The sequence below is a fragment of the Sciurus vulgaris genome, assembly GCF_902686455.1.
Source record: "Sciurus vulgaris genome assembly, chromosome: 3".
Taxonomy (NCBI): domain Eukaryota; kingdom Metazoa; phylum Chordata; class Mammalia; order Rodentia; family Sciuridae; genus Sciurus; species Sciurus vulgaris.
The window spans coordinates 65274672-65715455 of NC_136463.1; the positions used below are offsets into that span (position 1 = coordinate 65274672).

A 440784-nucleotide genomic window follows, 5' to 3' on the forward strand; every position below is an offset into this window, starting at 1 on the left:
AAAACATGTGGGTTCAATTAATTTTCTAAGATTCTTTTTTCACACACATGCAGGCACTGTCTTTTCTCATTCAATTCTAAGTGTTCAATAACTGTTGAGCTGAAATAACATTAAAAAATAATTTAATTTGTTTTTTTCAAATACTAAAAGCTTTTCCAGATTATAGCTTAATAACATTAGTGACAATTAAGAATAAAAACAAAACCAGATGCTAGTCATGAGAACACATTAAAAATATCTGATACATTTCATTTTATGGGCAATACTAGATCAATCAAAATACATTGAGGGTGCATTTGTAATAATTGATCTTCTTTGTACTAATTTGCTTCCTGGAAACTTAATGCTACAGGTTTCCAAAGATTACTTTGGTCACCTTAATGTTTGAGCATTATGATTAAATTAAAGTTCACCCTACGACAATGCTAAAACCAATCCTGATTTTCTAGATAAAACAGCTGTTGCTTCCCACAGCTTTATTCTTCTGTCCTTCCCGAATCCGCATTAAGAGCTTTGTTTCATCCATGCCTGTCTCGGTGTTCTCAGTTGAACATCCAAATGAACAGACCCCCGTCTACAGTCGTTATTAAGCTTGTTACTATCTCCATGGTGATTTAAGGACACGAGGGTGGGGAGAGAGGTCGCTCCTTTTCACAAGCCCGAGTTGCTGATTTCCTGTCTTATTGTTACCAGAGACAAAAGCCCCAAACCTATTGGGTGGTGGTTTCTGTTTCCCTGTCCTTTCCAGAGACTAATGCCTTAACAACCGGCTCTAATGATTGGTCTAAGGATGCCTTCTGCCAGCTGAGTTCTTCGCTGTCGGTTGAGCGCTACTGCCCTCTTGTGGTGAATAGGTGGCAGCTCTTTGAATGTTGGCAGAGACAGCCTGTTCGCATAAACTTAGCAATTCTTTCACGCAGACATACTATTTTTTATTTCTTTAATAACCATAAGAGATTAAGGGGGGGGTTTGCTTTGCCATGGCAAAGATTATAGTAAATATTTTAATACATCCAAGCTATAAATATTTCTGGGTCAGTCTTTGAATCTGTTCAGGGATTCATTCAGAAACCTTTTATTATAGTATTTTTGCAGGTTTCAGTTTAATCAAACTTTTAATTGCATAGGGAATTCATTATGGTAGAAACACTAGGCTATAAAAAGGATATTTTAAAATTAAAACTCCATTTATGAATTCCTGCCTTAACACTGAATTAATTAAATTAAATCCTTTGGGGTAATTATAGACAATTACTAAAAATGGGTAAAGCAAAAAGCATGAAGTGTGTTAAGTGTCAAGTTCAAAAGCTAGTTTGTAACTGCTCCTTTCAACTACCAACTAACTCAAGATCTGCAGCTTTTCTCCAATGCTCCTCTCCTTCATCGTTAGTTTTAGTTCTTTTTTTTCCCCATTGCTTTACATGCCCTAAATCACTCAACATTACTGTCACATAATGAGGGGAAGGTCCATGCAATAATGTAAACATAAAAGGATATGTGTATGCAAATTTCAATTAGTTTTTATGGAGGCAGGGCACTTACGTTTGCCATGGCAGATGGCTACTTAATATGTCTCTGTTAATTTAATGTGGTCCCAAAGGCACTGTATTGTGCTGCCTTGCAGGCTTATCAGGAAAGAATAAATGTTAAATGGGGAGGTAAAAATACATTTTTCTTTTTCTGGGGGGTGGGAGGTACTCGGGATTGAATTCAAGGGCACTTAACTACTGAGCCACATCCCCAATCCTTGTTTGTATTTTCTTCAGAGACAGGATCTCATTGACTTGCTTAGTGCCTTGGTGTTGCTGAGGCTGGCTTTGAACTCGAGATCCTCCTGCCTCAGCCCCCCAAGCTGCTGGGATTACAGGTGTGCGCCACCACGCTCGGTCACATTTTTCTTGAGATTATCAAAGTTTGTGTGGAAGTTTATTACAAGATAAAACACCTAGTTCTTGTGGGTACATTATTTTCATTCCTATTGCAAGCATAATTTCTGCAATACCACATGGCCTCATTTTTTTCCCCAATGTAGTTATAAATCAGAAGTGTCAATTGAAATCAATGTAATTTATCTTTACAAAAATTCATAGTTTAGCCAGGTACAGTGGTACATACCTGTGTAATCCCAGCAACTTGGGAGGTTGAGGCATGAGGATCATAGGTTCAAGATCAACCTGGGCAATTTAGCAAGACCCTCTCTCAAAACAAAGAATAGAAAGGGCTGGGTATCTCAGTGGTAGAGTGCCCCTAGGTTCAATCCCCAGTACTACAATGCACACACCCAAAATTCATAATTTAATGCAGTGATCTCCAAACTTTTGATGATGTACCTCTTAAAGAAACAAATGTTGACCACATACCCCAATATATGTTTTTTTTTTTTTTTTATTTGAATTTGGGAGGGTACCAGGAATTGAACCCAAGGGTGCTTAACCATTGAGCCATATCCCCAGCCCTTTATAAAAATTTGTATTTTGAGACGGGATCTCAGTAAGTTGCTGAGGCTGGCCTTGAACTTGTTATACTCCTGCCTCAGCCCCGAGTTCCTGGGATTACAGGCATGCACCACTCTGTGTGTGTGTGTGTGTGTGTGTGTGTGTGTGTGTGTGTGTGTGTGTATTTTGTTTGTTTGTTTATTTTTTTGTTATTTTTTTGTTTTTTGTTTTTTGGTTTTTTTTTTTTGGAAGGGGGTAGCACTGGGGATTGATTCCAGGGCCTTGTAACATGCTAGGAAAATACTCTACTGTTGAGCTACCTCCCCAGCTCTATTTAAAGAATTTTTTAAAAAAATAGAAGTTAGACTCTGATGAGATAAAACCTTTATGAACAAAAGTTCTATGGTATTATTCTTGCATTTTAAAGATAACATTTTTCAAAAATTTCAGACACTGGCAGTTTACTTTGGAAACCACCAAATCAAAATATGAAAGAAATGAAACAGATAATTCTTTTCTAGACAATTAATGTGAGTTCAGTTTTGCTCCCTTCTAAAATCCTAAGGCTGATATTAAAAATATCACAAGGATGAGGAGATCAGGAAAAGAGAAACACCAATATTTTGCTCCTGCCCCTGTCTTCTCAGAGCCACAACAACCTCCTCTCCCATTCTCATGCTTACAGACAACCCTGCTTCCAACTTCACTGTAAAAGCTGAAGCAAGGGAAGGGAAGTTCCCTCCCTGGGACCTATTTCCATATTGTTCACTCTCTACTGGAGTTTATCGATCAACTGGGATCCAGGAGCCATCTTAGGACTGCAGCGTGGCTGAGCCTACAAAAACTGAAACCCAATTTGTGAGGTACTGGAAACCTTCAGGGACACTATAAGTCTACAGGGTAGAAACTGTACTGCCTCAGATCCCCACAGCTAGATGGGAAGACACACAAACAAAATGAAAAAAAAAAAAAAAGAATTAAAAAAAAAAAAAAGACGGGAATAAAGCACTCCAAACAAACCATGATGCTCCAATTATAGACTCCATTGACAAAACAGTAGAAGAAATGTCAGAAAAGGAGTTAGTTCAGAATTTATGTAGTAAAACTTCTTCACAACTTTAAGGAGGATATAAAGAGTGAAATCAGAGCTATGTTTCAGGAGAAGGAAGATAACTTAAATAAAGAGATGAAGATCCTGAAAAGAAAACTAGAAGTCTTTGAAATGAAGGAATCAATAAACCAAAATAAAAATTCAGTGGAAAGTAGCACCTACAGAGGAGACCACTTGGAAGACAGAACCTCAGGCAATGAAGACAAAATATATAACTTTGAAAATAAAGGTACCACACACAGAAGATGATAAATTGCGTGCCGTTCCATCACCCAGACATAATGCCTGAACAGCAGCTGCTGAAGCCAATGGAGTGGAGCTACTGTGACTACTTCTGGGCCGATAAGAAAGACCCCCAAGGCAATGGCACCGTGGCGGGTTCAAACTGCTGCTCCAAAAGCAACTGAAGGGCAAACAAATGCAAAAGAAATGTCTGAATTCGTCTGAAAGAGGATAAAGATTGAAGAAGAATATGCAAAGGACTTGGCTAAGCTCTCAGAACTCCTTGGCTGCACAGGAGGAAGAAGCTTGGACCAAGGTGAAGAAGAGCCTGGCAGATGAAGCAGTAGTTTATCTCAAGTTCCCGCCAAGCTTCACAGTGAGATAGAGAAGCCCCTAATGAACTTTCGTGAGAACTTCAAGAAAGACATGAAAAAGCGTGACCACCATATCATTGATCTCCACAAGCAACTCGCCAGCCGCTACGCATGGGTGGAGAAGGATGGGAAAGCCCTCACAGAGCGGCAGAGAGACCTGGAGATGAAGACCCAGCAGCTAGAGATCAAGCTCAGCAACAAGACAGAGGAGGACATCAAGAAGGCACAGAGGAAGTCCACACAGGCTGGTGGTGACCTCATGTGCTGTGTGGACCTCTACAACCAGGCCCAGTCCAAGTGGCTTGAAGAGATGGTGACCACCGCTTTGGAACTGGAGTGACTGGAAGTGGAGAGGGTGGAGATGATCCCGCAACATTTGTGCTAGTACACACAGCTGCAGCACAAGATGGACATGTTCAACCAAAGCACAGTTGAGCCTGTGGACCAACTGCTTCTAAAAGTGGACCCGGCCAAAGATAGAGAGCTGTAGGTCAGAGAGCACAAAACGGGCAACGGACATGGAGATCTAGACATGCCTGTGTGGCCCCAGGGGTCCTGCCCAGGAGAGGGGCTGGGTGTCCCACGGAGAGGAGATGGTGGCTCCTGCTGGCTGAAGCTGCCCTCCCACCCACTCTCCTGTCCACTGAGGAGAGAGGAGAGAGCTGGCAATTCCAGAAGGGTGATCTGGATGGCCCAGCTGGGGGGGGGTCCCAAATATCCACAGGCCAAGAAGATAGACCTTCAGTCCTGCTCTTATCTCCAAGACTGAAGCCCCCCAAACCCCATGCCATGCTTGTTGCTCTGAGAACAAACTGAGATTGGAACTTTGTGGTCCCTGCTAAATTCCATAAGGGTGGTTGTCACACACTTGTGCCCTTGGATGCCCCAAGGCCTATCCTCCAACTGGTCCCTTTATCTCCTTAGGGACTTTGGAAGATTAGGGGAGGGCCACCTCTGCCTCCAAGCCAATGTGAGGATCAGAATCACGGATAGAAGGCTCCATCAGCTCAGCCTGCACCTAGAATCCTTCACAGCCCTCTATTTTTCTCATTGTATTCTGGGAGCCCAAATCTAGCTTTTCTTGGCCACTTTTCATCCCCATGAGTCTTGGGAAGGCTTGTTTTCTGTCTTCCCAGACCAACCCTGCCTAGAGAGGTCAGGATGGAACTACCTCATTCGGCAAATTAGCCCCAAGTCAGAGCATTGAAACATGGTTCCTGTCAGACCAGGCATCGTCTCTGAAGTCTCTGGAAATCCCAATCCATCCATTCCTCAGCTGTTCTCTCAAGGCAGTCCCATCCTGCCACCCCTGCCCAGTCTCAGTAGAGGGAGCTTTCCAAAGTTTCAGCCAGCAAGACCTCCTTCAGCTCTGTGCATGTCCAAAGGCTTTGAGGGATGGAGACAGTAGCTCACCTCAGAAACCAGCTGGGATCTGTCTGCCATGGTGTCCTGTCCAACACTGGGCTACCCTGACCTCTACTCTCCCAGACTGCCCACCATAGGCTTAATGGGGCTGGGACAGTCCCACATGGGAGACAGGTTAGGGCAAGTCCCTTTGTCATTCCCCATATGGCTCCATCTGCTTATGCATGATGGGGTTTGGACTGCTGTCCGTTGTATGGGTATTGCAGACTCTCATGGCCATAGGAGTTCGTGGCTATCCAGGCGTGTCCAGCCACCTGGGCCTCAAGCTCCTCTGAACTTTCCAGATATATTTTGGCTAAACTTCCCATATACACTGTTTAAAATATGACACTTTCACTATCTCCACTGGCACCACCGTCATCTGAATTCCTGCAGCAACTTCTCTAATTGTTCTCTCTGCATCTCCTCCTGACCCTCAAAGTCCCTTTTCATCACAGCAGCAGAGTGATCCTTTTAAAACAGGTCAGGTCATGACCTCATGACCATTTTCCTCTCCTTAAAGACCTGCAATGATTTTTCTCACTTAAAAGTAAAAGATAAGACATTATGGTAGTTTTTGAGGCCCTAATTGATTCAGCCCCCAATTACCTCCTGACCCCATCTCCTATTTACCTCCTCCTTTTTCATTCTGCTTCTGATGCAGTGACATCCTTCCTACTATTTGAACGTACTCCTTATTCCGACCTAAGGGTCTTTGCATGGGCTGTGTTCTCTGTCTGGAGTATTCTCTATCTGGCTGATTCCCTTTCCTTTAATCTCTGCTTAAATCTCACCTTCCCCCCAACACCCAGTACCAGGGATAGAACACAGGGATGCTCTACTTATAGGTGTGTGCATGGCACCTGGTTAAATCTTACCTTCTTGATGAGGTCTTTGTGACTACTCAAGTTTGCGCTGCCTAGTACATGCAAAGCTGTGGGTCTGGTCACCAGTATCGCAAAAAAAAATTTTTTTAAATATTTCCTGCTCATGCCTCTTTCTGCATTCCACACTTGCTGCTCCACTGCCTTGCCCTGCTTTGCTTTTTTCATTAGCACTTATTTTCTACCTGAGTATATAACTTATTTATGTATTATGTTCATTTTTAATTCTCTGCCCTCCTTTTTCAGAATGTAAGTTTCTTGTGAGCAGGGATGTTGGTTTGTTTTGTTTATTACTATACCTCAAGAGCCTAAAATACAACTTTTAGGCACATCGTTAGCATTAAAAATTTTTGGTTGAGTAAAGGATGCAGCAACAAAATTTTGGAAGTGAAAAATAGATGAAGGAGTGATAACTGATAGCAGACAAGAGAAAAACAGGATTTTAAAACTTTATTTATTTAGGTACTGGGGATTGAACCCAGGGGTGCTCTATCACTGAGCTAGATCCCCAGCCCTTCTTAAAATTTTTTATTTTGACACCAGGTCTCACTAAGTTTCTTAGGCCTCAATAAGTTGCTGAGTCTGGCCTTCAACTTGCAATCCTCTTGCCTTAGCCTCCCAAGGCCTGGGATTTCAGGCATGTGCCACCATGCTCAGCAAAACAGGATTTTAAAATCAGCAATAAAAAGTCTAGTAGTAGTCAATCTACTACTGTATATTCCAGAATTCTCAAAAGGTCAGGAGGGTTTTTTGAGATTGTCTAGGAAACAGTTAAATCCTCTGAAAATCTTCCCCACATCACCCCTTCCCAACTCCAGAAATTTGTTTCTCAGAGAGGATAATATAGAAAGCCTATGAACTGGGGGACACCAGACTGAAAACAGGGAGAGTGTGGATATATGTACACTGAATACTAAGACCCTATAGTCTTCTGCATTGTGACAGATTATTTCCTTTCCAGGCAGGGTACTGGAAGAATTTTCTTAGGAGGCTGACCACCCAAGATGAAGAACCTAGAGATAAAGATGCTGGAGGATCCCCACAAGGTCCCCTGGATAATCCCGGTGAAGCTTGGTTAACAACCCTCCACCCCCATCATCAGAGCTCTCAGCTTTTTTCTTTAGTCTCTTCATTCTAAAATATAAACAACCACAGGTTACCAACACCTCTAGCATGAGACACACAGACCCAGACACTAAAACGGAAAGAAAGAGGAGAAACAACAGAGAGAAGACAACTTCAAGAAAAAATTTTCATTCATATTCTAAGATAAAATGATGCATAAACAAGATGCTGTAGAAACCAATTATTTAGAGAACAACAGCCAGAGATAGGATGTAGCTCAGTGGTAGAGCACTGGCCAAGCACACTTCAAGTACTAGGTTTGATCCCCACACCACTTAAAAAAAAAAAAAAAAAAGTCATTTGCTAGAGAATACCATCATCTTGGAGCCTGGGGAGGCCACTAGGAACAAGCAAATATGTCCAGAAGACTGGTAGAAGACCGTTTTTGCTGGCTATCAGCAGGGTCTTCAGAACCAAAGAGAGTGCACAACTCTTCTTAAAATGAAAGGTGGCTGGGCACGGTGGCCCAGCAGCTTGGGAGGCTGAGGCAGGAGGAAGTTTTCAGTCAGCCTCAGCAATGGTGAGGTGCTAAGCAATTAGACCCTGTCTCTACATAAAATACAAAATAGGGCTAGGGATGTGGTTCAGTGGTCAAGTGCCCCTGAGTTCAATCCCTGGTACAAAATAAACAAATAAAATAAATAAAATTGAAGGTGTTTATCCCTGAGATGAAACTAAATTCTACTTGGGCACAGATATGCTAATGTGTACAAAACAAACAAACAAACACTGTGATTCTTGGCAGCAAACCAAACCAAACCAGAGTAATCTGGGGAAAGGGAACTTGTACCATTGGAAATAGTGGCATGGTTAGTGCCAAATTCTGAAGTAACCTTCCTGCTAAAGTCATTGGACACAGGATCTGTGTAATTCTGTACCCTTCAAGGATTTAAACTAATGAAAAGTAAACAAATAGATGTAAATTTGTGCTCTTATAAAAATGCAGAAATAAAAAAATCAATAGAATTAGAAAATAAGAATTTCTCAGGAATTGAAGCAAAAAGAGAAAAAGATGGGAAATGTGTGTGTTTGTGTGTGTGTGTGTGTGTGTGTGTGTGCATTTATTTTGCAGTGTGAGGGATGGGACTCAGGGCCTCACACATGCTAAGTTAGTGCTCTACCATTGAACTGCATCCCAGCCAAGAAAGCAGGATTTAAAGACTGAATCTAGGAAATGTAATGACTGAATAATAAGAATTGCAAAGAAGGCAGGTGAGGGACACCATCATCCCTTAGGTTGCCTTTGTGTAAATGAGAAAAAGACACCTACCCTCAGTGAATGCAGTATGGGTACAGCTTGGTGAGTAGAAAAAGATGTGTAAAGGAAAGGATGCTCTTTCTCCAAGCAGACATAGCTTCAAGCAATGGCACATCATTTAGTGTGAAGGGTCTCATCCAGGACTTCAGAACCTGAATCTCACAATTGAAAAGACCCAGCAGCAAGTACCCAGATCAATGGATGAAAACAGACCCAAATTGAATCATATCATTATGAAATTTCACGACCTTGGGGATTAAGAGGTGATTGGACAGTTTGGGAAAGACACAAAACAAAAACAAAAAGACCACACTCACAGAATCAGAAATCAGAAAGCCTTCAGATTTCTTTTCATATTTTATATATATATATATACATATATATATATATATTTAGTTGTAGATGGACACAAACTATTTTTTTATTTTTTTATGTGGTGCTGAGGTTTGAACTCAGTGCCTCACACATGCTCTACCACTGAGCTACAACTCCAGCCCAAAGCTTCAGATTTATTAACAATAATCTTGAAAGTCAGAAGATAATAGAGCCATTTCCACAAAAAATTAAGCAGAGTTACTGTGTGGCCCAGCAATTCCACTCCTCAGGTATATGCCAAAGAGAACTGATATGCCCACATCCTTACACAAAACTTGTAAACAAATATTCATAGCAGCATAATCATATTAGCCAAAAAATAAAAACAACCCAAGGTCTATCAATAAATGGATAAACAGTAGATTGTATATCCATATAAAGCCATAAGTAAGGAATGAAGTACTGATATGAGCTAGACTATAAATGGACTTTGAAAGCATACTAAGTGAAAGAAGCCAGACATAAAAGTTCACCTATTGTGATTCCATTTATACAAAATGTTCAGAATAGGCAAATCCATAGACACAGAAAGCAGATTAGTGGTTACCAGGGAATAAGGGGAGAGGAGAAGGGAATGAGCACTACTGGGTATAGAGTTTCTTTTTGGGGTGATGAAAATGTCACAGAGTTAGATAGTGGGAATGATTATGCAACCTTGGGTCTATATTCAAAATAACAGAATTGCATCCTTCAAAATGGTGAAATTTATGATTAAAAATGAAAATGTAGTAATGACTTCAAAATTACATTCCTCAGCAAAATGTGAATCATGTATAAGGGTTGAATGAAAATATTTTCAGACATGAATGTTTAAAAAATTTACGATGCATGTACGCTTTCTCAGGAAACAACTGTTGGAGATGAACTACTTCAAAACAAAGGAATAGATCAAGAATTATCTAAGCGAATGATGAAGTAAATTCCTCTGATAGTTTCACAATGAATCTCAGGAAGGTAGCTAAAGCAGATCTAAGGTTAGGGGGAAGACTTCAGATAGAAAAGAAGTGAGTTCTCTGGAAGAGATGACTTTGGGAAAAATTACCTGGTTAGATTATCCTTATGGAAAATTATATAAAGAAAATAATAAAAGCAGTGGAAATTATCAAGAAGTACAGGTCAGGAGATCCAAGATGGCGGACTAGAGGGAGGCTGCGTTCCTTGTTGCTCCATAACAATGGATCCAAGCAGAGGATATCTGTTTCTCGGTGAGGCAGTTTTTGCTGCTTATCGATCCCCTGGTGTTTACCCATTTGTCTGCTGTGATGACCTGCAGTCTGCCAGCATATCGACGCCTTTTTTGAGAGCAGATTGCTCACTGTCAGGCATCTATCATCCGCCATTTGCCTGCCTCTCGCCTGTCCATCGCCTGCCTTACTCCTATCCATCACCCAAGGCTCGAGGTTCACCTCCCGATAGTCCGACAACAGTCATCAAACTGATCGCCAACCGCAAGTGGAGAACCAGCTGCCTGCTGCTGCCTGGAAGTTCACTGTTACAGTACCTGCAGGTTTGATTACACGTGGCTGCCGCCATTTTGAGACAACAGACAGGCCCCGTAGGACCCCTGGCCGGACTGACTGAGCCCCATCTCCAGGATCCCTCAGCCTGACCAATCACACCCTGCCTCTGGGGCCCTCACATCGACTGACTGCTCCCTGCCGCCAGGACCCCCAGACCAACTGACTGCGCCCTATCACCGGGACCCCAGACGGACTGATTGCACCCGGCCTCCAGGATCCCACAACCACACCAAACACACGGGACCTCCAGGACCCCTGTTGGACCAACTGCATCCTGTCTCCAGGACCTCCAGCTGACCACATCCACCCCTGAGCTGCAGCTCCCCATTTGCCAACACATTTCGAAGCCAGAGCAGCCATCTTGGATAATCCTGGAAGCCAGAGCTCCGATCTTTGGGTGGGGCAAATCCCATCCTGAGACGCCTGCTGGAGGCTTGAAGCTCATTGTCAGGTACCTCTCATGCATCAGGCTTGAACACTGGGAGGTTTCATTACTATATGACTGCTATACAGTAGATTTTCTTTTTTCTCCTTTTTAAAAAAATTTGTTTTTATTTCTTTACTTTTCTCACTCTCTTTTCCTTCTGTTTACCTGTTCCCTCAGAGTCTCTTTCTCCCTTTTTTGCATGCTAAAATCTGATTTCTTTTGATTACACTCTCACACTTTCTATTTTCTAGAACTTCTGTATATTCTTTTCTTATCCCATTAACAGCCACATTCTACATCTTTCTGCATCCTCTTTGTCCTCCATTAGAAACTGCAGACCTTATTGCAAACCTATTTGTTTTACCGAAGATAATATTTGAACTCACTTTGTTTATTATGACAATTTTGTTATTGTCCCCATAGGGGCTATTTGGTCTAGGATTGTATAGTGTCTGATATGGGCACTGCTAATATTGATCTCCCCTTAAAGAAAGGGTTTTGGAAACCTATAGGGCCACTATAAGCCTATAGGGGGAAATCTGCAATACCCCAGATGTACACTGCTAGAGGGGAAGATACATGAACAACATGAAAAAACAAGGGAAGAAAATGATCCAAACAAATCTAGATTCTATAGTAATAGAATCCAATGACAGTATGTTAGAGGAAATGTCAGAAAAGGACTTCAGATTATACATGATTAAGATGATTCGCGAAGCAAAGGATGAGATAAGAGAGCAAATGCAGGCAATGAATGATAATACCAATAAGCTGAAAGAGCACCTGCAGGAAGCAAAAGATCCTTTCAACAAAGAGATAGAGATCCTCAAAAATACCAAATGGAAATCCTTGAAATGAAGGAGACAATAAACCAAATAAAAAACTCAATGGAAAGCATCACCAACAGACTAGACCACTTGGAAGACAGAACCTCAGACAATGAAGACAAAATATTTAATCTTGAAAATAAAGTCACCCAAACAGAGAAGATGGTAAGAAATCATGAACAGAATCTCCAAGAATTATGGGACATCATGAAGAGAACAAATTTAAGAATTATTGGGATTGAGGAAAGCACAGAGATACAAACCAAAGGAATGAACAACCTATTCAATGAAATCATAGCACAAAATTTCCCAAACCTGAAGAAGGAAATGGAAAATCAAATACAAGAGGCTTACAGAACACGAAACGCACAGAATCACAACAGATCCACACCAAGGCACATTATGATGAAAATGCCTAACATTCAAAATAAAGATAGGATTTTGAAGGCCGTGAGAGAAAAGCATCAGATTACATATAAGGAGAGACCAATATAGATAGCAGCTGACTTCTCAACCCAGACTCTAAAAGCTAGAAGGGCCTGGACCAACATATTTCAAGCTCTGAAAGAACATGGTTGCCAACCAAGAATCCTATACCCAGCAAAACTAACCTTCAGATTTGAAGATAAAATAAAATCCTTCCATGATAAACAAAAGTTAAAAGAATTTACAAATAGAAAGCCTGCACTACAGAATGTTCTCAACAAAATATTCCATGAGAAGGAAATGAAAAACAACAATGGAGGTCAGCAAAGGGAAGAACTACCTTAGAGAAAAACCACTCAAAGGAGAAACCAAGCCAACTTAAAAACCAAAAATAAGCCAAATGACTGGGAATACAAATCATGTCTCGATAATAACCCTGAACATTAATGGCCTAAACTCATCAATCAAAAGACATAGACTGGCAGAATGGATTAAAAAGAAAGACCCAACAATATGCTGCCTGCAAGAGACTCATCTCATAGAAAAAGACATCCACACACTAAAAGTGAAAGGATGGGAAAAAAAACATACCACACACATGGACTCAGTAAAAAAGCAGGGGTTTCCATCCTTATATCAGATAAAGTGGACTTCAAGCCAAAGTTAGTCAGAAGAGATAAAGAAGGACATTTCATACTGCTTAAGGGAACCATAAATCAGGAAGACATAACGATAGTAAATATTTATGCCCCAAACAATGGTGCATCCCTGTACGTCAAACAAATCCTTCTCAATTTCAAGAATCACATAGACCACAACACAATAATTCTGGGTGACTTTAATGCACCACTGTCACCACTAGATAGATCTTCCAAACAAAAACCAACCAAAGAAACCATAGAACTCAATAACACAATCAATAACCTAGACTTAATAGACATATATAGAATATTACATCCATCAACGAGCGGATACACTTTCTTCTCAGCAGCACATGGAACCTTCTCGAAAAGAGACCATATGTTATGCCAAAGCAGCCCTTAGGAAATGCAAAAAAATAGAGCTACTGCCTTGTGTTCTATCAGATCATAATGGACTGAGAGTAGAAATCAATGACAAAGTAAAAAAGGGAAATTACTCCAACACTTGGAGAATAAATAATATGCTATTGAATGAAACATGGATAACAAAAAACATCAGGGAGGAGATTAAAAACTTCTTAGAGGTCAATGAGAATGATGATACAACATATCAAAATCTCTGGGACACTATGAAAGTGGTACTAAGAGGAAAATTCATTGCATGGAGCACATTCCAGAAAAGAATGAAAAGTCAACAACTAAATGACCTAACATTACAGCTCAAAGTCCTAGAAAAAGAAGAAGAGAATAACAGCAAAAGTAGTAGAAGACAGGAAATAATTAAAATCAGAGCTGAAATCAATGAAATTGAGACAAAAGAAACAATTCAAAAAATTGACAAAACAAAAAGTTGGTTCTTTGAGAAAGTAAACAAAATAGACAAACCCTTAGCCACACTAACAAAGAGAAGGAGAGAGAAGACTCAAATTACTAAAATACATGATGCAAAAGGAAATATCACAACAGACACCACTGAGACACAGAATATAATGAGAAGCTACTTTGAAAATCTGTATTCCAACAAAATAGAAAGTACCGAAGATATTGACAAATTTCTAGAGACATATGCTCCTCCCAAACTGAACCAGGAGGACATACACAGTTTAAACAGATCAATATCAAGCAATGAAATAGAAGAAGCCATTAAAAATCTACCATCCAAGAAAAGCCCAGGACCAGACGGATTCTCAGCCGAGTTCTACAAGACCTTCAAAGAAGAACTCATTCCAATACTTCTCAAAGCATTCCAGGAAATAGAAAAGGAGGGTACCCTACCAAACTCATTCTATGAAGCTAATATCACCCTCATACCCAAACCAGGAAAAGACACATCAAGGAAAGAAAATTTTAGACCAATATCCTTGATGAATATAGATGCAAAGATCCTTAACAAAATATTGGCAAACTGTGTCCAAAAACATATTAAGAAAATTGTGCACCACGATCAAGTGGGGTTCATTCCTGGAATGCAAGGATGGTTCAACATTCGTAAATCAATAAACGTAATCCATCATGTCAATACACTTAAGGATAAGAATCATATGGTCATTTCAATTGATGCAGAAAAAGCGTTCGACAAAATACAACACCCTTTCATGCTCAGAACACTAGAAAAAATAGGGATAGGAACATACTTGAACATTGTAAAAGCTATTTATGCTAAGCCCATGGCCAACATCATTCTTAATGGAGAAAAACTGAAACCATTCCCTTTAAAAACGGGAACAAGACAGGGATGTCCTCTTTCACCACTTCTATTCAACATTGTCCTCGAAACTCTAGCCAGAGCAATTAGGCAGACTAAAGAAATTAAAGGGATACGAATAGGAAAAGAGAAACTTAAGCTGTCACTATTTGTGGATGACATGATTCTATATTTAGAGGATCCAAAAACCTCCTCCAGAAAACTTCTAGACCTCATCAATGAATTCAGCAAAATGGCAGGCTATAAAATCAACACGCATAAATCTATAGCATTTTTATATGCAAGCGACGAAACAGTTCAAAGGGAAATGAAAAAAACAACTCCATTTGCAATAGCCTCAAAAAAAAATGAAATACTTGGGCATCCATCTAACCAAAGAGGTAAAAGGTCTCTACAATGAAAACTACAAAACATTGAAGAAAGAAATTAAGGAAGACCTTAGAAGATGGAAAGATCTCCCATGTTCTTGGATAGGCAGAATTAATATTGTCAAAATGGCCATACTACCAAAAGTGCTATACAGATTCAATGCAATTCCAATTAAAATCCCAATGATGTACCTTACAGAAATAGAGCAAGCAGTCATGAAATTCATCTGGAAGAATAAGAAACCCAGAATAGCTAAAGCAATCCTTAGCAGGAAGAATGAAACAGAGGGTATTGCAATACCAGAACTTCAACTATACTACAAAGCAATAGTAACAAAAACAGCATGGTATTGGCACCAAAATAGACAGGTAGATCAATGGTACAGAATAGAGGACATGGACACAAACCCAAATAAATTTGATTTTCCCATACAAGACAGAGGTGCCAAAAATATCCAGTGGAGAAAAGATAGCCTCTTCAACAAATGGTGCTGGGAAAACTGGAAATCCATATGCAACAGAATGAAACTAAACCCATATCTCTCACCCTGCACAAAACTCAACTCACAATGGATCAAGGACCTTGGAATCAGACCAGAGACCCTGCATCTTATAGAAGAAAAAGTAGGTCCAAATCTTCAACTTGTTGGCTTAGGATCAGACTTCCTTAACAGGACTCCCATAGCACAAGAAATAAAAGCCAGAATCAATAACTGGGATAGATTCAAACTAAATAGCTTTCTCTCAGCAAAGAAAACTATCAGCAATGTGAAGAAAGAGCCTACAGAGTGGGAGAATATCTTTGCCACTCATACTTCAGATAGAGCAGTAATTTCCAGAATATATAAAGAACTCAAAAAACTCTACACCAAGAATACAAATAACCCAATCAACAAATGGGCTAAGGAAATGAACAGACACTCCACTGAAGAAGATCTACAAGCAATCAACAAACATATGAAAAAATGTTCACCATCTTTAGTAATAAGAGAAATGCAAATCAAAACTACCCTAAGATTCCATCTCACTCCAATTAGAATGGCGATTATCAAGAATACAAGCAACAATAGGTGTTGGAGAGGATGTGGGGAAAAAGGTACACTCATACATTGCTGGTGGGGCTGCAAATTAGTGCAGCTACTCTGGAAAGCAGTGTGGAGATTCCTTAGAAAACTTGGAATGGACCTACCATTTGACCCAGCTATCCCACTCCTCAGCCTATACCCAAAGGACTTAAAATCAGCATACTACAGAGATACAGCCACATCAATGTTCACAGCTGCACAATTCACAATAGCCAGATTGTGGAACCAACCTAGATGCCCTTCAATTGATGAATGGAAAAAGAAACCGTGGTATATATAGATAATAGAATATTACTCAGACATAAAGAATAATAAAATTATGGCATTTGTAGGCAAATGGATGAAATTGGAGAATATCATGCTAAGTGAGATAAGCCAATCTCAAAAATCCAAAAGACGAATGATCTCACTGATAAGCAGATGATGACAAGTAAAGGGGGGTGGGACGGGGGCAAGAATGGAGGAAGGAGGGATTGTATAGAGGGAAAAGAGAGATGGAAGGGGTGGGGGGTAAAAAAAAAATGGAATGAATCAAACATCATTATGTAGTTGTATGAATATGCAAATGGTATGCTGTTACTCCATGTACAAACAGAAACAACATGTATCCCATTTGTTTACAATAAAAAATTAATTAATTAATTAAAAAAAAGAAAACAAAAAAAAAAAAAAAAAGAAGAAGTACAGGTCAGGTTCAGTAATCACTGCTATAATTCCAGTGACTTGGGAGGCTGAGGTAGGAGGACCACAAGTTTGAGGCTAGCCTGGGCAATTTTTCAAGATCCTGCCTCAAAAAAATAAAAAGGGGCTGGGGTATAGTTCAGTGGTAGAGCACCCTTGAGTTCAATCCCTAGTAGTGTAAAAACAAAATTAAACACAGAAATATAAAGAAATCTAAGACATTTAAAAATAGAAGGATATTATTCAGGAAAAACTAAAAGTAAAAAATGATCAAAACATAGTACAGCTGGGCTCTATGGCACATGCCTGTAATCCCACAGTCTCAGGAGACTAAGGCAGGAGGACTGCAAGTTCAAGGCCAGCTTCAGCAATTTCGTGAGGCCCTAGGCAACTTAGTGAGATTCTGTCTCAAAATAAAAAATAACATAAAATAAAGGGTTGGGGATATGACACAGTGGTAGAGCACCCCTGGGTTTAACCCCTGTACAAACAAAACATAACAAAATATAGCACAATGCTCAGCTGTAGATAACACTTGCACAAGGAAAATCATACAAACATTGTATTTTAATTTAATCCCAATTTATAAGGTAATTATACTGGTAGGATGGGGTAAGAGAATAGTGGTATAGAAGTAAACCTTCATGTAGAACAACAGAAAATGAATTAGTAAGGTTTAAAACTGGTGACTCAAAAGTTAGCAATGTGTGCATAATATTAGAAAAAGACTTGCAAATACCAGAAGAAGTAGTAAGAGGCAAAAAAGATTACCTCTCAGGAGGGGACTGAGGAGAGTGAGAAGTGATGGGCTAGTGACTTTTAAAATGGTTTTAGTTCTATTTGACCTTTTGAAGTATTTAATAAAAATGCACAATTTAAAAATCCTTTTGCTATAAAAAGAATGTTTTAACATCCACTAAAATGAAAAAAAGGGTCATGTTAAGTAGAAAAATGTTCTCCTTAAACTTATTTAAAAGCCTTTAATCAGATATCCAAGCAGCAGTGATATTACCTAGACAAGTTAAAACCATTTTTAGTTGTTCTTCTTAACATAAAAACTACTGTTGGAAAACTTAGAAATTTAAAATCAAAAGGAGTGATAAGGGAATAGAGAGGTATTAGCTGCTTTGATTTTCTTTTTTCCTCTGAATAACTTTGAACTGAAAATGGAAGGGATCTGTATCCATGGGAAATGAGTCAGACATCTGGGCCCCAGCTCTTTTCCAAACCCCAAAATAGCCTGTTACACTCTTTCTGAACAGTGTGTGAGTACTTGTGTAATATTCCCTATAAGAGGTTCTGCCCAAGAAAAGGGAATCTTTTCTTTTCTTTCCTTTCATCCTTCTTTTCTTGCAAAGAACCAAGCTATATTCCCATACCTTTTTTAAAATTTTTAAAAATTTTAAGATAGAGTCTTGCTAAGTTGCTGAGAGGCTGGTTTCAAATTTATAATCCTCCTAACTCAGCCTCCCAAGTCATTGGGATTATAGGAGTGCACCACTGTGCCCAGCAAAGGGATTATTTTCTAAAACTGAACTGATATTTCCTCTTCCACAGCCTGAAACCCATAAGCAACCCATAAATGGCACACTCTGGGTTCTCTGTTAAACCCAGGTCTAGCTGTGATGGCAGCTCTTTTCCAACAAGGAAGAACCAACAATTCCCAAAAGATATCACCACCCATGACGGTTAGGTTCCAAGAGATGATAGAGAACTGTGATTGAACGTAAGTCAGCATTAGTATATCTTCAAGTTAATAGTAAAGAGCAGTGTTGGTATCTTGACCATTTCACCCTGACCCACTTAAAATAATCAGGCACATCTGAGTTGCAGACTGGGTTCAGTGCTGTATTTCCTCAATTATTGGTCGGCTCTTATAAGAAGCTCCTGTCTAATCCTCAACAGGGGAGTGAGAATGAAGGAAAGAGTTGTGTCTAACTTCTGAAATGGAGGGAGAGGGAGTGAGAACCACCTAATTGCAGTAGCAATTAGGGAAAGATCTCCTGGGGAAGGGAATCTTGGACAAGAGTTAACTAGGACTGGGAGTCCAGCAGTCCTTTGCCTCATGGCAAAGCATCTCCCTCCATTGTCTGCTTGGGAGGATCATGGTAGTGTTTTGTTGAGGAAGCTAGCAGGTTTCTTCATAGATGGTGGTACATTGAGACTTTGACTGCCTTGGCAGAGGAGGATCCTTGGGACTCCTGTACAAGAAGCAGAGAATTTGGGAAAGTTCTGGCAGGATCAGTGTAGACATCAGAGTGATTCCAGGCATACGTGCAATGAGGAATAGTTCTAGGGATAGCCTCTGGGTCTGAGAACATTTCCTGTCAGGCAATATTACTCCAAACCTCATGGAATGGGGATATGGGACAGTTCTAGGGCACCCTACAGAAAGACCAGGTGAGGCTGGCCTCAGAGGTCCAAAGTGATGTGATCTCTGAGAAGGTGGTCAGGTCATGGGACTCCAGGTAAAAGAAAATAACTATTAGAAGTACCCAAGGCAGGGGGCTGGGGAGATAGATAGCTCAGTCGGTAGAGTGCTTGCCTTGTAAGCATAAGGTCCTGGGTTCGATCCCCAGCACCCCTCCACAAAAAAAAAAAAAAAAAAAAAAAAAAAAAAAAAAAAAAAAAAGAAGTACCCGAGGCAGAGTGACAGAGGATAGCAGGTTATTGATGTGCTCCTGAATGCACAGATGCCCTGAAGTGGCCACTGGAGTCACAGGGTACCCCTCAGGGAAGTATGTCAGCAGCATTCATATCCAAGGATACAACCTTGGGAAATCAGACCTGTTGAGCAAAGCTGCCCTTTGCTCCTTCATGGATGACTGCCTCAATCTAAAGTCAGGGCACGACTGCCTGGAGTTTCACAAGAATACCAAATATTTGCTTTTCTGATTAGGGTGAAGTGGTTGAGAGTTGGCAACAGAAACCCTAAGACAGTAGGAGCATATCACCAGCCTTAATTCTATGCTTTTGATAGAAATCATTAATTTAGAAGGTTTGGTGGGTGGGTTAGGAACTCTGCTATATAGTCTAACAGTCCCTTCCCTGCCAGGCAGAACCTACAGATCCTGTCGGTGGCATTTCACACTGGGTGGGGTCACTGAGTAAGGACCTTACTTAAAGCTTCTAGAAGGTCATGTAAATGTTGTGCAATAAGATTGCCCTGCCAGAGGACTCCACTTCTTCTGGCACAAACAGAAAGACACTCCAGAGCTCCTCTCCCTTCCCCCAGACAGGAAGTTCAGAATTTTCTGATATAATTGCATCTGAAGGAGAGAGGGCTGGTGTCTGGGTGGCCTATGAACTTTCTCATTGCTTCTGGACTGGGCAATAACACTAAAGGCTGGCTGGTGGTGGAGTCTACAGCTATTTGCTTCTGGCTGAGTCCTGCTCTGTTAGCTGCAATTGTAATTCCTACCACATGAGGACACTGTTGGAAAGCAGAAAATGGGGCAAGTTGGTAATCAAGGCTGCTCAGAATCAGCTGGGATAGTTCAAAGTGGGGGCAAGCAGAGAAATAGAAATTTGCGTGTGTTCTGAGGACACAAGGAACTTTGGCAGCAGGGGCTGGCTCTAGGTCAAGGGGCTGGCAGGTTGATGGGAACCAAAGTGGAGTAGAGACTCAGGGAGAATATAAACTAGAGAAGCTGGTCACACCTTGGGGGAGGTGCTAGGGCTCATCACAGGGTCTAAATGCACTCCAAAAGGAAGCGCTCAACTAGGTGGGGCTGAGACTGGGAGTTAGGCAGGATGGGATCACTGACATAGAAAACATTTCTTCTAGACTTGCCTCTCTGAATAGTGAACAAGTACAGAATGAATACATAGAAGTATACAATGAATGAGCATTCATTTTTGTTGTTGGTGTTGTTATGGATTCCCTTGAATAACACCTTAGAAGTTATACATGTAACACCTATGAATCCAGAAGCTCCCATGAATGAACTGAGCCATGAGGCTATAGTGGAAGCACCATTTCGAATAGGAATTCTAAACTTGACTCACATCACTCATGGTCACATTAACTCGTGCTAACTTTTATGTGAATCTCAAGTTCTCTCCTATTCTCTAGCACTCCTGAACTGCGGGAAGCATCTCACCTTCCCCTGCCAGATGATCTCTCTCACATCCATCTTCTTGGCTCACTGCTTCACCACTCCTGTGCTGCATGTGCCCACTGCCTGAGGAGTGTGGCCATCCTTCCCTGGATTGCCTTTTCCTAGGAATCTTAATGGTTTGAGCCTTTTGGCCTAATAAATATATCACAGAAACACAGAAACCTCTGATATGGTCTGGAGTCCACACAGAGGAGGAGAAGGGGAGATATTGGAGAAGGACAGAGTTAGGGAGTGATTTCTACAGAACCATTTTCCCAATTAATGATTAACTTTTCATAAATAACAAAGAAGCGAACTTTATTTTTGTGACTGGTTCCCTCACATCCACAGCCTGAGGTGTCTGGTAGGGGAATACATATCAGTGGGGGAACAGCATGCATTTATACATTTACTCTTAGATGTGGCCTACAACTGTGGCCAAAGAGCTTGTCATCTTGTCTAACCTGAGTTTTGCTGCTGTGCAGTCCTGCTGATTCTCCTCAATATAGACTAGTGATCTTTTATTTTATTCAATTCTTTATTAAAGTAAAAGATAATAGTTTTTTTGCTTAATATTCCTATCCTCTCTGAAGCCCCTATTCACTTTCTTTCTTTCTTTTTTTTAGACAGGGTCTCATCATGTTGCCTGGGCTGGTCTTAACTCCTGGATTCAAGTGATCCTCCTACCTTCTCAGCTTCCTAAGTAGTTGGGACACAATGCCACTGTGCCTGGTTTTGCTGCTTCTTCTTCTTCTTTTTTTTTTTTTTTTTTTTTTTTAATGAACAATGTACATGTATTCAATAAGTGAGAGACAGAGGCACTTTCAAATTCTCATATGTGTGGAATAGTCTTTGGGGAAAATATAGTAGATCATAAACTATATCCCTCCTTTTAGAAAACTTAGTCATAACTTTTCTCCTAAAATTCAATTTATGAACCACTTGCTTTTAAAATTACAATTATGTTTTATGGTTCTTGGTATAGATTTAAACTATGATTAAATGGAAATTTACCTTTGATGTATTTATTAATGAGCTGTAAGTTGACTTTCACATGGCTAGCAGTTGGATCAAAGGAACAAATACTCTCCACTAAATATTTGTTAACATACTGTGAACAAAGAACAAAAGAAAAGGTATGGGATCAACAGCAAGTAGAAATACAGTGTCCTGTTCACCAGTTTACATGATTCTATTTACATAAAATTTAAAATGGGTACAACTAATCTATGGTGTTAGAAGTCAAGATCATGGTTACCCTCCCTGGGGTGTATGGATTAGCGGGCAGAGATTATGGGAAAGGATACAAAGGAGAGCTAACAGGATGTCACTAAAGTTCTGTTTCTTTCTTCCTTTTGGTATCAGGGATTGAATCCAGGTTTGCTTAACCACTGAATCACACTCCCAACCCTTTTTATTTTTTTATTTTGAGACAGGGTCTCACTGAGTTGCTTAGGGCCTTGCTAAGTTTCTGAGGCTGGATTTGAACTTGCAGTCCTCCTGCCTTAGCCTCCCAAGCTGATGGGATTACAGGCGTGTGTCACAGCACCTAACATGTTCTGTTTCTTGATGCATCCGTTATATGGATGTGTTCATTATATGAAGAATCTTGTATTTGTGTACTTATAAGTTGTGCTATTATGATTTGTACACCTAAATTTGTGTAGTTATTATTCAATAAAAAGAGTGATTTTAAGAAACGTACAAGTTTATCCTTATCCCAATCTTCCAAGTCACTTGAAGATTCCAATTCTGGATGAAAGAATAAGATAACTCCCTTCAGGATGTCATGCACTAGGTTTATGTTGGCTTTCAACTCCATGGATTTGCTGTCCTCAGAAGATGTTGACTCTATCTGAGTATTATGATCGTAGAGCAACAGTGTCACAAAGTCCATGGAACTAAGTAGCTGGAGACATGCCTGCAGTTCCTGCAGCATGATTCGGAAGAAGATGATTCCTGCTCGCTGGACTTCCCCCAGTTTTTCCATCTCTGGAATAACAGAATGTCATTAATGACATCACACATTGCTGGTGAGTCACATACATTGCTTTTCCCTAGGATTGTAAGCCTATTTCAGTAACTTTTTTTTTTTCTGGGAAAAAGACCATGTCCTCCTATGTTTTGTTTTATTTTATTTTATTTTATTTTATTTTATTTTATTTTATTTTTTGCAGTACTGGAGATTAAACCCAAGGCCTCATGCATGCTAGCATGCTAGGTAAATCCTCTGTCACTGAGCTACATCCCCAGATTTTTATTTTTTATTTTGAGACAGGGTCTCACTAAGTTGCAGAGGCTGGCCTTGAACTTGTGATCTTTCTGCCTCAACCTCCAGAGTCGCTGGGATTACAGGTGTGCATCACCACTCTTGGCTCATGTCCTATAATTTTAAACTTTCTTTGTTTCTCTATCCAAGAAATCAAAATAAATATGGCATTATGTGTGGTGTAACTCATAGGAAGGAGACTTTGAGAAAAGATTAAAAACTTGGGTTTCAGAGTTAGACCTTTAGTTTTAATGCATACTTTCTCCCTATTAGTACTATTGTCTCTTTGAGTACCCTTTTTCTCTTTTGTGAGAATGAAGCTAATCCCTATTTCCCTGGTAAACTGTGGGAATTAAATAAAATAATATACAGAAAAGTGCTCCATCTCAGTCTTTACACAGAGAGAACACTCCTCCTCCTTTATGATGGGGCCTCACTATGTTTTTCAGTTTGGCCTTGAATCTAGTCCAAGTGAGCCTCCCAAGTGACTGGGATTACAGGTTTGTGCCACTGCACTTGATTTTCTTCTCTCTTATCATACTATGTAATGGCTAGCAATCTTTCCACTTAATCCTACATAGTATTATACTAATTCTATGTACTTTATTCTTGCCAAGGGTTTCCATGCCTCCTTTTTGCTCTCCTTTCTAACCTGGTATCATACTTAGATAGCCTAGTAGATGTGGAGTCACAAGAATTGGGTCTAGTCTTGGCTCTGCCACTAGTTTACTATTGGACCTCAGGCAATGGATTTTTGTGAGCTTTAGCTCCTTTATCTGTTAAATGAGATGTTCTGATTGGTTAATGCTGTGCAATATCTTGGAAAGAGCACCCAAACCTGGGTTCCAATCCAACCTTCTCCATTTAGTGTTTACTTTCTTTGCACTTCATTTTCCTCACCTGTAAAATGGGGTCTCACCATTTACCTCTTAAGGCCATAGTAGGGATTAAATGAAAGAACACATGACAGGGTATTTGATAATGCTAGTTCCATCTTTCCTTTACAAGTCCTTCCAGTTCTAAAATTGTATACTTCTAACCAAAGATAATGTGATTCATGCCCTTTGCTTTAATTTATGGACCATACTCTTCAGGCTAAGACTGCATAAGGGAATTCATTTCACCTGGAAAGACCTACATATTGAAATGAATAATTTTAGATACTGCATCCTTCATCACACTGCCTGTGATTTCCCCCAAACCTATTAATCCCATGAATCCAGACATTCACAATACCTAAGATAATGTTTTTCTTTATCTCTCCAGAGCATTCGCCTAGTATTTCATAGCAGGCAGCTTGGATCACCTTCATCATTTTCTGTAGATCTTTATATTCTTGATACAACAACATCCTGGTCCGGCCAATGTTAACATCAAGGGCTCCCAGAGCCTCTCCTGTTCTCTCACGAAGTGGAATTACTATGTGGGTTTCTCCATAGATAGAAGCCAAAACAACTTCTGAACTGTCTGTACACTTAAAAAGGAAATCTCTGAAATGAAACCCAAATAAGCACAAGGATATTAAACATCAGCCTGTTCACATCCTTCCACCCAAACACACCGAATTACTTTCTTGTGCCCACCTCACTGCCACCATGCCAGCCCTGGTTGCTGTTTTGCCTGCATAGAATGCTGCATCCCTTGATTTTTACATGGTTCTCTCCCTCAGTTCAACTCAGTTGAATGTTTCTCTGCTCAAACATCGCCTCTGCATGGGAGACTTCCCTGGCCACCTGATCTAACTAAAGTAGCAACACTCAAATCACTCAGCATCAGGATGCTCTGCTTCATTATCTTTATTATACAGGTACTTAGACTTATCTGTGGGTGTTCAGTTCTTTATTTACTTTTCTTGACCAGTATGTGTTAAATTCAGGAAGGAAACACGAGTGTGTTAAGTCAGGTTCCCTAGAAGCAGAGCCTGTGACAAGGATGCTTATGCAAGTAATTTACTGAGGGAGTACTCTTGTGTAAAACACTCAAGGGACTGAGGAAAGTAGGATAAGGAAGTGGCAGAAACTGAGTACCATATGATTTCAGGTGAAGTCTAATCTCATCCTGATCCCAAGGGGGAAGATCTGGGAGGTCAATGTAGAGAAGACACTGTCCCACCTTGAGGCAAGGAAAGGGTCTTTTGCATCTTAGTGCTGGTCAGTCACTGGTTCTAAGTTGCTCTGGGTGCGAGGTGGTGGTTTGTGGTTGGAGAGTGTTCACAGAGCTCTTGATTACCTCTCCAGAAGGGGCTCTAATCACTGGAAGGCACTCCTCCAGGGAAAGTTACAATGTAAGGTGTCGCTTCATGCAGCAGTACCTGCAGAAGCTGGCAAAAGGCATATTGGGGAATCTGGGCAGGGCATTCTTTAGCATTTATTTCAGTGAGAGACTGAGATTTTCATGGAAATACAGTGGCTGCTTCTTCTCTAGTGAATGATAGGCACATCTCTTTGCCCCCATCTACATTGATGTTGGGCTGCCATTCCTTTCAATAATTTGGAAAATGTTGGTGCTTTGTCTAGCCTCAAAAAGCACATATATATTAACCCAATAATGACAGGTAAGATTGAGTCCTTCTGCTATTCCCATTCCTTCCTGCTGTTAAGTCACCACTTTGTATATTTATGAAGACCACAGTAATGATGCATAGTATTAAACTTTCCAGGCATCTTAATAAAGCCTGTGGGCCAATAGCATTCCTTCAAAGGCATCTGCTCTTGAGTTCTACACAGGAATCCAGATTATGAATCTAGGTGTTAGAAGGACCCCAGCGAAATGCCTGACTAGCATAGGAATAACCATGTGGAAAAGCTAAATGGGGGCTGGGGAGGTAGCTCAGTTGGCAGAGTGCTTGCCTTGTAAGCACAAGGTCCTGGGTTAGATCCCAGCACCTCCCCCCCCACAAAAACAAACAAACAAACAAACAAACAAAAAAAAACAAAAAAAAACAAAGGCATGAGGCCAAATTAAAATTTAATTAACATATGTACTTAAATTTCAAATTAGCCTACTAGTCTGAAACGGGGTTAATGCAATCAGTTCATTTTGTAATACACGTGTTCTCAGTTAAGATCTGTTTTGTATCTGTTCAGATTAAAAATGTTCCTTGCCTTCCATAGGTGATGGTCATTCTCAGTGATCTAGAACTGGGGACCCATTGAAAACAACATTATCTACTTTTCCTTCTCCTCCCTTTTCCTCTGCCTATCTTCTTTAAAAAAAAATGCACATTCACAATATAGCCAACATTAACAGATGAGCTCCAATAAGTGCTATGGAGGGATTATTCACATTTATGGGGGAAAATGAATAAAATTATTATTCATAATCATTTTTGCCAAGTTCAATACTTATAAGAAAATCATAGAAAATAAAATACTGTCATGCTTTAAAATACACAATTTTGCAATTTTTATTTGGAATACCAATGAAATCTGTTTTAAAAAGCAGTTGATAGAAAATGAGTTAATATGTTCCAGGGAGACAATGTTCTAAAGGAATTTTTGTTTAAAAGGCAATTGATGCAGAACAGATCAGTGGTTTTCAGGTTTAGGAATGGGTTGAAAGACTGATTTAGGAGTGTTAGAGTTGTTCTGTATCCTATTTGTCTAATGATCACAAGAATATATGCATTATTAAAACTCACAGGACTGTAAACAACAAAATAAGTAATTTTTGGTATATGTAAATTTTAAAATAATAAATAATGAGTAATAATATTAAATTATGAGTAATAATTATGAGTAATAATAAATAATGAGTAATAATGAGTAATAATCAAGAATAACAATTTTATAATAATGAAGAATGAGTCAGTATGCACTAATAAAGGGTAGAAGCTATGTCTTTCAGATCCACTATCACACCACTGGATTGTGTTCTGGCAATTGAAGAAAAGAGACACATTTCATACCTGAAGACACATGATTTCCTAAAGGTAGTAGGGGGATTTGTGTGGATTTCTGTTAGACCCAGCTGCCCTGTAACCATCATATTGCGTAAAACATAGTCTGAATCCTTGAAAAGAGGAAGAGATTTCATTAAAGAGTGGTAATTAGATCTCATATTCTCTTTAAAGCTTTTGGGGACAGATAAATGGAGAAAAATTAGGACAGTAGGACCTCTAGCTTTATGGACAGTGACATTTTATTTATTCAGTACCATTAAAGAACAAAGTGTTCCATAAAAGAAAAATTTCAAAAATCAATATTTTTCTTAAATGCACAAACTTATTTTTTATAATTATGACAAAACTGTGTTTTTATTATTTTTCTGATGTTAAAAATGCATTGTAGCCAGATGCAGTGGCATGCACCTGTAATCCCAGAGGCTGGGGAGTCTGAGGTAGGAGGATCACAAATTCCAGGCCAGCCTGGGCAATTTAGGAAGACTTTCTCAAAATATAAAAATTTTTTAAAAGTCTGGGGATGTAGTTCAGTAGTAGAACCTTGCTAGAATGCATAAATCTCTGGGTTCAATCCCCAGAACTGCAAAAAAAAAAAAAAACAAAAAAAAAAAACCATTGTAGAATATTTGGGAAACATAGAAAAGCCCAAACAAATACAATGTTTTGAACTTTTTTTAAAATATTTTTTTAGTTGTCAATGGATCTTTTATTTTATTTATTTATATGTGGTGCTGAGTATCAAACCCAGGGCCTCACATGTGCTAGGCAAGTGCTCTACCACTGAGCTACAACTCCAGCTCCAATAAATACAATTAAAAAAAAAAAATCTCCAGTGAGGTCTTTGTCCCCACCAGTTCACTGAAACTGTAAAACTGTTCTTGTCAAGGGGCTACAAGAAACTCTTTCATTTTCAAATCCATTGATTAATCCCCAGTCTTCATCTTCATCTACCTCTTGACAGCATTTGATTCAGTGAACAACTCCTCTCTCCCCGGCCCCTTTTTTTTGGTACTGGGGATTGAACCAGGGGTGCTTACCCACTGAGCCACATCCCCAGCCCTTTTTTACATTTTATTTAGAGTCAGGGTCTCACTGTCTTTATCAAGGCTTAGGGCCTCAATAAATTGCTGAGGCTGGCTTTGAACTTGTGATCCTCCTGCCTCAGCCTCCCAAGCTGCTGGGATTACAGGTGTGCACTTCTCTTCTATTCTTTTCTTCACTAGGCTTTTGAGACACCACCTTCTCCTACCAACCTAAACATTCCTTCTATTCTCTTTGCTTCTTCTTTATCGCCTTTACATCTAAGAGATTTTCAAACTGTAGGTCAAAACCTATGAAAATATTTTTTGAGTCTTTTTTTTTTTTTTTTTTTTTTTTTTTTGCGGTGCTGGGGATTGAACCCAGGGCCTTGTGCATTTGAGGCAAGCACTCTACCAACTGAGCTACATCCCCAGCCCTATTATTTGAGTCTTAATGAACATTTTTTTTTTTAGAAACTAGTTTATTTATAAGAAAGCAATATTAATATACTCTGCAAAATACACTAAACCATAGGAAAGAAAAATTCAATTAGGGGAAATAAAATGGAGTTCTTACATGCCCCCTTTAAAAAAAATAATTCTTGGGAAAGAGAGAAGTCCTAATAAGAGGATCCATAGTGACGGTATGCTGAATTGTTCTAGGAAGATAAACAACTGCTTTGTGAAGTGAAACCTCCCTTGCTTCTACACTCTGACCTCAAATGTTCTACTAACCTTTTTAGATGAAAAAATGTTTTCTACATTATACTTGGTGTCTTAGTTTCACTTTCATTGGCAAAACAGAATACCCCAAACTGGGTAATTTATAAAGAAAAGAAATTTATTTTTTATAGTTTTGGATGCTGAAGTCCAATATTAAAGTGTCAGCATCTGGTTAAGGCCTTCTTACTCTATCTTCTGATGGAAGGCCCAAGGGTGATAGAGGGTTAGAGATCAGACTTGCAGCCTCCAGTCCTTTTATAATCGGCATTATAAAATCGGCATTATAGAATCATGACCTACACATCTACCATTAAGCCCCATCTCCCTGCACAATAGGAACTTGTTATCCTCCTGCTTCAGCCTCCTGAGAAGCTGGGATTACAGGTATGCACCAACACACCCAGCATTCTCTTTTAAATTAAAAAAAACAAACAACTCTCATTAAAGGGGCTGGAGTTGGGGTAGAGCACTTGCTTAGAACATGCAAGGCCCTAGGTTTGATCCCCAGCACTGCAAAACAAACAAACAAATTAAAAAACCCTCATGGATTCACATGTAACTGTTAATCCTTTGCCAAAAAGATGGCAGTTTCCCCCCAGTTTAACAGCTTAATTTTATTTACTTATTTTGCAGCTCTGGGGGATTGAACCCAGGGCTTCAAGCACGCCAGGCAAGTGCTTTACCATGAGATACATCCTCAGCCCTCTTTATTTATTTATTTTTTCTTTGAAGACTGGATTTCTCTTAAGTTTCCCAGTTTGGCCTCAATTTCATGATCCCTCTCTCTCAGTCTCCCCAGTAGCTGGGATTATAGGTGTGTACTGCCCTGCCTGGCAATGTTCAGTATTTTTTTTTTTTTTTGTACTGGGGATTAAATCCAGGGGCACTTTATCACTGAACCATTTTTATATTTTTATTTATCTAGCTTAAGTTGCTAAAAGCCTTGGTAAATTGTTGAAGATGGCCTGGAATTTTTAACCCTCCTGCCTTAGTCTCCCATGTTTCTGGGTTTACAGGTATGCATGCCATAATACCTGGAAATTCTCAGCTATTTTTAACATCAAAACTTAACCACAGTATCTTGCACCTAAGATAAAATCCTAACTATAGCTTTGGATAGGCTGTTCTGGTCTCTGCCCCGCTGTAACCTCACTCAGACCCTGATTGCTGGGTGGATCTCCTCTCACCTCACCTTTCAACATGCTTCTTTGTCACCATGAGATAGCCCTAGGAATAGACCATGACCTTTGAGACTTTGTCCATGTTGTCATGATCTGAGATTATACACCATGGAAGCCAAGTTTCTTGGTGATTGCTCTGGGTCATTTTGGCCTTTTCCATGGTGCCCTATATACTGTTTTCCTTAAGGCCCTGGAAAGGCACTTCTGAATCCTCCCCAGACTCCCACACACTTTTACTGGAGAAGGGGCCTGTCAGATGGGGTGGACTGCTGCAGATCCAAGGACACTTCAAGGCTTCCACTTCCACTCCTGATCCTTCCCCTTCCAAGAGCAGTGTCAATGATGAGGTGATCTCCACCTCCATGGAATGGCCACCCTACCAAGAGCTATGTGATTCTACTTTCTATGACCTAGGCTTCATCAGTTTGCCCCAGCCACTGAGGGGAAAAGCCCAGAGCTGGTAGGAGGGAAAGAAAAAAAGAAGCCAGGAGATGTCTGTGGTGGGCCAGGCAAGGGACTGGGAGATGACCAAGGTGAGGCCACCAACTGATCTGGCACATTGCAGAATCATTGAGCGTTTTTGAAAGGAATATGCCTTGCCATTCATTCTCATCATATAAAAAAATCCTAATGGTAAGTGTAAAAAAGCAAAGCAAACATCAAGAATTCACCATATTATAGCTTGGGGATATAGCTCAGTGTAAAGCACATCTGGGTTCAATCTCTAGTTAAAAAAAATATATATATATATTTGTACATATATAATTGGTATGACATAACTATGTCCTTTCAAATAGCAGCCCCTCGTCCCTTCCCACTTCACTCATATGATTCTGGTGGATTTTGCCTCTTGGGCTACTAGGATGTATCTTAGGATGAGTCAAAAAGTTTTCTTTCTTGGGTTTTCCAAATTGGAGTTTTTTACTGGATGCTTTCCTAGGCATCTGACTTGACTTATGGAGAAAGCTCATCTTTTTCCAGAATGACAAAGCTAACATGCAGAGGGAAGCAAACATGAGAAGTGGAAACATAAAGAACATGATTGAGCCCTGATGGTATGGAAACCCTGGATCTGGTCATGCTGGAAGCCAGCTTGATGCCTGCCTTTTCTTCATTTTGGTCACAATTTTCCCTTTTGTCCAAGGCAGTTTGAGATGGATTCCTAACCAGGGGTCTTGAATTGGAGTCATGAGAAGCAACTCTAGTTAGTCTTAATGACTGACTAATATGGTTTTTAGACATTAGTAAGACATCAATATCTAGTAACTATAACCTGGTTACATGGAAGGGGTCTAACACTGCCAAGGCTTGCCTACCTGGTCTGGGCTAGGCTCAACAAAGTATGTAGTGATGGAGATGATATTCGATGTGACATTGTAGAGCCAGCCAAGGCCAGTGATCACAATATGCAGGATGTGCTCCCGGCTGTGAACATAGTGATAGGCAGTGCTAAAGACATTGGCAACACCCTGGAAGAGAGAAAATTCAAATGACCTTTTATTTTTAAAAAAACAAAATAAATAATTATTAATGCATTGATTGATCATCTTTTAAATGAATAATAATCTACTTTCTACAATTATTCATCATTTCTCAAAAGGTAGTGCTCCTGATCTTACTATGATAAAAGGACCACCAAGAAAGCAAAGATGTGTGAGCTGGAGACATTAGTTGAGATCCTTAGTGTGATTACCAGCAACACACACACACACACACACACACACAGTGTAAAGAGAGACCTCGTAACTTTTTATGATTTGCTTTCTGATAATTACCCAGTGAAATTTATGATATATACTATTGGAGAATAGAGTCAGAAGAACAAGATAAATGCCTGTCTTGCGTGTGTGTGTGTGTGTGTGTGTGTGTGGTCTAACTTGAATATTTAAGAAACATTTTCTTTATTCTTTGTTCTTAAAAATGATAACACTGAAATCAAGAGCTATGGGGATGCATATCATATTTATCATATTTTGTAGAAAGAACAAAGGATTTGTAGGTAGCATGATTAATAAAACACAAATATATTCCTTCTAAAGTTTTATTCCTATTTTATAGGGTCCTAGTAATTTAATTGTTGGATTCTGTTCCACAGCATCAAACTCTAGTCTATGGTTAATCCTATGAGACACATATTAACACATTCCTAAAAAGGCTGAAGCATAGATGTGCAACTGAAACTGAGTGTCCTTTCATAAGTAATGGGGAACCTCTCCAAAGTTTGACAAGTATAGAGAACAGGAGCAAGCATGATAATATTGTTTATACACATAACTTTACTCTCATCTGGTTTCAGGTTTCACTTTTTAAGAAGTATAAAACAAGAGGCCTTTTTAAGTATAGAAGGAGAGGCAATTCTACCATTGTTCCTGAAGACTTCTATGACTTACCTGATAGAATCTGATCTCATGAGGTACGAAGATATTTATTTTGTGGGGATCTCTAAGTGTGTCAACAGCCAGGACCCCAAAGATCCTCATATATGCATCATGCAGAGGCAGAGCCAGTAATGACCCATTACGATCATTCTTACTGCGAGAATTGTTCCAGAAGACGATGTTCCCATGGTACTGTACTTGGGGGACGTGGATTGGTTTCCCTTCATCCACTACTGTAAAGCTTAAGAAAAGGAATAACAGGATAGGAATAAGACAAATGGGGAGGATTTAGATTAAACCACGGAGGAAACTAGATCAATTCTTTATGCAAAATCATGGGCATTTATAAGTAAGAGAAGTGAACTCAAGTAAAATTACCAGATTTGAGGGAAGGATTTAAAAGACAGGTCTTACCAGAGAAAATACATATAAACTGAATAAAGAAGACATAATTTATTGAGCTAATACTGTGAAACAGAGTCCCTAGGTGATGAATCATTGCCAAAGAGTAAGTTCTAGAATTGATCAACTGAAACCATTCAAGACTCAAGATTGGAAACACATCAGTTCCCACTCTAGAAGCCTGGTGACTTGAGACATTTCTCTCTGGAGCAGCTCACTAGGATTTGGAGGTGCTAGAATATTTTTTATTTTTAAGGAAGATGAAACTAATCACTTCAAGGAGTTCTCACCTGATTCCCTCCATGTCCCGGTAAAGCACTCTGTTCAGTACAAATGGAGCATCATCTAGGGTACAAGCCACATTCCTCAGCAGAACAGACCCTCGATCAGGAAGTAGTTCATTTTCTTCTAAGAGGGAAATGTGAGCACTGATCTTCTTATTTCCATGAGTTTCAGCATCCTGTGGCATGACATTTCTGGATATGTATTTGCCGATAGCCAAAGAAATCTCCCGATCCCTTCACCACTCAGTTTGTGAACATGGCACCAATAATTTCATTTTATTGAGTAAATGATGCAGATACTACCGTTCATGGGCAGTGGGAAAAAGGCTGACACCACAGTTGTCCTCCAAACCTGAGTTTTCATGAGTGGAATGGATTTCCTCTAATGCCAACTAGATTGCTTTATTGAAAACAAGAACAAAGCAAAATCAAACCTCTCAAGTCTAATCAAATTAAAGGTTTAAAACTTAAATCCTGGGCTGGGGTTGTGGCTCAGTGATAGAGTACTTGTCTAGCATGTGTGAGGCACTGGGTTCGATCCTCAGCACCACATAAAAATAAATAAATAAAATAAAGGTATAGTGTCTGTCTACAACTAAAAAATTGTTCTAAAAAACCTTAAATCCAGGGGCTGGGGATATAACTCAGTTGGTAGTGTGCATGCCTCGCATGCACAAGGCCCTGGGTTCAGTCCTCACCCCCCAAAAAAAGAACCCCAAAACACACACACACACACTCACACAAAAACAAAACAAAACAAAACAAAAAACCCTTAAATCCTTTTGAACTATAGTCGTATTTTCTGGGCTTCAGTTAAAAGTATTGATTTTAGAGAGCTGAAGCAAGAAGATGCCTTCATTTCACTCATATCTCTTGGCCATCTAAATATGTGAATATGAAACAAAATGTTCTCAAGGAATTATTAACACAGTTTGCATTATTAACACATATATTTGATCTATGCCACTTCAGGAAAGGGTTTCTTGGAGCCCAAGACTTCTAACTTTCTGCAGTTTCTATTTCTAATTAAAATAATGAAAATCTCTATATCAAAAAATAAATTATTAACAGTATTATGTGATAACATATATATTGAACATATTCACAAACTGGGGACATGAGAGACACATTCCTTGCTATTTGTCTTTACTTTCTATTTATTTAGGTTTGTTTTCCATACTTTCTTTTTCTTCTGCTTTTATTCCTCCTTTCCACATATAAGACATATGGAGTAATTAACAAATATAAAATAAGATTTTTCTTAGGGTACCAAAGATCTCTAAAGCAAGTGGGACAATGTCTCCTTTCCTTGAATGGATTCCTGATCCTGACTGCATCATTGCCAACAACATTGGAAAATTCAGCCATTCAGGAGATGATTCCAATTGAGTGTGTGTGTATGTGTGTGTGTGTAAAATGTATAAAATGATGATGATCACTGGCACAGGACTCCTGGATCAGAGGAATCAGAGGAATATGTAGAAAACAGTTGTGCTATTTCTGCTTAAGAGAAGTAGCAATCTGGGAGTTTCTGAAAAGGTGCAAGGCTTTGGGCAGTGGCTCCACAGGACCATGTCTTTTAAGTGACAGGATTCTAATAGTTTCAGCTTGCTTCTAGGCAGTACTGTGACATATTGTGTAATGTTGGAGCTTACTTTATGATGAGTTTATGATTTAAATAGTTCATTTTTATAGTTTGATGTTACCTGAACATAATGTCAGGGAAATATAGCTTGAACTGTTTGCATATCTCTTTTCTGGTATTAGATATGAACTATTAGTTCATTGTCTATTCTTGGTTTAGTTGACTCTCAGCACAAATGAAATTAGAAATCCTAAGAGTTCTTTTTCACATCTTTACACCTTTCCTCTCTGCTTCTATCTTACCCACTGGCCATAATCCCAGTGGCATCTCATCTAGGCTTTGGGCCATTTGTAATGTATTAGAATCAAGTGCCACTTCTATGCAACCATTGGATATCACCCACTGTGAGGAAATTCTTTTTTTTTTTTTTTTTTTGTATTGGGCATGGAACCCAAGGGCACTGTTATGGTTTGGATGTGAGGTGTCACCCAAAAAGGGGTAGGGTGTGGCTGGAGGAGATTGGAATTGGGGCATGGCTTTGTGGTACATATTTTATATCTGGAGTCTCTCTCTCTCTCTCTCTCTGCTTCCTGATGATTCAAGCTGCTTCCCTCTGCCATGCTCTTCCACTGTGATATTCTGCCTCACCTCAAGCCCAGAGGAATGGAACCTCTGAAACCATGAGCCCTCAAATAAACCTTTCCTTCTCTATAATTATGCTGGTCAGATCATTTAGTCACAGCAGCAGAGAAAAGCTGACTAAAACAGGCATCCTACCACTCAGCACACCCCCCAACAAACACTTTTTTTTTTTTTTTTTTTTTAATTTTGAGACAGGGTCTCCCTTCATTGCCCAGGCTGGCCTTGAACTTGCAGTCTTCCTGCCTCAGCCTCGCAAATCACTGGGATTGCAGGCATGCACCACTGTGCCCAGCTCAGAAATTTTTTCTCTTATAGCTCACTTAGAAAACATACCTAGGGGGCTGGGGATATAGCTCAGTTGGTAGAATGCTTGCCTCGAAAGCACAAGGCCCTGGGTTCAATTTCCAGCACCGCAAACAAACAAACAAAAACATACCTGGGATTAGATGGGGGGGTGGGCGCGGATAGTAGAATGAATAGGACATTATTACACTACATGCATATCTGATTACATGACCTGTGTAACTCTACATCACATACAACCAGAAGAATGAGAAGTTATATTCCCTTTATATATGATGTATCAAAATGCATTCCACTGTCATGTATGACTAATTAGAATAAAAATAAATATTTTAAAAAAGAAAAGAAAACATACCTGGGTGAGGGCCTTAAATGTTTCAGTGTATACTGGCTCCACAGACACTCCACTTGTCTCTGCAGCATGTTGGATTTGATGTAGCCATTTTCGTCTTGCACAATTCCTCAGACCCTCAATATGACTCCTCTTTAAACTATTCATCAGAAATTCCACAACACTTTCCAGAACTTGATCTTCATTGCCCCTGAGTTCAGATACTACCAATTCTATGTATTTCTGAAATTGTTTTGAAGACAACTTTACTTCATGACCATGGTGTGACTTTGGAAACTGGATGTGTAGTTTAGCTAAAAGACACAAATGCAAAGCCAAGAACTAACCAAAAGTTCATTCATCTATTGGGAAAATTTTCATTCTCTTCAAGCTCAAGCCTTTAACAACTGCTGTGGAAAATCAAGTATATCAAAGGCATCTTTGAGACCCACAGGTCTTTTACAGGAACTACCTATACTAAATTTGATAAGACACCTATGTCATCTTCTCTTGGTTTTGTTTTGTTTTAATTCTACCCCTTAGCTGGAAAACTCCCAGAGTCTACTTTGACTCCTCCCTACATTTGCCGTTCCATATCCAATAAACAATTATCTGGTTATTCTTTGGCAATGTATCTTGTGGTCACTCCTTTCATTTCTATTTTCATTACCCCACACCAGCTTTTATCACTTCATAATTGACTTGCCAATAGTAAAATGCTCAGTACACATGTGTAAAATTAAATTAGAATGCAGTTCGCATTATGCAATTCTCTTGTTCAAAGTCCTGCCATATTTGAATTTAATCTATTTCCAAACAAATCTGCTCCTAATATCATATAGGAGTCATTTGCTTCAGTATCCCCATTCTATTCATGGTTCCTAACCACGCTTTTTTCTGTTGAATCTACTGTAAAACCTGAAGGTGATCGGTAACTTATATCTTCTACTCTTTACTGCCCTATTCCATCCTCTCTCTCCACCCCGACCAATATCCTGAAATCTGATTTTATCTTTCCCTTCCTTTTTCTTTTCTCAATAGTGTGAGAGTTATACAACAATATATGTTACATGCATATCTCTAAACCATATGTAGTTTAGTTTTGCCTTTTTAAACTTTAGAAAAAGGTTATCAAGTCATATGCAGTTTTGCTTTTTTTCAACATCATGCAATCATATCCATCTATGTTATTCCTGTAGCTGGGATTCATTCATTTTCATCACTGTAAGTCATTACAGGAGTGTACAATAATTGATTATTTTTTCTCCTGGCAATGGATATTTAGGTTGTTTTCAATATTTTGTTCTTGGGATCAGCCCTTTGAGCATTTTTATACATGTCTCCTGGTTTGTATGTGCAAGTTTTTTGACATTTCCTATAAGGTAACATCATAGAGTAACCACCCTTTCCTTTTAAAGTATGGTCCTAAGTCCCTCTTTCCTTGTGAAGTCTTCTACTGTGATTTCTCCTTCCCCTGAAAGATACTAGCATTTATTCTATGCCATTTATTTGATAATTAACAAATACTACTAGGAACTTGTAGTCATCACATGCAGTGAGCTTCTTATTTCTGTAGTTGGACATTCAATGATTTTTGTTTTTTGGCATCTACTCATCTTTGTCTTGGTGGCTTTATCTCCAGTGTTACCACCGCTCGACTCCCATCTCAGTTTATGTGTTTGAGTTGGGTTCCACTCATAGTTCTAGAGATGGAACATGCATCTTAGGCTTATATCAGACAGGACATTCTATTCTTCTAGCCTGAATGGTTGGTTTAGCACAAGATTTATGCTTGAATCGTTAGGAAGAGGACACTTTCTATTTTATTTATATGCAGTTTGAATGAATCTGTGATGATGGACCTGGTTGCCACAAATGGAGAGGTTTTATGACCATGGAGATAAAACAGAAGACAGCAGGGCTGGGTTGAAAATGAGAGAAAGAGAAAGAACCAGATGCCTATCCTAAAGTCATTATTTGAACTCCCAAACCTAGTTGTGTCATGAAGTAGCACTGGACTTTATCATTGCATGAATGAATTTCTTTTTTTCATTGGTACATTATAATTACACTATTTTGAGATTTTTTGTGCCATGTTCATACAAGCAAATAACATAGCTTGATTAAATTTCTTTTTTGGTTAATCATTTTGGATTTTGTTTTCTATTATTTAAACCAAAAGGATCCTAAGTAATAGTCTCCTATTAAAGGGCTTTGTGGGTTCCTCCTCTTCTCTCCCTTTCTTTTTCTTTTTCTTCTCCTTCTTCTATTCCTTTCTTTTCTTGAGCAATTTGGTCCTCCAGCCATTAGGTGGGGCACAGCAGGGTAAGTATCTGCTCCTGGTCAAGGAGCAGGGCAGGATATCGGAGTCCAAATGTGTCGAGGAGGGCATATATGCAGAGGTGGCTTGGCATGGGTTATCAGAGTGTGAGCAGCATGCAGAAGGCATCCATGTGGAAGGGCAACATACAAACCATATGGGTGAAGAGGGTAGTTTAACAGAGAGGTGATTTAGATTGGGGTACCAAAGCCCCATGTGGATGTTTAACCCTGACCAAAGTGAAAAGGACATCCAAATAGAAGGGACAGCCTGTCCTGGGGAGTCATAATCTAAAAAGGATGAAGGGGACACGTGGCTGCCGCCATTTTGAGACAACAGCCAGGCCCCGTAGGACCCCTGGCCGGACTGACTGAGCCCCATCTCCAGGATCCCTCAGCCTGACCGATCACTCCCTGTCTCTGGGGCCCTCACATCGACTGACTGCTCCCTGCCGCCAGGACCCCCAGACCAACCGATTGCACCCTATCACTGGGACCCCAGACTGACTGATTGCAACCGGCCTTCAGGATCACACAACTACACCAAACACACCGGACCTCCAGGACCCCTGTCGGACCAACTGCATCCTGTCTCCAGGACCTCCAGCTGACCATGTCCACCCCTGAGCTGCAACTCCCCATTTGACAACACATTTCGAAGCCAGAGCGGCCATCTTGGATAATCCCGGAAGCCAGAGCTCCGATCTTTGGGTGGGGCAAAGCCCATCCTGAGACGCCTGCTGGAGGCTTGAAGCTCATTGTCAGGTACCTCTCATGCATCAGGCTACTGAACACTGGGAGATTTCATTAGTATATGACTGCTATACAGTAGATTTTCTTTTTTCTCCTTTTTAAAAAAATTTAAGTTTTTATTTCTTTACTTTTCTTGCTTTCTTTTCCTTTTGTTTACCTGTTCCCTCAGAGTCTCTCTTTCTCCCTTTTTTGCATGCTAAAATCTGATTTCTTTTGATTACACTCTCACACTTTCTATTTTCTAGAACTTCTGTATATTCTTTTCTTATCCCATTAACAGCCACATTCTACATCCCTCTGCATCCTCTTTGTCCTCCATTAGAAACTGCAGACCTTATTGCAAATCTGTTTGTTTTACCGAAGATAATATTTGAACTCATTTTGTTTATTATGACAATTTTGTTATTGTCACCATAGGAGCTATTTGGTCTAGGATTGCTTAGTGTCTGATTTGCGCACTGCTAATATTGATCTCCCCTTAAAGAAAGGGTTTTGGAAACCTATAGGGCCACTATAAGCCTATAGGGGGAAATCTGCAATACCCCAGATGTACACTGCTAGAGGGGAAGATACATGAACAACATGAAAAAACAAGGGAAGAAAATGATCCAAACAAATCTAGATTCTATAGTAATAGAATCCAATGACAGTATGTTAGAGGAAATGTCAGAAAAGGACTTCAGATTATACATGATTAAGATGATTCGCGAAGCAAAGGATGAGATAAGAGAGCAAATGCAGGCAATGAATGATAATACCAATAAGCTGAAAGAGCACCTGCAGGAAGCAAAAGATCATTTCAACAAAGAGATAGAGATCCTCAAAAATACCAAATGGAAATCCTTGAAATGAAGGAGACAATAAACCAAATAAAAAACTCAATGGAAAGCATCACCAACAGACTAGACCACATGGAAGACAGAACCTCAGACAATGAAGACAAAATATTTAATCTTGAAAATAAAGTCGCCCAAACAGAGAAGATGGTAAGAAATCATGAACAGAATCTCCAAGAATTATGGGACATCATGAAGAGAACAAATTTAAGAATTATTGGGATTGAGGAAAGCACAGAGATACAAACCAAAGGAATGAACAACCTATTCAATGAAATCATAGCACAAAATTTCCCAAACCTGAAGAAGGAAATGGAAAATCAAATACAAGAGGCTTACAGAACACCAAATGCACAGAATCACAACAGATCCACACCAAGGCACATTATGATGAAAATGCCTAACATTCAAAATAAAGATAGGATTTTGAAGGCTGTGAGAGAAAAGCATCAGATTACATATAAGGAGAGACCAATATAGATAGCAGCTGACTTCTCAACCCAGACTCTAAAAGCTAGAAGGGCCTGGACCAACATATTTCAAGCTCTGAAAGAACATGGTTGCCAACCAAGAATCCTATACCCAGCAAAACTAACCTTCAGATTTGAAGATAAAATAAAATCCTTCCATGATAAACAAAAGTTAAAAGAATTTACAAATAGAAAGCCTGCACTACAGAATGTTCTCAACAAAATATTCCATGAGGAGGAAATGAAAAACAACAATGGAGGTCAGCAAAGGGAAGAACTACCTTAGAGAAAAACCACTCAAAGGAGAAACCAAGCCAACTTAAAAACCAAAAATAAGCCAAATGACTGGGAATACAAATCATGTCTCAATAATAACCCTGAACATTAATGGCCTAAATTCATCAATCAAAAGACATAGACTGGCAGAATGGATTAAAAAGAAAGACCCAACAATATGCTGCCTGCAAGAGACTCATCTCATAGAAAAAGACATCCACACACTAAAAGTGAAAGGATGGGAAAAAAAACATACCACACACATGGACTCAGTAAAAAAGCAGGGGTTTCCATCCTTATATCAGATAAAGTGGACTTCAAGCCAAAGTTAGTCAGAAGGGATAAAGAAGGACATTTCATACTGCTTAAGGGAACCATAAATCAGGAAGACATAACGATAGTAAATATTTATGCCCCAAACAATGGTGCATCCCTGTACATCAAACAAATCCTTCTCAATTTCAAGAATCACATAGACCACAACACAATAATTCTGGGTGACTTTAATGCACCACTGTCACCACTAGATAGATCTTCCAAACAAAAACCAACCAAAGAAACCATAGAACTCAATAACACAATCAATAACCTAGACTTAATAGACATATATAGAATATTACATCCATCAACGAGCGGATACACTTTCTTCTCAGCAGCACATGGAACCTTCTCGAAAAGAGACCATATGTTATGCCAAAGCAGCCCTTAGGAAATGCAAAAAATAGAGATACTGCCTTGTGTTCTATCAGATCATAATGGACTGAGAGTAGAAATCAATGACAAAGTAAAAAAGGGAAATTACTCCAACACTTGGAGAATAAATAATATGCTATTGAATGAAACATGGATAACAAAAAACATCAGGGAGGAGATTAAAAACTTCTTAGAGGTCAATGAGAATGATGATACAACATATCAAAATCTCTGGGACACTATGAAAGTGGTACTAAGAGGAAAATTCATTGCATGGAGCACATTCCAGAAAAGAATGAAAAGTCAACAACTAAATGACCTAACATTACAGCTCAAAGTCCTAGAAAAAGAAGAAGAGAATAACAGCAAAAGTAGTAGAAGACAGGAAATAATTAAAATCAGAGCTGAAATCAATGAAATTGAGACAAAAGAAACAATTCAAAAAATTGACAAAACAAAAAGTTGGTTCTTTGAGAAAGTAAACAAAATAGACAAACCCTTAGCCACACTAACAAAGAGAAGGAGAGAGAAGACTCAAATTACTAAAATACATGATGCAAAAGGAAATATCACAACAGACACCACTGAGATACAGAACATAATGAGAAGCTACTTTGAAAATCTGTATTCCAACAAAATAGAAAGTACCGAAGACATTGACAAATTTCTAGAGACATATGCTCCTCCCAAACTGAACTGGGAGGACATACACGATTTAAACAGATCAATATCAAGCAATGAAATAGAAGAAGCCATTAAAAATCTACCATCCAAGAAAAGCCCAGGACCAGACAGATTCTCAGCCGAGTTCTACAAGACCCTCAGAGAAGAACTCATTCCAATACTTCTCAAAGTATTCCAGGAAATAGAAAAGGAGGGTACCTTACCAAACTCTTTCTATGAAGCTAATAACACCCTCATACCCAAACCAGGAAAAGACACATCAAAGAAAGAAAATTTTAGACTGATTTCCCTGATGAATATAGATGCAAAGATTCTTAACAAAATATTGGCAAACCGTATCCAAAAACATTCTAAGAAGATTGTGCACCACAATCAAGTGGGGTTCATTCCTGGAATGCAAGGATGGTTCAACATTCGTAAATCAATAAACGTAATCCATCATGTCAATACACTTAAGGATAAGAATCATATGGTCATTTCAATTGACACAGAAAAAGCGTTCAACAAAATACAACACCCTTTCATGCTCAAAACACTAGAAAAAAACGGGATAGTAGGAACATACTTGAACATTGTAAAAGCTATTTATGCTAAGCCCATGGCCAACATCATTCTTAATGGAGAAAAACTGAAACCATTCCCTTTAAAAATGGGAACAAGACAGGGATGTCCTCTTTCACCACTTCTATTCAACATTGTCCTCGAAACTCTAGCCAGAGCAATTAGGCAGACTAAAGAAATTAAAGGGATACGAATAGGAAAAGAGGAACTTAAGCTGTCACTATTTGTGGATGACATGATTCTATATTTAGAGGATCCAAAAACCTCCTCCAGAAAACTTCTAGACCTCATCAATGAATTCAGCAAAATAGCAGGCTATAAAATCAACACGCATAAATCTATAGCATTTTTATATGCAAGCGACGAAACAGCTCAAAGGGAAATGAGGAAAACTTCATTTGCAATAGCCTAAAAAAAAATAAAATACTTGGGAATCAATCTAACCAAAGAGGTAAAAGGTCTCTACAATGAAAACTACAAAACATTGAAGAAAGAAATTAAGGAAGACCTTAGAAGATGGAAAGATCTCCCATGTTCTTGGATAGGCAGAATTAATATTGTCAAAATGGCCATACTACCAAAAGTGCTATACAGATTCAATGCAATTCCAATTAAAATCCTAATGACGTACCTCACAGAAATAGAGCAAGCAATCATGAAATTCATCTGGACGAATAAGAAACCCAGAATAGCTAAAGCAATCCTTAGCAGGAAGAATGAAATAGGGGGTATCGCAATACCAGAACTTCAACTATACTACAAAGCAATAGTAACAAAAACGGCATGGTATTGGCACCAAAATAGACAGGTAGATCAATGGTACAGAATAGAGGACACGGACACAAACCCAAATAAATATGATTTTCCCATACTAGACAAAGGTGCCAAAAATATCCAATGGAGAAAAGATAGCCTCTTCAACAAATGGTGCTGGGAAAACTGGAAATCCATATGCAACAGAATGAAACTAAACCCATATCTCTCACCCTGCACAAAACTCAACTCACAATGGATGAAGGACCTTGGAATCAGACCAGAGACCCTGCATCTTATAGAAGAAAAAGTAGGTCCAAATCTTCAACTTGTTGGCTTAGGACCAGACTTCCTTAACAGGACTCCCATAGCACAAGAAATAAAAGCCAGAATCAATAACTGGGATAGATTCAAACTAAATAGCTTTCTCTCAGAAAAGGAAACTATCAGCAATGTGAAGAGAAAGCCTACAGAGTGGGAGACTATCTTTGCCACTCATACTTCAGATAGAGCACTAATTTCCAGAATATATAAAGAACTCAAAAAACTCTACACCAAGAATACAAATAACCTAATCATCAAATGGGCTAAGGATATGAACAGACACTTCACAGAAGATCTACAAGCAATCAACAAACATATCAAAAAATGTTCACCATCTTTAGTAATAAGAGAAATGCAAATCAAAACTACCCTAAGATTCCATCTCACCCCAATTAGAATGGTGATTATCAAGAATGCAAACAACAATAGGTGTTGGCGAGGATGTGGGGAAAAAGGTACACTCATACATTGCTGGTGGGGCTGCAAATTAGTGCAGCCACTCTGGAAAGCAGTGTGGAGATTCCTTAGAAAACTTGGAATGGACCTACCATTTGACCCAGCTATCCCACTCCTCGACTTATACCCAAAGGACTTAAAATCAGCATACTACAGAGATACAGCCACATCAGTGTTCAGAGCTGCACAATTCACAATAGCCAGACTATGGAACCAACCTAGATGCCCTTAAATTGATGAATGGATAAAGAAACTGTGGTATATATACAATGGAATATTACTCAGCTATAAAGAATAATAAAATTATGGCATTTGCAGGCAAATGGATGAAATTGGAGAATATCATGTTAATTGAGATAAGCCAATCTCAAAAATCCAAAAAACGAATGATCTCACTGATAAGCGGATGATGACACGTAATAGGGGGGTAGGCGGGCAAGAATGGAGGAAGGAGGGACTGTATAGAGGGAAAAGAGAGATGGGAGGGGTGGGGGGAAGGAAAAAAATAACGGAATGAATCAAACATCATTACTCTATGTAAATGTATGAATATGCAAATGGTATGCTGTTTCTCCATGTACAAACAGAAACAACATGTATCCCATTTATTTACAATAAAAATAAATTAAAAAATAAAAAAATAAATAAATAAAAAGGATGAAGGAGACGTCAGTGTGGAAGAAAAGTCCAACATGGGGAACTGGACCAAGCCAAGCATGGGGAGCCAGAATATGAATGGACTGAGGAAAGTATCTATCTGAGTGAAAATCTGCCTTGTCACAGAGCATCAGAGCCTAAGAAATATCACCACTTCAAGATTACCACTTGGAGGGAGATCTCATGTGGGATGTCAAGAGCCTGAATGAAGCACATGGGAAGGGTAGTGTAGTATAGTGTCCTTAAGTGATATAAGAAAGACATAAAGGGCTGGAGTTTGTAGCTCTGTGGTAGAGCACCTTGCTAGCACATGTGAGGTACTGGGTTCAGTCCTCAGCACCACATAAAGGTATTTTGTCCATCTGTAATTAAAAAATATTTTAAAAAATGATTTCAAAAATAAAAAAAGGACATAGGGTGGGAAAGAGGACAGCAGCAGTAATGGGAGATTAGTTCCATACAGAACTAATGGACTGATTGATCAAATAAATAAACATACCCAGGATAACATGAGCCATAGTAGGGAGCTTCAAAAATGGAAAGGGAGAAAACTAGAATAAATCCTGTTGTGTTGGATTAGACTTGGAGGTATTGATATGAACTCATGATTTTTAAAATTAAAAGACAAAAACATATGTACAGGTATAAATGTTTTTGTACACACATGTGTGTGCAAACACATATACAAACAAATGCCCTACCTCTGTTCACTAAGAAACCTGGGAGCAGAGACTTGTGAACAATGAGCATATGTAGAATTCAGATCTTGGTTTTTAAATATTACTTCCCATTAAAAGAAACCAAGTTTTCCTGAGGAAATAAATTATTCTGGGGTATAAGATGGATCTGGAAGATGCCATTGTAGTAGAAATCAAGGCAGTGTGCTAAGAATGATGGAAACAATATTGGCTAAATTATACTGTTACATTGTGTGCATATATGAATATGTATCAACAAATCCCACAATTATGTACAACTATAATGCATCAATAAAAATATGGAAAAAAGGAATGATGGAAACACATTAAAAGAACAGAGGAGCCAGGAGCCATGGCACACACCTGTAATCTCAACAGCTCAGGAAGCTGAGGCAGGAAGATCTCAAGTTCAAAGCCAGCCTCAGCAACTTAGTGACGCCCTAAGTAACTCAACAAGACTCTGTCTCTAAACAAAAATATAAAAAAGGGCTGAGGATGTGGCTCAGAGGTTAAGTGCCCCTGGGTTCCATCCCCAATACCAAAAACAAACAAACAAACAAAAACCCGCAAACAAACAAACACACAACAAAAACAACAGAGAAAAATATATGACTTCATCTACTTCATCTACTCTGTGGTTCAGAAATTCTACTCCTAGATATTTATTAATAAGAAATAAAAAAATATATATATGCACATAAAGATTTGTATAAAATTGTTCAGCGCAACTTTACTCATGATAGTCATGATCTAGGAACAACCTAAATGTTCGTCAATTGGAGACTGGATAAACAAACTGTGGTATATTCATATAGTGTAATACTATTCAGCAATAAAAAGAAGCCAAATGCTGACACATGCAACAACATGTAAGCATCTCAAGGAAAATTATGCTGAGTGAAAGTAACCTTACAAAAAAGAATATATATTATATGATTTCATTTATATGAGTTCTAGAAGAGTTAAAACTAATCTGTGGTGGAAAAAACAGAAGAGGGGTTGCCTTGGGGAATGAATGGTGGGGATCAAATGGGAAATTTTTTTTGTTCTTATCTTGATGCAAGCATGGAGTACTCAGGTCATGTATTTGCCAAAACTCAGTAATTGTGCACTTGAAATTTGTGCATGTAATTTTATGAAAATTTTTACCTCAAAAGAAAAAAGCTTTTAAACAAACATTGGATTTTAATGAGAAGTGTATAATGTTCTTTGAAAGGCACAAAAATAAAAGAGATAAATAGATGAAGGCAGATAGATAATAAGAAAGTATAGTAAAATGGTAATGGTAGAATCCAGGTAGTAGGTATACAGATGCCTCACCATAAAATTCCTTCAGTTTTGCTTTATGTTTGAAATTTTTTAGTATACAATGTTGGGAATGGGAAAGGGAGAACACCGGAGTCAGATAAAAGGACTCCCCTTTGTTTAAATTTGGTACAATATGAGCATCAAAACAAATAATGATAGTACTGGATTATAACCCATTGAATAAAATAGGAAGTCAGTACATACTGCTATAAACAGATAAATGAAAAGTTTGACAAGAAATAGAAGGACTAGTTACATAGTTTCAAAGCACGTTCATAAAATATTTATTAGTTTCAAAGGGAAAAAGTGACTTTGAAGTGGAGGGATCTGTTATCATCTTAATAAACTGTTCAAAGTTATTATCATGGGACTTCTGATAGGATTCAACAAAAGCACAGCATTGATTACACAATATAGTCTGTTGAAGATCAATAACCTGAATTTAATCATGAGGAAACATTAGCAACTCTAAATGAAGGACTAATAGAAACAAGTCTACAATCTCTCAAAGTGTCAAGGTCACGAAAATCAAGGAACAACTGAGGAGTTTCCTATTGATTCCTTATTCCAGAGTTCCAAAGCAAAGAAATAGTAGTCATTTTATACTACCTACTTGCCCAGTTTTCAGTTATTTAAAAAACACTTTGTGTGCTTTTCAATGAGACTTTAAAAAAAAATATTCAAGATTTCAGAGTAGAGTTGAGGAAAGGGACTATGAGGAGGGAGGAAAAGAGGGGAAAGGGGAAATACTGGGGAATGATACTGGTCAAATTATATTGTTAATTTGTGTGCCTGTAAGAATATATAACAATGAATCCCAAATAGTATAAATTAATGCACCCATAAAGAATGGGAAAAAAGATTTCTAGAATTTGGTAACAATGTATTATCAAAATGTTGTAGTTTAATCAGTCATTATGGCATATGTGTCTGAAGTTCCAATTACACAGCACATTGAGGTGGGCACAGTGGCACATGCCTGTAATCCCAGTCAGTGACTAAGGAGGCTGAGGCTGGAGGACTGTAAGTTCAAAGCCAGCCTTGGCGATTTAGCAAGACCCTGTCTCAAAATAAAAATTAAAAAGTGCTGGGATGTGGCTCAGTAGTAAAGTCTTTGGGTTCAATCCTTAGTATCAAAAAAAAAAAAAAAAGAAAGAAAAAAAAAAGAAAGAAAGAAAGAAAGAAAGAAAGAAAGAAAGAAGAAAGAAAGAAAGAAAGAAAGAAAGAAAGAAAGAAAAAAATTTATGTCTTTGGAATGTTGTAAACCTGATACTAAGCACTTCTACATATGTCATCTTTAATTCCTGTAGTTTACCAGGGAAGTAGGGACTAGCTTCATTCTCTAAAAAGAGGACAAGGATACTCAAGGAGATAATAGCACTAATTAGGGAGAGAGTATGTATTCAAACTAAAGGTCTAACTCTTAAGTCCAGGAGTTTTTATTGTTATTATGTTTTTGTACTTGGCATTAAATCCAAGAGTGCTTTACCCCTGAGCAACACCCCCAGTACTTTTAAATTTTTTTATTTTGAGACAGGGTCTGGTTTCACTGAATTGCTGAGGCTGGCCATAAATTTGTTATCTTTTAACTCAGCCTCCTCAGTCACTGCCACTGTTTTAATGTTTTTTCAAAACTTTCTTTCTCTGAGCTGCACCAGGTATAATTCTGTTTCTCTCTTTTGAGTCCATGGCTACAGAGACTAAGATTGTTCAAATTCATAGGATGTGGTCATATTTTTTCCTGAAAAAGTTTACCATAATATGCTGAGAATCCTAAGAAAAATAAATGTATGTGACTGAATACATATCATTATACTGTCATAGCAAGACCTTGTCTCAAAAAAAGTTTTAGTTTTAAAAGAGTTAAATGTCCTGTTTAAATAGAAATTTAAATATTAAAGCAAATCTTATAATTTAAATAAAAAATGAAAGGGCATAGCCAACAGCCCATGGAAAATAATTAGGTAAGAGTGACCTATTCCATTAAATTCTATGATAAAGAAAGGTCACACGTTCTACAGATTTTTATTTGTGATATTTCTGCTCAAAAGATTAGGTGGTATTAGCAGAAATAAAAAGGGGAGTGCTTGCTTCACCAGCACATAAACTAAAATTGAAACGAAACAGAGAAGATTAGCATGGCCCCAGGGCAAGGATGACATGCAAATGTTCCATATTTTCATTTCATTTACATCTATACTAAAATCTATTTATTTATTTATTTTATTGCTTCTTTTTAGTTAGACATGATAATAGAATATATTATGACATAATTATACAAAGCATGAGGTATAATTTGTTCTAATTCAGTCCCCACCTTCCTTCTCCCATTCTTCCCTTCTCCCCCTTCCCTCCACTCCCTACATTAAAATCTTTTTGAAAAAATAGTTTTAGTTGTAGATGGACACAATACCTTTATTTTTTATTTATTTATTTTATGTGGTGCTGAGGATTGAACCCAGTGTGAGGCGAGCGCTCTACCACTGAGCCACAACCCCAGACCTACATTAAAATCTTAATGAGAAAAAGAACTTTTAAAATTTATTTTGATTCATTGTACACAAATGGGGTACAACTGTTGTTTTTCTGGTTGTACATGAAGTAAAGTTGCACCATTTGTGTAATCATACCTGTACAAAGGGTAATGATGTTTGTCTCATTCTGTTATTTTTCCTTCCCCCACCCCCACCCCACCCCTCTTTTTCCTCTATACAATCCTTCCTTCCTCCATTCTTGCCTCACTTCCACCCCCATTTTGTATCATCATCCGCTTATCAGAGAGATCACTTAGCATGATATTCTCCAACTGCATCCATTTACCTGCAAATGCCATAATTTTATTCTTCATTATGGCTGAGTAATATCTCATTGTGTATATATACCACAGTTTCTTTATCCATTCATCAACTGAAGGGCATCTAGGTTGGTTCTGAGAAAAATAATTTTTTAAAAAATGGGGGCACCGGTGCCTGAAATCCCAGTGACTCAGGAGGCTGAGGCAGGAAGATCCAAGTTCAAAGACAGCTTCAGCAAAAGCAATTAACCTATGGAAGTTAAGTTCCTAAGCAATTCAGTGAGACCCTGTCTCTAAATAAAGTACAAAATAGGGTTGGGGATGGGCTTGGTTGTCAAGTGCCCCTGAGTTCAATCCCTAGTATTCAAAAAAAAAAAAAAAAAAAAAAGTCTGGGAATGACAGCTTTCAAGTTTTCCCTTCAATATAGCAAACTTTCATTTTGAGAATACCAACAGAAACATTTCTAGAAACTTCTAACCCTGTGACTTTATGTATTTAAATTCCAATTTTTAGAGGTTGATACAGGAGAATCCCAAGTTTGAGGCCAACCTTAGCACTTTAGTGAGACCTTCAGCAACTTAGCAAGGCTCTTGTCTCAAAAATAAAAAAGGAGTGAGGATGTAGCTCAGTGCCCCTAGGTTCAATCCTTAGTACCAAAAATAAAAATAAAAATAAAAAATTCTTTTTTGTACTGAGAATTGAACCCAGGGTCTCTTAACCACTGAGCCACATCCCTAGACCATATATGTATGTATGTATGTATGTATGTATGTATATATATATATAGTTTAGAGACAGAATCTCCTAAGTTGCTGAGGCTGGTTTTGAATTTGAAATCCTCTTGCCTAAAACTCTGGAGCCTCTAGGATTATAGGTGTGCACCACAACACCCAACAACTCAGTTTTTAATCTTGGACAGAGAACAGTGGAACAAAAGAAGAGTGGAACAAAAAATAAAAGAAAAATAAAAACAAAAGAAGTGTTTTAAAAATAAAACAAAAGAACTGTTAATACTCAAATTTAGAATTTTCTTTCTTTTTAGAGAGTAGAAGCTAACTCTTCTATACTGTCATCAGCTCAACAGTTATCTGGAACCAGGTGACTATCATACATGTTTATTGAGAGTCATTTTGTGTAAGGTCTGCTCTTGGAGAGAATTAATAGTTATTTTTTTGTACTTTCAGACATTTCATTCTGCCTCCTCATTACTTTCTCATTTGCTGGGCTTTTTTTTTTTTTTTTTTTTTTTTCAGACTGCCCCATTTTTTTTTTTTTTTTTTTTTTTTTAATATTTTTATTTTTACAGACACATTTTGATTCATTGTACAGAAACGGGGTACAACTTTTCATTTCTATGGTTGTACACAATGTAGATTCATACCATTCATGTTATCATACATATATATGAGGTAATACTGTTTCATTCTACAGTTTTTCCATCCCCACCCCCTCCCACACCTTTTTCCTCTACATCATCCAAAGTTCCTTCATTCTTCTCTTCCCCCCATCACCTCCCCTCATTATATATTGTCAGGCACTTATCAAAGAAAATATTTGGCCTTTGGTTTTTTGGGCTTGGCCTATTTCACTTAGCATGATATTTTCTAACTTCATCCATTTACCAGCAAATGCCATAATTTTATTCTTTTTAATGGCTGAGTAATATTCCATTGTGTATATATACCACAGTTTCTTTATCCATTCATCCATTGAAGGGCATCTAGGTTGGTTCCACAATCTAAGCTATTGTGAATTGAGCTGCTTGTACATTGATGTGGCTGCATCACTGTAGTCCTTTGATTTTAAGTCCTTTGGATATAAACTGAGGAGTGGGATAGCTGGGTCAAATGGTGGATCCATTCCAAGCTTTCTGAGGAATCTCCACACTGCTTTCCAGAGTGGCTGTACTAATTTGCAACTCCACCAGCAATGTATGAGTGTGCCTTTTCCCCCACATCCACGCCAACACTTATTATTGCTTGTGTTCTTGATAATAGCCATTCTAATTGGAGTTAGATGAAATCTTAGGGTGATTTTAATTTGCATTTCTCTAATTACTAGGGATGATGAGCACTTTTTCATATATTTGTTGATCACCTGTATATCTTCTTCTGTGAAGTATCTGCCCATTTCCTTAGCTCATTTATTGATTGGGTTCTTTGTACTTTGGGTGTAAAGTTTTTTAAGTTCTTTATAAACTTTGGAGATGAGGGCTCTGTCTGAAGTGTGTGTGGAAAAGATTTTTCTCCCACTCTGTAGGCTCTCTTTTCACATTATTGATTGTTTCCTGTGCTGAGAAAAAAACTTTTTAGTTTGAATCTATTCCATTTATTGATTCTTGCTTTTATTTCTTGCATTATGGGGGCCTTGTTAAGGAAGTCTGGTCCTAAGCCAACGTGATGGAGATTCGGGCCTACTTTTTCTTCTGTTTGATGAAGGATCTAATTCCTAGATCCTTGATCCATTTTGAGTTCATTTTTTGTACAGTGTGAGATAGGGATTTAATTTCATTTTACTGCATATGGATTTCCAGTTTTCCCAGCACCATTCGTTGAACAGACTATCTTTTCTCCGTCGTATGTTTTTGGCACCTTTGTCTAGTATGAGGTTACTGTACTTATGTGGGAGGAGTTTTTGGATCCTCTAAATAGAGAATTCATGTCATCAACGAAATAGTGACAGCTTGAGTTCCTCTTTTCCTATTCGTATCCCTTTAATTTCTTTAGTCTATCTAATTGCTCCTGCTAGTATTTCAAGGACGATGTTGAATAGAAGTGGAGAAAGAGGATATCCCTGTCTTCTTCCAGTTTTTAAATGGAATGCTTTTAGTTTTTCTCCCCATGAGCTTAGCATAAATAGCCTTTACAATGTTCAAGTATGTTCCTACTATCCCTATTTTTTCTAGTGTTTTGAGCATAAAGGGGTGTTGTATTTTGTTGAATGCTTTTTCTGTGTCATTTGAAATAACCATGATTCTTATCCTTAAGTCTATTGACATGATGGATTACATTTATTGATTTACAGATGTTGAACCAACCTTGCATTTCTGGGATGAACCCCACTTGATGGTGGTGCACTATCTTCTTAAGTTTTTGGATACGGTTTGCCAGTATTTTGTTAAGGATCTTTGCATCTATATTCATCAAGGAAATCAGTCTAAAATTTTCTTCCTTTGACATGTCTTTGCCTGGTTTGGGTATGAGGGTGATATAGCTTCATAGAAAGAGTTTGGGTAGGGTTCCCCTCCTTTTCTATTCCTGAATACTTTGAGAGTATTGGAATGAGTTCTTCTTTGAAGGTCTTGTAGACCTCGGCTAAGAATCCGTCTGGTCCTGGTCTTTTCTTGGTTGGTAGGCTTTTTGGCTTCTTCTATTTCATTGCTTGATATTGATCTGTGTAAATTGTGTATGTCCTCCTGGTTCAGTTTGGGAGGATCATATGTCTCTAGAAATTTGTCAGTGTCTTTGGTAGTTTCTATTTTGTTGCAATATAGATTTTCAAAGTAGCTTATTATTATGTTATGTATTTTAGTGGTGTCTGTCATGATACTTCCTTTTTCATCACAAATTTTAGTAATTTGAGTTTTCTCTCTCCTCTTTGTTAGTGTGGCTAAGGGTTTGTCTATTTTGTTTATTTTTTCAAAGAATCAACTTTTTGTTTTGTCAATTTTTTGAATTGTTTCTTTTGTTTCAATTTCTTGATTTCAGCTCTGATTCTAATTATTTCCTTTCTTCTACTACTTTTGGTGTTGTTCTGTTCTTCTTTTTCTAGGGCTTTGAGCTGTGATGTTAGGTCATTTAGTAGTTGACTTTTTGTTCTTTTCTTGAATACACTCCATGCAATGAATTTTCCTCTTAGTACCGCTTTCATAGTGTCACAGAGATTTTGATATGTTGTATCATTGTACTCACTTACCTCTAAGAATATTTTTTATCTCCTCCCTGATGTTTTTTGTTTTCCATGTTTCATTTGATAGCATTTTATTTAGTCTCCAGGTGTTGAAGTAATTTCTGTTTTTTATTTTGTCATTGATTTCTAATTTCATTCCATTATGATCTGATAGAACACAAGGCAGTATCTCTATTTTTTGCATTTACTAAGGGCTGCTTTGTGGCATAACATATGGTCTATTTTCAATTAGATTCCATGTGCTGCTGAGAAGAAAGTGAATTTGCTCATTGATGGATGGAATATTCTATATATGTCTGTTAAGTCTAAGTTATTGATTGTGCTATTGAGTTCTATGTTTTCTTTGGTTGGTTTTTGTTTGGAAGATCTATCCAGTGGTGACAGCGGTGTGTTAAAGTCACCCAGAATTATTGTGTTGTGGTCTGTTTGATTCCTGGAATTGAGAAGAATTTGTTTGATGTACATGGATGCACCATTGTTTGGGGCATAAATATTTATGATCATTATTTCTTCTTGATTTATGGTTCCCTTAAGCAGTATGAAATGTCCTTCTTTATCCCTTCTGTCTAACTTTGGCTTGAAGTCCACTTTATCTGATATAAGGATGGAAACCCCTGCTTTTTTACTGAGTCCATGTGTGTGGTATGTTTTTTTCCCATCCTTTCACCTTTAGTCTGTGGATGTCTTTTTCTATGAGATGAGTCTCTTGCAGGCAGCATATTGTTGGGTCTTTCTTTTTAATCCATTCTGCCAGTCTATGTCTTTTGATTGATGAGTTTAGGCCATTAATGTTCAGGGTTATTATTGAGACATGATTTGTATTCCCAGTCATTGGGCTTATTTTGGTTTTTAAGTTGGCTTGGTTTCTCCTTTGAGTGGTTTTCTCTAAGGTAGTTCTTCCCTTTGCTGACCTCCATTGTTGTTTTTCATTTCCTCCTCATGGAATATTTTGTTGAGAACATTCTGTAGTGCAGGCTTTCTATTTGTAAATTCTTTTAACTTTGTTTATCATGGAAGGATTTTATTTATCTTTCAAATCTGAAGGTTAGTTTTGCTGGTTATAGGATTCCTGGATGGCAACCATGTTCTTTCAGAGCTTGAAATATGTTGTTCTAGGCCCTTCTAGCTTTTAGAGTCTGGGTTGAGAAATCTGCTGATATCTGTATTGGTTTCCCCGTATGTAATCTGATGCTTTTCTCTCGCAGCCTTCAAAATCACATCTTTATTTGTATGTTAGGGGGCATTTTCATTATATGTGCTTTGGTGTGGATCTGTTGTGATTTTGTGCATTTGGTGTTCTGTAAGCCTCTTGTATTTGATTTTCCATTTCATTCTTCAGGCTTGGGAAATTTTCTGATATTATTTCATTGAATAGGTTGTTCATTTCTTTGGTTTGTATCTCTGTGCCTTTCTCAATCCCGATAATTCTTAAATTTGGTCTTTTCATGATGTCCCATAGTTCTTGGAGATTCTGTTCATGATTTCTTACCATCTTCTCTGTTTGGGCAACTTTATTTTCAAGATAAATATTTTGTCTTCAAGATTAAATATCTTGTCTGAGGTTCTGTCTTCCATGTGGTCTAGATTGTTGGTAATGCTTTCCATTGAGTTTTTTATTTGTTTATTGTCTCCTTCATTTCAAGGATTTCCGTATTTTGTTTTGAGAATCTCTCTTTGTTGAAATGTTCTTTTGCTTCCTTCAGTTGCTCTTTCAACTGCTTATTAATATGATCATTCATTGCCTGCATTTGCTCTCTTATCTCATCCTTTGCTTCATGAATCATTTTAATTATGTATAATCTGAAGTCCTTTTCTGACATTTCTTCTACCATGCTGTCACTGGATTCTATTACTATAGAATCTAGATTTGTTTGGATCATTTTTCTTCCCTTGTTTTTTCATGTTGTTTATTGTATCTTCCCCTCACAGCAGTGCAGATCTGGGGTATTGCACTTTCCCGCCCTATAGGCTTATAGTGACTCTATATGGTTTCCAAAACCTTTTCTTTAAGGGGGAGATCAATATTAGCAGTGCCCAGTTCAGACAGTATGCAAACCCAAAACCAAATAGCCCCCTATGAGGATGTTAACAATATTGTCATAATAAACAGAATGAGTTCAATCATTATCTTCAGTAAAACAAACAGATTTGCAATAAGGTCTGCAGTTTCTAATGGAGGACAAAGAAGATGCTAGAGGGGTGTAGCATGTAGCTGTTAATGGGATAATTAAAGAATATATAGAAGTTCTAGATCATAGAAGGAGTAGAGTGTAACCAAAAGAAGTCGATTGTTAGCATGGGAAAAGGGAGAAAGAGACTCTGAGGGAATAGGTAAACAGAAGGAAAAGAGAGTGAGAAAAGTAAAGAAATAAAAAGTTAAAATTTTTCAATAAGGAGAAAAAAGAAAATTTACACTATAACAAGTCATATAGTATTCAAAAACTGCCAGTCTTCAGTAACCTGACAATGAGCTTCAAGTCTCCAGTAGGTGTCTCAGGATTGAGATTTGCCCCATATAAAGATGGGAGATACAGTTTTCCAGGATTATCCAAGATAGCCGCTCTGGCTTTCAAATGTGTGGCAAATGGGGAGCTGCAGGTTGGGGTGTGGACGTGGTTGGCTGGAGGTCCTGGAGGCGGGGTGCGGTTGGTCTGGTTGTGGGATCCTGGAGGCGGGGTGCAATCAGTTGGTCTGGGGGTCCTGGTGGTGGGGAGCAGTCAGTTGATGTGAGGTCCCTGGAGGCAGGGAGTGATCGGTCAGGCTGAGGGATCCTAGAGATAGGGCTCAGTCAGTCCGGTCAGGGGGTCCTACAAGTCCTGGCCGTTGTCTCAAAATGGCGGTAGTCACATGTAACCAAACCTGCAGGTACTGTGACAGTGAACTTCCAGGAAACAGCAGGCAGCTGGTACTCCACTGGTGGCTTGTGGTCAGTCTGTTGGGCTTTACATTTTGTGCTTTTACCTATCCCTAGAGTTGCGCTTCAATTATATGTAACTCCGTATAATCCAATATATGGAATTCACTTATAACATTATTTTTAGATTTCTTAATTCTTAAATTCACCATGTCTTATGAAGTCACAAATTCACGTATTTTTTATTTTGACCTAAATTTGTACAGTTCCAGTTTAAGTGTTATTCTAATTACAGATGTAAAATGAAATTTCATTTGTAATTGGGAAAAATCCAGTAAAAGGATATTCATTTAAAAAATGACTAAGATCTTTAATAAAAATTTGATAGGAAAAGCAAAAAAAAAAAAAAACCATCATGTCTTACTCTTTCACTTTACAACAGGAAATCTAAGTCTGTGGAGGTTAAGTAACAGGCCCAGGGTCACATGTCCAGTTAGTGAAGACCCAGTATTGGAACCTTGCCATCCCAACCATTGTCTAAGGTTCTCTGTAGATTATGGTTCTATGCTATGAAATCTGCCCAGCTTATAAGCAGGAACCACCTCTTTATTCCTTTAAAATTTCATTAAGTATACTATGTAGTAGAAATTTAAACATTAAGGCAAATCTTGTCATTTAAATAGAAATTAAAGGGAATAGTTAAGTGGTAGCGCATGCCTAGTATGTGTGAGGCCCTGGGTTTGATCCTCAGCACCACATAAAAAATTAAATAATAATATAAATGTATTGTGTCTATCCACAACAAGAAAATATTTTAAAAATAAGTAAATAAAGGGAATAGCTAACTCTTTGGGTACACTCTTAGACAAGCAGTGCACTGTAATTTAAAGTTTACAGATGACACAGTTACTGAAGAGAACATCACAATTGATAAACTTAGGCACATTTGAAGATCAACAATATGATTTTTTTGGAAAAGGTTGAAGAACTTAATGAGCCCAAGCACTACACACTTTAAAAATTGGAAATCTGGTATATAAAAGTCACCAGATAGATCTTTAAACCCAGTGAAAAGCAAAATCATTTAAACTGGGATCTAATGAAGAAAGAAATTTATTTTACTGGAATGAGAATTTTAGTAGCTTTTGCTTGGGAAGTAATGATTAGAAGGGGAAAATATAATAAAGGAGGAAAAAAGTCATTAAGGAGAATAATTTAATAAACTGAAGAGAAATTTGCAAACCAGTCAGATTTGAGAGAGTAGTTCAGACCTTGTGAAGACAAAGAGAGAAAATAAGAGAAATCAGGCAGAATTGTAGCATGGTTTGGATTCTCTCAACCTCCAGTGAGGGAATTCAGGTCCACAGAAGGAATCTATGTAGAGTTAAGGCTTTGGACACAGTACTCTGATCCACTCCTGATCATGCTGACAAATGCACCAGGGTTCCTATTTCTCTACATCCTTGCCAACACTTATTTTCCATTTTAAAAATGATAGTCATACTAGTAAGTAGGAAGCAGTATCTGATGGTTTTGACTAAATCAATGTTTGGTTTTTAATGTTTGGTTTTAATGTTTTTTTTTTTTTTTCTGGAAAACTTGAAACCAAGTTGTAACCACAACTTAAACAAGAACATTCTTATATTTTACCTTTCTTCATAGATTCTTTTTCCATTCCATCCTTGTATGTGTATAAGAGTTCATCAACTTCATTCAGATCCAGGAAGCCTGAGCCATCACTGTCCCACTTTTGAAAGAGAGCTTCTAGAAGAAGTCCCCGACGAATTTGGAAAGCATTTTGTCTAACCTGGGATACAAAAAGGATAACAAGGCACAGAAGATATGATGTTCATTGTGCTAGCTAGCATTCTGGGTTTATACCAAAAAACTGTAGCATCTTTTATAGAACCATCTTTACTTGGGGGTTAACCATGATAAGAATGGAAAATGCAGTTATTAATTTTAACCCCTTTAATGTCATTCCTTGTTTCACCTTTAGACCAAAAACACTCAGGCATTCTTTGCACTGGGCTAAAGCTCATTGCCTTAGGAAGGATACTGTACTCCTTAAGAAACTTGGATTTTTCTTCCCACATCCTCCCTGGTTATTAAAAATATGATAAACACATGGGGTGCTCTCATTGAATTCCTAGGGATGTGTTTTGCAGGGAAAGGGAGTGTTCATATATTTAAAAATTACTGTGTTTTAAAAATTCTTTCTTTCTTTTTTTTTTTTTTTTTTTTTGGTATTTGGGATTGAACCCAGTGTCACTTCATCACTGAGCCACATCCCCAGCTCTTTTATTTTATATTTTGAGACAGGATCTTACTAAGTTACCTAGGGCATCTCTAAGTTGATGAGGTTGGCTTTGAACTTGCAATCCTGCCTCAGTCTCCCAAGTTGCTGGGTTTACAGGTGTGTACTACTGCACTCAGCCCAAAATTCTTTTCTATATTAACTTTGATGGCATATATTTTATTTAGCTTTGTGCTTTTTCACTATTTTAATTCTACTAATTAGATAATAATTGAGTTAAGATCTAGATATATTTAATTGCAAAAAGAAAGTGAATATATACCTTTTGTTTAAGTGGTGGGGAACTGCAATTGAGGAGGCAAAAAGAAAGTCAACTCTAGAATTAGGTTGAGAAAACTCATAAGGCTGAAGAGATTACTTAATAAGTTTGGTGAAACTGATTCACGTTTCACATATGAGAACATAAATTATACTGGGTGATGAGTATACATTTATCTAGCACCCAAGAAAGTAGTAAGTTCCTAGGAAATATGTGCTACTTGAGTGCCCAAGAATAAAAACACGTATTCAAGCCATAAACATACCCCTAGGTATGTGCATTTATAAATACACTCACAGAGCAGAAAGATGGTACACTCATACATCTTCACACATATACACATCTGCTCCTCATGCTTCAGAGAACGAAAAACAAAGCTATATTATAAACCTCTCCTGCCAGGAGCAGTCATGTTATTTTTAAGGGAATGAGTTCTCTGGAGGGTGATCTTAGAGCCAATAAAACCAGATATTTAACAGCTATGCTTGCTGAAATAAAGTAATAAATTTGGAGATAATTTTTTTAAGGAGAGTGACATGAGGAGCAACTGAAGTTGAGAGATTTGCTTATAATAGTGACCTCACTTGTTCATTGATTAGTAATATTACCCACCTGTTCTAAGGCACTCATTTTTTCTTCTTTTGTTTCAACATAGCTTCTCTTAAAAAAGGAGGTGAGGCTCTCACTGACACTCAAGGGGGCATCTTCACCAACAAATGTCTCTAGGACCTGCACAAACTGGAACAGATTGAAGGAAACTCCATTGAAGGCACTCCTATCTTTTATTTCCTTGTAAAACTGAATATTTCTGATAATTGAATGTAGGTCTGTGAAGCAGAAAACAGATATCAAGCAGTTAAGTGAAGAATTCTCTCAAATCTTAGGGAAAATAAATGAGTATCTATTGTAACAGACATCTACTATTGTTTTGATTTGTTTTGTTTTGGTGCTGGGAATTGGACCTAGGGCCTAATGCATGCTAAGCCTGTGTTTTCCCACTGAGCTAAATCCCCAGCTGTAATATCTACTATTTTTGCCTGTCAGGAGTCTATGCTCCCTTCATGAGGACAACATCTATCTTTTTTCCTTAGAAAAATATTTCTCCTTCACTGTCAGTTCCAAGGAATCAGGTGGTACTAAGCCTCCCCACCCTTGTTCCATGGATGTGTACTAGAGGTCTGGCCAATGATTTAGACATGACAGCAATGTAACCCACTATAGGCTAATGAGAATTAGCCTCAGGACTTTCAGGAGAACTATTAGGCAAGAATCATTCTTTTTGTATTCTGATTGTTGAACCAATAGGATATAAGTTTAGAGATGCTCTTGTGGTCAATTTTCCATAATATGGAGGAAGCTGCCTAAAATTGAAAGTGACACAAACAACAACCAAGAGGCAGAATATCTGGTATTGTCGAATCCAGTTGTGACTGAAGCCAGTTACATGCTGAAATCCCAGATTAAATAAATTAGTAAATACCACCACTAAAACTCCTCCCCCTAAGAAGGATAACTAAGGTATTCATCTTGAAGTTTAATGTTACAATATGAAGTATATGCCACAAAATGTCAGCCCTGAGACTTATGTTTGGTTTATTTGTGTTATTCATGTCTTAAACCTTCTAAATGAGATTTGATTTAACCTAAAAAGGATCACCCGTGTGATTTTTTTTTTTGCAGGGGGCTTATTGGGGATTGAACTCAGGGGCATTCGACCACTGGGCCACATCTCCAACCCTATTTTGTATTTTATTTATAGACGGGTTCACTGAGTTGCTTGGGGCCTTGCTAAGTTGCTGAGGCTAGCTTTGAACTCGGGATCCTCCTGCCTCAACCTCCTGAGCTGCTGGCATTACAAGCATATGCCGCCACACCTGGCCACCCATGCAATTAAAACTTTTTTTTTTTTAGTTGTAGATAGACACAATATCTTTATTTTATTTTATATTTATTTTTATGTGGTGCTGAGGATCAAACCCAGTGCCTTACACATGCTAGGCAAGCATTCTACCACTGAACCACAACCATAGCCCCACCCACACAATTTTTAAAAAATAGTAAAGTAAATGAAAATAAGGACGAGGAGGAAAAATATGAACTTTGGGCCATAAGAACTGACCAATGCTTGACTTTCTATCTGGTGAAAGTATTATTCCATCAAAATTTTTTAGCATAGGAAGTTCGTTATTTAATCCAGATTTAAATGAGGAAATGATTTGCACATAGAAAATAACCTTGATATAATTAGTTCTACTACTTGTTGATATGAAAGGGAAAATATAAAACAGAAGTTTAATGAAATATGACTAGAGTCCTATTTGAAACGATTATAATTAAACATGTGGTTTTGGTGAACATGGTGGTGCACACCTGTAATCCCAGAGATTTGGGAGGTTGAGGTATGAAGATTCCCAGTTCAAAGTCAGTTGCCGCAATTTCAGGAGGCCTTAAGTAACTTAATGAGATCCTATCTCAAGATAAAAAAAAATTTAAAAATAAAATAAAGGGGCTGGGAATGTGGCTCAGTAGCTAAGCACCCCTGGATCCAATCCACAATACCAATACTACCTTTCTTAGCAAACCTTGAAAAAAAATAGATTCTCATTTGTCTCATATGTTTGGATGTGAACCTACTAGGAAAAGAAATAGTTGGCATGATTTCTATTGAGTTCTAACATCTGATTCCTTTTATATGGTTGTACCATATCTTTAAAGCAGTTTTAGGGTCATATAATGATAAAAAAGTCTATTAATATGAGTTTGAAAGCCAAAGGATTTTCATTGATAGTAGATGTCATTACCAATAGCATGTCACCACCAGAAACACCCATCTTGTATACATTCATACCCATCAGTTTCTAGGGACAAAACAATGTAAGAATTCTATTGTGTCTTAGTTAAATCCACTCTTTCTCATGGGATACCATAGTAAATTAAAGTCATCTATGCTTTCTACTTTCATTGTTAACACATACCTGTAAACTTGGAGTTATCATAGATTAAGTTTGCTTGATCCTCATCTTCAAATTTGGCATACTTCTTCCTCCAATCACAAGCGAAAAATTCACCTATAAAAACACATTTCATAACATAGCCAATTTAACTCTCTTTCACAAAGTTTCTGTCCTAGGTAATAAATGAAAGTAGGATTAAATGAAAAGTTACCTGACCATGATTTTCCTTCTATTTTTTGGGACTTGGGTTCACAGGATTTGTCTTTCTGAATGTCCTTTCTTATATCAGCTAAAAGGTTCAAAAGAGAATTCCTATGAATTGGGCATGACATCTTTTGTTACATATCATAAGGTTAATGAATGGGAAAAATATGTTCCATATAAAACACCAAAAACCCTAAGTACTTCCCCACATATATTGTGTCATAATCAACCACAATTAAATCACTTAATAACTTTAATTGTTGAGAGAAACTCTGTGGCAAAACCTGTTTGTTGTATCCCAATTTGTACATGCAAAATAAGAGATACATTTCCCAGCTTCTCTTATAGTGAAGTATTACTATTCTGACCAAAGAGATATATCTAAATATTTGACATGCAGGGTGTTTTCTATCTGAAATATGACTTTCAGAAACTCTTCTAGAATATACATCTTTTATCTGAAAAAAAGACCCATTTTTATAGTTAACAAATTTTTAAAAGAGGTTTCTAATATCAGACAGCCCATTTAAAATAAAGGGGCTTCTACCTTTTCAAATAAAAAAAAAAAACAGTCAAAACATTTCTACATGTAACACTGCTAGATCTTCCTTGTTAATGAATTTCTAGTGAAAATGAAATTCTAGGTAAACTGACAATAGAGACATTCAGGTTTGCATTTAATTGATTATTCAAGGTCTAGACTCACGTTGAGTAGCAAAATATGTCTGAGGTTTGCACATTCTGACATGCTAAAAAGGATACTAATTTAAATTATTATTATTCTGAAAAGACTTTAAAAACTACTCCACAAAAAAAGGAGCTAAATCACTACCTGAAATATCTGTTTTACTTGACGTAGGAATGGGCTCTTGCAGTTCTTTTGATAATTCCTCTTCATGTATTAGCTCCCAAGACTTCTTTTCTTGTGAAGGGATTTCGATGTATTCAGATTCTGCACTTGTTTTAGAGATCCTAACTTCCCTTGATTGTGAAGTTGAATCTACATCCTCTTGTTCTGGAATTGTCTCTCCATATGGACCTTGCTCTTCTGTGTGTGGTTCTTCTATTATTGACTCTCTGTGTGATCCATATTCTGAATCTGATGCTTTGCGTGGTCCTTGCCCTGTTGTTGATCCTTTGCGCTGACTTTGTCCTGTTGTTGACCCTCTGCGTGATCCAGGTTCTGAAGATGACATTTTACGTGGTCCTTGTCCTGCTATGGATGCTTTGCGCTGCCCTTGTTCTACAACTCTGCGTGTCCCTTGTTCTTTGGCTGACTCTCTGCGTGTCCCTTGTTGTGTGACTGACTCTCTACGTGTCCCTTGTTCTGCATCGGACCCTCTTTGTGGTTCTTGTCCTATCTCTGACTCTGTGTATGCCCCATGTTCTGCAATTGACTCTCTTTGTGGTTCTTGTTCTATCATTGAGCTTCTGCGTGACCCTTGTTCTGCCCCTGACTTTCTGCGTGCTCCTTGTCCTATTGCTGACCCTTTGCGTTGTCCTTGTCCTTTAATTGACCCTCTGTGTGGTCTCTTTTCTGTTATTAACTCTTGTTCTATAATTGACTCTGGGACATTTTCTTGTTTTATTTCTGGTTCTTCATAGAGTTCTTGTTCTGCAGTTGAAATTCTCTGTGGTCCTTGCTCTGCAGTTGTCTCTTTCTGCTCTTCTGGTGGACTTGGTGGTGGTGTTGATTTCTTCTGCTCATCATGTTTTTGTTGATTTTCTGATAATTGATTTTGGTTTTTACTCTCATGTTTTTCAGAAAGTAATGCATTCATCCCTAAAAGCACCTTATCAAAGTCTTCATAAATGTGTTTCTGATTATCCATGTCTCCCCAGAACTCAAGCAAGTCTATCTCTTCAAATTCAACAAATGGCCCTAATGCAGAAAACAAAACATTTATCTAAAAAATTGATCTTTAGTGCAGAACCAGAGGTATTAAACTAATGTTTTAAAAGCATGAGCATAGTGATTACAATATAGACTTATTACTTTATTATTTTTATTTTTCAATTTTTTTTTTTGGTACCAGGGATTGAACCCAGGGTGTTTAACCACTAAGCCACATCCCCAGCCCTTTTAATTTTTATTTTGAGACAGGGTCTCGCTAAGTTCCTCGGGCTGGCCTTGAACCTTCCATCCTCCTGCCTCACCCTCCAGAATCACTGGACTACAGGCATGTGCTACCACACCTGGCTAGGCCTATTACTTTAAATAAACATCAGTTATCTTTTGCTTCAATCCCATAAAAAACAAAAAAATATTCAAAGGAACATTAAAAAAATGCTCACTACTGTGAATTAGATATCATCCCTTCCTAAAAGGTATGATTTGAGAAGTGAATATAATTTTTCTTTTGCTATTTGAGGTGTTGCTTAGACTGTTAAACCAAATAAAATTTGTCCTCTATATTTGTGATACTCCCATAATCAGTGTAGCTTAGAGAAGGGGAGGGGGACATGTCTTTTCATCTTTTTAAAAAAATATTTTTATTTTATATGGACATAATACCTTTATTTTATTTATTTATTTTTATGTGGTGCTGAGGATCAAACCCTGTGCCTCATGCATGCTAGGCAAGCACTCTACCACAGAGCTACAACCCCAGCCCTGTCTTTCCATCTTGATATCTTTTTAGTTTATGTGATATAAAAATAAAAAGCAAGTCTTTATTTATGGCAATCTTTCAGTGGGGCTGTTTTTCCAATATTTACTTTCCTTCTCTCTTCATTCCTCATTTCTTTTCTTCCACAACTTACGTGGACACCTGGTTCAGAATTCCCGACAGAGGGACTGGTGAGTAGCTCAGTGGGAGAGCATTTGCTTAGCATATACAAGGCCCTCGGTTCAATCTCCAAAACAAACCCAAACAAATCAAAACAAAACAAAATGAACACAATACTCTAGGGAAAGAATAGACAACATTCACCAAAATCCCACTGTTAATAAACACAACAACAAAAATTTGGTTTTCAGGACTGCAGGGAATAAGACTCAAAGCACAAGATAATAGTTAAGCTATAAAATTGTGATTCCTACAATTTTTAGAAATATGTGTATCACCCATAGATTTTTTTTTTAAGCATTCAAAGAGTAAACTTTCGTACAAAAATAAAATATTGATATCATTTGGAAAACCCAGTCATGAAAAGATTTTTCTCTTTAAAATACAAATAAATCTCATAATTTATTTTTATAGAAATATAAAAAGAATATGTTACCATAAATGTATAATGAAGGTATACAAGTAAAATGCTTGGGAGAAGAAACTATTTTTCTAGAAAAGTTAGTACTTTAAATTGCACATTAAAATGGAATAACCATTATCAAGTTAATTTCTAAAACATTCAAATTGTCACTAAAGCCTCTCTTTATTTAAATGAATTGAAAATTGAGTTCTAGCTGAGTTCTGACAACTTTGAATATTGTACCATGCTGAAAAATACATCTAGATGTAATGAAGAGTGAATTTTCTGGGAGAATGAACAAATAGATACAGCTGTCAGGACTTAAGGCAGATGTTATGTGAAGGCATTCCATAGAAGTAGAATGATCCTGTGCTATCCTATCAGTGGACTGTGACACTTCAGCTTGAGTGTGCTCCTCTTTCTGAATGGCACTTACATTGTCTTGGGTTTCGGAGTAAATGCTTATGCTTTTGTGTAATTCTATCATAGAACGTTTCCAGCAAGGCCAATGTCCTCTGCCGATCCAAAATCCCTACCTAAATAGAAAAATTGTAAGTTAGTAGTCACAGGAGATTTAAGATTTTTCTGTAGACAGAACAATGACTATTTTTTCGATTGAAAAAACTGAGGATTGAACTTAGGGGCTCTCTATACTGGTCTACATCCTCACCACTCCCCCCCACTTTTTAAAAAATATTTTTAGTTGTGATGGACATAATACCTTTTTTTTTTTGTTTGTTTATTGTTTTATGTGGTGCTGGGAATAGAACCCAGTGCCTCACATGTGCTAGTCAAATGTTCTACCACTGAGCTACAATCCCAGCCTCCCTCATCCCCTTTTTAAATTTTATTTTTTTGTCAGGGTCTCACTAAGTTAACTGGTCTCAAACTTGTGATCCTCCTGCCTCAGCCTCCTGAGTCCTTAGCCTGTGTGCCTGTAAGAACTGGCTTTTGGAAGCTTTTGCCACCTCTACTATCAGCACCACCACCATTATCAAATAAATAAAAGCAGCAGTAGCAAAATCAGGAAAGCTGTATCTTGTCTAGGCTAGGCTTATACTTAACTTCCCCATTCTGTGACATATAAAATACCTTGCACTTAGTAAATGTTAAACAAATATTTGTTTGACTTGTTAATTGCCGAATTCAGCACATGATGTTCTGTTCTTGTCTAACCTTATTTGAGCGTGTCATAATTAACTGTTCCCTACTTGTTCTCTATTGTGTTGTTCTATTTTCAGAAAAATTTAATTACAGAAAAATATAGAAAATGACAAAGCTGGGGCTGGGGAGATAGCTTAGTTGGTAGAGTGCTTGCCTCTCAAGCACAAAGCCCTGGATTCAATCCCCAGCACCACAAAAAAAAAAAAAAAGAAAGAAAGAAAAAGAAAAAAAGAAAATGATAAAGCTAACATTTGTGTTTCAACATCCAGAAATCATGACTAAAGTACACACAGAAATGTACATATACAAAACAGATATATGTATCCTTCTTCAAATTGCTTTTATTTACTCAACATTGAGATCTGATTTTTGTATATACAGAAATATACTTTATTCCCTTTAACTACTATAGAGTATCATAATGTGAAAGCACCATAATTTCCTTAAAATTCTTTTATTGATGAATATTTAGATTATTTTCAGTATTTTGATATCAAAATAATGCTGCAACAGATATCCTTATACACATCTTGCACACATTTATAAACATTTCTCTAAAGTAAATAAAGTGGAATTACTGTATTATGTACTGCATACATTCTCAATTTTAGTAGTTATTGCCAAATTGTTCCATAAGTTTCCCATACCAATTAACATTCTCACTAGAAATGAGAGTATCTATCATTTCTCCATATCTATACTGAGATTGTTAGTTTATGATTTCTCCAATCTGATCTATAAAAATGGTAACATCAATTTGCATTTCCCTGATTATTAGTGAGATTAAATATATCTTCATAAATTTACCATGTATTTATCTTTTAATCTTCTGTGAATAGCTTCTTCATGTACTTATTCCATTCTTCAATAGGGAAGAGTTGTCTGTTTCTTATTAATTTGCAAAATTTTGTTAATGCGGCAAATATATTTCCCTAATCTGTTTCTTATCTTGTAATTTAACTTTTGGTGAGATTAGACATATCAATGCTTTTAACTTTGAGGCAGTCAAATAAAGGAATAATTTATGGTTTGTGCTTACTTGGCATATCTTTTAGAAAAAAATCAAAAGATATGCTCAATATTTGCTTCTAAAATTTTCAAAATTTTGTTTTCTGTATCTGTTTCTGATCATATAAAACTCGATTTTCCTCATGAATGATGTTGAAATCTAATTTTACATTTTTCCCAGTATGAAAGGCAATTTTCTCAATATCATTTATTAATTAGTTATTTTCTCACTAATTTATATTGCTATCCTAAATCTCTACATGCTTATGGATTGGATGTCAGGTATAATATTCTGTTTCATTGATTTGTCTATTCTAGCACCAAACCAAGCTGTTTTAATTAATATAACTTTATTTTAAAAATCAGGGAAATTCTCCTTAACTTGTTCTTCATGTATATTTGACCTTTTGATGTATTTGGACCTCTGTTTTTCCCATCTCAATCTTTTTAACTAAACATTCAAAAAATGTAACATATAAACAGATAAGCACACAAATCTTAAGTGTATAGTTTCATTAAAAAGAAGGTAAACATACAAGGTGCAATGGTGTACACCTACAATCCCAGCTACTGAGGAGGCTGAGTCAGGAGGATCACAAGACCAGCCAGAGCAACTCTGTGAGACTCTGTCTCAAATAAAAAATAGAAAGGGCTGGGGATGGAGCTCAGTAGTCAGGCACCCCTGAGTCCTATCCCCAGCACTGCTAAATAAATAAATAAATACACACAGGAACTGTTTCTCAAAGAATAACAAACTTTAATAGAGAGCAGGGTTTTGTTCCAAAACTCAAGGGATCTATACTGTTATTCTACTATTATGACTTGCCACAGCATTCCCATTTGTCATATACACTTAAAATACTGTAGGATCTTTGGATAATAAGGCACAAAGCAAAAAAAGGATTGTGCACTGCAGCATAGAAAAGCCTACAAAGCCTTTTCTTTTTCTGGAATTCATTCTGGCAGGTGATGGCTCAATTAATGCCTCAGAGCAACATACACAAATTAATTTATAAGACAAGCACATACAAATGTAGTAAAGATTGTTTTGAAAATGTAAAAAAAAAAAAAGGTCTAATAAGCATGGTGCCTCTTACTTAGTGGTATGTGATAAAGGTTATAGCAATTTACTAATTAGTTACAGAATTCATCTAATTCTTTAGAACCACTGGACTGCTAAAAATTTACCAGGCTATGTAAACCCTGGATTGTTATGTCCTATACTCTGACACAGATGTGTCTTACCATGGCTTCTAATACTACTTCTGGTTAATCAAGTCCAATTACCATGATGGACATAATCAAGGTAGTGCATATGTGTGGTGTTCTGTGATATGTCAATACAATCAACAGCTCTGCATACTAGATTATAATAGAGAAAGGACAGCTCCTTTAGCTTTAAGGCAAGGTGGTGAAAGTGTACTGCTACTCCTGATAGGTAAAATCAAAACTTCTGTTGGTCCTTGTAAACTGCTCCAGAAAAAAAAATAACACATGACAGATCAATAGCCAAGAAAAAGAGGACTATGTCAATCTAGTCCAATAAGGATTCCACACCTGGAGTAGCTGCTGCAAACAAAGTCACAGTAATCTTGTTGAGATGTACTCCCCCTTCTTTGCAGATAAAACAGGAGAATTAGGTTAGAATGTGATAGAATTACTTTCTCTGTATTCTTTATTTTTCATATCTAATTTCTATGGAATTGTTCTGTTTCATTTTTTTATCTGATTTTTTGATTTTTATCCATTTTGTCAAATGAGAAACTCAGGAGTTCTACTTGGTCCTGTCTTTCATAATAATTGTCAGTCTCCAATTTGGAGAACAAATGTGAGGATTCTGTTAGTTGTTGGATGTTGTCTATTCCAAGTAAACATTCAGGATCAGAAATAACCACAGCGAAGTCCTGTGATATAATTGGGCCAAAATAGTATTTATCAACTGACATGAATCAGTCCTAGCTTTAATCAGTAGACTAGAATTAGAAGCCATGGTAAGACACAGCTGTGTCAGAGTAGCCTAATTCTCCTGTTTTATCTGCAAAGAAGGGGGAGTACATCTCAACAAGATTACTGTGACTTTGTTTGCAGCAGCTACTCCAGGTGTGGAATCCTTATTGGACTAGATTGACATAGTCCTCTTTTTCTTGGCTATTGATCTGTCATGTGTTATTTTTTTTTTCTGGAGCAGTTTACAAGGACCAACAGAAGTTTTGATTTTACCATCGGGGTGTTTTGGGATCCTAAGGCTTAGTGTTAACTTGGAGTCAGTGTCTGGTAATTCTGTAAGGTCTGTAATATTTCCCTTTTCTCAATTTATATTCAGCCTAGTAAATAGGTGTAGGTCCTTTAAGGAAGGCCTGGAGGAAGATCTATCACACATGCTTGTAGAAGTCTTGTAGAATTTTTCCTCAGGAGATCCAACCTCCCTTTCAGACAAAGAGTTCTGGGTACATGAACTGACTTCAGTCTGGGATCTAGGTAAGAGGCCAAGACTCTCTATTGTGGTATCATACTTCATTTTTCTGGTTCCATAATTAGTGCTTTTCTGTAAATAGAGCCAACAATAATATAGTAAGACATTCTAATTCTTAAGGAAACCATGATCACCCAGAAAATCCATGCATGTCAAAACACTCAGATGGCCAGTTTAATTCCCACTTTTCTTTATGGTAATTCTGGTTATATATTCAGATCTAGAGAAATAACCACAATGTGAATCCTAGACAAACTGGATCCCATTAAAAGATGGGTTTTGGGATTAAGTCAAAACGCCACTTATCAATAATATTTATGAGCACTAATTTGACTAGTATACTTTGTCTCTGGCATTTAAGTATCATGAATCTTCTGTCATTCTGGACTCAAATCATTTTTCTTGAAATCAGAAGTTCACCTAAGTGGCAGTATCTCTCACCATGAGATATCACAAAAATTTTTATCAATGCTGTCATTCCCTTCATTAATTTCTTGATTTCTTCTCAAGGGAGTGTCACCTGGGCTCTCTTGGGCAATCTGGTGGAGGTGCATGTGTTCAGGCAACACACAAGAAATCAACTTTAGCAATCTTTAAATTAAAATTTTTTTCTTTCCCTATTATATAAGAAGGTTCTGGCATCTCAATCTCATTGAACCTAGGCCATCTTTGAGTTACCTACCAAACAAGCTGCTCATAGATACTCAAAATATTACTGCTAAGTAAACCTTCTAAGTAAAACCACATTGATAAATTTGAGACAATCCAATATTATATCTATCCTCCTATTCTGAAAGTACTGTAATCAATTCCCACATCATTCCCCAGGTGTCTGCTGCTTTGAATTAGCAAAACCTTGCTGTTCTCTTAGAATAGCAGCAATCATTTCCCAAGACAAACTTTGCACTAGTACTCCTGGGGCATACTGAGATCTGACTCCAGTATTTTTTCAAAAAAATTTTTTTGGTATAGTAGTTATATATTTAGATTTTTAAATTATTTGTTCTCTTTAGATATACATGACAGTAGAGTATATTTTGCCATATTACAAATACATGGAGTATAACTTATTCTAAATAGGATCCCATTCTTGTGGCTATACATGATGTGGAGTTTCACTGGTGGTATATTCATATATGCACATAGGAAAGTTTTATCCAGTCTACTGTCTTTCCTATTTTCATCTTCCCTTCCTTCCCTTTGTCTAATCCACTGAACTTCTATTCCCCCCCCCACACACACTTATTGTGTGTTAGTATCTGCATAACAGAAAGAACATTGCCTTTGGATTTTCTGGAGATTGGGTTATATCACTTGGCATAATAGTCTCCAGATCCATCTATTTACTGGCAAAAGTCATTTTTTTTATGACTGAGTATTATTCCACTGTGTATACATACCACATTTTCTTTATCCATTCATCTATTGAAGGGCATGTAAGTTGGTTCCATAGTTTAGTTATTGTGAATTGAGCTGTTATAAACATTGATGTGACCTGGGCCCTATAGTAAGCTGATTTTAAATCCTTTGGATATTTACTTGGAGTGGGATAACTGGGTCAAATGGTGGTTCCACTCTTTTTTAAAATTTTATTTAGAGACAGGGTCTCACGGAGTTGCTTAGTGCCTTGCAGTTGCTGGGGCTGGCTTTGAACTTTTGATCCTCCTGTCTCAGCCTCCCAAGCCTCTGGCATGTGCCACCATGCCTGGCTGGGGTCTTTAATTTTATTGCTTGAAATTGATCTGTTTCAATCTTCCATGTCCTCTTGATTCAATTTGGGTAAATCATATGTCTCCAGAAATTTATCTATATCTTCAACATTTTCTATTTTATCAGATATAAATTTTCAAAATAGTTTCTGATTATCATCTGTATTTCAGTAGTGTCTGGTGATATTTCCTTTTTCATCATGAATTTTGGTGGTTTGAGTTTTTTCCCTCTTTCTCTTGGTGAACTTGGCTAAGAGTTTATCAATTTTATTTATTTTTTTCCAAGAACCAACTTTTTGTTTCATTGATTTTTTGAACTTTTTTTTGTTTGTTTGTTTGTTTTAATTTCGTTGATTTTATTTCCTGTCTTCTTCAGCTTTTGGTGTTGATTTGTTCTTCTTTTTCTAAGACTTTGAAGTGTAATGCGAGGTTATTTGATGTTTTATTCAGCTTTTTCACTGCTATGACTTAAAGATCTGACCAGAACAATTTTAGGGAAGTGTTTGAAGGCTCACGGTTTCAGAGGTCTTAGTCTATAGAAAGCCAGCTCCATTCCTCAGGGCTCAAAGTGAGGCAGAACATCACGGTGGAAGAGGGTGGCAAAGGGAATCAGTTCACATGATGATCAGAAAGCAGAGAGTGAGACTCCACTGGTCACATACAAATATATACACCAAAGCCACACCACAATTCCCACTTCCTCCAGTCATACCCTACTATGTGAGCTTTTTGGGGACACCTCACATCCAAACCATAACATTTGATGACTTTCTATTCTTTTAATAAATGAGCCCAATGCAATGAACTTTCCTTTGAGAACTACTTTCATAGTGTCCCAGAGATTTTGATATCTTGTGTTGCTATTCTCATTTACCTCTAATTATTTCTTTTATTTCATACCCGTTTTCTTCTGCTATCTATTGGTCAACCAATAGCATATTATTTAGTCTCCACATGTTAGCTAACTCCAATTTTTAGTCTAAAAGCAATAAATATTGTATAGTGGGTCTTGAGGAAAATAGGCATCCCCTTGCAAGTCAGTTGCCCCAAGTGAAGTTATTATAAAGCCCACAGGAAAGAAAAACTAATACTCTCATATTGGAGGGAAAGGATTGTTTCTGATATTAGAGGAGGCTGGTTTAGGGAGATTTGTGACTCAGTTCCCTGAGTCCATCAAATGTAGCTATTCCAATTCTCAGGATCCCGCTATTTTCCAAGCAATTTTCTAGTTTTAATATAGAAAACTCAGCAAGTCTATGAACTCAATTTACATTTTAATTGTCATGTCAAATTTTGGGGTTGATTTTTCATCTACATCTGCCCCAAAGCTACAAGAAATAGAGATTTTCTTTATAATAATCATGGACACTTTCTGGTTTTCCGACTTCAATTTGAGCTAAGAATTCAAAGCCCTGAGCATGTCTTCTGTGTGTGTGTGCGTGCGCATGCATGTTGGGGAATCAAACCCAGGGCATTGCATATGCTGAGCACATGCTCTACCGCTGAGCTATGCTCCCAGACCTGAGTTTGCCTCACCTGCTGCCCCCACCCCCCACACTACTGAAGAGGTGTTTTACCATTGAGCTACATTCCCTGCCCTTTTTATTTTTTATTTTGAGACAGGATCTCACTAAATTGCAGAGACTGGTCTCCAACTTGTGATCCTCCTACCTTAGTCTCCAGAGTTACTGGGGTTATAGGCATGTGCCACTGCACCCAACTCCTGAGCTAAGCTTGTATTTTACTTTCTATAACCTTTCTTTTCTTCTTTTCTTCCTTTCATTCCTTTTAAAAATTGTTTTATTAGTACTGGGGATTGAACCCTGGGGCACTTTCCCAGTTGTTCTTATTTTTTATTTTGAGACAAGGCCTCACTTAGTTGCTGATAGTGGTCTTGAACTTAGGATCTTCCTGCATCAGCCTCTCAAGTAGCTGGAATTATAGGTATACACCACCATGCCTGGCTTCTATAACCTTTCTAATGCAATGAAAGGAAGCTCACCCATTGGTAATGCAAAGGATCATCACTATTATAATTATGGTCAAACAAAGCAGCCTATCTGTCTTTTAATCCTTTTCCTTCAATAGGTACTTCAGCTCAAGAAACCATCAATGATAATTTTAAGACCTTTTCACTGAGGAGTAATGTATATGTGATAAAGTATGCAAATCCTGAGTATTTAGCTCAATGAATGTTTGCCTGTCTGTGTAAACTGTACCAGATAAAGGTATAGTACATTTTCATCACTGCCAGAAGGCATGGTTTCTCTTAGTAAATAACTTTCCTAAAGATAGCTATTATTTTTATATTTATCACTATAGATTGTTCTTAAATGTCATTAAATGGAATTATATGGTATATTCTTCTTGTGTTTTTTCTTTTTCCCTTGGTACCAGGGGAAAAAAAACACTGATTCACATCCCCCAGCCTTTTTATTTTGAGACAGGGGCTGCTCAGTTGCTTAGACCTTACTAAATTGCCAAGGCTGATCTTGAGCTTGTGATTCTCCTGCCTCAGCCTCCCAAATTGCTGGGATTACAGGTGTGTGCCACCATACCTGGTTTCTTTTGTTCAACATTACATCTATGGATGCCATTCATATTTCACTTGACTGTAATTTATTTTTCATTGCTATATGACAGTCTACTATATGAATTTATAACAATTTATTAAAAAAATAACAAAATGAATCAAACAACATTGCCCTATGTAAATTTATGATTTTTAATTAAAATAAAAAAAAAAAACAGAAAAAAAAACCAATTTATTTATTCATTCTGTTATTGGTAGGCATCTGTATTGCTTTAGTTTTGGCTGTTATAAATAATGCCACTATGAACATTCTTATCTTTTTAATCAGCTTTAAATGAAGTATAACTTACATTCAACACAATGCACCAATTTCAAGTTTAATGAATTTTGACAACACATACCACCTATACAGCAACTGCAAAGTGAGGATCAGAACATTTTTATAATCTTAAAGAGTTCCCTTTTGCCTCTTTGCAAAATGTTTCCCATTGCCAGGCACAGTAACCCCAGCAATTTGGGAGATTGAGGCAGGAGGATCACAAGTTCAAGGTCAGTCTCAGCAACTTGGCGAAACTCAGTCTCCAAAAATAAAAAGTGCTGAGGATGTAGCTTAGTGGTAGAGCATCCCTGAGTTCAATTCACAGTACCAAAAAAAAGTGCCCCAGGAAATCACTGATCTGCTTTTTATTGCTATGGATTATTTCTCCTTTTTCTATAAATGAAATTATAGAATATTCTTCTGCCTTCTTTAACTGAGTATATTTTTGGGATCATCAATATCACTGACTGTATCAGTATTTCATTCCCTAATTCATTCCCTTTTATTACTGAGTAATAATATGGGTACATGGATATGCTACAATTTATCTTTCCACAAGTCAATGGATATGTTGTTTCCATTTTGGAGCTATTATGAATAGAGCTGCTAAGAATATTCATGTATAAGTCTTTTAGTGTATATATATATTTTAAGTTCTCTCATTTCACTTTATTTCTTCTAGGTATATCTAGGAATGAAATTGCTGTTGCTGTGGCACATGATAAGGGTATGCTTAACTTTTTAAGAGACTACCTTGGGCTGGGGATGTAACTCAGTAGTAGAACACGTGCTTAGCACACTTGGGGGCCTGGGTTCAATCACCAGGTAAGAAAGAATGAAGGTAAGAGGGATAGAAAGGAAAAGAAAAAAAACTACCAAACTGTTTTCAGAACAGTTGTACCATTCCTACCAGTAATCTAAAAGAACTACTCTACATCTTTGCCAACACTTGGGTTGTCAGTCTTTTTTAGTGATTCTAGTAGTTTAGTTTTTATCGAATTGTGGTTTTAATTTACATTTCTCTGATGAATAATTTTACTGAACATATTCTCTTGTATTTATTAGTTATAAAATATCTTCTTTTCTAATATGTTCTTGATATTTTTAATTAGTTTACTTCATTATGTTGTAGAAGTTATTTTTATTCATTGAATTACTTTTTATGTATTGCAAGTATTGGTATGTGACATACAAGAACATGTGTGTTCTAGGACTATGTTTAATTATTCTTCTCTCAGTAAGAGAAAAACTGTTTTGATATCATGTTTTCCATTCTTCTTTACTCCGTGATTTTTTCTTTTTTAAGAGCTCAGCATTTGCCATTTAAAGTTCAGGCTTTCCAAACTCTTGTTTCAGTCATGGAACATCCATTCAGAAACTCAATTAACAGCTTTATTCTGGACTCTATGTACCTTCCCTCTAAGATCATCACATAACTAGTGTTTGAATGATGGACAGAAAGACAAAGAGCACAGTAAACAAAGGTTTACTTCATTAATTCTCTATGTTTGTTATTAATTCATTATGTTTTTTATGCATGTAAGTTGGTGTTAAATCGGACAACAGAAAGCAGTTGTCCTCTAGGCATTTTACCATGGAATAAAATCTTGACATCCATGTTACACAATATTTATTACAAGCTTTGTTAAAAGAAGCAATGTTCAAGGAAATTACCTAAAAGGCAAATTAACATTTCAGATTTTATGGAATATATTACTGACTTAAGCAGGGACCTACATTGCAATATATTGGTTCTTTTAAGAATTGCTTTTTCAAGTGTTGTATCACTTGCCTGTACTTAAGGTGGTTATAAGGAACTGTCATAAGATGTCATTGATTCATTTATTGTAAATCCATCAGCAAAGATGTTCACTTTATCACATAGGGCCCTTTAATTACCACCCTCAGGAGAAACTCCTGGTTAAACTTTGACCCTTAAATTTCTGTACTACTTCTTAGCACCAGTTTGTATTCACATTACAAACATTGTTGATAATGTGTTGTGTTTCCTTTTTCACACTTACTGCCCAGAAACCTTAGATTCAAACTTATAGATAACCCACAACAAAATTTAAGTCTTCATGGCTGACTTACAGTTTCATTTAGTATCCTTTCTCTTCCCCTAACTCCTGCATTTTTTCTATTATTGTGTGCTTTCTGAAATCCTTTCTGGAATATGGGGATATGAATACTTCAAAATACATTCCAGCAAAGTTTATATCTAATTTTGCAAGTCCATTTGGTATTCTGTCACAGAGATGTCCTCCCAAGCTAGTTCTTAGAAAAACTTTTTGATCGAAATTCCTTCTGTTTTTAAGAACCAGTATAGTAAAGTGGTAGATTTTCTAGCAGCCCTTTTATATAGGACGCTACCAACAAAGAGAAAAAGCAAAACCAATTTTAATCATCTACTGATTTAGGAATGGGAAAGAGATACATTTAGAAACAAATGCTAAATCCTGTAGTGCCACTCAAGCTGTGGTTTGTAGGTTGGTACATGCCTATAATAAGAAAGATACAAAAATTGAGAATAACATCTAGAAACTTTTATAGCAAATTGACAAAGTGATAATAAACCAGATTTGAATCTGATAATAAAAATGAGGATTGTATTTTGTGTGTCCCTCCCCCAAGTTATCCATTTTCATTGATTACACATTGATCCATAATGTATTGAAATTTAAAATATCATCAACAACTACAATGACGTAAAAACTGGTCCTTCATAACAAATAGTGTGAGAAGGAATGCTTTAAGGGCCTTAACCTACCTTCCCGTGGTCACAATATAGAAAGAGATCAGCAAACATCTGTCTCTTTATATCACTTTTTATGACCTCCCGGAATTCGTCTGCACAGTGGCAAAGGTGCTTGAGGAGTTCCTCAAAAATATCACTTTTAAGGTCTGCAATGTGTGAAGAGATGAACTGCAGGGAAAGAGAGAGAGAGAGATGACTTAAAACTATGTCCTTTATTTGGATTTTCCAAGGGGTTTGGTCCAAATATATGAACTGCACTGGCTACAAAAATGTTTCCATATCATTTTTTTTCTTTTTGTTTTTTTCCCATATTATTTCTTATCACTTAAAGGTATTTTTTGTTTGTCCATTTGTTTGTTTTGTTTTGGTTTGGTTAAACTGGGTCAGGGGCACTCTATCACCATGCGACCTCCCCAGCCATTTTTTTTTAATTTTAATTTTTTAAAATTTGAGACAAGGTCTTGCTAAGTTGCCAAGGCTGGTCTCAAACCTGCAGGCTTGAACTTGTGATCCTCCTGCCTCAGTCTCCTGAGTCCCTGGGATTACAGGTGAACACTATAACACCCAGTACTTTTTTTCATGTGAGTGCCACTGTATATGCTGTGCTGCAGAGGTGGACATTGTACACCATACGCCAGTGGGACTAGATATTTTTGGAGCAATTTCTCTTGAGGTCACATTGGCATTATATAAGGTAGACTTTCCTCACAGTAGGAAATAGAAGCAATCCTAAAATGTTTCCTGTGGATGAAAAGTTCCAAAATTGAATGAAGCTTTTCTATTGGCTTGTGGCAGATGAAAAGCATGTGAGTTCCAAGGCTGACTATGTTTAATTTTTTTTTTAATATTTTTTTCAATTGTTGATTACCTTTATTTTATTCATTAATTTATATGTGGTGCTGAGAATCGAACCCAGTGCCTCACACATGCTAGGCAAGCGCTCTACCACTGAGCCACAACCCCAGCCCCGACTATGTTTAATTATTGTAAAGAATGGGGATTCTGAGTAGTTTTTATCTTTTGATATTACAATGAGGTATTCTTTGTCTATTTTTTTTTTTTAAGTGTAGGAACTGAAAATATCTATGTTCTTGGGCCATTTCTCTTCCCTTGTTGAATAGCAATTCCCCAAGAAGTGAGATTTCTAGCTTAGAAGTTAAAAGATGTCTGTATTTTTTGAGAAGCTTGTGCCCTTTTGCAGTCCCACATCAGCCTCGCCATCTGTGTTGCTGCCTGAATTTTTGCCAGTTTGGTAGGTCAGGAACATTACATTCTTGATCCACTTTTCATGAGAGCTAGAAAGTATCTTGGATATAAAGAAATGATCAAGCACTAGCAGAGTTTCTGAGCCGATACTTCTTGAAGTGTTAGCTCAGTCAGTGAGTTTCTTCATTGCTCCAAGGACAGATTTACACTGCACAACCCTACAAATGATTGGACCAGGAAAGGACACTTAACCTAAGCAATGCCATTCAGATCCTCTCTACTGAAAACTGGGGACTAGGATTTAGGAACAGTCACTTGCTCTCTGAGTGGGGCTGGATTTATGAGTGTGTAAGTATATGGGAGGAGGTAAAATCTTTTGACCCTTTTAAGGTCTTTGGCAGGGCCTGAGAACTAAATCAACATAAGACAAAAGGCGAAAAGCACAAATGTATAACACAAGTTTTACAGAGCCCTCATAAAGAAATAATGATCCAAAAAAGTGGCAAAATCCTTGTGTTTTCATATTTGGTGGAACAAAGAGAGGCAAACATGGAAAAGTATTAATGTAGGGAACAGCATCAGTATTACGTGAAAACTTGTTAGAAATGCAAAATTTTGAGCCCCATTTCAGACTTACTGCATCAGAAATTCTGGGGTTAGGGTCCAGCAATCTGTGTTTTAACAAGTCCCATAGGTGATTCTGATGGTTGCTAAAGTTGGAGAACCAATGAGGTGCTCTGGGGTAATTGGTCCTGTTGTTTGATCTTCATGACCTTTTGCTTGAATAGTAGGTATTTTTCTAAATTACTCATATAGTATAATTGTTGAATAATTGGCATTTTTCTGTCAATATTATGGCTCAATTCTTTAATGCTGAAAAAAATACTAGTTCTTGAGAACAATAACTCTGTTTTATATTTAGCTTTTGAGAATAGACGTCAAAGTCATTTCAGTTTCCTGGCCCTGGGAATGCTACTGAATCAAGAATTAGTTAAAAATTTTCTCTGGATTTTATGAGTTTTTTGAGTAAGCATATTCTAATTGTTCTATAATTGTGGGCTGTATGACATAAAGACTACCAATTGCCAACATCAAGCACAAATCAAATTTCAAATAGAATCATTACACAAATTTGTCAGTGTCTGGTCAGAACAGGAAAAAAAGTGAAAATATGTGGTAGCCTTTGTGTTTTTACACTCTCCCAAGTAATGAATCAAAATAGTTGCTCAGCTTAACTTAAGAATATAACTAACTACTGCTGGGTGTGGTGGCACTCAACTGTAATCCTAGCAACTTGGGAGGCTGAGACAGGAGGATCACAAGTTCAAGGCCAGCCTCAGCAACTTAGTGAAACCCTGTCTCAATATAAAAAATAAAAAAGCCTAGAGATGTAGCTCACAGAACTCTTAAACATTTGAAATATACTGAGACAACTTATGGTTATGTACTAGGTCCCAATGTAATGAATACTGTTTTTTTCCTTTCTGACTTAATCTTGAGACCATGGTAAATGTCACATTTAATAGATTGGTAGCTACAATTAAAAGTACACAGTCTGGGCTATTGAGATTCAAGCTTATTTACTTGTAGATATACTTAAGAGTTGATGAAGTAGGTGATAAAAGAGTAATAGAAAGTTGTGCATTGTGGTGAATGCCTGTAATCCCAGCAACTCAGGAGGCTGAGGCAGGAAGATTGCAAGTTCAAGGCCCACCTCAACATCTTAGAAACCTGTCTCAAAATAAAAAGTAAAAAGGACTGGGGATGTACTCTGTGGTAAAGTGCCCCTGGGTTCAACCCCCAGCTAACCCCCCATCTCCTGTAAAGAGTAATAGGAAAAAAACTATGTTTGAAAACTATCTTAGGTATTAATGTCCAAACTTCTTGAAAGCCATGGTAGTTTACAAGAAGCCTGCAAGCAATGAGTACAGAATATTTAAGTAGACAGAATATATCTCTTATCTATCACTGAAGAAATGGTGTGTTCACATAGACTTTGGGGAGAAATTAGCTTCCTGGTTTCAGAGAGGTAACTTTTAAGAAACAATTATTAGATGAATGAGCTCACTGATAAGTGGATGATGACACATAATGGGGGGTGGGAGGGGGGCAAGAATGGAGGAAGGAGGGACTGTGTAGAGGGAAAAGAGAGGTGGGAGGGGTGGGGGAGAGGAAAAAATAACGGAATGAATCAAACATCATTACCCTATGTAAATGTATGAATATGCAAATGGTATGCTGTTACTCCATGTACAAACAGAAACAACATGTATCCCATTTGTTTACAATAAAAATAAATTAAAAAAAAAAGAAATAATTATTGAGGGCTGGCAGTGTAGCTCAGTGGTAGACTACTTGCTCAGCATGCTCAAGGCCCTGGTTTTGACCTTTAATATTGCCAAAAATAGATAAATAAATAAATAAACAAAAAACACAATTACTACTAATTATATATTTAAACAAGCAGTAATGTACTTCTAATTTTTCAAAAATTTGCTTAACAGATGAATTAAACAAAGGCCTCATTTAATATCCGCTGAAATAAAAATACCAGATACAAAATTTTACAAACAATTTTGTTCCTACTGGTAAAGTATAATGTTAGTAATGTTATGGGCTAAGTCGTATTCTCCCAAAATTCATATATTGAAGGCCCAACCCTTGATACCTCAGAATGTGACTGTTGGAGACAGGGTCTTAAAGAAGTGATTAAGTTAAAATGTTACGGTCAATAGGGGTAGGCCTTAACCTAATATGATTAGTGTCTTATAAGAAGAGGAAATCTGAACACATACAGAAGGAAGACGGTGAAGACAGAATACCGTCATTTACAAACCAAGCAGAAAGACCCTCAGTAGAAACCAACTCTGCTGACACCTTGTCTCACCCTACAAAACTATGGGAAATTAAATTTTTGTTATTCAAACAACCCAGTTTGTGATACTTTGTTATTACAATTCTATCAACGAAATGCAGGCAATAAGGAATTGCTGAATAGTCAGTTCTTTGATTTACATGATTTTTTACAGTTGAAGATCACCTATGAAGTAGTTAACTTGGAGGATCATTTACCCATTCCTTCCCATTTCTTTGGCATAGAATTCTCTCATTTCTCCTCAAAGTGTTCTCATATATTTTTTCAATATATCATTCCCTCTAACTCCCCCAAACCCATCGTTCCCCTTTCTTCTGTCTTTCTTCTTTCTTCTGTCTTTCCTGCTACAGCTCAAAGCACATGGGAAACAAAAGGAGCAAAACAAAGCAAAATTACAAGAGCTGGATGAATTACAGACAGAATAGAAAACCAGTCAGATAAATACCATTGTGGGGAAAATGCACAGCCTGGATTCAGCAGAGCATGTTAAAGAAAGACACAATCTTTGGGTACAGTTATGATGACTTTCTCTTTAAAATTTAAATGTGGAAGCTGGGCATGAAGGCATGTACCTGTAATCCCAGCAACTGGGGAGGCTGAGACAGGAGGATTGCAAGTTTGAGGCCAGCCTCAGTAAATTAGGGAGGCCCTGAGCGATTCAGTAAGACCCTGACTAAAAATTAAAAAATAAAAATAAAAATAACTGGGAATGTAGCTCAGTAGGAAAGCACCTCTGAGTCACTCTCTAGTACCAAAAAATAAAATAAATGAAAAGTAGAGCCATTTCAGTTTGAAAGTCTCAGGCTGTATGATTGCTATAAAACAATTCTATCAGTGATCATCTCAGAGTGAACCACCACTCAGCAAGAGCAGAATGGCCATGAAGAAGAGAATCAAAGAATGGCCCTCATTACTACTGGCCAAGGGATACAATACTCAGTGTGGCAGAATCAAAAGTTAATATCTGAATCTTACTAAACAGGATCTATAGTTTTTGTATATAATTATTCTTAAGCTGATTAATTCAGGGGTGGATCTCAGATGGCCTGAAGCCCAGGCCTACTGAAGGATGCATCTGAGAAAAGTGCAAAGTACACTTCTCAGGTTAGCCAACTGCCTCACTTTGCCTGGGATTTTCCTGGTCATAACACTAAAAATTCCTGAGAAAACTTCTTGGTCCCAGGCAAATCAGGATGGTTTGAAACTCTATACCTTGATCCACGCTGATGGTATAATTCCAATAAAGAACTTTGGGGGGACCTTGTTTGGAAGTATGTTGTTTGTATCCTGCTTCACATAACAAACAATCTCTTTAAGTATCTGTATCCTTTGCCACAAAAGAAACTTGACAGCCTTTAGCTGTGTCCACAGTATCAATACCCATTCCATTGGGGTAACTACACATAGTAAATTACATAGAGAGTTTTTCCCCCAGGGTATGCATTTAAAGGTATTCAGAAAATACCACCCACAAGCTTGCCACTTTGACACAAGAATTAACTTGAGTTAAGGCACTTAGAAAAATAAACAGCAGGTGCAAGAAGATCACTTTGACCTTCCTTCTGTTTCTTAAAAGCAGAAGATGAAATTCCTGTAATTAGTCCAAGGGAAGCAACATTCTTATATTCAAGGATAGGAAGTTGTGACAGAGAGAATTCTGTAAAGGTCTTGTTAAAATAACTCTTTATCTTCTAGCCCTCCTCACATAATTTAGTTGCTTTGTCGCACTAACTTTTTTTTTTTTTTTTTGTATGAGGGATTAAACCCGGGGCACTTAACCACCAAGCCACATCTCCAGCCCTTTTTTGTATTTTGTTTAGAGACAGGGTCTCACTGAATTGCTTAGGGCCTTGCTAAATTGCTGAGATTGGCTTTGAACTTTTAATTCTCCTGCCTCAGCCTCACTAAACCCTTGGATTACAGGTATGAGCCACTGCGCCCAGCCACACTTAACTATTCGATCAGTTTAGTACACATTATTCTTTGGAGCTTCATTTCCTTATGAAGGCTCCCATGCCACATAAAACTTTTTTTTTTTTTTTTCCTATTGATCTGTGTTAGGTTAATTAATTCTCAGGCCCAGCATGGGAAAAAACCCTGAAAGGATAGAGGTAAAATTTTGTCTCCCCTACACACTCACCCAGTCTCAATTCTTTTGTTACATATAGTAGTCACATGATAAAGAATGTGTGTGTGTTAAAGATAATTGGAAATGGAGAACACAAATGACAATTTGAGTCCAGAGTCTCATAACAAGAGTGAGCAGACCTGATAAGCAGACCACACATGCACAGATAATCCTTTATTTAATAGCCCTCGCCTGAAAAAGCCCAACTTCGTACTACTTTGGAGGCAAGAGGTTATAGACTAACAGTGGAATAAACAAACAGTGAAACGGTATCAGTGCAAGAATATGACCCAGGTCACATCCAACTGATTTGATAATTGGCAGTGGAAATAGAAGTGTACCAACCTCTGGAGCCCTCAGAGAGGGGAAGGAGGCTCTGCTTTCCTTAGCTCCTCATTCTGGAGTGTTGGGAGGGTCTTCTTTACCTCTGGCCATCCACACCCCTCACTGCATGAACCCTTGTCACAATAAAGGTCTTATATGTGACTGATTTAGAGATTTTAAATAAAATTCCTTTTCCTGCTAGTGCATGGTGATGCCTTATTCTTCAGGTAGCATTTTTATTTCATCACAAAAATAACAACTCTGATTAAGAACTCCATAATACACAGCACCTAGATATCAAGGACCCTAGCCACCATATTAAACAATTGCATCCGTTTGTAAAATGGGTTCCAAGTTCCAAATAACCAACTAGCAGAAAATTTTGGGGCTGTGGGGTACACAGTTATTCATGAGACTGGCATTTGAAAAATCCTGAGTACTTTAACAACTCAATATTACCTTTGTCTTAAAATGTACCAAGAAAAATTCAGACAGGATTTTCTTTCTTTTAGCCTCCCTCCCTCCCCTGGTACTGGGGATTTACCAATGAGACACCCCAGTCTTTTAAAATTTTTTTCCTTTGAGACAGTCTCACTAAATTTCTAAGGCTGAACTCAAACTTGCAATCCTCCTGCCTCAGCCTCCCAAGTTGCTGGGATTAAAGGTGTGAATCACAGTGTCCAGTACCTTTTAGCCTTCTCTTGAAGCAGATTACTAAGAAATTCTTTGTCAAACAGGGGAATTCATAAAGTCTGGGGGCGGTGGGGTGAAAAGAGTCCTCCTATCTAAAATGTTAACTACACACTTTTTTTTTTTTTTTTTTTTTTTTGCAGTACTGGGGATTGAACTCAGGGCCTTGTGCTTGCGAGGCAAACACTCTACCAGCTGAGCTATCTCCATCTCTCACCATGCACGAAACTAAACTCAAAATGGATTAAGGACCTCGGAATCAGACCAGAGACCCTGCAGATTATAGAAGAAAAAGTAGGTCCAAATCTTCACCTTGTTGGTCTAGGATCAGACTTCCTTAACAGGACTCCCATAGCACAAGAAATAAAAGCTAGAATCAACCACTGGGATAGATTCAAACTAAAAAGCTTTCTCTCAGCAAAGGAAACTATCAGCAATGTGAAGAAAGAGCCTACAGAGTGGGAGAATATCTTTGCCAATCATACTTCAGATAGAGCACTAATCTCCAGAATCTATAAAGAACTCAAAAAACTTTACTCCAAGAATTCAAATAATCCAGTCGATAAATGGGCTAAGGAAATGAATAGACACTTCACAGAAGAAGATCTACAAGCAATCAACAAACATATGGAAAAATGTTCAACATCTCTAGTAATAAGAGAAATGCAAATCAAAACCACCCTAAGATTCCATCTCACCCCAATTAGAATGGCGATTATCAAGAATACGAGCAACAATAGGTGCTGGCGAGGATGTGGGGAGAAAGGTACACTCATACATTGCTGGTGGGGTTGTAAATTAGTGCAGCCACTCTGGAAAGCAGTGTGGAGATTCCTTAGAAAATGGACCCTCCATTTGACCCAGCTATCCCACTCCTTGGCCTATACCCAAAGGACTTAAAATCAGCATACTACAGAGATACAGCCACATCAATGTTCATAGCTGCTCAATTCACAATAGCCAGACTGTGGAACCAACCTAGATGCCCTTCAATTGATGAGTGGATAAAGAAACTGTGGTATATATATACAATGGAATATTACTCAGCCATAAAGAATGATAAAATTATGGCATTTGCAGGCAAATGGATGAAATTGGAGAATATCATGCTAAGTGAGATAAGCCAATCTCAAAAAGCCAAAGGACGAATGATATCGCTAATAAGTGGAGGATGACACATAATGGGGGGGAGGGAAGGGTTAGTGTTAGGGTTAGAGTTAGGGTTAGGGAGGGGGGCAAGTATGGAGGAAGGAAGTACTGTATAGAGGGTAAAGAGGGGTGGGAGGGGTGGGGGGAAGGGAAAAAATAACAGAATGAATCAAACAACATTATGTAAATTTATGATTACACAAATGGTATGCCTTTATGCCATGTACAAACAGAGAAACAACATGTATCCCATTTGTTTACAATAAAAAAAAATAAAAAAAAATAAAATGTTAACTAATTTTTCAGTAATTGCATTAATAATGTTTGGATAAAATAAATATATTTGAAATGGTTTTTATTCATTGATAAACAAATTAACCATCCAAACAATGAAATGAAAAGGGTAGAATCTCTGTAAGATTAACAGGAATTTCAGGAGGGCTCCATCTGTTCACACCTGTTTATTCTGGCCTGAATACAAGACAATACAGTTCTCTAATGAGAGTCCACTGAAATCTAAGAATTAAGACTTCTGTTGTTGTTTTTTTCAAATGTGGATGGGAGTACAATATCCATTTCCACAAGTTTGCATTAAGAGTGACATATGGTTAAGTTTCATCTCCTGGAATGAGTTGTCTTTTGGGGATTGAAGTGCTCTGAAATTCAAAATAAACCTGATATGCTACTAAAACATAATTCTTATGTTTCTAAATACTTGACTTATAATACAAAACAGAACAAAAATCCCAAATAGACATATATATTCTATATTGTAAATAGTTTCTGTCAATATATGAAGGTTGTAAATAATATTCTCAAAGTTCCTTTTAAAGTAAGAAAGAATGGCAGGTAGAATACCAAGTGAGTTTTGAGTTTCTTACATGAAACCTGTTCTATTAAAAGTCTCTCTCTCTCTCTCTCTCTCTCTCTCTCTCTCTTTCTCCCTTTCTCTGCTATGCATCCCTTAGCAAGATATATAATACTTTATAATGGTTGTATCTTTTCATTGTTTTGTAATAATGTGCGTGTGTGTGTATTCTTAATTTTCTTGTATTTTGATTTTCCCCTTTTCTGATCCTACCCTGGTCTCATGAAACAGGTGTGCACACCCATATGCACTCTCTCTGTCTCAAATACACACACACACACACACACACACACACACACACATTCTTAGACACATTCCTATCTAATAATACACTATTCACTATTGTATTGTTGAATGCATTATCAAAGAGTAATTAAAACTAAGACAATAGAAAAAATATTCTAAAATAGTTACTTTGAATCTTCATATACTAGAATAAAACATGAAAAAAGAGGTATGTCATCATCAACAAAGAGATCATCACCTGTTCATTTATCCATTTGAAAAAAGATATACTAGGAAAATGGTAGACATTTAGAAGTATCTGTGAGCATGCCTTCTCTCCATTTCTCTTCTTCTTTGTATTATTACTCAATAATTTCAATAATTCCATGTTTTCAAATGCTAATTACATTGCTTATTATAAATGATCACGGACAATTGTATCTCACAGTACTTCCACCGGGTGGCACTTATGTGTAACATCTCGACTTTAAACTTGATTTATCATTACATTTTTCTGCCAGTTTCATTAAATGATTGCTGGTGAAATAGCCTTAAAGCAATTCTCTTTAAAAGCAAGTGCTCCAAGTTGGGTACAGTGGGATGTGCTTCTAGTCCCAGCTACTCAGGAGGTCAAAGAACTTTAAGTTTGAAGCCAGCCTGGGCAATTTACCAAGACCCCTGACTGGGGTGGGATAGGGGTGGTATGTGGAGGGAAGTGAGTGTTCCAAATACTTTTACATCATGTCATATAGGATGGCTCAATGATTTGTTGATTGGGCAATTAAATATGTTCAATAAATATTTCTGTGCAAGTTTTGTTTGTTTTTTTGTTTGAAACAGTTCAATCAATATTGCTTAGGCTGGCCTTGAGTTCAAGCAGTTCTCCTGAGTCTAGCTGTATTTATAGGCAATCACTCAATTTAAGAAATGCTCTCCTGTTTTGTTTGTTTGTTGGGACTAGGGATTGAACCCAGGCATGCTCTACATCCCCAGTCCTTTTTATTTTTTTATTTTGAAACAGGGTCTCAGTAAGTTGCTCAGGTTGGCCTCAAATCTGGGATGCTCCTGACCCAACCTCCTGAGTAGTTGGGATTACAGTGTGCATCACCATACCTGTCTTCTTTTAGAATTTTTTGTTTATCTTTACATGTTGTTGCTCTGACTTCCCAAAAAGCAATCCCCCTTTTTTAAACATCTGTTCAACTCCTTAATCAAGATTCAGCTATTTTATATTATCTAAAACATCTGGCCTACCTACTCTATTGGTGCTCCTCCTCTGACACACTGGTTTCTTCTGGTATATCCTTCATTACAATAGCTTGCAATTGTTTGCTTATCTGTCTCCATACCCTCTGTAACCTCAACACTTGTCATACATATTAAAAAGAGGAGTATATAAAGTTTTAACTGCATTGGTTCAGAGTCATATGATTGCAAAGTCAGGCTTGAGTATGTTGTGGAGGATAGAATTAGTTGCAATTACATGAAAGATGAATTCATATTATCTTGTGATGTCTCCTCATAGGACCTCAAAATAGGATCCCATCTCCTACTACAGACTCTTAAGAATATAAGTAAAACACAACTTTAAACTGAAAGAATAAAAGCATTCTTAGAAACAATAATCATAATACACAAAATTTTAAACTAAATACAGGAATACACCAAAGAGATATTTGTACTATCATGTTCATTGAAGCATTATTCACAATAGCCAAGATATGGAATAATCCTATGCATCCACCAACAGATGAATGGGTAAAGAAAATATGACATATATACACAATGGAATACTATTAATTCAGCATTATAAGAAGGAAACTCTAGCCAGGCACGGTAGCACACACCTGTAATCCCAGGGACTCAGGAGGCTGAGACAGGAGGATCACAAATGTAAGCCCAACCTAGGAAATTTAGTGAGACCCTGTCTCAAAAGAAAAAAATAAAAAGGGTTAAGGATATAGCGCAGTGGTAGAGCACTCCTGGATTCAATTCTCAGTAAGAAAAAAAGAAAAAAAAAAAGGAAAGAAATCCTGTCATTTGCACAACATGGATGAACCTAGAATATATTACACTAAGTGAAATAAGCCAGGCACAGAAAGACAAATATGAACTGATCTTGTTTATGTGCGAAATCTAAAAAGTTGAACCCACAGAAGTAGAGAGTAGGATGGTGGTTACGGAAATTGATGGAATGGGAAGATGGTGAAAGGGTACAAAGTTTTAGAGAGGTGGAGAAATAAGTTTTTGAGATACACTGCACAGCAGGGTGACTGTAGTTAATAATACTGTATTGTATATTTCAAAACTGCTAAGAGTAAATTTCAAATTTCTTACTAAAAATAATGGAGGTGATGAATATGTTAATTGGCTTGATTTAATCATCCTACATTGTATACCTATACCCAAATATCACATTATATTCCAAAAATATATAGTTATAATTTCTCAATCAAAATAATATTAATAAAAGTAAGTAAATAAACTTAATAGAGGAGTTAAGCAATATAGGAGGAACAAAAATTAAAACTGAGAATTAAAGCACTGATTTTAGGAATTCTCCAAGAACACCCATGAGTCAGGATTATTCCAGAAACAGGTATGGGTCAATACAGGGAATTTGCTAACATAATCCATTATATTCTATCTTAAATTACTATAATCATGATTATCTTAATTCATAAAATATGGCATTTGGAAATATTTGAAATCAATTTTTGGTTTTAAAAAACAAATTAGGCAGAGGGAAACACTCAAACTTGGTATTTATCAGAATATTCATAATAAACCAAGAGCCAAACAAGTATTTGTTGAATAAAATAATGAATAAATGGATGAAATAAAAGCAAGCAGAAAGTCCAGGCATTCTTGCAAAGATTGCACTAATCTTAGAAGTACTTTCCTCTTCTCTCCTCTCTTATTCTAACACCAGGAGCAAAAAGAGTGACTGGAAAAGGAAATGTCAACCCTCTAAACTGGAGATTCACAATGAAAACAAATGGTCTCCAGTGGCCTAGGAAGAAAGCGTCCATACCACAACAGAATAAATAGAAATTAGGGCAGAACCATCCAAACACAAGGAATAGGAAAAGAAATAGTATAGAAGGATGGCAACTGTCCAAACAACACAGGAAGAAAAGAAAAAGTCGATCTAGTAGAAAATAACTCAAGAAAAAGAAAAGAGTTTGTCACAAGTTCTTTTAGCTATAGTATGACTTAATAAGAACATAAATTCAACATAACAAGAACTCAAAGACAAGTGGATAAAACAGCAGAATGAAATGAAATGGTACAGTTTAAGTGCAAGGAACCAAAGAACAAGCAACACAAAGTGGAAGAAAAGGTTCAGACCATCATAGTGAATGCAGGTAAGAAAGTCAAGGAAATTACTAAAATCAGAAAGAATTACTAGATATGAAAGACAAATCTAGTTCCAAATACATATAATTGATTTCCCTTTGTAGACAGCCCCAAAACAGAAGATGTATTCCAAAGCATAATAAAGAAGAAAATTCCTGAAATGAAAAAAAAATCAAAAGAGAACACTATATTCAAGGCATTTTTTTCATTTTTTATTTACTTATTTATGTTATTATTTATTTTTTGTGTGCAGTACTGGGGATTGAACCCAGGCATACTCCACCACTGAGCTACATGCCCAGCCCTTTTTATTTTTTCAAACAGAATCTTTGCTAAATTGTTAAAGCTGGCCTTGAATTTATAATCCTCCTGCCTCAGCCTCCTAAGTAACTAGGATTATAGGCATGTACCACCATCCTCTACAACTGCAACTTTTATCATCTTTAAGTATATGGTCATTTCCTTGAATTGTTTTAGAATTAATTTGTGAATATATGTTTAATTTCAACAATTCCTTTATTTTCACTTTAGTTTCCTTTTCTTTCTTTGGGATGAAATTATATATTAGTTTTTAACTAATCAAATATTTATAATTCTGGTCACCCACATTGCTATATACACCCCTATCTATAGCAATATAGTACAAAAAGCAGTTTTGAATAATGGTTGACAATGGTTATTTCTGGGTATAAACCTTGCAGTGATTTTCAAATTATCATCCTTGTACTTTTTTTTTTCCAGAGGCAGTTTTTTTAACTTTATTTTATTTAGTTTTATCCGTGGTGCTGAGGTTTGAACTCAGTGCCCTCACATGTGCTAGGCAAGCGCTCTATCACTACACCACAATTCCAGTCCCTCATCTTTGTACTTTCATGTGTTGTTTAAAATTCTTAATAGTCATATTTAATTTTTATAAAATGGAATGATTCCTTCATAGGAAAATATGCCAAGGTGTTAAGAATTAATTCTGGGTGATGGCAATGTGCAAATATGTTGCTTATTTTTTGTATTTGTCTATTTTAAGAATTTGTTACCCTATCCCATTTTTAAAAGTTAAAAAAGCAATTTCTCATCTGAATACACATTTCCTAGCATCCTATAAAACTAGATGTCAGCTATTCACCCAGTAGTTTTTTTTTTTTAATTTTTTTTTAGTTGTGGATGGACCTTTATTTTATTTATTGATACGCAGTGCTGAGGCATGTGCCAGGTAAGCACAATACCTCTGAGCCACAACTCCAGCCCCCAAGTTGTTATTAAAAAGAGTATTTTTTTAAATTTCCAATTGGTTAAACTTAATTTTTAAGTTTGTTTATTATTTTCCAGTTTTGTTACATAATGATAAGAGAATATAACAGGTTTCTACTGTTTGGAACCTATAATGATTATAATGTTTTCTTGGTGACCATTTTGATAAATTTTGACCATTAAAACTAGAATAGGATCACTTCAGATGGAAATGTATAATGGTACAACTGCTGTAAAAAATGCTCCAGCAGTTTCTCAAAAGATTAAGCATAAAGTTACCATATAATACTGGAATTCTACTCAAGAATATACCCAAGAGAAATGAAAACATATATTCATGTACAAACTTATATACACATGTTCATAGAAATATTAATCACAATAACCAAAAAGTGAAAAGTATACAATGTTCATCAACTGTTGAAAGGATAAATAGTGGTACATCCATACAAGGGAATGTTATTATCAACATTTTATTTGTAAACAGAAAGAAATTAAAACACTACACATGAATCTACAAAACACTATGATGATAATACATACTGTATGATTCCATTTATATGAAATGTCTAAAATAGGCAAAGTCGTAGTGTCAGAAAGTACACTAGTGGTTGCTGAGGACTGGAAATGGGAGGGAAATGGGAAGTGACTAATTATGGGAAAGAAATTTCTTTAGGGGGTGATGGGAATGTTCTAAAACTGATTTAGATGGTTGCATGGTTTTGTAAATATACTAAAACCCATTTACCTGTACACTCTTAATGGGTATAAGGCATGTAATGGCCCTCAAAGATATCAGGTCCTAATTCCTGAATCTATAAATGTTACCTTGTATTGGAAAATAGTTTTTGTAGGTGTGATTGAATTACCAGTTTTGAGATGGGGACGTTATCCTGAATTATCCACATGGGCCCAAAATGCACTCACATATATCCTTATAAGAACGAGATTTCTCAGAAAGAAGAGGAGGAGGCAACCTGGATACAGCAACAAAACTTTCTTAAGCTTCATGAACTTATAGCACATTGTAAAAGAACATAGAAAAGAAAATCATATTAAAAATGAAAAGTTAAATAAACGAAAACTGTTCAATAATTATGGAGGTATTAAAGCTTTTGGTAACAGTTTTATTAAGAAAGTCCTATTATTTTTACTATTCTATAATTTTAAATTTTATAAATATAACTTTTTTCTTTTGGTACTGGGGGTTGAACCCAGGAATGCTTTACCACTGAGTTATAGCCCCATCTTTTTATTTTTTTCTTTATTAGAGAGAGAGTCCCACTAAATTGCTCAGGCTGGCCTCAAACTTGTGATCTTCCTGCCTTAGCCTCCTGAGTCACGGGTTATAGGCACGTGCCACTGTGCCCAGTTAAACATAACATTTTAACATTTAAAAATATAAAAAATAGTGTTGGTTCCAGTAAATTATTTTTAATCTTCAAACCTGTTCAATTTTGTTTGCTTATTTCATTTATCTGCTATTCCTTTAACAATTTTCTTAATTTTTCCTTGGGTTGCAGATGGCTGCCTTGGTGTGTCCTCACATGGCCTTTCCTTTGTGCAGAGAAAGAGAGAAAAACAACAACAACAAAACCAAGAAAAGTTTGCTCTAGCCAGAGTAGTAAGAAAAGAGTAATCTAGAAAGACCAGAAAAATTTAGACCTACTTTAAGTAGAATTTTTCATCTGAAGACCTACTCTAAGAGAATTGCTAAAAGAAGTTCTCTAATCAGAATTCATAAAAAAGGAATCTTGTAGCTGGGCATGTAGCTCAGTGATAGAGCACTTGCCAGACATGCCCAAGGCCCTGAGTTCAAAACCCATTACCAGAATTTGGGGGACAGGGAAAGAATCTTGAAGAACAATGAAAAGAGCAAAAGAATACAGATAAATACAACAGACTTTCCTTCTTCTCTTGAGTTTTCTAAATTATTTTTAACTATTAAAACAAAAAAGGATAGCATTACCTGATGGGATGTATGCATAGGAAATATTTTGGACAATGATACAATAAAAGGGAAAGTACAAAATAACTTAAAAGGAGATAAGGCTTCTACATTTCACTCAAACTGGTAAAATGTCACTACCAGTAGATCTCTGCAGCACTGAAATAGTTCTATATCTTAATTTTGGTGATGGTTAGAGAAATCTATACAAGTGATAAAATAACATAGTACTATACATAACCATTGTATCAATATTAATTTCCTGGTTTTGATATTATACTAAAGTCATGCAAGATGTGACTTTTGAAAAAACTGGTGAAAGGGTATGTGGGATCCCTATGTACTACTTTTGTAACTTCTTGTAAATCTATAATTTTTTCATAATAAAAAGTTTAAGATCATGCTTTAAAGAATATTTATTAATATAGATAAATGATAAAAAGACAATGTCAAGTGAAAAAGTAGGACATACAATTATATATTAGACAAAACCCAAACTCTATTATGAAAAAATAAAACTAAACTAAAACCTCATATGTCTCACTATGAATATAATAGACACTAGGGTCAAGAACATCATGAGATTCTGCACGCGTCTGGACAATATGTCGGTTGCATTATCCTTCTCTCAGTCGCCGACCTCTCGCCCTCTCCTTATTGCCAAAATGTTGCTGTCTAACAAACTGACTCTGGACAAGCTGGACGTGAAGGGAAAGAGGGTCGTTATGAGGGTGGACTTCAATGTTCCTATGAAGAATAACCAGATAACGAACAACCAGAGGATCAAGGCTGCTGTCCCAAGCATCAAATTCTGTTTGGACAATGGAGCCAAGTCAGTTGTCCTTATGAGCCACCTGGGCAGGCTTGATGGTGTTCCCATGCCTGACAAGTACTCCTTAGAACCAGTTGCTGTAGAACTAAAATCTTTACTGGGCAAGGATGTTCAGTTCATGAAGGACTGTGTGGGTCCAGAAGTAGAGAAAGTTTGTGCCAATCCTGCAGCTGGGTCTGTTATCCTGTTGGAGAACCTTCGCTTTCACGTGGCGGAAGAAGGGAAGGGAAAAGATGCTTCTGGGAACAAGGTGAAAGCCGAGCCAGCCAAAGTAGAAGCTTTCCGAGCTTCACTTTCCAAACTAGGGGATGTCTATGTGAATGATGCTTTTGGCACTGCACACCGAGCCCACAGCTCCATGGTGGGAGTCAATCTTCCACAGAAGGCTGGTGGTTTTTTGATGAAGAAGGAGCTGAACTATTTTGCCAAGGCCTTGGAGAGCCCAGAGCGACCTTTCCTGGCCATCCTAGGCGGAGCTAAAATTGCAGATAAGATCCAGCTGATCAATAATATGCTGGACAAAGTCAATGAGACGATTATTGGTGGTGGAATGGCTTTTACCTTCCTTAAGGTCCTCAACAACATGGAGATTGGCACTTCTCTGTTTGATGAAGAGGGATCCAAGATTGTCAAAGACCTTATGTCCAAAGCTGAGAAGAATGGTGTGAAGATTACTTTGCCTGTTGATTTTGTCACTGCTGACAAGTTTGATGAGAATGCCAAGACTGGCCAAGCCACTGTGGCCTCTGGCATTCCTGCTGGCTGGATGGGCTTGGACTGCGGTCCTGAGAGCAGCAAGAAGTATGCTGAGGCTGTCAGTCGGGCTAAGCAAATTGTATGGAATGGACCTGTGGGTGTTTTTGAATGGGAAGCTTTTGCCCGGGGAACCAAAGCACTCATGGACGAGGTGGTGAAAGCTATTTCCAGGGGCTGCATCACCATCATAGGTGGTGGAGACACGGCCACTTGCTGTGCCAAATGGAACACAGAGGATAAAGTCAGCCATGTAAGCACTGGTGGTGGTGCTAGTTTGGAGCTCCTGGAAGGTAAAGTCCTTCCCGGGGTGGATGCTCTCAGCAATGTTTAGTACTTTCCTGCCTTTTGGTTCCTGTGCACGGCCCCTAAGTCATCTTAGCATTGGCATTAGCTAAAACCTCCCCCCACATCAAGATTCAGCTAGTGGCCAAGAGATGTAGCACCAGGAACCCTTAAACAGTTGCACAGCATCTCAGCTCATCTTTACTGCACCCTGGATTTGCCTATATTCTTCAAGATACCATCTAAATTTCTTAGTGACTAAACCATCGTGCATTCTAGAGTGCATCTATTTATATTTTGCCTGTTAAAACAAAGCCAACTGTGTTAGCTTAGTTTTCTTTTTGACGTAGCTTATTTTGATTAGCTTGTCACTGTTCACTACTTGGCATGGAAACAAGATGAAATTCCAGTTTTAGGGAGAAGCAATTGATGATCTATTAAATAATCAATAAAAGTGTCCATTGAAACTGGAAAAAAAAAAAAAAAAGAACATCATGAGCTTTGGAATCAGTTCAGTGACTTATGTCATATGTGACATTGAGGAAATTGTTCCATCTTCCTGCCATATTTGCAAAATGAGGAATAATTTTGGTAAGAAAGTATATGTAATATCCTTAAGTCAACAGCACATAAAAAAGAAGTGGTTAAAAAAAAAATCCAAAGCATCATTATTATCCAAAGAAAAATATTGTAGTGTTAACACTATTAGTAGAATTATGAATTTAAATTTTTTTCTTCTTTGTATTTTTCCACCTTTAATTTTCTATAATGAACCTATATTATTTTCTTATTGAGATATAATTCATATATGGTAAAAGTCATATATTACTCTTATAATTAAAAAATAAGAAGGAGTTGTTTAGAGGTTGGCGGTGCGGTGGTGGAGGCCCGCAGACCGAGCGATCATGTCACACAAACAAATTTACTATTCGGACAAATACAACGATGAGGAGTTCGAGTACCGGCATGTCATGTTGCCCAAGGACATAGCCAAATTGGTTCCTAAAACTCATTTGATGTCTGAGTCTGAATGGAGGAACCTCAGCGTTCAGCAAGAGTCAGGGATGGGTTCATTATATGATCCATGAACCAGAACCTCACATCTTGCTGTTCCTGCTGCCACTACCCAAGAAGCCAAAGAAATGAAGCTGGCAAGCCACTTTTCATCCTCAAGCTTTACACAGCTGTCCTTATTTTCTGACATCTTTCTGATAACATGATTATGTTGCCTTCTTGTTTTCCACTTTGATATTTAAAGGATGTTCAATACAATGTTTGAATGTGCTTGTAACTGCTTTATTTGTGGAATAGAGCCACCACCACCCTGCCAAATAAGTGCTCTGTGGGACCACAGCCTCAGCTGGGTGTGACCCCAGAAGCCACAGTGTGCTCTGTATCCAGCAGATCACACTTGGCAGATGGAGGGAGCATCTGAGAATCAGACCATAGCTGTTACAGGGATTGTGTGAACTTGCTGCTTTGTTTTTTTCCTGCTGAGTGTTGTATGTATGGAGACTTATGGATTTATGTTTCAAAGTATTGGAAATTTTCCATTTTATTTGAGAAATCTATTCTGTTCCATGTTAAAAGCCTTGATTAAAGAGGAAGTTTTTATAATCCAAAAAAAAAAAAAGAAAAAAGAAAATTTTCTAAATTGTTCCCTTTAGGAAAACAACTATAAGACAATTAGGAAAGTAGCACTGAGAACCAGTGCTTTGCAAAGAAATTTAAACTATGGTTATAATTGTATTAAAGTGATAAAGCCTTGACTTTTCCTGAACTATTTTAATACTACCATTTGTTCTACATATTTTTTTCTTTGAGTCATTTATCTCAATTTTATTTGTGGGATTTCAATTTAAGGAGGTGACTGAATGATGATGTGGAGAGGCTAATTCCATTAGAAGAAAATTTTTATTATTTACAGTTTCCAAGAGAAGGGATCGTGTCATGCCATACAATACCAGAGGGAAAGCATCAGGTTTTATTTAGGAGGCAAAAACAGGATGGAGCAAAGGGAAAGCCTAAATGAGAGTCCTTATGGGGGTTTCTACAGGAAATGTAAGGCAAAGCGGGGCAAAGAGTCTGGAATTAACTAGTCTAAATAATTCTGGCAAACTTTATGGCACAGGAGCTATCCATTAGCTGTCTGGGTTGATTTAGGGCCAGGTAACACTCAACCAGCAGGTAGCTCCTGGTAGCTGACTTGGTGTGTGAGAATTAGTAAAAGATGTGGCTCTGGGCTGGAGGTGTAGGTTAGTGGTAGAAGTGCTTGCCTAGCAGGCACAGGGTCCTGGGTTCAATCACCAGCTCCCCCAACTACCCTGCCCCTTGTACAAAAAAAAATTTAAAAGAAATTATGATGTGGTTCATCATATGGGTTCTGCATCACAGTGGAGATAAAGATACTGGTCATTAGTTTGAGCCTGTGACTGATGAATGGCAAAGAGAGAACCTAAGAAACACAATGAGAACATAACTGAGATGAAATTTGCCAAATTCATATTTACACAAAAATGAAGGAGTCCAGAAATCCTTCATACAGAACTTTGAAACTGTATATGGTACTTAGTCTTCACCTTTAATGGAGCAAGGATGAATGAGAGAAAAAGGAGAAAGTTATCTTGACTTTAACACTAATGTTATTAGAGGGGAAAAACAAGATGAAATAGGAAAACATGAAAAAAATATAAAAGCAGACTATAGAAGATCCAGGATTGTGGTAGCATTAAATTGCTTCTTTCACTTATCCCATGAAAACAGAATCCTACTTTCTTAGATATAATATTAAATAGACTTTGAAACCAGACAACCTAAATACACAATTTCCCAATTCGATTGATTGTGAGACCATGAACTTCAGTGTTTTCATCAAAAACAGTAGAAGATTACAAAAAAGAGTAGAGGATGTAAGAATTACTGAGAAGATTGCCCAAGTTCATCTATGAATATTTTAGGACAGTGCCTGGTCCATAGGAAATGCTTTGTAAGTTTTAGATCTCATTATTATTTGTATAATGAGATTTCATTAAATATAAGAGGCAGATTTTTCTTGATCTTACCAGAAGGTGTCAGTGAAAGTTTTTCACATTTTCATATCATGAGTGCCACTGAAAGAAATGATAAAATGACTTTGCATGTAAGATGTAGCCTAATTTCAGAGGGTTAAAACTTTTTTTTTTTTTTTTTTTAATAGTATGAGGGATTGAACTCAGGGTCATTCTACCACTGAGCTACATCCACAGCCCTTTTAATCTTTTGAGATAGAGTCTCAACAAGTTGTAGAGACTGGCCTTAAGCTTCTGCCTTAGCTTCCTGAGTTGCTGGGATTATAGGCATGCACCATGTGCCTGGATAGAGGGGTTAAAATATTTTAAAGTGTGTCCCTTAAAAAATGATAAAATAAGTTTTTATGATCTTATTTAATTCTAAATTAATGTATGTGTGGCATCTACCAAAAGATAGTTGAAACTGACAGAATAATTCATATATTAAATAATGCAATTTCTTACTTCTGAAAATTCCATTTTGTTCAATCCTGATTCCATGGAGTCAGTAATATTCAATTGTTTGCAATGTGATTCTAATTTTGGAATAAAAAATATTTGCTAGTTAGTTTGGTTGTAATATATTCATATTTTGTATTTACATTCTAGTACTTAAAAAAAGAATGTAAAATTATTTCTTAGCTAATGTCTACTCACAGTTAAAATAAATAATATATAGTTGGGTAACTTTTCAATTACTACAGAATTATTATTTTTCCTGGCTTTTATTTAACCAAGTAACCAAATACTAAAAAGAATAAACCTAAATTTTTAATACCTGAATTGGGATAAAGCAGAAACATATGCACAATAGTATAAAAGACTATAAAAAACATTTGTATTAATTTATGCTAGCATTTATAATAGGAGATACTAAATCAAAACACCTCTATAAACTTTCATTTAAAAATCTTTTTTGGGCTCTAATATTTCTTAAATTAACTAGAGCTATATAAACATGGTTAGTAAAAGTCAAATAATACAAAAATATGAGCAGCAAAATGTGAATATCCTCCTTTCCCTCTATTCCTCCATCTGTATGCACATTCCCTTCTGCCATAGAAGTAACCACCATCACCAGCTTGTCACATCCTTCCAGCAACCTTCCTATGCATTTCCATATGTATATGTGTATAAGGTCATATATATTTTGTTTTCCTCCATATGAATATGATCATTTTGATTTGCAACTTGCTTTTTCACTTACTACTCATTGTAGATCTTTTAAAAGTAGCTGGAGCTCAGGGTAAAGTTTGAAATCTATAACTGCAGTTATAGATTTGAATAAGGAAACCCAGGGAGTGGGTAGTATATAAAGTGAGTGAAAAAGGAAACTCTGGAAAACAACATTTAAGGTTTAAGCAAAAGAAGAATCAAGGGACAAAAATGCAAGAGGTGATCAAAGATAGAAGAAAAATATAAGGAGAAAATGATGTCACAAAAGTCAAGCAAAAAGTTTTGAATAACAGAGTGATCAACAATGGTGAATGTGGCAGTTAGTTCAAGTAAACATTTTAAAATTTCCATTTGATATGACACTTATATAATCTTTATTGATCTTAACAGAGAGGAAAACAATTGTATGAAAACTCATCAAACTGTCTTCCTCTCCTACTTCTAGCAGTAACTCTTCCTGTCTGTCCTGGGCTGACCCAAAAGGGCACAGCAAAGATTTTTCAGTTATTCTTGGATTTTGTGACTACTATTTGAATGTTACTGTGGCCATGAGGACTCATATAAGCTTATGCATTAGATGCTGATATCCCCAACCCAGACCTTTCTCTAAGCTCCGGAAATTGTGCTAACTAAACTGGCTTCTATTAGCAAGAGCTGCTATGAAATGTACATGTTTGTCCTCTGATCGGGTTTTGAGCAATTTAAGGAAAGGAAGCATGTCTTTGCTTTCTTTACCCCCTTACCATAACTGGAACTAAGGATGGACTCAACAAATATTGAATGAATGAATGATATAGAAAATAAATACTACAAGAAAGGAGATGAGAGGAGAAACAATTACTATCAACTGGAGTAGCCTGGAATTTCTCTAATGTTCATCGGGATCCCAATAGTGTTGCCTTTACTCACTCCTTCTGTACCCCCATCCAAAGTAAATGAACACAGGAAGTTGTGTCAAAGATTTTCTGAAATAGGAGTAGAGGTTGACTCACAGGAAAATTACATTTTTTGGATAGGTTGAGAACAGGGAAGGGAGAAAAAGCTGTCACTAATACAAGGCCCAAATCACATTGGGGACCAGTGATCAAAAAGAATAGAACCATATTTATTTCATTTTAAAAAGTGAGAACAGACTTCAAAGATTGTCACAATCTATTGTTATCATTGTAACAAGTAGTTAAAAAATACATTGAAATTGAAAAAATCCCACCTGGATATAAGTACATATCAGGACTCAAAGTCTAGTTCTTTATGTACCAAGTCAGATTTGTGTGTGTGTATGTGTGTGTGTGTACACCTAATCTTACATAAAAAAAATCTTTCTGAAAACCAATGCATCGAAATCTATGGTTCTCCATAGGGTATTATCTCCCCCCCACACTGTGCATGGGGGGAATTTGTGGAAGAGTTTTTATCATTACAATAATGGAGAGTAGGTGTAGAGGAAGAACTCCTGCAATTTCTGAAAAACAAAGGCTTTCCCCCTCCCATCAGACATTGAAGTAAGTGAAAAATTTGCTCATAGTAATTTCAAATCTAGAACTCAATCCTATTTTATGTATAAACAGAGTAGAATTTTGCTGTTGTTTTTATTTTTTGGTGCTGGGGATTAAACCCAGGGTCTCATTCAGGGTATGTACAAGCTTTACCACTGAGCTACACCCCCAGTCCCTGATTTTGCTGTTTAATTTTCCAAATGTAACTACTGTGAAAATTTGAGGGAGGTTTAAAAGTAAAATTCATCCTGGAACTTAACTAGGAGTTGTTTACCATTTCAAAGAATTGTATTACAGGAGCTAACATCTAAATTATATTTGAACTCTAATACCACACATGTATGTCAGTTTGCATTTGTAGCTATCCTTGTCATGGGAATTTCCCTCTCTCTCTCTCTCTCTCTCTCTCTCTCTCTCTCTCTCTCTCTCTCTCTCTCTCTCTCCCCCATTCATTTTGCCCCTATTAAAAATATCAAATGCAAAGAAAATGGTTAATTAGATATAATTTTACTTTTCATATATCTAAACATTCATGCTGCATTATGTCTTCTAGTGAAGTTGTAACCAAACATTCATATATTGAAATCTAGTACATGTATTTCTTATTTTTATCATAGTTATGACATTATATCTTTCTTTTTAAATTCTCTAAGTATGGCATGGGTTAATAAAGAGGTACAATACAATGAGGCATTGGGCTAAAAGAATTGAGAATAATTGATAGCCTTTCTACATTGTCTGGAAAGAGCAGAAGAGCCTAATTCATCAATAAGAGCTTTCAATAACATCTGTTTCATTATCAACTCTTCATCTGAATTCAATGCCTCCCCCCCTAGAAAAATAAAAATACCATAGTTCTAATAGGCATACTTACCAAGCTCAAATTCTGGCTTTTGGAAAAATTCATGAAGAACATTTTGAATCTGCAAATCAGGAAGGAAGGAAGGAAGGAAGGAAGGAAGGAAGGAAGGAAGGAAGGAAGGAAGGAAGGAAGGAAGGAAGGAAGGAAGGGAGGGAGGGAGGGAGGGAGGGAGGGAGGGAGGGAAGGAAGGGGAAGGTAGGAAGAAAGGAAGAAAAGAGAGAAGAAAGAAGGAAGGAAGAAAAGAGACAAAAAAAACAAGTAAGGAAAGGAACCATGTATTAATCCTCAATTATCAAACATATAGTATTTCAGACTAAAAGTCATCTATAGTCTTTCTAAGTGCTATATGATCTTTCTAACTCAAGGACAGAAATAGCAATAATTCACATTAATTTAGAGAATACTTCAAGGTATATAAAGTGCTTTCATAAGTACATCTTCAGTGATTCCTAACTTTTTATGTGAGAACTGGGATGCTGAGAGGGACACCGTTTTGCTCCCCTCCAGGGAACATTTCTAGCAACACTCTTAACACAGGGCATGATGGAGTTAAGACACATTTAGCAACCAGTTTGGCCATCCTGAGAATTCTCTATTCTTCCTTATTCTTTGATTACTGAAAATAAAATTTGAGAGTTGGCCCATTTTTAAAAATAGATTTTATTTCTTTAGAGAAGTTTTAGGTTCACAGCAAAATTGAAAGGATAGTACAGAGTACCCATATACTCCCTACCCACCCCCCACCCCAGCCTTTTCCACTGTCAACATCCTGTGCTAAGATTGTACATTTGTTAGAGTTGATGAACTGAATCTACATTGATGCATCATTATCAAAGACCACAGTTTATTTAGTTATTTTTAAATTTTTTTATAGTTGTAGATGGACAGAATTCCTTTATTTTGTTTACTTTATGTGGTGCTAAGGGTTGAACCCAGTACTACTTCACACATGCTAGGCAAGTGCTCTGTCACTGAGGTACAGCCCCACCCCAAGACTATGGTTTATATTAGGAGTCACTCTTGGTATTCTACATTCTATGGATTTTGACAAATGTATGACAAGTATCTGCTATAATAGTACAGAATTGTTTCACTATCCTAAATGTCCTCTGTGTTCCACCTATTTATCCCTCCTGCCCCCTCTTACTCCTGGCAACCACTAATATTTTTATTGTCTCCATGTTTTTTTTCCCTTTTCTAGAATGTCATGCAATTAGAATCATACAATAAGTAGCCTTTTCAGATTGGCTTCTTCCACTTAGTATGGTGCACTTTTCTCCATGTCATTTTTGTTTGTTTGTTTGTTTCAGTACTGGGTATTAATCCAGGGCCTTGGAAAGGCTAGGCAAGGGCTCTACCACTGAGCTGCATTCCCAGTCCTTTCAATTTTTTATTTTGAGACAGGATTTTGCTAAGTTGCTCAGGCTGGTCTCAAACTTGCAATCCTCCTGCCTCAGCCTTCCAAGTTGCTAGAATTACAGACATATGCCACTATGCCTGATTCAGATTTCCTGAACTTTTCACTTTGCAAACCTGAAACTCTATACCCATCAAACAAAAATTCACTCCCCTTCAACTTTTCCCAGTCTTTGGTGAGTATCCATTCATTCTACTTCTTATTTTCTGAATTTTACTACTTCAGATATCTCATGTAAGTAGATTAATTCAGTATTTTTATTTTAAGAATATGTTTAGTTTTATAGGAAACTGTCAAACCATCTTTCAGAGTGGCTGTACCATTTTGCATTCCCACCAACAATAAATGACAGTTCTTGCCACTCTGTATTCTTGCCAGCATGATTGTCAGTGTTTTGTGTTTTGGATTTTGGCCATTCTAACAGGTGTGTGCTAGTATCTCATTGCTGTTTTATTTTGTAATTCCTTAATAACATATGATGTTGGGCACTGTCTCATAGGTTTATTTGACAACTGCATTTTTTTGGTGAAGTATCTGTTCGGGACTTTGGCCCATCTTTTAATAGGGGTATTTATTTTTGTATTTTTGAATTTTAAGAATTCTTTGTATATTTTAAATAATGCTCCTTCATTAGCAATGTCTTTTGCCAATATTTCCTCTTGGTTTGTGACTTGTCTTCTTTGGTCCATTTTCAATCATTCACCTGAAACTGAAATATACCTGGCATTGGATTTAACAATTAAATATTTTCAAATCTACATACCTAAAAGAAAATAATTATTATACTATAATTATTCTCTAAAATTAAGAGATATGGTCTTATAGGTCTTACAAAAGTAGTTACATACAAACAAATGAAATCTGTCTTTGTTTGTAATGATTAGTCTGGAAACCATTGCCAGAATCAAGATTTTAGAAATCTAGTTAGATTTTTTTTTTAAATGTTTAAGAGAAAATTACAGGAAACAACTCTCATTGACCAGATAGGTCAAGATTAATTTAGTACAACAGTATTGAAAAATTTGAGGGAGGTTTATAGTATTCCACTCAGTATTCTAGTAATTGCCCTCTTACCACTCACCCCAATACCCCTTATATATATCCTGCTGCCTTACCACTACTGTAGGAATCATTCCTCTAGGGTCTAGAATCCATTCATCAAATTGCTCCTGCAGAGCCCGTTTCCGCATGATGGCCACCTTGACTTTGATTGTGTTTATGTAGTCTCTTTGTTCTCTTTTCTGTTTAACATTCTCCTTCATCTTAGATACTCTGAAGAATGTAGAGATAGAAAACATGTTAAGACTTTTAGATTTAGTTCAGATTGTTCAAATAACAAAAAACAAGAGTTAAGAGTTGCATTTAAACTTTGTACCTGTCTTTTTTCCATGAAATCTTTCATGATATAAGCCTGCAGTGAACCCTTCTTCCCCAGCACTTTTACTGAATTTGGCAAAAGATCTGAAATCAGTTTGTCAAAAAGGCATCTGCACTTATATGTTCACTACTTACACTAGCCAAGTTATGGAATCAACCTCAGTGTCCAACAAAAGATGAATGGATAAAGAAAATGTGATAAATGAGCACAACAGAATACTATCTAGCCTCTAAAAAAGAGAAAATTCTTGTGACGACATAATAGAATTGGAGAATTATGCAAAGTGAAATAAGCCAGGCAGAGAAAACAAATACCTTATGTTCTCACCTACATGTGGAATATAAAACAACTGAAGGAGGGGCTAAGTGTATATGAGGTGAGTGAAGGGATGATGGTCAAAGGATGCAAAATTTCAGATAGGAGGAGTAAGTTTTCAAAAGATCCACTGCATGCCAATATATTCAATAATAATACAATGTGCATTTCAAAATTGCTAAGACTATAAGTTTCAAATGTTCTCATCACACACAAAAAAAATCTAGTTAAGCAGGGCGACACGGTGCATGCCTGTAATCTCAGTGGCTCAGGAATCAGAGGCAGGAACATGGTGAGTTCAAAGCCAGTCTCAGCAACAGTGAGGCACTAAGCAACTCAGAGAAATCCAGTCTCTAAATAAAATACAAAATAGGGCTGGGGATGTGGCTCAGTGGTTGAGTGATCCTGAGCCCAGAGCCCACCCCCCCAAAAAAACTAGTTAAGGTAATAGATGTTAATTATCTTGATTTAATTATTCCACATGCATTTATAAATCATAACATCACATTGTACAACAGAAATAAATACAATTATAAATCATCAATTTACAATGTTTTGAAAATATATTTTTTAGTTTTCAATGGCATTTATTTATTTATTTACTTATATATATAAAACTAAATATATATATATATATATATATATATAGTATTGAGAATCGAACCCAGGGCCTCACACATGCCAGGCAAGCACTCTACCACTGAGCCACAACCCCAGCCCCTCAATTTACAATTTAAAACAAAAGAAATATAGCCTAGGAGCTGCCCTACATACTATTAAGGCAAGGCTGAAGCTGAACAGGCCTTACCGTCATGAGTCTCTTTCTTTCCTGGACACAGAAATCATCTGGAGGGATTCTGATGCAGGGCTAAGGTAGAAACCTGGAAGATGCATTTATGAAAGCATCTCAGGTCATTCTGATGTCTTGGACAAAAATTTGGAGAAGTCTCTCTAGGAGTATATTGGCCTATTGCCTCTAGCCTGAGTCAAATCTTTGACAGTTCCTGCTCATGTCCTAAGCATGATAGTTACCCTTGTCCTCAGCCAGAGATGCATCATTCAGGTTGAGAACAGGGGAAAAACTGTGATTTTAATTGTTGCTATGTTAATCATACCTATTAGGACTTAAAAAAACACTTTTTGATTGAAACAAAATCAAATGACTAAGAGTAATAAAATCAACTGCTAGTTTTAAGTGCAATTTTTTGTCCAACAATGTTTGAAGCAGGTCTTTATCTTTCAAACAAGAAAGACTAAGATAATCTGACAGATTTTGAAACACAAGGGAATTTTCAGTAAGAACTGGTAAATTGTATGCTTCTAATAATCCAAAAGAAATTATTGAAATTAAAGTTATTACTTTTACCCACAGAAGGACTTCAGAATTCTCTAGGAAAATAAGCATTCAAAAATAACCTTTGAAGTTTGAAAACAAAAGCAGGCAAGCAGCTTAATAGTACAGAAGATCCTGTGTCTGAGCTGCTGAAAGATTAATTAGTATTTTAAAGGACGTGCTAAGTTCCTCTGATGCCACTTCTAAGCAGCCAAACCTCCCAGTCCCTTCTGCTTGTCTCTCGTTCTGCCCTTTCTCTACTCCTTCTCCCTCTGCTGTTTTCTCTTTCTTCCTCTCTCTGCATAGCATTGTCTTCAATTTTCATCTTCATCCTGCATGGCTTTCTATTCTGTACCTATCCCTTACACCCAGCTTTTGCTCATTGTGCATTCACTTATTCAATAAGTTATTTGCTCATTACACAAACATTTATTGGGCACTATGGATTCTACCATTTTAACCTATGGATTCTGCCATTATTAAGCTTAAGGTCCAATGGCAGAACACATTAGTAAACAGTATAGTGTAATAAGCACTGGGTGTTCCTGGATTCTCATGTGACACAAAAGTGAATTCACAAATTGGTCTTCTATAATATTTTCATCTGCTTGAAATATTTTTCTCCCTTTATTTGCCTGACTAGATCTTCCACATGCTGTGGGTCTCAGCTCAGATAGCATTTCCTCCTATTTACTGATGCCCCCATTTAGAAACAAAGTCTTGTTTTGTGCCTCAGAGTCATTGTACATACCCTTCCAAATATAATCTAAATGGATTTCAAATTGATTGTGTTACTCGTTCAGGAAATGAATAACACTTCTCTTCTGTAGCCTGCATTATTGCATGAGAATGTTTATATCAAATCAACAGAATTCTATAGCATCCAAAACTTTTAACTTTGGGCAGTATAGAATAGATATAACTTACAGGCAAATTCTAAATATAAGTCCCCATTTAAGGGAACTGGAAGGGAGGAGAATCTTCAGTGTGGTAGTTAAAAAAATGTAACAGATTTCTTCACATTCTTGGATGTAAAACTCTTTGGGTGCAATGCAACTCTGCAGCTACTCCTATGAAGAAGTGGAGTCTATTTTTGCATTCCTTATGCCTGTTGTCATGTGACATATAATAAGACATTGGAAAACAGGATGCAAGCAGAAAGCTGAAAAGTACTTAACCATTGGGGTTTGTCTTCTTTTATTAAATTTGGGAGCCCTTCCACACCTTGGAAATAAGCCTAGCTTAGCCTTCTAGATGATGATCCAGTTACCTCCATTACTCTTGCAAATAGCCAACCACTAGAAAAATGATCAAGGCCATCAATTTCCATCTTACTGCAATGCATAAGAAGTCTAATCAATAACATGTGAGGTAGATATGAGTCATGAACTTAACCCTGAGTTACCAATCCACAAAATCATGGACAAATAAATGGTATTGCTTTAAGCCATTCACTTTGGGGTAGTTTTTTTATGCAGAAAAACTAACTAATAAAAGTTTACTCAAAATAACATGTGTTTTTAAAAGAAAAGCACAGCATAAATATGCCTGATTAAAGAGTAGAAGCAAAAATTCTTCCCCATCCTGGTTGTGACAATCCAAATTCTGTCTATCCATTCAAGTTGTACAAGGAAAATCTTTCACTTAAAGCAACATTTGCCTAGATTATATTAAAATTGAATGTTGAATTTCATTAAAACTGGTTCTAACCAGGTTAAGTGGATAACTTACCATGAACTTTGAGTGACCTCAGTATACTAGAAAATTATTGGACCTATCTAAAAACTCCTCTTTGCTAAAAAATGGCACTTGTTTTAATCAATCATATACAGACCTATGAATGGACTCACTCTGCCCACCTGTGATAGTTTTTAATTCTTATACCATGATGTAATTCCCTTCCTAACAATTAAAAAACCCTGAATTTCCCCCCTCTGAAAACTATTCAGTGAATGATTCACTTGTATGTATTCCCTTGCTTGGCAAGTTAATAAACTCAAGCCTGTGTTGTGTGTGTGTGTGTTTTTTTTTTTTTTTCCATAAAATTAAACTAGACTTCTTGCCATTCTGGGAGTATGACTATATTGTTCCCATGCTAAGTATTCCATAAAAAATCCATATATTACATGTGTCTACTTTACCATTATACTTAGTTAATTCTTAGTTTCTTTTTGCTTATTCAACATATATCTTACTATAAAATGAGGATTCCTACAATGTCTTAGGAAAAATCTAAATAATTGGTTAGTCAATGACAACTTGGATTTTTAAATAAATTTTTTAATTGACAATGGACCTTCCTTTCTTCCTTCCTTCCTTCCTTCCTTCCTTCCTTCCCCCCCTCCCTCCCTCCCCCCCTCCCTCCCTCCCTCCCTCCCTCCCTCCCTCCCTCCTTTCTTTCTTTCTTTCTTTCTTTCTTTCTTTCTTTCTTTCTTTCTTTCTTTCTTTCTTTCTTTCTTTCTTTCTATGTGGCACTGAAAATTGAACCCAAGGCAGCACACATGCCAGGCAAGTGCTCTACCACTGAACCACAACCCCAGCCCTTTATTTGGAATTTTTTTAAATGATGAAGAACATTTATCACAACATCCTCATTAAATACCTATGATATAATCCAAAGACTTAAAAATTAAGTATTCAATAACTTCAAATTAAGGTAAGTGTGAAAATAAGGCAACTCTTCTATAGTCATCCATCACTCTTAACGATATCACTCTTAACATATCTCATAATAATTTTATATATCTAACCACCCCCCCAAAAAAAAACCTCCAAAATTAAAAAAAGAAAAAAACTTGCATTCTGAAAGTAGAAACCAGATTGCAATACATTAATTAATTAATTTAACATTGAGAATCTTCACATGGCATTAGATACTGGGAGTCAATGCTTAATATGGTAGACATAGTTCCTGCTTACATGATAGCAGGGGAAACAACCATTACAATTGCAATTAGTTCAATAAAGGAGGAACATTGGATACTGAGAGCATGTAAGGAAGGTACGATCCCAGTTTCACAATAAAGTGCTATCAGTACTGAACTCTAAAGGCTTGGTAAGATAAAGTGAAGAGGAGAAAGGTGATACAGACAGAGGGACTGCCATATGTAAAGACCCTGGGGTAGGAAGAAGCACAGGATGTTTGAAGAACTGAAATAAATCCAGTGTACCTGGAGTGTAGAGTGTGAGAAAAGAGGTAAGAGCCAGGCCAGACAAGGAAGTTCTTATGAGCCTAGTTAAGAATTTTGATCTTTATTCTAAAAGTAGATGGACCAATTAAAAGATTTTGCTTTGGGGAACAACATGATAAGATTACCTTTTTAAAAAATCATTCCAGTTACAGACAAAAGAATAGACTGGAAGAGGGCAAAAGAAGCTGTAAACATACCAATTTGAAGACTATTACATGAGGGGTTGGAGTTGTAGCTTAGTGGTAGAGTGATTGCCTAGCAAGCATAAAGCACTGGGTTCAATCCTTAGTCCCACATAATAAATAAATAAATGAATAAATAAACAAAATAAAGCTATATTTAAAAAATACTATTTATTGCATGAGTACAGGTGAGAGACAGTTGCCTAGACTAGGATGAAAGCAGTGGGGGAAAGTTGGAAATGAAAAAAAAAAAAAAAAAAGAGAGAAAGGAGACAAAATTACTGAGACCTAATAATTACCTAGAAATGAGCAGTGAGAAGCAGAAGGTATCCAAGGTTGATACCTTGGGTTTTGGCTTAAGGATCTGGATGAATGGATGACCATGTAGACAATGACTTGTTGAAATTAAGGTGCTTGTGAAATATCAAGTACAGATTTTGAATAGGTAATTGGATGCACTAGTATACAGCTCAATGATGATTGGGTTAGAGATATAAATCTAAAAGTCGCAGATATAAAGATAGAAAATGAAGTCAAGTGCTGGGATGAGAGCAATCAGGGATGGGTCATAGAGTGACAGAAGAATAAAGTCAACTGTCATGTCTTATGCAGTCTTACAATTTGAAGATCAGGTAGCAAAGAATGATCTGTCAGGCTGGGGTTGTGGCTCAGTGATAGAGTGCTTGCCTAGCATGTGTGAGGCACTGAGTATGAGTCTCAGCACCACATAAAATAAATAAATAAAGATATCCTGTCCATCTACAACTAAAAATATTTTTAAAAACAACAAAAGAATGATCTATCAAAGATACTCAGAAGCAACAAACAGAGAAATAAAAGGAAAAGTAGAACGGTATGACATGATGGAAGAGAAGGGGCAAAATATTTCAGGATAGAAAATCATCACTGGGCTGGAGATACAGTTCAGTGGTATAGTGCTCGCCAAGGCCCTCAGTTTGAACTGCATCACTGAAAAAAAAAGGAAAAGAAATAATCATCACCAATGAATATTGCTAAGTGGTCAAGTAAAATAAGGATTGCAATCTTGTTACTGTCCCTAAAGCACGGAGAACACTGTGAATCTTGGTAAGTACCATTTATTGGAAAGGTTGAGAAATGTATGGAATAGGGAGAGTATATATATGAATGACTGTTTTGATGACGTTGGATGTATTTTAGTCATATTTCCTCAACTAGAAGATGTAAGTTTTTGATAATAAAAATCAAATTTTGTATTTTTCCCATAAAGTATAGCTCAAAATTGAGCACTCAATAGTTACATAATAAATGCTGAGTAAAGAGAACTCCTCAATAAGTTCAAATTATTAACTCATTTATCTAAAAAGCACTTAATGAGCCATGATTCCTCAAGTACATGCTCAGTTTTAAATATTGGTACTATAGAAAATAGTCCTTGTCTTCAAAGAGATTATGGGAAGGTAAATAACACTTACATTGCAGTATACTAAGGGCTGACATGAGTCTACAGGTGCTTCAGAAATATATAGAAAGAGTACCTAATAGAGACCAGATGTGACAGAAGGTATCCCAGAGGAAGTGGTATTTGAATATAGTTTTAAAAGACAAGGAGACATAAGCCATCTTGAGAAGAATTTTTTAGATAAAGAAAACTGGCACTCTGGATTCCAGGAGAGGACGCTTGACTGGTAATATTGTTGCGTGACATGTGTGAGATAGTAAAAATTATGTACATAAAGAATGCAGTGTCTCTGGCCAGGGCAGTCGTCAAGGCTTGGTGGGCTAAGTTCACTATCACTGTCTGCTGTAATCTGACCTCGATGGCGAGGATGTCCTATTTCTAAGTGGGGTGGTTGAATTCTAATTGAGCCACCTTCCTGGAGAAGTATGAACAGGACAGAGGCCACCACAGTGAGGATATTCCCCACAGGGGTGTGGTGGGGGGACTGGGAGGCATCTGATTTGACGGCGTAGGACTGAAGTAGGACAGCAGATGTAAAAATCAAGGCAGTTGGATGTAAAGTCTTTAGCCATTAGAAGACTATCTTTAATGAACAAGCAAAATCTATCTTCTTTTTGAGAATATCAGTAACTAGACAGTTTAAAAATGAATTAATAGAATTACATGATAAATCCTAAGAATTGGAAAGTCTTGGGTGTTTCTACTTTGGATCAACCACACCTTGTCAGGCATTATACCAGGAACCCAGGTTTAGCTAGAGAGAACTTGACTCTGAACTTTACCTCAGTCTCTTTGACATTAGGATTGTTCTATATCACAGGAGCAGATTAGAGATTCATTCAACAACAAGTTGTAAGGTGGAGTACAGAATATTGGGACGTCATCTAAGGAGACCATGATTTCTCAGTTCATATAAAGAATAACTTCTAAGTACTTAATAATGGATAAATACACATATAAGTATCACTCAGAGGCAAAAGTGAAACCAGTTAGTGTATATAAATTATTGAAGGTTGAAAAAAAATTAGAAGCTACTTGTATAAAGTCCTACCACATGCTCTTAGATATAATAGTCACTTAAATACTACAAAAAATATCTATTGACTCACTTTTGGCATAATCTGCTTTACTGGATTAATGTAATCTTGATAATTTGATGCATACTGACAAGGTAATTAATATTACCATATCACCTGTGGAGAAGTACTTGCCGGATTTCCTAGCATAAGTTTAGCACAAGGGTTTGGCTCAAAAAGGGGTGGCAGCTGGTGTGGAGAGTGAGCAGACAGCTGTCTAGGAAGCCACTGTCTCCTGGCAACTGAGGAAAACCCTATCAAGGATGAAGCATACTTTCTGGCTTGCCAAGTCCGGGTGCTGGCAACTTGTAAGGATGAGTTAGACATTTTTAGTTTTTTTTCCCCCCTGTAAATACAAAGTACTTTAAAGTAAATCTTAGAACCTTTTGCAGATAACACATTCCAACAGAAACAAACACACAATGGATTTTGGCACATAGTCTGTATGAGTTCCTTGAACACCATATGTGCATTAATCTGCAGAGAATTATAATAAAAAAAGGCATGTGTCTCTTCCTCTTTTAAATTTTACCTGGTTTGTACATCCTTAATGTCTGAGCATTTATACTGATTTATTCTTCTCTTCTATGCAACTGTGATAGAGAAAGCAATTCTTTGGAATTCCTTCTTATGATTCTTTCTCTTTGTGGATCAAATGTTCTAGTATTAATACATAGGTTAATAAACAGGAGTCACTGGAAATAATGCCCAAAACATATCTTAAGATGCAGCACAGATCCTTTAGTGACTACAAAATAAGCAACAGATTCAAGGATCACAATTATTTCCAAACCATGGGTATGCATCACATATGAAAAGATCCAAGTTTTTGTTTGGGGTCTCTTTAGACCTATTTCCTGGCTCATTTGAATTCTCATTCTAGGATCTTCCATGTCAGAACTGGCAGAGAAAAGAGAGGACACTTATAGTGTAATAGACCTTGTTTCTCTGAAATAGTGCAAAAGTCTAAAATTAATAATCTTCCCTTATTATTTAAATTTTTTATTTAAAAAAATCACACAGTAAAATCAAACCTTTTAATGCCTACTTTTATAATTTTAACGCATATATCAGTATATGTAGCCATTATCGTAAGCAAGCTATTAAAAGTTTATAATTTAGTAAGACCCTGTCTCAAAATAAAATAAAAAAAGGGCTGAGGATATGGCTTAGTGGTTAAGGGCCCCAGGTTCAATCCCTGGTACAGAAAGAAAGAGAAAGAGGAAGGGAAGGAAGGGAAGGGCAGGGATATTGGTTTAGAATCTTGACACCAGTTCCCAAATTGTGTTTCTTTTTACAGAAATATATCTAAATGCAACCTAATATATTGCTCTGTAAGAACAGATGGTGAGTAGAAATGTTCCTTAAGCTATTTATTAAATTCAGTGATACTGCTTCCTGCATGCCGATGGAACTTTCCATTAGTACTAAAACTTCCTTAATTTGGTTTCTCTTGAATTTGATAATTTTAGTATGCATAACAAACTCCTGTGGAATTTGTGTAAATGCATTCCTATAGGTTCTGATTCAGGAGGTCTGAGTAATAATCCAGTAATATGCACTTTTTCCTTTCAGTGCTGGGATGGAACCCAGGGCCCTGTAGATGGAATCAGTACATTTAACCAAGTACCTAGATGATTTTGATGTCCTTGGTATGCAATTACGGTCTTAGAATCGCTGTTTTACTTGAAAATAAAAATTATAAGGGCTAGAGTTGTAGCTCAGTGGTAGAGTGCTTGCCTAGTATGTGTGAGGCACTACATAAAAATAAACAAATAGATAAATAAATAAAGGTATTGTGTCCATCTACAACGAAAACTTTTTAAAAAGTTCACACCCACACATAAAACAAAATAAGAATTCTGTACATGTATCCCTGTGTTCCAGAGTGACATATATATATCTAATTACAAAAGAATTATTAGGGGCTGGGGATGTATGTAGTTCAGTGATAGAACACTTGCCTAGTATATGCAATACCCTGGGCTCAATCCCTAGCATTGCTCCCCACCCCCCAAAAAATTATTATGCTAAAGCTTCTAATTAGTTGTTTTTCATATAGGAAGGACACTAAAACAAGTCTCAAAGAATTTTAGGTTCCTTCATAAATGTATAGGATTCATGCCAGAAGGCATTCAAAAGAAAATATGAAGATTTGGGAAGAAGTTCAGAAATTCAAAGTATATTGCTTTCTAGATCTGGAAGAGATGGGGTAGATATTATTTGGACCAGGGGTTAGCAAACCAAATCTGGTCCACTGCCTTTTTTTTTTTTTTTAATATTTTTTTCTTAGTTGTAGGTAGACACAATACCTTTCCCTTTTTTTAAATTTTTTTTTTTATTTTTATGTGGTGCTGAGGATCGAACCCAGGGCCTCACATGTGCTAGGTGAGCATGCTACCACTGAGCCACAACCCCAGCTCCCACTCCCTGTTTTTTTTATGGCTCAAAATCTCAGAGTGGTTGTTATATTTAAAAATAGTTTTTAAAAAATAAAATGAAGAATAATATTTTGTGGCATGGAAAGATGATATGAAATTCAAATTCAGTATCCATAAATAAAGTTTCATTGGAACACAGTCATGCTCACTTATTTACAGATTGTCTTTCAGTGTTTTTGCACTTCAGTAGTTGTGACTCAATTTGCCAAGCAAAAAGCTTTTAACTTTTATGTAATCAAATTTATCATTATTTTTATGGTTTTGAGTCATGGTTTAAAAAAAGAGTTTCTCTGGTATAAAAGAATTTAAAGCCTGTTTTTGTATGGCATCATTTTTCATACACAGATACTTAGTGGGATATAGTCTAAGGACCAAATAAAGTTTCAGGTAAATCTAAAACCTCATTTAGTATTTTTGTTATCAGTACACTTGCTGGCATTATTATTTTGAAGCTATTTTATATATTTATATGTTGTTAGGAACCAAGACTTTCAGTATGAGATAAAAAAGAAATACAAATGTAAAATCAGGGAAATTAGATAAGAATCCTGAAACATTGTGTTTGATACAAAATTATCAATATGAACTCATTATTTTAAAGTTATATTGCTTATATCGTATAATATTTCAATGAAGTAAGTAGAAAAATTTTCATTGATTTCTTCTTGGATCAATGTAGTGATGTTTAAAAGAGTCAGATACCCATTGTGTAAGCCTTTGGCCTACCAATGCACTAAAACTGAGTTGTTTTTGTTCTTACATTATCCAGTCTGCATCTTTCATGTTATCTATGCCCAAACTAGATGTGCCTGCCATTTTCCTTTTAGGTGTGTTTGGCAATTCTGGTTTGGGGGTCATAGCTTTTTTTTTTTTTTTTTCCATGAAAGATTTTTTAAAAAATGGAAAAAAAGTAAAAAATACACACAGAATAAATATTCCTATCCCTTATAGTTAGTTGTTAAAAGGAGACTGAATGAATATTTCACATAAAGATTTTGTTACACTAAAGGAGTTTCTATCCTGTTATTCTGAACTGGAGTGAGTGTGTGTACATACATATTTTTTAAAAAATAAACTTTATTAAGGTGAAACTTAAAAATTATATTTCTTAATCCTGAAGGGCCTAGAAACAATGACAATACAATATGTATGAGCACTCCAGGCTACCAGATTAATGATCTCCATTAAAAGGGTCCAGGAATCCTTAAAATGCATAAAGTTTCTTTCAGAGACTAAAGGAGTAATGTCAAAAAAACAAAGGAGTTGAAGTTGTTGTACTTTGACATCAGAAACTTAAAATGAGCCATGTGCAGCGATGCATGCCTGTAATCCCAGGGACTCACCAGATAAGGGCAGGAGGACCAAAAGTTTGAGGCCAGACTCAGCAACTCAGTGAGACCCTCTCTCAATATAAAAAATAAAAAGAGTAGGTAAGTAGCTCAGTGGTAAAGTGCCCCTGGGTTCAATTCCCATTACAAAAAAAGAAAAAGAAAAAATATTACTGTAACTAAAAAACATTGAATAGATTCATAATAATGCTCAATAATACTTGGATTCATAATAATGCTCAAAAAAGAACCCTTCCTCAGAAAGGAAATTTTTTTTCTTTTGCTACCACTGGCAGTGGCTGATGATAGGTTGATAGATCTCTCTCTCTTTTTTTGTATAGATACAAAAAAATTCTGAAATTCTTTAATTAAAAGGAAATAAATGTTTATTCTGTATTACTAGAAGAAAGTATATTTCAATGTACATAGCAACCAAGTGATAGTGGTTTCAGAAATTCCAAGATAATTCACTATTAAGAAATCTATTAATAAAAAATTCTTCATTAATGGATCTAGGGTGAAAAGCAAATGATCATTTCCATAGATGTTGAAAAAGCATTTGGCAAATCAGTCTCAATTTTTAAAAAAAAAAATTTTTTTAGTTGTCGATAGACTTTTATTTTATTGGATTGATTGATATGTGGTGCTGAGAATCGAACCCAGTGCCTCACACATGCTAAGCAAGCACTCTACCACGAAGCCACAACCCCAGCCCTCAGTCTCAATTAAAAAAAAAAAAAAAAAATCACTCCATAAGACAGAAATCATGAGGTTTTTTGGTGGAGGCAGTGCTGGGGATCAAATCTAGGGTCTTATGCATGTTAAGCAAATATTCTACCACTGAGCTACATCTTTGGCCCCTACACAAATTTTTCTTGTAATAAAATATTCCAATGGATTATAATTGCTATTTAAAGGAAATTCCCATGGTAAAGCAGTAACAACAACAACAAAAAAGCACTTCTATTAAAGTAGGAAACAAGACAAGAATCCCCATATTACCACTGTTATTTAATATTGTATTAGAGGTAATAGTCAATGCACTTAAGTAAGAGAAAGATGTTAGAAGTACAAAAATTGAAAAGGAAAGGTTTAGGGAAGTAGCTCAGAGGTAAAGCACTTGCCTACTATGTAAGAGTTTCAATCCTGGTTTCAATTCCCAGCACTGGTGAAATTTTTTTAAAAAAAGACATTCATTTCCTAAGTTAATTAATACATATAATCAGATATCTATAAAGATTTGTTCTGGTTTCTTCTCCTGAGGATTTTCTTTCCCCCAAGTAGACAAGTTAATCCTAAAGTTCATATAAAAAGTAAATACACAATAACTAGAAGACATTAGAAAAAAGAAGAGCAAATAATGGTCACCAGCACTGTCAGATAATAGAAATATTATGAAAAGATTCTATGACTAATGCAGTGTGGTACTCACACATAAAAGGGAAACAAACAGAACAAGAATTGGAAAAATCCAGAAATATACTCTAAAATATGCAGGAGTTTAGACTAAAGGTTCATCTCAAATTAATGGGGCAAAAATAAACTATTCTACAATTTTTATTGGGACTGCTAAGTAGTCATTTGAAAAAAGAATTAAGTTGGATTCCTACCTTACATATTTTACTAGGATAAATTCCAAATGGATAATATTTAAAATGAAAATAAAACCATAATAAGTCCAGAAAAAAATGGGAGAATTCTTTTAATATTTTGAAATGTAACAGTGACTCAAAATATGGATGCCAGAAAAATAAAAATTAAGTTTGACTCCACAGAAATTAAAAAAAAAAACTTGCATGACAAAAGATAAATGGCAAATGGAAAATGGGGAAATATTTGTAACTCACATTACATGATTTTATGTAAAAGGAAGATAATTAAGAATTCATATTTGTATGTGCTAATGTATGCATAAAGGAACTCTATAAAGATTCATAGAAAACTAAAAATAGTAGTTTCTATGGCAGAAGTGGAGTACTAGGTGGATGGAGGATAAGAATGGAAGGGGAATTTTCCACTTTTTATACATTTTGCCTTTCAAACCAGAAGAATATATCACCTATCTAGAAAGTTAAATTTTTAGGTAGTCCCAACTGTCATATTTTTTAGTGCAAGGAGAATAAATAGAGAAATAAACATATACATGGAGTCCTAGTGAGACAATTAAATCTATGAATACAAATAACTTTTTATGGATTTCATTAGTCTCCACAGTACATCGAAAAAAGTGAAACACATAGTAGTAGCTCAATAAATACTTTTTGAATAATCATAACATCATTTTTTGAAGTTCTGTTTATATTCACATTATTGTTCTACTAGATTTTCAATGTAATGAAATAGAAAATCAATCAAAAATAATACAAACTTTGGGGTTGGGGTTTTGGCTCAGCAATAGTGCACTTGCCTCATCTGCATGGGGCACTTAGTTCAATCCTCAGGACCACATAAATAAATAAAAATAAAGGTATTGTGTCCATCTACAACTAAAAAAATTTTTTTTTACAAGAAAATAGTACAAACTTTACCTGTTGCAGATAGTGTCAGGAACATGTACCTTCAGGTCTTCTGTGACATCTCTCATTACCCTCTGGTAACCAGACATTGCTGGGTCTTTGATATAATAAGGATTGTTTCTCATTAAATATTCTCCCAAATAATTAATTGGGTCAAACTTGGTTGGAATGTCATCTTCTGTCAAAATCTTCTTCTTTTCTAATTGCATTAACATTTTTTCCATTCCAGGAACTAAGGTGGGTAGAAGTTTATCGAGCAAATATGCACGAGTTTTCAGTGTTGTGCTTTCAGTATTAAACCACTCTTTGGCCAAATTATCCTTAGGGAGTTTTTTTTCAGACTTTTTTTCTAGTTCCTTCTTCATATTATCCTTATCTATTACTTTCTGCTGCATTTTCCTGGCGCTTGCCTCCACTCTTTCCAAAAGGTTTTTCTTCCATGGCTGTTCGAGCTTTGATTTTGGTTTAGTTTCATCTAAAGAAAAAATTACTTTTGCAGGTTTTCTAATCACAACATTCCCTGAGATTTCAGTGGTAGGGGCCTTTGTTGAACTAGTTGGAGCATTTGGCTGCCCTGCCAGGTTAGATTCTAAGGGGAAAAAGAGTGAAATGTAAGAAATATTAGAAGTAGATTTTAATCAATGGAATTTTAGCATATTATTACAAAAAAAGCTTTGTACATCCATTTACATGGATTTTGGAACACCATCAGTTAAAAGTGACAGAAAGTCTGGCAATAGTTACTTGAACCATGAAAACATTTACTGTTGACTTAATCAGGAGTTAATCAGCAGTTCAGGGATCTCATTCAGTACTCAACCTGCTTCTATTGCTCTTGGTTCATTTTTTGTACTTGTACCTTATGATCATACAATGGCTCTTATGGCTCCAGGCATCACTTCCTCATAAGAAAAAATAATTGGGGCTAGGTGCAGTGGTACACACCTGTAATCCCAGAGGTTCAAGACTTCCCTTCATATTTCATTGGCTATAATTAGGATATGTGCCCACAACACAGACCAGTAGCTGGCAAAGGCAAATGGAATTACTATGAATAGTTTTGACCAACAGCAATTTATTCCTTGATATTAGAGTTGAACCAAGTTTCTCTGAAGTCAAGTGATTTCTATCTGCTACAAAATCGAGGTTCAAGCCAGGCTTAGTGGCGCACGCCTGTAATCCCAGTGGCTCGGGAGGCTGAGGTAGGAGGATTGAGAGATCAAAGCCAGTCTCAGCAAGGGCGAGGTGCTAAACAACTCAGTGAGTCCCTGTCTCCAAATAAAATACAAAATAGGACTAGGGATGTGACTCAATGCCTCAATGCCCCTGGATTTAATCCTCAGTACCAAAACAAACAAAAACCAACAAAATTGAGGTTCAATTGTCAGGCAAACAGGTGGGAAAATGTGTTCTCAGTAGGTAGTAAAAAGAGTCTACCACACATGTATATATATTCAAATATATTTCTAGTATTCTTATATTTCCAGACTTTTACATGTTTTTACTTTTAAAATGCTGGTTGGATCCCAATGATGTACCTCACAGAACAGAGAAAGCAATCATGAAATTCATTTAGAAAAATAAGAGACCCAGAATAGCCAAAGCAATCCTTACCAGGAAGAGTGAAGCAGGAGGTATCACAATACTAGACCTTAAACTATACTACAGAGCAATAGTCACAAAAATGACACCAAAATAGACAGGTAGAACAATGATATAGAATAGAAGACACAGAGACAAACCCACATAAATAGTTAGCTCATGCAACACAAAGGTGCCAAAAACATACAATGGAGAAAAGATAGCTTCTTCAACAAATGGTGCTGGGAAAACTGGAAATTCATATGCAGCAAAATGAAAGTAAACCCCTATCTCTCACCCTGTACAAAACTCAACTCAAAATGGATCAAGGACCTAGGAATTAGACCAGAGTTCCTACACAAAAGAGAAGAAAAAGTAGGCCCAAATCTTCATCATGTAGGCTTAGGACCAGACTTCCTTAACAAGACTCCCAAAGCACAAGAAGTAAAAGCAAGAATCAATAAATGGGATGGTATCATGTTAAAAAGATTTTTCTCAGCAAAGGAAACAATCAAAAGTGTGAAGAGAGACCCTACAGGGTGGGAGAAAATCTTTACCACACACACTTCAGATAGAGCACTAATCTCCAGAATTTATAAGGAACTCAAAAAACTTAACACCAAAATATAACCTAATCAGTAAATGGGCTAAGGAACTGAGCAGACACTTCAAAGAAGATATACAATCAATCAACAAATATATTAAAAAATGTTCAACATCTCTAGTAATTAGAGAAATTCAAATCAAAACTACCCTAAAATTTCATCTCACTCCAATTAGAATGGCTATTATCAAGAATACAAGCAGCAATGGGTGTTGGTGAGGATGTGGAGGAAAAAAGGTACACTCATACATTGCTGGTGGGATTGCAAATTGGTGCAGCCACTCTGCAAAGCAGTGTAGAGATTCCTCAGAAAACTTGGAATGGAACCACCATTTGACCCAGCTATCCCACTCCTCGGTTTATACCCAAAGTACTTAAAATCAGCATACTACAGTGACAAAGCCGTATCAATGTTTATAGCAGCTCAAATCACAATAGCTAGATTGTGGAACCAACCTAGATGCCCTTCAATAGTTGAATTGCTAAAGAAACTGTGGTATATGCACACAATGGAATATTACTCAGCCATAAAGAAGAATAAAATTATGGCATTTGCAGGTAAATAGATGGAGTTTGAGAATATCATGCTAAGTGAAATAAGCCAATAAGCCAATCCCAAAAAACTGAAGGCCAAACATTTTCTCTGATAAGTTATACTGATACATAACAGAGGGGGGTGGTAAGGGAAGAATGGAGGAATGAGACAAACATCATTAGTTTATGTACATGTATGATTACGTGAATGGGTGTGACTCTACATCATACAACTACAGAAATGAAAAGTTGTACTCCATTTGTGTACAATGAATCAAAATGCATTCTGCTGCCATCTACAACTAAATAGTGCAAACAATTTTTTAAAAATGCAGGTTGGAGATATTAGACCAAGATGGTGAACAGAAAATAGGCACCTATTTCCCTTCCCTACTGAAAATCTTTAGCAATTTCGGGAAAGGTTCTGTTGTACAGTTTTAAATATGCTTAAGTTAGGTCAGATTCAAGAATTTTACATAGGTTGTTCTCAAATTTTGATTTAAAATTTGTCACCAGCAGCTTTAGATTTACATGATCCATGTAATGTAATGTAATATGATCCAATGTAATATGCTGGCATCAGGCTGGAGTTGTGGCTCAGTGGTGGAGCATTTGCCTAGCATGTGTGAGGCACTGGGTTCAATTCTCAGCACCACATATAAATAAATAAAATAAAACTCTAACAACATCTAAAAAATATTTTTAAAAAAGAATGCTGGCATCGTGAAGGGGTCCTTCAGCAAATCAGAAATCTTGAGAATCTCTGAAAAATGCAAGGCAGGTAGGATTCAATTGATTAAAGAAACTATAGGAGTAAAAATATACAGAAGACCACTGCAAAATTTGGGGCAGCTTTGAGGGAAACAGAAGAATGATTGATCTTTTTGTGTATCTTCATCCCCATTTGAGCTAATCATCAGGTATCAGAGACATTTACCCCTGCACTGAGACAAGAGTATATAAGTTTACACTAGAGAGATGATATTTACACACACACACACACACACAGAGAAAATGAATTATTGACAGATTTTATGGTCTGCACATCTAACCCCTCCTCCACAATTACTGGCAGCAGACTTCAAAAAACAGAAAGATCCACACAAAAGCAAGCAGATAATCTCAAATGCAAACGTAATTACACATACAGAAGACACACGAGGAATATTTAAGTAAAACTATCTCCATGGCTAAATTCAACAAATGCAATAACTACTACCACCTAAGGAAATATCATTAATAGAAAAAGTGTAAATCTGTTCTCTACTATTATAATTCATATATCTCAGAGCAAAGAAATTAGGAGAAATAAGAATATTATTAACATTTTTTTTTAAATTAAGAGAACTTGGAAATCTGGTATTCAGATCTTGGTTTCTAATACCATTCTCAAATTAAAAAAACAAACAAACAAACCCAGAATTGCTTAGAGAAATGGATAATGGATGCCTCGAACCCAGTGCCTCATACATGCTAGGCAAGTGCGCCACCACTGAGCCAGCAATATAGCTATTTTCAGACACAGCTGAAATCTACCTCTAGTCTCAGTTTTGCTCTGTTGAATTAATGTTTTTATTTTTATTGATTCTTTTTAGTTATATATAACATGAGGATTCATTTTGACATACTTATAAAAGCATGGAATATAATTGCTCTAATTGAGTCCTGAGTACTTTCTCTTTCCCTCCCCTCTCCCATACAACATTCCCTTCCTTCCATTGATTTTTCTGCTGTTTATAGTTTTTTTTTAAATTAGTGTCTTGTGGATACACATAATGGTGAGATTCATTGTAGTATATTTATATACGTATATAGGAAAGTTACGTCAGAGTCAATGATTTTTACATAGGTTGTTCTCAAATTTTGATTTAAAATTTGTCACCAGCAGCTTTAGATTTACATGATCCATGTAATTACTGACTTTTGAAAGATATTTGCCCTTAAATTCCAGTTTAAAAAAATCTGAGAAAAGTTTTAATTGACTTGGCATACATTATATGTCTATTTCTGAACCATCCACAGAGCATTCTGATTGCTCAGATTTGCATCACCATCTATTCCTAGATCTAAAGGGCCAGCACGATCCCCACCCGCAAATATACTGAGTAGACGAAAAAGATATATCACTCAAAGTAGTCAACAGTGTCAAATGCTGCGGAAATGTCAAATGATACAAGAAGTGGGAAGAATACATTTGATTTAGCACTCAGTTGTTTTCACTAAACAATTTCTGTGTTTAAGAATGGAACCTAGGGACAGTGGTTGCTATGATGAGAATGGAACCTAGACTATAGTGGGTTGAAGAGGAACTTCAAGGTAAAGTGCAGTGTGAATGAGTGGAAAAATTATTACAAAGAATGAGACTGAGAAAGAAAAGATTCATTTCTTTCTCTTTTTTCTTTTGGTGAGAAAGGATTTCTTTAAATATGGGATAGATTTGACTTTATTTAGAGTTTTAGAGGCAGAAGGCAAAGTAGGAAGAAAAATAGAATAGACAGGAGAGAGATTAGATGATGAGCCTCAGGGCCTGGGGAAGAAATGCAGGAGGTCAAAAATACATAATAGCCTTGGATGAGATAAGATGTTTCTTACACTAAACTGAGATGGCATGTAAGTTCGGAAAATTCCATCTAACAACCTCTATTTTTTGTGGAATAAAATAAATATTGCTAAACCCAAGGAATGGTAGGATCATGGACTTGATGGGGAAGATAAAATTTTGAAATAACTTGTGGGGATAGAAAGGAGCAGACTACAAATGCATAGGTATATTTCCAAGTAATATTCAAAGTTTATCAGAGATTAAAAATCACATATTTTGAGCTGGGGAGATAGTTCAGCTGGTAGAGTGCTTGCCTTGCAAGCACAAGGCCCTGAGTTTGATCCCCAGTACCGGAAAAAAAAACAAAAAAAGAACCCAAAAAATCACGTATTTTCATAGCATCAGCATATAAATTACATGGCTTCTTCTTCCTAGTATAACTGGGTAGCTTGTTCTGGGTTTGTAGGACATTGTCAACTCAGGCTCTGAACAATAAGCTATTTGGATAATTTTTTTCTACACATGATTGCTGAGGCAATTGGAATGGAGGAATTAATAGGAATTTTAAGTTTTTTTTTTTTTTTTTCCTGGCATAGCTATAAAGTAGTTTCAGTTTGTTTTTTTTTTTTCTTTTTGAAACTGGGGTTCAAACCCAGAGCTTTCCACATGCAAGGCAAATGCTTTACCACTGAGCTACATCCCAGCCCTAGTTTCAGTACTTTTAGTGAAATATCCACTGAAGAAGAATATCAGTGCCCCATCAAATCCCAGTAGAATCAGGACAATGTATGTTGAAGCATTTTGCTTCTATTACTTTGTGGATACAGAGAAAAACCAGAACTACATCTGAAAATTATTTCTATACTAATTATTTTTAATGCAACTAGAAAGTAGTTATTGAGACACACTTCAAGCATTAATAAATCTCACTAAATAGTACTACTACAATTAAAGGGCAAGAGACCAGAGCCTCCATAACTTTAGAGCAATGGGTTCTTTTAACCTTAGCCACTATGAAATATTTAAGATCCAAAAATATAATGATGATAAGTAGCCATTTATCTAATACTAGCATATGAAAAAATGACATACATATTAAGGCCTCTCATATAATTAAACTTTGAAAGAAATACTATTCTGAGTTTCATGTTCATCATTTCCATGTATTTGTTTGTGTTATCATATCTAAGTAATATAAAACTGTTGTTATTTTTTAATTTTATAAAAATGATTTTATATCATGTGTATTCTGTAGCCTTTTTTATACTTAAAATTATATACAGAAAATTAATTTAACTGATAGATGCATTTTTCACTGTTTCATAATTTTCATTAAATCATTGTATCGTAATATATTTATTCATTCTCATTTGGATAGAGATTGAGATGTTTCTAGTTTTATTTTGGTTTTGCTATAACAGACAATCCTAGTATGAAAATCATTGCATGTATCTTCTTGTGCACATATGTTTCTCTAGAGTATATTATTAAGATTTGCAGGGTACTGTGGTTTGAATGTTTGCTTCTCTTCAAAATTCATACGTTGGAGAGATCCAAGATGGCGGACTAGAGGGAGGCTGTGTTCCTTGTCCCTCCATAACTCCGGTTTCAAGGAGAGGATATCTGTTTCTTGGTGAGGCAGTTTTTGCTGCATATGATCCCCTGCTGTTTACCCCATTTGTCTGCTGTGATCACCTGCAGTCTGCCAACATATCGACGCCTTTTTTGAGAGCAGATTGCTCACTGTCAGGCGCCTATCATCCGCCATTTGCCTGCCTCTCCACTGTCCATTGCCTGCCTTTCACCTATCCATCAACCAACGCACGAGGTTCACCTCCCAATAGTCCGACAACAGTCAGCAAACTGATCGCTGACCACCAGTAGAGCACCAACTGCCTGCTGTTGCCTTGAAGTTCACTGTGACAGTACCTGCAGGTCTGATTACATGTGGCTGCCGCCATTTTGAGACAACAGCCAGGCCCCATAGGACCCCTGGCAGGACTGACCCCGTCTCCAGGATCCCTCAGCCTGACCGATCACTCCCTGCCTCTGGGGCCCTCACATCGGCTGACTGCTCCCTGCCGCCAGGACCCCCAGACCAAATGACTGCATCACCGGGACCCCAGACCGACTGATTGCACCCTGCCTCCAGGATCCCGCAAACACCAAACACACCCGACCTCCAGGACCCCTGCCTGACCAACTGCACCCAGCCTCCAGAACCTCCAGCCGACCACGTTCATACCCCAAGCTGCAGCTCCCCATTTGCCAACACATTTTGAAGCCAGAGCGGCCATCTTGGATAATCCTGGAAGCCAGAGCTCCAATCTTTAGGTGGGGCAAATCCCATCCTGAGATGCCTGCTGGAGGCTTGGAGATCATTGTCAGGTACCTCTCATGCATCAGGCTACTGAACTCTGGGAGGTTTCATTACTATATGACTGTTGTACTGTAGATTTTCTTTTTTCTCCTTATTGAAAAATTTTAAGTTTTTATTTCTTTACTTTTCTTGCTCTCTTTTCCTTTTGTTTACTTGTTCCCTCAGAGTCTCTTTCTCCCTTTTTTGCATGCTAACATCCGATTTCTTTTGATTACACTCTCTATTTTCTAGAACTTCTGTATATTCTTTTCTTATCCCATTAACAGCCACATTCTACATCCCTCTGCATCCTCTTTGTCCTCCATTTGAAACTGCAAACCTTATTGCAAATCTGTTTGTTTTACCAAAGATAATATTTGAACTCATTTTGTTTATTATGACAATTTTGTTATTGTCCTCATAGGGGCTATTTGGTCTAGGATTGCATAGTGTCTGAATTGGGCACTGCTAATATTGATCTCCCCTTAAAGAAAAGGTTTTGGAAACCTATAGGGCCACTATAAGCCTATAGGGGGAAATCTGCAATATCCCAGATCTGCACTGCTGGAGGGGAAGATACATGAACAACATGAAAAAACAAGGGAAGAAAATGATCCAAACAAATCTAGATTCTATATTAATAGAACCCAATGACAGTATGTTAGAAGAAATGTCAGAAAAGGACTTCAGATTATACATGATTAAGATGATTCATGAAGCAAAGGATGAGATAAGAGAGCAAATGCAGGCAATGAATGATAATACCAATAAGCTGAAAGAGCAACTGCAGGAAGCAAAATATCATTTCAACAAAGAGATAGAGATTCTAAAAAAACAAACAAACAAACAAACAAACAAACAAAAAAACCAACAATGGAAATTCTTGAAATGAAGGAAACAATAAACCAAATAAAAAACTCAATGGAAAGCATCACCAAAAAACTAGACCACTTGGAAGACAGAACCTCAGACAATGAAGCCAAATATTTAATCTTGAAATAGAGTTGCCCAAACAGAGAAGATGGTAAGAAATCATGAACAGAATCTCCAAGAACTATGGGACATCATGAAAAGAACAAATTTAAGAATTATTGGGATTGAGAAAGGCACAGAGGTACAAACCAAAGGAATGAACAACCTATTCAATGAAATCATAGCACAAAATTTCCCAAGCCTGAAGAAGGAAATGGAAAATCAAATACAAGAGGCTTACAGAACACCAAATGCACAAAATCACAACAGATCCACACCAAGGCACATTATAATGAAAATGCCTAACATTCAAAATAAAGATAGGATTTTGAAGGCCGTGAGAGAAAAGCATCAGATTACATATAGGGGGAGACCAATACAGATAGCAGCCAACTTCTCAACCCAGACTCTAAAAGCTACAAGAGCCAGGAATAATATATTTCAAGCTCTGAAAGAACATGGTTGCCAACCAAGAATTCTATACCCAGCAAAACTGACCTTCAGATTTGAAGATGAAATAAAATCCCTCCATGATAAACAAAAGTTAAAAGAATTTACAAAGAGAAAGCCTGCGCTACAGAATGTTCTCAACAAAATATTCCATGAGGAGGAAATGAAAAACAACAATGGAGGTCAGCAAAGGGAGGAACTACCTTAGAGAAAAACCACTCAAAGGAGAAACCAAGCCAACTGAAAAACCAAAAATAAGCCAAATGACTGGGAATACAAATCATGTCTCAATAATAACCCTGAACATTAATGGCCTAAACTCATCAATCAAAAGACATAGATTGGCAGAATGGATTAAAAAGAAAGACCCAACAATATGCTGCCTGCAAGAGACTCATCTCATAGAAAAAGACTCCACAGACTAAAGGTGAAAGGATGGGAAAAAATTTACCATGCACATGGACTCAGTAAAAAAGCAGGAGTTTCCATCCTTATATCAGATAAAGTGGACTTCAAGCCAAAGTTAGTCAGAAGGGATAAAGAAGGACATTTCATACTGCTTAAGGGAACCATAAATCAGGAAGACATAACAATAGTAAATATTTATGCCCCAAACAATGGTGCATCCCTGTACATCAAACAAATCCTTCTCAATTTCAGGAATCAAATAGACCACAACACAAGAATTCTGGGTGACTTTAACGCACCACTGTCACCGCTAGATAGATCTTCCAAACAAAAAACAACCAAAGAAACCATAGAACTCAATAACACAATCAATAACCTAGACTTAATAGACATATATAGAATATTACATCCATCAACGAGCAGATTCACTTTCTTCTCAGCAGCACATGGAACCATCTCGAAAATAAACCATATGTTATGCCACAAAGCAGCCCTTAGGAAATGCAAAAAAATAGAGATACTGCCTTGTGTTCTATCAGATCATAATGGAATGAAATTAGAAATCAATGACAAAATAAAAAAACGGAAATTACTCCAACACACGGAGACTAAATAATATGCTATTGAATGAAACATGGATAACAGAAAACATCAGGGAGGAGATTAAAAAATTCTTAGAGGTCAATGAGAACGATGATACAACATATCAAAATCTCTGGGACACTATGAAAGCGGTGCTAAGAGGAAAATTCATTGCATGGAGTGCATTCCAGAAAAGAATGAAAAGTCAACAACTAAATGACCTAACATTACAGCTCAAAGTCCTAGAAAAAGAAGAAGAGAATAACAGCAAAAGTAGTAGAAGACAGGAAATAATTAAAATCAGAGCTGAAATCAATGAAATTGAGACAAAAGAAACAATTCAAAAAATTGACAAAACAAAAAGTTGGTTCTTTGAGAAAGTAAACAAAATAGACAAACCCTTAGCCACACTAACAAAGAGAAGGAGAGAGAAGACTCAAATTACTAAAATACATGATGCAAAAGGAAATATCACAACAGACACCACTGAGACACAGAATATAATGAGAAGCTACTTTGAAAATCTGTATTCCAACAAAATAGAAAGTACCGAAGATATTGACAAATTTCTAGAGACATATGCTCCTCCCAAACTGAACCAGGAGGACATACACAGTTTAAACAGATCAATATCAAGCAATGAAATAGAAGAAGCCATTAAAAATCTACCATCCAAGAAAAGCCCAGGACCAGACGGATTCTCAGCCGAGTTCTACAAGACCTTCAAAGAAGAACTCATTCCAATACTTCTCAAAGCATTCCAGGAAATAGAAAAAGAGGGTACCCTACCAAACTCATTCTATGAAGCTAATATCACCCTCATACCCCAACCAGGAAAAGACACATCAAGGAAAGAAAATTTTAGACCAATATCCTTGATGAATATAGATGCAAAGATCCTTAACAAAATATTGACAAACTGTGTCCAAAAACATATTAAGAAAATTGTGCACCACGATCAAGTGGGGTTCATTCCTGGAATGCAAGGATGGTTCAACATTCGTAAATCAATAAACGTAATCCATCATGTCAATACACTTAAGGATAAGAATCATATGGTCATTTCAATTGATGCAGAAAAAGCGTTCGACAAAATACAACACCCTTTCATGCTCAGAACACTAGAAAAAATAGGGATAGGAACATACTTGAACATTGTAAAAGCTATTTATGCTAAGCCCATGGGCAACATCATTCTTAATGGAGAAAAACTGAAACCATTCCCTTTAAAAACGGGAACAAGACAGGGATGTCCTCTTTCACCACTTCTATTCAACATTGTCCTCGAAACTCTAGCCAGAGCAATTAGGCAGACTAAAGAAATTAAAGGGATACGAATAGGAAAAGAGGAACTTAAGCTGTCACTATTTGTGGATGACATGATTCTATATTTAGAGGATCCAAAAACCTCCTCCAGAAAACTTCTAGACCTCATCAATGAATTCAGCAAAATAGCAGGCTATAAAATCAACACGCATAAATCTATAGCATTTTTGTATGCAAGCGACGAAACAGTTCAAAGGGAAATGAAGAAAACAACTCCATTTGCAATAGCCTCAAAAAAAATGAAATACTTGGGCATCCATCTAACCAAAGAGGTAAAAGGTCTCTACAATGAAAACTACAAAACATTGAAGAAAGAAATTAAGGAAGACCTTAGAAGATGGAAAGATCTCCCATGTTCTTGGATAGGCAGAATTAATATTGTCAAAATGGCCATACTACCAAAAGTGCTATACAGATTCAATGCAATTCCCATTAAAATCCCAATGGTGTACCTTACAGAAATAGAGCAAGCAATCATGAAATTCATCTGGAAGAATAAGAAACCCAGAATAGCTAAAGCAAGCCTCAGTAGAAAGAGCGAAGCAAGGGGTATCGCAATACCAGATCTTCAACTCTATTACAAAGCAATAGTAACCAAAACGGCATGGTATTGGTACCAAAATAGACAGGTAGATCAATGGTACAGAATAGAGGACATGGACACAAACCCAAATAAATACAATTTTCTCATACTAGGCAAAGGGGACAAAAATATGCAATGGAGAAAAGATAGCCTCTTCAACAAATGGTGCTGGAAAACTGGAAATCCATATGCAACAGAATGAAACTGAATCCCTATCTCTCACCCTGCACAAAACTCAACTCAAAATGGATCAAGGACCTCGGAATCAGACTAGAGACCCTGCATCTTATAGAAGAAAAAGTAGGTCCAAACCTTCAACTTGTTGGCTTAGGATCAGACTTCCTTAACAGGACTCCCATAGCACAAGAAATAAAAGCTAGAATCAACCACTGGGATAGATTCAAACTAAAAAGCTTTCTCTCAGCAGAGGAAACTATCAGTAATGTGAAGAGAGAGCCTACAGAGTGGGAGAATATCTTTGCCACTCGTACTTCAGATAGAGCGCTAATTTCCAGAATCTATAAAGAACTCAAAAAACTACACCAAGAATACAAATAATCCAATCAACAAATGGGCTAAGGAAATGAACACACACTTCACAGAAGAAGATCTACAAGCAATCAACAGATATATGAAAAAATGTTCAACATCTCTAGTAATAAGAGAAATGCAAATCAAAACTACCCTAAGATTCCATCTCACCCCAATTAGAATGGTGATTATCAAGAACACAAGCAACAATAGGTGTTGGTGAGGATGTGGGGAAAAAGGTACACTCATACATTGCTGGTGGGGTTGCAAATTAGTGCAGCCACTCTGGAAAGCAGTATGAGATTCCTCAGAAAGCTTGGAATGGATCCACCATTTGACCCAGCTATCCCACTCCTTGGCCTATACCCAAAAGACTTAAAATTAGCATCCTACAGAGATACAGCCACATCAATGTTCATAGCTGCTCAATTCACCATAGCCAGATTGTGGAACCAACCTAGATGCCTTTCAGTTGATGAATGGATAAAGAAACTGTGGCATATATATACAATGGAATATTACTCTGCCATGAAGAATGGTAAAATTATGGCATTTTCAGGAAATGGATGAAATTGGAGAATATCATGCTAAGTGAGATAAGCCAATCTCCAAAAACTAAAGGACGAATGATCTCGCTGATAAGCGGATGAGGACATATAATGGGGGGTAGGAGGGGTTATCGTTAGGGTTAGAGTTAGGTTTAGGTTTAGGGATAAGGAGGATGGTAAGAATGGAGGAAGGAAGGACTATATAGAGGGAAAAGAGGGGTGGGAGGGTGGGTGGGAGAGAAAAAAATAACAGAATGAATGAAACAACATTGCCCTATGTAAATTTATGATTTTTAATAAAAAAAATCTGAAAAAAAAGAATAATAAAATTATGGCATTTGCAGGCGAATGGATGAAATTGGAGAATATCATGCTCAGTGAGATAAGCCAATCTCAAAAAACAAAAGGACGAATGATCTCTCTGATAAGCAAATGATGACACATAATGGGGGGTAGGAGGGGGGCAAGAATGGAGGAAGGAAGGACTGTATAGAGGGAAAAAAGGGGTGGTAGCAGTGGAGTGATGTAAAAAATAACAGAATGAATCAAACATCATTACTCTATTTAAATGTATGATTACGCAAATGGTATGCTGTTACTCCATGTACAAACAGAAACAACATGTATCCCATTTGTTTACAATTAAAATAAATTAAAATTTAAAAAAAATTCATATGTTTGAACCTAAGACTCAATGGGTTAGTATTAAGAGGTGAGGGCCTTTGAGAAGAGATCAAGTCATGAGGGCTCTTCTCTCCACAATGAAATTAGTACGTTTATAAAAGGACTGGTGGGAAGTATCTAGCCCCTTTTTATTGCTCTTCTATCTTTTCTGCCATGTGAGGACACAGCATTGAAGCAGCATCTTAGAAGAAGAGACTAAGCCCTCACCAGACGCAGAGCCTGCCCAGTGCCTTAATCTTAGACTTCCCAGCTTAGATAAATATGAGTAATAAATTTATGATGTTTATAAATTACCATGTCTGTGGTATTCTGTCATAGCAACAGGAATGGACTAAAACACAGGGTCATAGGTATAAGCATTTTAATTAGTTCAATGAGATATTGTTAAATTATTTTCTAGAGTGGTGCCAGTTTAGAAGATCATCAATAAAAGTAAGAATTCCTGTTGTGGAGCAGTAGTTTTTGAAATATGCTTCTCAGGATCCTAAAAAGGAGCTTCAAAGGCCATAGGACAGTAAGAATTTGTACCTTTAGCACCTGTGCTCCAATTTATTTTACATAATTGGAGAACATCATAATATTTAACTTGGAAAAAAGGTTTTGCTGCCTTAAAATTATCTAAAAACTAATACTCTGAGGCTGGAGTTGTAGCTCAGTGGTAGAGCACTTACCTAGCATGTGTGAGACACTGAGTTAGATTTTCAGCACTGCATATAAATAAATAAAGTCCATCAATGACTAAAACTACATATATATATACACATTATATATACATATATATAAAACCAATACTCTGAAGAATAAATCCTATCCATCTTTCTTCCCAGGAGAAAAATTCATCTATGAAGAAACACTTTAAAAGGCAACTTTTCATCTATAGAACACATTACCAATAGTAGATAGTATTTATGAGCCTTCCTTCCAAGTTTTTATTTCCTCCTTAGTTAAATTTTCTTATTCTGATGAGGGGGATATGAGGAGGATAAATATAAGGCTCCCTCTCACTTCCCAGGAATTGTAAACAAATTAACCACTTTTTGTGGGAAGAAAGTGAGTAGGGTATGTCTCCATTTTGTTTTGTCACAGTATTCATTAATATACAATGCTCTTATTTTTAAGTAAGTGTGGAAGAGAACAATTCTTTTAAGTCTACAGGTTCTAATGTACTGGCTTTTCTTTTAATTTGTTCAGCACAAACCCAAGGCAGATATTCTTCTGCTGGTTTTAAGGGTCATACTATAGATGGATAGAAACTTAACATCTAAGCATCTGCCATGGCTCATTAGTAAACTCACACATGAACTAGGGCATTTTCTTTCTTCACTGTAGCCTGCTAATGCTCCTCTCATGCGCTTGGCCATTATAGGTTGCTAAGCAATAATCCTAGTGCTTGCATTGTTTTCACTAATACACAGAATGGAAGTAGACATGTGTTTGGTTACAATTCTAGTCAAACACTTCTCTCCTGGAACCAGCAAACCAAGAAAAGAGAGGAACAGCAGTCAATAAATCAGAATTCTGAACAAGCCTATCTGAAGCTGTCTTTTGACAAGCTGACCTCTAAATTCAAGGATCACAAATTATAGAACTGCCCCAAGGGCAAATTAATTTAGAGGTTTAACTGAATATAGTTTCAAACAGGTACAGGGCCTTTCAGTACATTTGAGTTTGGGCATTCTCAAAACTTTTTACAGATTGAGTATTTGTTCACTCAATAAATAATTATTGATTTCTTACTACATGCCTGGCACTATGCTAAGCACTGGAATTCTTTTTCAGGATCAATTTCCTAAATTCCTCCTAGAATTAAAAGCCTTTCAAGCTTTCCTCCAACACTAACACCTTCATCTCTCTACCAGTTCACCTTCTACTGTACAAAGACCTATTCAGGCCCTTCAGGCATAAAAGCTTTCAACTAAATAAGTAGGTACACAAAAGATTTCCTTGTTCATAATTTGAAAGGTCTAGCCTTATAAGGAACATTTATTATTTTCTGTACTTAGGGCATGATCCACTGCTGGGTATAGCCTCAGTGCAAAATCTATTTAAGGACATAAATGGGAATGAATTATAATCCACAATATAATAAGCCTTAGCAGGCTCTTTCTCATGTTATATAATGTTAATGGGACTGACTGTGATTAAACTGGTGAAAACTGAATCAGAAGGGTCACTCAGCAAGCTGTATGATGTTCCTATTTAAACACAGGCCCTGTCTGAAACTCAGGTGCCTTGTCCTTATTATCAGAATTTCTCAACATTTGTACATAATGTAAATGACTACCATAAAAGGAGGAGAGGAAAAAAGCACTAATAAACATTATTGTAATTGAAATTCCATTGCTATAGAAGAAGGCACTTTCTATAAAACTTTATTAGTCTTAGGAACTTGTATAATAAGGATAGAATTGGGTAAACTGATAGTTTTAAAAAAAGGAATTTCTCAAAATGAAAAATAAGTTTATAGCCTAAAACGAAGGATAGCCAGAATAAAGAACTGATATACATTTGTCGTAACTTTATTTTATTTATTTATTTTTATATGGTGCTGAGGAGTAAACCCAGTGCCTCAAATGTGCTAGGCAAGCACTCTACCACTGAACCACAACCCCAGCCCAAGAACTGATATACATTTAAACACAATATTTTCTATGCAAAGACAAGTATTTGAGGGCAATTTTAGAACTGCTTGGTAAAATAACAGCACTTTAATTTTGACAAGTATGAAACAGGATTATGACACTTTCTTTGACATGTTGAAACTGTCAGATAAGTAGCAGTTCCTCTTCCTACTTCTTTTACATGTATGTTTATATATATTTACATAAAGGAAGGATTCAGAATATAAGGTTTAATAGTGACTGATCACTAAATAAATAAGTACATTGCATTTCATTTAATATCACAGCAAACTGCAATGTTTTTAGTATATATCACATACTGATGTGAATAAATCAACAAATAAAATATACATCCCTCTATATACTTTGAAAAGCAATAAGAGAAATTAAAAATACAAGAGTAGCAAAATCCACAAACTCTTGATATTCTCTGGGTAGGCAATAAACTACATTACATAATACATATGTGAAGTTTTGCAGGTGCAAATTTGACTACAGATCAACTGAACACCCAATTAAATTTATAACAATTACCTTGGTCACAATTTTGTTTGGCATGTTTAAAATGAATTAATTTATTATCCTGGTCTAGTAATTAAGGTCAAGCCAGAGTATATGTATGGTGTTTTGGTGGTGAAATGGTGGGATGAGGAGGAAGTAAAATCAGGACACTAAGGGGTAGGATCGGGTGGAGGAGAACAGACAGGTAAAGACTTGACAGGAAGAAAAAATTTTAAAGTTCATGAACTAAGAAAATAGTACTCAGTTTATAAGAAAGGCAAACTAAATGTTAGGGAGTTTAGTTCTTAATGCAAATGTATTATAATAAGTATTAATAAGAATAAATAGTAAATACTTGCTTTTAATTGGCTTAAAAGACAGAAAAATGCTTCAGATAAAAGCACCTAAAAGTTATAACTAGGATCTACACAGTAATTTATAGTTTAGAAAATACTTCAATAATTATTTTTGTAATTCAGCCTGGTAGTCTATCACATACTAACACTCATTAAGGGTAAACTGAGGCGATCCAAGATGGCGGACTAGAGGGTGACTGCATCTCCAGTCGCTCCAGAACCCAGGATTCAAGAAGGGGAGGCATTGAGAGACTCGGACTAAAATAGAGCCTCGGGGTGAATCTCCCCCACCTGGTGAAGCACTGCCCGGATGGCAGGCCAGGATTTGGGTTGCTTATTAGAGTAAGGCAGAGCAGCTAGAGTCCTCCCCAGGTGGCCCTGCGCACTCCTGCGGTGGGCTCCTCCCACAGGGCCAGATTCTCCAGCATCTTGGAGCAGGCCCCCCAGTGAAAGCCTTTCTGCACAGAACCAAGCTTCAATTCCCTGAACTAGGGCAGCGAGTTCCTGCCCGCAGGTTGCTTCAGGGACCGGGACAAGGCAGCCAGGGACTTCCCCAAGCAGCCCGCAGCCCGGCCCCCTCTGGCGGGAAGCGCCTTTCCAGGCTAGCTTCCCAGAGCAGACCGCCCAGTGAGCGCCTTTCCACACAGAGCCAGCTCCAAGCCCTGGAACTAGTAGAGGACTAGGGGCAGCTTTCCTTGGAAGCACTGCATTATCAAGTTACTCCAAGACTTCAGGCTACTGAAGGCAGGAAGGTGATACACTGGAAATCTACAGGGACAATATAAGCCAATAGAAGAATTCTGCAATATCACAAAGTCCCACTGACACCTGACCAATATGAGAAAACAAGAGAAGAAAATGTCCCAAACAAACCTAGATACTATATCAATAAAACCCAATGACAGCACAGCAGAAGAAATGTCAGAAAGGGAGTTCAGAATGTACATAATTAAAACAATTAGGGAAGCAAACGAGGAGATGAAAGAGCAAATGCAGGCATTAAATGATCGCACCAATCAACAGTTAAAGGAGCAAATACGGGAAGCAAGAGATCATTTCAATAAAGAGAGATACTGAAAAAAAAACAAACAAACAGAAATCCTTGAAATGAAGGAAACAATAAACCAAGTTAAAAACTCCATAGAAAGCATAACCAATAGGATAGAACACCTGGAAGACAGAACCTCAGATATTGAAGACAAAATATTTAACCTTGAAAACAAAGTTGACCAAACAGAAAAGATGGTAAGAAATCATGAACAGAATCTACAAGAATTATGGGATATCATGAAAAGGCCAAATTTAAGAATTATTGGGATTGAGGAAGGCTTAGAGGAACAAACCAAAGGAATGAACAATCTATTCAATGAAATAATATCAGAAAATTTCCCAAATCTGAAGAATGAAATGGAAAACCAAGTACAAGAGGCTTATAGGACTCCAAATATACAAAATTACAACAGACTCACACCAAGGCACATTATTATGAAAATACCTAATATACAAAATAAAGACAGAATTTTAAAGGCCGAGAGAGAAAAGAACCAAATTACATTCAGGGGGAAACAAATAAGAATATCAGCAGATTTTTCAATCCAGACCCTAAAAGCTAGAAGGGCCTGGAACAACATTTACCAAGCCCTGAAAGAAAATGGATGCCAACCAAGAATCTTATACCCAGCAAAACTTACTTTCAGATTTGACGATGAAATAAGATCCTTCCATGATAAACAAAAGCTAAAGGAATTTACAAAAAGAAAGCCAGCATTGCAGAACATTCTCAGCAAAATATTCCATGAGGAAGAGATGAAGAACAACGATGCAAATCAGCAACGGGAGAAACTAGCCTAAAGGAATAGCCAAATAAAGGGGAAATCAAATCATGTCAAAAAACAAAAATGAGTCAAATGACTGGGAATACAAATCATATCACAACAATAACCCTGAATGTTAATGGCCTGAACTCATCAATCAAAAGACATAGACTGGCAGATTGGATTAAAAAGAAAAATCCAACAATTTGCTGCCTGCAAGAGACTCATCTCATAGAAAGAGATACCCATAGACTAAAGGTGAAAGGATGGGAAAAAACATACTATACACACGGACACAGCAAAAAAGCTGGAGTATCCATCCTCATTTCAGATAATGTGGACTTCAAGCCAAAACTAGTCAGAAGGGATAAAGAAGGACATTACATATTGCTTAAGGGAAGCATAAATCAGCAAGACATAACAATCATAAATATCTATGCCCCGAACATTGGCTCATCCATGTAGGTCAAACAAATCCTTCTCAATTCCAGAAATCAAATAGACCACAACACAATAATACTAGGCGATTTTAACACACCTCTCTCACCGCTGGATAGATCGTCCAAACAAAAATTGAATAAAGAGACCATAGATCTCAATAACACAATCAATAATTTAGACTTCACCAACTTATATAGAATATACCATCCAACAAAGAACGAATACACTTTCTTCTCAGCAGCATATGGATCCTTCTCTAAAATAGACCATGTTTTATGCCACAAAGCTACTGTTAGCAAATACAAGAAGAGATACTACCTTGTACTCTATCAGATCATAATGGATTGAAATTAGAAATAAATGACAGAATAAAAAACAGAAACTTCTCCAAAACCTGGAGATTAAATAATACACTATTATATGATGAATGGATAACAGAAGACATCAGGAGGGAAATAAAAAAATTTTTAGAAGTAAACGAGAACAAAGACACATCAAAATCTCTGGGACACTATGAAAGCAGTACTTAGGGGAAGATTTATTTCATGGGGTGCATTCAACAAAAGAAGTAGAAATCAACAAATAAACGACTTAACACTACAGCTCAAAGCCTTGAAAAAGAAGAGCAGACCAGCACCAAAAGTAGTAGAAGACAGGAAATAGTTAAAATCAGAGCCGAAATCAACGAAATTGAAACAAAAGAAACAATCGGAAAAATTAACAAAATAAATAATTGGTTCTTTGAAAAAATAAACAAAATTGATAAACCCTTAGCCACACTAACAAAGAGAAAGAGGGAGAAAACTCAAATTACTAAAATTCGGAATAAACAAGGAAATATCACAACAGACACGAATGAAGTACAAAACATAATTAGAAGCAATTTTGAAAATCTATACTCTAACAAAACAGAAAACCTCGAAGACATCAACAAGTTTCTAGAGACATATGAATTACCTAAACTGAACGAGGAGGACATACGCAACTTAAATAAATCAATAACAAGCAATGAAACAGAAGAGGTCATCAAAAGCCTACCAAAAGAAAAGTCCGGGACCAGATGGGTTCTCAGCCGAGTTCTACAAAACCTTTAAAGAAGAGCTCATTCCAATACTCCTCAAAGTATTCCATGAAACAGAAGAGGAGGGGACCCTCCCAAACTCATTCTATGAAGCCAATATCACCCTGATACCTAAACCAAAAAGAGACACATCGAGGAAAGAAAATTTCAGACCAATATCCTTAATGAACATCGATGCAAAAATTCTCAACAAAATTTTAGCAAATCGCACACAAAATATATTAAAAAGATAGTGTACCACGATCAAGTGGGTTTTATCCCAGGGATGCAAGGTTGATTCAACATCCGGAAATCAATAAATGTCATTCACCATATCAACAGACTAAAAGTTAAGAATCACATGATTATTTCAATAGATGCAGAAAAAGCATTTGATAAAATACAGCATCCCTTCATGCTCAAAACACTAGAAAAAATAGGGATAGTAGGAACATACCTGAACATTGTAAAAGCTATTTATGCTAAGCCCATGGCCAACATCATTCTTAATGGAGAAAAACTGAAACCATTCCCTTTAAAAACAGGAACAAGACAGGGATGTCCTCTTTCACCACTTCTATTCAACATCATTCTTGAGACTCTAGCCAGAGCAATTAGATAAACCAAAGAAATTAAAGGGATACGAATTGGAAAAGAGGAACTCAAACTATCCTTGTTCGCTGATGACATGATTATATATTTAGAGGAACCTGGAAATTCCACCAGAAAACTCTGAGAACTCATAAGTGAATTCAGTAAAGTAGCAGGTTACAAGATCAATGCTCATAAATCCAATGCATTTTTATACATAAGTGATGAATCTTCAGAAAGAGAAATTAGGAAAACTACCCCATTCACAATAGCATGGAAAAAAATAAAATACTTGGGAATCAATCTCACAAAAGAGGTGAAAGACCTCTACAATGAGAACTACAGAACACCAAAGAAAGAAATTAAAGAAAACCTTAGAAGATGGAAAGATCTCCCATGTTCTTGGATAGGCAGAATTAATACTGTCAAAATGGCCATACTACCAAAAGTGCTATACAGATTCAATGCAATTCCCATTAAAATCCCAATGGTGTACCTTACAGAAATAGAGCAAGCAATCATGAAATTCATCTGGAAGAATAAGAAACCCAGAATAGCTAAAGCAAGCCTCAGTAGAAAGAGCGAAGCAAGGGGTATCGCAATACCAGATCTTCAACTCTATTACAAAGCAATAGTAACCAAAACGGCATGGTATTGGTACCAAAATAGACAGGTAGATCAATGGTACAGAATAGAGGACATGGACACAAACCCAAATAAATACAATTTTCTCATACTAGGCAAAGGGGACAAAAATATGCAATGGAGAAAAGATAGCCTCTTCAACAAATGGTGCTGGAAAACTGGAAATCCATATGCAACAGAATGAAACTGAATCCCTATCTCTCACCCTGCACAAAACTCAACTCAAAATGGATCAAGGACCTCGGAATCAGACTAGAGACCCTGCATCTTATAGAAGAAAAAGTAGGTCCAAACCTTCAACTTGTTGGCTTAGGATCAGACTTCCTTAACAGGACTCCCATAGCACAAGAAATAAAAGCTAGAATCAACCACTGGGATAGATTCAAACTAAAAAGCTTTCTCTCAGCAGAGGAAACTATCAGTAATGTGAAGAGAGAGCCTACAGAGTGGGAGAATATCTTTGCCACTCGTACTTCAGATAGAGCGCTAATTTCCAGAATCTATAAAGAACTCAAAAAACTACACCAAGAATACAAATAATCCAATCAACAAATGGGCTAAGGAAATGAACACACACTTCACAGAAGAAGATCTACAAGCAATCAACAGATATATGAAAAAATGTTCAACATCTCTAGTAATAAGAGAAATGCAAATCAAAACTACCCTAAGATTCCATCTCACCCCAATTAGAATGGCGATTATCAAGAACACAAGCAACAATAGGTGTTGGTGAGGATGTGGGGAAAAAGGTACACTCATACATTGCTGGTGGGGTTGCAAATTAGTGCAGCCACTCTGGAAAGCAGTATGGAGATTCCTCAGAAAGCTTGGAATGGAACCACCATTTGACCCAGCTATCCCACTCCTTGGCCTATACCCAAAGGACTTCAAATCAGCATCCTATAGAGATACAGCCACATCAATGTTCATAGCTTTTCAATTCACTATAGCCAGATTATGGAACCAACCTAGATGCCCTTCAGTTGTTGAATGGATAAAGAAACTGTGGCATATATATACAATGGAATATTACTCCTCCATGAAGAATGATAAAATTATGGCATTTGCAGGAAATGGATGAAATTGGAGGATATCATGCTAAGTGAGATAAGCCAATCTCCAAAAACTAAAGGACGAATGATCTCGCTGATAAGCGGATGAGGACATATAATGGGGGATAGGAGGGGTTATCGTTAGGGTTAGGGTTAGGTTTAGGGTTAGGGATAAGGAGGGTGGTAAGAATGGAGGAAGGAAGGATTGTATAGAGGGAAAAAAGGGGTGGGAGGGAAGGGGAAAAAATAACAGAATGAATCAAACAACATTGCCCTATGTAAATTTATGATTTTTAATTAAAATAAAAAAATAATAAAATAAAAAAAGGGTAAACTGAATTGATGGAAATTTAAATATTATATAGAAGTTCTCTTGGTATAGGATTTCACTAAGTGAAATTAGGTGTGGTTTGTTGTGAAAGAGAGAAATGTCTTGTTCATTTGTTGTCTTTTTGGTTCTGTAAATTTTTAATTTGCACAATTATGTGAAATTTAGTTAAAGGATGGGGATAGGTCAAACTCTGGATCAAACAGAATAAAATGTGTGGTCAAGTACAGTACTAAAAAGAATAAACAGGACCAAAAACAGTTAAGTGGCCCAAATGACTAAAAATCATTTCATTTTTATATTAATGGATCATATACTAGACATTAGTTCTCTAGGCTAAATTTTCTCTTTAATTAAGTAGCATAGGATGGAGAATCATAAAATTTCCTCAAAAATATTAATAGAGGGTGAAGGAAATATACTTTATTTCCCAAATGACATTTAAAACATATCCCTAGAATATATTTTTGAAATAAAAAATCTTAAAAGAATGAATTTCCCACTGAAAATTTAATGTCAGTTTTAGATTCTATTGTGTATGTGAAATGATTATTTCTCTACCTTGGGATTTTATTTCATCCGTTGCTTCTTCTGCCACACGGTTGCTGGTCTCTGTTGCAGAAACATCTGGTAAACTCTGTGAGCTCTTAGAAAGGAGAATACAAATACCAATTTCAAAATGAGTTGCTTTTCATCAAAGTTGCATCAGCTCTCCCAATTAAAGGAGGGTTAATGGCTTTGTAGGAGCTACTAAACATCCTACTTACTTTTTCTAGGATTTAATGTTGTATATAGAAGCAAAGCAGTAATAAGTCTATTTACTACATTTACAAGATGAAATGTGACTCAACAGGTCATCTTATCCTCCTATTGCTAACAGTCATATGCTAGAAATATCATTCCAGTTGTACATTAATCCTTGAATTATACAATACTTTCTACAAACATAATTTGAGAGCATATCATAATGAAATCTGAAAATGCTATTAAAAAAAAAAACACTACTAGAATCACCTTCCATGTTTGTGGTAAAAAGAAAAATGTTTCATCTTCATTGAGGAAACTGAAGATCAACTGAATAATAGCAGCAAAACAACTTTTTATGCTCCTGTTGATGTACTTCAAAAATAATAGGCCAGTTTAAAAACTCGTATTGGTCAACTTGATGTAAATTCATATAACTAATTTTTTTCTGTACAGTATTAGGGGTTGAATCCATGCTTGCACATGGTAGACAAGCACTTAACTGAGCTACATTTCCCAATTTCATTTATTTATTTATTTAAGAACAAGTCTTTCTAAGTTTATTGAGGCGGGCCTAGAACTTGTGATCCTCCAGCCTCAGTCTTCTTAGTAGCTGGGATTACAGGGGTGCACCAACATGCCAGGCCTATAACATTTTAATTGTTTCCTTTTTAATTGTTCTTCATCACAGTAATTTTGTATTTATTTAAACACAAAGTTACTTAAATGATTAACATGGAGATTTCTTCTTCAGCAGAACAGTGAAGTTAACCTAAAAACTGTTATTTCCTATACTTTGGGTAAAAGTTCTGATTTTAGAAAGCTGCCTTTATTGAACTGTAATTTATAATAGCTATTCACAAATAATCTACCTATCTATGGAAACTTCCTATAACTAACTGAAATGAGTCAGATTAATAGTTAACATGAATTTTCCCTTTTCCATTTGCTACTTTGTTCATCTTTTTGAACACCCACATTTTTCTTTTCCTTCTTCATAAGAAAATTAATTTATCTAGTTTACTTTCCTGTACTAAAATCTAATTGTTCATGACAACTCTACCTCAACAGGCTCCTTCTCTTCAGTTGAATCCTCTTTCTTTTCTTTGTCTTCTTTTCCATTTTCCTGAAAAGGGAACAGTGTTAGTAAGTGGTATTCAAAAGCAGCTGGGGATTAAGCTAACATTTTATTCTCTAATATAAAATTTTATTTTAGCCAGGCATGATGGCACACACTTGTAATTCCAGCAGCTCAGGAGGCTGAGGCAGGAGGATAGCAATTTCAAAGTCAGCCTCAGCAACTTAGTGAGGCCCTAAGCAATTTGGTGAGACCCTGCCTCAAAATCAAAACAAAACAAACAAACAAAAAACCTCAAAAAACTGGGGGTGTAACTCAATGGCAAAATGCCCTGGGTTTAATCCTCAGTACCAAAATAAATAAATAAAAAATAAATAATACTAATAATTTAAAAATCCATAATGAGCAGATAGCATTCAAAATAAAATTACACAAAGTAGTTGAATCAACAAATTCAAACCGTTAAGGTGCATTATTTTATAATTAAGAAAGGCCAACCCACTGGAAGCAGGTTACTGTGCTCCAAACATTATTCTAAGCCAAATTTTTCAGCATTTCTGTCAAAACCTGATGCAGAATATTTCAACTAAAAAGAGAAATAATTAAGTGATAGAACATGATATTCTATCTCAATTTTCCCAAGAATGTGGAATTTCAAATCCTCTCATAGTTAGAAACCTAAATAAGGCCAGGAACCTGAGTAGATTTGGCTTCCTCTTGAGATGGTGATTCACTCATCTGGACCATGTAAAAATATCACCAAATTGCATGGAAAAGTAATAACAGATCAATATTAATAACATAAAGAGAGAAAGAAAATGTTGATAAACAACAAAAAAGTGTCCTGGAAGATCAAAGTGTCCCTCCCCCCTCCCCCACCATTCTATTGAACGGTTGTAGAGTCTCAACTGTTGAATTTTTCAAACTGTACTACTGTGGGGCTGGGATTGTGGCTCAGTGGTAAAGCACTTGCCTAGCATATGTGGGGCAGTAGGTTCAATCCTCAGCACCACATAAAAATAAAGAAATATAACAAAGGAATTGCGGTCCATCTACAAATAAAAAAATATTTAAAAAAAAACTGTACTTCTGCTATTACTTTTCTTACTGACCAAAGCTATCAGTGCTAAGCCAGAGGAAGCTCACAGTAACCATTACCATTATATTTGTTTTTCAAAACATACTAAGGCAATTGAATTTTTAACATTATTATCTTATTAATTTTTGAAATAATAATCAAGGAAAGGTAAAGTGCAACTCTGGTGGCTATCTAATTCCTATGAGGAAGGTAGAAATAATAGAATAATGATCTCCCTAAAAAGGATTTTTTTTCCCTTTTTTTTGGTGGGGGAGGAATATGATTTCTCTGGTTTACTTACTTATATTGAGGAATTGAAATGGAAAATTACCAGATCCTCACTTCACTGCAAATGATCCATGGTTTCAGACACAAAAAAATCACAGCTGTACCAAAAATTATTGAGTTGTGTATAAATGGGCTTGGTGCTGTGTAAAGAATAATTATATTCATGTGGTCTCTGCCTCCAGGGCAGTTACAGTCTAGACACTCTTTAATTAGAAATAGCATATATATATATATATATATATATATATATGTATTCTGGAGTGTTCATTTTCTTTCTAGCTACATAGCTGAATAAACCCATAGATTGCCTTTTGAGACAAAAGTTTCTAACACAAAACAGCTGCCTCAAAGTCTATGTTAAGTAGTTAATAAATAATATAAAGTAGATTTCTGTGATAGATCTCAACTGTACATCCTTTACTTATGGTGTCCATCTCCTGGATTTGCTAAGAAGCTTCCTTCCTCTTTTTTTTTTTTTTTTTTTTTATGGTGTGTGTGTGTGGTCCTGGGGTTTGAACCCAGAAATACACTACCACTGAGCTATATCCCCAGTCCTTTTTGTTTTGAGAAAGGATCTCACTAAATTGCCCAGCCTGGCCTTGAACTTGAAATTCTCTTGCCTTAGCCTTGAGTTGCTGGGATTATAGACGTGTACCACCATGCCTGGCTTCCATTTCTTTTAAAATATGTTTTGTTTGGTTATGTCCACATGCATTCAACTCAGTAACCTTCATTGAATGCCTTCTATTTGCAGGCAGATGTTGGGGTTAAAAAAAGATGAATAAAACCTGCCTTTGAAGAGTTCTCAGTTTAGTGAGGTAAACAATGCAATTAACCTGTAAAAAGCAAGAATAGGAGTACATACAAAATGTTTAAGGAACAAAAAGGAATAAACAATTATTTTTCTCGGGGCAGTCAGGTAAGTTTCATGGAGAAATAGATTTCCAAGCTGAATTTTAAAGGACTAGTAAGAATTTTTGTGTAAGGGAAGGAGGAAGGCTATCTAAAAACAGAAGGAATAATACCCTCTATTCAAAAAATGAAGTATTCATATAACAGAGCATAATTATAAAAAACAGTGGCAGAAGGTGGGGCTAAATAGGTCATTACAGTCAAAATGTAAAGAATTACTAGTACTAAATTGAGATGTTTGTACTTTATATCTGGGCTTTTTAAGTGGAGGACAAATGTTACCAAATGTTGTTCTTAAAAAAAGTTAACTCCCCCAGCAGAAGATGGATTGGAAGTGTGAAAGACTGAGAAAAGAGAGAAGATAAATTTTGCATCTTAGATGTTGCATCCAAGGTAAATCCCTCCAGCACGCTGGCACACGCCTGTAATCCCAGCCGCCTGGGAGGCTGAGGCAGGAGGATCATGAATTCAAAGCCAGCCTCTGCAAGGGCAAGGTGCTAAGCCTCACTAAGCAACTCAGTGAGACCCTGTCTCTAAATAAAATACAAAATAGGGCTGGGGATGTGGCTCAGTGGTTGAGTGCCCCTGAGTTTAATCCCCAGTACCCAGAAAAACAAAACAAGGTAAATCCCACATTGCTCCTTGCTGTAGTCTAGACTTTGCCAGTCATTGTCAGTATACCCCAACCACATCCCCTCAGGTTCACCTTTTCAGTACATGCAGATGGTCTTTGTCCACATGCTCCCGCAATCCTGCCTCAGGATTTTCTCTAAATCCACATGCACAGACCAGAAGTGCTTGGAAGCTAATATCTAGGAGAGAAGCCCTTAACCAATGGTGGATAGGGAGTTGTCCCGTGGGTGGGAGGTTTACACTGTTTCCCAGAGTTCCTCAGCGATTAAGCCTTAGCTGTCTACAGTGTAACCTGCCCAGTAAAGAATTTATCTGGATTCCTTTACATCTCTGTATTACTTTCCTACTTCCTTTACCATTGTTTCTTTCTCTTTTTCTTTCTTTCCTTTTTTTTTTTTTTTTTTTGACAGTTTTTATGGTTTTATTTAAGCACACAAAAAATGTGCCCATGAATTAACTGTCCATTCATTTTCTTCACTGCGCAGCCTGGCGTTGGAATTGGTAACTCTGATGGCCAACTGGGCTGCTCTTTCCACGATGGCTTTCGATTCTTGGAGAAAACGTTGTGAGCAATCTCAGCACAGTAAGATTTGTTGCACATGAGTAGCTGGATCCTTGACGTTGTGGACCAGGAACTTCTGGAAGCCACTGGGCAGCATGTGCTTTGTCTTCTTGTTGCTCCCATAACCCACGTTGGGCATCAAGATCTGGCCCTTGAATCTTGTCCGCACCCTGTTGTCAATACCTCTGGGTTTCCACCAGTGGTGCTTAATTTGACATATTGGTCGGACTGGTGCCGGATGAACTTCTTGGTCCTTTTTTTTTTTTTTTTTTTGCGGTTCTGGGGATTGAACTCAGGGCCTTGTGCTTACAAGGCAAGCACTCTACCAGCTGAGCTATCTCTCCAGCCCCTTCTTGGTCCTCTTTTTGACGTTTTGGGGCTTGACGAGAGGTCTGCGGGCAGCCATGAAGTGGAATACAGATGGCAGCGACCTCCGTAGGCAGCGCCGAGGAAGAGAACTACCATTGTTTCTTGAAACCATCTTCCAAATGAACTTGCACTTAAAATCTTAGGTCAGGATATTTTCCTAAAACAGATATAATCATTAGGATTGGAGACATAATTAAATTAAAGACTGAAAGAGAAGAAATAATTATGGGCTGACTGAGTGTTCTTATTCAAAAAGCTGACTGGATGGTGATGCCATTGAATGAAATAAGGAAAAGAGAGAGAAATGGGTTTAAAGAATAATATTATGAGTTTGTGTTTAGACATTTAAGATACCTGCTGGATTGCCTGATGTAGAGTTTCCAGCAGGAGTCAGAAGGCCACTGAAATGTATTATGATGTATTGGCAGAAAATTATGAAGAATCAAGTCCACTGGAAAATGATGGGGGCACTGTCCATTCACAACAGCATTACCTTGCACTTTAATTACTCAAAGTGGATAGCACTCTCTATGCCTCACATTCCTACTCATGAGAACCCAGTCATTTGCTTAGGTTGTTGACTGCAACAGAGCTTCTATGGATCTAGTTAAGGACCCTCTACACTTACTTTAAACAGATTTGTAATTTGGTGAATTGCAGCATTTGGCAGAACTGTTAATCATATAGAGTAGCCAATTGTCCTTGAAGAAGAGACTTCCCAGTATAAAAGAAAAATAAAAAATCATTCTGATTACTTATTCTAACTGAAGAATTGTGTTTTATTTAACTTTATTGTGATTCTTGAATACTTGAATGTCAGTTGAATTTGCAGTATGATGATACTGTCTGAAGTGAGGGCAATCTTGTGGGACTGAGCCCTTCAACCTGTGGGATTTGTATGTACATAATGCCAGAACTGAACTGAATTATACCCAGTTGGTGTATGCTGGAAAGTTGTTTGGTGTGTGGGGAAATAAAAACCCCACTTATCTGTTCACAGACGTGTTCTGGGTTACATGTGAAAATAGGAAAAACACTTTGAAGTCTATGGTGCATCCAAGGTAACTACAGCAACAACAAAAGCCAAACTCAATTACTGTCAGATTAACTCAACTTCACATACTAGTGGCCTGAGAGAAGAGATGTACCTATTTCTCAAAATAAATGCTATTTACCTCAGTTCTATTTGTTTACATATGATGTCCAGCATTTTAACACATTATGAGACTTATTAAAAGCAAGAGAAAAATATCCCATTGTCAAAAGATAAAGGCATCCAGTACAATCAGACACAGAAATGTTGGAACTATTCAATAGAGACTTTAAAATAACAATGATTAATAATTATACTGACAATTGTTATAATGATCAATATGTATAACTAGATCATAAATATATATATATATATATCTTTTTTTTCTGTACTGGGGATTGAACCCAGAGGTGCTTTACCATTGAGGCACATCTCCATTTATTTTTTATTTTGAGACAGGGTCTCACTAAGTTGCTGAGGCTGGCTTCGAACTTGTAATCCTCCTGCCTCAGCCTCCTGAGCTGCTGAGATTACAGGTGAGCACCAACATACCTGATATTATTTTATATAGATTACATATAATTGCAATTATAATATATAATAATGTAACTATTAATCCTACAGTTAGTATAAATATTTAAATATTACAATAGGTATTAAAATAATTACAACTCAAGAACTTAGTGGAAAAAAGATAGCATGTATAGTTAGGTGTTTTCAGCAGAGATAGAAACCATTAAGAAAAGCCAACTAGAGATTCTGGATAAAAAAATCATTATATCAGCAATGAGGAATTCCTTTGATTGGTTTATTAGTAAACTGGACTCAGCAGAAGAATCAATCGGTGGCTTTGAAATTAGGTCAACTGAAATTATCCATGCCTGAAATCAAAGTGGGGGAAAGAATAATAGCACTCAAGACTTATGGGTAATATTACATGAGTTAATTATATAACTTATACGTAATTAGAATTTCAGAATAGAAAAGAGAGTAAGATGAAAGAAATCTGAAGATAAAATTACTGATAATTTTCTAAACTTTATGAAAGACATCAAATCATAGAGCCAAAAAGCTCTGAAAGTTCCAAGCAGGATAAATAAAAAGAAAAGCACACTTAGGCATATTATATACAAAAAAACTGCAGAAATCCAAGGACAAAATATTGAAGACGGCCAGAGAAATCAGAAACATTACACACAGAAAAATAAAGATAGTAAGGCCAACTAACTTCCCATCAGAAACTTCACAGGCCAGAAAAAAAAAAAAAAAATAACATCACTAAAATATTGAAAAAAAGAAGAAAATTCTATACCTAGTAAAACTATCTTTCACAAATAAAGGGGAAAAAAGTAATGTAAGGATTTTTTTTCCAAATAAACAAAAGCTGAGAGGATGAATTAACAGCAGAACTGTGCAAATAAAGTTGAAGGAGTTTTTTAAACAGTATATGATTAACAGGTAGATATGTGAACTTACATAAAGAAATGAAGAGTGCTGAAAATGGTACAAATGTGGACAAATATAAGACATTTTTAAATGGGGGGTGGGAGGGGGGCAAGAATGGAGGAAGGAGGGACTGTATAGAGGGAAAAGAGGGGTGGGAGGGGTGGGGGGGAAGGAAAAAATAGCAGAATGAATCAAACATCATTACCCTATGTAAATGTATGACTATGCAAATGGTATGCTGTTACTCCATGTACAATCAGAAACAACATGTATCCCATTTGTTTACAATAAAAATAAATTAAAATTAAAAAAATATACAAGACATTTTTAATCTTCTCAAAAGATAATTGGCTACCTAAAGCAAAAAATAGTATGTATGTTGGGCTGGGGATATAGCTCAGTTGGTAGAGTGTTTGCCTCACAAGCTCAAGGCCCTGGGTCCAATCCCCAGTACCGCAAAAAAAAAAAAAAAAAAAGAAAAAAATAATATGTATGCATTGTGGAAGATATAATATATGCAGATGCATGTTATTATTTGGTAATAATAGCATAAAGAATAAGAATTAGATATAATATGGTAAGTATGCTGTAAAGTGATATAATATTATGTTAAATAAACTAAGTAAGTTAAAGATTTACACTGTAAACCTCAAAGCATCTACAAAAATATAATGTTTTGCTTATATCATTACTATATCTTATAATGATACAAGCAATTTTATCATTATATTAATTTTATAATCTGTCATTTATTTTTAAGTTTTTGCTATATCATATTTTAGTAGAGATAAAAAATAAAAAACAATCCATAAAAAGGCAGGGAAAGAAAAATGATCATCAAGGACAGAACAATTCATACTTATCAAAAATTACATTAAATGCCACTGGCCTAAGCTTTTCAATTAAAAATCAAAGACTAGATTTTTAAAAAAGCCAGCTCAGTGACATAAGCCTGTAACCTCAGATATTCAGCTGACTGAAACTGAGGCAAGATTTCTTCAGCTCAGTTGTTTAAAGTCAGCCTGAGCACTGAGCAACACAGTGAGAACCTATCTAAAAAAAAAAAAAAAAAAAAAAAATTAAAAAAGAGAAAAATACAATAATAGTTTTTGTATAAAAATGTGCCTTAATTATAAAGACATTAATGTAGGCTAAAAGGAAAAGGAAAAACTATATCATGAAAACTTAAAGGAACGCTGGAGTGGCTATATTACTATCAGTCAATTTCAGAAAACAGATTAACAGAGAGCTTCTGTGACAGTCATAAAATAATCTTTCTTTATTCTTACGGTCACAGAACAAATATTGGTAAAATAATAACAATAATGCTAGTACTAGTAAAATTTTATACAAAATTTAATTATGTGCATTGTATAATTATGTTGACTGAATTAAGAGCCAATTTACTCATATGAAAATAGGGATCCTGAAATTTGGAATGGAGACATTTATAGCTGATCTAGGAAACAGAGTCTTGAACTCCTTAGTCACTGTGAGCCTCTCTTGACAATAAAAACAGTTTGTCCTCCTGTATTTGAGACTAGCTTTCTTTTCATTGAAAACACTGTAATAGTCTCATCCAGGGAAGTTGCCTTGCAAAGAGAAGCCCATTTCCTCAAGACATCCCAACCACCTCTTACTACTAGAAGATCCACAACTAAAAGTCAGACCTTAAAATACTCTGGCAGATAAATGCAAAGTCTCACCAGGAAGAAATAGCCTTTAACAAAATAATTTCCCTATTTGTTTATATATTGACAGAAACGCAGAGAATACGTGTGGGAGTACATTATAAGGAAGTTAAAGCAATAAGGACAAAATATAATACTGAATTAGGCAGAATTTATTGATATGGATACATTTATCAGCAATTATTAATAGATAATGGATTTAATGTGTTAGCATATACAGCTAGAAGTGATGCTAACCATTTACTTGATAGGCTCACTGAAACTTGGACTCTACAGTTGCCTGTTAAATGAAGTTGAAACACCAGAACTTCCCTGGTATAAAGTAGAGAAAAGTCCAAAGTCTTGGGGAGATAAACATGTTGGAATGGAATTATCACGTATGACTTGCATATCTCCTTCCCAAAGAGGACTCAGATTTACTAAGGCATGGAGAAATACATTTCCAAGTGGGAGTGCCTTTATCCTGTGTCTGTCCATCTCTTTCTTTACTTCTTTCTCTGTGAATTGAACCTGGGACTCATGTATCCCAGGGCACCTGAACTGAAGGGAAGGACAGATGTCTCTGAGGAACACTTACTTACTACAGCCTGTACCCTAATAGTCTTGCCTCAGAGCCACATTGGTTCTCTTGCTATCTGCCGTAATATAGTCCACAAAGATACTGAACATCTTGACCTTTTAATCAGCATCACTTTGATCCAGTGATACATTGATGACAGTATGCTAATTGTGTCTGAGGAGCAGGAAGTAGTAAGATCTTTAATTGTCTTCATGAGTTACATGCAAATAAGAGAATGGGAGATAAAAATTCTATTCCTGGTATCGATTTCCTTTTCAGTCAAGTATCAGTTATTAAATTATTGTTTCAGCTCCAAAATCACTCATTTTTATTCTTCTTTGATGCTGGAACTGAGTCTCTGAAAACCATATATATATATATATATATATATATATATATTTTTTTTTTTTTTTTTTTTTGCCTTGCCAGCTGGCTTTTCTACCTCCTGACTACTTATAGACTTATTTATAGACTTAAAGTTCCTGCATGCTTCACCCAAGTAAGGCTTCTGCATTTTGATAGCAGCATTTCTTTCTGTAGCAATACCTGAATCCAGCTTGTAATTTTTCTATAGTTCTGTAGTTTCACTGACTTGAAGACACCAACATCAGTCAGCCAAATGCTCCTACCTCAGAAGACTGGGTTCCAGACTCTGGGTCCATAAAGCCCCTCCTCTAAACTCAAAAGCACCAATACCAACTGAGCAGTGCCTTCTCCCTAGAGATCTGAGTTTCAGCTCTGTGGGGTCACCCTCTAAGATTTTCCCTTTGCCTTTTCCTCCCATCCCTAAAAGTAGTAGCAATTGCTACCTCTGTGATACCTTCGATTTGTTTTACCTTCTAGTTGCTTACTTAAGAACTTTATAACTAGATAAAATTTTTTTGTTAAATTCTCCAATTCTCCATGCAAATAACTTTCTTTCTTTCTTTCTTTCTTTTTTTTTTTTTTTTTTTTTTTTTTGTGGGGCTGGGCATCAACCCAGGGCCTTTGCACATGCTAGGCAAGCACTGTACCCCAGTCCACTGGTATATTTTCTATCTTCTCTGAATATTGACAGTTAAATGAAGTAGGTAAAAGATTATTAAAATTTAAGAAACTAGTGAGGTAAAGGCAACACATGATAATCCAGTCACTTTCAGTTCTTATATAATCCATCTGTGCTATATGAATTTATATTCATAACAAAGCTCAAGTCATTTCAAATGTAAGGGATTAGGTTATCAAGGATAGGACCATCATTATAATTATTTTCTTCTTCTCCCACCACTTTCCCTCTTTTATCCCCCCTTTCTCTTTGAACAAAGCTTAGCTGTGTAAACTGTGGTCATATTTCATTTGGCTTGTGATGAATGAGTTACATATATACTACAAGATAGTTATCTATCCGGGGAGTGGCCTGGAAAAACTGGAGTGCTTGGTACTTCTAAGTCACCCCTGGCCAGAAGTAGTGTGATCTTCTCAGAGAGCACCCTCAGGTGAGATGCCTGCCCTCGTATGGCCCAAGATTCCACTGGTGGCAAGCACAATGGATTTGCTGAGCAAAATTAAGTAGTCTACCACTAGTTATCACTTTCAGAAGCTAGTTGTAGTGCATATTGATGCCCATCATATGCACTGAGCTTTAGAGGTACCCAAAGAGCAGGACTTAGCCTCAGGTGTGGTCAAGAAAGGTGGGAAGACCTGACAAATATTCATAGATGGACTCAGCTTCCAAATTCTCTTCATATATATTGAATTTCCCATTTATGTCTGATGTGTCCTTTTAGTTATGTCAAAGTTAGCTGTAGAATTATTGCTCTAGTAATATAGTAATAGAGTAATTTGTACTCTGCAAATTAGAGATTTCTCACTATTTTGCAATGTATACTTAATATTAAAAGTTTGAGCCGAATGCGATGGCGCATGCCTGTAATCCCAGCAGCTTGGGAGGTTAGGGTAGGAGGATAGCAAGTTCAAAGCCAGACTCAACAATTTAGAGAGGCCCTAAGCAACTCAACGAGTCCCTGACTCTAATGAAATAAAAAAATGGGCTGGGGATGTGGCTCAGTGGATGTGGTTGAGTTCCACTGGGTTCAATTTCTGGTACCAAAAAAAAGTTTGAATGGATTCTAATCCAATCACATTATCACATGAGATGGCCATATAATGTTTGGTGATGGGAAAATATACTTGCAAATATTGAACTGTGGCAAAAACTGTTTTAAATTTTTTTTTATCAATTACTTGTATGAACTGAGTTTTCATCAACAGTGACTACCAAGAATTTGAAGAGACTTATTCAGGAACTATATGCAGTGATTCCAGCCATAAAACCCTATATAAAAATGTTATAGAAGGAATTTTGGGTTTTTCATCAAAATTTTCAGAAGATTTTATTTGGAAACATACAAATTCAATATTTAACATCTTTAATACTCTCATTTTCTTATTAAAAGTATATGATATAAAGAAAGTTTTTTTTTACCAAGTTCCATATAGTTGTCTCCAGATCCCCTTTAATTTATCCCAGTGTGCTGTACAAATATTATTTCTACGGATGTTATGATAAGAATAAAAGGTGGAGAACCATTACTTTAACCTGTAGATCGATTCTTTTTTTTTTTTTTTTTAGTGGCTTATGGACCTTTATTTATATGTGGTGCTGAGAATCGAACCTAGTGCCTCACACATGCTAGGCAAGTGCTCTACCACTGAGTTACAACCCCAGCCCCTGTTGATTGATTCTTAACCTGAGTTTCCACAATGTATTTTGTGGGTACATGAAATATGCAAGAACATCTTTCTGGAGAAAAGGTCAATAGTTTTCATTAGATTCTTAAAGCTTAAGAACCAGATAATCTAAGGCATTTCAAGTTCTCCTGTAATTTCACTACCAAAGAAGTAATGATACAAGGGTAAAATGGACTCCAGTGGCACACCAGTCCTCCAGTACCATAGGTGTGAAGAGTGAAGGTGGTATAAATAGAAACAGGACTTTGGTCTCTTTGGCTCCATCTTTGGAGAATTCTGTTTTGGGCTCTCTTTTCTTAAATCTAACTAGCATAGTAAGAGAATCCTAGGATCTTTATTAGTAGCTACCACCTCTTATATCACCAAGACCAAGCAGGAATCAGGGTCAAGTCCAGGGAAGAGTAAGTATAAATGACACAGCGAGAATAGATTTCAAATGCTCAGATGTGATCCCACCCACTTCAGAAAGTGGCTACATTAGAATCTGTAGCCAAAGCCTGAAAGCCAGTATCATAAATGTACTTTTGTACATTTGCTCAGACTGTCTCCTCTGTGTTTCTATACAAGTTTGTACATGTATAGACTTCATATATAAAAATATATATTCATATACATATAAATACATATGTATATTAATATATATTTTTATTTATTTATTTATTTTCCTGGGGGCCTAGCAGAGTGACTGAAGTCACAGTACCAGTAAATTATACTGTAATTATTTTTTGTTTGTTTTCTCTTGCTAACAGGCTATAAGACCCTGAGGTAAACATTTATTTTAATCTTAAAGCAGTATCTAGTATATAACACACACACACTTATACTTTCTTAATGATAAATTAATAAACATACACCAATAATTTTTAAATCTTAGTTTCCTTTGATGGTAATATACCAGGAAGAGACATATCCCTTGCAGATTAATAAACTAACTTCCTGATACAAACTTAATGTGAATTTGGGTATCTTATAAACTAATTTTGACCAGGATTTCATCACCTTAAATATGCTGAACAAAAATGTTCCATATTTACCTATAGATGAGACGTGTTGACCACTAATCTTTCGTTAAAAAAGTTACAAATCGGTAGAGTGCTTGCCTCACGTGCACAAGGCCGTGGGTTCAATCCCCAGCACCCCCCCCAAAAAAAAAAGGTACAAATCATGTCATTTTGTTCTTTTTATTCCTCTTTTGCTGAAGCTATTTTCTGCATATAGGGTACATTCAACAAAAGCTAACTGAACTTGGAACAAACTATAGAGAACAGAAAGTTTATAGCATGTAGTTTATACATTACTATAAATTATCTTATTTGATCACAAGAATCCTGTGTTAGTGTTCCACTGTAGAGATGAAGAAGTTAAAACTCAAAAAGTCATGTACTAAGGTTATAAAAAAGCTGGAACTGGAAATTAGGGCTCCTGACTTCTATGGTAGTGCTCTTTCTCACTCTAAGGTTAATGGAATGGAGCTTCTCACCTTAAATATGAATACACCATCTCTCACCATCACCCCTACTCTGTGATGGTCATCAGATTCAGGCCCTCATTCTTGCTAGGCAAGTGCTTCACCATTGAGCTAAATCCCCTGTCCCAGATGAATTTTTTTTGCAGTATGGGGATTGAGGGCAGAGCACTTAACCACTGAGTGACATTCCCAGCCCTTTTTATTTTTTATTTCCAGACAGAGTCTCACTCAATTGCCCAGTGTGGCCTTGAACTTACAATTTTCCTGCCTCAGCCTCCTGAATTGCTGGGATTACATGTGTGTGCCACCACACCCAGTCCCAGTTGAGTTTCTTAAGAGTGTGTTAGCACACATAAGTAGATAATCAGCGTTGCCATTCCTAAATCAGTAAAAGAATCAACATACATTACTAAGATCTATCAGAGTAATCCTTTTTCTAGAATGATACTTAGTTTATAGCCACGTATCTCATTTATGTAAGATCATTTAGCTTTCAACGATCTATATTTCTTGGTTCTGTACAAGAGCTTCCTGTTTGGTTTCATAAGCACTGGTTCAAAGTTCTTACTTCTGAACCTTGCCTTTTCTTTTTCTGTTACTTACCTCACTCAGGGAAAAACAGATTGTTTAATCTGTGAACCATACATCTTTGTTTAATTTTGTCTCGCAGGCACTCTTGATCACCACCAGGGGGCAAAAGCCTACCAGCTGGCTTCCCTGCAATACAGCCCCTACAGGACTGTGCAGTACAGGGACCCTCAGTGTCTGATTCTTGATGGAACCTCCCTGCTAATTATTTCAACCACAGGGCCCCAGGGAGAGAACAAAGGCTCAGCACAGAGGGCTCTTGTGGCACTTAACTGTACAGCAACCAGAAAGAGCTCATGACAGCCCTGTCAGTTTAAAAGGAGCAGAGATCCAAGAGTGTTTGAGCGACAAACAGGAGGAGGTGGGCTTCAATAACTGCAAACTCCTGAGTGTGCGTGTTTTCTACAGCTTTGATACGTATGGGGCTATTTACCAGCTCATCTACTCAAATGGAAGAAAAGCTTTGTCAACTCTGTTTCTCAATGTAAATAACCAGTGATATTTGCCTTGTGTGACTTCTTTTCTTTTAAATCTTGATTTTCCATTATTCTTTTCTTATGTTCCATGAACGGTTTATCTTTTAGAAAATGATCCCTTTAACTCATGTACAAATATGTAACAAAAATTATTGTTAAAATTATTCACTTGAGATATTTTTTAGTCGACATTGTCACTTGACTATAAAACAATGAAATGTAGAGACGAAGACGAAAGTTCAACAAGCAAATCCTGTTTAATTGGTAGAATTTCTTCACAGCAGATGTAAATGGGAAGTAAATAGCAGGTTGGACCTTTACAACTCTGTGAGCCCAGCTTTCTCGGCCTCCGGGCTCACTCACAGCTTCTTCCACCTTAGGAATAATGAATGACTTCAGATAGGTGACCGAGGAAGCATGAGGGTACCATGAAGTTTTCCCAGGTTTACAAGTGAAAATCTGTCTTACAAAAAGTCTCATCATAAAAAATGCACAGAAGGGTGGGAAAGCTCAGATTCCCCCGACCCTCAAAATCCGGGTGAAAGGGGGTAAACTGGTCTCATGGGCTAGCCCAGCCCCATCAACACCAGTGAAAGCATCTGAAACCCCGCGGAGTCCTTTCCCACTGAAAAACGCGCTTGCCTCAGGATTTTCACCTAGGTTTCTTTTCTCAGGTTGGTTAGGCTGTGCGCCCCACCTCATAAAATGGTCGTCTCTTAGGAGTGAGAACTAGGGCGGCCCCCACCCAAGGACCCCTCAACCGGCTGGCTGCCGTCAACCCCTTCCTCGTACCCCACCCTACTGCACCCCACTCCACCCCACTCTGCAGCACCCCTCGCGGTCTCGGCGCTAAGAAGGAAACCCAGGAGGGGGCGGCGGCCCGCGGCGCAAGCATTCGGCCTGCTTCCGGCAACTCAAGGGTTACGACAAGGCGGCGGCGCGCGCCGAGGGGAGAGGCGGTTGCTGACAGGTGGCGCCTGCGCACTGGGAGCGCTCATTGTGCCCCGCAGCTGCCGAACCGCCCGCCCGCCCGCCCGCCCGCCAGCCAGCCGCCCGTTCGGCGCGTCAGTCGGCGAGAGTACGGTGGTGGGTGCGGAGCGTGCGGCCGTTCCCGCGGCCTCCTCTTCCTCCCTGTTCCCTTCACTCCTACCCCGCACTCCTTTCCCTCACCTCGGCTCCGTCACCTTCCCGCCCCCCACACTCAGGACAAGAATGCCCTGTCCGGAACAACCCAGCAGCGCCTAGATGGCTTTGGTCACGGTCCAGCGGTCGCCTACCCCCAGCACCACCTCCAGCCCTTGCGCCTCGGTGAGTCCCTCCCGGCGGTCACTCCGCTTGCTTCTGTCACTGCGGCTCCGCTTTGCCTCAGCGGGTCCCGCCGAACGCCACTGCGCACGCGCCGCGCCGCTTCCCAGGCCTTGGCACTCCGCTGCCGCGAACCCCCCACACCCTCGTCTTAAAGACTAGCAGCAGGAACTACAAGACGTTGATTTTTTTTTTTTTTTGTCCGCATCACCCTGAACATCCTGCTCCTCACAGTCCTCGCACTAAAATCCCCCGTGGCATGCCTTCTATAGCTTGAGCACTTCCTTTCGGGAATGAGTCATTCTTGCTTTTCACCCTCCCCCTTCTTTACCTCTGTTGCTCTGCTGCAGGGAGGGAACCTGGGGGACTCCTGCGTTGCCCCTTACCCACATCCATATGCCCTTGCCCACACCATTTCAGGGACCTTTTCAGTATTTGCACACTGCACACCCTTCTTGGGACTCTCTGGGATGTGTGCATTCCCTCTAGTCACTTACCGTCTTTCTTGTACTCTGTACTATTCAGGCTTCATTGGACTGCTGAACGGTAGTTACTCGTTGGTTTCTTCCTTCCGCTACAGGGTGGCAGTGCTTTTCTCTGCTTAGACTTCTTACCTTTCTTCAGCGAGGTCTTGAAGCATCTGACGCTGCTTGATGACCAGTTCCAATTCATTTTTATCTTACAGACATTTATGCCTTACACTCATTGCTGATGATTGTTCTTGTTTTGGGTCGTGTTTGAAAGGCTTATTACTTTAGATGCCTATGCCAAGAAAGCATGCTTCCTGAAGGAAAATAACTCAGTAACCAGCTTTTTCCTGCTGGGCCCATCTTTGCATTCGCTCCTCGCCCCACCCCCATTCTTTTACAACTCTATTCTCTTAGGCTTCATTTAAAAAAAATATTTATTAATAAATATTGCACTGGTGGGCAAAATGGACTTTAAACAAACCAAAATTCACATGCTTTGGGGAGAAATAAACTGAACAAAAATATGAACAGGAAAACTATCTGGAACTTCCTATAGAATTGTAATGGTGGGTTTAGTAGTATCAAGTTGCAAAGAGGTACTCAGTAAACACTGTACCACCTTCCACTATGTAAAAAAAAAAAATTGGGTGAATGTGTGAGGTGTGATACGTTGAAAATATGTTGGCTTGTGTTTGCAATATAGTTTCCTGAATTTAAAAATTTTGTTGTGTATAGTGGTGGTTTCTCCTTTTCTGAGTTTTCTTATGCATTTTGTGTGACCAAATGGACAACTCTGACCTAATTCCCAAAGTTATTGTATTTCAGAGGTTAGCATCTTGTGTTGTTCCAGAGAGTAGAACTAGGATCCTTGGGTAGAAGTTCAGAGAGGCAGATTTCCAGTGATTGTAACAATGGCATATACTGCCTTGCAAAATAGTTGAGTGCTCATTTCTGGAAGTAGTTCAAGCAAAGCCTGGAGGACCTTTTTCCTGGTAGGTGGTATAACAAATTCCTGCAGTAGGGGACTTTTAAGTCTCTTCCAAGCCTTTAAGATTCTGTGATTTGAGAATAATTGTATTTTGCAGCTGGCGAAACATTTTAGAGTCCTCTAAAGACATAACATAGGAATAAAAATTTGTAATTTATTATTTTATTTTAAAAGTATTTTTTAATTGTACTTGGACACAATACCTTTGTTTTATTTATTTTTATGTGCTACTGAGGATTGAACTCAGTGCCTCACATGTGCTAGGCAAGTGCTGTACCACTGAGCTACAACCCCAACCCCGGTGTGATTTATTTTTATGTGTAGTACATTTGGAAAGTCATTAACATACCATCAGAACATCTTAATTCATTCAAGAAGTCGACTTTTTTTTTTTTTTTTTTTTTTGGTACCATGGCACTTTACCGCTGAGCCATATCCCCAGCCCTTTTTATTTTATTTTGAGACAGGATTTCCCTAAATTGTTGAGGTCCTTGTTAAGTTGCTGAGGCTGGCCTTGAACTCACGATCTTCTTTCTTCAGCCTCCTGAGTTTTTGGCATTACAGGGCTGTGCCACCATGCTCAGCTACTAGTAACTCTTTAGTTTGTGGTTACCAAGCCTGATTTTTGGCAGCAAAACAGTTGAGGGTTAATAGATGCATACAAATAAACTCACAAATATTATAGTAACTTTATTTTGGGGGGTATTGTTGGAAACAGTTTATGCTGTACTAATATGTTTATTAAGTTGTTATGTCAGTTTTCTTGAGGTGAATGATGAATATGAAGTAAGGCCATATTTACTTGATGTGAATTTATTAGTCAAAACCGGGTTACTTTAGTATGTTAATAGTCGCTTTTGACATAGGTAATTAAATTGATCATGTGGTAAACTCAGTTGTTAAACTAAATGACTGATCTTTCTATATCTACTAGCCTGGTTGTTTCAGTTGTTTATACAATGTGCAAAGGAATCCTGGCACTGGTGTGTGTGAATAACAATCAGCATTGTTAGCATGACTGATAAGACAGTTATCTTTCCCTTTAAATTGTCTTCCTATGTGACTTCATCCAGAGCTGTGTTCAGCTGAGTTATCTCGTGGTCTTGTGCTCTAGTGTTGACTACTCTCTGACCTGCATATATTTTGCTGTTGTATGTATCTCTTGCTGCATGAATAGGTTGGATTGTTTTAAAGGAGATTGCAAAAGGAATCTAGCGAACCATAAAAGGAGATTTAATTTTGCAAAACTGGAAATTTAATTTTAAAATTAATCACTGTAAGCATTCTATGATACTTTTTTACTATAGAATAGGGAACATTTTAATATTGTCAGCCCTTCAGTATTATTTCATTAGGCACTAAACAAACTATTGATCACTTACTAGGTGAAAATGACCATTTTACATATTAAGATGTAACATTTACTTGCCCATCAGGATCGTGTAATCTGGGTGTCAGAGTCAAAGAAGAAAGAACAAAGGAGTGTAAAAAAGGAAAGTGAGGGGCATGATACCATATGTACATGAATAATCAGTTTGAATTGCTCATAAGTATTGTCTGAAATTAGATTAAGATAAGTTTACTAAAGACAGTAGTACTAAGAGTAATAATATTTAACATCTCTTGGGTTCTCATCTGTGCCAGACATCATGCTTTATGTACATGGATTAACTCATTTACTCCTCACTATATGCCTAAGGAAAGTTGCTCTTATCCCCATCTTATAGATGACAAAACCGAGGCAAAGAGATACTAAGGAATGTGCCCTATGTCATTCAGCCAGGGTTTGGAGTTGTAATTCAAACCTAAGTTGTAATTCTAACTTTAGAATCTGCCATCTTTTCCTCTTTGGTGATCAGGGAGTATATCATAGTAGGTGGCTCTCAAACTGGTTCTTGAAGGATTGATTGAATTTCTATAGACCAAGAAGCTGGGGATAGAGTATTCCAGATGGAGAGAAATTGTATGTGTATACACACACACACACACACATACACACACACACTTTATATATTTATTTATATATATACATATATACATATATATATATATATATATATATATATCAAGACTTTTAGAGACAGAATAGTACAAAGCGTATCTGAAGGAATTAAGCAGGTCAGTTTGAGGAAGGATTTGTTTGGAAAAATAGCAAGAGATAAAGGTGAAGAGCTAGGGCTGGGGAGCTTAGGTGTTCGAACTTGATGGAGAAGGTAGTAGAGAGTCCCTAGAAATTTTGAGCATATATGATCACAGTGGTATTTTAAGAAAATTGATCTAGGAGCTTTGAGCCAGAGGGATATCAGGAAGAGAGCTCATGAGTGAAATTAGAGGCTGTTGTAGCCCAGGTGTGCAATAATACAGGCCTCGACTGGAATTTTGAAGCAGTATAATGGAAAGAAAGGGACAGGTGTGATTGTGGAAAGACTCAACGGACTTATAGACTGATTGAATATAGAGGTGGAGGAGCCAGAGATGCCAACTGTTGGGATTTATCGTTCTTCCCAAAGTAGATGTTTCCTAATTAATAGAAGCAATTAAAGAATTCTTTGGACTGGATGTATAGCTTATGTATGGTAAGAATATGTGCTTAGCATATGAGCAGCCCTGGATTCGATCCCCAGGAACAACAACAAAAAATTCTCTCCCTCTATTCTTTCTGGTGTGATTTTTATTTTGGTAATTTGTTTTTGACTTTAACAAATTGTTTATTTTTTCTATTTTTATTTTTAATTGACATACAGTAATTGTACATATTTATGGGTATAGTGTGATAATTTGGTACACATCTATAAAGAGTAATGATCAGATTAGGATAATTGGCATATACATTGCCTCAGACATCTATTATTTCTTTGTGTTGGGAACATTCAAAATCCTCTCTACTAGCTATTTTGAAATATACAATGAATTATTGTCAGCCATAGTTATCCTACTGTGCTATAGAATATTAAAAGGTATTCCTCATATCCATCTGCACCCCTGTTACTGTTCCTGTTAACCATCATCTCTTAATCCCCCTTTCTCAGACCTTTCCCAGGCTCTGGTAACCACTAGTCTTTCAACTTGCATGAGATCAGCTTTTCAGTTTCCTTATATAAGTGAGAACATGACATCTTTGTCTTTCTGTGCTTAACTTACTTTATTTAACATAATGTCTTCAGTTTCATCCATGTTGCTGCAAATGACAGAATTTTATTCTTTTTTTAGTTGAATAATATTGTTATAACATTTTCTTTATCCATTCGTTAATGAACACCTAGGTGGATTCTATATCTTGGCTATTGTGAATAGTAGTGCAATAAACATGTGAGTGCAGATACTTCTTTCAACATACTGATTTCATTTCCTTTGGATATATACCCAGTAGTGAAATTGCTGGATCATATGACAGATCTGTTGCTAGTTTTTGAAGAACCTCCTTGCTGGTTTTCCATCATGGCTTTATTAATTTACATTCCCACTAACAGTGTATGAGAATTCCCCTTCCTCTCTTGCCAATAAATTATTTTTTAATGACAAAAATTATGTGTGTGTGTGTATGATGTACCATACTTCTTCAAGTATATGTACATTGTAGAATAATTAAGTGAAGCTTATGAACATTTCCATCACCTCACATATTTATCTTTTTCTGTGATGAGAACATTTAAATTCTATTCTTTTAGTAATTTTCAAGTAATGTACAAAACATTATCATTACTTTTAGTCACCATGCTATTCAATAAATCTCTAGATCTCATAACTGAGACTTCACACTTTTTGGGCAACATTTTCCCTAGCCCTCCAATTTGGTATGAATTTTCTAAATTGATAGTTATATTAATCCAAAGTCACATAAGCATGTAATACTATAATAATCTTTTACTTTTGAGTAGTACCTTATACTTCACAAAATGATTTGTTGTATTTGTGATTTAATTCTACAGTGGCCCTACAATAGACAGGTACCAAGGTTAAAAAATACTGAAGATTATGAAACTGGTGGTAGAAGAACCTGAACTAGAATAAGTATTTTGGTTCCTGGTCCACTCTATTTCCATGTTGTGATAAGAGAAACAGCATATGCAGTTTTTGAGTCTTGTCTGCCAATTAAGTAAAGGAACAAGAAGAGATATAATCAAGAACTCACACTGGAGTTCATGTATATTGCAACATTGACAGCTTAGAACAGAATCATCTAAGTCTGTACAAATAATTTTTAGGCAATGACCTTATTCAAAACCTACTGACTCTTATATAGAATTTTTATAAATTTGAATAGTTTCATTACTCTTAGAAGATCAACAGCAAAGTAGGAATGGAAGGTTGTATGTACTGCAAAAGGTAGGCTCCTATAGATTTTGGGAAATGATAACTGCTGATTTCACAGCAAGGGAGGAGGAAGAAACATAGCTGTCATTAGAAAAAAAAAATTGTAATTCTTTGCTACTTAATGTAGGGACAGATGCTCCTCTAGGACCTGGTAGTCCTGAATCACATGAGAAGGCTTATATTTTGTTCAATTTAAGCAATCAGGATTGAGTGTAGTGTATTTTTAAATAGATGCCCATCTAAGTTTCACCAGTTTTGATATTTAGGGTGCACACTTCACCTTGTTCCAATGGCGTGTGCCTGTATTCCCAGTTATTGGAGAGGTTGAAGCAGTTATTGGAGAGGATAGAAAGTTTGAGGCCAACCTGGGCAACACAGGCAAGCAAGTCTTTGTCTCAAAAAAAGCATACTTCAGTTAGTTGGTAAATTCATTTGCACATGTATCTTGTTTCCTGATGATGCTGGATAAACAAACTATTATTGAGTTATATATATTCAGATATGGCCACATTTCTCTCCCTAGGCAGAGAAAATAAAGCAAAGGGAAAACTAAAATTGATTTCCATGAAGTATAAAATACTTCAAAGGAATGCTTTTGGGTTTTTTTTTTTTTTTCTTTAAGACAGCTTAAGAAACTTGCATAAACTCAAGAAATAGCACAATATCATTGTAGGAAATTTGGGACTACAGAAAGAGAAAATTTAAAAAATGTCATTGTTATATTTTATAAAGATGAAATGCTGCTGTATATATAATATTATATATATTTTTTAAATTAAAGCTTGGTATATATCATAGATACTTTGCCCTATCATTTATTTATTTTTATTTTTTATTTTTGGGTGCTGGGGATCGAACCCAGGGCCTTGTGCTTACAAGGCAAGCACTCTGCTGACTGAGCTATCTCCCCAGCCCCTGCCCTATCATTTAAATGGCTGCATTGAGTATAGTTATATTATGATTCATTCTAACCACTCTGTTATTGGTGGGCACCTCGCTATTTTTTCATCCTTTTTTCTGTCACAAATTATATTGTAGTGAACATCATTGGGCATAAATACTTGACTGCAGTATGGAACATTTATTAAAATTTCAAGGAATGCAATTACTGGATCACTGAGTATAAACAATTTTAAGACTTCTGTTACATATTTATGCCTTCTAAAAAGGTTATTCCAATTAACATTTATTCCAACCAACATAGTGTAAGAATGTTCATTTCTCCTGATCTTATTATTGTTGGATATTCTCATTCCACTTTAAGTCATTATTAATTTTTGAGAATAAAGAGTAGTATCTAATTGGTTTGGTTTGTATTTTATTATTAGATAAGTTGATATTTTCCAGATATTTAGTAGGCATTTATGTTAACTTTTAAAAATGATAAATTTATTGAGGTATAATTTACAAATCTTAATCTGTTTAATAAATGTAAGTTCAGTGATTTTTAGTAAGCTTATCTACTTCAATTCTGTATTTCCTTTTTGTGAGCTATATGTTCATTTTTTCAGTTTTTATAACCTCTTGATATATTATGAATGTTAATTTTTACATTTTTTACTATTTGATTTTTAATTCAATTTTTGTTACTCTTAGAATAAAGTCTCCAATAAAAGTTTTGGTAGTGAGACTTTGAATGAGCCAACCTTGCTTACTTACCTCTTCAGCCTTGTCTTCCCAAGTCCCTGCATTGCACACTGCTCACAGTTAAGCTGATATGCTGTGCTCCCTTTGGTCTCTAGGCTTTTGCACATGCTGTTCCCTTTACCTGGAACACTTTTCCTTCATCTCTTTACCTAACTAATTCCTACTCATCCTTCAGGTCTCAGCTTAAATGTCACTTCTTCTGGGAAGCTTCCCTGACTCCACCCCCAGACTATGGTAGGTGCTCCTTCTATGTGCACCATAGCACCCTATTCTTACCCATGGTGGCTCTTATCTCTTTATTGTACTTGATGTTTGATTGCTTATCTCCTCAGCTAATCTTTAAGTCAAGGATTGGTCTATTTGCATTTCTTTGTATCGTGAAGGCTCAAAAGTATTCAATATGTGGACCAATGAATATTGTCATATTTAGCAGTGTTTTCTATTCTCACTTTTTTCATTGTTTTTAGGCATAGAGAGACATCACAGATGCCCAAAGGATATGACCACTTTTAAGACTTTTAATATATTGCTGCTGTCCTCTAGAAAGGTTGAATCAGTCTTTCTTTATAACCAGTATATAAAAATATTTCACTGTACAGTCTTCAACCCTAAATATCCTCCTCCTCATCTATTTTCTTTATCATAATAATAGCTATTGTTTATTGGACACATCGTATACTAGACATTGTGTTTAGTATCTTTTCATATGCTAGGCAAGCACTCTACCACCAAGTAACCAGCTAGCCCCCTTAACTATTATTACATTCATTGTTATTTAATTTTTACATCACTCCTGTGGGGTATGTATTGTTATTATCAATTTCTCTTTCACTCTTCTCTGTCTCCCTCTCTCTCTTTATGCTAGAGATTGAACCCAGGGCCTTACACATGCTAAGCACATGCTGTACTAGTGAGCTACATCCCCAGCCCTGCTGTTTCTATTTTATAAGGAGAATCGAGGCTCAGAGAAGTAAGTGAATTGACCAAGGTTATAGGTGTGGAATCTGACTTAAGAATGACTTCTCTTAACTACTAGTGTTTTATTGTTGTTTTAACATACATTTTTTTTTTTAAATTAGAGGTTAAACATTTATTTTTTCAAACATTTCCTATTAGCCAGGTAAGGAGGCACATGCCTGTAATCCCAGCTATTCAGTAGACTGAGGCAAGAGGATTACTTGAGTCTACAAATTCAAGATCAGCCTGGGTGAAAAGTAAGAAGACCCTGTGTTAAAACAAAACAAAACTTTATTAATATGTATTTTATATTCCTTCTTCGTTAATGGTTCCTATGTTTTGCCCAGGTTTCTCCATGGGTGCTTAATTTTTTCCATATTGATTTCTAAGCATTCTTTGTATGCTAAGAATATTAACTTTTTACTGTTGGAAGTTTTGCCCATATTTCATTGTCATTTTATTGTATTCATTCCAATGTACAGAGATTTAAAAAAATTGTAATGCCATCAACCCAAAAGTCTTTGTACTTTCATTGTTTTTCTTGGTGTAATTTTTCATCACTATATATTCACCTGTATTTCTTAAGTTGTTTATTATCTTATTTTTCTCTTATTTTAATCATCTGAAATTAATTTTATCACATGATGTGAGGATTGCATTTATTTTGTTCTAAATGTTTAACAATGTAGTTCATTTTATGAAGTGATCACTCATTTTTTTCCCAATGATGTATAACTCTACCTCTGAAATAGTAAATTTGGTAATAAACTGTGGTGTTTATTTAAGTTCTCTTGCTAGTCCCAAGGAGTTTAGTTAATTTAGCAGTATTACTAACTACTTATTAAATTGTGTGGATGGAAATAAAACTAGCTTAAATTTTAAAATTTGAGTACTTGGAAAGTCCAGAGGAAGAATGGGCCTTTGGTATTCAAAAGGTAGCTTCAGGTCTCTGATCCTTTCTGTCTGGCTTTATGTGTGCAGGAGAGTCTAGATTATGATGAGTCTGAAATGATACTGTGCAGCACTGCCTTTTTATGTAGCACCATTAAATATTACTCCTGGCCCCAGGAGCTTATAACTTTACCTTTTTTTTTTTTTTTTTTTCATTAAATACCTGCTGTCATGTTGGCTACAAGAGTGTCTTGGCATCTTGTAGACTTTCTTGTATTCCTATATTTTATTCATTTAAAAAATCTAGGTGTTATAGAAAAATTATTTCCAACACAGAAAAAAAAGCAATTATTGATAAGAACCATTAATCTACCCTGAAATATTATAGAGGCAAGGTACACCTGGAAGAGACATTAGCAATCTTATTAATTAGCAAATATTTAATGAGTGTTATTAGATGCAGGTAATTTCATAAATTTTCTTCTGGTTCTCAGCACTAAATTCTTTTCAAATACTTTTACAAACTGCCTTGCATTTTCTTGTTCATCTGAGCAACATAGCTGCTGATCACAGTGCCCCTCATTTTCTTGTTTGTCAAGAAAAGTTCTAGTGGAATGCTCTTGGCTCTGAAATGTAGAGAAGTGTCCCATCGTTCCCTAGATTTCTTGAAAGATTTCATTTATTGAATGGGAGAGAATATGCCTAGAAACACATAGCAAGAGGTAGTACTATGTTCCAGCCTATGTTTTATGGAGCTGTTGGATTCAATTTTTTAAAAAAGTTACTTAGTACTTTTTTGCTTTCTGCATTGTAGTTGAGTTTGAGGCTATTTATTTGTTTATGCTGGGGGATCCAGCAGCCAGTTAGTCCCCAGCCTCAAGAAATTTAGAGTAGAAGTGATAAGATTGATATTAAACAAGTATTAAATTATAGTGTAGTTTTCACAGATCTGTAAAACTTGAAGAAGAGAGAGCTAACAGGGACTTCTGACTGGGCCTTCAAGAGTGAGGGGAGTTATCAGCAGAGGATTGGGAGTGAGAAGCCAGAGGAAGGGAAGCATTCTTAAACACAAACTTAAGGCAGGACTAAAAATGACATCACATAGACTGAAAATCACAAACAGTAAGTGCTAATGCCACGTAAAATATAGAAAATGGGTTGAGAAGTCAAAATAATTTCATCTGACTTAACATCTGTAGCCTTACTTTTACCTTGAATACAGAGTATATATGTTTTTTTGGCTTCCCTTTGAGGAGGAGGCTTTGTTAAAATTTGTGATAATGGGCAAGAAACCTTAGAAGATAACATTAATAGCTATCCCAGTTTAAGTGTTTTCTGTACAGTATACACTGGATTTAAATAGGTATCACAACAACTATTTGAAGGAGTACTACAGTATTATTGTTCCCATTTTACAGATGAAGAAAAACTGGTTTTCAGGGAGATATCTAGATGAATGACAGTGTAATTCAGGTAAAAGTGGCAGAGCTGGAGTTTAAACTTTGGTTGCCACAGTCAGAGACACCTACTATGCTAAATAACCTTCTCTGTATTAGAATTGGTGTCTGAGTTTATGTGGGGTTTAATTCCATTTTTTAATCATTTAGCTTCATGTTTGCCCTGTTACAGTTTGAATCATTGCAGGTTTGTCATTTTGCTGCTGATTCCTTGGTACATGAGAAATTCAGTTCAACATAATTTGTTGAGAGACTTCTCAGATATTGTGGGATGTTATAGGCCATCATTATCGTTGCTTAGAACTTAAAAGTCTAGAGGAGGAAGCAGCTATAAACTAAGCTTGTGTAATCAGAAACCTAGTATGCTGACTACAGTAGGAGAAGCACAAACCAAATGTGTAAACTTTAGTTCTGAGAGGATAACAGAGAAGGAATATGTAGCAGACTAACCGGAAAAATAGAGTAGCAAAATATCTTTGCAACTAGGAAAAGAAAGATTATTTTTTAAAAAAATTATAGATATTAACCCCTTTCAGTTCCATTCACAATTAGAAGCCATTCCCTCCCCACCCCACAGGGTGATTTTGTTGTCTAAGACATGGTAGGTACCAAAGCTTCTGTCTTTGAAGATTTTGTGTTAGCGTTCTCTGCCCCCCCAAATGGTGCTGGGGATTTGAACCCAGGGCCTTGTGCTTGTGAGGCAAGCACTCTACCAACTGAGCTCCTGTGTATATCCCCAGCCCCTGTGTTAGCATTTATTACCTTGCTCCTCACCTGTATTTCCTCTCCCACCCATAAAGCTTCTTCCACTTAAAGAAAATGAAAACCACCACCAACTCTTTTTTTTTTAATTGCTGTAGCCAGATAGGGCAATGAATATAAGAAACTACATTTATTTAAGATAAAGGAAACCATCTCCCTTGCAACTTGGTGATTGGAACAATGATTATCCTACTATTTCAGACACTTACAGAAACTTCAAGAATTTAGGAGAACCCTTTTGTCATCATTGTAATATTTAGCATATCTTAAGAATTAAATTACATGTGAGCATCTTATAACTATTATCTTAATCTTAAGGAAGTTCATTGATTCTTTAGGGTATGAGAAGGTGATCATGATTTAGAATAAAAATAACAACTACCATTTAGTCTAATATAAGCCATATGGAATGGGGAAGCCTTAAAAGTGTTTTCATTTTTCTCTCCTTAGGCCTTCAAAAATACCCGTGGTAATATGAAGCAGTCTAGCACAGTATTTAGAAGGGTAGGATCTGAAAACTGCCTGAATCTGAATCCTGACTTTATCATTACTAGACTTAAACCACTTAAGTGCTCTGTGCTTTTTTTTGTCCATCTGCAAACTAGGGGTAATAGCAGTACTTCTTTCATGGAAATGTTCTATGCATTAAATGAGAGAATACATTAGTACATGCCTGGCACCAAGTAAGAATGCACTCACAAAGTATTAGATATTTTTTTAATAATGGTGATTTAGAGTTCCTATTTAGTTACTAAGCAGCCTTAAAAATTATAACCCAGATTTGGTGGGGAAGGTATTTGCTCTATGACAGTGTAATTCAAACGGATAGCCTATTTCAGAGTTTAGTTTGTCTTTGACTATTCTTTCTTTAAAAAAATTTTTACTTGATAATGACTTCATTTGGGGGGGGGCTTCATTTTTTAAATTAGAGAATCTCTGTTCCAGTTACCAATCTCCAGGCAAAATATTTTATGTATAATTTTGTAATGACTTTGGAACTCCATATGGAACAATTAATGCAACTGCGATCTTTAAAAATTTCCTTTGCTTCTGAGTTTATCATTTTAGTAATCCATGCTTAGCAGCATATTAATTTGTTGAATGTTTGATATGTAATAGGACAGATCATTGCAAGTGGTCACCTGAATTTGTATAATCAAATCATAGGCTAAATGCATTGATTTTTTTAATGATTGAGGCCATAAATCATGTGGCAAAATAGAACACAAATTGCCAGATATTTTTTAAATATGGAGAATTCAAAGACACTGAATGTATTCATGGGTTTAAATATATCTTTGTACAAGGAAACAATAGGTGAGAAGAATGATCTGTCTAATCCAGCTATTCCAAGCAGTTGGCAGTTGAAATTGAATGCAGCTCTTAGAAGATGCATTTCCAAAGCAACTGAATGAAATCATATGTAATAAAACAAGAGGTCTTTGGTTCAGACTTTAGTTGCATTTTGATTATGGTTTTCATTACTGAATCCTATCATAAAATAGAGACACTATATTTCTTCTTGTAAAGAACACTGAAAAAAATTACACTGTTTTTTTTGAACACAGTATTTTGATTGATCTTCTTTATCTGTCTATATGAACTGCAGCTTTCTCAACTCTTGAATATTTTTATAGTGATTCTTTGGGTTTCCATTAAACTTAAAACTGTATCGACTGCAAAGGAATTCTGGTTAGGCAAGGTACAGCTTAAAAAAAAAAATCCAGGAACTCAATATTTTCCTATTTCTTACATGATACATAATCTTGAAAATTAAATCCAGGGCTTTTAAGAATAAGAAAACATTCTCAGGATATTTTCATTCAAATACCATTTTGTGACATTTTAATCTATAGGCTTAAAAAATTAAGAGAATTTTATTAAAAACTTGAGAAGTCTTTTTGTGTTCTTGAAATTGTCTTATAGAAAATAATAGTTGTGGTCCCAAAATGAAAACTTGAAAGACACAAGTACGATTTGGACCTCTTCATTGAAAAACTCGTTCAGAATGCAAGTTGGATGAAGGTTAGAATGTTGGTCACCAGATTGGTCTTTGGTTTGTTTTCAGTTGTCTTTTCAGGTGATTCAAGACACTCAGAGGAAGACTTTGTTTTAACAACTCAGAGGCTTCTACTTTTTTTCTCATAGTATTTCTCCCCACTTAATAGGGTTGTATTCATTTGCAGATTTGCTATCCAGTTTCTACTGTGTACATGACTTTATTATTTAAGCTGTTAGTACAGTCTACTCTTTTAAAAAAATAAGTTGACTTATTTTGAATTTGTGATTTATAAATTGAATGGCTGAAGTTCTGTTTATTCTCTTTTATATTGAAGTCTCTCTCTTGATTTTTCTTTATTTTTGCTTGTTTTTTTGTTTTTTTGTTCTTGTGATGCTGGAAACCCAGGGCCTCATACAGACTAGGCATGTATTTTCTATCACTAAACTATATCCCCAGCCTCCCTGATTTTTTTATCTTTTTATTTTGTACTTTGTGGGTCACATTTCTGAAATAATTATGATAATGATTCTCTAATTAGAAATAACCCTTCTGCAATGGTTGTGTGGACTCCAAAGTGAAACTTGCTTTTAAAAAAGAATTTTATTGCAGATATTTAGGGTTTACAACCTTAAAGTGGTATCTATAACCAAAGCAAGATCTTATATAATTACATCATATGTGGTTTTAAAGTCAAAGACAAAGGGAAAAATATTGAATAGAGTTGCCTTTGGAAATTACTTAAATAGACAAAAATGTTATTTGAAAACTTATAGGTTAATAGTTGAGAAAATGACTTGTAACATAGATCTTTTTTTTTTCACAGCTACTGGGGATCGAACTCAGGGCCTTGTGCTTGCCTTGCAAGCACTCTACCAGCTGAGCTATCTCCCCAGCTCCACAGCTATTTCTTAACCCCTAAAATTAGAAAGTTCTTTTTCCTCTTTTTGTTTATTGCCCACTTGATTTATTACCGACTTTCTGAAATAACATATTGGATATTAAGAGCAAAATTTCTTCAAGATCTGTAGGCTATGTGACAATGATTATGAAATACTGAATTTTTTTAATGCTTCTAAATCTTTCTTGATTATTGAAGAATAAAGTATTTTGCGTAGTGATCATTGCTATACATTTCTAACCTGCCAAATTCAGACCTAAAAGGATAGTTTCCCTCTCTAGCCAATTTAATAATGATTATATGTCTTTAGTACTCATTCTTTAGGAAATAGGCTATATTACAACATCATGGTTAATTGATTTAAGGCCCTGCAGCTAGATTCTGGAGTTAAAATCCCACTTCTACCATTTACTAGGTATATGACTTTGAACAAACTAATCTTGCTAAGCCTTAGTTTCCTTATCTATAAAGTGGGAACAATTTTTTTGTACCAGGGAATTGAACCCAAGGGCACTTAACCACTGAGCCACATCCCTGACCTTTACATAAATATATATATATATATATATATATATATATATTGGGGGGATGCAGGACAACTTGCTAGCCTTGCTAAGTGCTGAGGCTGGCTTTGAACTTGTGATCCTCCTGCCTCAAACTCCCAAAGTGTGGATAATTCTAATAACCTGTTTTACAGGATTGTTGTTGAGTTTCATGAACGAACTGAGTGAATACTTAGTATAGTGTCTGACACTGTTGCATATTGAGTGATTCAGTGATTACTAATGTTATGCAGATTTAATTCTCTGCTTTCTGCATAGTATTATATATACTACTTAATTAAAATAATTTATACTAGCTTGACTTCAGTGCATTGTATAGGTGGTATATTTTGGTCTTTACTAAATAGTGTATATATTTGAAATATAAGACTTTTCCTCAGGTCTGAGGATGTAGCTCAGTAGTAGAGCTTGTGTTTAGTATGTCAGGCCCCTATGTTTAATCCTCAGCACCAAAAAGAAAAAAAAAAAAAAAAAAAGAAATAAATACTACTTAGAAGAAATTGTACACAGTATATCCTGGATTGAAACTGACGCAACTATCTTTATAATGATGTGTAATGAAATGCATTTGAAGATAGTGAGGACTATTCTTTGAGGTTATCTGTAGCTACCATTAAAGTGATTAAAATTATTTTTAGATAGATATTCAATGAACATTTACACTAGGCATATCCGTCCCCATTTTAATACCCAGTGGGTATAACTGAATGATTTTCAAATAATTTGACTCTTTGTCTATAGAACTGACAAGAAATAGTCTGGTACTTGAGATAGGTACATCATTTTTTGCTTGTAGTAAATCTGATTTTTAGCTGTCCTGTACAACAACTGCCTTGAAATGTCCCAAAACATCATTCCACACCTGTAACACTTTAAAGTTTTTGTGAAATTCTGACTCCATAGCTTTTGGTATAAGAACCCTAAACTTTTACCAGCGAAGTACAGTGGTGGTACAAATTATTTTTTGCTAAGACTACTAAATTACCACCCCATTATCTTGTTTGGAGGATTTAGGAGGCTGTAGTTTTATGTGTCCTTGTTATATCTTTATTTTATTTTTGTGGTGCTAGATCTTGCCCAAGCAAACACTCTACCAGTGATCAACATCCTCCCCCCTTTCCTTGCCACTTCTGTATAAAAATTCTAGGAAGTTATGTGGACTTTTGATTACTATTGGAATACTGTATTTTATAATATTGCTTTGTAGGGGTTCATAGAATTTCATTTATCAAATTGACTACTATAACTTTTTTTACTGTTAAAATAATTTCCAGAGTTTGGCTCAAAGGATAAAGCTCCGAATTGCTCTTGGGCAGCTTTTAGAGACTTTTGTTATAGTAAAAACCTTGTTCTATGTCTTTTTGTAGTAATTGATTGGTGAGTTTCTGGAATACTGTGCATTCAAATTGAATCCTGAATTTCTTTGCTTCTTCTGGCAGTTGGGATCTGTACAAGCTGTAGGCCTCTGCAGCCTACAAGTGTTGCAGCTCCTAATGGCAGACTATGCCTTCCAGTGTTGCAGCAGATCCCAGCAACTCACCCTCAATTTCTTCTTTCTTGGTTCTTATCTTGGAAATTCAAAGAATGAAATCCACAGACCAGGATGAATGAGTATAAGAGCAGGATTTATTGAAAAATAGGAACAGAACTCTCGCTCTGCCTGATAGCAGGTTTTCCCTCTGAGTTTAAAGGTTTACATAGCACTTAGGTCAACTGCTGTTGGTCCAAACTAATGCTAATCAGGGTTTGAAAAAAGTATCAATGATATTTAGTCCAAAAATATGCTAAGTAGAGTTTGAAAAAGTACTAACCCTATTGTCCATTCAGGTCTGTCCCACTTCCATTTTCTTGGTGAGTAGATTCTGGAGCTGCAGTGCTGTATGGAACAGGCTTCTGCAGCAGGTCTCTGTACCATGCCCAGGCCTGGCCACCTGGAGTGACAAATCAGCTGGCCCTGGCTCACCTTGGTGGGGCCCAGTGCATTAGGCCTTCTGTGCTTTAGGCCATTGCCAGCATGGTGGGCTTGGTGCGGTGGTGCAGGGCTTCCTGTCCACTCCAACCCACCCAGGCCTCTACGTAGATCTAAAGACCAGTGGACTGGCTGCGTGGCTTGGCATCCTGGGAGCCGTTTCCAAATTGTCTCATAGGTTCTAGACACAGACTTAAATTGAGGCATAATAAAGAAAGTTACACATTTAAGTGTGGTTATGGGCTTAGGCAGTTGATCTAAATTAGTGAAGTTGACCAAAGAGCACCTGTGGTAAATTGGAAACCATGAACCCGATCTTTAAGGGCTGCCATTTGTGACTCAGTGTAGACACAGTGTTACCAGAAAATCTTATTTCAAGAAACACTGGTATTCAGATGATATGAAATCCCCTAATTTTTTTTTTTTTTAAATGTTGGCAACCGAATTGACTGGAAATAATTTTGGCTACTAGTGGCAAAAGACCAAGTCTAACCCACAAGTCCATTTTCTTTTTTTTAGTGCAGGGATTGAACATGGGTCTTCACCCATGCTAGGGAAGCTACCACTGAGCTACACCCTCAGCTCTTGCAAGATCCAAGTTTACTTCATCTTTCTGTCATTAATTTGGATTCCCATCTTTATGCTTACCTCCACATAAAAGAAGGGTGTTGTATGGGGCTGGGGTTGTAGCTTGGTGGTAGCCAAGATCTTGACCAGCATGTGTGAAGCACTGGCTTCTATCCTTAGTACCAAAGAAAAATAAATAAGTAGAATAAAGATATTGTGTCCATCTGCAACTAAAAAATTATTAAAAAAGAAGGATATTGTAGGTGCAGTATCAGCAGTGGTATTCCACCATTCCTAGGAACTAGGTTACGTGCTTCCCTCTAGTTGTAAGAGAGCCTGGGAAAGCAAGTCTGTGGCTTATCTTAATCACTGTGTGCAGTAAGAGAAAAGGATGTTTGTAAAGCTGTTGTCAAACTCTGTCAATCTTAACAACTGATGCAGTTTTAAAGAACTTGAGATCCAAATGGAGTATATCTGTTGCCCAGAGTTATCTAATGAGTAACCAGTTTGTGGACACAGTATTTTTTTTTTTTTTTTTTACATTTCAATTCTCTTGTTACTCATTTTTTATTTCATTCATTTTGTAATTGCCAAGGAACTTGAAAATAGAAAGCTTGAATTTAAATACTGGGATAGGAACTTGCTAGTAGTGTAATATTTGACAAGTTTGCTTAATTCTAAGCTTCCCATTCCTCATCTGGAAAATGGGTATATAACATTGCAGTATAGCTTAGTAGTTAAGTGCAGGTGCTCTGGAATCAGAACTGAACTAAGTTGGAAACCTGTCTCTGCCACGCAAATCGCATAATGTTTTTCTTCCTCTGTGAAAGGGGGGCTTAACAGTTGTACCCCAATTCAGAGTCTTTGTGAAGACCAAATGAGATTCAGCAAATTCCCACCTTAGCAGAGCTCTAAAGTGAACATATAAGGCAAAAATCAAATATAGTAAAAATTCCCCTTAAAAAAAAATCCCACAAATCACCCATAAAGAACAATATACATGATTTTAAGCATACAACTCTGTATCTGAGACTGTGTGAAGAAACTCAGTTTCTCATGCTCACTTTGTTGCATGCACTTATTAAGTGGAATGACAGGTAAAATTATGTGCACTATAACACTTTTATTCATGTTTGTTTATTCTCTACTCTGCACATAAAGTCAAATTAGCATAAATGAAAATTTGATGAAACTCCAGAGTTATGATGAGATGTTTAGCATATAACCTGACTCTTTAAAAATTTTTAAGTTGTTATCTTTACATAGTACAGCATATAATGTTTGAGGATGAAGACACTGAACTTGTCCAGCCAGGTGTGGTGGTTTATACCTGTAATCCCAGTGACTTGTTAGGCTAAGGCAGGAGGATCAGAAGTTTGAGGCCAGCCTTAGCAACTTAATGAGATCCTATCTCAAAATAAAAAAATGAAAAGGGCTGAGGTTGTGGCTCAGTGGTAGAGCACCTCTGGGTTCAATCTGTTCAGTCTCCAGTACCAAAACAAACAAACAAATAAAAAATAGGGAAAGAAAAAAATTGAGGTTGTTTAGGGCTCAGATTGGCTCCTAACCATGTAATATGGAACAATGTTAATTTTTTTTTTCCCCTGCCACATCAGTCAAGATTTAAAACAGATAACTGTGGCCATCGGGATAATGTCACTATTTTAGAGATAAGGATGCAGGATAATTAATTGCATTTTAAGGAAAAACTCTTAAAATAACTGTCTCCAAATTTATAGGCCAGAATTAATATCTACCATATATGCTAAATCATATTTTTCATTATTTAAATTGTGAAGCATATCATTCACAAAGGATATTTTTGTTTTTAAATGCAAAAGTTTTACTTCCTTTCAAATTTGTCATGTAAAGGTTTTTAGAAGACAAAGTGATATTAAGTGGAATGCAAGATGTCAGGAAGCCCTAAAGATAAATTCCTCTGGGAGTCATTCATCAAGGATGTTAAGCATTTGCAACTAAAGCTACACCAAGCCATAAATAGTTATAGATGATCTGTTTTACAGTGTTGACACTTGTATCTAATAAGACCTTAAAACACTGACAACAAGAATTTATTATGTATTTAATGATATGATAATCTTTGTATCTCACTCTCTGAATAATATGCATATTCAGTTGCTTAGGTCAGAGGCATAAATAGAGCTTAAGAATCCCCCAGCATTGCCCTACAGGAAAACAAATATGGCCTTCCTTTTCTTAGCTCAAGTGTTTATTTTCAACAACAGACAGAGATGTACCTTCTGAAAGTTTTTTTTGAGGATCCAAAAATTTAAAAGTGAAAATGACTCTGAAACTCCAGAGTAATAATATACTTTTTTTCATTTTTTTGTTTTTTTGTTTTTTTGTTTTTGATAGTCCAGGGGATTGAATTCAGAGGCACTCTACCATTGAGCTACTGTGACCCCAGCCCTTTTTATTTTTTATTTTGAGACAGGATCTCACTAAGTTGCCCAGGCTGGTCTTGAACTTTAGCTCCTCCTGCCTCAGCCTCCTGTAGTCACTGGTATTATAGTGTGGCAATAATATGCTTTTGTTCAAGTGCTGTCAAGTGTTTTCTGTTGAAAGTGAAGTTGTCTAAACTTGTACTTTACCATGTGTTGCTTGGTATAGGGTTGTCTTGTTTTTTAAACACAGGAGGAAAATCTTGTTTTAAAGTGACTCATGTAGTGACCTGTAGTAGATTAGTAACGGGGTGTTGTTTCTGGTGCTCAATATGAGCACCAGAAACAACAGATACTGGTATTTTTCCATAGAATTAATGCTTACTTTTGGAATTTTTTTGTAGTTGTTTTGTTTTGGGGTCTTAGGGATTGAATCCAGGGCCTTGCACACGTAAGTGGAAATTCTTTGGAATTTTTGTGTTACAGATACTGGTTCCATATGAGTCTTTTTTAAAAAACTTTTTTGATGTTGATAGATCTTTATTTTATTCATTTATTTATATGTGGTGCTGAGAATCGAACCCAGTGCCTCACACATGTGAGGCAAGTGCTCTACCATTGAGCCACAACTCCAGCCCCTCCATAAGAGTCTTAATAGTAAGAATTTTTACTGTTATGTGATATAGGAACTTAAGGCATGGTTTTTATAACATGAGTTATAATTAGCTTATACTTTAAAGTCTTTAAATAGCCAGTATCTCTGTTACCTGTGATTATTTTTTTCTCCTACTGTCCCTTGGTACCCATTCATCTGTGATTGGATGATTTATCGTTTTACAGTTAATTAAATTCAGCTACTGAGCCTTATTTTATGGTTTTTAGAAAATCTTAATAGAGTTATGAAATTAGGTCTAATGAAAACTTAATTTTGGCATTTTTGTAGCTATACAGATATTGCCATGAAACCTAGAAATAGTATTTTTTAGTAAAAACATGGACAGGTATAATTAATTGGAAGATATCTAGAAATTTATTCTCCTAGTTATAGAAATTTAGAGATTTTTATAATTTCCTGTAAGAACTTGTAGTAAAAATTAAACTCAAGCCATTTTTATAGAAGGACAGAGTATAGTTTTTAAAGGTAAGAAAATTTTCAAGGCCAGATATTAACAGATTAGCCAATTTGGATCTAAAACTTAGTTTTTTATTTTTGCTTATTTGGAAAATTTCAGTTAGATAAGGAGTTCTAGGCTCTAGAGTGGTATATCTATTTCATACAACAGACATAACAGCATATATAATCAAAAAACTGTAGTCTCATCCCTAAGGAAAACAAACTTTTTATGCAAATGATGCAACATTTGCTTGCCATCTTTGGAGCTCCTTTTTGTTTTTGTTTTTTTTTTGTCCTTCCTTTCAGTTCTTTTAAATATCTCCAAGGGTAGCAAAGCTTCCTTTGAAGGTGAATTTGATTTTTGGAAATGTAAAAAAATAATTTGTATCTATATTAGATAAATAATAATTAACCAATCACTTATTTATTAATTAACCAAACATTTTAAGTGGTTATCTATTACATTTCAGGCCCTAGGGATAAAAGAATGTCTAAAATAATAAATTCCTGCTCTCAGAGCTCTGAGAGAATGGTTAATGTATAACCCTGGGGCAAATGGCAAATCAAAAGACTATCCAAAGAATTTGTCGGGATCCTTATTCACAAAATTAATAATTTTAGTAAAATAAAGGAAGTAAACCTTGGCTTGTTTGTAAGTTAGTGAGATAATTTTTTTTTGAATTACAAACCACTTTAAACAGTTCCAAGTAGATATTCTAAAAAATATTTCAAGTAGTAGGATATCATGGAACTTCTTAAGATGACTGAAGAACACTAATTTAAAAATATGCATTTAGTTGTGTTGCACTTTTATTTATGTATTATTTTAATCTATTTTCACCCTCAGATATTCTCAAAACAGAATATTAATATGGATTTTGTCCATTTTTCCTACCTCTCCTAGATGCCTCTGCAACCTCCTTTTAAGAAAAAAAATTCTGGGCTAAAGAAGATAAGACTCCCCTTTCATAGCAAATATGAGAGAGAGAAAAAGAGGTAGTAAAATTTTTTTTGAGGGAGAGCAGGAAGTAGATGATAGGGTGACCTTGTAATTTATTAATCAAACCATAATAATAATAAGTATGAAAGGAGTGCTAGTAATTGTTTTACTGTGCAGCAGGTATTAACTGGGATAGGCAAATAAGGTATGTGACCATCCTTTTGATGGTGATGCTCGAAAACAGTGTCTCCCCCAACCCCCGCAGAAAACTGTCTTAGAGTGAACCTTCACAGGGGTTGCTTTTGTACAATGGTTGTGACATACTCATAACAGAGGATATTCTTATGTAACATTATTAAGTTTATAATTTTACATTGTAACTGAACAGAGAGCTTATAGCATATTAAATGTGAATTTTTGTATTTTAATTTAATATGTCATACCTCTCAAAAATAGTGTGCACTCTGCCATTTTTACTTATGTTAGTTAAGGAATAGGTCAGGCTGCTATAAAAAAAGAGACTTCAATATACTGACATGTTAATAAGATAAAGTTGATTTCTTTCTCATGTGGTGTTGACAGAACCATTTCTTCTTAATAAGAGGTCAAAGAACTGCTCCAAAATGGAACCTTTAGACTCTCCAAAACTATGTTATAAGAATATTTTGTTGAATTTTCCTGAAAACTCTTAAATGTTTGCCTTTTGGGCTACTTAAAATCTTAAAAGTCTGCCCACATTCTGTTATGCTGTGACATTTTGTATCACAGAAATTGTCACTTGAAGAATAAAAAATTTAGAAACTAAATTTATGCTGATGTTTATTGGGTAAATTTTAATATGTAACTCTAAAAAGTTTCACATTACTGGCAGGAAAAATATTTAGAGTTTATTACAATTATATATATGTACCTGTATATGCATATTTAGACTCACACTGATTTCAATCTCCAGTACATACATACATATATATATGTGTGTGTGTGTATGTGTGTGTGTATGTATGTATATATATGTAAAATAAATACACACACGCACACTTTGGTATTGGGGATTGATCAAGGGACACCTTGCCACTGAGTTACATCACTAGTCCTTTTTATTTATTTTTTTAAATTTTAAGAAAGAGTCTCACTAAATTGTGAAAAATCTTACTAAATTGCTGGGGCTGGCCTCAAACTTGTGATCCTCTTGTCTCAACCTCTGGAGATGCTGGAATTACAGACATGTACCATACACCTGACTCAGTAATATATTTTTATAACCATTTAGCATACTTAGTTATTTATTCCTCTATATTCACATGGAAATTTTATATATATACATAGTTTTATAGTATTATATTAGGGTTTTAGTTTTTTGTTTTTGTATAGACAGTCTCCCCCATTAGTCTGAGATCAGGAACCTTCCTTGTTCATTTTTGTAACCCTCTTAATATCTGAAATATTAGATGAATTGCTCATATTTCATAGTATTAAATAGTTTGAGAATGAACAGTTGTGTACAGGCTGAAATTTACATTTGATAAAGAGAAAAATTAAAAGATAGGAATAGGATAATATATAACTAAACTCAAGAAAAAGTCCCAGTGGAATTAGCCAGCAATAAAGTGGATAGATGGGGATTGAACGGATTACAAAGAGAAGAGTAGAATGTGTAAAGACATGAAAGTTATATCCATTTGTAGAAATGCACATGATTTTGGTTGGAGTGAAGAGCATATGTCAGGGTAGGGACATCATGAGAGGTGTAACTAAAGGGGTATGATTGTGCAGAGCCTTATGTGATATGTTAGGAGGTTGAATTTTATCCAGAAAACCATGAGAAAACTCTGAAGAATATAATCAGTAGAAGAGTAGTAGAAGAGTAATACAATCAAATTTGCACTCTAGGAAGACAGCTATCTGAAAACCTATTGGAGGAGAGCCAAATATACTTAGCTACTGTATTGGGGCAGGGAGCAGGATGGAGGTTGAGAAGAAGGGTCTAGGATTTGGCTTCAGTGTTCTAGGTTTGGCCAGCTGTGTAGAGAGTGCCATTCACCGAGGCAGAGAATACAAAGGCCAGTTCAGATGGGGAGGTGAGCATCTTGAGTTTGAGGTATATATGAAGCAACCAAGAGAAAGTCTCAAGGTAGATAAATAAATCTGTTGCTCAGCAAGGAGATCTTGATTGGAGACAAAAAATGATAGTGGTTGTTTATTGGGCCTTTTGCTTAAATGTGTCAGGCACAGTGGTAAACACTTTATTATATATATCATATCATTTACTTCTTATGAATTATTATTATTCTCAATGTATAGATTATGAAATCAAGATCCAAGATTTCATGGCTAGTCGAAGAGTCACTTGTTGATTCTAAAGTCTGGTAGAAGCCATGAGGATATGAATACTTCATCTGCAGAGATTGTATAGCGTGATGCAAAGGGTGACTGAGAGTAAGAGAAGAGTGGACTAAAGATGGATTTTTGGAAATGGGCCATAGGGGAGGATAATGCAGGAAGAAGATCCTATAAATAAGACTGAAAAAGAGCATCAAGGGCAGTGTAACAAAATGTGTCCCCGACTCATTTCTCACATAAGATAATGCTTTAAAAGGGAGGGTAAGGGCTTTATATTCAGTAACTTTGTAAGACAACACAGAACCCCATCTTGTAGAGCTACAATGCACATTAATATAGTAAATATGTGAAAATCCTATAAATAAACTTGTTTAAATTTTTTGGTACCAGGGATTGAACCCAAGGGCATTCCCAACCTTTTTATTATTTATTTTGAGACAGAGTCTCACTAAGTTACCCAGGGCCTTGCTAAGTTACTGAGGCTGGCTTTGAACTTGAAATTCTCCTGCCTCAGCCTCCCAAGCCACTGGGATTACAGGTGTGCACCACTGTGCCTGCCCCCTATTTAATTTTAATACCACATTTCCCAAATCTTTTTGATTATGAATGCTCTCTTAGTCCATTACTGATATTATAGCAAACTACTACAGATTAGATTACTTATAAATAAAAGAAAATAATTTCTCACAGTTCTGGAGGCTGGGAAGCTCAAGACAAGGTAACATCAAACAGATTAATTGTCGTGAGGGCCTTCTTGCTGTGTCTTCAGAAGGCAGAAGGAATGAAGAGCTCTTTTATTCTATCTTTAATCCCTTCATGGGGGCTCCACCCTCAAGGCCTTACATCTTAATACTCTGACATTGGTAATTAAGTTTCAGTGTTGAGGGTACACATCAGATCATAGCAAACCCTTCCCCCTGCATGAATTCCATCAACATCCCAGGACTGGAGATCTTAGGGTGAAATCCAGATGAGTGTGCATCACAGACTCTAAGCAAAGGAGTTTCAGGAAGGAAGGGTCACTGTTAGGTTGAATGTCTTGGGAGGTCAAGGGAACTAAGAGAAGAAAATGAATTGATTCCAGATATGCTGGCATATGCCTGTAATCCCAGCAATTTGGGGGACTGAGGCAGGAGGATTGTAAGTCTGAGGACACCTCAGAAACTTCATAGATCCTGTCTTAAAATTAAAAAAATAAAATAAAAAGGAATGTAGCTGAGTGGTAAAGTGCCCCTGGGTTCAATCTCTAGTAATAAACAAAAACAAGAAAAAAAGAAAAAAGAAATTTAGTTGATGAGTTGACTTAGGGAATTAGGAAAGTGCCAGTGATCTATATAAGATGAACTTTTGTGGGGTAGGAGGTTAGAAGACCAGTTTCAGCAGGTTAGAAGGTAAGTGAGTGTGCAGAGTAGCAAGTAGTTCTTTTCAATACCTGTCTCAGAAGGAAAGGAAAAGAAAGTAACAAGAGCAGAATTTAGGGTGAGAGAAGGGCTCTTTGGGGTTATTGGCAAGAGACGTGAGAATATTTTTCTGTGAAGGGTCATTAGGAAAGAAAAGAGTCAGATTTGATAGGAAAGAGAGGATGATTCATGGAACAAGATTTAGGACATGTGGAGAGATTAGCTTTGGAGAGGTGGGAAGAATTACACTGAGTTCTAATAGAGTAGTGCCCTTAGGAATGAATATCTTTTCCAAGTAGGATTGTTTTGATTCTGGTTTTTGTGTTTGGGTCTTTTGATAGTTTAATCTTTATAGTGAATCTTCTTATTGTCACTTATAGGCTACCATTTCCTATTGTCATTGTGACCTCCTCTAATAACTCTTTACTTTTACTGATCATATCTGCTCCCAGATATGGAAACCAGAAAACTAGTCTTTTCAGGAATTAAGGGTAAATAAACTAACTGAAGTTTTCAAAAACACTCCCCCCGCCTTCCAATGAAAGGAGTTCATAAGCTTTGGGGCATCTATTTTTCTTTACATAGAATCCCCACCTCCTTTTTTTTTTTTTTCCAGGTGAGGTGGTAGGGTGGATATTCGCTTTGGAAACTTAAGTTTTTTACTTTACATATTTACTACTGAAAATATTCACTATCTGCTTTTAATTTTGAAAGCTATTTTCCTGATTTAAAAAAGCTTATTGGAGGGGCTGTGATTGTAGCTCAGTGAGAGATTGCTTGCCTCTAGCTCATGTGAGGAACTGGGTTCCATCCTCACCACCACATAAAAGTAAATAAATAAAGAAATAAAATAAAGGTACTATGTCCATCTACAACTGAAAAAAAAATATATATATATATATATACCAAAAAAAAGTTATTGGAGCAAGGTGTGGTGGCCCATGCCTATAATCCCAGTGACTCTGGAGCTTGAGGCAGGAGAATCACAAGTTGGAGCCCAGTCTCCGCAACTTAGTTGAGACCCTGTCTCACAACAAACAAACAAAACAAAAAAACTGAGGATGTAGTTAAGTGGTAAGTTATCCCTGGGTTCAGTCCCCCAAAAACTAAAGCTTATTGGTGGTAGATATCATTGAGCTTTATGTTGTTCATACAAAATCTTTTCAGATTTTGAAGATGGATTTTGATTAGAATGTAGGAATTTAATGGCATGAGCAGGACATAAAGTTCTGAAGTATAGCCATTTTATATGTTTTAATTTTTTTTAATCAAAACATTTCTTTTGCTAGTATTTGTTAATTTCCATGGTGGGTTCTAGTGCAATCTCTAGGTACAGTTTATTTTACTATCTTCACATAGGGTATTCTGAAAAAACATTCTAGGTTGTAAGATTATCTTAGTTTTTATCAAATTAAATCACAGTTGTCAACACTTCTTTAAAATTAAAACAGTATTTAGTAATAGCATCCATAACCTTCCTTGCAGAAGACCGTTTAAAGGTAGGTCTATTCCCTTTGTTATAAGGACCAAAAAGTTTCTTCAAAGAGAAAGAAATAAGAATTACCAACATATCCTGAGCACTTTCTTTGTGTCAGGCACTATTTCTGAGCTCTTTGTAAGTATGATTGATTCAGTCCTCATAACAGCCCTCTGAGGATATGCACTATCATTATCTCTCTTTTACCGATGAGGAAATTGAGGCATAGATAAGGGGTAGAATAGGATTCAAATCTAGTCAGTCTGATTTCAGAGCCTTTTGCCTTAACAGCACATGCCATAAGTTGGCCTGCCTTACCCTTCTTAAACTCAAATTTTGAATCCCATGTTATTTTTGGTGGGTATAGAAAAGAAGAGCTAGGAAATAATCCCTTATGTGCTTTTTTTCCCTTCTAGTGCTGGGGATCGAACTGGGGCCTTGTACATGCTAGGCAAGTGCTCTATCTCTGAGCTGCATCCCTAACCACTTTTTGAGAAATTTTATTTTGAGACAGGGTCTTGCTAAATTGTGCTAGCTGACCTTAAATTTGCAATCTATCTGCCTCAGCTTCCCAGGTAGCTAGAATTATAGGCATATACCTGGCCTCTGTTTTGTTTTTTCCTGCTAAAGCTTAAGCTTATTCTCTTTTAATCCTTATTAAGCAGTTCAATGATGGCAGTATGCAAAATGTACAAAAACTTCAATGCATTCTTCAAGACTTATTTATGTTATTAAATATATTCTATGCTAATAGCTTACTTGTGTGTGTGTGTGTGTGTGTCTGTGTGTGTGTGTGTATGTATACCAGGGACTGAACCCAGGGGTGCTTTAACTGCTTTACCAATGAGCCACATCCTCAGCCCATTTTATTTTCTATTTTGAGACAGGGTCTCACTAAGTTTCTTAGGGTCTCACAAAGTTGCTGAGGCTGGTCTGAGTTGGCAATCCTCCTACCTCAACCTCCTGAGCCACTGGGATTATAGGTGTGCGCCACTGTGGCTGGCTGCTAATAGCTTACTCTATAGTGCTAATTAATTACTGGTCCCAGGTACTATGTGTTATAAAATATTCACAGGAATATTATCGAGTAAAAAGCCCAGAGTAGTACAAGCTGCATAATGTTGAAGAAATAACATTGACCTGATAGGAGAGACATTCATCTGGATTTACTGTCATTTAACTCTTACCCTAGCCGTTCTCTTCATCTTTGTAGTCCTAGCTTTTCTCATCTGAGATATAAATTTAATCTCTAAGGTCCTGTCGAGCTATGTACTCTTAGTAAAATGTCTTCAAAACCATGGACTAAAATTTGATGGAATGCTGTAATTGTTTTGTTTATGAATATATGGTAATTTTTGGTAGGCATGCAGAACAGGCTGAGAGATAATACTGTTAACTGACCTCTGCATTCATGGAGTAGAACCTCTGTCCCCGCATAGGAAATGTAATTTACATGCTGTGTCTTGGAAATGTATTTCTGGATGCTGTTAGCATTTTATTAAGGATCTGCCCAGAGGCTGTTCAAAGCTTAAATATCTTCTCTAATGAGTTAATATATTACTGACTAAAATTAGATTTTTAGAAACTTGGCTTTAAAATAATTCTTAAAAACGAGCATTTTGGGGGCTGCGGTTGTGGCTCAGTGGTGGAGCACTTGCCTAGCACATGTGAGGCACTGGGTTTGATTCTTGGCACCACATATATTAATTAGTTAATTAATTAAAGGCATTGTGTCCATGTACAACTAAAAAAAAATTTTTTTTTAAATGGTACAAGGGTGGGAATAAAAAGTGGGAGATGAGACTTGAAGGACAATTTAAGATCCAGATTGAGTTTTGGCCTAGGAAACTGACAGTAGTTTCTAATACATGTTTTCTTATTTATTTTTCAGTTTTATCCAACCAAATATTCTCTTAACAGTAAGAATTTATTATTATACCTAACAGAACTTTGACAAAACAAATCCTCAGAACCTATATGAAGCCTGTTGAAGGATGTAAAAAACAAAAAATAAAAACACAACCCTCAGTAAATATCAATCTATGCATGTTCTTAAGGGGAAGACTTAATATAACAAAAATGCTGTTTCTACCCAAATTAATTTATACCTCCAATGCCATTCCAATCAGAATTCCACCAAGCTCTCTCTTGGAACTTGAAAAGCAGATCAATTCTAAAATTCATGAGAAAGAGAAAAGATATTTTAAAATGAGAGAGAAGAGATATTAAAATATATTAAAAATTGTAGGGCTGGGGCTATGGCTCAGTGGCAAAGTACTTACCTAGCATGTGTGAAGCACTGGGTTCGATTCTTAGCACCACATAAAAATAAATAAAGGCATTTTGTCCCTCTACAACTACAAAAACTGTTTTTTAAAAAGTTGTAACTAAAGCAGTATATATTAATGAAACACATAGATCTGTGTTTATATAGGAGTTTACTTATGTTGGAGATCATAATGTTGTTTCAAATCAGTGGCAATAGAAAAAACTATAATTTCCATGTGGAAAAAAAATAAAATTAAAGCCTGAGATGATTTGGATAAGTGTTCCTCAAAGGTACACAGACTGGCACTATTGAGAGATAGTGGAACCTTTAAGAGGTGAGACCTAGTGGGACTATGTCACTGGAAGTTGCCCTTGAAGGGGACTGTGGGTCTCTGACCAGCTAGGTTGCTCTCTTTTGCTTCCTGTCCATGAGGTGAGCAGTTTTGCTCTACCACATGCTCCCTTCAGACGGTATGCTACCTCACCGTGATCTTTCTGCCTCAACTTATTGAGAAGCTGGGAATACAGGCATGTACCATTGTGCATAGGAGGAAAGACCTTAAACAAGTCTCAGAATACAAAAGCCCGGAAAGAAGGATTGCTAAATTTGACTCTTAGGAAATATGTGTTAATATAGCAAAAGCTATCATAATTACATTAGAAATCAAGCAAAAATTGAGAAATATTGGCAATAAAGCAAATGCTTTATACTCAGAAAACTCCTATAAATAGTAAGTATATAAAAATAGTAATAGTAAAATAGTAAGAATATCAAAAACTCATAAAAAGAAACACACTTTATAGGAAAAAGAAGCAAATTCATAGAAGAGGGAATAAAAACGGCCCATAAAAAAACATGTTTATCCTCATTAGTAATTAGGGAAATTAAAACAGTGAGGTAATATTTTTTACCTATTGGTTTAGGAAAAATATTTAATGTGATAATATCTGGTATGATAAAGGGATGGTGAGTGAAGTATTATAAATTATTTGTGAATATATAAATCAGTATAGCTACTCTGGGGGAAAGTCAGCAGCATTATTTGTTAGATTTTAAATGTTTTATGATTCATCATTTCTTTTTCTTATAACCTACCCTTAAAGACATTTTTTTTTTTTTTACAGACAGGTTTGTGTTGCCCACACTGGCTCTAAACTTGGAAGCCTCCTACCTCAGTGTTCTGAGTAGTGGGGATTATAGGATTATGATGCTGTGCCTGACTGAAAAATGTTTTTACCTGTGGCACATGCATGTGTTATAAGGACAATAGTGGTAGCATTGTTCATGAGAGCAAAACAAGAGAAAAACAAAGAATGACCTAAGTATCTATTAATGGGAAATATTTAAATAAATTGTGGAGCACTATGCAGTACTTAAGAAGGATGGGATAAATCTTTATATACCAACAAAGGAAGATATTCCAAATATAATGAGAAAGAGAACAAATTACACAACAGTATATACCATACAGTACTATATTTTTAAAATATTATTTCCATAGCTGCATAAACATACACAAGTCTAAAACTCTGATTTATAGGTGAAGTTACCTCTTGGGAGGAGATTGAGCCTGGAGTTAGTGATTAAAGGGAACTTTATTAGTATAGTTAAAATTTATATAACAAAGTATTATACTGTTTGTTTAAAATCTTTAGTGGGTCAAGGTGTTACATACCTTTAGTCCCAGCTACTTGGGAGGCTGAGGCAGGAGTAATGCTTGAGCGTAGGAGTTTGAGGCCAGAAACTCATTTGTGAACATAGTGGAAACTCAATTTTGCTTAATATATACATTTTTATATGTATATATCTAGAAGATAATGCATAAAAATATTGAGCCTCTTGGGATGGTAGAATTATGAGTGTTTTTTCATACTTGAAGAGTTTTGTTGTTGTTTTTTAGTTGTCAATGGATCTTTTATTTTATTTGTTTATATGTGGTATTGAGAATCAAACCCAGGGCCTCACACATGCCAGGCAACCACTCTACCACTGAGCCACAACACCAGCAGCCCCTCACTTGATGAGTTTTTAAAAACAATTTTTTGTAGTTATAGATGGACATCATGCCTTTATTTTTATGTGGTGCTAATGATCAAACCCAGTGCCTCACACATGCTAGGCAAGCACTCTGCCCCTGAGCTGCAGCTCCTGCCCATTTGATGTGCTTTTCTTTTTTTTTTTTTTTAATTTTTTTAGTTGTAGTTGGATGTATACCTTTATTTTACTTATTTATTTTTATGTGGTGCTGAGGATCGAACCTAGTGCCTCACATGTGCTAGGCAAGTGCTCAACCATTGAGCTACAACCCTAGCCCTTTGATGTGTTCTTTATGCCTGTATTTTTAAATGTTTTTCTATAACAGTGAACATACTTATTTGACAGCAAGTTTTATTTGTGGTACTGGGGGCAGAACCCAGGGATGCTCTACCACAGAGAGACATCCCCAACCCTTTTTATTTTTCATTTTTTTTAATACAGAGCTCAAAATAAAAATAAGTTGCCAATACTGTCATGTATAACTAAAAAATCAAATAAAATTTAAAATTTTTAAAAATAAAAAAATAATATCCAAGATGTATTTGGATACAATTCTTGGGATCAAATATGCATAGTGGAAAATATAGAAAAGTTGAATAGATTGGAAAATGAATGTAATGTGTTAAGATGTAGTATAGGAACTATAATTAAATTAACAACAAAGAAGCATCAAAAAGGTAAAACCTCCTTTATGCTTGTGATGTAAAATACTACCTTCAGGAAATTAAAAAATAAACTATTTGTTTCTTACTTAAAAAAAATAAGTTGCCAAGACTAGGTTCAACTTGTGATTCTCCTGCCTCAGGCTCCCAAGTTGCTGGGATTATAGGTGTATACCACCACACCAGGCATGGAGGCAAGTGTGTTTTTTTTTGGTGTGGTATTTTTTTTTTTTTTTTTTCTTGTACCAGGGATTAAACCCAGGGACAGCTAACCAATGAGCCACATCCCCAGCCCTTTTTTTATATTTCATTTTGAGACGGGGTCTCACCAAGCTGCTTAGGGCCTTGCTAAGTTGCTGGGGCTAGCTTTGAATGTACAATCTGGAGGCAAGTTTTTAAAAGAGAAAACCAAGGGGCACTGTGATAAGTGTTGAACCTCTTTAAGTAAGGTTCACTTCAATCTTGATGTTTAAGTTTCCATTAAAGTTACTCTTAATCAAGTCTGATATCTGTTGATGTGGGTTTGGAAAGTGGTGGTAACCCACATGTTGACATAGGCTTTCCTTTTAGGGAATTAACAAATTATAACTTCAATTCACTTTAATATGTTCTATGAAGGGCATTTCCCCTTTATGAATTCCAGTTTTCTACTGGCAGTATTAATGAATCAAATGGGGTAGTTTATGGATTGATTTTGAAAATGTTATCAATAGAAATTATCAGTGTTCTTCTTTCATAGTTTGTGGATGTATTAAAGTATGAAATACCTTTGCAGATTATTAATAAGCAAAAGTAATTTTACTTACATTCTTAATCACAAATTTCATCTACTTCAGAGATATAGAGATGCATGTGTTTCTAGCAAGTGAGAGCTGTTTTTTCCTCCTAGTAACAATCAATTCCCTGATTCTGTGTGAACCCCAACTGAATGTGCTACAGTTAAGCTCAATTCTTAAACTAACTTCCCAGAGTTAGCCTCAAATTCCACATCATTAAAAGCTTGGTTCCACAGGCTGTCCTCAATTCAGACACCAGTGGTAAGTGGCTTACCTACTATGTTAGTTAGCTTTCTGTCTCTGTAACAACATATCTGATCTCCAAAGACCTATAGGGCTCTCACCAAGCCCCACTTTCTAAAGCTTCTACTACTTCCCAATAGCACCACCTGGGGATCAACTCTTTAACACCTGAGACTTTAGGGTGAGACTCAGTATTCAAACCACATTTCTCTCCGAAGTGACTGCAAAGAGAGGGGTTCTCACAATCCCCCTCCTAGGGGTTGATAATTTGCCAGAATCACAGAATTTAGGAGAGCACTGTACTTAAATGTTAACAATTTATTATAAAGATTACAGTAGCCATATGTAAGAAATGCAAGGTTTGGGCGGAGGGGCATGGAAACTCCTCTCAAGTTTGCTGCCCTTTCAGCACCTCAGTGTGTTCACCAACCCAGATGCTCTCTGAACCCCTTCATTTAACGTTTTTCAAAAAAAAAAAAAAAAAAAAAAATTTATTGTTTTTCAATTTAGAGGTTTCATTTTATAGGCATAGCAGATTAAATTATTGGCCATTGGTTACTAGCCCTTTTTCCTCCCACAGGTTAGGGGATGGGGCTGAAAGTTCCATCTTCTAATCAAGATATGATTAGCTTCCATCCTGAAGCTATTTAGGGGGCAGCCATGAGTCACCTCATTAGAACAAAAAATGCTTCTATCACCCTTATCATTCAGGAAATTCCAAGGGTTTTAGGAGTTCTGTGCCAGGAACTGGGAAGAAAAAAACCAAACCTGTTTTTATGATACCACAGCAAGAAAGTCCACTTATTGGATAACAGAGTTTGGAAGTAATGTCTTTGGTAGAAAAAAGTCAGGTAATGGTGGACCTTCTTTCATAAATCTTTAAAGATTAAGACTTGGTGAAATGAAGAAAGGGGAAGAACAGCAAAGGCATGGAAGCCAAAGACATGGGATAAGTGCTGGCATATTCAATATTCTAGATAATAAGCCACTTGATAAGAGGGAAAGGAATATGCTAAATAAGAGAGCTAAGTAGAGAAGGGCCCAAGTCATAGAGAACCTTTTATGCATTGGTTAGAAATTTAGGCTTAAACTTTAACCCATATTCTCAAGATTTAGATTGCACCAAAGCTACTTGGAAAATATATTTATTGCAAATTACCTGGTGAATATGCATACTTACAAGCATTCTCAAGTAACTCAGATATAGGAAACATGCTTTTGGTAATGAAAAACAAAAATAGTTTCATGCAAAGATATAAGGTCAGAATTATGGTTAATGGCAGGCACTGTAGCAGACACCTATAATCCTAGCTACTCAGTAGACTGAGGCAGGAGGATAGCAAGTTCAAGGCCAACCTGGGCAATTTAGTAAGACACTGTCATAAAATAAATAAAATAAGATAAATAAAATAAATAAAATAAAATAAAATAAGTAAAAATGGGATAGGGTTGTAACTCGGTTGTAGAGCGCTTGCCTAGCATATACAGGGCCCTGGATTCAATTGCAGCACTACCAAAACCAAACAAACATAAAAGAAATTATGATTTAGAGTGACTCACTGCAGTTGCCAAATCCTAGAAATAATAGCAAAGTCTAAAGCACTTAGAGTTGGGATAGAGAGGAAGAAATAGATTAGAGAAATATATAAAAAGTGAAGTGGTAGAGGTTTCATGTGGGATTATGAAAGGTAGAGCAAAGAGAAACTAGTTAACTCTTGAAGACTGAGCTTGGTTGGGCTGAGTAAGTGGTGGATGTCATTAACAAAGATATAAGAAGTGAAGGTTTGTTGGGAAGATGAGTTCAATTGTGCACATGTTGTAAATGTAATCCTATGGATCATACAATCAAATGTGTTCCCATGAAGCAGTAGGATATCATATCAGGAGGCCTAGGGATGAAATTTTGGAAATATTAAATGAATAAGCTCATATCAAAATTCTGAGAGAGATCATCACTGAACAAATGCCCATGGAGCTCGATGCCAAGGACAGAACCCTGAGAGCCCCATGCTTGAAGGATAAAAGTACAAAAGGAATATTATGTGACAAGGCAACTCAGTAGGAGCAACCAGAAAACAATTTGTGGAAGACCATTAGAGAATAGTATGCCAGAACTTTTAGGAAGAATTGAATGGTCCAATTCTGTCAAATGCAGCTGAAAAGACCCATAAGATAATGAAAACTTTTGAATTGGTAATGTGGAAGCCATCAGTGATTTTGGAGTGGTTTCAGATAGATGTGAGGCAGAGAAGCCTGATTAAGTTGAAGAAATTGATTTAATAGAAAATGATTATAGACCCAGAAGTGTTTCTGTGAACAGAAAATGAATTGTCTAATGAAGTAATACAGGATTAAATGATTGTCTTATTTTTGAAGTGTTCAATACTTTTGAAAATGGGTATATACTAAGGGGAATGAACCAAGGGGATGTAGTAGAAGAGATAGAAGATAAAAGTGAGAGAGAGGTTAATTGTTGGGATCAGTTCCCATGAACTGAATAAGAACTTAGTCTGAAACTGAAGGAGTTATCCTGGGACAGGAAGAGAGTTAATTCATCCTCTGTGACCTAAGTATCTATTTCCTGTTATGGTTAAATCTTTCTATACAGGATAACTTTCTCCTTTACCCGTAGAAGAATTTAAAATAGATGCTATGTGTTGTTTGTGGGGGTTATTGGTTTTGTTTTGTTTTGTGGTGCTAGGAATAAAACCCAGAAGACCTCATGCATGCTTGGCAAGCAGTCTCTGACTAGGGTACTTCCCCAGCCCTTCTTTCTTTTATTTTGAGACAAGGTCTCACTAAATTGCCCAGACTGGCCTCAAAAACAGTGATCCTCCTTCCTCAGCTTCTGAGTAACTATGATTATAAACTTGTACCATTGCTCCTGGCCAACCTGTAGTTTTATCAGTCAATCCGTATAAAAAGTTCTTATGTATAACTACTATTTAGACATTGTAGTGTGTCTTGTATAATTAAGTTAACATTAATCTATTGCCTTGACTGCTGTAGAGATTTGCAAACTCCTTTCTGAAACATCATGGGAAAATATATATTTTGTATTCTTTTTACAGTTGCACAGCACATACTAGACTCCCAGTAAATTAAAACTAAGAGATGACTTGGAAAATATTTGAATTATAAAAATATAAAAGGTGCTGGGTATGGTGGCACATGCCTGTAATCCCAGTGGGTCAAGAGGCTGAGGCAGGAGGATTGCAAGTTCAAAGCCAGCCTCAGCAATTTAGCGAGGCTCTAAGCAACTTGGCAGGACACTGTCTCAAAACAAAAAATAAAATATATGTGTGCACATACACATATATGTACATACACACACATATATAAGGTATTCACAATTGAGAATTTATATTCCTGGGAACTTAACACTACAAATTAATACCAATTAATTTTTCAATTTTTAGTAGGTATCTTTTATCATACTAGAATCTACCTTGACATTTCTAGGCATAGGAATATATTTTGACCATTAAGGAAAGAAAAGTCTTTGATGGTAGACTTCCAGGTTGGAGCAAATTTATTAAAAGCATGGGGCTGGGGATGTAGCTCAATGATAAGAGTGCCTGCATAGCAAATGATTGAATGAAATAAAAATCATGTATTATAAAGTTCAATGTGAGAATAGAATGCTACCCTGACTATATAATGGGAGGTGTGGAACCCACAGTACCCATCTTAAGGCCAGTTATATATCCTTGATGATTTTGAGTTTATTGGATTCATTCAGTAGTGATGACAGTGGGAGAAAGAAACATAGGTATTAAAAAGAATTTGCTAGAAAAAAGGTTATGAACTCTTTTAAACTTAATTATTTATTTTTATGTGGTGCTGAGGATTGAAGCCAGTGCCTCACACGTTAGGCAAGTGCTCTACCACTGAGCCACAACCCTATAGCCCAGGCTATGAACTTTTTAAAGGCTTTTGGCAAGTATGTTAAATTGCCTGCTAGAAAATTGTATTAGTTTATAGTTATAACTATGAGTATGTTCCAAGCATCATTTTCTAGATATTTAAAGTTACATTCTATTTTAGGAGAAGCTAACAAGATTGGCAATGTATAGCTATTCAGTTGACAGGCAATGTTGATTGCTGTGTATCATATTCTGTATCTCCCTGAAGCTGTAGTTATTGAGTTCAGTAACCAAACTACTTCCTGTACTTTTTTTTCTTTTTCTTTTTTCTTTTGTAGTTTGAACCCAGGGCCTGTGTGTGCCAGGCAAATGCTCTACCACTGAGCTACATCCCTCTATTTCCTATTCATTTTAAGAAGCCAGTTATGTAGTTTGTTCCTTGATATAGATGTTTAATTTATTTTTCTCCATGAAGCCTTTAAAAGTTTGAGTTCATTTAACAGTTTTTAGGGGATTTCCAAGTTCTAATTTCAACTCCTAGTTGCACTTTTCATTATTACTGTTGTTAATAAGGTACTGGGGAGAATAGGTAGTACTGGTGGTTCATAATTTCTTAATTCCATTTGGTATAAGAATTTCATTTCTCTTATTCATTAAAAATTATCCTATTCATTGGCTGACATATAATAAATTTATTTTGTAACAATTATAACTGAGGTTTGGGAAATTGTTAGTATTTCACGTGTAGATGTTAGGCTATCAAATTCTAGTTTCTACTCTTTATTTCTTTAAAAAGTCTTTAGTTGTTTAACACTTTGTTCTTACATTCTTGTGATAATTGGTTTCACACCTTTGTATTTGAAGATATTAAACATAACTTAGAATATATAATAGGCTTGTATATACTAAATCTTTTTTACTCCCTTATACATAGTGAAATATATTATTCTGAACTTAGTAAGTTTCTTTTTAGTTTGATATAAAAATTTTTCTGAAAAGAAGGAATTGAGCTGTAGATGAATTTTTATGGTCCTTTGAGTTCAAGGCTTAGTAAAAATACCTCTGAACTAGGCCATAAGCTGAGGTCTAGCTCTAGCATTGTCACTAATTGGCTTTGTAATCCTGAGCAGAACACTCATTTATCTGTGTTTTTATAAAATACACTACACAAAAAAATCTAATTCATATTTTCATATCATTCTCTCTTCCAGCCTGGGTTCCCTTATCTCTGTGATCTGAACTAAATTCATTATAATATCCTTTCCATTTTTTGAGAATTATTTTCCTTTACATTAAGAATTGACATATATCCTGATGTGGTGCATACCTGTAATCCCAGTAACTCAGGAGACTGAAGAGGAGGATCATAAGTTTGAGGCCAACCTGGGCAATTTAGTGAGACCCTGTCTCAAAATAAAAAATAAAAAGAGCTGGGGATGTAGTTCAGTGGTAGAATGTGCCTGGTAGTGGGGTGTGGGGTGTGTGGGGTGGGGTGGGGTGGGGAAGAACTGACATATTCTGGTGGCAACAAACTAATTCACCTGAGTTGTTTGTTTTGTTTTTGCTTTACTATTTCACTTCCCAGGCAATTGCTGTGTCTTACCTCTGTTGTTAGCTCTGTAAGGTTAGGATAGAGATGAGGAGGCCAAAGAATTCTATGATAACACTGAGGAATTATTTTCTTTGTTTTATTTATCAGATTGGCTAGAGAAAATAACTGTGGCTTATGCATGTTTTATTAAGGAGAAACTGTAAAAGAAAAAGTAATGTGTAAGTTCTTTTCCACCTTTTAAAATCCAGGAAAAGAAACTTTCTCTGGGTATACTACTCTTTTGTATTAATTACTCCTCACAAAATCCCAGTCAGGGAAAAGGGTAATCATAGCTTCATTTATAGTTTTGAAGTAGGAAGTATCTCAGTGTTTATGAGTTAAGCGGACTAAGTTAATAGCAGAATCCTAGATGAAGCCTGGAATTCAGGTAGCCTCTTTACAGTATCCAACCCACTTCCTCCACCCAGACAGAATGCACTAATGTACTCTCCTCAAATGTCTTTGACTTTTGTGTGTGTCAAGAGACTGTTCAAATATCTCTCCTCCACAAAAGCCCTCCCTAATCCTTGAGCAGAAAGTAATTTCTTTCTGTTGTGTAATTTTGTTTTCCTTCCAGTGCTGAATTGAAGGCTCCTTACAAGTAAAATTCACATGATTCATTTTTTTAAAAATACTTTTAGTTGTAGATGAGTGATATCTTTATTTTTTATGTGTTGTTGAGAATCAAACCCAGCGCCTTACACATGCTAGGCAAGTGCTCTACCATTGAGCCACAACCCTAACCCTGATTTATTTATTTTTGTATGCTGTTCAACAGTATTCTACATGTAGCAGGTATTCAACCATGTTAATGACCAACTAACCAGATGGATAATAGGCAGATGGGTGAATGAAGGAACAAAATGATTAAATGACTGTGAGGCTCTTTATCTTAGCATGTGCATATAGTATATTAAGTGTGTCTTTGATATTGATTTGCTGTCATTTTTTTCTTTGATTCTCAGGAACAAACTATTTTGTAACAATAAACTTTCAAAAATATTCTTTGTCTTTCTAGCACTCTTCTTCCATCTTTTGTTGTCAAAATTTAGTATACCTGAATTTATGTCTTCTTCTTTTTTTTTTTTTTTGGTATTAGAGATTGAACTCAGGGACACTTTACTACTGAGCTACAATCCAGCCCTTTTAATTTTTTATTTTAAATTAGGTCTTGCTGAATTTCTGAGGCTACACTTGAACTTGTGATCTTCCTCCCTCAGCCTCCTAAATTACTAAGATTATTGGCATGTGCCACCATGTTTGGCATCTGGCTTAATTTTTATGAGCCTTGGTTGAACTTGGAAACACTACATTTTGTTTTGATGACGTGTCCCAGAAGCCCCAAATGAACGTCATATGCTTTTGGAGCAAATCCAATTAAAAAGAAAAAAAAGTTTATCCTCTTTTTTTCAAGTAGTCTGTTCTCTTCCTTGTTTCCTGTCCCTTCTCCCTTTTCTCCTCCCTCCTCCCTTCTTCTCTCTGTTCCTCTTTCTTTTCTTCCCTCCCTCAATTTAGTTTGGTTCTGAAAGTATTTGTGAACTTGAAGGATGAGCTATAATTTCTTTTCTAATATATATTTGTTTGTATGTACTCAATTTTGGAATGGATGAAATAAACAGCATATCAACTGTAACAAGTGTAGTAATCTGGTGGGGAATATTGATGATGGGTAGGTGGGGATGTATGTGAGAAATCTTCGTATCTTTTGCTTAATTTTGCTGTGAACCTGAAACTGCTCTAAAAAATAAAGTTTATTTAAAAAAAATAAAAACAGCCCAAAACACTGTGGCAAAATGGAAACACCATTTGCCTCTGCATAAGAAAACCTGTTCAATACAGAGTCTACCTATTACACTTATCTTGGATAAATTAGATGACTGAATTCATTTATCCTTATGTGTAACATGGAAATGATAATACTTAATCTGTATAATGGATTTTCAATATTTTTAACTTAAAATATTTGTCAATATACTTTCTTCTCTGTTTGGAAAATATGGTTGTATTTTATTTTTTACACTTTCACCATAGCATTTTTAAACTACTTCTGGAGACATTATTAAAATTAAAATGTACAATCATGAGATTTAGCCACCAACTTTATATAACTTGTATGTATATGTATACACACACGCAATTTATTTATTTATTTATTTTGGTACCAGGGGTTTGAACCCAAAGGTGCTTTACCACTGAGCTACATCCCTAGCCCTTTCTATTTTTTTTTAATTTTTTTTTATTTTGAAACAAGTTCTCACTAAGTTGCTCAGGGCCTCTCTAAGTTGCTGAGGCTGGCTTTGAACTTGAGGTCCTCCTTCCTCAGCTTCCCAAATTGCTGGGATTACAGGTGTGTGCCACCATGCCTGGCTTATAACTTGTATAATTGTGAAAAATAAGAACATCAGATGCTGTTTTTGTTAAATATCCTTGGATTAACAACAGAAAATCAATCTTAATCCAGACCTTTTCAATTGTTTATGTGCTACTTTGAGTTTGTTTTTCTACGCATCCAAGATTGATACAGTTCAGAAAATTAAAAATTTGAGATCTTGAGTTTCATATTACACTACTGATTTATTAGTTATAATTATAGCATAATATTTAATCGGATACAGGTAGATCTTATTTCATATTCTTTTGCATATGCTTTACTAATATTTATGACTAATAACTTGTTTAATATGGAATAACATAATAGAAATGTGGAAGAAATAGAAGTGTTGAGTAAGGTAGTATGAAAGATTTACCATCCAAATTTTCTTGATCTTCTGTTTATTTCCATTTATTTCAATTGTTTTTTTCAAAAATATTATTGACTTATTTATTCTAAAAATATATTTATTGAGCACTTACTGTGTTTCACACACTGTGCAAAGCAATAAGTATGCATTGATAACTAGAGCAGACATAATTCCTACCTCCATGAAGCATACTTTACATATATAATGGTAAATATGTTTACAAATATATAATTTCAAATTGTAATAATTGTGTGACTGAAACAAATAGGTAGCAGTACTTAAATTGGATGTTAGGAAGGACTTCCTTGAAGGAGATGTAATTGGTGAAGTCTGAAGAATGAATAAAACATACCATAGAAAACAGGAAAGGAGTGTTCTAAACAAAAGGCATGTTCAAAGGTCCAAAGGTGGGAGAGAGTTTTACATGTTTGAGTTGCCAAAGGGAGGCCAGTGTGGCTGGATCTTAATGTATTGGAGCTGAATGAGGAAACTAGAGAAGTAGGTAGAGTACCAGATCACATGAGACAGATCATCATAGGAAGTTTATTACTCCCTCCCTGGCTCCCTGCAACACCAAGAGCTATGGGAAAACTATTGAAAGGTTTTCAGTATGGGAGACTTTGGCTGTTGTGTGTAGAACAGATTGTAAAAGGTGAGGGTAGAGGCAAGGAGACCAGTAGGGGGAAGGTATTCCAGGTGGGAGAGGATACATGGAGATCATAAGAATTGGATAGATTTATGACATTTTGGAGATAGAATTTGTAAGACATACTGATATATTGAATAGGAGGGTCAAGGCAAGGATAAGTCAAGAATGAGTTCAAGTGTTTTTGGAGTCAGGGTGTCACTGAGTGCAAATACACACCTGAGGTATGTATGTGTACTATTTCCTGAGATAAAGGTCAGGGAAGGTTTGGGGGAGGGAAGTTGGGATTGGGAGTATGGTTTTAACAATAGCTTCAGATGACATATTTTATGAATTTGTAGCTTAGAGGAGAGTTTTGAGCTATGGATGTACATTTAGGAGTCATCAGTGAATAGTTGATATTTAGAATTCTAGAGCGAGAGAGAGAAAGAGGACAAAAAGAAGACCAACTCCTTAATTTTTTGAGATTCTACAACATTATAATTAACTTAATTTTATGACCAAGTTAAATGTTATCTGACAGAGATTTCTATGTTTCTGTGTTCTCTTTTCGTAGCTCATAAAGACAATAAATAAATCCAACAAATAAAAATTTTTAGTTAACTGTATTAATTTGAAAGTCCCATTTAAGACAATATCTTTCTTTAATATATTTATTGACTTTTCTGGAAACCAAGCATTATCTTGAACTCTTTAAGGCAATATAGATGTAGAAAGTGGAGAAAACTGAACCAAATATCAAATACCCCAAGAACTTTTCATAGAAGGTTGTTTATTATGTCAGTTAATCAGTCTGTTACTAATAACAATTTCTGTTCTTGTCTCTAACTTTTTTAAAAAGTAGAATGGAAATGGGAAGGGAACTTCCTTGGGATTGGGGTTTCCAGTTAATTTACATTTGGGTCACATGTCATACCCATAGTAGAAGTTGATTGATGTTTGCCTTGGTAGGTAAAGTTCAACTTTTCTTTTGGATATGTGGTTTTCTAACAAAAATTTCTGCATGCATTCATTCCACCTGTTTCTTTGGAGGCTTTTATGCAGGCTGTTCATTTTAAAGCATTTTTATTTAAAAAGTCATATTAAAAGCCATCCTACTCAATTTCATTTTTCTTGGGTGTTTTTTAGATAGCCCGTAAATAATTACATATACTTTGTTTTGCTTGCATGTTGCCTTGTTTTTCTTGTTTTATTAACCCTGTGACTTTAAACTTATCAAAAGTAATTTTCTAAATTTTTATTTCTTTCAAGGCCCCAAGTTTAGTCCCCAGCACAACAAAAACAACGTAACCCACAACTTCTATCTAATCTGAAACATTTGGAGTCCTATTGCTTTCAGACCTTATATGTGCTAAAAAATAATTTTTAGGCTGTTGTTAGGAATATTCAACCTCCACTAGACACCCTCCTTTTTTACTCTATGCCGCCATGTTAAAAGAGCACTTTCTCCCCTGCCTTCTCCTGTTTTAGCAGGGAGGTTTGGCTTTTCTTTTTTAACATAGATTCTAGGCATAGGAATACATACTAATTTTTATTATTGCTACTTTATTGTTTCTTGTGTGTGAACCAAGAGTTCATGCTAGTATTGTACTGTATGCCATGGACAGTACTAATAGTCATCAGTTCCTGTTATAAGATAAAAAAACTTACCCCTGTAAACTTTCAGTTTTCAAGGATTAAAACTGGAATGACTTTAAAATGAACGTGCAAAATTCAAAAGAAATCATTTTATCCTTCTATAATTTGGAAGCCAAAGTAAAGCGTGATGTCTAATATACTGTTATTTTCCATCAGTGTTTTTCTTTTTTCTTTTCTTTTCTTTTCTTTTTTTAATCGGGCTGGGCTGTAGCAGAGTGCTTGCCTAGCATGTATGAGGCGCTGGGTTCGATCCTTAGCACCACATAAAAAAATTAACAAGTAAAATAAAGACATGGTGTCCATCTACAACTACCAAAAAAATTTTTTTTTTTTTTTAATCAGTCATACTGGGCTGGAATTGTGGCTTAGTGGTAGAGTGCTTGCCTGGCATATGCAAGGCCCTGGGTTCAATACTCAGCACCACATATAAATAAATTGAATTTATTTTATTTATTTTAAATAAATAAATTAAAATTAAAAAAAATTTAAAAAATCAGTCATACTTATTAAAGGAACTGGTTGAAATAAGTGTCTTTCCTGTGTTTTACTAAGTAATTCATTTCAATATACTATAAAATTTGTCTGTATTCACCTGTTGGTCATTTAGGTTTCTCTCTCTCTCCCTCCTCCCCCACAAAAATGTATATAAAGTTCTGTAGGTAATATTTTATACATAAGTCTTTATGCACATTTCTGATTATTTCTTTAAAGTTCTGGAGTCTACTGAGGGCAAGATAATGAGAATTTTTAAAACTCGATACAATGTTATATTACCTTTTAGAAAAATGTTATCATTTTACATTCTTAGCCAATTGGTATATGAGTTCTCTTTTCCTAGCTTTGGAAACATTTAGTCTCTTAATTTTTTAAGTCTGAAAGATGAAAATCATATCTTGTTTTATTTTATATTTTTGATTAATTGAGGAGGACATGTTTATTTTCTGATTTCTTTTGAATCAAAAAGCACCAAGGTAGAAAGAACAATACATCTTTATTCTACATTGACACGAGAAGGAATTGCCTGCAAATAGCTGCAAGAGAATATATTTTCAAATCTTGCTATCCTAAAAGATTAGATATAAATTTCAGTTCTGCTATGAATATGTCAAGCTCTGACCAAGGTTCACTATTATATTAACACTGAGTCCAGTGTTTCAGAACATACATTTGACAGTTCTCTGAAAACACTTGAACAGAAACAGAAAATTCAATAGCCCTACTTCAGTGATTTGTTTACAGTCCACCAGTGGGCAAAAATGCAGGCGGGATTGCCAGCTGCTCTGCATCTGCAAACATTTGTGCAGAACTAATTTTAATAGCAGATGTTGAAAATATTTAAAACAAAAACAAAACCAAAAAACCTGCGGCCTCTGCTCTGAGAAAGTTGAACGTATCCCATGACTTCTCATATGCCCCATAACCCTGTTAGCCAGAATATCATTCTTAAAATACCATATTTTTCTTTCTTTCCTTCTCTTGGAGTTTAGAAATGCTTAAGGGACTCTTAACTTCAAAAGTCTTAGTACTGCTTCAGTTGGTCCCTTATGATGTCGTCATGAATAGAGGATTCTTTGTCTATAACAAGAGTTCATCCCTGAAAGATTCCATTTTGATCTTAGGGGTGTACAGACCTCTGTATTGTATCCATCTAAAAGAAAATCTAGAGGCTGGGGCTATAGCTCAGTGGCAGAGCACTTGCCTCTACCACTGGTTCAATTCTTAGCACCACATAAAAATAAATAAAATAAAGGCATTCTGTCCATCTACAACTACAAAAAATTTTGAAAAAAAAGTCTGTTTCTTTATTTCATATTGAAATGAAAGCAACAAGTAATAGAGAAATTTTAAGAGAAAATTATTTTGTTTACCAAGTGGACAATAAAAGCACAATAATTCAGTAATTTGCCAAATCAATGTTTGAATGATGCCACATTTGGATTTTGGGTTATGATATCTGTATTCCATTCTACGTGTCCAAAGGAGCTTACTTAGGCCTGGATAGATGCCTCTGAGACACTAGTCACGATCCTTGCTTACAAGTCAGAGTTAACCGCATCTGGTTCCCTCTGGGACTTGCTTACTATTGAAAGGTTAAATAAATTCTTTTGTTGTTACTTGATTTTTAAATTTAAATTTATTTAATTTTTAATTAGGTAATACATTTACATGGTTCAAAAGTCAGTAAGTTATGAAAGGGTATCTCTGTCCCCTGGTCATCCAGTTCTCTTCACAGTGAATGTTGGTTTTCTATCTTTCTAGAAGTGCTGTATGCATAGCCACACGTGTGTGTGTGTGTGTGTGTGTGTGTGTGTGTGTGTGTGTATGCATGCTCTTCTTTTTTAAACTAGTGGTACCATGCTGTATGAAATATTCTTTTTTCTTCTTTTTTATTGTGGTGCTGGGAATTGAACCCAGGGCTTTATGCTTGCAAGGCAAGCACTCTATCAACTGAGCTATATCCCCAGCTCTGTATGGAATATTCTGTACTTTTTTATTTCATTTAGTCTGATTTAGAAATATTCACATATCAGGACATGAAAAACTTATTTGTTTTCATTTCCTAGATAGGATTCCATTGTATAGATGTCCCAGAATATATTCAACTAGTCTTCGATCCTTGTTATTATAATAAATGCTGCCGTGAATAACACTGGGAAATGTCATTTCACATTATTATGATAAATTCTCAGAAATGCAATTGCTGGACCAAAGGGATGGTTTTTTTTTTTTTTTTTTTTTTTTTTTTTTTTAATTTGTTAGTTTGTTTTTGGTACTGGGATTGAACCCAGGGGTGCTTTACCACTGAGCCACATTCCCATCCCTTTTTATTTTGTATTTTGAGACAGGGTCTCACTAAGTTGCTCAGAGCCTCTTTAAATTGCTGAGGCTGGCTTTGAACTTGCCTCTTGAACTGCTGGGATTATAGGCATGTGCCACCAGCCTGGTTAGTTTTATTTTTAATAGACATAAAGCTAGTGTGGGGATCCAAGAGTTCAGTCTTAAAAATGAAACCTGAGAAAAGATAAAGGTCATAGCTGACCAGAGTCTGATCTGTTTCATTAAATGAGATGACTTTAAAATAGTTTTCTTCAAGGAAGAAAAAATGGCAACAAAATGTCAAATGATGCCTTTGAATTTGATGGCACTTTAAATTATTTCCTTGTTGCTATGGATTGTTCAAGGATATTATGTAATTTTAAGTAAGTTATTTAATTTCTTAGCATCCTAAATACTGTAGTTTTTGAAAAATTGTTTGGCATAATGATAGTATCATGATTTTTTTTTAATAGAAACAGAGTTATGTTGCCCAAGCTGGCCTCTCTAACTAATGGGCTCAAGTAGTACTTCTGCCTCAGTCTCCTGAGTATTGGGACCGTACATAATATCATGCCCAGCTAGCATAGTAATTTTAAATTCATTTACAGTATGCTGGGTATAAACATTTATTAAATTCCTATTACATAAAGGCATTATCCTTGCTTTTAAGGAGCAAATTAAAACTTACAATCTGGGAAAACAATTCAGAAATGATTCTTTTTATCCTTTAATGTTATATCATGATCTATACTTTCTATTTTCCCTTCAGTAAGTGGGATGCTTGGTTAGTATAGTTTCTTGAATTTATTTACTGTTTGTCTATTTTCTTGGTGAAGGTTCTATTCAAATCTTCTGTCCATTTTAAAAATTGATATGCTAATTTCAATATTTGTAAAGATTTTTTATATATTCTGCATAAATTCTATATTTATATATCTTATGTTTTGTCAGATATATTTTATAAAATTTTCCCCAGACTGTAACTTACCTTTTGCTTTCTTTTTTGTTTTTGCAGTTAGGGAATGAACCAAGGAGTGTTCTGCCCTGAGCTAATCCCAGCTCTTTTTATTTTCATTTTATTTTATTTTTTTATTTTGAGACAGGATTAACCTAAGTTATCAGGGTCTGCTCAAGCTGGTGATCCTTATACCTCAGACTCCCAAGTCACTGAAATTGTAGGTGTGCACCACCATGTGTGGTTACTTTTTGCATTCTTTTTTTTTTTTCTTAAATATTTTTAGTTGTAGAAGGACACCATACCTTTATTCTACTTATTTATTTTTATGTGGTTGTGAGGATTGAACCCAGTGCCTCACACATGCTAGTTGTAAGTGCCCTATCACTAAACTACAACCCCAGCCCACTTTTTGCATTCTTAAATGTCTTTCAAAGAGAAAAAGTCTTAAAATTTTGGAAATCCATTTAAAATTTTTTTTCTTTTATGATTTGTTCTTTTTGTGTTTTGTTTAAAAAATCTTTGCATAACCCAGTGTCACAAAGATTTTCCCTTATATTTTCTTCTGGAAGTTGCATTTATTGTTTTTTTTAACCCTTTATATTTTCTATACTTGGTCCTCCCAGTTGAGAAAACTATGCTCAGAGGGTTAAGATTATTCAAGGTCATTTAGCTCTAAATTGCCACCATTCTGATTTTAAATCTTATGCTTTTCCCACTGTACAAATCTATGTGTAGTAGTAAGGCCCATGATGACCTAATGTATTTTGGGAGTGATTATTTGGTTTGTCAATTCTCAAGGCCTTTATTTCTCATTTCCTGCTAGGATCTTTCATTTGTTTAGCACATCAGTCAAAGGGCTAGTATGAGAGAAATTGTCAAACTTACTAATTGAATTTTTTTAGTGCCCTTATAAAGGATATTTCCTAATTACTTGAACTCCACAAGATTTATAAGCTGTAAATATAAGAATGTGTATTGAATGCTCAGCCAACAGATATTGATTGCTTACTTTAAATGCCAGGCATTGTATATAGTGGGTCGACAGTAATGAGTGAAATATGTAGGCTTGATCTTTTTCCTCATGAGACTTGTAATCTAGAGGAATGGCTTTCAAACTCTTGTGATTGAGATTCACATAAAAAATGCATTTTACATTATGACTGGTATGTGTGTATAGGTGCTCATGCATGTACACACACACATACACACACACCTACAGCAGAATTTCATGAAACAATTCTCCCTCTTTTCTGCATGCAGTGGGCTCTGTTATTTTCTATTCTACTCTGTTTAAGAAAAGGGGATACCGAGGGTGTAACTCAGTGGTAGAACACATGTGTGAGGCCCTGGGTTCAATCCCCAGCACAAAACCAAACCCCACACTACTGCAAACCACTTAATTGATTTTACAAACCGTTTAATGGGTCACAGCTTGCAGTTTGGAAAAAATACTCATTTGAGTAGACTTTTGTTTCTTTCTACAATGTGAGGGATTTTTCCAGGGCTGTGGAATGTTATCAGGGGTCTTGGTGGGATAACATGAATATGATGTTTACCTCTTTAGATTCTGGCTGCCTACTGGTCAAGTGGACAGAGAGTATAACCACATGTTCTTCCCAAGCACACCAAAGTGATCAAGTTTCAAAGGAGGTACTAATTTCCTTAAGAATTTGTAGCCCTAGGAATTATAATACTACTTTGCCTCTCCTCAAAACTGCCTGACCTATTAGAGATTTAGAATTGGGAAGTAACTAGCTAAGAAAATTCATCATTCATTTTCTCTTCTGTTAAATCACATTCACATACACAGAAAACCTAAAAAACTGTTTCAATAAGAAGAATAAAAGGTGGCTTTCTTTGCCAGGCATGGTGGTGCATGCCTGTAATCCCAGTGAGCCAGGAGACTGAGGCAAGAGGATTAAAAGGTCAATGCCACCCTCTGCAATTTAGTTTAATCCTCAGTACCAAAAAAAAAAAAAGGTAGCATTCTTCATTTGATTGAATGGTGTTTAGGAAGATAGTTGTACTGAGAGGTACTACTTGGTTAAGATATAAACTATGAATAGTCCCTGGAGGGAACTTTTATGAGCCCTAACTACAAGTGACTTTTTGTCAGAATGTTTCATAGAACTTCAAAACACAAGAGAGAACTATCTATTTGCATCAGTTTGTAGTTTTTTTTTTTTTTTTTAATGGGTTTTTAAAATTTTTTTAAATTTATTTACCTCTTGCTTTTATTTTTATTTTTCAGCTTATAGTTGTTTGAGGATTAGGGAAGAAAGGATATTGCTTCAGAAACTTGAAAATAAAGACTTTTTTGCTGGGCATGGTGGTGCATGCCTATAATCCCAGTAACCAAGAGCTGAGGCAGGATTGCAAGTTTGAGACCAGCCTCAGCAATTTAGCAAGGTCCTAAGCAAATTAGTGAGACCTGCCTCAAAATAAAAAAATAAAAAAAGGGCTGGAGATGTGACTCATGGGTTAAGCACTTTGGGTTCAATCCCTGGTACAAAATAATAATAATGATGATAATAATAATAATAATAATAATAATTAATAATAATAGAGACTTTTTAGTTGGAGTGAACTTTATTCTATCTGTTTAGTCTGATTTCTACTTAAATTGGACTTCAAATTGGGGTTTTTAAAACTGGACATTTGGGCTGGAGTTGTGGCTCAGTGGTAGAGCACTTGCCTAGCATGTGTGAGGCACTGGGTTTGATTCTCAGCACCACATATAAATAAGTAAATAAAATAAACATCCATCAACAACTAATAACAATATTTGAAAAAAAAATAAAAGTAGTCATTTTTGTTTTCTTAATTCTTAATGGAAGTATAACTATAACAATAAGGCAATTTTTACTTTGAATCTTTCTAACCACTTCCCTTTGATAAATTAACATATGCTAATAACATTAATCTGAGATCTTAATAGAAAATATGATCCCTTCAACGTATTCCTTAAAACCTTAGGTAGAGCAATTAGGTGAAAGAAAGAAATTAAAGAGATACAAATAGGAAAAGAAGACCTCAAACTATCCCTATTTGCTGACAACATGATTCTATATTTAGAAGACCCAAAAAAATCCACTGGAAAATTTTTTTTAAAAAATTTTTTAGTGTCGATGAACCTTAATTTTATTTATTTGTGGTGCTGGGGATTGAACCCAGTGCCTCATACATGCTAGGCAAACGCACTTTCACTGAGCCACAACCTCAGCCCTCCACCAGAAAACTTCTAGAATTCATAAACAAATTCAGCAAAATAGTATCCATAAATCAATTGCATTCCTATACAACAATGTTGAATCAGCTGAAAGAGAAATTAGGAAGACTATCCCATTCACAATACTCTCAAAAAACAAAACTAAACAAAACAAAACTTGGGAATCAATCTAACAAAAGAGGTGAAAGACCTCTACATGAAAACCACAGAACACTAAAGAAAGAAGTTGAAGAAAACCTTAGAAAATGGAAAGATCTCCCATGTTCTTGGATAGGAAGAATTAATATTATCAAAATGGCCATACTACTGAAAGCACTATACAGATTTAATGCAATTCCTATTAAAATTCCAATAACATTCTTCATAGAAATAAGAAAAGCAGTTATAAAATTCATTTGGAAAAACAAGAGGTCCAGAATAGCCAAAGTAATCCTTAGTGAGGAAAGTAATGCAGGCAGCATCACAATAAGAGACCTTAAATTATACTGCAGAGTCATAGTAACAAAAACCGCATGGTATTGGCACAAAATCAGGCCTGAAGAATAGAAGACACAGACAAACCCACATAAATACAATTATATCATACTAGACAATGTATGTAAACATACATTGAAGAAAAGATAGCCTCTTCAAAAAAGGGTGCTGGGAAAACTGAAAATCCATCTGTAGTAGAATGAAATGTAACTCCTATCTCTCACCCCACACAAAACTCAAATTAGATCAAGGACCTAGGCATTAGACCAGAGATCTTGGGCCTACTACGAGAAAATGTAGGCCCAACTTTCCATCATGTAGCATAGGAACTGACTTCCTTAATAAGACTCCTAAAGCACAAGAAGTAAAATCAAGAATCAATAAATGGGATGGTATCAAACTAAAAAGCTTCTTCACAGCAAAAGAAACACTCAAAAACATGAAGAGAGAGCCTACAGAAGGGGAGAAAATCTTTGCCACCTGCAACCTCCGATAGAGAATTAATCTTCAGGATATACAAAGAACTCAAAAACTTAGCTCCAAACAAATAACAACAAAAAACCAAATAACCTAGTCAATAAATTTGCAAAGGAACTGAATAGGCACTTCATAAAAGAAGAAACACAACTGGTCAACAAATACATGAAAAAATGTTCAAATTTTTTAGCAGAGAAATGCAAATTTCTGAACTACACTGAGTTTCCATCTCACTCCAGTCAGAATGGCAGTTATCAAGATTACAAGTAACAATAAATATTGGTGAAGATGTGAGGAAAAGGTTCACTCATACATTGCTGGTAGAACTGCAAATTGGTGCAGCCATTATAGAAAGCAGTATGGAGATTCCTCAGAAAACTTGAAATGGAACCACCATTTGACCCATTTATCCCACTCCTCAGTGTATATCCAAAGGACTTAAACTCAGCACACTACAGTGATACAGCCACATCAATGTTTATAGTAGCTCAGTTCACAATAGCTAAGCTATGGAACCAATGTAAGTGCCCTTTACCAGATAAATGGATAAAGAAAATGTGGTATATATACACAATGGAATATTAGTCATAGAGAAGAATGAAATTATGGCATTTGCTGGTAAATGGATAGAACTGGGGACTATGATGCTAAGTGAAATAAACCAATCCCAAAAAACAAAAGACTGAATGTTCTCTCTGATATGTGGATGCTCAAACACAATAAGTGCGGGAGAGGGAAGAATAGAAGTTCATTGGATTAACCAAAAAGGAATGAAGGAAAGGGAGGGGAGATGAGAATAGGAAAGACCGTAGAATGAATCAGACATAACTTTCCTATGTTCATATGTAAATACATAAACCAGTGAAACTCCACATCATATATAACCACAAGAATGGGATTCTAATTAGAATACGTTATACTCCTTGTATGTATATGTCAGAATAAACTCTACTGTCATTTATATATAAAATGAACAAATAATTAAAAACAAAAAGAAGATACCACATTGGTACCCAGAAACCTTTCTCTCCTTCAGAACCAGTGGGGCCCCAGCTGTAGGGCCCACTAAGTTGTTCCCATTTATGAGCAGGGAGAATTTTGAGACCAACAGGAATCGAGATTGAAAATGAAAGAAGTCCTCAACAGCAGAAAAAGTAAGTCAGGGCTATATATCCAAGGGGAGAACCAACCCAAATCCAAGCAAAGATGGGGCTCATGTACCACAGGTCTGATACAAGGACAATTTTATTTCTCTTCTGTACCTAGGTTCTAATCCTGGCCTTGTCTTGTGCCAGCTCCCTGATTTAGGGCAGGTACATAATTAATTGCTAATTCAGTGTCCTCATTTATTTTTATTTTTATTTTTTTAGTTGTAGATGGACACAATGCCTTTATTTTATTTACTTATTTTTATGTGGTACTGAGAATTGAATCCAGTGCCTCACACATGCTGGGCAAGCGCTCTACAACTGAGCTACAAACCCAGCCCCCAACATCCTCATTTTAAGACAGAGTAAATATTATTTACCTTGCCTTATTGCTGAGTTAAAAGGAAATAAAATACTCAACAGTTTTGTAGCACAAAAAAAGAAATAATAAGAAAATATGATCCTAATTAATGATTCCTGGGGAATATAGGGTTTTATTGCATTTCTTGACAGGCTGGCCCTCGTTTTGATGGAAGTATATTGTTGTGGCAAAGGGAAGATATTATAATTTTTTTTATTGTAAACAAATGAGATACATGTTGTTTCTCTGTACATGGAGTAAAGGCATACCATTTGTGTAATCATAAATTTACATAGGGTAATGTTGTTTGATTCATTCTGTTATTTTTTCCCTTCTCCCAACCCCTCCCACCCCTCTTTTCCCTCTATACAGTCCTTCCATCCTCCATTCTTGCCCCCCTCCCTAACCCTAACTCTAACCCTAACACTAACCCCTTCCACCCCCCATTATGTGTCATCATCCACTTATCAGCAAGATCATTTGTCCTTTGGTTTTTTGAGATTGGCTTCTCTCACTTAGCATGACATTCTCCAATTTCATCCATTTGCCTGCAAATGCCATAATTTTAATCATTCTTTATGGCTGAGTAATAGTCCATTGTATATATATACCACAGTTTCTTTATCCATTCATCAATTGAAGGACATCTAGGTTGGTTCCACAATCTGGCTATTGTGAATTGAGCAGTTGTGAACATTGATGTGGCTGTTTCTCTGTACTATGCTGATTTTAAGTCCTTTGGGTATAGGCCAAGGAGTGGGATAGCTGGGTCCAATGGTGTTTCCATTCCAAGTTTTCTAAGGAATCTCCACACTGCTTTCCAGAGTGGCTGCACTAATTTGCAGCCCCACCAGCAATGTATGAGTGTACCTTTCTCCCCACATCCTCACCAACACCTGTTGTTGCTCGTGTTCTTGATAATCGCCATTGGGGTGAGATGGAATCTTAGGGTGGTTTTGATTTGCATTTCTCTTATTACGAGAAATGTTGAACATTTTTTCATATGTTTGTTGATTGCTTGTAGATCTTCTTCTGTGAATTGTCTGTTCATTTCCTTAGCCCATTTGTCGATTGGTTTATTTGCATTCTTGGTGTAGAGTTTTTTGAGTTCTTTATAGACTCTGGAGATTAGTGCTCTATCTGAAGTATGATTGGCAAAGATTTTCTCCCACTCTGTAGGCTCTTTCTTCACATTGCTGATAGTTTCCTTTGCTGAGAGAAAGCTATTAATTTGAATCTATCCCAACTATTGATTCTTGCTTTTATTTCTTGTGCTATGGGAGTCCTGTTGAAGTATGGTCCTAAGCCGACATGTTGAAGATTTGGACCTACTTTTTCTTCTATAATCTGCAGGGTCTCTAGTCTGATTCCGAGGTCCTTAATCCATTTTGAGTTTAGTTTCGTGCACGGTGAGAGATGTGGGTTTAGTTTCATTCTGTTGCATATGGATTTCCAATTCTCCCAGCACCATTTGTTGAAGAGGCTATCTTTTCTCCATTGCATATTTTTGGCCCCTTTGTCTAGTATGAGAAAATTGTATTTATTTGGGTTTGTGTCCGTGTCCTCTATTCTGTACCATTGATCTGTCTTTCTATTTTGATGCCAATACCATGCTGTTTTTGTTACTATTGCTTTGTAGTAGAGTTGAAGATCTGGTATTGCGATACCCCCTGTTTCACTCTTTCTGCTAAGGATTGCTTTAGCTATTCTGGGTTTCTTATTCTTCCAGATGAATTTCATAATTGCTTGCTCTATTTCTGTAAGGTACGTCATTGGGATTTTAATTGGAATTGCATTGAATCTGTATAGCACTTTAGGTAGTATGGCCATTTTGACAATATTAATTCTGCCTATCCAAGAACATGGGAGATCTTTCCATCTTCTAAGGTTTTCTTTAATTTCTTTCTTTAGTGTTCTGTAGTTCTCATTGTAGAGGTCTTTCACCTCTTTTGTGAGATTGATTCCCAAGTATTTTATTTTTTTCCATGCTATTGTGAATGGGGTAGTTTTCCTAATTATTCTTTCCAAAGATTCATCACTTATGTATAAAAATGCATTAGATTTATGTGCATTGATCTTATATCCCGCTACTTCACTGAATTCACTTATGAGTTCTCAGAGTTTTCTGGTGGAATTTCCTGGTTCTTCTAAGTATATAATCATATCATCAGCAAATAGGGATAGTTTGAGTTCTTCTTCTCCTATTCGTATCCCTTTAATTTCTTTGGTCTGTCTAATTGTTCTGGCTAGAGTTTCAAGGACGATATTGAATAGAAGTGGTGAAAGAGGGCATCCCTGTTTTGTTCCAGTTTTTAGGGGGAATGCTTTCTGTTTTTCACCATTTAGAATGATATTAGCCATGGGCTTAGCATAGATGGCCTTTACAATGTTAAGGAATGTTCCCACTATCCCTATTTTTTCTAGTGTTTTGAGCATGAAGGGGTGCTGTATTTTATCAAATGCTTTTTCTGCATCTATTGAAATAATCATGTGATTCTTGACTTTAAGTCTATTGATATGGTGAATGACATTTATTGATTTCCGGATGTTGAATCAACCTTGCATCCCTGGGATGAAACCCACTTGATCATGGTGCACTATCTTTTTAATATGTTTTTGTATGCGATTTGCTAAAATTTTGTTGAGAACTTTTGCATCGATGTTCATTAAGGATATTGGTCTGAAATTTTCTTTCCTCAATGTGTCTCTGTCTGGTTTAGGTATCAGGGTAATATTGGCTTCATAGAATGAGTTTGGGAGGATTCCCTCCTCTTCTATTTTATGGAATACTTTGAGAAGTATTGAATGAGCTCTTCTTTAAAGGTTTTGTAGAACTCGGCTGAGAACCCATCTGGTCCTGGACTTTTCTTTGTTGGTAGGCTTTTGATGACTTCTTCTATTTCATTCATTGAAATTGGTCTATTTAAATCGTGTATGTCCTCCTCGTTCAGTTTAGGCAATTCATATGTCTCTAGAAACCTGTTGATGTCTTCAAAATTTTCTATTTTGTTGGAGTATAGATTTTCAAAATAGCTTCTAATTATGTTTTGTATTTCAAACGTGTCTGTTGTGATATTTCCTTGTTCATTCCGAATTTTTAGTGATTTGGGTTTTCTCTCGTCTTCTCTTTGTTAGTGTGGCTAACAAAAAGGTTTATCAATTTTGTTTATTTTTTCGAAGAACCAACTATTTTGTCAATTTTTTGTATTGTTTCTTTTGTTTCAATTCTGTTGATTTCAGCTCTGAGTCTAACTATTTCCTGTCTTCTACTACTTTTGGTGTTGGTCTGTTCTTCTTTTTCTAGGGCTTTGAGCTGTAGTGTTAGGTCATTTATTTGTTGAGTTTTACTTCTTTTATTGAATGCGCTCCATGAAATAAATTTTCCTCTAAGTACTGCTTTCATAGTGTCCCAGAGATTTTGATATGATGTTTCTTTGTTCTCATTTACCTCTTAAGAATTTTTTAATTTCCTTCCTAGTATCTTCCGTTATCTATTCATCATATAATAGCATATTGTTTAATCTCCAGGTGTTGGAGTAGTTTCTATTTTTTACTCTTTCATTTATTTCTAATTTCAATCTGTTATGATCTGATAGAATACAAGGTAGTGTCTCTATCTTCTTGTATTTGCTAACATTAGCTTTGTGGCATAATAGTCTATTTTAGAGACGGATCCATGTGCTGCTGAGGAGAAAGTGTATTTGCTCTTGGTTGGATGGTATATTCTATAAAAGTCCGTTAAGTCTAAATTATTGATTGCGTTATTGAGATCTATGGTTTCTTTGTTCAATTTTTGTTTGGAAGATCTGTCCAGTGGTGAGAGAGGCGTGTTAAAATCACCTAGTATTATTGTGTTATGGTCTATTTGGTTTCTGAAATTGAGGAGGATTTGTTTGACATACATGGATGAGCCACTGTTTGGGGCATAGATGTTTATGATTGTTATATCTTGCTGATTTATGCTTCCCTTAAGCAGTATGAAATGTCCTTCTTTACCCCTTCTGACTAACTTTGGATTGAAGTCCACATTATCTGAAATGAAGATGGATACCCCAGCTTTTTTGCTGAGTCCATGTGCATGGTATGTTTTTCCCCATTCTTTCACCTTTAGTCTATGGGTATCTCTTTCTATGAGGTGAGTCTCTTGCAGGCAACATATTGTTGGATCTTTCTTTTTAATCCAATCTGCCTGTCTATTTCTTTTGATTGATGAATTCAGGCCATTAACATTCAGGGTTATTATTGAGATATGATTTGTATTCCCGGTCATTTGGTTCATTTATTTTATTTTATTTATTTATTTATTTGATATGACTTGGTTCCTCCTTTATTTGACAATTCCTTTAGGATAATTCCTCCCTTTGCTGATTTGCTTCTTTGTTTTTCATCTCTTCCTCATGGAATATTTTGCTGAGAATGTTCTGTAATGCTGGCTTTCTTTTTGTAAATTCTTTGAGCTTTTGTTTATCATGGAAGGATTTTATTTCATCGTCAAATTTGAAGTTAAGTTTTGCTGGGTATAAGATTCTTGGTTGGCGTCCATTTTCTTTCAGGGCTTGAAAAATGTTGTTCCAGGCCCTTCTAGCTTTTAGGGTCTGGATTGAAAAATCTGCTGATATCCGTATTGGTTTCCCCCTGAATGTAATTTGGTTTTTTTTCTCTCACAGCCTTTAAAATTCTGTCTTTATTTTGTATGTTAGGTATTTTCATTATAATGTGCCTTGGTGTGGGTCTGTTGTAATTTTGTGTATTTGGAGTCCTATAAACCTCTTGAATTTGATTTTCCATTTCATTCTTCAGATTTGGGAAATTTTCTGATATTATTTCATTGAATAGATTGTTCATTCCTTTGGTTTGTTCCTCGAAGCCTTCCTCAATCCCAATAATTCTTAAATTTGGCCTTTGCATGATATCCCATAGTTCTTGGAGATTCTGTTCATGATTTCTTACCATCTTCTCTGTTTGTTCAACTTTGTTTTCAAGGTTAAATATTTTGTCTTCGATATCTGAGGTTCTGTCTTCCAGGTGTTCTATCCTATTGGATATGCTTTCTATGGAGTTCTTAATTTGGTTTATTGTTTCCTTTATTTCAAGGATTTCTGTTTGTTTCTTCAGTATCTCTAACTCTTTATTGAAATGATCTTTTGCTTCCTATATTTGCTCTTTTAACTGTCGATTGGTGGGGTCATTCAGTGCCTGCATTTGCTCTTTCATCTCATCATTCAATGCCTGCATTTGCTCTTTCATCTCATCATTTGCTTCTCTGATCATTTTAATTATGTACATTCTGAACTCCTTTCTGTCATTTCTTCTGCCATGCTGTCATTGGATTTTATTGATGTAACATCTAGATTTGTTTGGGGCATTTTCTTCCCTTATTTTCTCATATTGTTCAGGTATCAGTGGACCGCTGAGATATTGCAGATTTCTTCTATTGACTTACATGTCCCTGAAGATTTCTAGTATATCCCCTCTTCGCCTTCAGTAGCCTGAAGTCTTGGAGGAAGTTGATAACGCGGTGCTCCACACTGCCTCTCTAGGGGTGGTGGCCTTCAGGTGGGGTATATTCCCTGCTAGTAGGCAGAGGTGCCTCCAGTTGTTGACCAATGATCATCCAAAGGGGAACTAGGCTGGGGGCTGAGGCAAGGCTTGTTTGGGCCTGTGTCTCTGGTTTTACCGTTCTTGTGGGAAAACCTCACCCGGCAGGGAAGACTCACCCGGTGGGGATTTCTTGCTGGTCATTTCCCCTCCTACAGTTTCCCCTCAATCCACAACTACCGCCTGGGCTGGGCAGCCTTCCTCTGCAACGTTCCCAAGGGTCCGGACCTACCTCCTGGGCCTGGGAGCCTCACCCTTTGCAGACGAGTCTCCTTAGGCTGCCTCTCCTCAGAATCTGCCCACAGTCCTGGAACCTTCACTCCGCCCCTCCGCTTGTCTCTGTGCGGCTCTTCCACCATGAAGCCTCCTAGGTCCTGGGACCCTGCTCTGCACCTGATCACCTGGCTATGCAGCCCCTCCTCTGAGCAGCCACCTGGAGCCCTGTACAGTCACTCCGAGTCCCAGCAACCTGCCGCATGCCTCTTCCTCCGGGCAGCCACCCGGTGTTCCGGTGCGGTCCCTAGGAGTCCAGGCAACTCACTGCGCACCTCCTCCCCCCGGCAACCACCCGTAGCCCTGGTGCAGTCACTCCGAGTCCAAGTGACTCGCCATGCTCCTCCTCCTCCTCCGGGCAACCCCTGCAGGTGTTCAGGAGCGGACGATGCTCCCAGTTGTCCGAGTTCACTGCTCCAGCAGTGGGAGGGGTGTCTTGTTGGGCAACTCTGTTTCACAAAGTTCCCTGTGTTCCAGGACTACCATCCCATCTGGGACACCTCCCCACCGGGAGAGACTCACCCGGTGGCTTTGAGTTGGTCCCAAGTCTCTCAATATCTCCTCTTCTTCCTGGAGCAACATGAAATACAGCCACCTTCTAGTCCACCATCTTGAAAACCTCTCATATTTTGGACAAAGATTTTCTAAAATATACATGGCTTGATTACCCATGAAGTATACCAGTGTCGTTCTTATACCAATATTTGTTCTCTATTCAGACAGTGAGAATAATAAAATGGTCTTAGGACAACTCTCAAATTGCAGACTTCTCAGGTAGTTTTTGTTTTGTCCCCCCCCCCCCCCCCCGCAACCCAGTTAGATGAAATCAGTGTATTTGGGAAGAATTTCCTTACTTTAGAGAAACAGAGACCATTCCCTTCAGAGAGAATGTGAATATGAAAACTAAGAAATTTTTCTCACATGAAATGAACATTTTCTTTCACAGAAATTATCTTCTTAGGAAGCAAATTTCTCCCTGAATACCCTGGTTTTTGACAGTTCTGCTTGGGATCAGACAACTCTGACTTTCAGAACCTGACTGACATCTGTAGGATGTGATACTTGTTACTTTGCTTAGAGACTCTGCCTGGACCTGAAATTCTTTCTTACACTGATTAATGTCCCAATGCAAGAAGTCCACATGTAAGCTCCAGGATTTTCTCTAGGATTGGACCATTGACTAGCATATAACCTTTAATATTTATTCATACAGCCTACAGTTCTGGTTTCAACTTGGCCTGGACTCTGAGCAGAGGTTGATACACACTTTGTCTTGTGCCAGCTCTCTGATTTAGGGCAGGTTTGTATTCTTGGTTGTAGAGGTACTCCTGGATCACTGGAGATCCTAGACTAACACCCTCCCCCTGCTTTAGATTTTGGGAGTTTTTTACCACAATGACTTTCATGATTATCTTCCAAGTATACTTTAGAAAATATGACCCCTTAATGTTTATCATCTCCTCTGAAATTTCTGACCCTTGAAACAATTTCTGAATTCATCTTCAAAATGCTTTTTATAAAGTGGAAATTAAGAGAAATGCCCTTAATTTTTATGAACTACTCCTCTCTATACCCTGTTGCTTCTCTGTTCTTTAGCCCTGGGGCACTGCTATTTTATGGCTAGAATCTCTGAATGAAGACACCTCTACTTTCATCACTGTGCTCATATCCTAACATTGTTCAATGTAGTCAGCTCTGGGCTCTACATCTATTACCCCTTTATAAAGTCCCACTTTATGGGCTGGGGATATAGCTCAGTTGGTAGAGTGTTTGCCTCGCAAGCACAAGGCCCTGGGTTCAATCCCCAGTACCGCAAAAAAAAAAAAAAAAAAAAAAAAAAAAGAAAAACAAAAATAAAGTCCCACTTTACTGAGTTATTTTCTAAGACGCTGGATTAGAAGAGCTGAAAACTGTTTACCTTCCCATTCAGAGGAGAGGGGAGGATTCCACAGACCCAGGACCACTATTTGACAGAGACTCTTCTCAGAATATGTGATGGGGAATGAATTTTATGTGATTACTTTATCTCCTACCTGCATGAGGATATCTTCAGAGGAGTTTGGTAACTTTGCTATCGTGCCAGCCCCTGAAATGTGGGTAACTGAGGAGAAAATGGCCAGAGTAGGGCAGAATCAGAATCTGTACTTTTGTCACCTTTAAACAGTTTTATGGACTCAAGAATCACATGCTACTCCCAAAATATAACCTGTTAGTACACGTCAAGGATTTGAATCAGGGAAGGAGAACTTCAGAGGGATGTTCAGGTGATTTCGATGGTTGGTGTAACTATTTCTTCAAAGACTAGAGAACAAATCCCCTTGAAAGAGTATACCTGAGGTTTATAATTTTTTACTCAGCTCCTTCTAGGCAGCTTCTCTTACTGTAGTCTGGTTAATCAACTAGAATGTAAAAGTGATTTCACTACAGTGTGAGGAGATCTTGTGTTCAGAAAGTTTTATAGGAAATACAAACTTATTGTTCACTTCTAGTTCTGCCTATTTGGCCTTAATTTTAAGTAGATCTACCTTCCTTGCTAATAAAAATAGATTTCTCCTTTAGTATTAAAATTAAATCTTTCAGTTCTCTTATTTATTCAAAAAAGAGCAAATTCTTTACTTGCAGAGAAATAGGTCTAATCTTTGATCCTAAGTAAAAACTATTCTTTCATAATCGTCTGAAACCTGACTTGATAGTGTCTCAGGATTCTATCTCAGTAACAATGATCTTTCTGCACTTATCTTTCTTTCCTGGCCCATATCCCCAGACAAATGTCCAACAGAGACTTTTCTCTGCTTTCTTACTCAGTATCACCTTGTCTTCAAATTCCTCTTGCTTTCTTAAGTCCCCTGGTTTCTCTAAAACAGCCTTCTCTTTGCTGTTAAACCTCCATTCCCCAAAGAATTAATAGAACTTCACCTCTTAGCACACTCTCCAGAAGCTTACAGTGGTCATATTACATAGCATACACATTAGCATCTCTAAAACCAGATTAACTTCCATAGCCCAGGTTCCAAGTCAAGCTACACAGAATTTTTTTTCAAGTTGTTTATGTGGTAGGATTTGGGGAAAGTTGATGGTTCTATTTAAACCATAGATGGTTCTCCTATATTCTTCTGGAAAATAAAGAACTAGAGTTCAAAGGTTATAAAGACCATAAAGAGAGTACATAGGGTGATTTAAGAAATCAGTGGAGCCAACAAGTTGTATGCTTTTAGCACACATGGAGTTAAGTTCGTAGTACCTCCTTCTTTTGCTAGACTGCTGTCATCTCATGAATTTGACAGAACAGATTTTTTTTAAAACTTCTCATAGAACAGGAGGGAAATAAGCAGCTAACTTGTTAATAGCAGAGGCCTAATAAAAATGGAATATAAAAGAGTATTTGGTTTGCCAAAATAGAGACAAAACAGCCTCTGATTGGATAGTATTTCATTTGTGAACCTCCTAATTAGCAAATGGAGACAAGTCCTAAAGTTTCTCTTATATCTTGAGATTCTATGTGTAGAAGTTCTGAGATGTTGCTGCCATATTTTTCTCTATGTGGGTTTTCAGTCAGGGTTAAAACAACTACCACGGACTTACTTGCTTTTCCCTATCTTTACAAATAAAATGTTTTACTTTTGTGGATGATTATTCTTCACGATTTGCCCTGGTACTTAACTTAGTGTGAATTACACTGTAGAGGTATTCATAAAATACAGGCAGTGCTCTTCTACATAAATTTGAAAAACCTGTTTACGTGAATGGCTGCTTTTGCATCTCACTGGAGACATACACTTTCTTTTTGGTGGTTTTGCTATCAATTGTACATTTAGGAATCCAAGTGTAATTTAGGAATGTTTCTGGGAGAACACACATAAATTTCTGAATAATCTTTGCTTGTTTCTAATTAATTTGTTTTTCTGTACTGGTCTCAACATTTTTCAGCAATCTCCTTTACTCACTTATTTTTGACCTTTGTAAATTTATTCTCCTTTATTCTTTGTTATTCTTTATTTATTAGGGCACTAATTTTTAATTAATCACAAATACAATTTCAAGTCATTTTTGTGGTAGGATTTGGGGAAAGTTGATGGTTATATTTGTATTTATAATCACAAATATCAATTTGTGATTAATTAAAAATCATTTATTTTTTTCTGGCTTCAACTGTTTCTCTCTACCCTAAATTTTAAAAGATGTATTGAGTTCAGTGAAATATCTAGTAGGAATTAAGGCCCACAAAATCCTATTCCTCGTCCATGAATAATTTTTTAGAGTTATCCTTATTTCTACTTGGTATCTATGTTTCTTCCTTACTTAGATCTGGCAAATGATGCAGTGTATTTTAACTCTGATGTTAAATTATCCACCAGGGAGAGATTGAATCCCAAGTGTTCCCTATCTCTGATATTTCATTGCTTTATAGATTAAATTAGAAATCAAAGCGTAAAACTATCATACTGGGCCTCCCTAATTTACAAGTTAAGTTTAAAGTGCTGTTACTTTTTCTTCCCTCCAAGCTTGGATATTAAAATAACAGATGTGGTTGTTTCCCAGGACAGCAGCAGTGATCTTTGTGGTGCTGTGTCAATCTTTAGTTGCAGGAATTACTTCACACTTTTAAAATTATACACTTACGATTTTAGAATTTTAAGTCTGTTTCTGTATCTGAGTGAAATATGTACTATAGAGAAAATATTTATCTCTTACTTCAGATTTGGTTGTAGAAAAACAATTTCTTCAGTGCCCGGAGAAGTCACTAAATTTAGGGTCCTACTGCTTAATTGTTTTCATAGGAGTGATGTGATTCTATCATTCTAGTTTTAATGCAGTGACTAAAATGTTATCTGCAGAAGTAAATACTGTGTCAGTGGTTCTGAAACTTTAATGCATACCTGAAGTCTTGTTAAAAAACACATTTCTGGGTCCTATCTCCAGATTATTTATTTTGTAGTATGGGGAGCAAGAATTTGCATTTCTTATGAATTCTCAGATGCGCTGCTGATGGTCTGGGAGCAACACTTTAAGAATAACTGGTTATAGGATTTTTCTTCTGGACAGATGGTTATATTAGAAAAATTGGAGGGAAAAATATAAAAACCAAAGTAATCTCAAGGAGATAACAGTTTGGTGGGATTTAAAAAAATATTCAGTTCTCTGTATAAGGGTATGAATTTCCTACAGAAAAGTATTATGGCATTTGTTGGGATCTAAGCTACTATCATATGTGAACATTCAAAAAATGAGAATCAGGGGCTAGGGCTTAGAGTGTTTACCTAGCATGTGCAAGGCACTGGATTGGATCCTCAGTACCACATAAAAATAAATAAAATAAAAGACCATCCACAAAATATCTTTAAAAAATGAGAAGGAAAATATTTAAATATTATTGCTATTGACTGCAATAAGACTTAGAAGTGGAAAGGAAGTATAGTAGAAGAGTATGAAAATCTTATATAAGATAGAAAAATCTCTGCTCTGCCTCATAGGTTTAATGAATGATTTGGAGTATATAAACTCACTGGATTATTTTAGTATTAAATGAGATACTAAGTAGACAGCTTGTGGTTGCTATCCAACAAAGTTATTTTCATAGAAGTTGGTCTCCAGTTGCTTTTGTATACTTGGGAATCTTTTCATATTCTGTGGGTGATAACGTTTTTCAAAGTCATTACTCACAAAATAATTGGATTCCAACAGTCACAGGAGCATACAGGGTACAGAAATCAGGCATAAAATATGGGTGTCCTTTTCTCCAAGCATATAAAATCTGCTTAGCGAGTTAGAATTCTTTCTATTGAAAGTGTTAGAATAACCTATTAAAAGTGGGGTAAACTCTGACATTTTTAACATGAGAAGCCTGGGGCAAAACAGCTTCAGAGTTGATACAGAGACTTCTTGCTGTTTTATTTTCTTTTTTTTTTTTAATTTTTTTTAGTGTTGATAGACCTTTATTTTATTCGTTTATTTCTATGTGGTGCTGAGGATCGAACCCAGTGCCTCACACATTCTAGGCAAGCACTCTACCACTGAGCCACAACCCCAGCCCTTCATGCTGTTTTCATGGTTCTAGGTTCTTTCCACTTTTCTGCTCTACCATCTTTTTCATTTTGCCTTTTGTCTTTGGGCCTCTTCTTTTGAGGTCACAAAATGGTTACCACAGTTCTAGACATCATTATCTTTGCACAGCTCCATCCAAAGGCATGGAAATGTCAATTTCTTCTCTCAGGTCTCCTTAATCACTGTGGAAAACCTTTCACACAAGCCCATGGCAGACTTACTCTCAAGTTTTGTTTCCTGAATTAGGATATATGACTGTGTGCTGAACTCCACAGAGGCTGAAAAGGCAGGTATATGGTATTGTTAGCCTGAGTGGTGGGACTGGTTGTAGGTGAGAGAAGTAAGAGATGACCACTTGGTTAACAACAGAGAGGATCTGCCAGAGGGAAACAAGTTCATGCATAGATTAGAGAACAGTTCTAGGCAATTTATGTTAGGCTAAATTGTGTGCTATAGGCCAGGGTCAACAAACTTTTTCTGTTTAGAGCCAGATAGTGCATATTTTAGGCTTTGTGATCACATACAGTCTCTGTTGAATATTCTTCTTTGCCCCCAACACTTTTTTAAAAATAATTCTTCATAAATTTGAAAATCATTCTTAGCTTTCTGGCTTTATTAAGAACACCCTATGGACCAGATTTGGCCTAGAGATTATAGTTTACCAGCCCCTTCCTATGCGGTGAAAACTCAGAGGGGAGCTCCCACTTCAGTGAGGCTGAAATCATCATTTTGAAACTTCATGTAATTTTGGGATTTGAGTGGTGGTTTGAAGAATGGATAAGATTCTAATTTAAAGATGTGTTCCTTCTGAAGGGCACAACAAGTGTAGATACTATGACACAGCTCTGTGTTACATGTAAAGTGGTGGACAGCAGTACCTTTACAAATGAAATGGACAAATTGCAGGCCAGAGTTAGTACTGTGGCGTAAGTACCTTGATTGCCTCAACCACTGACAGTCTAACCTGCTAAGTAGCTCTGAGAAATAAAGATGTTCTTTTGGCTTAAAGCCTCCATGTTGATTTGGAGCCCAAGGAAGGCAGTGTTTCATGTGACAAACTGGCTTTTCTAGTAGGAGCAGTTGCTACTATAAAGACAAAAATCATGTGCTTAGGAGAATGAAGATTGTTAATCTCTTAATCATACCTGTATACAAAGATTATAACTCATCTTCAATTTATGTTATTGGCAACAAGGAAGAATTGCAACGACTAATGCTAAGTCACTTATTGAGTGAACATCTATGGAATGCATACTATGTGCCAGGCCCTAGAGATACAACAACTGAAAAGGTACCACCCAATTTATCCTGGTTTAAATTTTTGAATTGATTCAACTTAATTATTGCTGTTCTTAATGCCAGACAATTATCTTAAAGATCTGTACCATTAATCATAAAGAGGCCTATACTACTATTGGTTCAAATCCAAATCACCATCACTCCACAAACAGCAATTTCAAACATTCTGCTGCTCCTTCTAAACTTTTAGCCTTCTCTTCATATATAAAGTATATAGCTATAATGTTGTTTCCCATTATATTGCACTTAATTAATTTGTGCTTCCCAATGTAATGGTATAAAAATTAGTTTTAAAAAAACAATTATTTTCCTCAGTAAAACCTTCAGAGAAGATTACCGTGGTAGGTAGACTAAAAGCCCCCCAAAAAGAATCTCATCCTAATTCTCTGTGAACTTGTGAATGTTTTACATTACATAATATAGGAGAAATTAAAGTTGCAGATGGAAGTAAGATTATTAATCATATAGCTTTAAAAACATGGAGAAGATTCTCCTGGATTTTAAGGGTAGGAAGCAATATAACCCATCACAAGTGTTAAAAGTAGAAGAGAATACAGAAGAGGAGGTTAGATTGATGTGTTAATAGAAGTCACCCCACCTTTGCTGAATGTGAAGATGGGGCAGAAGGGCCACAGTCAAGGATAGGAGGCAACCTGTAGTTGCTGGAAAAGGCACGAAAATAGATTCTCCCTTTATTAGCTGTTAGGACTGTCATAACAGGTTACATAAACGGGTGGCTTAAACAGCAGAAATTTATTTCCTCATGGTTTTGAAGGCTAAAGAATGCCATCCAGGTGTTGGTAGGGTTGATTTTTTTTTTTCCTGAGGCCCCTCTCCCTGCATATAGATGGTTATTTTCTCCCTGTCTTCTCAAGGGCTTTCCTATGTGTTTCCTAATCTCTTCTTCGCATTTTTTTGGGGGAATACTGAGGATAGAACCTAGGGTTGCTTTACCACTGAGCTATATCACTAACCCTTTAAAAAAATTTTTTTTTTAGTTGTAGATGGATACAGTATCTTTATTTATTTTTATGTGGTGCTGAGGATCAAAAGTAATGCCTCACACATGCTAGGTAAGCACTCTACCACTGAGCTCTAACCCCAGCCCTCCCTAACCCTTTTTTGAGATAGGGTCTTAGTAAGTTGCTGAGGCTGGTTTCAAATTTGTAATCCTCCTGCCTCAGCCTCCCAAGTTGCTGGGATTACAGGTGTGCATCACAGCATCCTATAGACCTAATTTCTTTTAATAACCTAGTCATTTTGGATTAGGCCTACCCATTGGGTCATTAAACTTCATTTTAACTTAAGTACCCCTTTAAAGACCTCAGCTCCAAATACAGAAATTCTGAGGTGTAGGGAATTCAACAAAAGAATTCGGAATACACAGGTTAGCTCATAACTTTTTCCTGGATCCTTCAGAAGGAATACAGGTCTGCCAACAATGATTTGAGAACTCCTGACCTCTAGATTACAAAACAATAAATTAATGTTAAGCACCAGATTTGTAGTAACTTGTTACATATGGAAAACTAGAAAACAAATATAATCACAAGTAACCTGAATATATTAATAGATCAATTAATTGAAGACTGGAATAGCTATACAATGGAATATTATACAATAATAAAAACAGTGAAACACAGGTCCATCTGGATGAATGGATAATTAAAAAGTAGCATATACATACAATGGAATATTACTCTGCCTTTAAAAAGAAGGAAATTCTGCTGGGTACAGTGTTTTATACCTATACTGCCGGTGACTTGGGAAGCTGAGGCAGGAGGATCACAAGTTTGAAACCAGCCTGCACAATTTAGCGAGACCCTCAGCAACTTAATGAGACTTAGTATCAAAATTTTTTAAAAGATTGGGAATGTAGCTCAGTGTCAAAGTGCCTCTGGGTGGTCAATTCCAGTGAATGTGTGATTAATAAATAAATAAATGGGGGGGAAAGACTATAATAAATAAATAAATAATGGAATTCCGACATACATTATATCATGGACAAACCTTGAGAACATTATGGTAAGTGAAATAAGGCAGTCTGAAGAAGACAAATACCATACAGTCTTTTATATGAGTTATCTGGAGTAGTCAAATCCATAAAAACAAAAATGAATGGTTATTGCCAGGTTTAAGATAGGGAGAAAATAAGTTATTTACTGAGCATAGAATTTTAGTTTTGTCAGATGAAAATTATAGTGATTGACTCTTTAACATGAGTATACTTAACCTACATTTAAAAACTATATTTTCTGTTATTTTACCACAATTAAAAAAACTTTTTAATAAGAAATGGTGCCAGGAGTGGTGGCACATGCCTGTAATCCCAGTGACCGAGGCAGAAGCATCACAAGTTTAAAGTCAGCCTTGACAACTTAATCCCCAGTACCACAAAAAATTAATAAATAAAATACAATGAAATGAAGATAAATTAAGGCAAGGACAGAAAGATAGATATAGTTTCTTCCATTTGTATATTTTGGAGAGAGGACATATAGACACATAATGCTTATATATACATAGATTGTTTCCGGACAGTACCTAAGAAACTGACAAAGCAATTACTTCTGGTAATAGGGTTATAGAGAACTAGGAGGTGGACGATAGGAATGGGAGGAAGACTTAAATATTCTTTGATACCTTCTGAATTTTGTACAAAAACAAAAGGAGGAAAAGGAAAGATTAATGGAAAAGAGAAAAGAAAGTCAATAAATGTTTTCTGCTTCTTAAAATATATATCTTACGACAGGAATAGAATGGAAGAAACAATAGTAGTAAGAGGTTTTGAGTCTTGTGGAATTATTTCTAAAGATTTCTTCTTGCAAATTGTCAGGTAACCACACAAGTTAAATTTTCAAAACACCCTTAGTATATGAGTTCTTGCACCATACATTCCATATAAAGATTGCAACATTTTATTATGATAATTGTTATTTAGAAGCTGTTCTGGGGCTGGGGTTGTAGCTCAGTGGTAGAGTGCTTGCCTAGCACATGTGAGGCACTGGGTTCGATTCTTAGCACCACATATAAATAAAATAAAGGTCCACTGACAACTAAAACTTAAAAAAAAAAAAAAAAAAAAAAAAAAAAAAAGAAGCTGTTCTGGATTGAAACTTCTTACTGTGGATGGAAGTGTTTTTCTTCTCAACAATCTTAACCCCTGTTTTTCTCCAAATAATACTTGGTTAAAGGGACATATTTCCACAGAACCAAATCTTTGTCTTTGGGGGTTTTGCATATCCATAAAAAAACCAAAAAACTGTTTTTATAACCTGTTCGGTTATCTTTCCCTTTTTGTTTGGTGTTTTACTATAGCTAATTCAGCATTCAGAATATTGTGCTTATACACAATACGGGTATAACAAATGGCAACAAATTGTTCCTTGTGAGGTCAGTACTTTGGGGTTATGCAAGGAATATGATTTTGTTTTCATTCATAATTTGATATGAGCAAAAGCTTCCTAGAAAGTAAAAGTTTCTTTAAAAGAATTTTAACTAAATGTGTAAGCTTTTTCCATTTAGGAAGGAGATTATTATTATAGTAGTAATGTTTGTTATTATTAGAAGCAGCAATAGTATCAACATCAGTACTTGAGTAATGCTAAATGCTTTATTTTAAACAAGACTTTCTCAATTTCTTTACTAAGTGCTTTGTTATGTTATCTTCATGCAATCTTTTCAATACTTTTCTTAGATACTATTGTGCTAATTTTTATGGATGAGGAAATTGAGCTCAGAGAAATTAATAAGTGTGCCCAAGAGCACTTAGTTAAGTGGCAGAACAAGGATATGAATTAGGTTTAGTTTAGGATTTGGACTTGGTGCTTCGCATGCAACATATGAGCCTGATTTGATCGCTTTCAAAGTCAAAGGGAATTCAGGAAGTGGCCAAGGGGACATTTTAAAAAAGAAGAAGGAAAGAAAGGAGAATTGACATCTATAATGTAAACTGAGGAATATTAACATCCTCATACTAGAGAAAACATTAGGGGAGTTTCTATGATATAAATTTAAGGCAAGACCAGGTTGAAGGTAAGGCCCTACCAACTTGATAGGTACTATATATGAAAGTCTGCTAAGGGGGAAAATTAAGGAAGTATCTTTTATTCCTATCTTATTAAAACTGTTTGAAATCAGAAATAACTATTAATTGTAAATAGATGACTTTTAGTGTCTAATCTTATGTTTTTTCTCATTTGACTTAATAATATGCTAAATTTTAGTAATTGAGTCTTAAATATTCATTTCTTTTTGTATTCTTGCAAATAAGTCTTATATAGTCAAGATCAAAACAGTTCACTGTAAAACCCAGGAAAACTCAGAAATTGGAATTACCAAGTACTTCAGAAGGCAAGGAAAAGAACTTGAAATGTCCTTTGTCTTCCTTTAGCATTTTTATAATTCAATTTAGAACTAAATATGTTGGTTGTAGATAAATTCTTTTTCCATGAACCAATTATATTATAATTGTCAGTATACTTATATACTTATATAATTGTCAGTATACATAAATGATGAAGTGTTTTAATAAGTATATGGTAAAGTCTTAAAATAACTTTAGAAATGCAATCATGGTTACAGGACCTTTTCCTTGTAGGTTATTTTGAAATAGTGTAAATATGCAGAAATATTTACATGAATGAAAACTAAGTTCTTGACTAAGGTAATCTGGATTAATTAATTTATGTTTCTGTCTTTTCAGTTTGTATGTACTGTGATCACTTTTGATATGCCTAATGTGATCTATATTATCTATCATGGTACAAGAGCTTGGGAGAATGGAAAGCAACTCTAATGTCTACCTTATTTTTATTATTTAAAAAAAAAATTGTGATGCTGGAGATCAAACCCAGAGATCTCTCTCTACCTTATTGATTCCTTCAAATATTTTATTAGTCCTAGCTTACTTCCTTTCTTTTTTTATTAACTTTTTTTAACTTTAATTTTAGCTCTTTTTTAACTTTTTATTTTGACACAGGACCTCACCAAGTTGCTTAGGACTCACTAAGTTACTTAAGGCTGGCTAGGACATTTGCAAATCCTTAGCTTTCTTAATATGACTTCTGCATATTTTATAGACTGATTTATTAAAAAAAAAAAAAAGCCAGGGTAATTATTTTCTAAAAGACGAAGAGAAAGGAGTAATGGCCAATGAGACTTGTAAGGAGGAAGACCAAAAATAGGCAAAGGATCAGAATAGAGAAAAAAGTAAGAAGGAATTAAATCAGGAACAAGGCAGTTAATGGAAATAGTAACTCTTAGTTTTACTTTCTTTCACTCAAGTTTATTTGCATGCTCAATCTTTTCAGGTATTCTGCAGGTTAAAACATCACCCTGCTTTGAAAAATCAAAATAGTTGTCAACTATGCTAGCCATCAGATAGTTACATATGACTAAGTTTTAGCCACCAGAAGTGAGATGTTTTGGTGACATAAGCATATACATCAGTGCTCTACCTAAGGATAATTCAGTTTCCAGCAGCTGTTGCCTAGACAGCAAACATTTGAATAAAATCTAATGGTTCAGGATTGGAACATTTTCCTGTCTTCTTTTGTGTTATGAGTCATAGAGAAAATACTCTTGTGTTACACCAGCTAATTATTTCACTCATTCTTCTTATTGTTCTTATCTATCTCCTAGACAGATTTTGAAAAAGAGACTGGAGAATAGAAGAAAAGGTTTTAAGTTGTTTTCTGGCATCTGACAGGGGACTTGGGTAGGGCACATCTTTTGGCTCTTCTTAAAAACACTTGTAAGTAGAGGTCTAAAGAAGCAAGGCTAGTGGTCTAATCCCCTAATCAAGCCTATGTTATATTCTAAGGTCTATCTACACTCACATCAAAGGTATATATTTAAATGTAAAGATAATTGGATACAAACCTAGCCCTAATCTGGGAAGAGTTCAGAATGTGAAGGGTTAGTAGTGACATGCTTACAGAGCCCAGAAATGAAAAAACCCATGGCCCAAATTGGGAAACCACAGAAAATGCTTCAGCTAATCAAACATTCCTCAATCAAATTTCCAATCACCTAACTAGTCACCTTGCTGGCTATATTCTCTCTAAAATTGCCATCACTAATCACAGTTGCAGCTTCTCACCTTTGAGCTAACATTGACTAAGTGATTTCAACTGGCTTTTCCCCTCATGCTTTTGGACCCATTCTTCTGTATCTCTCAAATGATCTTGTTTGCATTACAGAGCTCTCATTTGGAAGATACTGAATCAGCAGCATTACTTTGCTGTGAATATGAAGAATCAGAAATCTTTAGTGATTCCAATGTACGTAGGTATATGTTTTTATACAGCCTTTGGTCATTCAAGTTAAAACACTTCTGGGTAAATTTGGTTCTTGAATAAACTGGCATAGTCTCTGTTATTTCATCTGTTTAACCTTACTCAGCCAAATAGTATGGGAGGGCAAATATATGGTTGGGAAAGAGTTTATATATAAATAATATGGTATATTTATATGCATAGTAATCTCCACTTAAAGCATATTTATGAAAGTAGAAAAAAAAGTTGCATCCTGGAACCTTGATAAGATTCTTTGATTAAGGAATATGATTGTGTTTCTGGGTTTTCCCCCTCGTGTATACATTTTAAAAAATATTTCAGTAGTGTCCCTGTGGCAACTGCTAGGTATTGCTATTACCTGTGGGCCTTTATTCCCCATTACAGAGGCCAAACATGTCCTGGCTGTTGATAAGGTATAGCCAAATAGGGTTGTAATCACTGGAATGGAGAGTCAACCTGATCATCTTAAAAGTAGAACATTAAACTATCCAGTTACATTTCATGAGGTATTATAAATTTTATTTATCTCATCCACCCCTCGGCATAATTACCCAAGGAGTCAGACTAAAGTTAGAGAGTAAGTTGTTTTTCTTTGTGTGTGTGTGTATTGTAGTGCCCAGTGAGATTAGTCTGGAGATTTTCAGTATATCTTGAGATATGAGTAAATTTCCCATGTATTGAATGGCCTAGTTGTTCTACACATTGTTCTCCCTTAAAGGAGTGCTGGAAATACCTTGGAGAGAGGGAAAGGAAGAGCTATGGGTAGGGAAAATTAATGCATTCTATAATCATCAATTAGAGATATCCATCTCTAGACAAAAGACAAAGAAGGACAAGTCTCTGGACAAAAGAAGGAAGGAAGAGAAAAAGGAAAGGGAAGTAAGGGATGAAAGGAAGGAAAATGGAAGGTTGGAGAGGGGCAGAAAGAAGGAAGAAAAGAAAGAAGCACAGGGAGTGTGACGATGACCAAAAAAAAAAAAAAAGAAAGAAAAAAAAGAAAAGAAAAGAAAAAAGAAAGAAAAGAGGGTTTGGACTAGAAGAATGCAGACCCAGTCCCAGTTATGTTAATGAAGATTAGAAATTGAGAGGATCAACTCTGAAAGGCCCTGGTCTGTGCCCTCTTCTCCTTTCAAATTAGATACCTAGCTTACATTTTTTATCCCTTTACTTTACACTGGTTCTAACGTAGAAGTCTCAGTTGGTGATACCCTCTTCTTAGGTATGCAGCTTTTTTGCTTCAAACCTTACTGGAGATTTGGAATGGCACTGCAAGAAAAGATTTTATATAAGCTGATTTTTGTACTGTCACACCCATAGGAAACTGGACTACTCTGAATTTTTTCCCTCTTATTTTACGGGTGGTTCCAGTTGATTATATATCAAATTGAAGCCTACAAACATGGCATACCTTTCTCTCATTTGAACATTTGTTCTGTGTCCTGCTATATAATGAGTCCTATTTAATAAAATAAAAAGTACAGTTAATAGAACTTGCTTTATATAGGCTCAGTTAAAACACACTTTGAATTTATTTAGCCTGATTTGATTTTTTTTTTTTTCTGAACTTAATCTCTTCCAACACATAACTATGACAAGGTTCTAAAAACTTTGATCATAAAAGCTGGGTTCTGTCTGTTTTGGGATGTTTACTGTGCATAGTAGCCCTTGTGAAAACACTCTCTCAAAGTAAGCTATGCCTTTCATGTATGTTACCATAGTACCACCTGCTCTTAACCCGTCTTCATCTTCCTGGCACAATTTTAGGACCTTCTGCATTAATTATATTGACTTAACTTGGTTGTACTTCATTCTATGTTGATGAAGAATTCAGAATGGCATGAATTCACTTATTGTGACTCACCAATAGCTAGAGTGGTACTCATGTCCCTAATGCTTGCAAACATTAACTCATGAATCCACATGAACACTCTTCTAGTATTAACATTTTGCAAATGACAAGCGAAATGCAGAAAAGTTGTATTCTTTGCCCAGTGTTGTGTGATAAGCAGGGACAGTGCTGACATCACATCTCAGCAGACAACTATTAATAAACTCATTACTAGAGGACAGCATCATTGATGAAATATGTGCCTTACTCCTTATGTAGTATCCTACAAAATTCATTTTGTTTTATGGGCAATAGAGTACTAGACTTGAAATGACTTATTGTTTTTGCTGATTTTGTCTTGAAGGGACCAGTGCTTGAGAATCTACATAGAAAGTATTTTTATGAAGTTGGATATGCAGGGAAAGGGCTACTCTAGTTTTAATAGATTTTCTCCCTTGGAAACAGGTATATGTATCAACAGATTACTCTTTGCTTTATTTCATTGCCAGAACTTTCATTCATTTAAGTCAGATTTGTTAGGTTTTCCTCTTTAAGAGGCAAGTTCAATGAACTTGACTAGTCCTTTGAAGGTATTGGATCCTCCTGTTTTGCTTAATCAGAGAGCAGTTTCCATGTCCCTTTTCTCTCCTTATTCCACTCCCATATCCAGTGGGATTGAAGCATTTCTTCCTAATCTGAAGGCTTAACCTTGGGGAAAAAGGGATGAGCAATTAATTGAAATCCCCATTATTTAATTTTCTTCAATGGAAGTGATGTGGGATCTTGATAACTATTTGAAACGGAAATACTGATGAAAAGAGTAAGAGTAGAAGATTAAGTTGGTAGCTAAAGAGCTTTCTCTTTAATCCTGGAGTAATCGAACTGTGAACTCTGGTTAGTTGTATTCCTTCATTCCCCAAACATTGACTGACTCTCATGGGCAGATCACTGGGCAAAGGTCTATGGAAGTTGGGCATAAAATATATGTTTTGAGAATGTATAGTCTATATGTCAACAAGTTAGTTTCATGGATATTCATGGAAAGCTTTGAAAAGTAAGGGGGAATGTCATTACATGCTGAACATGAAAGAAGAGAAGAAATCTGAATAAGTGGAAGGAAATTGGGCTGGAGGGCTGGCTGCCTTAGATCTCCTGGGACTTTCCTGGAAGAGAAGGGAGGAGTATCAAGGGGCCCATACCCCTGCTCTGGTTCCTCTCAACTTCCAAGGTGCCATAAAATGGCTAGAAGCTATACTTGTTTCCTCTGCTGTACACAAAGTTGTTGGAGAGAAGGACTGTCTCTCCCAGAGAGGGTGACATTGTGACTGGTAGAGGTCAGAAGAAGATAATGGCCCTTGTTGCAGCAGTTTCACCTTGGCTCTATATAAGGAATGTAGGTAGTGGCTAGAGCAGGTTGGGGTATTGGTAGTTTGAAGTAGCCACTGGGTATCCTAAGGTTCTTGAGGTTCCTCTCTGTTCCCCCTTCTCTTATCTACAGCTATGTAGCCTAAAAGAAGAAAAAGCTGTGGAGAAGCTAGTATTCCAATTATTGTGCTTATGAAGGTTCAGCTAGGAACAACTGGATTCATTATCATTACAGGGCTCCTTCTTCCTCAGAAATAGCCTATGTATTATTATACATTACATTAGTTTTATTTCCTAAGAATAAGATGTTTCTTTATTTCTCTAATTTCCCTGTTCTTTTGACCCCCAACACTACTCAACCACATAGGAAGAGGAACACATAGGTGTCACGCTATTTTTATGTTCTGTTTCATTCCTTTGCTTGGTTTATTATAACCTTGTAAGGAATGCATTTTCCTTCTATACAAAGAGCTTTTATGATTGAATAGTCCAGTGAAAGGAAAAGATATTAGCCTTTTGTGTTATTACAAAAAAAAAAAAAGAGAGAGAGAGAGAGAGAAAGAAAAAGAAAAGCCCACTTTCTAGAATCAAATGGGGAAAAGACAAAAAGAAAGGAAAACCTGAAATGTAAGAATTATTTGGTTTGGGCTGGAGGTGTAGCTTAGTGGTAGAATGCTTGCCTTGCATTCATGAGGCCCTGGGTTTGATCCCTCATTTAAAAATAAATTATTTTGTTTAGAATACTTTTACATTTGTTTTCTTTCGCTTTTGTGATGCTGGTGATAGAACCTGGGGCCTTACATCTTTTCCCAGTGACCTACATCCCAGGCCCCTTTTACATTTGTAGTCTACAGATTTGCATTTTCTTCAAGGTCAGGAAATGGTCTCAGAAGACAACAGTAGGCTTTTAGAAATTGCCTTCTGTAGGATTTTTCACATGGAGTCATTTTGTGAAGTGGAAGAATGCCTTTGGGGAGAGATAATATTTAACCTAATAATAAGTTCAAGATGAAGGATTTAAGAATTTTTAAAAATTATCACCATCAGGGCAAGCTCTAATTCAAAGACTACTGTGGACTAGCCAATTCATATGGATTAGAGATTAAAGGGACTGGGCAAGGTGGCATGTAATCCCAGTGACTCAGGATGTAGAGGAAAGAGAATTGCAAGTTCAAGACCATATTCATCAACTTAGTGAGATCCTGTCTCAAAATAAATAAAAATAAAAAGAGCTAGGGCTGTAGCTCAGTGGTAGAATGCCCCTGGGTTCAGTTCCTAGTATCCCAATAAAGAAGCAAAAAAAAAAAAAAAAAGAAAGAAAGAAAAGAACTTTAACTTTCAGGAGTCTTCTAAAGAAGACTTATTTTTCTTACATGTTTTAAGTTTTTGGAATAGAGTATGGAATAATCAGAACATTGAATGAAGGAAAACTACATTTAGGAAGGAAAACTGTGATGTCATTGTGCTAGTCAGCATTTAGTCCCTATGACCAAAATATCTGACAAGAACAACTTAAAGGAGAAGTTTACTTTGGATTCATGGTTTCAGAATCAGTCCATGGTTGGCCATCTCCATTGCTCTGGACCCTCAGAGGTAAGGCAGAACATCATGGTGGAGGAGAGCTACTGAGTTTATGACCTCAAGAAAGCAGAGAAAGAGAGGGGAAGGGAACAGGGATAGAGATAGGCGAAGGCTATGCTCTGCAGTGACCTACTTCCTCTAGTTATATACCACTGGCCTACAGTTTACACCAAATACAGTAGTCTATTCAAATTATCGACTGGGGATATGTAGAGGGCTTGCATGAAATGCATAAAGCCCTAGGTATGATCCCCAGTACCACAACAAACAAAAACAAAACAAAACAAGAAACAAAAACAGCTGGGTGCAGGTGCACACCTGTAATCCCAGCACTCTGAGGCAGGAGGATCATGAGTTCAAATCCAGCCTCAGCAACTTAGCAAGGCCCTAAGCAACAACTCAGGAGACCCTGTCTCTAAATAAAATATAAAAAAGGGCTGGGGATGTGACTCAGTGGTTGAGTGCCTCTGAGTTCAATCCCTGGTACCAAAACAACAACAAAAATCCAGCCACTGATTATGTTATAACTCTCATAATTTATCATTTTTACCTCTGAATGTTCTCATATTGCCAAACATAAACTTTTTCAGGGACCCTTCACATCCAATCCATAGTAGTCATTAAATTTGTCTTTAGAGATTATAAACACAAACAAGATGCTTGTGGACAAACCTATGTAAAAAATGATAACAAATTGATTGGTATGTAGGCCAAACAGCAAACATGTCCTACCAGTTCTGATAATCTGCATTTACCTTTTTCCTTTCTGCTCTATAAAGTGTATTTTATATTTCTTTTTTCATAATCATTTGCAGAAACAACTTTCTCTAACAGACACAGATATAAAAAGGGGAAAAAGGAATACTTGTTTGTAAGTGATGAGTTTTATTATGGGTTTCAAATGGCTAGTTGCCAACAGCAAACATCTGTCCCACAGGAATTCAGGATTGTTTAAATTGTGTCTGCATCACTTCTGAGGCATAGTAGAGAGATTGCTCATTAGAACATGTGGTTAGAAAAGGGAGGGGAAAGTGTTGTTAGTGACAAACAGTTTTACCCTAAAAAATATTTCAACTTTTTCCTTTGGAGGGGACCTTACTCTACTGGTAGGAAGCCTTTTGTGCTGTTAAACTTATTTTGCTTTGTTCCAGGACAAGATGTGAGAAACCATAGCTCAACTATTTTATCTTTAAATAATTATTATGAGAAATAATTTTCTTTTCGTTTTTTAAAGATCTTACCCTTACCAGTACAGTGGCACATGGCTGTAATCCCAGCTACTCAGGAGCCTGAGTCAGAGGATTGCAAGTTCAAGACCAGCCTCATCAACTTAGGTGAGACCCTGTCTCAAAAAAAAAAACAAAAAACAAAAAACAAAAACAAAACAGGATGTAGCTCAGGGTAAAGCACCCTGGTTCAATCCCCAGCACCAATAAAATGAATCTTACTCTCTTGAATGACATATTTGAGGAGAGATGAAATTTGTAGTTATCTTGGGTACAAATGCTATTTTTAACATTGACCTTCGCTCATTGGCTCTTATTGTGACTGCATGTTAGAATCACCTAGTCACCTTTTTAAATCATTTTGTAATAAGTCCTGTTAAACCAGGGTCTCTGTGAGTGGGGTCCAGGTATTGGTATTTTAAAAATGCTCCTAGAATTATTTTAGTGTGAATCAAGTTTCAGACCCACTGGTTCAGCTCTAGCTATGCTAGTTTTTGTACCTCCAAATCAGAGTTCCAGTCTGCAAAAAGTTTGTAACATTTGTTTTCTTGAAAAGCAGATGAAATGTGAAGTAACTAGAACCTTAAGAGTAGACTTATGGGGGCTGGGGTTGTGGCTTAGCGGTAGAGCACTTGCCTAGCATGTGTGAGGCACTGGGTTCAGTTCTCAGCACTGCATAGAAATAAATGAATAAATAAAGGCCCAACAACAACTAAATATATATATATATATATATATATATATATATATAAATATTTTTTAAAAAAAGAGTAGACATGCATTTAACTACTCAGGTATAAGACATTTAACTTCAGTGAAATTTTTTGATGAAACTTCAGTTAAAAGAAGAGTAAAATACTGAAATTAATTGACCCAAATTCACCTAAATGAAGGGTAAAGATTTCCATCCCTCATGAAAGCATATTAAGATTTATACTTCCTGTGTGAAGCTAAAGAAAAAGGAAATAATAAACACTTTGTACTTTGTATAATGTATTTTTATTGAAATGAAATATAAATATAGAAAAGTACACTTATTTTATACTTATTTCTCACTTTTTTTACTTGATGAATTTTTACAAATTGATGTTTTCATAAATACAGATCAAGGAATTGTGTAGCTTGTACCAACATTAAGAAATGGAATATTACCACTTATCCCAACCACCAACTTATTTCCACCAACTTTCTTCCTTCTAATCACCACACACCCTTCCCAACCACCATTCCCCAGGAATAACTACTTTTTTTTTTGACTGCATGATTTTGATGTGGGCGTTAGGCTATGCTCTTTAGAGGACTCTCTGTGATTTCCAGCATCAGGGCTCAGAACCATGCAAATAGTTGAAGAGCTCTGACTCAGTATTCAGACAGCCTGGGTCAGAAACCCAGCTCCACCACTTACTGGCTGTGTAATTCCACTTCTTTAAGTCTCACTTCTCAAATGTATAAAATGCAGGTAATAATACATGTCCTATGGAGTCATTGTTAGACATAAATGAGATAATTTGTATTAAGCACTAGGGAGCCTAGCACATTATCTGTATTGAGTAGAGAACTGGGACAGTTGTAGGATTCCCTTGTGTCAACTGAGGCAGTACCACTGTTGTCTGGGGGCACATTTAAATTCATACTTCAGCTCTGGAGGGAAAGAGGAAGAAAAAGTGAGCATCTTCAATATCCCAAGTTTGTTTTATGGCATGACTAACATGTAACTTCTAAAATATATTCTTAAAATTCATAAAATGGTGATTAATTGAAAAGGCCAAAAAGTTCTCATTCATTTTTATATCCCCCACAGCTCCTACCACAGTGATTTGCAAATTGAAATCAAACAGTGATGCTTCAGGCATGTCATGCTTTCCTGTGCTGGATTTATATCTGGTCCCTCATAAACCAGAGTCATATTTTTGAGACATCTGGCAGTAGATAATGCAGAATGTGCAATGAAACTAGGAGTTTGGTCTAATTTACACTGTTACCCAAATAAAAGCTCCAACTAAGTTATTTGGCTTCCATAATTTGAGGCAAGACCAGCTCAGGCATACTTGCTGCTGCTTATAGTTTAAGAGAGCAAGGGAAACAGGAGTTGGTGGGACTTGTAGGTTTTTATCATTGATAAAATTGTACAGAAGTTTAAAGATAATATCTTGGAGGAAATGTAGCCTTTAGAAGGGGTAGGGCAAGCAAGATAACTTACTGAGTACTTACTGTGGTACAGAAATTGTGCTCAATCGTTTTTACACAATTTTGTATTGAATCCAAGTCTTTGGGGTGAATACTTCTGGTAGTCCCTGTTCAAATGTGAGGAAGCAAGTTTGCCTAAGCTATGTGATCATACTGATAATGAGAGCTAAGTTTCCCAGTATGAGCTCTTAACCTTATGCTGGTTTGCTTTTCCTTGAATGGAATATTATTATTCTGGTACTTATAGGTCAGGGACAAATTGAATAGTGATTCTTGACTCTGGCTTAAAGCTTTTTAAAAAAATGTAGAAACTGAAGTATTACTTTAGGAGGTTTCTCATTCAGTAGGTCTTGGATGAGGTTCAACATCTTTGTTTTTTACAAAGGTCTATAGGTTGTTGGGCAGCCAGAGTTGAGAAACAACTAGGAAGGAATTGAGAAATTTACTAGGGAGGAATTATAAGATTATAGATTTGGGAGCATCTGAAGACTAAATTTAGAATATTGTAAAGACTGTTGGTAGAAGTGTTGGGAGGTGGAGGTAGCTTAATAAATCAAGTTTTGTGTTTTGGGAGAAAAGATGATATATGTTACTGGAAATTGGATATATCATGAGGTGTTTCATAGATTAATTCTCCATTCTTCCTATGAATTTCTAGGGTACTACCACAGTTGTACTCAGGCGTAATCTTTCTCACACCTAGTTTGCTCTCTCAGATGTCCATTTTCTCAGTGCTTTGGTTGGAGCTGTTATTTCAGAGCTACTAATTAAGAACTGTTGTATAGAGAGCGGTGGATGACCCTGATTAAGACAAGTGCCATAATAAAGTTTAAGTTTAATAAATTCTTTTTTTTTTTTTTTTTTTTTCCTGGTACCAGTGATAGAACCCAGGGGCACTTAACCACTGAGCCACATCTCTAACCATTTTATTTTGAGACAGGGTCTCTCCAACTCTCCAAGTTGCTTAGAGCCTAAGTTGCTGAACTTGCCATCCTCCTGTCTCAGCCTCCCAAATCACTGGGATTATAGGTGTGTACACCGCACCCAGTGAGTTTAATAAATTCCTAATCTCAATGGATCCTTTCTTCCAAATCTCTCCAAAAGCTTTTTTTATTTTGTTTTGTGTACCAGGTATTGAACTCAGGGGCACTCGACCACTGAGCCACATCCCCAGCCCTATTTTGTATTTTATGTGGAGACAGGTTCTCACTGAGTTACTTAGCGCTTTGCTTTTGCTGAGCCTGGCTTTGAACTCACGATCTTCTTGCCTCAACCTCCTGAGCTGCTGGGATTACAGGAGTGTGCCATTGCACCTGGCACTCCCAATGCTTTTTGTATATTTTCTCAAAGTATGCCTTGGTAGTGTGGAAGTAGTAGTAATTCTTCCTCTTACTTTTCAATTAGGAAAGTTGAGTTTAAAAGGCCATGACTTGCTAAGAACTATATATAACTAAATTAATGGCTAACATTTGTTGAGTACTAACCATACACCAGGCCCTGAACTAAGTGTTTTTACATGTATCATCTCACATTGCATTTCTGATGTCAGTAATGTTATTTATCCCTATTTTAGCAGTGAGGAAGTTGAACTCATTTATTTCACAATTAGTTGAGTCTCCTCTGTGGTAGGCATCACTGTAGGCATATCCAGTGATGAATAAACCAAACCTGCCCTTGTGGAATTAATAGTCCATTGGGAAAGACAGATAACAAGTAAGTATTCAATTACAAAATGTGATAGTGTTAGGAAAAATACAAATGAGGAAGCAATTAGAAAGAATAACAAGACAGAATAGCCATTTAGATAAAGTATGGTCAAGAAGGACCTCTCTAACAAGGTAATACTTTAGTTAAGAATAATTAAGGGCTTTACTTAGGGTCGTACTTCTAGTAAGTGGTGAAGTTCAAGTCTGATTCTCAAGGCTATGCTCACCATGCTCTATTGCCTGTCAGACATATGTTTGGAATGTACCCAGGCTATGACTATCCTTTCTGAGCGTATCAGTATTCACACCATGAAACTACCTGATTTTCAAAAGGGTCATCATAAAGTTTATAAGCAACAAATTATAATGATAAGATTATTCTTTCAAAAGAACCTGTCTCTTAAAATGCTCTTTTAAAGAGAATCTTAGGAGGCACCAGGCAGAAGAGCAGAAAGGGCTACAAACAAGATGTGAATTTCAGCAAATGATAACAGCTGAAAATCTGCTGTAACTGGCCTAGGTACATTTGCATGGGGAAGTGCCCTCCTGGCATGCATGGACTAGGACTTGAAGTTCCACTTTGGATCAACATCCCATTTCCTGGCCTTACTTGAACTTAACTTGCAGGCCCTGAGCCAGGAACCAAGCAGAAGACGGTTCATGGAAGAAACTGACCACAAGGTGTTATGTTAGGTGATGGCTAGAACATCCAGGTGTTTGGAAAGAATGTGGGAAGAAGGGAAATTCTGCCCTTGGGAAAGGAAAATGAAAGACAGTCCTGAATTTAGTTGCTATGTCCTCCTTCTGACTCCATTGAAAGACTTTATTAAGCCAAGTTCCTTTTTAAAAAAAAAAAAATTTTTTTTTAGTTGTAGATGGACACAATGTCTTTATTTTATTTATTTATGTGGTGCTGGGAATTGAACCCAGTGCCCCACACATACCATACAAGGCAAGCGCTTTACCACTGAGCCACAATCGCAGCCCCCAAGTTACTTTTTTAGGGTTTTCTAGGAGAGTACCTCTGAATTGCCCTTTGTTCCGGAAAAATCTATCCACATATTCTTTTTTCTCCCGAAAATAACAGCAATTCTTAGGCTGGTCAGATTCTGTAGACATGTGATACAGGTTTTCTGACTCTGAGTTATGAGCCTAACTCTTCAGATTTGAATAATGCCTATTATAAACTGGAAAGGATTCATGTATCACTTAAAAATTTCTTTTTGTAATTGTTGATGGACAGAGTGCCTTTATTTTATTTTTTATTTTTATGTGCTGCTAAGGATTGAACCCAGTGCCTCACACATGCTAGGCAAGTGCTCTGCCACTGAGCTATAGCCCCAGCCCTCATATATCATATTTATATAAACATCTTACTTAATAATCTTATTGATGAAGATTGTAAATGAGTTTGATCCTGGAAATCTAATAGTTTAGTCAAAAGTTATAATAATGTTCAAATCCTTTGATCCAGAAATCTAATTCTTAAAAATTTCCTGAGGAAATGATTTAAAAAGCAAAAAAATACATATTTTAAAATTTGAATATGTTTGGTAACAGGGGGAGGAATAGGTTAAGTAATATGGTAATAGTAACTCAATAAAGCCATTAAAATTGTAACTTTATTTAAAAAGCTCTAGTTTCATGAGAAATGGTTTATGAAATATTAAGTGAAAAAGGCAAAGAAATGGAAAAAGTAAAGTTGCATCTCTGCCTCACTTATATGACAAAATAAATTATAGATGGATCAGAGAGTTAAATGTAAAAAAAATTTGACACTGCAAGGAAGAACACAGAGGAGAAAATTCTTAAATAAGTCCTTTTTAAATGTGACATAAAACCTAGAAACTACAAAAGAAAACATTGATAAATTGAAGTATCTAAAGCCAAAAAATTCTACATTAAAAGATTGTAGTGGGGGCTGGGGAGATAGCTCAGTCGGTAGAGTGCTTGCCTTGTAAGCACAAGGCCCTGGGTTCGATCCCCAGCACCCCCCCCCCAAAAAAAAAGATTGTAGTGGGGTACAGGGGCACATACCTGTAAGCTTAGTGGCTTGGGAGGTTGAGGCAGGAGGATCACAAGTCCAGAGCCAGCCTCAGCAACTTAGCAAGGCCCAAAGCAACTCAAAGAGATCCTGTCTCCAAATTTAAAAAAAAAAAAAAAAAAAAAAATGGCACTGGTGATATGGCTCAGTTGGTAAAGTGCCCATGGTCCTTGGTACCAAAAAATCGCATAGACAAAGTAAACAACAAATTGGGGAAAGGTTTTCAACACATGATAAAAAGCTAGTTTCTATAATAAATAATAGACCTTAAATAAAAAACAGTTTCAGTTGGTGACAATATGAAGGGCCTTTGGATAGTTTTCATATTTATATTTTTAGTCAATTTTTTAAAAAATTCATGTAGACTTTAAATAATAGAGTAATCCAGGATTCTCTAGGGCCTTAGGTATAGATTAGAGTCTCTTACTCATAGTCTTAAAAATGGGAGGATAGGAAATACTGTATTTGCCCCAATTCTGGAGAGAAGAGGCTTTTGTCACACACATTCCTCTACCTTTTTCCCCACTGCATAAGCCTGAATTCCTCAGGCTACTGTGAAGACTGGAAACTGATTACTATAGTTTGTCTGTAGAAGTGTTCAGTAATCCTCTTTCCAAATTTTTTACATATACACCTGCATTTTTCCTTCTCAAGAAATTTCTTTAACAATAGCAAACTCTCACCTGGGCCATTTTTAGGTGCCATAAGGGTAAACTGCAGAGCAGCCAGGACTGTTTTAGCAATTCTGACATTCAGAATTTATGGCCCTTCCTGTTGTGAACTCCATAAAACAAGTAAATAGCTATCAAAATCCACTGTAGCATTAATCAAATGTGATGTTGCTACATAGTAATAATTTAAATTCTATCATGCAAAGTTATGTTGAGGACAAATGATTAGTCTTCATCTCTCATTAAGTCATACTTTAAAGTATGTTTCTTGTCCTTCCTCATTTGTGTTTCCACTGGTCTGGTTCTATGGCTGTCCCTTCAGCTAATTAAACTGGCTTCATGTGGTGCATTTGCATCAGGCATAATACAAGAAGCCTGGGCTTCATTGTGTTCACATTTTCTTGCCTGATGCCTATGTCTTAGGGCATGACCATGGTTTCCACATCTTGTGTGTATGGTTACCTTTCATTCTGTTCTTTTAACAAATATGTACAGGGTACTTCCAATGTGCTAGACAACGATCCTAGTTGCTGGGGATATAGTAGTGCACAACAAACATGGTTCTTCCCTTAGAAACTTAAGTACTAATTGAGAAAGGTGGCATTAAACAGCTAATTTTGCAGTAAATTTTAAAATTATGATAAATTCTGCTAAGTCAAGTACACAATACTATGAGAATACTGCTAGCAGGGACCTAACTCAGTTTGGAGGAGGGAGAAATTTAAGGATTAGTGGTCAAGGGAAAGCTTTCTTGGGGAGCTGATGTTTTGAGTTGTGCTCTGAATGATGAGTCAAAAATCAACCAGAGAAAAGTCAGGTGAGGAGAGTGGGGAAGGAAAAACTTACAGATCAGGAAACGCATTCAAGGAATAGACGGAAGGCCAATGAGACTAGAATACAGAAAGTAAGGGACAAAATAACTCAAAATGGTGCTGGTAAAGTCAGCAAAGGCCATATATTGCAGACTCTAAAGAGCAAAATTAAGTATCTTGACCTTTATTCCTTTGACAATAAGAGACCATTCAAGAGTTTTCAGCTGGGGAGTGACCAGGTTGACATTTTTTAAAAAAAGATCTAACTGGCTTCACTTTTTTTTTTTTTTTTTTTTTTGCAGTGCTGGGGATCGAACCCAGGGCCTTGTGCTTGCAAGGCAGGCACTCTACCAACTGAGCTATCTCCCCAGCCCTGGCTTCACTATGAAGAATGGGCTTTATTTATTTATGGATGCATGCCATTGACAGTTGGGGCTTCATATTCCTGTGATTTGGTTTAGTTCGCTTAATAAATAGGAAGTTGACAGAAAGACAGTATGGTGTGCTGGTCAAGAATGTGAGACCCTGAATAAATTACTTTCCTTCTCTTAGTCCAAATTTATTCATCCAAACAATGGAAATAGTAAGTAGTTATACCTACTTTGTAGGGTAATTGTGAAGAATACATGAAATAATGCCTGCTGACATTGTGTAAATCTTAAATGTAAGTGTTAATCAGTGTTACAATCTAACAATCTTATGAAAGGTTCTGAGGGTACTCTGGAAACTACCTACTCTTTAGCATTCCATCCATTGGTCACATGTGGACTTGTTTAGCCACCTCTACTAGACTTTAGGAATCCAGCCTCAGAGTTTAATTTTACAAATGTCATTTGGAGCTGGAAATGGAAGCTAAGGAAGAGTTGCTTTATTTAACCCTAGCTGTGGTTTGGCTTCGAAGCTGTTTTTCTTTTTTTTTTTTTTTTTTTTTTTTAATAAATACCAAAGAAACTGGTGCTGTTACTTGCAAGAAATTCAACAGAATGTAGTTAGTTGCTTGGAAACGTCTATCTCTTTGTTTCCCACAATACTAGGTAACTAATGTGTGTAATTATACTGCTGAGCAAAGTTTCAGGTTGATCAAGGTTAATTGACAGTATTTGAAATGTTAATAATGTCTCCCCAAAACCGCTTTTCCAAAATAGATTGTTCTAGCTTCACAAGAGATTTAAATACCATTCATTTCTTCATTCAGCAAGATGTAATTCTAGGCCTGGAAACTGGGATCTTCTGATTTAATATTTTCTAAGGAATCAGTACACAGAAGATGCGTTTTCTCTTCCTGTTTAGAGTTTACATCACTTGCTTACAAGGATTCTAACTGCCTGACTTTTGTTATCTTTAACCTGTCCTCTACAATATATATTTTTGCCATTAGTTCATTTTATGAAACTAGGAAGAGGGACAAAAGCATGCTGTCCTGGGGAGAGCATCTCATAAAAATAGAAGGGAGACCAATAGAGTAGAGAAAGGGGATTGAGAGGGAGAAAGGAGAGGAGGGTATGGAAAAGTACTGGGGAATGCATCTACCAAATTGAGCTATGTCCATGTATGAATATATGACAATCCTGCTTATATAGATAATTATCATGTACTAATTAAAATGATAATGATAATAGAAGCAAGATTGGTAGAGTCGAAGGGGATCAGGGGGTCTAGGAAGAGAGGGAAAGGGAAGGTATGGTGAATGTGCATGTATGAATGTGGCATAATGAATCCCACTATTATGTATAATTATAATGCACACTCAAGAAAAAGTCCTGGGGAGTTTTGAATGGGTGACAGTCTGTTCTAAAAGTTCACAGTGATTCATATTCTTCCCAGAGAGTCTTTGTGTTGTGTTTAAATTTGCATGGTAGCTTAAGAACATAAGAGGTCAGAATTTTAAAGAAAGTGATACTTCCAAGGGCTATGAAAGGGAAAAATTTGAAGTGTGTTGTGGAGTCAGTGAGAGTTCGTTGTAGTCAAGTTCATTTACTGAATTTGCCAAACATTTCTTGTGGTGTTATAGTTCACAGATAACGAATAATTCCATTTTTAAAAATACAAGTGAAGCCGGGGGCAGTGGCACACACCTGTAATCCCAGCAGCTTGGGAGGCTGAAGCAGGAGGATGGAGAGTTCAAAGCCAGTCTTAGCAAAAGCAAAGTGCTAAGCAACTTAGTAAGACCCTGAAGTACAAAATAGGGCTGGAATGTGGCTCAGTGGTCGAGTGCCCTGAGTTCAATACCCCGTACCAAAAAAAAATACACACACACACACACACACACAAATGAGCTTTGATCTTTTTCTCTTTTCTAATATGATGGCTCTACCTGTATCATTGCCTTTTCTGTTACTTAGTGCTCTAAACAAAGACCCCAAAGCATCAGCTACTTTGTTCTGGCTGTGGGGAGAATGTTAGATGAGAAAGAAATTGACTAAAAATAATACTTTATCTAGCTGTTATAGAAAGATAAATACATCCTACCTTATATAACTGTCTTCTTTAAAATGATTAAGTAAATCTGTTATATAGAAGTACTACTAAAACCTAGAATGTATAGGCTTATATTGATGCAGACCTCTGCTTTCTTTTTATTCTTAGGCAGACTATCTCCACCAACCTTATTGTTATAGTTTGAATCTAGAATGTCCTTCAAAAACCCATGTGTTGAAGGCTTGATCCCCAAGACAGCAATGTTCAGAGGTGGGGTTTTTTGGAAAAGATTGGATCATGAAAGCTTTAACCTCATCAGTGAATTAATTCATTGATGCATTCATTATTATTATTATTAGTAGTAGTAGTAGTAGTAGTAGTAGTATAGTACTGAGGATTGAACCCAGGGAGCTATGTCCCCAGCCCTTTTTATTTTTTATTTTGAGATAGGGTCTCTCTAAGTTGCTTAGGGCCTTGGGCGTGGGTCTTTGGGGGTGTGTCCTTAAATTATACCTTGTATCCACACCCTTCTTTTACTCTCTGTCTACTTTCCTGCTGTCATGAAGGTGAGCAGCTTTCTTCTGCCATGCCTTTCTGCTATGTTTCTACCTTGGAGCCAGCTGACAATGGATTGAAACCTCATGGGCCAAAATAAATCTTTCCTACTTTAATTTGATTTTTCTCAGGTATTTGTCACAGCAACAAAAAACTGACTAATATACATACCACATATATATTAGTATGTTGTAGCTATCTTGGGTTTTTATTTTCTGTAGTCATTCTGATTTTTTTTAACCTGTATTATTTCTTTCATTGTTTTGCATTTCTCCTGCCCAGCTCCAAAAAACTATACTGAGGATTGTGTCAGGTCACAATGTGTATTACCTGGAATTTTCTAGAAAATTAATATTTTATTCCTGTATAAATGTGTTTACCTAAATTTTACCAAGTGACAATAGGAAAACCAAGTTCATTTTGTTGCCGTTGACTATTACCTGTAATTGAAAAAGGAGTTCTTCAACAGCCACTTAATATGTGCCAAGTACTTTTCTAGTTGCTTAAGATGCATCTGTGAACAAAAGCAAAAATCACTCCCCTAATAATAGTCTGATGCCTGTTATCATTTCTTTCCTCTGCAAGGAAAGAATTAGACCCAAATGCAAATGCTAGCACTACTCCATGTTGTCTGTGACTTTAGAAAGTCTTCTGTTATGGCGAGAAGCCTAGTAATCATGTTATGTTATAATTCATAGAGTATCTCAAAAATCATGCATTGCATTGATTCTATTAAAGGGAATTTCCTTTAAATTGCTTGAATTTGTACTCAGAAATGATCTATGCAGAAAAACTTAGGAAAATTTGTCCCAGAATTTACCCATATATGTTCCCTAGTATGTGTTTTTATAACTGTTCTGACTTAATATCAGCAATAATTTTTAGTATGAAGCCAATACCACATGATTTATATTTATAGAATTTAGTCTCACACATGTCATCAGAGTTGAGGGGAATGATGTAGAAAATGAAAAAAATGGAGTTCTTTGGATGGATAAGAGTTTTTTGTTGGTGTGGTTTGTGTCTTTTCCTTTTGGGAGCTATGTCTACATTATTCCATGTGATTCTGGTGGGGCAGAAAATCATTAGGCTTTGCTTTTCTATCATTAAATGATTCATATCCCCATAGACTCATGTCAGGTTGGTATTAAAATACTACTTTTCCCCATATCATGGTGGTACATGATCCAAGCAGAGTCAATCTGTTATTTTGATATAGATGTTAGGAGTAGAAAGGATTGATTTTTCTTTTCTGGACTCTTTGATTGATTATATATGCTTGGAATGGTTGATGGTTCTTGAAAAAAAAGAAGAAAGCAAGGGGTGGGTACTGTGTGGGAGAGGGGGTGGGGGTAAGGAGCGGGAGGGAGGGGTAAGTCTTAATATTTGAATCCCCCTTGAATTTAATTGTATGAACCTTAAACCTTTTTTTATTTTTCATAGTTGGATTGTTTCTAACTGAAAGTATATTAAATAAAAGAGTATTTTTTGTCATTGTGGTAGCCATTTGTGTTTGCCAATATTTCTGATTCTCTTTCTCTTATATACTGGTATATTATACTTCCTTGGGAATTGAAAATAGTCATGTAATGGCAAATGAAATAAAATGATTTTTGTCATTTCTAGTTGGAAGGCTTTAAATCTGAATAAATGAAGCATTATTCATTACATTCAATTCTCCCTGCCATAGTAACCAGTCTAAAGAGAGGACAACATGAAGCTGATTCTCCACCAACCTAAGATGGATATGTAACATAAATGAGAAACAACTGTTATGTTAAGCCACTGAGATTTTGATGCTGTATGTTATAGCCCATTTCACCAATATATTTGTAGAATAGATTTTTCCATATTAAAATTTTCTAACTATTTCAGGTGAAAAAATATTTTAGTAAAACATCTGAACACACTAAGTCTACAGAATGAGACAATATAATATTTAGTATATATAGTTGTTGTGCTTCAGTAATAAGCTATAGGCAAGTTCCTGTTTAACATACAGGAACTAAAGCTACCTTTTGAACTGTCACCTCTGACCAAATTATAGTTGCCTTATTTCATATTGTGTGGCAGGACAAAGTCTGTAATGGTAGGTATGTGAGCACTCTAACCTTAACCATGACAATTCTTCTTATGTGGGCAGGACAATGATGGCATCTCCTAATGCAGGTCTTACTAGCTGAAATTAGAGACACTAGACAAGTAGGAGGAAAGGACTCAAGGACAGGTTGAACAAAAACCTGATTTGCAGCCACATAATACATCAGTATTGAAGCCTGGAAATGAACAGTGCCCTTGGTAGATAACTTACATCAAGGAACATGCTTAAGAGTCTGCAAAGTTGCTATTTAATATAGGTAGCAATAAGCTCTGTGGGCATGAACCTCTTTGAGCTGAATTAGTGCCAATGCAATTTATTCATGTCACATAAAACATAGTATCTCTTCTATCCCTGCCTGCATCCCAATCCTGGACTTAAAAGGCAATGTATAAAATTTTTTTCTTGGACTTTCAGGGAATGGTTTGGTAAATATTTGTATCATTATTATAATAATAATTATAGTTTACATGAGGGACAACATATTCTTATGGGCAGAACACAGTCAAGTGATTTGTCATTTAACCTTTGGGTACTTAAATTTCTATACCTGTAAAATGGAAATAAACATTTTTCTTCCTTTATCTCTCTCTCCTTGGGAGAATGGGGAATTATAGTACATAATGTGTTTGTAAGAACTCTTGGTTCAGAGTAATAGAAACTGGCCAAATAGAAAAATAAAGGTTATTTTGGAAGTGTAAATTTAAGATAATTGAATTTAGGCCCTCAAATTATTTCATAAGGATGATCTCTCTTTACCCCATACCTCTTCTTTTTATCTGTGTTGGTTTTATTTTATGGAGACCCTCCCTATGAAGCAAGGAAAATAGCCATTTACAATCCTGTCTGTACTTATTTTTTATCAGCTTAGCCATCTTAATGTAATGATACCATGTGTGTGTTGTGTTTGTGTTACTGGGGACAGAACCCCAGGGTTGTTTTACATCCCCAGGTCTCCCAGCCCTGCTTTTTTTTTAATGTTGAGATAGGGTCTGAGTTGCTAAGGCTGTCCTTGAACTTGTAATCCTCCTGCTCCAGCCTCCCCAATTGCTGAGATTGCCACCATGCTTGGCAAGATACTTTTGCTTCAGTCGTTCCAGCAGGAAAATAGAAAAGAATAGTTCCCTGAAAGATAATCAGAGTATAATTGTCATCATCAGAAGAGGAATTGATGGGGCAGGCAGAAACAACAAATCTGCATTGTACATAAATTTAACTTGTAGAGTATACAACTATACTACAGATACAATTGTCTGTAGCAGACACAGTTGACTGAAAATTCATGTTCGTCCACCATTCCTAATAGAAACTTATATTTTGTTCAGGTAAGTCTCCATTTCTTTCCTATAGCTAAATACCTCAAGAAAGATTAGCTCAGCCCCAGTCTATGAGTCTGGGTTAGACCCAGTCAACCAGGGGTTGCAATCCCATTGCCATAGCTTGATTCGGGTATGAAATATATGATCCAGTTAAGGACAGTGAGATGAAAGGGTATGCTTTGCCAGTGGATCAGGGGCAGACTTCTGAGACACTTTTCTTTATACTTAAAAGAAATGGGAAGATCTGTTTTCCTTAGCTGTTGTTGGGTATATATGTAGTTAATCTTGACTCTGGTGGTCATCTTGGAGCCATATTAGCCTGGATTCAGTGCTGACACAGGATAGCAGGATGGCAGAGCAGAAAGGAGAAAAACTGCATCCTTGATAGAGTACAGACACCAAATTTCCTTTTGTTATGTAACATGATGCTTTTCCTTATTGTTTAAACTATTTAAGGTGGATTTTTTTTAACTACTTGAGACTGAAAAACATGAGTCATAAGTACAGATAATTGTGCATTCCTCAGTGAGGAACAAAAGCTCTTGGAGGGCAATATAGTTCCCCTGGACCTAATATATAATACTTTGCACATCATTGAAGCTCAGTGAAATATTTGTTATATAATTGTGGTTGTTTGTATTTGTAATTTAAGCACTAAAAAACAAGACACCTTTCTTTCTCTTCTGACAACTTAATTCAAAAGCCTTTAGATAGGACTAAAAAAGATAGGTGTCTGTGACCCAGACTGGGATACTAGGGATGAGGAGGGCATTCACATGGGGAGGTGCTGTGAAGCTGAATATAAAAACCTAAGCAGGGTGAGGATGGGACCTCTGTGGAGAGCAAGGATTAGAGGGCAGCCCACTATATAAAGTATTATAGCATAAAGAATGTGAGAAAGGCATCCACACAGAGGATGAGTGTGGTGGGGAACATATGTGCTCACTTTTCTATTGCTCTGGAAACTTTTCTATTACTTTGTAATCATATATGCTCAAAATGCACCCATTTCATTTTTTAAACTATGATGAAGTTAATATTCCTAATGCCTCTTTTTAAAATATGAAACTATTGTTTGTTGATTATATTATGTGAAATTCCTCAAATGCATCTGAATAAAGCAACCCTGCCTTCACAGAAAGCATTATTTTCTATAATGCATAAATTTCATTAATTATACCTAATCTGCTGTTCATCTGTATAGAAAATGTTTTTCACTTTAGTCTTCAGTGAAGTAGAACTAAAGTATTTCATTTTCTCACAATTATTCTATGTACTTTAAGTTTTAAAGGCATCCTGGTGGAAACTGTCTTTTGAGGAAAAAAATATCAGGCTCTCTGGTTTCCCTCCCAAACTCTTGATTTTGTGAGCCAAAATTTCTGCTTATCATTAATAACAACACAACAGCAAGTATGGTTGCTGTCACTTTGCAAATATGATTAAATAGTCAAGATTAACCCTATTTTATTAATGATAAATGTGGCCAATCATAGGTTCCACTGTGCTCTTCAGGTAGAGGTAGAGTCAGGCTGATTTTTTTCCAAAGCCAAGAGCTATACATTGTCTATTAAAGGGCTTTTGTGAAAGTGAGTTTTGGAGAAAATGACCAAAAAGCACACATGAAGTTTTTTTTTTTTTTTCCAATAATTATATGGCATCATTTTAACAGAAGTTTTCTGCGTCTAGTTATATATACCACTTAAAATATGTTTAATTTAATGAAGTCAAAGAACTGTAATACTTTTAAAACTAAATGCCAGTCTTGGGTGACTAATCTAGTAGGCCCCATGTGACTGGGAATGTTGAAGGAAGCGAGGTACTATATAGGGAGTTGGCAGCATTTTTGAATTCAGAGAACAAAATGGATTGAATGTCAGACCACTGGTGATTCTGGTTTTTACAAAATTGTAGCTTGTTTCTTGTTTTGTTTTGTTTTTTTTACATGCTGGGGATTAGATCCAGGGTCATGGGCATGCTAGGTAAAACATTCTGTCATTGGGCTACATACCCCGTCCTTCCTTGCTATTTTGGGCTGACCAGATTTCCCAGACTGACCTCGAGTTTGTAATCCTCCTGCCTCAGCCTCCCAAGCAGTGTGGAATTATAGGCATGTGCCCAGCCTTCAGTTTCATATGGTCATAAGTTCCAAAGTTTATTAGGTATAATACATTTAGATATCTTTTTGTTTCTTATTAGTGCCTCAGTTGGTTGCTTAATTTTTTTTTTAAGTCTTTAACAACTCTAATGCATAAGAAATTTCCTTCCTCCATGATTTATCATTATTTAAAGTCCTAACTTTTTTTTTTTCTTTTTTTTTTTTTTTTTTTTTTTTCAGTGCTGGGGATTGAACCCTGGGCCTTGTACTTGCAAGGCAAGCATTCTACCAACTGAGCTATTTCCTCAGCCCCCTAACTTCTTTTTTCCTTTTCCTATTTAAAAACTTTTTTCATAATTTATTTGCTCCAATAATTCACCCATTCAATAGGTATTTGTAGACTAACTACTAGGTGCTTTACTTGTAATAAGTCAGGATAAGATGTGAATGCATGTAATTATAATACAAGAAGGAAGATATCTGTGAGAAGAAAGAGCAAGAAAAGGAAAGATTGTACCCAGTTGAGGGAGATCAGAGACTGAGTTTTGCAAGATTTTTCTTCCTGAAAACCAGGAATCAAGTCCTTGAAAGAGTTTCAAATAAAGGCATTCCTCTGGGATATGGTGCTAAGAATAACTTGAAATGATTTGGAATTCTGAATGAACTCTTTTAGATACCTTGTGGACAGTATATAGAAAAAGATGAATAGAAGTTCTGAAGTTCTTATGGTTGATGATTCCTCCAAGTAACAGAGGCAGAAACTGGTGCACAGTCCGAGGACCCCCTGGGAAGAGAGAGACAGGAAGGCACTGAGGTCAATCTAATCTGTGCTTCATATGTATTGAAATCCTTTTTTTTTAATCTAGTTTTCCGATAGGTTTCTTTATAACTTAAAATCCAAAATCTACAGTAATGGCCTCTAGTTGAAGGACAGTCTTTTTTGTATCAGAAATTCAATGGAAATATTTTGTTTAAAATTTTTTTATTTTTTAAATTCAGTAAACCAGTGATGAAGAATGAAAGGAAGCCTGGAGAAATATTTTCAGGGATTTAACTGCAGATAGCGTAAGAGCTGGGACCTGGGGTGTGCTGCCATGTGTATGTATAAATAAACACCTGTTAATTGTATTTAGCTATTTGTAGTTGGCAGTTTTATTTTTTTGGGTGGGGGCGGGTACTGGGGATTGAACTCAGGAGCACTCAACCACTGAGCCACCTTCCCAGCCCTATTTTTTTCATACCTTTATTATTTATTTGTTTATTTGTATGTGGTGCTGAGGATCAAACCCAGTGCCTCACACATGCTAGGCGAGCCCTCTACCACTGAGCCACAACCCCAGGACCCCCCAACCTTGTTTTGTATTTTATTTAGAGACAGTCTCACTGAGCTGCTTAGTGCCTTGCTTTTGCTGAGGCTGGCTTTGAACTCACGATCTTCCTGCCTCAGCCTCTGGAACCGCTGGGATTACAGGCATGTGCCACCTTGCTCTGCTGCAGTTTTACTTTTGCTATGTAATTATTCGCTTGTCTCCTTCATCACACTTAAGCAGGGACTGGATTTATTTTGTCCCCAACACCTAGCACAGTGCCTAGAGACATACATGTCTTTTGATGGTAGAGTGCTTGTCTAGCATGTGAGAAGTCCTGGGTTCAAACCCTAGTGCCCACATTCCACCTCCTGGCCCTACAACATACACACATGGAAAGAGATATCTCTTTTTTTTTTTGCGGGGGAGGTGCTGGGGATCAAACCCAGGGCCTTGTGCTTGCAAGGCAAGCACTCTACCGACTGAGCTATCTCCCCAGCCCCTAGAGATATCTTTTGAATGAATGGATATGTAAGTCTAAAGGATCATGTCCCATCTTTCTGTCATGGATTCATTTGGAGTAATTTTAAAGTGTTAAGAGTTGTCTAGAAACAGATCTTGCTTTTCTCACAGTAACCTTTTAAAATGAAGTGTAAAACAAAAGTTGGTTGTTTACAACCTGTGATCTATCCTTTAGTTCACATTCAGTTTATATTTGTTTTGCCTCTTCAAACTATTCACATAACTATTACGTCATCTGGGTCGTGATTTTAATCAATATGAGGGCAAGAACCATGTCTTGAATTATTTGCCCAACCTCCCTGGTATGGAAATGTCATAGTATTTTACATAGTTCATGTAAAATACAGTGGTTTAAAAAATTATTTTGACTTCAACTGGAGAAATATTTGAAAACAGATTTTGTTTTACTCATGTGAAACTGTTTTAAACTGTTCACTTATATAGGTCAAGGATGAAGTATTTATGAACATTTTAGTTAAAGTTATCTATGCAGTGGAGTTATTCAAATTTACCTTTGCTTTCCACAATCATATTTTTATGCTGGTACCTTTACAGGTCCTTTGAGTTTACACATATAACTCCCTACTGGAACTGTGCAAGTTTCTTCAGAAGATATATTTAGTGACAGTGAAGATGGATATTTTCAAAATTATTCTCATTTATAAAGTTGGTTATAGCACTTTCTTTTCTCTTAAACTCTTAATTGGTGTGTTGAGGATTTAGAGCATAAGTAATAAATATTTTCTGAAATTACTTCAGGATATAAATTTCAAAGATCAAGATCTTCATGAGGTTTATGCAAAATGGGAGGGAAAGATTTGTGGAAACCTCAGGGGTAAGGAAGAATGCTGCCAGAGGAGAGAATAAGACAGAGGAGAAATAGTGAAAAACAGTAAGTGCTTAAAAGACTGCATAGCTGGGAAGCGTCTTAGGTAGATTGAGGGGTCTGTAAATTGACAATGTGTGATGCTGATTTTCAGCAAATCGCAGGGGAAATTCAGATGACTGAGTGCTTTTCTCATGAAATGCTACCTTCCTCTTATACAACATATCCTATTTATGCAGTTCTAGTTAGACCTATATTATTGGGGAGGTGATTTTTTTGTTCACTTAGTTGTAAAGTTAATGAGGACTACAAGTGTAATTAAAGACTTCCTATATTAAGTTGTCAATTTTTTTCTTAGTCATTTATTTCCATTAATAAAACCAGGAGTGTATTACCTGGAGAAGGGTATTAATAATTGGTCTCCTAATGATGTTCAGTGTATTAGTAAGGATCACTAGCTAGGCCTAATTTAAATTAAGAGTTAGATCCCATTCTGCTTTCTGACTGCTTTATTTCCATACCTGTGTCCCGCTACAAGTAGGAGTTTTTCCTGTTCTTTTCCTCTTGCCTGCCTTCCTTGCCTGTCTTCTTTTTTTTTTTTTTTTTTTTTTTTCCCCCTAAATCTACTTTTCCAACCTTTTGTTTATGGAAGTCCAACAGTGACATGCCTGCAATCTTAGTGGTAAGAATTAGACCTATGGTCTGGGGTTGTGGCTCAGTGGTAGAACACTTACCTTGCACGTGTGAGGCACTGGGTTTAATCCTCAGCACCACATAAAAATAAACAAATCAATAAAGATACTGTGTCCATCTACAAATAAAAAATAAAAAAAAAAGAATTAGACCTAAGAGTTTTAAGCATCTTCTCTATATTTATTAATGTAGCATAATGACCCCAGCATCTAACTTGTATCTTAACTGCTCATAATTAGGCACAGGTTTAATTTTAAAGTTACATAAAGCAGTCTTCCATAAGGCTCCTCAGTTCTTTTCACCAGAAATTTCTCTAACAGAGAAAAGTGAATGAGAAAAACCTGACAAATTTCTCTAACAGAAAAGTGAATGAGAAACGTCTGACAGTCTGGAGATAGAGTTTAAAGGATCCTACATATTACTTGAATTCTTATGGTTTACCTTATTTTTCATGCAAATGTTAACATATTTTTCTCTTTTACTATAACACTATTACTTCCCACCACGTAAAATTGGTGCTCTTGAAAATAAGCTTTATAGTCATTCTTTGACTTTAATAATCTCCCATGCTGAGTCATGACCCAGGGCACGTGTATCCCAGTTTAAAAACCAGGGTCTCTCAAGAGAAAAAGGACATTGAAAAAGATGTATTGTTGACATGCCTGTAACATGAGATTAGAAGCTGCTGTACAAAGAAGGAAAGGGAGAGGGTCATTCAGGTAGCCACCTGCCAGTGAAGATTTCACTTGTTTGTTGATTTTTCAACTTAATTATATCTCTCTTAAAATTTGTTAGATGACATGTCTATTCTACCTAATATATCAGAGGACATCTAATTAAGAGAAGGAATAGGAATTTGTACATTTTCCCCATGTCTCTGCTACATCTTTTTTTTTTTTTTTTTTTTTTTTTGGTGGGGTTTCAGGGATTTAATCCAGGGATGCTTACCTACTGAGCTACACCAACACCCTTTTTATTTTTATTTTTTAAATTTTAATATAGGATCTCACTAAGTTGTTTAGGGCCTCACTAAATTGCTGAGGCTGACTTTGAACTTGCCATCCTCCTGTTTTTAGATTCCTGAACTGCTGGGATTATAGGTATGTGCCAACATGCCTGACTCCTACCACCTATCTTAAGGTTTTTTCTGATTGTAATACATGAATTATAAATGAATTAGTAAGCTAAGATTTTAGGGAACTTATTTAGATAGGCAAGTAAAAACCAGAAGCTATGAAGGAAAAGATTGCTAGATATGACTGTTTAAAACAAAATAAATAGTCAGGTGTGGTGGTGAACACCTGTAATTCCAGTGGCTCTGGAGGTTGAGGCAGGACGATCACAAGTTCAAAGCCAGCCTCAGCAAAAGTGAGGCGCTAAGCAACTCAGTGAGACCCTGTCTTTAAATAAATACAAAATAAGGCTGAGGATGTGGCTCCGTGGTCGAGTGCTCCTGAGTTCAATACCCGGTTCCAAAAAACAAAAACAAAACAAAACAAAAAACCCCGAAATAGAACCTACTACTTTAAAAACAGGGTGATGATCTAGTTCAGTAATTTATGACTGTTATTGACAATGTGGCCCCATTGTTCTGTTTCTATTAGAAGTCAGTTGTACAAGTCTCTAAAATGATTGCCCATATGACAATGTGGGGTGGTTATGGCTATGAATATTCTTATGTAAGGAATTATTATTTTTTTATTTTAAATAATCATATAATAAATAATGTTTGAAAACATTATAGAAAATGGAACACCTTGTTGAAGAATATGTCCCACAATACTTGGCCTTTGTTTTATTTTAACCATTCATTCCACAAATACTTATTAAGCATTGCTGGAAGCTGAATATACAACAGTGATCAAGACATAAGTTCCCACCTTCAGCCTTATAATGCAGCCCAACAAGTAAACAGGTAGTGTGAAAATTGCTGCACTAGAGTGCTACAGAAGGAGCTGTGGTTGCACTTGGAAAAAGCATGGAACCCTGGTCTTAGATGCAAAAAAGATCTCTAGAGAGAGGGACATGCAAGATACAAATCTGAAGGATGAATAGAAGTAGGGAAGCAGAGGAAAAGGAAGTTGTTCTAGACAGAAGTAACAGTATAGCATAATTTAAGAGACAAGATGGCATGGTTTATTGGAGACTCCACAAGAATTTCAGTATAGGAAAATTCACTTGCAGTTGAAATACTTAATATTTGAAACTAAATAGTATCATTTTCCAACATGTAAGAAAGAAAATGCGTGTAGTGCTAGCATTGGTTGGAAATAAAGGCATACTACTTCAGAAAGTCAGCCTACTAGATTACCCTTGCATCTTTAATGACAGTCATGTGGCAAAAATTCAAAGCAGAAAAAGTTTTTGGTACTCTGCAAAATCTAGCTTTGGCTTCTAAAAAATCCTCAATCCTTTTATTTAGTTATAAATGTTGATGATTGATTGTCCTAGTTAGTGAGAACTGAACACTCCCACCAACACCCCCCTGCCCTCAATTATGACAGCTCCTCAGCCTGTGAGGCAAATGTACATATCAGAACCTCTCTTTAGCAGCCTCCCCTTCCCTCACCTCTAATTTTGAAGGGATATGAGTCTTTAAGATCAAATTTCCTCTAGTTGACCAAAAGGAAATGGAAGAATCTAAATTGATATTTAGGCTGTGTTTAAGATGTCCCTGAGATGGATGATTGAGGTTGAGATAAGGTAGCCAGTAATGAGTGCTGCTGTTGGTATTCCAAGTATGCTTGCCCTATATAAGCATGTGTGTCTTATCAGCTCAGTCAGATTCCCAAAACCTCTTGGTTCATTTTGCAGTTAAGAAGCATTTTAGGGCTGGGGTTGTGGCTCAGTGGCAGAGTGCTTGCCTAGCATGTGTGAGGCCCTGGGTTCGATCCTCAGCACCACATAAAAATAAAAGGTATTACATCCACCTACAACTAAAAATTATTTTTTTCAAAAGCAGGATTTTATACCACAAAAAGATTTTTGTGGAAGATTGGTCTCATAGCTTGGGCTCTGTTCAAGGGTGAAGGCACTGAAAATGGTCTTGAAGCAACACCACCACACTATTTGTTCTCTCAGTATTTTCTGTAAATGCAGTGCTTTCTCCAGTTTTACAAGTGTAAACTTGGGCTTGTCTGCCCTCTAGTGGACATCTGTGGTTACATTAGCCAGTGTTTTCTGGTTTTAGGAAAAAAAAATTGGTCTTAAAAATTTCAGCTTGTTTCCATAAAGAATTTTTTTATTGCCACAAATTCAACATACTTGTAATTCTACCCAGTTTTCTTAGATGCCTATAAATACCTTCCCTGGCTTCCCCATCAATGGATAAAGTTTAAAGCCCTGCCCCCTGCAGTTTATCTTTGGTGCCTACTCCAAGGCAAGCGCTGGTTTTCAACTAAGCTAATGAGCTCACTGCCACCCACAAGGTGTCAAATGTATTTCTGTTGTTCTTTCATTTTGCTCAGGTCTCAAATTTCCTACCAGTCCCTGTGTCTTCGAGACAGTCAAGAGTGGACTCAAAATTCAGTTTACCCTGTGAATCCTCTATCCTCAGTGATGGCTATCTTCTAAATTCCTGTGACATGGACCTCTTGTGCCATACATTTGTATTGTATTTTTTTTTTATCAACTTTCCAAATATGCCTACCTTCCTCTTGAGTAGATATTGGGTCACACTTTTTGTGTCTCCTGTGGACTCTAAGAGTCAATGAATATGTTTTTCATTTTCCATCAAAGATATCCAGTATCTTTTCCCCTATTGAAGGCTAAAATGTTACTTGTATAGCTTTAAATATGAATATTAACATAGTAGCAACTCATGTCCCCTCTAATGAAAAATATCTTACTAATATACCTACTTATTAAATATTTGAATTTCTTTTTGTCAGAGTCATTAACTACATTTGTCTACTCCTTAGTTTAAAAACGATTTTAGGAAATTTGAGAATAGGCCAGGTGTGGTGACACATTCCTGTAATCCCAGTGACTCCAGAGTCTGAGGAAGGAGAATTGTGAGTTCAAAGCCAACCTCAGCAACTTAGCAAGACCCTATCTCAAAATTAAAAAAAATTAAAAAAGGTCTGGGGATGTGGCTCAATGGTTAAGGGTCTCTGGAATCAGTCCCTGGTATAAAAAAAAAGGAAAATTTGAGAACTTCATGCCATTAGTTTAGGAATATTTGGTAAAAGTCAGTGTCTCTTCATTACCCATGTCTATGTGTGTTGGTCTTATGTTTTTATTTGTTAATGGTTAGTCCTAATCTAATTCTTTTATCCATAAATAACTAGAATGTTTAATATTGAAAAAGAATACATAATAGATGGATTTATTTGGCCTACCCTAGGCATTATCATTGCCTCTTATAATTTAAATTTCTTATAGAGGTATGGTAATCATGTGTATGTAGCAGAGAACTGGTGCTAAAATTAAAACAGGGCTAGGCAATTGGATTGTAGTTAATAGTATAAACAAATAAAGGAGCAAATAATACAAGCAATTGAACATACGGGCACTATTCTCAGGGTGAAGGTAAAATCAGAGTCCAGAAGTTTTAAATCAAAGTTTAGAGAACTGCTGCAGGTGTAGCTCAGTAGTAGAACATGTACTTAGCATGTATAAGGCCTGCATATGTGCATGCACGCACATACACACACACATACACTTTAGAGAACAAAAAAGATGTGGCTATAGGTAGAGGAGGAGATACTTAAAATATTTAACAACTAGTGTGACTCAGTCATCAATCAATCAGAATAGGTGGAAACAAACCCTGGAAGCCCTCTGCTGTGCCAGGTGTTAGATTTCTTGTTTCTGGATATTGAAATAGTCACAGAGGCTCTAGGAAGCTCCTATTTATCATCTAGATAGAAATATCCCAGTATATTAACAATTAGTACAGGGTAGTCAGTATGTCTTAGATGAACACAAGACCTTATGACCATACTGAGGACTCAAGCTCAAATGAAGGAAATGGACCAAGTGTGGGGGGGGGGGCCTTCAGAAAAAGAAATTTGAATTTCACCCGGGGGAAGGGGAGCAGGATCTGGACAGGGAAATAACTCAAAGACAGAGTTTTAGGATCAGACCTCCATCAGTGTACCTGGAACCTGGAGCATTCCTTTAATGCAAGAGGAATGACTTGTTCTGGCAAAGGAAAAACAAAAACAAAAACCTAACTTCCCAAACTGAAGACTGATTCTGCTACTTACTGTTAGGTTACTTTGAGCAAATTATCTCACTTCCATGAGGCAGTTTCATTAGCTGAAAAGAAAATTCTAAACATACCTATGTGACATTCATCTCATGGTAGTATTAAATGAGATAATAGTTAGGAAAAAACTTTTAATTATGGAGAACCAAACAGTGGCACAGAGGAAGTCTTATTATCTTGTGATTTTTGCTGCTTGCTCTCTGACCAATATTGTCATCTTGGATTGACAAATCAAGTATATGACTATAATTTAATGGGGATTAAGCGTATGGCATGATGAAAGTAGACTAAAGTTTATTCCTTAGTTTTACAACTTATTGGTCATCTATGGAGCTTTTTAAATGTAGATTTCAGGGCCTCATACCTTGTAGTGTGCTCATAAATTTTTTAAAAAAGCTGTACTCTGCAGGAACTGGTTTGTAGCATTTTCTGATTTCACTGATAAACATTCCCACTGTGACCAATTTCAAGCTATCAATGTGAGCCTCACCAAATGCTTGAAAATCTTATATAATTGTTAAATCTAATAATCTAGCCAGCTTCAGCACACTATTGGTCCCACTTCAGAGCTAAAGAATAAGAATCTGTAGGTATGAGGCATGGAGATTTTTTATTACTAAAATGTTCTGAAATAAGAGCCTGGGGTTGTAGCTCAGTGGGAGAGCACGCACCTAGCATGTGTGAGGCACTGGGTTCAATTCTCAGCACCACATATAAATAAATAAATAAATGTCCATTGACAACTTAAAAAATATTTTTAAAAAAAAGTTCTGAAAGAACCAGAGGTAAGAATCAGTAATGTGAAATTCTTCTCTTATATGTCTGAAAGATGTGCCAAGTGCAGAACACAATTAGACTTGTTGGTTGCCATTTAAAACCAAGGTATTCGATCTCTGGTGATAGATAGCATAACAACTGAATAGAAATTGTCACAAGTGGGTAAGTTAATTGTATAGATTAGATAATTTATTAAGTGAAATAAGTTTTACAGATAAGAGGCATCCAGTGACTGATCCACACCTGTTATTCAGGTTTTCTATTGGGCACTGATTAGACTGTGATGTCTCTTAAATGAGTTGTTTTTAGAATTACAGCTATTTCAGGTGGCTCAGGAGACTGAGGCAGGAGGATTGTAAGTTCAAGACCAGCCTAAACAAATTAGTGAGGCCTGAGGACTTAGTGAGACCCTGTCTCAAAATAAAAACATTTTAGAAAAAGGGCTGGGGATGTGACTCAGTGGTTGAGCAACCCTGAGTTCAATTTCTGATTCCCCCCCCCCAAAAAAAAAGAATCACAATCTTTTCAACAAATTTTAATCAAGTTGGCTTTCTTGTTGAGGAAGTAACTCACTGATCATTCCAATTGTGAACATATATATATATATATATATATGATAGATATATGTGTATATATATCATATGTATATTTTAAAGGATTTTAAAGAAAACTATGAGAAATAGTGTGTATCTCTCAGAGGTTTTCTTTTGCTTAAAATCATAGGCAAGAAAGTTTGTTTATTCGGTTTCTTAAACCATATCATAATAAGGGCATGGTATGATCCTGATTTCACTTGTAAGTATTGCAGGGTACACTGGCCTTCCTTTTTTTTTTAATTTTTTTTATTTTGATGCATGTTATATTTCTATAAAGTATGATTAGGTTGAATCTCTATTTTGGTTCCTGATCTCGACCAATAATCTACGTCTTGATCTAAATTAGAATTTAAAACAAAGTCATATTATGTTGGAACTGCTACTTTAATAGAATCCAAGACTATGTGCACTGTGGGCTTTTGATATTGTTTTTCCAAGCTTTTAAGACAAAGCTCAGAAGATATAAGTGCCCCCATTCCTCACTCCGATCCTTGACCATACTGTGTGTATTGCCCTCTGTAAAATTATCCCTGTGGGCTGAGTGCAGTGGTGCATGCCTGTAATACCAATGGCCCCGGAGGCTGAGGCAGGAGGATCATGAGTTCAAAGCCAGCCTCGACAAATTAGCGAGGCCCTGAGCAACTCGGTGAGACCCTGTCTCTAAATCAAATATAAAACAGGGCCAGGGATATGACTTGGTGGTTAAATGCCCCTGAGTTTTATCCCCAGTACCAAAAAAACTAAAAACAAAACAAAACAAAAAACAAACAAACAAAAAAACCTCTGTGGCTTTCAGATTATCTTGCACTGAACTGAAATCGCCTTTTTTTTTTTTTTTTTTTTTTTGGTATCAGGGATTGAACCCAGGAGTGTTTAAACACTGAGCCACATCCCCAGCCTTGTATTTTATTTAGGAACAGGGTCTCACTCAGTTGCTGAGGCTGGTTTTGAAATTGAGATCCTCCTGTCTCAGCCTTCTGAGCCTCTGGGATTACAGGCAGGCGCCACCAGTACCCAGGGAGAGTCAGCTCCTTTGCCTTCCTGGATATCACTGTAGCCCTAGCCTTTAGAAAATTCTACTTCAAAGCAGGGTATGATGGGACCCACCAAAATCCCAGTAACTTGAGAGGCTATTCAAACATTAAGGAGAAAAAAAACCAGAATTACTGTATTTGGAGATCTATCATGTGTTAGAAACACTTCTGCCTTTTTTCTGTGCAAAAGCATTTTCCATTAAAATATAGAAGGCATTAAAATATAGAAGTCATTATAAGCCATGGAAAGATACGCTGTCTTCTCTGGCTTCCTGCCTCCCTGCATCTTAGGATATAGGTAAAGTCTGATTCTTAATTTAGAAGCAGCTTCTGACTTTATCATTTATTGGTTTTGTGTAAGTTTTGTGTGGTACATATTAAACAAAATAACATATAAAGACCTTGACCTGTACTGATGCTCAATAAATGTTTACCCCTGTAGACATAATTGCTTTTAGCTATTGGCCTGTAAGGAACCATTAAGAGTATTTGGGGGACTGGGGATGTGACTCAGTGAAAGAGCAGCTGTGAGGATTCAATCCCCAGCACAGTACATGCATACAAACACATAACATACACACACACACTTTTTTTTTTTTTAATTTTCACTTCTCTGCAAACTCTTATCACATTTCTCATAAGAAAAAAAAAAATCAAAGAGCTGAAAAAATTGGAATTATTTCTCTCAGTGTGGTCATTTTAGGAATAAGAGCAAGTGTGTGTGTGTGTGTGTGTGTGTGTGTGTGTGTGTGTGTGTGTGTGTGACTGGGTTCAATTCCTAGTACCATGAATGAATGAATGAAAGAAATGTCAAGGAACAAATTTAAAGAAAAAAACTCAGTGTCACTAATTTTATGATCTTTTATTACTTTTCCTTCATGTCAATATTCTTTTCTCAGTGAAGATCTGTGTAATATAGTAATATATATTAATTCCTAACTATGGCTAGGAAGAGGTAAATGTTTTGTTTTCAATGAATTAGGAGGCAGTATATTGTTTGTTTTAATTCTGGCTTCATCATGTGAGTTTCCCTGAACAACTTATTTCCCTGTTATGAATTTTGGTTTGTTCTATTTGTAAAGTATCTGTTGAGTCTAAATTGCTATAGACTATGGGACTGGGGATGTAGCTCAGTGGTAGAGTGCTTGCCTAGTATATGCAAGGCCCAGGGTTCAATCCAGTACAGCACACACATAAAAAAGTTCTAAGACTATTATTTTCTGTGCCACTAAAAAACAAACAAACAAAATCCAAATATTGCAGTTAAATTATTAAATGCCTTTTTATACTTACTTATTCTTTGTTATGTGTGTATGAGAATCAATGAAAAATATAGTACCATCAACCCTCTGAGTTTTTAACAAATAAGTAGGATAATGTACTTAAAAAGTGTTGTGCACAGTGCGTGGCATGATGGAAGTATTCAACGAGCAGTAGCTACTATGTTGATGGTGATAGCAGTTTAATCAGGAGCACTTGGAAGTGGTACATTGTTCAGGTTGTTCTTTGGAGATAAGAATCATAGGTCATCTTGAAATTTGTTGCTGTTAGTCACTTATTTTGGAATTGAAATAGCATAACAATAGCATAATATGTTCAATTGGTTTTCAGAGGTGGTTGTTTTAATGAGTAGCATTTTGTTATCAATGAAATGTATTTGTAAACTGATGTTATTTCCTCCAGGAGTAAGTTTCATTGGCATCAGCCTCCTGGGTTGGAAGAAGTCACCTTTTATGAAGAGAATTTAGTTTAAGTGTAGAACAATATAAATAAGCTATTCCCACATATAAAACTTAGTAAAAATTTCATTGGTAATACTATGATATGAAACTTAAGGTTTTAATTTTTTTTCATGTTCTGTCTATACAGGAGGCAGACAGTGGGGAGGAAGAATGTCGGTCACAGCCCAGGAGGTATGTGTATTCATTATATCATTTAACATTTTGTTAATTGTTTTTTCCTAGATATTTTCTTCAGTCTTGTCAGATTATTATCCTGGATTTCTAAGACGCTTCATTGATCTTTCAAAAATGGGACTGCTTTAAGAATCCAGTTACTGACTCAGAAATATTTAAAATGATAATTATTTTAAAAAGATGCAGATTCAGTGGGAGAGAGTTCTTCCATAGCATGCACAAGGCCCTGGGTTGACACCATTGCTGCAAAAAACAAAAACTATTTCTGTTATTTCATTTGAATAGTCTTTAAAACCATGTCTCTCCCACAAGAAAGAGCCCTGGTAAAATCTGGATGGTCACTTAAATATTAACCAAACTTGTATCCTCTGAATTCAATCAGTGAGCCATTTCAAATGATACAAAGAATGAATACAATATAATGTTCATTGTAAAAAACCTGGCTAAAGGGAATGCATCTTTAATGATTAATTATCAGGTATTTGTTGATGTATACCTTCCTCTTTTAAACTACAACTTTAAGTGAACATAGTTCCTTTTTGTCAATAACTGAGGCTACTGTCAATATTTTTCCTGTCTTAAAGCTTAAAGCTCAATTCTCACTCTCTTGGGGAAGATCTGACAGTAAAATGGCCTTCTTTTGCATCGGGTTAAGAGGTAGAAACCCAATTGAAATTTTACCAGAGGCATCATAACTTTATTCCCATTAGAATGAAAAAAGATTCCAAAGGATCTTTAAATTTCTAGTAGGTAAAATTTGGGTTAACTTCAGGCTTTATGTATTAACTTAGAATCTACTGGAATAATTTATATCCAAAAAATTACATAATGATGGAACAATGAAAATCTTTTCTCATATTCATGGCACTGAGTTGTCAGGCCATTAAAAACCAAAAGGCCTGTTATAAAGTTGTTGGCAATAATTCATTAATGCGTGCAGCACAGAATGTTTGCAAACTTCTATTCACAAGACAAGGATTACTTACAGAAATAAGAAATAAAGAAAAACCTAGTAGCACCCGTTTTGGAAAATCATATTTTTCTAGTCTTTACAATAAACTCAATCTGTCAGGCTGTTCCTCAGTTTAATGGCTTTCGTCTGATTCAAAGCAGTTTTTCTTACTTGCTAATTCAGTGTCCCTTGATGGTGTGGAAGAGGTTGATTTTTGTCTATTTGACTGCTGAAAGTCATTCTGGCATTCTCCATCACTTACCACAGAATAAACTGTCATTGAGTCTTTTCATTGAAACTGCCTGAACTCATCTTGTCAGTTTGGGGGTTCAAATGTGATTTGTAGTAGGGAATTGAATAGTAAACAGGATATCATTGCAACTAAAGGCAGTTTCATTTAAACAGATGCTGCTCATTGAGAGTTGTAAGTTAGAAGTAATCTTTCAATATAATTAGATCAAATTATGATGACTTTAAAGACCAATGTTTACAGGCAACAATAAGAACAAAAACGGGTTAGATTACATCAAAGTTTAAAACTGGGGCTGGGGTTGTACTTCAGTGGTAAAACACTTGCTCAGCGTGCTTGGGATCCTGGGTTTAATCCCTAGTATGAAAGGAAAAAGAAAAGATTTAATAAAACTTTTATAAAAGGACACAGTCAACAGAATGAAAAGGCATCCCACAGAATGCAAGAAAATATTTGGAACTCATACAGCCGATAAGGGATTAATATCCAAAAATATATAAAGATCTACAATTCAACAATAACTAAACAATTTTAGCTCAGGTTGCTGTAACAAAATGTCTAGACTGGGTGGTTTAAACAACAGTCATTTATTTCTCATAGTTCTGGAAGCTGGGAAGTCCAATATCAAAGTGCTAGCAGATTCTCCAGGTCTCTGGTGAGAGCTATCTTCCTAGATTTTAAAAAAGCCACCTTCTTTCAGTGTCCTCAAGTGGCAGAAAGAACGAACTCTGGTCTCTTCCTCTCATAAGGGCACTAATCCCATTATGGGCAGCCTGCCCTCATGACCTCATCTAATCCTAATTACTTCCCAAAGGCCCCATTTCTGAATACTATAACATTGGGGTTTAAGGCCTCAACATATGAATTTGGGGGAAAGGGAATATAAACATTAAATCCATAACATTTCCTCCATGGTCCTCAAAATTCATTTCCTTCTCAGATGCAAAACACATCCATTCTGTTGGATGGAGGCACCTGCCTGTAATCCCAGCGACTCAGGAGGCTGAGGCAGGAGGATCCCAAGTTTTAGGCCAGTCTTGGCAATTTAGCAAGGCTCTAAGCAACTTAGTGAGACCCTGTCTTAAAATAAAAAATAAAAAGAGCTGGGGATGTGCCTCAGTAGTTGAGCACCCTTGAGTTCAATCCCTGGTACCAAAAAAATAAGTTCATTCTTTCCATGTCCCTGAAAGTCGTAACATGTTCCATAATTAATTCTAAAGTCTAAAGTCCAAAATCTCATTTAAATCAGATATGAATAAGACCAGGTATGATTCATCCTGAACCAAACTTTACCTCCATCGATTAATCGTAAAACTAGATTAGTTATATGCCTCCAAAATACATTGGTAGTACAGGCATAGGATAAATATTCTCATTCAGAAAGGAGAAAATCAAAAGGAAGGTAGGAGTGTTGTATCGTAAGTGTGTCCAACACTTAGCAAGGCAAATTCCATTAGATCTTAAAACTTGAGAATAAGCCTGTTTGGTTTGAAGCTCTCTTCTCCATATTCATAGAGTGGCACCTCCTCTGATCCATGGAGTGGCTCTACTCTGTCAACTCTGCTGGGTGGAGGTAGAGGCAACTTTACTCCATAATCCCCAACAAATTTACTCCCTAAACCCCACTCTGGGCCTGTGATGGGAGTAGCAGCCCTGATGATCTCTGAATTGCACTGGGGGTCCTTCTTCCCTTTTTTGGAAGGGAAATGAATATTTACAGCTTTCCTTCATTACATCTCATTTTCTGTTTCCTTTAGTGCCAGATGGTAGTGTTCCTGCTTGCATAATCTCATCTCTTCTGTCTTCTATTGAAAGGGATGACAAGGTCTGTAGTCCACACCCACATTGACCTCCTTATCAAATGGTATATCAGCCACATAATTTGTGTTCTCTTCCAAATAGTTTCTCAGTTTTTGAAATATAGAAGAAATATAGACAAACTAATAATCTTTAAGTTTTGGTTCCTTTTTGTTTAATGATTCCTTGTTCATTTCTCTCTTCTTGCACTTTACTGTAAACATTAAAAAAAAAAAAAACACTCCTTTAGCACTTTGCTTGGAAATCCCTTTAGCTAAATATTCAGTGCTTTTGCTTATAAGTTCTATTTTCCATGAAACGCTAGAAAATAAACACAATTCAGCCAAGTTGTTTGCCAGTTTTTAACAAGGATCACCTTTTCTCCATTGTCCAGTAATGTTCCATCCATATATCTGCCAATATTCTGTTCATGATTTATTTATGTCTTTAAAAGAAGATAGAAATATTCTCTCTAGCTCTCCTTTGTTCTTTCTGAGCCCTTATGAGAATTCCCTTTAGCAGACCCTTCATAGTATCTTTTTTTTTTTTTTCTAGTATGCAACCTAGAACTCTTTCAGCCCCTACCCATTACCCAGTTCTAAAACCACTTCTACTTTTTTGGGTATTTCTCATAGCAGCACTTCACTTCTCAGTACCAAAATCTTTATTAGTCAGTGTTCTCCAAGGAAACCAAACCAATAGGAAGTGTGTTAGTGTGGGGTGGGAAAGAGAGAGAAAGAAAAGGAGTGGGGGGCAAGATTTATTAAAAGAAAATGGCTTACATGGTCATGGAGGCTGAAAAGTATCAAGATCTGCATATTGGAGATGCAGGACAGCTAATGGTATAATTCTAGTCCAAGTCCAAAGGCCTAAGAATTAGAACAGCTAATAATGTGAGTTCTAGTCTTAGTCTTGAGTCCAAAAGCAGAAAACCAGTGTTCTCACTCAGACTGTTAGGCAGAGAGAATTTGTGTTAATCAGCCTTTTGTTCTCTTCAGACCTTAAGTGAATTGAATGAGGCCCACCCACATTTGGAAGACAAATCTGCTTCACTCAGTCTAAGTCAAATGTTAATCTCATCTAGAAACACCCTCATAGTCAGAATACTATTTAAACAAATATCTGGGGACCCTGTAGCCCAGTCAAATTGATAAATAAAATTAACCATCACACAATCCAATTAAAAAATGGGAAGAGAATTTGAATAAACATTTCACCAAAGAAGATATGCAAATGGCCAATAAGCTCAACATCACTAATCATTAAGGAAATGCAAATCAAAAGTATAGTAAGATACCACCTGACACCCATTAAGATGGCCACTATCAAAATATATAAACAAACATTGGTGAGGCTAAGAAGAAATTAGAACCCTGGTATACTGTTGGTGGAAATGTAAAATGGTACAGTTGCTATGGAAAATAGTGTGGTGGTTCCTCAAAAAGATTAGAAATAGAATTAACAAATTACTAGCAATTCTGCTTCTAAGTATATACTCCAAAGAATTGAAAGCAAGGTCTCAAAATTTTTTATACCCATATTCATTAGCAATATATATTTACAATTTGTAATAGTCAAAAGCTGGAAGCAACCCAAGTATCCATTCACAGATAAACAAAATATGGTATATACAGACATTGGAATATTATTCAGCCTTAAAAAAAAAAAAAAGAAAATTCTCATGTGTGTGGGATTTAGTTTTGTTTGGAGTTTTTTTTACTGACATAATTGTACAAATTTATGGGATACAGTGTCATAATTCAATAAATGTAAGCCATGTATAATGATCAAATTAAGGTAATTAGCATTTTCCTCTCCTTCCATATCTACCATTTCAAACCCCTCTCTTATAGTTCTTTGTAAAATATATCCTAAATTGTAGAATATAAGTGTAGTCACCCCACTGTGCTGCAGAACACCAGAACTTATTCTTCCTATTTAAGTGTATTTTAGTACCCATTATCTAAGCTCTGTCTATCCTTCCTCACTGCTACCCTTTCTAACCTCTAAAGACCACTAGTCAGTCTACTCTGTTTTTGTGAAATCAACATTTTTAGCTTCAACATATAAGCAAAAATATAACTTTATTTGTCTGTCTGTGCCTTGCTTATTTGCCTGACATAATGTCCTCCAGTTCCATTCATGTTGCAGGAAAGGGAAGGAAATTCTGACATGCTAAAATGTGAGTATACCTTGAGGACATTATATTAACTGCAATAAGCCCATCCCAAAATATAAATACTATATGATTCCACTTACATGAGGTAGATAGAGTCACATTCATAAAGACTAGAAGTAAGATAGTGGTTACTAGAGTCTGGGAGAGGTTAGGAGTGGGAATTTATTATTTAAAATAAGTATGGAGTTCCATTTTGGAAGATGAAAAATGTTCTGAAATAGGTAGTGGTAATAGCTGCACAACAATGTGAATATACTTAGTGTCACTGAACTAAGTATCTACTGAGTATATACTGAACATTTAAAAATGATTAAGATGGTTTCATGTTGTATACACTTTACCATGATTTAAAAATAAATAGTATATTCATGCCACACTAGCTCCTTTATGTGATACTTAAATTCTGGTTCTATTTTCTTTCTCAGAGGGTAGACATAAAAATATAATTACAGAAAATCAGATTGTATATTATTAACTTATTGGTAAGAGATAATTGGAGGGGCTAGAGTTGTAACTCAGTGGCAGAGTGCTCACCTAGCATGTGAGGCACTGGGTTCAATCCTTAGCACCACATAAAAATAAACAAAATAAAGGTATTGTGTCTACCTTCAACTAAAAAATATTTTTAAAAAAGATAATTAGACAAAATTGAATGCTAGTGTTCTTTTGCATATTTATCAACTCACGGCTTTCCTTATTGAATGATGACCTACTTTACTAACTGGATAACAGGCCAGGAATGTAACTACAAAACTAAAACATATAAAATATCAATATTCAACCATTTTGACCTATAAATAGCTTTCATATGAATCAACCTAATAAAATTATAAGATAAGTAAAAATGAACAAAGGGCATATACCACCGAAACAGATTTTTGAAATCTCAAGGCACTTCTTTAAAGATGAATAACAATGATAGAAAACAAAGTACTTTGGGCTGTTAACTTAGAAAATAAAAATTTTAATTGTAGGAGAGTGCTTCCATTCCTCTGTGTACCATATCCAAGCTAAAAATTTTATGAAGGAATGACTTTTAGCAAATTGTCTTAGAACCAGCAGTTTATAGTATTATACAGTAATATATCAAAGATCAAGGGAAATTTTCTTTTCCAAACAAACAAAACCCAAATGGATGCTTAAATCATTCAGTACCATTATTACCTTTTTCCTCTTAATACATAATAGGTTACAGAAATCTTTTAATTATTCTAAGAGTGAAGAAATTATTTTTCACTCTAAGATTAGTTTATTCCTCGAGTCTCCCATGGACAAAAAAAAAAAAAAACACTATTCTTTAAAATTTCTACACCTTTGAAAACTTGATCTTCTCCCCAGGTTTTAAAAACATAACAATGAAAGCAAAATTTGCAGTAGAGGGGAGGAAAAGAGAGAGAGCAATGTAGATAAGAGGTATTTCTGGAAAAATCTCTTAGAAGAGTTGGGTCTTGATGAAAGAATGGAATTTAGATAGGAGAACAGAAGAATAGAAAAGCATTCCAAACACAGGTGGATGAAGAGTGGAATGACATCCTCAGAAGTCTGGAAGTAGATGCTAATGTGTTTTAGGAACAGTAAGAAAATAATTGCCTATTATACTAAAAGCAGAGGAGTTTTGATTTGACAGATTTGTAAGAAAAAGAATGACATGATTGCCAGAAAGAGTCTGGCAATGTCATATAGGGTATGAAAATAGATAGGAAAAATACTTAGGAGACTTATTTAGGCAAAAGGCTAGACCTCATCTGAGATCAACACTAGGACAGAAACTGTTATCTTGGTCTCCACAACAGTTAGCATATATTTGTCACTAAGGCTTACTAAGTGAATGAATAAGAATACAAGAATGTTGATATCTTTTGTAGAATTAATATAGTTGAGAAAGAGAACTCTTGTGAGAAGATATATGAAAAGTTCAACTTTGAACATGTGAAACAAAGGACAATATTCAAATAGAAAAATTTGAATACAGTTAAAACATAAGGGTTTGCTCAGAATGTAGCTCAGCGTTAGAATGGCATGGGCAAGGCTCTGGGTTCAATTCCCAGCACCACTGCCTTCCCCCTGCAAGACTCATAGAATAAGGACAGGTCCTCAGATATGAGATAGTTTTGCACTGGCACTGTGTTATTAATTTAATTTGTGATCAAATTTTTCCTCCAGATATTTGTTTCTGGTACTTCATCATTTTTTTTTATCTCCTATGTGCCCTGTTTTGTTGTTACATTTGACATATGACTTCATCTTCATTTAATTTCAGTCTATTTGTAGATATAATTTTTTCTATGAATTTAAATATGATGACAGCCAAGTGTGATGATGTACACCTATAATCCCAGCTACTCAGGAGGATGAGGCAGGAGGATCTCAAGTTCAAGGCCAGCCTGGGCAACTTAAGTGAGATCCTGTGTCAAAATAAAATTTTAAAAAAGGTCTGGGGATGTAGCTCAGTGGTAGAGCACTTGCCTAGTATGCTCAAGCCTTGGTTTTGATCTCTAGCTATGGATAAAAAAAAAAAGTGAATTTTATGGTTATGCAAGTTATATAAATAAAGCTTATATAAAATATTTTTAAATAAATATTATGATAATAAATTATTGGTCATCTTGCATCTGTGAAAGGAAGGCTAGTATACTTCTGTGTCAATATATGAAGAATATGAGTATGAGTGCTATACTTAAAAAAAAAAGTAGAGAAAAGGAAGGGCCATTGTAAATATGAGCTGATAATTTAATCCTAACCTTTTATTTTTTTAAGTTTTGAACCAATCTCCTACTTACAGAAAAGTTACAAATACAGTACAAGAAACTTGTTTTCCTGACCCATTTGATGGTAAAATGCTCCCTCACCTGTTTTTCATTTTAAGAAATAGAGTGATGTTATTAACATTTCATAAAGGAGCCAACTATTGTCTTCTAATGGGAGATATGTATATATACATAGAGAAAGAGAGAGAGTTTCCACCCCCCAAAGTAGAGCTTTCCATGTACCATGTATTAGAAACTAGCTGTAACAGATCACATTGAAGTTGTCTGTCTTTTGCTATTGTCCTTTCTGTATCTTGACGGAGCTTCCTGCCATTTCCTACCATGCAGGATTATTCTTTCTACCCAGAGGTCTACTCCTTATAAATGTTTAAGTGTGGCCACCAGGGGGTGTAGTGAGCTGTTCCCCAATCTTGATTTCTACTACTGTGGAGAGAATTCCCTCTGAGATAAGTGTATTTTTAAAGGCTCTTTTCGTAGCTACTCAACTGGCAGTGATAATTTTCATTTCTCCAAAGTGCTTTTTGTTTCTGAAGAATGTATTCACAGACCTTATTTATTTTATATTTCTCCGACCTTTCCTGCATGCTTCTTAAATCTGGTTTGAAAAGCAAACCTAATTATCATAACCATAATGAAATTAGGTATATCTTTTTTTTTGGGGGGGGGTGCTGGGGATTGAACCCAGGGCCTTGTGCTTGCGAGGCAGGCACTCTACCAACACAGCTATACCCCCAGCCCCTGAAATTAAGTATATCTTTTAAAGCTAGGCAAATAATTTTACTTTTTTCCCTTCTAGATGTTGTTATTTATGGCATAAGCCAAAAATAAATAAATAAATAAAAATAAAAACAAAAAAAAATAAGGTAAATATTCCCTAAACTCCTTTTTTTTTTGTTTTTTTTATTGTAAATAAATGGAATACATGTTGTTTCTCTGTTTGTACATGGCGTAAAGGCATGCCATAATCATAATTGTGTAATCATAAATTTACATAGGGTAATGTTGTTTGATTCATTCTGTTATTTTTTCACTCCCCCCACCCCTCCCACCCCTCTTTTCCCTCTATACAGTCCTTCCTTCCTCCATTCTTGCCCCTGCTCCGTAACCCTAACTCTAACCCTAACACTGATCCCTCCCTCCCCCCATTATGTGTCATCATCCACTTATTAGCGATATCATTCATCCTTTGGTTTTTTGAGATTGGCTTATCTCACTTAGCATGACCAATTTCATCCATTTGCCTGCAAATGCCATAATTTTATCATTCTTTATGGCTGAGTAATATTCCATTGTATATATATACCGCAGTTTCTTTATCCATTCATCAATTGAAGGACATCTAGGTTGGTTCCACAATCTGGCTATTGTGAATTGAGCAGCTATGAACATTGATGTGGCTGTATCTCTGTACTATGCTGATTTTAAGTCCTTTGGGTATAGGCCAAGGAGTGGGATAGCTGGGTCCAGTGGTGGTTCCATTCCAAGCTTTCTAAGGAATCTCCACACTGTTTTCCAGAGTGGCTGCACTAATTTGCAGCCCCACCAGCAATGTATGAGTGTACCTTTCTCCCCACATCCTCACCAACACCTGTTGTTGCTTGTGTTCTTGATAATCGCCATTCTAATTGGGGTGAGATGGAATCTTAGGGTGGTTTTGATTTGCATTTCTCTTATTACTAGAGATGTTGAGCGTTTTTCCATATGTTTGTTAATTGCTTGTAGATCTTCTTCTGTGAAGTGTCTATTCATTTCCTTAGCTCATTTGTCGATTGGGTTATTTGTTTTCTTGGTGTAAAGTTTTTTGAGTTCTTTATAGATTCTGGAGATTAGTGCTCTATCTGAAGTATGATTGGCAAAGATTTTCTCCCACTCTGTAGGCTCTTTCTTCACATTGCTGATAGTTTCCTTTGCTGAGAGAAAGCTATTTAGTTTGAATCTATCCCAGTTATTGATTCTTGCTTTTATTTCTTGTGCTATGGGAGTCCTGTTAAGGAAGTCTGGTCCTAAGCCGACATGTTGAAGATCTGGACCTACTTTTTCTTCTATAATCTGCAGGGTCTCTGGTCTGATTCCGAGGTCCTTAATCCATTTTGAGTTTAGTTTCATGCATGGTGAGAGATATGGGTTTAGTTTCATTCTGTTGCATATGGATTTCCAATTCTCCCAGCACCATTTGTTGAAGAGGCTATCTTTTCTCCATTGCATATTTTTGGCCCCTTTGTCTAGTATGAGAAAATTGTATTTATTTGGGTTTGTGTCCGTGTCCTCTATTCTGTACCATTGATCTACCTTTCTATTTTGGTACCAATACCATGCCGTTTTTGTTACTATTGCTTTGTAGTAGAGTTGAAGATCTGGTATTGCGATACCCCCTGTTTCACTCTTTCTGCTATGGATTGCTTTAGCTATTCTGGGTTTCTTATTCTTCCAGATGAATTTCATAATTGCCTGCTCTATTTCTGTAAGGTACATCATTAGGATTTTAATTGGAATTGCATTGAATCTGTATAGCACTTTAGGTAGTATAGCCATTTTGACAATATTAATTCTGCCTATCCAAGAACATGGGAGATCTTTCCATCTTCTAAGGTGTTCTTTAATTTCTTTCTTTAGTGTTTTGTAGTTCTCATTGTAGAGGTCTTTCACCTCTTTTGTGAGATTGATTCCCAAGTATTTTATTTTTTTCGAGGCTATTGTGAATGGGGTAGTTTTCCTAATTATTCTTTCCAAAGATTCATCACTTATGTATAAAAATGCATTAGATTTATGTGCATTGATCTTACATCCCGCTACTTTACTGAATTCACTTATGAGTTCTAAAAGTTTTCTGGTGGAATTTCCTGGTTCCTCTAAGTATATAATCATATCATCAGCAAATAGGGATAGTTTGAGTTCTTCTTTTCCTATTCATATCCCTTTAATTTCTTTGGTCTGTCTAATTGCTCTGGCTAGAGTTTTAAGGACGATATTGAATAGAAGTGGTGAAAGAGGGCATCCCTGCTTTGTTCCAGTTTTTAGGGGGAATGCTTTCAGTTTTTCACCATTTAGAATGATATTGGCCATGGGCTTAGCATAGATGGCCTTTCCAATGTTAAGGAATGTTCCCACTATCCCTAATTTTTCTAGTGTTTTGAGCATGAAGGGGTGCTGTATTTTATCAAATGCTTTTTCTGCATCTATTGAAATAATCATGTGATTCTTGACTTTAAGTCTATTGATATGGTGAATGACATTTATTGATTTCCTGATGTTGAACCAACCTTGCATCCCTGGGATGAAACCCACTTGATCATGGTGCACTATCTTTTTAATATGTTTTTGTATGTGATTTGCTAAAATTTTGTTGAGAATTTTTTGCATCGATGTTCATTAAGGATATTGGTCTGAAATTTTCTTTCCTCGATGTGTCTCTGTCTAGTTTAGGTATCAGGGTAATATTGGCTTCATAGAATGAGTTTGGGAGGGTTCCCTCCTCTTCTATTTTATGGAATACTTTGAGAAGTATTGAATGAGCTCTTCTTTAAAGGTTTTGTAGAACTCGGCTGAGAACCCATCTGGTCCTGGACTTTTCTTTGTTGGTAGGCTTTTGATGACTTCTTCTATTTCATTAATTGAAATTGGTCTATTTAAATTGTGTATGTCCTCCTCGTTCAGTTTAGGCAATTCATATGTCTCTAGAAACCTGTTGATGTCTTCGAAATTTTCTATTTTGTTGGAGTATAGATTTTCAAAATAGCTTCTAATTATGTTTTGTATTTCAATCGTGTCTGTTGTGATATTTCCTTGTTCATTCCGGATTTTTAGTGATTTGAGTTTTCTCTCGTCTTCTCTTTGTTAGTGTGGCTAAAGGTTTATCAATTTTGTTTATTTTTTCAAAGAACCAACTATTTATTTTGTCAATTTTTTGTATTGTTTCTTTTGTTTCAATTCCGTTGATTTCAGCTCTGAGTTTAACTATTTCCTGTCTTCTACTACTTTTGGTGCTGGTCTGCTCTTCTTTTTCTAGGGCTTTGAGCTGTAGCGTTAGGTCGTTTATTTGTTGTTTTACTTCTTTTATTAAATGCGCTTCATGAAATAAATTTTCCTCTAAGTACTGCTTTCATAGTGTCCCAGAGATTTTGATATGATGTTTCTTTGTTCTCATTTACCTCTAAGAATTTCTTAATTTCCCTCCTAATATCTTCTATTATCCATTCATCATATAATAGCATACTGTTTAATCTCCAGGTGTTGGAGTAGTTTCTGTTTTTTGCTCTTTCATTTATTTCTAACTTCAATCCATTATAATCTGATAGAATACAAGGTAGTGTATCTTCTTGTATTTGCTAACATTAGCTTTGTGGCATAATACATAGTCTATTGTAGAGAAGGATCTATGTGCTGCTGAGAAGAAAGTGTATTTGTTCTTGGTTGGATGGTATACTCTATAAATGTCTGTTAAGTCTAAATTATTGATTGTGTTATTGAGATCTATGGTTTCTTTGTTCAATTTTTGTTTGGAAGATCTGTCCAGTGGTGAGAGAGGCATGTTAAAATCACCTAGTATTATTGTGTTATGGTCTATTTGGTTTCTGAAATTGAGAAGGATTTGTTTGACATACATGGATGAGCCACTGTTTGGGGCATAGATGTTTATGATTGTTATATCTTGCTGATTTATGCTTCCCTTAAGCAGTATGAAATGACCTTCTTTATCCCTTCTGACTAACTTTGGCTTGAAGTCCACATTATATGAAATGAGGATGGATACACCAGCTTTTTTGCTGAGTCCATGTGCATGGTATGTTTTTCCCCATCCTTTCACCTTTAGTCTATGGGTATCTTTTTCTATGAGGTGAGTCTCTTGCAGGCAACATATTGTTGGATCTTTCTTATTAATCTAATCTGCCAGTCTGTGTCTTTTGATTGATGAATTCAGGCCATTAACATTCAGGGTTATTACTGAATGATTTGTATTCCCGGTCATTTGGTTCATTTATTTTATTTATTTATTTATTTGACACGACTTGGTTCCTCCTTTATTTGACAATTCCTTTAGGATAATTCCTCCCTTTGCTGATTTGCTTCTTTGTTTTTCATCTCTTCCTCATGGAATATTTTGCTGAGAATGTTCTGTAATGCTGGCTTTCTTTTTGTAAATTCTTTGAGCTTTTGTTTATCATGGAAGGATTTTATTTCATCGTCAAATTTGAAGTTAAGTTTTGCTGGGTATAAGATTCTTGGTTGGCGTCCATTTTCTTTCAGGGCTTGAAAAATGTTGTTCCAGGCCCTTCGAGCTTTTAGGGTCTGGATTGAAAAATCTGTTGATATCCGTATTGGTTTCCCCCTGAATGTAATTTGGTTCTTTTCTCTCACAACCTTTAAAATTCTGTCTTTATTTTGTATGTTAGGTATTTTCATTCCCTCAACTCTTGACTTTGCAAAACCAACTTTTAGAAAAGTTGTTTTCCTTGATTAGGATCTCCTGATATGTATGATTTTTTCTGACCCTGGTACATACATACACACACACACATACACACACATTTCAAGGTAAAAAAAATTACATCTGTATGTGTATGTATGTATCCCTTTTGTGTGATTATTTTAAATTTATTTTAAAGGAAATAGTCATTTTAGAAAGGTTTCCTATTATAACCCAAATTAGCTCTCAAATTGACAGTGTTTTCATATAATTTCTTTTAACATTCATATTTCATTAACATTTTTCATGATCTTGAAAGATAAGAAAAGCATCTGATGGAGAATTTTTACAAAGTGAAATTAAAGAGCATTTAATAAATAGTTGTTGAATATCAGTATTATTTTTAGAATACTCTTAGAAAGAGTGCCAAAAATATATTTTTCATATTTTCATTAGAAAATAAGACTTCTGGGGGCTGGGGAGATAGCTCAGTCGGTAGAGTGCTTGGGCCCTGGGTTCGATCCCCAGCACCCAAAAAAAAAAAAAAAAAAAAGATTTCCCTGATAAGATTTCCCTCTTCTGATTTATCCCAGAACAGCATCTATTCTTTAAATTGTGACTAAACAGCAGGTGTCACAGTGCAGGTTTATAATCCCAGCAACTTTGGAAGCTGAGGTAGAAGGATAGCAAGGCCAGCCTCAGCAGTTTAGTGAAAACCTGACTCAAAATTTTAAAAGGGCTGGTAGTGGAGCTCAGTGATAAATTACCAGAGGGTTCAATCCCCAGTACGGGGTGGGGACAGGGGAGACTAAACAGGAAATGTGCATAGATCATAGGTATATAACTATTTTCTATCATACTATGTAAGGACAAGGAATAGGACCAATTTTTTAAAAATTTTAAATATGCAGATGAGTTGGGAGAATTGTATAATACATAGCACCTTCAACAGTATTGTTACACATTACTTGTTTATTCTTGCCACTTATGAAAACTGCGTGAGGGCAGGGACAATCATGGTCACCTTCATGATTATGTCCTTGAATTCTCCCATTTAGAAGGCATTCAGAAACTTTCTGTAGAAGGAATGAAAAAAAAAACTATACTTTTTTGTGTGGCATTGTGGCACAAGCCTGTAATCCCAGTGACTCAGGAGCCTGAGGCAGGAGGATCACAAGTTCTAGGCCAGCCTCAGCAACTTAGCAAAATTCTGTCTGAAATTTAAAAATAGAAAGGACTGGGGCTATAGTTTAGTGGTAAAGTGCCCATAGGTTTAACCTCAAAACAAACCAAATAAACACTATTCATCTATTTACAGGCATTGGGAGAATATATTTTTAGCCTCTCTGAGCCCATTTTCTTTACTGTCTTATAGGAACAAGAATATTCTAGTTTTCCATGAGGAGAGAAATAAAAGTGAAGTGCCTGTTGTAATACAACAACCAATAGCTATTGTTACTCCTTTTTTGTAATTTTACTGAGTTCTTCCAAAATTAGGATTATAACTTTGTAACAACTTCACAGTATATATTTCAGAAACCTTCAAAATCACTAAATCCTAGTACTTAATTTTTAAAAAATTTTAAAAAGAGGCAGGTTTTGTTGTTTTGTTTTGTTTTGTTCTTGTGGTACTGGGGGTTGAACCCAGGCTTGCTTTATCCCTGAGCTACATCTCCAGTCCTTTTTAAATTTATTTTTTTATTTGAGACAGTGTCTTGGTAAGTTAGGCTAGTCTCCAACTTGCAATCCTCCTGCCTTATCTTCCCAAGTTTAAAAATAGAAAGGACTGGGGCTTTCTATTAGGAATATAGGAATAATATGAATATAGGCCTGCTCACCACTCCTGACCAGAAAAAGGGCAGTTAATACGAAGGTTAAAGCTTTTTGTTCGTTAGACAATATAATGCAAGAGCTTAAACTGAAATTACACCATCAAGTCTAATTATTTTTTTCTGTTCATATACTAGATCTTTAACCACCAGAAGGCAGTTATACCCTTCCTCACTGAGTTTTATAGACAAAATATGAAATAGAGATTTTTGTTTTTCCAGCATTTTATTCTCAAAAAATTAAAACATGCAGATGAGTTGGGAGAATTGTATAATATACACCCAAATACACTCCTCCTAGGTTCTAAGGTTAACATTTGCTCTATTGGGTTTATCAGTCTCTACCCATCTATTTATCCCTGTACTATTAAACTTTTAGTCAGGAGAAATTTTTTGTCTGCCCAAATATATGTATTTTATATATAAACCTTAAGAAACTTTGAAAAAAATATTTTTAGTGCTTTATCAGCTATAATTTTCTAAATGAATTTTACATTAGAGAAAAATTGCTGGGCACATGCCTGTAGTCCCAGCAACACAGGAGGCTGAGGCAGGAATGATGGCAAGTTCAAGGCTAATCTGGGAAATTTAGTGAGACCTTGTCTCAAATTTAAAAAAATAAATAAATAAAATGAACTGGGAACAGAGCCTACTGATAGAGCATTTGCCTAGCATGCATAATAAGGCCCTGGGTTCAACCCCAGATACTATGGGGAGCTGGAGGAGATCCATTGTCCACTTAGCATTCCAGCTGAGGTGGATGAATAGAATGTAACAAAACCATATATTTTCCCAGTTAGCTGATGTAAAAGCTGAAGAATGACACAAAGTATCCTCTTTCTAGTAAGGATTAAGAAGCATAACTTTCAACCGAGCACAGTAGTAGTACACACCTGTTAATCCCAGCTACTTGGGAGGCCCAGGCAGGAGGATTCCAATTTCAGGGCCAGTGTAGGCATCTTAGCAAGACCCTGTCTTAAAAAAATAAAATTTAAAAGGGCAGAGATGGGGCTGGGGATATAGCTCAGTTGGTAGAATACTTGCCTTGCAAGCACAAGGCCCTGGGTTCAAACCCCAGCACTGCAAAAATCAGAAGGGCTGAGATGTAGCTCAATAGTAAAACACCCCTGAGTTCAATCCTTAGTATTGAAGTGGGGCGGGGGGCGGGGGGGGGGGGCACATAACTTGCATACTTCTTGGTTTTGCCCAACTCAGAGAAAATACAACCATCAATATTGTACTTCCATTCTTTGAACATTTGACATGGTCATTGAAGTGTATAATTGTGTAAGTATGTGACTTTGCAAGTTCACCTGATTTCAGAGAAGAAAGATAAGGCAAGTGAGATATAGCCAGGAAAGCTGATACATGAAAGCTTAGAGAGATAATGATGCTTCTCAGCCAGGGCCTGGAAACTTGACCATTCTAAACAAACTGCATAGTACTAAACTGTGAAAGGGCTGAATCAATCCTGTTGCAATTTGAACTTTTGGCTCCTGAAAGTCTAGGGCAGGCTTGAAAATAAAAATAAAGCCCTTACCTACTGGGTTGTGTTCTAGGCCCTCTACTGAATTCTCTGTATGAAAGAGTCATCAATCCAAGAGCATGAGGCCTCAGGTGAGAGATGAGATAATGAAAGATAAAAAGTAGTCTTAGGGGCTGCTCCCTAGATGGGATGTCAGGGATTGAGATGTCAGGGATTGAGCTCCCAGGAGAAAGAACCTCAGTCATTAATGTTCTCATTTCTTAGAAGTGTTTATCTAGAGCCTAGAAGTGTGTGTAAAAGAAAAATAGCCTGAAGAAAGATATAGTAGGGTGTGATGTAAAGGATCATCCATCCATCCAGAATGTATTTAGTCCTCATGACTTGCCTAGCACTGTGCAAGTCTATGTAAAATTTTAAAAAAGAAAAAAAAAAAAAAAGTTATGGTTTCTAATTTGTTCCAGTAGAGAGATAACTTATATAGGCAATAATTATATATGTATATAACTCTGCATTTTGTATATGTAGTGTAGTATCATAAAACCTTGAATAACATAGTTCATAAACTCTAAAGGAGTTAGAAAACAGGAATTGGTCACTGGGCCTAATTAGAAGACCTAGGGACAACTCCTACCTCTGACACTTACTATGTAAAGTTGGACAGATTCCTTAATTTCTGAGCCTCAGTTTCCATATTTCTAAAATGAAGTTGATAATCAGAGCTAGCTCTCCTTACCTATACACAGGATTTTAATCAGAATCAAATAAGGATGGATGTGAAAACACTATAGAGCTGAAAATTAAACTAGACCTTAAAATGATAGTTTGAAAGGCTGGATAAAAGTGGTCTCACAGAGGGAATAGTCTGAACACAGAATGAGACTTGGATATGGGAAGACAGGATAGAAACCATGTAAGTGTAGCAAAAATTAGTATTAGGAGAATGGGTAAAAAATGTTGGAAAGGGGATGAAGTTGAGGGTTATATGCCATAATGATTGGATTATGGCAGGATTCAAATTATAGAGGATCTGAAAACCTGAAGGAAGAGGTTGGACTTGAGCTGAAAGGGAATAAGAAACTACTTGGGGGTTTGAGTGGGGAATAATATAAAAATGTTTAACTCATATTCATTTGTAATCAGCATTTCACAAATTGGCATACAGGTATTTAGGATTAGTCAGAATTCAGCTAATCTGTCAATGATATGTAAGATGAATTGGACACATCTAAACTTACAATCTGGGCTTATCAACTAGATATTAATTTTGTTCATTTTTAATTGTACAAGGAATGCTAATACCTGACCAGCTAGTAGGTTTATTTTAAATATCAAATAAGATGGTCATACATCATCATCCACAAAAGGATTAAATGCCTCCTTTATGTAGGATGTTGTGGAGGAGAAAATATCAGGTACATTCAGGTAGGTGTTCAAAGTCCCTAGGAGTTCTTCCTGTTGCAAATAAGCTTAACCTATTTTGTAATGAGCCTCCATCATTATGAAGACAATGCAGAATACTGGTAAGGAAAGCAGGTTCTACCTGGCACAGTGGCACATGCCTGTAATCTCAGTGACTTGAGAAACTGAGGCAGGAGAATCACAAGTTCAAGACCAGACTCAGCAACTTGGCAAGACCCAGTCTCAAAAAAAATTTTAAAAAGAAAATGTGTGGGGATGTAACTCATTGGTAAACCACCCCTGAGTTCAATCCCCAATATCCAAAAAAAAATCAGATTCTGGAGCAAGAATAAGTAACTGGGTGTGAAATACGGCTATATAAACTTGGGCAAATTGACTCATTTACCTATGTTTTATTGTACAGCATTAGCATTTGAACAGATCTTAAAATATCTCTTGAATTCAAATATTATCTTAGCTGGGTGCAGTGGTGCACCTATAATCCCAGCAGCTCGGGAGGCTGAGGCAGGAGGATCATGAGTTCAAAGCCAGCCTCAGCAAAATCAAGGTGCTAAGCCACTCAGTTGAGATCCTTTCTCTAAATAAAATACAACATAGGGATGAGAATGTGGCTCAGTGTTTAAGCACTTGCCTAACATGTGTGAGACACTGTTTGGATTCTCAGCACCACATAAAAAATAATAAAATAAAATAAAATATAAAATATCCATCTACAGCTAAAAATATTTTTAAAATTATATTATCTTCAAATTAGTTTAAGTATTACATATATTATAAGTCTGAGTGGTTCTTTGGAAGTAGTAGCCTGTGATACAGTTCTTAATATTTTTCTTTATAATTTAGTTTATATTTCTAATTTCTACAGCATGTTTACTAGTAATAGATATAGATATATCTTATCTATACATAGTTTTTTAATGTAACATGTAAAATGTGATTTAAAGGAGGATCTTGGACCATGAATTAATTTAATAGATCATGGGGCAGGAAGAAACACTAAGATTTCACAGGAAAATAATAAACTAAACACTTTAGGAGAACAATTTGACAATATCTACCAAATTCTAAGATGTTTTTAAAAAGTGGGGTTTTTTTGGTTGTTGTTTTGTTTTGTTGTTGTTGTTTTTTTGGTACTACAGATCAAACCCAGGGGTACTCTACCACTAAGCCACATCCCCCAACCCCACCCCTCTTTTAAAGTTTTTAAAATTATTTACTTACTCATTTTGCAGCGCTAGGAATTAAACCCAGGAGTGCTCTATCACTGAGCTATGATCCTAATCTTTTTCATTTTTTATTTGGAGACATGGTCCCACCGAGTTACTTAGGATGTTGCTAAATTGCTGAGGCTGGTCTTGAACTTGTGACCCTCTCCTTCCTTTGTCCCCTGAGTCATGGGGATTACAGATGTTCACCAGCACATCTGGCCTGTGTTTAAAATATTTTAAACTAACTGCCAATTCCACCTCTAGATATCTATCCAACATGTATATTCACTCGTATGCACAAAAAATGTGTAAAAAGTGTGGGAGTATGACTCAGTGGTAGAGTGCTTGCCTAGAATGATACTTTATGTAATACTAAAGACTGAAAACAACTTAAATGGTCCATCAGTAAAGGAATGTTTGAATAAATTATATATCTTATCCTTTTTTAAAAGGAACAGTTTCCTTTTTTTAATTTTTATTTTTAGTTGTTGATGGGCTTTTATTTATTTATTTATATGTGGTTCTGAGGATTGAACCCAGGGCCTCACACACACCAGGCAAGCACTCCACCACTGAACCACAACCCCAGCCCATGATCTTATAATAGATTAGTATATACTCCTTTAAAAGAACAAGATATATTCCTATAACCATGGAAGAATATTCATGATATACTAATATGTGGTGGTAGTGGGGGAGAAGCAGAATAACATGTAATAAAATTTTATGTGTGTGTGTTTCTTAAAGTACAGCTACAATATACTGATGTTTGCATATGGGAGGAAATTTTCTGAAAATATTAATATTAATCAACCCGTAAGAAGGATGGGAAGGGTGACTTTCATCTTACCTTTGTGATTTTGGTGGGTGGGCTTAATCATTCAGTGTGTATTACTTTTATTTATTTATTAAAACTTGTTTAAGAAAATAAAACTTTAGGCTGGGAATGTGGCTTAGGGGTAGAATGCTTACTGAGCATATGCAAAACCCTGGATTCAGTACCCAAAACCACAAAAAAAAAAAAAAAAAAAAAAGGAGCAAAATGTAGAGTGGGAACTAAATAGTTAAATGTTCTGTAAAGTGTGTTGGATGTGAAAAGTGATCCATAAATGCCTACTATTTTAACTAAACAATAGAATGTGGGGACTTTTGTAATCTGAAGAAAGCAGCATTTCAACATCTTTTCCTACAGGAGCATATGGTGGTTAAGACCATGGGGGATGATGAATGCCTTGGAGATCTGCTCTCCTGGAGTTGACACATAAATCTTTTCAGTGTTCTCCATTGCTCTTATGGTGGAAACTTCTATGGAAATTATGTAAAGGTTCGAGTTTAAAACTTTTGTCAGATATTCTTAAAAAACAAACAAAAAAACCCAGCCACATGGTGATTGCAAAACATGATTGCTTTTAAGAGCCTTTGTTTAGAGTTCAGTTTATCCAATCACATGAAGAGTGCCTTTGACTAAGAATATTGAGATACCTTTTACCTCTTGGTGTTGTCTGGGCAACAAATTTGAAAATATGGGTATTATCTTGAGAGTTTTATCCTAGCATTTTACAGATTAACAGGAGACAGAAGGTTGTGCTACTCTAGGTAACAAGCTTTTTGTTTTGTAACTTTTTAAGTGTTCATTTTCTCCCTTTTGACACTTGGGATTAATTATGATTTATATTGTAATTAGATCAAGCCCTTAGAGAAAACATAAAAACACAAATAGGTCCTCTGATTGGTATAATCATTTTTTTCTTATGACCAGGTATTTTAAAAATAAAGTTATATAGGTTAAAGATATTTAAGAGCTTAAAAATGCAAACTAGAGAAAGCACTGAAGATCTCACATTACTATAGGTTGCGATGATTAATGAATTAACCACCTGGCAGAGTAATAGTAAATAAAGACTTTCTAGATGAAAATAGTGGCGTGTAGGGGAAGTCTGTATGTATTTCAGTTTTCATACATTTGTCAACTCTTGGGTAACAAAAAGATTAAAAAACAAAACAAATACAACCATTACCTGAAGCTGATGGGGCAATTTATGGATGATGATACTTAGTAGTAAAACCTTGGTGTTGTCTTGTTCACAAAGCACTTTCATCTGTGTATCTTAACAAGCCTGTAAAGTAAACATTACCATCTCCAGTTTTAGATTAAAGAAACTAGGGCTGGGACAGATTAAGGTTTGCCTGTGAACAAAGTAGTAGTCATTGCCACTTTTTAATGCTGCTTACTTTAGCTATTTTTCAGATTTGTGGAAAAGAACATAGAGGATCATCTCTAATCCAATATTTTCATTTTCTCATTAAAAAAAACCTAGGTGCATAGTGGGCCTTAATTTAGGTTTTCAGATATTAAGGCCAAAGGGTAGATTTTTGTGCCAGGCACTTTTTTAGGATAGAGTTATATACATGTGTTTATGTACATACACACATATACATACATACACACAAACATACACAAGTGTATACCCACACATATATACATGCATACACAGGTATACACACACATATATATGTATATGTAGTTATCAACTTAATTACTCTTCAGAATAATTTTATAAATCAGGTGTAATACTGTCACTGATTAACTTCAAAATTCACACCTAATGGTGTCACCAGGATTCAAATCCAGCCTATTAATTCCAAGTCGAGTTTTTCTTTTCTTTTTTTTCTTAGTTGTAGATGGACACAATACCTTTATTTTATTTATTTTTGTGTTGCTGAGGGTCGAACCCAGTGCCTCACATATGCTAGGCAAGCATTCTACCACTGAGCTATAACCCCAGCCCCCCAAGTCCAGAGTTTTAAACTGCCAGTTCTATTGCTTTAAATTAGGTGACTGTTATCTTAAAGTGGATTAAGTGAATTTCTCAGGATCTTTAGATTGGATGAGAACAATTTCTCTAATGTTCCTGAACCTCAGAAGTACAGATCTTGGGATATTTCCTAGGATTTTATTAACGCTTTTTTTTAAAATATGTATTTTAGTTGTTGATGAACTTTTATTCTATTTATTTATATGTGGTGCTGAGAATCAAACTCGGTGCCTCACACATGCCAGGCAAGTGTCCTACCACTGAGCCACAACCCCAGCCCTTAACCCTTTTACAGATGAAGTTAAGTGACTTAGCCAAAGTCTGTTTATTAAGTGACCATGTTAGAACCAGAATTTATGTACTGTTTTATATGCCACTGCTTTTGGCATCAGTTCAAATGATCTACCTATGATGAAATCTTGTCACAGCAGCAAAAGCATGTGTACATCACATTGCAGTATTACTTAAGGTCTCTTCTGGAAACAGATCAGCATGTTGAGTTTCCAAGTGTTCAGTATTTAAGGTATGATTATACCTTATGAATGGATACATAGTAATTATAGTGCTTAATGGACAAAAGAGACATCTGTTACTTTTACATTTTAAATCTATCTCCAGTGAAAGTGTAAAGAAATGCAACAAATTTTCCTTAGGGCTTTTGTGCATACATTTTTTTTCTTTCTTTTTTAATAGAAAAGTCCCTTCTGATTCCATGTGGAGAGAAAACTAGCTTAGTTTATTGAATGCTGCTCAGTCTAATTTGGAGTAATTTTTTAAATTCCTAAATGCTTGGGTATAGAGAGCTTGCTCCCTAGAGCCTTATTTTCTAGCAGTGGAGTCTAAAGGATTAAATTGAGCTGAAAGTAAATTGATTGGCATTTTGACACTGTGAACTATGAAAAGAAGTGGAATTTGTCCAACTTTTTTAAACAAAAAAAGTCGCAAAAGAACTATTTCCTTTAATGTGTCCCATTTTACAAAGATAGTTTTTTTTTTCTTAAAAAACCAAAAGGCATTTTCTAGCACTTTATCAATTTCCTGTATTACAGTTCAAAGTGAGGGTTTAACTTTGAAAAGCTTAATAAAGACCTGGATGGGGGCATTAGCATGGTTTCCTTACCCGAATGGGCACGGGCAGAGAGAGGTTTTTTGAGGACTGTGCACTTTTGGGGCATCACTATAGGAACCTTTTTATAAAAGACAAGTATAAATATTTATGAAATTGATATCTATGAAAATCTGTATCTCTAGCATGTTTAAATTCAAGAGATAAGTTAGAACTGAATAAGATATATTTCCTGCTGAATTCTTTTCCAGACAGATACAGATGATTACCATGTCATCGTCTTTTCTAAAGGGCATTATTTAGTGTTGACTTCAATAAAATCCTATCTCTGCTGTGTCATGAAAAGAACTGTACTTACCTTAACATTGCTTTTCTAAAGTGCTACTACTTTTTTTTTTTTTTTTTAATCACAGCAGGAGACTGTAATAAGTTACAGTCTGGAAAAAGTTTCAAACTGGCAAGTTTGCCAGATATTTTAAGCGGTTTATTTTGGGGTGTATCAGCAGATTTTTTTTTTCTTACACTGCCATTTGGGTGCCTGCTGACACAGCCTGAATAAATCTTTCAAACATTTTCCTTTCTATAGAGGGATGAAGATGATGAAACCCCAAGATCTGGACCTTCCATTAACTCTTCACTTGCCTTCTAGTTCCTTCCTATCATCTGATCTCTAGGAAACATATTTCTTTATAGCATGAGTTTGCAACGTTTCAGGTCTTTTAGTGTCTTAGCAACTAAGTTTAAGTTTTACGGAAGGACTGGTTAACAAAAGAGAGATTCTGGTTTTCGGCATACAAACACATATATACATATACACATATGCACGCATGTAGTTTTTAGTTTAGATTATTTCACTACTAATATTTTGAAAATTGCCACATTTTCCCATACAAAAAAAAGCCTGAACATTTATATAAAACAAAGACTTTATTTCTCGATTGTAGAATTTTTAGTCTTAAAGAGGCTTGTTTCTAAGTGATTAGTGAAGACCTCTTTAAAAATTATTAATTTCAGGCCAGGCACAATGGCACACACCTGTAATTCTATTTCCTGGGGAGATTGGGGCAGGAGGATCCCAAGTCCAAGGCTAGCCTGGGCAACTTAGACCACTTCTCAAAAAATAAAAAGGGCTGGGGATGCGACTTAGTGGTAAAGGGCCCCTGGGTTCAATCCCTAGTACACGTACACACACACAGAGTTTTGGCTTTTGGATTCCTAAAGCAGCTTCATTGATATTTATATTAGACAAGTATTCAGAAAACCTAAAATTACTGATGCCTGAAAATATTTGCTCTAGCATCATAAGACTGGAAGGGCAAGAGATAAGAGAGCTAACTTTTACTGAGTGCCTGCACTGTGCCAACCCTTTTTGTAAGCCACTACACTGCATGCAGGCGAGAGAGAGAAAAGTCTCATTTTACAAAGAGCTGGTTGCTGGTTAGGTGTAAGGCACTACTCAGTGAGTTTGAAGGAACTTGGTAAAGGCTTAGACCTGTAAAGGCATCAGAGAATACAGTTTTTTGGTAACAGCTCTAAATCAGGAGTCAAAAACCTGGTTCTTGTCTAAGTGACCTCATTTATAAATGAAGTCATCTGCCTAGACCCCCACATCTGAAAAGTGAGAATATAATCTCTATCCTGCCTTCTCAGCCGTGGTTACTAGATGGAATCACTGGCAGAGGAGAGAGGGAGCTTTGAAAAATATTCACGTTTAAATCCCATCCTCAAATAGAAAATTTGATTTGATTTAATTGAACCCTATTAGGCCTTCTGACAATAAATTTATGTGAGTAACCTATAAGTACATGTCTGTTGTGGAAAATTCAAATATACAGAAGAATATAGGATAAAAAAATGATCACCCAGCTGGGCGTGGTGGCACCAGCAACTCTGGAAGCTGAGGCAGGAGGATCGCAAGTTCAAAGCCAGCCTTAGCAACTTAGCAAGGCCCTAAGCAACTCAGCGAAAGCCTGTCTCTAATGAAATATTTAAAAGGCCCGGGGATGTGGCTCAGTGGTTAAGCGACCCTGGGTTCAATCCCGGGTAACAAAAGAAAAAAGAAAAAAGAAAAAAAAAAAGGAAAGAAAAAGACAACAAAAAACCATTCTCTCAAGAAATTCTGATTTAGTCTAAGGTTCAGTTCTGTGCATTGCTTTTTTGTAAATCACAAGTAATTCATTTGTGCAGCTACAAGCTGTGAATCGCTAGAACAGTGCTCTTTACCCATTAAGTCCCAAGTTTTCAATTCTACACAAGGTGGTACACAATGGGTTAAATTTATTTGCAAGGGTTATTGACAGTGTAAGATAGGATTTTCTTTTTTCCCCACCATAATTTAAATATTAGTTAAAAATCTAATCTCCAAATTTCTCCCAGCACATAGAAAGCCATTGATAAATGTTTCATTTATGAATGTATAGCCTTAAAAATTTTTTAAGATCATTCAAAATATGGATTTGTTTGAGGTACAATGCATAGAGCTGGTGGTGAAGCGGCACTTTTCTGTTGAACATTGCCCCTTAGAGAAATGCGTGCCTTTCTCATTCACCCCACAGCTCGCTACACTCCTTCACCCAAGCAGCAGTGCCTTGGGGCAGCGGCTTGCAGGGCAGGCCCTGACGCGCGCTACGGGATCCGCGTGGGCGCAGCGACCTCCGGGGAGGGGCGCCGGCCTGGCCGACCCTCCCGGCTTTCTCAGGACCCTCCCACCCTCCGCCCCGCCTTCGTCCCGGGGCCCCGCCCCGGACGCGGGTAGGGGCAAGTTGCTGGCTGAGCTGGGCTGCCTGGACTCCACAGCCGAGCCCCAGGGCTTCGGCGGCGGCCTCTGTGCAACCTGGCGGGCCCAGCTCAGCCGCCGGGAGCCAGCACTTCTGGCTTGGCGGAGTCCAACTCAAGCGCCTCCTGGAAGCGCCGGACAAGAACCACCATGCGGAGCTGTGTGCCTTGAGTCGGCCCCATGACCCTGACCACTTTGGCCCGCGAGAGTAAGGCGCCCCCCGTCTGCACCTGCAGCCTCTGTGGCCCCGACATGATCCCTTACTTCTCTGCCAACGCGGTCATCTCGCAAAACGCCATCAACCAGCTGTGAGTCCGCCGCGCGCCTCCGCGAACGCTCAGAAAGTTTGCTTTTCAGCAGCCGCTTTCCCCAGCATCCTAGGGACCGAACGAACTAGCAAGGGCGAAGGCACAGCCTGAGTGTTTGAAGGTCTTGAGCGTCCGGGAGTTGGGCGATGGGTTTCTTGTGGAGGCAGTAAAGTTTCCCGCAGTGGGGTTGGGCGGAAGAATCCTTCGGGGGAATTTCGGATTAACTTTGAGGGAAGCTGAAAGTGGGGTCATCCCAAAGAAGTCTGCGGTGATCGAGTGACAACCTAGCGGTAAGGCACCCGGTAGATGAGGTTGAAGGGTGGTAGGAGTCGGAATAGCCGACCGGAAACTCAAGGACTTGCTCAGTCCTGCTGGTGACCAGCCTCCTGTGGTGGACGGTTTTGTTTGTTTAAGTAAATTTGCGCGTGACTAAGTTTGTGCTACAGACGGTTCCCAGGAAGAAAGGCAGTCCCACTGGTTGTAGATTAGAATTCTTTCAGAAAACTAGTTTTCAGTCCTTCGTTTTTCTCTTATTGCTCTCTTACTAGTACGTGCTAATAATCGGGAGTGCAAGATTACTAAAGCTTGGTTATGTTCTTTCTCACTGAAGTGCAAGATTCAAGCATTTAAACCGTCATGGGTGTGTGTGCGTTGTGCGCGCTGTATTGGGAGTTGAACCTAAAGGAGCTTTCCCACAGAGCTGTGCCGAGCTGCAGCCCTTTTTTTTTTAAAATTTGGAGACAAGGTCCAAAAAGTTGCCCAGGCTGGCCTCGAACTTTCACTGTTCTGCCTTTGCCTTCCCAGTCGCTGGGATTACAGGTGTGCGCTGCCCCCCCCCCCCCAGCTGTTTTTGAAATCTCTGGAGTTGTGCCCTTCCGTTGTGGTTTAGCTATTTGTGGGAAGTGACAGTGTGTGCTGATGCTTGCGGTTAATTTCACCTCACAGTTATAAAGCTCAAAGTAGAGGAACTCCACCTATTCAAGCTACATTCTTAAACCAATAGAGTGGTTTAAGGTACTTTAGATAGCAGCACTTTGGTCTACGTTAGTGTATTGGCACTCCAGAGTGTCTGCAGAGGAGTCACCTGCTGAGATTTTCCTATACCCCCAGCACTTAAGTGAGGCTACGGTCCTTCTCCTTCCTGAAGAACCCCCCCCCCTTTTTTTAAATTGCCCAACAGAAACTTTCCATTATTCCTCATTAAAGATCTGTGGAATAGCATGTGAAGTGATTTGTAGATAATCTTACACCTAATTTATTATTTTAATTAGCTCTTTTGTCCTCCCAAATCAAATTCGAGTTTCAGCTTTTTTCCTATTGATTCATGGTGACTCTCCAAAAAAATGAGCATTAGCAAAAGAAAAAAGGTGATTTTACTGCCTTCTGCTTAAACTTGAATTTTTCCTGTAAAAGTTGTTGGGAGGGTGGAGTGAAAGAGAAGGAAAGGAGTGAATAATCTGAAACAGGATAACCAATCTTAAGGAAATCGTGTTAATAATACTTTCAAAAGTAAAAAAAAGGTGCTGGGCATGGTGGTGCTGGCCTGTAATCCCAAAAGCTAAGGCAGAAGGATTGCAAATTCAAGCCGAATCTGGGCAAATTAGCAAGACCCTGTCTCAAAATAAAAGGAGCTGGGATGTAGCTCAGTGGTAGAGCATCCTGCTGTGTTCGGTCCCTAACCTGGCAAGTAAATAAATAAAGTAAAAAAGGCAGTGGAAACATCCCAAGTGTCAGAGGATGGACGAATGAGTGAATAAAATGTGATATATACATATAATGGAATATTTTTCAGCTTTTTAAAAAAGGAAATTCCGACACACGCTACAACAAGAATGAACTTTGAAGGCATTATTCTAAATCAAATAAGCCAGTCATGAAAGGACATACAGTGTACAATTCCATTATATGAGGTACCTAGAGTAGTCAAATTCAGAGGCAAGAAGATAGAATGGTGGTTTTGGGGGTTGATGAAGAGAGAATGAGTACGAAGTTTCATTTGGAGAAGATGAAAAAAATTCTGGGGTGAAGGGTGGCAGTGGTTGCACACATTGTGAAAGTACTTAATGCTATAGACTGTACAATTGATAGAAATCTCATGTATATTTAATTACAATAAAAAAGTGTGTGTGTGTGTGTGTGTGTGTGTGTTTGGTTCTGTTCTAGGGATTGAGCCCAGGGCCTCATGGATGCTAGGCAAATGCTTGTGTAACGGAGCTATATATCCCTAACCCAAAATGTTTTTAAGGCAGAGCTTCTGAGCTTTTGGGGGGGAAAAGGAATTTTGAATTATACTTCTTTGTGTAATCAAACAAGTACCTTTTCCTACTAATTAGTATCTTTGGTTTAATTATTTTACTTTAGTTCTTCTTTTGTAAGTGGGGATATATGAATGATTCCTCAAAAGAGCTCATATATTCAGTAACACTTTGTGAACTTTAAATCCCTGCACAAAAATGATTAATTTTTAATGATAATTAAAATTAACAATAATAGCTAACATTTATTGACTACTTGTTACTGTTCTAAGAATTTAATATATCTCCCTTAATCCTCAAATCACCCCTGTGAACTAATTCTATTTACAAATGATGAAACTGAGGCTTAAAGAAGTAATTGCTCAAGACCATATAGCTAGTAAGTAACAAAACTGTCCCTCAAATCCAGATCTGTTTCTTAGGCCAGTGTTCCTAACCATTATAAAAATGATATTTGCTGGGCACGGTGGCGCACACCTGTAATCATAGTGGCTTGGGAGATTGAGGCAGGAGGATTGCAAGAGCCAGCCTCAGTAACTTAGCAAGGCCCTAAGAAATTTAGTGAGATCCTGCCTCTAAACTTAAAAAAACAATTAAAAGGGCTGGGGATGTGGCTCAGTGGTTAAACGCCTCTGGGTTCAATCCCTAGTACCAAAAAGAAAGATATTTTGTCTTAGTAGTCGCAGGGTCACTTTTTGACTGTCTTAGGAATTATCTTTGCCAACATCTTCAGTTTTAGTTAAAAAAAAAATGTATTTGCTATATGGAGTTTTACTGTTAGGTAGATAAACTTTCGAAGAATTTTCAGAAAAAGAATTTTTTTAAAAGAAAAAACTATTTTAAAATGTTTCAGAATATTTCTTTCATTTTTGTCTTTTTTTGCCGCTTCTTTGTTCTTAAAAGAGACTTGCTATATATTTCACTTTGAGCCTGGCACAGTGGCACATGCCTGAAATCCCAGCATCTTGGGAGGCTGAGGCAGGAGGATCTTGAGTTCAAAGCCAGCCTCAGCAAAAATCAAGGTGCTAAGCAATTCAATGAGACCCTTTCTCTCAATAAATACAAAATAGGACTGAGGATGTGGCTCAGTGGTCGAGTGCCCCTGAGATCAATCCCTGGTCCCAAAATAAATAAAATGAAATTCACTTTGAAACTATTTATTAGTGTAGCTTTAGATGTCATGTTTGTTTAACATTTATAGTGTTGCCCAACTCATCATCATTAAAAAAAAAATCATTTAGGGCCAGGCAAGATGATAATCCCAGGGACTCAGGAGGCTAAATCAGGAGGCTGGCAAATTCAAGGACAACCTGCAATTCAGCGATACTCTGTCTCAAAATATAAAAAGGACTGGGGATATGGCTCAGCTGTAAAACACCCATGGGTTCAATCCCTAGTACTTAAAAAAATAAAAAAAAAATAAAAAAAAAAAAAACTTGGAACTTGTCAGGCATAGTGGTTTACACCTGTAATCTCTGGAAGTTGGGGAGGATCACAAGTTCAAGATTAGCCGGAGCAACAGAGTGAGACCCTGAGTCAAAAAGAAAAAAAAAAAAGTCTTAGAATTTAGGCACTGAGACATTGATTTGTTACCTTGTGTTTTTTGTCCTTGACCTAAAACAATTGTATTTATTTACTTGGTTTCATATATGATTTTGACTTCCTGCCCGCACATTTGTGCTTTCTAAACGAGCTCAGTAATAAAGAAGGATATTGAGATAGTTATGCAAAATATACCTTTTCATGAAATTGAAAACAGAAAATGTTTTGTTTTAGTAATAATACTAGGGCTCTTTCAGTTTTATTTTGTAGTTGTCCAAATAAATTCACAAGTGCTCTTCTCCAAACTTACGCTTGCAGCAGAATTACCTGGAGGGCTTGTTAAAACACAAATTGCTACCCAAAGCCCAGAGTTTCTGATTCTGTAAGTCTAGGATGTGGATAGAGATTTGCATTTCTAACAAGTTCCTGGATGATATTCATGATGCTGGTCTGGGAACCACTACCTTTTTAAAGTATTCCTCTGAGCCAGATTGGGCGAGTCATCATCCACATTTTATAGAGTAATTAACTAGAGAAATCATAATGGTGAAGTAATTTGCACAGAGCTACATGGCATACTATTGGTACAACTGAATCTTGAACCAGCATTACCCTTCTCAAAATCCCAAACTCTTACATGTTGTGCTTAAAGTCCTAATACATATATCTTTATTTATGTATATTTCTTTGTGTCTTTATGTATGTGGATGGGTGGGTATGGTATTTCTGTGTTTGTTGCTGGGGATGGAACTTAGTGCTAGGTCCCTTGAACTTTTTTTGAGATAAATTTCTAGCAGCAGAATTTCTGGGTCCAGTGGTATGTACATGTTAAAAATGTGATGCGTACTGCCATATTGCTCTTTAAAAAAGGCTTTTCCAATTTGCTCTTACCACCTGTATACAAGAGCATGTCTTAACTGGGTGCAGTGGCACACACCTGTAATCCCAGCATCTCTGGAGGCTGAGGCAGAAGGCTCACAAGTTCACGACAAGCCTCAGCAATTTAGCGAGATCCTAGATAACAAGACCCTGTCTCAAAATAAAAAAGGCTGGAGATGTGGCTCAAAAGTTAAGTGTCCCTGGATATTCAGTCTTTAGTACAAAAAAAAAATATCTTTTCCTATATCTTTACCACCCCTAGTAATAGTAATAACAGCGTTAATTAGCAGCTAATTTTTTAGTGAGCTCTTATTCTCTGACAGACACTATTTTAAGCACTGTGCATATTATCTCGTTCTCCAGTCTTAACAACCTCATGAGTTACAGATGAGAGGCACAGAGATGTTGAATAACTTATAAATTTAAAATTATATAGCCAATATGCAAACATACTCTAACTCCAGAGCCCCTATTCTTAAATTATTTATTGTTCCCTTATTACTATGAGGTTTAGCATTTCTTTATATTTTATTGGTCTTTTTTTCATTTTTCATCTGTAATTTGCATGTTTGTATTTCTGGTCATTTTTCTATTAGTATTTTTCTTCCTCCCTTCCTTTGGATTAAACCCAGGGTCTCATGTATGCTAGACAAATGGTCTACCACTGAGATAGATACACCTCCCAGCTCTCCCCCTCTATTTCTTTTTAATATTCTTTGTATATTATGAATACAAGGCAAAAATACTTCTCCTATCTTATTGCTTGCCTTTTTAAAAAAAAAGTTTTTTTAGTTGTGAATGAACCTTTATTTATTTATTATGTGTTGCTGAGAATCTAACCCAGTGCCTCCTCACCCATGCTAGGCATGCGCTCTACTACTGAGTTACAACCCCAGCCCCAATTGCTTGCCGTTAGCATTTCATATAAAAGTTTTAAATTTTTGTATAGTCACATCTGTTAGTATTGTAGCTTATGGTTTCAGAATTTTGTATCTTGTTTAAAAACTCCTCACCTGCTCCCAGGATTATGGATGTAATATTTTTATAATTTTTCAATTATATTTACATTTTTAAATATTTACTCTTTAAAACATCTGTAAGTCATTTTTATTCATACTGTTAGGTAGGAGTCAGACTTAACATCTTTTTCCAAATGGTTTGTAAGTTATTCAAATACCATGTATTTAATCTATTTTTACTTTGCTAATTTTAAATACCACGTATATTATATATTAAACTCTTATAAGTTGGTTGGTATTGCACATGTCTGTAATCAGAGGAATTTCAAAGGTAGAAGAAGGATCACAAGTTTGAGTCCAGCTTGGCCAATTTAGCAAGACCCTATCTCAAAAAAGGGCTGGAGATGTAGCTCAGTGGTAGAGTATCCTTGGGTTAAATTCCCGATATCCCCTTCCCTGTTAAAAAAAAAAAAAAAAATTTAAAAAAAAGTATATATATATTAGATTTATATAATATATATTTGATTCTTAGGGTCTGCTTTTGTATCCTCAGATTATGTTGCTGGGTTTTTTGTTTATATACCCAATACCATGCTAGGCATAGTAGCACACACCTATAATACCAGTGACACCAGAGGATGCTAATTTCAGGCCAACCTCAGCAACTTAGGGAGACCCTCACTCAAAAAATAAAAAGGAATGGGGATGTAGCTTTGTGGTAGAGTGGCCCTGAGTCCAATCCCCAGTACTAAAAACAAACAAAAAGCAATACCATGCTGTTTTTACTTACAGATTTAGTACTTATTTTGATACGTTTTATGGCAAGACCTGCCTCCTTGTTGCTTTTTAATGTCTTAGCCATTTTTATTTTCTAGGTAAGTCTTAGAATCAGCTTGACTTTAAAAAATTCTATTGAAATTTTGATTGATATTTTACTGAATTCATTTTGGAGAGAATTAACAGCTCTGTGAAATGAGCCTTCCCAGTGAGAAATGTGGTATGTGTTTTATTCATTGCTTTTTTAATGTCCTTCATTTAACTTTTATCGTTTTCCTCATAAGGTAGTTACACATTCTATATTTGATATATTCATGGACATTTTATAAAATTTTCGTTGTTTTTGTGAATGAGCTCGTAACATTTTCTGATTAGTCATTGCTGGAGTGTAGTAAAACTGTCACTTTTCACATTTGCTTTTTATCAGACCACTTTGATGAACTCTTTCTTTCTTTTTTTTTTTTTTTTTTTTTGTGGTGCTGGGGATTGAACCCAGGGCCTTGTGCTTGCAAGGCAAGCACTCTACCAACTGAGCTATCTCCCCAGCCCTGAACTCTTTCTTGATTGTAAATCTGATAGATTTTTTTTAGTTGATTTTCTTGACTTCTCTGGGTGAACCTTATATCATCTGCATATAAGTTTTGTCTCTTAAGTATTTACAACGTCATTGCTTTGGCTAGGGCCTATAGTGTAATGTAGTGTGCAGTGCTAGTGGGCTTGTCTTATTTTCCATTGTAAAAGGAATGCTTTTATGTTTTGTAAATAAGTATAAGAGATCATTTGTCAAGTTGAGGGCATTTTATACCATTGCTAATTTACAAAGATTTTTAATTTGATATGGTTTTTGAATTTCATTGAATACTTTTGACACTTATTAAAATAATATTTTCCCCTTTTCTAGTAATGTACTGACATTGAGTTGCTAAAGTTGAATCATGAGCTATACCTTTTTATTTTTCATCCTCTGGATTTGGTTTACTAATATTTAAGGTTTTGCATTTGTCTCAAATATTTGTTGAATCTTTAGTGTTGTCATTGCCCATCTTGTGTCTAACCTGTAGAATGAGTAGCTTTTCCTTTTTTCTGTACTCTGAAACAGTTGTTTAGCAGGGTTACCTGTATTTTAAAGCCTGGAACCAAGTTGTTTTCCAAATGTTAAAACATAATGAAATTTTTTCCTTTTAGTTTTTAAAATTTCTTTGTTCTCATTGAATAAATGTAACTTATCCATGATGCTATTAAAAATCTAGGTCTTCTACTGAAATGGGCAAATACAATTAGAGTAATAGTTAATTCAGGGATTTAAACTAGGCATTTATTTATGGTTTAAGGGCTCCCCCCCACCTCTTGATGGAGAGAGAATAATATTTACAAGAGGCATTAGGGACTGGGGTGTAGCTTTGTGATAGAGTGAGTGCTTAGCATGTACAAGGCCCTTGATTTCAGTTCTCAAAAGAGGCATAAGATGTTTCTCTGATTCTAAATTAATACTGTTTTTGTGATTATTTCTGATCTTTGGAGAATATAACCTTAAAAATTGGAATGAATCTTCTGAGTATTATGGCCTTGAAGGTTAATGGTTTAATTTCAGGGTGTAAAGGTACATTTATGTTCTCATTATTGATGATAAGTTTGTGTGATTTTATCCACACTTATGCTCCTTTCAAGTCAGTAGAGCAACAATTGGAACCAAGTGGGGAGGGCTGTCACCTTTGGACTTCTTGGAATCATGCTTAACCTGGTTAACTGAAGAGTAAATCTGCACAATGAAGATGAACAGGAATGGTAAGGTAGTGATGTGTTCAAGTCAAGATTTCTTTTAGATAAATGTATAGTGACTTTCTCCCTCCTAAACTATTACTATTCAGCTTTTTCACCTGCACTCACTTGTGAAATTGGACAGTTTTTCTAAACTTACACCGAGAAACCACTGCCCAAAGCCACCTGATTAACGATGTCGGTCTGTTTCCAAGAGCTTTTGGACCTCAGAAGTATTTGAGAAACTCAGACTTTTAACAGATCATTTTGAGCACACCTTTCCTTGGGTCTTTCCAGTAAAATTGCATTCTTTAGCTACCATGTGTTCAACTGCCTCGGGCTAAAGAAGAATAGTATAGATGCTGTCACATAATTTCTGAACTTTATACTCTTCCTGAATTTCTGAAGTGAAAGCAGAAAATTCATATCCTAACTAGTTTCAGATAGGTTTAGAGTTAGCTTTACATTGTTGAATGAGGCAGGATGTTGCTTTCACTAACTTAATTATGTTTAACTTGATATGCTAAAAATCAAGGCCTTTTTAGGTGTTCCAATGATTTGAAAAGGACATAACCAATGATATGTAAATAAATTACTAGTGTTATCCACAAAGGGCAAATTTGGGACCATCTCCTTTTTGCATGTTGTGTGAATTTAACAAATTTCATTTTCTGTATTAATCTGTTTTTAGAGGGGTTATAACCCTTCTTTTTTCGTATTATGTTTGCTATAGGAGCAAAATCTAGAGACTTGATCACTCTTATAGATAAGCCTTAGTGTTAACCAATTGTAGAGTTTTAAATTTTTGTTTTTATTTTTTGGCAGCACTAAGGATTTAAATGAGGAATGCTCTACTACTGAGATACATCCCCAGACCTTTTTATTTTTATTTTAAGACAGGGTGTCACTAAATTGCCCAGACCGGCCTTGAACTTAGATCTTCCTGATCAAATAAGATGTTTCATAAGAAGGTTTAATAAAATTTTCAGATGTGATTTTTACTTTTATCATCTGCATTTAATATTACTCGAGATTCACGTCGTTATTCATGATCCATAATAGGCTATTTCAAGCCTGAGTGCCCTAATCATGGAATTTATATTGATTATCTTCTGTAATGACTGTGTAAGAGTTTATATACCACAGACAACTTTATCTTTTTGCAATATTAAGCATTCTTCATCATCCCAGCAAAAGATCAGTCATGTTTATGAACTCAGCCTCTTGTCTGTGCATCTCTGTGCTGTTCTCTGCATTTTGTATAGTAAAAGCCAGTTGATCTCCATGGGAGCTAAATCAGATAAGAGTGTTTGTGACTTTTCTTCACTGATTTTAAGTAATTATCACTTAGAGATCTCTTAAGAGAAATGTCATTTCTTTAGGACCGTTTTCTGTTCTGTGTCCCTTTAAACTACTGTTTCTCTGAATGTTAAATTTATCCAGTTCTCATGAATATTGAAATTTTTAATTTCCTCTAATTAGATAATCTTAATTTTTGTGGGGACCTTTTGTGAGAACTTGTTGATGGGGAGATGTGAATTCTCAATGTAAATTTTTCTAAGAGATGAGTGAAATAATAACTTCAAACAATGAGTGAAACTGAACTTTTTTTTGAAATACCTTTGATCAGATAAGATTTGGGTATATTTCATTAGATCAGCTTCACCTCAGTAAAATATATCACACTTAATTCCTAAAATATCACATTCCTTGAACATCCTCATATTCTGCACACACACCCCTTCCCCAGCACTGGGGATTATACCAGTGGTTCTCTACCACTGAGCTATATTCCCAGGCCTTTATTTATAATTTTGAGATAGGATCTCATTAAATTTAAGAAGCTAGTCTCAAATTTATGTACCACTGCACCCTATAAGACATTTTCTTTAAAAACTCTTAAAAGGTCTCTTGGATCACATGTTCAGAATGACTATTTTGTTGTTTGTCCTTGTTCCTAAAAGTAGTACTGTGATGTTTAGAATGAAACAGATCTGAGTTAAGAGCTTCACCCCTTAATAGCTGTGTGACTTTGAACATATTTAATCCACCCTAGGACTTAATTTCCTCATCTGTAAAATGGAACTTATAATGCTTGTAAGAATTAAATTATTACTTGTGAAATACTGGCAATGGTGAGCAGTCAGTAAATAGAGGAGTTTTTCTATTTTTTTTTTCTTTTTTGACATGAGCCAAATTACAGGAGAATTAAAATACAAAATGGCACCTTACCTGATGATAAAAATTGTATAATTTTCATTATTATCATAATTGTACCTATTTTGTATAAGGGGTGAGAAATAAAAAGAAATACTGTACAAGACATGGTTCCTACAGTCCAGATGCTTAGTCTATTGACTAGGTAAGACTTATCAGTAAAAGGATAAATAAGTGTACAATTCATGCACACTAAGTGCCAGGCAAATGATGCAGTTGGTGCTTTCAAAGTTCACAGCACATAGGCAAGGGAAGAGTAGGGAAAGTGGAAGTACTGGGATTTGAAATGGAGCAAATTATATTCCATGTATGTATGATTAATATGTCAAAATGAATCCCTAATAAAAATGAAATGCACTAATAAAATCATTTTTAAAAAGAAATGCACTAATAAAATCATTTTTTGAAAGAATTGTAAATAAACCAATTAAGAAAGGAGTTATAGCCAAGCCCACTGGCACAAGCCTGTAATCACCGTGACTGAAGAGGCTGAGCCAGAGGATTGGGAGTTCAAGGCCAGCCTGGGCAATGTAGTGAGAACCCATCTCAAAATAAAATTGAAAGAAGGAAGTGGAGTGGCGAGGAACAGTGCTGGGGACTGTAGCTCAGAGAACGCTCCTGGGTTCCATCTATAATACCACGGAAAAGAATGAAAAAAGGATTTATGGAAGTAGGATTTGCTCTAGGTCACTGACCTTCATTTCTGACCCTCTTAAATGTCTTGATTTATCTAAACAATGGTAAAGGATACTTGTATGGTTTAAAAAAGAGGCCGGGGAGACCTGGTGGCAAATATTATAGCCATATGTAGCCATATATTGAAAAGAAAGTTTTCAAATAATGACAGTTATTAATCACTTGTGGTAAGGCAAATCAGACAGATTTTTTTCTTTAGAAAATTACCATTGGAAATGGGCATAGTTTTTAATCTGATATCTACTGGGTACATAGTATAGTAACCAGAGTTTGCAGACTTTACATAGCTTATTTAGGCAGGCTGCCAATTTTGCAAATCTGTTGTTATTGAATCAGTATCCATGGCTGAGAGAACAAATGTAAAATCCCCTCAGGCAACATAAGAACAGAAATCATTAAACTCTTATCTGTTAGTGGCTTTATGGTTAAAATACACACATTCAATTAATCCAAAGCAAAATCTCATTCTCTGCTTCCTCCAGGTGCTTAGCTCTAGATATTATTACATCAGCATCATGTGGTAGGCAAAGTGTTTCCCATGGCACAGAAGTCTTGTAATATTTATAGTAGAATGAGCTATAAGGGGAAGGGTGTGCTGATTGCTGTTTTTCCTTGTTCTTACTGGCTTGGTTATCAGTTTAATGACCTGGTTTAGCTTTCTATGTAGGCAATCTGCTTTTTATATATGAAAGTCATCGTAGTGGATATGGCAGTCCTTTACATAAATAGTATGCCTATAATTGTATAAGTTAATAAAGTTTTAAGAACTATATATACATGCCATGTTACACTAAGCCCAGATGACACTTTAATATGATATTAAGTTAAAAAAAGAGTTACTGCAGCTACTAAAAATTTAGTGTTTTTGCCTTAATAACGCTCCTACACTCAGAGAAATGGCAAAATGAGACTAGTGATTCTAACCAAATGAATTTAAACCCCGTATAATTTTTTTTTTCAAAGTTAGAGAAAAACTGAGGACTATAAACTCACTGGTTATCTGTAATTTAAAGAGGAAAGACCATCATTTTAATCATACCTTGTATTGCTTACTTCTTTGAAAGGACTTGCATTTATCTGGAGGGAACCCACTTTAGTTCTGGCCATTAGTATGTTGGAGCTTATTCACCCCTCTGGCTCTCAGTCTCAATTATGATAAGTCCACTGTAACCACACTATCAGTACTTTCTCTCATTTTATTGCCATTTTATATGCTTGTGAGAATTTTCAGAAAATGATAATCATTATGAGAAACTTATGCTTTTTAATAAAAATCTTATCTCAATGATAACGGCCAAATTATATGATGTCTATGTGTTAATATGTAACAAGAAATCCCACCATTATGTACAATTATAATGTACCAATAAAAAATATGGAAAAAGACAAATATAGAAAAAATAAAGACTAGTTTCTTTGTCAATTAAAATAAAAAATAAAAATATCAAGTGTTATGCTTTTCTTTATGGCAGTCTTACAAATTAGTTTCAGAGAAATTTCCAAGTGGAGAATCCTTTTGACTTTTGTGGGAAGGGTACTAGCAATTAAACCCAGGGGTACTTTATCACTGAGCCCCACCCCCAGCCCTTTTTATTTTTAATTTTCAAATTTTGAGACAGGGCCTTGCTAAGTTGCTGAGGTCCTCACAAAATTGCTGAGGCTGGCCTCTAACTTCCCATCCTCCTGCCTCAGCCTCCCAAATTACTGGGGTTATAGGTATGCACCACTGTGCCCATCAAGAATCTTCTTGACTTTTTAAAAGCCTACCCTTATACATAGTAAAGTTGTTAATAACTTCAATTCTCTACCACACCTACTCATCTTAAAAGTGATTTTGTCCTGCCCAGTGTGGTGGCACAGTCCTGTAATCCTAGCAGTTTGGGAGACTGAGGAGGATCCTAAGTTCAAAGCCAGCCTCAGCAATTTAGCAAGGCCCTAAGCAACCTAGTGAGACCTTGTCTCAAAAAATAAAAAGGACTGAGGTTGTTGCTCAGTAGTTAAGCACCACTGAGTTTAAAAAAAGAAAAAAAGATTTTGTCCTGGATGAGGAAGTTTGTTTTTTATTTTTGCTTTTTTAAATCAAATTGGTCTAATCGACATAGCAAAATGTGCTTTTTTGGGGGGTTTGGGGTTTTTGCTGTTGTTGTTTGTTTGGGGTACTAGAACTTTAACCCAGGAATGGTTTGCCACTGAGCTGCATCCCAAGCCCTTTTTAAATGTTGTTGTGGTGTTTTTGTGGTGCTGGGGATTGAACCCAGGGCCTTATTCTTGTGAGGCAAGCACTCTACCACCTGAGCTATATTCCCAGCCTGTCTTAATGTTTTATTTTGAGACAGGATCTCACCAAGTTGCTTAGGTGTTCTCTAGGTTGCTGAGACTGGCTTTGAACTTGAAATTCTCCTGCCTCAGCCTCCCAAATTGCTGTTACTGCAGGCAGGCACCACTGCACCCAGCAGCTATTTTTAAATATTTGTTGGCAAGCATGTTTAATATAGAAAAACCAGAAAATACCAAGTTGTGTTTCTCCTCCCCTCCACGAGCATTACTCTTATTCTTATCTCCCAAAATATTTACTGTTAACACTATCAAAGTTTTTTTCTCATGTATGTGTATGCTTTTTAAAATCGGATTGTCAGGACTGGGGCTGTAGCTCAGTGGTAGAGAGCTTGCCTAGCACATGTGAGACCCTGGGTTTGATCCTCAGCATCACAGTAAATAAATAAATAAAATGGGATTGCCCTGTGTCTACTGCTTTGTAACCTCTTTACCTCTTTTTCTTTTTTTTTTTTTTTTTTTTCACTTTAGCATATTGGAAACATCCTGCTATTGTCCTGAAATGTATTTCTTTCATATCCTTTTTACTGGTCACTTGTTTTCCACTGAACTATTTCACATTTTGTCCTACTGAACATTTTGATTGTGTCCAGTTTTTTGCAGTTATAAACAAAGACTCAGTGAATGTCCTTGTGCCTAAATCATTGCATGTGTCCCTAAAAAAAAATTATATATATATATATATATATGTATACACACACACACACATATTTCCTAAAGCTCAATACTGGGATTACTAGACCAAAGGATTTACATATTTTAGAGGTTTTGATACAGATTATTAGTCTGCTTATCAGTTGTGTACTGTACTCCACCAGCAATTTTAGTAATTAATTTGTATAATATTCCTGAAGTAATAAAAAGTAAAATCAAGTTAATTTTCTCTTCAGTTGATTCTTACTTGTCATTGCCATTTGAGACCCTCTTTAATACTTAAGCACGGATGAAAATGCTTTGATTTGTAATCTGAGTAGAACTAAAGATGAAATAATAGTGCATTGGTAGTTAAGATGAATAAGCTAATTATCCCAACGTGCTTTGAGCATATATATACTGTTTATGAATTTAGGTTTGTTGCTCATATTTTCATTTTATCCTAAAATCACCACCACTTCAGGTATAGAGAATTCTAGAGCCAACAAGCTTGCTTAAGTTAGGGTCCTACAGCAAATTAACTCAGACCTTAAACATTTCTTTATTTTCTTTTTAGGGAGTGTTAAGCATCATTGAGATTTTCCATAGTACTCTCTGGTTAATGATAACTGAAATTTTAAAAGATGATCAAAGCTGGGCCAGGTGGTACATGCCCGTCATCCCAGCAATTCCTGAGCCTGAGGCAGGAGGATTGCAAGGCCTGCCTCAACAATTTAGCAAGACCCTAAGCAACTTAGTGAGACCCTGTCTGATAATTTAAAAAGGACTGGGGGTGTGGCTCAGTGGTAAAGCACCCCTGGATTCAATCTCCAGTGCCACAATAAAATAAATACATAAATGAAAGATGATCAAATGCATTCATTTGTTAATACTAGAGACTAATAAAGTTAGAATTGCCTTATCCTATTTAAAATGAACATATTTCACAAAAATTGAGATTAACTTTTTAGGGAATATGCCATTTAAATTCTAAAATTTTCCATCTATGAATCCATGTGAGTTTTAGAATACAGAATAAAGGAAAAGAGTGTTTTTAAGAGACTCTTGATTTGAATGTTACCACCCTATCTAGTCAGTGTCCATGGAGGTCTGTAGCAAATATACAGGAAAAAGGGGGGGGAAGAAAATAACAGAAACAGCAAGGCAGGATGGAGAAAGGAAGCCATAGTGTGTACTGGCTTCGGTATTGTTGGTTGCATGACTTTCTCTGAAAGCAGCCAGCTTTCTTAATGGAACGTATGTGTTTAAATCACAGACAGGGAGAGTGCTTTAGAGTGAAGTTTCACTTTTTGTAGTGGCAGCAGTCCTGGACGTGTTGCTGGAATTGAGGATGAGTTTACCACCTTCTCTTCAGACCTTATCTCTGCCTTCAGCTCATCTCTTTTACTTAGCAAGCCTTTGTTCATTGGAGAGTGGATCTCTGCCTCCAGCCTTTCCAACTGCTGTCAGAAACCAAAGGTGACAGATAAGGAGTTCAAAGGTCAAAGTGGATAATGTGGGGGTCAATCTGGCTTTAAGGGTTGAAAAACATCTCTGGCCTGCAGAAATCCAAACCTGAATTGAAGCCTGGGAAAAACTTAGTTTATCAACTTCAGCCTTTCAGCTCCAAAGAAAAGCTACTAGCTGTTTCTGCAATCAGCAGGAACAAAAAAGAAAATGTCTAGAAAGGGTGTGATTTAATTAAATCAGGTCGTATTGGCAATTTCATATTTGAGAGAGATGGTTTTTGTGGGAACATTGCTTTGCTTACTATGAGATCATATGTATCAAATCAAAAACCAACAGTCAACCACAGTCTCAAGAATCTTTTATTGAGTTTCAGAATAGAAAGTCAATTGAATGAGATTCAGATATTTTATTTACTAATATCTCTTTTTGGTCTATTAGAATATGATGGAGGAAAAAAATAGGAAAGGAAAATAACATGTGTATTTCTTATTAGGGCTAACATGTTTTAATTAAATTACCTTTTCTAAGTATTTTGCTAACTTCAAAATTAAAGTACTACAAATATGTGATCCTCAGCTTGATTAAAAATCATCTTTTTAGTACCAGTCCTTTAAGTTAGCAGTTGTTCTTGCACACAGTCCCTGAAACCATAAGTCATTTTCCTGGTCCTCAAGTCTAGTGAAAAGATAAGTCAGCAGGACAGCTACATAATAATGTTCATGGTCTTGTTAAAGTATCATTAAGAATTTCAGGACTAGGGATGTAGCTCGGTTGGTAGAGTGCTTGCCTGGCAAGCACAAGACCCTGAGCTCAAATTCCCAGCACTACAAAAAATAAAAATAATAAAAAGAATTTCAAGCATTAAACCAAGTGTGGGACCCTTCCACGCACCAGACTCTGTTTGACTATACAGATCACAAGCCCATGAAACTGGTTCTCACTTTGAAGTGTGCAATTAAATAGAATTGGTCAGAGCTCTGCTACTTATTAACCTTTTTGGTGGGTGGGTTGGGGCAGACTTACTGGGGATTTAACCCAGGGTACTTTACCACTGAACCGTATCCCCAGCCGTTTTTATTTTTTATTTTCACACAGGGTCTCACTAAATTGCCAAAGGCCTTGCTAAATTGCTGAAGCTGTCATTGAACTTGTGATCCTCTTGTCTTAGCCTCCCAAATTGCTGGGACTACAGGTGTAGGCCACTGTGCCCAGCTCACCTGTGTCTTTCTAAATCTCTGTTTTCTCTATTCTTATCTTCCTATAAAACTTTTCCTGTTCTATTCTCTTTCTGCATGGTTTGGAGAACCTGCAGCTAGATTTGGGAATATGTATACTTCTCTTAACTTCTGAAATAATGTTTCCTTGTATTTAGCTGGTGGAACAATTAAAATATTAGGATATTGTTTTTAGGAGAGGTAATTAATTGATTTAACTAGAAATATATGCCTCATTAAGTTTTAAAAATTCACAAAGTTTGATTCAAACAGTTATATATTTGAGGCAAGATTTCAGTAGAATTTTAAATGAATGAGATTGAAGTTCAAAGAGATTAATTGACTTGTTCAGGGTTATTAATGAATGAAATGGCAATGACTGAAATCCAGGTCTTCTAACTTTATATCACATTTTTGTCCTCTGCTTTATTTGACTTTAATCAATATTATATCTCTACCTAGCAAATGATTATTCTTTTATTGATCCCCTACAATGTACTAGGCACTAGAAATGCATCAATGAACACAAAAAAAAAACCAAGTCAGCTCTCAGAACTTACAGAGTGTAAATAAATTGTTATAAATCATCTGATGATATAGCTCTAAAGAAGAAATAAAACAGGAGAAAATGGTTGAAAGTAAGCTGAGAGAGGATGCTATTTTAGAGAAAATGGTCAGAAAACAAATGTTGTTTCAGTTACAAACTGAAGTCTACACATTTGGTGTAAATACACAGATCAATTTTTAGGTATAACAAATAATATGAGGACATATTTGTGGACATAATAGCAATAGGTGAGGATTGTTAACCATTAGTAAACATCATTGTGGTAACCATTACACTTTGCATTTAATCTACTTTTCCGGGTAGCATAGATTATAAAATCAGCAAAGCTGTGAACCTAGTCATTACCTTTTATGCAGAATCACTTATCACATAAAGCAGTGCTTAATATATTGGTGATCTTATATTTCTTTTTTTAAAAAATATTTTTAGTTGTAGATAAACAATACCTTTATTTATTTATTTATTTAATCCCCAGCCCATATTTCTCTTACCACTAGAAAATAAGTATTAAAATTAAAAGGCGTCGTTTGTTTTTTTGTTTTTGTTTTTTGGCAGGTGTGGGGCTGCTGGGAATGGAAACCAGGGCCTCCACACACTAGGCAAGTGCTATACTATTGAACTATATCCCCAGCCTTCAGGGTAGATGTTAACATTTCTGGATCCTCCAGTAGGTTTGGGAAATGTAAAACTTCATTTGTTGGTCAGATTAAATTTTAATGAATTTCAAAATCTTATAATTTTTTTTATTGTACTGAACTGTTGTCTAGTACTGTAGGGCTTCAATAAATGAATTTTCACTTAATGCTTAGAAATGTTTATATAAAAATTATAGATGGATTTTTGAAAGTGGGGAAGAAAGGCAGCATGAAAGACAGGTAATCTTCATAGAATTTGTCTGTTGTGTACTTTAAAGTGGTAGAGTCCAAAGTATTAATAGAAAAACCTTAGAAACTCCCAACCCTAATCTATTTGTGTGTATTTCCTCTGGTTTCAAAATTAAATCCAAGTGTAAATCATTCAGTGTTTCCCTTTTGTTAAAGCTAAGCTTCTATCTGCTAAAAAGTGATGAGACGCACTAATGGGAAGCTGCTAATTCCCAGCAGTCTGTAGTTTCTTTGGGCAATTACCAGGTTCCTTTAGTTCATAGTTTTAGGAAATAGGAAGTTAATGAATACACTAAAATAATATGCACAAGTGGTCTATATATAATTAGTACATTATTTTTTCTGGAGAAAAAGACCATAGCTTTCTTCCAATTCTCAAGACTCTGATGATATCCCCTACAACAACCAACTACCATCTCCACAAAGAGCCTGAAACAGGACTGTTTCAGGCATTTGAATTAGAAATCAACAATTTTTTGTAAGCTTTTTGAAATTACCAGTGAGATCCATTTATCTTTTTTTGTCTTCTTTCAGTACTAGGGATTGAACCTAGGACCTAGCACATGCTAGGCGACTGCTACATCCCCAGTCCTTCATTTATCCATTTTTAAGCAATCATTCATGATTTCCCCATGCTGAAATAATCTGAACTAATGTTTTCTCTCTACTGTGAAGAATTGGGCATATTTTTGAATACTTTTTCCCTCTCAATATTATTCTCAAAGGTGCTATTCCTATAATAATATTGGCTTAAAAGAAACTTGGAATATTTCAGTAAAGCCTAAAAGTTCATGTTTCTCAGCAGATAGTCACAACTTGACTAGAATGTTGCCTTCTTTCTTTCTTTTTTTTCATGAACTTCTGATCTGAAAAAATGCACAGCAGATTCCATAAGCCTCTTCATGACACTAGTAAAATTTTAGGAAAACATTCAACATCTGCTTATCTTTCCTGCAGTGGAAATGTTCATAATTGCAATGTGCAGTTTCCTTTGAATAAGATAAGCAGATTTCTGTTTGTTATACTTATGTTTCAGAAGTGTGTTTACTGCATTCTTTAAATGTACTTAATTTTTTTTTTTCTCCTGACAGTTTGGAGGTTCCAAAAACATGTAATTATTATTGGATTTTTCTTAACTTTCTCTTTAGGATACCTGTATTTTTCAAGATACTTTCTTAAGTCTCATCTCTTAATTTTAGATTTAGGGGCCACACAGGAAATATGTTCTTCCATACAGGTTTACCCCTATAACTGCATCACTACCATGACCTTGATTCATTTCAAAACAATATTTTTTATAAAACCCAAGTTCCAGGCTGGGGAGATAGCTCAGCTGGTAGAGTGCTTGCCTTGCAAGGACAAGGCCCTGAGTTCGATCCCCAGTACCGCCAAAAAAAAAAAACCACAAGTTCCACAAAGGACTTTTTTTTTTTTCTTTTTCTTTTTTTAAGGGGATGGAGTAAATGTATAAGTCATCTTTGTCCTTATTCTGTTTTTTGTCTGGATGCTAGATCCAGAAAGCTCTTAGCTAGAAGACTGCTAGAGGACTTTCCCCCAGTCAGCCCTTGGTGATTCCCAGGTTGAAAATCTGTTTGTTCCAGTTCCCAGAAAACTAAACTGCTGAATATTTTACCCTGTCGACCTGGGAAGCTCTTTTGTCTCTAGCTAAGATGTGGCAGGCCATCCTGGCAAGTGAGTTACCCGAAACCTTTCACTGCTTTGCTTTGGGTATGACTGTGCCACAATCATGTGTGGTAGAGATTACCTTGCCCATATTAGAGATTATACATCTATTCAAGATAAAATTGGGGCTGGGGTTGTAGCTCAGTGGTAGAGCACTTGCCTAGCACATGTGAGGCACTGGGTTTGATCTTCAGTACCACATACAAATAAATAAAGGCATTGTGTCCATCTGCAACTAAATTTTTTTTTAAAACATGAAATAAAATTGAGCATTGGTTGTTCTCTTGGTTGCCAAGAAATGCATCACTACATTTTTTTGTGTGTATCCCCTCATTTGACATAATAATACCACTGTTGTAAGCCTAAGTCTAGAACTGAGTCTTCTATCTTTAATAAGACATGCATACCTAAATATCTAAATATAGCAAGGTGTGTACTTGGCTAATAGGAGAAACTGTAGAATGACCTCCCTGGTCTTTATTACTAGTGTTATAATTATATTTGAGTAAATAGGAACACTGCTTTAGTTCTACTTATAAGCTGAAATTTCTTTCCATCTGTTTAGTTTCCTTACATAAAAAGTGTTCTGCACTAGAACAAAAAAAAAAAAAGTTAAATAAAAAGCCTACTTACAAAAGAAACTAGGAGTGGGGTCTGGGGTTGTGACTCAGTGGTAGAGTACTTGCCTTGCATATGTGAGGCACTGGGTTCAATCCTCAGCACCACATAAAAATAAATAAATAACGGTATAGTGTCCATCTACAACTAAAAATTTAAAAATACATATTTAAAGAAGAAGCCAGAATTTAATTTTCTATGAAAATATGATCAGAGGATGGTTTCTTTTTTCTATTTCTTTGACCAAAAGTTAACATTTAATTAGAACATAAAAAGTAAAGCCTAAGCTTCACATACTTTATGTATTTTAGAATAATGACTTGCTACTTTTTTAGAAAGCCTTCCACAAAGGATATTTTATCCCCAAATATGTGAGACACAGGATAGATACCACCAATCCTGTTAAATAGGTGAAGAAACTCAGGTACAGGGAGGTAAAACGACTTTTCTAGCAAGCTAAGTGAATCACTAATACAACCAGTGTAGGTAATTCCAGTATACCACAGCAGGCAGCCTGTTATGAGAATTTCTTTCATAAACTTAAAAGTGAATTTCTTTTCATTTCTGTGCAAGAGATTCTCCCTTCCTGTCCCTTTCCATGTTTAACTGACCAACTCTCAGGTAGGGAAGGGACAGGACTCCCCCCCACCGCCCCCCAGTACTGGTGATCAAACCCATACCTTGCACATGCTAGCAAATGCTCTACCACTGAGCTAAGCATCCAACCAATCGGGATTTCATTTGCCAAAAAACTTAATTGTGGAAGCACTGGATCCAGTGAATGAATTAACCACTTGGTTAATAGCACTTGGTGTACCCTACACAGTTTGAACAGTCATATTTGCAGAGTAACCCAGCCCATTATGTCATACTCTTTAAAGACTTTCTTTAGGAGTTGCCTCTGTTATGGAAACTACTTGGTACTTCTGCTTGTTTAATACTGTAGGAATATAGTGATCTCATCTTGAACTAATGGAGCACTTTTAAGGTTCTCAGTGATAATCTCCTAAAATCAAACTTCCAAGAGTTTTTATAATGTTACATGAAGAAATTGAGATGTGTATTATACAATTCATTAGTGACAGAGCAAGAACTCCAGGTCACCTTTCAGTCCCGTGCTTTTCCTTTCTACATTTACATGTTGCCCTAAAACAGGTAAAATTCTAACCTTGTCTTAGAAAAACTGTCTAAAGTAGTACAACTGATTTAAAGGTACCCAGCCATAGGTAAAGTGTGATTAGAAAGCCCTGATTAGTTGACTTCTGATCAAGTGTGTACCTACTGTTTACTGTCTCCACCAAGTCAGTGACAATGTAATCTGAGAACTAGAAGTGGAAAGATTTGATTTGAGGATATTCTGAACTTCCAGTGTTGATTCCCTTTTCAAATGGCTGGTTTCTGAATGTAACATCCACCTTATCTTATTTTTCATTATATTTTACTTAGCATCTTAATGGTACAATTTCATTTATAGAAGTGAATTAGGAAGCAAAGTTAGTCACCCATTATATTCTGTTGGTTACATATAAACTGAATCAAATCTCATTTCCCGAATTACTCTACCAGTCCTTTCTGTGGATCTAGCCTGTGGTTCATCTTTAATTCAGGTTCTCTTAAGTCTCCACAGCCAGGTTTTACACAAACTTGATTTTAGAGATAGGGAAATTATGTTCCTGAAAACTGTCTTCTCATAGATGTTCTTCAATAATAGACTATTTAATTTAGTTGAGAATTAAAAAAATTTAGCGTTACTTGCTTACCAATTCTTCACTAATGTTCTGTTCCAATGCAATACAGATGAATTTCTAAAATTCACTTGCCTTCATTTGACTAAAGTTGGCTTCAGGTTTCTGATTCATCTTTTGTTCATTACTATGTTCAGAAAACTAAAATTTCTTATGGTTTAAAATGGTGATTTCAGAGCTTAGCTACATTATCATTCATTTAACCAGAGTCCATTGGTATACTGTCATATCCTTTGTGGGATAGGAAGGAGGGAAGTCCTTTGTGTAAAAGCATTCTCCTCAGCTGGTCTTCCTTGATGCTGAAAGTTTGCTGCCTGGCAGGATATGATATAGACATACGTGATAACACAGTGACAAGAGGAAGAATTGCTTATAAGGCCCCTGGGTTGTCCAAATTAATTGGCTGGCAGTTGGCAGATAGGTTCAGGCAGATTTGATATTCATATACAAGGGTTAGCAAACTAAAGAGAAAATTTAGATGGTGAAGAAAAACTATTTCTAGAAACGTTTTGAGCAAAAGCCCGTGGCATGAAAGTTAAGCTGCCTGGTACAATGACTGACGCCTGTAATCCCAGCTTCTTGGGAGGCTAAGAGGCAGGAGGATCAGAAGTTTGAGGGTAGCCTTAGCAACTTAGTGAGATCCTGTCTCAAAGGGCGGGATGTGTGTGACTCAGCAGTAGAGTGCCCTGGGTTCAAAGGGGGGCAGGGGACTGAGAGGGGCAGCAAATGGAGAAGAGAGGGAGAGAGAAAAAGAGGAGGGGAGAGAAAGGAATGAAAGGAAATAAGTTCATAGCCATGTAAATAGACTTCTTTTTCAACAAAAATCTTAAAGCATTAGTATTTATTGAAGGCAAAGACCTGTTAGAAGAGTCAGGAGGGGCAAAGAAAAAAAACCATTCTTTGTGAATGGAAGGAATTTGTACATATCAAAGTATTTCTTTCTCTGTTTTTTTCTTAAAATAACTTTGTGGAATAAATTTTCCATCGATCAGAAGGACTGCTAGACATCCTCAGATATCTGTCTTCTTTCTATTTCCACTGGCTTACATCAGGCCACCCTCTCTCTTGCCTCGAATACCAAAGTAATATCTTTCTGTCTAAGTCTTATTCTACTTCCCAGTCCATTCCCTCTACTGTTATTAGAGGAATCTTTCTGGAAATGCAAATACTAGTTATCTTGCTGAGGATAAAGTCCAAATTGCTTGATAGGTGGTATAACACTCTTCAAGATCTGTGCCATGCTTACCTCTTCCCATTTTTACAGCAGCCTTCCTTCACTTTTTCACAATGCAATAGTTTCTGCTTCTCCCTCCAACCCGCTGAGCCTTTGTGGGGTTTTTGGTTTGGTTTGTTTTGGTTTTTGTTTCTTTTTTTTTTGAGGGGAGCAGGTGTTGTTTGTTTCTTGTTATAGTTTGTTTGGTACTGGGAATTGAACCAAGGGCTACTCTACAACTGAGCAACATTCCCAGATCTTTTTACTTTTCATTTTGAGTCAGGGTCTTACCAAGTTGCCTAGGGCCTTGCTAAGTTGCTGAGGCTGATCTAAGAACTTGCAATCCTTTAGCTACCCTGTAGTCAGAATTACAGGCAGATGCACCATGCTTGACTCCATCTGGGCCTTTGTACATGCTTCTCCCTCTGCCTGAAAGCATCCTGTTTTGGGGCTCTCAACCTCCTTTCAGGCTAATGCCTGTCCAGGCTCCAAGACAAGATTGCAGAGGCAACCTTTTCTGTAGGAAAAAGAACTCCTTGAGTCCCCTGTGTTCTGAAGATGGTAGTGTATTTTTTTAGGTTATTGTTTATTTAACCATCTGGTATAATATTGCTCTTATCAGAAAGCCCATCCCTAATCACCCTACCTAAAAAGCAGTGCATTCTTTTTTAGCATCTTACTGTTTTCTTCAGAGCATTTGTCACCATCTAACGGTTTATTTATTGTTGCCTTCTGCTTCACAAAAATACTGGTCCCTTGACTTTTTCATAAAAGTTTATTGCTATATTCCCAGTGCCTTGAATGGCATCTGTTACCTAATACATTCTTTAATAAACACCTGTTGAATGGAATCTGATGTATTTGTGAAAAGTAGTTTTCAAACCTGAATGAGTTTCAGAATCAACTAGAGCACTTAAGAAAAATATTACCAAATTAGATTCCTTGGAATAGGTTCTGACATCCACATTTCAAAACCACTGTTAGATTGTATAAGTACAGAAAGATTAAGAAAGATTAAGTATCTTCTGTTTCATGTGAATTACTTTGAGTTGGAATCTTCATATACTTATAGTTTGATTTCTCTATTTGTAACGTATGCTCTGCTTGGTAGTTTCACCAGTGGGAAAATGTGGGTCCTGTGAGCTGTGTGGAATTAACCAAGAGATTAGATTATCAGTTAGGTAGTTTTTGCCTAACACATTTATTTAAACCTACAGATGACAGGCTCCACTGTCATGGAAGGAAGAGGAGATTATTATATAGAACCTAGCCAAAACTACTGTGTCTGACTAAGAGGTTTCTGAAGTCTTTTGTAGTCATCTCACACAGAAGGCAGATATAGAGCAGTAACCCCTACAACAGCCAACTTCTCAGAAAAAGGAAGTTCAAGAAAGAATACCAGATAGAAGTTTGCAAGTCAGTTCAAAGTTCTTTTGCAAGAGGAAGAAGTCCCTGCTAGCATCAGTCACCATTAAAGGCTACAAACAAGAACAAGTAAGGCAACCTCTCCTGTGGTTTGTGTCACACATGTGGACTTTCTCACCTGCCAAGTAAACACCAGAGAATACATAGTGACTTTCATACTTTATTATCTTGTGTGTGTACTTGAATCTTTTTTTTTTTTTAAGTTTTTTTTTTCAGTTGTAGATGGACACAATACCTTTATTTTATTTATTTATTTTTATGTGGCACCGAGGATTGAACCCAGTGCCTCACACATGCTAGGTAAGTGCTCTACTACTGAGCCACAACCCCAGCCCCTGGTCCTGAATCTTAAGCATCCCTGTTATCTATCATTTTCAAGTCACATTTATGAAGGACTCTAAATGGCATTACAGTGGATGCTATATCAAACACTATGAATAACAATCTCCCTGCACTACCTTACATTCAAAAGCAAACAGTATAGCTGGGTGTGGTGGTACATGCCTGTAATCCTTAGGAGACTGAGGCAGGAGGATCACAAGTTCAGGGCCTCCCTGGGCAATTTAGAGAAACCCTAAGCAACTTAGCAAGACTCTGTCTCAAAATAAGATTTTTTAAAGGGCCAAAAAATAAAATAAAAGGGCTGGGGATGTATTGTAGTAGTAAAGTGCCCCTGGGTTCAGTCCCTAGTACCAAAAACAAACAACAACAAAATATATGTATAGACTTAAAAAGTATTCACCAAACTAAGCAGAAATAAAGTTTAACATACTCCAAAGGCAGTAGAGCATATAAACAATTATATTATCTTTTGCTTTTGCATGAGTTTTTCTATACACGGTAAATAAACTTTCTCTTTGGAGTTGGAACAAGAGAAGAGGAGGAAGGTAGCTTGAATCCACCCAGATTTTTATAAAACAGGTTGTACCCTATCTCTTCTCCCAGAGGGATGGACCATCTTTGCCAAGAGGTAAGCAGTGCTGCCAGCAAAGAACCTCAGTCACTTCAGTGAAGACATATGGGCAGCCTTAGTTCCTTCTTATTTGAGTAGTATACATAGTTGATGGCAAAGTATTTGGGACAGAGGTAGCTCATAAATGAGGAACTTAATCTGCAAAATGTTTTCCAACCCTGTGGGTTCTAATTGTTGGTGTCTTCACAGCTTACTTTCTCTCAGGCCCCACCCCTCGCTGCAGAAAACTTGTTGACAACAGCTCCACTTTTTCAAGTCTTCCACAAAGGCAGATGTCTCTGAAAATGTAGCTTACGCAAAACATCTGTGTGCTTGACTCTGTTCCCACGATCTGTATTTTCCTGTACTGCCTTTTCTCTCTTTTTAATAATTGAAAACACAGATTAACATCCTTTAAGAAAATTTTGCAAAAGTAAAAAAAAATCACCCTTAGTGCCACCATTCTTATTAATAGCCATTTCCATACTAGCCATAATACCATCCCATTCTTCATAAGTAAAGCTTTTTGCCTGGTTATATACTTTTTCTAAAGCAGAAGTTCAGATATTTTGTCATACAGCCACTTCCCTGTTTTTTTCCTGACTTTGGCATCATCATTTGGTTTTGGTGGTGAGTTAACAAAAGGGCATTGCAGCTTATCAGCACACCATCAGCATGTTCTTGTTTTTATTTTCTGACTTTTGGGACCCAAGTATTCTAGTTTTGGGAGTATGGATGATATCCCGCCTTAATTTTTTAAAGTAAGACATTAATATTAAAGCTTGAATTTTTTTAATTAAAATAATAAAATTTAAAACAAACCTGTGTCTTCTAGAGACAGAAGCATGGACAAAAACAAGGAGAGTAATCCTTAACATGAGTAGAATCTCTGCTCTAAATAAAACAAAAACAAACCTGTCTTCTAGAGACCAAAGCATAGATAAAAACAGTAATCCTTAAGGTAAGAAGAATCTCTGCTTCAATTAAAAAAATACAAACAACAACAAAAAAATCCATGTCTTGATATGTATAGAATTTTAATTCTCTTAACACTTAAAAATTGCTATTAAATCACACTGACTATTCAAGACAAGTGACTGTACCCATCTCAGTCATAGTATTTTTTTAAAGTTTACTTTTTGCCCTTGTTGTGTTTCAAACCTCAACTCTCCCAATACCTAACTAATCTGTTGGTAGCAGAGCTTCACTTCTGTTTATCTACCTTATCAGAGGTGTTTATATGTCTCACCCTTCATCCTCTTCTTAATAGTGAATAAGGCCAGAACATGTCTCTCATTATTCTCACTTTCTTATTTGACAAAAAGAAAAAACAAAATGAACTATGTCTCCTTGTTTGGTTAGAATGATTAAATATCTTTAAAACCGCTTTCCTTTTAGAAAGCATGATTCCCTGTGCTTGAATGTTTAAAATTAGATCTGTGATAGGTGGCATTCCCTGATAGCTTAGGAAATCTATAGGACTAAACATACAGCTTTGCTAGCTGTTTATTACTGTGTAAGAAGACACATGACCCTCCTTAGGATTGTAGCTTTCCTTCTACTCATTTAAGATAAGTTTTGCCTTTGGTAATAAAGCTGGTTTTTAAAATAGTTTCCTTTTGATCCTTATGTTTTTCTGCACCCTGGAGAATTGCCATTGGGGTAGATTATTGAACCTAGCTCAACCAGGAGCTAAAAGCAATCTAAGCAGCAGGTATGGGATTGAACTGCAATATCTGTTCCTACATGGGAGCAAATATATAATGAGTTTTAACTTTTTCCCTCCAACACATTTCAGATACATATGACAGTTAAATTTACTCTTGGATCATTTTGATTTGGACATTTTCCTCTTACTCCAAATCCTAATTGTAATTTGGAATCCTCATTGTTTTCACATTGCCCTGTTTTTGTACTGCAGAATACTACTTTGCAATCTCTTGTCCCCAGCTCTCTGATTTCTTACAATTCTCTGGAAAATAGAGGAAAATGTGCTGCAGGTTATTGCTTCTTTCATGAATTTATAAAATAAATGTCAAACAATGGATTGGGCATCAAGAAAACCCAATAAATTAATTTCACAAGGAACAAGAAAGAGTGAAGTTTTCATCTGTAATGGTGAGACAATTCTGGAAGAGAAAGAAGTACAGAAAGCAAGGAATATCAGGTTGATTAAAAATTGTGAACTAATTAAGAACAGCAATTGCTACTTCATTTCTTTTTCCTTTGACAACTCCTTAAATCGTTATATGAACTTTAGTCTTTTGCCCTTTTTTCTTTCCTACTCCTCAATCATCATTATCTTTTATATTGCACAAGTCATTTGTTCCTAATCAGAGTAATTAGGCCAAGGAAAACATAAAGGGCATCCATTTTGGAAAAGAGGAAGTCATACTATCCCTGTTTGCAAATGATGTAATCTTATATATTAAAAAAAAAAAAAACAACTATTAGAACTGATAAATTCAGAAAAGTTGCAGGATATAAGAGCAACATACAAAAATCAGTGATGTTTCTATAAACTAATGACCAACTTGCTGAAATAGAATCAAGAAAACAATCCCACTTACAATAGTTACCCCAAAGACAAAATACATAGGAAGAAGTTTAAGAAGGTAAAATAACTCTACAATAAAAACTGATCAGCCAGGTGTTGTGGTACACACCTATAATCCCAGCAGCTCGGGAGTCTGAGGCAGGAGGATCTCAAGTTCAAAGCCAGCCTCAGCAAAATCAAGGCACTAAGCAACTCAGTGAGACCCTATCTCTAAATAAAATAAAAAATAGGGCTGGGGATGTGACTCAGTGGTTGAGTGCCTGAGTTCAATCCCCAGTACTTAAATAAATAAATAAAAACTGATAAAAGAAATTGAAGAGAACACACAAAAGAAAAAGAAAAATGATATCCAGTGTTCATGGATCAGAAGAATTAATATTATTAAAATGTCCATGTTACCCAAAACCACCTATTGATTGAATTCAATTCTTATAAAAATACCAAGGCCATTCTTCACAGAAATTAAAAACAAATAGTCCTAAAATTCATATGGCCCCAAATAGCCAAAACAGTCCTGAGCAAAAAGAACAAAGCTAATGGCATTACAATACCTGATTTTAAAACATACTGTAATGCTATAGTAACCAAAACTGCATAAAACAGTTAACTGCTTTTACAAGTGACATAACCTAACCACTGGCCCCTCTTGAATTTCATTGTGTGTTGTACATGGCCAAATAGCTCTGTAATGTTCATTACAACTATTATAAAAGAAAAGGAATTTTCCAAGGGACTTTAAAATTCAGGCAGTGAAGGGCTAGTCAAGAAAATCAGGCAATAGATTTTAAAGAGATTCAACATATTTTGCCATGCCTTTCTCTTTTGATATTTGGGAATTAGTGTTTGTGAGGGACTTTTAAGAGGGCCTGTTGGAAAATCATTTCATTTCCTTAGGTAAGGTTGAGAACAACTATAGAAGAGATTGTATGGTAAAGAATGCTGGTAGGTGTTTTGCAGACTGGACTAAATTTTTATAGCCAATGAATTTTGAGAAGTTACTTGTAAGAGTGTAGTAAAATAGCACTGAACTGACTCAGTTAAAAAAAAAAATTATTGCATTTCGTACGTTTGAGAGTCTACTTTTAGAAGGCTCTTGGTACCTTGATGGTCTAGCTAAAATGGTACTATAATGTTCAAGAACTCAGAATGGTAACAGAGCCACAAAATGGGATTTAAAAACAACAGAAAACTTAAAAGTAATTCTAAATTCTGATCCCTGCACTGTCATTCACTGATAGTGACATTGGTAAGCGTAAACAAGTTTTCTCAAAGCCTTTGTATTCTTATTTATGTTAAATGAAGAACAGAAGATGATTTCATTAAGCTAAAGCCTCAGTGTGTTACTTAAAAACTCATTGACAAACTTAGGGTGAGGAGGAGTTTCAGAGGAGCAGAGAGACAGCATGATGGCAGTGGGTAGGAAAATGACTGGCCAGGGAAGAAATTGGGGACACCAAGTACAGATTTCTTTAAAGTAATCAAGAAAACTTAGAAGGGAACACAGGATCAAGTTAAGATTTTTTGGTTTTTTTACTCTTGTTTTAAGGATGTGAGAGACAAGAATTATCCAGTCTGGGAAGAAGTAGTCACTAGAGAGATAAAAGTGACTTTGGAAGAAGTGGAGTCAAGTACACAGGTGAAAGGTTTAACTTTTACAGCTGGATACATTATTCTCAGATAAAGAAACAATAAGTGTACAGGTGAGAGAAAGTAATTGGGAGAAATCATACCAGCTAGCCATCATCTTGGTTTTATATAAGGTCAGGTTAACTGTAGAAAGCTGAAGGAAGCAGGAGTCAAGAGTTGGGAGAGTTTGGAATAACATGGGAAGGGAGCTTTCCGGAGATGTCAAATGCACTGCTGAGTTAACTCAGTGTTTTTACTGTCATGTCTGATAGCTTTGTTACTGAGATCATGAGTGTGCTATGACTTCCAGAAGCATGATTTTGTAGTCTCATTCAATATTAGGGTGCCTTTCATTAATTCAGTAGGTATTTATAGACCGTTCACTTAGTATCAGGCATTATGCAAGACATTAGAGAGAACACTAGAAAAGATGGTTAAAGTTTTTGCTCCCAAAGAGCCTACTTCTCAGACAGATAATAAATAATTCATTAGCCAGGCATGATAGCACACACCTGTAATCTCAGCTACTCAAAAGACTGAGGCAGGAGGATCAGAAGACTGAGACCAGCCTGGGCTACTTAGTAAGACCCTGTCTCAAAATAAAAAGGCTGGGGATGCAGCTCAGTGGTAGAGCCCTCCTGGGTTCATCCTCCAGTACCACAAGGGAAAAAAAAAAAAAAAAAAAAAACCTCACTAATCTTTGAATTTTAAGCTGTAGTATTATGAAGGGAAATTAGGAGCAAGGAAAATAATAAATTATAGGAAAACCAACTAGGAAACAGGATATGAGATGGTTAATTAGGAAAGAAAGAAAAATCCAAAAAAAGTTGACCGCCTGGAAAAAATTGAGGAACTTAAGGGACTAGGAGTCTCCTTCAGATTGAAAGGTGATTGAACACATTGGAGTCACAGGGAAGACGTAGGTTGTTGTCACAAAATAGGAGTTTGATTTCTGAAATCGAGTTCATCCACATTGCCTGGTGCAGTGGTGCACACCTATAATCCCAGAGACTCTGGAGGCTGAGACAGGAAGATCACAAGTTCAAGGCTAGCCTCAGCAACTTAGCAAGTCCCTAAGCAAATTAGTGAGACCCTGCCTCAAAATAAAAAAGGGCTGGGAATGTAGCCGAGTGATACATTGCCACTGGGTTTATTAAATCCCCAGTAACCACCCACCCCTACCAAAGTTCATCAACATCTCATGCCCTCCAGAGGGACCTTGGGAATTAGAAGTCTGTTTAAACAGAGTCCAGGTAAAGGTCTTTCAAGATCAGAAAGATGAAAACCTTGGGGGTGAAGCTGTTAGACTGTAGTAGGAACCAGAGTGAAAGGAGATTGAGCAGGATAAGGGATAAATAAATGATAGCAACAAGAGTGTCAAAAAAAGACAACACATAGAAGATAACCTGAACCTCAGAAGAGGCTTTTCCGGGGGTAAAAGAGAATGGGTCTGAAAGCAGGGTTTGACATTTTGGTCAAATGCTTGAGAGACTAACCTGCATTCCTTCTGCAGGTATGTTTTAAATACCTAGGAAGACATTTGTTGAATCATGTAAATGAAATGATTTTTTCAAATGCTGAACAATTTTTATGTGTTAATCTTTTGTTTTATTCACACATCTACTTGAAATTTAGTGCCAAGTAATGTTGGGTCATGTCTCTTAGTAACCAATAAGTAACCAGTATTTTTTTTTTAATTTTTTTTTATTGTAAACAAATGGGATACATGTTGTTTCTCTGTTTGTACATGGCGTAAAGGCATACCATTTGTGTAATCATAAATTTACATAGGGTAATGTTGTTTGATTCGTTCTGTTATTTTTTCCCCTTCCCCCCACCCCTCCCACCCCTTTTTTCCCTCTATACAGTCCTTCCTTCCTCCATTCTTGCCCCCCTCCCTAACCCTAATTCTAACCCTACACTAACCCCTCCCTCCCCCCATTATGTGTCCTCATCCACTTATTAGCAATATCATTCGACCTTTGGTTTTTTGAGATTGGCTTATCTCACTTAGCATGATATTCTCCAATTTCATCCATTTGCCTGCGAATGCCATAATTTTAATCATTCTTTATGGCTGAGTAATATTCCATTGTATATATATACCACAGTTTCTTTATCCATTCATCAATTGAAGGACATCTAGGTTGGTTCCACAATCTGGCTATTGTGAATTGAGCAGCTATGAACATTGATGTGGCTGTGTCTCTGTAGTATGCTGATTTTAAGTCCTTGGGGTATAGGCCAAGGAGTGGGATAGCTGGGTCCAGTGGTGGTTCCATTCCAAGCTTTCTAAGGAATCTCCACACTGCTTTCCAGAGTGGCTGCACTAATTTGCAGCCCCACCAGCAATGTATGAGTATACCTTTCTCCCCACATCCTCGCCAACACCTGTTGTTGTTTGTATTCTTGATAATCGCCATTCTAATTGGGGTGAGATGGAATCTTAGGGTGGTTTTGATTTGCATTTCTCTTATTACTAGAGATATTGAACATTTTTCCATATGATTGTTGATTGTAGATCATCTTCTGTGAAATGTCTATTCATTTCCTTAGCCCATTTGTCGACTGGATTATTTGCATTCTTGGTGTAGAGTTTTTTGAGTTCTTTATAGATTCTGGAGATTAGTGCTCTATCTGAAGTATAATTGGCAAAGATTTTCTCCCACTCTGTAGGCTCTTTCTTCGCATAGTAACCAGTATTTTAAATACTAGGAAAGAACTGTGCAGTTCATTTACTTTGGGGTTCAGAGAGCTTCTAAGTTTTCCCCTTCCAAAAGAAAAGTATTCAAATCTAGAATTTAGGACCAAGAAGCTTGGTTAATTCAGCCTATAATGGAAATGTGCTCCTTTGATCTGAGATAGTTTCTCCTCTTCTTAGAGAAGGGTCTTCTAAACAAAACTCCCTACCAGTCAGTCACCAGAAGACTAGGGTCAATTGTGTTTTGAGAAGTTTCTTGAGACTTACTCATTCATGGGCATCTAAGTTGTTTGTTTGTTTGTTTTTTTGCGGTTGTGATGGTGGTGTTTGGGAGGGTTATTTTTGGACTGCTATTGAAGACAAGACTGAGGCTGAGCCTTGCCAAGGCAGCTGCAGAAAGGGAGACTAGAATGACAGCAGTGCTATTATGGGAGGTCTAGACTTAGCTCAAACTCAGAAGTTTGGGGGTCAGGCTGCTGTGTAAGTTCAGGATTGGTGGCAATCTGGAAGAAACAGAGAATACATGCTCCTCTCAAAGGTAGTTTGATATCAAAGTTATTTTAAACCTATCCTTGTCTAACAAAACCTGTGCTAAACTAGGTCTATCTACTACCATTTGATGCCTACCCTAGACCCTCTCCAGAGGCCATCTGGCTCTGACATTTAAAAACTTAGTATTTTAAAAACCTAAGCCAAAAGCTAAATGCTTTAAATCTCTGAAAGGAAGTCAAGTGGATGTGTAGCCAGACAGCTTCTAGAAGGAAATGCTTTTAGCCTCAGAGAAGACTGAAGAGGAACCAAGGACTGGGCAGGCCAGCCACTTCTTTGCCCATGTAGGCATTCCTTTCTTTGTAGACTCTGTGATCCTCCTAACTTTTTGTTTTTGACACCTAGATTTTAATATTGGTGGGACAGGGCTGGGGATATAGCTCAATAGTAGAGTGCTTGCCTAGCATTTGCAAGGCTCTGAGTTCAACTCCACAATGTTTTGTTTTATTTTACTTTTTAGTACAGGGAATTGAACCCAGGAGTGCTTAACCAATGAGCCACATCCCAAGCTCACTCTTATATTTTATTTAGGGTCTCTTATATTTACTTAGAGCCTAAGTTACTAAGACTGACTTTGCGTACTCCTCCTCCCTCAGCTTCCCAAACTGCTGGGATCACAGGCATGTGTCACTGCACCCAGCCAACCCCACAATGTTTAATATCTAAGAAGCTTACTAAAGGAATAAGAAGCAACTTTAAGAGACAGCATGAAAGTATTTGCCTCATGGGAATATGTCTCAGTCTTTCCCACTCAGATCTGAACTTTGTCTTCTGGAAGTTATGAAAAAATAGAACAAACATCATACCAGGCTTTGCAGTGAAATCCTGCCTTTGTTCTCTTGGGATGAATTAACTAGATGTGTTTTTAACTACTAGTTGCTTCAAACTATTAGGTCAGTAGTATACCCTGTTGTAATAACATCTAACATAGGATAAAGGGTTAAAGTGCCCACCCTGGGTGTCAGGTGACATAAGAGATTAATCCTGGCTCTACTGATGACTGTATGATTTGGGGCAAGGAATTAAATTCTCTGGGCTTCAATCAATACATCAGATTGTCTGTTGCACACTCAGAAGTGAATTTTATCTATCTTAAGCAAAATATTTATCAGAATGTCAGTGGTCTGTCACCTAATGAATGGGAGTCAAAGGGACCAAGCTCAGAGAACAGGTTAAGCCAGGGGCATTCATGGAAAGCCAGAGAGCAGGAGCAGACTAGCACAAACCTCACCCCTTTCTCAACATTGAATATAACTGTACCCCACTATGCCTCTTCCTTTCGGTTATTTGCTTAAGTTTCAGAGTTCCAAAGAAAAGTGTGAAACAGGCTAGACCTAAACCACATTCCAGCTTCTTGCAAAGCCTCAGTTCAAAATCTGGAGGCCACCAAGTCGACATATGTTGGCTTCTCCAAAAGAGGACTGGGGTGACATTAGAAAAGACAGGTCTATTGCTGTAACGAAAATAGCCAATGTCAAACCAAATGTATCCCATCTGTGAAAATTGAAAGATTGAATTGTATGACCAGTAGTAAATTTATCGTTTCTATCAAACCATTTTAAGATACACATGGTTGAGGCAAAAATAAAATGACAAGATCTTATCGGAATATAAACATTTGAAATGAACAGAGTAAAAGGAATTTTCTAGGGTGTTTTGTTTGTTTGCTTGTTCATTTTTGCCTCTCATTTATGATCTGTGGGAAAAGACCAGGAAAGTTAGTTGTGACTGGAATTTGTCTCTTATTCTTGATCAAACAGACCTCTTTTTTCCCCCCCACTTCAACTATAGAAAATTAGGAAAGAAGAAAACAAATAACTGGGCCTTTGGAGTACAGTTGTGCTGAGCATTGAGCAACAGTTAAGGGGAGGATAAGCTGGAACTAAAATGGCCTGATGGTTGTAGTTAATGAATAAGAACTAGAATCTTAAGCCTTTCTCTGCTAATTGGTCTACAAATACCTTTTTTGTGCACTAATAAGGAGAAATAATACTGCCACCTGCATTTACAGGCATGTGTCTGGAAGTTAATGCTCTAGGGGAGAGAATTCCAGGTATGGCTTGATGCTCTGATATTGTCAACAATGTTTGGCATTGTGTGGTTGGAGTGGAGAATGTCTAATTATGGAGAACAGTATGAGCTGTGTGTGGTGGCACACACCTGTAATCCCAGCAGCTCTGGAGGCTAAGGCAGGTTTGCAAGTTCAAAGCCAGATTCAGTAATTTAGCGGGGCCCTGAGTAACTTAGCAAGACCCAGTCTCAAAATAAAAAAGGGCTGGGGCTATGGCTCAGTGGTTTAGCACCCCTGGGTTAATACTGGTACCGAAAAAAGAGAGAAAACAATATTATATTTGTGTTTGCATTTTCTCCCTTTGTGATCTAAATTTTTTTTTTGGGGGGGGGGGGGGGTGCTGGGGATCGAACCCAGGGCCTTGTGCTTACAAGGCAAGCACTCTACCGACTGAGCTATCTCCCCAGCCCCTGATCTAAATTTCTTTAGGAATAAAAATCATGTTTTCCTCATTACCTGAAAGAATGCTTTTTGGCATTTTGCAACCATGTTTCACACATCAAGGCACAATGACTTTTTCTCTCCTATTTTTAATTTAGCTAAACTTTTTCAGTAGGCACCTGTATTGATGGCTCCGTAGTCCCTTAGCCTCTGGTCTGATATTTAAAATTCCTTTGTTATAAGGTTCCCTTTCATTATGTTATGGTCACACGACTTGAATTATTTTCTACTTAGTGGGATTGGCAGAAGCTTCCCTAGCACTTTGAATCTGAAAGTTAAACAACTAAGCAGGGAAAGCTTATCAGGAGAGGGAAAGTAAAGTGTTGGGTAGTTGGAATGTATTTGAAGTTTCCTCTATGTTAATATTAAGACAGAAACATAAGAGTTAATATTATGTGTTTTTGAATTTAACAGAAATGCCAGCCAACCCACTTTGTGTGATAATATTGTATATAGTCAATATAACAAAATAATTTACCTGTAAATTTTGGTTTCAGGCAGGAATACCAAACTCAGGAATTGAGTATTATAAAGATTATAAACATGAAGATCTACTTCCTTCATTTTATCTGTGAGATAAAAGTAGTACATCCCCTTTGTGAAACTTGTTTTCTCATAGTAAACTATTTCTTATATGTGTTGCATGCATGTAGAACAGTAGAATTTCTGTCCTGCTGATTTTCAGCAGTTTGGTCAGGTGTGTTGTTGCTTTGTTTTACTTCCTTAACCTTCCTGCTGTTCATGGATGATCAGCCTGACTACATTCCTCAGACATTATTCCAACCTTATAATAGCTAAGTATTTTCTTCTCTTGAGTTGACCTTTTCCTTTTACACTTTGCCTGAGAAGCAACTGCCAGTTAAGTAAGACTTGAGGAAGTGATTTTGATCAAAAGAGATTGACAGAGAAAGCTTCTCAAATATACTAAAAGCACAATGCTCTTTCCTCCATTTTTGAGACTAAAATGCTACTATCATTCCCAGCAGAGATTACAGCTCCTAACTGCCCAGCCCAACTGGATTCATCTCTCATTCCAGATGTTCTTCATTCCCCTCTCAGTATAATCTTTTTATGACCTTTGGCGAGTGGGAGGAATGAGAAGAGTTCAGATCTGGATGGATGACAGAACTTTTCTCTCACTCTGTACTCTCCTTTTAAATTTTTTTCTATCAAAAAACCATGTAGGAAGGACCTTATATTTCATCTTCCATAAACTGTTTCCTAAAGCTAGAGCAACATAGAAAGAAGCAAGTGACTTCAAATCAGGTCTTGGCTTGAATCCTTGCTTTGGGCTTCCTAGCCTCTTAGACTCTTGCATGTAAATTGGGTATAAAAATAGTACCTACTTCATAGGTTTATCATGAAGGGTAAATGAAGTACTTAATGCCTAGCATACAGTAGGCATCTAGTCAAGTTAACTATTATTAGCTCTTTTCACTTATCTAACCAGAGATGCTTTTCCCATTGTTGAGCTAGTGATTTTATGGCAAAGTTGTGTACTAATAAAGTCTCAGGAGAACCACAGTGTCATTCTGTTAGAAAGGTGATCCTCTAAGTCTTGTTTTCCTATAAGCTAGTCATTCCCCATCTTTAGCATTCTCTTTATCTTTTTCTTCTTTAATATAGGGTTTCTTTAATCCTTTGGGATTTGCCTTTGACTTAGGCATCTGTGCTCACATCACTTTGCAGAGTTAATTGAAGAAGTCTTTTTTCTGGATCAGACCATAAAGAACTTGTCAATTCAGAAAATGAAAATAAGTTTTCACTTGTCCTTGTAAAGAACAGGTTTTTCATTAGAGAACAACTTGTGTCAATTAAATCTTCAGGCAGCTGTTTCAGGTAAAGTCTGATATTTACTTAAATAAATCTTTTATTATTCTCACAGGATATACTAAACTTTTACCTTAAACTGAAGTACCTGCAATTAAATTTATGCAATCAAAGCATTTAATTTTCAAGTTGAATTTGACACACCTAAACTTTGAGAGTTGTGAGCTTTGATTTTTACTTCCACGCCACTGTGCTTCCATCCCATCTTTGTTAGCATGTATAGAGCTTCCAATCCCTTTCAATGATGATAAGGAATTTTTATAATCAGCCACATTCTCGTTCCTGATCTCCTTTTGACCAGCAATCTGTCACTTTTATGATAACTGAGGGGCCATAATTTGAGGCCAGGGAATGAAGAGGACTGATTATACCACCCAGAGAGTGTCTGCCATGATTCTTTGGGAGCATATTTCAGAACCTAGTAGCTGTCTCCTGGCTCAGCTGGGTCTGCTGGGCATTTTGTTACTTCAGAAACGTTCACTGAGATTTGTAAAATAATTCAAATAGAAGGATTATTTTCCTTTATGCCTGACGTGAGTGTGACTTGGTGTTTTCTTTATAATCGGGAATTTTGGGAGTCTAGTCAGCTTTAAATTAACCAAAGGCCCTTATCTACCACCCCAACTCTCACCTTGTTTTGAAAGCAATGCATATATTTTGAAGAACACATTTAATATGGTTTACGTAGATATGCTTAAAAGCATAAGCAACAGAAGTAAGTAAGGACAATATTACAGAACTCTCAAAACCAGGAAGTTAATTCTTACACTACTGTTTGTCAAAGAGAAACTACCTCTATCCCACAAAAGGAATGACTGAGTATGCTCAGCTGTTTTAAGCTCTCAGCAAATACACTTCTTTTGTATATGTAGAGGTCTGCTTTACTTACTTACTGGAAACCAAAGTGCTGAAAACTTATTTTTCCTGGTGAATAGGTAGAATATTTAGCCTTTATTTAAAAAAATATTTTCATTTAGTAAGGTGGAAGATTGCTGTGTTGTCAGAAATGTGAATTTCATTTCCTGTCTGTGGTATACCCCACTTATTCTGTCACTCAGACATTTTGCTTTAGGTTGTTCCTTTAATGTGAGTGAAACAGTGGCCCACAGCAGGGTGGCATGTGCACACCACAGTGTAACAAGAGACAAGGCTTGTGCAACAGACCACAAAAGAGCAATGCTTTATTTAAAGATGGAAACAAAACAAAAAAATCAAAGCAGCCCCTCCCAGCCAGCATGTAAATTTTTAAAGTGGCATCTGTAGATCTGTTTTGTTTTTAGAAGACATGTTTTAGTCTATTTGGAAGGTTACCTGAAAAGTCTTATCAGCTTCATGCTACTTTTTTAAAGGATAAAATGATTCAACAACTGACAGCATTATACAAGTAGTTTACATTTGCCAATTAATTTATTATCAAACATTTATTTTATAGCCCACTAATCTGCCCCATACATTGAATTCTATAATGATTTTTATTTACATGTTACACTCATCCTAAATTATAATCCTGCTGTAGTGATGGGACAGATATAACTGTGGGGAAGGCCCTAAGATGAATTCATTTATTCATCACATCTTTTGAGCACCTAATATGTGTCTGGTATTATTTCTAGTAATGAGCAAAGTCAAATCCTTGCTCTCATAGAGCTTATATTCTGTTATATGGAGATAAACAATCAAGGATACCAGTGGATAAATATAATTTTAGTTTATGAGAAATAACTGAAGGAAACAACAACAGGATATATTATTAGGGTAAGGGAGGAGAGGAATGGTGATACTGGATCTGAGACAGACCAGGAGAAAAATCTTCCAAGTACACAATGAAAAACACAAAGATCCTAAGAAAGGGGCCTGCGATACTAAAGAATCAAAAAGGACAGTGCAACTAGCTCATAGTAAACAAAAGGAGAGAAATGTTATAAGATCAAAGAACTTGCTACAGGGTGTTACAAGGGCCTCAAAGAACAAGCCAAAGATTCGTTTTTCGTTTTTTAAGTATGAAAGGAAGCCTCTGGAGGGTTTTAAGTAGGGAAGTGATATTGTATGACTATTTATTTTTAAAAATCACTGGTGAGTGAATAATGGAGAGAGGAGCATAAGTGGTTGCAGACAAACCTATTCAGAGGCTTTTGCTAAAATAATGTCTGGGATTTGTTTCACTTTTTAGGGCAAGGTGAAGAGAATGAGTATATAGAAGAAACAAAATTATCCATAGATTAAAACTGGATAGGAATATGGGGGTTTATTATATTATTCTTCCTGTTTTATAAATGTCTGAACTTTTCTGTAATAAAAGGCATTTGGGGGGAAGGGGTGGCATGGGAGGAAGCTTATTAACAGCAGTGCTAGTGAGAAATGGTGGTGCCATGGACCAGAGTCAGTGATGGTGGGAATAAGTGGAACAATTCAAGGTGTATTTGAAAATAAAGTTCATAGACTTACTTATGGATTAGATATATATCACAGGGCAAGAGAGAAACCAAGAATGACTACTGTGTATCTGCCCTATACAACTGATAGATGAGGCTAGAATTCAACTAAGGCTGGGGCTTAAGAGGGTTTTGTTTTGTTTTCTTTTGTTTTTGTAGTGCTGGGGGTGGAATCCAGGGTCTTGCTAGGCAGTTGCCTTATTGCCAAGCTACATCCCCAGCCCAAGAGTTTAGTTTTGGCAATTTAAGATGCCGGTTAGATCCAAGCGGAAATGTACACTTGATCTTAGCCAAAAGGCCAAGAAGCGATCCAAGCAGAAATATTGAATAGGCAGTGTTGTTCACAGTTCAGTAGCCAACCCTGAGTAGTAGTACCATGCTCAGAAGCAAACTTGGAACCCTCCATTATGTGTTTCTACACTTTGCCATTGGCAACTTAAAAGTTCTACCCTTTGCAGATTCTGTAGGTAACACTGAAAGACTTGTTTGAATAAATTATTAATATGAAATAAGAGAGAATAATCCTAAAGTGGGTCTCCATCCTCCTCTTCAATTTTGTTCCTTAAGTAATTTATTTTCTTTTGATTTTTTTTCCTTACAGCATCAGCGAGAGCTTTTTAACTGTCAAAGGTGCTGCCCTTTTTCTACCACGGGGAAATGGCTCATCCACACCAAGAATCAGCCACAGACGGAACAAGCATGCAGGTAAAGCTGCACACATACCATTCCTTTTGGTTACCTTGCCCTTTGTTTTATTTTAAAAGGCTCACTCTCTCATCCCCATTTTTCCAACAGTTCCTTAATAATGAAAAAAGCCAAAAAAAAAAAAAATTGTGCTATTGTTTAATCACTTTCTTTCATTCTCAACAGTCCATTTTTCTAACTCTTAACCAAAATGCCTTACACACATAGTAAATGTTCAGTGAATTTTTCTTGGTCCAGTAATGAGAAAGTACAAAAATACTCTAATGAGAGTTATTTTATCACATATTAAAATACCCATCCTTGAATTCTAGAGTCTGCTTCTTAAGTGTATACATAATAAAAGACTAGAAATTTAACTCACGGGCCTCTGATAAAACAAGGAGGCATCAAATAATTATGCTTCTAGGAATAAGTGTAAAACTCTGATTTTTAAATATCTGCCAACAATAGTGTATACATGGTATTTCCTTTCATTGGATTTCTCTGAAGTCAAATACACCTATGATGATGAGGTTAAAAAAGAATCAGAGAAAGTGTATCCTAGGGAGAGAGGGCTCTCACTGTAGGCTGTTCACAGTTTAAGAAGATAATAAGTTTGATTCTTCTCTTTTGCCAAGCAAACTTTGTGTCATTTTGGGGAGAAAATAAAAGTCAACCTGAGGACAGTGATCTTTTTTATTTTTTTTCCCTAAGTTGTCAGTGGACCTTTATTTTATTTATTTATTTATTTATATGTGATGCTGAGAATCGAATCCAGTACCTCACACATGCTAGGCAAACACTCTGCCACTGAGTTATAATCCCAGCCCAGGATAGTAATCTTGTTCAATACTATACAAAGATCTGGTAGCTCATTGTTATAAATGTGCAGCTTTGATGATTTGTGACCTCCAGGAGTAGAAGAAATTTAATTACTAAGAAGGAAACAAAGAAGACTACAAACTTCGAGTATGTGGGTCAGAGAAAAAAGCCAGAAATATGGGATCCCATTGAGCCAGTAGTTCAGTTTAGCTCTAGTCAAGATATTCTCAGCTATTTCAGTGATTGTCCTACTTCTTGTTTGAGCTTTCATAGTTATAAATGTAATAGCTCAGAATTTTAGTCCATTTTGTTGGATGGTATTTTCTTCCTACCAGGACTGTCCAGCAATGGAAATATAAATGTGTGTGTGTGTGTGTGTGTGTGTATGTGTGTGTGTGTTAGAAATTATTTTTTGAAAATTGGTTTGGTATTTATACTTTCTAAAACCAGTGCCTACTGTTGTAGGTAGAGGGATAGGGGCAAGGAGTCACTTCCCCAAAAAACTTGAATGTACAGAGGAAGTAGACATAGCTGAGCTTTATATTTCTGTTGGGTGTGAATATTTATCACTTACAGTAAAAAGAAGACAAATTATTGGTTTAAATCTAGCTTGTTTGTCTAAGATGTTGGGCAAATTGCTCTGTGCCTTATAATTTTAGCAGGGTGAGTAGCTTTTAAAGTTCCTGCCCCAGTTGGCCTTTTCTTTGCTCAAACTTCCATACTCAACTGCCACCCCTATTTCTACTTGATTTTGTTCACTTAACTTTCCTCATACTAAAAATGAAAGCAGACTTAACACAAGCTCAATGGACTTGACTTGTGATCCAGTTCAGAACCGATGAGGCAGTGTAAGCATAAAGGCAGTTCAAAGAAGCCACAACCTCACATAAATTGAAACTGCCTCACAGGAACTGGAAGATGGTGACAGAATGGAAAGCAGATCAAGGGCCTACTATGTCTAATTACTTTTTTATTTATGTTTCTTGAACTGGTTAGATTTTCTTTTTTTTTAACATGAGATGCATTTAAAATATCTAAATACAGCCCAGGTCTGGTAGTGCATGCTTGAAATCCCAGTGAGTAGGGAGGCTGAGGCAGGAGGATTGCAAGTTCTATACTAGCCTGAGTAACTGAGGAAGATCCTATCTCAAAATAAAAAATAAAAAAAGCCAGTTATGTAGCTTAGTGGTAAAGTGCTCCTGAATTTGATATCCAGTACCAAAAAAATGAATAAAACCAAATATTTAAATACCATTTTGCAATTTAAAAATTATGGAACCAGGCATGGTGGCACATGCCTGTAATCCCAGCTATTCAGGATGCTGAGGCAGGAGGAGCACACATTCAAGGCTAGCCTGGGCAAGTTGGCAACACTATCTCAAAATAAAAAAGATCGGGTTGGGGTTGTAGCTCAGTGGTAGAGTGCTTGCCTAGCTTGTGTGAGGTACTGGGCTCGATCCTCAGTACCACATATAAATAAATGAATAAAATAAAGATCTGTTAACATCAAAAAAATTAAATTAAAAAAATAAAAAAGATCTAGGAGTTTAGCTCAGTAATAAACCATCTCTGGATTAAATCCCCAGTACCACAAAAAAAAAAAAAAAAAAAAGAAAGAAAAAAAGGTTGATAGATTCTACAATAATGACATTGGTCAGATCAGCCATGAAATGGGGGGAGGGAGGTAAGAAAACTATTCTTTAAGGGGTGGAGCAAGCAGGAAAGGCTTTCAAACTTAGTGACCATTTAGACAAACACACCTGTTTCTAGTCTACTTTTTTCCTTCCTTTTTCCACTTTTTGCATATATCATTTCATAATTAATAGCTATGAAATTAACATGAGGGAGATTATATATGTATTTTCCAAGACTAATGTGAGACCAGTTATGCTGTCATCCCTGATTATGTGGCTGTGTCAGTAACCTTAGACTCTCAGAAAGAGCTGGGCCTGGGTGGGCAGGTATGAAGTTTTTGGTTCTTAGATCATCATCTATGACAGTACATTGTCTAATTGTCTTCTGTTAGCCAGTGCCTCAGATTTCCTAGTTTAAAATAGGGAATAAGAGGAAATCTATAATAGTTCAGTACAAAGAAATTTCAACTTAGTTTTATGAAATGTATAAGAACAAATAAGGATTCAAATAATGGCAATTTTAAAGTACCTAATATGTTTAAGAAAATAGATATTCCTAATATACTATATTTAAGATATACTCTCATTTTAAGAGTACTAACAGCCACTAACTATTGACATTATTCTGGGGAGAATCCAATAGTCTTCTTAGTTTAAGTGCAGCTGAAGATTATAGTTACAGAAATAGGAATGACGAAAGGATTCACTATTTAAAGTTAGGGATGATTCTTTGAACATTAGATCACACACCACATTTTCAAAATGCCCTTAGTGCTACTATTTTCAATGGGCCTGAAAGCACAGCCAGCTGCCTCTGCCCAGCAGGTCTCTCTGCACTTAAAAAGAAATCAGTAATCATACTTAATTTTTGTGTCTAATGAATCATTCAGTGAACCAGAATTTTTCTTTACAATTTCTTAGGATAGAAGGAATCTTTTCTCTTGATACTAGAATAGAGAATAATTATCTTTGTTTTGTAAATTTCTCCAGGCGATCTCCAGCAGCATCTCCAAGCAATGTTCATATTACTCCGCCCGGAAGACAACATCAGGCTGGTAAGTTAGTAGTACGATCATAACTCTCTTCCTCAAAACTCTGTCTAAAATAGTCAACATTTAATAGTCATTTTTGTGTTCCAACAAAGCACTGGGAACTAGGTAGAAAATAAAAAGAAGAATGGCATTGGGCACTTAGGATTTAATTGTGGGTATAGACTAATGAAGAGTGATGTAAAATAATTTGATGATTCAAGACTGTTTAACCATCCGTTTGTAAGAGTCATTGCCCACAATAACAGTTGACGTTTGGAGAAAGCAGAGAAAACTTTTGAGAATTTCACCTAATAGAAGAAAGATTTTATATAGATAATGGAGGTTGAGTGGGTCTTGAAAAATAATGAGACTTGGATTAGTAGAAGGAAGTCATTCTAGGTGAGGACATAATTTAAGCAAAAGCTCACATAGGGAAGGTTAAAGAGGGAGTGTAATCATCAAGAATTGATGCTGGACTCGGTGTCGGGAGACCTGGGCTTAGGCTCATGATTATCATGTGAAGCTGGACAAGTTATCTTCAGCTGTCTGTGCCCTTTTCCTTATCTCCTGATTGCTTTTCACAGTAGAGAGGATCAAATGTACATGAAAATATATTGAAGAGTGTGAAATGCACACTTTTGTTAAAATAGATAAAATAGAAACTAAAAGATAAGGCAGGCAAATGGATTTAATGCTGTAAATTGGTAGTCTCAAACTGGTAGCTCACAGGCAAGAGATATATTTTGCTTGGGCCATACAGTATTTTGTTGTTGTTGTTTTGTTGTTGTAAGCCAGAATTTTATTTATTTACATATTTATTTATTTTTTTGTGGTACTGGGGATGAACCAGGAGCCTTCTGCTTCTGAACTACAACCCCAACCCCTTTTTAAAGTTTTCTTTTAAGATAGGCTCTAAGTTCCTAAGGCTAGCCCTTGAACTTGCTATCTTCCTCTTGCCTCAATCTCCCAAGTAACTGGGATTACGGGTGTGCACACTACTACACCTGACTTTAGCCAGAATTTTAAAACTGAATGGATTCATATAAAAATCCAGGTTTGGGAACTGGAAGTATGATTCAATGATAGACTGCTTGCCTGTCATGAACAAGGCCCTGGTTTTGATCCCCAGCATTGCACAGAGGTTAAAAAAAAAAAAAATCCAGATTTGGGTCTAAAGAAGTCAAAAATTTTGGGCAGCACTGAAATTTTATTCTCACTTGGCAAAATGTGGCTAGACTAGGATGGGAAGAGGCTTGGTACAGATTCTTTTTTTCTTTTTGGTACTAGGGATTGAACCCAGGGTCGCTTAACCATTTAGCCACATCCCCAGCCTTTTATTGTTTTTTTTTTTTTTTTACTTTGCGACAGCTAAGTTGCTGAGGATGTCTTTAACTTGTGATCCTCCTGCCTTAACCTCCCGAGTTGCTGGGATTACAGTCTTAGTTTACCATAATCTCCACTGCCCTGTTGGACTCCTGGACACTTAAAGTCAACTGTTAACACGTGTCTTCATTCTTGAAGTTAGTTTTCTTAAGAGTACTGCCTCTAATAAAAGTAGGAAAACAAAAATGGACTAAGCATGTTTCTTTGTGGAAATTTAAAAGTATTTCTATCCATTTAATGCTCACATGGCTTACTTCACTCATTTATATACTTGACTCCTAAATTACTAACTAGAGGTAATACCCCTTTCTCTTCAGCAAGCAGCTGTGAAATGTTAAAGGTTTTTCAGCCAAGGAATATCATGAGGCAGATACAGTATTTAAGAAAGAGTCCCCAGAAGCTAATACAGAATAAAAAGGAAGCCAGGCATGGGTTACATGCTTGTAATCACAGCAACTTGGGAGACTGAGTCAGGAGAATCTCAAGTTCCAGGCCAACCTCAGCAATTTAACAAAAAATAAAAACAACTTAGTGAGACCCTCTCTCACAATAAAAGACAAAAATGGGCTCAGTGATAGGATGTTTGCCTAGCATTTACAAGGTCTTGGGTTTCATTCCCAGAACCAGCAAAAAAAAAAGAATAAAAGAAAAGAAATTGAGTGAGGGCCATAAAAAGGTTAAGTTCAAATAGTTGATTTCCGCTTTCTCTTTAGGAAGAGACATAAATGAAAAGAATTTAAACCTGGGGAGCTGGGGTTATGACTCGGTGATAGAGTGCTTGCCTAGCATGTGTGAGGCACTGGGTTCAATCCTCAGCATAGCATATAAATAAGTAAATAAAATAAAAGTTCATCAACAACTAAAAATATATACAAATAATTTTTTAAAAATATAAGCTTGGTTGTATAAAGTTGATGGTCAGGCCTCTGAACTCTATGGTAATCACTGATTCTTCATTTACTTAATTATTCTGTGTTTAAATTTTGTCATCCTTTCATATTTTCTCTCATACGCCGCTTCTATTTACGTTTGTTATTTTTTTGAATCTAGGGCCTCCAGTATGCTAAGTATGTACTTTTTCTTTCACATCTGCTGAATCTAGGGATCTACAGTAGCCTCTTGCTTTTTGTTTTGTTTTGTTTGGTCCTGAGAATTGAACACAAAGCCTTGCACATAGTAGGTAAGTGCTCGAACACTGAGCTACATCCCTAGCTTTTTTTTTTTTTCTCAAGATAAGGTCTTACTAAGTTGCCCAAGCTGTTCTCAAAATTGCCATCCTCCTGCTTTAGCCTCCTTAATAACTGGAATTACAAGTGTACACCACTGTGCTCAGCTATTGCCTTCTTTTTTTACATGGCCAGTAATTAATTTTAAAAAGTTTAATTTGAAATGTCAAGGAATCTTTCATAATTACTTTATATATGAAGTTTAATTATTTTGTTGAAAATTTTATATCCTAATCCAAAGGTAACATTATACATTAATATAAATCTCATCTGCACATCTTTGTGTATGTAGTGACTGGGATCAAACCCAGGGCCTCATACATGTCAGGCAAGCACTACACCACTGAGCTACACCCCAGCCTTTGTCTGCACTTGATATACTTTCTCAAACAATTCTTTAAAAGAAAACCAGAAGGGCTGGGTATAGTGGTGTAGGCCTGTAACCTCAGTGACTCTGAAGCCAAGGGAGGAGGATATCAGGTCCGAGGCATTAGCAATGTAGCAAGACCCCATCTCAAAATAAAAAATAACAATAATAATAATAATAAATAGGACTGGGGTTGTAGCTCAGTGGTAAAATGTCCCCATAGTTGATACCCAGTACTACAAAAAACAAAAAGAAAAAAGTGAATAAGATGGGGTTGGGCATACAGCTCCTTTTATTTTTTTCTTTCTTTCTTTCTTTTTTTTTTTTTTGTACTGGGGATTGAACCCCAGGGGCATTTTTTATTTTGAGACAGGGCCTTGCTATATTGCTGAGGCTGGCCTCTCTAACTTGCAATCTGCTGCCTCAACCTCTCAAGTCATACAGGCGTATGCCACCACGCCTGGAGAAGGTGCAGCTTTTATAGCATTAATATTCTAAAGTAGAGTTCTTGGGCTTTAAAATAGATCACCTAGAGCGCTTTCTTAAACCACCAATTACTGGGCTTCACTCCCAGCACTTAGTTAAAAGAGGACAGTAATAATCCATATTTTTAGCAAGTTTCCAAAAGGTGCTGATACTGCAGGTCCAGAAATCATACTATGAGTACAACTCAACTAAAACCAATAGCAATAGTCACTTGCACATTCTGGATATCCAAATTTGCTGATAGCCTCCAAATATCAGATGGTTTGATAAAACTAAAGCTGGGGTCTTTCATCACTCATTTTATCTTTTTTTTTTTTTTTTTTTTTTATTGAGAGCCTTTAACCATGGAGACTTGGGAGAGCATGAAGGATGCAGTTAATAAGACATAGTTGGCAATTAAATCTTCTCTTTTCCTACTAAAATATGCAGCTGCAACTGACTTACATTTATAAAATATAAATTCAGAAAATGTAACTGATGCTTCTAAATTAATTCAGAATTCAAATGACAAGCCATTTTACAGTTGTTTTGAATTGTTACAAACACATAGTCATTATGTTTCAGATTGAGTGAGTCATCTTCAAGAAAATGAGTGAATGCATTGTATTATTTTGAACAAATTAGCACTTTTCTAACTGAAAGAAGCATTTGTAGACTCAAAGCAAAGGCTTTTGTTTTGAGTTAAATTTGGAATGTAAAAACTCTTATCTCAGAGCTTGTGCATACGGTTAAAAGTTTGATAGTCAACTTAAAGTCTTGCCTTTATTTATTTATTTTTAAATAACCCTGTCAAACTCCACATTTTGCTTAAGCATTGGAAATAGGATAAAATCAATATTTTCTTCTAGGGAAGCTTTGTGTTCCAAATACAGTATTAAGCACTAACTTAGGAAAACTATAGCTGGTAAAATAAGGGTGTCTTTTTATAGTACTCTTATACATTATTGAAGATCCGTTTAATTTAAAAAACACAGGGAAACCAGGCACGGTGGTGCATGCTGTTAGTGTGAGCAGTTGGGGAGGCCAAGGCAGGAGAATTGTAAATTTGAGACCAGTCTGGGCAATTTAGCAAGACCCTGTCTCAAAAGAAAAAAGACTGGGGATGTAGCTCAGTAGTAGAGTGCCCCTGGGTTCAATCCCCCATGCCACAAAAAAAGAAAGAAAGAAAGAGAGAGAGAGAGAAAGAAAGAAAGTCTGGGAAGTTAATAATTGTCAGGACATTTGTGGTAGCTTCAAAATGATGTTCTTAATTAGAGCTGAGGTCTCTTTGAGAACTCTGCAGGATAATTTAAGAAAATTAAGTTTTTGGTTTTGGTTGTACAGTTATGTTGCTCCCCCCCACCCCAAATCAGATCATTCAAAAAGGTGTAAAGATGAAATCACCATATCCTGGAGGGAAAAATAAAAAACATACTCTGGGAAAATCATTCTTAGCAATTCGAACAAGTATTCTTCCAGGTTTTTTTGTTTTCTGTTTTTTAAATTTTTTTTAGTTGTTGATGGACCTTTATTTAATTTATTTATTTATATTTGGTGCTGAGAATCAAACCCAGTGCCCTACACATGCTAGGCAAGTTCTCTACCAGAGTTACAACCCCAGCCCCTCCTTTCAGGTTTTTTTGTTTGTTTTTGTTTTTGTTTTTGTTTCTGATGATACTGGGATTGAACCACAGAGCTACATCCCCAGCCCTTTTTATTTTTTATTTGAATCAAGGTCTCACTACATTGCTGAGGATGACCTCAAATTTAAGATCCTCCTGCTTCAGTCTCCCTCATAGCTGGGATTATGGGTGTGGGCCACCATGCCCAGCTTCCTTCGTCTTTCTTGGACCTTTGTAAATGAAAGGGATAGAGAGAGCACAAGTGAGTGAAAATGCAAGGGAGCACATTGCTGTTTTTTTTGTTTGTTTGTTTGTGGTACTAAGAACCAAACCCAGGACCACTCTACTACTGAGCTACATCCCCATCCATTTTCATTTTCAGATGGGGTCTTGAAAAATTACCCAGGCTCACCTTGAATTTTTTATCTTGCTGCCTCAACCTCCCAAATCTCTGGGATTAGAGGCATGCATTACCTCACCCAGTGCTGTTTTGGTTTTGGTTTTGGTTTGGTTTTTTTTTAACAAAAATAAGATAAATACTATTTTGTAACCTGCTTTTTTCTTTATTCAGTTTGTCATGGATATCTTTCCATGTCAGTAAATAAATCGGGGGGGGGGGGGGGGGGGGAGGGGCACGGTGGTTTGGTGATGCTGGGTGTTTGAACCCAGGACCTTGTGCATGCTAGTCAAATGCATTACCACTGAGGCACACCCCCTAGCCCTTAAATCACGGCTTTTAGTGACTACACAAAATTTAATTCATGGATTATTTTTTTAATGTAAGAAACCTAGAGACTTCCTCAAATTCTAACCTATTTCTTTTGAAGACAGTATTGTTTAATTTATTAGTGTCACATCTGAAGTCTATTTTAATCTTAGCTATTGACTTTGCTTTGTTCTTTTGGCTAGAACTTAATATTTACATACTTTTGAAACCTTTCTCTCTGATGAATTGGGTGAGTTGCCTGTCTAGACATTGGGTCTTCATAATGCGGCTTCATTAAAGATAAACATTGCATGCAGGGGCATGATGTAAGACTTTTGGTGAAAAGAAATTAAAGGCAAAGGTGCAGTGTAAGCTTAAAGAGTATTTCCTGATATTAGATAATACTAATCAGAGAAGCTCTTGGACCAGGTGGCTCTGTGAACTGCTTATACTTAGGTGAAGCCTTTAATAAAAATTAGATATTAAGGGAAGTTTTAACATTATTTGAATGATGAGCTCAAAAAAGCAGGTTGGGTGCTCATCTTTAGGAATAAGCAGAGGCAAGAGATAACTTCTCTGACCTACTTCAGTCCTAATATTGCTGGATCAGTTCACCTGAAACTTGTAATAGAATTCCAAATTTAGGCAACAAATGAACTTTCTCGAAATAAATACCTCAGTTGTGCTATTGCTGTCATATTTTAAAATCCAGGATATTGTTTGGTTTGGAAAACTAGAAAAGATTTTAGTAGTATTCTTTTCAATGAGAACTTTATTCTGTTAATTAAATGCATCTCAGTTGTCCTGTTCCCATCATTTATTTCTAAATTCTAGAGACTGAAGAAACATGATAAATGCTATAATTTTCAGTACTAGAATATTATATACAAACTGCCACTTTAAATTACATTTCTCCAATTGACTTGATAAGTTTTTGCTAATCTCCCCAACAAAGGAATCTGAAAGAAACCTTAAACAGTGTGAGGGGAGCATATTAGAAAGGAAGAAACTTTTAAAGTGCCAATCCAACCTTTGACATTTTAGAGTTTTTTTTATGGTCTTTGTTTGTTTGTTTTTTGAAAATTTCATCTCATCCTTTGAATTAAGATGTAGTATTGAATTAATATCATGACTTCTAACCTCCTAAAGTTCTACTTCCTCTTAATAAAAATTTATTTACTACTGCAGATATTATTAGTGTTCTGTGATCAAATTCTAAGAATGCTCAGGTGTTATTCTTCCACATAAGATATTTAAAATCGAATGGATCTGAGATGTACCTGTTATTCAAGCATAAATCAGTGTGAGAGGGCTAGTTCCTTTCCTGTGAAATTTTAGTTCTTTTATTATAGATTAAGAAAAGGAGAGTCAAGCATTTGAAATGGCACTTGATATTAGAAATTAAAAAAATAACCAGGCATGGTGGTGCATTCCTTTAATCCCAGGGACTCAGGAGGCTGAGGCAGGAGGATCACAAGTTTGAGGCTAGCCTCACCAACTTAGAACTTGTCCCTAAAAAGAACTGGAGATGGCCGGGCATGGTGGTGCACACCTTTAATCCCAATGACTCAGGAGGCTGAAGCAAGAGGATCGTGAGTTCAAAGCCAGCCTCAGCAAAAGTGAGGCACTAAGCAACTCAGTGAGAACCTGGCTCTAAATAAAATACAAAATAGGGCTAGAGATGTAGCTCAGTAGTAAAGTGTCCCTGGGTTCAATCCCCCAGTATTAAACGATAGATAGATATAAATAAATACATAAATACATACACACATACATACTTTTTAACAAGAGACAATGTTTGTACTGCATATCACTTACCAAAACACTCCTGCTGCCCAACTTGGCCTGATATATTATAGGTAATATTTATGAAGATTATTTTTTTCCTTTTATCAGCTTTGATTTAGCCAATCAGTTGCCAGTAGTTGGTATAGTAGCTATAGATAAATTTTCAGAAACACAGTTCATTTGTTGCCATGCCATTTGTATTTGAGTCTTGCCAGAAATTCTGAGAGCCTTAACAGAGAATAAAAGAGCCTCTAACACATTCGAGAAACTGAACAGTTAACTCAGAGCTTGCCAAGGCATGCCAAGTTTAAATATACAATAATATCTGAGATCTCGTTGATAAAAAATTCTAGTTTACCTGTACCAGGTTTTCTGGTTAATTTAGCATGTTTCAGAGTATTTCTACAATCAATTAGTGTTATTTACCAGTTGACCTACTATCTCTAGCTCTGTGTGTTTAATGTTCCTCCCATTTCAACCAAGTAGGTATAGATCTTAATCCATTTAAATGTTAATTTATCTTAGCTTCTCATAAGTAAATTTAGTTTGAATGCTCTATTCTTCATGCACATAAAGTCAACAGTACAGTTGTCTTCTACACTTGGCTTCAGAATGATGAGCATTACATTCTTGATATATCAGCTTTTATCAGCAGGCCTTAAATGTAGCTACTTATGCTGCTTTTTGCTTCTCTTAATTTTTCCTAGGAATTTCAGAATAGAAACACAAAGATAGCTATGGGAGTCTCACCTCTGCCTTGTTAAATAGGTCACTTCAGCTGTGTAGTTATGGGTTTTTCTCTTTGCCTGGCCTTGGAATAGTGACCTAGTTAAGGAGAAAGACTCAAGAAGAGCAGTACTGAAAGAATTCCAATAGAAATTTCTGACAATTATCTTGAGCCAATTAATGGATCAGAACTCTGTGTCTCTTCTGAGATGAGGCACTGGGGTTAATACAAGAGGAATCACCTTCAGAGTATATTTTCCTTGCTTCAAAGGATCTGTATCATTATTATTACTACTACTACTATTAACAACAGATAACAAGAAAAAGTAGAATGCACTGTACGTTCCATGAGCGCAGAAATCACATCTCTCTCTCTCCCACCATTGATTCTTCAGCGCTTACACTGTTGTACACCCAATATGTGTATTGTAATGAGTGTTGCCCAGAAGTCATTATTTATTTATTATTTATTTATTTATTTATTTTTGGAGGGAGGAGGAACTGGGAATTGAACACTGGGGTTTTTTACTACTGATCTACATCCTAGTCCTTTTTATTTTTAATTTTGTTAATTTTAAGACAGGGTCTCCTAAAAATTTGCTGAAGTTGGTCTTGAACTTAGAATCATCCTGCCTCAACCTCCTGAGTCTCCGGGATTATAAGCATGTGCACCTTGTCTGATTTTTACCTAATTTTTAAGGTTTATTCGTATCTTTGGAATATCTTATTAAGAAAATTTCCAAACATATCAAGGTAGAAAATTTATCTTTATGCACTCATTATTGAGCTTTAAAAACTCGGTCAGCATTTTGCCTGACTTGCTTCATCTCTTTTTTTTTTCTCTTCTCATCGGAACAATTTAAAGTAAAGCTTTATGACTGGAGACATAGCTCAGTTGGCAGAGTGCTTGCCTCTCAAGCACAGGCCCTGGGTTCAATCGCCAGCACCGCAAAAAAAAAAAAAGAAAGAAAGAAAGAAAAACTTTAAAGCTCAGACACTATGTCATTTCATTACAGATACACAAGTATAAAGGCTTAGTAACCACAGTACCATTATCACACCAACAGTAAATCCTAATTTCATCTAAGATCCTGTCCATTCACATTTTCTGGAGGCCTCTTCTAAAAATAAGCAAAGAACTGGGCATGGTGGTGCATACCTGTAATCCCAGTGGCTTGGGGACACCGAGGCAGGAGAATCAAGAGTTCAAAGCCAGCCTCAGCAACTTAGCAAGGCCCTAAACAACTCAGTGAGACCCTGTCTCTAAAAAAAATACCAAAGAAAGGACTGGGATCAGGCTCAGTGGTTAAGCGCCCCTGGGTTCTATCCCTGGTACAAAAAAAAAAAAGGCAGTTTAAACTTTTGACAAAAAAAATAATATGAGAAGCTTCTGAGAAAGCAGGCTCGTTTAATTACTGTTGAAACTAAAGAAAAAATCTTGTAGTTTATAAATGTGCAAAAATTCAATAGAGCACCGTAAGTAACTCCCTTTGGATAATGCTAGTAGTTTGCTTCATATTATAATTATTTGTAGAAATTACATCTGTGCAATCAGTGCTCACATTTATATTCCTCATTTTCCCCTCTTCCATCTTTTGAACATTCTCTGGCAACTGTTAGTATAAATTATACTAATAACAAAATTTATTGAACTCTTACTATATGCCAGGCATTGTGCTTTACATGCATTATTTTGTAAGATTCTTAAAACAACCTAACAGGTAAGAATTATTATATCTCCCTCCAATTAATTTAGCAACTTACTAAATGTTTTACGACTAGTATATGAGTTGAGATTTAAATTAGGTTTCCTAACTAGTTGTTCTTCTGTCTCCCTTGGTATGCTTTAAGATGCTGATGAAAAGAGTAAAATGATCTAAAATTTCCTCTTCTAAATTTATTATTTTCTCTGTCATCTATTAACCACCAGGCTGTAAGACTGGAAAGTACTTACCAGAATCGAACACGCTATATGGTAGTAGTTTCAACTAATGGTAGACAAGACACTGAAGAAAGCATCGTCCTAGGAATGGATTTCTCTTCTAATGACAGGTATGGTTCCACAAAAAAGGGGGATGTTAAAAAGCTCCTTTTTGAAATAACCTGTTCTAGGGACTGGGGTTTTGGCTCAGTGGTAGAGTGCTTGCCTAGCATGTGTAGGCACTGGGTTCGATCCTCAGCACCACATAGAAATAAAATAAATAAAATAAAGGTTCCATCACAACCTAAATAAATAAATAAATAACCTGTTCCAGTTTTTCCCCCCCACTTTTTTTTTTGTTATAAGGGATTGAACCCAGGGGTGCTTAACCACTGAACCATATCTCCAGTCCTTTTTATTTTTTGAGACAGGATCTCACTAGGTTCCTTAGGGTTTTACTAAGTTATTAAGGCTGGCTTTAAATTTTCAGTCCTCCTGCCTCAGCCTCCCAAGTTGCTGGGATTACAGGTGTGCACTGTCACCTCCAGTTACCTTTTGAACTGTCAAAAAAATATCTTGTGTATCTGCTCTTAAAGTTCAAGGCATAAAATTAAAGAATATGAAAGCATCTTAGCAAGTCTTGAGAGACAAGCAAGTTTAGTGAATGTGTTTGGTTATGTATTCCTAATTTACCACTTATTCCATTCCTTACCTTTCTCTTATCTTTAAATAGTAATGATATAAAGAAAATGATTAAACTTATCTTTTCAAAGGAAAAGCTGCTTTTTCATGGCCATTGACTGAGAAATTGAAATTTTAACTTTATTTATTTATTTATTTATTTATCATCATTGTATTTTATTTGTTGTTCGTTTAAATAGCCACAGGTAATTAATAGCAACTGTATTAGAAAGGACAGATCTAGAGAATAAAAACCAAAACCTGAGGTCCTAAATTCCTCATATGTGGACAAAGTAAGCTATCTTATAGAATAATACTTTCTGAAACATCTGTTTATTAGGTAACAACAGAAGTTAAAACTGCAGGAGAAAGCTTCCTAAATGTGTTTGATGATTCTAGGGCACGTCCTTTGTGGTGATGCACCAGAGTCCTGGATTCAAGGAGGTCCCACTTAAACTCCAGTCTCATGAATTCATCCATGGCCTTAAGTCTTACTTTTACCAAAATGTATGCCTCCCTTTTTCTTCTTCAAAGTTGAAAGGGAGAGAATGGTTTCTTAAACTCAAAGCAGAACCTTTTATAATAATACAAAGTTGGAGTTAGCTGTACTTCACATTCTGTGATTAACACAGAACTTTTTTTGTGTTCGTAAGATTTGAGACTTTTTTATTTTCACACTTCTGGAGAAACCTTGGGAAGATTGTGGAATGCTGCTAAGCATATCTTTACACTCTGAGATAATAAGCCTCAGGAAATCCTGCCAGATGTCTCAAAACATTGACTTCCTGGTTCAGGACTAGAATGGAACTGTGAAATAGCTAGGGGTGTGACCCAGGTTGGGGGAATTTAGCCACAAAGCAAGAAAAATAGAAGTGATCCCTATTATCTTTATATTGGGGTGGGTAGGAGGGAAAGCACTAGTTTCCCAAACCAATGTTTACCTGAGCTTGTACATAGACATCGACCTGAAAATGACATGTTGGTTCACAGGGATCACAAGGCCAGAATTGTTAGCTTGTACACCACTTAACAGCATTTAATTGTATGCTTAAAATTTACAAGACTTGTAAACCACATTTAGGAGGCTTTCTCCTGCAGTTTTAAATTCTGGTATTACCTTAAAATAAACAGATTTTTTTTTGTTTTGTTTATTTATTTATTTATTTATGGTACAGAGAATTAAATCCAGGGGCACTAAACTACTAACCCACATCCCCAGCCCTTTTTATTTTTTAGTTTGAGACAGGGTCTCACTAAGTTGCTTAGGGCCTTGCTAGATTGCTGAGACTAGCCTTGAACTTGTAATCATTTTGCCTCAGCCTTTCAAGCTGCCAGTATTACAGGTATGCCCCACTGTGCCCAGCCCTAATAGACAAATTTTTAAGTAACTATTTTTCTGTAAGAGCACTTACCTTGTCTACATTCATTAGGATTTTAGGACTTCTGGTTTTGGTTTTAGTATTGTGTAATATAATGACCACCAACCACCTGTGGCTATTTAAATAAATTTAAAAAATAGAATTATGACTAGGTTGTAGTTCAGTGGTGAAGAGCTTGCGTCTCACATGTGAGGCACTGGGTTCAAAGCTCAGCACCACATAAAAATAAACAAAATAATGATATTGTGTTCATCTATAACTAAAAAATATTTAAAATAAAATAAAATGACATTACATAAATAAATAAAATTTTAGTTTCTGTGTCATAAGTAGCCATATTTCAAGTACTCAAAAACCTTATGTGGCTAGTGGTTCCTATATGGGACAGTGCATGTATAGAATGTTTGAATTATTTCAGAAAGTGTAGTTGGACAATGCTGCACTACTCGTATTTCCTTTTGTTCAGGTGTCCCTGACCCTTCCCTTAGAAACTCTATACAACAGGAACTGGAACTACAGTGGAAACTTCAGTTGAGTCTTCCCCTAGAGACAGAAGGCAGTAACTGCTGATTCTTCTGACCCCCAAGTGTGAGCAATCAGATGTCTAGCAATCTCTTTCACTTTATACTAAGCTTTATCAGAAAAGAATGCTAATGGGGGCTCAATAACCTATACTCAGTGAACCACATCTATCTGCTATTATAGTATTGCCTCAATCATATCTGACAAATACCACTAACAAAAGGAAATTTTAGTTTATAGAAGATAAAATGGGATATGAAAAGCTAGAAACTGATTTTCATTCTGTTTGATAAACTTGATACTGTGAAATTCCCATACATCGTCTGCACAGATGAACCTCTTAGACAGTAAGAGAAATACTACCTACTTCAGAATACTGGTGATCAGACAATTGTCATTTCTGTCTTAGTTGCTGGTAAAGGAATTTATATCATTTTGTATCTGAGGACATCATAGGTTAGTGTTTCAAAATGGTATTAAACCAACTTAGAACCCAGATTGTTTATAACAAGTATACTGCCAGTTCATTTAGCCTGTTTTGAGTATTGTGCTGTATTTTAAGTAATTCATTTTTAAAATATGCATCATAACTTCAGTTGCTAAAATACACCAGATGTATTTCAAGTTATAAACTAATAAAGCTTCTGTTGTCTTTTTGGTTTTAAATCTTTATTTGTATTCATAATATCTTGAAATGTCTGGTACATAGTAGGACTATAAATATTTGTTGAATGGGATGAGTATCTACTAAAATAAATAACTGTACTTTAGTGGAGAAAAATCTCCTGACATTCAGGCAAATTATGTAAATATACCAGATGTGAGGAAGCTGTGGCGGTGTATGCCTATAATCCCAAGCGATTTAGAAAGCTGAGGCTGGAGGATTGCAAGTTCAAGTCTAGCCTCCAAAACTTAGCTGTCTCAAAAATAAAATTTTTGAAAAAGGCTGAAACTATCTTCTAGCAGTAGAGTGCTTGCCTGGCATGCATGAGGCCCTGGGTCAATCCCCAGCACTGCAAAACACACACACACACACACAACCAGTGTGCCTAATTCAGGCCTCTCCTTTCTGTTGTGTGAAAAAGCTGCTACTTAATTTTTAAAAACAAACAAAAAAACACTTGGACCTGAATACCAGCGGAAAAAATATGTGATGTTGGTTCCTACATATCTTTGTTACCTGTCAAAAGGTTGACTGGTATCTGGTCACAAGTTCACAGGTCACATTCCTGGAGCTTCTGTAGTCAGTTAATTTCTAGATTTGTCACCAGGATATCAGTGCTTCAGTGCTTCATATTTATACCCCAAATTCTTTTTGTTTCTGGGAACCTAGCTAAACACTCACTAAATAAAAAACAAAATACTACTTAAAAACAACCTCACTCCACCTTAGGAAACCATTTTCAAAACAAATTTTCATGTCCTCACTCATTTACTCAATAAAAAGATATCTACTTCCTCCAGGAAGCTGCACCTCTGGTATTCAGACCCAAGGTTCCCGTGCAGATACACAATTTCAGTCTTCATTTGATTGTCTTAAGCTCTGGAATCACTAGTAGGATTTTAAATAACAGGGCCAGTGAGTATAGCAAACAGCCCAGCTAGAGGCAAGCCTTCTTCAGCCCTGCAGTGATTCAAACCTCATTATTCTCCTGTTGGTTTTTTTAAATATATTTTTTAGGTGTAGTTGGACACAGTACCTTTATTTATTTATTTTTTGTGTGTGTGGTGCTGAGGATCAAAACCAGGGCCTCACGTGTGCTAAGTGAGCACACTACCACTGAGCCAAAACCTCAGCCCATCCTGTTGTTTTTAAGTCATTTGCACAATGCTGTCCAGTACTTCACTATATCACTTTCAGTTACAGTAGAGCATCCACTATAGATTCATCTTCAACATTTGTTTTATAGGGCGTTACATTCACATATATCATACTACTTTAAATATTTTAAATCTTAATGACCATACGAAAATTTAGTTTGTTACCTTCATTTAAAGATGAATAAGTTAAAGGCTGAAAGAAGTGAAACAACTTGTCAGAAGGAGTTTTAATTTTGAAGGAGATCAAATCCAGGTATTTTGTAGTAGATGCTAATAAGCAGAAATTATTATTGTTTTAGGTATTTTAGGTACATTTTTTGTTTATCTAATTTAATCTTAAAACAATGCAAGGATGAAAATATTTTTATCCCAGATTTACAGATGAAGAGACTGGTACACAAAACAATAAAATCATTTGCCTGAGGATATAGTTAGTGCCAGAACCCAGGTTCCAGAGCCCATCTGACTTGAGAGCCCATGCTCTTAACCATACTGCATTGTTCCACCTCCCTCATCCAGTGTTCTTTCTACTTTATCATGCTGCCTCTCTAGATATATTGGGAGGGATTAGGCGCAGGAGTCTTTAGAAGAATAGTCAGAGAGGGAGAGTGGTTAGGACAGTCTTGAGATAAAGTGAAGGAGTCTGGGGTAGGTAACAGTTATCTAGAGAAGAGGTGGGATAGAACACACAATTGATGGGAAATTCATGATGTCCTATACCAACCTACTCTATTCACTTACCCTTGGATTAGGATATAATTGAAAATGTATTTTATTTGGTTTTGTTTATTTGTTTTTCAGTGCTCTGGATCAAACTCAGGGCCTCAAGCATGCTAGCTAGGCAAGCACTGTACCACTAAGCAACATCCCCAACTCCCAAAATCCTAGGGCTACCCTTTTATGATTGTTGACGTTTTGTCCATGGTAGTTCAGTACACAGATACCAAGCACTGTTTTATTTATTTAAGTTGTGGTTTTGTTTTGTTTTGTTTTGTTTTGTTTTGTTTCTAATTTGAACACAATCTTCACCAGATTGTGGTAGGGGGGGACTGGGAATTGAACCCAGAGGCACTTTACCAGTACGCTGCATTACCAACCCTTTTTGTCTTTTATTTTGAGACAGTATCTTACTAAGTTGCTGAGGTTGGCCTTGAACCCAGCAGTAGTTCTTAGCACTAGAAATAATCCTTGGAATTGAGTTGGATGCTGTATCCTAGGCTAAGATCTTCCTGCAAGTTACCAGTAATTGCCTGGATTTTTTAGTTAGCCATTTGTAAGACAGCAATACAGGGAACTCATTCAATAGGTTTTGTTTGTTAAATATATAACGAACTGACGAACCATCTCTGTTAAAGAGCTCCTGTGGACATACATGGGATTAATAATAATATGATAGAAATTTCTGCCACAATTTAGAGCTTAGGGGTTTATGCTTTGCGTTGAGAGTTAATAAACAAAAAAGACTGCTTCCTAAAATAACAGGAACTTATGGACTGATTCTTGTCTTGCAGTAGCACTTGTACCATGGGCTTAGTCCTGCCTCTGTGGAGTGACACCCTAATTCATTTGGATGGTGATGGGTAAGAGCTTTCCCTTTCCCTTTTTATTTTCCTACAGACCTTTTTATTTTCCTACAGGTGGGGTTCCAAATGAGTGAACTTTCAGCTGAGTGGGAGGCCTAGTATGTCCAATCGAATGGCATGTCAGCAGCTTAATAAGTCCTTTTAAACTTCTGTTTTGTAATGTAGAATAAAAATACAACTTTCCAGAGTCTCTCACTTAATTTCTTTTAGACTGACTATGGTAGGAATCCAGATAAAGAAGTAGTAGTTTCTTAGCTCGCTCTTTAATCTGAGCCTGTGGGCTGTTGCAATGGCCTCCCAGAGGATGATATGTTCTGTTTCAAATAACCTCTTGTGGCCTCTGCCAGCTGTCAGCCTACAGTGTAACTCTTTCCTGTGCCAGTTCCTTCCACTGACCCACCCCCAACCCCCACTGTTTGGTGTTTTTAGAATGTGTCCCCAAGAGACTAAGATGTTTGCTCCAGTTTATAAAACCAGGGTCAAGTTTGCTAAGAGCCCAGAAGACTTCCAAATAGAAATACATAACAGAACAGTTTGACCATGTCTACAACTGGGAAACTTTTAATTCCTTACTTCCAATGTGGGATTCCATTCGTTTTGCCTGGTAGATAAAATTGAACAATTTATTGAAGCTTTTCAGTCAAGTCCTATACTCCAGTTAACTTGTACATGAAGTATTTGCTAATTCCTTCTATTGAACAAGCTATTGCTAGCCCAGGAAATAGCCTTGAAAACTCAAAACTGAGTTTTACCCTTATTTGTGAATTTTTGTTTTGTTCTCTTTTGTCCTTAGTGGGTTCAGCGTATCAACAGATAACAGAGTTCACATATTCAAACCTGTATCTGTGCAGGCAATGTGGTAAGATGACTTTTAATATCTCTACAAATAGTGGTTTTTTTTTTTAACTATTCTATAAAAGTTTTTAAAATATGTTACTAGAGTAATACTTTGTGAGAAGTAATGTTTGAAATGGTCTAATTTACTGTTAAAATGCTGTATGATTTGTTTGTGTGTTTAGGATTTTTGTCAACTGTTTGGCCATCACAGTTAAAGATGACCTAGAAGTGCAATTTTTAAATTGTCACAGTGGAAGGCCATGAGCATTGGTGAACAAGTGAAATCCAGAGGTATTCTTAGGCTCTGGAGGAGACATTGGATCAAATAGATCTGGTTAGAACTGAGTTTTATAGGAACACATTGACTAAGTTACATAGCAGTCTTTTAAGAGCCACCTTACTGCTATAGATTAGCTCTTAGTTTCTTAACGTAATAAAGGGGCAGCATTGACAGAGTTACATTATAAATAAATACATTTCCATTTAAACTGTGGGCAACTATTTGCATAATGCAAATAAAGCCTAGAGGAAATACTGTTGCTGTTAACTATCAGCTTTGACACTTTGAGGTTATTTACCATGTGCCAGGCATTGTGCCAGTTGTTTTACAAGGGTTATGTAAAACAACTGGCATTACATCATTACATCAACCCGCCAAAATAGTATTATTAGCTCTTTATTGATGAGAAAATTGAGGCTTTGGAGATGTTATATAATTGGCCTGCAAGTATCTTGTTCATTTAGACAGAATAGACTCTTACTCAACTATCTAAAAAATGATCTAATAATTTTTTTAAAATTTTTTTTAGTTGTATGAGGACATATCTTTATTTATTATTTTATATGGTGCTGAGGATCAAACCCAGTGCCCCACACGAAAGGCAAGCACTCTACCATTGAGCTACAGCCCCAGTCCTTTTTTTTTGAGACAGGGTCTTGCTAAATTGTCTAGACTGGGCTCAAACTTGGAATCCTCTGCTTTAGCTTCCTGAGTCCATGAGGAGTAGAATGGATAAAAGGCAAATAGACAAGAAATAAAGGAGCCTGAAAAAAACCCTAGGACTGAGCATGGTAGTCCACACCTGTAATCCCAATAACTTGGAAGACTGAGGCATTTCAAAGCCAGCCTCAGCAATTTAGTAAGGCCCTAAGCAAGTCAGTGAGACTCTGTCTTTAAATAAAATACAAAAAAGTGTTGGGGATGTTGCTCAGTGGTTAAGTGCCCCTGGTTTCAATCCCTGGTACCAAAAATAAATAAATTAACAAACAAGGACCACAAATGAGGTTATTTTCAGGTATATTTTGGGAAGGAGTACAAAGCAGTTGTAATTCAAGTTATAACCTGACATCAAGCTTTGAAATTTGTATTTCCTAGATGAAGAAAACGTATATTGATTATCCTGCATATCACACTAAACTAGCCCTTACGTTTGAATCTAGGTAATGAAACAAATTCTCTGAGAATTTTACTTACTTTGAGTAATAGAACACATTTTTAAAGATTCTATAACTTTATTTTTAAACAAAAATCTTTTAAGAAAAATGGACTGGCAAGTTATCCCATATTGTTAAAAAAATTTTAATTTATATAAGATGAAATTGACAAGGATTTAAGGAGCAGACAATCATATGCTATTGATAGAAGAATAAACTGGAACAACCTTTATGAAGAGTGATTTGTCAGTGTGCCTTATCATTTTGCATGCCCTTTGACCTAGGAATTCTACTAAGAATTTACTCTGCAGTAATAACCATGGGCTTGTGCAAATATTTTAGCTATAAGAATGTTTGTCAGTGTTCTAATAATAGCAAAAAATAGAAAACAATTTAAATAAAAAATAGAGATCAGTTAATTCATCATATGTATGTTAGTGAATATTATGCAGCCATTGAAAATGATCTAGTTTAAGAATATTAATGTGGAAAAATGTTGATAATGGGCTATAAATTAAAGAGTAAATGGTATGCAGAATATGATCATATCTACTAAAGGATCTGTGCATAAGCAAAAAACAGAATGGAAAGATCTACACTTAATGTGGTTGTTTCTGGTAGGATTACAGGATATTTCTGCCTTTTATCTGAATTTGTTTTTGTGTTTTTGTTTACTGGGTTTTGTTTTGTTTTATTTTGTTTTGTTTTGTATTGTTTTCTGGTACTGGGGATCAAACCTAGGGCCTTGTGCATCATTCTAAGCAAGTGCTCTACCACTGAGCTACATCCCCAGCCCCAGTCCATAAAACTTTTTGGGGTGGGGATGTTACTGGGGATTGAACCCAAGGGTGTGTAACCAAGAGCCACATCTCTGACCCTTTTAATTTTTTTTTTTTTTTTTTTTTTTTTTTTTTTTGTATTTTGAGGCAGGATCTTGCTAAGTTGCTGAGGCTGGCCTCTAACTGATCCTCCTGCCTCAACCTCCTGAGTTGTGGTCATGCCCAGCCCAGTCCATAAATTTTTTAAAGTGAGAATGGTTCATTTTTGTTATGAGGGAAAAGTTAATAGGCATTTTTAAGAAAAAGGTGTAAGCAGACAACATAGAGTTTCTTATACTGTCTTTTTCCTTTAGGAGAGAGACATTAGTTTATAGTGAATAAAACATTTTATTTGACAGAAAAATTGAGCTCCAACAACGCGCTGGGCCTTCTTTTAGGTACTTCAGATACATCAATAAACAAAACATAGGTCTTTGTTCTTGTGTAACTTACTTTCTACCATTTCTGACTTAAGCTTTTCCCAAGCATATAACCAAAAAACACTTTCAGTTTTGTTTACTCTTCGTGGGAATTCAGAATCAGAAGTCTCAGACTAACCAAAGATCAAATCTGAGCCAGTCCCAGTAGCACATGCCTGTAGTCCCAGAGACTTGTGGGGTAAGGCAGGAGGATCACAAGTTCAAGCCCAGCCTCATGAATTTAGCAAGGAGGCCCTAAGCAACTTAGCAAGATCTGCTTCAAAAATAAAAAAGCAAAAAGGGCTGGGGACATGGCTCATAGTTAAGTGCCCCTGGGTTTAATCCCCGTACCAAAAACAGAGTAACCAAAAGCTGTTCTTAGAAGGTATTTCATGTGTATGAATAAATGGTTTAAACAGACTAGGAGGGGCTGAGGTTGTGGCCCAGTGGTAGAGCACTTGCCTAGCACTTGTGAGGCACTAGGTTTGATCTTCAGCACCACATAAAAATGAATAAATAAATAAAGGCATTGTGTCCATTGACAATTAAAATATTTTTAAAAAAGGAGACTAGGAGACCAGGTCACCATGAATGATAAAATATCATTAAATTAGTACTTCCTGGATATTGAAGGACATGTCCTCATAGCTTAGGGACATCTATGTATGTGATCTCCATGGAACCTATAAGAACTATGGGGAATGTGTGCTGTTACATATATTCTGTTACACGATCTCTGTGTCAAGAGAAAGAAATTTTTGTGTAGTATCATTGAGATCTTTAGTTTTCTAGTGATACAGCCACAGCATAGTTCCAACTATAGATCATGAGCCATAGGTATGAAGACCTCTTTCACTGGTGGGTTGTCAGTTCTCTTTCCTGTCCTCAACCTTAAGGATGCATCAGATCTTTCAGCAAATATCTAGATAATATGGATAATACCATATAATCAAGATTAGAGAATCTCGAATTCCAGGGAGTAGATTTTCCATAGGTCAAATTCTATAGAATGTAAAAATCAGAAGATTTTGAGGTACACATGGGTTATTGGCCTTTTGGTACCCCACCCTTCTACAGTGCTCATTTCCCAGCATATCTTTTAGGTCTGCTCTGCAGAGTTTACACAAGGCTTGTGAAGTAGCCAGAATGCATAACTACTACCCAGGCAGCCTTTTTCTCACCTGGGTAAGTTATTATGAGAGCCATATCAACTCAGATCAATCGTCAGTCAATGAATGGAATGCTATGCAGGATGTACAGTCCCATCGACCGGACTCTCCAGCTCTCTTCACAGACATGTAAGTAACTTGCTGAGGGTTGTAAAGGTCCTCTCTGTTCTGTTCTAGACAGCATGTTTCTTCCTGATCTCTTATCTTAGGAGTCAGTCTTATCCACTTTTATTAGACACCATCTACATCACACTTCTGCCACTCATGAAGAACCCTGTTTGATTCTGCTGCCCGCGAAGCCGTGAGGAATTTCATTCCTGGGCACAGTGCAGGCTCCATAGTCAAGAATTGCAGTACCATCAAATCCATTATTCAGATTCCACTAATTTGAAATCTGAGTTAAAGGAGTTAGGCTGAAGTTTGTGTTTGCTTTGTCTGTGAAAGGAGTACTTGGTAAGCAAATTAATGGCAAGAAACTTGGAAGTTTACAGTAATTGACAAGATGTTTCTAATTTGAAAGAATACATAGGTTGTTTAGCTGGTTTTAAACTTACTTCTGCTTAAAAAAAAAATTAAGAACATCTTATCATTCAGTTGTCTTACTCTACTCCACCATTGCCGTAAATCCTTGTCAGTGAGATTTTATTAAATCCCCCTCATGTACTGTGAGTTGGATGAAGGCCTAAGGTGGAGCTGATGTTTATTTCCTTTTTGGGTCTATGTGTTGAAACTTCTGTGACTCTTTTGGAAATTTTTTTACACTTAGTTCCTGCTTTGGGAATTAAATAGGATGTTTATTCTCTGAATTGATCTTTCTGCACTTACAAGGTAGTCTACAGCTGAAAAGAAAAGTAGCTCCTTACTGTCTGAACTTACAGACAAGATTTGCCTTAAGATTCCTAAAGTCTCACCAAAACAGTTCATGATTTTTAAGGAAAAAAGAATGGGACCAATGTAGATAATAGTCCCATAAAAACCTTTTACTAGAAAAGATGAAATATCCAAGAATTGTATGCAAGAAACAGTTAAAAGAGCACAAGCATCTGTTTTGCACAAGGTGTTATTGGTACTAGAATCTCCTTTTCAGTGACCCTAGTCCTTTTAGGATCTCATAGTAACTGAAAAGGTATGAATTTGTGGAATATATTATTCATGATTTCATGCTTTACAGCTGGTAATATGTTTCAGAGGAATGTGTCATCTAGAGCTCAGGATAGTGCATTTTAAACTTTATGTGAGAGAAAGAAAAATTTTCCCTTTTTTTCTGATTTTGTTAGAGAAGATTTTGAAACTATAGCATAAAAAGAGAGTGAAAAGGAAAGAAAAGTGCTTTTAACCTCTCTACATCCCCAAGTAAAAGGTTGTCCTTGGCACTTAGTAAAGGTACATTAAATATTAGTTCTTAGTATGTACAATATAATCCCAATTTTAAAATATATTTTACCAGTAAATGACTACGTGTTCACAGAAAAAGAACACATGGAAACTGTAGGTCAGTGGAACAGTATTAATACTGATTGTCTCTGTAGAGAGGAATTTTTAACTTTCTTTGTATTTTTAAATATTTTCCAAAATTTTTTCCAGTGAAATCAAAGAGGAAAAATATTTTGTGTGTTGTAATACTTTTTCCATCCCACTCTCCTTGCTAAATTGATGAGAAAAACCTATAAAATGCTGAGAGCCAGGCACAGGAGCACATGCCTGTAATCCCAGTGACTCCAGAGGCTGAGGCAGGAGGATGACAAATTCAAGACCTTGCCACAGTTTAGTAAGACCCTGTCTCAAAAATAAATGAACATGACTCATAATGGGGGGAGGGAAGGGTTAGTGTTAGGGTTAGAGTTAGGGTTAGGGAGGGGGGCAAGTATGGAGGAAGGAAGCACTGTATAGAGGGAAAAGAGGGGTGGGAGGGGTGGGGGGAAGGGAAAAAATAACAGAATGAATCAAACAACATTACTCTATGTAAATTTATGATTACACAAATGGTATGCCTTTACGCCATGTACAGAGAAACAACATGTATCCCATTTGTTTACAATAAAATAAAAAATAAATAAAAAAATAAATAAATGAACAAGGAGCCCAAGAAATAGCTCATTTTGGAGAGCGCTCACCTAGCATGCGCAAGGGCCGCAGTTCAAATCCCTGGTGCCTCAGATGAGGAGGAAAAATGAATGAATGAATGAATGAATGAATAAACAAACAAAAAGGAATGTAGCTCAGTGGTAGAGTGCCCCTGGGTTCAATCCATAGTACTGGAGGGAAGAGGGGGAACAAAGCTGAGAATATAAGAAGAATGTGTGCTAAAATGGACTTAACTGCTCTACTGTGATTAGTTTTATATTTTAAATCCAAGAAAGTGGGGGAAGAAGAAAATATACATGCATGGTATCCCCAGTATACATCTAATTCTCATAAAACTCTTGGGAGACAGATATTATAACTGTCCTTATTTTTGATAGAAAAAGTAACAGACTCAGGGAAAAGAAGGAACTTGTTCAGGTTTACATCAACAATTAAAACCTAGGTCTGACTCATCCCAAACCACTGCCTCAAGGGAGTCTGAAGGATTGAGAGAAATACTACTAAACTAGGAAATCTAACCCATGCATGAACCATGCATGGGGCACTTAACCACTGACCCACATCTCCAGCCCTTTTTACTTCTTTGTAAATTTATTTTAACTTATTTTTTATTTTTTTTTATTTTTTTGAGACAGGCTCTCACTAAGTTGCTTAGGGCCTCACTAAATTGCTGAGAGTAGCTTTGAACTTGTGATCCTCCTGCCTCAGCCTCCTGAGTCACTGGAATTACAGGCATGTGCTACAGTGCTTGGCTAAAATTTGTTTTTACCAATATGCTTTTTAATAGAAGACTGAAGTCATACATTTATTTTGTACTATGAGCTATGTCTAGAAAAACGAAGCATGAATGAGAATTTTACTCTAGTCAAAACTGTGATGCCTTTGCTGGTTGACAGGGAAATGACACAGTTATTAGCTGTATTATGCAGTGTTTGTGAAAAGCTAGGAGCCCAAGGGTTGCGGAGCTCCAAGGTTGTGGGGTTAGAGCATCCATCTTTGGAGATTATTGAAGCTATTTTTTGCCACCAGTGATAGAGGCTGTCGGCCCCAAGGGCAGGCAAGATGCCTGAAGGCTTAGTCCATTTCCATTTCCAAATAAGGAGGTGTAGAGCAGATACCTTTTCTTGAGTTAAGGGGGAAAGATGAGGCAGACAGTGCTCTCTGACAGCCTCACTCAAATTCCACATGATATGAAATAATGCCTTTAGAGAGAAGCATTCAGTTACACTGAACCAATACTTTTCTGGTAAATGGAGAGCCAACTGCCCAGTCTGATTTCATATTAAAGTTCAAGAGTAATTTTATTTTTATGAGAGTTGAAGAGCAACACAATCCTGCAGGTAGAATGTTAGACTCGGTTAAGCATTCTGATTCTCCTGCCAGTGTATGTGATCGTCAGCATGTCTTATACCGTGTTTGTTTTTTTTATCTGTAAAATGAAGATAACAACTTTACAGAGGTAGTGTGAGAGTTGTCATGAAAAGGAAAGTATTTTGGATGAAAATATTCTAGGTAGTTGATCCTACAACCCATTTAGGGAAAGAAGTTTCCTTACCAAATTCAAAAGGCAGGATCTTTTTCCCTCTCCTGTTTTCATTTCACAACAATGAATGATCATCAAAGGATAGTGTTTTAAGCTGCAGAGGACCTCATACCATGGTGAGTCACACTGCTGGTCTACCCAGCTTGGTATTCTAGCTCAATAAATGATACCCAGGGGTATTCGTTGAGGAAGTATGGATATGGTCCTCCATTAAAGAACTACACTCCATATAGCAAATTTGTCTTTGCTCCTTCATGGATCTATATGTATTTAAGGGTTTTTAGACAGATATAATTGCTTCAAGTAATAATTTTTACATGCTTACATTCTGTATATTTTGAAAAGAAACTTTTAAAAATATAATTTTCATTTGCCATACTTCAACAATATAAATTTAAGTGGCAAAGCTTGCCAATTTGGAAACATAATCAAATGGTACATACTTAAATTCCTGATTAATAAATGTCACTTCTCTATTCTCAGACCAACTGAACGTGAGAGAACAGAGAGGCTAATTAAAACCAAATTAAGGGAGATTATGATGCAGAAGGATTTGGAGAACATTACGTCAAAAGAGGTAAGAGACCCCAAGTCCTCATTGTTCCAAGGCTAGGAGTGGGATAACAATAGGTATGGGGCTACAAATGGTACATGGTTGAAAGTACAGAGGAAACTTACAGATTAGTATAATACGTCATCTTTGTTTCAGATACGAACAGAGCTGGAAATGCAGATGGTGTGTAACTTGCGAGAATTCAAGGAATTTATAGATAATGAAATGATAGTGATCCTTGGTCAGATGGATAGCCCTACACAAATATTTGAGCATGTGTTCCTGGTAAGTTTTAAGGACCACTTTAAATAGTTTGCTGAAGCTAACCTGTATGGACTGATGGATAGAAGGAGTAAATTGTTAAATTTTATTATATTTAAATACATTCAAAATGAAGGTAGTAGGTACTCAAAACCTCACCACTTCCTAGTCATATCACTGCATTTTATTACTGTTTCTGCTCTTAAGGTTATTTACACCTATCATAAGATGAAAGCGATATAATGGTGTGATAATGCTCATCTCTTCCCAATTTCTCACCAAGTAACATCAAACTGGTGGATTAAAATTACCGTAAACTAGGCAGGGTGGCTCAAGTTTGTAATCCCAGCAACTCAGGAGGCTGAGGCAGGAGGATCTCAAATTCAAAGCCAGCCTCAACAACTAAATGAAACCCTGTCTCTAAATAAAATATTTTTTAAAAAGAGCTAGGGGTGTGGCTCTGTGGTTAAGCACCACTGGGTTCAATCCCCAATACCCCAAAAAAAAAAAAAAAAATTCGACCATAGTAGTATTTACACCAAGGAAATGGCAAATGCTACAAATTATGCTTTTCTCCCCCTGGATTGTTAAATATTTCATCTGCTTTTCCTAGTACTCAAAATCAAAAACACCAGTTGGCTGTAGTTTTTATACAGTGTATCTGAATAGGATGGTCTTTAAAGTATTTCTTGCAGGTCTGTCCAATGTATGTTTAAGCAGAGCAAGTGGGAACTGTTTATAACTGAGAGACCTTATTTATTCATTTTTTGTGATTCTGGGGATTAAACCCAGGGCCTCAAGCATGCCAGGCAAGTGGACAAGCAGGCAAGCACCCTACCTCTGAATTTTATCCCCAACCCTGGATTTTTAAACATATACAATTTTGTAGCTACATTTTGAGCACCACCCCACCCCAAAATGCTTTTCCTGATTACCAAAACATCAGTGTCTAAAAATTGTTCTTCATAGTTCCCAAACACTCAATGACCTATAATTAGCCCAAGGAGACCTCTCTGACAGATGAATTAAGAAAGCTTCTAATATCCTAAGACCCATTTTTCTCTCATATGTTAAAGAATTATAGCTTTCATCTGTATACAGTAGTGTGAACAAAGTTAACAAGGATAATTATAATCAATGAGGAATGTTATAGGAACCTCATTTTTTTTTTTTTTTTTCACTTCTCATACATTTTGGCCAAAAATGTTAACAAGGAACTAAATCAACTGGTTTGTATTTCACTTCCTTTCTCTGGTGAGGATATTTCTGAATTGTGAAAAGATTATAAGGTGGGAAACTGGAGAGAAAAGGAATAAATGCACTAATTAAACTGAATCACCTTTCTGAGTATTCAAGAGTTTATTTCACCAGGCAGTTAAACTTTGTGCTGTAAAAGGGTTCTGCTGAGTTATTCTGTTGACATTCTAGAGTATGTGTGTCTCTAGAATGCTTCGTACTAGACTATAACTGTGAAATTACTCATAAAGAGCTGAGAGGGGAACTTCTTTTCCAGTACTTCAACTTAACTAATATGTGTTGCCATTTCTGGATGCAGATCATACTGACTTATTTGTAAGGCACCTGGTTTTATTGTCTCTTATGTATACTTTCATGAGGTTTCAAAGATATCATGCTCATATATTGCTGGGAATAATCTTAAGTGTTAACTGTTTAAAACTTAGAAGTCACTCATTCAGATGAGCCCTGCCCACCCCCACTGTAGTCATGAAACCTGATTCATTTTTTTATGAAGGTCAAATGCCTGTAGCCAAAAAGAGCTCATATTAGCAGGTGACCAGAGTGGCAAACTTGAGTCACTTTCTCAGTGCACTTGGGGTTTTTATTGTTATTATTATTAAAATTGTTTTTATGTTTTTTGTTCTTATTTTTTCACCATGCTGGGGATTGAACCCAGAGCCTAATGCATGCTGAGCAAGAGCTATGCCTCTGAGTTATACTCCCCCTTCCCTGAGCTTGGATTTTTAATACCTTCGAATAATGTGAACATGATAAGTATCAAATATAGCCAATTTCTGATGACTCATCCTGTTTTAGTCTAGGCATACTTCCTTATGGCTCTATCTAGGATTTCCTCCTTCTTCCTGTTTCTTAATGGGGTATATCTGAGAGCAATTGGTAAATTTTAATAGTACTTTTACAAAATTTAATTCCCCCCAAGACTATATTTCCCTAATCAACTACACAAAAGCATTCAAGTGGGCTGGGAATGTGGCTTAGTGGTAGAGCAGTTAGTTGCCTAGGATGTGTGAAGCCCTGGGTTTGATCTCCAGGAACAAAAAAAGCATTTGTGCTAGTATATATATATATCTTATGATTTCACAATTCTTCTTTGAGTGTTTTTTCTTATTACAAAAATAATTCATTTATTGTAGAAAATTTTAGAAGACAGTAAATCATATTTAATTACCACCGAAACAGATCATCTTTGTTACCTTTTGTTAGTGCTTCTCCCTGCCTACCCTCCATTATTGTTTTTGTTTTTTGTTTTTGTACTGAAGATTGAACCCAGGGGCACTTTACCATTGAATTACATTCCCATACTTTTCTGTTTTTGGTTGAGACAGGATCTTGCTAAGTTTTTGAGGCAGGCCTCAAACTTGTGATCCTCCTGCTTCAGCTTCCTGAGTTGCTGGGATTATAGGCATGTGCCACTGTGCCCAGCTTCATTTTTACTTTCATTTTTACATATATACATACATATATATATATGATCTCATATATGGACTTTATATTTTAGAGCAGTTTTAGATTCACAGCAAAATTGAGCAGAAAATAAAGATTTCTCATATGCCAACATACATGCATAATCAACATCCAGCAGAGTGGTACATTTATTACAGTTGATCAACCTACATTGGCACATCATTATCAACCAAAGTCCATCATTTTCATTAGGGTTCATTCTTGGTGTTGTGTGTTGTGTGAGTTTGGACATATATACAGCATTTATATATCATACAGTTTTTACCTTTTTTGGTACCGGGAATTGAGCCCAAGGTTGCTTAACAATTGAGCCATATCCCCAGCCCTTTTTTATATTATATTTTGAGATTGAGTCATGCTAAGTTGCTTAGGACCTTGCTAAGTTGGTAAGGCTGACTTTTGAATTTGGAAATCCTCTTATCTCAGCCTCCTCAGCCACTGGGATCATAGGTATATACCACCACTCCCAGCTCAGTGTTTATTTTTTAAATGCATATCTTTGTACATATTTTTGAGCACAGGAAAATATCTTCTGAATGGACCTCCTATCCAACAAAAACTATTCTGAATGGACCTCCTATCCAACAAAATAAGTGTATAAACAGGTTGCCTAAACATCTTCTTATACCTGTTTCTTGGTGGTTTCTCCCTTTGTTTGCACTATCATATCCTGTGTCCAAGCCCCTATGTCTTCTCCAGTGAGTCTGTACACTGCTCTTTCCTAGCAGTTGATATGGAAAAAGAGATGTTATCCTCCGTTGCAAGTGGTTGTTTTAATTTTCTGCACAGTCATCTCATCTTGTGCATAGCTGCCATGCTGGGAACTCAGCCAGATTGTGTGAAGACAGGCAGCAGGATTTCTCCCTCCCCCTGCAAGAATGCTCAGCTCTGCAGTATACTGCACAGAGATCTGTTTATTTGGAAAGATATCCAGCTGACATGGAGAGAGAACATGTAGAACATAGTTTAGAGAAAACTGGGTCCCTGGTTCACTCCCAGATCTTGGAATACAAAAAGGTGTGAATATACAGTGTGAAAATAAGATTGATGGGAAGCAAGGGTGTTACTAGAAAAAAGTTCTTTCACACCCTACAAGTCTATGTGTACAACTTCTTTGAGCTGGAAGCCGTTGCCCAACCAAATTTCGAAATCAGCATTGCTCCTGGAGGATCTCTGATTTGGCTTAGAAAAAAATAGATGTGTCTGGGTGCAGTGGCACACACCTACAATCCCAGTGACTCTGGTCTGAGTCAGGAGGATCAAGTTTGAGGCCAGCCTTAGCAACTTAGCAAGACCCTGTCTCAAAAAAAAAAAAAAAATTAAATTAAATAAAAAAGCTGGGTGTGGTGGCCTACCCCTGTAATCCCAGCTGTCTCAGAGATCAAGGCAGAAGGATCTCAAGTTTGAGGCCAGCCTTAGCAATTTAGCGAAGCCCTAAGCAACTAGTAAGACCCTGTCTCAAAATAAAAAGGACTGGGAATGTAGCTCAGTGGTAAAGTGCCCTGGGTTCATTCCCCAGTATGGAAAAATCCAGCCTCAAACTAGTTACTTTTACTTTAGGTGTAGAGAAATGGAGAGTATGTGAATAGATGAGACAGTAATTGAGTTATTTTTATCATATTCATAATTTTTATCTCTGTATCTCTGTACTGAAGATGTGTAACAAAAAATTCTCTTAGAATGAAAAGTTAATAGTGAATGCTTGGTGTCATAGTAATGTGATCCTTTATTGTGGAAGCTGAAGATATAGTATGATAAGTAAAATATGGCTACCCATTATTGGAGATTATGTCAAGTTGTTTTTGTCCCAGCAGAACCCCCAGTATAATCCTTATTTGCTATAACTGTGTTCTTTTATTTTTCTTGGAACTGTTAGATTATTTCCTAAACAGCAGGGCTTTTTCCTAAGGATAACATTTGAAAAGAAATCAGTTACTTGGGTCTTTGGGTTGGTGTACAGTGTGAGAGAAACCAGAGTGAAAGATGGAAATGAACTTACTTAAAAATATATTATAGTCCTAATCATTTTACATTTCAATAAGATTATGTTTTGCATATATAGACCAAAGTAAAAATCCCTAAGGAATTATGTCATTGTAAGTCTGAGGTTAAAAAAAAAGATTGGTTCTAAGGAAGGCGCCAGGGGGCTGAAATTCCTGTATTGAGGACAGAAAAGTAATTACACCAAGATGACTCCAGTTTTTTCAGATTGAGCCTGAAGCAGCCCTAACCATAGCCCAAGTCACATTATATGGACTTTACTGAGTCAGCAACCAGTGCTTTCAATTTATTTTGCCTCTGGATAAGGGGTCGCTGTGGATTGTCAGATTGAATTCTTTCTGGGAAGGTAGGTAAAAACCATGGACTTTTCCTGTTGAGCCAGGGTTATTCCCTTCTAACTGGACAGAGTTCTGCCAAGGATTTAGATTTCTAAAATAAGAAGTGAAGGGTCACATTTCCCTGGCTCCAGTTTAGCTGCTTGACCCTTATTGTTTGGTGTCTGCCTCCTTTGAAATCTTTTGTAATTCCTGTAGTATGGGGGCTAGTTTTCTAAGGTTGAGCACAGAACCTTCAGAACCTTCCTTTTTTTTTTTTAAACAAGTCAAATTAGTCCTCATCTATAGATATTACTTACTGATGTTTTCTTAAATGGAACTTCAGCACAGTGTCCTTGAAATCTCCCTGTTCCACAGTCTGATTGTGTTATGATAGTGTTTATATAACAGTTGGCAGTTTTCTAAATGCTTCATTTACTTATTTGATTATTCATTCAACAAACATTTGTTGATCCTCTTTGTTGTTCCCAGCATGAGACTAGGTGTTTGTACTGTCTAAACCACATCAGAGAGATTCTCAGAGAAAGCCAGTAGAATGAGAATACAGAGGTGACCCTTTATTAGACAATTAGGAGAGATCACTATAGTAACTTTAGCACAAGTGATAAGGGTAGAGGCCAGATTGTGATGGGTTGAGACATGGGAAATTAGGAAGTAGAGAAAGCATTAGACTATCTTTCTATGAACCTTGATTATGAAGGGAAGAGAGAAATAACAGTATATAGAGAAGGATTCTGGATGGAGAGGAAGTTTTCAATTTTATTTATTTATTTACTTATGTATGTATTTATTTTATTTATTTATTTATACTAAGGATTGAACCCAGAGGCATTTTACCACTGAGCTACATCCCTGGACCTTTTTATTTTTTATTTTGAGACAGTCTTGCCAAGTTGCAAAGGCTGTCCTTTAAACTTGCAAGCCTCCTACCTCAGCCTCCCCAGTTGCTAGGATTACAAGCCTGTGCTACCACAACAAGCTCCATATTAATACAGGATAAGATTTTATGTAATTTGAGGGAAAGATACCCATTAAGTTAAAGGACTGGAGTGGAAAGGATGTTTTATTTTATAGATAAAGGAAAGGGAGAAAGTTCAAGCATTTGAACTTTGTCCTAAGTAAGAGGAGAGTCAGAACTTGAACTCAGGTATTCTTTTTTATATAGATAGCTTTATTGAGGCAAGATTGAAGTACAATAAAACACACATATTTGAGGTATGCAATGTTTTGCAATTTGAGGTATGACATGTTTTGACATGCATGTAACCAATACAATCAATATAAAAAGCATTTCCATTACTTTTTTTAAAATTTAAAATCATGCAGACTGTGTTTCCTGCATGATTTATTACAGTAGAAGTCAGTCACCTTAAGATATATAGGACCCCACTCCCACATGTCAACTACTTCAAAATGAAATGGCACACATATAAATATCTCACAGATCAAAGAAGAATGGACAATAAAAGTAAATAAAAAGTAGGACTGGGATTGTCGCTCAGTGGTAGAGCACCTGCCTAGCATGTGTGAGGCACTGGGTTCAATCCTCAGCACCACATCAAAATAAATAAAGGTATTGTGTCTATCTACAACTAAAAAAAATTTTTTTAAGTAAATAAGTATTTTGAGGGCTGAGGAGATAGTTCAGTTGGTAGAGTGCTTGCCTTGCAAGCGCAAGGCCCTGGGTTCGATCCCCAGTACCGCCAAAAACAAAACAAAACAAAAAAAGTACTTTGAAGTAAGTGATAATAAAGCTTAACATATCAGAATCTGTGGGATGAAATATTACTCCGATGAACATTTAAAACAAAGTACTTGTATCAGAAAGAAGCTAGGTTAACAAGTTATTTTCAAATTAGATAGTAGGAAGGAAAAAAATAAGAGTAAGAGCAGAAGTATATGAAATAGAGAAGAATTAATACAGCTAAAAGTTGATAAAAATGAAACAAGTCTAATCAAGGAAAAACAAGAACACAAAATTTAGTATCAATGGAAAGGAAGCTATCAAAATAACCCTACAGGGTCTGGGGATGTAGCTCTGGTAGAGCACTTGCCTAAGCAGTGTAAGGCACTGGCTTCGATCTTCAGTACCACATAAAAATAAATAAAGGCTTGTTGTCTATCTACAACTTCAAAAAGAGTTTAAAAAAATAACCCTAAGGATGCTAAAAATATATTACAGTTGCATGCCAACCATGTGATAGCTTACATAACATGGTCTGAGAAGGATCCATGTGCTCCTAAGAAGAAAGTATATTCAGTCACTGATGGATGAAATTTTCTATATATGTCTGTCAGGTCTAAATTATCAATTGTATTGTTTAGTTCTATTAGCTTCTTTTTTTTCTTTTTTTCTTTTTTGGTACCAGGGATTGAACCCAGGGGTGCTTAGCCACCCACTAAGCCACATCCCTCGCTCTTTTTTTTTTTTTTAAACAAAATCTTTTTACAAATTATTGATACCTAAACAATTTGGTTTGGAAAATGAAATCATATGTATATAGTTGTATTCATAAAATAAGTATGCTAAATGAAAAGCTGTACAGTAATGAGAAACATTGAAGAGTCAAATCCGGATACTTCTGTATTTCAGTAGTATCCATCGTGATATTTCCTTTTTCATCACAAATTTTAATAATTTGAGTTTTCTCTCTGTTTGTCTTTGTTAGTGTGGCTAAGGGTTTATCAATTTTATTTTTTTTTTTTAAGAACCAACTTTTTGTCGATTTTTTTCAGCTGCTTCTTTTGTTTCAATTTCATTGATTTCAGCTCTGATTTTAAATTATTTCCTGTCTTCTGCTGCTTTTAGTGTTTATTTGTTCTTCTTTTTCTAGGGCTTTGAGATGTAATGTTAGGTCATTTATTTGTTGACTTTTTATTCTTTTAATGTGTGAACTCAATGCAGTGAACTTTCCTCTTAGCACTGCTTTCATAGCGTCCCAGAGATTTTGATATGTTGTATTGGTGTTCTCATTTACCTCTAAGTATTTTTTTATTTCCTCCTTGATTTCTTCTTTTATCCATTCATCATTCAGTAGTATGCTATTTAGTCTTCAGGTGTTCCAGTAGCAGCTTTTTTTTTTTTTTTCCTGGTGCTGGGGATCGAACCCAGGACCTTGTGCTTACAAGGCAAGCACTCTACCAAATGAGCTATCTCCCCAGCCCTCTATTTTTTTATTTTATCATTGATTTGTAGTTTCATTCTGTTATGATCTGATAGAATGCAGGGTAGTATTTCTATTTTTTCATATCTGCTGAGTTGCTTTGTGGCATATGTTCTGTTTTAGAGAAGGATTCATGTGCTGCTGAGAAGAAAGTGTATTCACTCGATGGTGGATGAAATACTCCATATATGTCCGTTAAGTCTAAATTATTGATTGTATTATTTAATTCTATAGTTTCTTTGTTTAGTTTTTGTTTGGAAGATCTATTCAGTAGTGAGAGAGGTGTATTAAAGTCACCCAGTATTATTGTGTTGTGGTCTGTTTGATTCTTGAAATTGAGAAGGGTTTGTTTGATGTCTGTAGATGCTCCATTGTTTGGGGCAGATATATTTACAATTGTTAAGTCTTGTTGCTGTATGATTCCCTTCAGTGGTATGAAATATCCTTTATCCCTTCTAACTTTGGTTTGAAGTCTACTTTGACCGATATGAGGTTGGAAACCCCTGCTTGTTTACTTAGTCCATGTGAGTGATATGTTTTTTCCCAAACTTTCACCTTCAGTTTGTGGATGTCTTTTCCTAGGAGGTAAGTCTCTTGAAGACAGCATATTGTTGGATCTTTTTTTTTTTTTTTTTTCAATCTAATCTGTGTCTTTTGATTGATGAGTTTAGGCCATCAATATTCAGGGTTATCATTAAGATATGATTTGTATTCCCAGTCATTCTGGTCTATTTTGGTTTTTAACTTAGTTTCTCCTTTGATTGACCTTTCCTTTAGTGTAGTTCCTCCCTTTGCTGGTTTTCATTGGTTTTTTTTGTTTGTTTTTATTTTTATTTTTGTTTTTCATTTCCTCCTTATAGAATATTTTGCTGAGAATATTTTGTAGAGAATATTTTGTAGTGCAGGCTTTCTAGTTGTGAATTCTTTTAACTTTTGTTTATCATGGAAGGTTTTTATTTCATCTTCAAACCTGAAGCTTAATTTTGCTGGATATAAAATTCTTGGTTGGCATCCATTTTCTTTCAGAGCTTAATATATGTTATTCTAGAACCTCCTGGCGTTGAGGATCTGGTTAAGAAATCAGCTGAGATCTGAATTGGTTTATCCTTATATGTAATTTGATTTTTTTAATCTCTCAGCCTTTAAATTCTATTTTTATTCTGTATGGTAGTCATTCTCATTGTAATGTGCCTTGGTGTGGGTCTTCTATAATTTTGTATGTTTAGAGTCCTATAAGTCTCTTGTAGTTGATTTTCCATTTCATTCTCAGATTTGGGAAATTTTCTGATATTATGTCATTGAAAAGATTGTGCATTCCTTTGGTTTGTATATTCATGCTTTCGCCTATTTGGATAAATCTTAAATTTGGTCTTTTCATGTTATCCCATATGTCTTGGAAATTCTGTTCATGGTTTCTTACCACCTTCTCTGTGTAGTCAACTTTATTTTCAGGATTATATATTTTGTCGTCATTGTCTGAGATTCTGTCTTCCAGGTGCTGGTCTGTTGGTGATATTTTCCATCAAACTTTTAATTTGATTTATTGTTTCCTTCGTTTCAAGGATTTCTGCTTGATTCCTTTTTTGTAATTCTCTGCCTTTTTTGAAGTGATCTTTCACTTCCTGTATTTTCTCTCCAGTACTGTCCTTTATTTCAAAGATGAATCTATATTTTCTAAATTCCTTCTCTGACATTTCTTCTACTGTGTTGTCTATGGATTATATTGTTGGAACATGTTGGGTTTTTTTTTGAGGTACTTTACTTCCTTGTTTTTTCATGTTGTTTGTGTGTCTTTTCATCTAGCAGTTATGGAGCTGAGGCAGTACAGATTCTACCCTGTAATCTTAGAGTGTCCCTGAAGGCTTCCAGTACCTCACCTTGAAGTGGGAGACCAATCAATATTAACAGCACCCAATGCAAATGATATACCACCATAAACCAAATGACTCCTATTAAGGTGTTTACAGTTTTGTCACAATAGACAGAAATGAAGTATTCAATTATAAATGAAGCATACAATATAAACAGTAAATTTGCTAAAAGGGTTTTACCGTTTCAAATGATGGACAATGAGGGAATAGAAGTAATTTTTAAAATGTGATGTTTATGAGGGAGAGAAGATAGAGGTAAAAATTTATAGTAGGAGCAAGGGAGGAATTAATAGAGTTTGGCTGTTACTATGAGAGAAGTGAGAAAGAGAATCCAGAGTGATAGGTGGGTGAGAGGGAAAAATATGGACAGATTTTTTTTTTAAGTAAAAATACAAGAATAAAACAACCAAACTGTCATATACTATTCAGACATCCCATTCCTCAATAAATGGATGCATGAAAAATATTTGAATTCAAGGTGGTCGAGGTGTGAGAGGGCAAAAAAAGAAAAGAAAAAGGAAAAAAAAAATTTTAACATTTTTTTTAGTCGTCATTGGACTTATATTTTATTTGTTTATTTATATGTGGTGCTGAGAATCAAACCCAGTGCCTCACACATGCAAAGCAAGCTCTCTACCACTGAGCCACAATCCCAGTCAATCAGTGGAAAATTAAATGATTGCTTGCATTGGCTTTCAAAAATTTTCTCAGCTTCCCTTCTCCCCTGATAGGTTGGGTGGTCTGAAGTTTGATGTTAGCTCCAGCCCTGTGGGTACCAGACCAGTTGGGTGAGTGAGCCAATAGCAAGGTGCCCTCACACCCTCTTACAGTCTCCCCACCCATTGTAGCTGGCCATTTCCATCCCTGCACACTTCAGGACTTACTGAACTGGAGAGAGCCCAGTTTTCTCTAGTTTGTTCAACCTCTGGTCCCTCTGGGAACTGCCCCTAGTCTCCAGCTTTCTACAGGCTTGCCAGACTCAGACTGGTCCACGCAAATCCAGCTGCAAGCTGATAGACCTGGGCTTCAGCTTCCCCAGGTCCTGTCTCGCTGCAGTCCCACGATCTCAGCGCCCTTTCAATTTGCAGAGAGACCACCAGGGATGTACTTGCACAAAGGAGCAATCCAGATGGCAATCCAGATGGCAGCCACTATCACACCAAGCAGAAAGACCTCAGGTACAACCAGACCTGCAGGTACCCCAATATACCTCCTGGCCTGAGTCCCCAGACCGCGGTGGCCTGAGATGGTGGCAAACCTGCAGGCCCTGGCTGTTGTCCCAAAATGGTTGCAGCCATGTGTAACCAAAACTGTGGGTACTGTGACAATGGACTTCCAGGCACCAGCATGCAGCAGACGATCTGTGGGCGGTCTGCAGGCTAACAGTGGACGATCAATGGGTGGACTTCCAGCAGTGGGCAATGGGTAGCAAGAGGCTAGCAAACCGGCAAATGGCAGATGATAGGCAGTGGCCAGTGAATGATCCGCTCTCAAAAGGCAGGCAATATACTGGCAGATGGTGCGTGATCGCAGTGGATGAATGGGGTAAACAGCAGGGGATGGGTGGGTAACAACTACTACCTCACAGAGAAACAGTATTTCCTTTGCTTGAATCCCGAGTTATGGAGTGACAAGGAATGCAGCCTCCCTCTAGTCCACCATCTTGGATCTCCACACATATTTATTTTTAGTTTATATTTAGTTTTTGTTTGGATGATCTATCCAGTAGTGACAGAGGCATGTTAAAGTTACCCAGTATTATTATGTTGTGGTCTATTTGATTATTGAAACTGAGAAGGATTTGTTTGATACATGTAGGTTATTCCATGGTTAGGGTCATAAATATTTATGGCTGTATGTCTTGTTTATATTGTTCCCTTAAGCAGTATGAAATGTCATTCTTTGTCCCTTCTGATTAACTTTGGCTTGAGGTCTACTTTATCTGATATGAGGGTAGGAACTCCTGCTCGTTTATGAGATCCTCGTGAATGGCCTGTTTTTTTCCCATCCTTTCACCTTTATTCTGTGGATGTCATTGCCTGTGAGGTGAGTTGTTTGAATGCAGCATGTTGTTGGGTCTTGTTTTTCAAACCAATTTGCCAATCTCTGTCTTTTGATTGATGGACTTAGGCCATTTACATTCAATGTTTGTTTGTTTTTTTTTTTTTAGTTGTCAGTGGACCTTTATTTAATTAATTTATTCATATGTGGTGATGAGGATCAAACCCAGGGCTTCACATATGCCAAGCAAGTGCACTAACACAGCCATAAGCCCAGCCTTCGATGTTATTATTGAGAAATGATTTTTATTCCCTTCCATTTTTATTTTTCTGACTTTTACTTTGAATTAGTTTCTCCTTTCATTCACTGATCTTCTAGTGTAATTCCTCCCTTTGCTGGTTTTATTTTTTATTTCTTCTCCATGAAATATTTTGTTGAGAATCTTTTATAGTGCATGCTTTCTAGTTGTGAATTCTTTCAACTTTTGTTTATCATGGAAGGTTTTTTTTTCATATTCAAATCTGAAGCTTAATTTTACTGCATATAGTATTCTTGGCTGACATCCATTTTCTTTTATAACTTGATATGTATTATTTCAAAACCTTCTAGCTCTAAGGGGCTAGATTGAGAAGATAGCTGAAATCCAAATTGATTCCCCTGTAAATGTCACCTGCTATTTTTCTCTGGCTGCCTCTAAAATCCTATCCTTATTCTCTATAGTAGGCATTTTTATAATAATAATGTGCCTTGGTATGTGTTTGTTGTAATTTTATATATTTGGGGTCCTGTAAGCCTCCTGTATTTGAGTTTCCATTTCATTCTTTAGGTTTGGGAAATTTTCTGATATTATTTTATTTAAAAGATTGTGCATTCTTTGGTTTGTATCTCTGAGCCTTCATTTATCCTGATAAATTTTAAATTTGGTCTTTTTCACATTAGCCCATATTTCTTGGAAGTTCTGTTTGTTCATGGTCTCTTAACATCTTTTCTCCATGGCCAACTTTGTTTTGAAGATTATATTTGTTGTCTTCATTGCCTGAAAGTCTGTCTTCCAAGTGGTCTAGTTGCTTGGTGATGCTTTCCATTGAATTCTTAATTGGTTTATTGATTGCTTTCTGCTTTTTTTTTTTTTTCAGAATCTCTTTTTATTGAAGTGATCATTCACATTCACTTCCTGTATTTTCTCTCTAATATGACTTATTATGTCATTCTTTATCTCACAGATTAGTTTAATTACGTACATTCTAAATTCTTTCTCTGACATTTCTTCCACCGTGGCGTTGTTGGATTCTGTTATTGGAGAATCTTAGTTTGTTTGGGGCAAATTGTTCTCTTGCTTTTTCATGTGTGTCTCCCATCTAGCAGTATGGATCTGAGGCAGTAGAGTTTCTACCCTGTGTCTCTGAAGGTTTCCAGTACCTCATTTAGGGGGAGACAAATAATAACAACCAATGCAAACAATATGCAGTATTAAATCAAATAGTTCCTACTTTGATATCTACAATGTTAACTATCACAATAAATAGAAATGATGTGATCAGTTATTACCTACAACAAAAACAGCAAGTTTGCAAAAGGGTTTGTAATTTCAAATGGTGGACAGGGGGAGAACAGAAGTGATATAGGATGTGATGATTATGAAGGAGGAGGAGCAGAGAAGATAGAAGTAAAAAATTAAAGAGTGAAAGAGAGAACAGTAGAGATTGACTGTTAGCAGAAGAAAAGAGAGAGAGAAAATCAAGGGAAAGAGATAAGTGAAAAATATATATAAAGTAAAGATTTTTTTAAAGTTAAAACTTTTAAAAATATGACTGGCTTCAGAAATGAGGGGAAAAAAAATAAGTATGAGTATGTATAAATGGCCATGTATCATTAAGGTCACAATTAAACAAAGAAAAGGAAAAAAAAAAGTCTCAGTGAAATGTTTAAGAATTATTTCCATTGAAGTTCAGAAGATTCTCAGCTTCTCTTCTCAGCAGTTTTAGATATGCTCCACCCTCTGAATTGCTGGAGTGAGAGAGGTAATCCCATAGGCAGAACTCCTGATGGTAGAGTTTAGGCTTTGGTTGGTTCCAGGCTCTCTGCTGAATGCCAGTCGGTCTGGAGATTTTAATCAGTGCACCTCCGTGGCCAGGTAATTTATGGTCCACACTGGAAGACTATCCTAGGGATCTCCTGAGTTCTACCTGTGTGGTGGAAGAGCCAATTCTTGATCCCCTATGTCACCTGCAACCCCCCATGCTTCCTGGTCTTGGGTTCAGTCTCCCAATTCAATCTCTCCTACCCTTATGAATTCCTGGCCAGACTTGTCTCTCCCAGCTGGTCCTGCAAGTAGTAGGTTGGAGGGAGAGGAGTTGAGCCAGGTGGGTTTCTGCAACCATAAACTTATTTCTGGTTCTAAGTTCTATTTGGTGCATTTAATTCTGAAACAGGTGCATTCTTGTTTTAAAATATTTGCCTTTTCAAAGGGTATGAAAAATGGTCCAAAGATAGAAAATTGACCTAAACATTGAAAAGCTGCTCATTTTTTCTTGGATGAGAAATAGAAATTGAAGCTATGCTAACTAAGATAACAATTCATACATATCAGATTGGCAAAAATTCAGAAGCTTAACCATACATTTTGTCGGCAATGCCATGGACAGAGTGGAATTCTCATGCATTGCTGGTGGGAATGCAGAATTGTTTCAATTTCTGTGGAGGGGAATTTAGCAGTATCCAACAAAATTAGGTTAGCCCAGCAATCCCACTTCCACAATCATAAGAGACTAGTTGAATGGAAGATTATATCAGTATCTAATGAAGTATTATGCAGAAGTAAGAAGGAATAAGAGAGAGCTCTCTTTAAACTGTTATATAAGGAATAATTTTAAAGAAAGTGAAGAGCAAAGAATTATATGTAGCATATTAATATGAGTAAGAAGTGATAAGAAGTATATATTTGCTTTTATTTTTCAAAATAGAATGTAAGTAGGGTAAATCAAAATCAATAAAAATGATCACCCATAAGAACTGAAGATTCAGAGGTATGGGAGCAAGACTTCCAAGCTTTTAAATAATTTTTTTATTTTAAACCATATAAAAATTTTAGATACTTAAAAAATAAAGAAAGAAAAAAGAATGGGGAAAGCCTACCCTAAAATTCAGTACAAACATGGAACAAATTATTCCAAATGTATATCATATTGATGATTTCACAGAAAGAAATTAACTAACTTATAAGCATGATATTTTGGTTTTACCCTCAGTGAGCTATGACTTGGAAGGTGGGAGGGAGGACCTACAAAGAAAATTTGTACTTAATGTTTGTTGTTGTGATGGTATTGGTGTATAATGGTGAATCTATTTTGTAAGGAGAACAAATAAGTTCTTGGGAATAAGGGTTCTCAGTGTGGATTAGGGTGATACAAATGATGGGTAAAGGGCAAGAGGGAGAGAAAGAAACCTGTGGTGTTGAATGTGAATTTTTCCTAGATTTGTCTGGAAAATTTTAGAAGCAATGATAAGTTGTAATGATTAGCATACCTAATTAATGCCCATATCTTGATTTCAAAATATGATTCTTTGCTAAAAGAAACCAGGGCTCCTGGGAAATTAGGGGCTGAAAGTTACTGATATGGATTTCTTTGGGGGATGATAAAAAAAAAAAGTTCTAAATCTGATTGTGACAATATTATGCAACAGGAGGATCACTTGAGCCCAGAAGTTTGAGAGCAGTCTGGTCAACAGTGAGACCTCATCTCAAAAACAAAACAACACGGGGTGGGGTTGTGGCAGCACACAGTGGTAGTGCACTTGTGAGGTACTGGGTTCGAGCCTCAGTACCACATACAAATAAATAAATAAAATAAAGGCATTGTAGGCTGGAGCTATAGTTCAGTGGCACAGCGCTTGCCTAGCTTCTTCCTCCACAGTACTCCTTTTCAAGTGTTGTATTCAGTTGAATTGCTAATATTCCCTAACCTTGTCGTTTTTGCTCCATAGGGCTCAGAATGGAATGCCTCCAACTTAGAAGACTTACAAAACCGAGGGTAAGCACATAAAGGAACTGACACTCCTGTGTGACAAAAGCCCCTATTTAGTCTTTATATTTTCCCATCAAAGAAATATCAGTCATTGATTTTAATCTTGAGTTATTTTCAATTTATTTAATTCAGTATAATCTTATAAAAGTTAAAATGGCTATTTTCTAACTATTGCATTCCAAGAAAGATCAGCCATTTTAGTGGAAGACTTTTAAGAACAAAATGCAAATCTTTGGTGCTCTTTAAAATCACATGCAGTTTTTGGTTCCTGGGGGTTTATTTTGTTTGTTTGGGGAGGTTTTGGTTTGTTTGGGGCGTTTTTTTGGTGCCAGAGTTTGAACCCAAGAGCACTTAACCACTGAACTACATCCCAGCCTTTTTTATACTTTATTTTAAGACAGGGTCTTACTAAGTTGCTCAGGGCCTCGCTAATTGCTAAGGCTGGCTTTGAACTTGGCAATCCTCCTGCCTCAGCCTCCATAGCTGCTGGGATTCCAGGTGTGTACTACAACGCTCAGCCTGGTTCCTGCTTTTATGGAAGAGGACAGAGAATTGCATATTTTGGGTTCACAGAGTTGTTCATTGAACACTTATTGAGTATCTTCCGTGGGTCAAGCACTGTACTTGTTGTTAGGAATTCATACTCAAATAAGACGCAACCCCTGTCTTTTATCCTTCCCTAGCTGTTTGAAAAATAAGTAGATTATGAATGTAAAGTAGGCAAGCTTCTGAAATCGAATAAGAAAGCTTACTTGTATTGAGAAAAGTGCCACTAAGTGGCATGGTTATTAAGTTTGATTGTAATAAATTGAGACTACAGTGACAATTCAGCAAGCAAAAGCTGCCATTCTTTGCTTTTTACTTCTTAGCTAATGCCTACTAAATTTCATATTGAACCTCACTTTAAAAGAACATTTCATCCCATTAAGAGAAAAGAAAATTGAGCTGGGGATGGAGTGTTTACCTAGGACATGGGTTCAATCTCTAGCAAAACAGTTGGTTGTTGGGGGTTCTTTGAGGACAGAGACCTAGAGGTAGTGATGTCTTGCTGGCTGCTTGTTTTCTTGACTACCAAGCGCCCTTCTGATTATTTTTACCATTATTATATACATACTCCCTGTTTTCCCCCTCCAAAAGAAAGGTATTTTATAATTGTTAAAATGAACTTGGAATAGGACATTCACAAGATGGTTATACAAAGAATTCCAAAGAGGAAAATCTGGTTGCTTAGTTTAAGATTTTTGAAGATGAGGGCTGAGGCTGTATCTCAGTGGTAGAGCACTTGCCTTGCATGTGTGAGGCACTGGGTTCAGTCCTCAGCACCACATAAAAATAAAATAAAGATATTGTGTCCATCTACAACTAAAAAATATTTTAAAAAGATTTGAAAATGAGTAGAACTTGGAACTTTTACATTGGTAAAGATTGGATCTGGAGTCTTAAAAGGCAGAGATTGTGTCCTGGTCTTATAAATTTATATCTGCCTAACTCAGACCTTTATACCAAGGGTATACTCAGTAAATGTGAATGAGTAATAGAGAAATTCACATAATGTAAGAACTGTGACTTACCTAATGACAGATAAGTAGAGAAAACCAATTAGTAAACTGGCTAATTAGAATTCTAAGATCTAGGTTCTAATCCTGTGTCTGCTGTTTGCCCTCTTTCAGTCTGGAAAGCTTAAGCCTACATAATTGTTGACTGGTTAGGATTCCTCAAAGTGCCCCCAAAGTGTGAGGACCACTTATTCAACTAGAATAATAACACTGAATCTGCTTTATGTACAGGGTCTGTACACTTTGACTATAGAACAACCCTACTAGGAGATAAAACCCGATCTCATTTACTTATTTTTTTAATATTTTTTTAAAATTTTTTAAAACTAAACAAAAAATGTACATATTAATGGAGTACCATGATTATCAATGCATGTATACACAGTGTAATGTTTTAATTGGGTTAAACATATGTATCTTCTTAAACATTTCTTTTCTTTATGGTAGAAACTTTTAAAAATCCTTTCTTTTAGCCTTTTGAAATATACAGTATGCCTTACCCTCATGATTCAGGAGGAATCACAGCAATGTGCCATGGCACCCAGCAGATTCAATGTTTCTTAAGTTTTAGTATATGAAGAATTACAGTTCATGGGTCTATACACAGAATCATGTGTTCTGCCCCCTGTGGATGATTTATGGGATTTTTAAGTGTAAGTTTGACAATAAGGCAATTTCCATACAACCTACTGACTTTAGAACTAACCTCAAGTAAAGTACTGCTCCATATGGAGTCACTGCTGAGATGGCAAAGAAATTTCAAGGAGTACCAGTACCAGTTGGCATGGGCTGCTTGAAGCCACGTAATGAAAAGAACTGGAAATCCCTTTCTGGCCAGCTAGGTAGTGTCATGATCCATTACTGAGGTATGGGATCAGATGTGGGAGGTTGGTTGTTTTTATTTTAAATAATATAAGAGAAGTATACTTGCCTTTTTAAAAGTTTTATTAAAATGTAAATCATGTACTATACAATTCACCCATTTAAAATGTATAATTCAGTGGGTTTTAGTAAAGGTTTCAGAGTTTTACAGCCATAACCACAATCAATTTAGAACATTTTTTTTTTAATCCAGAAAGACAGCCTGTACCCCTTAATGGTCACCTCCATTTTCCTTCCCCCCCCCAATCCCTGGAAACTGCTAATAACCATCAACTGACAAATAACTACTTTTTATCTATAACAAATGATGCTGCTATAACCATAATGTGTGACTTTTTGGGTGGGCTTGTTTCCTATTTCTCTTGGGTTGCACCTAGGAGAGGAATTACTGGGTCATGTGGTAACTGTGTTCAGCTTTTTGAGAAATTGCTGAACTATTTTTCACAGTAGTCAAACCATTTTGCATTCTCCATGTGCTTGACTTTCAAATTTAAAAAATCCTTTCTAAAGGGCTGGGGAGATAGCTCAACTGGTAGAGTGCTTGCCTTGCAAGCACAAGGCCCTGAGTTCAATCCCCAGTACCAAAAAAAAAAAAAAAAAAAAAAATCCTTTCTAGTAAGAGGTTTTGATTCATGTCTCAGAAAAATTTTGCTACTTGGCCTTAACCATAGAGCTGGTTAGCTGTGGCTCTCTTTTTGTAGTCATTTCTTTGACTTCAGAGACTGGGTTTGTAGAATCCTACATATGGTTCTGAAAAGAAAGCAACTTCAACAGAAAGAAGTGAGTTAATCTCTGTCCTATTTTTGGAGGAAAGATAACCTCTGGTAAACTCAACCTAAGCACCTGCTGAGATGGTACAGTCAAGGAAGAAATAGAAGAAATTTTTTGATAGAGAAACCCTTTTCTGCAAGCATGTCTGCATGGGAGAACCCTCAGACATATCTGCTGCCAAAGCAGCCAGGAATACAGCCAGATAGAGTTAAAAATTAAAGAGTTTTAAGTCCAACTTTCCTTCCAGGTCTAACCTCATTTGCCTTTCATGTAGCTTAAGAGAGTAATAGCACAAATATAACAATTTGGCATTTAGAAAAATAAGACAATGGTTCTATTAACAATTAAACTTGTCAATTATAGTATTGCTGTTACATCTGAAATAAATGTACTAGATGTTTTGGTAAAACAAAAAAAAAAGAAATTTTTCCTTTTCTCTTTCTTCAGGTATATGTTAATTGTCTGATTGTATACAGATAACTTCCAACAAAAATTAATATTGGTAATGTTACTAACAGAAAGAAAAGTTGTTCGCTTTTGAATCTCACATTGATTCTTTGGAGTAAGATTCAGGTCTGTTTTCCAAGAGATTATCAAAGATAAGATTGTGTAATTATACATAAACTGAAAATGGAATTTAGATGTTGACATGGAAGATAGATTTTTGCTCAGTGACACCCTCATGCCCAGGTGTGCTCTGTGAAACAGCTTCTCTACTCTTAGTTTTAGCTTTTTATCATTATTTTTGTATTTTATTTCAGTCAATGGCATAAACAAGTTTTAAATAAGAAAAACAGTTCTGAGGGCCAGGGATATAGCTCAGTGATAAGAGTGCTTGCCACCTTCAGCAAGGTTCAGTCACAAGCACTGCAGAAAAAGAAAAATAGTGTTGAGCATTGGATTTAACCTGAATAGTTGAATATATATTTTTCCTTGGTTTCTTCACAGGGTACGTTATATCTTGAATGTCACTCGAGAGATAGATAACTTCTTCCCAGGAGTCTTTGAGTATCATAACATTCGGGTATATGATGAGGAAGCAACAGATCTCCTGGCTTACTGGAATGATACTTATAAATTCATCTCTAAAGCAAAGTAAGTAAATAGCCCTGCATGTTCTGACCCTGTTCCTCATGATGCACCACACATGGCTGGGGCCAAAGGCTATAGATAATTTACTGATGGTATTCAGGAAAAAAGTTATAGAGTAAGATTTGCAATCCTAGGCAAAAGACTAATGACCTGATACTTTTCCTTTAAGTAAATTATCCCCCCAGAAGTGACCTCATGTTGACCTTCTATTTCCATTAAACACAAAGAAAATAGAGTTATACTTCAGCTAAAGAAACAGAAATGAGATATAAAGAAATTCTTAAGTTTCCAAGTGGAGAAATTTGTAAATTAGAGAACAGAAATTATTCTGTTCTGAATTATTCCCCCTATTCTGAATAGGGGGAATACTCAGTCCTCTTCTCAGAAGGCAAGGAAAGAAACAGGGGACTTAGGAAATCTTTTCCCAATCTTTTACCTTATTTTTATCATACTTTCAATGGTAGAATTTTTCTCTGACCCTTCATGATTATCTTTCTTAATTAGCTCTTTAACTGAAATTATTTAGTTATTTAGTGTTTAGTATCAATTAATCTTTCCTAAAAATATTTTAGATGTTAATAGACCTTTATTTTTTATTCATTTATTTGTATGCGGTGCTGAGAATCGAACCCAGTGCCTCACACATGCTAGGCAAGCACTCTTCCACTGAGCCACAACCCCAGTCCCTCAATTAGTCTGAACATGAACATTGCATTGTTGAAGTCCCCGAGAATTTCCTTGCCAATTGTATTCATTCCTTCACTGGAAAAAACTGTAAATGAACTTGTTGGCACATTATCCTTCAGGTAGGACTAATTCACACCATCCCTGTCAGATGAGAAATGCTTCTGTTCCTAAAGTTCTCCAAGAATGATTATACCCTTCTCTTAAGAGGACCCTCATGGTCAGTACATCGCCCTACATTCTTCCTCATAGTTACCCTGAATCCTCATACTCCAACTTCGAGCCTATTTCTTTGGCCTCTACCCATTACATGAAAGTGTTTCATATTCTTGAAAACTGCTACTAAATTATTCCCAGTAATAATACCATTCATGGTATGCTTACTTTGTGCCAATTACTTTATATGCATTCTCTCATGTGATATTTTCTAAAATCCAGAGAGGCAGATACTGTCACCATCCTATATGAATGAGGACAGACCACAAAAAGGAGATTCACAGAGATTAAATAACAAGTGATGGAGATGCATCTTGAACCAAGGTTCTGTCTATTTCAAAGTCAATAAGTGTACAGGAATAGTCTAGTTCCATAAGGAACGCAAACTAGAAAGACTAGGCAAGTTGTCAGGGTCACAGCTAAAGAGGCTAAGGCATGACCCCAATTGCAATGAAAAGAGTCTGATACCAGTTAGGATGAGGGGATACATGAGGCACTCCCACTCAGGCTCCTACAAGTGTGGGTCAGCATGTGAGTGGGAGTAATTAAGCCTCCTTAAATGCTGTGCCCTTGGTGCCTCCTGTATCTAATGTATCAGGGCGCTGATTCCTAACATGATGCCAGGCTTAACTGAATGATTCTTCATGCGGGGAGAAGGGAGCTCAAATTGAAAGGTGGAATCGGGTTAGGTGAGAACTGACTTATATCTTTCATCACATGATTTAGAAGCTATCCTCTGAAAAAGCCCTGTTGCAAATATGCCAAAAAGATGTTTTCATGGAACTAAATTTCATAATTTGGCTTATGGTTGTCCAAGTTTGAAGCTCCTTCCATGCCTGCAGGCATAAACCTGAAAATTGATATTTTAATGTTATCAGAGCTCAATGAGAAAATAAAGAGCACATGTCTAAACTTCCATCTGAGTCACTGTGCATTGACTTTCTAACTGTAGTTTAAATGAAAATACTGGTGTGTGGTATGTAAAACAAATATTTCTTAGTCATTTGGGATAATATGAGAGCTTACATATTATCATACCATCCTTAAGATACCAAAATTTTGCACCTGATTGACATGTAGAAGGTTAATCTTCCTCGCTTCTTTGAGTGTTTCTATTATTCCAGATGATTGCCTACATTCTTGTAGTTTATCTGGCTCGCTCATTTTAGCACATGACCTTCCTTATATTGATAACCGTCTTAGTCAGCTTTTTCGCTGCTGTGACTAAATAATCTGACCAGCACAATTATAGAGGAGGAAAGGTTTATTTGAGGGCTCACAGTTTCAGAAGTCTTAGTCCATAGAAGGCCAGCTCCATTTCTTGAGGCTCGAGGCAGAACATCATGGTGGAAGAGTGTGGCAGAGGGAAGCAGAGAGAGCTCCACTCTCCAGATACAAAATATATACCCCATAGCCAGACCACAGTTCCCACCTCCTCCAGCCACACCCTAACACTTAAATTAATCCCATCTGGGATTAATTCACTGATTGGGTTAAGACTCTTTCAACCCATCCAGCATTGTCTCACATGTGAGCTTTTCAGGGACACCTCACATCCAAACCACAACAATAACTTAATAGTTTAATGAATCTGTCTCCAGAAGTAGTGTTGTAAGCTTCTGCAAGGAAGCTAGTATACCATTATCACACAGTGAATGAATGAATAGATTTCCCCTTGTGCTGCCATGTACATGCTTTGATTTTTTGAAATAGATACTTAAGGATTCTAGAACCCATGTGCACTAGCAATAAATGGTTTGTCACATGCTTCCATTCAACTCCCTGGGTCGTATGCCTACCAGTCTCTAGACAGAACACAGGTTGTGAAAAAGTAATATTCAGAAGTATATCTGAATAGGGAGAAAGGTTGGTTAGGTTTGTGCTTTCCTTGAGGGACAGAACCCTTACTGAAACCTAAGTGGAAAATAACTCAAAATATTTTAATTAATGAGATTAATCACACCTGTAACTCAAGAGTGCCAGCCATGAAACATGTTCTTGGGGCTATGAGGGAACTGGCCTCCACCACACACAAGGTGGGCTCTAGTCTCTAATTTCAAAGTGCTTTCTCTACATTCTGTGACCATCATTGCACTTACCATATTGAATTTCATTTGTTCTTCCCATTGAACCCTATTCTTTGGGGTAACAGCTTTGTGGTGTTTATGTTTACATCTCAGCACCTTGAACATTATCTTACCTCTGATAAATGTCTGGTAAATGTTTGTTGAATAAATTAAAGAGACTTAATAATAGTGAACAGCATTTAAGAGCACACTTAAGACCTGCCTATCTTAAACCCATATTTGCTCATAGTGTATGTGAGTATACCAAGAATAGGGGATTACATAGTAAGAAAATAGAAAGGCAGAACAGAAGACTTGGGGAGGGGGGGCGGAATCTGGAACCCAGCTTTTAAAATGAACTGCTGTTTTCCTCTATTCTTTACCTCAATCTCCTAAACTAGGAAACATGGATCTAAATGCCTTGTGCACTGCAAGATGGGGGTGAGTCGCTCAGCCTCCACTGTGATTGCCTATGCAATGAAGGAATATGGCTGGAATCTGGACCGAGCCTATGACTATGTGAAAGAAAGACGAACAGTGACCAAGCCCAACCCCAGCTTCATGCGACAACTGGAAGAATACCAGGGGATCTTGCTGGCAAGGTGAGTCCTTCAGTGACTTTCTTAAATTTTCCCTCTTTTACAGTAAGGCAAGGGAAAGTATCCTTCTCAGTAGGTAATAATTCTCAGCCTAATTTGGATGTCATCTTTTACTTAACTTTGATTTCCTTCTCTGTCAATCAAATTTTCAAATAATAAGGAGTGGGGATGTGTCTCAGCGGTAGAGTGTTTTTTCTTAGTATGCTCAAGGCCCTGAATTTGATCCCCAGCACTGCAAAAAAAAAAAAAAAAATTAAGTATAAGCATTTAAGATTAGTGTGGAAGATTAGGCATTTAATCCTTCAGAGTAATATTAGGTTGATATAAGCTAAAAGATTAAAATACTATTATCTCAGTTCTCAACTAGGTACAGATTTTAATAAATACTTTTCAGTATTTTTTGTTCTTTTTAATATACATAACAGTAGAGTGTATTTGTAGGGGGGGGGGCATACTTAGAATTGAACTCAGGAGCACTCTACCACTGAGCCACATCCCCAGCCCTCTTTTATATTTTATTTAGAGACAGGGTCTCACTGAGTTGCTTAGTGCCTCACTTTTGCTGAGGCTGACTTTGAACTCATGATCTTCTTGCCTCAGCCTCCTGAGCTGCTGGGATTATAGGCATATACCATGGCACCCAGCCCAGTAGAGTGTCTTTTGACATATTGTACAGACATGGAGTATAACTTACTCTAATTAGGATCCCATTCTTGCGGTCATACATGTTGTGGAGTTTCACTGGTTATGTATTCATATGTGAACATTGGAAAGTTATGTCCAATTCATTCCACTATCTTTCCTATTCCCATCTTCCCTCCCTTCCCTTCATTCCCCTTTGGTTAATCCAGTAAATTTCTATTCTTCACCCCCACCCCCGCTTTATTGTGTGTTAGCATCTATATATCAGAGAAAACATTTGGCCTTTGGTTTTTTAGGATTGGCTTATTTCACTTAACATAATAGTCTCCAGTTCCGGCCATTTACCAGCAAATGCCATAATTCCATTCTTCTTTATGGCTAAGGAATATTCCACTGTGTATATATACCACATTTTCTTTATCCATTCATCTGTTAAAGGGCGCCTAGGTTGGTTCCATAGCTTAACTATTGTGAATTGAGCTGCTATAAACATTGATGTGGCAGCATTACTATAGTGTGCTGATTTTAAGTCCTTTGAGTATATACTGAGGAGTGGGATAGCTGGGTCAAATGGTGGCTTCTATCCAAGTTTTCTGAGGAATCTCCATACTGCTTTCCAGGGTGGTTGCACCAATTTGCAGTCTGACCAGCAATGTGGGCAACTTCTCAATATCTTTTAAGGTTGAATACAGCTGCTTTATCAAAATGGATACCAGTTACTCCTAATGTAATACTAGACTAGGCTTAGCTGAAATTATTGAAGATTTTTTGGCCCATTCTACTAAAAAAAAAAAAAAAAAAAAAAAATTGAACCTGCAATTACTTTCAGTATTTTTCTTCTTCAGTGCCTGGCTTCCCTGAGCCCTCTCCAGTAATTTTAGTCATGTGGCAGATGTGTATAACTTCATGTTTATGTGATACTTCCCAGAAACAGCTCTTTCTTGTTTTTTCTAAAACAACAACAACAAAAAGCTTCTAATCTAATTTTATATATATGCTTTGCAAAAAATGCAGAAAATTGTAATGGGAGAAGTAACGTATAAGCTCAATAGTCAGCAGTCATTACCTTACCTCTGTCTCTAGGCTTTATCATATACTTTGATGGATATTTTTTCCACAAAAACTATTTTACAGCCTGCCTCTCCACCCAGTACAGGTCTTACCTAAATATATTCCTGTATCAATAAGAACCAGCTGTTCAGGTTTTTTTTAAATATTTTTTAGTTGTAGGTGGACACAGTACTTTTATTTTATTTATTTTTATGTGGTGCTAAGGATCCCAGTGCCTCACATGTGCTAGGTATGCTGTCTACCACTGAGCCACAACCTCAGCCCTATCATTACCCTTTTAGAGGTGAAAAACACCTTCTGCTCTTGAGAACAAGTTCCAGGTTTTAGCTGACTTGAGGATCAGTTTTCTTCAGATGCTGCATACTGAAATTCTGTGGACTGTTAGATTTCTTTTTTAAACTTTTTTTTTTTTTTTTTTTTTTTTGTAGATGGACATAATACCTTTATTTTTATGTGGTGCTGAGGATTGAATCCATTGCCTCAGATGTGCTAGGCAAGGGCTCTATCACTGAGCTACAACCCCAGTCCTCGCTGCTAGGTTTTGCTTTGTTTTTGGCCATGTGGGCATGTTCTAGGTGGTTTTGTTAGGATGAAGGCACAGCTATCTAGAAGCAGTTGGGGTTGGTGCCAGGGTTTGACTCCAGCAAGTCCCATGACTTGGTCTTGACTCTTGAATCTGGGCTGTATTTTCCCTGAACAAAATGTTAAATAGCCTTCCAGCCTCTCCAGGCAGAGGGACCACCCTCCCACCCACAAAGTATTGTGAAAATGTGGCCACAGCATAGCATTATGGTTTCCACTAAAATAAACCCTCCCATTTACTCAGCACTTGGCATGATTTCTTCTGAGCCACTCTCTTAGCAGACTTTGAGAATACTCAAACCTCTTCTCTTTTTGAGAAAAATTTATAGGTCTTTAGGGCCCGATTTTTACGATACTTTTAAATTAAATCAGAAGGTAAGACACAGAAATTCTTTTTGGCACAATAAAGAGGCATCTAAGGGTTTGATGAAACATAAATGTATATTCCCAGACATACCCATAACAGATATTAGGCAATGTCCTCACGTGACCCATGAAAGGAAAGATATGATGTGTCCTGCCAATTTCAGTATTTATTCTGGAATCCCAGGCTACTACAAGCTGTTGAGCTAAGTTTTTTAGCATATGTGGTTTTTTTCCTTAGATGTTAAAGGAATTTCAGAAAAATTTTAAATGAGAATAAGAAAGGCAGCATAAACCCCCAAATCACCCTTCCTCTTCCCATTCCTTCATTTTCTGTTCCATCCTGATTTCCTGGGTTGGATTCATGGAGGGAGGGCAAGCCCTGGAGAGAGAAAACCACAGAAGTTGGGTCAGTAGATCTGGTTTCCATTCCTGGTTCACCTCGTTGCTGCAGCCTTGAGAAGTTACTTTATATTTCTGATCTTCACTCGACCCCGTCTATAAAAATGTAAATCAAGAGATCTATCTCACAAGATTATTGTGAGTAAAAATGTGTATAAATGTTTACTATGTATTGTTTAAGATATTTCTCATCAACTCCTTTCTCCAGGGTTACCCAGAAAACATGCACATGCCATTTATTTCCTCCCCCTTGACATCAACAACTGTCTCCACCACCCATAAACACACTGACTCTACAGAAACTAGAAGGGGAAATGTTCCTGGAATTTCCTGTATTGTGATGTTTCCTGGATTTTAAGTACTAGAGTCCAGTGTAGGAATATCATTTAGGCTGCTTTTGGCTCCAAGTATTAGAATATCTCCATCAGTCAGGATCTCATCAAGAAATAACACACTCAACTCAGGCGCAGTGGCACACGCTTGTAGTCCCAACCGCTCAGGAGGCTGAGGCAGAAGGATTGCAAGTTCAAAGTCAGTCTTGGCAATTTAGTGAGACCGTGTCCCAAAATATAAAATAAAAAGGGCGGAGGGATGTGGCTTGGTGTTTGAGCACCACTGGGTTCAGTCCCTGGTACCAAAAACGAAAGAAATGAAGAAAAGAAAGAAAAGAAATAGCGCACTCAGATTAGGGTCATTGAAGAAAGGTTTTGTAGAGGAACCATTAACAAAGATGTGGCATTTTAGCAGAATCAAGGGACTTGTATCTGCAGAGCTGTTTCATAATAGTGCCTAGCCAAGAGTGAAGCCCCCAATTTACTAGAACCTGGATGGATATTCCTGTAGAGAAAGTACCTTCAGAAACAAGCAATAACCTTCGATCAAAGGAATATAGCTATGGGGCTGGGCTTGTGGCTCAGTGGTAGAGTGCTTGCTTAGCATTTGTGAGGCACTAGGTTGGATTCTCAGCACCACATATAAATAAATGAATAAAAATGAAGGTCTATCAACATCTAAAAAAAAATATTTTAAAAACAAAGGGGAAATGGGCTAAGGAAATGAATAGACACTTCACAGAAGAAGATCTACAAGCAATTAACAAACATATGGAAAAATGCCCAACATCTCTAGTAATAAGAGAAATGCAAATCAAAACCACCCTAAGATTCCATCTCACCCCAATTAAAATGGCGATTATCAAGAATACGAGCAACAACAGGTGTTGGCGAGGATGTGGGGAGAAAGGTACACTCATACATTGCTGGTGGGGCTGCAAATTAGTGCAGCCACTCTGGAAAGCAGTGTGGAGATTCCTTAGAAAATGGACCCTCCATTTGACCCAGCTATCCCACTCCTTGGCCTATACCCAAAGGACTTAAAATCAGCATACTACAGAGATACAGCCACATCAATGTTCATAGCTGCTCAATTCACAATAGCCAGACTGTGGAACCAACCTAGATGCCCTTCAATTGATGAGTGGATAAAGAAACTGTGGTATATATATACAATGGAATATTACTCAGCCATAAAGAATGATAAAATTATGGCATTTGCAGGCAAATGGATGAAATTGGAGAATATCATGCTAAGTGAGATAAGCCAATCTCAAAAAGCCAAAGGACGAATGATATCGCTAATAAGTGGAGGATGACACATAATGGTGGGGAGGGAAGGGTTAGTGTTAGGGTTAGAGTTAGGGTTAGGGAGGGGGGCAAGTATGGAGGAAGGAAGGACTGTATAGAGGGAAAAGAGGGGTGGGAGGGGTGGGGGAAGGGAAAAAAATAACAGAATGAATCAAACAACATTACTCTATGTAAATTTATGATTACATAAATGGAATGCCTCTATGCCATGTACAAACAGAAACAACATGTATCCCATTTGTTTACAATAAAAAAAAAAATACAAAAAAAAAAAAAAAAAAACAAAGGGGGACATTACTAGCCTGACGAACCCATTCCTCACTCTCTTTCCTCCAGTGCCCTTCTGAGGCTTCCAGTTAGGCAAACCCTGTAAAAGTAAGAAGAGAAGAGGGCCTGTTGTTGTCCATTGATCAGCCTACAGTGCAGAAAGGAGGGCCAAGAAGCTGAAGAGCATACCCATAGAGACAAATAGAAGATATCCTGCCCAATACCCCACTACATGTAGTTTTAAAAGTTAGTCCATTTATCACCTCCTCTAACAAAAAACACAGAAGTAGTCTCAAATGGACTGATGGTGATGTAATCAGGGACTTTAGTATGAACCTCTTTTTGCTCTGCCTACCTTAGTTAATGGTTTGGTTTCTGAGGTTGTCTCCATGTGATTGCTAGATGTCTGCCATGTTTATAGGCATTTGCATGTAAGTTGCCAGCTTTCTCTGGGGGATAGGGTTGGGAGGAAGTGGGTCTTATGCCCAAAGCCAGTCACTGGCCAAGGAAATAGAAGTTCTAAGATTGGCTAAAACATATTCACATTTAATCCTTAGAGACGTATCACATTCCCTGAACCCATGGGACAGTGAATACCCAAACCAAATTATGCCTATATATGTGTAGGTGTGTAGCCATTAAAGTCTGCAGCGCATGATGTGTTGTCCAGAAACCTTGACACTTGTAGGTTAACTGTGAGGTGAATTGTGCTAAGCAGACTCTTGCCTATCCCAGAGTCCTGTACCAAGACCTGATTACTTAAACACTGTTTTTTTTTTTGTTTGTTTGTTTGTTTTGCGTCAGGGGTCTTGCTAAGTTTGCTAAATTGCTGAGGCTGGTCTCAAATTTGCAATTCCTCTGCCTCAGCCTCCTGAATTTCTGGGGTTGCAGGTGTTCACCACTGTACCTTACCGCCTGCCTGTTTAGAAGAGAAAAGAAAAAAGAATCCCTAAATTCTTGTGGCTGTCTGGAAACTGCCAGCCTTGAAGTTTAGGTAACCAGGAGAGGATAACCCTTAGAAAAATCCCCCTCATTCTGTTTGCTAAGAAATCCCATTTCCTGTCCAGGTGTTTGGATCTTGTATTTCATATTTTCTCCTGGGATATATGTGGAGGTTTTCTCAAGGAGGTAGTGCCCTAATCCTAGTATTCTCTAGCCCTGCAGCTATCCAGGGTAACACTGGATGCTTAACTGGAGGTGGAAACCCTCTCTTTGAGGGTCTTAGTAGAGAAGGTTACCAAAGTAATACCAACTTCTTGTAGTGATTGCAGTTGATTACAGTCTTAGTGTGAGAGGGTGTGGGCCAAGAGACAGCAAAGGGCTCTGCAAATTCAGAATATTATTAAGAGCTTGTAGAAAGCTTATTTAATATCCCCCTTGAGACCTAAAAAAGGAGAGTTTCATAAAACTACAGTACTGTTCATATCTGGTTTAATTAATTTATTTATTTATTTTAGTTTTATAGTTGGGGAATGGGAGCAAAACAGAAGAAGAAAAAGTGTGTGTGTGGGTGTGTGTTGAAATTCTCCATTAAACTATCAGCAGCCCTGTTTGTTATTCTGTACCCCGATCATGCAGGTATCTGGCAGATTTATGTTCCATTAGACAGGTTCAGATTTCAGGCAGACCATTTGCAAGCTGGACCATGTGTCTGTGGTATTAGGTTACAGCATATAGGAAGCAAGAAGAAAAAATTGTGTGGTAGCCACATGTCCTCAGAAATGGCCATTTTGATTCTTTGAAGGCCCTGTCTCAAGGGTCAGAGAAGGCCATGTTGTCTTTTACCCTGAATTTACTAGTGGAGGCGCTGAGGTCTTCTTAGCTGGTGCTCAGTGATCAGCCACAGCAGGGGACCTAAGAATGAAAGAATATGGATTCCTGCTCAGGTGACAACCAAACCCAATTGAGGTTTCAAAACATTTTCTTTCTTTTTTCTTTTTTCCTTTTTCTTCCTTCCTTCCTTTTTTTTTTTTTTTTTTTTTTTTTCTTTTTTTGTAGTTGTAGATGAACAGAATATCTTTAATATCTTTATTTTTTTTATTTCTTTGCAGTGTTAAGGATCGAACCCAGTGCCTCAGATGTGCTAGATAAGCACTCTGCTACTGAGCTGTAGCCCTAGCCCTCAAAGGATTTTCTTAGTAGCTTTTCAGTTAAATAATCTTAAAGCATCTAGGTCTGTGCCCAGCACAAAAAAAAAAATAAATCAGTGCCTTTTCCCTTCCTTCCTACTGATTGCCTAATTCTGTAAAAAGTAACCACAAGCAATCTGATTTTCCTGTAAACTGGTCCTCTTTTTAGTAGTATTTTCCTCTGTACAACTTTTTTGATGCTTTACCAAACATAGTAAGAAAAAAAGAGAAGGAAAGAAAGGGGGCAGAATAAGGTGTCTACTTTATCTTGTCATTTAAATATCCTTCTTCTTCATTTATTGTAAAAAGCCAAATTCTTACTGAGAGGAGCTCACTCATCTTGTATGTGTCTGTGTGTTTACACAAATCCAAATTCAGGTCAGAGGCCACTCATGGGGGGAACGGATCTGAGACTTGGTTGCATCATCCAGGCCACAGACCAACTCTGAAGTTCTTTTTTGGCAGCTTGTTTACTTGTTGCCTGCCTGGAATAGGCAGAGGAGAGTCTGCTGGATTTAAAAGTTAACAGTTTAAAATAATAGATATGATCTAATGTCTTACATCTATCCCTACCAGTGATAGAACATTAGAATATGCTGGCTCTAGGCGAAGCTTCATTGGAAAACAGTCTAATGTTACCATATTAAACTGATGATGCATACATACCCTATGAGCCATGTTTTCCACTTTTATATATAACAGTCTGTGAAACTTAGGTGTGTACCAAGCATTAAAATGTCCATGGAAGTGGTGTTTGTACAATAGCCAAAACTATTAACAAGATGGATAAATTGTGATGTATTTCTTACACTCTGTGAGTTACATTTTTACACACTGTAATGTATCCTAAAAACATCAGGCAAAAAAAAAAAAAAAAAATCACTTATGGAGAATACATATAGTATAATTTCATTTATATAAAGTTTAAAGCATGCAAAGCTAAGCAATAACTAAGAACAAATTATGTGGTGACACTTAAAAAAGAAAGGGAATAAATGATAAGCACAAAATTCATAAGGGAAGTTACCCCTGAGTGGAGGGAGAAAGGGTCAGGAAAGGACTCCTGAGTGCTTCAGAAGTACTGGTAATGGCTGGACTACGTCAAAGAGCTCCCTGTTGCTCTCCCTGCAGGTCCTATTGCAAAAGCAGCAGCATCAGACCAATCTTACAATTGGGATGTTTCTTTTTCCTTTATAAGTAAGTGTCAGTTTAATTCCAGAGCCTCAACCCCAAATTTTCTGATGATTCTCTCTCCCAGAAGACAAGGAAATCCCTACTGGGCAGCAGGCTATGATGTTAGTGCTTCCTCTAAAATATGCACCATTTGTGCCCATTAGCATAGCTTCCATCTCTCATTCCCTTCTAATGATTCCAGGTATTTTTTAAAACTATACTTTGAAGGATTCTTGGAATCATGAAAACGTCTCATTAGCCTATTGACCAATAAAACCAGCTTCTTCTTTTTTTTTTTTTTTTTTTGATCTAGTAGAAGGGTGAGTTGTCTTCCCTGTCATGTGCATCACAGGTATGTCCTACCGTGTTAGTAAGAGAAGTTGGTGCACGTTTGAATATCCTCATGATAGTTGACAGACAGAAAGCATAATCATATTTAGGTTAGGAAATAAGGGTATCTGAATATAAGAGAAGAAATTTTAAAATGAAACAAACTGACTTTGGTCATAATGTACGACTTTAGGCCCCCTTATCCAAGCAGTCAGCTTGCCCCCTTGCTCAGCTACTCACTTATTTGAGAAGTGTGATATGTTGTCTCCTCCTAGGGGTGGCTACAGTTCATGCAGCTTGGAAAGAGTGAAAACCCCATCTTGCACCCAGCTAATTGATTACAGCTTGCCTTCATAAACAGCCTGACCTGCTTCCTACATGGAAAGCACCCCTCTGCTGTACAGGCCTGAGTCAGAGCCCCACCCAAACAGCAGACAGACAGGGGGAGCTGAGAGCAGGTGCAGAGTTAAGAACAAACAGGGGGTCACATTAGTGCAGGCGCATGACTCGGCAGAGCTTGGGTGTGGCCCCAAGCCCAGGGCAAGTTGTTTTGGGCCAAGTTTTACATTCCACCCAGCGGTTAGGTAACTCTTCATAGGCCTTTAAGTAGTGGAAACCGCACTTAGTGACCTCATTGTGCAGGTGATCCTGGCCTACTACACAGCCAGCTTTCCCCTTTGTGCTGGGACTTTGGGAATTTTGCTTCCTGTGAGTGTGTAGTTTTAAAATGAATCCCATCCCCACCTCAGAGGTTCTCTCCAGGAAATAACCAAAGGGTAATTGTGGGGAAGTGGTCCTCCTTTGGCCAATCTGCTTTGCGGTTTTTGGTTTTTTGTTTTTTGTTTTTGTTTTTTTTCTGCTTTGAACTTTCAATCCTCCTGCATCAACCTCCTGAGCCACTGGGATTATAGGCCTGCACCATTGCACCTAGATGGTTTTAGGGTTGGTTTGTTTATGGTTGTTAAACATGCTTATATTTTTAAATTCAGAGTTCCAGGAATACAGAATAGTGAAAATAATAGTATGTTTGCCTTCCTGAAAGAATCACTATTACCAGTTGATGATCTTCCTCCAAATTTTTTCCTATCCTTACACAAACATGCACAGACTTTTCACTTAATAGTGTGTATTGAACATCATTCCAATAAAATGCCTAACAATTTTAAAACAGCTTCATAGCATCTAGATGTATAACCTATAATTTAAATAAATTATTTTTAGTGTCTAATTTTTAATATCACAGTGTTATATTGAAGTTCCTTACATGTATATATTTGTGCACTGGTAGTATTTCTCCAGGAAAAATTCTTAAAGGAAGATTGCTGGTTAAAAGGTTAAATTTGGGGATATAGCTCAGTTGGTAAAGTGCTTGCCTCATAAGCACAAGGACCTTGGTTCAATCCCCAGCACCGCAAAAAAAAAGAAGGTTAAATTTGGGTAGCTAATGCCATGTTTGACTCTTAAATGTTCTTCGATTCACACTCAACAATGTATAAGAGATATTGTTTGGGCATATCATTATCAATAGTGGTTGTTACCAACCAGTTTAGTTCCTGTTAAACTGGTAGATTAAAAAAAAAATAGATTTCATATTGATTATTATTTTGCTTTATTTTGATTTTTTGCTGCCTAGTTCTGCTGAGCAATATTAGAACATTTTACAGGTTAAGACTTATCTGGGGGTGATTTCCTGGGAGGGTAGTGATTGTTTTCACAAACCAGAGTAAGGTGTTTCCTGTGTATGTCCACAGCAAACAGCGGCATAACAAACTCTGGAGATCTCATTCAGATAGCGACCTCTCAGACCACCATGAACCCATCTGCAAACCTGGGCTTGAACTCAGCAAGAAGGAGATAACCACCTCAGCAGATCAGATTGCTGAAGTGAAGACCATGGAGAGTCACCCACCCATCCCTCCGGTCTTCGTAGAACATGTGGTCCCACAAGATGCAAATCAGAAAGGCCTGTGTACCAAAGAAAGAATGATCTGCCTGAAGTTTACTTCTAGGGAATTTCATACTGGACAGATTGAAGATGAATTAAACTTAAATGACATCAATGGATGCTCATCAGGGTGTTGTCTCAATGAATCAAAATTCTCTCTTGACAACTGCCATGCATCCAAAGCCTTAATCCAACCTGGACAGACCACAGAAATAGCCAACAAGTTCCCAGATTTAACAGTGGAAGATCTGGAGACAGATGCACTGAAAGCAGACATGAATGTCCACTTACTGCCTATGGAAGAATTGACATCCCGACTGAAAGACCTCCCTATGTCCCCTGATCCTGAGTCACCAAGCCCCCAGCCCAGTAGCCAGGCTGAAATCTCAGATTTCAGTACAGATCGCATTGATTTTTTTAGCGCCCTTGAGAAGTTTGTCGAACTCTCTCAAGAAACACGGTCTCGATCTTTTTCCCACTCAAGGATGGAGGAACTAGGTGGAGGAAGGAATGAGAGCTGTCGACTATCAGTGGTAGAAGTAGCCCCTTCTGAGGTGACTGCTGATGATCAGAGAAGCAGCTCTTTGAGTAATACTCCCCATGCATCTGAAGAATCTTCAGTGGATGAGGAACAGTCAAAGGTAAAAACTATTCTTATAGTTTACCACTTAACAAAGTTCTTTCCAAAGACAAAATATTTGAGATTCTGTTATGGTCCCTTTATTTCTTATGTTTGTAAAAGTTTAGGAAGCAGTAAGGAGAAGACAGTCTGACTGGGAATTTTCTTCAAAACTTTGGGTTTAAATATTTTTTTAAATCCTCAACTGCCTTTTGAGGATTTTATCTTTTTTTATACTTTTGGTGTCATTAGAAGCATTTCTGAGAGGGGATGACAGAGGAAAAGATTAGCCAAAACAAGTGTCCAATGTCCTGACCGAACAAGGAGAGATCCCCTCTGTGGATCTCTATAGTTTATATCAAAACTCACCAGTAATGAAGTGCCAGGTCAGATGCTGCCTGAATGGGACATGTGTGTCTCCCTGAGAAGATAAACTTGTTGGAAAAACTCTTTTTGTCTCAGAAGATTCAAAAGCTAGACATGTATAAATAATTGTTGGAGTAGCAAATGATTGCCACGCTGAGTTCTTCCTGTTAATATAGTTCTGAATTCTTCAAATCCAACCTCATGATACTCAAGAATTAAGAGTTGGTTTGGAGAGCTGGTACTGCTCACTTGTAATATCAGTGACTGGGGAGGCAGAGGCAGGAGATCCCAAGTTCGAGACCAGCCTCAGCAACTTAGCAATACCCTATCTCAAAATAAAAACTTTTTAAAAAAGGACTGGAGGTAGAGCTCAGTGGTACACCACCCTTGGGTTCAAACTCCAGTAACAACAACAAAAAAGGAATAAGAAGAAGAAGTGGGGGGCAGAGGTATAGTTCAGTTGTAAAGTGCCACTGAGTTCCATCCCTAGTACTGCCAAAAAAAGGAGTTGGTTTGGAAAAATGAATTTGAGGAACAGACAGAATCATAAGATTTTTTTTAGTCACATACAAGTCCCTATAATAAACCATCTCAGACCAGGGGGGGGAAATACTACATATTGTCAACTCTAAGACTCATACTTATTTTCATCTTGACACTCCTTAAATTAGGATGCATCTTATGAATAATGGTATCTTAAATCAATACCATGCAGTAGTTGGAGAATAAATGGTGACAGATTTACTCTAACATACAAAATTTCACATAATGATTTTAACAGAGCTGACTAGATTCTTTATATCTCCTGATTTATACTTAACAGTTACCCCAACTTATCCATGGCTCATCTGTTTTATCTTCTTAACTGCCCAGGGCAGCCCTTGCCTCTGCTTTTCTCCCCCCATCCCAAAGGCTATGCCTCTGTTTTGTGTCTCCTGAGAAGTCAGAATGCTTGCGCTCTCTTTTGGACTAGTGGGTGCAGCAGCACTGACAGAAATAGCTTTCCTTCAGAGTTCCTGGTCATGTGAGTATTCGCTGCATGGCTGCTGCACACACCAGACTAGCTATGACATCTCTCTAGTGTTGGCAAGTTCACTTCTGCCTGATGTCCTGGCAGATTTCCCCAAAAGGCATGACTGACCTTGTTAGTTTGTGCTAGCTCTGATTCTCTTTTGAAGGAGAAAAAAAGTGAGAACAATTTCTTTGGAAATACCATACTTTGAAGTCTTACATAAAAATGTTAACAAAGTAGATTGATAGTCATAATGATCCTATTTTAAGAGTATCCAAGGGCCATTTTCAGATTTTGAAATTCTAATTTTTTTTCCAGTAGGATCTGATTTTGCATTTGGTCTTTTTTCTAAACCCATCGGGAATATGTTAACTGGTTAAAGAGTAAAATGTCCAAGAATAATGGTTTCTAAGTTTGCTGAGGCACATGGCTACATGAACAAAGTAAACCTTTTCCAGAAGGAGCCCTGTGAAATTTACAGATTGTGCAGTCAAATACAAAGTTCATTCTCCCTGTCCTTTTGTGCTGGGATGCTGCTGTTAGAAAGAGCAGTGGGAAGATATGGATGAAAGTTAACAAGACAGGAAAGGCCTCAGATCACAGCCACATCCATCTTTCTCTATCTCAAACTGGGCATCTCTAAGGTGGCCACTGAGTTTTTGAATGGAACTCTTCCCCTTGAACAAGTTAGGATTAATCTAGAAGTTCATAAGAGATTTCATTTATACTAGTATGGCCTGAGTCCTGGTAGCTTGTGGTCCCAGGAAAATATAGATTATAGGAGCCCCTAAGCTAATTGCTCTTAAAGTAAGGTACTGGATTTGAATCCTGTAAACAGAACAGAAAAATTTAGTAGACAGTAATATAACCTATAATGAATATTCTTTCACTGGCCTTGATGAATCCCAGTTTTTTTCCTTGTAGTCTGACAAAACAGGCAAAGTATGATACCAGCCATTCCAGGATACATTCCAGGAAACCAGGTAAGTTTTCCTGGATCAGAGGATTAATAAGCAGAACATGAGCATTTTTTTAAATATATTTTTAGATGTTGATAGACCTTTATTTTACTCATTTATTTATATGTGATGCTGAGAATAGAACCCCCTCACACGTGCTAGGCAGGTGCTCTGACACTGAGCCACAACCGCAGCCCCAACATTAGCATTTCAATTAGACTATAATATGCCATAATCATCTCACTACTTCCTCTTCTTAGGCAATCCCAGAACTGGTCAGCCCAGACATCTTCATGCAGTCTCACTCAGAAAATGCAATTTCAGTCAAAGAAATCATCACTGAAATTGAGTCCATCAGTCAAGGAGTTGGGCAAATTCAGATGAAAGGGGACATCCTATCCAATCCATGCCATACACCAAAGAAGAGCACCATTTATGAACTTCCCCTTGAGAGGACCCAGACCCCAGAGAACAAACCTGGACCTTTGGAGCAAGATGAGGGTTTCTGCACAACCCAGCCTGAACTAGCCAAAGACTCAGGGAAGTACAATCTAGAAGGCTGTCTACCCACACACTCATCCACAGCAGACTTGGAAGAAGAGGAACCAGCTGAGGGGGAACACGAGCTCTGGGGCCCAGCGATGCAGTCAGGTGCCAAGTGGTGCTCTGGGTCTGTGAGGCGAGCCACCCTGGAGTTTGAAGAGCGCTTACGGCAGGAGCAGGAGCACCATGGCACTACCCCTGCATGTACCTCATTGTCTACTCGCAAGAATTCTAAAACTGATTTTTCCATGACAGACCTGGCACCAAAAGGAAAAAGTGATGAAACCACCCCAGAACATTCATTTGTCCCCAAGGAACCAGAGATCAGCAAGGGCAAAGGGAAATGCCCTGGGTCTGAGGCTGGCTCATTTTCCCATTGTGAGCAGAGTGTCATCATTCCAGCACCTGAGCTGTCAGACTGTCACCCCTTGCCAGCTCCTAGGGAGGGCCCAGGGTCAGATACTAGAACAAAGCAGGAAGGAGTCCCGAAGGAGCAGAGGACTGTGGTTTCATACCAAGAATCTGAGACACAGGCCTTCCCTCTTCCTTTCCCTAAGAGGATAGAAATCATTGAGTATACCCACACAGTTACATCACCCAATCACACTGGGCCAGGTGGTGAAATGGCCACCTATGAAGGAAGTGGGGAGCAAGGATTGAGGAAGGTGAAAGTGGAGAAGTCTGTCACTGTGCTCTGTGCACTGGATGAAAATCTAAACAGGACTTTGGACCCCAACCAGGTTTCTTTGTGCCCTCAAGTGCTACCTCTGCCTCATTCTTCCTCTCCTGAACATGATAGAGCCACCAACTCCACCTCCATGATGAGCACCCCTGAAGACAATGACAATAGCCCATCAACAGCCCTGGAGACAGTAGCACCTTTTGTCAGTTGCACAACCCATGTACCATCTGCCACCTTGGATTACCTGCTTCCCCATACCACGGTTCACCTGGAAGGCTTCACAGAGCAAAGCAGCACCACAGACAGTGAGCCCTCCACAGAGCAGGTTAGCTGGGAAGAAAGGAAGGAGGACCCCCTCTCCAGTGGTTATGAAGTGCCACACAGGGGCTCTCAGTTAAGTACTGAAGACCTAAGTTTAATTGGCAAACTCAGTGACAGCACTGGGGAGTTACAGAAAAAGCAAGACCCATCACTCATAGCCTATCGAGTCCCACATAGCTCTAGTAGTGAAGATATAAAGAATCTCATTCACAGCCCCAGTGTGGTAAAGGAGCGGGCTAAAGAAATTGAGTCGCGTGTGATTTCCCAGGCAGGGCTCACCAAACCATCCCAAATAAGGCGCTCAGCTTCTCTGGCCAAGTTAGGTTACCTGGACCTCTGTAAAGACTGTTTACCAGAGAGAGAGCCTGTCTCCTCTGAATCCCCTCATCTCAAACTGCTTCAGCCCTTCATCAGAACAGACTCAGGCATGCATGCCATGGAGGCCCAGGAGCCCCCAGAAAACCCAGGTGCCCCCAAGAACCTAGAGCCCACCAAGTATTTTGTAGAACAACTCAAAACAACAGAGTGTATTGCACAGAGTAAGCCAGTGGAAAGGCCCCTTGTGCAGTATGCCAAAGAATTTGGTTATAGTCAGCAGTGTTTGCTCCCCAGGGCAGGACTGGAATTGACTAGTTCGGAAGGAGGTCTTCCTTTGCTACAGACCCAGGGACTGCAGTGTGCAGGCCCAGCACCAGGGCTGGCCGTGGCACCTCGTCAGCAGCATGGTAGAACTCACCCCCTTAGGAGACTGAAAAGGGCAAATGATAAAAAACGGACAACCAACCCCTTCTATAACACCATGTGATTCTGAGCCTATACATGTGATTTTCTAAGAGAAATGTTTGTAAAGGGGCAGGTGTAATATGTAAGGAACATGCACTTTATTGGTTAATTTTATAATATTTTGGTCATATTACTGTTCCTGGCGCATGCAGGGTTTGGGTTTTTCTTGGTGTGTATGTATATATGTGTGTGTGTAGAGAGGTTGATTTGGATGGAAAGACCATTTTATCATATTTTTATTTTTAAAAAATTCTCAAACCTCAAAAAAAAAAAAAAAAAAAAACCTCATTTTCAAAGAACACCTTTATCAAAAGGAAATTGCTGTTTTTCAATCAACTGCCACCTGCTCCTCATTTTGCTTTCTGACAAAAGTCATGCTTGCTGGATTTAGAGAAGGAAGCAGATGGGGAAGGTAGCACTGAAGCTGGGAATTGGAAATGCTGGCCCAGGCCTTTGCAGTGATGGCTTCTAGACCTGAGGCATCGAATGAGCTGAAGGGCAGCCAGGACCTCGCAGTGCCCTCAACCTTCATCTCCAGCCTAACCCTGTGGAGTTCCTGAAGTAGGAAGGTTCCACTTTGCTTTAAAAGGGCCCTTCTAGAACCCATTTCTTCTGGTATTCCAGAGCATATCAGAACAGAAAAGCATGTTGGCTTTATGAATTTGCCAAGCAAATAGTTTTTTCCCCCAGAAGGTAGTTTTTGAAATTAGATTAAAAGGGAACCCGAAGTGAAATCCAAGGAGTCTTCTGTAGAGAAAAGCATAAGAGGGGAGGATGTGAATTTGAGGTTGGAGAGACTGCCGCCCACTAACTTTGGCTTGGTGCAGTCCATACAGGTGGTCACTCTGGCTCCGCCTGCCAGGAAGTATGCTCTGCAGCACCCTCTCACTGAAACAGAGGAGAGGGACAAGTTTGAAAAACAGCAATCAGAAGTCCATGTGTTCTTATAAAATGAATAAATATGTAGGGTTTTAACCCTTCCATTACTTGAATAATTCTGTGGGCCTTCTGATTTTAATGGCCATATTTTTTTCCAATTTCTTTCCTCTTCCATTCTGTTTTCTTCCATCCTATTTTTTTTTAATTTCATAGATTATATTTTAATTGTTATATATGTATAACCTCCATTGAATGCAGAGTTTTATATATTATCACTGTTAACACTTGACATAAGGTTCCCCCCCCCCTTTTTTTTCTGGAAGGTTTATCATTTCTCTAAAATTTATACACAGTATTTATGTACATAATGTCACTTTCTTACAATGTTTTGTTAATGTTGTGGGGTCTTTTTGATTCTTTTTAAGAAGGAGTAGAGTTGCAACTGGAAAACACACAAAGACACCAGAAATAAAACTGATAGTTGTTGATAGGAATCTGCACTGTACATTGATGGTGGTTTTAATTGTTTAAAGGGAGACTTTTAATCACCAGCTCCTACCAGATTATGCATTAGTAACTTCCTCCTTAGAGAAAACCCTAAAGGCTCCCATTAGATCACAGTGTGACCAAAGGCTGATTTGAGACTAAAATCCCACAATGTTGTTTGCCAGCAGCAGAATCACAGCCAGGGAGTGTGTGTTGCCCAGAGTGGAAGCTCCTAATGGAGGCTGAGAGACCGCAGGGGAGGCCTAGGCCAAGGGCAAGCACCCATAATGACTCCATTTAGGATATAGTTGCTTTGCTACTATGTGTACATCCTTAACACAGGCGCACCTGCCATAAACAAGCCTCTTTGAGCTTCTTACAGAAAACATATTTAGCCTGGAATAAAACACCCACCTTAGCTCATCAAAACTGAAAAGGCTTACAGATTTGCTTCCTGTTTGCTTTGGTTGATGTCCACATTGCTGAGAATTGGCTGAGTACAAACTTGAGACTTAGGTTTTTATTTCATCAGAGTACTGAGAGAAAAGACAGATGTACAGACTCCAAAGTGTCAGAGGCCCGAGTTCAGAGGGGGCAGGTAGTAGGGTGACCTAAAGGTCCAGATAAACTGGACCTACGCCATTTGTAGGTGCTCCAGAGGAGCCACGGATCCATTTGCCACATGGAAGCCATGGTTGAGTCTGACATCACTGCCAGGAAGCAAGTCGGACAGAAAACCACCTGCGCAAAGTATCTTTGTAGTGTATTAATTTATATACCTGTGCTATCCTTCAGTAGTTCCCTTATGTGTTAAAATGTGTCATCCACAGAGCTTTGTGATTCCTGGATATTTAAGTGTTGTAAATTATTTTGTTAGGTAGGACGTACCATTGTGAAGAGGCTTGCAAGACAGGGTGATGAATTCCAGGGCTCATCCATCTAAACCACCCTGTTTTGTTGAGGCTATTCCACCACCACTAAGATGGGCAAAGGACAAGAAGTTGTGGTGGAGGTGGGGAGAGGGAATTTGCATGGAGGCTGAGAGCAGCATCCACATCCCACACGTGAAGAAGTATCAACATGGCACTGTTCCCCTCTCTCACCTGCCACTGTGTTTAATGCTCACTCGCTGCATTAAATAACAACAAAGATGGGCGGGAAACCCTCTAATGCTGTGAAAAAAACAAACTATTTTCATAAAGAGAAGAAACAGTCTTGCTCTGCCTTCCTTTTTATTGTATTTTTAATAATTTAACATACCTACCTAAATAAACACCTTCCACACAGGGTCTGTAATCCAACCATGCCGAGGGGTCTTGCCAGCCCTCTCAAACCCTCACACTTGGGTGTTTTTGAGTTAAGTACATGGTTGAACAGTGTTGGGAGTAGGGGCAGGGTAGTTGAGAACTTTTCAGACTTTGTTGTCTTCCAACTTTTTGATAATATTGGGTAGCCTGTCTCCTTTTTCTGTTCATGGAAAACCCAGACCAGGAGCAACGGGTTTGATAAATTAACAGAGATGAATGGGGAATATCTTGATCTCTTGTCCAGTGGCTCTCTTTATCTTCCTTCCTTCCATCACCATGGTCTTTCAATAACTGGAGGAGTGTGTGTGCATGTGCATGCATAAAAAGAGTTGACGTTTTCGTACATGGGGTCAGACTTCCCAAGAGGACACAGCTGTAATCTGGATGGTTACCTGTGGTCAACAGGTGTGAGATCCCAACCCTTTCTTGACATTTGGAAACATTTAGTAGTGTATACCACAGTTCTGTAATATGGTAGTATTCCTCTTCCTCGTGTTACTTGCCTTTCAGATTCTATTTAGAACATCTGTTTGGGATCATTCCTAGAATCTCAGTCTCTGCAGCCTCTTCAGTGTTTTTCTGGTTCTGTACCTTTGTCCCAATTTTTTTTTTTTTTCCCTTTTTTCTCATTTTGGGAACTACCAAAAACTCTGAGGACAGCCTGAGGATGACACCTCAGGCTCTAAAGTCCTTTTGCTCACTGTCCCCAGAGAGATGCTGTTAAGTAGACCTGAAGCTTCCTGTGAGAAGCTTTAGAGACATAGCAGTTCCAGAAGTCCTTGCCTGCTTCATCCGAAGATACCAGTTCTGAAGTGATCTAGGCATGTTTGGTAAAGATGTTTTGTGGGAGTTGTTTCTTTTTCCTAAGAAAGCATTATGCAAAAAGTCACTTTAAAGGGCATTTTACAAGAAAGCCATTCTTTGGCTTTTTCAGACAACTTTGTGGATACTTGGTTTACATTGTATTAAAATATGTGTCATAGTGTTGACCATTCAGTCCTCCAGGCACCCAGGACCCAGCTGTCCTGTGGGTCCTGACACAAAGCAATGCCATGTCAGCCCTTGTGGAGAAGTGGGTAAAACCTGGAGCTGACTTGCATCTGTGTCCTGCACTCCCGTCCAACACTGTCTATGAAATAGTCGTCATTTCCTCAGTGGTGGTGTGTCTTAATAGTGATGGTCGTAATGGTGAATGACTAGTATGGTTTTGTTTAATTTTGCTTTGCTTTTTGATTGTGGACAACAAGAAATTTTACTTGTTTCAGCACCATTGCAACTTATAGCATCGTGGACTTTGTTTTCCATTCCAAACTAAAAGATCAAGGCATGTATTAGACGTAAGTGTATCTGTTGCCTCAACTCACCCAACACCCATATTAGGAAAAGACCTGCCACCAAAGCAGGAAGCTGCGCACTCCTAACCTTTCTCCCAGGGCTTGGGGTCCCTTGACACCATGGAGAGCTATTGCAAGGTGCTTCTGTACTTTACTAGCCTGGAAATGGAGGATGACTGAGCCTGGTTTTTTGCTATGAAAAAAGAACCAGCCTCATCTTCTCAATGCCCCAGAGGTCTAGGATGGGAATTTCTAAACTGGAATCATCCTTATTATCTTGAATATCCCCCAAGAGGTATATGACTGGTACTGCCATCTGTGTCCTCACAGTGACACTGGTGGCAGCACACTGTGTACACACACAGAGCTAATACCCCACACTTAACTCAGGCTGGTGACCCGAGCTGAAAACTGGGGAACTGGCCCTTAAATGTTTTTTTAATGAGGCTGGGGAGATAGCTCAGTCAGTATAGTACTTGCCTTGCAAGCACAAGGCCCTGGGTTCGATCCCCAGCACCACAAAAAAAAAAAAAAAAAAAAAAATGTTTTTTAATTAATAAGCCCACCAGGAATTGTTTGATGTTTACGTTTTGTTGGATTTTGGTTTGCTGGCATAGCTAAAGGTGCCTTTTTTCTTTTTTCTTTTTGTTGTTGTTATTGGTTTTGGTTTGTTTGTTACCTACTTTATTTTGTAGAACTTGTTCTAAACATGGAAAACAAGTCCAGAAGACTCACCCACTGACTGTTACCTTTGCCCCAGGCTACCCCAAAATTTATGCTCACATTTTATTAAAGCAGGTGCTCCCTGGAATCTCTGGGACCTTTTTGAGGCATTTGAAGCAGAATATAAAGAGTGGTTTCATCTCCTTCCTTAATCTTCCTGGTGGTTGGGATGTTCCACTTGTATCATAGTTTTTTTTTTATTACTGATGTGCTCCGCTGTTTTTAAATGTGAACTTGTGCGCAAATGTGCAGATTCAACGTTCTTGTTACAGATTGAATAAATTTTTATTTTGAAGATGAAATGTGTATTCCATTAAGTGCTGCAAAGGAAGGGGATGCCGAGAAATGTGGAAGAGTTGGGAGAAGAGGACACTGATAACAGAACAGGTGCTCTTTGATCCCAGTCAAGCACACCCTGAAGAGCTCTAGAGTAAAGAATGTAACCTACCTTCCACAAAATAAGACTGGGTGGGAGATAGAATCACTAAAAATTGTTCAAACAAGCTACACACAGTGGTTCACACATATATAATCCCAGTAACATGGGAGGCTGAGAAAGGAGGATCACAAGTTTGAGGCCAGCCTCGCCAACCTCGCAAGGCTATCTCAAAAAAAGAGGTGGACAGGTCTGGGGATGTAGCTCAGTGATAAAGCACCCCTGGGTTCAATCCCCAGTACAGGAAGGAAAAAAAAAAAAAAAAAAAAAAGTTGTTTCAGACAGTATGACTCCAATCAAGTGACTAAGCTGGGAACTTGCCTGGTCAAAGACATTTGCCAAAGCTGCCACCTGAATGTTAGCAGAATGAATAAGCAAAGGGACCAAAATTCTTCCACCATCTGTGGTGCAGAGTGACTGGTCAGGGACAGCTGCAGTGACCTTCCCCAGCAGAGGGTGAATCTGGGTGAGTGACCTCTCTGGCTGTTAGTTGGAGAGCTAACAGACCTTTAGCACAAAGCACCACAGCTCACTGAAAGGAAGGAGACATGAGTTTCCAGAGAAGTAAAAACCCTAACTCTCTCCCATCACAGAAGAGAAATATTTGATGTCAGTGGCATAGGAGGAACACAGAGCCAAAGAGCAATTCTAACAAATGAACTGGGGGTGGGGGTCGACACTTCTTCCACCTCTCCACAGACCCATCAGAGAGATATTTAGTGATGCTGTCCATCACTACAAGAAAACTTGGGCTGGGGTTGTGGCTAAAGGGCAGAGCAATTTCCTAGTATGTGTTAGGCATTGGGTTTGATTCTCAGCACCACATATGAATAAATGAATAAAATAAAGGTCTATCAACATCTAAATTTTTTTTTTTTTTAAAGCACTACTATCTAGGGAGAGCTCAGTTCCCACTTTCCTAATTCCCAACCAAATTTGCTGAAGCTTGGGGAGAAAAAACTGCTGAACTAAAGTCAACCTGCTTCATTCTGAATAGTGTATGTCAAGTGGGAGGGGCCTGCCACTGGTTTCTAGAGAGTGCAGATCTGAAACCTCAAATCTTGAACAATAACCCCCCAAGAAGATCGGAAAACTCACAACTTGGAACATGGTTAAAGGTAAGTTCACTTCATTAGTGATTCATACTCCAAGAACTCTCGGGGTCCCTGGCCTGTCTAGATAAGCTAATCTTGGCTTTTTAGCTGAAGCAAGTGGACGAAATCATGGCTAAATTGCCAGAAAATGGCTTCATGGGGTGAAATCCCTGCCTGTCTCTGTGGACTGCAGTTCAGAACCCAGCTGGGAGAGGAAGCACCAAGCCCAAGTGGCTTCTTCCCCTCGTTGGTTCTTCATGCCTTAGCTCCGCCCACCCGCAGCTCTGCCTGGCCTTGGCAGCCTTCAGAAGACTGGAGGGCTGGACTGAGCCAGCCAGGGTCAAGCAAATACCTGTGAATCCTTGCTGCTATTCTCAGAGCAACCCTCTTCCCAGATAATGGAACTGAAGGCAGGATGGACTGAGAGATCCCTGCTCCCTAGTCCCACACCCTTCCCTCTAGAAGGGAGTCCCCAGCTGTCTTGAAAGTGGAAAGAAGGGGTAGGGTTCCATTTCAGATAGGCGACAGGACGTCAAATCTCTACCAACAAATGATGCAGAGCTAGAACTCCATCCTGTTCACTTCATGTTATAGCCCAGAGAGCTGCAAAAATATGGTGACTGAGCCAGGATTGGAGCCTCGGTTTTCTAATTAGCCCAGGCAATCCTTCTTCTGCATCATGCAGCATCAGATACTTAGAGATACTTGAGATAAAGAGGCACTGCCCTTCAGGGAGAAGCAGAAATGCATGATGTTAAAAAGCATGGGCCCAGATGCCAGACCTGGGGGTAAGAACCTCCCCTCCACCAACAACCAGTTGAGTGATAGGTAAGCTACTTAACCTCTTTGTGCCTCAGTTTCCTCATCTGTAAAATAGGGATAATAGCAGTACCATCTCAGAAAGTTGTTACCAGAATGTTATTCGTTCATAGTGTGAGTTATTGATATCATAATATCAATAGCTGAGTTATTGGTCTCTTCCTCCTAATCATGTACCTGGAATCTTTTTAGTCCCCTATGCTATGAATTATTTCTGGAGCACCTGTGACAGTTTCGCAATCTGTTCCCCTATAAGCCACTGAATACCTAGACTCATCCTGAAAAATAAGGGAGCCTTGTGGTGACCCTCATGGTTTCCACCTCCTTCCCCCTTTGCCCAGTGCTTGTCTCTGCCCTCCAGAAGGCTGTAAGCTACTGATTCTAGGTGTGCCCTATAAAGTGGGAAATAGTAACTTTCTCTCCTCCTTGACCTTGGTAAATAGATCTGTGGGTCTTGGGGGAGTGGGAGGAGGCTTTCCTGGAACAGAATTGGCACCATCTCAAACAAGGTCCATACGACATTGAGTCAGACTAAGCATCAGCCTCTGAGCTGGCTGCTCTGACCCCCGAATATGGTGTTGGAGGGATGGACACCGGTCTCTAAGCTGCTTCCTGCCCTGCTCCATGGATTCGTCTCTAATGGGGTGAAATACCTAACAAAATGCCAGCGTCTTAGGTTTTCAAATGATCGCTATCGCTACTATTAACAGTGACATTCACAATCCCTTGTAAGGTACCCTCGCTGTTGCCCGGGCCAGCCTACTTTTTATCCAATAACTGAAATTCCCCCAGTGCATCCTCTGGGGTCTTTTCCCAGCAGGACCAGGACGTGCTGCCCCGCAATTTCAGCCCGCAGGACAGGTTAAATTACGAGAATGATCGTGGTAGGAATGCGGCGTGAAAGCACCTGACCTCCTGCGCTACCTGCTCTAGGGGCGCGCGCCCGCTCGCTAGTTGCAGCCTACGTGGGAAGCGCGGAGGGTAGGATAGGGTTGGAGTTCGCGCACCCCGCACACACACGCGCACTTACTTTCGACGTTTTCCCGAGGCCCACAGACACCCGGCTAGAAGTCGTAGGCTCTCGACTTTCCCGCCGCTAAAGAGGGCGGGGCACTTTGGGCCCTGGCCCCGCCCCCGCCCAAGGCCCTGCCCACTCAGGTTGATGGCAGCGGCAGCTGGGACTGCAGTGAACCGCGGCCCTGGAGAGCCTCAGGCAGAGACCGGAGCGCGCAGCCTGACACCGGGCCCCAGACGCGGTGGACACCCAGAGAGACAGTTCCGGCGACCCGTCGCCTTCCTCAGCCCCCGGCGAACCACGGCCTGTTTAGCAGAGGAGTCGCAGCGTGAGCACCCCGCAGCCCGGTTTAGGACCAGGTACACCCCCACCACCCGCAACCGCAGCCAGCGGAGCGGGCGGGGTCTCTGGAGAGACAAAGGTCTGAGCCCCATCCCCCCGCCGCCAAATTCGGTCCCAGGCTGGGCGGACTTGGTGTCTATATTTGGCCGGACAGAGGCTCGCGCGCAGACACCTCTCACAAGAACGCAGCGCTGGGGCAGGAGACTGGAGGAGGGTGCGGGGAGGCCGGGCCACAGGCCTGGGGCCTCTGAAGTGTCTTGAAGGGCGCAGGGATGCTGGGGGCTGGGAAGGGGCGGGAGTCAGTGCTCCTTCGGGAGAGCTTGATGTGTCCTATGGGAAGAGTAGCATAGCACAGGCACTGGCTCAAGTAAAGCCCCTCACTTTCCCTACCCCTACGAATCTGCTCCTGCCACCTGGGGACCCCACCCCCATCCAAGTTTACTAGGAGGAAGGCCCAGACAGGGCAGAGAACTTAAAAAAGAAACCAGACCAAAGTGTGGTAGGCAAAAGCCAAAAGACATGCTTCTGGCCTCTTGAAGAAGCTACAGCAGTGAGGAACAGAAGGGGGAGAGGTCCACCTTGCAATGTGCCCTCCCTCTCAACAGCATGGGAGGAAACTGATGAAAACCGTAGCAGGAAGGACTCAAGTTAACTGATAAGAGGAACTTATTGGCAAATTTAAGAATAAAGCATCTCATTTTCCTGAGATGCAAGTTTGGATCTGGGGTGGGGTGGGGGAGCCTGCAGCCCTAGCTGGGACACAAGATCCAGTGGCACCAGGAGTGGTGGTGCACTCTGTAATCCTAATGACTCTGGAGGCTGAGGCAAGAACATGACAAGTTTGAGGTCAGACTCAGCAACTTAGTGAGGCCTTATCTCAAAATAAAAAATACAAAGACTGGGAATGTAGTTGAGTGGTAGAGTGTCCCTGAGTTGGATCCCAGGTACCAAAACAGAATTAAAAATCCAATGGCTAAGTCCTCTGATTCCAGACAGGATGCCTGTAGGAGATACAATGACTTCGGTGAAGAGATGCTCATCCAAGGCTGGCGGCCAGCAGACAGCCTGGCTCCTCTCAACCATTCTCTCTTCCAGGGAGCTTTTGGCCTAGGTCTCTAAGAAGTCAGGTCCCAAATCCTAGCACCTCATATTAAATAGCATTGCCAGGTGGCAAAGAACCATCCCATACTCTGATCACCTTGAAGAAAGATGCTTCCAGAAGCCAACTCCTGGCCAGATACCCCTTCTCACTTACTGTTCTCTCCACTCCTCCTCCTCCCACAGCTCACAGGACTAAGGACCAAAAGCACTCTGGGCACTGAGATCCTCCATCTCTGCCCCAGCCATGAGCCGGCGTGTGGTTCGGCAGAGCAAGTTCCGCCATGTGTTTGGGCAGGCAGCAAAGGCTGACCAGGCCTATGAGGACATCCGTGTGTCCAAGGTCACATGGGACAGCTCCTTCTGTGCTGTCAACCCCAAATTCTTGGCCATTATCGTGGAGGCTGGAGGTGGAGGTGCTTTTATCGTCCTGCCTCTGGCCAAGGTGAGGGGAAGGAAGCAAGTGGGAGGACATTGGTTGGGGCCCCTGGGGAGTCCTGATAGCAGCCTGTGTTCTCACCCTAGTTCCATTTCTTAGTTAGGAGGACAATTTGTGTAGACTGACTCCTTGCTGTTACGTAAGCCCTCAGGACCAAGTGGGGAGACTCCCTCACCCGACTCTGAGCAGCATTGTCACAGTGGCCTACACCCACACTTTAGCCCATCTACTCCTCCATGCAGCCAGAACCAGGAAAGGGATGGTGATAAAAATTATTGGGATGTATTGGAGCCAAGGCATGGCCAGATTTTGTCCCTGTCTCTTCTAATGTCATGCCCCATTTCATATGTGGGAACTGGAAAACCTAGTCACCAGTTCAGAATGACTGTTCGATTAAATCTCAGAGCAGCACACTGAGGACAGGGTCAGGCTCTGTCCGAATAGTCCCCAGATACCTATCTCCCCACTGTGGTTCTTGCACTGGGGTAGAATGACAGTGAAGAGCATGAGCTCAGAGCCCACCCTTCCTTAGGGAAGGAAGCCAGACAATGACTGCCACATTTGCTGAGTAACCACAAGACCCTTGACCATCTCCAGCCCCAGGATGGGCACCCCAACACATGACCTTGACCTGGGTTCTGGCCCCTATACCTTATGGGGGAGGCCCCATAAGTGGCAGGGTCAGGACTGACAATAGCTGGTGACTCACCCCTGACAATGCAGACACCATCCAGAGACACCATTCCCAGGGATCAAATTTCAGCTAGAGCTGCCTCCTTCCCCAGTATCACTGCCATTTCAATGCCACATAGCCACCCCTATCCCCTATTGCCTAGTCTAGGCCAATGCTGGCCCCAGCAGAGGCCTCGGAGCTGGTACAAACAGTCCATGGAGACCCAAAATAGGTGGACCAGCAGCTCCAGTTTGAGAATAGTAGGCATAAGGATTATCTGCTTCTTGTGGTCCCAAGGTAAATCCAGTGACAGGGAGAGTTCTGCCAAGGGTGGCTAAGCAAGAGGGGCACTGCACTGAATACTACCTCACCTTAACCTCTTCTACCAGGGGCTTCCCACAGATACTCCATCTGGGGAACAGGCTCAAGAACAGTCTCTTCCAAGTCTCTTTGTTTGTTTGTTTGTTTGTTTGTTTTTTGGGGTGCTGAGGATCGAACCCAGGGCCTTGTGCTTACAAGGCAAGCACTCTACCAACTGAGCTATCTCCCTAACCCCTCTTCCAAGTCTCTTTGAACAGCAGTGGACAGAGAGTGATGGGCTCTACCAGTGCCTTGCTATGGGTGCTTGGTTAAGTCATCTTATCTCTCTGTGTCAGATTCCCTAATATTAAATGATTTGAACTCTGTCTGCCTTCAGCATTCCAAGAAGTGGATTGGACAGGGTTAGAGGTACAGAGAGCAGTCTACAAAAGGAAAACAGATGATGGAAAATTGAGATGTAAACCTCAATTCTCCACTCCAGAAAAATACACAGGATGACCCTGCATGGTGGCAAACACCTATAATCCTAGTGACAGAGGAGACTGAGGCAGGAGGATCGAGAGTTCAAAGCCAGCCTCAGCAAAAGTGAGGCATTAAGCAATTCAGTGAGACCCTGTCTCCAATTAAAATGCAAAATAGGGCTAAGGATGTGGTTCAGTGCCTGAGTGCCCCTGAGTTCAATCCCTGACTCCCCACCCCCCCCCAAAAAAAAGAAAAAAAAAACAGGATGAGCAGGGGATGTAGCTCAGTGGTAGAGCACTTACCTAGCATGTATTAGATCTGCGTTTGATCTCCAGCACCACACACACAAAAAAAAAAAAAAAAAAAAAAAAAAAAACAAGTGAGTGGCCCCCACAGCTCCTTTCTCTGACCACTCCAGACAGGACGAGTGGATAAGAACTACCCACTGGTCACTGGGCACACTGCCCCTGTGTTGGATATAGACTGGTGCCCACACAATGACAACGTCATCGCCAGTGCCTCAGATGACACCACCATCATGGTAGGAGCCAGGTGGATGCTGCTGGACACTTGGGCAGGGGAGCAGGGAGGGCTGCTTCACCTGTGCTGGGGAAGGTGATAAGAAGGTGCAGAGTCCCAGATCCTTGCCCAGCTCCCAGGCTATTTTTAGCTACCTGCCCACTCCCTCCCAGGATGCACTGCTCAAGACTAATTATAGCTATGAACAACTTGGAGCCCAAAGAGCAGGGGGCAATGCTCTGAAGACTCCCTGCTGGAGTGAATGACGAAGTCTCTAGAGAGCTGGCAGTGCCCCCTCCTGGTTCCCAGCTGCTTCTGCCCCAGACATACACCACCACATCTTGCCCTGTATGTGACCCTTCCCACTCAAGAGAGCCAGTAAGGAGAGACAGGGAGGAGAGAAGGAACAGAATGGGTTACCTTTGCCTTTTTCTCCTACCCAGGTGTGGCAGATTCCAGACTATACCCCTGTGCGCAACATCACGGAACCTATCATCACACTCGAGGGCCACTCCAAGCGTGTGGGCATTCTCTCCTGGCACCCTACTGCCAGGAACGTCCTGCTTAGTGCAGGTCTGAGGGCCTAGGGAGTGTCCTTACTGTAGATGAGGGTCTGGGGGACAAAGGCAGGTACCAGGTGACCATGCCTGTCTCACTCTGGACAGGTGGTGATAATGTGATCATCATCTGGAATGTGGGCACTGGGGAGATGCTGCTGAGCCTGGATGACATGCACCCAGATGTCATACACAGTGTGTGCTGGAATAGCAATGGTAGCCTGTTAGCCACCACCTGCAAGGACAAGACCCTGCGCATCATCGATCCCCGAAAGGGCCAAGTAGTGGCGGTGAGTGCCTGGCCTGGCCACTCTCTAGCAGCCTTTGCCCAGTGAGCAGCTGTTAGCACCCCTATACCCACAATCGTCAGAGCTGCTGGTCCCAGCTTTCACCTGCCCCATCCCTACCACTCAAAAGACTAGTTGTGCTCCCCCACCCCACCGCAACCAGAGCTCCCTAAGCAAGCCCCCAGCCTGCAATTCTCTGCCCTGGTTCCTCTTCCCTCCCCTCCCTTGCATCTCAGACGTTCAGAAAAGGGCTCCTTGCTTTGAGATTGAGGAGGGGAGAAGCTGGAAACTCCAACCTCCCACCAGAACCTGCATGAAACTTGAGCTCCGGGACCCTCTCCTCTCCACCATCTTCCAGGGTCTGGGGCCTGCGCATTTGCTGGAGGACTGGCCCCTTGCCGCCTTTGTGGACCTGCTAGGCGGGGGATGGGGCAACCCTTGCGCGTTGCTTGTCGCAGCTGGGTGCCCTGGGAGGTCAGCGGTCTTCGCCTCACTATCCTCAATCTAATCTGGAGTGCTGGGTGCATGGGGCGCATGCACGTCGCGTGAAGCACGCAAGTCTAACGCGGCCGGGGACACGTGGGTGGGCAGACGCTCTAACCCACTAACCCCGCAAGCAGGAGCGAGCCCGACCTCACGAGGGCGCCCGCCCACTGCGGGCGATCTTCACCGCTGACGGAAAGCTGCTCAGCACCGGCTTCAGCAGGATGAGTGAGCGGCAACTCGCGCTCTGGGACCCGGTAGGCCAGGCCGCGCCGGGCGCGCTCGCTCGCTCCTCTATTGGGTCAGCCAGGAGTGCCCTCCCGGGCGGTGGCCCACACCCAAGAGGCCCGAGCAAAGCAGGGAGTTCCCGTTTGGGGAAAAGCCTCTCTGCGACCCCGGGAGCCACCAGACATCGCCTGCTCTAGGGATCAACCTTTGAGGGAGTTTGAGGGCTCAGGATCTGCTGAGAGCCGCACGCCACCTGCTCCCTCCGGGCCCAGACGTTCTCCAGGCCAGGAGCCAGCCTTTGGCCCCCCCGGGAAGCTGAGTTCTTAGGACGCTTTTTGTCTCTCCCTGCCTTCATCCCCAACACCCAAGTCAAGCAAGCTGGTTGCTCGGCCCTCCATGCTCTCCAGGGCAAGCAGCTGGGTGATGCCCCTCCCTTCTTCCCCTCCCTCAGGAGAGGTTTGCAGCCCACGAGGGGATGAGGCCCATGCGGGCTGTCTTCACGCGCCAGGGTCATATCTTCACTACGGGATTCACCCGCATGAGCCAGCGAGAGCTGGGCCTGTGGGACCCGGTAACGCAGCTGGAGGCTGGGGTGTGTGCCCCGGGGACTGGCATCACGGGAGAGGGGCCAGGCGCCCCCCACCCGCAGAGCATGCCCACCTTGACAGGGCTGGAGGCTGCTGCCACCTCTGCAGCGCCTGCCATCCCCACACCCACCCCTCTGCCGTTTTGCTGTGTCGCCTGAAGGAGCTGGCGCTGGTGCCCCCACCTAGTGATGCCGAGTCCCTGGGGGTGGTTTGCGGTGACTGCATGCGTTGGCGCTGGGGGTACATGTGCAGGGGAGGGCGAGTGATGTGTCCAGGGAAGGAACCTGTAGCTCACTGCCTTGGGAACGCATGGAATCTGGGGTGGACAGGAAGCCCCAAAGGGGGTTTTGAAGTAGCACAGAACAATGGGCAGGGCTGGTCACTCCTGTTGTGCTCGGGCAGAACAACTTCGAGGAGCCAGTGGCACTGCAAGAGATGGACACCAGCAACGGAGTCCTACTGCCGTTCTATGATCCCGACTCCAGCATCGTCTACCTTTGTGGCAAGGTGCTCGCGGCCGGGCTGGGGGAATGGAGCGCAGGCTGGAGATATAAGGCCAGACTCTGAACCGACTGGTTTTGCAGGGAGACAGCAGCATTCGGTACTTTGAAATTACGGACGAACCACCTTTCGTGCACTACCTGAATACGTTCAGCAGCAAAGAGCCGCAGCGGGGCATGGGTTTCATGCCCAAACGGGGACTGGATGTCAGCAAGTGCGAGATCGCTCGGTCAGCAATCCTGGCCCCTCCCGCATGTCTGCCTCTGTCCCCTATTCATGTCAGATCTTAAAACCCGGGGTTTCCCCAGTAGTGCAGCATTTTGGAGAAGAGAAGGTGGGCGGTAGAATCAAACAGGTCTTTTCAGCTGGGTGCCAGCCCCAGCGCTCACTGTCATTTTCTGAACTTCAGTTTCTTCATCTATAAAAAGATTACGAACATCCCATCAGCGGTGGTTTACCCCAGAACGGATAATGTGCGTAAAGTGCAATGGGCATGGTAGGCGTTAGGCAAATAAATGTTGGCCTCCAACCCCTTGTTCCCAGATAAGAGAAGTTAAGGGGGTGGGAGTCTGCCTGGGTGCTGAACACCTTTCCCTTATAGGTTTTACAAGTTGCATGAAAGAAAGTGTGAACCCATCGTCATGACTGTGCCCCGAAAGGTGAGGGACTGGAAAATAGGTCGGGCAGGGTTCCAGGGGTGCAAGGGAGCGCAGCAGTCCCCCTGAGGCGCCTCACTCAGGGCCTGTCCACCTATCCCCGCAGTCAGACCTGTTCCAAGACGATCTATACCCGGATACACCCGGCCCAGAGCCAGCCCTAGAAGCGGATGAATGGCTATCTGGCCAGGACGCCGAACCCGTGCTCATTTCGCTGAGGGACGGCTATGTGCCCCCCAAGCACCGCGAGCTCCGAGTCACCAAGCGCAACATCCTGGACGTGCGCCCGTCCACCAGCCCCCGACGCAGCCAGTCAGCCAGCGACGCCCCTTTGGCGGTAAGATTAGGTCTCGTTCCACTTAGTCCCAGTCTGCACACCCACTACCACCCCTTCTCTGACAATGCCTCTTCTGTCCTCCGCGTCCTAGCAGCAACATACCCTAGAGACGCTGCTGGAGGAGATTAAGTCCCTTCGCGAGCGGGTGCAGGCCCAGGAGCAGCGCATCACGGCTTTGGAGAACATGTTGTGCGAGCTGGTGGACGGCACCGACTAGACTAGCTTGCGGGGTGAAGCTCTGCGCTCCGCAGGCGGGACGGGGCGGGGCAAATAGACTTGCCTTGCCAGTGCTCTATGTTTGGGGCTCCGGACCCCGCCTCCCTGAGCTGGGACCAGGGATTTGATTGGGAAGGAAACTCCGCCCCTCGCCGGAGACCTGAACAAGTGGAGTGTAGAGGAGCCCACGTATGTCTTGCAAGGGGCCTGCTGTGGCTTGGTCCAGGACTCAGTAGGAGCTGGCCTAGGGAGGCTCATGGTAAAGGGAGTCTCAGAATGGTGCTGCATGGCGAGGTGGTGTCTCCCTTTGTCCCTTGCCCAGGGCAGGGGAAGTGCTTAGTATTAGCGCGATGCTTAGGGATATTGGAGAGCTTGGGCTTGATCTCAGATGGGTGGCAACTCGAAGGGTCTCCCCACACTGGCCCTTCTCCTAATCAGCTCACTTGATTCTACCACCCTGATTGGTAAAACAGATGGACAGCGCCCTAGTTCTGCAGACAAAGACACAACCCGTTGCCCACAGAGACCTACCCACTGGCAACATTCAGTCAAGGGCAGAGGGTTCTATTTCCACCACCAGAGGAGAGGGGAGGTTCCTCAAGACAGGCCCCTCTGGAAGAAATCTCAGGAGAACTGGCATAAGGAAGCAGGTTCAAAACACACACACACACACACACACACACACACACACACACACACACACACAAACTGCTCCCAGCCCTCTGGAGAATAAGACATAAAGAATGAAATCTTTTACCAAGTCCAAATCTGGGCCTTCTGTATGTCTGGGGGTAAGGAGATGCCCAGCCTCTGTGAATTCCTAGGGAACCTAACAAATGCAACCCTGGGCTCAGGACTAACCAGGGAACCTCTTACCCAGAGCCATCCTCATACTGAGGTTCAGCAGTACCCAAACCTCTACCCACTGTGGGCATTCCTCCCCAGTAAAGTCAGGTAGGAAAATCCTCCAGTTTGAAGCCTCTTTTATTTGTGCCTCAGAATCGGTCTGGTGCCCCTGGCATCAGGGAAGGGAGTGGGAGTAACAGTTTCTCTTTGTTGCTTTATTCTTCTGTCCCCTTTTTGTGTCCCTTCTGAATCTCACTGGCTGAGTCAGAGAAGGTCGGTCCAAGAGAGACCAGAGACAGGGTGTACAGTGGGTCCCTTCCCCTGGTGGGCTCTGTGCTTCTCTGGGTGGGTGAGGAGGGGCAGGGGAGCCGGGGGTTAGCACCATTGGATGAAGGGTTTTACAGTCAGCCCCTGAATGGGGGCAATAGGGATGCACAACCACAGAGGGCTAGCAGCAGCTGGTGGGAAGGGGTGGGTGGTGGTGCTAGGGCCCTGGGCGACCCCTTTGTATTCAGTTTTGTGTCAGGTCTAATGCTTGCCCCCAGCCCAATGTGCCCTCCCCTAGCCCCACTGCTCTCCAAGGCACCATGAGGGAGTCAGGCCTTACCCAGGCTAGGGGGCCACTGTGGACACACTCCTTGATCACAAAGAGCCGTGCCTTGGAGATGGGGACTTCAACTATGTGCTGCCCAAGGCGAAGCTGGGACCACCCTGAGACCCTGGACGGGTGTGGGGGGCTGGGGAAGCCGGACACCCCGCTAAGTGCACTTGACGCTGAAATGCCGGGGTGGGGGGAAAGGCTGGGCCCTTGACGTGCTGGTTTGTGTCTGGGACAAAGCAGCGACACAGCACGCAGGGAGCTCCACTGCCTCCCAAGGGTGAAGAGCAGAGATGCAAAGGCTTCAGGGGCAGTGTCCCGGAGAGAATGTCAGTGAGCAGAGAGGAGGAGGACCGGCCAGAAGGAGCAAGGGATGGGGACATTGCTCCTCTAAGGAGTCGTCTCCCCTTCAGGACCGCCTAGCTCCACCCTTGAACAGTTTGGAGCCCAGAGGAACGGATTAAGGGCCAGAACATAGCAAAGCAGGGGGACCTGGCCGTGCCCGTTGCCTCTCTGACTGGAAAGCTACCCTGCGCCGGTGTCAAACCTCTCCCTGTCAAGTGCCTGCTGCGCTGCTACACCCTGGAGGAGGTGGCTCCAGACTTCAGACTCCAGCCTCAGTTCAGCAAGCGCGCCGGCCGGGGTATTTTCTCTCCCAGGTCGGATAGCATGTGGGGTGGGCGAGGGTTCCGGCAGGGGGCGCTACTGCTCGGTCAGCGAGAGCCTCAGGATACGCTCCAGCTCCTCCTCCTCCTGGCGCGCTCGCCGCCGCCTCTCCTCTTGCTCCTGCGCCGACAGTTCCATTGCCAGCCTCAGCTGCTCGTCGTAGCTCTGGAACACGTGGCCGCCAGAACCCCGGCCTGGACTGGACCGAGGGCTGGGCACCGGCGCTGGGGGCACAGGCTGGTGCTGCGGCGTGGGCGGGGCGCTCCTGAGGGCGGGGAGGATTTGTTGAGCGCTTCTGGCGCACCTGCCCATAAACCGGGCAGGAGATCTCAGGACAAGAGGCTATGGCCGTCCTGGCTCCACGCAGTGATGGCATATCCCAGCCAGACATTCAGTCTGATGAGGTTATGAATGCCCAGAGACCTCGACTTCGCCTGCTGCAGGAGTACTGCCCACGGAGCCAGCGCCAGGAAAGGGTAGACGCCATCTTGATTATCAGGTGGGGGCCCTCCTGAAGGAACCACCAGTCTCTGGGCCTAGCAGGGTCCCAGTGTCATCGCCCTGTGTCAGGGGTAGTGGGGTACCCTATGCATGGCTGTTGGGGTAGGGGGAGAGGACAAGTGTCTCCAAGCCCTCTTTGACCTAGCTGGTACTGACCTGTCCTGTCGGCGACCCTCGTAGGACATGGGGTGGGTGCCTGGCTTGCTGTTGGTTAGCGCCTCCCAGATGGTGACCTGGAGTGAAGAGTCTTGTTAGCTGGGCGACCCTGCACACGCGTGGCCTGGGGAGGCAGCAGGACGTACCTGGTCATACTCACTGCCCGCCTCAAGCAGGCTCTGCTGGATTGCAAACTGCAGCAGGTCATCATCATCATCACGGGTCGCCGCCTCTCGCTGGCCGCCCAGAACGCTGTAGCCTCTTGGGGCCTCGAATAATGCTGGGGAGATCTCACAACCACGGCACGAGGCTGCAGGGCATGGGGCTGGTCAGGCATGGTCTGGACCCACCCCTCCAAGCATAACTCGGTGTGGTGGGAACCGAGAGCAAGCCAAGGTCAGAAAGGAAGACCAGGGTGGGGGAAGTGCTCACTTGTGGAACTGGAGCTGCTGACACTGGAGGAGTCACTGCCTGGGGAAGGGGTCTCACTGCTGGGGCTGCCTCGCACCGATGGCACAGGCTCATCACAGCCATTGAGGTTCCCGAAGGTGATGCGGGCGTTGAGAATGTGGAAGATCGGGATTTCTGAGGATGAGGAAACCATCAGGTGCCACCACCTACCCCCTCTCAGGTCAGCTCCTCTGACCTCATCTAAACTCACCCCACCCCTCCAAAAGGGCTAAGGGAAATGTCGCTGGGGTCTCACCAATCTTCACCGGGAAACCAGGAGGCAGGCGCAGGGTGATGAAGTCCCGGAGCTTGGCGAAAAGTGCATTGCTGACAGCCATGAGGTCAATGATGGGGGCCACCTGCTCACACAGGGACAGGGGATGCTCCTCACACAGCCACAGCTTGGCCTTGAACCTGCCCCCCCAGATCCCAAGGGGTGAGGGATGCTTTAGGAAGCCATGACCTCCCAGCACCTCCTGAAGCCCTGGCCATGCCCACCCCTCCCCACCAGAAGCGGGGTTCTCACTTCTGTGTCTTGGTGGTCAGTTCCATGGGCCGGCCCATGTCCCGGTTGCCAAGCTCAAAGTTGGGGTTGAAGTACTCTTCTGCAGTGATGGCAGTGGGGTTGGCTTGGCTCAGAGTTTGAGTGATCAGGGTCTGTACCACAAAGAAGAACCATGAGCTCTTCTCAGTCCCTCATGCCAGGCCAGCCAGTTGATACCACAGAGCCCCCAGTCTCCCTGCTGCCAAAGTGGAACTGACATAGCCTTGGGCATTGTGGAAATAAGGTCCACATAGGTCATGCTAGGCAGGACACCTCCCAAGCCTCCTCCTGAACCACATCCACACCCTTCCACACAGTGAAACCCCTGGCACACACTCACCCCATTTTGGGGACCCCCATGCTGCTCAGCAATTCCCAGGAAGGACTGCAGAGGTGTCTTACAGCCTACAAGAAATGTGGAATCTCAGGGGACACTGTAGCCCTGCACATGTGGGCATTTCATCAGAAGTATACTACCCAAGACCTTGAAAGGAGGCTGGTTCCTGGGATGGGAAAATTGCCCACCCATACCACATACTCAGGTACCTTCATCTAAATGTGGTTGAGGACTCCATGGGCAGAGGTCAGGACCACTGCAAGCATAACTAGAATAAAAGTAGGCTTAGGGCCCAGGAGAAACTTCCAAAAGTGCCAGTCTCCAGCACAATGATACTGGGACAGTAAAACACCTCCCTTTGTTAAGCAGCTTTGGTGTCCATACATGTTTCCATTCAGGTACTTCCATATTAATGATTTCATTTTGTTCCCCTGTGTGGCAAGTATATGTGTTTCTACTTGCAACAGATTAGCTGATACTCAAATAATCAGGCGTGATACCAATGGGCACCCAGAATCATGGCAGAGTCCCCATTTTACCTATGCTACATCCTGCATGTGCAACATTTCCCTCCCCTCCTAAATGCAGTGCAGACCATAGTCATCAATTATAGCATGCCTTTCACTGAGCCCAAATGAGCCCTTAGAATTTTCCTAGTAGTATTCTAGGCAGCTGTACCAATCTTCAGGGCTTGGGACTGAAATTGAAATCTATTTCCTAAGTAAACCATCCTGGCTCTTGCTGGGCTGCCAGCAGGAATAAGAGTGGAGGTGCTCAAGTGGGAACTGATGCCTCTAGTGCCACAGCACCTCCTCCCATCTGCCATGGCCCCATTACCTTTGACCTTGCCCTTGTGCTGTTCTGAAAGGTGCTCTGTCCGAGTCCGAGTAATGAGCTCTACATTGGATGCCCCATATACCTGAGGACAGAAAGGAAAGGGTTCAAAAACAGCTCTAGAACCATCATCCAAGGAAATTCTAAATATTCTGTGTAATAAAGTGTCTGGGAGGGGCTCAGGGCTCCAATCTCCAGGACTTTGAGTAAATAAATATATGATATTGTTCATTCACTTATTCATTCAACAAACATATTTTGAGAAGCCTTTATGTGCCAGACATGAAAGTGGGCATCAGGGAGTGGTGAACAAGCCAGACACAATTCCTGCCCTCATGAAGGTCATATTCTAGTTGGAGAGACAATAAAATGCAGTTATAACTTCCAGCTTTGCAATTTGTAAGTTACAAAGACTGTACAAGGTCACTGAACTACTCCAAGTCTCCACTTCCTCATCATAAAAATGGGCTAATAATTCCTACTTCATGGAATTGCAAAGATTAATCGGGATACTATGGAAAGGACTCAGGAAACGTGTAAAATGGGAATAATAACAATACCTGCCTGAAAGGGTGTGGTCGGGATTAAATGAGTGTGTAGGTGTGTGCACTTGTGCACGTGTGTGTATATCCATACAGCCATATAAAATGTCAGACCAGTGCCTCAAAGTGGCTCAGTAAATACCACTCTAATCCGGTGACTGTGAGTCTAATGCTCCTTCCTCCTTGCAGCATTGCCTCTGCAAACTCCAAGGCTGGGGAAGCACTCTTAGGAAACCCCTGCCCAGTCTGCCATAGGCGAGAGAATTGGCTGGCTCTGGTGCCAGGAGCTACAGGCTTACCTTGGCTTCATATCCATTAACCATCTCTGTCTTCTCACTGCGCCAGCCCAGGATACCAGTCTTATTCCTGAGGAAGTAAAGTAGTTCAGGTGAGGTGGGCACTGCACAGCTTTGGCTCCAGGTGGCCAAGGCCTTGCCCACTTACCTCTCAAAGGAGATGTTCTTGGTATCAAGCTGTGTGGTGACCACAGGTGCCGTGAGCCGGCTCAACACCTGCTCCTCTGTGGGCTGTGCGGCAGCCAGCAGCAGCTCCCGGTCCTGCCCAGCCAGCGCCAGAGTCTCTGTATATACCACCCGGCGATCATGATCAATCTCCATGACCACAGCACTCGTGTCTGCCAGCCATGAGATAGCACAGAGGGGTCAGGGTGGCATGGGGCTGCCTTCCGTCCTCCCCACCCTTCCCCACCTCCTGCCTGCCTGACCTTGGCCCCTGAAGACGAAGCTGCGGTTCCCTCGCTGCCATGTCATGTGGTCAAAGCCCAGAAGCGTGGTGTCTACCCTCAAGTTCTGCCCGCTCTTCCACACTTTGTAGGTATCACTAGGGCAGATCTTGGATACCAGGGGCACTGGGTGGAAGTGGAGGTCAGAGGTGGCTTCAATTTACCTGGCCCACACAGCCTGGGCCAGCTCAGGGCATAAGAGTTGGGGGTCATTGGTATGTCCAGGAAAGGGAGAGGGAACTGGTGGGAGGGCAGCCCTTCCTCCAACCACAACCCTCCCCAAAAAATGTAAACCACACTTCATATACGAGCAACCTGAGGTTGGGGACAGGCGTGTCTCAGTCACCACTAAGTCTCTAGTAGCCACTGTGTGTTCATTCATTCATTCAACCTCTCATTCATTCTTTCAACAAATATTTATTGAATACCTACTACATTAGGCATTATTCCAGTCACTGGGAATACAACATTGAATAAGAGAGGACTCCTGCCCTCTCAGAGCTTACCTTCTAGCAAGGGGCGACAAGTAATAAACAAATGAGCAAATCAACAGAATGAAAGAAATAATAGTGGAAGCAAGACTGTGTGGAGTAGTCTGGAAAGACCTAGCTGAGGTGGCAGCATTGATCTGGGAGCTAAAGGGTGAGAAGGAGCCCCATGAAAAGCTATGGGACAATGCTCCAGGTAAGCAGACAGCAAGTGCAAAAGCCCCAAGGTCAGACAGGGCCCGTTCAGCCCCTCTTACCCCAGCTAGTGAACTCCCATTTCATCTCCACGTAGAAATCCTGGGCCTAGAGGATGAAAAAGAGTGGATAAGATGGCCCTGCAAACGGGGTGCAAGGGCTCTGGTAGGGAGCTGGGAGTCTAGGCCTTACTTTGCGCAGCTTCTCCAGGAGCACAGGGATGCCTGCCAATCGCTTTACCACCCGCTGGTAGTCGCGGTACCGCAGCACCAGCTGCACCAGCTCCAGGTCCCGGGTACTCACGGCTTCCTGAAGCACTGGAAAGGAAAGGCAGTGTTGCAGAGCAGGACCTGTTAGTCAACCTGAGGTGAGTACCTGATGCAGGGGAGACCCTGGCTGTGCAGTGGGGTGGGCAGGGGTACCTACCTGTCCAGCCGCTGCGATTCTCCCTGCCCACGTCTGCGCCGTGCGCCAGGAGCACACGGGCACACTCCAGGTGCCCCAGTGTAGTGGCCAGGTGCAGGGGAGTCCGACCACGGGGATCCAGCTGCTCAATGTCCACCTGAAGAAGATGTTGAAGTGTAGCCTTGGTCACTTCTAAAGCAGCTGACCTGAGTCCAGCAGCTCCTAAGCAGGAGTGACCCTCTGGCTGTGCCACCTTGGCCACCTCACAAGGCCATGGGAAAGACTGACATGATGAGCTTGGTGCCAAATGAATGGAGAGAGGCTTAAGAGACAGGGTAGAAAGTGAGGAAAGGGAGAGGGAGGGCTTTCCTCCCTTCCTCTCCACCTTCACCCCTCGCTGGGTTTCCTTCTCTAAGTTGAGTGCGCTGCCTGTGAAGAGTAAGCCTAGAATAAGCCAGAGAAGGAAGGGTGGTCCAGAAAGGCTATCATCCAAGGAGGGCCCCTAAGGCAGAACCCATCCAGGGATCCCAGACCACACCTTTAGTTTATATTACTAATATCACTGAGTGAAAGTTTACAAACAGGTACAGTAATATATTGATAGTCATGAAGACATATTCATAGTACAATTTCAAAGCCATGTTCTGTGCCTGTGGGACACTATGTATTAACATTGTGCATAAATCATTCTTTTGTGAATAACATGGTTACACTGCATGAGGGTTTTTGTTTTGTTTTGTTTTGGTGGGAGTGGTAGGGAGGATTGAACTCAGGGGCACTCGACCACTGAGCCACATCCCCAGTCCTATTTTGTATTTTATTTAGAAACAAGGTCTCACTGAGTTGCTTAGTGCCTTGCTTTTGCCAAGGCTGGCTTTGATCTCTCGATCCTCCTGCCTCAGCCTCCTGAGCCACTGGGATTATACGTGTGCGTGCTACCATGCCCGGCTCGCATGAGATTTTTGTGTGTAAAAAGCATATGTTTCTTAAACATAGATTAAAATATATCTTTGGAGTCTAGGACTTGTAGTTCAATACAATAAACTGATCATATGCATGTAACCCCTCTTCTTCCCAAAACCTGATTAAAATGCCAGTAAAAGTTTCTATTCCAACCATAATAAATTAAGTAAAGTGGGGCACAGTGGGGCAGGCCTATAATCCCAGCTACTCAGGAGGCCAAAGGTAGGAGGATCACAGGTTCAAGATCAGCCTGGGCGACTTAGTAAAACCCTGTCTCAAAAATAAAAGGGGTTGGGGATACAGCTCAGTGGTAGAGAACTTGTCTAGCAAGGGCAAGGCCCTGGGTTCAATTTCTGGGGTGGGGGAGAGAAGTGTCTATGCATATGTGTTTGGAATTATTGTTTTCCGGACAGGCAACAGGTAGTCTAGTACTAGAATCCCTGAGTTAAGAGAAACAAAGTGAGCCCTGTGATTTCCTTGGATTTCTGCCGCAGGGAACAATCCAGATTATGGTTCAGAGAGGGGAATCTCCAGCAGAGTTTGGTGGTCTCAACTGAGTTGAGGAGACAGGAGTTCAGGGAGATCGAGATAGCCAGAAGCTTCAAGGCAGAGTTGTAGAAAGGAGTGGACCTTGACAAAACAAAAAACCTCCTCTGCACAGGAGTCCCTTTGACTCTTTGCTGAATACTAAAGTTCACATGTGTCCAGTAAAACTAAAATGAGCCTGTGCAAAAAAAGCAATGATTTGAATTCTCAGACCTCACAGGAAGAGACATTCAAAACTCCAACCTGCTAGAATAGAGATTCTTTGTTAATCACCCAGCATTTTCAATAGAAAATGAACACTTCTGGGGTAGATGTGTTATGTTTAGTAGCAGGGCTAAACTATACCTAGAGAAAAGGCTCACTAGACCCCCATAACAGATTAAAACAGTCTCAGCCAAGCACAGTGGCACATGGCTATAATTCCAGTGACTCAGGAAGCTGAGGCAGGAGAATAGAAAGTCTGAGGTTAGCCTCAGCAACTTAAAAGAGACCTTCCTGCAAAATAAAAAATAGACATCATAATGATATAGAGAAGATCAGTGGAGAGAGATCAGTAAGAGGGGAGAGAGAAAGGAAGGGATAGAGACAGAAACAGGGAACGAATCTAACAGAATCATGTTATATACATACATAAATGAGCCAAAGGTAATATCTCATTTATGTATCTTTAAAAAATACCAAAAATAAATAAATAAATAAAGGTGTGAAAGGAAGGTAAGTAGAATAGAGGAGAGAGAAAGTGGGGAGGAGGAATGGGGATTGAAATAAAATTCCTTATATGTATAATTATGTCAAAAAGAACAGATATTATGTATAAATATAATGCTCTAAAAAGTTTTTGAAAAACAATTAAAAAAAAAAAAAGAAAAGACTGGGGATGTAGCTTAGTGGTAAAGTGTTCCTGGGTTCAATCCACAGTGCCCCAAGTAAATAAATAAGTAAATAAATAAATAAATAAAACAGTCTCAAAAGATCAAACTCATTTGTAAATAATTTAGTCTACAGAGCAAAGTCTAACACTCTTTAAAAGAAGACAACAAAATCCAGATGCTTAACATCATGATATTTACCACATCCAACATCAAGTTAAAAATGATTAGCTATGCCACAAAGTAGGAAAATGTGACCCATAATCAGAAGGAAAATCATTTAATAGAAGCCCATTCAGAAGTGATAAAGATAATGACTCAATATCCTCAAGAGTTTAAAGAATTTGAACAAGATGCTCATGAGGAGAGAAATAGGAGACAGTAAAAAGAACCTAATAATCCATCTAGAGAGAACAAATATAGTATTTGAAATGAAAATTTCCCTGGATTTAATTAATAGCAGAGTAGGTATTTAAGATTCCCTGCCCCACCCCCCAAAATCAGTGAATTTGAAAATAGCAAAACTATCCAAACTGAAGCACAGTTGGATTTTTTTTTTTTTTTTTTTTTTTTTTTTTGTGGTGCTGGGAATCGAACCCATGGCCTTGTGCTTGCACGGTAAGCACTTTACCAATGAGGTATCTCCCCAGCCCCAACAGTTGGGTTTTTTTTTTTAAAGTACTGAAAAAAACATCTAAGAGTCTCAGTCATCTATGAGGTACAACTGAGAATTCTAATGTGTGAGCTAGGCGTGGTGGTGCACACCTGTAATCCTAGCAGCTGGGGAGGCTGAGGCAGGAGGATCAAGAGTTCAAAGTCAGCCTCAGCAACTTAGCAAGGCCTTAAGCAGCTCATTGAGATCCTATCTGTAAATAAAATAATAAAAAGGGCTAGGAATGTGGCTTAGTGGTTGAGTGCTCCTGGGTTCAATCCCCAGTATCCCCCACAAAAAGAATTCTAATATGTGATTGAAGTCCTAGGGGACAGGATAAGAGTATAATTTAAAGAAATGATGGCCTACTTTTTTTCCAGATAAAACTATTATAGTGGTTTGAATGATAATGCCCCCTAAAAAGATATGTCCAAATCACATTATGACCCTCAAGACCCTTGCATGTGACTATATTTGGGAAAAGGGTCTTTGTAGATGTAATTATGTTAAGGATTTCAAGATGAGTTCACCCTGTATTATCCTGGTGATTCCAAAATCCAGTGATAAGTGTCTTTATAAGACTTATTTACACAGAGAGAGGAGAATGCCACGTGCAGTCAGAGGCAAAGACTAAAGTCACACAGGGATGAGCCAAGGAACACCTGGAGCCACTAGAAGCTTGACGAGACAAGGAAGCTGTCCGCCCTAGAGACTTTGTAGGGAGGACTGCCTTGTCAACACCTTGAATGTGGACTCTGGCCTCCAAAATTATGAAAGAATAAAATTTTGTTGTTTTTACCCACCCAGTTTGAGGTAACTTGTTGTGGAGACAAATGACAAATGTGCAGAACCAAGAAATCTCAGTGAACCCCAAGCAAGACAAACATGAAGAAAAATACAGAAAGGCCTATCAAAATCAAGTGCAGAAAACTAGTGACAAAAAGAAATTCTTAAAAGCATTCAGAGAAATGAAATCTTTTATGTATAGAAGAATAAATATGGGAAATACTACAAACTTCTCCATCAAAACTACACAAACCAGAAGATGATGCAGTGAAACCTTCAAAATGCTGGGCAGGGAGCAATGATCCATCCTAGAATTCTATATCCAGAGAAAATATTCTTCAAAAGTGGGGAAGAAATAAACATTTTTGCAGATAAACAAAAGCTAAGAGAATTTATTACCAAGCCCAGGTGCACTGATGCATGCCTGTATTCCCAGTGGTTTGGGAGGCTGAGGCAAGAGGATCACAAATTCAAAGCCAGCCTCAGCAACTTAGCAAGGCCCTGAGCAACTTAGTAAGACTCTGTCTCAAAATAAAAAAAATAAAGGGCTGGGAATGTGGCTCAGTGGTTAAGTGCCGCTGGGTTTAATCCCTGGTAAAGAAAAAAAAAGGAATTTATCACCAGATGTGCAAGAAATGTTAAAGGGAGTTCTTCAGGTAGAAAGAAAATTATACCAGATGGAAACCTGGATCTATACAAAGGAATGAAAAGTGCCAGAAATGTTAAATTTGTAAGTATAATAATGTCAGTAAAATATTTTAAACCCACAAGAATAAAGAGAAGAGATGTCAGGGGATGAGCAATTTCAGCACATCTTTAGAACATGGAATGAGGCCGAGACATCACAACTGACTTAGGGGAGCAAAGGAAGGCAAATCCAGGTAGTTACAGAGGGGAGCCCTGGGAATAGCAAGCTAGGCCTCCCCCGCACACACCCCTGAGAGTTATCAGACCGGCAAGCAGTGGGGGTGAGGTGCAGAGCTAAATACAGGAGGCTGGTTAAAACTCAGAACCCCTTGGCCCCTCTCCAACCTCATAAAGCTGTGAGGCACGCCCTACTCACCACAGAACATGAGATATACTGGACTCAGGGACACTGGCTACAGCAGACTATGTGGACATGCAGCTGAAAACCAGTGACAATGAGACCCAACCCCTTCCTTCACTGCTTTGGACCCTATTAGCTACTGGTAGCCAGACTGCAACCACCCGCAACCCTGCTAATTCCAAGAGTGGGGAAACCTGAAAATTCTTCTTTGGAGAAACTAAAGCTGGTTCCACAATGAGCAAGTCAGCTTGCCACCCAATCATCTCACAGGAGCACGCATGCATCAGTAAGCTGTACACCCTCTTTCTTAAATATGCCCAAATAGCCAAGAGCAACTGACACTTGAGGAAAGCTTCCACCATGAAATCAACCAAACATACAAGTAGACGCTAAAAACAGAGGGAACACCGTCAATGTTGGGAGTGAAAAAAACTTTTGTAGGGGAAAACAATTATTTATTTGTGTGTGTGTGCTACTGGGAAATGAACCCAGGGGTGCTCTACCACTTGAGCTACATCCTCAGCTCTTTTTATTTTTTCTTTTGAGACAGAGCATCACTGTGTTGCTAAGGCTGGCCTGGAACTTGGGATCTTCCTGCTTTAGCCCCCCTAGTCCCTGGGATTAGCATGTGCCACCATGCCCAGCTAGAAAACAGTAATTTGCACCTTAGAAAAATAAGAAAAGATCATTGAATTCACAAATTGAAATGAAACATCCAGACCTCCCACTTCTCCTGCTCTTTCTCTTGCCTTCTTCACTCCAGAAGGGTCTTTTTTCACCTTCCCTAACCTTCTTCATTTCTGGATAGCTGCGTCTGCCCCTCCATAGTACCTCAACTCGTATCATCTTCAGTTTAAAAAACACTAAGCACATGTTCTCCCACCAAGCTACATCCCCAGTTCCTCCAAAACACCATGGCAACTGTCTTCATGTCTTCTGTTTCCTTCACCTTCCACATTTAATCCATCAACAGAACCCGTGGGCTCTACCTTCAAAATAGATCTAGAGACCTCTCAGTTACATCACTGTCAAGTTACCATGATGCTAGCAGCCACCATGGCTCTCAAGAGACAGCCTCATAGCCCCCTCACTGGTCTCTTTACCATCCTAATCTCCCCATCACCCATGGTAGCTAAAGTTATCCTATAAAACGTCACTCAAGTCCTGAGGCACTTGAGCGCAAATCCTTCCAGTAACTTCCCGTTGTGTTTGGCATAGAATCCAACAGCCCCAGATTTCTCTTGAAACTCATTTACTCTCCTGCTGCCCCTCACTCCCGCTGCCCCTCACTCCTGCCACTAGCATTCCCTGGAACAGTCTCCTGCACACCTTAGTGCTGTCTTCCAAAGGTTCACATACTAGAAGCTTGAAGCTTGGTCTCAGTGTGGCAATGCTGAGGGTGGATTTTTAAGGGGCATAATGGGAAGTGATTAGGTCATGGGGACTCCATCCTGGGGAAGAATTAATACCCTCTCATAAGGGCAGATCAGATCTTGAGGGGCTGAATTAGTTCCCACGAGAACGGGTTGTTATAAAGTGAGTTTAGCTTTCTGCCTCTTTTTATTTATTTATTTATTTATTTTTTAAGTACTGGGGATTGAACCCAGGGGTGCTCTACCACTGAGCTACATCCTCAGCCCTTTTCATTTTTCATTTTGAGACAGTCTGGCTAAATTGAAGAGGCTGTCCTTGAATTTGGCATCCTCCTTCCTCAGTCTCCAGATTACCTAGGATTAGATTAGCTGAGATTATAGGCATGCACCACTGTGCCCAACACCTTTCTGGCTTTCTTGGCTCCCTCATTTCTACTTTTTCTCCCATGTGTGTTCCTTCCATGCATGCCATGCTCACCCACTATGCTGTGACATAGCTGGGGACCTGGGTCAGATGCTGGCACCATGCTGTTGGAACTTTTCAGTCACCAGCATCATAAGCCAAATCTCTTTTCCTTGTAATATACTAGATCTCAACTATGTGGGAGAATTGCTTTGTTTTGCTGGTGCTGGGGTTAGAACCCAGGGCCTAATGCGTAAGAGGCAATGCTGAACTCCTGAGTTATACCCCCAGCTCATTAGGTATTCTGCTATGGCACCACAAACAGGACGAGCTCTCTCACACACTTCAGGTTGTTGCCCAAATGTCACCTCCTTAGATTAGTTTGCCCTGAAAACCCATCAGAGATGACAGTTGCTACTTATCTATCCATTGTCTCTTATCCTGTTCTAGTTTTCTGCCAACATCCCATGCTTATTTACTTCTGCATTTTCTCCCTCACTTAGAATGAAAGGAAGGGGTGCTGTTTTGTTCACTGTGAGCTTCCCAGCCCCTAGACAGCACCCAACGAGTAACTGGTGTTTTTTTTTCTACCAGGGATTGAACCCAGTGGTACTTAACCACTGACTGAGCCCAGCCCTTTTTTTTTACTTTTTTTCTTTTTTCTTTCTTTTTTTTGTGGTGCTAGGGATTTTGTGGTGCAGGGCCTTATGCAAGGCAAGCACTCTATCAACTGAGATATATCTGAGTCCATTCTCAGTCTTTTTAATTTTTAATTTTGAGACAAGTTCTCACCAAGTTGCTGAGGCCGGCTTTGAACTTGTGATCCTCCTGCCTCAGCCTCCCAAGCCACTGGGTTTACAGGCATACACTACCACACCTGGTGGAACTGGTGCTTAATAAATGTGTTAAATTCATAGTTGACTATATTGAGGGGGCACAAGCAGAGGAAGGTAATAAGGTGTAAAGGAGATAAACCAAGGGAGAATTGTACACACATATTGTTTATAATTACAGAGGTAAAAAAAACAGAAGAGCCCAGAGTTCAAAGTGGTTGCCTCTGGGGAATGAGACTGGTAGATGGGGACCTGTGGAGTAAGGAAGGCTGCTTCTCATTAGAAGCCTTCTAGCAACAGCTAAATATTTTAGAATGTGAATACAGACGTCTTTGTTAAAAATAAGACATTTTAAATAATTTAAATTATATCATTTTTGTAACCTTGTGTTGGCATTTCTTCACTTTAAAATACACTGGGAGCTGGAAAAACAGGTGTCTCAACCTAAGTTATGACTTGGAGATGTGAGTGACGCCCCCTGCAGCTCCTCTGTAGCAACTCCTCACAGAGAAGGGAGCTCTTTGCCTGTCCTGGAGTGGGCTGGATCCCCCCACCCCAAGTCCAGACCTTGGTAGGGTCCTGAGCCCTCAGATGAGAATGATGGAGGATCCACAAACCCCTACTGGCCAGGGAAATCAGGAGGTGGCCTTCCCGTGGCACTAGAGTTGATCTACAAGGGCCTCCCCCAGCCCAGCCCTGCCCCAGATGCTACTGCTGCTGCTAACAAGGCCCCAGGGAGCTGGCAGGGCACCCTGCCCAGTCCCAGGGCCCCAGATGCTTCACACCCTCCCCCTTAAGTGCCTCAGCTCCAGGACACAGGGAGAGGTTGGTGTAGCCTGCCAGGTTGGTCTCAGCATACCTCACTCTTCAGAGGTGCATCCCCAGGGCACCACTGTTTACAGGGTCAATGTGGACCCCCCATGCATCCAGTCAGGCTCCAAAACAGCTCTCCCCACCTGCCCCGAGCAGGGCCTGCAATGCAAGTGGTACCTTGCCCTAGGTCCAGGTCAAGAATTAATCTCCTCTGCAAAGGCCTATAACAATTTAATTTCTGGAATAAAAAGTTTTCTCATGAAACCCAGCACCCAGCCCTCCCCACCAAGAGAATGGAAACTCCTCCCCCTAACAGACCTCAGTTGGAGTCAAAGGTGGTCTCTTTGGAGCTTGGGGCTGTGGCTTCCCGGACAGAGAGCCTCCCTGCCTCCACTCAGGAGCACTCATGCACATACGACACCTAGTGTGCATAAGTACCATAAGGAAACACACTCCTACATACTTCTGCCTCCACACACAGTACCTGTACACCCCTAAATGTACAAGCACATGAGTGCCCAGCTGCCCTCTGGCTCTGCAAAAGTCTATTCATGTACAACACAACACACGTGTTCACTGCCAGCATATCTGTACTAAACACCCCTTACACCCACATGTACTAGCAGGATATTTTTCAAACTCCTTTAGCATTGGCAAAATCCTTTTGTCAAGTGAAATCTTAAAAGCACACACCAAATGTATAGAGTAAGCCTGGTTGCTGGAGAAAACCAGCCCAGAGTATGTGTGGAGCCTGCTCAGCCTCTGTTCCCTTCCCAGCCTGAGGGAAGGTAGCTGGTGTTTGATTTGGCTATTGCTTCTGAGCTCTACCACTAGACATAGGATTAGGGACAGGCATGTCTAGGCTCTCTCAAAGAGCGGTGTGCAGAGCAAGCAGGGTGCTTCCCCGGGGTGTATAGGAGGCTCTGGGCAGCTGAAGTCAGTGCTGACCCTCCAGCTCTTCCCTCCCTGTGCAGCTGCCCCTCTCATCCCAGAACACATTGATTTTTGGTTTCTGGGGTTTGTGGCTCCTTCTCCTGAACATCCTAGCTCACCAGTTGTGGTGATACCCCACACCCAGGATTGCCCACTTTAGGGCAAAGAGGGGTTGCAGATGCTCCCTAAGGTCCTGGACACAACCAATACCTTTAGTAAGGCAATGTCTGAGCATTCAGCACCCACCCCCGCATCATCTAGCCTGCCCCTAGGTGAGAAGGATGAGCAGGAAGTACTGTAGCAGAGGCAGTTCCAGGAAGAAGAAAATGTTTCACTGGGACCACAGTCAGTCCCTGTTGCCAGAAGAATCCTGCTCTCCAGGCCCTCCCTGCACATCACCTCCCACAGGGAGCTGTGCAGTCTAACCCCTACTCCCTCACCCCCAAGGAACACTGGGGACTCATGACTCCAGAACCAGGACTGTGCCCAGCTGGCTGTGCCAACCTCAGAGCTGTGTCAGGCAAGCAGGAACTGGCACATTCTCTGACTACAATCAACTATCCCTCCTAACCTGGCAGGGTACCCAGCAACAACTGCAGGGTGCCAACTAGGCCCTTTCCCTTTACCCCAGCATCTCCAACCTGCCTACCACTCCCAGAAGAGCTACCCCGGGGCTGAGCAAAGTTCATGAACCTGCTCTGAAGGCTGCCAATGCTCTCCCCTCCTCAACCAGCCCACACTGCCAAGCTTGCCCACAGGAGGGCCTCTGCAGGGCTTTCTTGGAGTGAGAAAGAGGCAGCCATGCCAAGCGAAGCAGGGAAACCCAGCAGCCAAGTGCTTGAGGAAAGCTGGCTGTTTCCTGTAGTGGCTGGCCCCACAGAGGAACAGAGGTCAGGGACCCCCAGCTGGGATGCCAAGAGTCTACAGGAGTTTCATCATGTTGTCAGGTGGCTCACCCCAGGTCCGTCCCCTGGAGAAAACAGAGCCTGGTGCCCTGAAGACAAAACAGTGCACGTTTGGATGCAAGCATCACTCTGGTCAGTTCTAGAATTGGGGTGTAGTCAGGGGCTCTCCCACCCAGGCTGCATGATGCCCCCCTGGCTTCTCTGTTGTTGAACAAGGATTAACCTAAACTCTGCTCCATATTCCCCTGGCCTGGATTGAGGCAGGGCAGGTGATGTCTGTCTGTTAAGGAGATGTTAACTCATCTGGGAGGGGATAGGGTGAACCTGGTACCTGGTTTCTATGACAGCCTGAGAGAGGGGAAGTGGAATACACTCAGTAACCCCAAGCCACCTCTCCCTACAGCAGCTTGTGCTCCTTGCCCAGCCTCCCTAGGAAGATGGCTGCTGACTTCAGAACTGTCAACAAAGAGGCCTAGGTGAAAAGGTCCTTTCTTCCAGGGCATTCTGCCTCCCTCCAGTCTGCAGGAAAAGGACCACTCACGTGCCCAGGGCAAGAAACTGGAATTGAGACATTCTAGAGATTCATTCTCTAGCCTTCAGTCTAATAATCCTTGGACCTCCAGAAAATTCCTCTCAGATCATATTTAAATCCCTCCAGTTATAACTTGTCAGAGGCTTGTCTTCTTTTGCTCTCGGGAGAAAAGCAAAGAAGAGCCAGCGGACTGGCGAGGCTGTGTTTGAGCACCCTGCACCTTGCACTGTAATCCTTGTCCACACATGACTCCCCAGAACCCAGGCTCCTTGAAGGCGGGCACTGCTGCCTTATTTGTTCATCCTTGTTTGCCCAGGTTGCTCTGACCTCTCTCTACCAGGCCTCTTGTGGCTGAAAACCACAAAATGGATAAACCACCCACGCTGAGGGACAACTTGGGACATCTAGTGTAAGTATAGGTAGAAAGAAAACAGCCAGGTGCAGTGGGGCACACCTATAATCCCAGTGGCTCGAGAGACTGAGGCAGAATTACAAGGTTAAAGCAAGCAATTTAGTGAGGCCCTAAGCAATTTAGCCAGACCCTGTCTCAAAATAAAAATTAAAAGGTCTGGGATGTAGCTCAGTGGTTAAGTGCCCCTGGGTTCAATTCCCAATACCAAATTAATAAATGAAAGAAGGAAGGAAGTGAACACCTAGCCCAGCCCAGAGGTTTGCAGACCCAGGTTACCCTACTATTTACTGGGAATAGCAGTTGGATGCTGCACTGGCCTGGGGGTTCAGGGGTGAACTTCAGAGATAGCCTGACCCTCCCTAGCTCACAGTCTGATGTCCTATTCTCAACTCTTTCCTTGGGAATTGGACAGCTCCTCATACTGAACTTCCATGACTCAAGAAGTGGCCTTCAGAAGGTATATCCACACTATGAGTAACTCCTGAGCTAACTCCTCCCAGCCAATTCCCCAGGGTCTCAGACCCAACCAAGTCTGTAGGTCTCAACCTGAAACACCCAGGGCAAGCTAGACCCAGCTCTGGTCACTGCTGTCCATCCTGGGGTGGGTCTTCTGCACCACAAGTCCCTACCCGTGGCCTAAGTGCTAAAGAAAGAATTGGGGACTATCTGGGACCCATTCCTGCCTTTGTCCTAAAGAATGGCCAGGAAACTAGGCACAGTGGTGCACTAATGTAATCCTAGCAGCTTGGGAGGTTAGAGGCAGGAGGATAGAGTTCAAAGCCAGCCATAGCAACTTGGCAAGGCCCTAAGCAACTTAGACCCTGTTTCTAAATAAAACATATTTAAAAAGGTCTGGAGATGTAGCTCACTGGTTAAGCGCTCCTGGTTCAAACCCTGGTACCCACCCCCAAATGATCAGGAGACCCCACTCTTGCACCTGTCTTCCTGGAGGCCGGAGGCCACTACACCGCTCAAAGCTGCCTGACCCATTGGTCCACACTAACCAACAAGAACCAAGGCGTCTATTCTCTGGGCAGAACCTCAAGGTCTCCTGGGACCAGTGCCCCCTAGGTTTCTCAGCGCCTAGAAAGCAGGCCCCAGCACCAGAGGGAAGGAGAGCGCTTTTCAGCACCAGTACAAGGTTCTTTGAGGCCTCCCCAGGAGGGTCTTTCTCCACTCTCATTCGAGTCTTAGCTAGGGTCTAAGGGACCCAAGGGCTCTGCCAAATCTGAGCGAACAGAGAAAGCGCTCGCCAGGAAGGAAGAGGGCCCTGGGTGGGGCTGGGATGCCCTGAGTGTCACACAGCCTATTCCCTGACCTGTAGCCCCTACCCCACTCAGGCGTTTCCCACCTTCCCCCACTCACGCGGAGGTGTCGCGGCTCACGCGAGCTGGGGTGACTCTTTCACCACATGGAATACAGAGCCGGCAGTCCCTCCCCCCAGCCCTCACTGCCCCGACGAAGGAGGGGCATAGTGTCCCCTACCCCAATTTGGGAGGGCCCGGAACTCGTGTGGGCCTCCTGTCCCAGCAGGAGGGGAGCGGGCGAGGGCCGCTACCATCACCCTCTCCTGGTCAACAAGCACAAAAGCCGCGGCTGCAAACAAAGAAGAGCTGCAAACTCGCCGGAGAGGCGGGACAGCTGGCGCCGCGCCCCCTCCCCACGTCTGACGCGCGGGCCGGGTCGTGGGGTCCCCACGACACCCCGACAGCGCTCCTACCTGGCCCGCGCGGACCTCCTTCTCCAGCTCACGGTGGCGGTTGTGCCACACGAGGTAGTGCAGCGGGTACTTGCCCTCGGGCCCCTTCCTGGTGGAGGCGTTGGCAGGGATCATCGCCCGCTCCTCATGCCGGGGCCGCGGCGCCCAGCCCGGGTGAAGGGACGGCGCCGGAGTCCGGGCCCGGGGCCGCTGGGCGGGCGGCCGGCGCTGCCTGCTCGCAGGGCTGATGCTCGGGCATGTGCGAGCGGCAGCAGCGGCGGCGGCGGCGGCGGCGGCGGCGGCGGCGGCGGGCGGGGGCGACGCGCCCAGCGCTGTGCGGGCGGCGCGGGCGGCCGGCGTCCTCGCGGGGCGGCGGCGGCGACTGGCGGCGAGGAGAGGCCCCCACCCGCCCTGGGAGGGAGCGGGCACTCGGCGGCGCGGCGCGGACTCGCGCGTCGCCTCCCACACCCCCGCACACAAAGACTCGGCTCCGCGGAGGGAGCAGGCGCCCGCAGCGGGGGCGCTCGGGGCGCGGGCCCCGAAGACGCCGCCGCCGCCGCCGCAGGGACGTGCGCCCGCAGCCTCCGGCTCCCCGCAGCCGCATAGCCCGGCGCTCAGCCCGAGCGGCCGGCAAGGGATGCAGGGACGAGAGGGAGAGAGGAGGGGACCTGGGTGCTCGGGGCAGAGCTTGTTATAGCTCGGCTCCGCGGCATCATGGGGCTTGTAGTCCTTCTCGTGGAGCCGATAGTGGCGGGTGACCAGAGAGGGTCTCGCACTGTCTCCTGATTCTCTAAGAGTATAGGCAGGGAGTCGGGCCTGGCCGAAACAGAGGCACTCCCCTGACGCCAGGTGGGTTGGAGCACGCCTCTTTCCGTGGCATTTTGCCTTTTGCTCGAGGGGGAGGGGGACAGGCCACACTAGCGTTTGCGTTTGGGAACCGGAGAGAGGTTCGAATCAAGCTTGGGTCCCAGGGCACTTGAGAAGGGATCCACATTCCCTGGCGAGAGTGACTGATGCAGGACCCCTGAGAAAGATGCAGGGAATCAGTACCAGGGACATTGGAGAAGCCTGGGGTCTGGCACCTGAAATATTTCTCAAGATCTTCCCTACCCTCTTAGAAATGAACACGTATTCCACACATGACGTTGGAAAAAGGATTGCTCAGCAAGAACCAGAGTGAGGTTGGGCAGAGAAAGCAGCAGGTGGTAATTCCCCACCTCTACTCTCATGTGGACCTCTCAGTAAAGGAAGTTACTGATTCCAGACCGCTTCCTTCCTGGATGACCCAGGGCAGAGGTCCTTCCAGAACGGTCCCTGCAGAGGGTGTGGTAAAAGTGGATTTGGCCTTTGGAGCTGCCAGTTGCAAGGGCTGGAAGAATCCAGAGGCTTGGCCCAGCCCCTGGAGGGAAGATGAACTATGATGTCAGAAACCTGAGTTTGAATACCTTCTTCCTAATTGCTGGACCTTAAGCAAATGTTCCTACATCTTCTATTTCTCAGTCCACTCACCTCTAAAAACAGAGTGGATACTACCTCCTGGGGTGAGCTAAGGATAATAACTGCTCTGGAAACGGGCATCTCCCTCCCACAACCAGGCGAACTGAGACAGGTGGTACAACCAGACACTGACTGAGACAGGTGGTACAACCAGTGCCTTCTTGAGCCCACCTTAAAACAAGGCAGGAAAAAGGGATTCCACATCAGCCCTACTGAGAACAACAATTCAAGAAGTGTTTGTGTGGGAGGTGCCAGAAAAAGCTTGAAAATTCCCACGCCTCTCTCAGGTTTCTTTGTGTGGTCTTCTCCTGCCTCCTCCACACCCTGTGGTGCCAGGCCCCGGCGGGAAAGGATGAGGGAGGAGCGGACTGCCTCGCCCCTTTCTCCAGCCTGGGAGGAGCCGGCTGGCGTCTCGGCAGCACGGAACCACTGCCCGCCTCCACCACCAGGGGTCAGCAGAGTGTCGTGGCGGCAGCCGGAGTTGGGAAGGGCTAAAGCGAAGGAGGGGCATCGAGGAGCGGCCTGGAGAATGCCTGCACATCTCATTAAATTGTTTTTAGTCTTGTGTGTGGTTCCACTTTAGCTGTCCCGCTTCCTGGGGCGATGACATCTCCATCGGGAAATCCAAAACCCTTTTATCCGCAACTTCAAGCCTAGAAGCTTGGCTGTGACGAGGCTGGGGGTTCAGGAATAAAAGTTTGGACAGTGTGTCCATGCCAGGGCCAACTAGGAGATGGGTGGGGGCAGCGGAATCATTCTTTCTCTGCAAAACCCCGGAGCCCAAGGAAGGGGAGGTTCATGCTGGATTCGAAGGCAACTGTTTCTTGGGCAGCCCAGTTCTCTTTTTGCCAGGCGGCTATTGACACTAAACCCAAGTCGCTTTCCCTCTGGTCTGAGCGCTCTGGCTGCCACGTGCTCCAGACGCGCCCACACAGCGGAGAAACAAAGACAACTAAGCGGCAGGACTGCCAGCAGCCGCCTCGACATTTAATAAATGAAATTCCATAGCTGGGGGTCGATCGGGGGGGGGGGGTGAACCTGCGGTCACCGCACGTGGGCTGCGCTCCCGGTACGGGCTGCCAGGTCACTTCTCCTGTGCCCCTCTCCCGTTGGAGCTCGAAGCCCATGGACTCCTTGGAGTGTGCACCACAGGGACTGCAGGTGGTGCTTCCCCCTCCCCGCAAACACACACCCGCGAGTTATCTGCTTGCACAAGCCCCACCAGCTGAGCTGCTGGCTGTGGGGGGAGGAAAAATCTAATTTTTTTTAAAGGTGCGATTATAAAAATATCCCGTGGATCGCGATTTCAAACAAACTTGTCAATCTGGGCTGCAGCGAAAGGCGATGGAGGCAGCTTTGCAAGTATTTCGGGTGGTGTGACTCATAAGCATTACTTGTCTTCCCTAGGGAAGGAGTCTGCCCACCTACAAGTCACTGCTGCTCTGGCACCGCTAGGATAAATCGACCCACTCGGGCATGCCCAAGGACTCCCCGCAACCCCTGCCCTGTTACTGACCTAGCCCCCAGGCCTGGCCCTGGGCACCTCTGCCTTCTCCCCAAAAGCAGAAGGCACTGGCCTTTTGCTGCTGCAGGGATGGGGGCTGGGGTCACAAGAGGCACACGTGTATGAGGGAGCATGCTCAGTGCCTGGGTGCACCCACGTGCGGCCTGTACTTGGGCTCCCTGCCGGCCCCCCACCACGTCCCCCTCCTTCCTCTCCGTGTGAAGTCCAAGAAGAAAGGCCCTCACAAGAATGGCCTGTGTTTTACATGCACAGGCTCTATACACACACCCCTCTGGTGGCCCAGAAACACCGTGTATGTATACAAGGCAGATAAAAAAGGGAATGTTAGTGCACACAGGGTGGGTCATTCCTCAGGGGAGCTTTAAAAACATCCAAATGGAAGCAAGAATGGAGGGATAGATGTATTTTTAGTCTGGAGGCAGGGGAACACACTGCATAACCTCTCTGGTACCTGGGCATCCATGTTGTTGGCAGTGTGCATACTGAGCAAGGGTGTGACTACACACCCACCTGGACCCAGATGTGGAC

At 37.8% G+C, this 440784-nt stretch overlaps 5 protein-coding genes, 1 long non-coding RNA gene and 1 pseudogene across 23 annotated transcripts; 4 read left to right on the forward strand and 3 right to left on the reverse strand.

The window, feature by feature from the left end:
- Nucleotides 1-22416: 22416 nt before the first annotated feature.
- EFCAB5 (EF-hand calcium binding domain 5) lies at nt 22417-143294 on the reverse strand. Its single transcript, XM_079130770.1, has 20 exons — nt 143236-143294; nt 141990-142074; nt 118325-118901; nt 104227-104383; nt 101707-101755; nt 98626-98696; nt 77231-77390; nt 65695-65790; nt 62899-63948; nt 62074-62151; nt 61884-61976; nt 59521-59735; nt 57983-58139; nt 36011-36300; nt 33132-33301; nt 32452-32680; nt 31378-31530; nt 27145-27248; nt 24474-24727; nt 22417-22960 (listed from the first exon to the last, which is right to left on the reverse strand). The coding sequence occupies exons 3-20, from the start codon at nt 118705-118707 to the stop codon at nt 22518-22520; spliced, it is 4152 nt and encodes a 1383-aa protein (XP_078986896.1). The 5' UTR covers nt 118708-118901; nt 141990-142074; nt 143236-143294; the 3' UTR covers nt 22417-22517.
- LOC306656042 (phosphoglycerate kinase 1-like) lies at nt 93833-95266 on the forward strand. The gene has a single exon (XM_079130900.1). The coding sequence runs from the start codon at nt 93849-93851 to the stop codon at nt 95160-95162; it is 1314 nt and encodes a 437-aa protein (XP_078987026.1). The 5' UTR covers nt 93833-93848; the 3' UTR covers nt 95163-95266.
- Nucleotides 95971-96735, forward strand: LOC306656107 (cyclin-dependent kinases regulatory subunit 1-like; annotated as a pseudogene). The gene has a single exon. The product of its transcript is annotated as a cyclin-dependent kinases regulatory subunit 1-like (transcript).
- A 14851-nt stretch (nt 143295-158145) lies between the features above and the next one.
- On the forward strand, nt 158146-406395 carry SSH2 (slingshot protein phosphatase 2). 9 transcript variants are annotated; one of them, XM_079130756.1, is made up of 17 exons: nt 158153-158169; nt 158289-158391; nt 230895-230975; nt 265732-265775; nt 332667-332770; nt 336196-336260; nt 346450-346571; nt 352355-352423; nt 353220-353285; nt 357038-357232; nt 361215-361308; nt 361441-361569; nt 377626-377672; nt 381824-381970; nt 385335-385535; nt 395886-396720; nt 399296-406395. In XM_079130756.1, the coding sequence occupies exons 2-17, from the start codon at nt 158329-158331 to the stop codon at nt 401384-401386; spliced, it is 4353 nt and encodes a 1450-aa protein (XP_078986882.1). In that variant the 5' UTR covers nt 158153-158169; nt 158289-158328; the 3' UTR covers nt 401387-406395. The 9 variants fall into 9 exon arrangements, with proteins under 9 accessions (XP_078986888.1, XP_078986882.1, XP_078986881.1 ...); XM_079130762.1 differs by lacking the exon at nt 230895-230975 and having other exon boundaries at nt 158146-158169; XM_079130755.1 differs by lacking the exon at nt 158153-158169 and having other exon boundaries at nt 158192-158391.
- On the reverse strand, nt 265808-279230 carry LOC306656125. The gene is made up of 3 exons (XR_013762414.1): nt 279134-279230; nt 273189-274603; nt 265808-273154 (listed from the first exon to the last, which is right to left on the reverse strand). It is a non-coding gene; the product is annotated as an uncharacterized lncRNA (long non-coding RNA).
- Nucleotides 406396-409427: 3032 nt separating the features above from the next.
- CORO6 (coronin 6) lies at nt 409428-417852 on the forward strand. Of its 7 annotated transcripts, none has more exons than XM_079130874.1 (12): nt 409441-409816; nt 411084-411342; nt 413211-413333; nt 413755-413884; nt 413977-414158; nt 414776-414895; nt 415318-415437; nt 415856-415960; nt 416038-416183; nt 416556-416613; nt 416717-416947; nt 417039-417852. In XM_079130874.1, exons 2-12 carry the CDS (start codon nt 411145-411147, stop codon nt 417162-417164), a joined length of 1539 nt encoding a protein of 512 aa, XP_078987000.1. In that variant the 5' UTR covers nt 409441-409816; nt 411084-411144; the 3' UTR covers nt 417165-417852. The 7 variants fall into 7 exon arrangements, with proteins under 7 accessions (XP_078987004.1, XP_078987000.1, XP_078987005.1 ...); XM_079130875.1 differs by having other exon boundaries at nt 409445-409816; nt 417042-417852; XM_079130878.1 differs by lacking the exon at nt 413211-413333 and having other exon boundaries at nt 409428-409816.
- A 277-nt stretch (nt 417853-418129) lies between these two features.
- ANKRD13B (ankyrin repeat domain 13B) lies at nt 418130-437868 on the reverse strand. 3 transcript variants are annotated; one of them, XM_079130850.1, is made up of 15 exons: nt 437256-437868; nt 424489-424624; nt 424255-424379; nt 424125-424170; nt 423362-423505; nt 423082-423217; nt 422937-423003; nt 422099-422180; nt 421265-421329; nt 420907-421037; nt 420637-420794; nt 420363-420515; nt 420077-420240; nt 419931-420007; nt 418130-419538 (listed from the first exon to the last, which is right to left on the reverse strand). In XM_079130850.1, exons 1-15 carry the CDS (start codon nt 437367-437369, stop codon nt 419310-419312), a joined length of 1827 nt encoding a protein of 608 aa, XP_078986976.1. In that variant the 5' UTR covers nt 437370-437868; the 3' UTR covers nt 418130-419309. The 3 variants fall into 3 exon arrangements, with proteins under 3 accessions (XP_078986976.1, XP_078986977.1, XP_078986975.1); XM_079130851.1 differs by having other exon boundaries at nt 418130-419577; nt 419927-420007; nt 423082-423271; XM_079130849.1 differs by having other exon boundaries at nt 423082-423271; nt 437256-437866.
- Between the last annotated feature and the right edge of the window lie 2916 nt (nt 437869-440784).

What these genes read in the sequence shown, in the direction of transcription:
- LOC306656042 (XM_079130900.1), top strand. Translation starts at nt 93,849, where the DNA reads ATGTCGGTTGCATTATCCTTCTCTCAGTCGCCGACCTCTCGCCCTCTC.
- SSH2 (XM_079130756.1), top strand. Translation starts at nt 158,329, where the DNA reads ATGGCTTTGGTCACGGTCCAGCGGTCGCCTACCCCCAGCACCACCTCC. An exon ending in GTATCTGTGCAGGCAATGTG is followed by an intron (nt 353,286 to 357,037) that starts GTAAGATGACTT and finishes CATATCTTTTAG; the next exon opens with GTCTGCTCTGCAGAGTTTAC. An exon ending in TATTTGAGCATGTGTTCCTG is followed by an intron (nt 361,570 to 377,625) that starts GTAAGTTTTAAG and finishes TTTGCTCCATAG; the next exon opens with GGCTCAGAATGGAATGCCTC.
- EFCAB5 (XM_079130770.1), bottom strand. Translation starts at nt 118,707, where the DNA reads ATGCAGCAGAAAGTAATAGATAAGGATAATATGAAGAAGGAACTAGAA. An exon ending in AAATGAGTGCCTTAGAACAG is followed by an intron (nt 58,140 to 59,520) that starts GTGGGTAATATT and finishes TTTGTATCCCAG; the next exon opens with GTTAGACAAAATGCTTTCCA. An exon ending in TTGAGCCTAGCCCAGACCAG is followed by an intron (nt 27,249 to 31,377) that starts GTAGGCAAGCCT and finishes CCTCTTTTCAAG; the next exon opens with GATTCAGACTATGTTTTACG.
- CORO6 (XM_079130874.1), top strand. Translation starts at nt 411,145, where the DNA reads ATGAGCCGGCGTGTGGTTCGGCAGAGCAAGTTCCGCCATGTGTTTGGG. An exon ending in GAAAGGGCCAAGTAGTGGCG is followed by an intron (nt 414,159 to 414,775) that starts GTGAGTGCCTGG and finishes CCCCGCAAGCAG; the next exon opens with GAGCGAGCCCGACCTCACGA. An exon ending in TCATGACTGTGCCCCGAAAG is followed by an intron (nt 416,614 to 416,716) that starts GTGAGGGACTGG and finishes CTATCCCCGCAG; the next exon opens with TCAGACCTGTTCCAAGACGA.
- ANKRD13B (XM_079130851.1), bottom strand. Translation starts at nt 437,369, where the DNA reads ATGATCCCTGCCAACGCCTCCACCAGGAAGGGGCCCGAGGGCAAGTAC. An exon ending in TCCTGGAGAAGCTGCGCAAA is followed by an intron (nt 424,171 to 424,254) that starts GTAAGGCCTAGA and finishes TTCATCCTCTAG; the next exon opens with GCCCAGGATTTCTACGTGGA. An exon ending in GCACAAGGGCAAGGTCAAAG is followed by an intron (nt 421,330 to 422,098) that starts GTAATGGGGCCA and finishes CATTTCTTGTAG; the next exon opens with GCTGTAAGACACCTCTGCAG.